Genomic DNA, 576,716 nt, shown 5'->3' with positions numbered 1-576,716 from the left:
TGGTTTAAGTATTTTCCAAAAACAACACTACAGTTGTTGGCAGTTCTATTAAACTGAGCCGCCAGAGATTCACATGATCATATTTGCTATGCATCAGTTCATTAATATGTTATTTGGAAGAGTTTCCCTTTTATATAACTCCCTATGCAACTGTATAATAACATGACATTGTGCATTGTAATTTCCCTGAGAAGACAACTCCTGCGAGATACTAGATTCCCACTGCAAAATTTGAGCAATGCATGCAAAATCTGTTTCTTCACATGTACTGAAATTTAAGCTGAACTTATGCAAGAGTTTTTTTATTACACCCTAAATAATTTTTGATATAGAAGATAACACCTCTTTTACCTGAATAAGTATATTTAAATAAAAATGGTTTCTTCTCTTTTATTAAAAAAAACAGTACATACAATACTGACACCCTTATTTATTACCCATTTACTGTATTTGTTGGAGAACTCCATAAAATAAATTCTGCCAAAAAAGAGGAAATAGGGTGGGTCAAAAAGTAATGCTTCCATTGCTCTAACTTTTATTTCTTTCACAGCTACTGGACTATGCATGATATGATAGAGGTAACCTTACTGTACTTTTTTCATGTCAGAAGCTACTTGAGAAACTGCAAGTCACTTCTGGTGTGAGAGAATTGGCCATCCGCAAGGACGTTGCCCAGGGGACGCCTGGATGTTTTTTGATGTTTTTACCATCCTTGTAGGAGGCTTCTCTCATGTTCCCGCATGGAGCTGAAGCTGATAGAGGGAGCTCACCTGTGCTCTCCCTGGGTTGGATTCAAACTGGCAACCTTCAGGGCAGCAATCCAATCTTCAAGTCATCAGTCCTGCCGGCACAAGGGTTTAACCTACTGAGCCACCGGGGGCTCCTTGCTCTACTGATACAGTATTTTCTTGTTCCAATTGACTGATTAGAACCATGAATCTGAAGATAAAAGAAAGAGTTGGTCACTGAATTTCTGGCAAAAGAAGGTTATGAATCTAAGGAAATTCATAATTGCTTGGATTTGTGCTACTTTGTAATGGACATCAGCAATGTGCGGCTTTGGGTGAAGAAGTTTGAATGTTTCAGATTCAATTACTTGTATGACATTAAAACAGCTTTAAAATAATGCATCACAAAGCAAAACCCTGATTTTTTCCAAAATGGTTTGGATGCCTGGGTTAAATGATGGCACAAATGTGTACACATTGATGGTGACTATGTTGAATGGTAGTTTTGCGTAGAGGTTAGTCCAGGCTATGATCTGTAGCAACTTCTACTGTTATATGTTCATTCATATTTTTTTATGACACAGGAGGCCAAACTTTTTTTACCCACCCACATATGTTGCCCTTCAAAAAAGAATAATGAATTGAATAGCACTCATGCATATTAATTTGTATCTACAGATGTATATTCATACAAGGTTAATATAATTTAAACAGAAATAGAATATATTTGGCCATCATGGGGAAGACTGTGAGATCTGTGTGTCTGCTCAATTTGCTGTTGTCCAGGAGTAATTATTGATGAGAAACTACCTGCCCCTTGCTAAAATCTTTTGTTATTCTTTATCTATACACCACATTTGGATTAGAGAAGCCATCAAATAATGGGTTGTCCTCTGGAGAAACAATCAAACACAGGATTACAGTCTGTAGAGGAGGACACATAGATGTCTTAATTCAAGAGCATGCACACATAACCTTCACAGACAACATGCAACCCTCCTCAGAAAATGTTTGACGTCCCCATACATTCTTATGGTGCATCACTCGTCTTGTCTGGCTGAATCTCAGTGTGCTAGCCTAACCTTCATGTAATTATTACCAAAGCTAGAACTGGTCCAGCAAGGTTATGTTTATAAACTGAATGAACAGATGGAGCAGGGATGCTAATCTTCAGTGATTTTACCTGCCATGTTAGCATTATTTGCCTTAACTTCATCAGGATATTGTTTAAAAATAATAAATATATTTTGTGTTCAGATCTGGGGTTTCTCTCTGATCCAAAAACTGCATCTCTTCTATGCCACAAATGTGTTGAACCGGACAGGTGGAATCATCAAAAGTGCTACTTTGTATCCCTTGAACTATTCAACTGATTCTTCGTTAAAAAAAATTCTTAAGGTAGAGTTAAAATCCACAAGTTAGAAAAAAACAAAAACAGGTTTCACTCCGGAATGGATAAATATCATATGCAACATTAGGTTTGGCGTAATGGCTAAGCCGCTTTATTTGCCCTATGTAGATCCAGGTCTGCTCTAAATTAAGGAATTGATTCAGCCCAGAGCTGTATTGAATTACTGAACAATTCATTACATTGTTTCTGAAAAGTAAACTTGCAATGTCTTGGATTGCTGTAATCTATGCCTACCATTTCTACTGAGTTTGGCCTTGCTTCTTAATAAATGTCTCTTAACAAACACACTTAAATGAAATCTCACTGAACTCTATGGGACTCACTGCATTTGACTGGGCTAATGTTAACAAAGTTGCTTTTTTTCAGCACTTTTTAGTGCTTATACTGCTGGATATAAGGTGATATGTGCATCTCCTTTCAATATGTTTATGCAAAGATAGATACTCAGCATACTGATGTTGTAATATTTGCTGTGGATTAAATGAAAGACATTAATAAAATAAATTTATTTTCCTGTCTTAACCATGAGCGCAGATCTTATTTTGTTGCAATAGTATTGCTTCCTAATATTTCAAATGGACAGAATTTAAATGAGACTTCATTTTAAATGTTGGTACTATTCTACTGTGACCTGAAATTCAATAGTTGAGTCTTTCTATGGCAGTAGTTCCCAAGCTTTGGGCCTCCAGGTGTTTTGGACTTCAAACCCCAGAAATCCCAGCTGTTAGGAACTGTGGGAGCCGTTGTCCAAAACACCCGGAGGCCCAAAGGTTGGGAACCACTGTTCTATGGTAACTCACCAGCTATGAGCCTACATTTCATCTTATTTTCTTGAACTCAAAATATGTCTTGTACTGGAAAGACCCCAATAATGAATGCTATAGAATACCTGGAAAAAATAATTTGAAAATTTCACTATTTGGCATTCCAAGTACTCCATTTTACTCTCCCCACACAATTAGTACTAAATGTTTCATTCTCTATAGTAGAAGTGAAGTTGATTGGTCCTAAGGGCCTTTTTTGTTATGCTTTGGAGCAATCTAGGTGTCCAACGATATCAAGGGGTGGCCCCACCTTAAGGCCACCGATTTCCTTTGTGTCAGTGGTACCAAACTTTTAGTCTTCCAGGTGTTTTGGACTTCAGCTTCCACAACTCCTGATAGATGGCCAAGCTGGCTGTGGCTTCTGGAAGTTAGAGTCTGAAAGAGGACCAACAGTTGGGAACCACTGCAAGTCTTTGTCATCCCGTCCACCCCAGGCCTCACTCAAACATAATTTCTTCATTCAGACAAAGCCATGGAATTGTATGCTTCTATTTTCATGGAACATGCCACTGAAACCTTGAATAAGAGATAATATCTTTCTTTCTCCAACATGCATCCCCAGTCAGAAAACCTAGCAGAGTTATGGTAGAATTCCACTGCTATTTTCTCCATCCTCCACTTGTGCTTCTCACTAGGGACGCATCCAGACAGCCACTTTATCGTGGAAACTTCTGCAATAAAAAGGGGGCTGTCCAGGCAAAGTCCTGGACAAACCAGAATTAATCCGCCACAAACCAGGAAAATCCTGGTTTGTGATTAATTAATTTGATAGTGGGGTTATTCCATGTCTACTTGGAAGGTGCAGATAAACCCACTACTTTCGGTGTCTGGACTGCAGTCCAGACAGTATTCCCAGAGTTTTCTGGGCTAAATTAGCCCAGAGAACTGTGGGAATACCAACTCCATCCCCCCAAAAGCCCTTTAAAACAAGAAAAATACTTACCCAGCCTCCACTGGAGAGCTACCGCAACTCTCCTGGTGCATAGAAATAATGTGCCCGGAGAAAGGGGGCTATGAAGAAAATCGCTCCTGCCCCCCTTCTCCTGGAACATCATTTCTATGTGCCAGGAGAGCTGTGGCAGCTCTCCAATGGGGGCCGGGTAAGTACTTTTCTTTTTAAAAGCGCTTTTTAAAGGGCGTTTAGGGCTACAGTTTCCCAGTGTTCTTCCAGGACTTCCCGGAAAAACATCTGGACACCCGCCCCAGAAAATGAATGCTTTCTGGGGTGTATGTAGATGGGCCCCCGGGAATATCTGTGTTTTTTTTTTAATGCGGATACTCCTGGGATAATGGCCTGTCTGGAAGCGCCCTAGCCATGTGAAAATCCCGCAGTTATCCAACCTCAGATCAGAACAATCCTTTCACCTGCAGTTTCCTTTCCGCTGTGGAAAGCAGGATGTGCTATTGAGAGACGTAGTTTTGGAGGAGTTCCTCAATCTCTTGGAGGCTGTACACTGACATAAAATCCAGTTTCAGAATGCATGTTAAGTGCATTAAATTGGATTATATGGCAGAGTAGACTCATTTAATCCTGTTCAGAGCAGTTAATCTGCATTCTTGTCACCCCAATCTCCTAAATTGTGAAGCTTCTTAGAGCCAGAAAAGTAACCAGTAGTTTTTTCCTCCCAGAAAGCAAGTTTTAGTCTGAAAAATTCAGAAGAGGTAGAAAATAATACAGAGAACTGGAGCTCCAGTGATGCCACCAAAATGGAAGAAACCCATTCCCGCAGGGCATTTGCTTTTATAGTTTCACAGTGTTGTGCCACCCTTTTGGGATGTCACTCAATCATTGTCAGGATCAATTGGTTAAAGGACAATCAGGCAATTTTACATCATGGTCCATGTCCCCACTCTGCAGCCTCCTTAGTCTTCAATTTGAACTATGACAAAAGTAATCTTTATCTGATCATCCCGTGGAATGTGTGTGTATGTTATAATCCTCTTCCACCTCATAGCTTATCCCTTGATGTTTGCAGTTAAATGAATGGACTTCTTACTCTGAAAACTACTGTATGAGTTACCATTACACAATGAACATTCTGTCTTAATGCTTAATCTGTGAGGCTCCAGCAATCCACATCCTCACTTGATACAGCAGTTAAGTGCCTGACACTAATGTGTGAAATGACCACAATAAACAAAAACTACAGTTGGCCATCCCTGCAGGTAAATAGATCGCAATCTGAAGCCATGAATTGTGTCATAAATATTAGCAAGAAGCACCCCTATTAGAACAGAACTAGCCCAAATGATTTATGTATGTGGAAGGCAGGGCTCTATCTTCTTGTCCACCGTTTCAGACAGTGCTATACCTTGATCCTGGTTTATGTGCTTCTGTGCCACCAAGTTACAGTAGTCTTGCTTATCCAACATAAATGGGTCAGCAGAATGTTGGATAAGCGAAAAGGTTGGATAATAAGGAAGGGTTAAGGAAAAGCCTATTAAACGTCAAATTATGTTATGATTTTACAAATTAAGCACCAAAACATCAGGTTTTACAACAAATTGACAGAAAAAGCAGTTCAATACATGGTAACGTTATGTAGTAATTCCTGTATTTAGGAATTTAGCACCAAAACATTGCAATGTATTGAAACCACTGTGGATCCGGGCGAAAGACAGACTACGTTGGGTAATACAGAATGTTGGATGAGTGAAGGTTGGATACATGAGACTCTACTGTATTTACGAATTCAGCACCAAAATATTGCAATGTATTGAAATAGCTGTGGATCCAAGTGGGAGACAGACTGCGTTGGATAATACAGAACGTTGGATGAGTGAAGGTTGGATAAGTGAGACTCTACTGTACTGGTTGATTCATGGCATATGGTTGTCGTGGGCAAGGTGGTTTATTTATTATTTATTAATTTACCGTATTTATATACCACCTTTCTCAGCCCTTGGACACAAGTCGATGCCCCCCAGCAACATAAAAACACTTAAAACATTAGCATATAAAATTCATATTCATATGAAGTAAATAAAACAATAAAACCATATATCCTCGGCGTCTCCTTACTGAAATCATTATTAAATCACATCGTCCAGTCGTTCCGTGGGTCTAACTCTGCCTGTTACATTGCATTTGCAAACGTTTGCTCAAAAAGCCCGGTTTAAACATTTTTTGCAAAATGTTAAGTGGGAGGGGGCTTATCTAATATCTCAGGGGAAGGGCGTTCCATAGCCGAGGGGACACCACTGAGAATGCCCAATCTCTTTTGCCTGTTCCTTCCTCTGTATGTATTCTACAGCAGTGCCTTTTCCCACAGTTGAATAAAGTCTCACATTATCTGCTTTCTCTCTGCCCCGAACTGTGGTGGAGGCTTTTAAACAGAGGCTGGATGGCCATCTGTTGGGGGTGCTTTGAATGCGATTGTCCTTCTTCTGGGCAGGGGGCTGGACTGGATAGCCCACGAGGCCTCTTCCCACTGTGTGATTCTATGTGTTGGAGCAAATTTAGGGAAGAAAATGGCTGGGGACAGTAGTATTATATCTCATCCCTGTGTGCCGTATCCCTAGTCTATACTGAGAGCTTACAAACTTTGTTACTGCTGTGCCTTCAAGTCATTGCTGATGTATTAGTGAACCTATTACGTGAAGACTAGGATGCGGAACAATGGCTTCAAACTACAAGAAAGAAGATTCCGTCTGAACATTAGGAAGAACTTCCTGACTGAGAGCTGTTCAGCAGTGGAACTCTCTGCCCCGGAGTGTGGTGAAGGCTCCTTCTTTGGAAGCTTTTAAACTTACTTACTTAAGTGATCTCTCATTGGCTGAGTAGGATAGTCTTCCAGGATCAGTGTTCTGGTGGGTCCGTAGGTGACTGTGGAGCCCTATTGTTGACCTGCACCTTCTCCCACAGTGAGGGCATTGGTTTCCAGGTGGAAGGCAATCTTGGTCGGGGTTGGCTTGACGCGCCTTCCTCGTCACATTTCTCTCTTTCACCCCTCTTCAAATTCTGCAGCACTGCTGGTCACAGCCAACCTCCAGCTGGAGCGCTCAAGGGCCAGGGCTTTCCAGTTCTCAGTGTCTATGCCACAGTTTTTAAGCCCATCCTTAAATCTCTTTTCCTGTCCACCAACACTGTGAGACTGTGAGAACCGTTCAGCAGTGGAACTCTCTGCCCTGGAGTGTGGCTCTTCAAATTCTGCGTGCTTCTTCAAATTCTGCAGCACAGCTGGTCACAGCCGACCTCCAGCTGAAGCGCTCAAGGGCCAGGGCTTCCCAGTTCTCAGGGTCTATGCCAGAGTTTTTAAGCTTGGCTTTGAGCCCATCTTTAAATCACTTTTCCTGTCCACCAACACTGTGAGACTGTGAGAGCCGTTCAGCAGTGGAACTCTCTGCCCCGGAGTGTGGTGAAGGCTCCTTCTTTGAATGCTTTTAAACAGAGGCTGGATGGCCATCTGTCGGGGGTGCTTTGAATGCAATTTCCCTGCTTCTTGGCAGAGGGTTGTACTGGATGGCCCATGAGGTCTCTCCCAACTTTAGGATTCTTAATTTCTGCCATGATATTCTGGGATATTCTGTGTGGAAGGGCCCTGAGAGTGTTTGATGCCTTCTTGTTTGGCAGAATGGGGTTGGAGTGGAAGGCTTTTGAGGGAGGAAGGAAAAGGGCAGGCCCCAACATTTCTATGTCAGGGTGAAGCTGATTCAAAACATGAGATGGTCCTCCATTTTTTGTTTTTTCCCAAAACATGACAGTCCTGTGAGGAAAGCAAGGTCGGGCGGGAAAAGGGAAGCGGAGGCCGCCTGAGGGAAAAGAGTGGGCGTCAAATGGGGCTCTGGCAAGAGAAAGGAGGCAAAGCAGGAGTGGATGGGCGGGGATTGGAGATGCTCTGAGGGGGGGAAAGGAAGGAAGGAAAGGAGGCCGGCCTAGAGAAGAAGAGGGAGGGCATTTTGTGTGTGTGTGTGGCTTTCTTTTTTCCCTCTCTCTCTCTCTCTTTAGGAAGGAGGCGGGCTGCTGGCTCTCCTCACACAGAGACACAGGAGAGAGGCCAGGCGAGGGAGGCGGCGAGGAGTTTCCAGGAAGAGAGAGAGAGAAAAAGAGAGAGAGAAGGAGGGCCCTTTCCCCTCCCTCATTCTCCTCCTCTTTCCCCCTCCTTCCTTCCTTCCTTCCCTCCCTGCATCAAGGAATGGAGAGAGAAGAAGCGCTTTGAGGGAGACAAAGAGGCGCCAAAAGCGAAGAAGGAAGGAAGAAAGGAAGGCAGAGAGAGGAAGGAGACTCTCCTTCCTTCCTGAGAGAAGAAAAAGCCTCCATTCCCCGCTTCTTTCCCCTCTGGAACAAGCCAGCCTTCGGGTTCAATCGCCATCGAGACCGCCCTCTTCCACCTTCCTTCCCTCCCTCTTCTTCCCTTCCTTTTCTGACTGAGGTAAGCCTGCAGCTGCTTCAATGCGTCCACACCCGGTGGAATTAAACCACTTCGATGCCACTTCAGCTAACCCTGGCTCAATGCTGTGGAGTTGTTCTTTCCCCCCAGCTTTTCCTGCCTTCTCTGTTCAACAAGGCTTGAGAATATGCATGGTTTCCTAAGGTCCTCCGCAAACTACAAATCCATGGCTTAATTATATGGAGTTGTAGTTTTAATAAGTCTTTTGCCTCCTCTGTCAAAGTGGGTTGGTCCTCAGAAAACTACAAATCCATGGCTTAATTTATGGAGTTGTAGTTTTCAGGTCTTTCGGATTCCCTGTCAAACAGGGTTGGTCCTCAGAAAACTACAAATCCATGGCTTAATTTATAGAGTTGTAGTTTTAACAGGTCTTTCACCTTCTCTGTCAAACAGGGTTGGTCCTCAGAAAACTAAAAATTCACAGCTTAATAATGTGGAGTTGTAGTTTTCAGGTCTTTCGGCTTCTCTGTCAAACAGGGTTGGTCCTCAGCAAACTACAAACCCATGTCTTAATTATATGGAGTTGTAGCTTTAACGGGTCTTTTGGCTTCTCTCCCAAACAGAGTTGGTCCTTAGCATGCTGCAAATCCATGGCTTAATAATATGGAGTTGTAGTTTTAACAAATCTTTCACCTTCTCTTCCAAACAGGGTTGGTACCTTAGCATACCACAGATCCACGGCTTAATTATATGGAGTTGTAGCTTTAACAGGTCTTTTGGCATCTCTGCCAAACAGGGTTGGCCCCCAGCAAACTACAAATCCATTGCTTAAATTATAGGGAGTTGTTTTATCAGGTTGTTCGCCTTCTCTGTCAAACAGGATTCGTCCTCAGCAAACTACAAATTCACAGCTTAATAATATGGAGTTGTAGTTTTCAGGTCTTTCAGCTTCTCTGTCAAACAGGGTTGGTCGTCAACAAATTACAAATTCACAGCTTAATAATATGGAGTTGTAGTTTTCAGGTCTTTCGGCTTCTCTGTCTTTTGCCTTCTCTGTCTCTGGTTGGTCCCCAGCAAACTACAAATCCATGGCTTAATTATATGGAGTTGTAGTTTTCAGGTCTTTCGGATTTCCTGCCAAACAGGATTGGTCCTCAGCAAACTGCAAATCCATGGCTTAATTATATAGCTTTAATAGGTCTTTCACCTTTTCTGTCAAACAGGGTTGGTCCTCAGCAAAATACAAATCCATGGCTTAATTATATGGAGTTGTAGCTTTAACAGGTCTTTTGGCTTCTCTCTCAAACAGGGTTGGTCCTTAGCATGCTGCAAATCCATGTCTTAATTATATGGAGTTGTACTTTTAACAAATCTTTCACCTTCTCTTCTAAATGGGGTTGGTGCCTTAGCATACTGCAGATCCACGGCTTAATTATATGGAATTGTAGTTTTAACAGGTCTTTTTTTGCCTTCTCTGTCAAACAAGGTTGGTCCTCAACAAACTACAAATCCATGACTTAATAATATTAGTTTTACCTGGTCTTTCGCCTTCTCTGTCAAATAAGGTTGGTCCTCAGCAAACTACAAATCCATGACTTAATATTAGCTTTGCCAGGTTTTTGCCTTCTCTGTCGAACCGGGTTGGTCTTCAGCAAACTACAAATCCACAGCATAATAATATTAGTTTTACTACATCTTTTGTCTTCTCTGTCAAACAGGGTTGGTCCTCAACAAACTACAAATTTATGTCTTAATTATATGGAGTTGTAGTTTTAACAGGTCTTTCAGCTTCTCTGTCAAAGAGGGCACCAGCCTACAGCAAACTACGAATCCATGGCAGTAAACGCAGGCATGGGCAAACTTTGGCCCTCCAGGTGTTTTGGACTTCCACTCCCACAATTCCTAACATGCCTGAGTTAACATGCCAAACTGCATTTACATTCATGGAGTGTGTTTCTCAATATATATATAGTGAAAAATGAGTTGTAAGGTGGCAGCACATCACTGGCAAGGCTTTAAATGTTATCTACAGTTCAGAGCTATCCAGATGCATGAAATCACTTCGGTACAGAGCTTGGGAAATTGGATTTTATAGCAAAAGGATGCATATCTTCAACACTTTTTTTCCGATTCGTGTAAAACTTCCTGAGGATAACTGGAGTTGTCTTCTCTGGAGGCTTTTAAGCAGAGGCCAAAGGCCATCTGTTGGGGGTGCTTTGATTCTGTTTACCTGCGTGGCAGAATGGGGTTGAACTGTCCTGTCCTTGGGGTCACTTTCAGGTCTAGGATGCTATGACATTGATTCAGATCAATTTGGTTCCTTTTGGAAGCAATCGCCACGTTTACATCTAAATTTGGAAAGCAGGGTATTCTTTTCAAAGCCAGCTCCATCATCTTCTTTTTCCCCTTCAAAACAAAAATTTATTAAAGCCTTTATTGTCTATCTTGGAGTCAAGTTGAAAGCTTTGAAGTGAACTTTTGCAGATGTCTCGTTTTTATAATTAAATCTATCAGGCATCTTCTTGTGCTCTTTTATCAGTGAAGCGTAATGCTGTCATCAGGTTGCATCCAGCCAACATAAAAATACAGTAGGCTCTCCGTTAACTGGAACTCTCAAGAAACTGGTAACCCTCCCAAGAAATCTTTTAAATTCACAAAGGTGTTTTTATAATACAGTAAAGCTGTGTCTGTCGTTGTTGGTCTTAAGTTGCTTTTAATTGCAGTATTTCAGTATTAATATAAGGAGCCCCCAGTGGCGCAGTGGGTTAAACCCCTGTGCCAGCAGGACTGAAGACCGACAAGTCGCAGGTTCGAATCCGGGGAGAGGCAGATGAGCTCCCTCTATCAGCTCCAGCTCCTCATGCGGGGACATGAGAGAAGCCTCCCACAAGGATGACAAAACATCAAATCATCCGGGCGCCCCCTGGGCAACATCCTTGCAGACGGCCAATTCTCTCACACCAGAAGCGACTTGCAGTTTCTCAGGTCGCTCCTGACACGACAAAAAAAAGTATTAATATCAATACAGAGTTTATGGAATAGTATAGAGATACAGCAGGAGCCTTCTGTGGCACAGTAGGTTAAAACTGCTGAGCTGCTGAAGTTGCTGACCAAAAGGTTGGCGGTTCGAATCCGGGGAGCAGGGTAAACTCCCGCTGTTAGCCCCAGCTTCTGCCAACCTAGCAGTTCGAAAACATGCAAATGTGAATAAATCAATAGGTACCGCTCTGGCAGGAAGGTAACAGCGCTCCATGTAGTCATGCTGGCCACATGACCTTGGAGGAGTTTATGGACAATGCCAACTCTTTGGCTTAGAAATGGAGATGAGCAGCAACCCCAGAGTCAGACACAAGTTTACTTAATGTCAGGGTAAAACTTTTACCTTTATCTATGTTGATACAGTATTAGTAATGCCTGTTTTAGTAGTATCTCTTGATCAACCAGAAACTACATTTATTCAGCATCTACCAATCCCCATGGGTACTTTTTTTACTGCCCACTTGCTCAAATCCATTTTGGCATGCTTGTTCCAAAATCTTCAGCTATGAAAATACTTATGTAATGTGTGTCTCTGTCATGGATAGTGAATATCCAGTTGCTTTGCTTATGCTTTTCATTTTCCATCAGAGTGCTGTGGAAACCAAATTATTTGAATGCTAAGTTTGATGTTCTTCTTAGATAAGTTCTTTGCTTGGCCGTAACTATTGGATTCATGGTCATAGTTTTTGAATAAACTTACAAGAGCATCCTTGGACACTATTTGAGGTAGTTCGCAATTTCATTCTTTCTTAGAACAATTTAGAAGTTTGACAAGGTGGATTTTGAAGAAAATATCATAACTTTATGCCTGAAACATATTCATGATTGTGATCCAAAGAGCTGCAGATGCACCCAAAATTTTGGGTGCACCCAGTAGGACTTCTGATTTCGAATACCAGATGTTCTTTCCCATATTCCATTGTCTTTCCTTTCATTATTCACATGGGATACTACTGTGAGGGGTCTCTATTTATCAAAACAAAAGGCCTAAAGACTTTTCTGGGCCAATGAACTGCTTACAGTTTTCCGGAGCTTACTCACTATGTTTTGCTTTTCGGAAGCTCAATAAAAAATCTTGGATTTTAACAGATAATGTTTAATTGCAAACTAGTAAGGTGATTTTTTTTTTGGGTGGGGGGGGGGAAGGAATGTCTGTTATATTTGTCCCAAATTAAGCTGTTTACTTCCAAGATTTATGTTTCCTGTTTTAATGAGATGACTTTAATTACCGAGTTCAGCATGCACAGGATTTTAATAACCCAGGTCTCACTTTGTTTTGAATAGAAAATGTCTTAAATTTTGAAGCAGTTTTTAAAGTGTACAACTTTATTGCAGAAGTGACTGAACCATTCTTTGTAATGTACTTTTAAGATATTTACTACGCTTAAGTGACTGAGGGGGAAAAGGAAGGGGCCTGAGGCTATTAGGAATTGTGGGAGTTGAAGTCCAAAACACCTAGAGGGCCCAAGTTTGCCCATGCCTGCACTAGAGAATAAATCCACTTAAAATCTGGTTTCTGCCTCCTGCAGAATTCTGGGGTTTGTAGTTTAGTGAGGCTGTTAAAAGCTCCCTCAACTACAAACCCCAGAATTCTGCAGGAAGCAGCAACTGGATTTAAAGTGTATTCATTCTCTAGTGTGATGAGGCCCTTAGTGATAGTTGCTTTTTCACAACTGAAAGGCAATAATGTAAAGACAATTCCTCCTAATGATGAATCCACTTTTAAGCATTATAGTAATATTATTTCTTTTCATCATCAAGTTTCTGTGCTGTTCCATTATTCCAAAAACCAAACCATCTTTGCTGACATTGGTTGATATGACAAACTTTATATTTTTGACACTTTATAACCAATAAAATGTTAAAGCAAAGAGGCCATTGCTATCTCTGCAACAATGTCAAAACTTCCCTCCTTCAGAAGTCATTTCTCTATTGAAACTGCCAGAAGTCTCAATGGAGGGTAATGAGACCTCCTTGTCACTTACCATAACCAATTTTAGCCTGTATCTTAATAGGTCAATCCCATGTAAACTACAACTTATTTCCTTTCTCAGATTGAAGAATCAATACTTTGTCACCAGCTTCATAATGATGCTCTCACATTCTGGTCACAGCAGTTATTTTGTTTCATTTGAGCTTTTCGAAAATTCTCTCCAGCCACACACATAGCCTTTCTTAATGATGTTTGAAGTTTGAAGACATAGATTACAATTGCTTCTGGCAGGTGATCTGCATCTTCTTCTCAACCTCACTTGACTAAATCCAAAGGTCCTCTTTTCTTCTTTCCATATAATAGGTCAAAGCGACTAAAACCTAAATTGTCTTGGGAGACTTCTTGATAAGTGAACATGAAGTGTTGGAGTTTTATATCCCAATCATTCCGATTCTTTCACATAAGCTTCTAGCATTTTACTCTATTAAATTTCTCAACTATCCCATTAGTTTTAGGGATAGAAAGGTATAAGGGTGAGATACCTGACACCACATACCTCCCATAGTCTCTTCATAGAGTAAGGATGTTCTGAAATCAGAAAAATCCACTAAGAAAATCCTAATCTACACAAGAGTTTCATCATAGCATCGACCACAACATCTGTTTCAAGGTTTGGTCGATCAAAGTAACAGATCATCAAAGTTAAAATAGATTTGTTCCCCATTCTAATTGCTTTAGATCTCAAACATGATATCAATTTCTATTCTTTTAAAACACTTTTAGTTATATAGGCATAGGATGCAATCCAGCTTTTGTTTTCTCCTGACCTGACCCAATATGTTGGCCAGGTATCATACATCAACACAAGTTGGTCACTAGTTGATGTATTTGCTGTTGGCTAGCAAATGTTTTGGATCAATCGTTGGGTGGTTCTTTCATTCCTAGATGACCAACAAAACGGCTTGCATGCACCATCTCAAACAATCTTTGTACTTTACAGGTAGTACCAACTGTTGATACTTTCCCCACAGCATTTTGTACTTATACTTTAGGGATTCCCTATGTAGTTCGCCTTGGACTTTCATATATCTAACTGGATTCTATATTGACAACTGTGGAGAGTTTTATTTGCTAGCTCAATCAAAAATTTCAAACTTTTATCCAGTCTCTGCTTTTTTAGGAAATCACTGGATCCCTCCCTATATGAACTAAGCTTTAAAAAGTCCCATCTTGTAAAACTTTCATCTCATTTTTTTCACATTGCCAACTGGGTTATCTGAGTCCATACTCAGATCATGTGGGAATTTTTGCCTTGATATTCTGGGATATAGGGCTATGTGGAAGGGCCCTTAGTCTGCTTCTCTGGCAGTGTATTAGCTGGATCACTGGAGACTTCTGACTCTGGCTGGATCTACACTGCCCTAAATCCCAGGTTCTGATCGCAGATTATCTTCTTATCACAAATTATCTTGCAATGTAGACTCGTATGTATAATCCAGTTCACAGCAGATAAACTGAGATCAGATCCTGGGATATAGGCCAATGTAGATCCAGCTTCCATTACAACCAGCCCAATTTTCAGATTTAAGTTCTTTCTGTCCTGTTTAACCCTCAGTATGCCTCTTTCTTATGAAATAGTCTGCCTTGGGAGCCTAGGGACAATTATATTTCATTATCTAAGGTCTGCCAAAGTCTATAACTCTTCTTTTCATAAAATATAGCCTTTGACATAGTGCCTAGAGGTTTCTTATCCATGTCTCGCTTTATAGGTGCCTGATGAGCCATGATTTCTGCAGCTTTTCCTACAATTTTTGGCTATTTATCCTGTTTTGGCTACCTACATTCATGAAGCAAAATGTTATAAAATTGCTCCATTCCCACAAAATTAAATAATCCTGTTTGTCTCTGTCTTAGTTGTGGGTTCTCCACTTTTACAGGGTACTGTGCCCCTAATCACAATAAATATGGAGGACTAACTAGATAAATTAATGGAGGATGGGGGTCATCAGTGGCTAAGGGTCAGGATACCTCTATCAGTGGTTCTCAACCTGTGGGTCCCAAGGAGTTTTGGTCTACAACCCCCAGAAATCCCAGCCAGTTTACCAACTGTTAGGATTTCTGGGAGTTGAAGGCCAAAACATCTGGAGACCCACAGGTTGAGAACCACTGCTCTATATCATCCCGGTATTAGAGGTAGTATATCCCTCTGTATATTAGTGATGACAGAGTTTGAGATGGTAAGTAAAGTTGTGTCATGCCCTCCCTGGGGGAAGGGTTGGGGTTAGATGATGATAACGAAGAAACAGACTCCCCAGTCATTTTCATAACTGCCACAGAGGCAAACCTCCAGTAACTCAAATGTTGCTTAGTAGCTACTTAGTACCATATTTGCCCATTTTTCTCTACAACAATGACAGTAAGTTACACAATAAACATAGATACTGCAAAGGAATTCTTGGGCAAATAATTTTTGTTAATGTTATTAATTTGAGAGGATTCATATGAAAAAGTCATTTTTTTACAGCTGAAACATAGTTTTTCCATTTTCTGAAATTATTAACTATTTTTTCTTTCACAAATTTTAGAGAGAAGAGTAAAAAGACATGGGTATTACATGAGTCCCTTATCTTGTTCCGAATGGATATGATTTTTGTAAAAGCTTATTCGTTGGTGAACTAGATAAAGATGGATGAATCAGCATTATTGGATCTGCTGGAATGTCCTGTCTGCTTAGAACGCCTTGATGCTTCTGCAAAAGTCTTGCCTTGTCAACATACATTTTGCAAACGATGTCTTTTGGGCATTGTGAGCTCCCGAAATGAGCTTCGCTGTCCAGAATGCAGGACGTTAGTAGACTGCAGTGTTGATGAACTTCCCAGTAATATTTTGCTGGTTCGATTGCTGGATGGCATCAAGCAAAGGCCTTGGAAACCTGGCGGTTTGGTGAGTTCCACAAATTCATTAAGGGCCCAGACTAGCACTGTTGCTAACTGCATTCCAAAAGACTTGCAAAGTTCTCAAAGTGTCCAGCAGCAGAGAGTACAAGCACGGAGTCCTCCTGTTAGGGTAAGTGTTTTTTAAGTAAATCATAAGAAGAAACAAATATCCATGTCAGAGTTAACAGCAGGTTTGTTCTGTAATTCCCAAGAAAATTAAGTTTATAATTTGATAAACTAATGAAGATTATTCAGATGGCTGAGCTAGAAAACAAAGTATATTTAACTAGGAAAAGAGAAGATTAAAGGCAGACATGATAATAATCTACAATTATTTGAAGGTCTGTCACAGGATACTGAACAGAATTGTTCCCTTTTGCTCCAAAAGTACTAGGACTAGTGGGTAGGAACCATAGGGCATTGTTGTTGTTGTGTGTCTTCAAGTTGTTCCTGACTTTACCCTAAGGTGAACCTATCACATGATTCTCTTGGCAAAATTTCTTCAGAGAGGGTTTGTCTTTGCCTTCCTCTGAGGCAGAAAATGGATTTCTCCTTGGCTAGGCAGTTATTCAAATCCTGGTTTCACAGAGCCCTAGTCCAACATTGAAACCATGACACCATGCTGGCTAATTCAGGGATATATACGGCACTGAAACATTAGGGCTACTGTTAGTGAACTTTTAGGAATTGAACTATTAGGATGTCACCCTAATGTAGGAACATATATTGCAGCAAAACATTAGGGCCATTTCCTAACAGTTCAGTTGGAACAGAATGGCTTGGGAGAAATGGGCTGTTCTTGCCTGGCGGTATTTAACACAAACCCCCATCCTCAGAATTTGTAAGGGATGTGGTAGCTTCATCTTGCTTTGAGCAGGGAGTTGAACAGTCTAACTGTCAGGATCACTTTGAATGCAATAATTGTGTGATTTATTTATGACAAATTGACTGACTGAGGAAGATTTGATCAGAAAAAGTAATAATTTTGTCACAAAAGATTTCTTTCACTGTGTCTTGTGAATGTTTTCTTGTCCTGAGTAATATATGGGTGTTCACAGATGTTATTCAGCACTTTGTCCCTCAAGAATATTTTTTCAACACCTGGCATTATCATTAAACATGAATTACTATTATTAATCCTCTTATCCATAATAGGGATCGACTAGAAGGCCTCAGGGGAAACTTTTCAGTTGTATAATTTGGGTATTAATCTATATATTGCCATTTGCCATGACAAGCAAAAAGGTGGAAAATGAGTGATGTGAAATCTACCAAAATCCTTAATAAAGGGTTTACTTACTGAATTAAGGCTGTCATTCAGATGAATAATCTACATTTTTCCATTTTGGGATGTTTTCAATTCTCTACAAAATTCAGGCTTGTTAGGATTACAGGATATTTTGCGAGGCTGCCAGGTACATAATAATGGTTTGGGGATAGAGGGAGGATATATGTTTCAACTTGAGAAATGTATATGTGGATATATACTCAGGGAAAGAATGAATTTAATTTCAGAACTGATCTTGAAATCCTCTCACACATAAACCCACTCAATATCATCATTTTGTTTAATTGGTCCCAGTCTGGGACTCAAGGCAGCATAAAAAAATACAGAATACAAGAATACAACACACCACATATAGTTTAAAACATACAAAAACAAGATTGTTACTGTATTAAATGCCAACAGAAAGAAATCCAATTACAATCTTATTTTAAACAGGTTAAAACAGTACATCACAATAAGTCATTTTTATTAAAATCAGCTTCTAAAAGCTTGCTGGAAGAGAGAGAAAAAAAAGAGGAAGTCATGCAAACTTCCCTAGAAAGGGAGTTCCAATGTATGAGAGCAGCCACAGAGATGGTCTTCTCTCTTGTTCCCACCTACTGTCCTGGTGACAGAGTAGAAAGATGTGCCTTTCCTGCATGCCTTAAGAGTTTGGACAGACACATATGGGAATAAGGTTCTTCAAATAGCCTGAGCCATAGAAGGCTGTATAGGTCAAAGCCAGCACTTTGAAACATGTCTAAAAACAGGTCAGCAGCCAGTGGGGCTGCTGGAACAACAGAGTTGTGTACTTCCTGTAACAAGCACTTGTTATTAGTTCTTCACTAAACCTTCTGCATATAAGCTGATGATTGTAGGGAAAGATAAACCACTTTTTATTACTATTGATAAGAAATAGAGAGTCAGAAATTTTGGGCACCATTTAGACATTTGCCAGTAGATCCTCATCAGTCTACCTTCCTGACTACTCTGAATTGTTCTTAGGAATCCTTTTTGTCCCTTCCTAATTTTCCTAATTTTCTTCTCGTTTCTCCTAATGGATCAAGGTAGAGAACAACAACATATCAAAATAGAACACACTCTACATTTTTACTGGCTGTCTTGTTCATACTGGTGGATGTGTTATCAGCAAACCTGGTTTTATTATTATTTTATTACAAATCTATCTAGAACTTATCATTGCAAAAACTTTTATCAGATAACTGACCTACCTTTGCTTTTGCACAGTGGCGGGTCTGATCACATTCCTTTAAAGGGGGTTGTTTCTCATTCAGTAATACTTCTAAGCACACTGCCCCTGGGTATGGTTTGAATTTGTAGCGTAGTGATTAAGTGCTTCATCAGTTCTGAAGAATGCATTGTATTTAGATGGAGTAATGGTTCAAGCAGTGTGGGGAGGAAACAGAAGCTTTAAGGCATCTAAGCATTTAGAGTTTTTTATCCATTTTGTTACTTGATTTTCTGGCAGTCAGAAAAAAATTGAGCACATTTTGTAGCTAAGTTACAGTTGATACTTGTAGTGATGCAACCAGTTGCATAGAAAAGTAGTTAACTATTCTGTGATCCAGAAATAGCAAATACCTTTTTAGATTTAAGTGTCAAATATATACAGTAATGTACTTTTAATATCGATGTATGTGTGTGCCTTCAAGTTGGCTGTTGACTTATGGACCCTATGAATTAGGCGAGCAATCATCAGAGGGCATTTTGCCAGTTCCTGTCTCTGAAATAGAGCCTATTGCACCTGGTATTTGTTGGCAGTGCTCTGAACATATGCCTAGCAAAGGCTGGTGGATATTTGCTGTTCTGCTATGTTCCATTTGGTTATCTTATGTGGTTCATTTCATTTTTAAAGAAATGTTTTTTTCTGCTTGTCTATAAAAATGTGAAATAGTACATCAGCTTCAGAAACTATAGAACTCTAAAACAAATCAAGTGTGAAGTTTTTATATGTCCTCTGTGTTTGAGTCTTTTAGATGGATGTGCCTTCACAGTTCACACAAATTTCAGACTTGTCTCCACAAGCATGAGGACTTGCATCATTTATCTTTGTGTAGATTTTTAGTTGAAAGCTGAGACTGGATTAAAAGAACCCAACAATCATGTATACATATGCTAGAAGCAAATGCAGTATATGTGATTTATTAGTAGGTAGTTTTTTCTAAAAGTTATAATTATTTTAAATATGAAAATATGAATATCAATATTCTCAGTGCAGACATTTAAAAGAAAAGAATACTATTAAGAACAAGAATCAAAATATTTGGTAATCATACCATTCAGATTTTCAATGCAACACTATTTTGCATGAAGTCTAAAACGTTTTTTCTATATGATACAAAACAGAAAATGTAACCCTATTTCATTTTATTAATTATTCTTTATGCTATAAAATTGGGACCAGTTGACTTCCCTTGTTTTTGTAAGTACCTTCAATGTGTGAAAGTAAAAATTACTCTTTACAATAAATTTGCAAGATTGGACCAGTGGTTCCAAAATTCTGCTGCTAGTGACATACAAGTTCAGATTAATGGTTGCAACAAACTTGCAAAAGTCTTCTTGCACCTATAAGGACTGACATATATTATTGCATAAGCTTTAGAGAGCCAGAATCTTCTTCCATCTGGTAACTCTAAAATACAGGCAGTTCCCAAGTTACATATGAGTTACAAATGAGTCATACTTACAAACAGGGGTGAGACAATAGGAAGTGAAAGAAATCTACCCCTCCGAAGGGAAAGTCACTCCTGAAAGATTTATCATAGAGAAAAGGTGTCTCTTCTGGAGCTTTATCACCAATCCTTGTTTCCACAACAAGCCAAAGTTTTTGAAATTCAGTTATCACAGGGACAAAAAGTGCAGTGAAATCTACTGAACAGGGGCACTGACAACAAAACAAACACCATAAGGGGATTAACTCTTCCCTATGCTATCCAAAACTATATATATATTTGGCTGGAGTGACACTTAAAATAGGTACCTGTTCCGACTTACATGGAAATTCAACTTAAGAACAAACCTACATAACCTATCCTTTTTGTAACTTGGGGACTGCCTGTACAGAATTTTGGTTTTCAGTGTATCTTTTTGTGGCTCCCTTAATTGAGATCACATAATTTCTTTGTTTTACATCTGTGACATGGTAAAGACTTTTCTTCATCCTTCATAGTGTATTTTCTTCATTTTAATTTTTTTATATTTCTGATTCTATATGAGGTTTCTATCTTTTTTCCCTAGTCATCTTTGGACAGTGTCTTTCTGGTACCCCCTTTCCACCTGACTTCCATTCTTTCAGCCTCTGTTACTTCCCACAATATGTCCTGTTCTAAGATATTGTTCCATTGTATAGTGAGTTGACTGATTTCCATCTCTAATTAGTTTAATAACTCTTAATATAATCACCTACTCTTCATAGTATTTTGCTTCCGTTTGAGCACCATATAAACAAAAACAAGAGGATTATCACTTGTTGTGCAGAGTTAGGGCTTGTCTTGAATCCCTTGAACATTCCCATCTCGTAAGACCAATGAAACAATTTTTTAAATTGGGGAAAACATTAAGGTGAGAAGGATGAGAAAAGTAGAGAACCATGGGCCACAAGAATGGAGTTGTCTGTCGTATTGTCTGTTCCTGTCTTAAAGAACTACAGATTGTGTATCCCTTAACTGAAATGCGTAGGACCAGAACTATTTTGTGTTATCAGGCATGAAAATTCCATCCTTTTCAAATCTGATCCATCAAGGTGAGAGATGGAACATATAGAAAGATAATGACTAATAGAAATATCTGTATTAAAATGGCACTAGATTTTTGAAACGATGAAAATCAGCTTCAGACCAAACTTGACAGCTACTGTTCACTGAATGAAATGAACATAGATGCGGGTTGTTGAATCATACAATCTTGTGCCTGAGGAAATATTAAATTATCACATGCCCTTTTAAAAGATGCTATGACTTCTTTTCATTATGTATTAACATTTTCTGATGGAATTGTACAATGGTTTATTGGTGGTTTTATGGTAGCTTATTAATTCTATTGTAGTGTTTCCTGCCTTTTGGAATCCATGCTGTAGGAGAACCACATAATGAAGAATACATTTGTGTTTAGAAATGAATTTCTTTTCACCATCACTGAACCTATGGATTTTGATTTGGCAGATGGTTGAAATTTTGTCAGATTTATTAAATCTTAAGGTAAATGTGTCTAGGGAGTGCAGACAAATATACTAATTTGTCATATTACACTGTTTTTCTATTTAGTTTTTTTTTCTTAAAGCTAAGTTTCAACATGAATTTGTCAAAGAGAGCAAAAAGAGATGCTATATTGTTCTATTAGTTTGAATTTTAAAATTTCTATTTGGATATTCTTTTAAATGTAACATATAAATATTTCCTGCTCTTATCTGCCCTTAATTCTGATAGCCTATATACTTTCCAACAAACTCCTGAAGTTCCCATTTCTTTCCAGGTGTTTACTATGGCATTGCACACAACATTAAACTCTGTCTGAACTAGGAGTAGAAAACTGTTAAATACCTGATATTTAAGTCTTAAAAATTTCAGTAGCCCTAGTTAGCCCCCGGTGGCACAGTGGGTTAAAGCGCTGAGCTGCTGAGCTCGTTGACCGAAAGGTCGCAGGTTCGATTCCGGGGAGCGGCGTGAGCTTCCACTGTCATCCCTAGCTTCTGCCAACCTAGCAGTTCGAAAACATGCAAATGTGAGTAGATGGGAAGGTAATGGCGCTCCGGCGGGAAGGTAATGGCGCTCCATGCAGTCATGCCGGCCATATTTGTCTATGGACAACGCCGGCTCTTCGGCATAGAAATGGAGATGAGCACCACACTCCAGAGTCAGACATGACTGGACGTAATGTCAGGGGAATACCTTTACCTTTTACCTAGTTAGCATAATCTTGTGAGGTATGTAGTGAGTGACAATTGCAGATGTTGTACCTTTAATGGCTGAGCAAAACATAAAATTTCAACAAGTGTTGCTTGCCATGCAACATGCTGAAATTCCTTCTTCTATGCAAGAGGGAATTGAAGGTACAAGAGCTTTTTCTGGTTTTCATTCTGGCAACCCTAGTGATCTTGCAATCCAAATACATCTGGGGGCTACAATAGGCCCAGCCAGGGTCTAAAGATTGAGCAGAAACTTTGTTTAAATGTGGCAGGTTCTGTACATGTCTGGAATCTTAAACAATCTGATTTGTATAAATTATTTGACCAGTTTCCCCAATGCTCACCCAAACCATTTGCATTGTTTAAATATATTGTGCTGCCATATCTTAGATTTGTTTGTGTTCTCTAACCAACACATTTTGAACAAATTGACAGTAGCAAGAAAAAAGTGTGTCCCCACTATTGCATGAAGATTCAGTACTTTTTCTATGATTAATATGTATATTTCATAAGATATTTATTTTTCTGCCTGATTATGTCCACACACACATATAGAACTGTGAAACATCATAAACAAACTATGAAACTGATTTGAGAATATTGCTAATAAGTACAGTACCCTAATATTTTGGTATGAATCTTACTGCATGCCACATAGATTATGCTTTCTGCCACAGGCCCAATTTTAAATATTATAATAAGTGAAAAATATGCTTTTCTTTTCTGTTCTATTTTCCTCGAGAGCCAGTCTTACTACTTCATCACACTAGAGAATGAATCCACTTTAAATCCAGTTTCTGCCTCCTTCAGTATTCTAGGGTTTGGAGTTTAGTGAGGTTGTTAAAGGCTCTTCCCTAAACTACAAACCCCAGAATTCTGCGGGAGGCAGCAACTGGGTTTAAAGTGGATTCATTCTCTAATGTGATGAGGTGTTATACAGGGTTAGTCAAAATGAATAGGCCAATAAGAAAATTAATTGTAGCCGAATTGGCCTATTCATTTTGACTAACCCTGTATAACATCACTGGATCTGCCTTCAAAATCAGACTTCAGAAAAAGTGTTTTGTTTTAAAGGAATTAAAATTGAAACTTTTAATTTGAAAAAAATCCTCTACCATACATTTAGACTATAACTCTAAAACCAATTTTAATTTACTAGTGTGGCAGCTTCAAAATAACATTACCTATCCCAGCTGAAGTATTGGTAAATGTTCAGAAAACATACTGGCACAGTACTCTTTAACTGGATTCAGTTAGTTTGACTAGAGATGTTATAAATTGATTAATTTGGAATAAGTTCTCATATATGATTGAGAGACTCTGGACCTCATCCTAAAATGGCATTTCCTCAGTACTATTCATCGTGAGTAACATGTTTGTCATGAAAATCTTCTATTGTGGTTTAGAGCCCCAGGGCTTTATTTGAGCTGAGGCTGGCAGAAGACCACTTCTTTTCTCTGTTTGAAAAGGCTTTTGTTTTCCTAAGCCAATGCAAAGATAGGCCAAAGCATATGTAATTGTTTGGGGAAGATTAGCTCACTCCTTAATACAATTTCGTGAAAGTTCAGACTATACAAAATACTAGGTAATGAGTAAACCTTACTGAAAATGGAATTTCTGAGTACATAGAGTAGTGCCATAAATGTATTTAGATTAAGATATATGTTTTACCTTGCTTCCTCATAAACATGTTACTTGAGATTAATCAGAGTGGAGTAAGATGTATGTGTCTCCTAGAATCAGGATATAATGTTGTTGCCTTATGCCCTAGTATTTACTAAGTATTGACTCTTTTACAAGACAGCCAAATTAAAAAAACAAACTCTTGTTTAAATTTAGTGTGATTAACAAACAAAATTGAATCAGTAAATTAGCAAAAGTATTGGCTTCTGCCTTTTTCAGTTCTTCAAAATAAAAGGTAAAAAGTCAATTAAACATTAAAATTCCATACTTTGATTTTGACGACCAAAAGAAGGCAGAAACAAAATGATTTGGCTAAATCATTTTGTTTATTAATCATATAATATAAGTCATTAAGTCTTATTTTTCTGGAATCCAGAACAAACTTATCAGAGATTATGCTTGTTTTATATCATCTGTGTGTATCGTTAAATGTTATTGTTTTTAGTAATGGCCAAACAAACGTATTTTGTTGGTTTGAGGTAGGTTGACATAGATTGTCACCTCTTTTTTGTACCTTCTGTGATTCCAAATTTGAATAGTATTACATAATCCAACTGACAATGGCAACAATGCTTTTCTGAAGCTTAATATCTTACTTATTTATAAAGCTAATAACCGCTGTTGTATTTACACATTTTCTTCTAACTCAGTTCATCCTGGTGGGAATGTATGCAAACCACTCATATCATGTTCCCAGAAAGCAATGGGGAAGAATCTGCAGTGGGAGTCAATCCCCAATGGGGAGGTCAACCCCAGTTGAGTTACCCATGGGTCATATCAAAATCTATAATTTTGAGCCCAGAATCTGCTCTCGGTTTACACATGAGCTCGACAAAGCAGTTGAGGCTCTGTTAATCCAATTCCTACCAGCTGGACATTTTCCCAGCAAACATACAAAGCACACTCAGAACTATTTGTCTTCTTAGGACTATCCCCAGTAGAGCAGCTTAATGGTATGCAAAGTGCAGCTTGATTATATGTAGGGTATTTGAAATTTAAATGTGTTTAAATACATAGTGAAAATGATTGGAGATAACAGCAGATGAGGCTACATCCACCAGTAGGATCGAGGTTCTTAACCTGTAGTATTTTTAAAACACTTTTTAAGATTGCAAGTTTTGTAAGTAATTAACTGCTTTTCTTGAAAATGCTTTCGGGAGCAGTTTTAATCAGTAATGGCAAACTGTAGTTAGCAAACTGTTAAAGAAAAGTATTCTTCGGTTTTTTAAAAAGCTGTTTGTTTATGGTGTGCAGTAAGTCACCAAACTTCTTCTTTTACTGACTCCTGAAGGAATTACTATGGAAGATTTGATACTGTGGAAGTTGAATTTGAATTCAAAATATTAGTTATTAGTCAGATTATAAATCCACTATGAACATGAATCCATTGACAGTCCTTAATATTTATTTTATACTTGTTCAATGTACTAAAAATAGTTAAATCCTTTAACTATAATCCAGATTACATCCCAACTGTATGGCACTATTCTGGGTTGGAAGAGTAGGAAATGGTCATGCGATCCAGGTTCTATTACATTTATCTGGGAATAGTGTCTCATGGTGCTTAATAAAAAATACACCAATTTAAGAATGAACAGATGAGGACAACAGGGAACAAAGAATAGATAAGGGACAACAGGGAAAATATTGGCAGTTAGACATGTGTGGTCCAGCTTGAATGAGACGTTTCTTTGCCTCTTTGGTAAGGAAATCTAGAGGGAGAGGTTTTTTCTCAAAAAGGTTGGATTTCATCCCAGTGAAAAATATTCTGATAGGGTCCGGAACCTTGAAAGACTATGACGCAAACTGCATTGTAGTGTACTTTCTATTTTGACATTGATGGATTGCTGATTCTGAGAAAGGACAGTACCATTAACATACCTTTAATTGGATATCATGATCTATAAAGATTAATGTTTAGCTAGAGACACTTGCATTGCAAACATACTGGTAGTTATGTGTCACTGAAAAAATATCTATTGAATGGTACGGAGAAATACAGATAGCACCATTACTATGTGGACTTTATATAGGCAAGAAGTAGTAGATGCCATCAGAACATTGGTAATTTTCACCATGCCATACTTGCAACAGATTCTTAGTCCTGTTGTAGAACATTATATAGGCATCACTTTGTATATTAAAAAAATGACAGCTACATACATGCAAACTTCTGGTGTTGCTGACTTGCAAGTGACCATTTTTGAACATAAGAACTTCAAAAGAAGAGTACAGCATAAACTTACGAAATTATATATTTCGAGTTCAGTTTGTTCACCTCTGAATTAATTCATGATAATTACATCGAGTCCCCGAACAAGTGCTAATTAATTTAGCTGTTCATTGGTGTTTGCAATACCATCAATTACAATTACTGTGGTTGATTACTGTTTATTTGCATAACTTAAAGGTTTATTGTTGCAATCTATGTGTTCCATATTTTATTTCCATTATCTCACTAACGCTATTGCTGTTTATTTTTTTCTTTTGTTTATATATCTCCTGTTATGCAAACCTCTGGGTTTTAGTGTAGGCAAATGAGGCTGTTACATTTGAATTAGTATATATTTTTATCTTGAATAACAATTCTAGGAGTAACTCAGTTCCGTAATATGTACAGTGATTTAGGGAATTCCAGTTCAGAAACAAATGCCCATGTTCTTTTCTGCCAAATGGGAAGCATAATTAGGATTAGCAGGATCTAGGGACATCGTAAGTGGATAGGGGAATGTGTGTCTCATTTTAATTTCATTATGTAAATCTTTGACTGAAAGAACAAAATAATTTGTATGCCAGTTAACATGGTTCTGGCATAGAGATAACAAGTAGTTCATACTTATTACTATTGTAGTTGTTTCTATATGTTGGTCAGTGATTCCAGATAGTGGTTTATATCTTTCACAGTTAACTCATATCCATAGTTTTCTCTTTAATGATTTTTAATTGTATGAAACATAGAGTTATAGTAGAATTAGGTACTTTTGGAATTGGTTTCTTCATTATTGCTCATTTGATAACAACTTCACAAATAATATACTAGTAAAGTTCACGTTCCTCCCTGTTGCAGTCATTAGCAACATGTGACATTTCACATAATTATTCTTGATTGTGTTTCCTGAAGTAGATAAAACCTATTTTTGCTTGTACAGTAATACTTCCCTTCTCTTCTCTACTAGTAGAAAAAAGTGTGTCAGGAGGGGAAAAAACCCAATAAATGAGTTGAATTGTATTTCAAAAAGGATGAATAGCATTCCAAAAAGAAACAAAGTAGGTGGTGGTGCAAAGGTCATCTCAACTCTGGACAGTAGTTGCTATTGTCTGTAGAATAGTAAAAGCCACTGAGAGAATGTAGTTTCCTGACTCTAAACAAATAGTTTTTTTTAAAAAACTATCTTATCCCTTCAAAATGGGAAAAAGTGTTCTGTCTTTCAAAGATTATAGGTTAAGAAAACTCTTCAGTGTGTAAGTCAAGCCATATCAGGTGACTGAAAAAGCAACTGTACATTTCAATTGTTGTGGAATTAAAACAGTGATTCCCAAACTTTGGTGCTCCAGAAGTTTTTGACTTCATCTTCCAGAATCTTTGACTATTGGCCAGGTTGACTGGCGTTTCTTGGAGCTGAAGTCTTAAACCCCTGAAGGATCAAAGTCTGGTAACTACTGCATTAACTCTGTTAAATTCACAGAACACTGAAATGTTAATATACAGCCATTTATCTAATATCATGAGGCCGCTTGCTTTTAGCAGCTCTGAAAATGTAATGGAGATTGGCTTACATGTGTGATAAAATAGCAATTTTACCCTATTACATTCTGAAGCATGCATTTAAATTAAAATGTGTTCTGTATAGCCCAAAAAATCATTATTTTCATCCTCTGTCTCTGTTGCTAATATGCCAGATCCCAGATTATTTTTTAAACTTGAGCTTAAGAAGAATTGTATACCACTGTATGTGAAGGAGTTTAAAATTTTGAGGGTAGGAGGAGCGGAGTGCTTAAGCTCTTGCATATGCCAGGAAGTCTTCCTTTATCTTCCAAAAGGAAGTAGAACAAGGTCTCTTGTTCTTAGGGCCAAATGAACAACAAAGGTTGAAAAATGCCATTTTTACCTCAGCAGGCATCTTCAGTGGATGACTGCTGCTGCATCCCAGGTTACCTTAAGATTCTTTCTTGAATCCATCGTTCTGTGTCCTAGTCTCTAGAGCAGCTGAATCCAAGCTTGCCCCTTCCTGAATATAGCATCCTTTAAAATATTTAAACATGGCTATCACTCTGTGTGGTTCTTTTTACCTTAAGCAAAAATCCCATCCTGCTGCAGTCAACAAAAGCACTACTGGTAGAGAAAATCCACTCTTCCCAGAGAGAGTAGGTCTGTAGAAGAATATCCTTCCAATGTTCTCTCTTGGCTAATGTAAGGCTGTGAATGAAACAGTTGATTTGCCTTGTCTCTTTGTTCTGGTCTCATGTAGGATTGTTATTTTGTTCCATTGTCAAAGATAATCCTGATTATACAACATTGAGGAGGAAAGTTGGATACAATATTTCTGGTTTATAGACTTTATAGTTCTGCTTATACTTTTGATCTAAAAGAAATTCCTTCAGTGGGGGAAATGAATTACTCCTTATTTTCATTGCTTTCCCTGTTCAGCCTTTGTCAAGTGTGCTGTATATTTCTCTGCTCTAACATGGATACTCCACAGTATTTTTCCAAATATGCACAGTAGGTTACAGAATGCTTTATATTGCTTTACAAACTACGCAAAGGGGTTTTGTAGTACCTTTGAGATTAACTGAGAAAAAGAAGTTGATAGCATAAGCTTTCATAGACTTAACTCTACTTCCTCAGGTGCATCTGAGGAAGTAGACTTAAGTCTACAAAAGCTTATGCTACCAACTTCTTTCTCTCAATCTCAAAGGTGCTACAAAATCTCTTTGCATACTTAAATTTCAGACTAATACAGTTATGTCTTTGGATTGATATACTAGGCACAGCTGCATTTCTCACCTACTGGTCTTGTCATTATCACATTCACCATTTTATTTGTCAGTTTCCCCCCTTTGTGGTTGTAGCAGTATTTCCTTTACAACGGCACTTTTACTCTGGCCACCTATATAGCAAGTGATGCAATATAAAAGAGCATTTGTGATATTTATAGTTCAAGACAATGTAATTTGCCAAATATAATTGATTTTATTAATTTAAAATTCTAAGAACAAAAAGAAAAACAAGTCTGAGGCTAAAAACCATAAAGATGTTTTCTGCCTAACTTGGATTTGTACATGTTATATTTATTTTATACCTTGCACATTTGAAATAATAAAATAAGCTTATCATGCAAATATAACTAATTGAATAAAAAGGGCAGCTATGAAGGAACTAAAGTTCTTGAATCGTAAAGATATATTATTGATTACTAAAGTTAGGATGTTCCATGCCATCATATTTCCATCTTCTATATATGATTGTGAATGCTAGACAGAGAAGAAAGCTGATAGGACAACAATAAACTCATTTGAAATGTGATACTGAAGAAGACTTATATGGATATGAACTGCTAAAAAGACAAATCAATGTATCCTACAGCAAATAAATCCTCAGCAATCCAAGGTGACTTAAATGAGATTTTGGAATGTGATGAGAAGATATGACTCACTAGAAGACTACACAGAAATACTTGGTAAAGCAGTAGATAGTAGGAAGAGACCGCATTAGGAATGCAAGATTTGAGCAGAGCTGTTGAGAATATGGTGACTTGAAGGTCTCTTATTCATAGGACCACCAGTAGTTGAGGTCAATCTGATGGTAGTTAATAACAGTTGTGAGTGGGTATAACCATTTGATTCCCTTTTGGAAAAGATTTGGAGTATTTAAGATATCAGTCGTGATGTCTGATACATCCTTTGCATTAGGATTCTGTAACACTCAGGTCCAACTAGAGGAGTTTTGCAGAGTGTTCTATATTGAAGAAGTCTGGATGGGACATGTGTAAAAATTCCCTATGTCAGGAATACTTTCACGTTGGTAGAGCAGGCTTTTGTGTATGTCACACATAGACTCTTTGGGTTGATTAGCTAAATTGCTAATATCTTGTGTGATAGTTTTACTATTTGCTGCATATGTTTATAACAAGGATAATTCTGACTATGTTCTGTATGAGGTATAAGTATTATTGCTGCTTTATTGCAAAGATTACTTACTCCTTTGTGATCCAGTCAAAGACCATATATCAGATTTGAATTTAAAATAGTTGTCATTTTCAATAAATGTTCTGACAGATTGTTTTCATAACAAATTCCATTTTTGAAGCTACTTCCTGGAAGACATAGAAGATCAAATAAAGGAAAAACTATAGTTACTGGGGCTTATTACAAGAGAAGATAAAGAAGTGGTAATTTAAATTAACATACATTCTGTAGCTTTTAGAATCAAGAATAGTTGCTATATTTGTGAGACTGGTATCCAAGGTTTTAGTTATCCACGTTCAACAAACTATTTCCCTCTAGGAATTTTCTAGGTCTCCAGCATGACTCTGTGATATTCTTGGTCTATAAGTCCTTCATTTCAATAGGGTATCCACACAAAGTCTGGAAATGCATCTCCTACAGATACAAGGATTGTATAAAATATAAGTGCTCTTTTCATTTGTCTTTCTTTCACTGAAATTGTGCAAACAAAGTGGTGTTTTGATTTCTTGTATTTAATTTTCCTGAACCTCACACTTTGTAATATTTTGAGAATTAGAGCTTTTAGCTACATTTCTTAGCATGCATTAGAAGTAAGTCCTAGTAAAACTTTGGATTACAGAATGCTTATCCTTTGAACCTTATTTTGAATAGATATAGCTGAGCTGATTTGAACTGCCATCCAGATTCTAGCTGCCTTTCTGAAGCTGATAACAAAGTATCAGGGAAGAAAGGTCTTTCATGATACAACTGAAGGCACATGATGTAGTTATCATAGTCTAGTGCTGATGTGGATTAGAGTTCACCAGTCTTGTCCCAGTACCTGATATCCAAATAGTGTTTAAGTGAACATGAAGATTTAGTTTAATTATCTTTCTGCATTTAATGATGGGAAATGTTTTCCTTTTTGATGATGTCTTAATTTATGCAGTTTTGGAAAGTGAAGGATTAGGGTTAGGTGAAGAAAAAGAATTTGAAGTATGATGCCAAACCTTGGGTGGCAGGGGTGGGGGATGGTGTGCGGGGGAGTCTATTGTGTTGGGATTCAGATTCCCCATTGTATTATATCAGTTTTAGTCTTGAACAATTGAAAATTGTATATCTAGTACGAGAAACAGTATGAGGCAACTCTAAAGAGGGTCTGTCACAGAGTTTTCTGAGACTACAGGGGTGTGACTTATCCAAGGCTACCAATGGAGTTTTATTGCCTAGTGGCAATTTGAACCCTGTTCTCCAGAGTTCTGGCTATTTTTAATGAGAGCAAGTGCATTATCACTTGAATTTATTTATACTGATCGTTATACTATAGAATCTGTTGTATTTAATGTGAATAACCATTTTAAGATTTTTGTGTATATTTTAGCTTTGATTCTATTTAACTTTGATTCTGAGTGATAAAGAATAAAAACAGTACCCACCCATTTGAATGCATTGCATGATGTATGATTCTAATAGCATTGTAGCTAAATATTGACTAGAATATTAACTAGAATTCAGTATTGTAATGCCATCACTGAAATAGGTTGTTAGCACAATAATACAATTTTAAGTTCATGTATTTATATTAATCAGATGGAGAAATACTCTTGCCAAAAGTGTTGAAATATTAATTTGGGTTGCTGTAAGTTTCCCGAGCTGTATGGCCATGTTCCAGAAGCATTCTCTCCTGGCATTTCACCCACTTTTCTGGCAGGCATCCTCAGAGGTTGAGGGGGTCTGTTGGAAACTAAGCAAGGGAGGTTTATATATCTGTGGAATGTCCAGGGTGGAAGAAAGAACTCTTGTCTGCTTGAGGCAAGTGTGAATGTTGCAAATAGGCACCTTGATTAGCGTTTAATGGCCTGGCACCTACAATGCCTGACTGGTTGCTGCCTGGGGGAATCCTTTGTTAGGAGGTGTTGGTTGGCCATGATTGATTCTTGTCTGGAATTCCCCTGCTTTTTGAGTGTTGCTCTTTGCTGTGCAGATTTTAGAGGGTTTTTTAATACTAGTAGCCAGATTTTGTTCATTTTCATGGTTTCCTCCATTCTGTGAATTAAAAGATTAATTTCTTTTCCACACATACCCCATTGTATCTAAAGAAGGCCAGCTTGCAAAGCATCTGAGGGAAGAAGTAGAAAGATCTAATTGCACATTTTCATTACAGTGGAGGATTTGCACTGTGCTTTAGAGTTGTCATGCCTTGGACTTCTCAAGTCAAGCATCAGGTTCTGTTGGGCTTCAGCTCTAAGCTTTCCCCATCATTTGCTATCCTATCCAATGCTGCTGATCAGTGGTATATTTAACATTACTTCACCTATTTCCAAAAATCATGATCAATTTTAGAGTGGAGTGTCTTAGTTGTTCCAAGCCATTTTTGGTTTAAGAAAGATCTTTTCTGAAAAAGAATGCAAACTGGAAGTCTACTACTTGTTCCATAAAGACCTCTTCCAGGTCTAAAATTGCCCTTAGGATCAGAAATGGGGCAAGATTACCCTTTTCCACTACTCATCCCATCATTTTGATGGAATTGAGGGGAGGGGTGCAGTAGTGAGGCCCTCTAAGTCTAAATCTAAATGAAGTTGTTATTTATAAGGTAGGCCTGTAACAATAGAAGGTACTAATCATAAGATCTTCAGACTGATGAATTATGGATGGCAAATATTGAATTTTATATAGTTCTACATTTAGTGATTCTAACTGTTATCTTCTTTCTGTAGGGTGTACCTCAGTTACCTTGTGCCAAAGCATTATATAACTATGAGGGGAAAGAGCCTGGAGATCTTAAATTCAGTAAAGGTGACATCATCATATTACGTCGGCAAGTTGATGAAAATTGGTATCATGGAGAAGTTAATGGTGTCCATGGATTTTTTCCTACAAATTTTGTCCAGATCATTAAACCTTTACCTCAACCTCCACCTCAGTGCAAAGCACTTTATGACTTTGAAGTTAAAGACAAGGAAGCAGACAAGGATTGCTTGCCCTTCTCAAAGGTAAAATATGAAGTTTCCTTTTATTCTATGTGTCTTAATCATAACACAAGAGCTACACAAATTGAAAGTCAGTGGTATTAACTTCATCCAGCCAACCCCATAGTTGAGCTGGAAATTGAATTTCCTCTTCCCAATTGATAACATGGTTTAGATATAAATTTCACATTGGCTCCTATGAAAATATTTCACTTCAGATTTATTGCTTTTCAGATGAAATTCTTTTGTTTCACAATGTTAGTCTATTTCCATATCAATTAGGTGCACTTTTGTAGACTTTCATATTAGATATCTAATATGCACAGAGATTTTATGTTGAGGAGCAGTTATATACTAGTTCAGTGTGAAACAGTACAGTAGGGAAACAGTGGATTAATACTTCACAGTTAAATTGAAACTTGGAGCACTCAGTATATAAAAGCCTGGCCCAATACTTATATGTCCTAGCTTTCTGTCTTTAAAAGAATGAGTTGCATTACACACCTTGGCTCTATTTTATATTATTTATAAACAGTGACAAATAGAATTCAAGTTCTCTGAGAAGAAACAGAAATATGTGGTGAATTGAGAGATAGTCTAATGGTAAGGAGGAAAGAGAGTTTATATAATTGATTGGTTGTTACTGAGTAAGCATTCAGCTTGATATATGACTAGTTTCTTGTACTCCTTTTAGGACTTAACAATAAAAGGAAAAGATAATTGAGAACGGCTTTCATCTGAGCAGCTGTATGCAGTCTTTGCAAAATTTCAGGAATAGTTTTGCATGTAACACTCCGGAAAGAGAAATTAAATAAATTGCCTAAGTAGAACTATAGTAGGAAACTTTTTTATTTTTTCCCCCTTTTTCTTTTAAATGCAGGATGATATTTTGACTGTGATTCGACGAGTAGATGAAAATTGGGCAGAAGGAATGCTGGCTGACAAAATAGGAATATTTCCTATTTCATATGTTGAGGTGAGAGAACCTTAGAAATATTTAATATACTGTATTATTTATCAAACTAGATTCTTATTTTCTTAGAAAGATCTTGGTGCGCCAGCAAATATGTGCAAAGGGGAATTGTAAAAAACCTACCGTAATTGTCTAATAAATGTTAGTCTTCATATCATTCTTTCATAGTGAGCTAAATATATATTATAGACTTATGGATGCAGTAGTATGGCACATGGCTTTGCTGATGTAATGTGTATGCTGTCATCATTCAGAACTGGTTGTGGAAATATCAAAGAAACTTGAGCAATACTAACCCCTTTAAAATATTTTTTGAGTTTGTATTCATTCCCCCATTGCTGAGGGAAATACCATTTCTTCCATATCTACTCATATAACCAATCTGTTCGACTGATAATCATGACAGGTGTTTCAAGTGTCTGTTCTGTAGTAAAGCAGAAAGATGATTTTGCTGGTGGAAGCATTGCTATCAAGTGCTCCCCCACTATGTTTAAGCTAAAGTATTTGTTTAATATGAAAGTAAGTATTTAAAGTATTTCCATACTGTACATGTTGAATGTTTTAAAAACCTTGAACATTTCTCAAAGTGTTCTCAAAGATAGAGTACTTCCCTATCTTACTGGTTTTATCAAGAAAAAGCTAAGCATTGCCACCTTTAAACAAAATAGTGGTTTTTGTTTTCACACAGATTACTATATAATTATCTCTTAATTTACTTTTAAATCAAAAACAGAAACATCACATGTTCCATAGAAACTTGTCTTCACTTGTCTTGTCAATTTATTCTTCTGAAATGTGCTATAGCAATACATTCAAAAGATTTTTAAAGTTTTTAAAGTTGTTATAATCATAGTGTGAAATTTTTATTCTGTGCTTGAATTGTAAACGCTATAATTGAAAATGCTACCCTTTCCTTCACATCATGACATTCGAACTACCCAACATCTAGGCCTGCTTTATACTAGGAAGTGAGAAAATTTAAAATTAAACATAAATATTGAATGCAAGGCATTACTGGTCTTAACTGTAACCAGATGTGCAAAGTTTCAAAGCATCAGAGTTTAACAATTTTCCTAGCTATGCTTACGGGTACAATGGATAACTGATTACTGTATCTCAGATGATAAGGTTTTTCTTTAAGTTACAGAAGGATAGATCTCACAGATAACCAACCATTAGTTTCATTAATATTCTTTGAAACAAGATAGGAATTGGCATAGAAAACAGAAAAAGGAACATTGTGAAAAATACTTTTGATGATATAGGGCTTTAGAACATAGTGATCTCAAATCTAATGCCAGAGGAAGAGAGGAAATGGGGTTGAGCGGGGAAATGTCAAATAAAGGAAATTAGTAGATGTGAGTGATGCTTAATTAAAAGTACCGTATATAACTATTTCTGAATAAACAGTCAGAAGAAATAATAAGACACAAAGGTTCAGTTTGGTGGCACTAGGGAATCCTAGTTTGGAATGTCTTAATGGTGCTGCTTGGTATCAAGAGGAGCCTACCATATATATGCATGTATATGTCTGAAACAAATCAACAAAACAATAACCCTTGGTTGACTTATATGTCAGTAAACATGGTACCTTGGTATGCCATGGTGCCACTTCTGGCCTTTTGTGATACCTACTCGAAAATATGGTGGCAGTAGCTTTTTGACATTTCTCCACTGGGACAGACGAAGCTCCTTCCCTTCTGTGCAAGGTCTAGTTGTGTGTAAGTAAGTGGAAGACACCCCCTCCTTTCCTTGATTAGCCCTGTCATTATTGGTTTTCCGATGAGATAGTCAGCATGCAGGTTAAGAAGAATTAGTTTTTATCACCTTAGCCAGATGTGCTGCATGTTCTGCAACAAATTGTGTCTTTGTAGCTCTAGGGATGTAGTAGCCACTTATGTAGGTTCCAGCTTGAAGGATTGTCTAGCCACACTGTACTTACTTTTTAAAAGATTCCTTTTCACCAGTTGTGGGGAGAGAATTCTAATCATTCTAGCTATTTGGTGTATTTGGTGATTAGTGTACGTGATGTTGTGTTATTGAGACTAGTTTGGAGCATTGTCATGCCATCACTGAGAAGAGTGGGGCTGGCCCTCCCTCTTAGGCTGGCAAGATTGATTTATAGATAACCTGCTCTGGTTGTGAAGTGCAAGAATGGAGTCAAATCTATCCTGAAGGATTCCGTCTCCACAACTCGAAAAAGGAACATTCAAGATATGTACCAATTGTTCTGTTTTCCTTTTTTCTATCTAATGCCAGAGGAAGAGATTCCATCTAGGTGATTGTTACTAGGAGCAAAGTGTAAAACATTTTTTTAGATAGAATGGCAGCTAAATGCCTGTACCTTCTCTCATCAGTGTTTTTCCAGTTCTTTTTAAATAATCTACTAGCTTGGGGACCCGGCAATGCCCAGGTTATTTAAAAAAGGCATTCTTTGTTTTTTGGTGTCAGTTTGGTAATTTGTAACACTATGTATTAGAAAGAAGTCAGTCTCTTTCTTTTGTTTTTAATGAATGCTCCCATTAGGGAATGCATAAGGATGTGGGCCAATCACCCACAGCTCCCATGCTGGTGGATCAGTCTCCCCACAACCCCCCCCCCCCCCAAGTCTATTTTGTTGTTCCTGGAGTTTCTGTGTGCCAAGAGTTCAGGATGCACTACAACTCCCACTTAGATGGGTCAGTCTCCCCACAAACCCCTCCAGAATGTTCTGTTGGTCATCATGGTACTGTATGCCAAGTTTGGTCAGGATCCCTCATTGGTGGGCTTCAGGTTGCTCTATGGGTGCAGAGTGAACAACAACTTCCACTCAGGTGGATCAGTCTCCCCACAAACCCTTTCAGTGTGTTCTGTTGGTCCTGGAGTTTCTGTGTGCCAGAAAGTTTATTTTTGATCCATCATTGGTGGGCTTCAGGATGCACTCTGGATTCAGTTTGAAGTACAAATCCCTCATCAATCACCCTCAAACCCCAGCAGTGTGAAAAGTTGGCTGTGTTGGTTCTGTGTGCTAAGTTAGTTCTAGGTCCACCATAGGTGGGGTTCAGAGTGCTCTTAGACTACAGGTGAACTATATATTCCAGTCGCTACAACTTCTATAAATCATGGTGAATTCTTCCCAAGCCTCAAGAGTCATGCAAATTCCAAACCAATGGAGAGAGAAATGAACTTTGGGATGTGGTGCTCACTATAACCTGCAATGTCCTTGGAGGGAGAACTTTTATAGCTCCTCAGCACTGTGGGTTAAAGCTGTTTATGGAGGCGGAAGCCTGTCTGTGTCAGTGGACACCTCTGCCACATACACGCATAAACACTTTCACTTTTATTATGGAGCCCCCAGTGGCGCAGTGGGTTAAACCCCTGTGCTGGCAGGACTGAAGACCGACAGGTTGCAGGTTCGAATCCGGGGAGAGGCAGATGAGTTCCATCTATCAACTCCAGCTCCTCATGCGGGGACATGAGAGAAGCCTCCCACAAGGATGATAAAGACATCAAATCATCCGGGCGTCCCCTAGGCAAACGTCCTTGCAAACGACCAATTCTCTCACACCAGAAGCGACTTGCAGTTTCTCAAGTTGCTCCTGACACGACAAAAAAACCAAAAAAAAAAACCCAATCCAATCTTTTATTATGTGTATGGATTGCAGAGATAACCCAAATAGGTTATTTTTACTTAGGAAAGCATTATTTACCTTTAAAATGTGGATGAATTCTTGTCATTTGCAGACTTAATTCATCTAACTACAATATTAAAATCTAATGGTTTTACCAGCCATCTTTTTCTTTAATCCTGTGATAGACATTTTTACAATTGCTTGACTCTCTTGCAGTTCAACACAACAGCAAAGCAGCTGATAGAGCTAGACAAGCCATCCAGTTCTACAGCAGATTGTGGAGAAGGCACATCTGGTGCATCTCACAGCAATTCCATTCAGAAGCACACGGATACAAAGAAGAACACCAAAAAGCGCCACTCCTTTACCTCCCTTACCATGTCCAACAAGGCCTCACAATCATCTCAGAATCGTCACTCCATGGAAATCAGCCCTCCTGTCCTCATCAGTTCCAGTAATCCCACTGCTGCAGCCCGCATAAGTGAACTTACAGGCCTTTCCTGCAGTGCACCTTCTCAGGTAATTGGCAAGAATCTGCAAAATAAGAAGATATCATAGCTTTATAAATGAGCAATTCAAAAGGTTGTCACAACAAATGGAAGATAATTGTGGATAATTTTGTCTGCAGTATGCACAAACACCCATTAATTTAAACATAAAGAGACATGTTCGTGTACTTTAAAGTACTATATCCTGAAGACGGCTGTGATTGCTCCTTAAATAACTGTAAACTTTATTACAGTGTTTTTAAAAATACACACAGCCAATTGTTTTTAATTTTTTGCATGAACTAAGAATACAACAGAGTGTGAAATAATGTGCTTAGAAATTTCTGATATTGAGTAAAGTAAATCGCGCACATGAGCTATATAAGGGTTATTCATCCCCTTCAAGTAGATACAAGTGAGTGTGGGAGGAATAGTGGTGATTATCAGGAGGCACAAAGACCTAGCTTAAAACATAGATGGCAGGGGTTGTGATATTTATTTTTTTAAAGAAGAGAAAGAAAAAAAATCAATGGGTTGCCATGAGTTTTCTGGGCTGTATGGCCATGTTCCAGAAGCATTCTCTCCTGATGTTTTACCCACATCTATGGCAGGCATCCTCTGAGGTTGTGAGGTATATTGAAAACTAAGCAAGGGACGTTTATATATCTATGGAATGTCCAAGATGGGAGAAAGTACTCTTGGCTGTTGGGGACAAGTGTGCATTTTGCAATTCAATTACCTTGATTAGCATTGAATGTCCCTGCAGCTTCAAGGCCTGGCTGATTCCTGCCTGGGGGAATCCTTTGTTGGGAGGTGTTAGCTGGCCCTGATTGTTTCATGTCTGGAATTCCCCTGTTTTCAGACTGTTGTTGTTTAGCATTTTTTGGATTTTCTTGCTGGGTCTGTAGATAGTTTTGTGTTTCAAGCTGGAATGTGTCCAGAGGAGAGCGACTAAAATGATAAAAGGTCTGGAGAACAAGCCCTATGAGAAGTGGCTTAAGGAGCTGGGCATGTTTAGCCTGAAGAAGAGAAGGCTGAGAGGGGATATGATAGCCATGTATAAATATGTGAGAGGAAGCCACAGGGAGGAGGGAGCACTACGGACTATTTCAGCCAGAGAAGTCAGCCATAGAAGAGCACTTGATGAACCAACCTGGACACAGCATATTATTTGAAAACACAGAAATGCTGAATCACTCTTAAGAACCACCATGTCAGACTACACAGAAAAGCCACTGAAATTCACAAGCATGTCGACAGTTTCAACAGAAAGGAGGAAACCATGAAAATGAACAAAATCTGGCTACCAGTATTAATAAATCTAAAATTAGAACAGTAAATAAAGAACAATACTCTGAAAACAGGGGAATTCCAGGCATGAAAAAAACAGGGCCAGCTAACACCCCAAAAAAAGATTCCCCCAGGCAGCAATCAGCCAGACCTTGAAGCTGCAAGGCCATTCAATGCTAAATAAGGTGATTGAATTCAACATTCACACTTGTCTCCAACAGACAAGAGTTCTTTATCCCACCCTGGAAATTCCATAGATATATAAACATCCCTTGCTTAGTTTTCAATATACCTCACAACCTCTGAGGATGTCTACCATAGATGTGGACGAAACGTCAGGAGAGAATGCTTCTGGAACATGGCTGGAAAACTCACAGCAACCCAGTGATTCCGGCCATGAAAGCCTTTTACAACACAAAAAAACAGTGCTTGTATTGGGTTGTTGTATTGCTGCAACTGTCAGCTTTCATTAGTCCAGCGCTCGTCTTTTGTAATTTAGGACAAAATGCTACATAGTAATGACACTACATCTTGCTGCAACATTGTTCCTAGGGATTTTGTTGCAGACAACTTTCTTGTACACATCAAATATGCCCAATTACAAAATCTTGGTTTTGAGATTTATTGAACTGCAAAAGTCTGTTTATTTTTCCCCTTACTTTTTTCCTTCCTCTCCCTTGGGCTTCTTTGTCTCATTCATGGCAGGGAGTTGGACTGGCTGGCCTATGTGGTCTCTTCCAACTCTTGCTCCCAGATCCAGCCATGGTTTGTGATAATCGTGATTTATTGTTATGTCCAAATTAAGCAAACCATGGTTAGCACAATCAGAGCTGGTCTACAGACAAACCCAGAGAAATTCATCTTTTGAAAGCCACTTATGCTTGATACTAGTTTACAATGTGAGGGAGGTATTTACTTTCAGATAAACATCCAGATACTGCATATGGTAAATTTCCCCCCTCCTTCCCAAAAAATAGGCAAGGGTACTCTACCCTTCTCTCTGTCTCTCCCCCCCCCCCCCGCTCTCTCTCTCTCTCTCTCTCTCTCTCACACACACACACACACAAGCATATGCAGATACATATGATACATTCTTACATTTGATATCCACATTCATTATCCTCTCTCCTTCCACATAGTCCCCCTTCCCTGGTAATGCTTTCCCTGCTATTTTTCTCTCTCTTTTAAACCCCTTAATTTGTGATAGCAGAACACAGCTCATAGTTGGTCAGTTTCGCTTTTCCCTCCTCTCCTGCCTATACCCCCATGTATGACATGTAATTTTAAAAACATTGGCATCAGTGAACAATTTTTGTAGCCTAATTGCTTCATAGAGGGAGAAACAGAAGTGGAGATTCTGCAGGCTGGATGGGAAACCCCCATGGGCTATGCCTGACCTGCAGTGTGGAAATACAAGATTAGAAAGAAAGGAGAAGTACAAACTATAAAATGTAATCATCATTGAAATTACTGTATTCGTCTATTAATTTAGAACTCAAGAAATAAACAAATCCCTGGCATTCATTGAGATTGCTTTTTGCATCCAAGCACTTTGCTCTTAATATTTATAAGAAGTTAGTTGTGTCATAAAAGATAGGAGCCTTAATAATGAACCATGTTTACTTTTAAAAGAATGCAATATTTTGTGTTCCCTCTCACACTGCAGAATTATAGCGTTTTGATGCAATTTTAACTGCTGTTGTTCCATTCTATGGAATCTTGTCATTTGTAGTTCTGCTTCATGACCTCCAGACATCACACAAATTCTGCCTGTACAGGCTCCTTCAGAAAAAGCTGAGTAGCTTTGGCAGAACTCCCTCCCTCCATCCTCTGTATTAGCTCAATCTTATGTTTTGAGGGAAACATCATTCAGAAAATTCTCTCTTGATATGTTCCTCACTGCTGAATATTTTCCCTCCATTCTTTATTTTACATAATAATAATAATAATAATAATAATAATAATAATTTTTATTGATTAGACCTTAGGCCATATTACAATACCAAACCAAACAAGGCTTGATAAGACTTGATTGCACTTTATGTAGTAAGTTAAAATAAGACACTTATAACAATATAGTAAATATTTTACTTATTTTTTTATCTCTTTCCTTTATTTCTTGTCTTATTTCTTCAGTTCTTCATCCTTTGACGAAGAAAATACTCTTCCCATGGCCTTTAGCTCACTTTTTTGGTTTTTATGGCATCTAAAGCCACCTTTAAGTTGTTTTCTTCCTGTGAATGGAAGGTCTTTTCCTCAGATGAACATTCCCTTTGTTTGTCTTGTTTAGATTTCAATTCCAGGTCTTTGTAGAACAGCCATGTGATTGCAGCCTTCCAACTTTATTTGTCACTAGTGTATATATACCCTGTTTTGCCCAGAGTTCATTGGAACCACTGCTTCCCTGCTTTCATTTCTTCTTTCTCTTTCACTCCCCTCAAACCTTTTCCCCCTTACTTTCTCCCCCCCCCCCGCCTCTTTCTTTCTCTCCTTCTGCCCTTCCTTCTCCATTCTTTTCTTTCTCTTTTTTCCTTCTTTCCTCCCTCCCTCCTTGCTTTCTTCTCCTCCCCTTTCTCCTTTCTTCAGCTCTGAAAGGGCCAGCCTTACAATATATCCATGGCAACATGGCTCTCTTTGTGGCTCTTTCCTTCCTTTGTTCCTTCCTCCCTTCTTCTCATACACATGTTGCCATTCTTTCCCAGTGACATCACAGAGGGCCATTTCACCTAACCACAGTCAATCCAGTGGTATCATGGAGAACTACTTTACCTAGCAACAGACTTTGTAGTACAAACAGACAAATATACAAACATAAATACTTTGATATGTGTGTGTGTGGATTATGATATGGAGACAAGATGCATTGTTTAGAAAGTTGGTTTCTGTTTAGATTTGGCCTTACTTGACTCTCTGCCGTTTAATTAACTGATAAATCACTCTTTTCTATGGTGCACATTGACCATGAAGAAGAATAGGCTTCTTTCAGTTATCATCAGTGCATCCACACAACCCTCCCTTCTCCCTCCATTTTCAGATCCAAGAATCTTTTCTATTAGCAGACTATGGAACTAAGGGGCGGATACCTTTGGTGGGCTGAAACATGTGTGATATGGAGGAGAGGTCAGAATTACTCAACTGTAGAATGTTTTGCATTAGTTTCTGAGGCATGAGATTAATTTATGTGAGTGTACAGATGATCACTCAAAGAACCATGATTACAGGTACCAACCTGTTATTTTGTGAGTTACTTCGAGTTCTGTGCTAGAGCTTTTCAGTGTCCCGTGAACCATGAACAACTATAAATCCTGTGTTAATATCGGTCAGTGTTCTTAGTATTTAGTCTAATGTTTAGTTTAGCATTAGTTCTTACTGTGTCAATTAAGTCAGTAGTTTATGTTTATATCTAGATGAGTAATTATAGTTTAAATGTATAGATACATGTATTGTATATATGTGTACTATTTTTTCTTATCTAAGTAGTTTTCATTAGAGTTAATTAATTTTAATGAAAGCTGGTTAGATAATAAAAATGATCTAAAATTTATATATATATAGAGAGAGAAAAAACCGCAAATCCCATGGCAGTTAAAGTTGTATCAACTTGCTATAACTTTGAAATGTGAAAATGGCACCAAAATATAATGTATTTCCAAAAGGTAAAGTGTAGTACATTAAAGCTACTCATTATGATAATTACTACATTTAATGATAGATCCATTAATTCATTTATCTTATTTTTTTAATGCTTCATTAGGTTCATATCAGTACCACGGGGCTAATTGTGACCCCACCACCCAGCAGTCCAGTAACAACAGGGCCTTCATTTACTTTTCCACCTGAAGCTACCTACCAAGCTGCTCTTGGTGTAAGTCTTATTTAACAGATATTAGAAGCCTTTATATAGCATTATGTCGGTTGGTTTTAATATAAATCCTGAAGTCATTGGGCCTGCACGTTGCTGTGAAAACGGTTAATTTTCTGTAAAATTTAATTTGTATGTACTGCATCTTTTAATACTTGGAATGTAACTATTTTGGTGCTAGGTATTCTAACAGACTCCTGTATGTTATATAGAGTATTTTGCTTCTAGAATTCACTGTGAAGTTCTAGATAGAATTACGTAAACCAAAAAGCATTTTTAATCAGATATAATTTTAGGTCATTCTTATAGAGTTTTTTTTGCGCTGAATTCAGATCTCTGTTTATTTTTTCTCTATCTTGTGTAGTTTTTGTGATGAAGCTAATAGAACAATTAATGCACTTACACACTGATGTCAATAGAATCTAATCGATATCAGTGTGTAAATGCGTTCATTATTCAGTTAGCCTAATCGCAAAACCTACAAGTGATAGGAAAAAAATAAACACAGATCTGAATTCAGCACAAAAAAACTCTATAAGAATGATCTAAAATTATATCTGATGCATTAAGTATTCAATTAGCCTCATCAAAAAAACTACGTGTGATAGAGAAAAAATAAACACAGATCTGAATTCAGCACAAAAAAAAAAAACTCTGTGGGAATGACCCAGAATTATATCTGATGAAAAATACCTATTGGCTTGTGTTACACAAATATGATGTGAAATGTGCAGACTTTACAGTAGTCCACAGTAATGTACCATTTGTCATATTTTTAAAAGTTGACGTGATGGGGGGAAAGGCATATTTAAAATCAGCATAAAAATGCTTTAAACTGTGTAGACATACTTGAGTGCATTGGGAGTTCCATGCATTCAGGAATGTATACCTATGCACATAAGTATGCAGAAGTACTTCTTTACCTTTGAGATTTTTTCTGCATCTGCATTAAACTGGTCCAGAGGCTTCTAGAGCTGAGCAATATGATGGAGCTTAGACTGTCCGGCCCTTGTGGTCTCTTCCAGTTCTGATTCTATGAGTATACAGGGTTAGTCAAAATGCATAGGCCAATAAGCCATTCAATTGAATGGCTTATTGGCCTATGCATTTTGACTAACCCTGTATTTTGGTGAGAATCCTACTCAGTGCACACATCTCAGCAAGGCTTCCACCCTTTCCCCAAGTTCCATTTCATCTGCTACAACTGCTACATACAACAGAAACATCTTGCCTTTTTAGTGTCCTCTGAGCAAAAATTTGCTTTTCATTTTATGCTGTTCTTCATTTGCAACTAGTTTTTTCCTTCAGTCTTTCATCTTCCTTATTGTTGATAAGCTAATTGTTGATTTGCATTGGAATGGATGGAATGTCAAAGGCAGAAAGGCCTGTAGATTTCTTAAAAGGAATGCTTTCTTGCATTGAAAGAAATGTATAGTGCGACTTTCTGTTGCCCTTTTGAGTATTTTCATTCTTGACTTGAAAAGCTCACTTAACTATTTGGACAAGTTCTCACATGCTCCTGTTCTTTTGAGTCAGTAACCCACCTGTACGGCACCTGTCATTAGGTTTTCCAACAGGGTAAGCACATACTTATTGTATGGCTTTTATGTCTTGTCTCTTTTTTCCATAGAGCTCAAAAGATAGTAAGACATTATTCAGTCTGGACACTGAACTCATCTATAGCTTCAATATGATTCATTTTTATGTGTCTTGCCTATTCTTGGGTAACGAATGTCATAGTATTACAATCTCTTATATTTTCATCCAGAAGGAGCCAAAATTAATTACAACCTCCACCCTTTGTCTTTTTTAGATACAGATGTACAGTATATACATTTCGAATCCTTAGGAGAAAGGGGTAAAACTTAGGCAGCTGTTCCCTAAATGATATTTTATCTGAGAAAATTTATTTGCCTTACATACAAGTACAGGCAGTCCTCAAGTTATTAACAAGATAAGTTCTGTAGGTTTGTTCTTAAATTGAATTTGTTTGTAAGCCCAAACAGGTACTTTTAAAAAGTGTAGCTCTAGACGTGTGTGTATGTGTGTTTTGAATAGCATATGGAAGGGTTAGTAACCCTGTGGTATTTGTTTTGCTGTCTGTGCCCCTGTTCAGAAGACTTCACCTCACTTTGTGTCCCTATGATCACTGGATTTTGAAACAAGGATTGGTGAGAAAGCTTCAGTGGATAGACCTTTTCCCCATGATAACTCTTTAAGGAGTGGATATCCCTTCAGAGGGGTAGATTTCTCTCACTTCCTGTCATCTCGCCCCCATTCTTGACTATGAATTGTTTGTATGTCAGATGTTTCTAATTCGGAGACTGTCTGTAGTGGAAACAGAGTATTTTGAAGTAAACACGTGTACTTACATCATCATACTGTTGTCATTAACTTCTGTAATGTGGCTTGCTTTAAAAAAGACTGATTCATTAAATGAACATTTTGGGACTATGGATGTGAAAATACAGTTTTTGTGAATATATTTTGAAATACGAAATTGAAAATGTTTTAATAATTAAATTGATAAAATAATTTTCAATGACTTTTTGAATAAAGAAAAAGCAATTTCGAACAGCTGAATGTAGGAATATTTGTGATTAAGTAAAGTACAAGAGTCTTGTCTTTTTTGTTAAATATAAATTCTTATTGCATCTCTTTGTTGTTGTTACATGCCATGAATTCAGCTTTGACTTACCATGACTCTATGAACAGGAGACCTTCAAGAGGCCTAATCTAGAGCAATATATGTTAATCCAGTCATCTACTACCCTTCATACTCCTATCAGCGATTCTCTAATGTTTATATCCCAAACCCTACATTTCAGCTTTTTGCTGTTTATCACAATAATATTTATTGTGCAACAAATAGTGTATAAAACCAAAAAGAGAAATGTGCAGTCTTGTTTAATGATACATTTCTCACCTTGATTATATATATATATTGGTTAATTTGGAAATAATAGGCAACCATACAATGGAATACTATAGTTTGTTCAAGGGACTGTGTTTGCCCAGTAGAAATTTTAATGGCCACCTCTTTCTTCTGCCCCTCTCAGCTTCCTCATTTTCCTCCTCTTCTTCTGTTTCCTAAGTCTATATCTTGCTGACCTCTATATCATGCTATAAATTGGATTTCAGATGTCCCTCCATTTAGCAAACAGTTTGCCACACAGCTTTGGGTGCGCTCTTCAAGAAAACCAGGGTGTTTGTTTATTTATTTATTTAAAACATTTATATTCCACCCTTATCACCCCAAAGGGGACTCAGGGCGGAGCACAGCATATACATGGCAAACATTCAATGCCGGGACACAAATTCACATACATAAATATTAAAAACAATTATCAAAATATTAAAATACACCATTTAAAACCGTCCTAGTCATCCTCATCAAGTCTAATTGGCCTGGTCATCTTTCCTATTGCCGCTTTATTGCCCTGTCCTGAAAGCTTGGTCCCACCGCCAAGTTTTTACCATCAAAATGTATAATGTTCCCTTATACATTTTAAGACTTAGTTTCTTGTGGGGTGAACATCATCACATCTTTACTCTTTTTCATATTTGTGGTGTTGCTTCAAATAATTTCCAACTTACAACAACCTAAAATGGGTTCTCTTGGCAAGATTTGGTGTTGTGTCTTTCCCTGATTCTTTGGATAAATGCACCCACTTGCTATACATTTCAGCTTCCTCTGTTTTGGGAGCTAAAGCATAAAAACATATTATTTCAGTCAGTATTTGTTGCAGCTCCAAGACACCCCCCAATTGCAAGCCCTGAACTAAATTTAAGTTTTAAATGGTGTTTTTTTAAAGAAGAGAAACAGAAATCTGAGGGGAAAGTAGAGCTCCATTAGAGCCTTCTCCTTAAAATAACTGACTTTCCAATGTTCATCTTGTTAAAGATTATCAGTGTTAATAAACATGGATTTCAAAGGCTAGCATTTGAAATAGACGAATTATAAAAACGAGTTGCAACAGAATAGAAACCATGTTTTGCTTTGTACTTAGGCTTTTGTAACTTATGTATCAAAGGAGATTTTGTTCTTCAGTGAATGAATAGCTTGGGTGGATTGTATTGAAATTTTCTTCTTACTGTGTTTCAGCTTTTATTTTTCAAGTGCAACCATAAATTGTAGTCAATTTAAACCAATTCAAATCCTTTGAAAACATTTTGGATGTTTGCCAAGAGTTTGCATTGAAATGGTTGCATTTCAGAGTTGAACTGTTTTAGTTTATTTGGTCCATAAAAATTTGTTTTGAGAAAAAGAAACGCTAGTATTTGTCAGCTTCTGTTGTATCAAGAAATGGCAAGATAGGTTTATTATCAAAGCTGCATCGGTTTTAGAGTGTTGGTAGGGCTATGTACCTGTTTGTGGATACAGTTTGCTGCTAATACTAGTGCCAAGATGTTAAATCTTTTAAAAAATATTATTTTATTTTTAGAATATGAATCCCCCTCTGCTTCCACCACCGCCCCCACCTCTGTTGTCTGCCACAATAATTGCCCCAGCTCCTACTGGGCTACCTTCAAGCGTGGCTCAAAAGTCTGCACCAGTGTCCACTGAGCAAATAACACATTTGAGACCACAGACAAGACCAAGTGTGTAAGTGAAATAGAAATGTATTGCTGGTTTAATTTCTAATGGTGTGGAAATCCAGAATTGTCTAAAGAAACAAGAATTGAGGAATTTAGGGAGTAGACTAAAACATGTTTGACTTACAATCTGGTTGAAAAATGCCTAGCAAGGAAAGAAAAGCAACAAAATAAGGTTTGATATCTCTCTTTCACCATATGTTAGATTTATGACAGTATGTTACAGTTTTAATGTGTAATATCTGTAGGCTGCTTCCTGTACAGATATGGAACACTAATCCTATGAACAATGAACATGTTTCTCATATTTGCAAAACACTATTTAAATTATGAAGTTGATAAGACTATAACTGCGTGTTACAAGTGATGGCAAATTTCAGAGTGAAATAAGCAAAGAAAAATTGTGGGCTAATGCCATTGATTGTTCCAGCTGCACAAGCAGTCAACTGGATTTCACCCATAGTATTTCTTAGAGATAGAAAGTGGAGGGGGCGTTTGTGTTATGTTCTGGTTTTTGGGGATTCTATGCTTAGTCAAACATGAAGAGCAAGAGCTTACTGGCATTTCTATTTTGAAACATTTAGTGGACAAATGGTGTTTAAGATGGGCCTTTAAGAAGTTAATGCAAATGACTGAAGGCAGATGAAATCACAAAAAGAATATTACAACTATTAGGATTATCATCACTCGCATTCTGGTTACTGCACATTATGGGTGCTATTCAAGAAGTATATTGATAGGTATGAAACTGAACTCCTTTGGTGGTTTTCTAACAGTCATTTAAGTAACCAAAATTATTGTGACTACATAAGGAACTTCCCACTCTGTGGTTCTATTTTGGGGCAGCAACCACCATGCAAGTGAACCTATGATTTGTACTTTTTGAGACAGTCGATAATAAGTGACTCCAAAGAGGTTTCTTACCTTCCTGTTATTTAGCCTGTAGACCTGTATGAATATTTTTCTTTTCCAGGTATATTGCTATTTATCCATATGTTCCTAGAAAAGAAGATGAACTGGAACTGAGAAAAGGCGAGATGTTTTTGGTGTTTGAACGTTGTCAGGATGGCTGGTTTAAAGGAACTTCCATGCATACAAGCAAAATTGGTGTGTTTCCTGGCAATTATGTGGCGCCAGTTACTAGGTATGCCATAGCAATTTCTTCTGAATTTTCCCCCCTGTATGATGAGAATGGTTTCTTGGGGGAGGAAAAAAGGTGGCTTGGGTTATTTAATAAGGTGTATTTATTTATTTACTATATTTATATCCTACCCTTCTCAACCCTGAAGGGACTCAGAGCAGCCTTACAATCGGCAGCGATTCGATACCGACAACAGACAATAGAAAATAGACATGTATATTAAAACAAAATTAAAAACAATAAAACATTAAACACAATTTTAAAATCACGTAATCTGAGGACATAGTCAAGGGCCATTCTGGTATTGTTGTACTTAAGTCTGCTTTACTTATTGCATATCACTATTGGCCAAAAGCTTGGTCCCACCACCATGTTTTGCTTACTTCCTGAAGGTCAGGAGGGAGTAGGCAGATCTGATTTCACTGGGGGGAGGGAGTTCCATAGCCTAGGGGTCATCACTAAGAAGGCCTGGTCCCTCATCCCCACCAGCCGCACCTGTGAAGGAGGCGGGACTGAGAGCAGGACCTCCCCAGATTATCTTAATCTCTGAGGTGGTTCATAGAGGGAGATATGTTCAGACAGATAAGCTGGGTCAGAACCGTTTAGGGCTTTATAGGCTAAAGCCAGCATTTTGAATTGTGCTCAGTAGCAGATTGGCAGCCAGTGGCGCTGGTGTAACAGGAAGGATGTCCTCTCTCTGTATGTTGCTCCGGTGAGCAACTTGGCTGCCTCCCATTGGACCACTTGAAGCTTCTGAACAGTCTTCAAAGGCAATCTCACATAGAGCATGTTGCAGTAGTCTATACGGGATGTAACATGATGTAAGGTGTAGTTCAAGGCTTGAATCCTCCTGCCACAAAAAGTGCAGTTATGTTTTATCACAGATTGTTTTCGGTTTTATTCCTAATGCAGCTAATTGTTTCACAAGGGCACATGCAGTTAAAATATATAGGATCTTGGCCTATAACTTCTCATAACGTTTTTACAGGGCAGTGACAAGTGGCTCCCAAGCAAAGGTTCCTGTATCTACTGCTGGCCAGTCAGGGCGGGTGGTGACCATGGTCAGTGCTTCCACTGCTGGAGGAACCTTGCAGAAACTTCAGGGAAATGGTGTGACAATGAATTCCAGTGCAGTACCCACTGCTGTAGTTTCTGCAGCTCATATACAAACAAGTCCACAGACCAAGGTTCTTATGCATATGACTGGCCAAATGACAGTCAACCAGGCTCGCAATGCAGTTAGAACAGGTAAAAAAACATTGCTTTTTTTCTTTGGCTTAGGTGACGATATGATCAGGATAAACATCTTCAGAATCTGCTTGTTTGTTGGTTCTCATGTCAGATCTAGAAACTGACTGAGGAGATCCAGTGTGTTGTAATATATATTGGAATCCTAGATTGGGAGGCTGCTTCACTGTCTGAATTTGGCCATCCACACTCCATGTAATAAAAATTGATTCATTATTATTATTATTATTATTATTATTATTATTAAAAATGTTAATGATAGAACAAATCCATGTAGCCGTTTACTAAACTATTCAGTTATTCATTATAAGCTTGTTGAATTAGTTCATATTTGTGTTGGGGATAAGGTAGGCTATTTCCAGATATGCTACATGTCACTTCAAAGGAAGAGTAAGGATGAGGCGAGATAATAAATGCAATCAATATAAAATTACAGAATTGCAGATGTATTGAAGTGCACATTTTATCATAATTTGATGGTGTGTGTTCTTTTTCATTCTTTTGAAATGCACTTTTTCCTCTCATTCCAGTTGCAATACACAACCAAGAAAGACCTACAGCCACCGTGACACCAATTCAGGCCCAAAATTCAGCCTGCCTTATTCCTGCTGCTGTAATTATTCCACACCATTCTGTTGTCCCTCAACAGCTGCAACCTCAGCTTTCAAATGCCGCTGCTTATATCACAGCTGTGAATATCAATCGGGCCAATGTCCCACTTGCTTGTGCAGCAGCCTCAGTAAACTCTCCTGGCACTTCTGCATCTCTGGATGGAGATACAAATGGAAGGATTGTGACAGTTCACACTGGAACTCCAGCTTCCCCTGAGAATACTTTAGCAGCTTCAGGAGTTACTGTTCTCAGTAAACCCGACAGAGATGGGAAGGTGGGCATGGGATTTGGCTTCTTAATTTTGTTGTAGATTTCCAGAAAAATTGCTTACTTTGCATTTTGGGGTCTATATATTTAACGGTACAATCAAATATAAAATAAATGTATTCCAGATGGTTGGGCAACAGGATTGAAACAGTAGTACACATTGACATCTAAAGTAAAATGGTGTGCCATACAAATTATGAAGGCGTACAAACACATTTCTGGAAAGAGGCAATACACACATTTGCCTATCAGGTCTGCTGCATAGATTGTAGCTAGATAGATCATGTTATATAAATTGGAAAAATCATTCTATGCTAATGTAGTGGCCACAACCTACTTCTGAATTAGGTTGGTTGTATGTTTTTTTAGGTTTTAAAGTATACATTGTTTTGCTTTTATTGATAGCCACTTTGGGTCTCTTTTTAAGAGACATAAAGTGGGATAGAAATAACAGCAAATATAATCAGCCATAGTTTTTTAAAATTCATAATTTGTCTAATGAGAGCAGCAGGGCCTAGTCTATTTAAAACAGAGCAATCTAGTTTATCTGGTATTTTTGTTTCAAAACAGTACTCATATTTCTTTTTCCAGAAAGAAAAAAAGGGCTTGCTGAAGTTACTTTCAGGAGCATCTACCAAGCGCAGACCTCGAGTATCTCCACCATCATCACCAACTCTGGAGGTTGAGCAGGCAGCTGCAGAGGTTGTGTTACAAGGTGCTGTAGGTCCAGAGATTTCATCAAATTCCAGTCATGGAAGAGCTGAATCCTGTCCCATGGACAACGAAGCATCAACAACAGTGCAGGAGAATAGCCATCGGAAAGGAAGTACTCTGGAGTCAAATATCCCAATAGCTCCACCCCCACGACAGCCCTGCTCTTCATTGGCTCCAGTCCTTAATGAATCTAGACCTGTGATCTGTGAGCGGTGAGTTGTTTTGTTATAACTAAAAGTGTGATGTTTTGTTTGATTATCATCTACGTATACATATTCTATTTGCACATATCTGGAAATGCTAATTTTTGAAAATGGTGTCGGAATTGTGATTTCCTTTTAGGTAGAACAAACTTTGGTGTGGATTTTTAACATATGTTTAAAGTGACATCTATCACCACTTGAGACACTGGCTATATTCCAGATGTCCATTCATTTTCTTGTCATTGAAATATAGCCTTTTCCATGCCAAAATAATTCCCATGGTTGGAGGAATAATGCAAAAGGCAGAGCCAACCAAGAATCTAAAGACAGCTTCCCACAATTACAGCTGTTGGAAATGTTTGATTTTATTATTTATTTATCAATTTCAGAATTTGTACCTTGTCTTTCAGTAACTATTTCGTGGAACAAATCACACACCTGCATGCACATGCACACAGCAACTTTTTGATATAATTGAACAGGGCTCTTTCCTATATTAAATCTTGGTATACAGCAGTGGTTCCCAACCTGTGGTCCATGGATCACCTGTGGTCCGCAAGAACTAAATGATGGTCCACGGTCTCACTGTTACTACACCACTGTAACGAGAGCGACTGGTCTCTTATAGTGAGTTTTCTCTTGGAGTACTGTTTATGTAGATTATCTTATACAGTCTGTTCTATATTTGAATGACACATACAATTTGAAATATTAATTTGCTTTTGACATATCAGTACTTAAAATATGTCAAATATGCAAGAAAATTTGGTTTGATTTGTTGGGCTCAATCCAGGTGTAGGCCCATCTGCACTGACCTCTTAGCTTGGTGTGTGATGCAATCAACCTCGTCGTGGCTAAGTGCCGCACAGGGCTGATCCGAATTAACCCAGGGGAAAACCACTTAACACAGGCTTGCCTTCCTAACTCAGTGGAATGTCTGAATTTTTATACAGGATTCAGGTCCTTCCCACAGTAAAAAGATATATTGCATCAGCATGTCAAAATATATGCAATATTTGAGGGGGACTCTTATTTTTGAAAGCTGATAATTATTAAATCTGACATTAAAGTCAAATTCTAGTCTTATTAATGAGCAAATGTCACTGAACAGTACAATCCTGTTCAAATGCACTTAAAAGTGTATCCTGCATGGCATGGCATTTCAGCTTCAGAAACACAAGAAGTGACTGCCAGTGTTGTTGGCCAGAGGGCTAGAGGCCAGACTTGCAGTTGCTGTCTGGAATCACAAAAAAGAGTATTTTAATATCAGTTGGTTCCTCATCCTTTGCTTCATCCTTTTACATGCAAAGCATGTGTTCAGTCAGTGAACTATACCTACTTTTTCTATTTATTTCTGTATCACTATAATGTATTCTAGTGATGTTTTGTTTATTGGAATTATTTCATATGAAAATGCATAAAATGTTGTTATGTTATAGATATATTATACTACTGCAAGTAACTTCTGGTGTGAGATAATCAGCCATTTACAAAGATGTTGCCCAAGCGACACCCAGATGTATTACTATTCTCCGGGGAGGCTTCTCTCACGTCTCCCATTAGCATAATGCCACGTTTGTAACTTTGTTTATGGTTTTTTATACATTATAACTGTATTCTCAATTTGCTTCTGGCAAGATAAATAAATAAATAGATATATTGTCCCACATCTTCTCTTGGGGGTGGGGGAGGTGTCCTTTGTTCAATGTTGTGAGCCAGAATTTTTGGACCCCATCTTCTACTTAACAGAATTTAAGGATATACAGTCAAATCAGATGAATTGCAAAATAATCAGGTACATCTCTCAGAGGAAACTAATTTTGGATATATGTAGTTTTTCTCATTTTTATGTATGATGCATTAAACCACTTAGGTTAAATAATGTATCATAGTGTATAGCAACACTCTATATATATTCATAATGAGAACTAATATTTTTGGAAAATATATTTATGCAGAAATGGAAGAAAGGTTAAAAGCTGTTACAGCTTTTCGGCTTCATTTTAATATGGTGTTCATGCACATTATATATACATTTCTAACTAGGCTTTAACCTAAGCAACCCGGATTCAACCCATTTTTCAGGTTAAAAAAAAACCTTATTAACCAAATCACAATGCGAAGTCTATGAGAAGCAAAAAATTAGAGTTCTTCCACACCAAATTTTGATAATTTTTTTACAATGTAATTACCTACCTTTCTGCCTATTTATATTGCAATAGCCAATATAGTGGAAATGACCAAGTTTTGATGTCATGAATGTTTAGTCAACATTTTTGATGTGAAGATGGCATAATCCACCAAAATGGACATCAGAATTAGGCTCCCCAGATTAAACTCTGTAAGAAAACTTACTGAAAGGTCCTAATCTTTTGATGCTGGGCCTGTGGGGATTGACTCCAAGGATTGGGATCCCGGGCATCAATCCCCACAGTCAAACCAGTTCTTTGGGTTCCCATCTCTCCCCACTCAAAAAAAAACTTGCCCGAAAGACCTACTAGCAAGGGTAAATGGGGAGGGGGCTTAAGAAACTTCTTCAGATTTCTGCAACAATTCCAATATCAACAGCTACAAATGAAAGGTTGTTTTCAACTCTTGCACATTTGAAAACATACATAAGAAGCACAATGGGGCAAGAAAGACTGACTGGACTTGCAGTCTTGAATGGCTACCGAAGTTTATCGATGGAGCCTGATTTCTGTCAAAGTGTATTAACACAGTTTTTAAGTGTTTCCAACATGCTTTGAGATATTCTTTTGTAACCACTAAATTACCAATTAATAATCATTTTGACTGTTGACTGACTTGTTTTTGCCTACAGCTATAATGACATCAGTGTATTTAATGTGAACATATAATAATATCTATTATGATGAATCCCCCTAGCATTCTTTAGGCATGTATGCTACTCTTGCATTTTAAATATTGAAATCTGTTGATGGATACCAAATGGTAAATGTTATTATTCTCCCATTAGACAAAATTGTAATAATGGTTTCTTACCTTTTGAAGATAGCCTTCTAATATTTAGTTATTCACTACGAGTTCTGAGATGACTTGTATGTATAGTTTTTGTTCAGAAAATATATTTATCTTCAGGCTGTAAACAGTTCAAAGCAAGCTTCCTGTGGAAGTTATCTCAAATTTTTGAAAACAATCACTAAGAGCTCGCTTAATATTCTGTACTAACTATATCTATCTGTCTTACTCTGCAGACACAGAGTTGTGGTATCCTATCCTCCTCAAAGTGAAGCTGAGCTTGAACTTAAAGAAGGAGACATTGTTTTCGTACATAAAAAGCGTGAAGATGGTTGGTTCAAAGGCACATTGCAGCGGAACGGAAAAACTGGCCTTTTCCCTGGAAGCTTTGTAGAGAGTATCTGAGAAGACTCTTTTCAGACGCTCAAATCACACAGCACTATAAAATAGCACAAATATTTTACAAGAGAGAATGCAGCCATGGAAGACTTTTAAACTGACTGTAATATAAACAAATTTATATTTATGTTTTCCAATATCCCACAGCACAATTCAGCCAGCAAAGAAAGGTGATGAAATATTTTCTGGCTGGTTTTTTATCATTTTGAATTTTTAAGTATAATGCGTGCCTTGTCATATCTGATTTGTTCTACAGAGGAATCTTTTTTTTAAATGTATAACACAAAGGAGCAATTGTTTACAAGGCTGTAATTAATTTATTCTTGGTTTTCTAAACTTGAATTCTGTTATAATAGTTAAATCTTAGTAGTTGTGATTAACAAATTATTAATTTATGAAATAAGGTAAGGAGAAGCTGGATTATCTCCTTATGCAAAGGCATAATGATTGGCACATGGCTTTCTCCCACTGTATATGACAGTGATGTGAGTTTGTTTCATAGGGTATTGTTGGTTGTTTTGATGGTGAAGTGGTGTCAAATTGAACCATGCAAAGTGAGATAAAATGGCATTGTGGGTTTGTCTTGTTTTAGATGAGAAACTCTGCCAAGAGCAAGTCTAAATATCCCAGATAAGGTAACATTTTTAAAGGCAGAATTGTAACTGTGCAACCTTAAAACCTTAATTTTAAATCTTAGCATTCTCAAAGTGAGAATGAAAAATGGAGAAGATGCCAGAGTAGGGGGGACTACTCTTCCTCTAGCTTCTGTTTGTTCAAGTGTGTTGAATATCTGTCAGGATCTAGCTTTGCAGATTTGGCTGGCACTTTGGGCACACAGCACCACAGAATATAAATGAGATTTTTTAAAAAGATGCTAGTCACAAAACACTTGCAAGAACTGAGAGAATATATTGGTGATTAGCTTATAGGATTCCAAAATTGAATTTCAACAGTTGCACTCACTGTCCAAATATGTCAAGAAACGTTTGCTTCTTTACCTTTTCAAAGAGATTTGCATGGCTGAGAGACAATTTTACGATGTTTGAGCAATAGTGGTGGTCAGTGAAACACTTGTGTTTTTAAAGTAAAGGCTGTAAGAACACTGTGAAACTTTTGCTAATTTTGTAACTATTGCTACTTTCATGTCTTAACTTCTCATTGTGTTGCATGTGTTACCAGATTCTCACAGGCATACAAAACAGTAGCCGATTTGTATATTGCACTCCAGTGTCTTCCAGGTTAACTGGAGGATAAATCAGTCATTTATCTGCTAGCACAGAACCACTGAGTCAAGACCAGTGAATGATTGGTTTCTGATTATTAGAAACATTATTCCAACTGTAGATATTTAGAAACACAAGACGTTAGAGCAATCATACCACCAAGTTAATTTCAGGCATGAAATAATGTTTTTCCAACTCAATTTTTACCCCTTGCTACCCTTGAACATGTACACTTCCTTATAAGCACACTGCCAAATCACTCCATTCTCTATCTTATGTAAGGAATTGTTTGGAGCTATTCTTCAATACAGAGAAGAGACAACATGCAGCAGTGGCAACATTCAGCATATCTTCTACTCTCTGTGTCTTAATCTTGGCCTTGGGGATGTATGAAGATAATATCAGAAAGCTATATGGGACATAAAATGGTCAGTCTCTTTCTTTTATCTCAACTAAAATATGTATGGAACATTTTTAAAATTGTCCATCTAACACAAGGCAAGATCAATAATCTGAATCTTTCACTTCCTCAGTGATCTGTTGTCATGTATAGCTTCTGTTCTTCCCCATTCTTTTTCATGCTGCTTAAAGTGGCTAGAAGAGCTAAAGAAGGGTGACATATGAATTAACTAGAAGAGAAACACCTTTTGTGATTTATACTCCCAGTAATATAGAGGCTGTAGTGAGGTGATTTGAGTTGAGAACTGACAGACCAGACTCTTGGGTGTCTGGGAACCACCAGTGACTAATAGTGAAATGAATATTGTAAAGCAAATAGCCTATATGGTCATGTATAAGTCTAGAAATTTTAGTCAAAAAAATCAACCCAAAAAAAACTGGGTTGACTTATCCGTGGGTCAATGTGAGTACTGTACTTTAACTCTTATCAAAAGAGGAACCTTCCCTTCTAAAGTAGAGTAGTGGAAGGCATCCTTCTACTCTCTCTGCCATGATGCAGTTTCTGGCCTTTCTGAATGCCTGGGTAGGGGGCCCAGATGCCTGTAACTATGAGCATCTGGGCCCCATAGATGGCACTAATGCTTTCACCACAGAAGGACCATTTTATCCATGAGTCATACCAAAATACATAATTTTATCCAAAAACCCGTCCTCAAATTACATTTGAGGTACTACTATTTCCAATAATGTTGACATTTCCCCAGAGGTTTCTTTTTTAAGGCTATGTCATTGATGACCCATAGTTTACATTCAAGGGTGCATTTACATTTTAGAATTAATGCAATTTGACAGCACTTAATTGCCATGATTCAATCCTAGGATTTGTAGCATGCTTAGGCAGCATCATGCTTTGGAAGCCAAGGACCATGTAAAACTACAACTCCTGTGATTCCATAGCATTGAGCCATGGCAGTTAAAGTGGTGTCAAACTGCATTAATTCTACAGTGTCTATTTACCACTGTGTGACTGTAGCAAGCAGTAGTAAAACTAACTTGATTTGCTCCTGTTTTATATTTAGCCAAGTGACACTACCTTTTATTTAAACATGTAACATGCAGAAATTCAGTGGGTACCTTAGCATAGTTACATGGGGGAAAGTTTAATCTGTTGCCAATTGTGCAGCTGTAGAAGGCAAAGAACTCTGTTATGAAGAAATGAGAGTGACCTTAAGCTCAGCACTTTCTTCCCTACTATCACAGTAGAAATTGCAGCATATTATGAATCGGAGAGATATGCAAAATAAAGGAGAAAAAAATATAGTAGCTGGTTGTTGTCTAATGGTTTTGTGATGTAAAACACAACATTTCTTTACTTAACCAATGGGAGGAGACAATTATTAGCTGAAGGAGTTTCTTTAAATATCAACTGATTTCACAACAGTCTTAATAGAAAATTGAAAGTGAAATCATTCCTAAGTTAAGACCCATATGAGACACTGTACAATGTTAGTTTACTTGAATGTTCATATGATAAACAAGCTGTTTGAAATAGGGAAATGCTGACCTCAGCTTTCATCAGCATAAAGTGACACGAACGTGTCAGTGTTATTTTCACATATTAGTGTTTTTATATATTAAAGACTACTACAGAGATTTTTTTCTCTTTTCCATAAGATAGAATACTTGTGTGACACAAGTCCCTCTTCATAGGGTTTTATTATGTAGAGTCTATCAAAAAATTAAATTAATACAATAGTGTTGTTAGATATAATACATTTTCTAATGACTTTTTAAAGAAGGAATCACTTTTAAGTTTTAAGAGCTTGTGACACAATGGTACAACAGAAAAAAAAGAAACGCGGTTTTCCATGCCTAGTGACATTTATAAATTTGTGCAAGTTGGATTGGGGTTTGGGGTTTTACTGCTTGTGTGTAATCCAGTGTAAGAGCAAAATAAACCCATTACATTTTGGGTATTTACTTAAAGAAATTATGTGGAAAATTTTAATGTCTATATTTGCGGTCCAGTGAATGTTATGTGTCTTTCTGTTAAATTTCCATTCCTAATAAATATTTTCTTAGCAAACTGCTTTAACTCGGTGTGTGTGGAAAATACTAATTGGGACAAATCGTCACATAATATGTATTCTCCTAATATGTATTTGTTAACTCAAAGAAATAAAGTCTTTGAGATCAATTGCATCCGAGGCAAATTGAAATGATGTGATGGATCAGCTCCTCCATTTCCATCTGATTCTAGTAATATCTCTGAGAGACAGCGCTTCTGTTGAGGCACTCATGCTTCATTAAATCACTCCAGGTCACTTGTCTGCATACCATCGTTGCTCTAGAGCCCTTAAAGTGCATTCCCTGCGCAGGAATGGCAGAAGCAGATATAGATCCTTCAGTTTAAAACAGCAGAGACATTCTGATGTACATTGTCATTCAAATTACATTAAATAAAAGGCAGATCTGTCCAGAATGTATGACAAAACCCAGTTCTGAGTGTGAAACACAGAAATGTGTCATCTGAATTATTATCTAAGACTAGAATCTTTGAAGGGGAAACAGATCTGATGCCAGAAGCAAGAAGAATTTCAGCAGAGACTATTAGAAGACCTGAGAAAGGTAAAGGTTTCCCCTTGACATTAAGTCTAGTTGTGTCCGACTCTGCGGAGTGGTGCTCATCTCCATTTGTAAGGCGAAGAGCCGAGGTTGTCCATAGAAGCCTCCAAGGTCATGTGGCTGACATGACTGCGTGGAGCGCAGTTACCTTCCCGCAGAAACTGTACCTATTGATCTACTCAGATTTGCATGTTTTGCTGTGCCATCAGAGGCTCCTAGAAGACCTGATACCAGATCAGTATTTGGAATATTTTTGAATTTGATATAATTCTGCAAGAAGCACTGGGTTCCATTATGGGGAAGCAAGAAGATACTTCCCCTTTAGTTTGAATATGCCTGGCATCATATTTAAAGAGTTCTTGCAAAATGACAGAAGTCTAGGCTGATGTCTGGCAATCTCATCTGAGAATTCAATTGTGAATATGCTTCTGATCTTTGGAGATTTGAACATGTAGCCTGAATATGGCCCCTTTCAAACAAAACTCTAAAATCTAGCATATCCACATGACAGCTGTGACAAGTCACAGTTTTCTTTGCATCGGAATTAATTAAAGGGTTGAAGGGGTTTCTCTTTTTTTCCTTCTAATTGCTGATTCTTAGAAATCCTTGTTTTCTTCACCCTTCCCGGCTTCTTTTTTTCCTTCCCCACCCCCCAAGTGCTGGACACATTGTTCTGGATCTGCATCATATTTACATAATTTGAGCATGAGCAGCATGCTATACCACATTAGTGCAAATGATGAATAAGCCAAACTAATTGGGGCATGCAGCAGACAGGCATTGAATAGGGTTCACTTGGCATGTGTGCTGTAATCAACTGCAGATTCTTAGAAAAATATATAAAGGGCATTAAAGCCATTCTTACCTTTTATCAAATGAAACATGGAATTAAGCATCTAAATTGGGGTGCAGGGCTCATTTGTATTACATTTAAAAGTAAAACAAAAAAAGTCCTCAAACCCCTGCTGTGTAATGCTTTTGGGGAGCACATCTGGTTCATTACTAAGAAATCCAAAGGCAGTTTTCTCTCCTCCATATTTTGAAAAAAGCCAGGCTGGAACAAATTTACTTCTTTTTTACATAGCACTTAGTGATATGAGAGATCATGTGAGAAAAATGCTCTGTATGTATAAAAAGAGACTTGATTTCTATTCCAAGACAATTGGGAAAATAAAGATAATGCAAGGAATTTTGGAACTAACCAGGTTTCATACAAAATTGCAGGTATTATAATCAGAATAGGCTCCCCCGCACCTTTTGACGCCCTGCTTTCTGATTTTATTTATTTATCGTGTCAGAAGTGAACCGGGGGTACAGCTGTAATGTACCGTATTTTCCGGTGTATAAGACGACGGTGTATAAGACAACCATCAACTTTTCCAGTTAAAATATAGAGTTTGGGATATATTTGCTGTATAAGACTACCCCTCTTCCAATGCACATCAAATATTTGTTTTTTAAAAAAATCAAATTTGATTTCAATATGGCAATTTTCCAATTACCGTACCTCCTTCTCTGCCTCTCAGATCTTGCACATGCACGCCTGCACTGCTTCACTGCAATTCTCAGAAATGAGATCTGAGAGGCAGAGAAGGATATACGGTAATAGGATACAAAGGTGGGCCAGACGGGTGAAAGAGGCATGTTTTTCTGGGCACAGTGCCACTCTATCTCTTTTTTCCATACCCTGGGCATCCCGGGCACCTGCAGCTTGCTCCGCCCTTCACTTACACCCTCCCGGTGAGGCGCCCCCTCAGCTCGTCATCGGGACTGCACTAAGTCTTCTACTGTACTTCTTGGATTGTCTTCTACCGTACTTCTACAGTGCCACCTTTGCTGCTTTCATAAGGTCGCTGCATAAGGCGATGATATGGCCGTGGCCATTTTTGAGCTCCCCCCACCATATGCAGTGACTGCAGATTCTCCAGTCCGGCTCAGAAGTTTCAGCACCCGGCGTATGAGATGACCCCCAACTTATGAGAAGATTTTCCTGGGTTATATGCCAGCAAATACAGTATTTAAAAACACAAAAAAAGTTTAAAGGCAAGGCAGGGCAAGGGCAAGGGCAAAAAGGCAAAGGCAAGGCAAGTTTCTCAAGTCGTTCATCACACGACACAAAAAAATTAAATAATTTTAACAGGTGGAATAACTGCTTCTCCTTTTGCCAGAGTTATAATGTGTGTGTGTGTGTGTGTGTGTTTGCAAGTCTGTATATGTGTGAGAGAGTAAAGGAGGTGCAATTGAGAGCACACACTATTTTTAAAGCCACCCTGATAATGTGATGCAAAATCCAAATAGAAACACATTGGAGATAGTTCTTTATCAAGAGTATAAATGAGTAAATAGGTAAACAAGGGCAGTTGGAACGTTTGCAGAAATTAAACATTTTTTAAATGAACGTTTTAAGGAAGGTGTAAATGGAAGAGATGGTGAGTGAGAAATGGAAAACTATGTGGAGCAGCCTATGCACCTTTGTTATATATAGTAAAATACTGAGGGTAGGAGACAGAGAGGCATTCATGTGTGAAGACTTAGTTGCTTTGTTTAATGCATTGTGAGGAGGGTGGCACATCAATTTGTCTACAACATATTACATTTTTATTTTCTCACTCCCTGCTGTGAGAGAGTTTGCTTCCCTCTTCAGCAAATGTTTGCCCTTAAGAGTATAATTTCTCCTAAGTGGCAGAGAAATAATCAGCAGGCTTTTAAGAAGAAACTGATGCTGAAACTTGCATTCTCTCAGGCTGTGTACAGTCTTCTACGCTGAAGCTATATCAGCCTCAGTTCATGGAGAAAGTGTTGTGAATGTGTATTAGATATGTGAGGCATGGAGTGTAGAGACCTATATTGTTCAAATAAAACAAAATTACATATTCTTCAGAAAATGGTGGGCATTGCCACAGCAAACGAACCAAGGTTGTTCAAAACTGCCCTTTTCTTTTTCTCTCTCACGCACCCTCTCAACCTTTTCAATAATATTTCTGTGCAACCCACCTCATCCGCAGCAAAGGAAAAACCAGCTAGAGGGAGAATAGCATTTAAGAGGCAACCTCCCACTGAGGTGTCAATTATAGGTTTCCAGGAACAGAGGCACTGCAACCTGAAGAGAAGAGATTTGTACTCCCCATAACCAAAAGATTACAGTAGTTTGCTTAGTTCTCCAAATGAGAACAGCCTGTGCTTAACACACTAAAGCAAATGGGCAGTTTTGAGAATCGGAAATAGATTGCTTTCTTCCAATTTGCCTGCGTTCAGCTCCCCCCCCCCCCCCCCACATCCCAGTGACTTGTGAAGCCTTCTTTGAACCTGTAAACTAGAGTTTCTCAACTGGGTGTCAGGACCGGGGGGGGGGGGGGTGTCGTGAGGGGGTTTCCAAGGGGTTCCGTTGGTCTTAGGAACCCCTTTAGCAGAGGAGGCTGAAGAGCTCTCCACCTATCCTTCTCTTCCTTTTTGGAAATAGATGTTGAGTCCTCCCACCAAAAGCCTTCCTCTGCTGTGATTGGCTGGCCTCTCAGCTGGCCTCTTAGCCAAGGGGAGGGCTGTTTCTGAGACTCCAAGTGGGGAGGCGAGAGCAGACATGTTCAGCGCATGACAGCGTACTCATCCCTAAATCACTGTCAATTCCTCCCAAATCCCCTCAGTATTTTCTGTTGGTCACGGGGGTTCTGTTTGGGAAGTTTGGCCCAATTCTATCATTGGTGGGGTTCAAAGAGCTCTTTGATTGTGGGTGAACTATAAATCCCAGCAACTACAACTCCCAAATGTCAAGGTCTATTTTCCCCCACACTCCACCAGTGTTCACATTTGGGCATATTGAGTATTCATGCCATGTTTGGTCCAGATCCATCATTGTTTGAGTCCACAGTGCTCTCTTTATGTAGTTGAACTACAATTCCAAAACTCAAGATTAATGCTGGATGCACAGCAACAGGTGTGGGGATTTGGGAAAGACACCATGATGTAAATGAGTTGACTGGAAAGGGATGTGTCAGCAGTTGATTGGCTGAGCATGACAGAAGCCAGGATTCTGATTGGCTATTGTCTCTGATTTGCTGCTGAGACTAACAGTTTTAACTGCTACTTTCACCTTGGACAGTGAAGAGAGCACTGACTGGAAACAGCCAGGGAGGAAATGGCTGCCAACTATCTGAAGCTCGATCATTTCTAAGGCATGAAGCATATATTAAAGACTGTTTAAAAGGTTGTTTATCCCCTCTGTTCTCTGTAAGAATTCAGAGAGACTGCTGTATATATTGTTGCTCTGTTTGACCTTTTGAAGTAAAGTTACTGTTACTTGTTACACAAATCTGAGTGACACATTATTATATTGCAGGGTATAATCTTGGTTCAGCAACTGTGGCTCAGAAAATGCAAATTTTGTTTATTCGCATTTAAAACCCCCAACAACAGACACCTTTCCCAATATTTTATTATTTATTTATTTATTTATTTATTTATTTATTTATTTGCAGTATGTATACCCCGTCCTTCTCACCCAAAAGGGGAGTTAGAGCGGCTTGCAGAACACACATATAGCAAACATTCAATGCCCATTATACAATTAACAAGGACAGACAAACACAAACAGAGGTAAAGGCAGTTTTCCCCATCTTATTTCCGGCATCTTGGAGGCTGTGCTCGACTCTGGCCATGGGAGGGAGGGTTGGTACTGTAGCTCCATCATTCATGCTGAGGAGCTTTCCTCCAATCTATATCCTTTTAAGGGAGCCTTTGCTACCTCCTCGCTAAAAGCAGTACCTATTTTATCTACTCGCATTTCTGTTTTCGACCTGCTAGGTGGACAGGTGGTCTGGAGCTAATGGTGGATGCTTACTTCACCCAAGTTTGAACTGCTGACCTTCCGATTGGCAAGATTTTCTGCAGTATGGCAGTTTAGCCTGCTGTGCTAAGTCTGGCCTCCTTTAGAGGTCATGATAGATGACATTATGGGAACCTAGCAGAATGCTTCTCTGCTGCTTCCCCACTTTCCAACATCCAGTAAATGGCCAGGAATGGGAGAACTGCCATATCTAAAAGGTGGGAGCTTGTGTTTGGTTATTTTTGGTTAATTTCTGACCCGTGAAGTGACTTATTTAGGCATAAATTGGACTTATGCCTGCATAAGACATTCACAGGCTATCAGCCATTGTTTTGTAATTGTTCTACAAATGGTTTAGAGTTTGGAATCTCAGAGCATGTGAGTCTGTGGACCTGGCAAAAGTTCCACAATACCCAAGGACAGACACCTAAAGAAAATCCTCCTCCTTCCCGTCCTCCGTGCATCTCTCACCTTCTATGGAAGTAGAAATCCAATAATAACAAATTAAATCATCATTTATTCTTGTCTCATGAATACCTACTTTTTCCGACTGGTATTTTAAAAATCACTTTAATGGTTGGAGGGTGGAAGTGAAATGGTCTGTTGAGCAGAAAAAAACAACCTTGAGGAAATGGCTTAAGCAGTTCCATGCCTAATCCTCCACTGAAATCAGCAGCAGGCTGCATGCTTCTAAATTCTGTTTGTTTCATTTGCAGAAAGAATTTCTCACCTTCGGGCCAAACCCGTCCTCTGCTGCAGTCCTTTGAGCCTTCAGTTTCTAAAGATGTTTCTTAAACATCTTGACCTCTGGGCCTTAATTTAGAACTGCTCTACTTTCTTCCCGCAGGACCATCCATTTGTTCTGCAGGTGAGTGTATGGAGATCATTGTGCATAGCTAAAGATATGCAGCCTGCTGCTGTGGGCAAGGACAACAACTCAACCACGTAGGGAAGAAATCTCTCAGAAACACAGGGGGAGCTTTTAAGAAAATCCAAGGCTCGGTTGCAAGTCTGCAGGGAGAAAAAAGCTCTGGAAGACATTCTTTTTCCCAGGAACCTGATTGTATTCCCCCCCTCACCCTACCCTACACCCCAGATTTCCTAGCAGATGTACTGCTATTCTCCTTAGGTAAGCAGTAGCTACAATGATCTGTGGCGAGAGAAACCACGTCAGTCTCATATGAATAATGGCAAATTTATCTTTTGGATTATTTACTTATTTACGGTGTCAGAAGCAAATTGAGGATGCAGTTAAAATGTATTTTAAAAACACAACCAAAGTTAAAAACTTAGCATTATATTAAATGTTTTTTTATCAGAAGCTGGCCACTTGGAGTGCCTCTGGTGTTACTGTGAGAAGGTCCTCCCTTGTGCATGTGGCAGGGTTCAGATTGCATTATAGTAGGTGGTCTGTGGTTTGCTCTCCTCCACACTTACATGTCGTGGACTCCACTTTCTTAAGGTTGGCTCTGCACCTCGTGGTGCCAGAGCGCAGTCTATTCAGCTCCTTCCAAGTTGCCCAGTTTTCTGTGTGCCCAAGGAGGAAGCCTCTCATTTGCTATCAGCCATGGATTGAGGCTCCAGTTTTTAGCCTGCCACTTTTGGACTCTCGCTTGCTGAGGTGTTCCTGCAAGTATCTCTGTAGATCTTAGGAAGTTATTTCTTGATTTAAGGCTTTGGTGTGCTGGGTAATATCTGAACAGGGGATGGGGGACATGAGAGAAGCCTCCCTGCAGGATTGTAACACATCCAGGCATCCCCTGTGCAACATCTTCGCAGAAGCAACTTGCAGCATGCAACCAAAAGAACAAATAAATGGTCCTATTCAGGACCAACCATGACAATCAACATTGAAGGCATGTCAGCTGCCAAAGAACAGCTGCTTTATGAACTGTGTTGAGATAAGAAATGTGACGTGCTGGGTTAAACAACAGAAACGACCAAAAATTCCAGGAATTATCTTTTGGATGTCAAACTCCCAGGATCCCACAACAAGGCGTGCTTTTTCTGCATCAGACTCCATTCCCTGATTTCAGAAGAAAGGGGCAGGAAGCTTAAAGTTCCCCATTCTCACATGTTGAGATGGGGGGATGTTGAATGTGTGTGTGTGTCTACATAGGCATATGTGTACACATAGCTGCTTGCACATGCATAGCTCTCAACCCAACAACCAGTACCACATGTAGGCTTTCAGATTGAAATGTTTGTCCATGACTGGCCTAATAGGAAACACAACCTGCAGGAAGTGATTTTCAAGTTTCATCTATATAAAGAAGATTGTTTCTGACTGTTTGTTACCACATCATATATAAATGGCTGTACAGATGTGTACCTGATTTGGATGGCCTGATTTAACATACAGGCTATGGGGAACACCCCAATTATTTTTCATTCACACAGAGCAGTGGGTTTGATGGCTGATCAGGAGAGGCAGGAGCATGGCTATGGGGAAAGCAAAATAAGGTCACAATCCTTCACAAGAATTCTGCCCACTCCCCCATGTAATTTCTAGGATTGCAGTAACTAAAATTTGGGAATTGCTGTCTCCCAGGATTCACTCTGGCCAGAGCTGAATAAATCGATCTTTGTTCCTGCCGTCAACTCCTGCATGTTTCATTGGACCAATAGCAAACTGTAGCACACTGGGAAAACCTGAGATTTCAGCAACAAATATAATGATTGACATTATAAATTTAAACAATAAGATAGTAAGTAAAGGTAAAAGTTTCCCTTTGACATTAAGGCTAGTCAAGTCCAATTCTGGGGAGTGATGCTCACCTCCATTTCTAAGCCGAAGAGCTGGCGTTGTCCATAGACTCCTCCTAGGTCATGTAGCCAGCATGACTGTATGAACTGCTGTTACCTGTTGATCTACTCATATTTGCATGTTTTTGAACTGCTAGGTTGGCAGAAGCTGGGTCTAACAATGTCCCACAGATTCAAACTGCTGACCTTCCGATCAGCAAGTTCTGCAACTTAACGGTTTAACCCGCTGCACAATCGCTGCCCATAAGCTAGTATTGGTAGTATAACTATATTACAAATATATATTAATTAAAAATCTTTTATAAACAGACAACACAAAAATGGAAATATTAAAGCTAGCATTGGTTGTACAATATTATTACTATATTTCCATTTTTGTGTTGTCTGTTTATAAAAGATTTTAAATTAATGTATGTATTTATTTTTAATCAAGTAGCCTCCGAAGAAGGCAAATCAGTCTATGTACAAGCTGGAACGTGTCAGGCTATTTAAAAGTCTAAAATGAGACCACATAAAAACACATGGAACCTGTTTCCTTTTTTCTGCTGTTGGATGCAGGTGGACCATGGCAGATGGGTTAATAATCTATCCCAATGGTGCAGTTAAGACTCTTTCAGAGTTGGGAACTGTTACCTTTAAAAGCTCTGGCAATTTTAGACTTTGGACTTGTATCTCCACCACATTTTATATAGTGTTTTGTTTTGTTTTTATTCACCTTAAAACTTGCCAAATTGCTTTGGGGCATGTGGGGATTATTCAACTTATTTTGTTGAGTGTAGTTTTGGACAGCAGCCCCAGACTCCTCCCCTGATGGTACCACTGATCACTACTCACTCGGGACCCTCCCGAGCCATTCTACTTCTGAAACATAGGGGATAATACAAATGAAAAGAAACATTCCTCAGTCCCCAAGAAATTAGCTTGCCCTGCTACTATGGTTCAAATATTGCTTTGGTTTCATTGGAAACATGTTGCTGCAAGATGAGGGAAATAATAAGAAAACGTTGCCTACAGCCATATTCTTAGCATAGGTTATTTTTTGTTCCCTTTATGCAGATTTAACACAACTGAACTGAGACTGTGCCGCCAAACTGTTTCACAAGCTTTTGTACACCCCATGGTACACCCCATTGAAGCTTTTGTACACCCCATGGTAAAGACATTGGACAGTGTGTTCAGACATATCTGAAAAGGTGTCTGAAGCATTTCTCTTTGCTTGGTTCTACAGATTGCTTCCTGCAGATTATAGGACTTTAAAATCAAGCTATTCCTGCCTTTCTACACTTTCTTCCTCTGATTTCTTGGGGCAGGGTGCATATTTTACTTGAGAAAGAAATCAGATCATCTCGAAAGCTTGCATAGTTTTCTTGTACCATTTTCTAACCATCTTATGGAGTATTTTGTGTTTTAATGAAGAGTAGCAAAGATTGTATTATATGATAGTCCCTTTGTAAACCACCCTGAGTCCCTTCGGGGAGATGGAGGCGGGGTATAAAAATAAAGTTATTATTATGGTTATTGTTATTATTATTGTTTTTGTTATTATTATTAGTCTAGAGCAGGTATGGGCAAATGTTGGCGCTCCAGGTGTTTTGGACTTCAACTCTCACAATTCCTAACAGCCAGTAGCTTGCTAGGAATTGTGGGAGTTGAAGTCCAAAACACCTGGAGGGTCAACATTTGCCCATGCCTGGTTCAGAGCTACCTACTCTTAACACTTAAGGATTTTATAGTAAGTTTACCTACATAAAGGAGTTGACAGATCTTAAAGCCTGGGTTCTCTTTTTCAGACTTTGGGGCAAAAAGAAGTAATCTCAGAGGGAGAACACTTCTTTGGAAATATCTATTTCTTCCTGTGCTAAGATTTCAGGTTCATCTTGTTTATTTCCCACACACTATGCATTTGTTTTTAGACATTTGAGACCCTTGCCTTTATTCTCCAGCTGATTCCTTGCTGTATTTGTCCTCTCATTGATGGATACTTGTACTACTGGTTCAATTCCTTCTGAATCATTGAAGCTTTTGTGCCCACTACTTACTGTTTATCCCCTGTAATACTGTCTCCCTTTCCCATATGAATCGGTTTAAGACCTTTCTGACATTCAACTTGGAAACCTGATTTGACCATAACCACACATCTTTATTTAGAACAGTGATTTTCAACCTGTGGGTCCCCAGGTATTTTGGCCTACAACTCCCAAAAATCCCAGCTAGTTTACCAGCTGTTATCATTTCTTGGAATTGAAGGCCAAAACATCTGGGGACCCACAGGTTAAGAACCACTGATTTAGAAGGTTAACACCCTCATTTGCCCTTCTCATAGCTACACCCTTGGTATACTTATTAAGTTCAGGCATAATGGGTTCATAAATATGCTTTTCAGAACCCACCATAAAATCTGACCCATTTGTTCAGAAGCTATCTAAAGTAGTTGTGAAATATGGTCTAAAATTAATTTAATTTAGTTATAATAGACAATAGACTAAGTTTGGTGATTCCATGATCAAGCACATAGATATGTAAAGTACCACAAACAGTCAAACAGATTGAATTATAGTATAAGGCTAGAGCACTTTAATTACATCTTGCACTTTAATACCTGCTGATACTTGAAATCTAGCGACTTGTACCAACGCTGTACCAACGCTGCTCATCCATGTCGGCTCTCATCCCTTGGTACCTGCTAACATTATTGTTGGTGGATTGGGAAGGGGATAGAGGGTGGAGTGGGTGGGTAGATCCTAGAAATAGCATAGCAGGGTCAGGAAAGGATTGGAAGGAGGTAGTATGGCACAAGGGGGAATCAATAGAGCAAATAATCTGGAAAGAATTATGGGATGAAGCTACGATTTTGAAGTCCAACATGGACGAAGAGGGGTATTCCACTAGCCGAGGGGTCCCCATAGAAACCATAACGGGGAGGGGGAGATGCGGGAAAGGGAGACCGCCAATTCGGCCTAGAAATAGTGGAAAATTAACAGCTCAAATTCGGCCTAGGGATAGAAGAAGAAATTTAAGAACTTGTAATCGGTCTCCTGACGTGGTAAGTTGGTGTACCCAGGATGGCGGTCCTTCTGCGTTGAAGATGGTGCTGCTGAACGCCAGATCTGTCAACAGCAAAACATCTTTATCCAAGACATAATTCTGGAGGAACGGGCAGATCTGGCGTGCATTACGGAGACCTGGTTGGACGAAGCTGGAGGAGTAAATTTGACCCAGCTTTGTCCACCAGGCTTCTCCGTACAGCACCAATTGAGACCTGGAGGGCGGGGAGGCGGAGTTGCGGTAGTCTATAAAAATTCAATCCCCCTGACCAGAGGCCCCATCCCGCAGTCAACTAACTTTGAATGTGTCCACCTGAGGGTGGGTGACTGGGACAGAATAGGGATTCTGTTAGTGTATCGCCCACCTCGCTGCACTACGGTCTCCCTACCTGAGCTAGCAGGGGTGGTCTCGGGCCTGGCATTGGAGTCCCAACGGCTTCTTGTGCTGGGGGACTTCAATGTACACGCCGAGACTACCTTAGTAGGAGCGGCTCAGGACTTCATGTCTTCCATGGCAACCATGGGGCTGTCCCAACGGGTATCTGGCCCCATTCACAGTGCTGCACACACATTGGACTTGGTTTTCTGCCAGGGATGGGAGCAAGGTGGCAGTGTTGAGGAGTTGTCCATCTCTCCGTTGCCATGGACCGATCACCATCTGGTCAGCTTTAGACTTACTGCACCTCCTAACCTCTGCAGAGGTGGGGGACCCATTAAGTTGGTCCGCCCCCAGGAGGCTTATGGATCCGAATGGATTCCTGATGGTTCTTGGGGATTTTCCCGCCATCTCAGTTGGTGATCCTGTTGATGCCCTGGTGTCCCTCTGGAACGGGGAGATGACCAGGGCAACAGACACGATTGCTCCGGAACGTCCCCTCTCGAGTAGCTGAGCTAAACCAGCTCCTTGGTTCAACGAGGATCTGGCAGCGATGAAGCGAAGAAAGAGGAGACTAGAGCGCGTGTGGTGTTCGGACCCGAGCGAGTTAAATCGAACACGGTTTGTTGCCCATCTAAGGGCATATGCCGTGGCAATAAAGGCAGTGAAGAAATCTTTCTTTGCGGCCAATATTACGTCCGCAAAGAACCGTCCGGCTGAGCTGTTTCGAGTTGTCAGAGGTCTATTAAATCCCACCACCCCGGATGGGAACCCTGACAACTCGGCGGCCCGCTGTGAAGCATTTGCTCGGTTCTTTGCGGACAAAGTCACTTTAATCCGTTCTGGCCTGGATACCATGTTAACGGCAGTCTCTGAGGATGTAGCTGGAGCATCTGCTTGTCCGATTTTGTTGGATTTGTTTCAATTGGTGAAACCCGAGGATGTGGACAAGATACTTGGAGGAATGAGGGCAACCACATGCATCCTAGACCTCTGCCCATCCTGGCTTCTAAAGGAGGCCAGAGGAGGATTGGCCGAGTGGGTGAAGGTGGTGGTTAATGCCTCCCTTCGGGAAGGCAAAATTCCAGCCAGCTTAAAACAAGCTGTAATAAAACCGCTGTTGAAAAAACAATCACTGGACCCCACTCAATTCGTCAACTATCGGCCTGTTTTGGGCAAAGTCCTGGAACGTGTGGTAGCCTCACAACTCCAGGTATTCTTGGTAGACACTGATTATCTGGATCCAGCACAGTCTGGCTTTAGGCTGGGACATGGTACCGAGACAGCCTTGGTCACCTTAGTGGATGATCTCCGGCGTGAGCTAGACAGGGGGAGTGTGTCCCTGTTGGTTCTGCTGGACCTCTCAGCGGCCTTCGATACCGTCGACCACGGTATCCTTCTGGGACGCCTCGCGGGAATGGGCCTTGGTGGCACTGTTCTACAGTGGCTCAGGTCCTTCCTAGAGGATCATACCCAGAAGGTGTTGCTGGGGGACAACTACTCGACCTCACAACCATTGTCTTGTGGGGTCCCGCAGGGTTCAATACTGTCCCCCATGTTGTTTAACATCTACATGAAGCCGTTCGGAGAGATCATCCGGAGTTTCGGGGTGCGGTGTTATCTGTACGCAGATGATGTCCAACTCTGTCACTCCTTTCCACCCACTACTAAGGAGGCTGTTCAGGTCCTGAACCGGTGCTTGGCCGCTGTATCGGACTGGATGAGGGCTAACAAATTGAAACTGAATCCAGACAAGACAGAGGTACTCCTGGTCAGTCAAAAGGTCGAGCAGGGTATAGGGTTACAGCCTGTGTTAGATGGGGTCACATTCCCCCTGAAGACGCAGGTTCGCAGCTTGGGTGTGACCCTGGATTCTTCGCTAAGCTTGGAACCCCAGGTCTCGGCGGTTTCCAGGGGAGCATTTGCACAATTAAAACTTGTGCGCCAGCTACGCCCGTACCTTGGGAAGTCTGACTTGGCCATGGTAGTCCACGCTCTGGTTACATCCCGCATAGATTACTGCAACGCGCTCTACGTGGGGTTGCCCTTGAAGACTGCCCGGAAGCTTCAGATGGTCCAGCGCGCGGCAGCCAGGTTGCTAACGGGAGCGGCACTCAGGGAGCACACCACTCCACTGCTGAGCCAGCTCCACTGGCTGCCAATTTGCTACTGGGCACAATTCAAGGTGCTGGCTTTAGCCTATAAAGACCTAAATGGTTCCGGCCCCACCTACCTCTCCAAACACATCTCCACCTATGAACCGACTAGGACATTAAGATCGTCCGGAGGGGCCCTGCTCTCGGTCCCGCCTGCGTCACAAGCGCGTCTGGCGGGGACGAGGGACAGGGCCTTCTCGGTGGTGGCCCCTCGGCTATGGAATGCCCTACCCGTAGACATCAGACAGGCCCCTTCATTGCTGGCGTTCAGGAAGAAGGTCAAGACGTGGCTCTATGAACAAGCATTTGGTTAAACAGTGCAACTAAACTCAGGAAGACGGTATAATCGAACATAGGAATGGTATAAGGATTTTGAGAACGGATTCTGATGTTATTGAGGCGTTGATAGGATAATTGATTGTCTGTTGTATATGATGTTTTTTAATCACTTGTTATTGTTATGATAATTTGTACGGTGTAAACCGCATTGAGTCGCTGATTTAGGCTGAAAAATGCGGTATAGAAATAAAGCAAATAATAAATAAATAAATAAATATAAGACAGTAATATATATACAAACAGCCTTGTGTGTGTGTGAGTGCCTTCAGGTAACCTTATGAATTCTTATGAGTTTTCTTAGGCAAGGAGGTGGTTTTTCTAGTTTCTTTCTCTAAAACCGTGGTTCCCAGCCTTTGGTCCTCCAGATGTTTTGGGCTTCAGCTCGCACAATCCCTAACAGCTGGTAAGTTGGGAGTTGAAGTTCAAAACACCTGGAGAATCAAAGGTTTGGAACCACTACTCATCGACCTAGTAATCTAGGCTGATCCTGCTTAGCTTCTAAGATCAGATGTGATTTGTTGTCTTAATAGTGTTTGTTGGTTTATGCAGATTTATTTGGCATCAGATTACAGTTTTACAAAAAAAGTATTTAAAAGACAACATGCTTTGGATAATTGCATTCCTATTCTAACACGAACATAAAAGGAAGTAAGGCAGAGTAGTAGTGAAACAGTATTGTGGGAAAAATGAGATACTCAACTTAGGTCTGTTATCTGCTCTAAAGAGGCTCATTTGGTTCAAAATGACTGTATTTAGCAGTGCCCAAGAGTCCATGCGAGACTCAGTCATTTTTTCAGCTAAAACCATCTATCTGCTTGGCTCCAAAGCTCAGGCTGTAATTTGGCTTTCTGAGGAAGTCCTCTTGTGGTTTGCTTCTGCCTGGTTTTTCTCACGGCCTATATGGGGCCCCCATAGGACCGGGAGATGAGTCAGCAGCAGAATCACTTTAAAGTGGTGATCGACTGTACAGCTGAAGGATGTGCCCTAGGTCAGAGTGTTTATTTCTGCTGGACGGGATTGTTGATCCAACTGAAGGACCTAAGACCAAGAAATATTGTAAAACAAACATTGGGGATGTGTGGAATTGGTTAAAAAGCAGTTTCTCTCTTGATGCTCGGCAATCTCCATTCAGTTCTTGACAGGAAATTACCGGTTGGTAGTTCACAGCCTATTTTTAAAAGTGCTGCCTTGCGAATATTGATAATTTCAATGCTTGGCAAAGTTACTTGTTTAGACTACAATAACCAGAGCTCTACATCTTGCATGGCCAATGGCATTGCTTTGATGGAAATCTTTGGGTGTTGTACGAGGGCTGAATGAAAAGTAATGCCTCCACCTTCGTTACTTGGGTTTGGATGGGAATATTTTAATAAATCAAACATAGAAATAATCCTTAGAATGTGCTCTTTAACTTGCTTTAAATTTTTCTCTCAGTGATACAATGATCATCCTTGTGAAACTTGGTGGTTGCTGTCACAGGACGTCCAACTCTTGTTTGTCACACAAGTCAGATGTTTCTACCTCAACATCTTTAAACTTACTTGCTCAACGACACACAGTACTCACATCAACACAATCACCATAAACAACTTGCATTCTCTGATGAATCTCCTTTGGGATGACACCTTCTGCTGTAAATAATTCAATGACTGCATGTTGCTTAAGTTGCATTGACCAACTGTCTGCGCAGGGTTCCATACTTCACACTTTAACAACACAACCATTCAATGCTAAGGCTTCCTGCCAAAATGGAAGTGTAGAAGAGAGTCTACTGAACAAGCCAGTACATGCCGCATAACAGTACTGCCATCTGTTGAGGAGTTACGAAGGTGGAGGCATTACTTTTCATTCAACCCTCGTAGTTTGACGATATCACATTAGCATTCTAGAGCTTTGCTATTGCTCAATTTGCTCCTGCAAAACTCTGAGAAATTCTGAGGACCCCTCTGGCTGAGAATTCCAAAGGCCCCACACAAAACTACATAGCAAAGCGGGCACCTCTCCTTTAAAATACTAATGTGATATTGTCCATATAATTTCTGATATCTAGTCTAATGCAGCTTTATTTTAATCAGTTGATTAGCACATCTGGATTAATTCTGTTGAATTATGCCAAGTCTAGTGGTTAATTTAAATCTCATTGCGGCCTCCTGCAGAATTCTGGGGTTTGTAGCTTTGTAAGGCCAGGTCCTCTTTGGCTCAGCAGTTTAAAGGCCCTTTCCTCAACTACAAACCCCAGAATTCTGCAGGAGACAGAAACCAGATAGATGCTCTAGTGCAGGGGTCCCCAAACTTTTTAAACAGAGGGCCAGGTCAAAGGCCCTCAAACTGTTGGAGGGCCGGATTATAATTTGAAAAAAACATGAATGAATTCCTATGCACACTGCACATATCTTATTTGTAGTGCAAAAACACTTAATAACAATACAATAATTAAAAATGAAGAACAATTTTAACAAATATTAATTTATTAGTATTTCAATGGGAAGTGTGGGTCTGCTTTTGGCTGATGAGACAAGATTGTTGTTGTTGTGTGCTTTCAAGTAGTTTCAGACTTAGGTTGACCCTGAGCGAGGGCCAGGTAAATGACCTTGGAGGGCTGTATCTGGCCCCCGGGCCGTAGTTTAAGGACCACTGCTATAGTGTGATGATGTAGTAAGACTTCCACAGAACTGCAAGGCCTGTTAAATCTAAAATGTATCCTAGTTTAATCTTTTTAATTAATCCCTCAGCAAACAAAAAGTAACCCCTCATTTACTCTCCTCTTCCAGGAGGTCATCACCTTCCTTATCTGGAAGTGGGAAAACTCCTTAAAATGCCTTGGAGAGTGTGGCAACCAAGGTCCTCGTCCTTCATCCTTGGCTCTTGGACCTGCTGCCTTGGGTTGTTGCTGCTGCTTGTCTGGGCACCTTTTTCTCCTTCTCCTCTCCCATCTCTCATTCAAGGAAGGGATCTCCAGCACCCCTCCTCTTTCTCCATCACATCTCTTACTCTATAGTAGGAGGAAGAGAAGGGGGGCTGGAGGTGCCTTCCTTGCATGAGAGATGGAGGAGGAGAAGGCGAGGAAGGCAACCAACTAGGTGGCAGCAGCAGCAAACATCAACCCAAGGAGGCAGCTCCAAGAGCTGAGGAGGAGGGAGGAGGAGAGGGCCTTGCTCACATTTTTTCAAGAAAAGTGTATGTGTGGCATGCAGGAGCACCCATGCCGAGCACCTCCTCTAGAGTAGAAACAGCAGGTAAAGAAGCCACCTTAAATCATGCACCAGGAAGGGGAGCCTGGGTGGGATCCCCCCCCTAATGGGCTGAAAGAAAACTGATCTTTCGTACCCAGAGAGCAAAAACAGACATCTGCCCTCCCAATTTCGGGAACTCCCTAAAAATGGATTGGGATCACCACTGAAAGCTGGGACACAAAACAGATCAGGGTTTGTGAGAGTTGATAAATGTATATAAGTAGAATAAGCAGAAGCTTTACCACAGTATTTAAACCAAGGTATATCCTGCTATATAATAAAATGTCACTCAGGCTTGTGAAACAAATAACATTATCTTTACTTTAGTTCAAACATGGTAACAATATATACATCGGTCTCTTTGAATACAAGCAGAGATCAGGGGAATAATATAGCCCATTTTAAATAGTCTTTAAAATAAGCCTCATGCCTTAAAATGATCAGTCCTTAAGATAGTTGGCAGCCAGCTATATCAAAATGAGAACAAAAGGCAGAATGACAGTTAGAACCGTTGGTGTCAGCAGGTAGCCAGAGGCAGCAGCTAATCAGAACCCTGGCCACTGGCACACTCAGCCAATTGCCTACTGACACATCTCTCTCCAGTTAACCGACCATATCATGGTATCCTTTTTCAAATCCAAACTGGGTTTATCCCGAATGCACAAGTCTATCACATATCCTGAGCTTCATAAAATCGTGTGATTGGTTCGCCTTAGGTTACCATAAGTCGGAAATGACTTGAAGGCACACAGGAAATATACAGTAGGGACATTCTGTATTCGTTTCCCTTACACCCCTTAGAATTCTGTGCAATGGAAGAGATGGAAAACTGGCAGGGCGACATGATCTGGTTTAAAGTAATAGTCACACAAAGCATGTCTAATTTAAATGGAATGCACTTTGCTGTCATGAGCCATGCCTCCCTCTTCCATCCCCATGCCATAATTAATCCATGACTCACTTAGGCAATGCCCAGAATTGTTTCCTAACAAAAGTGTATGTGTGTGTGTGTGCGTTTTCTTTCATGCAAAGCATGAAGTAAATATTGCTCAGGGCTGTTTAGAAAGCCAGCCTGTGTGGCTGCCTTTCCCTTAAAGCACACAGACATCAAATGAGTTGGAAGCTTAAATAAAGGCAGGCTCATAATGACTCCCTTGCTAAACACCTGGCACCAGAGAAAAGAGCGGAGGTGTTTGCGTCTGGGGCACTTTCCTAACAGTGGAATCCAAAAGTACAGCTCGGACTGTGGTTTTTCCCATGACTGGGAAAAGATTAAGAGGATTAAGCATAAGCTTGATGTGGTCAAGTGCCACTGAATAATAGAATAGACAGAGCGGACTATGTTTGAATGGATGACATATGAATGATACTTTAGCCAAATTATAAACCTAGATTAAGTAGTGACAATGGCACTCAATTTTTTAAAAATTAGGAACCATGCCAATCCAAAGTAGATCTGAGTCTAATCATACTTTGAAAAAGATCCCATAATGTCTCAGCCAACCATCTGGCTAGTAGACTCTGGATGTAACTTGATAAGGTGTCTAGTTCTTCATGCATTTTAAATGTGTCTGGCCAGAACCAGGGTGGCTATCAGTTGGACTAAGGCATTTAGCTGCCTGAGACAGAGCAGCAAATGGTTTCTCTGCCTCCAACTTGATGGTACATAGTTCTCAACCATACGTCAGCGTTTCTCAACCTGAGGGTTGGAACCCCTGAGTGGGTCATGAGAGGGTGTCAGAGAGGTCTCCAAAAATCATCAGAAAACACAATATTTTCTGTTGGTCATGGGGGTTCTGTGTGGAAGGTTTGGCCCAATTCTATTGTTGGTGGGATTCAGAATGCTCTGAACTACAAATCCAAAACGTAAGATCAATGCCAACCAAACCCTTCCAGTATTTTCTGTTGGTCATGGGTGTTCTGTGTGCTAAGTTTGGTTCAATTCCATCATTGGTGGAGTTCAGAATGCTCTTTGATTGTAGGTGAACTATAAATCCCAGTAACTACAACTCCCAAATGTCAAGGTCTATTTTCCCCAAACTCCACCAGTGTTCACATTTGGGCATATTAAATCTTCATGCCAAATTTGGTCCAAATCCATCATTGTTTGAGTTCACAGTGCTCTCTGGATGTAGGTGAACCACAACTCCAAAACTCAAGGTCAATGCCCACCAAACCTTTCCAGTATTTTCTGTTGGTCATGGGGGTTCTGTGTGGAAAGTTTGGCCCAATTCTATTGTTGGTAGGGTTCAGAATGCTCTTTGATTGTAGGTTAACTATAAATCTCAGCAACTACAATTCCCAAATGACAAAATCAGCTTCCCCAACCCCACCAGTATTCACATTTGGGCGTATCGGATATTTGTGCCAAATTTGCTTTAGTGAATGAAAATACATCCTGCATATCAGATATTTACACTGCATTTCATAACAATAGCAAAATTATGAAGTAGAAATGAAAATAATTTTATGGTTGGGGGATCACCACAATATAAGGAACTGATTTAAGCGGTCACAGCATTGGGAAGGTTGAGAAACACTGCCATACAAGGTTTCTCAATAATTGAAGGGGAAAAATCTCATACCCACTTTCACATAACCAACATATAGCACCCTGTAGCAAAAATACAGTAATGAGTTAATAATTGTTGACTTCTTATGTTACTTCCTAATCTGTTACCTGTAGCAACAAAGCAGCATTCCTCTCTGCTCATTTCCTTCGAGACAAGATCTGGGACCAAACACTAGATTCCCATGGCTATTAACTAGAACGGAGTTAATCAGAAACCCATTCTTAGGAAGAAAACCATCACAAAAATCTATAGGTTACTCCTGGGGTGGAGTACAGAAAAAGAACAGATAAAAGACTGTGTGACTAAATGGGCAAGAAATATAGGAAGGACAATAATGATTGATGAATGGAAATAATGTGGAACAAAAAACTAAAATATACCTACGCCTATGATGGGTGCAGTGCCTAAAGACCTTGGCCTGCACTTAAACACAATCGGCACTGTCAAAATTACCATCTGCCAGCTGCAAAAGTCCACCCTACTCAGATCTGCACACATTATTCATCAATACATTTGGGAAGGGTCTGACATGTGATCCAATAGAACAACCAGCATAATTGATAAAACAGAAAAAAAGAAACAGGGAGCGGGAGCAACATCAGTTAACCAAAAGTAGCAGCATGCCAAAGAGAAGACATTTCTAGCTGGTGAGGACAAGAAGAGCAAGCTATTGGGCTTCAAGCAAAGAGCACAAATAGAAAGATACGGGAGACGTCAGGCCTTCAAACATCTATGACACAGGTAAGCATTGGGATCCCAACAGCCCAACAACAACAAAAATGTCTTGGTGTGTTGGTTTTTAGGCTTGTTCCTGGGGTTATTTGCGGGGCTGATTCAGAAAATTGCATTGGATAGACCACATCTACTCTAGTTTCTTAGATATGGTTATCGTGATTTTATGTGGGCAACCAGATAGTGACTGTATATCAAAAACTAGAGCTGATAGGGGGAAACTGGTGCCATTTTAAGAATCAGGAGGTCAAATATACCTAGAAAAGGTAAAGGTTTCCCCTTGACATTAAGTCTAGTCGTGTCCGACTCTGGGAGGTGGTGCTTTGGCATTTCTAAGCCAAAGAGCCGGCATTGTCCGTAGACACCTCCAAGGTCATGTGGTCAGCATGACTGCATGGAGCAGAAGTGGTACCTATTGATCTACTCTTATTTGCATGTTTTTGAACTGCTAGGTTGGCAGAAGCTGGGACTAACAGCGGGAGCTCATCCCGTTCCTTGGATTTAAACCACTGACCTTTTGGTCAGCAAGTTCAGCAGCTTAGCGGTTTAACCCACTTTGCCACCATGTAAGCCCTGTTTCCTGTACCGAGAAACAGGGCTAATATTAGAAGCACCAAAATGTGTGCTGGCCAGTGTTAATGGGCAATAATAATAATAATAATAATAATAATTATTATTATTATTATTATTATCCCTACTGGGATCTGCATGCATTATTCGCCGATACATCACAGAGTCCTGGACATGGGAAGTGTCCGACGTGTGATCCAATACAACAGCCAGCAGAGTGATCGTGTTTGCTGTGGACTCATCTTGTTGTGTTTCAAATAATAATAATAATAATAATAATAATAATAATAATAATAATGATAATAATAATAATCATCATCATCATCATCATCATCTTTATTTATACCCCACCACCATCTCCTCAAAGGGGGCATGAGGCAGCTAACATGAGGCCAAGCCCAAAATTACAATACGGCAAAATAAAATACAACAAACAACCAGTGTAGATCATACAACCAGAGCATTTAAATGTTTATTTCTGAGAGTAGATTCCTAAACCAACTTTTCCCAGCTTCACACATAACATTAAAGCAATGTGCACCTGGTATTCTAAGCTAACAGCTGGGCTGCAGAATTTTCCACACGTTAAAATTACCCGGCACTTTCCCAATGGAGTCCCACACAGAGCTTGGAGAGATCATCAGATAGTCTAGAGATTATGAACATATGGATAACGGTGACCAGGTCTTCTTTTTCCAGGAAGAGAGTGCAGCTGACGTACCAGATGCAATCTCATTCCCCCCACTTTTCCCATTATAAGCAGAAAACTAAGCTGAGAGAGAGTCTTTCTTCCTTGTAAAGCAGCTGAGGGATACAAGCCAGTTACACTATGCCTAAAGTTGCTGAGCTAGTCCAGTGAGTTGAATGCTAAAAGGGACTGAATGAAATCTTGGCAGGGCTGGACAATGCATTTAATCAACTTGTGCCTGGCTGAGGTTAATGATGCATAATTCCCTGTGGTGAGGTTGGAAAGCTGTGAGAGTGAGAGTCCGGTTGGACAGGGCAGAGTCAAAACAGGAAACACCCTGTAGCAATTGCTACTGTCCCATGGAAAGAAGTGTCATCAAAAACTAGAGCTTTAAACTTTCTGACTCAGTATGCTAAATATTTCAATAAATGAAAAATCCAAAGATTTTTTAGGATGACGCCACGGAACTTAAAACTACTAACAGTGTGCCATAACTATGTAGTGTGCATCAGTCTAATACTAATCAAACATCTTTGGGTCCAACCTACCTACCTAGAAGTTCAAAAACATGCAAATGTGAGTAGATAACTAGTTACCGCTTTGGTGGGAAAGGCGGTAATCATGCCGGTCACACACCCAGGAGGTGACAACATAGACTCCTCGGCTTGGAAATGGAGAATAGCATCTCCCCCAGAGCCAGAGATGAGCACTACCTCCAAAGCCAAAAATGAAAGGAGAAGCCTCTGCCTTTATTTGTGTGTCGCATTGTATTGTAACAAGGGATTGAATGTTTGCCAGTATCTGTTTACACTGTAATCTGCTCTGAGTCCCCACGGGGAGAAGGGTGGAACATAAATAAAGTTTTGTTGTTGTTGTTGTTGTTGTTATTATTACAAATCTTACAAACTTGTTATTATTATCAAATTCCGGCCCATCCCCTGTTTGGATATCAGCCAGCATACCAATACCTTAAATCAAGAAATAGTTTTCTAAGATCTACAGAGATGCTTGCAGGAACACCTCAGCAAACGAGGGTCCAAAAGTGGCAGGCTAAAACTCGAAATCTCAAGCCATAGCTGATACCAAATGAGAGACTCCCTGTTGGGCACACAGAAGACTAGACAACTTGGAAGGTGCTGAATAGACTGCGCTCTGGCACCACGTGGTGCAGAGCCAACCTTAAGAAATGGGGTCACAAACTGGAGTTCACAACATGCGAGTGTGGAGGAGAGCAAACCACAAACCACCTACTACAATGCAACCTGAGCCCTGCTACGTGCACAACGGAGGACCTTCTTATAACAACACCATAGGCACTCCAAGTGGTCAGCTACTGGTAAAAGGACATTTGGTATAATGCAAAGTTTTTTAAACTTTGTGTTTTTTAAAAATACATTACAACTGTACCCTTGGTTCGCTTCTGATATGATAAATAAATATCAAACTTACAGGAGAGAAAAGCCACAGCAGATTAGTTTTTGCATTAGTTCTTCCATCCTTAGAATGTTGTCTCAATCAAAAACAGAAATCATTTCTTAATGGCATGCCAGATTTATTCTCTCATTGAACTTTATATGGCAACCACCTCCACACGTACAACTACTGTGGAAAATCCCAGATATCCTGAGGAGCAAAGGGCTGGAAGCAATTTATTTAGGAAATGTCCTAATGCACCCCCCCCCATCTGACTTTAAATCATGACATATGTATATATCCTATACTGAAGAGCTCAAAAATAATTTCCACTGAGTGACTGGATTATGTTAGTAACGGGCCCTTTTCATCATTCTTTTAGCACTCATGAACAGGCTGTATTAACTTGAGAGAAAGCTGTACTTGGATTAGGAATCATTACACATCCGAGTTATGGTCAATAATAATTCTGAAAGTAAACCTGCAATTAGTAGAAAAGGTAAAAGATCCATTCTGCAATTTTCATGGACAACTGACCTATGGAATCATCACATGGAGTTCTGACTTTAGCAAGTTTAAAGATCTTTGTACAATCAAACAGGGTATTGACCAACTGGTGTATTATGTGCATATGAGAAATAAAATTGTGTATCACATGTAGCAAGAGAATGGGGATTGCCTTCGGAATACTGGAGCAGAGGGACCACCTATGGATAGGGTTGTTGTAGGTATTTCGGGCTGTATGGCCATGTTCTAAGAAACATTCTCTTCTGGCGCTTAACTTGCATCTATGGCCAGGAAGCTTTGGCGTGGGCTGGTCCATGAGGTCACGAAGAGTCGGAAGCGACTGAACGAATAAACAAAACAACATGGCCAGTGATCCCAGCCATGAAAGCCTTTGACAATACACCTATGGATACTGAATGATGAGAGATTCAGGACAGTCCAAAGGAAGTTCTTTGTGCAAAGACAATACTTGGACTATGGAATTTTTTGCCATCAGACATAATGTTGGCCATCAACTGTGATGGTTTTTAAAACGGATAACACAAAAAAGCCATAGCAGGTAAGAATGTCAGAGCCTAATAGTAATGGTGACTATATGTGACCTCTAGGATTAGATTTTGTTTGTCTCAGAATGCTAGTTTCAGAAGAACATTGGGAGATGTTTATCACTCTCATTTTCTACATGAGAATTTTTCAGTAATTTTGGGTTGGCTATCAAGGGAAATATGATTCTGAGTTAGATAACTCTGTGGCCCTCTTCACTAATCTGTTCTTATAGTCTAATGTGTGGGTGTATACTTCGTGAAAAGCTAAATGTATTTTGAGCAGCTGTGGTTGTTGTTGTTTATTCGTTCAGTCGCCTCATGACCTCATGGACCAGCCCATGCCAGAGCTCCCTCTCGGCCATCACCACCACCAGCTCCTTCAGAGTCAAGCCAGTCACATCCATCCATCTTGTCCTTAGTTGGCCCCTCTTCCTTTTTCTTTCTAACTTCCCCAGCATCATTGTCTTACCATCTTCGGACCTGGGAGTCCCATCTTCTGATGGCATACCGACATATTTCTCGTTGTACTGATCCATTTAGTTTTCTTGGCAAATGTCTAAATTTTAATAAGCAAAGCCATGTATCCCTCTTCACTGGAACACCATCACATGTGTAACGTGGTAACTTGGATGTTTGGTTTTATTTGGAACACAAGTTTATCCTGTCTTCTTTGAACTATCCATATCCTTTTTAAAAATATGGCTAGAGTTCTCCCATGTTGAGCCCTAACAAGGAACTCTAGTTAGCTCAACCATGGAAAACAGTGCTTCTGCTCTTGTTCTTGCAGTCCTGGTAAAAGAGGAGAGAGATGTATCCAAAGACCTGGGTGCCAACCGGGTTTCTACTCTTAACTCTCAATTCCAGCTTAGTTCAGAATTAAATTTTTTAGCACTAGGAAGAGAGAATACTTGATAATCAGCCACATCAACTGATCAGACAAAGATCAGTGTCTCTTCTCTGTGGCAAGCTGTTTGAAAGAAAATGGCAGAGCTTGCAAACTTCTTGAACTTCCAGCTGTGCCATAATTGAAGCATTTTCAGTATGACCACTGTATCCACAGGAAATATGTTCCTAGACTTCCCGAGCCATGAGGAGAGGCAGGTAAGAAATATTATTGTTATTATTTGAAACACAACAAGATTAGTACACAGCAAACAACATCACTATGCTGGTTGTTCTATTGCATCACACGCTGGACACTTCCCAAGTGTCTAGAACTATATGCTGTATCGGTGAATAATGCATGCAAATCTGATTAGGGTGGCCTTTTGCAGATGACAGATGGTAATTTTGTCAGTGCCGATTGTGTTTAAGTGCAGGCCAAGGTCTTTAGCCACTGCACCCAGTGTGCCAATCACCACTGGGACCATCTTGACTGGCTTGTGCCAGAGTCTTTGCAGTTTGATCTTTAAATCCTCATATCATGTCAGCCTTTCCAGTTGTTTTTCTTCAATTCTGCTGTAATCTGGAATTGCAACATCGGCAATCCATACTTGGTTTTTTAACACGATAGTGAGGTCAGGAGTATTGTGCTCCAACATTCTGTCAGTCTGAATTCGGAAGTCTCAGAGTAGCTTAACGTGTTCATTTTCTGTCACTTTTTCAGGCTTGTGATCCCAAAAGTTCTTTGCGCCAGGCAGATGGTATTTGTGGCACAGGTTCCAATCTGAGCAACAGTATTATGTCTCTGCTTGTAGTCTGTCTGTGTGATCTTCTTGCAGCAGCTGAGGATGTGATCTATTGTTTCATCTGCTACCTTCCAGAGTCTAGACTTGGGATCTGTTGTCGACTTTTCAATTTTGGCTTTAATGGCATTTGTTCTAATGGCTTGTTCTTGGGCTGCCAAAATCAGAAAATGCCTAGAGCTTACCTGTCTGAACGAATCTCCTCCTTTGAACCATAGCGGAGATTAAGATTGTCTGGGGAAACCCTGCTCTCGGTCCCACCTCTGTCACAGGTGTGTCTGATGGGAACAAGAGACAGGGCCTTTTCAGTGCTGGCCCCTCAGCTGCGAAACTCCCTCCCCAGTAATATTAGAGCAGCCCCTTCCCCTCTGGCCTTCAGAAGGAAAGTGAAAATCTGGCTCTGGGGTCAAGCCTTTGGAGATTAATCTGTAGTTTAATAATAGCCTTGAAATATTTGCAATTGATCTTTGTTACGATCCTGAATTATGATTGAGGTTGGCATGATTTTAATAGTGAATGCAATGTTTTATATGTTTTAATGTGCATTTAATTTTAATTTTGAACTTAAATGTATTTGAACTGTTTGTTGTCCAAAGGCATTGAATAGTTGCCATATGTAAAGCCGCCTTGAGTCCCCTTCGGTGTAGAGAAAGGCAAGATGCAAATAAAGTAAATAAATAGATACAGATTTTGTCAGATGTAGATAAATAAAAGGGTGGATATAGAGAATGTGCAGTACGTTTGAAGTGTTGGCTCAAGGAAGACCGGGTGAAGACCCTGGAAAAGATGAAACAGCCTGGGGATATTAGAAACAAACAGAATTATAACTGGGGGGGGGGGGGGGGGGGAGTGACTGATCCGTAAACCCTACTTTCTTTTCCATGGCAGGTTCTGAATTTTTAATCAGCCTCTGCATGCAAATCACCCTCTGCATGCTTACCATGCTGCTAAAGTTAAACTAACTGCAAATTGTCTTCACTCCTCCAACTGAGGTTTTCCTGCCAGGCACAAACATGCTAAGACAGGAGGTATTTATTGGGCCCTGTAGTTGGCTTCAGGGTGGAAAGCAAAGAGGAGGAACCAAGACTTGCCCCAGACAGTCCTTGACAGCCAACCAAGATAGGCTTTACAATAAATGACTTGTTGGCTTCAGCACATATAATTATAAGGTTTGGGTTTTCTTTCTTTTTATTTTAGGAAAACACAAGTCACCTGGCTGGATTTCCCTGACATCACCTGTGGCTAGGTTTGCCTAGCTTGTAGTAGAGCCACACCTGTGGAGAGGGATCTTGTACCCTTAAAGGTGATGTAAAGTGGGGAATTTCAATACTTGTTACCGCGTTTTGTGACAAACCAGGCCCACTGAAATCCAAACCTGCACACAACCATTGGTGGAACAGGAGTTCTCTCTAGCTTTCACTCTGGCAACCCTACCAGTGACCTAAAAGTGAGGGTCAATTTCCATAAGTCTCAGAGATCAAGGAAACCATAGGTATAGCAGCCCTTGGGGGTACATACTTTAGCTTCTCTCTGCCGTTTACCTTCTTCCCTGAGCGAAAGGAATCATGCAGCTCCTTCAACTACTGTTGGACTGTGACTCCAACCAGTCCATTGTTAGGAATGCTGGGACCAGTAGTGAATCTATAAAGGGCCATATGATGCCTATGGAGTCCCCGATGGCGCAGTGGGTTAAAGCACTGAGCTGCTGAGCTTTTTGACCAAAAGATCACAGGTTCGATTCCAGGGAGCGGTGTGAGCTTCTGCTGCCAGCCCTAGCTTCTGCCAACCTAGCAGTTCGAAAACATGCATATGTGAGTAGATCATTAGGTACTGCTCCGGCGGGAAGGTAACGGCACTCCATGCATTCATGCCGGCCACATGACCTTGGAGGTATCTATGGACAAAACCGGCTCTTCGGCTTAGAAATGGAGATGAGCACCACACCCCAGAGTCAGACATGACTGGACATAATGTCAAGGGACAACCTTTACCTTTTTTATGATGTCTTTTCTACCCAATTTGTCTCTATTGGACCTTCTCCTTGGGCTTGGTGATTCCATCCCTGATCATCAGCATTGATAATTTACGTATACATCTGTTGTTTTGTTGCTTTGACATTTGCAGATTTGATTATTCAGATATTTAGGGATACCTACATATAAAAACATGGAGGCAGTGAAAGACTTTGTATTTCTAGGTGCGAAGATTACTGTAGATGCAGACTGCAGCCAGGAAATCAGAAGATGTTTACTTCTTGGGAGGAGAGCGATGACCAATCTTGATAAAATAGTGAAGAGTAGAGACATCACACTGGCAACAAAGGTCTGCATAGTTAAAGCAATGGTATTCCCCATAGTAACCTATGGATGTGAGAGCTGGACCATAAGGAAAGCTGAGCGAAGGAAGATAGACACTTTTGAACTCTGGTGTTGGAGAAAAAGTCTGAGAGTGCCTTGGACAGCAAGAAGATCAAACTAGTGTATACTCCAGGAAATAAATCCTACTGCTCGTTGGAGGGAAGGATATTAGAGACAAAGATGAAGTACTTTGGCCACATAATGAGAAGACAGGAAAGCCTGGAAAAGACAATGATGCTGGGGAAAATGGAAGGATGATATCCTTGAAGTGACTGGCTTGACCTTGATGGAGCTGGGGGTAGCCACGGCCAGCAGGGAGCTCTGGTGTGGGCTGGTCCATGAGGTCAAAAAGCATTGGAAGTGACTGAATGAAGAAAAACAATAAAGCCATCAATGTGACTCTGTGGTCCTCTGTTCATGCTGGAGAACCTAGAGTTTTCTAGAGAGAACAACTCACTAGGCATCTCCAGATCCTCCAGTGCAATTCTACAGACATATTGCAATGGAGGTCAACCACTGACTCATGTTAGAAGACCTAGAAATTCTTAGAGAGGTGTTATCCCAAGTAAAAAAAAACCCTGCAAATTATTTATTTATTTGTAGTATTTATATTCCACCCTTCTCACCTTGCAGGGGACTCGGGGCGGATTACAATACACATATACACGGCAAACATTCAGTGCCATTTAGACATACAATGTATATAGACAGACACCGAGAAAATTTAACATTCCAACTTTTTCCAGCTTCATGAAGGTATGCTTGGTTCCAGCCACAGGGGGAGCTGCTGCTTCACTGTCCACTTGTGACACCGAGTTCTTTGATGGAGTACTTCCTCATTCTTCTGCATGCTAGAAGGTTTTGTGGTGTCGTAAATTAGTTATATTAGCCTCCCCATATTAAGTGGTATCTAAATTTCCTACTTGACAGATGCAAATGTCTTTCGGGCTGCATAGGTCAACAGCAAGCTAGACTATTAATGGTCAGGAGCTTACTCTCACCCAGGCTGGTTTCAAACTCATGGCCTCTTGGTCAGTAGTGATTTAATGCAGCTGGCTACTAACTAGCTGTACCACAGTCTGGTCTTATCCGGTTTTTTCACTTTAATGGGTCCCTGTACCTTTAACCCCAGTGAATATAGAGGGCTGACTGTAAGCGTTCTCATCAGGTGAATCGACTAATGTTCTTTATAGCCATCATGGCTGAGGATGAAAATGGACTTTCATTGAACTGCACATTTTGTTTCAACATTATACAAAACACTAACATTAGATTGATGGACCTTCTATGCATGAAAAGGCAGTAAATAAGGAATTAAAATATGATGCATGGCACATTATCTTAATGCATCAGTTGAGCGGAAGTGAAATGACGGTTGACTTCATTTGTCTTTATTATCAACCATCAAGGGGTTTGTAGCTCAGATAGATTGTGGAGCGATGGCAAGATCAGAATCCCTTTCAAGAAAATTGGAGTTTTGGCAGGAGAAGCCCACGTAATATTATGGGAAATAGAATTAAAGAATTTTGATTAAAGAATGATGATGTTTTCAAATGCGATTTTTCTGTGTTAAACAGCCACAGGATCTAATTCTGTCTTGGCAGTGGGATTAAACTTGCACACTAATTTCCCCTATATAACATGTTCATAAGTGGATCTGAAATTTGTCCAAGAGGATAATGTTTTCATGAAAGGCTTTATCACATTTGAAATGTCCCCGAGGAGTGAATATTCACAGCAATAAGTAAATTAAAAATCATTCAAGCAATCATTCTAAAATGTCACTTCACATTTTTAACAACTTACTGCCTACCCTCATTATACTAGCTGATGGGATTTTTAAAAATAATAATAATTACACCTCACTACTACTTAATCACTGGTATCCTGGGACAACAATAAGCGTTTGTTGCTTTGTGTGGCATTCATAGGTGCCTGCTGGTCAGAAAAAAACCCATTTTATTCCATATCTGTTGTAAAATACAGAAAGATTTACTGGCAAGGGAGTGTTTTGGCAAGAACAACAGACTTCTAGATATCAACAGCTGCTATACGTTTCCCAAGGGTCACAGCAAGAAACTGGAAATACAATGACAAGTGATAAAACCATTGCATTGCCCATTTCTTATGGCCTCATTGCAGAGGTGGTCTGTGATGCTCTGAGAGGTTCTTTTCCTATTAACTGCTATTTCCCTCATTTTGATGTTATTTATTACAGTAATTCCTCCAGCAGTGAAACATTTCCTGAGTCATATCCCTGGGAGGCTTACTTCTGGTTAGACATGCCTGGAATTTCAACATGTGTTACACAAATAGTTGTGAATTCTTCCAGTTTTTTGTACCTATGTCACACTATTTTATCATTTATATAGCTATTTTATTACTTCATGGGACAGTACCGTTGGTTGCCTTGAGTACTTAATCTTCCATATGTGTTTCCAATTTTAGTTTATTTCTTTATTTCCAACACTTGTACCCCGCCATTTTCAACCCTCTGGTGGGGACTCAGGGCGGCTTCCAATGCCACATAATAAAATACAACCCACCAATAATTATAATAGTTAAAAACATTAAAACATGAAAACAATATACTTACAATCTACTAAGCTATTACTAGTCTGGTGGCCATTATCTAGCTGAATTCTATGATTGAGTACTCCATTTAACTTATCCATAATCCATTTCCAACCTATTATCAACACTGTCATTGTCATTTTCCGTCTAATAGTTGTTTCATAGTTGGAGTATTTAGTGTGGGTTGGGCAGGTGTTGCTGTCTTCAAAGAGTGCATCTACACAAGATATGGGCAGACTTTTAAACTTGGGGGGTGGGGCACATGACAGGCTGGAGTGGTGTGGGTGGGCCATGCAGGGAAGGAGGATGGAGGCTAGGGGGTGGTGTAGGGGGAGGACAGTTTCACACACAGCAGCTTGCTTGGTCTACAGCTGCACCCAGGAAGATGTGCTCATCAGCATCAGCCCTGTGCAGAGCCTCTTCCTGGCATGCACTCCCAAGGCTGGGAACTACCTCTGTACTTAACACATACTCCAGTCCAAGGTAATATAGCAAAGCAGTTTATTGAAGAATATATATCAAAATCAATTAGGCAAAAAGTATAAAAAAACAAAGTCCAAATATCAAGAATAATCCACAGAAATCATAGTGCAGGAGTAGCATCCAGAACCAAAAATACAAAAGCAGAATAAATCCGAAACATGAGATTCAGGAATGGTCCTCAAAAGATGGAAGCATGAGACATGAACAAAAAGAAACATTGAACATGAACCTAGAAATTCCTCGACTTGACAATAGTTCTATACTCAAACACCAACATTGCCTGGACTGACGGACCCATCTGCTGGACTAGCTAATATAGAGAGAAAATCAAGCCTTCCCCCTGGGAAATTGATAAGGACTTCTTGGCTAATAGGTGTATTGACTCTCCTGAGAAGCTCTATGTTCATGGAATGTAAATCTCATATCTAACTGCTCATTAGTCTGTTGACTTGGGCTTTCATTTTCATCCTCTGAACTCCAATCTGTTACTGACCTTGCTTCCCTAGCAAACTGCCTTTCAGGAATGTGGCCTTCAGACATAGACTGCTCATTTCCAGGACTTAAAATATCTTGCTGGCTCTCCTACTGACTTACAAACCCAGGATTCCGAGTGTCATCAGAATGACTAACAGGTCCAGAATCCCCAGAGAGATCAGGTGCAGGCACGATCAAGACTGAACTACAACAGCACCTTGGCCTCCACTGCCACAGGACTCAGGTGCTCCTTGCCAGCACACTCCCCTTCTTCTGGGCCTCTGCCCCCAGTGACAAGGAGAGCAGCTCCTTTTCCTTCTTCTCTGCCATCGCCACCTGGGCATGTGGCTGCCTAGAGCTCTCCTTCTCTTTCCTCCTGCTCCTCTTTTTTCTGAGGGGGAACTTGCCCTTGAGGAAGGTGGTGGTGGCAGAGAAGGAGGAAGAGGAGGTGGAAGAAGAACCACCCTCCTCATTGCTAGGAGTGGAGGCCTGGAAGAAGGGGAACACGCTGGCTCCACATGTGCCAGTGAGGACCAGCTAAGTCCCATGGAGGTGGAGACCAAGGTTCAGGCCAGGAAGAGGTTCTGCCTGGCACTGATGCTGCAGCCGCATGTGACATCCCAGATCTCCTCTCAGCATGTGGATGTGGGCGGGCCACCACTTTCTCATGCTTATGGGAAGGTGAAAGAGAAGAGGGCCTGAGAAAAGAGCCCAAAGGGCTGCACCTGGCCCCCGGGCCTGGGTTTTCCCATATCTAAGCTAAACTGTAGAATTAATGTCCTTTGTCTTTCCAATGGAATGATTTCAGCAAAAGGAAAGATCAATCATGCCAAGTTTGGGAATGTCTTTGAAGAAAAAATTAAAATAGTGGGCACTAGGAGAAGTAAAGCAAGTGAGTGAGGGGAAGAACCAGCTAGTGCTACTGCTGCACATTGTTGCAATAGCTTGCATGGCATTGAAGCTATACATGTGTAGCCAGTCGAAATCAGACAGAAAATGTGACTAAAACATGGCTAAGAAAACGAGAGCAGGCTAGACTTTGCTGATGAGTCCAAAATATTATCGTGGGAGAGGATCAAAAATTTGGGCTTGTAATACGGTGAGACACACGCCTCTTCAAAAGCAACTGAGATCAGAACAAATTTAAATTACCACCTTTTTTAGCACCAAGGATAAACTGCTGCTGACAGCACAAATTCTTGGGAATGGTTATTTGTTGCTTTGGATGTGTGCGTGTGTGTCCTGTGAATAGTTACTGCATGTTTTCAGGCACAGTTAGGTCTACACTTACCCAATTTGAGTTCACAGCTCTGTTTAGAGTAAATTCTCAAAGATCTAGTACCAAACACAATGATTTATGGTTTGGGCCAAATGTTCTTTACACTTGGTATCTGTAGGTCTTTGTTTCAGGCCCTGTGAACTTCAATATCTAACTTGCTCATGCAGCCTCATTGCTACCAATGGTGTGAGCCAGACAGATTCTTACATTTGCCATCATAAGTAAGGTTGTGCACAGAACCGTTTTCCTTCATTTCACCTGTTTTTTCATTTCTTCCGGAGCACGTAGCGGGAATGCCCCTCCCAGTACAAAAATCAGCTTGACATGAAAGCAAGCGGGAACCAATCTAACATGATTTCCCACTTAAATGTATTTCTCCCGCTAAAAGATGGTGTTTGTGGAAGTTCATATAGTGATTTGATTTTGAAGTTACTTATCATTCATTGCACAATGGACAGTACTACAGCTTTTTTGAGGACTCTTGTGGCAGATGAGGCTTTCATGGGGGATACAGGCAACACCACAATTACTTCAGCCTTCTTCCTTACCACAGAAAAGCAGTAAAGGACAGGATAGGTGCGCGGTACTTTTTAATTGTGGCCAGCCCTTTGTCTGGAAACATTTCCAGAGTCGAATGGCAGAGGACTTCACATATCTGGTGTTTAAAACTTTAAAAGCAGGCAAGGAAGAAGAAAATTAGATGGTGGCACTAGAAGACAGAGGGAAGGTTAACCACTTCCTCCCATATTCTTCCTTCCTTCACAAAACACGATTGCAATCACAAATGCCTGCACCCCCAAAACTACTAGTTCTACTACTGAAAAAGACTGAATATTGTATTTTTCTGAATAACAAGTCCAATCTTGCTATTAGGTCGTGTGGTTGCCTCAGGCTGCAGATCTTCAGTATTATGAAAGGATAGAATAATAATAATAATAATAATAATAATAATATCACACAGTCCAAAACTCTTGGGAAGTGTTCGACTTGTGATTTTGTGATACGAAATCCAGCATATATCTCTCATTTGCTGTGACATACTGTGCTTTTGTGTCAGTAAAATAATAATAATAATAATAATAATAATAATAATAATAATAATGCGGTTTTCTGGCATTGTATAGTTCTGCTGCTTCTGTGACTGTTCATTTGTATTTTGATTCTGTAGCCCACTTGTCGATGGATGTCCAGAATCAGCAGCATCCACCATAGACCTTTTTATCCTGGGTGACGACCAAGCCAGTATAGACTTTGTTTTTGTTTGTTTCTCTAAAGTGCTAATGGGTTAGCTGCTCTTAGTTGCACTCCTCATTGATAAAATCATTATCTGTCAACTGCAAAAGGCCAGCTTACTTGGATCTGTGCACATCATTTGAAAATACATCACACAGTCCTAGACGCTTGGGAAGTGTTTGACTTGTGATTTTGTGATACAAAATCCAGCATATATATCTCATTTGATGTGACATACTCTGTTTTTGTGTCAACAACAACAACAACAACAAGATCTTCATTTGTATCCTGCTTTTCTCCTTAAATGGAACCCAAAGCAGTTCACAACATTTTAAAAACAATAGAAGGCTACCATACATATAACATAAGCATAAGGCAGCAAAATGTTGTGGACCAGCTTATTGTGATTTCAATATTTTATGACACTGCCTTAGAGAAAATGGATTGTTTACATGGTAGGTTTGTGAGTGGATATAGAGAAAAAGGAACCCTCTGTGATGCAATGGGTTAAACTCTTGTGCTGACAGGACTGATGACCGACTGGTGACCGACAGGTCAGAGGTTCGAATCCGGGGAGCGCACAGATGAGCACCCTCTATCAGCTCCAGCTCCCCATGTGGGGACATGAGGGAAGCTTCTCACAAGGATGGTAGAACATAAAAAAACATTTAAAAAAACCATCAAAACATCAAAAAAACCATCAAAAAACATCCCTGAGCAACATTCTCGCAGACGGCCTATTCTCTCACACCAGAAGCTACTTGCAGTTTCAAAGTCGCTCCTGAGATGGAAAAAAAAACAGAAAAAGAAAACTGAGTGGGCGGCATGAAAGATGGAAGGGTGTGGAACTGCCGTATTTGTGAGCTGTGGCACTGTCAACTTGAATAATTGTGGGGAGAAAAAGTAGGAGTTATATATTCTTACTTGCTTAAATCTCTCATTTCCTGGGTTTTATTAGGAATTATTTAAGTAGCAGTCTTAAATGCTTCTCAGCCTTTCTGGATTTTTACCAAATTACCATCCAGATGAATTTGATAAAAGAGAGCACCTTTTTTCGCTTTGAGGGCTGTAACCCCATACAAACTTGCTTAAGAGAAATCTATTCATCTCAGTTGGGTTTTAACTTCAACTAAGCACACATAAGATTGTGCTGTTAGTACTAACCTTTCCAGTAATCTTTAGTGAGGCAAAATGTACTGTACAATTAACTGAACTATGCAGCTCAGTAGCCAGGAGAGAGGTTAAATCGTGCCAATTCTGATTTCAGTAATCAGCTTTGCTAGTAGATTTAAGGATATGCTTCTGCATTAGAAGGTGTAAATCTCCTCTAACCCGGGACACTGGGTACATAAAAAACACAGCTTTATTAGCTTTACAGCATATGTGAAGACCTGGTGTCTTAAGGCTGAGATTAACGACACAATAAGACGGGGGGCAGGAGATGCGTCTGACGGAACTCAATTTAGATCCATAAGGAAGGAGATGGATGATATTGTTGAGATTTACATTTCTTATGACTGCAAAAGCAACTGCATATCTTGAACTACAACTCATTCTGACTCGTAACCAAAGCAACAACAGATTAGTGTAACGTCCTCCATATAAAAATATTATTTTATCTTTCAAAAACCGTCTTTGGGACATAATGAACGTAAGAAACACAACAGTCACATCAGTCCTATAACGTATGTAGATTTTAAGTATCTATTGCTGCGTGAGTAATATCATGACTTAATGATTTATGCTGCTCCAGAGATGGCAAGAGATATAAATAAGAGACAAGACACAGAGAAGCAATTTGTTTTATTAATACTGAACAAAAAGTTATAAATAATGGAAGAGAGCCTCCCTGAATTGGATGCTGTCCAAATGCATTGACTACAGTTTCCACAATCTCTATTCAGCCTTACACATAACCATTCTGACTGAGGTTTTGAGGGACAGTAGTCCAAATGCATCTGGACCGCACCAAGATTTTCCAAATCTGTTCAGACCAATAACAACAGAATAAAGGCAGTGTCAATATTCAAAGCATCTCATGATAACTAAACAAACCAGTGAAATGTGTTTTATAACTAGTGTGGAAAAATGAGACAAACTCTAAAGGTAAAGGCTTCCCTTGACATGAAGTCTAGTTGTGTCTGACTCTGGGGGTTGGTGCTCATCTCCATATCTAAGTTGAAAAGCCAGCATTGTCCATAGACGGCTCTAAGGTCATGTGGCCAGCATGACTGCATGGAGCACCATTACCTTTCCGCAGAAGACCTATTGATCTACTCACATTTGCATGGTTTCAAACTGCTGGGTTGGCAGAAGCTGGGGCTAACAGCTGGATTCAGGCCGCCAACCTTTCGGTCAGCAAGTTCAGCAGCTCAGCATTTTAAAGCCACATTCATGCCTCTCACAATAAAGGCAAAGGATGATAATAATAATTGGACAGAAATCCTAAAATATATGACAGCCGCAATACACATCACAATAGCCCGAGGATGGAGAGATGATACAAAATGGGATTTAGAATATATAATTAATGATTTCATCAATCAAAGGAAAAACAAGTATATAAATAGTCAAAAAGAACAAGACTGGCTAAGGAAATGGTCTATGCTAATTGACAAAATAGACGGAGATGACAGATATAGCATTTTGAACCAGGCTTTCCACATGGTTAAACTGATGCAATGACATCATTTAGAATGGGTGATACATAATTAAGGAATGTATGTCATTTAAAAAATATTTACTTATGGAATAATGTATACTGAAATAAGTCCTGTATGGCAAAAGTTTGTTAACTATTGGGATGTATCAAATAAAATTTATAATTATTATTTTTTAAAGTTCAGCAGCTCAGTGGTTTAACCCACTGCACTGCCAGAAGCTCAACTGAGGAGACAAACTACGATCCTGCATATGGCCTGTTTAATTTAAATAGTGTTTTATATGTAGAATTTTCTTTTAAAATTATAACTTTTTGTGACTTTATTCATACTTGTTTTAATGTTTTAATTTTTTGTGATTAAAGAATATTGTATATCTGATTTTCTTTTTAAAAATGGGATATAAATCAAACAGATAGATACCTCTTTACTAATCAATTCTGGAAAAAGAGGGGAAGCAATTGGGAAACTATTTTCATAAGCCAAATCACTAGGATGAAGTATTTTTCCAAGTTGCAGCCTTGTTTGAAAGAAAGACCTTCAATCACATCGATATACTGATGTTTTAGGACTAAACTTCCAGGAATCTTCGCAGGTGCTGTATTTGTTGTTGTTCATTTGTTCAGTCGTCTCCGACTCCTCGTGACCTCATGGACCAGCCCACGCCAGAGCTCCCTGTCGGTCGTTACCACCCCCAGCTCCCCCAGCTGTGTTTGAGATTGCTCTAATAATGGTACCTAGTTCAGACCCCAAACTTCAGCTGGGGGTAACCTTAGCCTTGTGGTATAATGAAAATCATCTGTAGTTCACGTTTTATCAGTCCACACACTCTCTTGCCAGAGAAAGAAAATATGCCATACAGATGATCAGCAAAAGAACAAGTGTTTTACCTGTTGCAATGCAGAGCAACATATACAGTATCATGTGAACAGCTGCATTGACTCACACAATGTCCTTTTAAGAGAGATTCAAAATGGTATTTCAGTGTCCATGTGGAAAACCTCCTTAGCAGCTCATGAAGCAAGAACTGTCTCTCTGCAAGCACCTGCACAGCTCAAGCCTAAAAACGTAACTGTAGCCAAAACTCCCAGGCTCAGCTAGCTTCTGGGCATGGCCCGACCAATCAACTTCGTGCTTTGCATTTTACAGTTAACATACACACCAACTGATTTCTTACATGCCCTAACTAGCCTTATATACTTTAAGAAGTGGGTCTAAAGATCCTGGTTGGCCATGATTTGTTAATTTAAGCAGTAGATTTGCACATACTTGTGCTCTTGCTGAGCTCCTTTAATGGTGTGGGAGCCAGAAACAGGTCTAAAATTGTATTGTCGAAGGCTTTCATGGCTGGAATCACTAGGTTCTTGTGGGTTTTTTCGGGCTATAGAGCCATGTTCTAGAGGCATTTCTCCTGACGTTTCGCCTGCATCTATGGCAAGCATCCTCAGAGGTAGAGGTCTCTCAGAGGTAGAGGTAGACCTCTACCTCTGAGGATGCTTGCCATAGATGCAGGCGAAACGTCAGGAGAAATGCCTCTAGAACATGGCTCTATAGCCCGAAAAAACCCACAAGAACCTAGGTCTAAAATTATCTCCTAGGGGCTTAAAAGTGCATGGGAAAAGGATGATGGCAAGATTGTAGATAAGTAAACTGCTGAGTTCTGGTGATGTATGTGGGCCCTGGTATCTGCTCAAGGATGCTGGTATTGGGACTGTTCATTGCTCTTCAGACTTTCAGACTTGAACAAGAAAAAATAACATAGGAAACACATGTTGCACGCCCAGCCTAGTTACACCAAGTCCAGAACTCAGCAGTCTTCCACTTTTTCTTATACCCAGCATGACATACACAAAAGGTCACGTTTTGCATGTTTCTCTTTATTCTTGGGTGGTTGGATAAAAACACTTAAATGCTTTCATAGAGCATGAAAAAGATCTGTATAGGGAGCCGAGTGAATAAATAGCAGTTGGGAGTCTCAAACCTTGTATAGTACATCTAAGGCGCCACATGCATTGTCACGCAGCAAGCAAAGAGGCTACCCATGGCTCCCTCTGCTGTTCATAAACACCATTCTCGCCTGTTGCATCAATACCTCCTTCGACAACAGCACAAGGCATTTTGTTCTCATGGGCTGCCTGATGGAGCTGCCTCCTTGATGTCCCCAATCTCAGCTGGATCAAGAAGGAAAGCAGAAAGTGACTGCTGATACACTTGCAATGGCAGCAGCGTTAAGACCGAAAGCGATCTTGTTCAATCACTGGAAGTACAAAGAGCCCAGGTGACGGCTGAAACCGTAGCTGTAATTTCCTTCTCCTAGTATTTCAACATAGTGGGACAAAATGAGATGTGATTACTGCTTTTGTTCCACTGTAATAACAGCTAAGGGGACTGTACTATTTCACGATTGCCGAGTACAAAATATAAGGGGATGGAATTCTACATGCGCCAGCTTCCATACTGGGCCCTATTCAGATTTTTTGCATTATGTGAAACTAGGCTCACAATCTGGTTTCCTTTTTATTGTGCCTAAATTGCACAGCAGAGTAAGAAATTTACATTTATGTTCACCTAAAGATAAAAAACCATCAATAAACACATCAAACATAAAAACAAGGCTACAGTAGATCCACAAAATGTCTGGCATTACAACTTCAAATAACAATTGTTGATAAAAAGGAACCTTATTTGTACATTTTCAGTTAATTTTATGTAATCACCTCAGCAAGTTCCCAAACATTCAGGAAAAGACGATGCCATATGATGACAGCATTGACTGGCTAACATTTCCAAGCTGCAGAGTTGATTGTTGTACACAAATTAAAACATCATAAATTAAAAGGTTTATGATTTGACAATAGAGAGCTTGTAGATGGTGTGGTGTAATGAAAATAACATGTAGTTCACATTTTATCAGTCTACACACTGTCTTGCTAGAGAAAGAATATATGCCATGCAGATGATCAGTAAATAACAATATTCTTTGTAATACAGAATAACATATATACAATCATGTGAACATTTACTCACACAATGTCCTTTGAGAGAGATTTAACTGATCTTTCGGTATCCATTTGGAAGATCGCTTTTCAGCAGCTCATGAAGCAAGAACTCTTTCTCTCTCTCTGAGCTTCTGCACAACACAAGACTAAATATATAACTGTTGCCAAAACTCCTAGGCTCAGCTAGCTTCCTGGGCGTGGCCCAACCAATCAGCTTCAAGCCTTGCATTTTACAGTTAACACACTCACTAACTGATTTCTCACATGCTCCAACAGATTTGGCAGCACAACTTTGGGCCCATTTACACATGTCAACTAATGTAGGCCTGGTGGGAGGATGGAATCCTGACTGTCCAGGTTGGCTGAAGTCTTATCTCTGTCAATTTTTGTCTCCATAGCAGTGGCCACAGGTGTCTGGAGAGCTCTTTGCCATTGCTTAGGCCAATGATGGGCAACCTTTTGAGTTTGGTGTGTCAATACTCGCCAAAAACCGAGCATAACTTGAGTGGGGTGTCACTTCGAGAAAAAACCCCATAATTTCATGATATTTATAGTTTAATAACAAAAATATATTATTGTAATATATAACTGTATTTAATAAACCAAAAACTAATTATTTAAGTTACCTGCTTTTTCTATAATGCCATATATCTTGGCATTATAGAAAAATGCTGGTGTAGAAGCCGAGGATGAAATGTCTTTCTTGGGATGCGACCCCATCTTCTCTTTATGCGACCGCATGTGGCTGTGTGTCATCGAAAATGGCTACGCGTATCAGTGCTGACACACGTGTCATAGGTTCATCATCATGGGCTTAGGCCTTTGTGTGGCTTGGAGAGGGGAGGGTAACATCTCTGGATCTCAGTGGGCATCGCTGCAGTGACAAACAATGAGAGAGTAAGTGCCATCCCATTTGTCTAGGACTATGTGATGTGTCGGCGAATAATGCATGCAAATCCCAGTAGATTGGCCTTTTGCAGCTGACAGATGGTAATTTTGTCAGTGCTGATTGTGTTTAAGTGTAGGCCGAGGTCTTTAGGCACTGCATCCAATGTGCTGATCACTACTGGGACCACCTTGACTGGTTTGTGCTAGTCTTTGTAGTTCGATCTTTAAATCCTCGTATCATGTCATTATTATTATTATTATTATTATTATTATTATTATTATAGAACTCTTAAGCCGAGAATTCTAATTTATTTGTATTGGTTCTATTCTATGGAATGTGGAATGTGAAAGGGCCCCTGGTGAGCCTGCTTGCATTTTCCTCTTGTCTGGAGAGCTACACTTCTCCACCTCTCCTGTAAATGATGCCATTCCTACTATAAACAGATTCACACTTGGAGAATGAGTTTACAATGAACATAGATCGAGTACACCTTATCTGAACTTGGGATCAGAATGCTTGGATTTTGGAATACATATATTTCCATATAGAAACATAACAAGGCAGCTTGGATATCTGACCCAAATATAAATAATGAAACACATTTAGGATTCATACACAACTTATACACTTAGCCTGAAGGTGATTGCATATTTTCAATTATTTTTTGTGTGAAACTAAGTTTGTGTACATAGAATGATCAGACAACAAAGGCAGCACTATCTCAGCTAAGGTAAAGGTAAAAGTTTGCCCTTGACATTAAGTCTAGTCATGTCCGACTCTTGGGGGTGATGCTCATCTCCATTCTAACCTGAAGAGCCGGCATTGTCCATAGACACCTCCAAGGTCATGTGGCCGACATGACTGCATGGGGAGCCGTTACCTCCCCACTGAAGCGGTACTCACACTTGCATGTTTTCGAACTACTAGGTTGACAGAAGTTGGGGCTAACAGCTGGAGCTCTCCCTGCTTCCCCAGATTCGAACCACTGACCTTTAGGTCAGCAAGTTCAGTATCTCAGCGTTTTAACCCACTGCGCCACCACATCTCAGCTACTCATGGGAATATTTTCAGATTTTGGAGTATTTCAGAATTCCAGTTAAAGGATGGCCAGCCATTATATAGAATTTTTGAGTTAATTGAGATATGGCATAGTATAGTAGTTTGAATGGTGGACAATGAGTTTGGGGACCAGAGCCTAAATCCCTACCTGACAATGGAAACATACTGGATGACACTGGGCAAGTAAAACACTCAAAGCTTCAGAAAGAGGCAAAAAGCAAATCTTTTTGAGCAGATCTTGGCAAGAAAACCCCATGATAAGTTTTTGTTACCATTCCTGTAAATCAAAACAACTTTAAAGCATACAGCACAATTTCCACAAGACAACAACAGTAGCTTTTAAATACTTGTTCTCCTTGAAAATGATACATGGCAATATAGCAAGTTTCTTATACAGATTTGATTTTGTTTCAGATATAAATAAAATCTAAATTTAGTTTATAGTAATATATAGTATATTGAGGTTGCAGTGGTGCAGTGGGTTAAACCACTGAGTTGAAGAACTTGCTGACCAGAAGGTCAGTGGTTTGAATCTGCAGGAATTCCTGTTGTTAGACCCAGCTTTTGTCAACTTAGCAGTTCAAAAACATGCAAAGATAAGTAGATCAATAAGTACCGCTTCGGTGGGAAGGTTATGGAGCTCCGTGCAGTCATGCCGGCCACATGACCTTGCAGGGTTTAAGGACAACGCTGGCTCTTCAGCTTAGAAATGGAGATGAGCACCACCCCACAATCAAACTCGACTAGACTTAATGTCAAGGGGAAACCTTTACCTTTTAATAGTATATCCAGGGGACTTGTTATTATTTTGATATAATCTTAGCATGCAACAACTTGCATTTTCATTAGCTGTCAATGATTTCAAGGCCAACACTGTTAGTATACTTGTCTGGAATATCAAAAAATGAAGATGCTATCTTTTTAACAGGTAATAAAACATGCTTGATAGAGTAGATCAGGAATGAACAAAGTGGAGCCTGTAAGTGGTATGTTTCTTCTCAAACCTCTTCAAACCTTCGTTCCCTCCATTAAAAAGAAGTCAGGCAATATTGTTGTAACTGCCACAAAAACACAGCAATATGCCACAGTCAGTTAAGCTTTATTCACTCCATTGCCCTGGAAAATGGAAAGAGAAAAAAATAGCTAAAGACCGAACAGCCAAAAATAAAGCTAAAGGAAAAACAGACATGGCCTATAGGTTTGTTCTAGTTTTATTTTTGGCATCAGACCAACCTAGTCTAACCCATGTGCCACCCTTGAATTAATGATGTGGCTATATTTTTAAATACATTTTCATCACTTGGGAGCTTGCTTAATGCTTATCGTTGTGCCTTTAAGCTTTTTCTCACTTAGGGCGAACCAAAGTCAAACCTGTCACGAAACTTCCTGAGAATGAGAGAAAGTGACTTACCAGTAGGTTTCCAAGTCCAAGCAGGGATTCAAATCTGGTCACCAGAGTCCGGTCCTGAAACCACTACACTACTCTGGTTCAATTGATGTATACACTGAAGCAGAGTTTCTCAACCTGGGGGTTGCAAGGGGGTGTCAAAGGGATCGCCAAATACCATCAGAAAATACAGTATGTATAAGTATGTGAAAGGAAGACACAGGGAGGGTGGAGCAAGCTTGTTTTCTGCTGCCCTGGAGATTAGGATGCAGAACAATGTCTTCAAACTACAAGAAAGGAGTTTCCACCTGAACATTAGGAAGAACTTCATGACTGTGAGAGCTGGTCAGCAGTGGAACTCTCTGCCCCGGAGTGTGGAGGAGGCGCCTTCTTTGGAAGCTTTTAAACAGAGGCTGGTTGGCCATCTGTCGGGGGTGCTCTGAATGCAAGTCTCCTGCTTCTTGGTAGGGGGCTGGACTGGATGGCCCATGGGGTCTCTTCCAACTCTACGATTCTATGATTCTATGATTCTGTTGGTCATGATTGCAGGTGAACTATAAATCACCAGCAACTACAACTTTCAAATGTCAAGGTCTATTTTCCCCAAACTCCACCAGTGTTCACATTTGGGCATATTGAATATTCGTGCCAAGTTTGGTTCAGATCCATCATTGTTTGAGTCCACAGTGCTCTCTGGATGTAGGTGAACTACAACTTCAAAACTCAAGGTCAATGCCCACCAAACCCTTCCAGTATTTTCAGTTGGTCATGGCAGTTCTGTGTGCCAAGTTGGCCCAATTCCATAGTTGGTGGAGTTCAGAATGCTCTTTGATTTTAGGTGAACTATAAATCCCAGCAACTACAACTCCCAAATGACAAAATCAATCCCACTAGTATTCCAATTTGGGTGTTATTGGGAATTTGTGCCAAATTTGGTCCAGTGAATGAAAATACATCCTGCATATCAGATAGTTACATTACGATTCATAACAGTAGCAAAATTACAGTTATGAAGTCGCAACAAAAATAATTATATGTTTGGATGTCACCACAACATGAGGAACTGTATTAAGGGATCATGGCATTAGGAAGGTTGAGAACCACTGCACTAAAGGAAAGGACATTATCATATAAGGTTTTTTTTTTATTCCACATCTTTGCAGCCAAAATATCTCACAGCAGCTTACAGATTCCAGTGGAACAATCCTGCCTCGTGGCTGGTTCTGAAAATATTTGGAACATTTTGTAAAAGGGATGAAGATGAAAAGGAGAAACAGAAAACTTAGGCATTAGATCTCAAAAGCTGAAATGGAAAGTGTTTAAGTAACCTGATGGAATGTATTTGGGCTATAGGAAACCATCATCAGAACAGAGAGCAATAACTAGCCTCGTACTTGGATTTCCCGCTGCTCCATTCACATAACACAATTATATAGTGCTATTATTTCACTTCAACAGACAGGATTCTATCCTATGGAACATGGGATATTTAGTATGGTCTTTGGTGAGTTCTGGTACTGGGGCACTTTGGCTTAGAATTCTCTTTCATTGAGTCATAGGGCCCTTCCAGACAGCCCTATATCCCAGAATATCAAGGCAGAAAATCCCACATTATCTGAGTGTAGACTCAGATAACCCAGTTCAAATCAGATATTGTGGGATTTTCTGCCTTGATATTCTGGGATATAGGGCTGTGTGGAAGGGCCCATAGAATCCCAAATGGAAGAGACTGTATGGGCCATCTAGTCCAACCCGCTGCCATGCAGAAAACGCACAAAATACTGCCAACAGATGCTGTATGTGAAACTGCAAATCCTAAGAGTCCATCGAATGGAACCATGACAAAATGGAATAATAGTGCTATAAGTCTTTAAGTTTGAATGGGATCCAGGAAAGAGTATACAGAAGCATACACATAAAGCAATCATAACTTATAGTGGATTAGATGTATTCAGGGAGGATAGTAAACCTTCAGTTATATAGAACCTTTTCCAGGAAGACAGCATTGCTATGATTACCAACAGTTCTGAAAACATTAGAAGACACATTTTTAGCATACTATCCATGGCAGGCATCCTCAGAGGTTGGTTGTGAGGTCTGTTGGGAACTAGACAAGTAAGGTTTATATATCTGGAATGACCAGGGTGGGAGGAAGAACTCTTGTCTACTTGAGGGAAGTATGACTGTTGCAATTGGCCACCTTGATGATCATTGAATAGCTTTAAAGTCTGACTGCTTCCTGCCTGGCGGAATCCTTTGTTGGGAGGTGTTAGCTGGCCCTGATTGATTAGAGTGATTAGAGTCTAGTATAATTCTTACACAACTGAATGATTTCTTACCAAGCACAGAAGGCATAGTCTGGGTTGCTGTGAGTTTTCTGGGCTGTATGGCCATGTTCCAGAAGCATTCTCTTTTGATACTTCGACCACATCTATGGCAGGCATCCTCAAAAGTTGTGAGGTCTATATATCTGTGGAATGTCCAGGGTGGGAGAAAGAACTCTTGTGTGTTTGAGGCAAGTGTGACTGTTGCAATTGGCTACCTTGATTAGAATGTAATGGCCTTGCAGCTTCAAAGCCTGGCTGCTTCCTGCCTGTAGTGTTTATTAGGAAAAATATAACAACGTAAAACTAAAGTGGGACAAATCCAATTTAAAAAATGAGACCTATTTTTTACCATACAGTGGAGATCGTGTTTCTGTGTCTTCTACTTTCTTGAAAGTCCATTAAACCAAAGTTTTCCTTACCTTTACGCAAGCAAGGCAAAAATCAATACAAACCCTCTTGAGATTCTCTCCAGGTGTTTGTAGACATTGGTAAAAGAAATGTTATAGTTGGTGCGCTCCTGTCAGGCTTTTAAATCAATGAATTGCTATGAATGAAAGTGGATTTAGAATGACGATCCAGCTTTCCTGAGTTTGTGTGTCACCAGAAACCGATGAATTCCCACTGAAGCCCAGCATGAAGTTTCCGTCTGAAGCTCGCCACCCATTGCTTTTTCAATAGAATTGCACATAACAAGGGGATAGTTTTTCCTCTCTTTCAGTTTTTAAACTTTACTCTTGTTTACTGAAGAATCCCTTTGCCGTGTATTAATAAGATTAGTGCAGCGCCCTTGATTCCTCATCTTTTTCCAGGAGAGTAAACATATAAAGTGAGAAACTGTGAAATCAATAAGGCATTTCTGAGAACTGTATAATAGACTAAAGAAAAGGCTTGTTAAAACTCTTCAGACACGCACCCGTCTTCAATTTTATCTGAGACTATAGAATAGACACACATAGCAAAGGAAAGGGCTAGCTGAAATAGTTCATAGACCTGACTGCTGTATGGACTAGTTACCATCCTAAGGAGGCAAGTTGGCAAAATATTCCTTCTGGTGGTGGATATGATGACTGTTGGGCAGTGAATCTGCCCTGCATTTTAATTTAAACTTTAAGGGACGTATTCAAGGACCTGAACCATATCTCCAAAATCAGTGCATTGGATCAGGTTTCTTCACATTCTGGTTGAAATCTGGAATAAATGAATCTCCTGACTAACTTTCAAGATGCAATGAAATTTAAATTGAGATCTGCATGGAATCATAGAATCATAGAGTTGGAAGAAACCTCATGGGCCATCCAGTCCAACCCCCTGCCAAGAAGCGGGAAATTGCATTCAAAGCACCCTCGACAGATGGCCATCCAGCCTATGCTTATAATTCATGCATGGATATAACATATTTTAACTCAGGTAAAGCAACATTGCAGAATCGTCATTAAAATAGTTGGTAAAGCATAAACGGTTCAGGCCCAGCCTACCTGTCCAAATGTATTGCCCCCTATGAACTATCACAGAGATTAAGATCTGTGCTCTTGGTCCCACCTTCTTCACAAGTGCGATTGGTGAGGACGAGAGACAGGGCCTTCTCAGTGGTGGTCCCTCGGTTGTGGAACTCCCTCCCTAGCAATATCAGGACAGCTCCCTCCCTCTTAGTGTTTAGAAAGAGAGTCAAAATCTGGCTCTGAAAGCAGGCGTTCAAAAAATAGAGCGGTGCAGGAATGTTAGTATGGAATATGTGCAATTTGACTATGGATTGACCTTTAAACTATGACTCCGGATGACGTGATTCATTGAAATGTATTTTTATTATACTTATGTTTTAATTTTTAACTTATGTTTTAACTAATGTGGTATGTTTTAAGACATCATGGAGGTGTGATTGTATGCAGCCTTGAGTTCCCCTCAGGGTAGAGAAAGGCGGGATATAAATAAGATAAATAAATAAATAAATAAATTCAGTCAAATCAAGGGAAAGGCTTCTTTCCTGCATGGAAGTAATACCATAACTGGACGTATAGGGCACATATTCATTTGGGAAAATTATTTATTTATTTAATTAATTTATATCTCACCTTTCTTCTTGCATAGGATCCAAGGTGACTGGTAAAAACTTGCACCTCATTTTGAGGACCCAATAATTTCTGCTCTATCATTTTTGGTGAGTATACCTATTAGTGTTATGCACATGTAGTATCATGCAATGACATTACCTTTCCATTAAGAAGTCTTGCCTCATCCTCTTTGGCCAAAGTGTAGACTTTAGGACATATAACCAAAAGTTAATGCTTTAGATATAGAGGGTAATGTTTAAAAACTTAGGCCCTGCAGGAGATGCTTATATGCTTCCTTAAACAGAAAGTATAAGCAGACAATGGAATCCAGATAAGGATAGATGACTTGTCTCATTACAAGTGAATGATTAAAATCACTTAGCTGCAATGAGATTCCATAAAATGATCGGAACTAAGCAATTAAAAACAAATTATGAATTAACTTGGAAATTCCCAAAGGAAAAAAAATGTTATTTTATTTTTTAAGTGCATTATGTGAAATATATTCCATTTAGGATGAAATTTTGGAATGAATTTAAATTAATAATAATACACTTCATTTAAATTTCGCCCTTCTCCCCTAGGAGACTCAGAGTGGATTACCGTATTTACATACATAGGCAAACATTCAATGCCTTTGCAATCATATACAATGCGACACAGAAGGAGAAACAAAGGCAGGGGCTTCTCCTTTGTTTTCCGACTTCTGCAGGCGATGCTCATTTCTGGCTCTGGAGAGGTACTTTCTCCATTTACGAGCTGAGGAGCCAGCATTGTCACCTCCTGGTTGTGTGGCTGGCAAGATTGCTTGGAATGTCTCTTTGCCTTTTTCCATCGAAGCGGTACCTATTTATCTACTCACATTTGCATGTTTTTGAACTGCCAGGTTGGCAGGAGCTGGAGCTGACACCCCATCTCACCGGTTTGAACTGCCAACCTTCAGGTCAGCTGTTCAGTGAACCTTCAGGTCAGCAGTTGAGCAGCACAGGGGTTTAACCCACTGCACCACCGTGACTCCATAAATAATTATGTTATTGACAAGAGTGAGGATAGCAGGACAACAATAGATGAAAGTTTTCACCTTTCCCCCCCCCCCCCCTAAGGCTTTAATGTTGATATTTAATGTAAATATCAATTTCAAATAATCTTAATTGTTTAAAGCACCCCCTTTTCAACATAAATGCAATTTAATTCATATCTCTACTTCATTAATGATTAATGTAATGAACTATCATACTAACCTTTTGATTTGTAGTCCTACTGAGTTTAATGGAGATTTCTCCTAAAGAAAGCACATGTAATAGAATACTACAAATCAACTTCATAACTGTTTTTTTGGACTGCACTCTAAAATCCATATCTGGAAGATGCAAATGTAAAATGATAGCATGGAGTATTTGTGGTGTAATGTAAAATAAACACATGTAGCTCATGTTTGATCAACCCACATACTGCCTTGCCAGAGAAAGAAAATATACCACGCAGGTGAGCAGTAAAGAACAAGTAGTTTACCCTTCGTAGTTCAGAACAACATACAGTGTGATCAGTTGCATCAACTCACATAATGTCCTTTTATGAGAGTTTTAAAATGGTATTTCTTTGTCCATGTGGATAAACTCCTTCAGCAGCTCATAAAGCAAGAGTACACTCCAAACTCTCTCTCTGCTTCTCTCTTCTGCACTTGCATAGCTCAAGCCTGAACAAAAGTGTAACAGTATCCAAAAGTCCCAGGCTCAGCCTGCCCCTCGGGAATTGCCCAATCAATCAGCTTCATGCATCTTATTTTACAGTTGACACACACACATACGGATTCCTTGCGTGCTCCAATAGTATTTTATCTGAGTAACTTCTAATGCTCAATTCAGCTCTGAATTGAGCAAAATACTATCTGCTGTATTGTAAAAGGACTTGAAATGCCCTTTTTATTGTGTAATGGTTGCCTTTGTGCAGGGAACACGTTTATTTTACCATTATTTGAAAGGTTTCTTCATTTTTTTGCGCAGTTCCCAACAAAGGTGACAGAAGATAATTAAACTATAATTAAGTCATTTTTGCTTAAGGATTTATGCCTGCTAGCTAGCAAATGTCCTGGGGTCTATTATTACTACCCACAAGCATTGGCAAATTAGCCATATCCCTTCCCAGCAGGGACTGAGTCTGTTTCTCAAAATCATCATGCGTCTGTCGCTTTCGCTTGAGTGAAGGTTCCTTCATAGAGCCAAATTGTTTAAGTAATGGCATAAAGCCACACCAAATTTGGCAGAACTACTAGTAGTGTGCTTATCAGATCACACAGTACCGTACATCATTTAACAAAAGCACATTTTTCTCATGTTATTCTGACCGACAGTGTGCTTTTAGTACTTGCTGTCGTGCCTGCATATGTATTACTCCAATCATTCTCAAATTTATAACATAGCAAATATTTAGTTTGAATGGTCGACTCTGTGGATAAGTTAGAGTGGATCATCCCAGAATATGTAGATAGCGTGCATAGATGTGTCCTCGAGTTACCTGTCAATTTATGGTGACCTCATACATTTCTTAATTTTTTTTTCCAGCAAGGAACATTCAGAGGTGGTTCTGCTACTTCCTTCCTTTGAAAAAAGGTTGTCCACCACATTTGCATGTCTTGCTTTTGCACATTTGATTGATTACTCACAAGTTTGATTAAAATATTATCTCTAGGAATCTCTAGATCCTTTAATGTTACTTTATGTTCAATGTCTGCCTGAATTTTGAGGACTTAGAGCAGAGCTTTCCAAACTGTGTGTCGCAGCACATTAGTGTGTTGGTATATATATATATATATAGAGAGAGAGAGAGAGAGAGAGAGAGAGATATTTTCATGAGATATGCTGTGTCCCCATACATTTTGTTATTACAATTTCTGTTCTGATATGTATCTGTACCTCTTATAAAGAATTAGCTGTCCCCTGCCACGCGTTGCTGTGGCCCAGTCTGTTGATCTGGAAAATAAAGTAATGAGAAAGTGTTGGTTTCTAATTTATGTAATTTCTTTATGCTTGTGGGTAAACAATATTTCTTGCTGTTTCTTTGTTAGTGTTGATGTGGAGAGTGTCTGGTTTGCCCACGCTGGAACATGCAACATATCGTTGTCCTTCTTTAAGGCGCCCTTTCAAATCTATGATACTATATCTCTCTCTGTGTGTGTCATATCATATATCATATCATATCTATCTATCTGGATGGCTCTTTGTCAGGATGACTTTGATTATGTTTTCTTGCCCTGATGATGGGAGTTGGATTGGATGGCCTTAAGTATTTTCTGTTGGTCATGGGGGTTCCATGTGGAAGTTTACCCTAATTCTGTCGTTCGTGAGGTTCAGAATGCTCTTTGATTGTATGTGAACTTTGAATCCCAGTGACTACAACTCCCAAATGCCAAGGTCTATTTCCCCCAAAGTCCATCTGTGTTTATATTTGGGCGTATTGGGTGCTTGTGCCAAGTTTGGTCCAAATCCATCATTGTTTGAGTCCACAGTGCTCTCTGGATGTAGGTGAACTACAACTCCAAAACCCAAGGCCAATACCCACCAAACCCTTCCAATATTTGCTGTTGATCATGGGAGTTCTGTGTGCCATGTTTGGTTCAATTCCATAGTTGATGGAGTTCAGAATGCTCTTTGATTTTATGTGAACTGTAAATCCCAGCAACTACAACTCCCAAATGACAAAATTATAATTTTTGAGTGATGGTCACTCCTTGGATTGTGAGACATTTTGTTGGTGTGATTTCCTTCATTGGTTCTTTTGTTTTTAAGGTACTCATTATGCACAGAGCATTTTTATATATATTGGTTTAACCCCTGGTTTGCTAGTAAAACTGAATTCCTGTGTTGCAAAACTATGCATGTCTAAAAAATGTTTCACCAACATGAAATGATTGGAAAGCTCTGATCTTAGAGAGGGTTTGTAATTTGTGGGTTTTTTTTTACTTTCATGGAGTTCCTGCGCCCCTAATCTCAGCGAATATGGAGGGCTGACTTTATAGTCTACCACACTTAGTATTTGTTGTGAGCCACATTTTGATGTACCCATAAAATAATGCAAGAGCCCTGGAAACTCTAAAGCAGGGGTCCACAAACTTTTAAAGCTGAGGGCCAGCTCACAGTCCCTCAAACTGTTGGAGGGCCGGATTATAATTTGAAAAATAAAACATGAATTCCTGTGCACACTGCACATATCTTATTTGTAGTGTAAAAAACACTTAAAAACAATACAATAATTAAAATGAGGAACAATGTTAACAAATATAAACTTATTAGTATTTCAATGGGAAATGTGGGTCTGCTTTTGGCTGATGAGATAGGATTGTTGTTGTTGTTATGTACTTTCAAGTCGTTTCAGACTTAGGTTGACCCTGAGCAAGGGCTGGATAAATGACCTTGGAGGGCCGCATCCGGCCCCTGGGCCTTAGTTTGAAGACCCCTGCTCTAAAGCTTTCTAAGGACATATGTGTCTGGAAAATGGCAGATTGGCCGGCTGACAGTTAACAACAGCTGACTTGTTTTCTGAGGTATACTATTGAATAATTTAAGCATGTTAGCAGCCATCTATGTAGCTGAGGTACAATATACATTTTGGAATTTAATTATTTAATTAGCTGAAACCATGGGGAAATTGTCTACAGTGGAATGCAGTGGCTGCATTTTGCCCAGTAATAAGCAAAATGCAACCCTCCAGATACTGTTGGAAACAGCAACCTTCTCAAGCCTCCACTAGTTGTTATGTATAATTCAGATCGCTTACTGTATTGTATGTCTGGTTTCCAATTTTACCTATTCTCTTTGTTGGGGAAGAGGCTGCAGACCATGTGATCAGTGTGAGGGTTGGTAAATCTGAAGGAGCAGAATAAGTAGAAGCTTTGCCACAGTATTTAACCAAGGTATATCCTGCAATATAATAAAATGTCATTCAGGCTTGGAAAACAAGTAACAGTACTTTAGTTCTAAGGTTCAAATATGGTAACAATATAGACACATTAGTATCTTTGAATTCAGGCAGGGAACAGAGAAATAAAATAGCCCTTTAAAATAGTCTTTACAATAAGCATCATGCCTTAAAATGACCAGTCCTTAACATAGTTGGCAGCCAGCAATTTCTCTTCACTGTCCAAAGTGAGAACCAATGACAGAATGACAGTTAGAACTGTTGGTCTCAGCAACTAGCCAGAGGCAGCAACCAATCAGAACTCCGGCTCCTGACACACTCAGCCAATTGGCTGCTGACACATCTCTCTCCAGTTAACCCACCAAATCATGGAGTTCTTTTTCAAATCCTAACAATCAGAACTGGGCATGTTCAAAACTCAGGAGTCCATTTTAGTTTGTAGAAGCCATTAGACTCTTAGAGCAGTGGTTCTCAACCTGAGGGTCCCCAGATATTTTGACCTTCAACTCCCAGAAGTCCTAACAGCTGGTAAACTGGCTGGGATTTCTGGGAGTTGCAGGCCAAAACACCTGGGGACCCACGGTTTGAGAATCACTGAGTTAACTCGGTTTGCAATAATACAAGTAAGCTGAAATAAAGGGTGGCAGATAAACAGCAATCTTAAGCATTCAAAAAAAGTAGGATGAAATTGGGACCTTTCCTGCCAAATCAGGATACTTGGATGTGGTACTCACCTGTTTGGAAGGCCAGAGGGGTTTTCCATTACTTACAACCTGAAGAAGCAGTTTCATCCAGGACAGATCACTCCAGTTCATAATTCTGCTCAATTTATTATAGGGGCATAAGATGGCATATGCTTTTAGTACAATAGGCGTTTGGTTAACTGGAACCTAGACAACTGAGAAAATACATCAAAGAAATAATATTGCATTCACAAAGCTATTTTTATAATACAATAAAACTATATTACATTAAATTTATCTTTATTTGTCTTAATTTGCTTTTAAGTACTGTATTTCAATATCAACATCAAGTCAATCCAGAGTTTATAGTATGGTATAGTATGGGGTATAGTATTAGTTCAGCCTATTTTTAAGCAACCAGAAATTACATTTATCTGGCATCGACCAATCCCTGTGGGAAGAATCTACTGGATTTGTACAAAAGGATGAAGCCAAGACGCTAGTTTATGCCACTGGCAAAGCAGAGAGAGTTGTGTTTGTCTGGACCAGCAACACAATTTAGAAGTGAAACTGTGGCATGAGAAAGACTAGTGAATCCTTGGTGTCAAATAAAAGAAGTGTCTATACCTATTAAGAACCTTTCCTTCTCAACAGTTGGTTAGCTTAAAAATAAGAAAGCCAGAACAGAAAGCAGTGAGGCAGCTGCTTCATTTTCTCACTGCCTTTGCTGGTATTTGATTGAATAAGCTCCTACAGAGAGAGTATTCTCTGAGCTTCAGTTACCTTTCAGAACACAGCTTCTTATCTCTCTGCCTTGCATTCCACAGAACTCCATGGCACAATTCCCAGACTTAGACAATAGAGGATTCATGGCTAAAGCATGGCTTCCAGTGATGCAACGTCCATCAGGCTGGAACTAAATCATAGCTTCAAGGATTATAAAACCCATTAAGCTGAATCAGCAAACTATAAGGCATAGCAGGCTAAGATTTCCCATCTCAACAGTTGTCTCTGCCAACATATTGGAGGCATGATGAAAAGGCAGCAAACTGGAAGTTATTTAATTATTTTTCATTTTTTCCCTAGGGTAGATGAGGAAAAATGATTGGGAAATTTCCATCTTCCTGTTCTCAAGCACCACAGTGTTTTGGGTCGGTTCTGTGTTTCATTTCCCTCTACACATTAAGGACTAGGCTTATGCACGGATTCAGAGTCATCGATTCCTTTTGGCCAATTTGGCTTGTTCAGTTTGGCTGGATGGCCGTACCAGTAAGGGTGAGGATGAGCTCGCAGGCCTCTGCCTTCAAGCTGATCTGACCGCAAAGCAGGGAGCTCTGCAGTTCCTGGGAAAAATTCCTTTGGGTGCTTGCTGTCTCGCCAGAGTTTCAGATCCTCTTTTTTGGGTCTGGCTGGTCTCTGCTCTGCCAGGGCCTCCCAAATTTGTGCTCAACATCAAGGGCTCAGCTGTCACATATTTTTTTCAGTTACGGGACCACGTGGCAACTGATCATGGCTCTTTCTCCCCCCGTGATGCTTAGAGGCTGTTGTGTGCTGCTCAAATGAGGTTTCCCTGTGAGCCCTGCCAATCAGAATAGAAGAACGCCATGACAAGTCTTAGGCAAGCTGTGTCTAAGGAAAGGGTCCCAGGAAGGATGCTTCCTTAACCTAGTTCTTCAAACCCAGACTTCTTGAAAGGAAGAAAGGAAAGGAACCCAGAAATGGAAAGGGGGACCTCGTAAGTTTTTCATTCCTGCCAATGGGCCAGATCTTCCCAGATGTTTTGGCTGCGGACCGGAAACAGCCATTTTGACAACCCACCCATTTTTGGGAGCCACTTGGAAACAGATCCGTGGCTCTCCCGGAATTCAGCCAGGAAATACAGATTGAGATTCAGCCAAAATGTACAAGCCTATTAAAGACAAGAAACTGAAGTCTGATAGATCAAATCCAGTCTACAAGCACTCTTGTGATATCAGAGGATATCCTAGCATAGCTCCTAAATCTGGATCTACAGTACATGTACCTCAGCCATCTTCTTCCATGAGAAAAGAGGAAGAAACCACACGGAGAAGGAGTCTCTGCTTCACCCCTACATTGAGAATAATAAGAGCACCTTTAGAACAATCACCTTGGTGTGCACCTATGGTTTGATGCCACTTTAACTGTCATGGCTCAATACTATGGAATCATGAGAGTTGTGGTTTGGCAAGGTCTTTAGTTCCCTCTGCCAAAGAGTGCTGGGGGTCTAATTTCAACCCCCAGAGTTTGGCACTACCTACATCTGCCCCACAAAATAAAAACTGGACGTGCCAGAAACGTTGGCTCCTGTTTTGCAAAATCCCTTTGGAATAAGTTGTAGGAAGGTCCTGCATCTTGTTTTTAAGGAGACTCATTTGTGATTTCTAGGAGCAATAATTCTCACTTCGAAGTTTTTTTCCCCCTCTGGGGACTTTGGAGGACAAATACATCCTGCAGTACAAAGGATTCCTAGCCTTAGCCAAAGGGAAGCTCTCTGTCAAGGCCTCTGTTGTTTTATCTGTTGCTTCTCACATTACTTTTGGCTCAAGTGGCAATAAATCAATAGGTAAAGTTGAACCTATTCAAGTTCCAGCCTTGCAGCCAGATACCTTGAAAGAAGCCCTTTGTAACTGAGATTGCTGCAGAGGTCATGGCAGACTAAACCGGGAACATTCCTTAAATATAAGGAGTCCGTATCAATGGGAAAAACTCCTGTTACATATCTCTATTTTTATCTAAACCATGCGAGACATTCTGTAATTTTAAAGAGAGAACTGGCAAGCTTTAAAGAGTGACAGGCCCAGAAATAAATTCTTCAAAATGAGAGCAGTCTTTCGAGTAAACAAATTAGACGTCAGGTTTGATCCAAGTTGATGGTGCAACTGTCTAGTATTAGATACTTGGGCATGATCGTATCTAACAATTAAGAACGAGGAATTTCAATCCTTTAGGTCAGGCAGCCGACAAATTAGCTTTCTTCCTGGAAACAATTAAACGCGCCCAGATTTGGCTAAGCGGCTGCCATTAAAATTATGTCTATCCTAACGTTTTCTTTGCTTTGCTCCAGTTCTTATTCTGCCAGCTCTGTCTGAAAAATGGCAGGACATGCCTGAGTTGTGCCAAATAGCCTGCTGGCAGAAGCGCTTTAAACAGACATTCAAAAGAGGAGGAGGTTTGGCTTTCTGCACTTCAAAATATATTAAGATTAATTTCAAATGAAGGATTTGACAATGATGAAGCAGTGCTATCTTGATGGAGTAACTGCAGTGCAATGAACTCCTGCCTTCCTTCAGGGCTGAGGCTCTTTACTTTCTGTTGGTAAGGACTTCGGGGCTGGCGGAGACTTCAAACTCATCTTCAGAGGTCAGAATAAAACTGGAGTGCTTGGCTAAAGAAGAAAAAGACATGGCAGTTTTCCTGCTTGCTATCCTTCATGTGATGGAGTAGGGAAAGAAACCATTGGGAAGGAAACCATGTCTTCTTTCCATTAACCACAGGCCAGATTTGTGTGCTCCTCTACATATTGACAGATTGCAACTCCCAGCAAATGTTGAGAAATGTTGTACGTTCCAGTTCAACATCCATATGGTGCCCACACTGATCTAGGTGCAACTGTTACACAACTATTATAAAATAGACCCATTGAATCAAGGAGAACTTGGCCAAGCCAAGCCAGTGTGGTGCAGTAGTTTGAGCAATGAACCATGACTCTGGATTTCGTAGAATCGTAAAAAAAAAATATCCATAAGGGCCATCCAGTATCAACCTCATTCTGCCATGCAGGGAAACACAATCAAAGCCCTCCTAACAGATAGCCACCCAACCTCGGCTTAAAAGCCTCCAGAAAAAAAGTCTCAGAGGCAGCATATTCCACTGTCAAACTTTTGGAAAATGGCACATTCATAACCATTTGGGAAAACCAGGAATCTCCACAGGCTTTTGGAAGTGTGATCCTTTTAGATTAATTGGCATTCATGATTATGGAATAAACATAACCCTTGGAAAGGCATGATCTTGTTAGAGATCCAAACCTTTGGGAAAGTATGATCTTTCTGAGAAGAGTTAAAAACTTGCTTGAGTCAACTTCCACCTTAGCAGTAAATATCCACTAGTATTCATGCAAGGCCATTAGGTTTCTCGGCTGTTAGACTGATATACCTGGATATTTCTTTGAACTGTTAGGAACAAAGATATGACAATACACAAAAAACATATAGCAGAGTTTCAGAAGCGCTACTTCAGTTGCCCCTCAAAAATTCGACTCTCCCATAAAATATATGTGCTTTTAAATCATGCTCCCAAGAGACAAAAAAAGGTAGTCTTCGTTAAAAGTGACATAGCTGGTTTACTCACAGACTTCATGTATTCAACGTACAGGTACATTGCTTATCAATTCAGTTACAAATGGATTTGAAGTAATTTTCTGTGTAGACAACACAGGATATATTTCTTATAATCAACAGTCCAAAGTCTAAAGCATCTCTCTGGTCTGAGGGTCTAACAGAGACTGTAAAGCAGGGGTCCTCAAACTAAGGCCCATGGGCCAGATACGGCCCTCCAAGGTCATTTACCCGGCCCACCCCCAGGGTCAGCCAAAGTCTGAAACGACTTGAAAGCACACAACAACAACAGCAACAACAGCAACAACAACAACAATCCTATCTCATCAGCCAAAAGCACGCTCACACTTCCCAATGAAATACTATTAAGTTTCTATTTGCTAAAATTGTTCTTCACTTTAATTATTGTATTGCTATAAACAGCCTTCGAAGACTGTTCGGAAACTTCAACTCGTCCAACGGGCGGCAGCCAGAGTACCTACCGGAGCGTCATACAGGGAGCACACCACCCCTTTGTTACGTCAGCTCCACTGGCTGCCGATCCAGTTCCGAGCACAATTCAAAGTGCTGGTTTTGACCTTTAAAACCCTATACGGCACCGGCCCAGTGTACCTGTCCGAACGTATCTCCTTCTATGTCCCACCACGGAGTTGAAGATCTTCTGGGGAGGCCCTGCTCTCGTCCCCACCTTTATCACAAGTGAGGCTGGTGGGGACGAGGGACAGGGCCTTCTCAATAGTGGCCCCTTGCCTGTGGAATTCACTCCCCGGGAAATCAGGTCGTCAACATCCCTCCTCTCCTTCAGAAGAAAGCTGAAGACATGGATATGGGGCCAGGCATTCGGGTAATCTGGTAGATTAATAAGGTAATGATGACTAGAGTTGGAAAGGACTATGACAATGCTAAATGGATTGGCGGATTTTAGAACTCAATGAACGCGGGCTATAGAGCGGTTTTTAGTTGATTGTATTGTATTGTATTGTATTGTATTGCACTGTATTAATTGTTTGTTTTACCTATTGTGTTATTCTTATTGCATTTTATTGTAAGTGTTGGCATCGAATTGTGCCGAATTGTAAGTCGCCCTGACTCCCCCCTAGGGGGTGAGAAGGGCGAGGTAGAAATGACCGAAATAAATAATAATAAATAAATAAAGTGTTTTTTTGCACTACAAATAAGATATGTGCAGTGTGCATAGGAATTCATTCATGCTTTTTCCAAATTATAATCCGGCCCTCCAACAATTTGAGGGACTGTGGCCTGGCCCTCGGTTTAAAACCTTTGAGGACCCCTGCTGTAAAGTATTCTGTTTCTATTGACTTCTGTAAAGCATACTGTTTCTAAAACTGAGTCAGAGTCCTGAATATTCCCAGATCTGGTCACATGGTCTGCAGCCCCTCCCACAACATAGAATTAAGGAAAACTGCATACCTGTACACACACATATACAATACAGTAAGCAATCTGAATTAGATACATAACAAATAACTAGTGGAGGTTGCTATTTCCAAAAAAAAGCCCTGATCATCACTTCTTGTTGTTCATTCATTCAGTCGTCTCCGACTCTTTGTGACCTCATGGACCAGTCCACGCCAGAGCTCCCTGTCAGCCGTCACCAACCCCAGCTCCTTCAAGGTCAGTCCAGTCACTTCAAGGATGCCATCCATCCATCTTGTCCTTGGTCGGCCCCTCTTCCTATTACCTTCCACTTTCCCCAGCATCATTGTCTTCTCTAGGCTTTGCTGTCTCCTCATGATGTGGCCAAAGTACTTCAACTTTGTCTCTGGTATGCTTCCCTCCAATGAGCAGTTGGGCTTTATTTCCTGGAGGATGGACTGGTTGGATCTTCTCGCAGTCCAAGGCACTCTCAGCACTTTCCTCCAGCACCACAGTTCGAAAGCATCTATCTTCCTTCGCTCAGCCTTCCCTAAGGTCCAGTTCTCACATCCGTAGGTTACTACAGGGAATACCATGGCTTTGACTATGCGGATCTTTGTTGCCAGTGTGATCACTACTTCTTCCTAATGTTTAGGTGGAATCTCTTTTACTGCATTTTGGACCCATTGCTCCATGTTCAAGTCTCTAGAGCAGCAGAAAATAAGCTTCCTCCCTTCACAATATGTTATCCATTCAAATATTTAAATATATCACTTCTTAAGCTTCTCTTCTCCGAGGTAAACATACCCAACTCCCTAAGCTTGGCTTCCAGGCCTTTTGCCATTCCGACCACCCTTCTCTAGATGAATTACAGCTTGTCCATAAGGTAAAGGCTTTCCCCTGACATTAAGTCTAGTTGTGTCCAACTCTGGTGCTTGGTGCTCATCTCCATTTCTAAGCGGAAGAGCCGGCGTTGTCCGTAGACACCTACAAGGTCATGTGGCCAGCATGATTGCATGGAGCGTCGTTACCTTCCCGCTGGAGCGGTATCTATTGATTTACTCACATTTGCATGCTTTTGAACTGCTAGGTTGGCAGAAGCTGGGGCTAACAGTGGGAGCTCACCCCGCTCTCCGAATTTGAACCAGTGACATTTTGGTTGAATTTGTTAATGTATAATGTTTTATGGTTTTAATTGAATTTTTTATTGTATATGTTGATAGCATCACTGATGCTTATGTGAGGCCGCCCTGAGTCCCCTTTGTGGGGAGAAGGGTGGGATACAAATGAAATAAATAAATAAATATTGGTCAACAAGTTCAGCAGTTTAGCCCACTGTGCCACCAGGGGCTCCACAGATTGTCCATATCCTTCCTAAATTGTGGTTTGGATCTTGCTTATCCACAAACCCACCCTCGTGGCCTCACACTCTCAGCCTCAGCTGCAAAGGCAAACCTCCCAAAGTATTTGAAGGCACACAAAAACAGCAACATGGAAACCCCATGGATTGCAAAGGATCTAATCAAGTTGGGACTAAAAATGGGTTTAATTGAGCACACCTAAATATTGTTCTCAAAAGTCGAGCCAGAAATATTTTTGTGATTGGTTGTCACTTATTCAGTGTTTCCTAGGGACTAGAGAGAAAATGTATTATATATATTAAATATATTTAATCCTGTACCCATTACTCTGGCCCGGCCCAGTTTTATTGTGTCTTTGTGTGTTGTTTATTGCTCGTTTAATTTTGTTTTAACTGTTTTAATTTTTTAATTGCGTTAGGTTGTGTATTGTTATGTTGTGTTTGAGGCCTTGGCCTTTGTAAGCCACATCAAGTCCTTTGGGAGATGCTAGCGGGGTACAAATAAAGTTAATAATAATAATAATAATAATCATCATCATCATCATCATCATCATCATAGAATTGCTGTTTTGTGTGTGTGTTGGTGTCAGGAGTGACTTGAGAAACTGCAAGTTGCTTCTGGTGTGAGATAATTGGCCATCTGCAAGGACGTTGTTCAGGGGATGCCCGGATGTTTTGATGTTTTACCATTCTTGTGGGAGGGTTCTCTCATGTCCCTACATGGGAAGCTGGAGCTGACAGAGGGAGCTCATCCACTCTCTCCCCAGATTAGAACCTCCGACCTGTCAGTCTTCAGTCCTGCCGGTACAAGGGTTTAACCCATTGTGCCACTGGGGACATGGTGTCACTGGTGTGGCTTCATGATTCAGGCCCCTTCATTGACACTGAATAAATATAACTAAGATTCAGCTTTAATTGCTATGATAGCAATCTATAGAATTCTGGGATTTGCAGTATTTCTGTATGCTAAACAATGCACAAGCAATGCCATTTGGAAGAGATATTGTGGCATGACAAAGACAGACTAGTGAATCCTTGGGCAAAGCTTATATATACCTTCTCTGTCTCAACAAACTACAAATCCCAGCACGACAAGGGATGCTGTTGTGGCAATTGAGGTAGAGCCATTCGTGCTATAACTGCAGTGTTAAGGTCTCTATTAGAAATGTGGAATCTCCTTCTTTTGAGGCTTTTAAACAGACAAGGAGGTTTTCAATGCTTCCCGCTGCTTTTAAGGGGGCGGGGTTATGTCGGAGGGGGCGTGGCTATGTCGAAGAGGGCGGGGATATGTTGGAGGGGGCGGGACTTGCCGTGCGAGTCTCCTATTGGGCCGAGCCCTTCTGGCCCCGCCCCTTTCCCCCACCGCTTTCGCTCTCTGCGTCTCCGGAGGTAAGTAGAATACACTCGGGCCCAAAATGGCCGCGGCGGGGCTTTGCCCTTCGCACGGCTCTCAGGGCTCGTTCTGCGCATGCGCAAAGCCATAACTGGACGCCATTGCTCACTTGAGCGTCTAGTTCTGACCTCGTAGCCTCGCCACTGGCTGTTTCCTGTTTTCTCCACCCACATTGAGAAAGGAAGGGAATGCTATTGCTGTCTTCTGGATGTATTCTCTCACAAGACAAACATTCTGTCGATTGGTAATTTGCTGTTTAAGGGAGACCTCAGAAAAGCAAGGAATGTGCCAGCCATGTCTGAGAGAAATAGGTCATATTGTATAGGCAGAACCATTGATTACTCTCAAGAGTTGCACTTTCAAGGCCTCTCGTGTCGGTTGTGACCTGTTTGCATTGAGGGAGACTGTCAATGCAATAACTCCAGCCTATCTGTCTGTCTGTCTGTCTGTCTGTCTCTATCTATCTATCTATCTATCTTTGCTGTGGTTAGTATAAGAAAGAGTTAACATCCCTGTGGTGTTTGTTTTGCTGTCTGCCTCTGTTCAGGAGATTTCCCCACATTTTCAATCCTTGTCATAATTGGATTCTGCAAAATGTGCCTTGTGGAAACAAGGATTGGTGCTAAAGCTTCACTGGAGATGCCTTTTCCACATGATCCTTTAGGAAAAGTTTAAAAACTTGGCTTTTCCAGTGTGCTTTTTGAAGAATGAATAACTAGTTGCCATGTCTACGAACCCATGCGATCTCTTCAGAGAGGCCCTTCTCTCGCTCCCGCCCTCTTCGCAGGTGCGATTGGTGGGGACAAGGGAGAGGGCCTTTTCTGTGGTGGCCCCTCAACTTTGGAACTCACTCCCCAAGGATATTAGGCAAGCCCCCACATTGGCAGTCTTTAGGAGGAGCTTGAAAACATGGTTGTTCCAATGTGCCTTCCCTGAATAAAAGAACAACAATTTCCTGTCTTGGCCAGTTCTCTGCAAAATATCCTCTGAAGCACTTTATTCTACTTGTTGGGGGAATCAACCCTACCTCATCCTCTAAAAAACCCTGTTTAGATTCATTTTACTGCTGTTCACACCCAGTTTTTAAATTTTTAATCTATTAGATTTGGCCCTGCTCACAGTGTTGGATCCCCGGTGATGAAGTGGGTTAAAGCACTGAGCTGCTGAGCTTGTTGACTGAAAGGTCGCAGGTTCGATTCTGGGGAGCGGCGTGAGCTTCCGCTGTCAGCCCTAGCTTCTGCCAACGTAGCAGTTCGAAAACATGCAAATGTGAGTAGATGAATAGGTACCGCTCCGGCAGGAAGGTAATGGCGCTCCAAAGGCGCTCCATGCCAGCCACATGACTTTGGAGGTGTCTATGGACAACGCCGGCTCTTTGACTTAGAAATGGAGATGAGCACCACACCCCAGAATCAGACATGACTGGACTTAATGTCAGGGGACTACTTTTACCTTTTTTATTGTGTTTTATTTTTTCTTTTATTGCTGTGTTGATTTACTGATCTACTGTATTGTCGGGCTTGGCCTCATGTGAGCCACCCCGAGTCTCCTTAGGGAGATGGTGACGGGGTATAAATAAAGTTTTATTATTATATTATTACTAGCTTGGGGACCCGGCGCTGCCCGGGTTATTTGAGAAAGGAATTGTGTATCAAGGTTGGTCTTTATCAGTTATGTATATGGCTCGCAGTGGTCTCAGGAAGTTAGTGAAGGTACTTCGAATCCAATCATCTGTGGTCCATCCTCCTCCAAATTGCACCAGAATGGAGAGTGGATCATGGGGGCTCTGTGCACCAAGTTTTCTTCTTGATCATTCATTGGATGAGGGTCACAGTGGTCTCAGAAAGTGAGTTTAGGTACTGCAAGTCCCATCATCCATAGTCTGTTCTCCCCCAAACCTCACCAGAATGTTGAGTTAGCCAAGGGGGCTCTCTGTGCCAAGTTTGGTCTTTCTTGGTATTTGGATAAGTGTCGCTGTGGTTTCAGGAAGTGAGTGAAGGTACTGGAAGTCCCATCATCCATCGTCCATCCTCCTCCAAACAACATCGGGATGTAGAGTGGGTTATGGGGGCTCTGTGTGCCAAGTTTGGTCTTGATCGGACATTAGATGAGGGTTGCAGCATTCTTGGGAAGGCAGTAGAGGTACTTGAAGTCCCATCATCCATGGTCTGTCCTCCTCGAAAGTGCACCAGGATGTAGAGTGGGTCATGGGGACTCTGTGTGCCAAGTTTGGTCTTGATCAGTCATTGGCGAGGGTCTCAGTGGTCTCAGGAAGTGAGTGAAGTGACTGCAAGTCTCATCATCCATTGTCAAATTCTTCCAAACCGCACCAGGATGTAGAGTGGGTCATGCGGGCTCTCTGTGTAAATTGTGGTCCTGATTCATCATTGTTGGCAGTTGTAATGGTCTTAGGAAGGGAGTGCAGTTATTGCAAGTCCCATCGTCCATGGTGCATTCTCCCCCAAACTGCCCCAGGATGTAGAGTGCGCCATGGAGACTCAGTGTGCCAAGTTTGATCTTTATCAGTAATTGGATGAGGGTTGCAGCGGTCTCAAGAACTGAGCAAAGGTACTGCAAGTCCCATAATCCATGGTCCGTCCCCTGCCAAACCACACCAGGACATAAAGTGGGTCATGAGAGGTCTATGTGCCAAGTTTGGTCCTGATCAGTCATTGGATGAGATTAACAGCGGTCTCAGAATGTGAGTGATGGTACTGCAAGTCCCATCATCCATGGTTCATCCTCCTCCAAACTGCAGTAGGATGTCGAGTGGGTCATGGGGACTCTGTGTGCCAAGAGTGGTCTGTATTGGTAATGTTCTGACTCAGCCCCCTCTGGCCTTTTCCTTTCCTCTCTTTGTCATCTCGGAATCTTGGAATTGAGGCTGGCCAATCAGAGACCATATGCAAATTTCTTTCTCATGTCCCCGTTTCTGCCATGAACTCTTTTCTCCACCAGGGGCTCCTATTGAAGCTGGCCAATCAGAGACCATATGCAAATAGCACCACTGCAGTAGCCAATCAAAACGCTGGCACATACTCCTCCCGCCACACTTTTGTCCTCCGCATACAAGTTTTGACTTTTATTATATACATAGATAGATTGGATGATGGTTGCAGTGGTCTCAGGAATTGATCGAAGGTACTGCAAGTCCCATAATCCATGCTCGATCCACAGCCAAACCACACCAGGCTGTAAAGTGGGTCATGAGAGGTCTATGTGCCAAGTTTGGTGTTATTCAGTCATTGTTGAGGGTCGCAGCAGTCTTGGAAAGCGAGTAGAGGTACTTCAAGTCCCATCATCCATGGTCTGCCCTACTCCAAACCGCAGTAGGATGTAGAGTGCGTCATGAGGGCTCTGTGTGCCGAGTTTGGTCTTTATCGGTGTTTGTTGGGGGCCACAGTGATGCGTGGAACCAAACTGTTTGAAAGTACTACAAATCCCATAATCCGTGGCCCACCTCCCCCAATCCTCACCAGGACGTAAAGGGGGTCATGGGGGTTATGTGTGCCAAATTTGGTGCAGATGCGTCACCCGTGTTGGTCACAGTGGCCTGTGAAATTGGCAGCCAAACTTGGCACACATGTTTTGATGTTTTACCATTCTTGTGGGAGGCTTCTCTTATGTCCCCGCTTCTTTCATTAACCTTCTTCACCACCAGGGGTCCTATTGAGGCTGGCCAATCAGAGACCATATGCAAATTTCCTTTCCACTCTCAGCCACTTGAGGACGTTGGAGTTTTCAGGATGGCCAATCAGAGACCATATGCAAATAGCACCACAGTGGCAGCCAATCAGAAAGCTGCCACAAACTCCTACCTACGTCCTCCTTCCTCTGTCCTCCCTCGCACACAAACATTGACTTTTATTATATATATAGATATAGATATAGATGTCAGGCCCGGTCTCAGTGTCAATTGTCTTTCTGATGCACTTTATCTCATCCCTCAATTGAGAATAACCTCATTGTTTATTCCACCCTAGTCTCTCACTAAATTCAACTCTTTATCTAACTACCTTGCCCACAGGTTTTACAATTTTCACTCCTTGCACTTGGCCCATTAAGACTTCGTTTAATTCTTGTATTGTTTTTATACTGTTTTATTATGTTGTTGTTACTATTTTATTGACTCATTATGATATTGTATAAGCATTTTTACTTGATGTTGTCGTGTGTCTTGTATGTATTTTATTTTGCTTTATTGTAATTGCTTGGGCTAGGCCCCATGTTAGCCACTTTGAGTCCGGGAAGATGGAGGCAGGGAATAAATAAAGTTATTATTATTATCACTCTTTCAGGACTGAATTACCCTTCTGAGTGGTCAATTTCTCTCACTTCCTGTTGTCTCACCCCAGTTCTTAACTAGGAATTGGATGTTTGGGACTGCTTGTGGTCCTCTTTAATGGGTGGCTTGTTGCTTTAATCTTCAAGAGGTGAAATAAGAGGGATTTAGGCAGTGTCGGCCCTTTTGCAATTGTTGGCTGGTCACTATCGGAAACCATAGTGTTTTGAATAGACTGGAATGCTGGGTTGCTGTGATTTTTCCGGGCTGTATAGTCATGTTTCAGAAGCATTCTCTCTTGACATTTCACCCACATCTATGGCAGGCATCCTCAGAGGTTGTGGGGCAAATTACATTTATATATCTGTGGAATGTCCAGGGTGGGAGAAAGAACTCTTGTCTGCTCGAGGCAAGTGTGAATATTGCAATTGGCCAGCTTGATTAGCATCGAATAGCTTTGCAGCTTCAGAGCCTGGCTGGTTGCTGCCTGGGGGAATCCTTTGTTGGGAGGTGTTCGCTGGCCCTGATTGTTTCCTGTGTGGAATTTGCCTGTTTTTTGATTGTTGCTCTTTATTTACTGTCTTGATTTTAAGTTTTAAAATACTTTTAAAGAGTTTTTAGAAAACGTTATTGGAGTTTTAGAAGGTCTTTAGCTTTTTCTGGATAATGGAGGAAGGCAGGGAGTTTCAGCCAAAAAAAATCTATTTCTGTTTTATTGACTATTCTAAAGCCTTTGACTGTGTGGTCATAATAATTTGTGGCAAATTCTTGGTGGTGTGGAGATACCAAGTCGCCTTGTCTGTCTTCTGAGGAATTTGTAACGGCCAAGTCGAAAAGACAACGGAACAACAGCTTGGTTCAAGATTGGAAAAGGAGTACGGAAGGGCTGTTTATTCTCACTCTCCCTATTCAACTTGTATACATCATGCGATTGGAATAAGACAGAGCTTCCATATATTACGCAATATGGTATCTGATATATTCTGGTTAAGAGATTGAGTGGTAAATCAGAAATCACTTACTGATATTTGAATCTCACCTTCGCCAGGAATATTCTGGACTGGATCTATACTGTTCTATATACCAGGATCTGATCCCAGATTGTCTTCTTATCCCAGATTATCTGGCAGTGTAGACTCATATAATCCAGGGCCCTTCTACACTACCATATAACCCAGAATATCAAGGCAGAAAATTCCACAATATCTGCTTTGAACCGTATCTGAGTCCATACTGCCATATATTCCATTCACAGATAATGTGGGATTTTATTCAGCTGTGTGGAAGGGCCCCCAGTTCAAACCAGATAATCGGATCAGATCCTGGGATATAAGGCAGTGTAGATCCAGCTTCAGCCTACCTGTTCTCTTGCAGCCTCAGGCCCTTATTAGCAAAACAAAACTATGCAGCATACCAGTCTTTCAGGATCGCAATAAGACAAAATACATAGAGTCAATGACTGCTGCATAAATATCAATTAATATGTAAACTTGCCAAATAGATCTATACTTGTGTTTGTGCATCTCTATGTGGTCCTGTAGAAATATACTCGTATTACATCAGAGAGTTACTGGAGAGAATCTCTACAAATTCTTGAGTCCAGTGTAGATGCATAATGTTTTAGATTGTATTCATGAAGGGAGACCATTGTAATTCAGTTCATCTGTTTGAGCAGAGTATTTTCTTTCCAATAACTTGTTATAATTTAAACTGTAACTTGTAATAATTTTGTACTTCTCCCTCTTCTCAGATCAATACCAAAAAACACATCTGTACGAAATGAATATGTATCTTGCCCATGAGCACTAGCAATTAATGGTTGGTAACACTTTGGAGATGTCAAAAGTTTGTGTCATTTTTGGAGGCTCTCGCGGTATCGGTCAGGCTGTTGCCCAGCTGCTGGCACAGAAAGGATATCGCCTGGCTCTTGCTGCAAGAAATTTGGAATTGGCTCAGTCTACTGCAAATAGTCTGGGAGGTATGTATGCCTTGGTCTTTGTTTTTCACATTAACTTAAATTTTAAACGCATGTAGAAGTATTGTTGGCCCCCTTCACATTTGGGAGTTTGACTTTTGCAAATGATTATTCACATATTTGATTAGAATGCTCTCTCTAAGAGTCTTCCAGTACTAGGCTATGATTAACTTCTGGCAAAAGTTAATCTGGGAGTTGTGTTGGAGGACCAAGACCCCATCTACACTCCATGTAATACAGTTACGTCTACGTTGAACATATAATGCCTTTTCAAACTGCATTATATAGCAATGTAAATGGGGCCTAGAGAATTTTAGAGAGGTGTTTTCACTGGTTAAAAAAACTAGTTTATGAGTTTGACTTTTGTGGATTTGATTCACAGAATTTGATTAAAATGTTTTCTCTGGAAATCTTTAGTTCCTCCAGTACGACTCTGTGCTCAAATTGTGCCAAAAGCTGACTGTAGAATTGTGCTGGAAAATCTAACGATTACTTAGCTCCATGTGTGCTGCTATATAATATAGGTTAAAGCTGCATTATATGGTTAGTGTGTACTCATATTTAACCGCATTGAACTGCATTATATGAGTCTACAACACGTATGGGTAAACCCTTCCACCTTTCCTTCCTTCCTTCTCTTTTTCCTTCCTCCTGAGGGATGGTTAGCTGGGAAAAGAGGAGATAGAGAGGGAACATGAGAACCATGTTTCAGATTTAAAAGGGTGGAAGGAGGAAAACTGACTTTCTGCTTCTCTAGAAACCAGAGCACAAGGGAGCAATGGCTTCAAATGGCAGGGAAAGAGATTCAACTGTAAAGATTAGGAAGAACTTCCTGGGGAGTGGCATGGACTGCTCGTATTGTGATGAAGTCTCCTTCTCTGGAGACTTTTCCGCAGAGGCTATTGGGAGTACTTTGATTATGCTTTCCTGCAAGGCAGTGGGTTGGACTGGATGCCCTTGGAGGTCTCTTCCAGCTCTAGGATTCTAGGATTATATATCAGGAGTAGGCAATATGGATATGCTTTTTCTCTCCTGTCCACCATCTCATCCTGACCAAGGCCAATCCTTTTGGAATACAAACGTTTCCCATCTTTCTTTCATTTTCTGCCTCCAAAAGAGAAGAGGAAGGGGAGGAAAGGGAGATCTCTTTTCTTCAGCTGCCTCTCAGCTTTCTCCCTGCCCCCATCTCAAATGGACCCCCTTCCTTCCCACACACCCCTTTATGTGTAAAGGCTGAGACTCCAAGGGGAGAGGTGTGTGCGTATGGGTGTGTTGCCAAAGAGAGTGAAAGTGAGAGGTGGGCATGACAGAAGGAAAAAGCTCTCTTCCTCTCTGTGTAGCGAGTCCTGCTGGAAGGGAAGGATCTTGGGGAGAACCCCCTCCCTCCCAGCTCCCCCACTCCACTCAGACCTGCCATGCAGCCCCTAAGTGAGAAAGTTCGCCCATGCCTAGTCAACAGTGACCATATAATGCAGTTTCAAACTAAGTGTATAATGCAGTGTGGATGGGGTCCTAGAAAGATGTTATCTTAGGTAAAAAACAAAACGACAACTTTTCAAAAAATGCAGCCTCTTCACTTTCATTCTGTATTCCTAAACCCAGTGAATGTAGATAATTGACTGTATTTTTTTGTGTCAGCAGCGACTTGAGAAACTGCAATTCGCTTCTGGTGTGACAGAATTGGCTGTCTGCAAGGATGTTGCCCAGGGGACGCCCGGATGTTTTTGATGTTTTACCATCCTTGTGGGAGGCTTCTCTCATGTCCCCGCATGGGGAGCTGGAGCTGACAGAGGGAGCCCATCTGTGCTCTCCCCGGATTTGAACCTGCGACCTGTTGGTCTTCAGTCCTGCTGGCACAAGTGTTTAACCCACTTAAACCCTTGTGGGCTCAATTGACTATATTGATTTGTGTTGAAATATGTTTCTATTGCAAAAAGGAACAAAATCACTTGAATCATGCTCCAAACCAGCTGGTTCAATTTAGGATTGGTTAGGGCTCTGTAAGTTTCAACTGGAATTAATGGTTTCACTTTTTCTGACAAAGATTTCTATCTAGCTAATAGCAGAAGTTGTTCCAGTAAATGTAGGAATATCATCTATTTTGTTTATTATGCTTTAAATCTCCATGCTTACAGCTCTCTTTATTGAAAGTTGGTCTTTGAATGTCTTGAAAGGGCATCTGTCTCATTGTGAACTTTATTCCAACACAGCAGGTCATTTAGCATTTAGCTGTGATGTTTCCAAAGAAGAAAACATCCAAAACACATTTAAAGAAACGGAGAAGAGCTTAGGACACATAAGCTATCTGGTTAACGCTGCAGGTATTAACAGGTCAGTTTATATCAATAGTCCATGTTTTTGAAAACATCTAACATGAATAAATATACAAAGTAAAGCAGAAACTTGTACTGTCTATTTGCTTTAGTAGGTCTATAAAATCTGAGGCCTTAAAAAGACCTAAAATTGAAATATCTGTAAATGAGTTGGATCCTTCTTTGGCTTAAGCCACTTGGCTTGGCCTTGCTGTGCCCTGAGAGAATCCTATAATTTGTTTCAGTTTGTCTTAGCTGATCTGAGACTTGAACTGAGTTTTTGGAAGGTCTTTATCTGCCTCTGTTACAAACGATGTGTTAAACAATAGCAAAATCAGTATTGTGTAAGCCTCAAGAGTCTTAAATTTTACTGCATTGACAGTATGCTTATAGTGAGTGAGGCAACCGTGTTTGTCTATGCTTGCATATATAGCTTCGAAATGAAATTATTATGATTTACACAAAATTGATTTTCTAGGCTTAATCGTTAGCCAATTATAATAAATTGTTAATAATCTAATTGCCTTTGATATTTTTCAGTGTATGGCTAGCAACTTTGATTTAGCATAGTATCCAGTGTGTTTCTTAAGTCTAATGAAAACTATATCTCCATAACTTGGCATTCACCTCTCTCTTCCATCCTTCCTGCCATCCTTTTAAAATTAGGGATGGCTTGTTGTTACGAACCAAAGCTGAAGATATGGTGTCCCAACTTCATACCAATCTTTTGGGAACAATGCTGACATGCAAAGCTGCCGTGAAGAATATGATTCAACAGGAGGGAGGTGCTATTGTTAACGTAGGTATGTTTGCCTTTGTTATATTTTGCTAATTCTTCCTAGGAGCAATGTACATTGCATTGAAATTCTCTTGTATAAATGTGAATGGTGAAAAATTATCAAGATGAAGTCCAGTGTCATTTTTGTATACACAGGGTTGAATTAAAGGTGGCCTTTTGGTTCTGCAAGGTTCATAGCACTGAGCCTTTATTTCATAGCACTGAACAAAGAAATCCTGACATGAAAATGCTTGAGGGAAAGATGAAAAATTCAACTAGAAACTACTTATTACCTCCTTGGATTTTTTTTGAAAGTGCCAGCAGGAAGCACTTGAAAAACAATTGCTGCTTGTACCCACAGTTTGTTGGATCCAAAGGAGTATATCAGGTAGATTTATTTGGAGTTACTTAAATATCATCTAGACAAATAAGGAAATTGTCTATAAATGGAACAAATCAGTTGAGTTTCTTTTTTAGATCTGAAATCATTTCCTCAATCATTTTGTCAACAATGATGCTCTTTCTCTAGAATTAATGACATCGACTGAGAGCGTTTATCACAATAGCTGGGTAATAGATCATAGGAAAGCCACTCAGCACCGAAAATGCTTCTTATTTGTAATCTCTTAAAGCAAAATATGTTTTCAGTGAAACTTGCTAAAAAAATATGCAGGAAGGCAAATTAAAGATAAGTAACATTTTACATGATTACTGCCCTGTTTGAAAAAAAGGATAGACTGTATTTAAGGACTGCTTAAACTTTTTAATATACAGGAGATGGGCAAGTATATAATTTAGGAAGAAAATGGAAAATAGTAGACACCTATGGGGATTGAGAAATGCTGGATAAATGGAGTTGCTTGAAAGTTACTATTAGAAATAGGCCTAATCAATACAATGCCAATACTATAAACTCTGTATTGACATGATATTAATATTGAAATACAGTAATCAAAAGCAAGATTAAAAAATAAAGACAAACTTAACATAGCACTGTTTTACTGTTTTTCTGTATTGTAAAAACAACTCTTTTATTTAGGGTGTTATTTCTACATTTTGTGCTTGTTGCTTGATAGTTCAGGGTGATTGGGTTCTGGTTGACTGATAATCTACTGCAGTATACTTCTTTTAACTACTTTGTTGTTTGGGTCTGTACGGACACTGACTTCAAAACTTGACACATTGTTTATAAAGTTTGTGCATAGATTAAAACCTTTGTCCATATAATTACTTTGGTGCTGTAAATACTTTTTTTTATTCCAATGCAAGTGACTATTTACTTGCATTATTTGGTGTTTTCTGAATTAAAACCATGCGGGTATTCATGATTATATGCTATCCACTTACATTTACTCAAAAGTGCATGACTGTAACCTATAATCCATTTTGCAAAATTTAGACTTCCTTCATGCACATTAGTCATATATTTTATGTCCTTGAATTTAAGATGCACGTTTTCCCCCATATAAACATCTCTGAAAATGGGATGAATCTTAGACTCACCAATGCTTTTTTACATATACTGGTATATATACCCAGTGTTCCCCAGGTGTTAGAGGAGGGGCCATTGCCTACCTGCTTTCATTCCTCCTTTCTCTTTCCTTTCTCATACCTTTTCTCGTTTCCTTTCCTCCCCTCCTTCCTTTATTTTTCTTTCTTCTTCTCCCTCCCTCCCTTCCTCTTTTCTTTATTTTTCTTTTCCCCTTTATTTATTTATTTTCTTTCTCCCTCCCGTTTCTCCCTCCCTCTGCTTTCTCCCTTTTCCAGTTCTGTTAGGGCCTTCTTCACAATTTCTCCATGGCAACAGGGCTCTCTTTGTTGCCCTTCCCTCCCTCTCAAACATGTGATCTTTCTCTCCCATTAACATCACAGAGGGACACTTCGCCTAGCAACTGTCAATCCTTCACTTAGAAATAGCCCATTCGGTGACATCACAGAGGGCCACTTAACTTAGCAACACCCTTTATGGTACAAATAGACAAACATACATATATGCTATGACTTTTATTATATGTATACAGAGATAAATAAAGCTTTTTCTGTACTGAAATTAGTGTGCATCTTACAATTGATGGCATTTTAGAATCGAAGGCATATGGTATATGCTATTTTAACATCTTTTGGTTAAAAACATCAGCATTTAAAAAGTAAATACAGTTATCTGAGTAAATTTTCTGTAATTTGATTTGGCTTCTCTTCTCTTTGCTTTTTTTTAAAGGAAGCATTGTTGGGCTGAAGGGCAACTCAGGTCAGAGTGTATATAGTGCCAGCAAAGCGGGATTAGTTGGATTTTCACGCTCTCTTGCCAAAGAAGTAGCAAGAAAGAACATTCGAGTTAACATGGTTGCCCCAGGTTAGTTTTTAGTTAGTACTTATTCCACAGAATGTCACTGGGGAGTTAATGCATTAATAATATTGTAATGACAAAATGTGTGTACTCCCAGCTTTTATATACTGAATGTATGACAATATGGGGATTTCTTCATGCTCTCAGATCTTAGTCGTTGTCCTGTAATTGTTTCAGTTCCTTCATGTACAAAGAGAAAAGCTCTATTTTTTTTACAGTTATAAAGAAAACACACTCTCAAGTTTCCCCAGTAACAATTCACCTAGATGTTGAAGTCTCCCTTCATTTTGATGACAAAAATTATAACATCTTTCTGCTGTTCCTCCACCATCTAGTCTTGAACAGTCTATGACTATTGATTGGATTTTTGTTCTCTTTCTCCTCCTTGCATTTTCAGTATGTCTGCTCTCATTTGCTAGGCCTGTTGAGGCTAGATAGATAAGCAAGATGAAATGTTTTAGGTAAAAGAAAAGTGGAGTTCTTCCACCTACTGACTTCCATGATCAGTTTCATTCTTCATCGTAGTCCTTAAAGTGCCTGTGGCGACAGCACTGTCAAACAAAAATGGAAAAAAAATTGAAAGCCAACTTCAAAATGGTCATACAATTTCTGATAGAGTGGACTTGTTTAATTAATGGGATTTTATGTGATTCAGTCTACTCAGATTGGGATTAATTTATAAAGTTTTGGACTCTTTCAACTGTAGCTCCAAGAAGAGCCAAGTGGTGATGTTATAATCTTACCGATGTAGGGGACATTTGTAGTATCCAGATGGTTTAACTATTTTTTAAAATGAAAACCATAGCAATGAGAATCATTATTCTTTTTCTGGTGTTCACTGTTTAATTGATATTTTAAAACACTGAACCAAAGAATAAGAGAAATCCTAACCGACCCAACATCTGATATCCCAAATATATTTTTCCTTAAAAGTAACAGTAGAATTCAACAACTGGTTTGAGCTCCTTTTAGAATTAATATATACACTGTATACCTTGTAATACATAATTTTGGCAATATAGTTTCCCTGAAATCATTCTGTTGCAGATCAGTGATGTTTTCAGAATGATGAAGTAACTGAAGAAGACAGGCTTGGGAACCTGTAGTAAAGATATCCACCTGTGGCTCTTACTGCATGGCTGTCGGGCGTGGCCCCTATGGCGATGGGGGCGCTGGTTTCAGTTGTATCTTATTATCATTATGTTAGGTTTCTGGATGTGAGGCATTAAATTTTGCAATAATAATGTTGTAAACTGCTTTGAGTCCCCCGCTGGGAGAGAAAAGCGGTATACAAGTGAAGCAAGTAAATGTATTATATTTTGTGTGCATGACATAATTGTGTTGGTCCATGATGGCTGAACCATTATGGTTCAGCCATATTGGTTCAGCCATCATGGACCAACACAATTATGTCATGCACACAAAATATAATACATTGTGCATCCCCATCTGACTACCCTTCAGATAAGGGGGTCTAGATCAGCAATTATTGCAGTTAGGGACCTCTAATTTTGAGAAACTTAGTTTAACACCTGGCTTGCGCTACAGCTGAAATTTGAACAACATTGGAGACATGATGGTGGGAAGGTTTAGACCACTTGGCATGGAATGACCCAATGTTATTTTGGTAATATGTGCCTAGTTTTTCCTAAATGAACAAGATTCTGTAGATACTGTGTGAATGGGCTCCTTTGAGGGACATAGACATATTATCTATGAGGAGAATGTACATAAAATAGTGATCTATTTTATAATTGTTATGTATGCATTCTGCTTTTATGGATAAAACCCGTCCAGAAGGAATAGGCTCCAAGCAGCTTGCTTTGGCAAGCGTTGTACTTCATGTTTTTCTAAAGCAGAAATGTGTAATCATTTCATGACTGAACTGATGAAATAATAGTGGCTTATCAAAAAACAAACAACTATAATCATTTTATGTATATACAGGTCACACAGAGAGTAATGCGAGTTCTTGGATAAACTCTGCTGTTTATTTTGAAATATTGAATTGTAACTTTTTTCCAACTAGCTACTCCAGGATTTTTTTGTTTGAGCATTAATACTTTTTGACATCTCATCAGGCCTCTAGCAGCATAGAGAATGGCACTAACAAAAAATCCTGGATATGAGAATTTAGCCTCAGCCTCCTTACCCAAGGCATAAATGCATTAGTCATGTAGTGTCTCTGTTCCTTTTTTCAGTTTACATGTCTCTTGTTTTTACTGTGGTAAACCCTCAATCCTGTAATGGACTTACTTCTTAGCAGGCATGGGAAAAGTTGTGCAGAAAGGCTATAATTGTAGGAGATATTTTCTACTTAATTTTGTAGTCCAGGTCTCTTTTTGTGAAAAAAATGCTTCAGTTAATGGATATGGATAAATTAACATTCTTAATGACAAAACAAACAAGGATACCTATTAACCCAGTGGACTGGCAGCTATTTAAAGACTATATGAATACAGAGTCAAATAAGAGAATTAATAAAACCTAACACGAGACAGTAGGAAAAAAACCTGATTGTGATCGAGAACAAAGAAAAGGGGAAATGCAGTGCAACAAAGAGACTAAAGAAGACGATTGGAATACAAGATACTCCCCCCTCCCTATTTTTACATATTTTTTATCATTTTATTTCTTTCCCTTGTCCTCCCCCCCCCCCTTTTACCTGCCCCATCCTTCTGTATCCAGATCCTGGTTTACCCCAATACTACTGTCTTCCCCCATTATATTTCCTATCTTTTATTTAAATATTTTAACCTTTTTCCCACTAAAAAAACCTTTAATAAATATTATTTTTTTTAAAAAATTACTTTGAAGTGACCACAGCTGAAAGTTAAGACATAGGTGGTCTCCATTTATATCAGAATTTAACTGGTCTATGATTCATAAACCTCTCTTCACTCTTTTAGGCTTTATTCATACAGATATGACGGCACATTTAAAAGAAGAAGAACTGAAGAAAGCTATTCCTCTCGGGAGATTTGGGGAGCCCCATGAAGTTGCCAAAGCAGTTGTATTTCTTCTGGAGTCTCCATATGTAACAGGTCATGTTCTTGTTGTAGACGGAGGTTTGCAACTTTTGATTTAAAAGCCATTATAACCATAATCTTGAATTACGGAGGGGAAAGCAATTGAAAGTAAACTGGGATGATACCTCTTTTGCCTTGATCTCAAATCAAACTGCAGTTTATGGATACATTTGTAGACAACTTTAAAATTATGTGCTTACATTACAGTGTGGATTTTGCTAAATTGATTCTGATATAACAGCTAATAAAAATGCAAGTTCAGGGTTCCATTTATGTTCTGAGTTATGTTTAAATGTTCTAGAGAATTAATACAAACAATATCTAACATTAAAATTGGTGGAGGTTGCCACAAATTGGAAATGGCTTGAGGGCATATAGCAACTGTGTGATTCCTGTGGGGTTGATAAGTAGCTTTTGGGTATTATGGACCTTCCTTTCTATTTTCACTGAGGAAGATCCATATCAATGTCTCTTTGACAGCCATGGAACTTTTGTCAAGGTAATTTAGGGTAGTAACTGGAGTAGCCAAGGACTGTAGAATATTTTCCCACCTCAATAACCCATAACTGCAAACAGACCTGGTGTTGTCACAGGTGTTGTCCCCTTCAGTTTGAGACAATGGAGGATGTGGTAGAAGGGAAAATTGCTTCACTTTCAGATCTAACTTAGAAAGTCTTCATAGCCTTGTTGCAGCACAGCTAGGGGTGTTATGTCTATTTTTTTAAAAAACAATGACTGGAATTCAGTACAGTATTTGTAACTTAAGAATTATGGATCCGTAAATGATTTGTGTTCATGAAGGCTGTGTACAGTTGGCCCTTGACATTTGTGAGTGTAACTTTTGCAGCTTTTATTCACCAATTGAATTAATATGTTTTCTCTAGGGATCTCTAGGTATTTCAGTGTGACTTAATGATCAACCTTTACCAAAAGTTGATCATAGTGTTGTACTGGAGAACCTAGAGATTCCTAGAGAGAACATACTTCCAGGCTTTGATAGATCCTGCGGTGCAATTCTATAGTTAAAAGTTGACTATAGAATCATTCTGGAAGATCTAGAGATTCATAGAGAGGAGTTCTGTCAGGTTAAAAAAAGTTTTTAGAATTTATGATTTTTCCGTTTTCATGGGGATCCTGAACCTATAACTGGTGCAGAAGTGGATGGCGTATCGTGTTGATGATTGCGGCACTCTTGCTATGATCATAAAAACCCCTCCAATACTACCTTAATGGCCATCAGCTGCTGCAAGTAATGGTGCAGCACACTGCCATCTCCATACTGCTACTGCCAGCAATCCTGGGGAGAGAAAAAATTGTAACAGAGTTTCTGCTTCTGATCATTGCACAGGAAATAACTGACAGAAGAGGGATGGAAATGGCAGTCCGCCATTCTTCTGTCCAGGTCGACAGAAGAACAGACCTCCATCACATGCAGTGACTTATGGCTAGGAATAGGGTTGTGGTGGTGATGGTGGTGGGGTTGGGCCAGGAGATGCTATTTAGGTAGCAAAACTAGCATCTCAGGCAGTGTCTTGTGTCATCTTACAAACAAATGATTGTGACATTAGCTTTCACGAAGAAGATCTTTGTTCACCAAGTGTGATGCAATAAATCTGTCAATTTTAAAGTGCTTCAAGACTCTTTTTTATCCTTGCTGAAAAGACTAACATGACTACCCCTTGGAAAGATTGTTTATTTATAGTTCACTCTGTGAGTAAACTGTGACCTTTTTCATTGTTTGTGTGGTGGGTGTTCCATGCAGAGAGGCAAAGTAAAGTGATGATAAAGTGCTTAGGAATCTTGACAAGTCAATAACCCACTATGGAGGAGTTGAGCACATGGCGTGAGTATTTATTTTGGTTCTCCTGTTAAGTGGTTTCTAACAAAAGATAGACTGAACCTCATAATTTTGAGTTTCTTCAATCAACATATATTTCTGATAGGTTTTTTTCATTTCAGGTTCTCAGAAGAATGATAAATTGTTATTTCTGAGTGACATTTCCTTATTTTCTCTAATTGTAGTAGAAATAGCCCTTTTTGCAAACACTTTGGAATGGCATCTCAATATGACTTCTGTAATAGATAGAGTGTTCGTGCTGTTGCAAAACATCGGACCTCTGGAGATTATTTTATATATATATAAATACAATTGTAACAGTGTGCAAAAACCTTTTGTTAGAATTAAGCATTTTTTGCTGAAAGACAAGTACCACTTCTCTGAAATGAAAAAGAAAAATAGGTTGTATCCAGATTTATGTGTAAGTGGGCTGGCAAAAGCAAATGTATGCACTCAGTTCCCTCTCTGGCTGCCCCTCATGAACCTTCCCCCAAGCCCTTACTATGGAATGGAGTAGACTGTGGGTTTCGAAGAAATGAAAATTTGTGATGATGGAACAGAAGCTTTTGTTAGCAAAGCCCTTCTGTACATGGAAGGCAGGTGCTAGATCCCACCTAATATCTATCTAATCCTAGATGTCTTGTGTCCCCTATTGTAGGCAGTGCCTTATTGGCACCACCTCGCCAAGAACACTATTTAATAGTGTGATAGTCACCATAATATGGAAATATCTTAAAGGCACAGAACAACATGATCACTCTTTTTATTGCAAGTAAAGGCTAGCCTTTTATGTTAGCGGTTGAATATTTCTTTGGCATTGTGTATGGTAGAGATGGCATGGGCAGGAGGACATCGGTCCCAAGCTCCCTGTCCCAAGCTCCCTGGCCCTCAAATGCCTGGCTTTCAAGGAAAGGTGTATGTGGGATGGTGGTGGCAGATTGGATAATTGCCTGTGCCATGGGGCAAGTGATTGTCCAAGCCACCCCTCACATACTGCCTGAACTCTTGAACCTTTAAGAAGTTAGACATACAACTTACAGGTGGAGTGGATCTAGCAGGGTCTGCCTCCCATTGCATTGCAGCCATCATTTTCTTCTTGCTATTTTGTTCGTGTTATTGCTGCTGCTTTTGCTTCCAGCGTTAACATAGCTGCTGGCCAAATACGTCAGGTCCAATACAGCATCTGAGAGCAGTCATTCATCATTTCACAATAGCAACGTAAATGTACATGAAGGTGAAACCTATTTTTGTTTGCAAGATGAGGAATCCTATTAGGTTTAGTGGTGGAAAATGATTGGTCTCAAAATTTAAGCCTGCAATTGACAAAAATAATTATAGAGGGACAAAAATGCAAATTGTAGTCAGAATACTTGCAAAGCTAGTTTTAATATATAATAGGTGGTAACGGCCGTATCCAGAAAAAAATTTCGGGAGGGGTTGAAAGTTTCGCGGGGGGGGGGTGGTGGTTGTAAATTTCGCGGGGGGTGTGTGTGCTGGGTTGAAAGCTGCCTCCTAGCTCACGCTGAAGAAAAGAGCACAGCAGGGGGCAGAGCAGCTTTCAGTAGCCTGCAGCTCCACCCGTCAACCACCTCCACCAAGTCTGGCCTCCTTAATGAGAGTATTCACCCCTCCCCAACTTGGTTGCTTCACTACATCGGCTATTGCTGCAAGTAATGACAGTGTGAATAAATTGTCAATATTTGCTTGAGATAGTGCTTGCAGTTCTGGAGGGACTCTTAATTTTTTGCATCTCATAGACTTAGCATGGGGATTTGGTTAACCAGTTAAAATTCATGAGTAAACCAGGTTTTTTTAAAAATCTGAAACATTTCGGGGGGGGGGGGAGGTTGAACCCCTAAAACCACCCCCTCGCTACAGGCCTGGGTGGTAACAAATGTAACAAGTGCAACTGTTTCTTATGTGCACATATATCTCTTTTTGTATGGAGCATAACAGACAATTAATGCCATGCTGAAGTTCTCCCATGGGCCAGTGTTAAACCTATAGAGAGGCCATAGCTGCTTCAGCTTATGGTAGAGAGTAGATGGTTGGGAAAGGCAATACAAATGATGGAGATGAGACTGCTCACGGCTCTGAATAGAAAGAAAAGGAGAGTGCACTTCATCTGTGAGCACACTCTCATGTCTTCTTTCCCTCTATGTTCAGAGCATCCTCAAATTTGTCTCTTTGTCCCCTTTCCATGCCAAACGGAATCCCTTTCAGGGGCTTGGCAACTCTTGTAGTGAAAGGAGGACATGGAATGCATAGGTGGAGTGTGATGCAAGTTCTCAGCTCCACAAAGTTAAAGGGACTTCTCTAAGGCCACAAAGGGGTTGTGAAATGGCAGGAATGGGCCTCAAAGGGCAAGAGAGCTCTCAATTCTATTAATAATTGAGTGGAGAATTGTCAAAAAAGTTCTATGAGCGCAAAAATATTTTCCAGTTTTCACATTTTTGCAAACATAGGTTAATATCCTGAAGTGTTAACTATTATGATGGAGCTCCATTGTCATATTTACTTATGGTTATTTTATCTCTAAAAATGTACCTTAAGCCCTGACAGCACGTTGACTGAAGTGTTTCTGTAGGTTGGAGTGAATGCAGAGTTTCCCAGAAATAGGGCACATTGAGACAAGGCAGCTGGAGAAACCCCTCAGCATCTGCCACAATTGCTTGTTTCAAGGGACTCTGCTACCAGAAGAGTTCTGTAGACCCAGTGTCCAGCTATCCAGTGCCTCAGAAGCACCTCAGTTGGATTTCTGGCATGTGTCAGTAGTAAATTTTGGGGAACTTACTTCTTGCCTACGCAATAAGTGAGGATTAGTTATTAAACCAAATTATAAATGTGAGGTTTTGTGTTGCTTCCAAATTTTGTGCTATTTGCTTTCAATTAAATGTGATTAGAATTTTCAAAGCCAATTAATGCTCTTATTAGCAGTTTGGTCAGAACTGGCACAAGTAGTGAGAAGCAATTTTATGTTGTAAAATTCTATGTTTTGCAGAATCCATATACAGCCTTTTATGTGTTTAATTGTCAAACAAACTAATGACTTGCAAATATTTTTCTTTTCTTTGTACATGGACTAGTTTTTATGAAATTTTCATGATTGCACTGGAATTAGTAGGTTTAAATTAATTTTAATATCATGTTGCCTTATGGGCAGGGATACAGAGCTTATGGGAAGGTTCCAATCCAAGTCAGGCAAATCAACTCATTACTTTCAGTGCAAGAGATTCAAGTATGAAATCACCCCGTCCTAAATGTTTAGCTATAAGTAAACATGCCCCTTAGAGATCCAATATAATTACATTTAAAGGAATTAAAGAGTTGTGGCACATTGAAGAGAAGACCTACGTTTTATTTGACATAAAGTTTTGTGAACTCCAGCCCACTTTATCAAATGCAGGACTCCACAAGAGCCTATGCCACATAAAACATTATGGGCTGGAATTTTATATCAGCTATTTAATTACATCTGCATAATGATATCATGTTTCTTGTCCCTCTAGCCCACCTGAAGAGCTAGAAACTGGTTTGAGAAAGGAGGTCAGTCCAGTTTTTAACTAGGGTGCAAGAAGGATAAAATTCTCCTCTTCTGTCCCACCCAATAAGTGAGGATGAGTGATGAGTTCTGTTTCTGTTTCTCATAGGCTTCGTGTCTGACAGAGTGAGAGAGAGGGTGGAAACATCCTTGCAGTCATGTTACCTTCTTGTATTGCTCAGTGACTGACTCTTAAGATAGACAGGGTGGCATGTACACAGTGTCCTTATTGAATACAGAATGGCTATGGTTCTATAACTTCAATACTGAATACCGGTTTGAGGCTAGAAATCAGGGTCAGATGTGTAACAATATTCATGATGGTTGCTGTGGTGGATTTCTATATTTGTGGAATGTCCAGGGTGGGAGAAAGACCTCCCAAGAAGAATGTCCAAGGTGGGAGAGTTCTTTCTCAGATATAGAAACCTTGCTTGCCTGGTTTCCAGCAGACCTCACAACCTCTGAGGATGCCTGCCATAGATGTGGGTGAAATGTCAAGAGAGAATACTTCTAGAACATGATCATGAAGCCTGGAAAACCCAGTGATTCCGGCCTTTATTTGTGTGTGTCAGGATTGACTTGAGAAACTGCCATGAAAGCCTTCGAAAACATATTCATGATCTTTACTTGGTTGCCATGATTGTAAATACTTCCCCCCTCCACCCCAATTTCTTACCTTAGCTGGAAACTTGTGTTCAGTTTTGGAACCCAAATCCAAAAAAAGATGGTGACACAACAATAAACAGAATATTCTGGCATAAATAAGCAGTTTCAAATGTAGTTGGACATGTTTGCTGGAATTTTGTTATCGCAAGTGAATGTAATATTTCTTAAATCACGTAGGGTTTCTGTTAACAAACTTTAAGAGTATTTGGGTTTTGTTGAGTTTAGAAATCAGCTTTCCCACACTGAGTTTTACATTTCACATGTTATTCAGCTATGCCAAACTGGCTCGTCCCTTGATTTTTTGACAGCTGAAAATAAATGTCTGAATGATTTTGTAAGTGTTTGTTTAGCTTCCACAAGAAATGTGTTTCCAGGAAAATGAGGTGGTTATTTATTGAAGCTACATTTTGCAAGCTAGAAGTGTTTTAGTACCCATAAATGTCTCCTACACCTTGTGCTGATTGCAGAACCTTGGTAGCAATTAAATTCAATTTACAAGGGAATCTTGGAACTTTCTTTAGTGCTAGGTTAGTGCTATATAGCAAAGTTATGAATTTAAAAATACAGGCAACTTCTCAATTTCAATACCCCACCCTCTTAACTCCAGAAAATTCCCCCGTCCTTCTAGTCCGAACCGGTTTGTGTTATCAGGCTCCCTCCTGCTCAGGGCCTCCTGATGTTTCAATTTCTTGACCTTGGCTATGGGACTCATGCCATGGAGATGTTCTGATGTCTTGAACACCCAAGATACGGATCCTCAACGCATCCTTTGGACATTTACTAGATTGTCACTATCAGATAAATTTATGGAATTCAACAAACATTTTAAAGATTGTTTACAATAAGTTAAGAGAGTTATAGCTGTGGGAGACTTTCCTTGTTGGCAGAGATTGCTTTGAAAAGTAATTATAGTTTCTGATTTATTTTTCGTATTTTCTACTACTTTGACATCCCACATTTTCCTCTGTTCTTACCACACTGTTTTTTCAGCATTTGTTAAACCATTGTGTTTTTGTTTTTAAAGTTGTTTTTAAACAACCTATAAAACAACCAAGCATGGGTGTTGTTTTATATTTGAGGCTTGAGTCACCTCTACCATGATCACTGATGTATTGAGTGAAATCCGAATAGCTATTTAACACGTGACAAGCAAACCATTTTCATAAATTGCTGGTTAGTTCTTATGATGAGGCATTTACTAAACTAACCACAAGGACAAATCATTTCAAGAGGCAAACATTTAATTGCTTCTGAAGTTACTTTGTTGTAAACAGGCATCATAAATGTATTTATGAGTGGGTGGCCAAGATCTGAAGGAAGCACATATGACAGTCGAAATTTATGCACTTCACCTATATAGACCAAGTGGGATGAAAATCATTTTTTTTGCAGGTATGAATCAGTGTATCAATGATCAGATGCTAGTTTTTAACTTCAGCATTGTTATTTCCAAAAGAGCTTGTTGTACTGTACATAGAAGTGCAGAATAAATGTGGAAACATTAGATATTCTGAATGTAAGAGCCATTCAGTGTGCCAGGGCTGGAATCCTTTATAGTAATAATAATAATAATGGGGAGTCGGGGCGGCTTACACAATACAATAAATGAAGTCAAAAACACAAACAATAGCATGATAAATTACATAAAACATAAAATACAGCAAACAATATAAAATTAAAATAAAATAATTCATAACACAGTCACAGTGAGCAGGCCACATGTACAGAATAAAATACTAAAGCTAAGAACATGGGGTGAGATAGGGATGGAGCAGATTATTTGTGAGGGAGAAACTCTTCAGGAGTGGGGTTGAGAAGAGTCTTCATACAGAGAGGAAGAGGTGTACCTTAAGGACGAATGTTATGGGGTAGCAACAATATAAAATTGTATGGTTAATCACCAAAAGTGCAACGGAAGAGCAAGGTTTTGAGATTCTTCTTAAAACTTTCTAAAGTGGGCCTAATCTCACAGGGCAATGTATTCCAAAGTCGGGGGGGGGGGGGGGGCACTGAGGAGAAAGCTCTCTCCCTTGTTCCCACAAGGCAGGCCTGAGATAATGGCAGGGGCAAAAGGAGAATCTCCCCATAAGATTGGAGGAATTGGGCAGGTTCATGGACGGAGATACAGTCATGAAGGTAGGTGGGTCCCAAACCATTTAGGGCTTTGTAGGTGATGACTTGCACCTTGAATTGGGACCGGATGATGAACAGCAGTCAATGGAGTTCCTTAAACAGAGGGGTTGACCGCTCCCTGTAATTCGCTCCAGTTACTAATCTGGTTGTCGCACGTTGGACCAATTGGAGTTTCTGGGCTGTCTTCAAGGGAGGCCCCATGTAGAGCACATTGAAGTAGTCCAATATAGAGGTAACTAAGGCATGGACCACTGTGGTCAAGTCCAACTTCATGAGGTGTGGTCGCAGTTAGTGCACAAGTTTTAACTGTGCGAAGGCCTTCCCGCCCACGCCAACACTTGCGCATCAAGCGTCAGCGCTGAGTCCAGGAGGACCCCCAAACTGCGAACCTGTGACTGTGTACAACACCATCCAGCACAGGTTGTCACCCAATACCCCGGTCATGCGAGCAACTGACCTGGAGGACCACTGTCTTCAGCTTGTTTGTCCTCATCCAGATCGTCACAGCAGCTAGACACTAGTCCAGTATCTGAGGGGCTCCCTTGGATTCAGGTGGAAAAGAGTAGTGGAGTTGAGTGTCCTCTGCGTAGAGGTGGCACCATAGTCCAAAACTCTGGATGACCTCTCCCAGCAGTTTCAAGTAGATATTGAATAGAATGGGGGACAAAATAGATCCTTGCGAGACCCCACAGGTCAACGGCCAGGGGTCCGAATAGGTGTCCCCCAACTTCACTGACTGGGAATGACCCTCCAGGAAGGACCAGAGCCACAGTAAAACCGTGCCCCCAAGTCCCATCCCAGTGAGTCTCCCCAGAAGGATACCATGATCGATGGTATCGAAAGCTGCTGAGATGTCCAAGAGAACCAGTGGGGTCACACTCCCCCTGTCCAGTTCCCTGTGGAGGTCATCCACAAGGCGACCAAAGCTGTTTCGGTACTGTGTCCAGGCCTGAAGCCAGACTGTGAATGATCCAGAAAATCGGTGTCATCGAGGAATCCCTAGAGCTGCAAGGCGACCACCCGCTCCAGAACCTTGCTCAGAAAGGGAAGGTTGGAAATTGTCTGTAGTTACATACGGTTGGGTCAAGGGATGTCTTTTTTAATAACTGTTTTACCACCGCCTGCTTTAGGCAAAACTGGAATTTCTCCTGGCTCAAAGAAGCGTTTATTATGGCAACAAACCAGTCCAACAACCCCTCTCTGGCCAGTTTAGCCAGGAAGGGCAAGGATCCAGAGCACAAGAGGTCACTTTCACAGATCCAAGGACCCCCTCGATGTCATCTGGCCTCAGTTACCTCCTCTGGCACTGCATTCAAACTGGAGTCCAGCTCAAGATGTATCTTAGCAACTTTGCCTGTAAAATAGTGCACGAAATCACTATACTGAGTTGCCGAGTCATCAGGAAGCCCCCCAACCTCAGGAGGCCGGAGGAGCTCCCCAACAACCCGGAACAACTCCAATGGTCTAATTGTTGCAGATGCTATGCAGGCAGTCGAGAATACTTTTTTTGGCTGCTCGCAAAGCCGCATAATAAACCTTAAAAGCGGCTTTAGCCCGTGCTTGGTCAGATATGTCGCGAGACTTCCTCCAGATGCACTCCAGACCCCTCCTCCAGCGCTTCATCACAGCCAACTCCTCATTGAACCGAGTCGGAGTGACTCTGCACAACGGGAGGGGACGTTCGGGAGCGATCATGTCAATCACCCTGGCCATCTCGCTATTATCAAGGGGGACTCCAGCTCCTTACTCTAATCAACAGTTGTGTGTTATTATTACATATAATCAGCATGACCCATCATTGCAATTTTCAGTAAATTGTATACATGGCTAGGCTGCCTCATGCAGTAGAATCTAATCCTGCAGATCAGAAGTAAATCCCATCAAGTTCCACAAAATCTCTAGTAGGTTTAACTAAGAGTGCAGTTTTATTAAAGCTTTGCTAGATATTTATCCAGACAAAACACTTAATTATTGACTTGTGTAATATTTATTGATGTTAAACCCACATGATACTAGCACAACAATCCAAAGTAGTATGATAGTACATGTTTTATAAATACAAATAAAAAGAAGCAAAATGCTACTAGTGAAGCTAAACAAATAGTAGATTAGCAAATCACATTTGAAAAGATTATTATGTGGATGATTTCAACGTACTGAGTTAGAAGATGACAGTAGGACATTTTAATATGACAGATTGTGTATGACAGTAAAATATGTAAGAAATTCCTGTAACTGAGACTGTTACCATCTGCAGAGTTTATATAGAAGGGTTACTATCTGTGGCAAAAGTTTATTAGCTACTAAAAACCTGGTTTGTGTACTTAACAATGAGGTGCAAAGCAATACATGAATAGCGGTAATGCAAAATATATGGTGTGGTACATAATACAAAACTGTCTTTTTTTAAAAAAAAAAAGTACTGCATTTGAATAATTGGATTGAGATAAAAGATTCAACATTTTATTATAAATAAAGTACTATCAATGTGCTTCATATAAGGAATACAGTGATTTCCTTTTGTAGCAAAGTACTCTTGTACCATCACAACTGCATTTTTTTCCTGCCAGACCCAAAGTGGTTTACAACTCTCTCCTGATTAAAATGAATTAATTTTGAATCCAAATTGCTTAGTATAATCTACAAAAATTCTAATTTCGACAGAGAGCTAGTCTACCTTCTGGAACATCAACCATTTTAAACTTTTTCACAAGGTCCCAGTCATAGGCAGGTTCTTGTTCATGCTGCAGCAGGCAAGAACACATAAATGTAACTTCTAGTATGCATGCATACAGTGTTTAAAATGAAACACCATTTCCTTATCATTCTGCATTCTCCCATATCTACTGATCTATTATAGTATGTGTTTATTATTTAAATCTTATTACAGACTCAGTCCTTCCCCCACTTACTTACTCTAACTCCTAAATATCCATTCTTTTGTCATATAGGTTCTGGTTGAGCCCCTGCCTAGTGTTTCACAAGAAACATTTAGGTAACCCTGGTGTTTCCGAGAGAGAGACTGCAATGTTTTCACCTGTAGCAGTTTTGTCCTCTGAAAAAGACTTGACCTTTTGCCTCATTCCATCCCACTGTTACAAATCCAACACTAAAACAATCCCATCCTACTGTCTCCATTCTAAATTATGTTATGATTGATTTAGCTTGGCAGCATATTTATAGATTTGCGACTCCTCAGTTGGCAAAAATCAAAGGAAGGTTTCACGTGTGAAGCTCCCTCATACAAAGCAATGTAAGGCAAGTAGCTCCCTTCTCTTTGGAGAACAGAAAGCAATGTACATTTTGTTTAGCTCTTTCTTTCTCAGGCTTGTTTTATTCCTTCACTATTGCACATTTTCACTGTCAACACCAGAATGTATTGCTGATATGCTTGCAGTTGTGTTGTGGCCCAATAAAATGGCTAGCATTAGTAACAGCACCTACAACTTGCAAAGGCACTTAAGTGATATGTTCTGCAGTGTGTTTGCTTTTGAAAAATCGCATCCACATCCGCATTTGTGAATAGGATTGTTCAAAAATACTACACCCCATAAACTAGCAAGAAACTGTTTATTGTGAAGGTAGTGTGTATGTGTGCAGATTTTACATTTCTGAATATTCATTACCTACTCTAATTTGTTACACTGAGCAAGAAATATATGAGTACGGTATTCCTTATTTTTGCACACAAAAGTGTCTGCCTTTCACATAAAGTGGCATAAATTATCATTGGTCAAGACAATGGCTTTCAGTGTTTTCACTTTGAAAGAAAATGATAAATCTGATAGCTAAAATTTACAGATCATCACTTTCTACCAATCCAGATTGCAGTGTCAGATGTCCTGGATTTGCCTCTGGCTGAAATGCAGCTTTGATGTCTAGTCCTTGGTCAGAAAGTGCTGCGTAGCGGCTGGCTGAGGGACGCACCTTCTTTGGCTTGGTGGTCTGGGGCTGTTGTTGCCACTGAGCTGAAAAGAGAGAAAGAGGGAGCACTTGATTGATGGGAACCAAAATAATACAGCATCTCTGCAGATACAGAGAAGCTTATGCGTGTAGCCCTGAGTCCTTTATATATACACACATACATATTGATTATTAATATTAATATTTACATCATTTATATACTGCTTTTCTCACTCCAGGGGGGGGACTCAAAGTGGTTTCCAACATACTCGTGGTAAAATTCAATTCCTAACATGCATCCAAAAAAGCTAACATGAAACAACAGTAACATATGACCAGCATGGAACGGCTTAGATGATGCTACTGGAAAATGAGATTAGCAGGAAGATGTTGGTTATTATATGTTTTAATAGTTTTTGTATGGATTTTATAATGTTTTAAATGACTTAATTGTATATTGTGGATTGTTATGGCATTGAATTGCTGCCAACTTTTAAGCCACCTTAAGTCGCCTTCGGACTGAAAAAGGTGGGATAGAAATATCGTAAATAAATAAATAATAAATAAATTCTAGGACACAGCTTTAGGTTCACCCCAGTTCCCCAAATAACAGAAGTAACCTCCCAAAGGTTATCTTACTATAGACATCCAGCCTTGCTGTGCAGGACACAATTCCAGCCTCATTCTTTGCCGACACAGTGTACCAACCAGCATCTTCTTTTGTAGCTCCCTGAACAAGTAGGCAGATGTAGCCATGGTTATCCTGGTGCATGCTGTAAGACAACGTAAAAGACAATGAGGTGCCCTCTAATACACATAATTTTCAATTTCCAATTTAGGTTACTATCCAATAAAGTTACATCTGGATTTATAATTTTTTTACTTAACATAATATTTTTTGAAAAGCAAACAGATGGTTATTCAAAAAACAGTAACTAGCATATCACAGTATTCATAAAAGAATCCCAAAAATTAATAAAGAGTAAACAAGACTAACCTCAATCTGTCAGTATTATAGGTGAGTGACTCATTTTCTTTCTTCCAGAAGATCTGAGGGTATGGCACTCCGGAAACCCGGCACTCCAGTCGCACAGGATACCCCTCAGCAACTCCGGTGTTTTGTAGTTTGTCTAAAAATACAGGGGGCTTGTGTGCTTCCTTGGCTGTGTAAAGGGGGAAAAAGCATTACATTCCTTGGTATAATTGAAAGCTCCCATATTAGTTTACACTGCATTACCTGGAGAACTCTTGACTCTGGAAAAGGGAACTTCCTAGTCCAGAAAGTGACCCAAGGCAGGATCTAGCTCAAGGATGGACAACTTCACAGGATCTGGCAGCTAATTTTCTGCTCCCTGAGATCCACCCTAACCCCACAAATGTGAAAAACCAGCAATTGCCAGTTTCAGAATTCTACCTTTCATTTTTTTAGGGACTGGCCCCTTCTATGTTCATTTTATATGAAAAGCAAAACTACTACTTGTGAAGGATTTACAGAACAGAAAATAACATTCTTTTCATTCACAAACAACATTCAGGTGTCTCCACAAGGCCTCAAAATAGTCTTGGGAAATATCTGCTGCCTGCAGGCCACATTTTTCTCCACGCGTCCTAATCGAAGTCACAATGGCCATAGTCAGATATGACAATAAGTCGGGACTAATGAGAATTCTTGACTCAATATTCACTGAAGCATGGCCCTCTGTGCACTCAATATTAACCAGTGGGCTTCTTTGGCTAGCTGGCTAAATTAACCAGTGGGTTGTTGTGTATTTTCTGGGTTGTATGGTCATATTCCAGAAGCACTTGGCCACCTTGAAAACTCTAAAATCATAACAATAAATAAAGAACAACACTCAAAAACAGAGGAATTCAAGACAAGAAACAATCAAGGTCAGCTAATCACCCCCCAACAAAGGATTCCTCCAGGCAGTAACAAGCTACCCCTTGAAAACTGCTAGGCCATTAAATGCTAATTCACTCCTACCTCCAACAGACAAGCGTTCTTTCTCCCACCGTGGACAGTTGACAGATATATAAATCCAATTTTCCTAGTTTGCAACATACCTCACAACCTCTGAGGATGTCTACCATAGATGCAGGTGAAACATCAGGAGAGAATGCTTCTGGAACATGGCCATACAGCCCGGAAAACACACAACAGCCCAGTGATTCCTGACATGAAAGCCTTCGACAATACATTAAATTAACTAGAAACTAACATGGAAACAAAAGCTTCCTGTTGTGCAAGAACTCATGTCTTCCCCCGCTAATGAGATAAGGAATGGGAAAAGAACTTTCCTGAACTCACAATTCTGGTTTGTTGAGAGTGACGGATCTGGAGTCCTGGTCTGCATGCCCATGTCCTAGACTCCAGATCATCCATTAAGTGCCACCATCTCTCAAAGCCACACTTCCATTTAACCAGTATCCTTCATAATACAGATTTAGCCATACCCAGTTAATAATTCCAAGATATCAGGAGACTGGATGTGATGTGCATTGAGCAATTAGAAAAATGCTGTATAATTCCCAGGCAAGAGATTATGAGATAGATAGATTCATTCCTGAAAACTATCTGTTAAGGATTCATTGCCTGGTGTTTCTAACAACCAAACAGTGTAATGGGCACAATACTCTGAAAACACCATAGGGGGATAAGGTGAATGGCCAAAGATGCATCTAAAACAACGCTAAAGAAAGGAACCCATGTGATCATAACTTCCAAGGAGATTGAAAACAACCTCAACAGAATAAATGTCTCTTTCTTGTGTGGTCATGGACTATGCACTTCAAACTTACCTGCAACAATCAGTTCCAAGCTGAATGTGTTCTGACCAGCTCGATTAGTAGCCACACATGTATAAATGCCCGCATCCCTTGCTGTGACTGGCTCTATTATCAGGGAGTGTACACCATTTTCACGCACAAGCATTTTGTGGGAGGAATCGGAACGTATTACTCTTCCATTGAGTTGCCAGCTGATATCTGGGGTTGGCAAGCCACTGACCTTAAAAAAACAACAGTAAAGAGTCCAGTGAGTCAGAGAGATTGCAGAAAAGATACCGGCATTTGTGTTGAGTTTTCATTATCTCAAAAGATCATAAAGACATCCAAGTCTGTCATTGTTTTCTTTCATATACTTCTGAGAGAACAGCAGAGTTTGGAAAGTTAATTTTTTGGAATGATATCTCCTAGAATGTTGGCTGTAGCATTCTAAGAGTAGCAGTCCAAAAATGTGTAGATTCTCATGCTTTGGATCAAAATGGTGAGGCAAGTTCTATTTCGGTTTCCACCATAATAGTAATTGTCACAACACATAATTTTTTATCCCATGTCAGGAGCGACTTGAGAAATTGCAAGTCACTTCTGGTGTGAGAGAATTGGCCGTCTGCAAGGACGTTGCCCAAGGGACATCCAAATGTTTTTTTTATGCTTTAATATCCTTGTGGGAGGCTTCTCTCATGTCCCTGCATGGGGAGCTGGAGCTGACAGAGGGAGCTCATTCACGCTTTCTCTGGATTTGAACCTCTGACCTGTTGGTCTTCAGTCCTGCCGGCACAAGGGTTTAACCCAATGTGCCACCAGGGGCTCCTAACACATACAATGAGAATATTTCACATGCTTTCTGTCATCTCCTTACAGTTTTGTATTTGATTACTACCTTTCACTAGTCTTTTCTCCTTAGCAACGACATGAAGCCTAACGTGATAAAAGAATTCTTCCTATTAAAGGAGGGTTGAATTGAAAATCATTCGGTAAAGTTCAAATTCCATTCTAGCAATATACCATTCATTACTTGTTAAATTACTTATTAAGAATGTTTGAATCAACCTCATCTTGCTGAAAGATTTGCATCATTATTAGTAAGAGTTGCCACTTGGGGCAGTGGGTGGGGAGATTTTTTGCCAACGCTAAAAAACCGCTCAGAAAAGTTGCAGACGCCTGAACCCTCTTTGACTGATACCCTTTTAGCTAATTGTGATAGCATACACTGGAGTTTCATGATTACAACTAACTTTTATAGTTGCGGCAAAAGTTAGAATTCTGTTCTGACCATGCAACAACCAAAATTCCTCCCAAATATACCTTTCAACTCCGAACAGGGTCATTTCCATGCAAGAAAAATAGGGAAATTTGTATCCAGTGGCTTTCCTGTAGCTGGACATGAAGCCAGGATATCATCAGCAAAAACATTCAAGGATGCCTGGGGATCTCTGCAGATGCCTGTCGCGGTATGTCCAGTTACAGGAAAACTGGATGCATCCCTGCTCATTCCTCTACTGCCTGAAAACATGGGAATGGCAATGGTGACAAGGGAAATGTTGCTTATAATGTTAATGTTTTGCACTGGCATCGAGAAATGTAGCAACATGATGCATATAGATCTTCTGATCCAGGACTTCACCGGTCAAATTTCATTATTTTCAGTTTAGACCTTTGGAAGGCTAAAGATGCTAAGATGAGTAAAAAACCCCTGGGTTCAAATGAGCAGGACAGACATTTGCACTAATTTGGCCACCCAGTTGGACTTTTGCTTCTTTGACAAGACTTTCTGTCATTGAAACAATGGGAAGGAATTTATTCCAAGGCTGAGACCAATTGTCAATGAGCATTTCCAGGAATCTAGAGAGATGTAGACCTTCCGCACCTATAGTGTCTTACAGGCCACCCGAAAGACCTCCCCTGAATGCCTTCCATCCACAATGTTGGAGTCTAGATACTGAGGAAGTGGTAAACACCTATATTATATGTTTCCCCAGTGGCCTGAGAAGGAGCATCTGATCTTGGCTTTCTTCTTCCAACGCTGGACTTCTTTCTCTTTGCATAGAGGTACAGATTTAACATAGGTTTTTCAGGCTATACGGCCATGTTCTAGAAGCATTCTTTCCTGACGTTTCACCTGCATCTATGACAGGCATCCTCAGAGGTTGTGAGGTCTGTTGGAAACTAGGAAAATTGGGTTTATATATCTGTGGAAGGTCCAGGGTGGGAGAAAGAACTCTTGTCTGTTGGAGGCAGGTGTGAATGTTTCAATTGGCGACCTTGATTAGCATTTGATGGCCCCACAGTTTTTAAGGGTGGCTTATTAGTGCCTAGCTACCAATATTAAAAACTCTAAAATTATAACAATAAAACAACACTCAAACACCGGGGAACTCCAAACAAGAAACAATCAGGGATAGCTAATCACCTCTCAACAAAGGATTCCCCCAGGCACTAACAAGCCACCGATAAAAACTGTCAGGCCATCGAATGCTAATCAAGGTGGCCAATTGAAACATTCACACCTAGCTCCAACAGACAAGATTGACAACAGAATTTCTTTCCTTTCAAATATATCCCATCAAAGAGCTACTTTCTATATCAGTTTGGCATTCTCCACCTATACATATGGCTCAAGTGGGGTGATCTAATACTTTTGTTAAAACATAATGTCAACAAACATGGGATTAAGCCAGCTTTTCAAGGGGATGACTTGTGCATTTCACAAGGGGGCATCAGAAGAAGCTGCCGAGCCATTTATTTATGTTAGGTTTTGAGTTTGTCTATCCTGATGACATTGTAAAATAGTCTAAATGTATGGGCATAAAATGACCATGTTTTATTTGATATGTCAAGTAATATAAAGGGTGACATCAACCATTTAATGACAATACTCTCTTTAGTCAAATGTAGTAGAGCAGGACAAAATTATTTTGAATCACACTGAACGAGAGATGTCATATGATAAATGTACTGTGTTTGCAAATACTGTGCACTTATAATGAAAGGAAGACAAACAGAATATATTTGCCTAAGAACCTACAGATCTGGTTTCACACATAACACGAAATCATAATTTTGTATTACATATGCAAACTTTTATGAGATTGAGTAAGATCTCAAACTCAAGTGTTCACTTCTCTTTTATGGAGCCTGAAGGAAGAATAAATCATAGAATCATAGAGTTGGAAGAGGCCTAATGGGCCACCCAGTCCAACCCCCTGCCAAGAAGCAGGAAAATTGCATTCAAAGCACCCCCAACAGATGGCCATCCAACCTCTGCTTAAAAGCCTCCAAAGAAGGAGTTTCCACCATACTCTGGGGCACAGAGTTCCACTGCTGGACAGCTTTCACGATTAGGAATTTCTTCCTAATGTTCAGGTGGAATCCCCTTTCCTGTAGTCTGAAGCCATTGTTCTGTGTCCTAGTCTCCAGGGCAGCAGAAAACAAGCTTGCACCCTCCTATGATTTCCCCATACATATTTATGCATGGGCATCACGTCTCCTCTCAGCCTTCTCTTCTGCAGGCTAAACATGACCAGTTCTTCAAGCCACTCCTCATAGGGCTTGTTCTCCAGACCCTTGATCATTTTAGTTGCCCTCCTCTGGACACATTCCAGCTTGTCAACATCTCCCTTCAATTGTGGTGCGCAGAATTGGACACAGTATTCTAGGTTTGTTCTGACCAAGGCAGAATAGAGGGGTGGCATGACTTCCCTGGATTGAGACACTATATTCCTAATTATGCAGGACAAAATCCCATTGGCTTTTTTAGCCAATTCAGTCTCACTATCCTTTGTACCGACCATGTTTGAATCAGGAATCATGGATCTGCATCCAGTGTTATACCAGTGGAGCTAAGCTCTGCTGTGCTCTCCATTACACAAATAATATTACAACACAACCAGTTACTCAATAAACGGTTTCTATAAATGCAAATCTTCCTTTATCAATACAATCACACTATGGAGTATAGGTTCAAAACAAATTATAGGTAAAAGATTTCCCTTGACATTAAGTCCAGTCCTGTCCGACTCTGGGGATTGGTGCTCATCTCCATTTCTAAGCCGAAGAGTCAGTGTTGTCCATAGACACCTCCAAGGTCATGTGGCCGGCATGACTGTATGGAGCACGGTTACCTTCCCACCGGAGCAGTACCTATTGATCTACTCACATTTGCATGTTTTCGAACTGCTAGGTTGGCAGAAGCTGGGGCTGACAGCGGAAGCTCACCCTGCTCCCCAGATTTGAACCTGTGACCTTTCAGTCAACAAGCTCAGCAGTTCAGCGGTTTAATCCACTGTAACACCGGAGGCTCCTAATTCTAATTCTAGTCAACTGCCAAACAGCTCCCTGTCTGGTTTGTTTCATGTTTTATTCCTTTCCAGACTTCGTTGAAATAGCAGAGAAGGAGGGAAAAGCCCTCTATTCATTTGTTGAAACTTTTCTCTATGCAATTCTCCTAGGCATGTGGAGTCTCCTCAGTTTTTTCTACTTGTGCACTCTGCGGGTATTTTTGTATATCCAGTTCCACTCTTTGAATGAAATACAGTCTGAGGCACTGTTTCCAGAAATCCATGATTGGAAAACCACTAGAGGGAGCTTGTGTTTTGTGAATGAACTTTGTTTCCAGAACTTCACTTAATAGCTAACTTTTAAAAAGTGTTGTTGAAGGCTTTCATGGCTGAAATCATTGGGTAGAAATCATTGGGTGAGTTTTCCGAGCTGTATGGCCATGTTGCAGAAGCATTCTCTCCTGATGTTTCACCTACATCTATGGCAGGCATCTTCAGAGTTTGAGGGGTTTGTTGGAAACTAGGCAAGTGAGGTTTACATATCTGTGGAATGTCTAGCGTGAGAAAGAACTCTTGTCTGCTTGAGGCAAGTATGAACATTGCAAATGGCCATTTTGATTAGCATTTAATGGCCTTGCAGTTTCAAAGCATGGCTGGTTGCTGCCTGGGGGGAATCCTTTGTTGGGAGGTGTTAGCTGGCTCTGATTGAATTTTGTCTGGAATTTCCCCTGGTTTTTTTTAGTGTTGCTCTTCATTTCTTTTAGAGTTTTTTTTTTTAAATACTGGTAGCCAGATTGTTTTCATTGTCATGGTTTCCTCCTTTGTGATGAAATTGTCCACATACAAAGTTATTTTTCCATGAAATAACATACCATGCATCTCTAGTTCAGTAATGGTTCAGTGTTTGGCTTCAAAATGCTACAAACTGAAACTCAACCTGTACATGAGCCAACCAGCAATTAATTCAATAGTCAATTTGCAACCCAAGAATTCTTGAATACGATGGATTTAAAATAAAATAAAATAAAATACATAAGTTTGTTATTAGGCCCATCCTCTACCTTCCAAAACTCTCCTCATATAATTAACAATAAACAAAGAATACCACGATTATACCATCTGTTTGAATATCACCTACACTGAAAAGTTGAATTAATAATTCTGAAAGGTAAAATTTATACCTTGCAGTCCATTCTACAAAGTTTTCCTTCTTGAACTATCAGGTCTCCAGGGGCCTGCAGGAAATGAGGTCGGAAGAAGCGTTCCTGGATTGGTTCATTTTCATCTCCACTATCCCTTGATCGAGAACGAGGCCTGTTGAAAACATATCAAGTAAACAAACCCTGTTTAGATGCAAGATAGGATATTTATACGATGGCTCAGAAAGTAACATTAAGCTTTTGCCATGCCCCAGCTCTATATAAAATTACCAGGCAGTATATAATAAAAATTGACATACGGTTCCCAATTTAGTTGTGCACAAGTATCGTGGTAGATTGGGATTTTTTTTCCCCATGTCAGGAGCGACTTGAGAAACTGCAGGTCACTTCTGGTGTGAGAGAATTGGCTGTCTGTGATGTTGCCCAGGAGACACTAGATGTTTTACCATCCTGTGGGATGCTTCTCCATGTCCCTGCATGGGAAGCTGGAGCTGACAGATGGGAGCTCACCCCACTCTCTGGATTTGAACTGCCGACCTTTTGGTCAGCAGTCCTGTTGTCACAAAGGGTTTAATCCATTGCACCAGCGGGGGCACAGGGTTTTCTTGCTAAAATTTGTTCAGAAGGGGTTTTCCCTTGCTTTCATCTAACACAAAGAGAGTATGAACCTCAGGTTTCAGCGGTGACCAGGGGAGCATTTGCACAGTTAAAACTTGTGCGCCAGCTGCGCCTGTACCTTGGGAAGTCTGACTTGGCCACGGTAGTCCACGCTCTGGTTACATCCCGCTTAGACTACTGCAACGCTCTCTACGTGGGGTTGCCTTTGAAGACTGCTCGGAAGCTTCAACTAGTCCAACGCTCAGAAGCCATGATACTAACAGGAGCGGCACTCAGGGAGCACACAAGTCCTCTGTTGCGCCAGCTCCACTGGCTGCCAATTTGCTACCAGGCACAATTCAAAGTGCTGGCGTTGGCCTATAAAGCCTTAAATGGTTCTGGCCCAAGGTACCTATCCGAACGCATCTCCGCCTATGAACCCACGAGGGCTTTAAGATCTTCTGGGGAGGCCCTGCTCTCGATCCCGCCTGCAACTCAGGCACGGTTGGCGGGGATGAGGGACAGGGCCTTCTCGGTAATGGCCCCTTGGCTGTGGAACGCCCTACCCACAGACATCAGATTAGCTCCCTCATTAATGGCATTTCGGAAGAAAGTAAAAACCTGGTTATTCGAACAGGGGTTTGAATAGGCAGTGCAATGAATTACAATGAATTATAGGAAATCGGTACAATGGATGATTTTAGTTATGAGACGGCAATGAGTTGTTTATGGATGTTTACTGATGGTTATTGATGTTAATTGCTTATTGTATTATTGTGTTAATTGTCTTTTAAAATGGCTGTACGATGTTTGTATTGAATTTTTTGCCGCTACTTGTTGTTAACCGCTCTGAGTTGCCTAATTGGCTGAGAAGAGCGGTATACAAATAAAGTAAATAAAATAAATAAATAAATAAATAAATATGAGTTGCCAAGGTCACCCGGTGGTTTTCCATAGCTGAGCAGAGATTCAAACTCTGTTCACCAGAGTCCTAGTTCAATGCCCAAACCACTACTTCATGGTGATTCCTAAGGATTCACATACATAAATTACGTCAATAGAATCCATTACTTCAAGACATCCTAAGGCCACACCCTTATTGCTAAGTCACAAAAACCCTATTTCGTGATCCCCCAATGAACCTGGACCCCACTCCATTTTTGAAAGTCAATATCCTCAGCTGAAAAATATCCACATACCACCACTACCCATGCACATGGAATGGCTTAAAATAACCCAGCGACTACAATTCCCTGAACCCTCTCTTGTGGTTTGTCTTATTTTTAAAAAATGTTGTAGTTAAAACTTAAAATAATTATAAAAAATCAATAGACGGGTGAATTGTTTTGAAACTTGGCAGGCCTGCAGTTGTAAATGGGGTCTAAAACCGAGCTAGGTTTCATGCAGATAGGCCTTAAAATGATTGGGAACTGAGCCTTTAAATTTTCCAATGGACCAAATATTTGCTGAATGAAAACGGCAACACCCCACCCATTTGAGTAACTTTCTAGTAAACAGAATGAGGGGTCAGCCAACAATGGTCCCTGAAACGGCATGCCTTTTGGCCAAATTGCATACCTCTAATTGACATAATACCCAAAGTTTCCATTCTAAACTAGAATCCCAAGGTGTATAAGAAGCATGCATAAGCAGTGGTATATAACCAAAGATCATTCTGCAGAAGAACAGATTTTGTACAACATTCCTCTCCTTCACCTCCTAGTACCTATTTTTCCTGAATTTCAAAGTAGATTTTAAATTGGCCTAAAATGAGCAGGATTTATTTCTATACCCTAAGCAAATTCTTGGCTTTTAAGAGAACATGGCTGGGGGGCGATATGGGAGAGAAGAGCTCAATTACAATACCACTGTATAAAACAAGTAAGATGTGAGGAAGCATAAGGCAATTTCTACATGGCTAGAAGAACATAAATTTAAATTGAAGCTCCCTGTTTATGAGCCACATAAGGTTTGCTCTATTATACACACATTCAAAACTGAGTGCTGACAGAAACTTGAAAATATATGAAGTGCCAGATGTTAGCAACGCCATCATGTTCCAATTAATTTCGGATATGTTTCACACATGCACACACACTCATGTGCCCTGCAAGAAAACCAGAAAAGCAGTGGAACGATCTAGCTAAATGAATATTTCTCTAGGCCAAAAATGTGTCACATAGTTGTAACCCCACCACCGCCCGTCCACATAATACATTGGGCACCATCCTGCCAAATTTATTGACTCCATTTGGTTTCAGTGGGAAAGATTTAAGCATATGCTGATTGTTTTTATCAAAAATGGATGGAACTCAAAAATGCTTTGCTCACGTTGGATCATGCTCAGGTCATCCGTCTCCGTTTTTCCACTTTTCCTTTCTTTATCACAACCACTTCCATTTTTCATTTTTGTGATGTTTGAAAACAAGTCAGCCTGAACTCATATGCTTTCATGTTATTTTTATGTTCTTACATTCACTTCTTTTACGTTCTTTACTTTCTACAGCAGAGACAGCACTACGGAAAAACTTTTAATTGAAACCATACCCAATGTTTATGGCAAATTCACAGAACATAGATTCAGACTGTGCAATAAGAATGGCGGAAGCAGACTTTCCTGTCCTACCTTCACTATGCTAAAACACTCTGCTGAAAATGCTATAGAGTGGATTAAGAATATCAATAAATGGAGTGAACTCTGGTGCAGAAAGAGATATACATTCTGTGAAAATAACTTTTCTGTCCATAAAAGGTGGACCTGAAATCAATTCCATTGGTTCCCAGCCCCATCTAGGCCTGAACATGCTTTAATTTGATGACACTGCATGAACACCAAGCACAAAGTAGCTGCATGCAATAACATCCTGCGGAAACTTACTGGCAGCGCATGGGGAGCAGACCCAAAATTAGTAAGAACATCAGCCCTGGCCTTGTCTTATGCAACTGCTGAGTATGCTTGTCCTGTTTGGCATAAGTCTGCCTACGTGAAGCAGGTGAACATAGTACTGAACAAAACATGCAGAATAATCACAGGATGTCTCAAACCTCATCTGTTAATAGACTCTACAACAGTGATTCTCAACCTGGGGTCCCCACATGTTTTTGGCCTACAACTCCCAGAAATCTCAGCCAGTTTACCAGCTGTAAGAGTTTCTGGGAGTTGAAGGCCAAAAACATCTGGGGACCCCAGGTTGAGAACCACTGCTCTACAAGCTAACTAGCATTGCCCCCCTCTCCCCCCAAAAATGTGTGACAGGAAATTGCTGCTAACTGTGAGAGAAATAAGGTTGGGCACTGTGAAAGCCATCCACTGCATGGCTATCAGCCTCCTCCCAGTAGACTCAAATCAAGGAAAAGCTTCATGAGAACCATCACTCCTAATGTTCCCCCAGCAACAGCAAGAGCATCCCTCTGGGCAGCTAAACCGGGAAATCCTAATTGGATGGTCCCCCACGAGGGACTGCTTCCAGGGGCAAAACAAGAATGGGCAACTTGGAAGTCCCTGAACAGACTCAGAAGTGGAGTGGGCAGATCGAAAGATTACTTGGCCAAATTGAACTACTTAAAACAATCCCCCACCTTGTGCAACTGTGGAGCAAAGCAAACAACTCCACACCTGTATGCTTGTCCACAATGCCCTGCTTCATACACAGAGGAAGAATTGTTTAAAGCTACAGACAATGCTGCCACTGTTGCCTGGTTTTGTTTTATTTTATCTATTTTATCAGTTTTATACTTATTTATGCAATGCGTCTGACATGAAATAATAACAACAACAACAGTAGCAGCAATAACCTGCAAAGAGTACCCAGCATCAGAAGGGTAACAATAGCTTGATTATTGATAGAATGTTGTCAACCTGGAGGATCCCTGAACAAACTCTGAAGTGGAGTGGGCAGATCAAAATACTACCTGGCAAAATGGAATTACTTAGAAGAATCCTCCACGTTGTGTGACTGTGGAACAGAACAAACAACTCTACGGGTGTATGTTTGTCCACAATGCCCTGCCTCATGCACAGAGGAAGATTTGTTTAAAGTTATAGACAATGCGGTTGCTGTTGCCTGGTTTTGGTCAAAAATTATTTAGTCACTTGTGCTCCTTCTATTTTTATCCATTTTATACTTATGCATGCAATGCTTTTGACACGAAATAAATAAATTGACCACATGTAGGTGGAAAGACAGACAGTATCAGAATGCCTCCTCTAATTAACTCCTGGACAAGATTGCTTAAGGGTATTTCTACTTTATGCAGCAACTGAATTCTATTAATATGTGCTATATTCGTTTAACCATGTAAAATGTCTAGGGACTATACTTCTTATTTTATATTTTCTATATTTAGCACATGAGCATAAGTAAAACACAGCTGTTGCAGAGAGCCTGGATATATTCTTTGGAGAAATGACAGCCAACGGAATATCCCAACCAGCATGGCAGTGATCTGCTGGCTAGGGTTTCTGAGAGTTGTATTTCTAAAAGTAAATCTATTTGGGACTTTTACTTGGTTCCTCCCATATCTTAAATCGTTTGTAATAACATTAGATATATATTTAATTGTATTTTGTATTAGTCTTCAATTTGTATTTTTAAAAGGCTATTAACTTGTCATTTTGTCTGTTACTTTTATGTTCTCCAAAACAAACAAACAAACAAACAAACCCAACCCTCCGTTATTCTAGTTTTATGCTTTTACTCTTGTTATTGTAAGTTATCTGAAGGGTCATAAATATAAACATACAGGCAGGCAGACCATAAATATTGTAAAAACTTTAAAAGTATCCTTATTTTCAAAAGCAAATAGATAATCTGTTTCAACAAGACTTTTTATGCAATATTCTTTGATTCCGAACAATCAACAAAAGAAACATTTAGGCCCTACCTAAATATACAAGATGAAACAACCAAAACACAAATCTTACTATTAAGAACTGCTCACTGGGTTAATAATTGTGGCAATCCATAATAATAACAATAACTTTAGCTTTGTATCCTGCCACCATCACCCTGAAGGGACTCAGGGCGGCTTACATGGGGACTAGTCAGGTCAAACATAGATTAAAATAGAGTTTCTCAACCTGGGGGTTGGGACCCCTGGAAGGGGGTCACGAGGGGGGTTCCAAAGGGGTTGCCAAAAACCAGAAAACACAGTATTTTCTGTTGGTCATGGGGGTTCTGTGTGGGAAGTTTGGCCCAATTCTGCCATTGGTGGGGGTCTTTGATTGTAGGTGAACTATAAATCCCAGCAACTACAACTCCCAAATGTCAAGGTCTATTTGCCCCAAACTCCACCAGTGCTGACATTTGGGCACAAGTATTTGTGTCAAGTTTGATCCAGATCCATCATTGTTTGAGTCCACAGGGCTCTCAGAATGTAGGTGAACTACAACTCCAAAACTCAAGGTCAATGCCCACCAAACCCTTCCAGTATTTTCTGTTGGTCATGGAACTTCTGTGTGCCAAGCGAGGTGCATTTCCATTGTTGGAGGAGTTCTGATTGTAGGTGAACTATAAATCCCAGCAACTACAACTCCCAAATGACAAAATCAATCCCCCCATCCCACCAGTATTAAATTTGGGCGTATTGGGAATTTGTGCCAAATTTGGTCCAGTGAATGAAAATACATCCTGCTTATCAGATATTTACATTACAATTCATAACAGTAGCAAAATTACAGTTATGAAGTAGCAATGAAAATAATGTTATAGATGGGGGTTACCACAACATGAGGAACTGTAATAAGGGGTCACAGCATTAGGAAGGTTGAGAAACACTGGATTAAAACATAAAAACGTAACAAAAGTAAAATGTATAAAAGCAGTATCATAAACAACATAAAATAATACCAACAACAGCCAATAGCCTGAGAGAATAATCGAATCAAAGCAAGAATTATGATAAATGAAGTGGAAAGGTTTTTTTCTGCTAGTAGTGGAGTCACAAACATATCTCAACATCTTGAGTAACATTCATTGATGACAGTGGTACCTTCTGGTGTGAGGCTGGTTAGGTGGTGTTCGGGGGCTGCGTCCTCTCTGGTTGACAGCCTGGACCATTAGTCTTCCTGTACAGCTTACTCGGCCCTATGGATCATGGGGGAGGGGGAGAGAAATTACACATTTAAAAAAATATCACCCAGAAGTGACTCTCAACACTTAATGCATATTTTAAGAAACGGAATATACACTAACCAGTTTTCATTGCATTTACATCTATATTCATGACATCATCATTATTCTTATTATTTATTTATACCCTGTCTTTTCTCTCCACAAAAGAGACTCAAAGCGGTTACACTTTCTATAAAGTTTCACAGGTTGTTTTTTTTGGGGGGGAGGGGGGGAGAGGCCATCAACAGAGATCTCAAATAACTCAGAGACTCAATGTAAAGTTAGTAAGCTGCCTACTTAATGAGTATTCTCTGCCTCAGAGTGTGGTGGAAGCACCTTCCTTGGAGGCTTTTAAACAGGCTGGATGGCTATCTGTCAGGGGTACTTTGTGCTTTTTCTGCATGGCAGGGGGTTGGACTGGATGGCCCATGTGATCTCTTCTAATTCTATGATTCTATTCAAACACAGCATAAGAAAGGTAATGAGGATGCAGAGCAGTGGTAGCATTGGGTGTCAATTTTCCACCCTGGAACTCTCCAGAGATTTCACAAGTGGCCCAAAACTGGAAGGAGTAACAGAACGAGAGGTTTGCAATATGCCTACAGGCACTAGTGACCTTTCCCAACTTAGGCAATGCCTAGGCAAGACAGTCAAAATGGCACCTCTCTTTCACACACTCCTGAACCTAATCTGCATCACCCACAGGGAGAAGACAAGCTGTCTAGCAGCTGATGCTCCTTTTCCTGCTTGTTGACATTGAGGACAGGTAAGTAGACACCACTAGCATGGAAGGGACCACTAGCAGTCTGGATAATACTGCTTGGACATGGACCTAGCAAGTGCCCTAACACTAGACTTGTGCATTTGGGCCGGAGGTTTAGCACAGCTGGCAAATCATCAGCAATTATAAGATCCATCAACCAAAAAGTTGCAAGTTCGAAGTCCCGGGTTGGCGTGAGCTGCCAACTGTCAGCCTAGCTCATTGTTTACCTAAGCAATTTGAAAACAGCTTTAGCTGTGATTAGAGAAATTAGATACCGCTAAAAGTGGGGGAGGTGTTTTACGACACCATAAACAAAAAATATCAGAAAATGCTGGGTGACCAAAAGGAAGGAGGAAGTCCTGACGGCTCTTTCTCATAGAGTATAGAGCAATAGCACCACCTGGACTCAAGGCCAACCTTCCATGGCACCTCCTGTTCTGTACTGTCTGTCTGTGTGTTGTCTATACAAAGCAGCATTGAATGTTTGCTGTGTATGTGTACTGTGATCCGCCCTGAGTCTCCTTTGGGGTGAAAAGGGTGGTGCCAAGCATGGGATGATAGAACTGCAATTAACATTGTGTAAAACATTAACTGAAACACAGCCTCACATACTCTTTTTTGGATGTTGTCTGCACCCAGTTCTGGCTTCTCTCTCATTTTGGTGGAACTTCATTGCACATGACCTGGAACGTGAAGGCATATCCTGCTCTCTGGTTTAAATTCAGAATAATGAAAATCTGAATATAGACCAGATGGTTGCAGATGGCCATATATGAAGCTGCAACAAAGATCAACCCAAACATATGAAGCATACCTACTCAGGAGGCAATCCTGTTGAGTTTTGTGGTATTCACATCTGGTATGTCTGTGTAGGATTGCAGAGTTTAGAGCAGGACTGCACAACCCATGGCTCTCTAGCTGTTTTGGACTTTCAGAATTCCTGACCATTGGAGAAGCTGGCTGGGGGCTTATGGGAGTTGGAGTCCCAGTCACCTGGAGGGCCACAGGTTGTGCAGGCCTGATTTAGTGCATAGGATGCATCTTTATACAGAACCAGATCATTACACCATCTAGTCCACATTTTGGTCTTTCAGCATGCTTTTTTCCAGCCTTATCTGGAGATATCAGGGATTGAAGATGGGACCTTTTGCACGCACTGCATGCACTCTATGAACCTTCATCACCAGTTATTCCTTTAAGCAACAACCTAAAGCGATGCTCTTTTAAAATTAAAATCACTCTGCTTTAATTTCTCTCTGGCTATGGGTCAAATAATATATGATTTATGTATTTCCTTTGGAAAACAACCAAAGATCTCTGGATGTGAATCTGGAAGTTTATTTTATGCAACAAAGAAGAGTATTTACTTGGTTCAACTGTCATTCATATTCTCTATCATTGTATCATTTCCAAATAAACATAATTATGTCTCCTGGCATTAACGTTGTTCCACTGTGCTTTTAACAGTATATTAGATACTAAGGGCACCGGTGGATTAATGCAAAGGTTTTCACATCAGAATATGTAGATTCCAACTGTGTTACATCACTATCAAATGAAAATAAGCATGCACTGTAATCCTAAACACTAAAGGAAGTATGATGATAGCCCTCAGAGTTAATACAGATGTGTGATCTAGGAATACAAGAAAGTGTTACAATGAAGGTGGAAGTAAACTGATATGTTGACTAACACAGCCTTTTAGAAACAATTCATAAAAGGACACATTTAAAAGTATATATATCTTTTAAAACTTTGCTAATTGTGGAACCTCAAAAGCAAGACAAAAATATTCAAAGTTTTGGCCCAAAAAGCCCATCCTTGAGTTACAAGAGTTGGGCTTACACAACTTCAACTTAGTCATGACTTTATAAGGCATTCACTTTTTTCTTTATGAAAGTAGAATAATTTTAGCAGTTTTCTTCCTGTTGCAATTCACTCTGTGAGACTTACTTTGAGGAAGATTTGACCGTGTTTAAATTTATGTCTAAAATGGCTGAAAACGCTATAATGTGATTTTGTGCAAAGTAAGTCTCAAACTGTGAAGATTCCCATCAGTTTAGGGTTCTTCTCCTCAAATTGACATTCATTTTTAAAATATTTTTCAGCCCCTCCCCTGCTCAAATATTAATTCCATCCCTTACACCAAATATAATTGGTGTCTCTAGTTAATGTGTTGTCTTGTCCCCTACTCTTCCTCTTACAAGATTCTTCTTCACTTCTGTGTTTAACCAACTCAAGGATGGTTAAACTTTAAGCCAAGGATTGAGAACCTCAAGCCTATTTAAATCTTACTTCCTATCCCTACAAGATTACTATTTGATGGTATCTCAACTTTTGTACAAAATTTGTCTTGCATTCTAAAGGGTTGAAATGCCCTTTATTCTAAGGTTTAGTTTCCAGAAAACCTTTTTTGTGTGTCAGGAGCAACTTGAGAAACTGCAACTTGTTACCGGTGTGAGAGAATTGAGTACCTGCAAGGACATTACCCAGGGAACGCCTGGATTTTTGATGACCTGTGGGATGCTTCTGTCATGTCCCAGAAGCTCACCCCGCTCCTCGGATTCGAACCGTCAACCTGTCAGTCAGCAGTCCTGCCAACACAAGTGTTTAACCTATTGCGCCACCAGGGGCTCCTTCCAGAAAACTAAGACTTAAGCTAAACTATGTTAGTATTTTTGGCCAACCTACGTTCGGCAATAAGCCAGTATCACAAACCATGATTTGATCTGACTTTTAACTCATCATATGTAAAACATGGCTTAATATCCTGGCTGGTTCACAAATCATAATTTAAATTAACCAGCATTTTTCATTTTTAAACTAACCAGAGGTACTCTGATTAGTTTAAAAGAACAAACAAAAGCTTCTGATACCATGTTTGTGATGAGAGCAGAACAGAAGGAGCTTGAAAGTCTGCTTATAAAATGGAAAAACACTGAATGAAAACTGACACCATTTCTTGCAGAAAAAGAGTATTCCTGCATGGGGTGCTGGAGCTGACAAAGGAAGCTCATTCATGCTCTCTCTGGATTCGAACCTCCAACCTTCAGTCCTGCCGGCACAAGGGTTTAACCCATTGCGCCATCGGGGGTCCTTTGTTTATAAAGTACTACTGTGAGATTTATATAGGTAATGTGTCCATGTTATCAATTGTATGTAGGAACAACATTTATATCTCATCATTTTGTGGTTTTTTCTGATACCAAGACAGGCTCTCTGCATTTTTTGCGTCTTGCAATAAAAGGCATTGAGAGCTCTGGAGTCTTGGAGAAATGGAACCATTATGGTTGAGTAGCCTAGCAACATTCATAACAGACCACAACACTCTTAGGGAGGATAAGCTGTGCCTTAGCAATAGAGCTCATTATTTCTAAACATAACCCTATTTGCAATTTTGGGTCTGGCAAGATTTTAGGTGGTACACACCACAGTCTTTCATTCATCAGATTATTGTGTGTGTGAGTGTATTTGTCTAAGGCTGCAGAGAAGGATGAGTGAAAAGTGAGGTGTCAACGGGTATACTTGGGCTGCAGTCCTTTAGTCTTTTACAGCAGAGGAATTTGTTATACTTCCTTCCAGATAAGCACAAATAAGGCTAGGTTACTCTTGCTTTAGTTGCAATAAATCTTGGCTTGTTTCCAGTCCAGGGTTGGAACAATGTTTTGAAAATGTATTGTCAAATCACTGGGTTGCTGTAGGTTTTTTGGGCTGTATGGCCATGTTCTAGAAGTGTTCTCTCCTGACATTTCGCCTGCATCTGTGGCAAGCATCCTCAGGGGTTGTGAGGTTTGTTGGAAACTAGGAAAATTGGGTTTATATATCTGTGGAAGGTCCAGGGTGGGAGAAAGAACAGTGGGTGCAATGGGTTAAATCTCTGAGCTGCTTAACTTGCTGACTGAAAGGTCGCAGGTTCAAATCTGTGGAGCGGCGTAAGCTTCTGCTGGCAGCCCCAGCATCTGCCAACCTAGCAGTTCGGAAACATGCAAATGTGAGTAGGTCAATAGGTTTCGCTTCGGCAGGAAGGTAATGGTGCTCCATACAATCATGCCGGCCACATGACCTTGGAGCTGTCTATGGACAACACCAGCTCTTTGGCTTAGAAATGGAGATGAGCACCAACCCCCAGAGTCAGACACAATGTCAGGGGGAATTTTTTTGCATAAATCTAATTGATTAAGTGGCTCTCCTCTTGTCAGGACTAAAATAGAATAAAGGTCAATCTGTGACAAAACAAAATTGCTTCTTCTGTTGCCTTCTACTGAAGTCTTCCTCTGCACTTCACATCAAGTAGTAAAATATGCCTTATTTCCTATGACTACCACACTTTGTGTGAATGCTCCCCACCCACAAAGAAGTGGAAACTTCTTTGAGTGGCTTATAACAGATAGGAAGTTCGACGTTGTGGAAGCTGCAAAATCAACAGTGTTCTATCAATTATTGTGGAACTCCATATAAAAACGCTGCTCAAAGACATTCAAGAGGAAAGTTTGTATAAGGAAGCAGTGCTCACTCAAGTTAGTACACACTCTGCTAACCTTTTAAATATTCACGTACTCTGATGAAGAAAATTTGGAAAAATTGAGAGTTTGCATACTTTGTAGCATTTGTTTGGTCTTAGTATGGCTTTGTACAATGATATATTCTGTTTTTCTCTTGAACCAACATGAGTATTTTTCTGTTTATGAACTTTGTTTTTTTTCTATCAAGTATTAACCTAAGGCCAATATAACGGCAGTTGCTCAAAAACAGATCACAGTGAAAAGTATTTTGAAAATTGTTCACCAGCGGCAATTTGTTCTCAATTTGGCAGCATGCAGTGGTCCCACCCAACTGGTGTGAAACCAAATAATGCCTTAAGCATTATTTGCTCCAAAATGACATCACACACTCATTAAGTTGCCCCAGAGTAAGACTATGAGTCTTTACAAAGACCTGTGCCCAAGAGCTTGTTTATTCTGGAGCCAAGACTTGGTGTACCTGTGGGTTGGCAGCCATGATGGTATAATTCCCATCATCATCCAGGGTGGAGGCTGTAGTGTGGAGAGAGCAGGTCCCATCAGGTTCTCTTTGCATCCTGTAGTGTTCACTCCTTTTAGAGATTTGCTTCCCATCTTTGAACCAATAAATCTGTATCCAAAAACAAATTACAAGGAATAAAGAAGTGAATAGGGTAATCATTGCATAAATTAACAGGTCTCCGTTACCCATAACTGAACAAGTTTCAGTTAAGGATATCAATGCTAGGCACCAAAAGCACACTACAAAGTATCTAATATACCCACTCTAGCAGCCTTTAGGAAAAGCCTAAAAACCTGGCTGTTCTGGTGTGTTTTTGAGGAATGAACAACAAATCCCTGTACCATGACTGTCTCAGTACAAAATGTCCTTTAATGCACTTTATCTCATCCCTTAGTGAAATTAAACTTTTTTATTATTTTATCTCATATCCTGTGCTTACCCTATTGTATTATTTTGTTATTGTTTGTATTTTATTTGATGTTATTATCTGCTGTATGTATTTCATTTTGTTTTATTGTAATTTTTGGGTTTGGCCTCATGTTAGCTGCCCCAAGTTCCCTTGGAGAGATGGTGGTGGGCTATACATAAAGATGATGATGATGATGATGATGATGATGATTTGAAACACAACAAGATGACTCCACAGCAGGCAAGATCACTCTGCTGGCTGTTGTATTGGATCACACATTGGACACTTCCCAAGTGTCTAGGACTGTGTGATGTATTGGTGAATAATGCGTGCAGATCCCAGTGTGGCCTTTTGCAGCTGGCAGATGGTAATTTTGTCAGTGCCAATTGTGTTTAAGTGCAGGCCAAGGTCTTTAGGCACTGCCCCCAGTGTGCCGATCACCACTGGGACCACCTTGACTGGCTTGTGCCAGAGTTGCAGTTTGATCTTTAAATCCTCATATCGTTTCAGCTTTTCCAGTTGGTTCCCTTCAATCCTGCTGTTGCCTGGGATTGCAACATCAATGATCCATACTTTGTTTTTTAACATGATCGTGAGGTCAGGAGTATTGTACTACTACTACTACTACTACTACTACTACTACTACTACTATTGATATAAATAAAAATGTAATGTTCGTTTGTGGGATTAACATAACTCAAAAACCACTGGATGAATTGACAACATATTTGGACACAATACGCCTACCAGGCCAACGAGTGACCATCACTCATAAAACACTGAAAAACACAGCAGAAGAGACTTTAAAAGCCAAAAAATAAAAAATACATTACAACACATGCACAAAACTACACAGATATATGCAAACATACATATATACACATATGCCAAAATATATATACACACAAAACACATATACACAGACTGGGCCACAGCAACACGTGGCAGGGGACAGCTAGTTATAAATAAAGAGATATGAATAATGGCTTTAATTCTCTGACTTTTAGATGAAAAAATCTAGTACAACTTCCTCTTCCTTCTTGCACCAAACAGTTAAAACATCTGCAGCTATTGTTCTTCATCCGCTATTGTTTTTCATTTGCTTTCCAATTACTGGCTGCAGTCATTCATTTGTAACATACTAGGGGTCTGAATAGAGAGAAACCCTGTTGGAAAGAGGCCCTCTCTTTTACTACAAGGAAATGAATGACAATGTTGTTCCATTGTATGACAGTATCCAAAGAACTGTGAATGGAAGGAGCATAGTTGTTCCTGCTGCTATGCAAACACTTGCAGAATGCCAAGAAAGAGGCTGCATGTGTCGCATAGCAGCTCTCATACATCTGTTTGCACTAGTGGAAGAACTTAATTGGAATATGAGCCATTCTCACATTGGATTCCAGGAATGAAACATCTTTCCTGTAACAGACTATGTTGATACCGTAGGCCATCTTTACTGAATATATTAGCTTGCTTTGCTGCGTCTTTTCCAGCAACATGTAGTGAATTTCTGGATTTACTTTTAAGTAAAGAGACAACATCAGTAAAATATATGTTGATGCATACATAGCGAAAACTGAAAGCCAACACCTATCACTTATCTACGTTTTATAGCAATGTTGCTTGAAGTATGAAAACAGCACTTCTCAAAATGTGGTCTCAAGAGGACATTTTACATCATAAAGGAAGACTCTGAGTAGCCACAGCAACTCTTTATGTTTACAGCACATGAAAACCATTACTAAAAATTGGCATGGAGTTGCATGTGGCAAGATCTGCTTCTCCGTTTTCATTACATTTCTCTTGCTCTTAAAGAACATGGGAAAAGTTAGGTCTTACAAGTGAAAACAACTATCCTCTCTGTCTGGTTTTGGCAATGTACTTGGAATAGTAGAAGAGGAGAAATAGACAGCAGAACTTGGAAAAAATATATTTTAAAGTGAACACACTTGTGTTTATGTTGTTTTGACAACATGTATAACCCATGAGTAATTTCTCATGTATAACTAATGAATAACTATAATGTCCTGTGCAGATCATATGCAATTGCCACTTCTAAAATGACTGAGGTCTTTATGGCTTAGCTCAATGGTTCTTAACCTGTGGGTCCCCAGGTGTTTTGGCCTACAACTCCCAAAAATCCTAGCCAGTTCACCAGCTGTTACGATTTCTGGGAGCTGAAGGCCAAAACATCACGGGTCGATAACCATTGGCTTAGTCTTTATCTCAGATATCAGAACATGTTACAGATTTTTTGGGTTCTACCCATAGCATGGGCAGCTGAACTCTTCTACTTAAATAAATAAAACAAAATAAAAAAACTTTTAATAATAATACTATAGTAAAGCTTTCTTTATGTTCCGCCCCTCTCCCCAAAGGAACTTGGGGCGGCTTACAACACGAAAAAACAATCCTTTCGATCACATTTACAATTAGATTATTAAATCAAACAAACAGATCAAAGACAAATCACAATAAATAAAAATAAAATCCAATAAACATAATTACTTACAACTTATAGACTTTTCATACAACTAATGGTGTATCTTGAAAAGTGTGTGTATGAGGTATCAAGGGGGTAAGTTGTTTACATTCTCAATATACAAATATTTAATATCCACTGGAACCAAACATACCAATATATATGCTTCTCAGTGTAATCAGAGGTCACCATTTCTACAAACTACTTATACAACAGAGTGGAGAATGTGTAGCTATCCAGAGGTTAAAGAACTGCATCTCATTGCTATCCAGCATCATCTGGAAAGCTACATGTTCTCCATCCTCCCTTTGAATATCTGTAAAGATGGTTTTGGACACAGCATGTTATCATGACCTTACTCCTCCCACATCAATGTTGAGCAAATACACCGAACACAAACAGGGTTCATATAGAAGCCTACAGTAGAATTACTGAATATTTTTGCCACTCTGAAGACTCTGCTGCTGCTCGTGCCAAGCTACTGTCCAGTTGGGCTAAACTAGGAAGATCTGTATAAAATGGATGATGTATATTCCTACTTGAATCACTAGTGAATATTTCATACTTATATCCTCTGTCATAGCTTTCTCACTAGATGTTGCCACCCAAGGTTTGTTTGAGATGAGATTACCATCTGCTTACAAGTACTTTGAAATGTTATCAGCAACAAAGAAATGAAGAAAGGAACACTGCTTTAATTTACAAAGAACTGCGCAGGCCTTGAAAACAATGTTTCTCCTATACATTTATACAAAAACTACATTCGCTTGATTTCTAGACCAATCTTTTAATACTTGTCCAGTACAGATACTTAGAGAGAGATGTTAATTGATCTTGCACAACAGTGTGGGGGATGCACAAGTAAAATTGGAGCTGTAAATAAGTATGTTATGACTGTTGTTATGACAGGAAAAGAGATTTAAAGATGGGCTCAAAGCCAACCTTAAAAACTGTGGCATAGACAAAGAGAATTGGGAAGCCCTGGCCCTTGTATGCTCTAGCTGGAGGTCAGTTGTGACCAGCAGTGCTGTAGAATTTGAAGAGGCACGAATGAAGGGTAAAAGAAAGAAATGTGCCAAGAGGAAGGCGCATCAAGCCAACCCTGACCGGGACCGCCTTCCACCTGGAACCCGATGCCCTCACTGCAGGAGAACATGCAGGTCAAGAACAGGGCTCCACAGTCACCCATGTACCCACTGCCAGGACACTGAACTTGGAGGAGAATTTTACTCGGACAACGAGGGATCGCCTAAGAAAAGTAAGTATGACTGTGTTTGTTTTTATTTTATTCATTGATTTTAATGGTGTTTCTGTTCTTAATTTGTAATTTTTTTGGTCTTGCCCCTTGTAAGCCGCCCCGAGTCCGATTGGAGAGATGGTTGGTGGGGTATAAAAATAAAGTTATTATTATTATATTATTAAGGTAGTGTCAGACATGTGGGCTCAGCTGTCCAAACTAATGTGATATAACAAACAATCCCTAAGAACAATGATGAACATGCCAAACGGTCACGAATGAAAAGATTATGCCACCAAATGACTTAGGAAGATCTTTTATTTGGGTGAGAAACTGGGACATCACGAATAAGTAAGAGAGCTTACCTATTTCTCCAGGCCCTCAATCGAATAGCACTTAAGATAACACTGTCCAACACACATTCTGGTACCTCAAATGTTATACCTGTTTCTGTGTATTTTTGACCTGTTGATTCCAAAAATGGCACTAGTTTCCCCCCATCATTCCATTTTTTGAGCTACAGAACATATGCCATATACTAGTCTTTAAATGCTCGGCCATCAAAAATCATGAAAATTATATCTAAGGAACTAGAAATGATGCAGTCTATCCAATGCACGTCTCTGAATCAGTAGCACAAATAAGCCCAGGAACAGACCTAAAAACTAAGACACATTTTTGTTGGATTTTGTAATTCATTACGTTCATCATTACTGTGTTCTGGCACCACGAGATGCAGAGCCAACCTCAAGAAATGGGGCTACAAAGTGGAATCCACAACATGCGAGTGTGGAGAAGAGCAAACCACAGACCACCTACTGCAATGCACCCTGAGCACAATGGAGGACCTTCTTGCAGCAACACCAGAGGCACTCCAAGTGGCCAGCTACTGGTCAAAGGACATTTAATCAACTACCAAGCTTGCAAACTCTGTTTTGTCTGTTTGTTAAAAATTGGTTTGAAATGTAATATAATTGTCTGGTTGCTACTGACACGATAAATAAATAAATCATTACTTTTCCAAGGAAAGCATAAAATTGTAGGGATGATCCAAAGCTATTACAGATTGCAACAATGAATTTTCCCCACTTCTTTATATTTCATGGAGTTTGGCCACCCCTTAGTTCTTGGCCTTGATACACCAAATAAGGGTATGCCCTTAAATCCTGATCATGACCATTCAATTAGGAATGTTTCATATCTTGGAAAAGTGGTTTTTATGGATAGCAACTTGCAAGAATCTCCAGCTGGAATACCCAGATATTATATTGGTTCAAAGATTCTGGGAGTTATAGTCTTAATAGCTGGAATCTTATAACAGCTACTTTGTTAAATACAATTAACCAACAAAAGTGTCACAATCTGGATTAAGCAATAATTGTGAATGCAAAACAATTGTGACACTATTGCCACAATTACAACACATACACAAACCTAATTTACTGGACATCAGCTACATGGGGAGATCCATCCCATTCCAGCAGTGATTGAAGTATGGGTGAATGTTTTCATCAGGTTAAGGGGAATTGGACCAGGAGAAGTTACTTTAGTTAACTAAATATATTAAATATAGGTGGCTGATATCGGATTCCAGCCATTTCCAAAATCTGAAATATTTATTTGGGGTTGACATATCTAAGTATGCTGACAAGGACTGCATGTCAGTGCGGAAAATCATTCAACTTTGCCCAGTAGTATTAAATCTCTTCCTGCATGTATGTACAGGATTACAAAATGCCTGTGTTGCCAACAAAAGGCTTGTTAAAGTGCTCACATATGCTGACACAACTTTAATGTTTCAAATAAAAGTTACATTATCATTTATAAACCTCTAGTCGGAGCAACAGAATGGTTGCAAAAATGAGTTCGAACCTGCACATTTCACAGATTTCGTAACTTTTACCTGACAGATGTTGGTCTTGTAAAAGCTAGTAATTATTTTATGACACATTTCTTTCATTACAGAAGCAGAGGACTTGCCAGGAATTAAGCAAGCAGCAGATGCATTAAACTGAATGTGCTTGATATTCTAGATTAACACAACTATAAAGTAAAAAACTGCCTCCAAACATGGATTTCTGTTATAGATATTGTTGTGAAATAACTAATGCTTAATATCCATTCTTTTTGTCCTGTCATAAGCTCCCAAATCTGTGTATTGTGGATTATTTTTCCTTGCAGGAAGTTACCATTATTGTCTCACTGCTGCATGATGCCATTGCCTACTTTAAATACTGTTTAAAAAATCAGAAACTTTTATTAATTAACTATATACAGCTTCACTTGTTTAATCTGAAATTTGGAGGAAAAACAAGTTTCCCAACTAAAATGCAGAAAACTAAATTTCAAAACCTCAAATACAAAGTCTGAAACTCAGAACTGTATAGGCACATGAATTAGGTGACTGGGGGCACTTCCAGACATGCCCATAATCCCAGGATCTGCTCCCAGGGTTTTTTTTGTTTATCCCAGATTATCTGGCAGTGTGGACTCATATAATCCAGTTTAGAGCAGAAAACCTGGGATCAGATCCTGGGATATAGGGCCTGTCTGGAAGGGTTCTGACTTGCAAATCTGTATGAGAAATTCAGTATAAAACATTTATTTCTCCTGTTCCTCACTCCCTAAAAGCAAGACACTGAAACGAGATCTCAGATTCATATCTTTCAATGGCTGGGATTCCATGTTTGCTTCAGCTGGCAGGAATATCAGCCAAGAGGAGCTCTTACCAGTGGGAAAGATGAGGCAATTTTTTCCTTATACTCTTTTGCCCTAATAGTCTCATGTAGTTCAATATCCAAAACACTCAATAAAGGATAGGGCACAATCTAGTATAGAGTGTCTTTTTGTGTGTGTTTATGGAATGGGAAGGGGATCAAGAAAAACTGAACCCACCAGAAGATCATCTGCTAGATTTTGATCCTGTCCTTGAATGGAAAAGCTCCTTTGGTTCACAAATGCCGACTCCGAGTCAGGATCCAAGCTAATATGTACACAATTACATCTCATTCTTCTAATCAGAAACTTGATATAATTATAAGCATTCCTTTTAGTAATTCTTATTTAACCAAATGACGCCCAAAAAGTGTTTCCTTCATGTGCTGAACATTTTAGTATAATTCACTTGTTTTATGCCAAATGGATCTTGTAGAACAGTTATTTATGATAGTATTAAAGGAGAAGGACAAACATTATCACATTTAGGAAAGGTTATTTTTACTCTTTTTCAGAAGTTGTAATAGATACTCTTTTTGGACTGCAGTTTCTAGTGGTCATGCTGGCTGGGGAATTTCAGAACTTTTCTAAGCTCTGGCTACATGACATTTACACACATATATTCATTTACTGAAATCACTTCAGTCAAATATGGAAAATATTGCACCAGAAGTGGTTATTCACATCTTATCCACAGCTTAATCTCTGAGCAAGATTGGACAAGAACCAGGGATGTTCTTCATTGATCCCTTGGGAGGGACCTTGTGCCAAAACATTATGTTGCCCTTCCCCTCAGGCTAAAGGTAAACCAAGTGATTACAAGAGAACAAGGAAGTTAACATAAATGTGGTGATGTCATTTTCTCAGGATTTAAATGAAACTCCGATGACATTAATCTTTAATTATACATCCTGATGTCTATTTTACATTAAGGCAGGATGGGCCTCCCAGCTATTGTTGGATTTCTATTTCCACAAGCCCCACACAGCATGAGCAATGGCCTGGAGAGACAATCCTTTTAGATAAGCCACCTCCCCTTTTATAACACACAACTCTTTTCTGGAAGTGTTCTCAAAACAGGACCAGTGCACCAGATATCCAGAATTCCTCTGCTATATAAAACCTTGGTTCTAATAGTTAGGGCAGCTTGGGGAGAATATTTAACCAAGTACTAGCAATCGAGATGCACTTTGGAAAAAAGAACTGTAGTACAGCTGAAAGTGTCTTGTACTTCTAACTATAACAATGGTTCCCAACCTGTGGTCCATAGACCACCAGTAGGTCACAAGAACTAAAATATGGTTCGTGGCCTCACAGTTACTACAACGTTGCAACGAGAGTGACTGGTCTCGCAAAATCCTCTTACAGTGCCAAGGCTTATTAAATATGGTTTTCTGTGGGTGAGCAGATGGCAACTACTGAATGGCATATGTTCTGTACCAGAAACTAGAGCTGAGGTGGTAATCCAATGCAATTTTCTGAATCAGCACCCAAAATAACCAAACCAAATCTAAAGTTGACCAAAAACTGATCCGTAACCCTTTTGGTACTAATGTTGGAGAGTGGTCCCTGTTAAAATGGTCCCTGGTCAAAAAAAAAAAAAAAGGTTTGGGAACCACTGAGATATAGTAAGTTGAAGCAAAGCCAATATAGGTCTAGAGGCTAGAAGATAGAAAATACAAAACTGATATGTGGGTGCTTTGAATGCCATTTTCCTGCTTCTTGGAAGGGGGTTGGACTGGATGTCCCATGAGGTCTCTTCCAACTCTATGATTCTATTATTCCAATACTCATCTTAGAACTTCTCATCACAAGGATGTTCATTTTGAGAAAGCAGATAGACCATTATGCCAACTGGACATTGACTAATAAGGGTTACAGAAAATCTGCTGGTTTTGTATTGTTGGAAGAGGAGGAAGAACAAGACCGTGCAAAGTAGTCCTAACTATCTCCATTATAACAGGAATCTAAGAACTGGTTGGGGTTTATGAGTCTGAGGCATGTAGATAAATGTACTGTTACTTCATTTCCTTTGGCTGGGTCCACATGAAGTGTGGTAAAATGAATTAACCACATGCCGAGTGTGTTTTATGAGATTAGAACAAGAGTGTTTTATTACATTACATCTAGTATGTCTGAGTTTCCACACAGTTCATAAAAGATTCCTTGGTGGTCAGGTCTAGCAGGCAGAACTGACTGCTACCTGTTGAGAGTGTGTGAAAGGAAATGGGAACAGCTTAAATGCCTTATTCAGCAGAATACCACATATCTCAAATTCACTGAATTCTGAAGGACACCTTAAATAGTCCAGGTCTTCAATTGGCAAGTGTTCATCTCCAGATGTTTTGGATTCCCAACAGCCCTAGTCAGCATAACTAATGGCGAAGTACCAGATGTATTATGGCCCCAAATTAGCTGGAAGGCCACAACTGGACTTTGTTCAAAGTTGCCCATTCCTCATCATCAGACTCCTCTATAGGAGATCTTTCCAGCTGAAATTCAATCTGAAAGCCTGCATCTACTAAAAGGAATTATCTTTTCTCACCTTTGGATTTGGATTCCCAGACACTATGCATGTAAAGGTGACTGGCATTCCCTCGAATATTTTGTAATGTTTCAGCTTCATCTCAAAGTAAGGAGCCACACCATTATCAGGGGCATCTTCTCCATGCTCCACCTCATCATCAGACTCCTCGACAGGAGATCTTTCCAGCCGAAATTCAATCTCACTGATCAACCTCTGTTCGAAGCTGGAGACTTTGTATTCCTGTCAAACAAACAAAACTCAAGTTAGAAATGGGATTATAATTAACTCAATTTCCCAACTTTGTGATTATTACTTTGTAAAAAAAAGCATAATATGTTACAGATGTACATATAATGCAGGACTTTCCACTATACAAAACAAAGTGCTAGAATCCCTGTCCTAAATGAGTTCCTTAGAAAAATAATGAGCAAAGATTATAAACTAAGAATGTATTATAAAAAATTGCAAACACACTAACAATTAATCCACTCTTTCCCCATATTCTGGGGGGAGTAAATGGGTGAGGAAAATAATAACTAATGTCTTGTGCCATTATTTTCTACCGTGTAGAGCAGTGGTTCCCAACCTTTTTTTTTTTACCTGGGACCACTTTGACCAGTGACTACTTCATCAGGGACCACTTTGACCAGGGATCACTCTCTAACATTAGTATCAAAAGAGTTATGATCCATTTTTGGTCAAATTTAGATTCAATTTGCTTTTTTGGGGGTGCTGATTCAGAGCATTGCATTGGATAGACCACATCAGCTCCAGTTTCTGGTACAGAGCATATGCCATCCTGTAGTCGCCATCTGCTCTTCCACAGAAAACCATATTGAATAATCTAGGGCTATGGACCTTATTTTAGGTCTCGTGGGCTGTGGTCCACAGGTTGGGAACCACTGAAAGAGTTGCATGCAAACTCCAGCCCTAAACCATAAAATGGCATCCTATTCCATCTTGTTCAAGTGGGAAAGAACAAAAATGGAAACAATAGAAATTTTGTGCTATTACAGCAATAGATAGTTTCTTCAATAAAGAAGTGAGAGCATTTCTTTGGTTTATGATCACCTAAGAATTTTATATATTACTTAATGCAGGCATCATGTTTGCATCTGAATATGGAATCTATATAATAAAATATATTTGACCCAACCTCAATAGCTCCCTGCCAGCTGAAACCAAAATAAACATTTCTTTATAAATGGGATATAAAGACATTGGTATTTAAAAAATCTATTGGGGAAAATTGATAGATTTATCCATTCTTATTCTTCAGACAGAGAGCTCTTATGTGGTTAACTTTCTAAGCAAAAACTACATTTGCCATTAGTGACAGAAGAAATCCACCAAGAGTTTTGGTAAACACCATGGTTTTCCTTCAACAAACTTCCCCTATGAAAGAAACTGAGCACCTCTTTAGCCAGAAGGAATTGCATGAACCACACAACAAAGATTTAAAAAGTTACAAATATTAAAGGTTATAGACAGCAAACAAAGGTGTCAAGGTTGGATGCTTGGAAACATCTTTGTAAAACCAGAAAAGGAAGGAATAAACAAAGGGGTCAGCAGACAGAAAATCAAGAAAGAAGAAAAGTGCAACCTTTTGAACAGCCTCAGGAGTCACTACAGAAGCATCAAGAGAGCCAGTTCCCTGTAAAGGCAGAAAATGAGATGGGACACTGGAAGTAAGATTTATGAGAGCCTCTACTACAGCCTCAGAGAACTCTTGCATTAGAATTCACTATATATGCACGTCCCTGGCCAGAATACCCATCCCAATAAACAACATAAATGGCTTCCTTGGCTTTTTTCAGAAATCTTCTTCATGTTTCACTTTTGGATTTGGGCTGCTTCCAAAAGTGAAAATCACCTTCAGGAAAAAACAAGAAACCCTTTCAAGTTGGAGAGACAGTGCTTTATCTTGACATCGTGAAGGATCAGAGAGACAGAATGAGCTAGAGCAGGAACAGATGTTAAGATGGTTCTCCCTTTTATTCCCTGGGGAAGAAAGCACTACATTTTTCATTGGAATTGCTCCTAAAACAGCACATGTGACTTTGGCTATATCACCTTTAATTTACAGGTCTCTGTTCTCTTGTCCAAATTCAGATACCCATGCTTCGCAAAGATAAGGGTAGTTGCACATCTGTATATAAATGTAAACACAATTGCACCAACCCAGACAATCCCCCCCAACAACAGAAACAGTCCAGCACCACACAACAACTAAGTTTAAGATAACTTAAACTGAGGAATCAAACATGTTTCCTTTGCTAATGAATTTTACTTCATATATGTTTAAAAGGGGCAGAAAAATTCATCTATCTATCTATCTATCTATCTATCTATCTATCTATGAATTTGCTGACCAAAAATTATATTTCAGTTTTGATATGGTTTTACATCTTGCTTCATAATTCTTTACTTATGTATGAATTGGCTGGAGGTTTAATCCAAATTACATATATTAAGAATGGTATCACCAAGAATAAACTGTACAAGTCACAGTGATAGAAGTATACTATGTCTTGAATCCTATGGGTTAGTCCTAACCAAAGTGCACCCACTGAACCAATTGTTAATGTGTAGGTAAATGTGTAGGGAGCCCATGGTGGCGCAGTGGGTTGAACCTCTAAGCTGCTGAACTTGCTGACCGAAAGGTTGGTGGTTCAAATTTGAGGAGTGGGGTGAGCTCCCACTGTTAGCCCCAGCTTCTGCCCACCTAGCAGTTCGAAAACATGCAAAATGTGAGTAGATCAATAGGTACCACTTTGGCAGGAAGGTAATGACGCTCCATGCAGTCATGCTGGACAATGACATTGGAGGTGTCTACTGACAACACTGGCTCTTTGGCTTAGAAATGGAGATAGGCACTACCATCCTGAATCGGATACGACTAGACTTAATGTCAGGGGAAACCTTTACCTTTATATATATATATTGGATTAGAGTTCCCATAGCCCACTACCACAGAGTGCAATGGCTAGTGATTATGGATGCTGATATAGCGGTGGTTGACTATTTTTAGCTGTCTCTCAGGTAGCAAAATGTCTTAGCTCAGCCCAGAAGAAAGGGAGGAGTGACAACAAAACAACTCCATATCTAATCAATTAGGCATGGCTAATACAGGTGAAACAAACATTAACTGTTATTCTGGAAACATATTCAGGGTCATCTCTGTTGGCCATGCAACAAAATACAACCAAATTTCAAATCTATGTTTATTGGGGTCAACTGAACTGCACAAAATACATCATGCAAGACTTTAAGTTTACTTTCAAGAGGGGAAGATGTTAACAATTATATAAGAGAAGAAAAAATGCCAATGTTAAGAGTAACAGTCTTTCATTTTGTCTAAGATGTTGCTTTTATTGTCGGTTAAGATGGTCCGGAGCAGTGGTTCTCAACCTGTGGGTCCCAACCTGTGGGCCCCCAGAAATCCCAGCCAGTTTACCAGCTGTTAGGATTCTTTGAGTTGAAGGCCACAACATCCGGGATTGAGAACCACTGGTCTGGAAGGATATCAATGCAGGCAGCGGCCACTTGCTTCTTGGTCATGTGGAGTCCACACATGTAGGACTGTGACTTCAACACCATAACTTTTTTATCCTCTATTGTATGCATCTCCTCTGCTTTTAAATACTTCTAAAGCAGATATGTTTATTATTTACTCTACCAGCCATAGTTTTGGGTAGAACATAAAGCATCTCCCTACAGCCTCACTTCACCCTACAAGTCGGAGATCTAATTAGACACGACTCCCTTTTTAAAAAATGCAGTGTCTTTTTAACATCTCGAAAGGAAATAAATTAAAAACAATGAAATAAAATGATTATTTTTACGGTATAACTAGAAAGCCACAAATAAGTACCTGTCCGGCCAGCTCTTCTTCTGGCTCTTGAATATTGAAGACAGTTGCAGCACTGTCAGCACCTAGCAGTCGGCGAGCCATCTTCTCCTCATATGTTAATTTCTAAACAAAATGGGAGAAGAAAAAATATATGAGTTAACAAGAAAAGCCTAGACCCAGTGTATCTGCACGAGATGTTGATCATAGAAAAGCATAAAATGTTATTTCCAAAAGTGACCCATGAGGTGTTATTATCTGTTAGTAACAACTTTAAGAATAATGAATTACTAACACATTTACTGCTGTTACTGCTGCTATATCACCATCACCGAAAACAGAAAAAGGTGGATAAAGGCTCCACAGTACCACGAAATGCCTCCCAAAGGATTGTCTTAGGACCCTTCCACACAGCTGAATAAAATCACACATTTTCTGCTTTGAACTGGAATATATGGCAGTGTGAACTCAGACAACCTAGTTCAAAGCAGATATTGTGGGATTTTTTGCCTTGATCTTCTGGATTACACAGCTGTGTGGAAGGGCCCTTAGCAGTAAAAACAAAATGTCACTTATTACATGAAAAAGATAATGTTATTATTGGTTATGAAGTTATTTCTCAAAAGGAGCATCATGAGTTGAGATAGAAATAGTTTGATTCACTTTAGTGGACAGGAAGCATGTCCCTTTTGTATCTGCTGGACCTACTCAGCAACCTTTGATACCATCATTCATTGTATCCTTCTTATCCACTTTCCTGGGATGGGACTTGGAAGCAATGTTTATATGGGCTCCCATCTGGTTAAGCTGTGGGACTCCTGTTTGACTCTTTGCCATTTGCCTGTGAAGTCCCAAGGATTCTGTTTGGTCTTCAATTGTCCCCAAGAGATACATGAAAGAAATTTGGGGGCTCTGTGCCATCAGTATGTGCTGATGGCACCCAATCATATATTGGTTTTCCACCTCAATCCACACAAGGTATTTCAGTTTTAAACAGTAATTGACTGTTAAGCAAACTGAAGCTTAATCTAGAACAGTGGTTCTCAACCTGTGGGTCCCCAGATGTTTTGGCCTTCAACTCCCAGAAATCCAAACACCTGGTGAACTGTCAGGGATTTTTGGGAGTTGTAGGGGACCCACAGGTTGAGAACCACTGATCTAGAAGTAGAAAATCAGTAGCAAGATAGATCAACAGTGATCTTGTGCTGGACAGGGCTATACTCCCTCTGAAAACAAAGCTCTCATTTTGAGTCTACTCCTAGATGCTCATGTTCTGGTGGTGGGTAAGACTGCAGTCCCACAATTAAAATTAATGCACCAACTGCGCCTGTTTCTAGTGACCCCCAACTTGGTCACAGTGATTTGATGCATTAACTATAGAGCTGCCTTTGAGAGTTTGTACATTTTGACTGGTCCAAAGACAGGGAGCGCAATCTCCTGTGTTACTAAAGGTCTACTGGTTGTGACTCTTGTTTCTGGGCATGATTCAAAGTGATAGTTATGACCCATATAGGTTTGGGTCTAGCTAGTCTGAATTTTTCCTTGTGAGGTTGCTCAAGTGAAGGTATTCAGGAGAGTTACATCTTTTAACCTTACTACTTTAAATGTTTTTGGTGGGGGAGCAAAAGGGAGCCTTTTCTGTGGTTGCTTGGGATCTCACTTCCATAGGAGATAAAGGATGGCTCCCTTCTTGCTGTTTTTTTTTTTTTGTTGGCAGAAGAAGGAATTTGTAACAGTTGGATTTACATGTAAAAGAACTGGCTTATGCAGAAGACTCCAAGGAACAAAACCTGTATGTGGCAGGGTTCTTTCTAAACCTATAAAGATTAAGGAAACAGTTCAGAGCAGTGCCTAATGAGTTCCTTCAATCTTGTAATTGCGTACCGGCTGGCCATTGTTCAACAGGTCCTCCTTGAAGCGAAGCTTTCTTTCGAGGTCCTGGATAACGGCATCTTTTGTGCCCTGAATTTCTTCATCAGATGCAATCCTGGCAGTTCGGCCTGTTTTCTTTGGAAACCCCCTGCAAGGAAAAAAGCAGATAGTTTATAGACATTGTGGGCATGATTTTGAGATACAAAAGTTAGTGAGGAAAGTCGACAGTGTTAATGTCCAATAGTATGTCAATTTATTCATAATCATTATATACTGCTCCTACACAATAAAAATCTATGTAAGACATTACCACATAACACAATAAAAACCAAACAGATTATATATAAGTATGCATATAGCTCCTGTTCAAACTGTTTCATTTCACAGGTCAACTGGCTGATAAGAAGCAAGGTTTCCAACAAATTCTTGCACTGTGGACTGTATTTTTGGCTTCCGGCCATTCCCTTCCCCTTTGGGCTGTTTTTGGTGTTCAATCCCTCTCATGCAAATACTTTATCTTTCATGTTGTTTACACTGCTATTTGGGGTTTCCCCAAGTTTCCTAGTCTCTTTCCTCTTGGGTGTGGATATTACAAATCCATCACACAAGCTACAAGGTTTAAAGCTTGAGAATACTGAAACAAAAAGAAAAATATAGGAGGAAATACTTTTAAAAATATCATGAATACATGTAGTGTTATTAATGAGAAAGTTGTTTAGGTGGTTCCTGGTTTACAGAAGGACTTCAAATTGAATAGAAATTTATATTTTATGTTAGAGTCCATAGAGATTTTAGTATATCAATATATTTTTGAATGTACCTAAACAATATATAGAAGCTCATTTGCAGAATTACAATTAATTATACATAGAACAAGTAAGGTGTTCTACACTTGATGTACGGCATATCAATGTGATCCTGATCTAAATTGAGCTTTACACAGAATTTAGAAGTTATTTTTGTTCTAAAAGATGTCTAGAATTCTCCAGCCAGCATGACCACTTACAAATTATAGTAATCCCCAGGAAATGCTTTCAGAATACAGTTCAAGTTTTTCTTATGTTCTTTGTATCTACTAAACGTGTGCATTTGGGGTAAACCTTGCCCCATTTTGTGTCCCGGTTTTCAATGGGGGCCTCAATCTGTTTTTGTAAGCCTCCCAAAATTGGGAGGGTTGTTTTCAGTTCTTTCATTTTGGGCCCCGAAAATCAGACCATTATTGGGGGGGGGGGCTTTCCTGTTGAACAGATTTTCATGTGGGGAGGGGCCTCCCATTTCATACTTCCAAAGAAATAGAAGACACAAAAGAAACAGTAGAAATGGTGGGAACGAATGTTGTGCACATGTCTAGCAAACTTTAGAAATTACAATTTTTGCTCTCTTGCTAGATATGTATATATTCTAATAGGAAAACTAAGAAAACCAGATATCAGCCTTTGATGCAACCCACCAAGAACTGCTATTATTCAGTTTTAGCTTCTCTCTATGAGAATCATATGACAGAAGAGGGGGGGAGTGGAGGTTGCAAAGCTTTGTGGTGCCTGGTGGATGTAATTCAAGACTTATCAAAACTAATAAATACAGCCATTAAAAAGTAAACTTGCATTAACTTCAATCAGCCATTAGTCTCTCTTTGAAGACAGCATGAGGAGATTCTACATGATAGCCTGCAGAGACTATGTGTGCAGGCCTTTAGCCAGGTTAGGAAGCCAAAAGAAGCAAAAAACTCTGGCTCGTGCCCTATTGAGGGACGCTGAGTAAATAAACTAGTGTGCCCTTCCTCCTCTCTAGCACAGCACAACATATGCACTGTAGCTTTGTTTAGTTGAGATTGACAGTAAGCCACTTGTCACATGAATTTTTTTATGCAGCTGCAGGAATCACTAAGAAATAGAAGTAGATAAAAAGCATATGGGAAAATAAACCCTTCCAGATGCAACCATTTGTTAAGACAAAATGGGTCAATATTTTTGGCTACTACACCAGGCCTGGGAGAGCCTCTGTTCCCTATGGTCAAAGCTTCTTCAGTAGTAGCCCACAACACATCTGGATTGTAAATGAGACTAGGGGCATCTGAACAAAGATGTGCTTCTGTCTTCCCTAGTTTCTGGGTGAAATGAGTTAAACATGGGCGCAAATGTCAGAAAATATGCAAAATTTGGGAAGGTTACAAAGAAGATCCCATGAAAGTATGAAGCTATATTATATACTTTCAGAGTACTGAATGTAATTTTGGTTAACTATGTTATGGACCTCTATGCCATATATCTATAAAATATAGGAGGCCCCAGTGATGCAATGGGTTAAACCCTTGTGCAGCAGGACTGCTGACCGAATGGTCGGCGGTTCAAATCCGGGGAGCAGGGATTAGCTCCCATGTGTCAACTCCAGCTATTCATGTAGGGACATGAAAGAAGCCTCTCACAGGATGGTAAAACTTCTGGGCATCCTCTGGGCAACGTCCTTGCAGACGGCCAATTTTCTCACACCAGAAGCGTGAAAAAAATCTATAAAATGTCAGGAAAAATGGCATTACTGTGTTCCTTGGTGATACTTGATAAAACACGGGACTACTGAATGTGATGGGGGAATGAACTGCCACACAAATAGTTTTTCCAAGGTCAACTCTAAAGTGATGACTTCAGAGAAGTCTGAGCAGACCTTGTCTTCAGATAAGCTTTTTAGCTCTCCTTAGGAATTTACTTAAAGAATTGAACTTACTCATCTACTTTATGCTGTGGGACAGGATATAGAGGGATGGAAAATAATCCTATTTGGAGTTGGGGTTTTTCAGTGGCTGCACCACAAGGACTGGATGTCCCTTATGTTCTCCTCCAATTCAGTGATTCTATGATTCTAATGTTGCATCTCCTCCATTGTGGATTTTTTTAAATTTTAAAAGCTAATAATACATACAATTGAAAAACTTCACACAATCAAAAATGGTCAGTGAACATCGGATTTGAAAAAAAATGTGATCAAATGAAGGCAGTTTTTTTTTCTTATTCTGAGCTGAAAAGTCTTGCTTTGATTTGTAAAAGTTTTGATGACTTTGGATGCTCAAATACTTATTCCACAAATCAAGCATTTGAAGTTCCTGAAATGAATCTGGAAAAATATTTTCTTATTGAAGAATTACCATGACAAAAAACCCCAAAGCTAGACAAAGTAAGAGGAGTGTTTCATCATTTACTTTTGTGTTTTCCAGCAGATAAGGTACATAAGGAAAACATATTTCAGAACCACACAAGCTGACATTATAGGAGGCAGGATGTTCTGTGCCAATTCTAAGATGCAAAAGAGAAGAGATCAAGGCTAGTTCATAACAAATTTTGCAATGTCTATGTCTGCCACTATACATGATGGAAGGCTGGCTTTTGTTTTCAGTGGATTCTTTCTGCTTTAGCTTGGAAAGCTATCAAAGCCTGCATTTTGAAGCTGAGGCCATTGTTTGTAGCAGTGTGTGGGTATGCACATTTATAAAACTTCAACAGTAGACCACATTGAATCTCTTGAATCTCTTGTCTATGACATGCTGCTTCATCAGATGGGCTGTTTGCTGTGCGTTGCTTCACCTCCCTTCACACAAGGTAAAAGGACTTCCTGCTGGGCTCCATGGCAAAAAGGGAGGTGAAGCAGCATCCAGGCTCAGGTGTCAGTGGTGGCCGGGAGGGCCTTTGCACAACTCAGACTTGTGCGCCAGCTGTGGCCACAACTTGTAAAGTCTGACTTGGCCAGGGTGGTCCATGCACTCTACATGGGGCTGCCCTTGAAAATGGCCCAGAAGTTTCAATTGGTTCAATGTCACAGCCAGGCTCCTTACTGGAGCAAACTATAGGGAGCATACAGCGCCCCTATTGAAACAGCTTCATTGGCTTTCAATAAGTTGCCGAGCCAAATTCAAAGTGCAGGTAATGACCTCTAAAGCCCTAAACAGTTTGGGTCCCACCTATCTTTGCAACTGCATCTCCTTCCATGGATCGGTGTGAACTTTATCATCTTCCGGGGAGGCCCTCCTTTCGCTCCCACCACTGTCACAAATATGGTTGGTGGGGACAAGAGAGAGGACCTTCTCGGAGGTGGCCCCCACCTCTGGAATGCCCTTCCTAGGTAAATAAGACAGGTCCCATCCCCCCTTCCTTTTGTAAGAGCTTGAAGACCTGGTGGTTTCAACAAGCCTTTGAGAATGACTAGTTCTAGCTCAGCTCCAGACATTGTTGAATATGGCCTTATTCTTCCTACCAATTACCCAGGTCACTCCCTCTAATAGACCCCAGATATGAACAGCCATAGATCGTACCTGTTATTGTTGGTGCCTACTATAACACTGTACTTAATTTCCTGGGCCCCCTGGAAATTTTGAGCTTACACTAGCCTTGGCCCTGTCTTTTAAATTGCCTTGAATAGGCAGGATTACTTTTAAGATATATGTGTTACTGTGACAATTTTATACTTATATTGTTTTGTTAATTTTATCTTTATGTTGTTTGCTCTGTAAGTATTGGTGATGTTACTTGGAAACTGCTCTGAGTCCCCTTGGGGAGATAGAGAAGTATATAAATAAAGTTTTGTTGTTGTTGTGACAACATGGGAGCCTTCCCATGTTGCCCTCCCTTCATTGGGGAAGGAGAAAGGTAAGATGGGCAATGCGGGGTGTGGAGCAACGGCTTCTCCACACCTCCCACCAGGAGCCCATGGATTGACCCCAATGTGGGGCAAATCTATAGGCCTTTCATACACACACACACACTAACAACTACAGTGTAAATAAAACACAAAACATAAAACAACAAACGCTTTATAAATATAACCCTACCACCAAGGCCTGAACAAGTATCATTTCATTTGCCTTAAATTTATGAGTCAACCAGTTAACAAATGTCAAAATTCCTGACCAACAAGGTTGTATTGTTTTCCCTTATCACTGTCTAAAATATATTTAATGAAAACCAACCAATATGAATCAAATTCTGATCTTTTAATTCTCCCCGAACACTCTCATTTCCCTTGCTAAGGCTACTTTAAAGCTACTTTCCACACCTCCCCATATCATGCTTCCAGAGTAAAATTGATAACTATTTTCCAATTCCTTGCAATTATGAGTCTCGCCACTGTGAGTAAAACAATCACCAGTTCTTTCTTTTCCCTTTCTAAGCTCAACTTTGTAGCATCCATTAGCAATGCTAACCTATCATCCGGGGTGATGTTTAATCCTATAATGTTCCCAATTTTTTCTCTATGTGCCTTTCTGATAAGGTCCATCATCTTTATAAGATGGACAGAGCAGCAGTGGCATGACAATATGTAACTTTCCTTTGATGCCATTCACAAGCATCCTAGATCAATTAAAATAAACAAGACAACAAGAGAATTTGGTGGATCATTAGTTACTGAAGCAAAATCAAATTCTACTCAGCTGCCACTCAGATAAAGGCAAAAAGGAACATAAATAAATCCCCTGCCATACTGCTTTCCTTGTCAAGTCGCTTAATCCTATACTGTCCTATAAATCTTTCAGATTTTATTGATGGCTTTGAAGAACATGTAAACAACAACTAAATGTAGTATCAGCAATAAAGGGAGAAAAGTAATGTTGGAATGTGTAAACAATGTTCATTCCAAAATAAAGTTTTCTAGCTCGGTTTCAAAGACTTCTATCAAAATATAGTGTCTGTTAGTCTAATTCAAGGCCATTTCATACACAGCCATTCCATACACAGTGGAATTCTCTGCAAGTATCCAAAGCGAATTGCTCCCAAAAATGTCTGCAAGCAATCCTGGGTAAATCCTCCTTAAGACTCTTGCTTTCAAGCTGATATACCCATAAACTAGAAATGCATCCCCACCCCTCCTGACTTTAAAAGGAATTTAGTCTAGTCTTGGAGATATGACTAATTCTACACCCACTTTCTAGTGGTTTTTCACTGTATATTTGGAGTCTCTTCCTGGGAGCCAGCTACACTCCCAGGCAATTCTGTGAAATGTAAATAAAATGACAATTTGGTTTTCCCATGGAGCAAAGAGAAAGCTTTTTTTGAAAAGAAAGGAATAATTAAGAATCAACTTCGGGTTATTTTATTCAGTTTTTGACTGTGTTGCAAATAATTTTAGGATCGACTAGTGATTTACATAAGATTGAAAAGGACACAGTCAAATTAAAAAAGAGAAATAAGCCATAATAATCTAACATCTGAGTAAATAATAGCTTGGGTATACCCATATCTACTTGAGACCAATGAAGCATCAAATCTAATATGCACCTCAATTTTCAAAACCTTGAAACCACAAAGAAGTATTTGCTCCCAAATGTAATGCGCAGAGGCAAGAAGGACACTTTTTATAATTTGGCCAAAAAGGTGTGCATGACTGTTTCTGCTTGCTCAGATTTCTTTCATTATAAACAATTGTGTTAGAACACCAAAGATTCCAGCAATGGAAAAGAAAACCTTGTGATGCATCTATGCTGTCGAATGAATCCACTTTAATTGCCTTTGCTCAATGGTATGGAATCCTTGGGGCTGTATTTTCACAATGTCCTGAGCCTTCTCTGCCAAAGAATGCTGACAGCTCACCAAACTACAAATTCTAGTACTGCATAGAATTGAGCCCTGGCCATTTAATTAGAGATGACAACCCTTAAAGAGAAGCTCCAGATGCAGCTCCTGAAGCAGCTTCCCCTTTTGTTTTGGGTCAGCACTAAGATTACTGTGTGATGCGAATCTAATGCGCACCCCCATTGTCGCAAGGTCATTTAGCCAAAAAAGTGAGCATTATATTCAAGCAAATATGGTAAATTGCACTTTACTTCGTATCTTCTAATCCAGATCCACATCAGAGGGAACTAGAAGCAACAGGAAGTCTAATTAAATTCAGTGAGACTACTCAGTACATATTTATAGAATTGGGTGCTTCTAATGCAGAATGTATACATTCCTTGCTAATGTGAAAATTCTGGAAATGGGAGCTTACAAATATAACTTTTCCAAGCTCAGTGTTAATGGGAACACAATGTTTTCATTCTATTGTTCTAGAAAGTATTTAATGCATGCACATACATATGCATGGCATAACTGAAATATAACGATGGCAATCCTGCAACACAAATACAAATCTGTGGGACCAGTATCCATCGTTTCATTTATCCACATCAGACAAAATTTCCTCTCTAGGCAAAATATGTTGTCTCTAGGTGGATCCTCCAGCATGACTCAGTGGTACTCTTGGGTCAGAAGATCTTCATTTTAATAGAATTCACTATTTACTCTTTTGTTTACTCATGCACATTCTGGGAACATATTCCAGATACAAGAAAAGTTACAATTCTAATAATATGTGTACACAAGCAGTGGGTTTTACCAAGACATTGCCAGTGGGGTGAAGTGACCAATCCACATGCACTATTGTAAGTCTGGAAGATCATATGGCACCTCGATATAATTGCCATTGTCATTGTTGCTGCATGCCTTCAAGTTGTTTCCAACTTATGCAACTCTAAAACAGCCCTGTAATGGGTTTTCCTGGTAAAATTTATTCAAGAGAGATTTTCCCTTGCCAAAAGTGTATTATTCTTAAGAGGCTGGGTGCGTGTGACCTGCCGAATGCCACCCAGTGGTTTTCTGGTTCTCAGAAGGGCTTGAACCCTGGTCTAGTCCAACATCCAAAGAACTCCACACTGCCTAGGGCTTGTGAAAGTTGAATATCTTGGGAACCAAGGTTGGGAATCACTGTTCAAACATATTCTGTATTTTGTATGTTTCAACTAAATGTTCAACGCTGATTTTGTGTGTGTGTCTGTGCTTCACTCAAATGCTTAAGGCTGACCTTATTATGTAACCAAGCTGCTATTTCTAAACATTATATGCAGTAAACATACTTGGGAGACAGGTTGGTTGTTTCTTTTTTTTTTTTTAAGCAAGAATCTGGAATGGCTAAACCTATATGCTGGCAAACTCACACCTTAAATCTAGCCAACTGGAAAATGTTCACTTGAACAATTATGGTTTGCACAATGAAGCCAAATCCACAGCCTACCGAGGCCTCTAATTCACAAAGATTGATCTTCTTTGAATTGAAATGTCTATGTGATATTTATTGCTCATGTTCCCATGCCACATGTTTGGGAACAAATGTTATTGAGCCTTGATTGAGAGCTCTATAAAACTGTAATTTCATGGGAAATCAAGATGTCTTCTTTGGCTTCAACTGAGCAAGAATTCCATTCTTCTGCTCGTATGTAGGAGGTTTTCATCCATTATTTCCTTAACTTTCAGCAAAATTATGAAGGACATGTTTGCTGTCAGTTCCCCAGACTTTGTGCCTGTTGAATGCAATGTTCAAACTGGAAAGGACTGTGAGACTTGCAGAGAACTATTTACAAGCAAGAGTGCATAGGAAGATTCGACACTGGCCAAAAGAAAATGTGGCATGAATGAAAGTTCACAAGGACCATTTGTCTTTGTTAAGCATAAAATATAATCAACACAATGTGTTGTTGAAGGCTTTCATGGCCGGAATCACTGGGTTGCTGTGAGTTTTCCAGGCTATATGGCCATGTTCCAGCCCAGAAAATTCACAGTAACCCAATCAACACAATTCTTCTTTGAAGTGTCTCCTATAGTTCCTAAGAAGCACCAGTACCTACCAGTATTAAACAAAGAAAACTGAGACCTGGAGACAAAATTTAATTCTTAAACCCAACTAGGTTAGACCCAACTCAACAACGATTAAATGGTCAGCCAACATTGATGTAATTCCCATTCTTTCTGTAACATAAATTCAATTGCTAGCTCCAATTATAATAGAATTAATGAATTAATGGGACTTACATGTGGGTTTGTTTTCTATTGAGCAACTGAATCAGTGGTTCTACTATAAGTTAAGAACCATGTAGCTCTCCAAATTTAGTTGGGTTCCACTTCCTAGCCAACAGAGAAAATGGTGAAAAACGTTGGAAGCTGCAGTCCAGTTACACCTAGAAGGCTGAATGATCCGGACTCCACTCTAATTTACTCCAATTGGACTAGCAGATGGATTTAGGCTATACTGTATAGTAGTCTCTTTCGCTTATCCACAGCTAAGTTTTCATAACTTCAGTTGCCCACAGTCAACTGTACTCCAGAATATAACTGTCCAATAAGATATTCCAGCAGAGAGAGAGCACATTCGCGTAACTTTTATTACAGTATATTGTTATAATTATGATTGTTACTCACTTACGGTGCCCAGTTTAGAAATTAAACTTTTATCATAGATATGTATATGTATTTGAAAAAACATGGTATAGATGAGGTTCAGTGCTATCCATGGTTTCAAGGATCCACTGAATGTCTTGCAGGGTATCTTCTGTAGATAAAGAGGAACTACCTTAGTTGACAAGCTGGAATGTGTCCAGAGGAGGGCGACTAAAATGATCAAGGGTCTGGAGAACAAGCCCTATGAGGAGCGGCTTAGGAAAAAGGGAAAAAGGATGATCCTGCGAACTATCGACCAATCAGCCTCCTTAACACTATCAGCAAGCTATATGCTAGACATCTACAATGGAAACTCCAAGATTGGTTGGAACAAGAAAGCATATTAGCTGAGGAGCAAGCTGGATTCAGGGAAGGTCGATCCACCATAGATCAGTGCCTAGTGCTGCAACACCTTGTGGAAAAATATTCCTCCCAAAACATAACCTCACTATATGCTGCTTTTATTGACTTTAAAGCAGCATTTGATTCCATCTCACGAGTTAAACTTTGGGAAAAACTGGAGAGTTCTACAATAGATCGCCGTCTATTATATCTAATACGCCAACTTCACGAAAAGACCACACTCAAAGTAAGATGCAACCCACAGGGCCACCTCACTGAGGCTGTTGAAACATGCAAGGGTGTCAAGCAAGGCTGCATTCTGGCCCCCTTGCTGTTCAATTTCTATATAAACTCCATAGTGGACCAGCTTCAAAACATGGACTTCCACCCCCCAAAGCTGGCGGGAAGACACATCTCCATCCTGCTTTATGCAGATGATGCTGCTGTACTCTCTAGAACACCCATTGGGCTCAAAAGAGCTCTGAGAGCATTAATACAACATTGCAACACAGAGCAGCTCCAACTCAATTACAATAAAACCAAAATCATGGCTTTCGCTAATAGGCCCAGGACTTACCCTTGGAGCATAGATGGACATAAAATTGAACAAGTTACATCCTTCAAATATCTAGGTGTAGTTTTCCAATCTAATGGTAGCAGAAGAGCTCATGGGGATCAAGTATCCAACACCGCGCAGGGGAGCTCAATTGCCATTCTTAAATATCTCAGGACAAGAGGGGGCCACTTCACACCGGCAGCGCTCAAGCTGTTCGAAGCCAAGTCATTAGCCCAACTCTTGTATGGTGCTCAGTTGGGCCCCTTCCCCAGTTTTGCCCCATTAGAGGTGGTTCAGTCCAAGTTTCTGAGATCGGCCTTGCAGGTACCTAAATGCGTTTCTAATGCCACCCTGCGACTAGAGACGGGTTTTATGAGAGTGGAGGCCAGGGTGTGGGTGGCCATACTTAACCTCTGGCTCAGACTGTCCCGTGTACCCCTTGGCCTTGCCCCACTAACCATGGAGGATGACTTCCAATCCACATGGAAGCAGGCGGTAGCATCCAAAATCTCCTCATTGGGATTTTCTCCAGATCTACTATTAGCTATGGATTACAATCAAGCCAAAGCACTTATTAAACAACGTATCACAGACACAGAGCGCCAACTAGATCTGGCCTCGGCTCCAAGCTTCCTTATCAGTGAAGACAGCAGATACCTTGCCGCCCCTATGGCATATTTAACATACCTAGAGGTTCCTATTCATCGAAGGGCTTTCACCCTGGCCCGATGCCATGCTCTCCCATCAGCTGTACTTGAAGGCCGCTACCGGAAGATCCCTTTCCCAGAGAGGCTCTGCCCCTGTGACTCAGGTCACGTAGAAACAATAGAACATGTGCTCCTCCAGTGCCCGTTCTACAGGGATATCCGTGCCAGGCTTATCTTACCTCTCATAGACAAGCACCCAGGCCATTCGGGACAATTTTATACCTCCCTGCTACTTGCAGATGCTAATTCAGCTACAACCTACAGTGTTGCGAGGTTCTGTGCAGCAGCATGCAGAGTCCGCCAGGGAATGACTAGTTCCAAAAGTCAACTGTGTGTCCGGTGATCTTCTTCCCTGAATCTGCAATTTGGTGATGGATCTGGGCATTGTATGTTTTTACCCTGCTTCCCCTTCCCTTCTGCTCCCTCACCCATATTGTGTTTTTAGTAGTTATATTTATATTTTTAATGTACCAAGCATGCCAGGTTTGTCTGGAAATGTGACACTATTTCCTGTGCTGGTCAATGACCGAAATAAATATTTTGATTTGATTTGAAGCTGGAATGTGTCCAGAGGAGGGCGACTAAAATGATCAAGGGTCTGGAGAACAAGCCCTATGAGGAGCGGCTTAGGGAACTGGGCATGTTTAGCCTGAAGAAGAGAAGGCTGAGAGGAGATATGATAGCCATGTATAAATATGTGAGAGGAAGCCACAGGGAGGAGGGAGCAAGCTTGTTTTCTGCTTCCTTGGAGACTAGGACGCGGAACAATGGCTTCAAACTACAAGAGAGGAGATTCCATCTGAATATTAGGAAGAACTTCCTGAGTGTGAGAGCCGTTCAGCAGTGGAACTCTCTGCCCCGGAGTGTGGTGGAGGCTCCTTCTTTGGAAGCTTTTAAGCAGAGGCTGGATGGCCATCTGTCAGGGGTGATTTGAATGCAATATTCCTGCTTCTTGGCAGGGGGTTGGACTGGATGGCCCATGAGGTCTCTTCCAACTCTTTGATGCTATGATTCTATGATTCTACTCCAGTATAACACAGTTAAATTGACATAATTTTTAGTAATCATGTTCCATACAGTATATGGGTTCATTAATGTGAATGCAACAGTGTGTGTGTTTTCAGTGGAGAAGAACTTTTCCATACTGTTCAATGGTTCCAGTATATGTAACCTCCGCCCCACCTCACCCTCAGTTGTTTACACACCCATATCCAGTTATACTCTAAATACACTGAGGCGTGGCACTGCTTTGTTGCTGGCTGCAGTGGAGTTCAGAACTATCCCAAATTTACATGTTTTTGTCAACCAGTCTTTCATCCCACTTTAGATGTGGTTAAGCTTGATGTGGTTTCCCTCCAGTTTCCTGTCATCTCCTCCATGCTTCTCCAAATTCCCTTTTTTGTGAATTTTCGAAAAAGATGTGACATAGAGTATTAAAATGCTATACCACTTGAGCACAAAAATGGCACAAAAAGGGACAGTGGAGGAACAAATGTCGAAGGCCAACAGAAAACCTCTGTAGCAAAGGTTCCAGACATCAATGGGACAACCAGAAATGCATCCAAAGAAACTAAGAAACATTTACCTCACCCCATGTCAGAAACATGCACAACAGGATGAAAGCCACACCCTACAGTTGATTGTAAAAGTTCCAGCTCATATCAGGAATTTGAAAGAGAAGTACCAAGACAGCAAGAACTTTGTATAGGTAATCAGATTCCAACACACCCTTGCTGTAGTTATAACTGTTTCTTATTCTAAAGGAACACAAAATACTTGACAGATGAGATGTTTCTCCTTAGCCTTATTCCTCCAGATCGGCCATGCTGGCTGGAGAATTCTGGGAATTTTTTCATATTCTGATCATGTCAATAGAACTGGCACAGACATGGTAGACATCAGTAATCCTTGACATGGAAAATGTGTCAAGGGTTACTGTGAGTTGAAGACGTTTTCCTTCTTATGTCCCTGTATTTAATGGTAGTCATTTCCAGGGTTTCCCAAAAACATCAGTCAATAGCTGTTTGAAATGAAGTGGCCTTGTAGAGGCAGCAGCGAGGTGAAACTACAAGTTATGAACTAAAACCTGAGTTGTTGAATGTATTTGTCTGATAAAGCAGAACTGGGGAGGGAGGTGAAGGACAGTCATAGTCAAAGGCTGGAAAGAACCAGCAGGCACGAAATAAGAAGTGAGAAAACTGACTAGAGAGGAAAACAGTAAAATGGAAGAGAATGGTCTTGGTGTAGCAACCCAGATGCTGTTGGATGGCATGTCTCATCCACCAGAGCAATTATGTCAAATGGCGTGGAATGCTGGAAGTTTCATTTTCCGGAAGGCCACACCATTCCCACTCCCGGGGTAAAGCTTATCATCTTCCTGCCATAACATGAACTGAATGACTAAATAAGGGACTTTCCAGACAGTCCTGCAGTAAACAGGAAATAATGGCAAGAGCAGAAGCACCATGGAAGTTTATAATTGAAGCCATAGGGGACTTTTGCAGAAAGGGATTAACTCATGACCTATGACAGTTGTTCTCAACCTGTGTTTTGACCTACAACTCCCAGAAATCCTAACAGCTAGTAAACTGCCTGGGATTTCTAGGAGTTGTAGGCCAAAACACCTGGAGATCCACAGGTTGAGAACCACTGGTCATGGGATAGGCACTATTGGATTGATGTAGAATTAACGTGGTTGTGCAGTGCAGTGCTTAATACTGTACTAGATTAAGTGCTACATGGAGCAGTTCTTTAAATACTCTAACCATTAAAGCATGGAAATGCATGGAGGATCTTTATGGGAGCCAGATACAGAGGAGGAGAAGGTTGCTGTACCTTTAATAACAGAGGAGAAGGGGGGATTCCTTAGAATCATGGAATTGGAAGAGTCCAAGCAGGAAAATTGAATTCAAAGCACCCCTGACAGTTGGCCATCCAGCCTCTGTTTAAAAGCTTCCAAAGAAGGAGGCTCCACCACACTCTGGGACAGAGAGTTCCACTGCTGAACAGCTCATAGTCAGGAAGTTAACAGCTCTCACAGTCAGGAAATAGCTAGCAACACAAGCTACACCAGCAATCCTACCTATTGTGGTAATAGCCAATAAAGTAGAGCTGGGCAACTGAGGCAGGTCTAGGGGCTGCTTTTCAGCTACTGGAACTCTCAGGGGGACACAAGCTGCCAAATAGCAGAAGTAACCAGAAGTTCACTTCATGTTTGGAAAAAAAGGTATTTTGATGTTAAATGGTGTATGTATGTATGTATGTATGTATGTATATTGGGTCACACATTACACCCCTGAAGGATGCACAGCTCAGTTTTGGCAGCATTGGACTAAGAACCCACTGAATGATCCATGGTGAGTCCCACCCTTTCCATTCTAGAAAACTCTGTGATAGGTGATACGTTGAAATGACTTTAAATCACAAGATATTGCCTGCTGCTTCTATCTGCTTTTAGCCATTTTAGGTTTGACACAGAGCATGAGTTTGACATTTGGCATAAAGCATTTTTGGATACATGCCTATGCAGAGGACTACTTAAAAGGAAATTGGTTAGGATTTAGAAAAAAGTTTTTTTCAAATCTAAAACTCCTCAAATTCTTCAGGCAGTCCAAGAAAGGAAGTTTTTCAAGTTCTGAGTGAATTCCAAATTCATTGCCATACTGCTGGCATCCTCGAACTGCAGCCCTCCAGCTGTTTGGGCCTCCAACTCTCAGAAGCTTTAGCCGGTTTGTTCAATGACCAGGAATTCTGGGAGATGGAGGGACACAGTTTGACGATGCCTGCCAAAAAGCTACAGCAGGAAGAAGGACCAAATGGGCAGGATGGGTCTAAGTTCCCCCCGCAAAAAATAAAATAAAAATGGTATAGTAGGCCAGTGGCCACAAAGACACATGGTGGATCAATTGTGACTCAGTCTGAAATGTCAGGCTGTTATTATTAGCCTTTAAAATATAAGTGTGCTTCACCCTCTGCCCAAAAGTAGGGAACTGGTCAGACAAAGCAAACTAAGGACAGAATACAGCAACCATATGAATAAAAGAAAAGAAAAGTACAACCATTAGATATACTCTATTAGTAACATTAAAAAATCACAAGTACAGTTCTAAAGGCAAAGTAAAGATTGGAGTGCAATTTTTTGAAAAGACATCAACTGTTTCTACTTACGGAGGTGTGACACCCTTTGGAAGTCCTAGTGCATTTACAGAGACTGGAGACGGCTGGGATGGTAGCATGGAGCTGAGGAAAGCTGCTGGTGACTGGGTAGAATTGGAAAACCTAGATGTTGGAGAAAGACTGCGGGATGGAGAAGGGACAGAGGTTGGGAGAGGAGGAGGAGGAGGTGGCGGCAGTGGAAAGGAATCAGCCACCGAAAAAGTGGAGGTTGGACTAAAAACAGGGGGAGGAGGTGGAGGTGGAGAAGGAGACCACGGGTATTCCCCTTCAGGTGAAAACGGCTGAGAGAAAGAGAGAGCAGATGTTCTGCCGAATTGTTTCTGCGAAGCAGTGGGAGACATGGGGGATGGGAGGCTCGATGTGGATGATCCGGATGAAGGAGTCACGTAGCTTGAAGCAGGACTGATATTCTGTGCAGCAATGAACTGTTTGGGGCGAGTGTAGTTGAAGGAGCTGGACGACTGCATGGTGGGAGCAGAATGAGAGTTGAGAACACTCATTTGCACAGGGGTGCAAACTATGGAGTGGCTGGACTCAAGTTCTTGGAATGAAGGTGGAGGTGGAAAAGTTGGAGACAAAGGCAGATTTTGGTGGAAACCAGCTGGTGGCTGCTGATACCAGTGGGAAGCTTCTTTTTCCAGTCGGATTTGGTTCTGCAACTGCTGGATTCTTAAGGGGTCCCTGGAATTTAAACAATAGAAAAGAAAAATAATTAGAAGAAAATTCATTTCGGTTTCAAATAGAGAGGAGCAGATAAATATCATCTTGATTCAGCGCAAACAACTTTTAGCAACTAGAAAGGAAATCTCTTGACTCCCAGAATCCTAGAGCCATATGTGCTTAATGCAACTGCAATTCCCAAAGGTAACTTTCCCCAAACTTAGCACTGATCTACAACCCTAGATCAACAGAACAAAAGTGGAAGTTGATTTGGCTGGCTGTCCTACAACTTTATCACATCTCATGTATAAATTAGCACCACTTTCTCCCCTATGGCATCAACCATATTAAAGGATTGCATGTCATCTTTGGGCTTCCATTGTCACCAGGAATTCAAGCTGTTCCATAAATGATTACTGGAAACCATAGTTGATGTAAGCACAATTATAAACTTTGAACATGATTAAGGTTTTGGTTGGAGATCAGGAGAAGAAGAAATTGTAAATGAGAATGAATGAAGTAGATGAAAGGAGTTCATACTTTTACATTTCTTCCTCAAACTATTAAGGGTTGGTATTGGTGACGCTTAGTAATGTTATATTTGTACCATTACCTATTATATTTGTACCATTACCTATTATAAACAAGGTATGTTAGATAGACACAGAACCAAAGCCTAAAGTAGAACAAATATTGGTAATGTTTAGGAGCATTACATTTGTATCATACTATTACCTATTATGAACAAGGTATGTTAGATACATGAAGAACCAAAGCCTGAAGTATAACAAATATCAGGAAACATTTAAATATTGAGTATACGAACAATAACGAAACAGTGAATTGCAGGAGACTTGCAGTACTATATCGGGGGGACTCACCCTCTCTTTCAAAATCCCAACTTTCTAGGAAATCTTACTCATGATGGAAAAGTTACTTCATCAGTGAGAAGAAGTCTCACATTGGCAAATTATTTCCAACTGATGGAAATCCTAAGGCCATAACCCTATCATGGGATTTTTTTGGGAGGGAGTTGAAAGTGTGTGACTCAGCCAAGATCACCCAGTGGATTTCCATGGCTGAGCAGGGAATCAAACTTCGATCTCCAGAGTCATAATCCAATACTCAAACCATTTGACCATGTCGGCTCCCATTAATTATTTGTTGGCTACATTATTAGCTACAATATTTGAGAATAGTTACTATTGCTAAATGACCTCATCATACTAGAGAATGAATCCACTTAAAATCCGGTTTCTGCCTCCTGCAGAATTCTGGGGTTTGTAGTTTAGTGAAGCTGTTAAAGGCTCCTCCCTAAACTACAAACCCCAGAACTCTGCAGGAGGCAGCAACTGGATTTAAAGTGGATTTATGCTCTAGTGTGGTGAAGTAGCTACTCTCATTTTCACTAAAAACAGCTAACAGCAGCTAAGAAATATAAACAAAGATTAATTTTAAAACAAACAAAACAACAAATCCATTGTAATAAAATGATTGAAATCACCAAAATAATCAACTTGACATACTAACTTCAAAGACAGCTAGCAGATATATCATTTTTTTTCTTTTTAATCCAAAAATAGGTGTTAGGGGACTTGTTTTGAATCAAGACTCTACTATAGGAAAGTGCTTTAACTCTTTCTTTCTGGTGTGGTCTTGTTCTGAATACTCTGCATGTACTAGCAAGTTATACTGCCAAAAAGTGATTCATTCATAAGGAATTGCTTGCTACATCTTGAAAGAAATGTGTAGCTGGATCCACATTGCTCCACAGAAGATGTAATACACTGCTAGTTTGTACTTCCAGTTAAAATGAAAATGATGCACTTCAGGTTCACAACCAATATGGACACACTGCTCGGACCTTTGACTGACTCCTTCAAATCTCTTTTCTTTTTGAATTTGACAGCTTCCATTGAAGAAATTAGAAGCTGCTGGACAGTGAGGAAGAATCAGAAAATGAATAGGGTTTTTTTAAAAAAAGAAAAACCTAAGAAATGTGAACTGCTTATGCCAATCCCATTTATTGATAACAATGGTTCCCAACTTTTTTTTAGCCATGGACCACTCTCCAACATTAGTACCAAAAGTGTTATAAATCCATTTTGATCAAATTTAGATTCAAAAGGAGTCCCTGGTGGCGCAGTGGGTTAAACCACTCAGCTGATGAACTTGCTGACTGAAAGGTTGCAGGTTCGAGTCTGGGGAGTGGTGTGAGCTCCGAGCTTCTGCCAACCTAGCAGTTCGAAAACGTGCAAATGTGAGTAGTTTACTAGGTACTGTTCCAGCTGGAAGGTAACGGCGCTCCATGCAATCATGCCGACCACACGACTTTGGAGGTGTCTACGGACAACGCCTGCTCTTTGGCTTAGAAATGGAGATGAGCACCAACCCCCAGAGTTAGACACGACTGGACTTAATGTCAGGGGAAAACCTTTACCTTAGATTCGGTTTGGTTATTTGGGATGCTGATTTAGAAAATTGCATTGGATAAACCACATCAGCTCTATTTTCTGATAGAGAACATATGCTATATAGTAGTCACCATCTGCTCACCCATAGAAAACTATATTTAACAAGCTTCAGCACTATAAGAGGGTTTGACTAGACCACTTTCTCTCATTGCAATTGTGTAGTGATGGTGAGGCTGTGGACCATACTTTACTTCTTGCGGACTACTGGTGGTCCATGGACCACAGGTTGGGAACTACTGATTTATAATGTGTATGGGGGATGGGGAACTTGTGAGTCCCTAAATGTTGTTAGACATTAACATTGACTAATGTAGCTATCTAGCAACAACAGCAAAACTGAGATATTATAGGTGTTTTTAACAACATTTTGAGAGTCATAGCATTTCCCACTGCTGGTATAAACTGTACTACAGTATTCACCATAAATGATAGTATAGTATTTGCCAGGTTTAGAGAATTGTTCTAATAAATAATAATATAGAAAAGCAGAAGTAAGAAACAACAAGTATATTAAGAATGTACACACATCAATTAAAGGAGAAATCACCCAACTTTAAAGGTTTATTTAATGAAGGTAGCCTTCATGAGTACTATTTACAGTGATGTTTTTAAATAAATAGGAGACCCAATGGCACAGTGGGTTAAAGTGCTGAGCTGCTAAACTTGTTGACCAAAAGGTCACAGGTTGGGAGCGGTGTGAGCTTCTTCTGTCAGCCCCAGCTTCTGCCAACCTAGCAGTTTGAAAACATGCAAATGTGAGTAGATCAATAAGTACTGCTCCAGCGGGAAGGTAACAGCACCCCATGCAGTCATGCTGGCTACATGACCTTGGAGATCTCTACAGACAACACCAGCTCTTTGGCTTAGAAATGGAGATGAGCACCAACCCCCAGGGTTGGATACGACTGGACTTAATGTCAGGGGAAAACCTTTACCTTTACCTTTTAAAGAAATATTTTTGAAACTTTTCTTCCAATCTTTTTGAGTGACTTGACTATAATTTATTGAAGGATCAATCACCAGTTCCACCAAGGAATAAAGTAAGTTCCCTCTTGTACCTCTAAGATACAGTACTTGCACATCAAAGGGTACATTGGTACCTATAAAACAGGATTTTAACCTTAATCCTCTTTAATCCTCAAAAATGGAAGCAGAAGTTTCCAGTCTCCTCCTCATGGTCATCATGCCCAAATACAATCAATGCCACACCAATCAAAGTGAAATATTCATTGGAAATGTCTTAGAGTTCAGTTCCAGGTAGTGCATATAAGCTTGCTCAAAATACATTTCCCAAATGCTGCTGTTTTGGCTTCTAAAGAATGGTATCCCTTCAAACTACTTAGTTAACCGCACAGATGACAATAGACATTAATACCTTTAAGTATAATATGCATCTGTACACGCACACACCACTCTATCATGGCAATGCTACATCCTCACTAAAATAAGCAAAGTTCAGTTGTATCTTGACATGGGATGTATTGAAGGATTCATCATTCTTGTTTACATACATTCTATCACAGCTGGAAAATTGTCTGAGCGTTCCAGATGCTGTTGAGATTTTTGAAACGAGCTGTGATTACATATACATACCAATCAAACCTAGCTTACATATAAATATTTATAATAGTATGTATATGTAATTATCACACATTGTATCTGACAGCTATAAAATCTTGGCTTAGATGTTGACTAGTCTCTTAGGTGGTCTCGGCGCATTGAAATGATATTTTCTATTAACAGAGAGATTTGGGTATTACAAAATAACCTCTTAAAATACTATGATTTTTCTTTCTTCACAAGATAACTGTTAAAAAGTTTAAAAATGCTTCAACTGCTCAAAGTGGGATGGGGAAGCTGTAGCCCAGCCAGTTGTGTTGAACTACAACTCCCAAGTTCCTTGCCAGTGATTATTCTTGTTGGTTGAGGTTTTCAACAGTGAAGCCTAAAAGCTATGAAACTGAAAGGTTCCACAACATGGATCAAAAACGTTTAGGTCAAGCCATATTAGGTCTGACACTTAACCTATGAGCACCATCTCCTCTTGTGATAAGAAAGCTTCTAGAGAAAGGGTTTGTAGAGAAATTAAAGCAATTTAGAATTCACCAAAATGGCACAATTCATTGAAGTCTCAAACAAAATGATAACCATATCCAAGTTTCCATTCTTTTTACCGGGTATTTGTGGATAGTGTCCAAAGTAATAATTTCATCAGACGTATCTGGCTGGCTACAATTATACTGAAAATATGTAGAAACACACAGAAAAGATACAGAAATGTTTTAATGTAAGGGATTTGTAAGGCCTTTACCTTCTTCTAAGGGAATGTGGATTACAAGAATTCCAGGGAGGTGATTTGTGTGACTAGCTGTGCAAGAGCTGAAGTTAATATTGCCGATGTGGGAATTCCCTCCCTCTTTGCATATGGAAATTTCTATTTTAAAAAGAAATACTGAGTATCCATAAATATCTCAGGAAAACTTCATGTGTGAAAGGGAACAGTTAACACTCTTAATTCTAGGCAAAGCATATGTACTTTTGAGAGAATGTCAGATTTGCTTATATGTGCTGATAAGCTTGCAGTGCTTTTGTATTACAGAAGTTGTACGAGAGTTAGGAAGACCTTGGAAGATCCCAAGGGCACAGCAGGATAAACTGCTAAGCTGCAGAAAATCCTGCCAATCGAAAGGTTGGCAGCTCAAACCTGGATCAGGGTGAGCACTCAACCGTCAGCCCTAGTTTCTGCTCACCTAGCAGATCGAAAACAGAAATGCAAGTAGATAAATAGGTATAGCTTTAAGTGGGGGAGGTAATAAAGGCACCCATAAGGACATCAGGAAGACATCTATGGACAACAAAAGCTCCTCGGCATGGAAGATGGAGCGACAGCACACACACCGCCCTCCCATGGCTGCAGTTGAGCACAGCCTTCAGATGCCGGAAATGGAAAAAGATGGGGAAAGCCTTTGTCTCTGTTTATGTACTGTCTGTCCTATTAATTGTATAACAGCATTGAATGTTTGCAGTATATCTGTTCTGTAATCTGCTCTGAGTCCCCTAGGAGAGATAGAGCAGAATATAAACTATTATTATTATTATTATTATTATTATTATTATTATTATTACTACACATGATCTTGCAGTCCTCCTGGGTTGCGATTTTACCTTGGCCTCATGAGTGATAAGCAGCACAAGACAAATTGAGGTGTCATAGGACTTTTCATGTTGGCATGGTCTCTCATTTGATGTCTTGGGCACATACTATAATGTTAGTTATGTACAAACAGAGTTTGCAAACCAGAAGCCTCTTGAGCATATATTCCCTTTTGCCTCCACTAATCCACTATATGCAACAAACCCAATAAGGGTTTAGTTTTACATCTGAACCAGCAGTAATCATGGTTACTAATAACTTGCTTAGACCATGAATTCCAAGTCAAGTTTAAGGTAGGAACCCAGTTGATTAACCATAGCTTTAATCTGGACATCATATAAAAACATAGATTTTGCTACCTGTTGTTAGGAATCCAAAGTAGGGTGTGAGCTTCTTAGTGTATGGTTTAGACCTAATTTTATGTTTTCATTCTATATACTCTTTCTCTCTCTGCTTTGTACTTTATCCTTTGTGTTTGCGACCCAACAACTTCTTGTGATGAACCAATACTCCTATTTGTTGTTTATTAGTGATTTGTGAGTACAGTGGGCCCTTCGTAACTGTTGGGATTTGGTTCCAGGATAGCAAATTCTGTGAATGCTCAAATTGCATTATATACATAAGCATAGTAAAATGGTATTCCTTATATAGATTGGAAAAATCAAGGTTTGCATTTGGGATTGAAAAATGTTTCAGGCCATGGATAGTTGAACATGAGGATACAGCATTCATAGATACTGACTGTATAGGCATAACAGCAAACCACCATGAGCACAACCTGTGGTTTGTAAACCAGTGCCCTAACCACAATTTCTGATCATGCTGTATGTGTGTTCACATAGGTACAGATCTATGAATTATTGCCTGGTTTTGCAAACAGCATCTGGCAACATCTAATTGCAGCCGCAGCTAGTGATAGTATAGATGTAATGCAAAACCACATTTAAAACAGGGAAGGGAAGAGAGTGAGATGATTTAAACCAGAGAAGGGAGGTGGGAACACATGCTTGGAGGAGTTATGCTTGCACCTGGCTTCCAAGCACTCCATTGACAAAATTTCCCACATCTGGAGCATGGGGAAGGGCCAAAAAATGGAATGCAACCAATTCCTGCCTGCACATGATGAAGACCAGTCCAGGTAAACCAATCTAACAGTCAAACAAAGGGAGTGGATAGGAAAGCAGCAGTGAAGGCAAGTTGCCATAAACAATGCACGGCAGATTATACTTCAGGGTTGTTTTATTTGAATTATCTGTTTTCACAATGTGGCTTTGGTCCATAGAATATAGCATGACTATTGCATGTAACAGTTAGAAGAAACTGGGGAGGAAGAGCCAGTGAGGAATCTCAGCTGGAGGCTTCTGTTTGGAAAAAGCAAACTGTAAGTCAAACAAGTGCAGGGAAGCTCTTTACAAAAGTCTTCTTGGACATGAAAACTGTAACCTTCACCATGACCCATAACACAATGATTCCTGTATTTACTGTAGATATTCCTTGAAACCATGGAGCATCAGTGCATTCTGTTTATTCATTCGTGCATAACAAATAGCAGCAAATTGTATACAGGGCCTGCTTTGAATATACAAACTCATTCCAGACAGGGATTTTAGCAGAGGTGGAGCTGAGTAGAACAGTTAGATGATTAATATTGTAGATAAGCGATGTTGCACATCTGGCAACTCCTGCAGGAATATGGTTTTGCTATCAGTCACCCAGAACCATGAGAGATTCAAACAACGAAAATGTGCTGAAGTTTGGAAAACTCTGTCTTTGATACCCAATATGATTTTTGTTCATCTTAATTCCAACAGAACACTGTGAACAAGTTGCATTAAGGTGTATTTTCAGTGTTGTAGAAAATTAATCTTCATGGGTCTTTTTTTCCTAAAATGTTTGAGTTCTGTGTTTCTCTGGGTGCAGTGTGACATTATTTTAATTGTGGTGGCTCAATGCTGTGTAATTATGGGAGTTGTAGATTTATAAGATCGTTAGCCTTCTCTGCCAAAGAATGCTGGTGTCTCACCAAACTATAATTCTGATGCTTCCACAGCACTGGGCCATACCATTTACATGGTGTCACACTGCATTAATTCCACAGTGCAGGTACACCCTCAGTGTGTGCTTAAATGTTTAAAAAGAATCTAGAGCTCATGAACACATCCAGAAATGAAGAGTGACCAACTGTTTGATAACTCTTGGCTAGAGCCAGCTCAAGATACTAGGTGTCCAAAATTATCTTTACAATTACAATCCTATATAGATAATTTTCAGATACCTGAATTTTCTTTCTGTGATGAAAGATACAATAATATCCTTTCCCTATTCAGAAGCCAACTGGCAATAGAATAGCACACTCCATCCAACTTGACAAAATCACTCCTGCCTTGAAATTGGTCTTAAGAGACAGGCAGATTTCAGGCCTGAGGGTCATGTTGTTTTCTACCAAAATGTTTAAGAGCAACCAAATGGACTCTGATGCAATAGACATACATTTAGAATTAAGAACGCTGAGAGGAGAGATGTATTCTGAGTATCAGAACTGTAGAAAGCTAATAGTTCTTTCCCATGGAAAAAAACCCCAAAAGAAAACAGCCTACACCCTGCCTGGTTAGGCTACCTTAAGTTTTCTTCTTTTCAACAGTATTGTCTAGGACAGTGGTTCTCATCCTGTGGGTCCCCAGGTGTTATGGCCTACAACTCCTCGAAATCCAAATCCAGTTTACCAGCTGTTAGGATTTCTTGGAGTTGAAGGCCAAAACATCTGAGGAGCCACAGGTTGAAACCTACTGGTCTAGCCCACCTACTGCAATCCACTCAAAGATCTATCCAGAATCACTATCTTCCCATTCCTGGTCATAGGTCCCAAAATAAACTATGCTGTAACAGATAATTTGTGAGGACTATTCCAACATTTCCATATCACTATCTATCAGTTTCATACAGCAATGCAAACTGCCATACAAGGGAATCACCAGCATTTCCATTCACCAGCTAAAACGAGTGATTAAATAATTCTGCCTCTTTCTCCATTCAATTCAATGAGAAAAGAGGGAAATCTAAGTTGCCTTGGTATGAACAAGCTGCATCAGGCTAGTGGCCCTAAAGAGCAATGTTCATTACACATGATCAAAATCCCAAGGATTAAAAATCACAGATGCCACAAATTCCAGGTTGCTAAATAACATTAATGAATAAAAAGGCGTATCCTTTGATTTTAAACAGAAGGCCGCTTCATTTATGTCAGCCAGATAGTAAACAGGGGCTGAACTAAATAGTATTTGGGTATATGTCACAATGACGATGTACAAGTGCTGTGGTTTTCAAATGTTGATAGAACGAATCATTCCTTAAAAGCCTATCTAGTATGTGTATGTAAACCTGACTGTGTCTTTTAGCCTTTCTGAAAATACCACCTAAGAGCATCTTTGGTTGCTTGGTGATGCTGATGCATTATGATGTCACTGCTGTCGTAGAAACCCTGTTGTCCACACAAGTGAACATCCCATTTGCCAGGAGAAGAGCATGGGAAGCTAAGAGAGGAAACAATATCTTGAGTTTGGCAGAATCAAAGCTGCTCAAATAGAACATCACCAGTCTATGGCCCTGGATACAACTCTGCCTTAATACAACCAAGATGGCTCAAGAAATTGACTGGTTACGTAGTCAGGCAGGAGTATGTAAAGTAAACCATTACAACCCCGATGGACAGAAAGAGCAAGACCGTAAAATGATTTGCTTTGTCGATGTCTCCAGCTTGAATATGAAAGACAAAGATCAAAGAGGATACAACCAACTTGATCTGGGGAGTCTGGAGGAGAAAGAAGTTATTGTCATAAAAGACAATGAACGGAACAATGCCCACAATACTGAAGGTGCAGTCTGCCTCTTCAAGCAAGGCTCCAGTGAAGAGCTCAATGTTGTGAGTTGGCTAAGTAATGACCTTCAGAAATATGCAATTGGATTTCAGCATGCACTGGCACCTGCTAGTGGGGGTCGCAAACAACCATATACTATATCATCTGACAAATTGGTCACAGCCTCTAGTGGTCCAAGAAGAGGTCCGGATGACTCTAGTTATGTCAACAAACTATGCGCCTTGGTTGTACAAAAGGCACGCCAGGAAATCAAAGATAAACTGGAATCTTCCTCGAGCAGTTTACGCCAATCCCTTCATGAAAGCAAAGTTCCAACCTCGAGTTCTCAAGACACTGAAAAGCCCTGGTCAATGGATCTGCATGCAAAGGACATTTTTGGAATGGCCTTAAAGTTGATACAGCAACATATTATGGACAAAACCAGGGAAGCATCTCGTGAGATACGTGCTGCTTCACCCAACTATTCACAAAGTTATGACCGAGCTGGAGGAAGCCAACAAGGTCGCAGGTCCCCTCCAGGGACAGGTGGATTACAAGAACCTCCTCACCATGAATCACAGAAGACAACTATATCTGGTATCCTTCTGTCAATGGTTCAGAAAGTCTTGCGTGAAGCTGCTTCAAGTCTGGAAGAAGGCTGCAATGAGGCACAACGCCCATTCAAGCAGGCCCCCACATCATAAATCGGACTCAGGAGGGAAAATGCCTTATAAAAAACAAACTAATGGAACACGGGATATGAATGGCAATATGGATCAGATAAGCAAGCAATTTATTTACCAGTTGGTGTGATCTGTGATGATGTTGAGTCAGTTCATGGCTAGGGCAACCAACAGCTAGCTCCCCTTTAGCCAAGGATATGCAGCTGTTACAATTGTTCATCACTGAACTTGGAAGCACAAAAATCTCTCCATTACATTCTAGAAGTAATGGTTAAATAACCAGAAAGTCAGCAATATAAAGAAGAAAGGAGTCAAGACTGTTTTCCTACAATGCCTACAATTTAATGGCAGCTTCCTAATTTACTTTCTAACTTAATTTTCACTAACAAGAGTGATGAGGAATTGCCTTGAAAGAACTACAACAAGTGTGTTATGCTTCAGGAGTTAATGAGACATTCTGGAAAACAGCAGATGGGTGCCACTCTGGGAAAGGTGCTTTGGTGCGGGCAGCTTAATTGGCTCCTTACTACGTGCAAAGAGCCAACTCTTCCCTCTCTAATTGCTTCAACCTAACCTGGGCATCTGACCCACTCTTCCGTGGTGCAACAACTACAGACACTTGTCATCACTGCAAACAATAAAACCACATCACACCGTGAATTCAACTGGTAGATAAAATTGTAACTGGACAAGATCATCAATTAAAAACATTGTAAAAATTGTGAGAAAGAGAGAGACTGTTTTATTAATAATGTCAAATGAACATGACAAAATTAACCAGTCACCACTTAGCTGCCACACTAGAGATAAATAATAAGTTTAGAATGCCATATCAGAAAACCTACTCTTCAATTGGAAGGGTACTATAAAATTCAGGCCAAACCAGCCTGCTCATAGTTAACTTCCTATTGATGGATACACAATGATTGTTTTGCAGAATCTGGATAATATGCAAGGGATGACAGGGCACTGAAGTAGAAATGGGGCTTGTAGGGAGAGGCAGAGTAGAGTGGAAGTATGGAAGGTTTCCCCTGTTGTCTATCTCAGAAATATTCTGGAACTCTACAAAAAACCCTTCTCCAACCAAAAATGCCCTCCAGATGAGCAATAATATAACTGCTATCATCTCCAGCTACAATGGTCACTACATCTGGAGGGCATGAGGTGGCGGAAGGATAATTTATTTTTGTATTTTCAAAAATAGCCTTCAAGCTAAAACTCTCAAGATGTTGAGAGAACACAACCATGCAGTTATAGCATGGAAGATTTCCAGGCTAAATTTCCCAAGTTAACTGGATAGCTAGCAAAACTCAGGGCAAATTTACTTCCTCAAACCAATGCCACTAATGAGCAAAGAAACATGTCTTAGCTGAATGTCTCTTAGATCACTTTCCATTTTGCGATGTTTATCAGAGGTAACAAGACAACCACATTCTATGGTATGTTTAGATGTTACAACAAGCCAAGATTCTTTAGGTAAAGGTTGGTGTTCATCTCAATTTCTAAGCTGAAGAGCCGGCCTTGTCCATAGACATCTCCAAGGTCATGTGGCCGGCATGACTGCATGGAGTGCCGTTACCTTCCTGTCGGAGCAGTACCTATTTGATCTACTCACATTTGCATGTTTTCAAACTGCTAGGTTGGCAGAAACGGGGGCTGACAGCAGGAGCTCACACTGCTCCATGGAAACTTGTGACCTTTCAGTCAACAAGTTCAGCAGCTCAGTGGTTTAACCCACTGCGCGACCGAGGGCTTTAGCCTTCTGTTTTTTTTTTCTAGGATGGCAGTGCTCAAAAACCATAGATCCTCTACCTTTGGTTGGTTTCTTGGGCTGTCTGAATGCAGTAAACTGCCTTGTCTTTTCACTCAAGGATCAGAGAATGACTTTTTGATTTATTATTTTTACTTGCTGGAAAAAATACAAATCAGAGTGCCATACTGAAATGTCATGGTAAAGCATGGATGGGGAAGTCTGAAGTTGACCAGTTATTTGTAGCATTGGAAGCATTTCCAACAACTAAAATCCATATGCATAACAAACTCCTTGTAAGCCAAGTTTGTCAGATATGCAAAGTGGGTCTACGCGCCATGTTGTACATTCTTGAGATCACATAAGATTAACATATGGTTTCTTCTCAAAATACAACATGACTGAAATGAGCAAAGACTGTCAGACAGTTAAAGGAAACAGATTCACTATGGTATAATTAATCTCACCAGTGTTGCTTAGAAAGATGGTGTTATACATCTCCTATGATCACCCTATGCTAGAAGCAGCATCAAGAACATCACTAGAAGCAGAGAGTGATATAATCACACATATGACTATTTCAGGCTCCATATAATTACACCACAAGAGAAGCCACATCTCCAACTGAGCGTATATAATGTTCCAGTTAGGACATTGCACTAAACCACAGCTTAGCATGTAGCCCAAACTCAAGATAACTGTGGTTAATATTATCTTTGAGTTAGAGCAACCTCAATGGGACTTATTCTTTTCAAGCCAAACTCTAGTTTTGTGTGATTTCCATAAAAGGGAAGGGAACAAATTTCTGCTGAAACAACCCAGTTTTATCAAGATGATGTAGGAAGATTAGAGACAATTTTTGAACGAAATGAATCAAACAGAGTTTTGATGTAAATAGAGTTAAACTTGAAATATAGTAATTTAATAATAAATAAGTAATTTTCTGCGCATTACTAAAATAATAGTTTATTATCCAGTCTATACATCCTACTCTCTTAATTTTGAGGACCATAAGGGTGCTATGAAAAAGGGAAGGGTAAGGCTCACCGAAGAGGATGTAGTCTCAAAACTGTGGTTTTCAACCTTCCTAATGGCGTGACCCCTTAATACAGTTCCTCATGTTGTGGTGACCCCCAACCATAAAGTCTTTTTTGTTGCTACTTCATAACTGTAATTTTGCTAATATTATGTATCACAATGTAAATATCTGATATGCAGGATGTATTTCTATTCACTGGACCAAATTTGGCACAAATACCTGAGATGCCCAAATTTGAATACTGGTGGGGTTGGCAGGGGACTGATTTTGTCATTTGAGAGTTGTAGTTGCTGGGATTTATAGTTAATCTTCAATCAAAGAGCATTCTGAACTTCACCAATGATGGAAATGTACCTTGCTTGGCACAAAGAAGTTCCATGACCAACAGAAAATACTGGAAAAGTTTGGTGGGTACTGACCTTGAGTTTTGGAGGTGTAGTTCACCAACATCCAGAGAGCACTGTGGACTCAAACATTGATGGATCTGGACTAAACTTGGCATGGATACTCAATATGCCCAAATGTGAACACTGGTGGATTTTGGGGGAAATAGACCTTGGCATTTGGGAGTTGTACTTGCTAGGATTTATAGTTCACCTACAATCAAAGAGCATTCTGAACCCCACAAACGATAGAATTGGGCCAAACTTCCCACACAGAACCCCTATGACCAACAGAAAATACTATGTTTTCTGATGGTCTTTGGAGACCCCTCTGACACCCTCTCGCAACCCCTCCCCCGGGGTCTTGACCCTCAAGTTGAGAAACACTGTCTTAAAACATGAACTCATTCTTGTTCTCTAGAACTGTCATTATGGGCTATATCGTTCAGAAAAATTAATGGGATAACTAATTGTTAATCTTTAAGATGCCCCAGAACTCTTAGTTCTTTAAGAAGTGGTTACTCCCTGTTTAGACTTCCTCCCTTCTAGTGCTCTTCTCTGCATGTTTAGTTCAGCACTCGAGTTTTTCTGACAATGTGAGAAACAAACAGGAAAAAACAAACAAGTAATTTGTTTCCAATAATTTTCCTGTAAGGAGCCCCCGGTGGCGCAGTGGGTTAAAGCACTGAGCTGCTGAGCTTGTTGATCGAAAGGTCGCAGGTTCGATTCCGGGGAGCGGCGTGAGCTTCCGCTGTCAGCCCTAGCTTCTGCCAACCTAGCAGTTCGAAAACATGCAAATGTGAGTAGATCAATAGGTACTGCTCCGGCGGGAAGGTAACGGCGCTCCATGCAGTCATGCTGGCCACATGACCTTGGAGGTGTCTACGGACAATGCTGGCTCTTCGGCTTAGAAATGGAGATGAGCACCACACCCCAGAGTCAGACATGACTGGACTTAATGTCAGGGGCTACCTTTACCTTTACCTAATTTTCCTGTTTGTTAAGCCAATCCACATTTACTATTCAGATCACATCTACCTAAACATTATAAAACAAGTAAGCAGAAGGACAGAGCATGTTATAAACTACTAGCTGTTCCTAATTAATTCTTGTCCCCCAGTAAAAAAATGAAATAACCTAAAATTACAATTGCAACTTAAATAGGGGATAATTTAATCTCTGTAATTGTTATAGTTGTAGATATGACCTCATTAAATGGCATAGGAGGAATATTACCAGGTTCAAGTAATGGCTTTTGCTACTCTCTTGCAATTGGATACCAAGGAAACAACAATGTATTTAGGAGAGAAGTATCTTCATGTGCCGAGCCAATGGGGTTTAATGATTTGAGAATTGGGCTATATCTCTAGAGACCAGGACTGAATTTCAGTCTCAGAGGAAGGCAAAGGCAAATCTCTTCTGAACAAATCTTGCCAAGAAAACCCAAAGATAAGTTTGTCTTGGGGTTGCAATAAGTTGGTAATTACTTGAAGGCATACCAGAACAACAACAAACCTTTATGTACTATAAGCCAAGAGCTTGTAGCATTCTGATGTTTATAGGGAAATTAAAACAGTAATGACTTTTGTTGCTATTGAGAAACAAGAAAGATAAATATTTTAAAAGTTTGTTATAATGATACTGCTGTTGTTATGTGCCTTCAAGTTGTTTCCAACTTATGGTGACACTAAGGTGAACCTAACATAGGGTTTCTTGGCAAGATTTATTCAGAAAGGGATTGAATCACCTTCCTCTGATACTGAGAGAATGTGACTTGCTGAAGGTCATCCAGCGAGTTCCTAGAGTCAAACAGGCCTTTGAACCCTGGCTTCCAGAATTACAGTCCAAAACACAAGCTACCAAACAACTGGCTCTTTCCAAGATGCCACCTGATTTTCTTTTATTATTTTTAGTATTTTTCAAGTTCAGAGCAAGTAAGGAAAATAATATGGCCACCAGCAAAAATTGTGGTCACCAGGCTCAGATTTGGTCCTTTGGGCTTGAAGTCTTCAGATGTTTCAAGCTTTAGCATGCCACACTATCCTGTAAAAAGGAGTCGGGGGATTTTCTGTTTGACCATTTTGTCTATCTCAGATCTGAAGCAATAATTAATATCCATTATTTCTTCCAAGTCTTGAGCTGTGAGAGAGATGAGCTCAATCGTCACTCCTGCAGATCCTAAGCTGGGAAGCAGGTTAGTCAGTTGTGTCTTCCTTTCCAGAAAGTATCAGCAGACTTACCACAATAAACAACAAATATGAAACCCTATCTGCTCCAATGACAAATTATGAGGAGAAAATAGTGGCTCCCTGGAATTTTTCATAAAGCAGTTTTGCCTTTTAAAAGGTTTCTTTGCAACCACCATGTACAGAAAGTGAACACTTTGTGGCCAACTTGTACTAGAAAAATTGCCAGTAACAGATATGAGGACAAAGAAAGATCCATGCAATTCTGGAAAAAAGAAGCTGTGCAGGCCCAGTGTTGGGTCTCATAGGGCTGGAAGCAAGCATGAGGGCCATCTAGTCCATCCCTTGAATGAAGGAATACATAACTAAAGCATATCTGAATAATACCCATCCATAAAGACCTCTGAAGTTGAAGAGCTCACCATCCTCCATGGTGAGTGTGAGTGAACTTGATCAGTGTTGACCATAGAGAAGTGGTTCTCAACCTGTGGGTCCCTAGGTGTTTTGGCCTTCATCTCCCAGAAATCCCAGTCAGTTTACCAGCTGCTAGGATTTCTGGGAGTTTAAGGCCAAAATATCTGGGTACCAACAGGTTGAGAATTACTGCCGTTGCAAAATCCCTCAAAAACAAAATCCAAAATATACAAAAGACATCATGCAAGCTTTCAATAGTTCGTAAGGCAAAAAATGTTAAAGAACCATATGGGAGAAAGAAAAAAGTGATAGTGTTAGAATCACAGCTACAATAAAAAAATCTGTAATAGAGAATAAATGACACACTTTAGCTAGGGATCCCAGTGAATCTCCTATGTTTTACTGTCCTGCAGAAAATTGGGGGGACTTCACAACTACAGCAATTACAATGCCTTCGTCTTTTGAAAATTATTTAAAAAAAAAAAGGTCAGTAAAACACTGCCAAAACTTTTAGGTTTTTTTTAAAAAAAATAGTTCAAAATAGGCCTTTTTTAGTTGAACATGAAGCAATTGTACATCATCTGTATTTGTATGCAATCCAGGCAATACTTCATACATTAGCTATGTCTCCTGTTATTATTTAATTTGGAACCTGGTACCAGAATTATGAAGACAATATTTTATAATCTACTCTTTAGGTTGCAATTTTATTTGGGGCTTGAAATTAGTATAAACTTGATCAGAAGTAAAATTGCATTTGATTAGCGTGTTTTGTAATTAAAGAGAAGAAAATTGTGAATGTTGACTCTTGGCTGACCTATAGTCTCACTGTGAGTACATAGCAGCATAATATACCTCCTGCTTGAGTTGTTTCAAATGAATGAATGGAAAAAGATTGAGTATACATTTTGACATTGCTGCTGCATATCGCTACCGGCTGGAATTTTCTCCTAATTCTGCTTTGCTCTCAAGATATGAAAAGAAGCCTAGAATGATTCTGATGGGCCACTTGTCAAATGGAAAAAGTATCTAGAAAGGTGGTCACGCAGAGTCATCTTATCCAGATTTCCCAATGAAACATGCCATATATAATCCCTCTTTTTGTGAGGTGCTCACTAATAAATGTTTCACAATAAGAGACACGTATTTTCTCTAGATCACAGCTCCTTAAAATGATTTATTTCAACTGCATTCCCTCTTGCATGGACCTCAACATAAAGTCCCTCTAAAGCAGTGTTTCTCAATCTGGGGGTCAGGACCCCTGGGGAGATCACGAGGGGGTATCAGAGGGGTCACCAAAGATCATCAAAAAACACGGTATTTTCTGTTGGTCATGGGGGTTCTCTATGAGAAGTTTGGCCCAATTCTGTCATTGGTGGAATTCAGAATGCCCTTTGATTGTAGGTGAACTATAAATCCCAGCAACTGCATCTCCCAAATGCCAAGGTCTATTTTCCCCAAACTCCACCACTGCTCACATTTGGGCATATTAAGTATTCGTGTCAAGTTTGGTCCAGATCTCTCATTGTTTGAGTCCATGGTGCTCTCTGGATGTAGGTGAATTACAACTCCAAAACCCTCCCATATTTTCTGTTGGTCACAGGAGTTCTGTATGCCAAGTTTGGTTCAATACCATTGTTGGTGGAGTTCAGAATGCTCTTTGATTTTAGTTTAATTATGAATGTCATCAACAACAACTCCCAAATTACAAAATCAATCCCCCCAGCCCCACCAGTATTCAAATTTTGGCGTATTTGGGTATTTCTGCCAAATTTGGTCCAGTGAATGAAAATGCATCCTGCGTATCAGATATTTACATTACGATTCTTAACTGGCAAAATAACAGCTATGAGGTAGCAACAAAAATAATTTTATGGTTGGGGGTCACCACAACATGAGGAACTGTGTTCAGGGGTCATGGCATTAGGAAGGTTGAGAACCACTGCTCTAAAGAAAAAGTGTGAAACTATTTACTCTCAGTGTAAAATATTTTAGAAATAGCAAGTAGGGTTTTGAAAACCAGACTGTGAAAAAAGCTGACAGCAAGAAAATCAGCTCATTTGAAATGTGGTACTGGAGAAGAATTCTATGGACACCATGACTGCTAAAGACAAATATATGAGTCTGAGAGCTGAACTCACACTGGAAGCCAAAATTATACATCTATGAGATAAGGTTATCCCCTGGAAAAGATGGTAATGCTGGACAAAGTGTACACATTTTTAAAAACTTAATGAAATGCTTCTTCCAAGAGTATCAACATTCCTATAGCGTTCTAGGGATTGCGTACAACTGCAGAACTGGAATCTGTGAGATCTTCACATCAGATAGAAATCCGGTCTAGACATAAAGTTGAACCATGGTTTAAGTTTATAGGGATGACTCTACATGAACTTCTGGTTTGAGAACGTTTCGTTCTCTTCCCCCACAAATGAGAAAAAATTGTAAAACTTCCTGTGATATCCTTACTTGATACACTTGGGTTTGTTCTAGCTATGATTTGTTAACAAAACAGTTGCATCATCGATTCATAACGCTGGTCTGAAGCTGATTTATTTTAATTAACAAAATACATTGAAATTTGGCTGACGCTAGTATCTCTATTTGTATCTGCATCTGTATAGTGCACTCATCACACTATAGCTTGAAGAGTAGGTAAAGAGTATGAATCCCATTTGAAATCCTATGACCGCATCCTGCATAATTCTGGGGCTTGTAGTTTAGGGGAGGTGTTGGAAATTACTCTTCAATCCCCCTTTAGTGATTTGTTTTTGTAATCCTGTTGCTTGCTTACTGTATGCATGTTCTGATATGTGGCTTTCTTTCCCTGTTCTATGTTTTCCCTGAGAAGTTGTGGGAGGGGCTGCAGATCATGTGATTCGCTCTGAGACAAGCGCAGACTTCTTTAGACTTTGGGACTGCTCAGATTGCAGACTTGCAAACACTTGCCTGCTGTAGATCTTCTGACTGGATGGCACAGAAACTATCTCAAACATATCTGTAACTGAGTGATAAATTGTGTACCTGTGTATGCTGAACACATGAAGGTTGTGAGTAAACCAAATATGTTATCTTTACCAAAGTCTACTTTATTTTGTCCATTGAGTGCATAATATAAAACAAGTTGTTTTATGGGAGAATAGATAATACATATACTCAAGTATAAGCCTAGTTTTTCAGCTCTTTTTTAGGCTGAAAAAGCCCCCCTTGACTTATACTCGGGTGAGGGTCCTGGTGGGAAGGCGTGGGCATGAAAGAAGGTCTTCTTTCATGCCTTCCTGACAGGACTCTCACCTCTCCACACAGCAACCCAGCTCTCCTTCCGCTCCTGCTCTCTTGTGCAGTGCACGCCTCCCTCTCTTCTCTTGGCACAGTGCGCGCCTTCCTCTCCTCCTCTCGGTGCAGCTCATGCCTTCCTCTCCTTCTCTCTTGGTGTAAGTCTTTCCCACTTTTCCTTATTCATATACACACAGCATTTCTCCCAAAATGTATAGTTAAAATAAACTATGGTGATTATTGAAAAGATATATAATAAGCACATTTACACTGAAGAAGGTTAGAATAATAATTTAGTCAGAGTTGGACAGTTGTATCTTAAATTACAGATTTATGTAAATATTCAAAAACGTTTCATCTACTGATGCCTCAATTAATGTAATTTTATTGGTATCTACTTTTATTTTGAAATTTACCAGTAACTGCTGCATTTCCCACCATCAGCTTATTTTCAAATCAATATGTTTTCCCAGTTTTTTGTGGCAAAATTAGATGCCTCGGTTTATATTTGGGTCGGCTTATATTCAAGTATATACGGTATATTTTGGGGCACTGAAAAACACTTCTGAAAAACTGCTATTTTTATGTGAGGGAGGTTTAAAAAATTCAGCCAGAGAGTTCCTGGGTCTCAGTAAACTACAAGCCCCAGAATACTGCAGGAGACGGTGATGCACACATTTTACCTACTCTTAAAACTCTAGTGTGATGAAAAGTGACAGCAAAGGATTTGAATATCACTTTTCTAGGCAGAAATGAAAAGGAGACAAGGAGTGTATATTAGCAAAACATCGTAAACTAGTGCAAGCTTATTGCACTCTTGTTAAATTACTGAGCCAAATAAAGTGAGATTGAAATCTACATTTCTGTATACGAACCCACACAATCTCTTCGATCATCTGGAGAGGCCCTGCTCACATTCCCGCCTCTTTCACAGGCACGATTGGTGGGGACGAGGGAGAGGGCCTTCTCGGTGGTGGCCCCCCGACTCTGGAACTCACTTCCCAGGGACATCAGACATGCCCCAACTCTGGCAGTCTTTAGGAGGAGTTTGAAAACGTGGTTGTTCCAGTGTGCCTTCCCAGAATAAGGAAAATTCTCAGCATTATGTCCTCAAAATGCACTTTACTACTGCTTTAGGATTGACTGCATTCCCTCATTCTCTCTAAAAATCCTATCCCAATTATATCCTACCTGGTTCACATTAGCACTATTTTTTAATTTAATCTATCACATTTGGCTCGGTCTTTGGTTTTAAATGTTTATATGTCACTGTTGATTGTTTATTGTCTATTTTGTTTATGTGATTATGATTTATATTGCATTGATTGTTTATTGATGTTTTATTTTATTGATGTTCTGTTTATTGATGTATTGTGGGCTTGGCCTCATGTAAGCTGCACCAAGTTCCTTGGGGAGATGGTAGCAGGGTACAAATAAAGTGTTGTTGTTGTTGTTGTTATTATTATTATTATTATTATTATTATTACAGTGAAAATGGTTTTGGTAAAGGACATGCCATGCAAATGGTTCAAGCTTAGTTGCATGGGTCTCTTCTATAGCTAAGACTTATTTTAGTCAACAAATGTAAATGTGGCTGGGAAGCTGTGTAAGATACTTATGGGACCTTTAGCTGAGCGGATTACTTTCTTTTACAAAGAATTCATCACCAAATGCTATCCCAGCATTCTGATAGTTTAGAAAACATTTTTTTGAAGTCCACTTGATCGAACCAAAATGCCCCAAATGCCCTTTTATCATAATTTTTATTGCATATAAACATAACCTTCTGGAATTACTAAACTAGCCCAACTAAATATAGTGAGCAGTACTCATGTTGTTGGGGTATCTTGCTTTGGTATGCAGCTAATATAAATAAAATGAGTGGAGCGAATCTGGCAATGTGCCACTGGCATTACATCACTCTTCCTTAATAGGAAGCCTCTCTCGAACTTTGCAATTTGCTGCAGTGTGTCCATTTAAGTTCTTAAGAGAGGATCATCTCATCAGGCTGAGGTCTTAATCAGAAACAGAAGTTTCAAAAACAACAAGACATTTTGCCTGCAATTAGAACTTTCCAAATTATTACAGCTCTCGCTGTAACCAGACCTTGAGAAAGTTACTTTTTTAGATTACAGTTCCAAGAATCCAGTAGCCATGCTGGCCAGTGAGTACTAGGAGTTGTAAATTTTTTAAAAATTATGTTCTAAGTTCTGGATGAAACATCACAAATACTGAAAAGTAGCTTACGTGATGCTTACTTATGAGTAACATGCTTATACTTATATGGATGAACAGTAATCATGGAAGCAACTGATATGCCATAAGACTAAAGAACATGGAATTCCAAACTACTACACATTCCAAACTGTAAAATAAGTATATAACTGTCAACTGACAGAAAACACTTGGGCAGCAGGGATAAGTTTTTCATTTTAGAAGTACACTCATCCCATTTATTTATTTATTTGTGTCAGGAGGGGCTTGAGAAACTGCAAGTCACTTCTGGTATGAGAGAACTGGCCATCTGCAAGGATTTTGCCCAGGGGATGCCCAGATTTTTTTTGATGTTTTACCATTCTTGTGGGAGGCTTCTGTCATGTCCCCGCATGGAAAGCTGGAGCTGACAGAGGGAGCTCAACCCACTCTCCCTGGATTCGAACCTCTGACCTGTTGGTCTTCAATCCTGCCAATACAAGGGTTTAACCCATTGCACCATCCCATTTATCAAACACCTCTTATGGTAATATTTATAAGGCTGCTAACCTGAGTTATAGCAAAAGAAGACAGAAATAGGACTAAGCTAGCAAATGGAGCTGAAAAATGCGGTATAGAAATAAAGCAAATAAATAAATAAATAAATAAATAAATCTTTGGCCTAGGCTGTCATTAGGTTTGCCAATTCGAAACTGTTTTTGTTAGAAACAAGGAAGACTTAAGGCCACCCAAAAGCAATAATAATAATAATAATTATTATTATTATTATTATTATTATATTCTGCCTTATGTCCCCAAAGGGACTCAAGGCAGATTCCAAATATAAAAGGCAAACATTCAGAACCCGAACACAACAACAATGCATCCATAGTAACAAAATTTGGCAATCCAACATATAAAAACGAAATATGACTTAACAACTAAAATTAAATAAAAAACAGAACCTGTTATATCAGACATAAGACAAAACATCAAACATCCAACAGAAATTATTCATGTTATACAACCAATCTAGTTGTCTCCATATATAAAATTTCCAGTATTGTTGCAAAGTGTGATGAAAGAAACTAGGGGCATTGGACCGAATCATGGAATCATAGAATCACAGAGCTAGAAGAAACAACAAGAGCCATTCAGTCCAATCCCCTGCCATGAAGATATTTAAATGTCCTTACTCAGGAAAGGACTTTATAAATAGAATCACAGAGTTGGAAGAGACTTTGTGGGCCATCCAGTCCAACCCCCACCAAGAAGCAGGAAAACCACATTCAAATCACCCCAACAGATGGCCATCCAACCTTTGTTTAAAAGCCTCCAAAGAAGAAGCCTCCACCACATCTGGTGCAGGTAGGAAGTTCTTCCTAATGTTCTGGTGGAATCTCCTTTCCTGTAGTTTGAAGCCATTGTTCTGCGTCCTAGTCTCCAGGGCAGCAGAGAATAAACTTGCTCCCTCCTCCCTATGACTTCCCCTCACATATTTATACATGGCCCTCATCATGTCTCCTCTCAACCGTCTCTTCTTCAGGCTAAATACATGCCCAGTTCTTCTGAAGTTACGCAGGTCAACCCCAAAATCTCATTCAGTTTAATCTTAGAGACCCAATCAGCTCTTTGAATGCATTGACCAAGACATTGACATCTCTGGCCCATCCTCTGTATCAGTCAACAAGCCAACACCTTACATCAAGAAATGACTTCTTAACATCTACAGAGATACTCACAGGAGCACCTCATCATGTATTTTATTTTATTTTGATGTACTGTAATTCTGGGCTTGGCCTCATGTTAGCTGCCCCGAGTCCCCTCCGGGGAGATGGTGGCGGGGTATAAATAAAGATGATGATAATTATTATTATTATTATTAGGGATCACAATTTGACTGTAACATTCAGGCATACTGGCAAACAATTGACTGCCTCTCCTCGCACACAGAAAAGGATAAGGAAGCACAGAAGCCGTATGTATTATTACTGTTCACTCACATACTTACACTGACTTGAGTTTTCCAATAAATATTAATGAGCTCGGCTGAGTATATGGGAGAAGTGATTCATATTACACCACTTTTAATTCCAGTATTATCCACTGAGAGATCTCATCCTTCTATTACTATTTAGTTTTGAAAGGTTTTGTTTCCAGAGCGCACTAAGGTCTACTTTCCAGGGAATGGTCAAGAAAATGAAAACCAATGTGTTGCTATTCTCAAAACATTTGAACAGATAACAGTAGAAGAATACATCAATCAAGTTTTAAGTTGCAAACTTGGATCAAAATAGTGATGAGTGATAGATGATGCAACTATTGTTCTGTGTAATGTTGTGCTACTTCCCTGCTGAGGCCGACCCACTGTCCCTTGGTATTTTATTGTGGGATTGGGAAAAGACGAGAAAACATCTGCTACAATGAAGTGTAATGGAAAAAATGTAACTGGCTTGTCCCTTCTTTTCTATTTTAACATGTATTACACAAGCTTACTTTCTATATATAGCAGCCAGAAAGAAAAGTTCTCATTGGAACTTCACCTTTCGTGGACATTGTTAGATCATTTCACAGCTACACTGCATAGACATCTTAATTTTGCATGTATCATTTCCTCCTATAGCCGTCCCATGGAGTTCATCTCAAACATCACTGTCAACATATTTTCTTTTCTTAATTAGAAACAGATCCATTTTAATAGTAATTCCTGCAACTCAATCAACCAATACTACAAATTATAAAAATTATAATAGTACCTATGCTTGAACAGTACCAGAACTCCATGTCTGTAGTGTTAAATCTCTCTGGAGGGTTATTAAACAGAGGGGTAGTTTGACTGTGTGTTCCTGCCTCTCTGAAGGGGGCTGGATTATATGCCCTTTGGGAGTCTCTTCCAACTCTAGTAGACTCCAGTGGAGTTGTCTTCTCTTGAGGTTTTTGAACTGAAGCCGGATGATTATCTGTTGGGAGGGCTTTGATTGTGTCTTCCTACTTGGCTGAAGGGGGTTGGACTGACTAGATGCCCTCTGGGGTATCTTCCAGTGGAATCTCCTTCTCTTGAAGTTTTTGAACTTAGGTTGAACAGCTATCTATTAAGAGGGCTTTCACCTTGTCTTCCTGCCTGGCTAAAAGGCATTAAACTGGATGCCCTTTGAGGGTTTGTGAAAGGGAGGAACATTTTTCATGTGACACTCCTGTGGACTACAGGTGACACACTAGTGTGTCCCAACACAGAGTTTGGAAAGTTATGTATTAGACTCTGAACCACTTTTGATACTGTTTGCAGATTGTCCCTACCTGTTTGGACACTGCTGTCTTAAACCTTTGACTGTGCCAGCTTGAACTTTTCCAGGCCCCTGTCCTCCTTAATGCTGGAAGATAACAGTGGAATACATTTTACCACTACCAGTTTTGAACAGGTTTCAACTGGTAGGACTCAACCATGTCTGGAATGGTGTGTGTGCATGAGCATGGCGTCTTGTCCTTTTCTGACAAAGCAAAATGTCTTGGGCCAACCTTAGTGACTGCTCTGATTATGCTTAGACAGTTAGCATCGGTTGGAGTTCACATTCTATTGATTCCTCATTCTTATGTACCTGAAGTAGTATCAAAATCTAAGGTGCTCTAGGATATGTTCGTTTTGAGAGAATATTAGTATATCACATATTATGGTACTTTTTAAAAGCAGAAATGAACTCTGTGGTTTTAGTTTCACATAGCAAAGTAATATTTTATCTGAAGTTAGGCAAGTCAGCTCTAGTTAGTACTTTGAGTGGAGTTGCCCGTGAATGCCAGGTACTGTAAGCAATACTTCAAAGTAAAGAACTGACAAAAATGATTTCTGAGTATTCCTTGCCTAAAAAAAACCCCCTATGAATCTCATGGGTTCATCAATAGTCAATAGGCAATTAAAAGGCATATCATGGCAATTGTCTCCATCAATATCCAGAGAAACAGATTTAACTTTGCTGCTTGGAAGATTTCCCCCCCCTAAAAACAGATTTTCCAAGCTGGGCTTGAAAATGTTTCAAAATTAACTTGGAAATGTGATGCGAATTGAGTAATACAGGGAACTGCGTTACATTGAGTCAAACCATTGGCCTATTTAGCTCAGTACTGACCACTGACTATATCAGAAACTCTGCAAAGTTTTAAACATGTATTTTGTTTTGTTTTTAGCCCTTCTTGGAGATCCTAGTTGTGACCTTTCTTCCAAGTATTTACACGGCTCAACATTTCTTAGATAGTCAAGTGGCATAGTAATACTTCAAAAGAATGCAGAGAAAATTCAGATACATCCAAACCATTAATGAAATAAAAATTAATAAATACCAGTAAATAAAATAACAAAAAGCTGCTTTAAGTCTCTTTTGGGAAAGATAAAAAAGGTAAAAGTTTTACCTTGACATTAAGTCTAGTTGTATCTGACTTTGGGGATTGGTGCCCATCTCCATTTCTAAGCCAAAGAGCCGATATTGTCTGTAGAGGACCTCCAAGGTCATGTGGCCAGTATGACTGCATGTAGCACCGTTACCTTCCCACCGGAGCAGTACCTATTGATCTACTCACATTTGCATGTTTTTGAACTGCTAGGTTGGCAGAAGCTAGGGCTAATAGCGGGAGTTCACCCCATTCCCTGGATTCAAACTGCCGACCTTTCGATCAGCAAGTTCAGCAGCTCATCTATTTAACTGCTGTGCCCCCGGGAGAAAGAAAGTGGGGTATAAATAAATATAATCATATTTTTTCTAACAAAAAGATCTCACACTCTGTCACCCAGCTGTTTTTCAGATCCCAAACTCTTCAACCGGTTAAAGAAAAATTTAGGATTTATCCAGGGACACCTTTTAAGCAGGGCTTGGGGGAAAAAGATATTTTTCGGCTGTAACTCCCAGAACTCCATAGTCTGCAAGTAAGTTTTCCAACCTCTGTTTATAATAGGGGGACTGGGTTATTATAGGTTTTTTTGGCTGTATGGCAATGTTCTAGAAGCATTTTCTCCTGACATTTTGCCTGCATCTATGGTAGGCATCCTCAGAAGTTGTGAAGAACTTTCAAAATGTGGGGACAAACTGATTACATACACACCCAACCATCTTGTTAACAGCTGTAAATAATATTTCCTATGGTGTACTTACATAACATTTGTTTACACGGGTCTATTTTGTCAACTTCAATCAACTGCTGTCAAGCCAATGAGAGTCAGCTTCCTCACTCAAATATCCCTTTTTGTCACCTTCTGCTCAAATGGGAGTCTACATTTTTTCACTTTCTAACAAGAGTGATTCAACACAGCAGGCAAGCCCTACATTAAAATGCCATCAATTAAACTTATTTCCAAGAAAAGGCACTGAAGATTGAGATGCCAGTAATCAAAACAATACTCTTAACAGCTTGCAAAGTTGGTGCGACTTCCCGGAACATAAAGCTTCTGACATACTTTAGAAAAGAAAGGAAAGTTCTTCCACTGCAGCCACTTCCTATCATTAATTAGTTTCCTCAATAAATGGGCTTTCTTTTCCTATTTAGGACCCATGTCAGACTCATTCTCTGATCAGGTATTTCCTTAATAGCTTGACAGACAGCACAGTTTTCAACACAGACACAAGAAAAGGCCAAGGAGCTACTGAATGTTAATCCAAATACAAAAGAAAAACACATGGGAGATGCCATCTAAAGCCACACACAGATCACATTCTGGCGTTTTGGCATAGAAGGCTCAAGTAGAGCTTCCTCTTTCAGAAAAAATAATGCCTGTGTTTCTTTACAATGTGTCCAGTCTTAAAGCATATGTTTAACAAATTTAATATATTTAACTCTATTCAAAATAATTCTCTGACCAAGTGCACAATGAAGCCACAAATAAGGAAGAGTATTCAGTATTGGTTTAGGCGAAGGGTTATAATATATTTTTGAGATTTATTTATTCAGAGTAACTATATATCACACTTAAGAACTGTATAGGTTATTCAAGGGTATTTATACACAGGTAAAGGTAAAGGTTTCCCCTGATATTAAGTCCAGTCGTGTCCAACTCTGGGGGTTGGTGCTCATTTCAATTTCTAAGCTGATGTTGTTCATAAACACCTCCAAAGTCGTGTGGCCAGCATGACTGAATGGAGCGCTATTACCTTCCCGCCAGAGAGGTACCTATGGATCTACTCACATTTGCACATTTTGGAACTGCTAGGTTGGCAGAAGCTGGGGCTAACAGCAGGAGCTCACTTTGCTCCCCAGATTCGAACTGGCAACCTTTTGGTCAGCAAGTTCAACAGCTCAGAGATTTAACCCATAAAATAGCAGAACAACACTACAATACTTTCTGAATCTTAACAATTAAACACGGTCACACAAAGATTATTTTACAGGCATAAGTCATCACTGTCATCATTGAATGCATTTAAGCAGGAACATGGAGCATGTATATATGCTTATTTTGTTACATTGGCATATGATAGTGGCAATTCCAATCCTGTTGAAATATTTTAGGGGTGATGTATTACTTCTGCATACACGAATCTTGAAGATTGTGAGGCATCTACATGTGAGTTTATGATTGTTTAGGACATGCAATGTAAATTTAGGTCACACAACTGATATCCTATAGAGAAATGTTGCCTGCAACTATGCAGTTCAGAATTACATGTGAAAAGATGCTTCATTTATTGAATTGATATAAATTATATCCACTGTCACCATCAGACCCAACCAGCATCTGCTCCTCATTCACACAAAGAAATAGCTTAATTGGAACTAGCTCATGGCTGCAGTATAATGAACACAGAGCAATACAAGTGCACTATATTTCTATATTTTCCCCATATGATACAATTTCTTATAACAGTGCTTCTCAACCTGTGGATCCCCAGATGTTTTGGCCTACAACTCCCAGAAATTCCACCCAGTTTACCAGCTGTTAAGATTTCTGGGAGTTGAAGGCCAAAACATCTGGGGACCCATAGGTTGAGAACCACTGTCATATAGGAAACCATCTTGTGTTGTTTTCAAACTTAGAAAAACACATATGGCATCATACATGACAGTGTACATTATTTTTCTTGCTGTTTGAAGTAACTTTTGAAATTTGTTCTTTTGTGTTGATAGTGCCATTTAGAAGATCCCACACATAGCACCACAGGATAAGCAAGGGAAGTGGGGATGGGAGAAGGTCAGAAACATAAGAGTCCTTTTGTATTGCATCCAAGGCCTATGTACATTGCTCAGGACCATATCTTCCCATAATGGTCATCTAGATGCTTTTGGAAAGTTCATAAACTGGGCACAAGGACAACACTTTTATGTGCTGCTCTTCCTCAGTGAGCATTCACTGACTGACAGTGTATCCACATTACACAGTCATAGCAACTTGATACTAATTTAACTGCCATCACTCTATCCTACAAAATCTCAAGCTTTGCAGTTTGATTTGGTGCAGTACTTAGAATGCTCTGCTAGACAGCTCTAGTATTGTTGTTCAGACAATGCTAGGTACCTTCACCCCAGAATTTTGTAGGATAGAGTCATGGCAATCAATTTGGTATGCAACCACTTATGTCATGGATATGCTCTCATATTTAGAATCACGTTGCTCTGATTCTGCATGTAGAAGGTCATTGTCATGACTAATAAACATTTATAGCCTTTTCCTCCATGGACCAATCTAAATCATAGGTGAGAATTGTTCAGTAGGCTTGGATGATTAAAAAAATGGCTCAAAACTCGTTTTGGATGTAGGGGGCACTGGTGGTTCGATTCGGAATTGAATTCCAAATTTTTCCGAAAAAAATTCAGAACTTTCCGAAATTTCCAAATCACTTCGTTAATGGCGGATGCGATTGCGCAATATGCAAAAAACAGCCCTGCCCATTTTGCCTTGGAAGCTGATTTCACTGCTTTAGGAAGGAGAGTTTGAGTTCAAAGAGTGGCTTGAATTGATGGGAGATCTAGTTCCTTTGAGGCAATGTGCAACACAAACTAAAAAAACACTGTGGCCAGAGAGACCAGCTACAACGTTGGCTTTTACAAATGTTGGAGTGAGTGCTTTGGTTCCTCCATGTTGCTCCTTTCACCCACACCACTCACCCACACACTACCTTCAAGGTGCCCCCCACCCGTCGCAAACCCCAACAGCAACAACACACAAGCGGCAAGGTAGGCTGCCCAGGCAGGCAGCCAGGCAACAGCCCTTCTCCCAGCCCTTCTCTGCTTGCTTGCTTGCCCGCCGTCCTCTTCTTCCAACCTCCTTTCAACACAACCTCCCTTCAACAAAACCTCCCTTCTCTTTGTCTTTCTCTTCCCCTTCTTCTTTGTCCCTTCCTGCCTCCGAATGAGCCTCTGAGCCATGTGCTCGCCTTTATATACAGCAATGGCTGCCAGTGTTGAAACCCCTCCCCTCCTCTGATTGGCTGGGAGGCAAGGATCCTCCCAACCTCCCAGCAGCCTAGAGGGCTGAAAATACACTGAATAATTTCCGACTAGGAGCCCCTGGTGGCGCAGTGGGTTAAACCCTTATGATGGCAGGACTGAAGACCGACAGGTCGCAGGTTCGAATCCGGGGAGAGTGCAGATGAGCTCCCTCTGTCAGCTCCAGCTCTCCATGTGGGGACCTGAGAGAAGCCTCCCACAAGGATGGTAAAAAACATCAAAAAAACATCCGGGCATCCCCTGGGCAACATCCTTGCAGATGGCCAATTCTCTCACACCAGAAGTGACTTGCGGTTTCTCAAGTCACTCCTGACACACATACAAAAAAATTCCGACTCACTTTCTGAGTCGTAACAGAAATGATGTGAAAAGCTTTGGAAGGGCAAAGAGACTTCTGGTTTTTAAAAATGCTTCGAAATCGCTTCAAAAAAGTAATTTTAACAAAATTATAACAAGGAATGTGTTATCCGACGATGCTCTAGCCATGCCTATTGTTCAGCCCTCCAGTTTTGAACCAGTATTCATCATCACTTGCTATGATGATTAGGGCTTCTAGGAGCTACAGTCGGCAAACATCCAAACAATGTCCATCCCTGGCCTAAACTCCTTTTAAAAGCATCTAAGTTGAAAGGGGTGAGGATGAAGAGAGGTAAAGATATATTTGATGTTAAAGTTTGAGGCAGTAATAGAATACTATAATGTCCTAACCATATTGCATTGAGGAAAGCAACTCCCATTACTCCTTTCACTATTGGCAATGCTTGCTGGAGCTGGTAGAAAGTACAGTCCAAAAAACCCAAAAGAAAACAAAATACAGATAGGCTGTAAACTGCCCACCTCATTTTGGGCTTTCTGTAATCAATTAGATTAAAGTTAGTCATGGATAATTTAAGTATCATTGAGTTCAATGAGTCTGCAGTTTTTGTCTCACAAACCAATTCAAAGCCAACCTGGAAAAGAAGTCTGTGTTATCAAAAACTTGGACTTGTATGTCTCATTTTCTCATGTGGTTATCAAACTGAGATGACTTTTTGAAGGCCACTCTCTCTGCTGCTCAGCACTAGAAACAATTCCCAATGACTCACAAAATATCCTCCAGCGCTCAAAGGATTAGTCAAGTTTCTTGAAATCAACAGATTGGCCAAAACAAAAACATTTCCCTCCTGCAATAATAACCCATTACAGACAGTTATCACTTACTCATCCTAGGATTTGCATAGTTTGTATTTGTCCAGTTAAATCCCAGCCGCCTTTCGTCTTTCTAAAGGCCACAACGACTAAACAGAAGACCAATAACAGAGCCCTCTCCTTCATAAAACACAGCAGAGATGCATAGATAAATGTGCGTTTACACACACTTTTTAGGTGATTGTGTGACAATCACTCCTGTGAATGGACCAAAACCAACATTAATTCTCCACAGAGCAGACCAGGGAAATCAAGGGACTTAAGAAAGATGAGACTAACAAATCTCTGTCGTTTCAAATTGTCTTCTGTAAGTAGGCACAACAAGATATTTAGCCCTAGCTCCCATAGAAGCAACTATGACAACAATGTTATAGGATTTCATTTTGTTCTCTAAATCACACACTGGGGTTTAGCACAAAATCCCAAATATTCAGGGGAGTGTTTTCTTTGTCCATACACCTTCTAAAATACAAAACACACCCATTCCTGTTTGTCGAAGGCTTTCATGGCTGGAATCACTGGGTTGCTGTGAGTTTTCCGGCTGTATGGTCATGTTCCAGAAGCATTCTCTCCTGATGTTTCACCTGCATTGCTGGCAGGCATCCTCAAAGGTTGTAAAGTCTGTTGGAAACTAGGAAAATGGGGTTTATATATATGTGGAATGTCCAGGGTGGAGAAAGAACTCTTGTCTGTTTGGGGTAGGTGTCAATGTTTCAATAAGCCACCTTGATTAGCATTTAATGGCCTAGTAGTTTCAAGGTCTGGCTTCTCACTGTCTGGGGGAATTCTTTGTTTGGAGGTCATTACCAGGCCCTGATTGTTTCTTGTCTGGAATTCCCCCATTTTTGAGTGTTGTTCTTTATTTACTGTTATGATTTTAGAGTTATTTTCATGGTTTCTCTTTTTCTATTGAAATTGTCCAAAATCTGGCTTTGTTGACTAAAATCATAGCAGAAAATAAAGAACAACACTAAAAAAAATCCAGGAGAATTCCAGACAGAGAATAATCAGGACCAGCTAATCACCTCCCAACAAATGATTCCCCAGGCAGTAAGAAGCCAGACCTTGAAACTGCTATTAACTGCCATTAAATGCTAATCAAGGTGGTCTATTGAAACATTGGCACCTACCCCAAACAGACAGAGTTCTTTCTCCCACCCTGGACATTCCGCAGATATATAAACCCCACTTTCCTAGTTTCCAACAGACCTCACAACCTCTGAGGATGCCTGCCATACATGTAGGTGAAACATCAGGAGAGAATGCTTCTAGAACAAGGCATACAGCCCGGAAAACTCACAACACCTTTTCCTGTTTTTAGACTGGAGTTCTTCATATACCTTCATCTAATGCCGATCTAAATGTTCCAAAAGCAGACGCTGGTTTCTCCTTGAAAGCTAATGCATCTCTTCGCTGTCCAAGTTTCTGTAAACACATCATTACAAAAAGAAAGAAAGAAAGGGGGTGGGGGTGGGAAGCTCGAGGAGAAATGCTTCACTTTCTCCATCACTTTTCTAATTAGGTTCTTGGTGCCAGGAAACTTTTGACCATTTTAAACATTTAAATCAATGTTTTGTGTGATAAGAGAAATTGGCACCCAAATGGAGGGGAGTCATTTTGGGGTAAAACTGGTCTGCAATTCAGAGTTATTAGGAGGTATGCCATCAACAAAAGATTCCCTCAACACCAAGTTTGACAATATAGAATATAGAATTAAAAAAAATTGAGCAGTTAGTGTTTCTCAACCTGGGGGTCGGGACCCCGGCGGGGGGTTGCGAGGGGGGTGTCAGAGGGGTCGCCAAGGACCATCAAAAAACACAGTATTTTCTGTTGGTCATGGGGGTTCTGTGTGGGAAGTTTGGTCCAATTCGATCGTTGGTGGGGTTCAGAATGCTCTTTGATTGTAGGCAAACTATAAATCCCAGCAACTTCAACTCCCAAATGTCGTGATCTATTTTCTACAAACTCCACCAGTGTTCACATTTGGGCATATTGCGTATTCGTGCCAAGTTTGGTCCAGTGATAGCATTGTTTGAGTTTACAGTGTTCTCTGGTTGTAGGTGAACTATAGCTCCAAAACTCAAAGTCCATGCCCACCAACCCTTCCAGTATTTTCTGTTGGTCATGAGAGTTCTGTGTGCCAAGTCTGGTTTAATTCCATTGTTGGTGGAGTTCAGAATGATCTTTGATTGTAGGTGAACTAAAAATCCCAGCAACTACAACTCCCAAATGATATCACCACCATCCCCCACCAACTCCACAAGTATTCAAATTTAGGCATATTGAGTATTTGTGCCAAATTTTGTCCAGTGAATGAAAATACATCCTGCATATCAGATATTTACATTACAATTCATAACAGTAGCAAAATTACAGTTGTGATGTAGCAACAAAAATAATTTTATGGTTGGGGGTCTCCACAACATGTCACTTCTAGTAGAGAGAATTGGCTGTCTGCAAGGACGTTGCCTAGGGGACACCCAGATGTTTTGATGTTTCCCCATCCTTGTGGGAGGCTTCTCTCATGTCCCCACATGGGGAGCTGGAGCTGACAGCGGGAGCTCATCTGTGCTCTCCCCGGATTCAAACCGCTGACCTGTTGGTCTTCAGTCTTGCAGGCACAAGGGGGCTTCAGTCCATTGCACCACTGGGGGCTCCACGGGGGGGGGGAAGAGGGCTCTCAGACCAGAAGTGACTCTCACTTCTGACATAAGAGAAAAAGAAACCCCATAAAATGAGGAAATGTATTAAGGGGTTGCGGCATTAGGAAGTTAACGGGAGCACAAAAACAATCATTCCTTACAATGCATATAGCTCGCTGAACCATCCAAATCCTATATAACATGAGAGCTTGTCAGTGACCCATAGCAACTCAGTAAAACACAACTCCTTGAAGTTATGAACTATTTGCTTGGCTAAATATTATCCAAGCCATACCATAGTTTTCAAGATCTGTTCCTACCCAGAACCATGTCTTATTGTTTCTCCTCTTTTCTTCCTTTCTCCTCTTCCCCTAACATGTACACTTACCCTGACCTTTTCTGTTTCTCCCTGTGGTATTTCTGTTTCGAAATGGGGGGTGAACGGGGAGGAAACCTCCAGCCTTCCTTAAAAGTGCAGTAAGAGCAACGATTTTGAAAAAGAAACCCAGAATTCCAGCCAACGTGTGAGAAATCACACATCCACGCAGACTATAACAGCTGCTGCCACACTGGCATGCCAGGCAGACTTGAAAAAACCAAAGTGATGCCAATGACTGCAAAATAGATGTGAAGTTGCCAACGCATGGCTCCAGTTACAGAAAGATTAACTAATACAGTAAGATACACAGAAAGGAAAGGCATAAGAGTCTTGCTAGCTACATAGCAGATCACATTTCTGCAAGGGGTAACTGCTTTCATCTGCCTGCCTACTCCATCCCTGCTGTTTAGCATATTTACCTATATCTGCCATACAAACGGCACCCAGAGAAGTAGCATGCACAGCCTTACCTTTTCCTCTGTCTAGCTCAAACCACTGGGTAGCTTTTCCACATGGAGAAAGAAGCAAAGCAGCTCCAGTCTGAACGCTTTTGCAACTGAAGCAGAGTTGAGCAGGTACTCAATAATATATACAGATTAGTCAGAGGAGAGAACACCAACTTCATGACTCAGTGGTTCTCTGCTCAAACTTTCCCTCTATTTCACAATAAGAGTCCCTCAAGTTCCCGAGAACGCAAACAGTCAGTTGCTTAAAAAGCAAGGTCTGAAGAGTGCATGCAAGAGGGAGATACCGTTGTGCTCTTTCCGTTCTTTTGGTCTTTTCTGCACTAGACTGAGCAACCCCAAGTTTTCGTAGCTTCTCCTTATATCACGCAAGATGTGTGTTTCTTTTTGCGTCCATGAGACAACTCCTAGCTACAAGCAAGCGAAGCAACTTTAGCCACAGCCTCTTTTCCATAGCGCCTTTGCATCTGTTTCCATTACAAATTGCAAAGTAATCTCTAATAAACTGAGCAAAAGAAAGGCACTGCCTGGGTTCTCTGGAGTTTTGAAGTTTTGGGTTCTACCAATAGAAGTCTGGGTCTCCCCTTAGAAGAGCTGGATCTCCCCTTATATGACATTTATGGTGGCATACGTTCACAGCATTACTTTCTTCAAGGGATCAGTGCATCAGATGGGAAATGAAAAGCATGAATTTCATGAAAAAAATAGAAATCGTGCTTCATTATACACTGCATTATACACTGAAGTCCTATGCATATTTATTCAGCAGCAAGGCCAAGTTGGTTCTTTGGGACCTATATCCACAGATGTATGCTGAAGACTCCAAGTTTATCTTTTGAACATTTTTACAAATGTCCATAGAGAAGGTATGGGCAAACTAGTCTACCAAATAGGTATGGGTAAACCCAGGCTCAGGGGGCAGATGGGTCCCCTTGGGCTCTTTCCTCAGGCCCTCCTCTCACCATCCTGTCCTTCCTTCCTTCTCTCTTTTTTCCTTCCTCCTGCCCTCCCTCTCTTATCTCCCTCTTTCTCCCTCCCTCCTTTCTTCCTTTTCGCCCTTTCCTCCTTCCTCCCCTTTCCTCCCTCCTTTCCTCTCTCCCTCTTTCTCCTCCCATCCTCTTCTACCCTTTCGTCCTCCCTTCCTTCTCTCTTCCCTTCCTCCTTCCCTTCCTTCCCTTCTTTCCCTTCCACCTTTTCACCCTTCCTTCCCTCTTTCCTCCTTCCTTCAATCACTCCCTCTTTCTCCTTCCTTCCTTTTTGCCTTTCCTTCCTTCTCTCTTTCCTCCCTCCCTCTATTCCCTTCCTCCCTTCCATACTTCTCTTCTTCCCTCCCTTCCTTCTCTTTTTCCTTCCTCCTTTTCTCCTTGCGGGATGTTTAACTGTGATAAGAGATGGTAGAGAAGATGAGAAATATGTTTCAAGATTTCAGAGGGTGTCCCATTGAGGAGGAGGAGGAGGAGGAGGAGGGGGGGGGAGGAGGAGGAGGAGGAGGGGAAAAACTGATTTTCTCCTGCTCTAGAGACCAGGACACAAGGAGGAATGGGTTCAAATGGCGGGGAAAGAGATTCAACTAAAAATAATAGGAAGAACTTCCTGGAGAGTGGCATAGGCTGCCTGCGAGTGTGGTGGAGTCTCCTTCTCAGGAGGTTTTTTCGCAGAGGCTATTGGGAGTGCTTTCCTACATGGCAGGGGGTTGTACTGGATGGCCCTTGGGGAGACTCTTCCAGGTCAAGGATTCTAGGATTCTATATCAAGGTAGGCAATAAGGGGTCTAATGGATACACTTTTTCTCTCCTGTCCACCATCTCTTCCTGACCAACTCCAACCTTTCTGGGATCCAAACATTTCCCGTCTTTCCTTCACTTTCTGCCTCTGAAAGAGAAGGAGAAGGGGAGGAAAGGGCAGGGAGGGAGCTTGGGGAGAACCCCCTCCCTCCCAGCCTGCTCATCCCTCTTCGGTCCAAATTCAAGAGTTTGCTCATGCCTGGTGTAGACTATTAACAAGTCTATTTCAGAACAAAACTTAATCATTGCCCTATAACAAACATAGGCAAACTTCAGCCCTTCTGGTGTTTTGGACTTCAACTCCCACAATTCCTAACAGTGGCTCTTAGGAATTGTGGAAGTTGAAGTCCAAAACACCGGAAGGGCTGAAGTTTGCCTATGCCCGTCATAGAGCAATTATTAAGTTTTGTTCTGAAATAGCCTACACTAACACAAATCTCAAGGACTAGAGACTAAACACATTTTTTAACGTTAACATTGTGCTTCTTCTACCCCGTTGTACAATGGACTCACTATTGCTCATCTGTCAAAAATAGTATCAACCCACATATTGGTTTCTTATCAAGGATGCAGACATTGCCTCAGCCCATAATACTGTTCCGCTGTGTGCTTGTCAATACACCAACGTGCACATACTTTTTTAGATGAATTGTTCAAGTGAAAATAATATGAAGATGTTAATTTTAGCATCCATTTTCCTAGAAACATATAGATAGAAATAAACAAGGGGGGAATTATTGTGGATAGGACTTGGAACTGGAATACACAGGTTCAAATCTTTGTTATTTAAAGGAAATACACTCCATAAAGATGGTTTGAGCCATGTTTGTGAAGTCTCTGAATACTGTACAAGTAGAGATTATCTAAACTTCATATCCTTCACTGGGAAGACAATGGGTTCCAAAATATAACTCTCCAACCCTCACAAACCTGTGTATCCAAATTCAGTCCCCACACATTACCTTAGCTATATACAATGGCTGGATCCATACTGCCCTATATCCCAAGATCTGATTCCAGATTATCTTCATATCCCAGATTATATAGCATTGGAGACTCATATAATTGGTTCAAAGCAGATAACTTGGGATTTTTTTTTCTGTGTCAGGAGCGACTTGAGAAACTGAAAGTTGCTCCTGGTGTGAGAGAATTGGCCATCAGCAAGGATGTTGCCCAGGGAATGTCCGGATGATGTTTTACCATCCTGTGGGAGGCTTTTCTCAAGTCCCCACATAAGAAGCTGGAGCTGACAGACAGGAGCTCACCCCACTCCCCGGATTTGAACAGTTGACCTTTTGGTCAGCAGTCCTGTCATGACTGTGGGTTCCTGGGATGAGATCCTGGGATATAGGGCAGTGTAGATCCAACCTAAATCCATAGTCTGCAAAACACCCATAGGGAACATTCCAATGACACAGGGATGAGCAATACTTCTTCATCACCTTTTGAGACCTTTCTCAGCAAATGAAATAGCTGCAGACTGACATTTCCCCTTCCATCACTGTCCAGACTCCATAAGTGTATCATAAATGTGTCATACACAACAACAACCACCACCACCTCTTCTCTGGAACAGAGTTGAGAAATATCAGATTTTTAAAAAGCCTACTCTTTTGAATAAAATAGCAGCTCAATATAACAAAAAGTGAAGATATTTACAATATACTGAGAAATATTATCATTTGAACATTAAGTGGCTGTTAATGACACAGTTACAAAGACTTGTAGCCTGAGCAACCTTGTCTGTTTCTACCTTTTTTTCATTGCTACACTTACAGCTCTGGGTCAATGTGATGAGGTTCTCAATGTTGTTATTTACTTGAGGTTCCCAAACACTGCTAGGAAATTTATTTATTATTTTCGGTCCTTTTACCCCACCCTTCTCAACCCCCGAGGGGGGACTCAGGGCGGCTTACACAACAAGGCACCGTTTGATGCCTATACAGTTACAGTTACACATAATAGACAGTCATAGTTAAACAATTAAAACAATTATCACAATTAAAACAAATGAAATAATCAATAAACACATCCTATAGAAACTATTCGCGTGCTCAGCATTCGTATTTCCGGGTTCCAGATTCCATTCCATTAGACATTTCCTAAACGATATCAAGTCCTTTCTTTACCTGCCCGAATGACCAAACGCTTGGTCCCACATCCATGTTTTCAGTTTTTTCCTGAAAGAGATGAGTGAGGTCGCTGTTCTGATTTCCCCGGGGAGTGAGTTCCACAGGCAGGGGGCTGCCACCAATAAGGCCCTGCTCCTCGTCCCTGCCAGGCTCGCTTGTGATACTGGCGGGGTCGAGAGCAGGTCCCCCCCAGCCGATCTTAAACTCCGGGGTGGGGCATAGAGGGAGAAAAGAAATGAAAAAAGTCTCCTCAGCCACAGGCTTCCAATGTAAATAGACAGGACATTCAAATCACCCCAAACAGAGGCTGGATGACCATCTGTCAGGGGTGATTTGAATGCAATATTCCTGCTTCTTGGCAGAGGGTTGCACCGGATGGCCCATGAGGTCTCATCCAACTCTTTGATTCTATGATTCTATGACACATGAGGTATCATGAATGGAGAGAGAAGAAGGAAATATGCAAACTTACTTACCAACAAATGCCATTTAAACTCTATCCAAGTAGGTAACTCTACCCTAGTGTTTAAGTATGAAGAAGTTTCTTTTGCTTTTTTTAAAAAATGGCATTTTTATGGGGTGAGAAATCTCTGATTCTGGAAACAGAGTGCTTTTGTGTGTGCAAAATGTATTTTTTTATGAAAAACTCATATTTTATATGTACCAAAAAAGATCTACATGTATTTTTGGGTACATTTACTTACTGAAACATTTTAGCATATACAAATATTTGGTGTAAATGGCAAAAGTCTTACTTATATGTCATTCTTATGCTATATTATGTTTTATGTTAACTTATTTTTCTTGACTAGGTTTCCTGAGTGTTGGGAATACAATTTTTCACGTGGGAAATAAAAAATGACACTTTCCATTCCCTAGTCCTATTAATAATAGCTGAAGGGGACAGATTATGATAGCTCTAGGCAAGCAACATCGGAAAGCTCCAGATTTCACCATCTCTACAGCAGTATTATGGGGCTGCGGTGACACAGAAGGTAAAACAGCTGAGCTGTGGAAATTGCTGACCAAAAAGGTTGGCAGTTTGTATCCACGGAGTGGGGTGAGTTCCCATTGTTAACTCAGCTTCTGCCAACCTAGCAGTTCGAAAATATGCAAATGTGAGTAGACCAATAGGTACCGCTTCTGCGGGAAGGTAATGGTGCTCCATGCAGTCATGCTGGCTAAATGACTTTGTAGGTGTCTATGGACAATGCCGGCTCTTCAGATTAGAAATGGAGATGAGCACCACTCCTCAGAGTCGAACTAGACTTAATGTTAAGGGGAAACCTTTTCCTTTAGAGCAGTATTCTCTTTTCAAACCAACAGTTCAAGATGTAGCTGCATATATCTCTCACTCTGTCACTGACATTTCCAACTTTAGAACAAGCCAGAATACTGAATGAACTTTAAACTAGGGCGTTATATTCTAGTCCCTTCCAAAGTTGGTCATGCTTCAGTATTTTAGAAATATTAACTCTTCTAGATTGTTAGAGTTTATGGGTGAAGGGTTGTAAAGCTATTTTAGAAATTGTTCAGAATCAAGAATCTTTAACAATCTATTTCAAAACATAAAATGACAGATGTTCCAACTAAAAATAATGATTCCCTTTACTCTCAGCGTTATTCATAATTGTTAAAATAGCTGTGTGACTATCCTTCAAGCACTTCCCTGACACTAAATCAAGAAACTATTAATAGCAAAGTAACTATGCTCCAAGCAATGGAGGAGCCCTGTGAAGCTTTAAAAGTGTCACTCAAATTTTGTCATTCGCATAACTTTTTTGCTGAAATCAGAATGTGAAGGTGATGTTTTTGGACTGCATCTTCCAGACGTTCCCGGTCAGATAACAACAGCAATGTTAGTTGTGGGTTTCTGGGATTTGTACTTCCAAAATATCATTTTTCAAAGCTGTGGACTAAAGTGAAAAATATTAGGCTCCCTTCTTTCATTAAGCTATGATGATGAAAATGATAACATTCCCTGTATCAGTGGTTCCCAACCTTTTTTTGACCAGGGACCATTTTGACCAGGGAACACTTTCCAACATTAGTACCAAAAGAGTTACAAATCAGTTTTTGGTCAACTTTAGATTTGATTTGGTTATTTGGGGTGCTGATTCAAAAACTGCATTGGATAGACCACATCAGCTCTAGTTTCTGATACAGAATGTATGCCATCCAGTAGTCGCCATCTACTTACCCACAAAACCCACCCATATTTAATAATCTAGAACTGATGTGGTCTATCCAATGCAATGTTCTGAATCAGCACCCCAAATAACCCCAGGAACAAGTCTAAAAACAAAGACATCATAGCGCCTCAATTTCCAGGCACCACATGTAACAGCTCTGCTCAGGAAGAGGGAGGAGGAGAAGCAGGAGGCTTGTCACATCTTTCGTGGGTAGCCAGCTCTTCCCTCTCAACATCCTCATTGCCTTGGCACCATAAGAGGGTTTCGCAAGATCAGTCACTCTCGTAGTAACAGTAAGGCCACGGACCATATTTTAGGTTTTGAGGACCACTGGTGGTCCATGGACCACAGATTGTGAACCACTGCCCAGTACAAACACAGGCACTTTTCTGCTTCTGTACTACACTAAAGTGATTGTACATTTTAAAGTACATTGTTAACATGCCTGACATAACTTGGGTTTATCTATTACAAGAAATGCTGGGATTCACACATGAAGTGTGCAGAGATTCATGCTACACCTCATTCATGAAGCATACACTCTATTTTGAAGATACCACAAGATTATTACTTCAACACAGTTATTCATTCAATGGTTTTGTTCCCACAACAACATCTTCACAACACAGGAATTTCTCAGCGCATGTGTGAAATGTACCTATTGTTATGTGCCTTCAAGTAATATCCAACATATGGTGCACCCAAGACAAATAAATTATGAGATTTTCTTGGCAAGAGTCTTCCAGAAGGAGTTTGCTTTTGTCTTCCTCTGAGGCTGAGAGTGTGTGAACTTGCTCAAAGTTTCCATGGCTGAATGGAATTTGAACCCTGGTGTTCAGAGTTGTAGCCCAATGCTCAAACCATTATTTCCATATTGCCTCTCAAACTTTAGCTACTTGTTCATAATGTTAGAAGAAAGGGTTCACCCCTTGGGTTTGATACAAGCTGTGCTATACATGGCTGATGTAAATTGATTTTGATGACTTCTGGATGATCATCTTTTGTTAGGCTGATTGCCTGCTAAACAAATCAAAACTAAGATAACAGTTTCTTTTCCCAGGGCAGGATGATTGCTACAATGATTGTGTTATTTATCTCCAAAGTTCCTGCTGTTACAAATGGTCTCTTTGCTTATCTTCAGCTTTGGAATCGCCACAGCCTGATTCTCCCCCCCCCCCCCCCCATTTTATATATCATTGCAATTTAGGCTTTTTTGGGGGAGGGGGACTGGGTGGGGGGAAGCTGTGGACAGTTGAATACAGTCAAAGGGCTGACTGCATATGTGCACACACCATTGCTGCTCCCAGTTCCTATGCTTAAATTTCACTGGAAATTATGAGAAAGAGAAGTGAGTATTTTGAGCTGGAGGTAACACCAAGGCCCTTTCTACACTGCCATATAATATCCAGAATATCTGCTTTGAACTGGATTACATGGCAGTGGAGATTCATGTAATCCAGTTCAAAGTAGATAATGTGGATGATCTCTTTTGATAATTTGGATTATGTGGCAGTGTTGAATGGGCCTGAGTTGTATTGCTTGCAGATTAAAGATACTGCCCTCCTGGAACATAAAGCAAGATAGTCTGTATTCTGATCCAAAAACCTGGAATGCTATATTAGTTTGAGTGTTAAGACTTTAAAAACTTTTCCTTAAGGACCTCCAAAGCATTTTTTAAATTGTCACAATGCACTACCAGAGGATAAGAACAACTTTTCACAGTAAAACAAATGGGGCCATGAGATCTGTAGATGGTCCCTTGAGGGCTACGTGTTGTTCTAATAAGCGAGTAGTGTTGATAAGCAAGTTGTGTCTCGTTTATCCAATCTTTGCTCATCCAACATTCTGTATTATCCAACGCAGTCTGTCTCCCGCCCAGATCCAGAGCTGTTTCAATACATTGCGCTGTTTTGGTGCTAAATTTGTAAATACAGTAATTACTACATAATATTACCATGTATCAAACTGCTTTTTCTATTGATTTGTTGTAAAACATGATGTTTTGGTGCTTAATTTGTAAAATCATAACGTAAGTTGATGTTTAATAGGCTTTTCCTTAATCCCTCCTTATTATCCAACATTTTCGCTTATCCAACATTCTGCCGGCCTGATATTTTTGGATAAGCGAGACTCTATTGTACTTGTAAACTAAGAGCTACTACAAAGACAACAAAAGTCTCAATTGCCATCTGAACCCAAAAGGAAACTAGATGTCATAGTTCTAACACCCCGGATTTCACTTGTTGTTTGGAAGGATATTGCATCAATATATAGACGAAAAGGCCATGGTGGCACAGCAGGTTAAACAGTTCGAATCCACTGATGGAGTGAGCTCCTGTTGTTAGCCTCAGCTTCTGCTAGCCTAGCAGTTCGAAAACATGCAAATGTGAGTAGATCACATTTGACGGGAAGATAACGGCACTCCATGCAGTCATACTGGCCACATGACCTTGGAGGTGTCTATGGAAAACGTCAGCTCTTCAGCTTAGAAATGGAGATGAGTACCATCCCCCAGAGTCGGACATGACTAGACTTAATGTCAAAGGGAAATCTTTACCTTTTATATAGGTGAATTCTGTAACTAACATTATTTTCAACCTTGCAATGTGATCAAGATGGGAGCAAGGGACTGGCTCCAAAGCATAAACCTTACCAAGATTAAGAGCAAAAGTGAATGTCAGTTGGGCCAGTTTATGTTGTTCCTATTTCTGTTGTACTAGTCCACCTTCTTGCCTTGTCTCACAGCTCTAGTTCTGTACCAAAGCCAAAATGGAGGCCATAACAATACGACAATGAATATTCCTTAAAGCAGTTCAGTGCAGGACTTATACTCACCTTTGACTCTGACTCTGAGAAGAATGCAAGATTTTTTTCTCACTGCATATTCTCAATACAGCCTCAGAGACAAAGCCAGAAAAGTTCATGAAATCTCTGATCCTGAAGAATGTTGAAAGAACTCCTGGATTTCATGGCCATAAGATAATGACCACTGAGTTCATGGTAGGGCCATAAGCATATGGGAGTACACAGTTTGTTGACATGGGAACCAGTTTCACAATACAGGGGTTTTTTAAAAGGAAGGATTACAGAGAAGTATGAGAAGTGGCCTTATACAAGTGCTGAATGCTCGTAACATTTCTCTGAATACTCTAATTTTCCAAAATGAAACAAAATAAAATGCTACCTTTTAGGACAAAGTAGCCCGATGATAATCCACGCAGGGAAATCTTTAAGAATATCATTCAATTTAAAAGGAAGGGAAAGGGGGAAAATTAAGGACATTATGGCAAACAAAATTATATAAAACCAATTAATTTTCTAGCATCTCTTGGTTGGAACAGATAAGGTTCATGTCTGAAAATGCTGGAGAACTGCTTCCAAGCCCCATTTACACTGCCAGTGTAGACTCATATAATCCAGTTCTAAACAGGTATTTGCTTCAATAATCTGAATTATCTGGCAGTGTAGATTCAGCCCTAGCCGTGACCAAAAATACCAAGTTATACAGATCAAGAGTATGAACATTGGGCTGTTATGTGACGCTCCGATTTGAAACTACAAAAGGAAACAAATATTTGCAAATAACATACTGGACAAAGAAAACTGAAGTGTCCAGTTAGATACAACCATTATGCACAAAGGAAAGTAAACAATCAATGAGGAATTTCAATGGGAAAGGTTGGAGAAAGGACACCCACTGGAACTTGAGCATCAATGAATGTTAACATCAGGGATCCTAGAGTCAAACCCCAGTGGATACAAAGGACATATATCCTTCATATCCACTTCGTATCATATATCTATGTGACAATATATCCCTTTTACCAATGTAATCAACACTATCATTGCTGCCCAAGTAATTAGAAGAGGTTGGTCAGGGAATGTATTTCTTAATATATATGTAATGGATGCTGAAACTGGAAAGATTACTAACTGGGGCCAATTATAGGGAGCATATTATGGCCTTACTAAAACAGCTCCACTGGCTGCTGACAAGTTTCCAGACTCAATTCAAACCTATAAAGCCCTTATGCATTTCAGGTCTAGCCTACCTTTGAGACCGCATCTCCTTCTATGAACCGACATGGGCTTTGAGATCTGCCAGGGAGGCCCTTCTCTTGGTCCCACCTCTGTCTCAAGCGTGGTTGGTGGGGATGAGAGAGAGGGCCTTCTCGGTGGTGGTCCCCTAGCTTTGGAATGCCCTCCACAGAGAGATTAGATTAGCTTCCACTTGTCAAGAGTTTCGAACCAATTTGAAGACTTGGCTCTTCAAACAGGCCTTTGTTTAGGAATCCTTACTGATTAAACTTGAGCACTAGTGATTATTTCACCTCACACTTTATGGACTGATACTGATTGCAATTTGTTTATATCTGCAACTACTGTTGCTTTTTATTGATTTTTTTTAACTTGTGGGATTTTAGGATTTTATGTGGTTTGTTATTGTTATTGTGATATTGGTCATGCACTTATTGTATTTTATATGTTTGCACCTTGAGTGCTTTTGTGAGCCGCCCTGAGTCCCCCTGGAAAGACTGTGGCAGGGCATAAATAAAGTTTTATGATTATGATTATTATGATTATGATTATTATAAAGAAAAGCCTACCAGAACCCCCAGTGGCACAGTGAGTTAAACCGCTGAGATGCTGAACTTACTGACTGAAAGATGGTGGTTTGAATCTGGGGAGCGGGGTAAGCTCTTGCTGTTAGCCCAACCTTCTGCCAACCTAGCAGTTTGAAAACCTTTAAATGTGAGTAGATCAATAGGTACCACTCTAGTGGGTAGGTAACAGTGCTCCATGCAGTCATGCTGGCCACATGACCTAGGAGGCGTCTACGGACAACGCTGGCTCTTCAGCTTAGAAATGGAGACAAGCACCACTCCCCAGAGTCAGACACAACTAAATGTCAAGGAGAAGCATTTACCTTTAAAGATAAATCCAGTATTTCTCGATCCAAATTTAAACCATGCAGGGCCAATCATGCCATGAGCCTTGAGGAGGCAGCTGCCTCAAGTAGTAAAGTGCAGGAAGCAGCAGATTTACTGCTCCTGAATTATGGCTTTGGAGAACTGTGGGTGCGGAGTACCAATCTCTCAGGATAGCTGTATCCTCAGAAGAAGCCTCAGAGCCAGGCCTCTAAAAATGATATGCACAGCAAACATACATGCATACACACACAAGCACACTTCTCTAAACTACATTCCTTGGAAACCTGTTTTCCTCTCTCTTGCCTCTTTCCTCTCTACTTTCTAGCATACTCTTCTATCAACAACTTTAGATATCTAACAAAGAAAAAGAAACAAAGAGAGGTCCAAGCTTTGGCACTATCCTCAAAATTCTCCTCTAAATATGTGAGGATCAGTGTTTCAATATGAAAAACAAACGTGAAATATAATACAGCAAATTTTTCCTCTGGTTCAATTAAACATTTTCAGTCTCACTGTGACATTTCTTATATTTTTTGGGCTGGAGCATTCCCCATCTGTATCTCCCACTTAGTAGACAGTTTAGGATTTCTTTTTCTGAAAATGAAAAAAAAAAAACAATTTCAAATAGGTTCACCAAGTAGTGATAAAAAGGTGGCATCCCTCTTGAGTTTGTCAGAGTTGCTGACAGTGGATTAACTGTAAGGAAGATGGATAGATTCCCTGCTCTTTCTCTGTGCTTTGTGACACAAGTACTGATTTGCTCCTCCAGCTTTCCCCAAATCCTTAACATGCTTGTACTGTGAAATACCAGCGCTCCAACTTCCTTATTTGGTTGCTGGAGCTGTTCTTTGTCTTGTTCAAACATTCGGGTGAAGCTGCACGCCTCCTGCCATCCCTTCCCCCCACTTTTCATGCACACAGTCTGGCTTCAAGCAGGTCAGTCTGACTCAGCCTCCTTTGTAGCTCGCAAACCAATCACGCAGCCGTTATGCCCATTTAAGGAGTACCTTTCCTTTTGGAAAACCAACAGGGCAACAGAGAGTTTTCAACTGTTTGGAAAGTTTTGCTCTGTTGCATATTCTGAAGGGAGCAGCGCAAAGTTATGGGTTTTCATTTCACACCATCTTGCTACTTCACCCAGACACCAGAGCAAAAAAATAAAAAATGCAGCTGTGCATATCTCTGGGAATAGGGAGGATTGCAGCCTAAATACATCTCTAATGTAGATCGCTTTTGGAATTTTTTTCTCTGCTGTTAACAGAGCAATCTCAAGCATGTTTATCTCCTAAAAAGAACACCACTAAGTTTAGAGGACCTTCCTCTCCAACTAGTTAATTTAAGGCTTCAGCTGTAATCTTTAAGATGACAGATGCACAGATCTTTGGTGCTTTTCAAATCGGTTTTCTCCTTGTATGGCTCAATGTGCTGCAAAACCAGTGTTCAGAGTGGAAATTAAGGAAAGAGGAAGGGGAGAAATCTTTAGAGCTTGGAACTTGCAAAGGAGGAGAATCAGTGACTTTCCAGATGTTACTGGATTCTGCCTCCTTTCAGTCTCAGCCAGTATGTCCAATGGTCATTATTGAAGTTGTAGTTCAACAACATCTGGAAGGACATAGGCTTTCTGCCCCAGCTATGAACTCTCCTCGACTGTAACTGAAATAAAGACGACATCTGAAAGTGTAGGTATTTTTACAGACTGACCTACGTGCCTGGGCAAAATGTAAGCCTTCCTAATAGAGCTACATATTTCTTGGGAAAATGTCCTGGTATAGAACAATGGCTTAAGTCTAATAATTTAAGACTAGACAATCATTAGACAAATATTTCCTAAGATATGCACACTTGGCACCCTGCTTTGGATTACCAAAGAAAGCAAAAACGGTTCTTTGTTTCTGCACCTTAACACTAACAGTTATTGAGCCCTTGAGTCTTCCAAGAGCAAAGCCATGATTTAGCAAAGTTTTTTTTTTCTAGGGGGGTGGGGGCATTGTTGTTCAGGGGAAAGGATGATATATAATTTGATTCTGGCTCTCATTCTTACTGAGCAACAACTTTCAAACTTTCAAGAAACTTCTGTGGAGGAATCTCTGAATGCTTGTAATGTAACCTTCACATAGGTTAAAGAGGATTCTTTGCAGGGGTTTTCTGCCTGTATTTCTGTACAATTCTGTAATCTATGGGTTATTTGCAATATTGTGTTCAGAGCCCAGAAAGTTACTTTTTGTTGGAAACAGGAACCTTCTTCAAGCTTCCACTATTTGTTATATATATAATTTAGATTGCTTGCTGTATTTGTGTGTATTAATATGTAGTTTTCCTTAACTCTATGTTGTAGGAGAGGCTACAGACCATGTGATCAGTTCTGGGACTGTTCAGACTCAGACTCTATTTTAGAAGTCAGTAGAAACAGAATGCTTGAGAAAGACAGAGACTCTGTTAGACTCTCAGAACAGAGATTTGCTTTAGGCTATGGACTACTGATTATAAGAATGATGCCCTGTGTTATCTCCACAGAGAAACTTCTTCATATCTGTAACTAAATAGATATGCCATGTACCTGAATGCTGAATACATGAATAACTATGTTATTTTAACAAAGACTACTTTATTTTTGGTCTCTTGAGAGAGCATGATTTAAACCAAGATGTTTTAAGGGAAAGTAGATTTGGCGGGGGGGGGGGGCACTGATACAAACATTTCTGGAACTCTGCTTTTTTGAGCATTGGCATATCTTCAAGTTAGCACCAAGTTTTTATCTGTGCTGAAAGGGGATGTGGGGCAAAGATTTAGTTTCAACTCTAGAAACTGTGACACTCCTCTCCTCTCCACCATAACATCAACACTGGTACAGAAGTGTGACTCTTCCTGTACGGATGGGAGTTCCCCTGCCATTAAAATCTTGCATAATCAGTGTTTTAGATTGTACAGAAATCCTCCATAAATTATTTTGGACATGAAAAGAGTAAGGGCAGAAAGAGTGGTGCCCTTCCATTGTACTGTTTATTATGAGTAACACATGAAGAGGGCTTTTGCACTGGTGAGGTCTACAGCATATCTTTTCATAAGGTCATAGAGTGATATTCTCTATTGTTAAGAGTTAGGAAAAGTGACTTTTGGGTGATAACAACTGCCAGAACCTGGAAATTGCAATCCAAAATAACTTCTTACACAATTAAAGTAAAGGTTCAAGACCTTACTCTCTTTGCACAATTCTGCCACAACATGGCTTGCCAACCTTCTGAAGCCAATGTATTAGTGAAGCTGACCATATGACTTCACTTAAACAAACCCCCAAGAATGAAATTACTTGTACCTTTTATAAAATATCTGCTATTAATTCCAGCAATTATTGCCTACATTAGGTGTGTGCATATGTCAAAGGAGTGTGTATGCACTGTAGCATTTAAGCATATCAAAATACATTTCAAGAAGAAATCTGCAGGTCACTTCAAGGGAACAACAGCTGTAAACATTTATATCTGGGACAGATATTATAAATAAAGGCAGCACTGGAACACATCTGCTTACAAAATGTCCCAGCATGGTATATTAAAGCAGAGCTTCCTAAACTCCACTAGGGTTCTGTTTTGGCACGAGAAATTTTACATGCCTTGGATTTTCGTTTTTATGAAATATAGATAAAGCATCTTCTACAGCAGTGGTTCCCAACCTTTTTTTGACCAAGGACCATTTTGACCAGGGACCACTCTCCAACATTAGTACCAAAATGGTTATGAATTAGTTTCTGGTCAACTTTAGATTGGTTATTTGGGGTGCTGATTCAGAAAATTGCATTGGATAGACCACATCAGCTCTAGTTTCTGATACGAAATATATGCCATCCAGTAGTCGCCATCTGCTTGCTCACAAAAAACCCAATATTTAATAACCTAGAGCTGATGTTGTCTTTCCAATGCATTTTTCTGAATCAGCACCCCAAATAACCCCAGGAACAAGCCTAAAAATTAAGAAAATGGAACCCACAGTTTAAGAAACAGTGTATTTTAAAAACATGCATCCATAACTGAGTGAGGAATCCAATGATAATTTCAACTGGGAACAAGCTCCAATGGAACCTTTCTCAAAACACATATGTACAGGATTGTAGTGTCCATTTCAATATAATACAGAGTTCAGCATGCTCACATTTATTTATTTCAAAGCTTAAAACAACCATATTTAGCCAAATGGCTTCTACCTATGTTGGACTACAATATTAGCTAAGTGGATTATGAGAAATATAGTCTGACACATGTATTGTACAATGGGTTAGGGAAAGGTGGCTTCATGTACTCTGGTGACCACTCTACCGATATATCGGCTTCCTTATTAAATCCTGTATATTTATAGATGTCTGCTGTCAATATGCAGAAATGTGGTTAATGACCAAAAAAGAGGAACGTAATAACCACACCACAAAATGAAAGTATTTCAAACTAGGAGAAAGTAGTAAAATATTGTTATCAGTTGTGGGAAAATGGGCTCTTAAAACAGCCAGTGCATGCTATCTTATTATGTATTGTTTGCTAAACCTATTCAATGGTATGTCAACATGGTGAAGTGTTACTAAAATATTAGGTAAGAAACAAAAGGAAGGCAATCATCCTAATCACTGTAACTTTCTCGAAGGAGGAAGAAGTCAGTTAGTGTGTTATCTGGTAAAGTTGCTTTGTGTTGCCACTGAAATAAATTTTGCTGGCCTACTTGCAGTAATTTCAGAGATTGCTAAACTCTAAAATAAAATCTTGAAATCTAAGTTTTCTAGGCATCTCCTAACATGTCTGAGTAAAGGTTAATATTTAAGGCAGGAATTAGAGTAGATTAGGTCAAAATACTAGTGGGTAGAAACCAGAAATAATTGTGCCTGATTTTTAAAATCATTTTTGAAACTGTAGCACATTGCATTCTTAAGTGGACAAGAATGAAAATTGCTATCGTGATTTATACTATGGAATACTACCATGTACAATCATTGTCAGTTGTCACTGAACCCACATCTAGAACACACAACATAGGGAGTCCTACCCTGACTTCAATGTTTTAGGCATGGACCCCAGAGAAAGGGAAATTTACAATTTTATGAGTTACCGAAGAAGGGAAAAAACAGTTTCCCAAAGGTCTACAACAGTGGTTCTCAACCTATGGGCCCCCAGGTGTTTTGGCCTACAACTCCCAGAAATCCCAGTCAATTTACCAGCTGTTAGGATTTCTGGGAGTTGAAGGCCAAAACATCTGGGGACCCATAAGGTTGAGAAACACTGGTCTTAAGGCAACATTTGCAGCTCAGTGACCTCCAGCTGTGTAGGCCTACAACTTCCCTATGAAAAAGGGCTACAATGGGTTTGCTAAGTTCAGACCAGTGTTCTCAACCTGTGGGTCTCCAGGTGTTTTGGCCTACAACTCCCAGAAATCCCAGTCAATTTACCAGCTGAACAGACTGCACTCTGGCACCACGAGATGCAGAGTCAATCTTAAGAAATGGGGTTACAAAGTGGAATCCACGACATGCGAATGTGGAGAAGAGCAAACTACAGACCACCTACTGCAATGCAACCTGAGCCCTGCTACATGCACAATCTCCTTGCAGCAACACCAGAGGCAGTCCAAGTGGCCAGATACTGGTCAAAGGACATTTAATCAATTACCAAGCTTGCAAACTTTGTGTTTTGTCTGTCTGTCTGTCTGTTTGCTTTGTTAAAATGTAACACAAATGTCTGGTTGCTCCTGACATGATAAATAAATATACCAGCTGTTAGGATTTCTGGGAGTTGAAGGCCAATACATCTGGGGACCCACAGATGGAGAACCACTGCTCTACAATGTGCAACCACATATAGGGGTTACACATATAAAGGAAAAGACACATAGGGATCTCCTGCAATGCATGTACACTGGATGTGGGAGTGGAGCCTCAACTTCCCTTTAAATGCTTTTCTCAAGGAGAAGACATCAACCTTATATGTATGGAATTCCTGTGCTTCCCTCCCCGAAGAGAACTTTTTAAAAGGTCTTCGTCATCCCACTCTTTTCTGCAGGGTTTTTCTCTCTCTCCTCCTTCTGAAAAAACCAAGACAAATTATCTAGCATAGCATTGATTAACCTTCTTTAGGTGGTCAGTTAGTCAAGTGTTGTTTTTGCTTCTCTCCATTTGCTGACCTCAACCCTGTTGTGTTCAGCCACTGTTGTTATTATCACCTCCTCCACTGAGAAAACAAAGCACTCCAGCTCACATGGATTAGATTTGACACAGTCTCCCATCATCTTGGACACCTCCATGTGAAATGTTGTGTTTTGCAGGTGGAGGAGGTGGACGAATCAAAAGGAATAAGACTGTCACTTTTGATTTGCAAGTGTACAAGAGAAACACATTTAAGAGAAAGAGAGAATTGTCAACTGTGAACCTCTGCATGAATATTGCATTAATTTTCAACCTTTCTATATATCACATAGGCATGAAGCATTTTTGGAAATGCAATGCTACCTGATCCAAATTTCTTTTGCAGAGAAAACTAACAGTGAGCTATTGATTCCTTCCCTTTTTCTTAAAACTTTTCATTGAGAATAAAGCAGCTTTTGCCCCTTTCCTTGTTCACCTATGCCTATAAAGTAACAGTAAATGGGCATCTTTTAGAGATTTTGGAGTTCAACTCCCACTATCTTTAACTTCTGGCTAATGAACACTATAGTCCTCTGGGTGGCAATAGGTCAACCATCCCTATTATTGAGTCAATCCCAGAAGTCAATAATAGCATAAAGTCAACATACTGCAGGAGCCGGATGCAATTTGTGATGTCAAATGGGGATGACTGAAAGCAGGAGCAGTCTACCCTGAATTCCAGGCATTCCTCTTGAGGGGTTGCATTTTGCCCAGGAGCACAACTGTTCCAGGGAAGAAGATTAGGTGGTTGGGAGAAAAAGCCATGTTGAACATTATCTCCTTGGGATGGAAACCCCTCACTTGAGCAACTACATGATTGATAACAATCTTGGTAAACAACAGGCATCAGTAAATACCAAGTACCTAGAAGTGGCTACATAACCTCGACTAATTGATGTCACTGTTAGCTGGCTAAATGTTTATATGTAGCTCAGTCTGGTAACAGAATATACTCTTCTATTGTTACAATAGCTATGAAGAATAAACTGTATTTTTCCAATAAATTGGAAAAAATTCAGTTGGGTCCAGTGGCATCAGTAGTGTTGTTGTCACCCAGTGCTGTAACTCAGGGTGTCATGCCCATGGACCTCCTTCCATATTAGATCATACAACAATATTGTAAATATCAGAACATTTGACAAAATTGTTGACTATAAAAAAAAACAAACCCAGCAGTAACATAGCATATACTTCTAGTTCATGTAGACCAGTGGTTCCCAACCTTTGGTCCTCTGGGTGTTTTGGACTTCTGCTTCCACAATTCCTAACAGCTTGTAAGGATTTCTGGGAGCTGAAGTATAAACACATGGAGGACAAAAGATTAGGAACCACTGATGTAGACAAAACAATGCAATTCAAAGTGTCATTGTAGTTGGGGATTAATGACAGCTCTCATGAGAGTGCATGCGCATTAGAAGGTTCAAAAAGTAAATCAATCGTGTGGATAAATTGATGCCGTACATGTACGCTGGGCTTATAAAAATATGTTTTGTGGTTATATGTAACTACACATTTTTAAAATAAAAAAAACACTAAATTTCTTGTGAATCCACCCCAACTGGTTAAGTTTAAAGCTTTTAACAATATACTAGTTTTAGAAGTTTCAAAAAAAGTTTTAATTATATTCCTAGCTGAATCACATCTAGTTTACAATGCGTACATTTAGAACCAAGAACAAAATGCCATTTCTTTTTTTTTAAAGTAAGAACTTTATAAAAACACTCTTAGCATAGTTTTCAAGTGTCACCATTAACTTGCTACTTGAAAAGCGCACTTCCTTAGGGAAGTGTCAGTGCTGCAAAACTTTACTTTGGAGTATTCTTTCCACAACCCCCAACCCAGCATGTGATTCACTTGGGCTTAAATCACATTTCCTTCAAGCTATGAATGAACCAGGTCTTCTTTTGAAGATAAAAGTCATTATTCATACACATCTCAACTCAAATGAGGGGCAGTTTGCACGCTAACAAAAAAACAACAGCAATTGAATCTGTGTACTGCTGACATTGTGTGAGTCACTCTGTGATTAAAGGCAAAGAGGGTGCAGGAAATATGATTCTCTCTAGGTTTGAGGAGGTTGAAGCAAATTTCCTGAGATTTAAGAAGTCACCTTCTGTATGGGGCACCTGATAGGATATAATCCCATACTTTCTGCCTGTTTCCCAACAGCCTGCAGGGTTTCACAACCATAGGGACATAATGATAGCATGAATATTCTAAAAGGTGAACGCTTGGTAAAAGTTGTCTAAGTAAATTGTGTTGTTGTTGTGACATCAGTAGCATTGCTGTCACTGTGGTTGAGGATTCACTGGGTAAATATTTGACTCTTTGCCTGCTTCTTTTTGCTTATTCTTGTTTTCTTTGTTATTGCATGGGATGTTCTGGCTTGACCTCACATATAATCAAGTCACAAACTGCTATCAAAAGAAGGAGCCAGCGATATTTGCCCCATCTGTTTCCAAAATCACTATAAAACTCTACTAGATTAAATATACCAACCAAACTTTGTGGAAGGAACATTTAGTTTGAGAGTTTAAGAGTAACTGCATTGCTGAATCTACATAGGTTTTGCTCGGATCCATGTGCGTGTCGAAGAGCACCTGGGAAATCAATGTGTTGTTGAAGGCTTTCATGGCCAGGATCACGGGGTTGCTGTGAGTTTTCTGGGCTGTAATGCCATGTTCCAGAAGCATTCTCTGTTGATGTTTTGCCCACATCTATGGCAGGCATCCTCAGGTTTGTTGGAAACTAGGCAAGTCTGTTTTATATATCTGTGAAATGTCCAGGGTAGGAAAAAGAACTTTCATGTGCTTGACGTAAGTGTGAATGTTGCAAATGGCCACCTGGGAAATCCATGGGAAGAAGGCAAGATATAGCTATAGTAATTACTCTCTTTCACATATATCCTTCAGTGAATGCTGGCTTCATGGTCACAACGCAATAGGTTATCTTCCAGCCCATAAATAACTTGCATATTCCTGTCCCCAACCTGATAGTAAAGGGGAATTATAAAGTGTGTTGAAGCTATTTGTTCTCAGAATCATGTTTATCCAAGTTAAATGATAGATGCACAAACCACAGAGACAACCCCTGCTACTTAACATGGACAATCCATGGTCCTAAATGGTTCTAAAGCACTTACAAAACTAGGGGGTGTTGGTGCTTTGCTTCTACAGTTCTGGTGGTGAAAATTTCAGAACTCTAACAAAACCTTCAAAATTTTGTTATAAATAGCCGTTCCTAATTGGTTCTGTCAGAAAAATCACCAATAATGAAATAATAATGAAAATTTGAAAGTTTTGTTAGAGTTCTGAAATTTTCACCACGAGAACTTTACCAACACTGTAGAAGCAAAGCACCAGCAGCTGCTAGTTTTGTAAGACTTTAGAACCATTTAGAACCATGGATTGCCCATGCCTACCAGCCACCCTCTTATCTATATTGTTCTACAGGAGCCCAACACTATGTCATGCCCCTACCCCAGCAGGATTTAGATATTGCAACAGTGAGTTTTCTACAGCCTACAATGTCCTTCTACAGAAGATGCTCACACACTTGGAGTCCACCTAACAGCTTCTTTCAAGGAATTCTCACATAGGTGGCTGAAGTTAAGGGTCAAAGAGTTCTGTATTCCTTCAGAACAAGTGAGAGAGTCATTCCTTGAGTCACTTCCCTCTTTTGCCCTCAATGTTCCCACTGATCTTTTCACTCCCAGTTATTTTCTGAAAGAGAAACTCAACATTAGAACTATTCTGATAGAGTGGTAGAGTCCCATAAGCAAAATGTAATTTTTTACATAGAAGTTCTATGAATATTTATGTAAGATATTTTCAATACCAAAACATACTTTTGCAACATTTGGAGACTTTTTCAATTCCAATATAAAATTTGGCAACATTTAAAGATCAGAGCACATTGCTTAACTGTTTTTACAAACCCTCCCCATTCTTTCAGAGGAACAAAACTATTGATTATGGTTTTAGTATTTCATGATGAAATCAGAATCTGATCTAAAGCGTATTGTAAGCAATAGTCCCAGATACTGTGCCTTAAGGCACTTCCAAAGTACTGGTTATCACTGCTGAAGGCCAGAATAACTGGATATCTGATTCAGGATATCTGAAGAAGAATCTTTTTACATGTCTGCCAGATTGTCAGGATCCAATAGAGAGTTTTTTTTGTCACATTCCATAAGAAGATGAGATGGGACTGGTAGGAACACAAGTGAAAACTTGCTCTCTGCCCACCCTAATGTTATAGATGTTCCCATTCACGGAGGCTCATTTTGCTCCCTCTCTGAAGGTTTTCTCCCACCTCATGAAGCTTTCTTTTTTTGGTTAGTTTTTTCTTGCTAAATCTAGTATATTTGTAAAATACACCAATGAAAAATATAAATATTTTATAACAGATTTATGAATAAAAAGAAAAAATCAATGGGCAAATCCTAGAAGAATTTTTCTGGTCATACTATGAAATGTCACCTGTGATTTGCAGCCTGCTGAGATCTCTGACAGTGAATTAAAATTATTTCAGGAGTCTTAAGATACACTTCTATACTTAGAATCATAGAATCAAAGAGTTGGAAGAGACCTCATGGGCCATCCAGTCCAACCCCCTGCCAAGAAGCAGGAATATTGCATTCAAATCACCCCTGACAGATGGCCATCCAGCCTCTGTTTGTTGGCTCCTAGGTAAGTGTATCCAGTACTGTATATGATTAGAACCTACACTTGATATCCCAAGCTAGCTCTTAGACTGAAGCACCATTTTTGAGATGAAAGGGAGAGTACAAACATGTAATATGGCTTCTATAGATATATCATAATCCAATACCATATATACAATGTCACACATTATGAAATAACAACATGGATCATTTTGGTGATTTTCCATCAAACCTTCCTCCAGTTTTTGATTTTTTCCCCTTGAAAATAAACATTTAGCCTGAAAAATAACAAAGTTAACAATCTTGTATTTTGATTTTTAAAATTCTAATATAGGTCAATGACTAAAAAGTATCAATTTACTTTAACTACACTACTACTACATATTATTTCTATTCTGCTTTATCTCCCCAGAGGGACTCAAAAGTGGATTGCAGTTTTACATATACAGTTTTACATATATAAGGCAAACTTTCAATGTCTTTTTATACAGTAAAATGTAAAGGCAGAGGTAAAGGCCTTCCTCTTTCCATCTCTGGCGTCTGGAGGCAATGCTCAACTTTGGCCATGGGGAGGTGCTTTTGTTCCATTTTTCCATGCTGAGGAACCTGTTGTCTATAGACTTCTCTGATCGTTGCTGGTATGTCTGCATAGGGTGCCCGTTTACCTCTCCACCGTGGCAGTACATATTGATCTACTCACATTATATGCTTTCAAACTGCTAGTTAGGCAGAAGCTAGAGCTGATAGCTGGGAGCTCACCCTGACTTGCAGCTTCAAACTGCTAACCCTCTGATCAGCAGATTTGCTGCAGTTAGCAGTTTAACCTGCTGTGCTACTACAGCTCCAGTATGCCTTAAAACACCCCTTTCATGATAATTTTATTACCAAACACTGGATGACTCCCGCTGTTAGCCCCAACTTCTGTCAACTTCGCAGTTTGAAAACATGCAAAAGTGAGTACATCAATGGAGGAAGTTTCGGATCTGTTGATCTGCAACTAGCCTTCTCATTGGTTGGAAACCATTCATGGCCATTACCTTCCCCCTCCGTGCAATCAGACCGGCTACAAGACCTTGGAGGTGTCTATGGACAATGCTGGCTCTTTGGCTTAGAAATGGAGATGAGCACCAGCCTCCAGAGTCAGACACAACTGGACTTAATGTCAGAGGAAAACCTTTACCTAATCTACTAGATGACTTACCCAAAGTCAGTACACCTTGCAAGTTTACATCCATTAGTCAAAACAACCAACTATTCTTGGTTTGTAGTAAAAGGCCTTAAGTTTTTGAAGCATGATGGATTGTAGAAATGACTTCAAGTTTGTAACACAATTTCCAATAATGTTAAATACATACCTTCAAGTCACCTGTCAATTTATGGCAATTGCATCAATTTCACCATGTTTTCTTAGGCAAGGAACTACACAGAAGTAGTTTCTCATTGGTTTCCTCTAGCCCACAGTATACGGATGCTGCGATTCCAAGTACTTAACTGGTCTGACCCCACTTAACTTCCAAAATTAGAGCAGATCTAGTTCTTTCTGAATATTTAAGTGGATATAGACACCATTAGTCTTTAAAAAAGTCCTTAACAACAACACCCTTGAGGCTATGCAGACTTAACTGAAAATGAGATGCAGTGTTTTTCTTTTTTGGAAAATATCATTTAGTGGGAGTAGGTCACATTCACTACTAAATGCAGCCATGGAAATAAGGTATATGCATTTGAGAGATCAAGAATGTGAACACAAATGAGTGTGTCTATACATGTGCACAACAGAAAATGTAGTAGAAATATATAGAGCAATCCTATGCATGAAAACTCGGTAAGCCCTTAAATTCAATGTAACTCACTTCCAGGGAAGTGTGCACAGAACTGCAACATTATCCCAGGGCTGTAAATCTGACCAATATGTCCCATTGTCCCTGGATCAATGCATCTTATTATGATGTTCGCTCTTCCTTTCTGCAACTTTGTATCACATAGGCTAATTCACATAGGGAATCACAAATCTATGCTTCTAAAACTAAAGGTCCTAGTTAACCATTTCATCTCCTTTCGCAATGCTCAAAATCATTGCCTGACACAATTTCCTTAATGTGTCTATTGATGGAGTGGACCCTATGGAAAAAATGGATCGAACACTTCAAAAGAAGCAAATGTGATGTGAATTAGTGTACTTTCAGGAAAGCAGATTCATAAGATAATCAAAAGGAACAGTTTGCTATGACAAAAACATAATGAGGAATCATACACTGCAACTGGCATTTTAGTGAACTGAAATTGAACCCACATAGTGATGTCCCACATTGCACAAAGAACGGGGCCAGGCATTTATGCTTCTCAGTATTACAGGCGTTATGACTCAGCAACACACGCACAATGAAAATCACATGATTTTCATTGTTGCAAGATACCATCACCCACTGATAACAGCTAGACATGAGTCAACTAGTTCTATTCACATTTATTCCAGTAGTTCATGTTGTTGTGTGCCTTCAAGTTGTTTCCGACCTATGGCGACCCTAAGGTGGCCTTATCAAGGGGTTTTCTGGACAAGATTTGCTCATATGAGGTTGGCCAATGATTTCCTCTGTGTATGACTTGGCAAAGGTCACCCAGTAGGTTTCATGACTGAGTGAGGATTTGAACCCTGGTCTCCAGATTTTTAGTCTAATTCTCAAAACTCCTATTTCAGCAGTATTCAAACAGATTTTGGAAACAATAAATGAATAACTAAACTTCATTTGGAAACTTAGAAAGTAGGGGTAAAGACCATGCAGCTTCCCACAGGTTCTAAAACTTCCACTACTAAACTCCATTGGACATGCTACCTTGGGCTGCTTGGCCTTGTAGTCCAACCTTTAGGTAAAGATCTTCTGAGGAGGTCCTGATCTCAGTCCCACTTGAGGTGCAGTTGGTGGGGACGAGAAACAGGGCCTTTTCAGTGGTGGCCCCTCAGCTATGGAACACCATCCCTAATGAAATTAGAACAGCCCCCTCCAATCTGAACTTAAGGAAAATGCTAAATACGTGGATGTGTGATCAAGTGTTTAGTTAGTAACCCACAAGAATAATAGAACAGTGCAATGACATTTTGGAATTGCCTGGACTTTTGGACAACGTGATTTTAATAAGTGTTTTTAAGGTTTGGTATGTTTTTAATGATTATTTTAATACTTTTGTTTAATTTTTTATGAATGTATGTTAGCATGGGATTGAATTGTTGCCTATGTATGTAAGCCAATAAATCTCATCTGGAGGACTGAATGATTTTTACCATTACTTTAAAGGTGAAATATGCTTATTAAATCTACACTTACACACACAGAAATATACATGTTGTCTTGTAGTTGGCCTGAATAATCTTTCAGGATCTATGTATGTAATATATATTTGAAACACTGGACTAAAAATTCTATTTCACCTTTGTCTTGGTTTCCTGACCAAGGACATGAGGCCATGTAAAACAAAACAAAAGCTGACATAGACACATGCATACTATCCTTTATAAACTTTAATGCCGTCTGTCTTTTTTTAAAGTTGCAAAATCACCCATCCTCTCACATACATATTTCATACCAATTACCAAGTCAAAAAAAATGCTGGTGTTAAATAATTACCACTAACCACAAATGCTGGATGGTGTCTGGAGCTTTTCATTAAAGGATGTTCTGCAAATAAAATATCTCTTTACAGAAGCTATGATAGAACCTACAGAGATTATTCCATGGCTGGTCAAAGCAACCAACAGAAACTACAGACTACATGCAATATTTCTCCAAGTCTTGTGTTCTATCTCATGTGGTGGAAGATATTTGGGAAGAACAATGTACTACACAATCTATATTATACATTTGTCTCTGAAGTCCCAAAATGTGGATTCCATTAGACACAATATGTTATGGTCTATGGTCCTTGAGATGATTTTTTTTTTGTATCAGGAGTTGAGAAACTGCAAGTTGCTTCTGATGTGAGAGAATTGGCTGTCTGCAAGGATGTTGCCCAGGGATGCTCGGATGTTTTGATGTTTTACCATCCTTGTGGGAGGCTTCTCTCATGTCCCCGCATGGGGAGCTGGAGCTGACAGAGGGAGCTCAACCCAATGATCTCAACTTGAGATGATGGCTCATATTCAAGGTGGCATGCAGACTACTGTAAAGTATGCAAAGCATGCTTGTAGCCTATCTTATGACAAATTACAAATCAGGTCCATAGTAAGATCTGAATCCTTTTGGTAGTCCCACCTAGAGACCTTCCACACAGCCCAATATCCCAGAATATCAAGGCAGAAAATTCCACATTATCTGAGTGTGAACTCATATAACCCAGTACAAAGCGGATACTGTGGGATTTTCTGCTTTGATATTTTGGGATATAGGGCTTTGTGGAAGGGGCCCCTAGATTCATGGGATCTGTGTGATTCACATCTTATGTAAATTGATTCAGTAAATCTACTCCTGTTGGAATTGATCATAGGAATCAAGCCTAAGGCTGAAATCCTGTAAATACTTCTCTGGGAATAAATCCCACTGAGGTCAGTTATGTTTGAGTAGAGATGTAAAGGCTACAATGTAAATCAAGACTATCTTGTTTAAACTTACTTAAATGGGGCCTACGTGTAACCCACTTATTCAAAACCCAGTTCTTTGCATTTTACAATGTAGCGGCCACATAGGAAACCCAAAGGGGAAAAGATATTTTTAAAAATGTCTCTTCTGCTTGTTTCAAAATAACCCAAAATGTCAACGATTTATTCTCAATTTTGGTGAGGGAAGACTGAAAATTACATATTTACGTTTAGGTTTTGCTGCACTGGCCACACAAAACAGAATACATCAGACTCAATGATTTTGCCATAACATATGTTTCGGATTTGGAGACAAGCTATACTTCTTGTTAAAATACAGTCATGCAGACTTTCACATTAATTCTTGGGTCTTCGTAATTGCACAGTACATCAACAAAGGTATCCTTTAAAAATAGAAAGAATATGGCAAAAGGAATATTTTTAAACAAAAAAAAAACCTGTAATGATCCTTCACATTATAAAAATCTAATTTACATCTCTGCCAAACCTAAAGCTTCATCCTGGCCTCAGAAGAAAAAGTGGGGGTGGGGGGGGGGGGGGAGATACCACACATACAAGCACCCCAGGAACAGGCTTTATAATGCACCATTGTTTACAGCTCTGCAGGGCCCGTTCTGGCTGGGAAAATCTGTTCTCAAAGACTACTGTGTTCATTTTACAACCTTCACACTATGTCATACCATAAAATCATGCTGTTATGAGTTTGAGGTAGAAGGCTCCCTTAGTTCCCTCACTTGGCAAGGACTGAAAAGACATTTTCATATATCGAAACTCAGGCAGTGAGATTCTGGAGTTAGCCATCAAGACAACTGAAGAGATGACATGATCAAAGTTGTGGAAAGTTATAAGCAATGTAGAGAACTTGAACAGAGGTATTATTCTTTCTCATGAGACTAGATCGGTCAGTAAAATGGCTTGGCAGGAGTAGCTTCAGAATAAACAATTGGTGGTAGAGCTTCATACCAACCTGGTGGCTCAGAGTACTGTGGTGGCAAATTCTGAACTCCAGGCCTTTCTCATGATAATCATCAACGCTGCAGCTCTAAGCAATGTCCAAATGGGCAAATGGATTGATCCATATCAATAAACCAGTTCTACTTATTATCACCTACACTATGACCAAGTCTTTTGTTAAGGCAACAGATTTGAATTGTCTATTCAAGATCAACCAAACCCTAAATAGTTTGCATCACCACAGGAGTCATTCAAAATAACATAACTTGTTTGGAAAAATAAGCACCTCTACCTCCTTGCCCAGAATTGTGGAGAAACTCAGAGGAGAGAGGAAAGCCAAAGGAGAAGGAGTGGCAAATGATGTTGGTCTCCCTGCTGAAAATAATAATAAAATGTCCCTACCCTGTGTGCTTCCTGGCTTCAATACACATCATCAACTGAGAATGGCAGAAAGTTATTTTTGCTGTTGCCTTTTCCCCCAAACAAGTTGCTCTCAACAAAACAAAATTGGAAACATACTTTTTGTGTGTTTCAGCTAATTTCCTGGATCTACAACAACAATTAGGGTCCCTCTCACAAACACGCAGCTATCTGGCTGGGCTCTATTGTCAGAAATGGGTTCTATTTTGACTCCACCATCATTAACAGGGTATTTTATTTAAATTTCAGCTGCATATTATTTGTGCATTTAAACTCTTCATTAGCTGCTCTTTGGTCAAAGTAGGAGGGCCTCCTTTCAAAACAGAATGATAAATTGTAAGCTACGAAGCTATAAACAAATAATCAGAGAATGGAATATAAAATCTGTGCGCACCCATGAAGTGGGGAAGAAATCACAGGGTTCTATCAAAATCAAAAGTTTCCCACTATGCAGCTTACAGAAAGTAATGATGTTGTTATCTGGGGAGGAGATTCTAGAAAATGGGTAGTTGTGTGCTTTCAAGTCATTTCTGACCTATAATGATCCTATGATTTGTTCAAAAGAGGTTTACCATTCCCTTCCTCTGAGACCAAGACGGTGTGGCATGCCCAAGGTCATCAGTGGGTTTCATGGCTCGGCAAGGATTGGAACCTTGGTCTCCAGAATCATAGTCTAAAAGCCATTTGAAAAGAAATGGTTCCAGTTTCAATCTCAAACATCTCTAGGAAGAGACAAGAAGAGTCTCCCCATCTTGAAATATCGGAAATTAATATCTGCCAGTCAGTACAAGCAAAACTGGGTGAGAGGAATGGGCCAATGGTCTCACTTGTATAGGGCAGTTTCCTAAGCAATTCCATCTCTGATTTCCACCTGCCTTTCTTTGGAAGATGACACAACATGATGTAGAATTGGCAAGACCACTGTAACAATCTACAGGAGCTACTTTAACTTGCTTTAACAGCAGAAAGGGAATTACAGTCAATCCATCACATTCATTTGAGTTAGGGGTGAAAGATCCCCTGAAAGTGAAAACCACCAATAAAAATTGTTGGTTTTTTTGGACATGGGAGGACACCTCTTTAGGAATCTCTAGGACTTCTGACATTACTTGGTGGTCATCTTCCAGCACAAACTGAGCACACAGTTGCATTGGAGGACCTAGAGATTCCTAAAGGGAATGTTTTAAACAAACCTGTAAATAATGAAATCCACAAAAGTCAAACCCAAAAATGTGGATGCCCAACTACAGACAAATGATAGAGGGTAAATTCTTCAAAAGGTATTACTCATAGAAATATATATTTGGAACTTATTTTGAAGACTGAAAAAATGGATAGGAGCCTTAGGTTTGGGAGGTGAAGAATCTAATGTTCAGGTAGAATCTCCTTTCCTGTAGTTTGAAGCCATTGATCTGCGTCCAAGGCAGCATAAAATAAGCTTACTCCTTCCTATAACTTCCCCTCACATATTTATACATGACCATCATATCTCCTCTCAGTCTTCTCTTCTTCTGGCTAAACATTCCCAGCTCTTTAAGCCGCTCCTCATAGGGCTTGTTCTCCAGACCCTTGATCATTTTAGTCATCCTCCTCTGGAAACATTCTAGCTTGTCAACATCTCCCTTCAATCGTGGTGCTCAGAATTGGACACAGTATTCCAGGTGTGATCTAACCAAGGCAGAATAGAGGGGTAGCATGACTTCCCTGGATCTAAACACTATACTCCTATTTATGCAGGCCAAAATCCCATTGGCTTACTTAGCTGCTGCATGACATTGTTGACTCATGTTTAACTTGTTGTCCATGAGGACTCCAATATCTTTTTTTCACACGTACTGCTGTTGAGCCAGGTGTTCCCTAATCTGTATCTTTGCATTTCATTTTTTCTGCCTAAATGGAGTATCTTGCATTTGTCCCTGTTGAATTTCATTTTGTTAGTTTTGGCCCATCTCTCTAATCTGTTCAGATTGTTTTGAATTCTGCTCCTGTCTTCAAAGTATTAGCTATCCTCCCAATTTGGTGTCATCTACAAACTTGATGATCATTCCTTCTAACCCTTCATATACATCATTAATAAAAATGTTGAGCAACTGTTGAATGGCTGGCTGAAGGTAGCTGCTCATGCCAGAAATGTAGACACTGGATACTGAACTCAGAAATAACATGGTTAAAATGAAGTGATGCTGTGAAACAAACAGTTGACATATCTTAGAATAATTTCCTAATCTAGTTTGGATAATCTTAGTGTTATCCAATGCTGGATAGAGTTGACTGAGGGGGTCACAGTCAGAAAAGAAATGTGGGCACACTTTACATGGGAAAGTAATACAAACTAAATAGGAAATTAAATGGATAAGGGTGATGGATTTTCCCAGATGTTAAAAACCTTGGAAAGCAGTTCATAAAGCAAAATAGTTGATGATGTTAATAAAGCAAAGCAAAAATAGCCTTAAAACAACAAGCTGACACATCATTTCCAAACATTGCATGTTAAAGTGATAATCAGAAAAAAGAGTAATGACTTCTCTTACAAGACACATGTCCCTAACATCTATAAGAATTACTAGGTAATGACTGCCAGCAATCTTCAGAAATTCTTAATGCATTCTAGTATATTCCTGAAAAGTTACACCCATCAAGATAATGACTCCAAGAAAAAAGAGCGTTATGAATAATACTAAAAGGATTAAACTACTCACATATTTTTTTCTGAAACCAAATACTGTTTTCCCAGACACATCACATGGAGAGATTTTAAAATAACATACCCATACACAACATAAACAGACTAACTCTATTTAATCAAAATTAAGTAAGCAATTAGTTGGATCCAGGCAACAACTTTCTATTCATTACACACTGTGTATGATCTGCATATCATACTTGTTCTACCATCACTTATCACTTACACCTATATTTTTAAAGAGTGCATATTCACAAATTTCCTCAGAATGCATTGCTATGTTTGTGACCTGATTTGTTTAAAAGAGCAACCGATGGATTGCACTTTGCACCAAAGAATAATGAACCAAAACATGGCATCTTTCCAGTCTAAAGCATAATGGTAAACTTTCTTAGGCTGCATTTCTTTCTGCTAATGCAAAATGTTTCTCTTTTCTTCTAAAATGGGAATGCTGAGATTTTTGTTCTGTTTCTAAGCCAACACATAAACAAACACAAACAGACATGCTCTTGGAATAAAAGTTTACTTTGCAATGATCTGTACCATTCAGAACAAAACTAACACCCCCTTTCCAGATATTACAAGTGAACAGTGGTGTCCAGACCAATGGTGCCAGGCATTTGGGGAGAATTGGGATTTCTAAATGCATTTCGAGAGACCTAGTCTGTAACTATTGTTGTTGTCGTTGTTGTTGTTGTCATCATCATCATTATTATTATTATTATTATTATTATTATTATTATTATTATTTGAAACACAACAAGATGAGTCCACAGCAAACAAGATCACTCTGCTGGCTGTTGTATTGGATCACACGTTGGACACTTCCCAAGTGTCTAGGACTGTGTAATGTATCGGCGAATAATGTGTGCAGATCCCAGTAAGGTAGCCTTCTGCAGCTGGCAGATGGTAATTTTGTCAGCGCCGATTGTGTTTAAGTGCAGGCCAAGGTCTTTAGGCACTGCACCCAGTGTGCCGATCACCACTGGGACCACCTTTACTGGCTTGTGCCAGAGTCTTCGCAGTTTGATCTTTAAATCCTCATATCGTGTCAGCTTTTCCAGTTGTTTCTTTTCAATCCTGCTGTCGCCTGGGATCGCAACACTGATGATCCATACTTTGTTTTTTTTTAACACGATCGTAAGATCAGGAGTACTGTGTTCCAAAACTCTGTAAGTCTGGTTGTTGTTGTTGTTGTTGTTGTTGTTGTTGTTGTTATATTTTATCCCACTTTTCTTCCACAGATGGGGCTGTAAAGAGTGTGAGTGAGTAAAAGCAATGGGTCTGAGAGAGCACAGGCCAATTTTTCTATCACAGTTTCATTGACTTGAGCCCAGGATAGGAGTCCTAAACTGAAGGCATCTGGAATGCATCTTTAGCAGAAAAAAGTACCCATCATGACATAATCTTGAATGGAGCCGTTCAAGAGGACAGTCATAACACTGGAGGTTCAGACAGAAGGGCAAAATCTCTGGCCCAGAAGAAATATTTTGGCTCATGGAATATTGTTTACTATTCTGGGCACCACAATTGAAGAGAGATCGACAAGCTGGAATGTGTCCAGAGGAGAGTGACTAAAATGATCAAGGGTCTGGAGAACAAGCCCTATGAGGAGCAGCTTAAAGAGCTGGGGAATGTTTAGCCTGAAGAAGAGAAGGCTGAGAGGAGACATGATAGCCATGTATAAATATGTGAGAGGAAGTCATAGGGAGGAGGGAGCAAGCTTGTTTTCTGCTGCCCTGGAGACTAGGACGCGGAACAATGGCTTCAAACTACAAGAAAGAGGATTCCACCTGAACCTTAGGAAGAACTTCTTGACTGTGAGAGCTGTTCAGCAGTGGAATTCTTTGCCCCAGAGTGTGGTGGAGGCTTCTTCTTTGGAGGTTTTTACACAGAGGCTGAATGGCCATCTGTCAGGGGTGATTTGAATGCAATTTTCCTGCTTCTTGGCAGGGGATTGGACTGGATGGCCCATGAGGTCTCTTCCAACTCTATGATTCTATGTTTCTATGGTGGTTAGAAGTGGATTTCCATCTATTGGTGGATCTCTGTTTTTGCAGCCAAGTAGCAAGACTCTCCACACTCCAGCAACATAACCCCACCCACCCTCAATCTCCAATTTAAAATGCTTTCCATAACCAAGAGTCGATCTTTGAATAGAAGGCCTGAGAGCTCTGTGCACTTCTGGTACTCACAATGAATTCCTGGATTCACAATGTCTAAGAATAATGTTTTCTGCACTAGTCTGTTATCAGAAGGTCTTGGGATTCTAATAAAAACCAAAGGCATTTTCCTACCCCAGATTTAATGGATGTCAGCTCCCGGCCAAGAATTAAACTGATGGCCAAGCTTAAAGGCTCAATATGAATGCCCCTGCTAGTACTTTACTATGTAAAGGAGGAAATGTATGATTTCCATTTGATCCATAATCTGACAGGGGGAGGAAGGAAGCCCAAGAGATCCTTCTCCCCTCTTCCCCCTTCAGTCGTGGGAGGAAGAATTAAGGTGAATGTCCTTTTTGAAGTTTTTTCCTCTGCCTTTTCTCATGTACATCTGAAATTCCTTCCACAAGTTACCATTCAAAACTCTCTTCATTCTCAGTTATGTATTTAGACCAAGGAAGCACTGCTTCACTCGCTCCCTGTTGAGGCAATCACTTCACAAGTGAAGGGAAGGCTCCTCTTCTCTTCCCTTTGCTCCCAGGGTGATCATCACTACAAGAATTTGTGAAGGACTGGTTCTATTTGAAATATCAAACAGTATCAGGCATGCTACAAACAAAAGGGCCAATCAAATAAGTTTGGTTCGGAAGGAAGGGATCCCTCAATCACTTTTAGTGATTGCCAAATCTACCCGTGACTTCTGCTTAATGGTGCAGTAACTCCTTGAGTTGATTCAAAAAATCAAGCTGTCTTTGTTCTCTTTTCCCATTAGCACAATTAAATGCTCTTCCTCTCAGCTTAAGTTCCCCTTTAGAGGCAAATACACATACACTACTTAGAATCATAGAATCATAGAGTTGGAAGAGACCTCATGGGCCATCCAATCTAACCCCCTGCCAAGAAGCAGGAAAATTGCATTCAAAGCACCCCCGACAGATCCAGCCTCTGTTTAAAATCTTCTAAAGAAGGAACCTCCACCACACTCTGAGGCAGAGAGTTCCACTGATGAGCAGCTTTCACAGGAAGTTCTCATGTTCAGACAGAATCTCCTTTCCTATAGTTTGAAGTCATTGTTCCATGTCCTAGTCTCCAGGGCACCAGAAAACAGGCTTGCTCCCTTCTCCCTATGACTTCCTCTCACATATTTATACATGGCTTTCATGTCTACTCTCAGCCTTCTTTTCTTCAGGCTAAAACATGCCCAGCTTTTTAAGCCGCTCCTCATAGGGCTTGTTCTCCAGACCCTTGATCACTTTAGTCATCTTTCTCTGGACACATTCCAGCTTATCAACATCTCCCTTCAATTGTGGTACGCAGAATTGTAAACAGTATTCCAAATGTGGTCTGACCAAGGCAGACTAGAGGGGTAGCATGACTTCCCTGGATCTAGACACTAGACTCCTATTTATGCAGACCAAAATCCTCTTGGCTTTTTTGCTGTGGCATCACATTGTTGGCTCATGTTTAACTTGTTGTGCACAAGGACTCCAAGATCTTTTTCACACGCACTGCTCTTGAGCCATTACTGCCAGTCATAAATGACAATACTGGAGTAGATGGATCAATGTTTTGAGTAAGATATGGTTGCTTCCCAGGATAGCCATAGAAGACAATTTGGGTAAATTATTGCAGTTGGGGAAAAGGGGCTAAGTCTACCACACAAGCCATGCACCCGCGGGGTAATGAATGAGGTGCCAAAGATAGAATGAATTGAGCAATGGAACCAGCAATGTATCTGGAAGTCTGAAACTGGTATTTGTTGGTTGTCAAGCTATTTAGAAACAGATGATGTAGATATACGCAAGTCTTAAATCCTCACAGAACTCTCCTAAAAAGCCTGAGTCCTTCTAGTTTGTGGGGGGTTACGGTTGGCTTAATAGGGTATCACGGATCACCATGAAACTAACATGACTTCTAAAAAAACCCACACAAAAGAATACCTAAATATTATTCTAAACATTCTTTACAGTTCAAGGAATGTTAAACGGTATATTTATCATCTAGAATGGTATATTTTATAACCCCTAAAGTCAATTTAGATTCTTCTCCTTAAATTGCATCACAGCATGAATATAATTCAACTATCCATTTTTCAGTGCAGAAAAATTCCCACACAAGCATAAACGTCCCCAACAAGGGAGCCAACAAAAACAACTAACAGACCTCCAGTAGACAGCAATATGCAAAGAATCCATAGTCTTTCATAGTTATCTCCACAAGTCTGTAACAATACAATCATACAAATATTTGCTCCCAAGTCAGGTTATTTGGTGTAAATGAGACTCCCAAGTATGACAACATACAGGTAAACAAACATAGTGATAGAGAACTACAGTATTTGCTAAAAGCCATATAGGATATTTATAAAGTGAAGTGCACACAAGTAGATTTAAAAATTACATACTTTAGTATAAGCGGACCCGAATATAAGCCGAGGCACCAATTTTACCATAAAAACTGGGAAAATCAATTGACTTGAGTATAAACCAAGGGTGGGAAATGCAGCAGTTACTGGTAGATTTACCAAAATTTACATTAATTGAGGCACCAGTATGTTAAATGTTTTTGAATATTTACATAAAAAAGTGTTTTTAAAGGTAAGTCTGTCCAACTTAAATCATTATTCTAACCTTCTTCAATGTACATGTGCTTATGTATCCTTCCAATAATCACCATAGTTTATTTTAACTACAGTATACATTTTGGGGGAAATGCAGTGTATATGAATAAGGAAACGTGGGAAAGACTGGCTTGGGAAGGGGGTGGGAAAGAAGGACTGGAAACAGGAAAAGATTGGAATGGGAAGGGGTGGTTGAAAAAGTGGGAAAAAGCTGGAAATGACCCCATCAAGGATACAATAGTTAGATAAAATAATGGGAATAAAGATATGGATAAGTTGACATTTTTACTAAAACAGAGTAATGGATATGGAATCAAAATGACGGACTGGGCGGTCCTTGAGGACTATATGAAAAAGGACATTAAATAAGATCGATGACAAATGGAGTACAAAATGGAGGAAAAACTGTTTTATAATATCAATGGTTAAAGGGCAAAAAGGAGGAAGAATGGAAGTCCAATTTCTTTTTTCTTTGTTTCTTTCTGTTTCTTTTTATTACAACTTTGTTTACTCTTGGTATTTTTGTATTTTTATATACTGTGTATTTTATGTGATTCTATGTAACTTACCAATAACAATTATTCTTACAAAGAAAAAAAGGGGGGGGGGGAATGAGGGGGGGGGGGAATGAGGAGGGAAAGGGGTAGCTGGAAAAGTAGGCCAGATTGGGGTGGGAAGGGGGCAAATGGGGAAGGGGAATGACTGAGGTGTGAAAGGAAGGCTGGAAACTGGGAAAGCCTGTGATGGAAAGGGGGGGGGGGCTGGAAAAGTGGAAAAGACCCCTGTCTAGAGTGTGAAGCGGGGAATTGGGAAAAGCTGGTGAAACTGGGGTGGGAAAGAGGGGTAGCGGGAAAAGATTGGGATGGGGAAAGGAAGATTGCAAAATGATCAAGACTGGGATGCAAAAGGGGGGATGGAAAGGTGGAAAGATTGGAGTGGGAAGAGGGTAAGTGGAGAAGTGGGAAAGATTGAGGTGGGAAAGGGGGCTGAGAAAGTGGGAAACTGTGATGGGAAAGGGGGCAAGACTAAAATGGGAAAGAGAAGCTAGAACCTGGGAAAGGATGAGATGGAAAGGTAGCTGGAAAAGTGGGAGAGAGGAACTGGGATGAGTAAAGACTGGGGTAGAAAGGGGGGAAACTAGAGAAAGAGAAGACTGGGATGAGAAAGGAGTTCTAGAAAAGGGGGATAAAACTGAAGTGGGAAGGGAGGAAGTGGGAAGGACTGAGGAGAGGAAGGTGTGTGGCCTCTCCTCTTTTCTTGGCACAGCGACCCTGCTGGGTTGCTGTGCAGAGAGATGAAGGCCATGGTGGGAACTACTGCTTCCAGAATGCCTTAGTGAGCACATCAAAGGCACGCCGCTGCCCAGGGCTGCTGGGAGTCGTCCAGAGGCGCTTCCTTGCAACTCCAGATGACGACTTCCAAGCAGCCTTGGATGGTGGCGTGCCTTGGATGTGCTCGCTGAGACATTCTGGGAGCAGTAGGAGTCAGGGAACTATGGCTCCTAGAATGCCTCAGCGAATATATCCAATGCACGCCGCTGCCCAGGGCTGCTGGAAGTCATTGTCCGGAGGTACTTTCTTGGGCCTAGGCAGTACCCAGTGGCCTTTGGAGGAGGTGAGTGGTGAGGGTGGAGGAGATCCTTGGAAGGAGAGCGAGGAGAGCAGTGGGGGCTGCAGGGAAAGCCAAGCGGGTCATCACTCCCAGTTGGACTCTGTGGCAATGCAGCCTGCCACTCCTCCTCCTCATGCCCTCCCTCCCTCGACCCTCCTTCTCCTCCCTCCCTCCTCAGGGCCGCACCAGTAAGGGATATTTTATTCTTTTCTTTTAATTATTATTATTTTAATTTACACCCGGCGTACTAGACGACCCCCGACTTTTCATACGATTTTCCACGCTTAAAAAGTCGTCTAGCACGCCAGAAAATACAGTATATGGATTTCGAACAACCGTGGCATCTTCATAATTACTTATGATGTATTTGATAATTCTCAACAAAGTTTCTGCTATTTTTCATGTACTCAATTATTCACTAGCTAACAAGGATGGTGGGTAGGGGTTGAGTGTACAAACATACAGCCTGTCAGAGAAGCAGGGTATTTTTTTTACCAACCTATTTAAAATTGAAATATCTAGCAACAGATTGAAAGCAACAGGCATGCAGTTACTTCAAGGCTGCACTTAAATCCATGCCCCAATTTTTGAACTGTTTCCATATGAAAGTAATGGCTGTGGAATCACTATTAAGAAGCCCCATGTGGAAACTTAACATCAGCAGAATTTGGTTCCATCTGGAAAATCAGAGTGTGGTCTTCAAGTCTTGAGCTTCTTGCAGCATTATAAAAACAACATTCACAAGCAGTTCATAAAGACCTATTTCTTTGAACTGTAAGGTCTTGTGCCACACATGACTATTATTTTTTGTACAATTTAAAATATTTTATGATGCCTTTTAAGACAAAACCTCTTTAAACCAGTTTACAAGTTAAGATGTTAGAACAACAACATATAAATGTGATTGATTTATTAATTAATTAGCTTTTCTGTCGCTATGCCATAAAACAGTTGTGAACCAATCCAAATGTAGATTAAATAAAAACTGAGAAGGCACAATATATTCATGGGCTTCAGAATAATCTTGAGGTCCTGTATTGCGCTCAACTCTAACCTAACCTTATGTTCAAATCTAGATAAGAGAAATGATCAAAGCTGTTCTCCTTTTAACACCAACTCTGTCACATTAACTGTTTTGTGTCATAATGCCAAAGGTTCTAAAAAGGAACAACTACCTGGTTTTTATTTCTCCTAATCTGCTAAATGTATACTTTCTCAATATTAGCTTCTACAGTAATCGAATGTGTCAAGTTCAAGACCGATGGAGCGATTTTCCTGTTGATGCTGGATCTTTCATATATTTTCCAAAAGCACTTCTAAAATATCCCTTGTTCTTGCTGGTGAATCAAAGCATTTAAAAATAATAATAACCTAGCATGATTTATTCCACACACAGCAGCATAATTCTTTATTTTATTGGATGATCACAGCATGTGATTTTTTTTATTGGACGATCACAACATATAGGAAGAAGAAAAAATGTGGGACAAGGTCCTGCTCTCTAAAAATAAATTAATTTACAAAACACTCCTAACCTGGTTGACGGAGAAAGAACAAATAAAAGAGTGTATGGTGAGGTGGGCACAAAACATCAGCCATAATATTCAATTAACAGATTGGGAGAAGATATGGAACACTAAAATAAAGTACACAGACTCCCAGGATCTACGTGAAAACTGATACAAGATGATGTACCGTTGGTACATAATTCCAAGCATATTAGCAAAATGCTGTAAGAATCAATCAGACAAATGCTGGAAATGTCACTCACATGTGGCATCCTTCTTCCACCATTGGTGGACATGCAAAAAGGCATCTAAATTTTGGAAGATGATCCTCACAGCTGCTAGTTTTCCATTGACCATATTTCAATGTAAGATGTTAGATAACAGAACAATCCTGATTTCATTGTGGTAATGAATTCAAAGGAGGGGGGTTGTACTTTCTTTCCCAACAGTCTCAGTGAACTTAAATAATTATTTAGCATTTTTAAGATGCTACATGAAAACCTACTGGGTAATCCTAGGCAAGTCACTCTCTCTGCTCCAGAAAACCCTGTGATTTAGGTGCCTTCAGGTCGCTATAAATTTGAATTGAGCTGAAAGCACACAACAGCAGCAGTAACAATATTAAACTATTTCTATAACATTTCTGCAGCCCAACAATATTAAAAGGGGGTTAATTTTGGCTTCCCCTAGCCAGACTAGATTGTCTAGCAGGAATCAATAAAGCTTGTTTGGAAAAGGATTTGACATGCATACATTCTCCTGCGGAGAGCTGGCAAAGGAAGCTTAATATGAAAAAGGTTCCTGTCACATCAAAGGCTGCAAGGCTGCATCCCTTCACTGCTTTCCATACTTCCCTTCATGAACTCCCTCTCCTTTCACTGCGGTTGATGAAGTCACGCCATTCACAATTGAACTCCAACTTTAAACAAAGTAAAAGAACAAAACCTCTGTCACATTGACAGGTCCCTATAGTTTGACCAGATTGGATTTGCGCAACGTTATGCAGGCAACCTGAGGTGAGGGGTAAGACGTCAACAGGCCCCTCTTCATTCCCGTTCACACATTATGAGTTAATTTACCATACATGATCTGAGCATGAAAATGCGGTTTATTGAAGATCCAAACAGCCCTTGCATTTAATCCCTTAAGTTGTGTTCGGGTGATGAATCTTCTAGACAGGAGGGATGGGGAAACCATTCTTATCCTTAAAGTGCCCAAGAGATAAAGACCATGACTTTAAAGCTTATTCGGTTTGCAGAAGACTAAAAGAGTACTTGGCCACCTGCCAACCCAGGTCTTCTGTTTGTCATCAAGCAAGAACCCACATGGCAATGCGTCTTGAGCCTTAGCGTGACGGAAAAACATAATGGGCACAATACTGGAGGCGTTTTGGCTTCTAAACAAATGCTATGCATTAAGAGCCTGAACAAAGTATGTTTCTTGTGGAAAGCACTCTTTGCATGTAATTGAATTAAATGTAGTGGTTTCTTTTTGAAATTCTGAGCCTGGTGAGACTTGCGACAAGGAGATTGCTTCATTTTGGGTTAGACATCTGTGCATTTATCTTCATATTGCAAACTCAAAAGTGCTACTCCTCCAGAACCGATATTGTCTTGTATTTTTTAGAAAGCAGTTTCAGGACAGCTAAAATAAATGACTCATGAGCATGCCAAAAATGGATCTAATAAATAACACAATATTTATACCAAGCATGGGCAAACTGAGGCCAGGGGCCAGATGCGGCCCTCTAGGCACTTACCTCAGGGCCTTCTCATTTTCCCTGTCCTCTCAACATAAGGACACAGTGGCCTGCTACATCCTTATGCAGAAAGGATGGGGGAAGAAGGCATGCAGCAGCTGAGCCCTCGGGGGCACTGTATGTCTTGCCCTCCTCCCGGCATAAGGACAGTGTGAGCAGCCCTGTCCTTATGCTGAGAGGATGGCCCGAGGAAGGCATGCAGTGGCAGAGAGACCTCTGGAGTGCTCTCAGTTGTCATCTGTCTCATTCTCCTCCAGGCATAATGCTGAGAAGACAGCCCAAAGATTGAGGGAAGAAGATTGGGGCAGTTGCCGCATGTTTCGTTTTCATCCCAGCATATGGAGGGACGAGTAGCCCCATCCTTTTGCCAGGGGGATAACCTGGACCCCGCCCTGCCCCTTTCCAGCCCCACCCTCTCATACACCCTGTCCCTCCTGTGCCTGTCCCACCCAGTGTGTGCCTGGCCACCCTCCCTCCTAGCTTGGTCCTCTTGGTTAGGACAACAATGTGGCCCCACAGCAAAAAAGTTTGCCCATGCCTGATCAATATGTTGGTTATGCTATTGTTTAAACTGCATCAGTGGGTGCCATGGGGGAAAGCCAGATAATCAATTACTATTGGTGTATAACCCTTCCATTAAGCATGCACCATCTACAATACTTGAAGCAGGAAATGTCTGCCCCATGATCTTGGCCCATTTCAAACAAGTATATGGGTGCTGTCACCATTGCAATGCAGCTTTTGATCAGACTGAATGAGCCAAAGATCAACAATTTTTTTTGTCAAACTTTAATAAATTGCCATGTAAACACATTTTCTTTTATGTTGAATTTATTATGCAACTACTGATAAGGCAGAAAAGGAACAAGCTGTTCCAGACACAGGAATCTACACCTCTCTGTAAATCTTAGTCAGCAATATCAAGATCTCTTGAGGTATTATTGTCCACAGACTTTGAAGTCTAGTTCTCCCAATGACTTGAAACTAGCTTTAAAAAGAGATAGGGAAAGAGAGGGATTGTTTTAAATGCTGAAGAATAAATTCAGTGATCAAGACAGGTGCCAAAGTCAATTTAAAGTGTGCAAGACCTTTCATTCTGAGTAGTATCCAGGTCTTGTATTTGCTCTCCTCAAGCTTGCACGTGTTTTGAAACAAGTAGTTAAGGTTCTCAGCCAGTACTTGCTACATTCCTTTCTAATCTTCAGAGGGCGATTCTGCTAAGTGTCATTCAGACAAGGATTTATTCATTTTTACAAGGTCTAAAAGCAATCAGAGGAACCAGTGGTCCTGTGCGATAGGCACACACAACCAGAAAGAGAAGTTAAAACAAACAGCAACAACTCAGGCTTGCATCTATGATTTCATGTGTGTGTAAAAACCTACAGCGCTGCTTGGATTACAGAAGAGAAGCTGGAAGGCCATGCAAGTCCTGGACCACAGTCGCTCCAATTTTTGTCAACAAAATTCCTGGTGGTCTTCTGAGAACAATAGCCAATCTGGCCAGACCAAAGTGTGTGGTTGCCAGTCCTTCTGGCCTTCTGCAAATTAAAATCTATTTTACAAAATATTCTCAGAAATAAATTGAAACATTATGTTTCATGTGACTTCATTGTTCTTAAAAGGCAGGCTCCACTAAAACAAATATGCTGGAATAATTGCCAGGAATGTGTAAGGGAGGAACGTTAATTATTTCTCTTATTGCATGCTTCTTTAACAATAAAATGTGGCACTTGAAATAAAGAAGGCACACATTTATTTTACTAGGTCTATGAAAACATCCAGAAATTGTCATAAAACTGTTTGCCATTCATTTCTGTCACGTATATCACACTGTGGGGCAATTGTCATATTTTTTCTCCCGCTCTTGACTCATCTATGTTGTTGGTGTTTATTTGTTCAGTTGCTTCCAACTCTTCGTTACCTCATGGACCAGTCCACGCCAGAACTCCCTGTCGGCCTTCACCACCCCCAGCTCCTTCAGAGTCAAGCCATTCACTTCAAGGATAACATTCATCCATCTTGTCCTTGGTCGGCCCCTCTTCCTTTTTCCTTCCATTTTACCCAGCATCATTATCTTCTCCAAGTTTTCTCGCCTTCTCATTATGTGGCTAAAGGACTTCATCTCTGCCTCAAATACCCTTCCCTTCAGTTATCAACCAGGCATTATTTCTTGGAGTATGTACTGGTTTGATCTTCTTGCACTCCAAGGCACTCAGAATTTTCCTCTGACACCACAGTTCTCATCTATAGCTTGGTTTAAATCTGCACTCAGAGTCGCCTCACATTCAGCTCTCAATCTATTCTCCTGGACATCCCTTGTGCCTCTGATATAATGGCACACCTGTGTGACCAGAAAGAGAAGCAATTTCGATCTCTTCTTTTTCTTGCTGATCACATGGGTGGCTCATTGTGACATCAGCAGAGGTGCCCACAATGGCAAGGACTCTAATGGAGCTCCATGACCAGCTAAGAACAGTGACAACATGGAGCTAATCCACCTCTTTTCCCTGAACTGGTAAGAGTCCAGTCTAGGTGATCAGTTGAACTGGACCCGATTTCACTGTCCAGACTGCCCCAAGGCCCTGGGATACTCCAGAACTTCCAGCCAACTCACCGACTTTGCCAAAAGCGGAACAAAGTCCATTTACTCACCAGAGGTCACTGTTTGATGTGGAGAGTTTTGAGCTCATGTAGACATACTACCTCATTAGACGAAGTGATTTTAGCATCCTAGGATGCTTTCACCCCATCTGGGGGATGGAGACTGATGCTGGATATAACACAAATTGTGTGACATCTGCTAGATGCTTCCACCCATATTGTGCTGGGGCCTCCCTGCAATGGCAACACTTTCCCCATGTGATGGGGGAAAGCGTTGTGGAGAGGGAGCTGTGCATGGGACAACAGATTTGCCCTGTTGCTTCCTCTTTCCTCGTGGAAGCCTGGTGAAGCAGGACATTTCCCCAGGGCTTTTTGATGAAATCCTTAGCCCTCTGCCAGTGTCAGGCAGAAATAATACACATGAACAGGGGCAACTGACTGTATATGCCAACACCACTGCTTTGGATTGCAGAAAACATGGATATTACAATAAAAAGTCATGTTGCACAGTGGTTTGGGCCAGTTTACTAATTTTGATGCAGAAATGCTTCTAAGTCCCTTTTACTTATTCTAGTGTAAAAATGCTGTCCTAAAAGTAAAGGTTTGCCCTTGACATTAAGTCTAGTCATGTCTAATTCTGGGGGGTGGTGTTCATCTCCACTTGTAAGCCTAAGAGCCTGCGTTGTCCTTAGAAGCCTCCAAGACCATGTGGCCGGCATGAATGCATGGAGCGCCATTACTTTCCCTCTGAAGCGGTATATATTAATCTACTCAAATTTGCATGTTTTCGAGCTGCTAGGTTGGCAGAAGCTGAGGATAACAGTGGGAGCTCACCTCACTCCTCGGATCCGAACCATCAACCTTTCAGTCAGCAGGTTTAGCAGCTCAGTGGTTTAACTCGCTGCACCACTGGGGGCAGTCCTAACAAACCATTATTTATTCAACCATTCTTAGGAATTGTTCATTCTTTAAACTTCCTTGCCTTCCAAGACATTCAAAATCTGCTTCCCGAGGCAGCTGCTTCACTCAATCTGATTGCAGAATTGGCCCCGACTTTCCTTCTTCTTCAGTAATCTTTCTTTAGCTATGGGAATTCGTGTATTTTTTTAAAAGAAAGACATTTCTTAAAGAGTAGAGAAGCAGTCTCATTCTCTAATTATTTTAAGCATTTTGCAAAGTTAGACCGTAAGATAGTTATCACTGAACTGTAGTTTTTCAAAAGAGCAAAACTGAAACAGAGTGCTTTGCAGGAGCTTTCATTTCTCCAGAAGCCAAAAGATAAACAAGAGGGCATTTCTTCTGAGATTGCTACAACTTCTGCAGTTAATTTTTCTTCCATTTTCGGTATTAAAGAAACAACAACCACTACATGCACAGGACAAAATGCCATCTGGAGTTTGATCCAGCTTTGCTCAAATAAATCACCATGGGAGTGAGGCAATAAAAAAGATGCAAAAATCAAACAGGGAGAGATAAATGTAATCAGTCTAGAGGACCTTTTTCTTTTCTTTTCTTTACATTTTTAAAGAGTGGTCATTTCCTTCAAGATGCTATTTTCAGCAAACTGCACTGTAACGTTTAGTAGAACTGATGCTAATTAAGCAACACCACAAGATGGAAAACAGATGCCACTGAAAACTCTGAATAGCTCTTAATGGCATTTAGCCTGCATGATCGACTCATTTTCAGAACAGTGCTGCCATTTGTCTGCTGTGCCTAACATTTTTGAGTTGTTAAAACAGTCCTAGTTATTTTGGTTGTCCCTAAACAGCACAGCAGAAACTAAAAAACCTTAGCCGCTCCGAACAATTGGATAACCCAATGGCCTTTAACAGATTTTCTATAAATATATGAATGTAACATAATGCCAAAAAAGGGAAACACTAAAGAATGCTCAAACTTTCATACAGTGGCACTTATTTCAAATGCCAGTAATGCTCAAGATCCTGCAAAGTAGACTCCAGCAATACATGGAGCGAAAGTTGCCAGCTGTACAAGTTGGGTTTAGAAAAGGAAGAGGAATGAGAGACCAAATTGTCAATATCCGCTGGATAATGGAGAAAGGCAGGGAGTTTAAGAAAGACATCTATTTCTGTTTTATTGACTATTCTAAAGCCCATGACTGTGTGTATCATAATAAACTGTGGCAAGTTCTTGGTGGTATGGGGATACTAAGTCACCTTGTCTGTCTCCTGAGGAATCTGTATAACGACCTATTAGCAACAGTAAGAATTGACCATGGAACAACAGACTGGTTCAAGATTGGGAAGGTGTATGGCAGGGCTATATACTCTCACCCGTCCTATTAAACTTGTATGCAGAACACATCATGCAATGTTCAGGGCTTGATGAATCCAAGGCTGGAGTTAAAATTGCTGGAAGAAACATTAACAACCTTAGACATGCAGATGATACCACTTTGATGGCTGAAAGGGAGGAGAAGCTGAGGAGCCTTATAATCAAGGTGAAATAAGAAAGTGCACAAGCTGGGCTGCAGTTAAACATAAAAAAACCCCAAGATTATGGCAACCATGCTGATTGATAACTGGCAAATAGAGGGAGAAAATGTGAAGGAAGTGACAGACTTTGTATTTCTAGAAGTGAAGATGACTGCAGACTGCTGCCAGAAAATAAAAAAAACATTTATTTCTTGGGAGGAGAGCAATTACCAAACTTGATAAAATAGAGAAGAGTAGAGACATCACACTGGCAATGAAGATCTGCATAGTTAAAGCAGTAACCTACGGATGTAAGGAAGGAAAGAAGGTTGAGCAAAGGAAGATAGACGCTTTTGAACTGTGGTGTTGGAGGAAAATTCCTAGAGTGCCTTGGGCCGCAAGAAGATACAACCAGTCCATACTTCAGGAAATAAAGCCCGCCTGCTCACTGGAGGGAAGGTTATTAGAGGCAAAGATGAAGTACTTTGGCTGCATCATGAGAAGACAGGAAAGCTTGAAGAAGATAATGGTGCTGGGGAAAATGGAAGGAAAAACGAAGAGGGGTTGACTAAGGGCAAGATGGATGGATGTGATCCTTGAAGTGACTGGCTTGACCTTGAAGGAGCTGGGGGTGGTGACAGCCAACAGGGAGCTCTGGCCTGGGCTGGTCCATGAGGTCATGAAGAGTCAGAAACAACTGAATGAATAAACAACAAAAATTGTAATGTTAATGTGATCTTTGACTTCTGGAGACCATAAGGCGATCCTATCATGGGTTTTTCTGGGGTGTGTGATTTATCAAGGTGATCCACTAGGTTTCAATGGCTGCATTGGGGAATTGAACCCTGATCTCCAAAGTCAAGGAGACTTTGCTTCTGCTTGTATTAAATAAATAAACCACAGAGATTATTCTGTAGTTTGACTAGCATGTTCAAACCCATCTTCTTTGGCTTTCTTCTATCCCAGCAGGCTAGAAAGGGCAACCTGGATTTGCTATGGCTTTCTGTATTTACTTGAACCATGGAATATTGTCCTAACAGTCCAAACACATTCCCTGCTTTCTTCAGTAAGATTCTTTATGAAACAGCCTATTACTATGTCACACCCCTGTTCCAATATAGTTTATTCTGACGGCTAGCTCCTGGCTGAGGATAGTGGGACTTCCAGTGGGATTTGGGGAATGCTCTTCTAATATTTCTCTCACTGAAATTCACCAGAAATTCTTCACAATATCACTTCCTTCTCCCTTTAAGAAAGTGCAACACCAAGACAATAGGGAATAAAGAAAACATTGTAAGATAGACTTTTCAGAGTGAGGTAAGTGTGCTGTATGATCTCATTTTTCAGAGGGTGTGTTTCCACATGGAAACTAAGACGGTTTCAAATATATTATAGAAAAGGCTGTTCACTCTCAAGTGACAGAACTTGTGACTTTTTGGAGTAATGTATTTTTAAAAGGAGAAATCGTATAATATTCTTAAATATTCAACATTAAAATCTCTTGCTAAAAAAGGTTCTGAGTATGTTTCTACTTTACATCTTTCCATGCCAATTAGAGCATTTATCCCAGTGGTTCATGTCCATTAGGGAAGCTACTTTTATCTGGGAAGAGAGGGAGAAGGAAAAGAAGCAGCAGAATGACAGTTGTGTTTTTCATGCTTGCTTTGCTCTACTGCCCTGTTGAATGTTTTGCAAAAACAGTCTTCTAAAAATGTTGCTTCTTGGCAAAACTCTATAGTGAGTACATATTACCTAAAAGGCTAATATAAACAAGACACACACTGTTGCATCTGGTATATAAACTCTTGACTTATATAGGACTTAGAACCATAGAATTGGAAGAGACATACTACTTCATCACACTAGAGAATGAATCCACTTAAAATCCGGTTTCTGCCTCCTGCAGAATTCTGGGGTTTAGAGTTGAGTGAGGTTGTTAAAGGCTCCTCCCTAAACTACAAACCCCAGAATTCTGCAGGAGACAGAAACCAGATTTAAAGGAGATTCATTCTCTAGTGTGATGAGGTCCCTCGAGGGTTCTCCAGTCCAACTCCTTTTACACAGAAATACACAATGAGAGCACTTCCAACAGATGGTCATCCACCCTCTGTTTAAAAGCCTTCATTTTGTTAGTTTTGGCTCATCTCTCTAATCTAATCTGTTTTGAATTCTGTCCCTGTTTTCTGAGGTATTAGCTATCCCTCCAAATTTGGTGTCATCTGAAAACTTGATGATCATGCCTTCTTACCCTTCATCTAAGTTATTAATAAAGACTTCCTGTGGTGCTTCCCATTTAATCTGTGATGCAGTGTACTTTGCCAATATGGGTTTTTTGGCCACTGTGGACTCGAACCAGCTTGGAGCTGAATTATATGGTCTGGGTAGATTGGCCCCAAGTCTCCTGAGCAGCAAAAAACAAGCAGAATTTTTCAAAAAGCACAACTAAGAATACTATGTTGTCAATCCAGGTGACAACATATTAGAACAAAATTTCCGTAGCTATTTTTGTTCTTCTGTGTGGCCTCTCTCGCTTCCCAAAACAAATAAAAAAGACAGGAACGGTCTCCTTTTAAAAGCAAATAAGGTTTACAGCTGGTTTTGAAAAACATTTTTTAAATGTTAAGGATCATAAAGGAGGGAGGCCACTGCAACCTATTTAAGAAGTGAATGGTGTCTGCCGGAGACTTCCAGAAGAAGTAATTCAGCCTTCTTTTTGTCTTAGTTAAACTGGAAATAGGATAATATGGAAGAACTAAAGGACAACAAAACAATCTTGGGGACCCACATGTAGTTTCAGGACCACCCTTTGCCCGCTCCTAATTTATTGAACTTGCAATCCAACATTTTCAAACTATTCTGTGACCCAGGCTGTTTATTCTTACATAGTGAGTTTTGTAAGATAGGTATATAATTAAATGTCATGGAATTTCAGTTTGGAAGAATCTGGATGCGTTCCATCTTTGCTATTTTAAATCATTATTGCTCTCTTTCAAACCATTTCCCCCAACATGATTGCAAGCATAATCTGCATATGCACCTCTTAGTATTAGAAATACATCAAAACTATCGTATACACTTCAGAGCTTGGAAAGGTTAACTTTTTGGACAACTGCTTCTACTGGCTGTAGTAGATTTTGGCATCCCAAAAAAGAAATGTTCCCAAACTTTACTCATGCTATTAGGCACCTCTTCAAAATGTACATGCCTTCCGTCTATCCTGAATTTTATTTATCTACTTGCACACCTTGGTATGTTGTTGTTGTTCATTCGTTCAGTCGTCTCCGACTCTTCGTGACCTCATGGACCAGCCCACGCCAGAGCTCCCTGTCGGCCGTTACCACCCCCAGCTCCCTCAAGGTCAGTCCAGTCACTTCAAGGATGCCATCCATCCATCTTGTCCTTGGTCGGCCCCTCTTCCTTTTGCCTTCCACTTTCCCCAGCATAATTGTCTTCTCTAGGCTTTCCTGTCTCCTCGTGATGTGACCAAAGTACTTCAACTTTGTCTCTAGTATCTTTCCCTCCAGTGAGCAGTCGGGCTTTATTTCCTGGAGGATGGACTGGTTGGATCTTCTCGCAGTCCAAGGCACTCTCAGAACTTTCCTCCAACACCACAGCTCAAAAGCATCTATCTTCCTTCGCTCAGCCTTCCCTAAGGTCCAGCTCTCACATCCGTAGGTGACTACAGGGAATACCATGGCTTTGACTAGGCGGATCTTTGTTGCCAATCTGATGTCTCTACTCTTTACTATTTTATCGAGATTGGACATTGCTCTCCTCCCAAGAAGTAAGCGTCTTCTGATTTCCTGGCCACAGTCTGCATCTGCAGTAATCTTTGCGCCTAGAAATACAAAGTCTGTCACGGCCTCCACGGTTTCTCCCTCTATTTTCCAGTTGTCAATCATTCTTGTTGCCATAATCTTGGTTTTTTTGACATTTAGCTGCAACCCGGCTTTTGCGCTTTCTTCTTTCACCTTGATTAGAAGGCTCCTCAGCTCCTCCTCGCTTTCGGCCATCAGAGTGGTGTCATCTGCATATCTGAGGTTGTTAATGTTTCTTCCAGCAATTTTCACCCCAGCTTTGCATTCATCCAGCCCCGCACATCGCATGATGTGTTCTGCATACAAGTTAAAAAGGTTGGGTGAGAGGATGCAGCCTTGCCGTACGCCTTTCCCAATCTTGAACCAGTCTGTTGTTCCGTGGTCAGTTCTTACTGTTGCTACTTGGTCCTTGTACAGATTCCTCAGGAGAGAGACAAGGTGACTTGGTATGCCCATCCCACTAAGAACTTGCCACAATTTATTATGATCCACACAGTCAAAGGCTTTAGAATAGTCAATGAAGCAGAAGTAGATGTTTTTCTGAAACTCCCTGCCTTTCTCCATTATCCAGCGGATATTGGCAATTTGGTCTCTCGTTCCTCTACCTTTTCTAAACCCAGCTTGAACATCTGGCAACTCTCGCTCCATGTATTGCTGGAGTCTTCCTTGCAGGATCTTGAGCATTACCTTACTGGCATGAGAAATAAGGGCCACTGTACGGAAGTTTGAGCAGTCTTTCGCATTTCCCTTTTTTGGTATGGGGATATAAGTTGATTTTTTCCAGTCTGATGGCCATTCTTGTGTTTTCCATATTTGCTGGCAAATGGCATGCATCACCTTGACAGCATCATCTTTTAAGATTTTAAACAGTTCAGCTGGGATCCCGTCGTCTCCTGCTGCCTTGTTGTTAGCAATGCTTCTTAAGGCCCATTCAACCTCACTCCTCAGGATGTCTGGTTCTAACTCATTCACCACACCGTCAAAACTATCCTCAATATTATTATCCTTCCTATACAGATCTTCTGTATAGTCTCGCCACCTTCTCTTGATCTCTTCAGCTTCTGTTAGGTCCCTGCCATCTTTGTTTCTTATCATACCAATTTTTGCCTGAAATTTACCTCCAATGTTTCTAATTTTCTGGAAGAGGTCTCTTGTCCTTCCTATTCTGTTGTCTTCTTCCACTTCCATGCATTGCTTATTTAAAAATAGTTCCTTATCTCTTCTGGCTAACCTCTGGAATTGCGCATTTAACTGGGCATATCTCCCCTTATCCCTGTTTCCTTTTGCTTTCCTCCTTTCTTGGGCTACTTCCAGTGTCTCAGCAGACAACCATTTTGCCTTCTTGGTTTTCTTTTTCTTTGGGACGTACTTTGTTGCCGCCTCCTGAACAATGTCTCGGACTTCTGTCCATAATTCTTCTGGGACTCTGTTTACTAAATCTAGTCCTTCAAATCTGTTCTTCACTTCCACTGTATATTCGCTAGGAATGTTAGTGAGATCATATCTAACTGGTCTGTGTATTTTCCCTGATCTCTTTAGTTTTATTCTAAATTGAGCAATAAGAAGTTCGTGATCTGAGCTACAGTCAGCCCCAGGTCTTGTTTTCACCGACTGGATGGATGTCCGCCACCTTTGGCTGCAAAGGATGTAGTCAATCTGATTTCGGTGTTGACCGTCTGGAGAGGTCCATGTGTAAAGCCGTCTTTTAGGTTGTTGGAAGAGAGTATTCATTATACACAACGAGTTTTCCTGGCAAAATTCTATCAGCCTGCGTCCCGCTTCATTTTGTTCTCCCAGACCATGCTTGCCTGTGATCCCTGTTGTCATTTGACTTCCCACCTTGGCATTCCAGTCTCCTGTAATGAAAATAATGTCTCTTTTTGGTGTATTATCCAGTAGTTCCTGCAGATCCTCATAGAACTGATCTACTTCTGCTTCTTCAGCAGCTGTGGTTGGGGCATATATTTGGATCACTGTAATGTTGAAAGGCTTTCCTTGCACTCGAATTGAGATCATTCTGTCATTTTTTGGGTTGTATCCAAGCACCGCTTTAGCGAATTTCTTATTAATTATGAAGGCTACTCCATTTCTTCGATGTTCCTCTTGTCCGCAGTAGTAGATCTGGTGGTCATCTGATGTGAAGTGGCCCATTCCAGTCCATTTCAGTTCGCTGACCCCCAGAATGTCTATCTTTAGTCTTGACATCTCACCAATAACAACATCCAATTTGCCCTGGCTCATAGATCTTACATTCCAGGTTCCTATGGTGTGTTGATCTTTAGAGCATCGGATTCGTCGTTCACCTCCAGTACCGTCGGCCGCTAGCCTTCCTTTCGGCTTTGAGCTAGCTGCGTCATCACATCTGGGGCTAGTTGAACTTATCCTCTGCTCCTCCCCAGTAGCATTTTGGCCATCTTCCGACCTGGGAGTCCCATCTTCCAATGGCATACCGACATATCTCTGGTTGTACTGATCCATTTAGTTTTCTTGGCAAGGATACTGGAGTGGTTTGCCATTGCCTTCCCCAGGGATCACGCTTGGTCTGACCTCTCTGCCACAACCGTCCCGTCTTGGGTGTCCCTTCACGGTTTCGCTCATGACATCATTGAGGTGCTCAAGCTCCAGCGCCCCGACAAGGCGGTGATCCTTTGCTGGAGACACCTTGGTATAGTTGTATATAATTGGTATAGTAATAAAATAACTTGGAAACAATAGAAAAAAAACCAGAAAAAAACATTAAGTTAGAGAATTGTAGTGATATAAACTAGTGAAGGATTTAACTGCATAGGAACATCTTAGAGAAGGAGGAAGGAATCTCAAGGTCAAAGAGACACTTTGTTTACAAGCTCCCTTTTCACTCAACTATTTTTAGTATGGAAAAAACCCACAAATTGTATTGAGAGAAATAATAGCATTGAAGAGGCCCTTGTGTGGGAAACTTAGGTGTATCTCCCAATAATATGAGCAACTACTGAACTAAACACTTGGTTGTCTGTTCAAATGGCAATTATTTTGCTTTGCTTAGATTTTCTGTGGACTATACTATTTGTCACTGACAAAGACTACTTTCTATGGGATTTGTCTAAAAATAATTAGGTTGGCCAATTTTTCATTCTTGATTTGCAATACAGCAATTTTCACACTGCTGACAGATTTCCAAGAAAAGTAGAAAGATACTTGGAAATCAATTGACAGGGGTGCAAATTATGTGTCCCTTTATGTAATGTTGGACTGCAACTCTAGTAAGCAGAGTCATTGGTAAAAAATGCTGGTTTTTGAAGTTCAGCGATATCTGGAGAACGGCATGATATCCAGTCTGATTCAGATCAGCAGACAGGCAACAAAAGGCAGCCAAGTCTTCAAACCAGTTACAGCTGTCAGTAAAGAGATGGAAACAAGTTATAATAAAGAGATTACAAAACTATTGCTGGGCTTTCAAGGAAGCACAAGTCCCTCTGAATCCTCATACATACTGGACCTAAATGGTCAATATGAACTTTGCTGCTGCCATTGAACTGGATAATACAACAATGAACAACAAAGAAGAACTAGTTGAGCAAGTTTGACAATGAATACAGAACTTTGAAAGTAAAAGAGAGGGAGCTGTACGAAAAAGGAGTGGTGGTGGTGGTGGTGGTGGTGGGGGGGGGGGGGAATCAAAGGAACTTGTTTGGCATTAGTATCTTTTGTGAGTTTATTAAGCAAAGGAACAGAAAATGCGTAAATAGGCAGCAGACAGACAGAGACTAGAATAAGAACAACAGTGGCCAGTACAAAACAAAAAAGAGAAAAAATGGTATCAGCCAAAAATGAGCTATCAAAGGGAATGAAAGGTTGAATAGCAAAATGCAAAATTGTCCTTTGAAACAGTCTAAATGCTACCCTACAGGAAGGAAGACCTGATATAAAAGACTTTACGGAATATTTATTTGGCATTTTACAGGTCACAAACTGCTTGACAATCCTGAACTTGTTAATCCTCTGTCACATGTTGTGATTCTTGTGTGAGTATTTGTCCTACTTAGGCGCTCCATGGCAATTTGAGCCTGAATCTCTTGAGGATCAGAGCCATCAATTCATTGCTCTCACTGTGTGACACCAATACCAAGAATCAGCAAAAATACTGAGGGGTTATACAAATGCAGGAAAAATATTAAAACAATTACTAGATGGAAGCAATAATTTAGGAAACTAACCAGAATTTGGAAGAAAGCTTTAAGCATTAAATTAATGCACAACAACTACCGTATTTTCCAGCGTATAAGACAACTGGGCGTATAAGACAACCCCCAACTTTTTCCAGTTAAAATATAGAGTTTGACTACCCCTCTTCCAACGCACACCAAATATTTTTTTTAAATCAGATTTTATTTCAATATGGTAATTTTCCTATTACCATACCTCTTTCATTGCCTCTCAGATCTCACACATGCGTACCTGTGCCGCTTCACTGCAATCCTCAGGAGTGAGATCTGAGCGGCAAAGAAGGAGGTACAGTAATAGAATACAAGGGCGGGCCAGACAGGTAAAAGAGGTGTGTTTTTCTGGGCACAGCGCCGCTCTATCTCTTTTTTCCATACCCCAGGCGTCCCGGACGCCTGCAGCTTGCTCTGCCCTTCACTTACACCTTCCCTGTGAGGCATCCTCTCACCTCATCACCAAGACTGCATTAAGTCACTTCTTTCCACAAATCCTGGTGAGTGGATTTTCTTCTACCGTACTTGTACAGCACTGCCCTTTCTGCTTTCATACAGCTGCCACATATGGCAGGCATGTGGCCGCAGCCGTTTTTGAGCTCCTCCACTATATGCAGCAACCACAGATTCTCCAGTCCAACTCAGAAATTTTAGCACCCGCTCTATAAGATGTCACCCAACGTATAAGATGACCCCCGACTTTTGAGAAGATTTTCCTGAGTTAAAGTCGATGGTGGCCCCTCGACTTTGGAACTCCCTGCCATTAGAGATCAGAACTGCCCCCTCCCTCATGACGTTCAGGAAGCTAACAAAGACCTGGTTGTGGAACGGGGCATTTGACAACTGATTTAATTCTTTGCCCACATGAAAGGAGGATGATGAATGGGATTGTGATGGTGTCGGACGATTTGGCTCTTTTAACTGTGATGATAATGTTTTAATGTGTATGGTACTGATATTTTAATCGTGTAATGAAGTGGCATTGTGTTGTTATTGTATATTCCTTGTATGTTAACACATGTTGTGAACCGGTCTGAATCCCTCTGAGAGGGTCGGTATATAAAACCGCGAAATAAATAAATAAATAAATAGTCTTATATGCCAGAAAATACAGTAGTTTACTTACTCATGTTTCTGCAACTGCACTTGAGACTGATTAGTATTAAAATAATGAAAATGCAATATAAAAATGAGGGGATAACACAGGTGAGAAGAAGACAATAAGCATGTTTAGATAACTTTGTTTATAACACTGCACAAGTATTACAATGCAGAGGTAAGCTAATTGAGGTCTCCAGACCATTTTTGCTGATATTAACCTGATGGTTAGTATAGAAATCATACCAAATAATTGGAAGCAGATACAGAGAACATCCATTCTCTTTGGAAAAACAATACCAGGAGCAGATTGTTGTACAAACCATGAACTCCTAATATAAAAACTTAGAAGAAACCAAATAAATCAATATGACAATATACAACCTGAAAAATATTTCTTTATAATTTAACAATAAGGTAAAAAATAGCTTTTAAACCTAATTGGGCCAGAAAAAAATGAATTCAATCCAAGGACACTGTGAAGGAAGAATGCAAAAAGATAAAATCTTTTCTGAGAAAGAAAGAGAACCCTCAATGGATCATAAATGAAACTCTCCAAGCAGTTAAGGGTAGAGAAAAAGCAAAAGTAAACGATGGGAGGAAGCATGAATGTAACTCTTCAATTAATTGTGTACATGGACAAAGAGAACTACTCTAATAACCAATGGAGAGAAATGGACCACAACAAAAAAGGTAAAACAAGATCTGAGAATTCAAAGGAAACTTGACATTAAGAGCGGGGCCTGCTTTAGGGCCAGCCTGGGAACACACTGCACTGATTAAAAAGAAATTAAAAGAAATGAAAACACTGATTAATTATATAAAAGAGATAAAATGATGGCAGATTTCTTCAAGGAAAAAACAGATGAAGATGAACTCACAACTTTAGAAAATGAAAACAAAGACATTCTAAGCACTTGGAATTAATACATCACCAGGAGCAGATGGCATACCAATGTAGTTGTTTCAAGCAACAGAGACAGAATTCATTTCAATTTTAACTAAAATCTGTCAACAAATATGAAAAACAAAACAAACATGGAAAACAAAACAAATTGGAAACACTCAATATACATTCCAATCTCCAAGAAAGGGTACATCAGGGATTGCAGTTACCACAGTAAATCAATCTCCCTGGCAAGCACAGACTTTTACCATATATATCAAGGAAGGAATGCCAGCTGTCAAAACTAGGTTCAGAAGAGGGATCATATTGGAAGCATACATTGAATAATTGAAACACACCAAAGCTTTTTAGGGAAAAAAATTGACCTCCACTTTGTAGATTATAGCAACTTATTTGTTATTTGTTATAGTCTATAAAGCAAAGAAAGGAGAGAAAACTGGAGGAGGGTAGATCAATAATTTAAGGTACACTGTGCCCACTGTATCTGTGGTCTGAGGATATGTAGGTTCAACCAACTGTGGATTTGAAATAAAAGTGGTGACAAGCCCTGGTTACCAGTCAGACATTCTTCAGAAGAGGAAGATCCCATTACAGAAGGATATTTTCAATAAAGAAAGCCAAGTTCCAGGCTTACAGCACATGATGGGACCTGTTAATGTCCGGATGACTTTGAAGACTTTCATTGAGTCATCATATATCAACGGTTACTCAGTATTGTTGAATTCAAATGTGATATCCCTTATTTTTAAAATTAAATTGCTTTCTTCTTCATAGCAGGAATTAGCTAATGTTCCTTAATTTCCTATTTGAGTAATTATTTCCTTTGTAATATTACATTTAAAAATTCATTTCCTGCCTAAGAATTGGCACATTTAATATCAAGATAACCGTTGGCAATACCAAAAAGTACAGCTTTGCCTTTTGGCTTTTTGAATAGTGTTATACACTTCCTTTAAATGTACAAAAATTGCTCGGCAATTTTTGATACTTCACAAAATTGCTACCTATAGTGTGCGCCCTCCAACATTTTCCCCTGTGGCATCCAGATGACACTACAGGGCAAAGCGAATGCTTTCGGCACAAAGCAGGAAATCCTTGCTTTCCAGCAATTTGTCTGCTGGAAAGACGTGGGTCTTTCAGAAGACCCGTGTCTTTCCAGGTGCAAGGGTTGTGTAGATGGGACCAGGGACTGTGCCGCGTGCCTTCCTGTGCCCATCTACACATCCTGAAGTCCAAGAAAACCAAGACAGCATCCACCCCCTCCCAAAATCCCTTAAAAAGCCTTTTAAAAAGGAAAATAACTCACTCAGCAGCCATTTTCCCTTCTCCAGAGATCTCCAATGATGATCCAAGAAAAGGGGGAGGGAGGAGAAAAATCACTCCTGCCCCCCTTCTTTTGGCGCGCCATTGGTACGACCCAGAAGATCTCTGGAAAAGGGGAAATGGTGGCTGGTTGAGTTATTTTCTTTTTTTTCAAGGCTTTTTAAAGGGGTTTTCTTTTGTGTCCTGGTGCCCTGCTAGAAAGCCCGGCAGTGCATCTGGACACCCTCCTCCCCCAGAAAAGCATGCACATTCTGGGGTGTGTGCGTGTGTGTGGACTAGAACCCAGGAACAATCTCATTTTTAAACATGATTGTTCCCGGGTTAAAGTGCTGCCTGGAACAGCCCTAAGTAACAAACACGACTTCCACCAAGGTGGGATAATGATTCTATGATAGGAATGGGAAATCTATGGCCATTCACATTGTGCTAAATTGCAACTCCGACCATCCCTGATTACTGACTAGGCTGACGGACACTGATCAGAACTGGAATTCAACATCATTTAGAAAGTTGCACACAAGGGGAAAAGACAACAGCTGCCTCCAGCAGAATATGCTACATTGCAGTGGACATTGATTCTGTGAAATGTTATGCCATCACTCTTTTGGCTTTTACTTACTAACAAATAATCAATACAGATTCAGAAAATGCAAATTTATGTATTTATCGAATTTTTTCTACTTCTACTAGATAACTGGTGGATCTTTTGGACACAAATTTGGAAGTAAATGACACTGGAATACGAGGGATTTAACCGTGGCACAGTGGGTTAAAGCGCTGAGCTGCTGAACTTGCTGACTGAAAGGTTGCAGGTTCGAATCTGGGGAATGGTGTGACTCCTGCTGTTAGCTTCAGCTTCTGCCAACTGAGCAGTTCAAAAAGATGCAAATATGAGTAGATCAATTGGTACTGCTCCGGTGGGAAGGTAACGGCGCTCCATGTAGTCATTCTGGCCACATGACCTTGGAGATGTCTATAGACAACACTGGTTCTTCACCTTAGAAATGGAGATGAGCACCAACCCCCAGAGTCAGACATGACTGGACTTAATGTCAAGGGAAAAAAACCTTTATCTTTACCTAATCTCCTTTCAAAAGGAGGTCATACGGGGCTGTTCTGAAGATTAAATAAATGGTGAAACTTATAAATTTTCTCATATATTTCTCATTTTGCATTGGTTATGTATGAATTAGAGAACTTTGTAACTATATATTTTCTATTATGAAGTTGATAAAAGCTCTGGAATGAACATATTATTTTAGATTAGAGAAATGGTAGAGGAAAGAGTTACGAATTGCTTCTCGAAGCACTACTACTATTAGTTTCCCTATCCCACTGCCAAACATGTTGATCATGGATCTTCTTAGTCAGTTTGGCTATGAGAATGCCACAATAGTATGAATTTGCTAGTGTTTAAACATGCCATTGCTCTTAAGTAATCATGAATGATTTTGTGTGTGTGTCAGGAGCGACTTGAGAAACTGCAAGTTGCTTCTGGTGTGAGAGAGTGATCATAATGAACAGAAACTAATAAATGGTCTTTAAGACATTCAAGATATATCAGGGACTACAATACACACACACAAATATGCACACTCCATATTAAATTAAAATGCACTTCCCAAAAGATGGGAGAATTCCTGTGCATTTAGCCAGTGTCTCAAAAATACTGTTTTAGCTTAGTTGCCACAATAATAATAACTACCTCTTTGCTTTGGAGTATTCCAACAGGCATGGAAGGCTTTGAAAGAGGCATTTTTCTCTCATTGATGTAGTGTACATACAAGCTAAGAAACAGCCAAGGTCTCTTGGGTGCAGTTTAGAAGAGATTCCTGCTATTTTCATACTTGCCATGAAAACAAGACCTCCAAGGTAGGAATCTGTGTGCCTTGCTCACCAGAAACCTGGCCCCTGGCATGCAGGTTTGTGGATGTCTGCAGCAGCCATATAGATTAATTAATTGTATCATGACTGGATCCAATATAATGTCAACAAATATTTTATAGTATTCCCTAGCTAAACCAGACCAGCCAGGAAACAGAATGTTTTTCAATTTCACAACTGCTTTTTAAACTTAATCTTTCATAATTTGAGTTTTTTTGTTATCAGACCAAGTATCAGGTAATGGAAGCAACGATAATTTTGAACAATTACAATATTCTTATCAGGGGAAACAGTTTTCTACTTTGAACTATGTCTGAATTCAGACTTATCTTCTCTTCTGCAACACTGGATCACTATAAAATCATATATTGAACATATCATACCATGGAAATGCAACTTTTATGGACAAGGTATGAGAATATTTTATTTCTCCTGTCAGATCAGAGATTAGCTTTTCTGTAAGCAGGAAAGTCTGTTAGTTCTCTCCAACTCTTTAAAAGGTCAGGAGAAAGGCAGCATTTATTGCTGAATATTAATAGACAGCTATGCAGCACTAGTATATTTCACTCCATTTTTCTCTTTTATGTCCAACACAAACTCATGTAAAACATTTTAATAAATTGGGCCATGGAGACTACAAAGGGTATTCTCAGTAGTGCTCCTTGGACCAACCGCATCTTCTTGTCTTGACTTTGGATCATGGTAGCTAAACACTAATTATATTGTGCCTCTATACTTGATTTGCACAATTTTTCCTTACTTCCTGGCATGTTATACCAGATACCACACCAATGCAAAATGAGAAATATATGCTCTGGGAAATCAAGCCAGTTGTATGGATTCCTTTAGTCATATATAAATACTTATTAAAAGAAAAAAATTAAATCCACTTACGTTTCACTTTCAGTAGTATTTCAATAAGGATATTTAAATCTTTATTATGCTGAAAGCATATGGCAGTAATTCAGAGTTTTGGAATAATACTTTTAGTGTTAGGAACACTCTAAAAATGACCTTTTGGGTTGTTGTAGATTTTTCGGATGCTTGCCACAGATGCAGGCGAAACGTCAGGAGATAATGCTTCTAGAACATGGCCATATAGCCCAAAAAACCAACAACAACCCAGTGATTCCAGCCATGAAGCCTTCGACAATACAATGACCTTTTGGCTGGTGAATATCTATCAAGTACTCTCCTTGCTCAACAAAATCATCCAGTACAGATTATATCTGCTCTAACACCCAAAAATAGTGTTGACAGATGCCTATTATTATAAAGGATATCCCTTCATAAGGAACCTTGGGCTCCTGGCTGTAAATGAGAGGACTAACTCAACAATGTAGGAAGTCAGTGTCAGCCAAAGCTTGCTCTCGTTCTGTGATATTTATATTTGCCATTGCTTTATATTGCTACTAATTTTAGTGGTTTCGTTGTATTATGGCAAATATTTTAGATATTGTTAATTTGTGATTTTACTGTTTCTAATGTACACTGGTTGTGTGGAAGGGAGTTGTAGATAATAATGGCTTTGTTAATGCATTTTAAATTGTTTTATATTTGTTAAAGATTGCACTCCATCTAAAGTACTTGTGTTATTACACAGTTTTGACAAGTGCATCAAATCAATTACTCAGTCAAATAATTAGTAATCTAATATTGAGCTAATGGTAATTTACTATCTAATGCCAAACAATGCTCTAGCCTACCCAGAGTGCAGTTCTCAAAAATCTGTTGCAATCTAATACAAATGATCAGACAACATGATACTTTCAAAGAAAATGAGAAATGGAGTTAAGAATACTTTGTGCAAAAAAGAGCTCTCCTCCTTATCATTAAGTTTGAAACTTGCAAGATAAGAATGTTGCAAGATAAGACTTGGGATCTTGGTGTCCAGCTATGACCTAATCTTTATCCAGATTAATAATGTATAAAGACATAACCACATCACAGATGAATTTGAGACAAATGTAAACATTTGAAGACAGGGAACAGACGAAATATTATAAAGAGATTAAGTGATTCTAGCTTTGTTAATTTCAGATCAACGTACTCCGGCTTTTTGATCTGGTCCTCAACCACCTTGCTTGACAGTTTGTTCCTTGCAGGCAGAAAGGTGGCTTTGAAACCAACGAAACAAATGTTTTGCACAGTGTTCATGATTAATTGAAATAGCAATCCGACATAAATAGGATAAAGAGGGAGTTACATTTTTTGAAAAGAGAGCTGTCAGCTCTTCTACAGGAAGCCTAGGCTATTCACAAGGGTGTCAACGTGTCAAATGTGCACACCTTGAGCTGAAAGATTTGCTGTACTGGAGCCAACTGACATTACAAAATCCCATCACAGATAATTAGCATTCTTATACATGTCTCTTCCTTCTCAGCAATTCCTAAAGAATAAAAGGAGATTGTAAAAAGCTTATGGTAAGATAATGAGGCTTTATTTATCAACTGTACTCATACACCCTTAGAACTACATCCAGACTTTTTCCTTGAGAAAAAGTCTGGATGGAGTGTGAGAGAGAAAGGTCAGCTTGTGTTGCATTAACATCCCATTATTCTATGCTCCCTAAGTTTTTTGATCTGGTGCTTTGTTTTCATTTACACAAAATTAAGAAGTACAGAAACTAAGAGATAGGGATACAAAAAAAGATCCATGTTGCAGAACTGTTAAACACTCTCTTAGGTAGAGATTGTGAAAAGTACCTTAATCAGATGCTACTTGATTTATACTGACATGATATATCACATGAAGTCTTGAGCTCCCCCCCCCCCCCCAAATACCGATATGGGCATCCTTCAAATACATATATTGAATTATTAGGTAAAGGTAAAGGTTTTCTCCTGACATTAAGTCCAGTCGTGTCCGACTCTGGTGCTCATCTCCATTTCTAAGCTGAAGAGCCGGCATTGTCTATCGAAACCTCCAAGGTCATGTGGCCGGCATGACTGCATGGAGTGCTGTCATTTTTACCCTCCCGCCTATGTGGTACCTATTGATCTACTCATATTTGCATGTTTTTGAACTGCAAGGTTGGCAGAAGCTGGGGCTAACAGCGGGAGCTCACACCACTCCATGGATTCAAACCTGCAATCCTTCAATCAGCAAGTTCAGCAGCTCAGCGAGTTAACCCACTGCGCCACTGGGGACTCCATTGCATTATTACAAACATTCACATATCACCTAGCAGGCAGGTGGATTTATGGAAGAAATCATCCACTGAGAAGCTGTTATTCAAGTAAACTGTCCAGGTGAACTAAGGACTCATTTGCAATGACCATATAAAGCATGCTGACAAAGAACATTGCAGCATAGGTTAAGTGAAGTGGGGGGAGAGTCTGAAATAAGTATCTCAAATCTCTGCAATGCAGGTGCAATGTAAATTTCATTGCACAGTGCAATCATCTCCACAGAATGTAAAGAGCACTGTAGACACCCATCACGTTGAAGCGCTCTGTAAAATCTGGAACAAAGGGGCTACACCTTTCAGCAACCCCAAGGGCACTGCTGGGCAGCAGGGGGCCAACTGACCTTCTGGGACAGTTAATTAATTAGCTTCACTCATAAGGACCATTTGTTTCCACCTCTGGAGCGCTGGTTCGCATCTTTCCCAGAAATGTAAAAAAAACCACCCTTCTGCATTATCTAGTGCTTGTCAAGCTGTAGTTGCTGCAGATTCTGGAACAGGATTAAAGTCACCCTCCTTAGTTATGTAATCACCTTCCTGGCCCCGTACCTGTTGCAGAAATTTATTTATTTACTTTATTAATACCCCACCTTTCTCTACTCCAAGGGGGACTCAAGGCGGTTTGCATATGGTAATTATTCAGTGCCTTAAACACACACAACATTAAGTTTAAAAACAATTGAATTAAAATTAATATAAATTTAAAAAAATAAAATTACATTCAATATTAAAATCATGCCATCCAAAAATTGTAGTCAAAGGCCGTTCCGTAGTCATTGCACATATTCCAATTATATTATTATATTTCAATTATATTCCAATTATGTCACTGCTTCTCCAAAAGCCTGATCCCAAAGGCCTGATCTTCTGAAGGCTAGGGGGATGGGGTTGATCTAATGTCACTAGGGAGGAAGTTCCACAGTTGAGGGGCCACCACTGGGAAGGTCCTGTCTCTCGTCCCCACCAATAGCGCTCGCAAAGAAAGTGGGACCAAGAGCAGGGCAGGGCCTCCCCAAAAGATCTTAATCTCCAAAGTGTTTCATAGGGGGAGATACGTTTGGAAAGGGCTTCATAGGCTAAAGCCACCACTTTGAATTGTGCTCAGCAGCAGGCAGCCAGTGGAGCTGATGTAACAGGGGAGTTGTATGCTTCCTGTACGCCGCTCCAGTAAGCAACCTGGCTACTGCCTGTTGGACCAACTGGAGCTTTCAAATAGTCCTCAAAGGCAAGCCCACATAAAGTATGAATCAATATGGGATGTAACCAGAGCATGGACCACTGTGGCCAAGTCTGACTTTCCAAGGTACCGGCGCAACTGGCACACAAGTTTTAGTTGTGCAAAAGAATGGCAATCTAATACGTACAGTAAACCCGGTTTCTGCAAAACTTGTTCTGAACTGACCTAAGTTGTCAATGTAAATGAGCCCCTAGTACTACACATTAGAGGCGGGCAAAGTCCTGCCCACAGGCTGCATACAGCCCCTAAGGCTAAATTGTGGCCCCCATTGGGCCCTCCAAAATGCATGCTAGCATTTCAACCATAAAATCCAGGAGGTCAAAAACAACCATTTCATTTTTCAAACAGTTTTCCTCCTAGGAAGGTGTGGGGCACACTTGCACAATGTTAAAGAATAAATCAAGCCTCAATATTTAAAGAATAATGAAATGACCGTTTCAGTTATTGTTGGGACTGAACCAAAGCACAAACAAATATTTCTTTTAAAATGTATCATATGTGTTATATCTATGCAGTATGCGCACTGTGATGAAATAAGCCAGCTTCAGTTCCATAACTTACTTGGTCCTCACATATTTAAATGATAACTCCAGGACCAATGCACACACACAAGGTAAAATAACTTTAAATTTTAAAAATGATAATGTGCTTGACTGTTCTTTTAATGTTATATTTGTGAAGTCAAGAAGAGATTAAAAGGTGCCAGCTGAGTAACCAACAAAGGAAGTACAGAAAGTTCAAGGAATGTAAGAACTATTTTATCTAATGGTTTGAGTGATGCACATATTTTAGGAGCCAGTCTCTTATAAAGTCATTCTTAGTTCAAGGCATGTATTTGGTGTATGAAAGTTTCACATAAAGCACTGTCAAAAATTAATCACTTGAGGGAAAACTTGGATTTTAAAAAGAGAGATACAGAACACTTGTGGATACAGAACAGTGCTAAAGTTTAGTTTACTTTATGAGTAGTGGATGGGAAGCGTTAGAGCCATAGACTCCCACTCCCTTTCCGTCATCATTCATGACAAGGGAAAGGATTAAACCAATATTTAGGTTCACGTTAGCAGATTTTTGGTTTGTAAATAGGATTTGTTGCTAACGGAAACCCTAGTTAGTTGATAAATACATGGAGTGGTTTGCCTTTTTTTTAAGTTATTTTAAACAATAGTTCCTGGTTTGCATGTAAAATCAGAAACCTTATAAAGCAAAATTGAATTTTCGTTGATTCTTCTTTCTGGCCACAAATGATGAGAATTGGGGTTTTTTTTAGTGCAAACATTCACTGATTTTGTTCTGAAACATCCTTGACATTAGTAATAGGGATGTGAAATTTTGATTATCTCTTATATTTTGGAGTTTTTGAATAAAAATCTTATTTGTGAGGAAAACGCTGTTTTGAACAAAAATGGTGTTGAAAATAATGTTCTCTGTGAAAAATCCTGGGTTTTCTTTGGAGGAAAAAACCAATGTTTTTGCATAATTTTCTTCTCTAATCTCATTGCCATTTGGCCATTTTTTTCAATGGAATGTTTTAATGTCTTCAACCAATTCTTATCATGGATAAGAATATTTGTGAGCATTCTTCTACATTTTTACAAAACGTGTATGACTTCCTTTGCTCATATATATATATATAATGATAAATTATGGTTTAGCATTTAAATGAAAACACTGTAAAAGTGTTGTCATTTAGCTCTCTATGATATGATATGTTATGCAGGTAAAGGCAAAGTTAAAGCTTTCCCCTGACATTAAGTCTAGTTGTGTTCGACTTTGGGTGGTGGTGCTCATCTATTTCTAAGCTGAAGAGACAGCGTTGTCTGCAGACACCTAAAAGGTCATGTGGCCAGCATGACTGCATGGAGCACCGTTACCTTCCCACAGAAGCGGCATCTATTGATCTACTCACATTTGCATGTCTTTTAACTGCTAGGTTGGCAGAAGCTGGGCCTAACAGTGGGAGCTCATCTCACTCCCCAAATTCAAACCACCGACCCTTCGGTCAGCAAGTTCAGCAGCTCAGTGGCTGAATGTGCTGTGCCATCAGGGGGGCTATGTTATGCAGTGAACCCCTTTTAAGCTGTATTTTTCAATTTTAATCAAATTCTTTAACTGCATAGTTTAGAACACAACATAATTTTAAATTCTTCAAACAACTTTGTCCAACAGTAAGTATTCATTCACATCCTATCTCTCTCATATTGCTGACCAAAAGGTGACCTATAGGTTGAAAAGCACCATGAGAAATACAGTTATCCACATTAAAACAAGAGGCAACACATACTTGAGTCACATTGAGAATAAAAGAAGTACCATGAGGCCAATGTCTTGTGTCTAAAATGCATTCACTTGAAAAAATGCTTCAAAATGTCTCATGTTTCAAGTCTCGAGACAAATTCAGATGACTCAAGAATTTGTCTACAATGAAACCTGGCATGTTTCAAATGAATTATAGTGTCAGTTCAAATTATACATTAATCAATCAATCTGGATTGAGTCCCAGAAAAGTGAACCTTCCAATTCTTGGGTCTATAACTACATTTATCAAGTTTCTTTCCTTGCCACCTTCTAATATTAATAACTTGTTTGTATTGTTGAAGGCTTTCACAGCCGGAATCGCTGGGGTGCTGTATGGTTTTCAGGCTGTATGACTGTGTTCTAGCAGCATTTTCTCCTGACTTTTAGCCTGCATCTGTGGCTGGCAATTTCAGAACCTCTGAAGATGCCAGCCACAGATACAGGCGAAACGTCAGGAGAAAATGCTGCTAGAACATGATCATACAGCCCGGAAACCACACAACACCCCAGTAATTTGGTTCCTTATTGTTTCTTCCCAACTTTCCTTTACATAGTACCTTAAGACAAAATTCCAGAAAATATCAACTTATTATTCGCAAGTATGTTCACATTGCCAACTGCTCCACAACTGACCAGGAAGAAAAAGCTTAGTGGTACATCCAAATGTGGTCCTTATCTTGTTGCTATCAAGCAAGTCTGGAATGATAAAGCCAATGCTAAACCTTGACTTAACGGGGGAGCAACAAATTTAAATTTAGATATATTTATAAAACTTTCTTTTAATTCTTGGTGAATTTCTGTTAACTGAAGTTTACTGGGACGAGAGAAGGAGCAACTGGTTTGTTTGTTTGCAAACAGTAAAATAGAGCACTTTTCAGAATTCTGGTGCATTTCTATGTGTGAACATAGCATTTAATTTCACCCTATCCATCCCTCTGCATTGAGTTGATAGCAGGCCCTGTTCATGTCATCAATTTCTCTCTAAATTTTCTCAGATTCCTGTTAGCAATCCTATTACTTGCGTATTCATTCAGCAGATTTGGACTACAACATGTCCTCTCTTGAACCTCAGTACAAGACAAGAAACCCAGAATAATTTGTATCTCAGTCTGAAATACAGCAAGGTTTCCCAGCATCTACCTAAGTCAAAATGCAGCTCACAATGAGATGATGATATCATTCCACAAGAACTATGTTTAAGCCTCACAAGTAGCCACAAGTATTACGGTGTCTGACTTTCAGTCATAAAGGAAAAAATGTGATTTTTCTTTAAAAAGTGCATATGAAGAACAATTGTGACTCAGAAGACCAAGGTTAAGTTGTTGGCAAGGCCACTGTTTATGTCTATCCAGTTTCTGTTGAACTAAATATTCATATAATCCTTCTCACTCTCAAACACACACACATAATTAACCAATATTTAACAGTGTGTGTGTATAGAGAGCTATATAGAGAGAGGTTAAGAGGGGTTTAAAGTAATGCTAGGATCCCTGTGGTCCTCTAGCTAATGATGAATGCCTAATGCCATCATTCTTCACTACTGGCCAAGCTATGGAGGGTTGGTTGGAAAGGAGGAAAAGTGGTCCAACACTTTAAAGTAGCGTTTCTCAACCTGGTGGTCAGGACCTCTGAGGGGGTTGTGAGGGGGTGTCAGAGGGGTCACCAAAGGCCATCAGAAGACACAGTATTTTTTGTTGGTCATAGGGATTTTGTGTGGGAAGTTTGGCTCAATTCTATCGTTGGTGGGGGTTCAAGGGGCTCTTTGATTGAATGTGAACTATAAATCTCAGAAACTACAACTCCCAAAGGTCAAGGTCTATTTTCCCTAAACTCCACCAGTGGACATATTTGGGTATATTGAGTATTTGTGCCAGGTTTGGTCCAGATCCATAATTGTTTGAGTCCACAGTGCTCTCTGGATGTAGGTGAACTCAAAAACTCAAGGTCAATGCCTACCAGACCCTCCAGGTATTTTCTGTTGGTCATGGGAGTTCCGTGTTTCAAGTTTGGTTGAATTCCATTGTTGGTGAATTTCAGAATGCCTTTTGATTGTAGGTAAACTATAAATCCCAGGAATTACAACTCCCAAATGACAAAATCAACCCTCCAACCCCACCAATATTCAAATTTGGGCATATCAGGTATTTGTACCAAATTTAGTCCAGTGGATGAAAATACACATTGCATATCAAATATTTACATTGCGATTCATAACAGTAGCAAAATTGCAGTTCTGAAGTAGCAACAAAAATAATTTTGTGGTTGGGGGCTCACCACAACATGAGGAACTGTCTTAAGGGGTCGCAGTATTAGGAAAGTTGATAACCATTGTTTTAAAGAGAGATGGGGTTTTTACTACCCCTGTTTTAAACATCAGGAATGCTTATACCACATAAGAAATTACTGCTAAACAAAAAACAAAGCAGGAACACAACTACTGGATCCCTTTTTACTGCAAAACGGAAACATTATACAGGTTGTTATCTCTGGCATTTGTGTTAGAATTTCTCAGAACTCATCCATGTACTAATAATTAACCAAACTAATAAAAACCTATTAGGATAAAAGAGCACACAGACGCATAACCAAAGCTTTTAAAGTGAAACCGTGTTCATTTCCTACATAAGGAAAATAACAAGCAGAGAATTAAATTAATGAGAACTTAGTTTTACTTAGTACATGAAATCTGCCCAGATATATTTAGGTATAAAAAAAAACTTGGCCATATCATTTGGATTCCAATATAAATATGTTTTTAGAGACACATTACAGCTATTTTTTTCTTCCCAGAAGCTTCAAATGATGATGGCCTTCCCACTGCCACAACCTATTCACAAACCTCTCATAAAAGGTTACTGCTTGAAAGCCACCAATATCAGTTTCATGGCTAAGTACGAATTTAGACTTTGTTTTCCCTAGTTTTAGTCAATCATGTTCTTAGTTGTAATATCACACTGGCATATATGGGGTTGTTTTTGTATTTATGTCCACCCTTGTAGATATTATGTGCAAAGAAACCCTCAGAGATATCCATGTTTTGTCAATTATCCAGAAGTTCTAACATTTCCTATGTACTTTAAATCAGCCAGAAATTCATTATGAGTATAAGCAGCAACAAAAGAACTACTCACAGCTTTGGTTTGGCAAGCACAGGTGGCGGCGTTTTTGTGGGTGAAAGCAAGTTGCCAGGATGAGGGAGAGATCTGTCGGTGTTGATGTTGCCATTCATCACCCCATTTACTCCATGGCTGGGATGAACACCATTCGTTTTCTTCTCTACAGAGTTGAGCTGTAATTGAAGAGCTGCTACATTTGATCGAGTATTATTCATCTCATGGTTCTCAGAGTGCTTTGGAGGAAGCTCAACAGAACTAATCTCAAGAGGTGGAGGTGGAGGTGGGAGGTGGTGGAAGTCATCATCATTCTGCTCTTGCATCAACAAGTCTTGGCTGTGGCTTTCAGAGTTGGCTGAAATAGTGAGGAAACCAGGGGAGAGATAACGTAATATTAGAAGGAGACTGGAGACTATAAAAGATATTCTAGCTATAATAGATAGTCTGATTTATCTTCACAAATGTAGTATTCGTTCATTGATGGTGAGGTCACCATTTTTACTTCTTCTGCATAACAGCCATGCCAAAAGGATTGCCTTTGTCAAGTTTTTACAGATATCTGAGCAGATGCAACCATCTCTGTGAATATTTATACTGTCTTATTGACCACAATGTAGATTAAGCTACCTGTCAATTAAAAAGAGTAACCAAATTAAGAATAGAGAAGTATTGGCTGAACGAGTGAACCGCATGCATGAGAGTATTGTTAGCACTCATCATAGATATTTAACATCACTATGCGTGAGAACCACCAAATTATTCCAAGGCTTGTCTATTCATTTCTGGTTTACATTTCACATTGACAAGGAGGGTTTCATTTTTGCTTTTGAGTGTAACTCACTTTTTTTCCATTTTGCCTCTGCTGCCACCTAGCCTTAGAATCCTGATGTTAAAAGCTGTCCAGTTTAGACACACCAAAAATGCAGGAAAGGGGAACACATTCATGAAATTGAAATGCATTTAAATTAAATGTATGTGCTAAGATGCCAAGTGTTAACAATACACACTTTCAATGGGCAATTGGTAGATTTAATCATCTAGTAGATAGATTTATTGGTTAGTTATCATCACCAAATATGTACTTTTAAAGCTAAAATGTACTGGGTGCAGTATATCATTGGAAATAAATATATTTGACCAGAACCCTTACTGTAGGCTTAATGATTTAATACAGTAGTTCCCAACCTTTGTTTTGACCAGGGACCACTTGACCAGGGACCACTCTCCAACATTAGTACCAAAAGGGTTGCGAATTGGTGTTTGGTCAACTTTAGATTTGGTTTGGTTATTTAGGGTATCGATTCAGAAAATTGCATTGGATAGACCACATCATCTCTAGTTTCTGATACAGAACACATGCCATCCAGCAGTCACCATACGGAAAACCATATTTAATAAGCCTTGGCACTATAAGGGGGTGTTGCAAGACCAGTCGTTCTTGTTGCAATGATGAGTAGCAGCAAGGCCGTGGACCATATTTTAATATTTGTGGATGACTGGTGGTCCACGAACCACAGTGTGGGAACCACTGATTTAACACAATGTGAGATGAGACAGCTTTGAAGGCAGATTCAGAGCTAGACTGAGAGCCCATTCTTAGTTACTAAGTTTTTTCTCCCCTGCATCTTGCAAGTGTTCAATATCAGGAGTCTGTCACCCAAAACTTGATTTATTTATAGGTTCTAACAATGTCAAGATTTCCTAAGTCAGCATTTTCTCATTCAATTTCATTTTCATAGTTCATCTGACTAAAACTGAGATCAATCTGAAGCCACAATTTCCCAGGAAGGTAACACTCTTGGCTGCAGATGCTTGCAAATCCTTGACTTTCACAAATCGCAGCTGCACTTCAGAAGGTTTAGAGATTGACATAGCTTTGAGGATTATGTAGCAGCCTCTTTGCCCTGTCAACATTTGACATTCTTCCTACAACAGATGCAGAATAATCAAAGGATGTGGGAAAGACTGTCAGAGACTAAACAGGAGATGCACCCAGAAGGGGAGACAACCTGTCCCACTCTACTGCTGCAGCTGCAGCGGCAAAGAATGGCCAGAAAAGATCAACAAGTTCAACAAATGCAATAAACACCAAATCAGCACCATTCAATACCTGACAGCACAGTCAGTTTTGCACTGCTTGAGACCGATCCATAATCATTTCTTGCTGTGCATGTGAAGATTCCTGCATCTTCAGGGAAGGTCTCTGCTATCACCAGTGTACATATCTCTTCTATAAAAAAAAGAATGGAATATATGTATGGAAAACATAACACTTTGCTTCAGATTCACAGAAACAAATGTGGAATTAGTTTAGCTGGAATGCTCTTTAGCTGTAGCTTCCTGTTTCCAGGCAAGAAGAACAATAACAGAGAAGCACAATAGTCAGAAACAGTGCCAGAGAGTGGACCAGGTGGATAGTAGCTCTTCCAACTTGTGCTCATGAGCCCATCCTCTAAAAAGCTTTGTGTCTCCAGAGAGGCACACCTAGGCAGATACAGTTGGACCTCCATATTCATGGATACTATATCGACAGACTGAACCATCCAGACTGAACCATCCAAAATATCCCCAGCCCCCAAAAGATAAAGCTTTATTTTGCTATTTTACATAAGAGACACCATTTTACTATGCCACTGTATATAACTGGACTTGAGCATCCACAGATATTGTATCCAATAGGGTCCTGGAAGCAAACCCTAATGGATACCAAGGGCTCACTGTCGTTTTAAATTCAGGTGCAATAGACACTCAGTTGGCTATTTTCATTACCGGGCACAACAATTAAAATGGAAGACACAGGATGCTGGCTTTGCATATACAATCTGTTTCTTCACACAAGGCAAACTGTTGCAATGTTGTGTCAGGAGTACAATACGGTTCATGTGTAATCTATGACTTTGATCTGAACCTTAAGCATTAGAAAAGGATCTGTATAGAATTATATCTAGAGGGCAGACATATATGTGTACTAAACACATTCTCTTCCCCTCCTCCCCCAGCTCTGCTTTTATTACAGTGTACTAATATTTTCTGGCCACCATTTGCCATTTTCATATTCTGCTCAGTGGACATAGATTTCAAACAGTTTTCAGTTGAAGACTTTTGAATCTGTTTGATGACCCATAATTACAGCCTGCCAGAAGTTGCTGCCCTCTACTTCTTCATGCCACCTCCACCAGCAAGCATGGTGGCCACCCTAATGAAGATGTTGAGAGTATCCACATAAACATGAGTTGATGGGGGTCATACTTTTGCAATCTTACACCATACATTGGTGGAGTTTATGCACGTTACACAACTTTCTGAGTATCGTAGAGCAGGAACAAACGAAAAAGAATCAATCCACCATAAACATACACCAAATAAAGGCCCGCACCAACAGCAGATGTCAGGGGAACGAACATGGATCTGACAGATTATGCATGCATGAAGCCAAAGCCAACCCCCAAAGTTTCTCCCATGTTCAGAAACTTCTCACATGCTGAACACATGGCCACAGTAGACAGGCTATCTATGATTTCTGCTATATACCAAGCAACTCGGATGAGCAGGGGACCCTCCATAAGAGTCATGGGAGCTGCCACAGTACCCATAACACCTGCATGCAGCATCCAAGCCAGATGTTTAGGGACAGGGTTTTGCTCATTATCTATTGATCTAACCAACATCCCAGCTCCAATCATTGCTGCAAAGGTTGCACCTATAGCCAACTAGGAACCTCATCACTGAACTCATGAGAGCAGGAGATCTACTGACTAGTACAGCAGAAATGGCCGTCAAGCCAATGCTTCCTGCAAAATTCATGTAGGTGGAGCGGATTCTGTCCTTCACATACTGTGCTCAAATAATGGCTTTTTTAAAGGCTCCAACCTCATCGGACACCCCTAATCTATAGTAGCAGAGGGCTCCAAGACCATCAGCAGTACTTCCAGCAACAATTAATCTTCCCATTCGATCAACTTTAAGTGCTGTCTCCATTCGAAGCAGCTTCTTTAATTTCTTGTCCAGTATTTCCCCAATGTATTCCCATCCTAGCACTGGAGGCATATCCCTGATAAGGCTGCAGGAGTCACTGCTTGGTCTTGTGAGTGGAAAAGCCAGAGTCTGAGTGATGGCAGGGCTGAGGCACACCAACCTCGCTGCCAGCATGACTGCAGCAGTCAGGCCAAAGGCAAGTCCTTCCTCTTTGGCATCAGTTGCGTAGTCCCCTTGAATACTTCTGAGAGGATGAATAGCAAACCTTCTCGGAAGAAATCTTGCCAAGAAAATCCTCCGATGCGGTCATCCTAGGATCACCATATACTCGGACATAACTAAAACATATGCAGCAGCAACAACAACAAAATATTTCTGAGAAAATATGGGAGGGGCTTTTAGCACATCTGGTAAACCATCAGCAATGATAAACTATATCAACTGAAAGGTTGCCAGTTAGAGACCCCGGGTCGGTGTGAGCACCTGACTGTCAGCCCATCTTACTGCTTACATAAGCAGTTCTAAAACAGCTTGAGCTGTAAGCAGAGAAATCAGTTACCGCTAAAATAAGCAAGGGAGGTATTTTACGACACCATAAAGAAAAAGATCCGAAAATGCCAAGCGACCAAAAGGAAGGAGGAAGTCCTGATGGCTCTTCGACATAGAGGATGGAGCGACAGCACTCCCCTGTGGCTCGACTCAAGTACAACCTCCAAGGCACCAAAAACCTGGACGTCGACACAGCATACCTCCTTTCTGTTCTGTCTTCTGTCTCTGCTTGTCTATCCAAGAAATGGCACTGAATGTTTGCCATGTATGTGTACAGTGATCTGCCCTCAGTTCCCTTGGGGAGATTGGGTGGAATATAAATAAAGTGTTATTGTTGTTGTTGTTGCTATATGTAGGGCAGTATATTTTAACAGATTTATATTTGTCTCATATTAAAAGCAAAGATTCTTGTATAAGTTTGAACATTTCTAACCTCATTGAGTCAATATAGAAGCAACCAGACAAAATTAACTATAATTGTTCTCCACTTCAAGTTAACCTATCTATCTATCTATCTATCTATCTATCTGCCTATTTAGGAACGAATTCTTCATGCTGCTCTGAGTGACAGCTGATTGGTGTCTCAATTAAGTTAAATATGTTTTTCCTTTCAGGAATTATTATGTATATATCCAAATGCTTCCTGTGCTGGAGACAGTCTGAAAATGAAGGACCAATTAAGAAGGTACAGTATAGGATTCCCCTCTCTCACCGCCAGACAGTAGAACAACTTCTGCTGGCAGCACAGAGTAATCTCCAGAATAAAACAAAATTTTTGTGGTTTTGTGGCTATACTTACTATAACACATCCATTTTAATCTGATCTACATCATGACTAATGAAAGATCACACCAGACTATTAATAGGCAAGGTGGGATTTCTTTCCTACCCAGACACATATTTTACAATGTTAGCAGTTTTGAGACAATAGACTCTTTTTATGCAATTTCATTTGGGAGCATTAACACCACAGATTTGTTTTATAGAGAAGCCAGATTGTACACCTTCTTAAAAGAATACTAAAAAAAGAAAAAGAACAATTCAGCACTATTTTTTCAAAACTGACAAAAGTAACAAGGTCTCCAAGGACAACTGGATGTGCATGGTTCTAGTAGAATCACCATCTTTGTTCAACAGAAATCAGCTTAATCAATGTTGTCCAATTAAACAACTGATTTTAGAGTCCTTCTATTTACCACTACTAAAGGAGCGTAGCTACTAGGCAGAAGCCCTTTTCACTGATGGCATGTGGTTTGAGAGTGTCATTCTCAGAGAAACACATGCTACCTATTTTATTGCGGTATTTTTCACACTAGCTAAAGGCCTTTTAAAAAGTTCTCCAAGGCACTTTTAGGGACTTTTTCCATTGCTTCAGATTGGCGCAATGGGTTAAACCCTTGTGCTAGTAGGACTGAAGACCGACAGGTTGGAGGTTCGAATCCAGGGAGAGCATGGATGAGCTCCCTCTCTCAGCTCCAGCTCCCCATGTGGGGACATGAGCGAAGCCTCCCTCAAGGATAGTAAAACATCAAAAATATCCAGACGTCCCCTGGGCAATGTCCTTGCAGACGGCCAATTCTCTCACACCAGAAGTGACTTGCAGTTTTTCAAGTCACTCCTGACATGAAAAAAAAAGAATATTACAAACTTTTATATTTTGCTGCTCCTCTTTCATCCCTTTTCTAATTATCCAGTTTGATCCTGCATTGTCCCTCATTATCATTTTACAGTTTGTATTGTATATTTTAATGCACTGGTTAGGGTTAAGCTACACTGTTGAATAAATCACACATTCAATGCAGCTTCCACTTCACTTATAACATGATGAGTACATCTTCAAATGGCACTTCCTTGAATGAACATGACGCCCTTTTATCTTTGATGCAGTTCTTCAGTTTATTGTTTCCATCATATACTTCAGTTGCAATTGGTCATAGGACATCCCCATTCTTGGTTTACATTTCCTTTGTCTTCTTCTAATCTTGGGAAGAAATCTCTTCTTCTTCCTTTTCTGTTGCCAACTTCTCGTTCACTTCATTGATTGTTATAGTTCTCCTTGTCCCTGTGTACAAGCTGCTGAACAGTTGCATTCAGGGTCCTGTCTCGATTTCTATCACATTTTACATTTACTAATATCTCCCAACAATTTGAAGAGATGTGTCACCCTATGGGGCTTCTCTTTCCTTCTGGGTAGTAAAAACTGTGTTTTTGCATTCTTCCCTGGCAATGTTCTGGCTGCAGTTCAGCATTTTTCTGACTCCCAGTCTAGTAGGCTTAATATGGTTGTCTTAATAGTATCAACACATTAATGGAATATGAGGCATTGATGATTCTCACGTCCAGAGTCCCTAAAGAATCGTACTTCAAAATACACTGGGCCAGTAAAAATCACTTATGATGACCCCTCATAATTTCACTTTTCCTGCTGTGTTCTGGATGAATGGAAGTTTGGAAACAACAGTGAAAGGCAACTCAAGATTCCTACAAATCCCAATTTAAACATTTCTAACAGGAAAGAAGCCATGCAAGACCTTGCAGTAAATGTCCCAAGAAGGTGATGACAAGCATCTTCCCAAAAAGAATAAGTAACACCATTTGAAATGCTTGCTTACTTTTTGAGAGCCAAAACGTTCTATACAATTTGGCCCTCTGTATCCACAGATTCTCTATCCATAGATTCAACTATCAACAGTTTGAAAATAGTAAAAACAAAATTTCCAAGAAGCAGAACTTGATTTTGTCATTTTAACACAAAGGACACCATTTTATTCCACCACTGTCTACTTGAGCATGGATTTTGATATCCATGTGGAGTCCTGGAACTAACCACAATTGATACCAAGGTGCTACTGTCTATATGTTTGTTTGTGGGAAATGTATGCAAAAACAACCTTACGAGTGGGTTGCTGTGAGTTTTCCAGGCTATATGGCCATGTTCCAGAAGCATTCTCTCCTGGTGTTTCATCTACATCTATGGCAGGCATCCTCAGAGACTGTAAGGTTTGTGGGAAACTAGGCAATTGTGGTTTTTATATCTGTGGAATGTCCAGGATGGGAGAAAGAACTCTTGTCTGCTTGAGGCATATGTGAATGTTGCAACTGGTCACCTTGATTAGAATTTAATAGCCCCGTAGCTTCAAAGCCGCATTGGTTGCTGACTGGGCTGATCCTTTGTTGTGAGGTATTAGCCGACCCTGACTGATTCTTGTAAGGAATTCCCGTTTTTGAGTGTTGCTCTTTATTTACTGTCAATATTTTTATTATTTCATATATAGTTAATATTTAATTAATTGGTTAAATTAATATTTAATTTAATTAATATTATTTACATATTAAATATTATTTAAATATTAAGTAATATTATTCAGTAAATAAATAAAATAAACAATATTATTTAATATTATATTATATTATTTAATATAATATAAATTAATATTTAATTTAATTCATATTATTTACTGTCTTTATTTACCGTAAGAGTTCTATGAGCCAAACACCTTTGGGCTTGGAACTGAATGAGTTTCTTATATTCATTCTCTCTTTTTTTTCTTAGAGGAAAAATATATTTTCAGTTATTGCCAGGGTAAACACAAGACTATGTTTTAAATGATGTCTCTTTTATTTTCATAACTTATTGCTTGACAAACAGTTTCATCATAGAAGTGCATTCCAAAACAACCGATCTTGAGCCCTGAGTTTATTTAATACTTGACTAAATGAACACAGCATCATTCAGTCCGCTGAAACAAAGTTGCTGAGACAAGCAGACCCCCCTCCCTACTCTCTTTTTAAAAAACAGAACAGTGTTTTAGAGGTTGGTCTTTAACAATGAGAGATTTAAAGCCAAAACTGCAGAGCAAGAGCACCAAATATAGTCAGCAAAACGCTATGTACTGCTATTCCTATAAACACACTAGAGTTGAATCCTGATTAAGCTAGTCACATTTTAAAATAAAATCTTAAGTCATTACTAACTTAAGCCCAACTAACTGCAATGAGGCTAAAGTGTAATTTTCTCCAGTTCTCATAACCAACTAGGATTACTGACTTTTAGGATTTGTATTAGAGTACTGGTTTCAAAAGCTGCAATTTTGTTCATTTTTAAATGAACGCACCTAAGGATAGGTTGCACATATATTATCCTAAAAATATGACACAATAACGTTGTTGTTCAATACCATCTGCTTGCTGTGGTTTTTAACTTTGATTATGTTTTAATGTTTTTTTAATTTGGAATTTTAAATATATTTAATCCTGTTTCAATGTTTGAATACTGGTATATTTTAAACTGTATGCTAATGCTTTTATGTTAAGCCACTCTGAGTCTCCTTTGGGAGACATAAAGTGAGGTTTAAATAAATATAAATATAATAATAATAGACCTTGGCTTAAAGACCTTAGTCTGCACTTAAACATGTGTCCAATGTATGATTGAATACAAAAGCTAGCAAAGCAATCTTGTTTGCTGTGTACTAATCTTTTTGTATTATTATTATTATTATTAATAATAATAATAATTACACAATCCTAGACACTTGGGAAGTGTTCAACGTGTGATCCAATACAACAGCCAGCAGCGTTATTTTGTTTGCTGTGGACTCATCTTGTTGTGTTTCTAATAATAATAATGACGATGATGATGTTTTGTCTTTCATTCGAGGATGCAAATAGCTTCCTTACATCATTTTGATATAATGAAGGTGCTTCCAGAGGATCTACGGATGTAAATTTATCCTACAGTATTGGGAAAGTGGCTTATACTTGGCCATTTATATGCAATGAATTAGCTACAGTGAAATTTTAATAGCAACATATTCAATAGATTGGAAGTGCATTCAATACATTGGAAATATAGGGGAAATGTTTGAATCTTACAGAAGATCCAACTACAACAACAGAAGGTATCAGATGATTTATGTTAAGGTCCCCTCCCCCCCCCCCCCAATTGATTTAAGCAGAAGTTCCCAAGGAATTCAAGGAAGCTTTAAATTTTACTTGGAACACCCATATCATTGCCTGATGAAATATATGACACAATGACACAAGTTAAACACTACATATATAGTGTGTTCAGGAAGAACATGATCGTCCAGTGATGCAGGTAACTTGCTTCTGCATTAAGCATTATCCAGGAACAGTGACAGCAGATTTACTCCTGGTATTTTTGTATCTAGCCACAACTACATAGACACTACTTATCCAAGATGCTATCTGGAATGGCTGTCTAATGGGAACAATAGAATCATATAAGCATGGAAAACTAAATGTACATTTCCTGACAGAGTGCTGACTGCTAGAAAAGAAGATACACAACACACACACACAAGGTCAATTTAAGACCCCCCATTATAACTCTTGTTTTATCACTTGAGAAGAGGCAATCATTCTTCCACTAGGAGAAATCACAATTTTTCTAGGTTGAAGTTTTACCAGTTGCTGCCAACTCCAACTTCTTGTGTTGCTGTTGGATGGTAAAATATAGGCATTCATTCTTTCATTTGGATAAGAAAGTCTTCTTAGAGGATCTTGAGCAGGGACTGGTTGGAGTTGGGTAACTCCCTGAGGACATTCCCAATTAACCTAAAGCTCCTTTCAGTATCTGTGTCTGTACAGTGCAACCCCTGAATCTGCAAGACTGGTATCCTGAGATTTATTTATCCACATCAGATAATATTTTGTTTTCTCTGTGAATACTCTCTAGTATTCTTAGGCCAGAAGTCCTTCATTTTAACATAATCCACTATTATCCACAGGTTTGCATATCTATGAAATATTTGGGAACATGTCCCTTGCAGATATTGGGATTGTACTCTGATGCCTTTTGGTTCCAAGAGGCATCAGAGTATGATTCCACTGTCATTTTGAATATGCAGTTTTTGTAGTTATTTTGCAGGATTACCTGGAGGCTCCAGCAGAACAAGCTTGGTTGAACATTTGCAATAAGATTGGGGTCGGTCACCTGATGCCTTTTAGATGTTTTGGCTATTGGTTGCACTGCCTGAACTTCACTAATCAAACCAAATTAGTTTGTTTTGTTCTCTTCAGCCTTTGGTTAAAGAGAAGACTTAGAATCATAGAGTTGAAAGAGACCATATGGGCCACCCAGTCTAACCCTCTGCCATGCAGGAAAAGTACAATCAAAGCACCCCCAACAAATGGCCATCCAACCTCTGTTTAAAATCTCCAAAGAAGGAGCTTCCACCACACTCCAAGGCAGTGAATTTCAGGAAGAACATCCTGATTTTCTGGTCAGGAAGTTCTTCCTAGCATTTAGGTGGGATCTTCTTTCCTGTAGGTTCTTGTGGGTTTTTTCGGGCTATAGAGCCATGTTCTAGAGGCATTTCTCCTGACGTTTCGCCTGCATCTATGGCAAGCATCCTCAGAGGTAGTGAGGTCTGTTGGAATTAGGACAAAGGGTTTATATATCTGTGGAATGGCTGGGGTGGGGCAAGGAGCTCTTCCCTGCTGCAGTTAGGTGTGAATGTTTCAGCTGATCACCTTCATTAGCATTTGAAGGCTTGCCTGAGCCTGGGAAAATCTCTTGCTGGGAGGTGTTAATCTGTACCTGGTTGTTTCCTCTCCGTTGTTTGGCTGTTGTAATTTTAGAGTTTTTTTTAATACTGGTAGCCAGATTTTGTTCATTTTCATGGTCTCTTCCTTTCTGTTGAAATTGTCCACATGCTTGTGGATTTCAATGGCTTCTCTGTGTAGTCTGACATGCTGGTTGTTGGTGTGGTCCAGCATTTCTGTGTTCTCAAATAATATGTCCAGGCTGGTTCATCAGGTGCTCTGCTATGGCTGACTTCTCTGGTTGAAGTAGTCTGCAGTGCCTTTCATGTTCCTTGATGTGTGTCTGGGCGCTGCGTTTGGTGGTCCCTATGTAGACTTGTCCACAGCTGCATGGTACACGGTAGACTCCTGCAGAGGTGAGAGGATCCCTCTTGTCCTTTGCTGAACGTAGCATTTGTTGGATTTTCTTGGTGGGATTGTAGATTTGTTTGTATGTTGTGTTTCCTCATCAGCTTCCCTATGCGGTCAGTGGTTCCCTTGATGTATGGCAGGAACACTTTTCCTCTGGGTGGATCTTCATCTTTACTCTCGTGGCTTGTTCTTGGTCTTGCAGCTCTTCTGATGTCTGAGGTGGAGTATCCATTGGCCTGGAGAGCCCAGTTGAGGTGGTTCAGTTCATCTTGGAGGAGGTGGGGTTTGCAGATTCTTTTTGCACGGTCTGCCAAGGCTTTAATGGTGCTTCTTTTTTGACTGGGTGATGGTTGGAGTTTTTATGTAGATATCTCTGTGTGTGGGTTTTCTGTAAACGGTGTGACCCAATTGTTGATCTGGTTTGCGGATGACTAGGACATCTAGAAAAGGCAGTCTTCCTTCATTTTCTTTTTCCATGGTGAACTGGATGTTTGGGTGGATGCTGTTAAGATGGTCCAGGAACCTGTTCTTTCCTGTAGTTTGAACCCACTGCTTTGAGCCCTAGTCTTCAGAGCAGTAGAAAACAAGTCTGCTCCCTCTTCCTCATGCCATCCTTTCAACTATTTAAACATGACGATCATGTGTCTGCTCAAACTTCTCTTCTGCAGGCTAAACATCCCCAGCTATTTAAGCCTTTCCTCAAAGAGCATGGTTTCCAGACTTAAGCAGTTACATTTATTTGGTTAGCTGGCTGTCAGTTTTGGATTGCGCGTACATATGGAGATAGAACTATATTTCTTGTATTTCATGAAATTATGGTTTTTCATCATTTACGGAATTATGAAATTCATCATTTCTGTAGGAGCTAAGTAAGCAACTGTAGACATACTGACTACTCCTGCTGACAAAAAAAAAAAAAGAACACAAGGGAATATAAAATCATTTCTTTAAAAAAATCAGGAAAGGAAAGGTTGGCTATTCCAAGGATTTATCTATAGAAATGTCCAGCTTTGTTCTTTAGCCTCCTGCTTCCTACTACTCTTCCCTTCTCTGATTAACTTAAAAATGCTGGATTAGCTCTCCACGCTATTTTGTGCAACCCAGTTTCTTTATCAGGCAACAACCTTTCTCTTCAGCCTCACCCATCTAATGAACTGTTCCACTTCCTAGAGGGAAAGCTGGCACCATTTTCTCCTGTGCAACTAGGGGTGGGACAGTGGGGTCATTTGGAGACTGAGTAGATAACTAGGCAATGGAAAAGAAAAAGACAGGAAGACATAGCGTACTGCTGAATCCAACTTTCTGCAGGTACAGCAATGCAGAAAATAAGAGAAAGCACTTTATTTTTCTTTTATTTATCATGTCAGAAGTGAATTGAGGATACAGTTGTAATGTATTTAAAAATACAAATTTAAAAACTTGGCATTGTACTATCATTTGACCAGAAGCTGGCCACTTGGAGTGCCTCTGGTGCTGCTATAAGAAGGTCCTCCATTGTGCATGTGACAGAGCTCAGGTTGCATTGCAGCAGATGGTCTGTAGTTTGCTCTTCTCCACACTCGCATGTCGTGGACTCCACTTTGTAGCTCTGCATCTCATGGTGCCAGAGTGCAATCTGTTCAGCACCTTCCAAGTTGCCCAGTCTTCTGTGTGCCCGGGAGGGAGTCTCTCATTTGGTATCAGCCATTGGGCAGGTATCAGCCATTGGGCAGGCTAAAACCCAGTGGTTCTGGGTTTTAGCCTGCCACTTTTGGACTCTCGCTTGCTGAGGTGTTCCTGCAAGTATCTCTGTAGATTTTAGAAAACTATTTCTTTTAGAAAGCTATATCAGCTTGCTGGCTGATATCCAAACAGAGAATGGCCTGGAGATATCACTGCCTTGGTCCTTTCATTATTGGCGGCTACTTCCCAATGGCTGTCACATGGTGCAATACCAGTTAAGCAGTAGATTTTCTCCAGTGGTGCAGGGTGTAGACATCCTGTGATAGTGAGGCATGTCTTATTAAGAGCAACATCCACTGTTTTAACATGGTGAGATGTGTTCCACACTGGACATGTGTATTCAGCAGCAGAGTAGCAAAGCACACAGGCAGATGACTTCACTGTATCTGGTTGTGATCCCTAGGTTGTGCCAGTCAGGTTTTGCATTTTATTTCTAGCACCCACTTTTTGCTTGATAGTCAAGCAGTGCTTCTTGTAAGTCAGAGCACGGACCAGGGTAACTCCCAGGTATTTTGGTATGCTGCAGTGCTCAAGCAGGATTCCTTCCCAGGTAATCCTCAGAGTTCAAGATGCTTGTCTGTTCTTAAGGTAAAAAGCATATGTCTGTGTTTTAGATGGATTAGGAAAGTACTGAAAGTACCAGAGAAAATCAGCGTGAAATGTAAGGGAAGACTCACATAAGAACTCATCTAACAAAATTAGTTTTGCTTTCTTCAACCATGGGTTAAAGAGAAAACTTAAGTTTGATTTATTTGCTGTTGGCTGTAACTTTTGGATTACATATGGAGATGGAATATATCCAACCCAGGAGTCCTGTGATATGGGTTCCATGTTATTACATTTTGTCTGTACTGTTCCGTAATGAGATCCCTTTCTTACACTCTCTTTCCTATGCAGCCATTACATTTCACATCTGTGGTTTCCTTCTCATGTTACCTATGCAACATGGGAATTAATCAGGCAAGGTTCTTTTTAGCATAAGTTCTGGGCCATATTCGAAAAAGTTCTGGATAGAAACTGGGGCTGAATTGACATAGGGAGGGGCTACTGCATGGCTCTTCTTCACATTATCTTTGTGATCAGAGCCATTGTTAGGCCTTTCCTTGAAACAGTAAACAATTGCTGAACCTAAAACGTACATCAAAAAACACCCCAAAACCTGAAAGATCTTTTGCACATTCTGTGTATGGATCTTGGTTTGCTTAGAACTGTGTTTCTGAACCAGGGGGTCAGAACCCCTGGGGAGCTCATGAAGAGGTTTCAAAGGGGTCACCAAAGAACATCAGAAAACATATATTTCTGATGGTCTTAGGAACCCCTTTGTCAGAGAAACAGACAGCGAATCCTCCCTCTAAAAGCCCTCCTCTGCTGTGATTGGCCAGCCTCTCAGCCATGGGGAGGGCTGTTTCTGAGACTCCAAGTGGGGAGGGGAGAGCAGGCATGCTCGGCGCATGTGCGGGTGAGGGAGAGCATGTGAGGTTGGAGGGAGGGAGGCTCGCGCCATTGAGTCCCTTCAAGGCATGGGGGTTCTGTGTGCCAAGTTTGGTTCAATTCCATCATTGGTGGAGTTCAGAATGCTCTTTGATTTTAGGTTAACTACAAATCCCAGCAACTACAACTCCCAAAAGTCAAGGTCTATTTCCCCCAAATTCCAGCAGTGTTCACATGTGGAAATATTAGGTATTAGTGCCAAGTTTGGCCCAGATCCATCATTGTTTGGGTCCACAGTGCTCTCTGGATGGGGGGTGAACTACAAATTCAAAACTCAAGGTCAAAGCCCACCAAATCCTTTCACTATTTTCTGTTGGTCATGGGAGTTCTGTGTGCCAAGTTTGGTTCAATTCCATCATTGGTGGAGTTCATAATGCTCTTTTATTGTAGGTGAACTACAACTCCAAAATGACTAAATCAATCCCCAACCCAACTCTAGCAGTATTCAAATTTGGGCGTTTTGGGTATTTGTGCCAAATTTGGTCCAGTGAATGAAAATACATCCTGCATATCGGATATTGACATTACAATTCATAACCTTAGCAAAAGTACAGTTATGAAGTAGCAGCAAAAATAAATTTATGGTTGAGGGGAGGTCACCATGACATGAGGAACTGTATTAATGGGTCGCAACATTAGGAAGGTTGAGAAACACTGGCTTAGAACTAAGCGCACAGCTTGAAGAAGAGTAACAAAGAAGATGAAGCAACATGACGCCTGAACTGAACAATATATTTTAAAAGAAAGCTTGGTTTTTTAAAAAAATGGGCTTCCTTTGGATCTGTACATCCAAAGAATTCATCTTCCCCCGTCCCCAAATGTTTTTATGGTTAGCAATTCCCTAATCAGACACACACCAAGACACACACAAAGAAGAGGAAAAAGATCTTGAGTATTATATTTTTACATACCAAGAGACAATTGTTTTAAGGAAATTTAATATGCTTTGTGGCTGCCTCCAGACAGCTGAGTAATGGCCAAAGCATCAACAGCTGGCAAATGATTCTGCAGGTCTCCCCCTTCTTAAAAAAACAGACTGCTCTTTGAAGGAGTCAATCAGCATAAAGTCAAAATGTCACAATAACGTAGGACTGAGCAGGTAATTTGACAAACTGTGATGTTGGCCTTAAGTAATCTGACTGGCTATCAATTCTCAAAACAGTCTGAAGAGATTTGTGATGCAGGCTGGTTTCCGTCTAGACAGGGAAAGGAGTGTAAAACACATTAGGTAGATACAGCTTAGCAATGACAAGAAAAACCTGTTTCATAATCACTTGGCTGCACGAATCTACAAAGCAGTTTTCTCTCTCCTCTTGACCCCGGAGTGACTGACCTGGTAGATGCAACAATGGCCCATCCAGGGGTTAGTGTGTGGGGCAGCCCTTGGGGACTAATAGATGCACAGATGAAAGCTGTCTCTTTGCTTTCCCTTCAGCTTGTCACACCAGTATATTTTAAAATCTAGCCAATGAACAAAACACTTTAGGAATAGAGGCAGAAAATTCCAGAGCTTGATAACGCTACTCTTTCCCTCTTTGATAGTGACAGGTGAGGGATTTTGGAAGTTGTCATTCAAAGTTGTCAGCTTAATTGTAACATCACTGTAAGCGTTGTATTTTAGACATGTCTGCACTTCTTTGGAAGTCCTTATGTGGAGGGTGAGCCTGGGAGCTGAGCCAGGTTTCCCTCATCCAGCCGGTCTCTCCACCTTCACTTCCACATAATGGCAGCAAGCATTATAATGGCTATTTATTTATCGTGTCAGAAGCAAATTGAGGGTACAGTTGTAATGTATTTAAAGAAACAAAAAAGTTTTAAAACTTTGCATTATACTAAACGTCCTTTGACTAGTAGTTAGCCACTTGGAGTGCCTCTGGTGTTGTTATAAGAAGGTCCTCCACTGTGCATGTGGCATGGCTCAGACTTTATTTTATTTATTTATTGTGTCAGGAGCAAACCAAACAGTTGTACTGTATTTAATTTAAAAATTAAATACAGTACAGTAAAAATAAAAAACACACAAAGTTTGCAAACTTGGCAGTCTATTAGATGTCCTTTGACCAGTAACTGGCCACTTGGAGTGACTCTGGTGCTGCTATAAGAAGGTACTCCATTGTGCATGTGGCTGGGCTCAGACTGTATTGTAATATGTAGTTTGTGGTTTGCTTTTCTCCACACTCACATGTTGTGGACTCCACTTTGTAGCCCCATTTCATAATGTTGGCTCTGCTTCTCATGGTGCCAGAGCGCAGTCTGTTCAGCACTTTCCAAGTCACCCAGTCTTCTGTGTGCCCAAGAGGGAGCCTCTCATTTGGTATTAGCCATGGATTGATGTTCTGGGTTTTAGCCTGCCACTTTTGGACTCTTGCCTGCTGATGTATTCCTGCAAGTATCTCTGTAGATACTAGAAAGCTATTTTTTTTTTTTTTGCTATCTGCTTCTCTGACCCTGGAACTCAACTTATAATGGCTGAAGTATCTGCTACGAGTTGCTATTATCATGTCATATGTTCCTGCCAAATCTCTTTCAACATTTGCTCCTCCAAACCATATATGGGCTCTTTTGAATATGGATTTCCTTCTGCTGAGTATCTCTGATGTAAAACACAGTTATAATATCAAAGTATGATTGAATTGAAAGCTATACAAAAGTACATCTATTTTAAAAAAGGACAACCCACCAATTAAAGGGTCATTTCAGACAATTCTGATTTTTGCTAGTCAATAAATGGAAAACTGAGTCAGGGGCCCTAGCCTCTTTTTAAAGGAGTACGAAGAAGGCATTTTCATGCTAATGTAAATAAAGCCAAAGTGATAATGGAATACACTCTGAGCAAGGAGAAGAGAAAGTGGTGTTTTAGGAAGAAGTAATGGCGCAGCAGGTTAAAACGCTGAACTTGCTGACCAAAAGGTTGGCAGTTTGAATCTGGGGAGCGGGATGAGCTTCCACTGTTAGCCCCAGCTTCTGCCAACCTAGCAGTTCGAAACCATGCAAATGTGAGTAGATCAATAGGTACCACCTTGGAGGGAAGGTAACAGCGTTCCATGCAGCCATGCTGGCCACATGATCTTGGAGGTGTCTACAGACAACGCCAGCTCTTCGGCTCAGAAATGGAGATGAACACCACCCCCCAGAGTCAGACACAACTTAACTTAATGTCAAGGGAAAACTTTTACCTTTGCCATACCATCTCACTGCTTTAATATGGAAGCAACTGTTTCCTATGTATACCTCTAATGTTCCCTTGTATTATATCGAGTTGCAATTGGGACAATAAGCATTATTGTCCTATATTTTAGATGAAAGAATGAAGGCTACCCAAAAACAAGCTCCAAACTAGGAACTTCTTGATTCCTAGCCCCTATCATGCTTGCAAATGGTATTAAATGTTATGAATGAATAAATATGTGGACATTTCTGTGTAATGCCAACCTCTATGGGTGCATGTATATTCTCATAGCCTGCCAATTTATGGCAACCATATGAATATCATCGGGCAGTGGTTCTCAACTCCCAAAAATCCCAGCCAGTTTACCAGCTATTAGGATTTCTGGGAGTTGAAGGCCAAAACATCTAGGGAACCACAGGTTGAGAACCACTATAATGTTTTCTTAGGCAAGGAATACTCAGATGCGACTTTGCCAATTACTTCCTCTGAAGTATAGCCTACAGCATCTGGTATTTGTTAGCAGATTCTCATCCAAGTACCAACCGGGTCTGACTCTGCTTAGTTTCCAAGATCAGACAGGATCTGGTGCTTTCAGGGTATTTAGGCTGCGCCTGCCAACATATAGTGTTCTTTTGAAAAAGTTACTTTTTACTATAGTCTCCAATGACAAAGTTCTGAACACCTAGCCATGCTATCTGGGAAAGTATGAGAGCTGTAATCCAAAACGTAACTTTTCTGATATCATTGTTCTTTTATTGCTGAGCTGCTACCAGCCAAGGAGAAGGTTTTTACTAGCTGGTGCTGATGCAGCAGCAACCACATTAACAGGACCAAAGAGTCTGTTTGCCCAATGAATGGGAAGCATTTATATATATAAAAAATCCTGGGTAAACAGGAAGGATCCCTATGACACATCCAGGAGCTTCAGTCACACACCGTAACTGCAGAAATATTACAAACCAAACACATGCACAGAAGTTCTGTCTCCCCTTTTATTTCAGAGCTGGCAAATTCTATATGTTTCATACTACTATATATACTAAACTAGGAATTTTTGGTTATTTCTTTTCCCCAAGATAGCTCTACTTTAGACAAAAACGTTCAGAATCTGAAGACAACATTGTCAGTTTTCATGTTAGTTTGGGATTGTGGAATTTGGAATCTAAAAATAATATTTCCCAGGCTCTTCATTTAACTCAGGGGCCAATCCAGAAAGTAAAATATAGTTTTGCACAATCTGGTTTCATAATTTGATTTAACAGAAGGTAATATTTAGTTATCATCAATCACAATGGAAGCTATAGTCAAATCAGAAGCTGTTGCATGTACTATGAACAATAAAAAGACAATAGTTGGAGAACAACTTAAGCATAAACTTTATCTAAAATTATTAAAGTGAGGTACTGTAGTTTGGATATTTCATGAGACAAGAGACCCATCTGAAAAGATCATGAAGCTTGGCAAAGATGAAGGCAGTAGGAAAAGAAGAAGCCTTTTTGTGTGTGTAAGGAGTGACTTGAGAAACTGCAAATCACTTCTGGTATGAGAGAATTGGGTATCTGCAAGGACGTTACCCAGGGGACACCCAGGTGTTTTGATGTTTTATCATCCTTGTGAGAGGCTTCTCTCATGTCCCCACATGAGGAGATGGAGCAGACAGAGGGAGCTCATCTGCGCTCTCTCCGGATTTGAACCTCTGCTCTGTCGGTCTTCAGTCCTGCTGCCACAAGGGTTTAACCCATTGCACCACCGGGGGCTCCACAGAAAAAGACTATATTACTGTAAATGGATTGATTCAATCCAAAAGCTCTTGGAGGTTATTTTGATTCACTCATTCACAGAGGCACAATTGTGCTGGCTGAACTGCTGACCTGACGGTTGGCAGTTCTAATCTGTGAGATAGGTGAGCTCCCATGTGTCAGCTCCAGTTTCCCATGCTGGGACATGAGAGAAGCCTCCCACAGCATGGTAACACATGCAGGCATCCCCTGGGCAATGTCCTTGTAGATGGTCAGTTCTCTCACATCAGAAGCGACTTGCAGTATATTCTCAGGTCGTTTCTGACACAATAAAAAACAAACAAACAAACAAACAAACAGAGGCACAATAAACTGAAGCTGACTTGATGGCAAATAACAATAAATTTCATGGTCTAACCAAAAGCAAAGCTATGGATGTGGAAAACCAAAACATTATTTGAGAATGAAAAGGGATGAGCCACTGGGGTTTCCCACTTTAGTTATGGAAATATTTGCTGTTTCACTAATAAAGGAACTGATGTAAACCACAGGGTAGCATGACCTGAAATCTGTGACAGGAGAATAGACTGCCTTGAAAGGGGTTTCATGTTACCACTCCCTTGCAGAAACATTATGCTATTTAGCTTCAGTGCAAACACAAAAAGCAAGGGAACAAAAGGAATGTTCTTTCACATGATGCTTACCAGGTTCAGCTGCAGACCGGGGCTCTGCTTATCCCATCATCCGAATGGAGAACAGGGAATAGAAGGGAAAAGAACAAGATACATTAGAAAGCATATAAAAAGCTGAAAAGTTCCATGGAGAAGTAATATTAGACAACTAAAATAGCTTGATAATTGGACAGTATGACAAAGGCAGTTAAAATTACACTCAAAAGAAACATTTCCTGAACATGAATCCGATGATGACACAAAAGAAAACAAGACTGAAGTGCGTATTCCTACTGGTGTCTTTATATAGCAGGCGGATATTTCAATAAAAAAGAAGCCTAGCACTTACTTTTTTGAAGGATTCGGAAATCTGGCGAATCTTGAATTTCTGTCCCTTGCCGAAACCACATGACATGCAAGGGAGGTGCTCCCCTCACTCTGCACTCAAGAACAACCACTTGTCCTTCGCTTGCTGTTGAATTTTGCAGCTCCTGAAAGTTCAGAGATTATTTTAACAAAATTGACACACACCCCTTTATGATTTCCAATCTCGGCATTAACAATGTACTCCAAATAGTAATGTGCACCATGTAATAATGGTGTAATAACTAATTCTGCAAATCAGAATTGTATCAATATGACCTACCAGCAAAAAATCTACAGGACAGACATCACCCTATTTCAAATGGAGTAGCTTTTAATAGGATAATAATAACAATAATAACAATTTAGTTATACCCCACCACCATCTCCCCAAAGGGACTCAGAGTGTCTCATAAAAGGACTCAATAGTGCAAGCACACTAAATACAAGTACATAAACAATGCTACAACGGCAATAACAAATGGCATATTACCATAAAAACCCCACTAGTTAAAAATTCAATAAAATGCAACAATAGCTGCAAATATAAAACAACTGCAATCAATATCAGTACCATAAAGTGCAAAGTGAAATAATCACCAAGTCCTTGAGTATAATCATTAAGGATTCCTAAACAAGGTCAGAGGCCTGTTTGAAGAGCCATGTTTTCAAATTTGTTTGGAAATCTTGGAAAGTGGGGGGCTAATCTAATCTCTCTAGGGAGGGCATTCCTAAGCCAGGGGGGCACCACCGAGAAGACCCTCTCTCTTGTCCCCACCAGTTGCATTTGAGATGGAGGTGGGACCGAGAGGAGGGCCTACCCAGAGCCCACGCTGGTTCATAGAAGGAGATGCAGTCTCAAATATAAGTTGGACCTGAACTGTATAGGGATTAAGTCATCCTTTTGTTGATACCTTATTGTGCAATGCAAACTATTATGAAAGTATGACTTTATCCACTTAGAAGTCAGTGGTAGCGTCACCACATCAACACTCCTTTCAGAAGGACTTTCACAACACAATCACCAGGTTGTTTGTGACATAGGCTTCTTTGTCACACTGGAAGCACAGGTTTTGTCATCTATTTGATGGTTCAGTGAAATTGTAACAATGATGATTCAGATCAATTAAAATAAACAAGTACATATTTCTTCTATATGTAATGTAGACAAACAGCAGCAGAGGTTCAAACTTTACTGGTGTTTATGTGTTTTTAAATCCTTTCAATAATTTGAAAATTTTAATGTGGTTTAATATTGCTTTTTGATTAATAATGTTAGTTCAGATAATTCAACCAAGCTCTATTTTTGATGCTCTCCATAGAAATTTATTTCACAAGGATCTCTTTGGTGTTTGCAAGCACAGGAGAAGCTGCCAGGCAGGAAAGTGAGAGGCATCAAAAGAAGCAGGAGTTATACAAGAGTTGGAGAGCTTTTCAAAGGATGAATAACAACACTTGGATAAAAGGTCAAGCCAAAGCAGAGGAATGATGGGGCAAGGTTGCAGACATGGACACACTCTTGCATCATACATTAACTGAGAATCGTGGCAATAAATCATTCTTTTTCTGATGGGATGCTTGCAGTTGAAAGATGGGGTTTTCCATAAAAAGATATCTGGCTTCCAAAAAGCTATCTGATCTTGCAGAAACATTTTTTTGATACAAAACTGCTAGATAACTGATGGTCATTGTCACTACTTTATCTCTTAAAGATATGCATAAATGGCAATTTGAAAATAATGATTTTAACATATGTATATACATTATGAAATCTGAAGGAAAAGAAATGAGCAACATGTTCTTATGTAGTTACAGGACACACTTATCTGAAGATCTGATATCTATCTGTACAACTAACAAAATCCTGTCAAGTTAGGAGTGTTAATATGAGAAAGCCAGCATGGTGTAATGGTTTGTGTGTTGAATTACAATTGTGGAAACCAGCATTTGATTCCCTGCCCAGCTATGGAAATCTAATGTTTGTTTTTTTTCATGTCAGGAATGACTTGAGAAACTCCAAGTCACTTCTGGTATGAGAGAATTGGCCATCTGCAAGGACATTGCCCAGGGGATGCCCAGATGATTTACCATCCTGTGGGAGGCTTCTCTCAGGTCCCTGCATGGGGAGCTGGAGCTGACAGATGGGAGCTCACCCACTCCCTGGATTCAAACTGCTGACCTTTTGGTCATCAGTCCTGCCGGCACTGGGGTTTAACCATTGTGCCACCGGGGGCTCCTCTAATGGGTGACCTTGAGTGAATCATACACTCTCAGTCCTAAAAAAAACCCCATGATATGTTTGCCTTAGGGGAGAAACGTCTTGAAGGTACACAGCAAGAAAGTGTTAATGCAGTTTAAACTATCAATGTATTTTTAAAAAATTCTTGGGGTGAAACAAGTGATGTATTGAAATTCCAGTGGAGAAATCAGACCTTTGTAAAAATAGGTCCAGCATGACCAGGTTTTGATCCATCTAATCTGCAGAAGTATGAAGTAGGACTTTGGACCTGAAAAAAGAGTTAAGAGACAGACATTTGCAAAACCATTAGTAATATAGAGTTTCTATAACAATACTCGAAACCTCAGTTATACATTTCACCCAATGCAGCAAATACTGTGAATGTGCACCTGCTCCATGTCTTGCCAAACAAAACCTACTGACATCACTGGTAAGAATTACAGCCAAACACTATCTGGAAGTCAGGTCACACACATTCCACCACTTTGTCTGGTATATGATGGACAAAAATTGTTTCCAGTTTATTTCCCTATTTTTTAAAATCATGTAAGAAGCGAATTGAGAATATACTGCAAGTCGCTTCTGATGTGAAAGAATCGGCTGTCTACTGAGACGTTGCCCAGGGGACACCCGGATGTGTTACCATCCTGTGAGAGGCATGAGAAGCTGGGGCCGAGAGGCAGGAGCTCATCACGTCTTGCGATTCGAACCACCGAACTGCAGGCCTTCAGGTCAGCAGTTCAGCCGGCACAAGGGTTTAACCCATTGTGCCACTGCGGCTCCCAATGCTGACAACTTATAATGCCCAACATTCTTGTAAGTGTACCAGGAAAAGAGCTTTGTGATGAAAACATTAGTGACTCTGAATTTTGAATATCAATGTGAAGAAATGCAAAGATTAAAATTTAATATTTTAATGTAAAGTTTGCATTTAATATTTTAATACAAATGGCAGAGAAACAAATAAAAAACAAATAGTTGTGAGAAGTTTTGATGATCCATAGTACTTAATGCCATTAGGACAAGGGTGAGCAAAGGCATTTTTGACACCTCGTCTTGAGGGTTAAAAGAAATTTTAACTAACACTGGGGACATTCAATGATAGACATTTATGTGAATCGAATAGGTCCTGGAAGGTTTGCACCAGAAAACTCATAACTTGAAATTCCTTCAGGAGTCTCTGGGAATACATTAGCCATTAGCTTCCTTCTTTACTTGGAAATAAGTCTCATTGAGCATAGTGGTCCATATCAACAAATATACACCTGAGCACATAAAAGACTGTGCTATAGCTTTAGTGCAAATGGCTCATCTTCTTGTCAAGTTGCAATCAACAACATAAGGCAAAGCCCACAGTACAGGGCACCAAGCCCCTAGTCCTCCCCCTTCCCCCAAATTGTGATCAATGACACTTCATTAAGTGATTCTATAAATGGAAGTTGAAAGAGTAAAGATCATTTTGTCGGCACATTGTTTGAGTTGAGACTCTGAGGACATGAGTAAACTTGTGTGCCTAAAGCATGCTTACCTGCTGACGAGGCACTGCAATAGGTTGGATTACGGCTGTAGTGATTCCAGCCTTCGGAGCAGAAGGTCCTATCGTTAAAGAAACAGAAGTGCTTTTCTTTTGAGCCCTGGATAAAACAATTGATTAAAAAGACAAAAAAGAGGAAAATTAGCCAAGGCAACAATGCAGTGGCAGACACTGTAATCCAGCACATCCGGAGAGCACCACGTCGGAGAACCCTGGTCTGTTTTCACAATCAATTCAATCAGTCTTTGCCACAGAAATCACAATTCCCATAGTCAAGGTCACAAATTATTGAAATTTCCTATGTCCTGATATAACCAGACAGCAGAGGAAATGGAACTCCTGCAGTCAACATGTGCAATACAGCATAATTATACAATAAATAGTTAACCTTAACATTCCTTGGCAAAATGACAAGTGTTTTATTTGGGCAATTCTATTGGACGGGATACAATTTGCTAGTTATGCTTGGAAGAAACCCCATTAACAATTCCATGGAGAGGATTTTCCTTTGTCTGCAACACTTGCAATAAGATATTATCTTTCTCTCCACACCGTCCATCTTTTTGCACTCTTTAAAACTTTGCCCTGGAGAATTTCCCTAATTTTGAGAGCAAATATTGGAAGTGCCATGTATGTGTGTGTGAACATGTTTATGGAGAGAGTCAGCTCTTCTAGAAATGCCTTCCCAATTGGATCCTGAACTTTGTTTCTATGACACAGGCAAATTGCAAATATTATTCATCTACAGATAATACTCATAATTCATCACAAAGGTTGGATATAATACTTTGACATACACATTTTATCACACAAGATAAACAAAATGAGCGTCTTTCCCCCATTTTCATAAGAAGCTTTTAAATCTTTAGTTACCCCAGGGCCATGGTGGTGCAACGGCTTAAACCACTGAACTGTTGAATGTGCTGACCTAAAGGTTGGCAGTTCGAAGCTGTGGGTCGGGGTGAGCTCCACTGTTAACCCTAGCTCCTGCCAACCTAGCAGTTCAAAAACATGCAAATGTGAGTAGATCAATAGATACCACTTTGGTAATAAAGGCACCTAAGCAGCCATGGAGGTTTCTGTGGACAATAGGCTCCTCAGCTTGGAAATGGAACAAGAGCACCTCTTTATGCCCAGAGTTGAGCACCACCTCCAGAAAGCCAGAGGTGAAAGGGGAAGCCTTTACCTTTGTTCTGTGTATTTGTATGTCATTGTTATTCCACTGTATTAAGGCACTGAATGTTTGCCTATCTGTGTATGTTGTAATCTGCTCTGAGTCCCCTCGGGGAGATAGAGCGGAATACAAATAAAGGGTATTATTATATTATTACTATTACTATTACTATTACTATTATTATTACACAGCTTCAGGTACAGATGGGTGACAGGTTTAATGACAAACTGATAATTATTTCTTTCCACAAAAACATAAAGGTAAAAAACAAAATTACAAAAGCCTGCTTGACTATTTCTTCCAAACTGACTTTGAAGGTCCAGCATAGGTGTTCTCTAAATGGACACTCTGAACCAGATTTTGTACCTGTGTCATCCTATATTTAAATATCAGTACAACATTCCAACACAGACGGATTGTGAATTAACAATGGTTAAACTCTCCCTCCCCCAAAAGTCGCCGAAGAAGAAATAGGTGAAGCTGAACAGCTTTATCATTATCACTGTAGAGAGACCTTCCATATAAACGTACTGTGGCATGGCTCCAGATTTTGATCTGAAAATTTCACTGTCAGAATCTGAAGAGCTGGCACCTGGATAGGGTAGAAAATAGCAGATTTAGGGGTGAAACAAGCTGTTATGAAACTTAAAACTCTCAACTTCCTACGTTTACAGAGTCACAATTCATATTTATGGCTTATTTTATAACATATTTTCAACATTTAATATTTCTTGAGAAATATTGGTAACCATAGCTATTCCTGTTGTACCCTGTTACAGGAAATAGGAACTAGGTTTTTCTATTTTAAAAATAATTAAAAAGTTCCTACCACCCCAAAGACCTTGAACTGCTGCTTGTGGCCTATGGGCTACCCTTTTGTCACTCCTGTTGTAGATGCTTACAAAATATAAATGTGCCCTTTTATAAAAAATAATAATAATTGTATATAAAACACAATGAGAATATTAGGTCTAGATCAGTGTGAAACTGGTGGGCCACAGATGAGTGCTAAGCTCCAAGCTATTACTTGCTAGTCCTCATTAAATTTCTAGGAAAACAAGAAACAGCTGTAATGAACAGCTGTACTCAACACACATATACAGATCCCTGGGACACTGGGAAAAATACTGTTTCAGATCACTTGGGATCCACTGGTTTAGAATAGTGCTTAAACTTTTCTCATTCACAACCTTTTTCCACCTGAGAAATTTGTTTGCAACCCCAGGTAAACAGGTATATAAAATAGGTATAAAAATCAAACAGTTACAGATAATAAATTATTTATTTATTTATTTATTTATTTATTATTTGCACTTGTTAACCGCCACTCTCAAGCCCGAAGGCGATTAGGATTTGCAAGGCTTCCTAAACATGCTGATTTTCCTTTTTATGAAGCGCAGCTAGGTCTACTGCAAACACTACACATAGTTGCTAACAGATTTGAATAAATGTCTTGATGGTATTCAGAAACCTTTTACTGTTGCCATTTCTTTGTGACCCAATATTGAGCTACGAGGACCCCATTTGAGGTTGGGACCCACAGTTTAAAAAACAGTGCTTTAGAAGACCTATGAAGACAGAAAGGAATGGTACAAATACAAACATGTTATTGCAGTTGTTTATCAATGTATCGTTGAAGGCTTTCATGGTCAAAATCACTGGGTTTGTTGTAGGTTTTTCGGGCTGTATGGCCATGTTCTAGAAGCATTCTCTCCTGAGGTTTTGCCTGCATCTGTGGCAAGCATCCTCAGACAATGTGAGGTTTTGAGGATGCTTGCCCTTTTATAAAAAATAAGGCAAAACATCAGGAGAGAACATGGCCACACAGCCAAAAAACAACAACCCAGTTGTTTATCAGTTGCACAGGTTTGCCCTTTCCTATAAATCTCTTAGAACAGTGGTTCTCAACCTCTGGCTCCCCAGGTGTTTTGGCCTACAACTCCCAGAAATCCCAGCCAGTTTACCAGCTGTTAGGGTTCCTGGGAGTTGAAGGTCAAAACATCTGGGGATGCACAGGTTGAGAACTACAGTCTTAGAACCAAGACACGTGATACATGGTATATAAAGAGTGCAGCCATGCTTTCTTACCTTCAACAAATAGTTCTGCGGATGTAGAATCAGAGCCAACAGAATTTGAGGCCAGGCAGCAGTAGCGACCTGTATCGTCCTCAAAGGCTTCTGTTATAACTAGCGTATGAAGTCCTCCACTTTCACAACAGATCTGTATATCAGGGGAATTGTGTAGTTGTTTTCCTTCACAGAACCACCTGTGATGAATGAAAATTTAAAAAAAATTAGAGCCAGATTAAGATAGAAGTAAGTCACACAAGTAGAATACATTATAAGAAGAATGACTTCTGGTCGCCAAATTACTCAAGAGCTTCAGAAACATTTTCTTTCAGACTCCACTGTAAAGAGGTATTGCTTTCAATCTAGTAAGTACTTGACTAGTTAATGAGCATACACGTTACAAGAACTCTACATTTTTTTGGTCAGGTCTGGACTGAACAGTTGGCAAAGATTACCAAACAAGGTAATGTATAAAAGATGCTATAAAGTTTCATGGAGCAAGAGGATTTGGGGAATTTCATTCCCTAGTCCTGCCTTCTGGAACAGGCCAGAATTGGGAAAGAGTTAATGAACGATGTTTTTCCACAACCCCACCAAAGATATGTTCTCTTTCTTTGACTTGTTGTTTTTGTTTGTTTGTTTTGTTTTAATATAACAAGATCTTCTTGGGGAGTTATGCCACAGGAACCTGAACTTCCAGCGTGTTTCACATACCAAGTCCGTACAGTGAGATAATCAAAGCATGTTATTTAGGGCACATATGCTTTCTCTCTTTTGGCTTTCACATATTGCTGTGTTTTCTGTATCATTCATGTGCTGCATATTTATGAGATGCAGATTTGTGTACCTGTAACAACGTGTAGATCATTTTGTATTTACACAGGCCTTCATGCTTAGTCTGGGAAGCTGGTGTGCACATACCAATGCTCAGTGGTAGGACTTATATATGTAAACATGCACATATGCAGTTCAATCCTATGAAGGTTGAGAACCACTGGTCTAAATGAATCCCATTTTGAGCATTTCATGAATCCAAATGACATGTCTCCAAAGACTGTTTCCTTTCTCCATGCTGACTTATCTTCAATCTTACTATGTCTGGATTCTAAAGTACTCCTGGGCCAGTCAGGAAAATAAAGAAAACAGACAGTAGGCAGTGGTGGAACCTGAGAAGAGCTTGTGTTTACTCAGTTATTTATTAATATTAATACCTAAGTTGAGGGAGGGAAAAAGAATCGTAGTCCTCCAAATGTTGATCATATATAACTTACAAGGTATACATTGTCTTATATTAATGCATATGTTTAAAAAAGCACTATGTGAAGGTTTAGGAACTTAAATAGAAATTAATGTCTGGATATTCTGTTTTAAACTTTACATCCTTCCAGTTTAGAAAGACTAGTCAGTAACAATATGCATCCATGTTGAAAATTAACAGTTTCTTAAGCTTCAGCGGAGAGTGTTAATCCATAATTTGCTTTAAACAGTAACTTGAAGGAAATTGCAAAGAGGTTACAAAGTCCTGAAACATGTTGCAAGAGATGTTTGTTTCTAGTCTACATTACAGATACCCAATGGATGCAGTCATATTACTGTATATATTATATGCTCCAAGCCTTTGAAGGTGTATAATTTAGAGGTTAAATCCAACAAGCAGGATCATATCACAGAGTAGATACTTTTTGTCATAGAAGGCCTAGAATTCATTTTTAGTAGTCGTGCCCTTCCTTTTCCAAATAGGGCTTGCAGACTAAATTTCAGTCAAAGCATCGACACATGAAATTGTAGAGTCTGTTTTCCATTTAAAAAACAAAATGAGAATTTGCTTCCTCACTCCAAGATAAACTTATAGCAACCCCTTCCCATGTTCTTTGTTACTATTTCACATGACTGCAAGAAACAGGGCCAAATTTGAAATGGATAACTATTAAATGTCAGGTTGGCTATTGACTTCCAAAAATGTTTCCTTGACGTGTCTGACAACTCTTCCCAAGTTTTGCATTAAGTCTGTGGAATAAGAGAATTCACCTCACATTAGTCAAACAACCAGTTAATTGAGTTCAATATTGTCTGCACCAGAGACAGCTGTCCTTATGCTCTCCAGGTGTTGTTGGAGTACAACTCCCATAATCCTTGATCATTGGTCATGTTGATAGAAACTGTAACCCAAAAGAACACCAAGTGGCCTACAGTGAGAAGCACTGCATCTTCTGATTTCAACCAGGTATCTCTCTCCAACCTCCTCAGATGTGCCAAAGACTGAATTTCTGCATTCAAGTGATGTGTTCCACCACCAAGGCACAGTATTCCTCTATAGTGTTTTTATACAACATCCCTTTAGTATTCTCATAATCATTTCCTTCCAAGTTAGTCACCAAGATGTTTTAGTTTGATGCTGACCATTTCACTTCCAACCGCTCTTAAGGAACATCCATCTATAAAGCACTTGTACCTTAGATTACTATCAAATTAACTAGTTTAGTTACCTATTATAATTTCATATGGATGCAACTCACAAACCTGAAGAGTACAGCTCCTGTTAATTTGTCCAGAATATTAACATGGACAAAAAAATCTAGGATCATCAACCAAGCATCAAAAATTTACAAAATATCAGTTGAATGCTGTGCTAAAACTATCAGATAGCAGTCTTCTGCTTGGATCTAGGAAAACAGACTTCATTGCAAGTCTTTCTTAAGGTGGAATAATAAATATTTGGTTGATGGAACTCATGCATAACTTAAAATGTTTTGACACATGCTAGGGACCCCAGAATGACTCTGATTTTAACAGGCATGTTTAATCAATTGTTTAATTACTGTTTTTAACATTTTTAATGTATAGTCGACTGTTTTTATGATGTCTGGATGGTGCTTTTGTGAGGCTGCCCTGAGTCTACCTTCGGGGATGAGAAGGGTGGGGTTAAAAATATAGGCAATAAATAAATAAATGATGAATCTGTATTTGTTCCATTTCCTTTAAGATAAGGATATTTCCAAGGGCAAGATGGATTGATGGTATCCTTGATGTGACTGGCTTGACTCTGAACATAATAATAATAATAATAATAATAATAATAATAATAATAATAACTTTATTTATATACCGCTCCATCTCCCGGAGGGGACTCAGAGCGGTTCCCAGGTAATATCACAAAACATACAAAGTAAAAAACAAACATAACCATAAAATTAACAAAACAAAATATAAGCATAAAAATTGTCACCATAACACACATATTGAATCCTGCCTGTTCAAGGCAATTAAAAAAATTAAAAAGGAGCTGAGGTGGTGACGGCCGACAGGGAGCTGTGGCATGGGCTGGTCCAGGACGTCACAAAGAGTTGGAAGCAACTGAACAAAAAAAAAAAAAAAGGATATTTCACCAGTTGCTTTGTTTACAAGTAAGCATGTAGCTTGAGGCAAGAGTTTGCATGTAGCTGCAGAACTTGTGGACAATTCATAACTTGAATTGCATACTTGAATCAATTATTGGATTTTTCCACTATGGGTTGGGAATTGTGGTTAAATAGTTAATAAGGCTGATGCAGAAAACATGTGAACATGCACTTTAAAAAAGGAAAGAAGAATTTGAAGTGATCACATGGTGGCTCCATTTCTCAGACCAACTCTGAGAAGATGGATTTTCTCCAAGATATGTAACACTTTTGGACTTTTCATCATTGCTACTGCAATTGTGAAAGCCATTTTTTTTTTGCTTTCATTGTCCTACCTCATACAACAAACATCAATAGAAGAGCTATCTATGAGAATGCAATTGTATCCTCCCCCCTTATTTACACACATATATGTGTACTGGAAAGTGTTGGATAATGAAAGAGATGCATGTGGGTTGAGGAAAGGGAGAGACTACTGACTAGCCATTAGTTTTATTTGCTTAATCAACATGATAACAATGATGGAAAAGAACTGATGATTTATGGTTTTATCCAAAGTTGCTAGTTCTGCTAGTTGAGTCAATGTTAACTATAACTATTGAACAGTTTCTGATTAGTTACATATTATATGTCACTTTGGCCAAATTCTATTGTTTTTTCTCATATGACAACTTTGTCTTTAGTTTATCTTCTCATAAACATCAAAGAAAATTGTCTACCCACCCATTTTTAAATGCTTTAGCAAATACACATGGCATGAAATCATCCCACTATCAGACCACCTTAGGCAATGTGGACTACATGCAAGTACCCAAATCAGGAACCTCCACAAAGAGAATGCAACATGACAAGACCACTTTTCTTTGTATATGGTTAGTAAACTAGTAATATGAGCCTTGGCAAAAAGAATACACAGGGGACATAATGTTTATTTTTTGTTTAAGTTGGTCTCCACAATAGAGCATCATAGCCTCTAATCAATGTACAATAGGCTCATGCATGCAGAGTGACTCCCATTCAAACGAATGAAAAAGTATGTATACAGTTCCTCCCATGCAGAAGAAAGAATAAACCCTACATCCCTCAAGGCTAGGAAACCATGATGGATTGAAGCAAAACATTATACCATTCCTTTCTTGTAATTAAAGCCCAACCATCTCCCATTGTGTCCCATTGTGCCCAGAGAGAACATATCACTTCTGCATGAAACTAATAAACTTCCTTTGTTTACTCAGTAGCCTCATTTGGCCTAGTTTTACAAACAGAGACTGGAAACAAATGTATCCTGTGAAGTATGCTGCCAGTCTTTTTGTACTTTCCATGCTTTTCTCTTTGCTGTAGTAGCTACTCACACTGCAGTTTCTAAGCTTGGATTTTACAAGACCTTCTCTGCTGAGCTTTATTTTGATTACATGGAGGATGGCGAGGATCAACAATGTTTTATTGTATCCAAGATCCTTTCGTTTCAAATAAATATAGCATGAATGGGCTGTGGATCAGACCACTCACTATGTTTAAGAAGGGAACAATGGTGGGAATTTAAGCAAATAGCTCTCTTCTGGGCACCACTTGCTCAGGACGAGCAAAGACAAAAGCAAAACTTATTAGACTTCTGCTAATCACTTGCAGTGACGCAGCCTCCGAGGGCTGCTCTGCCATATTTCAGCAGCTAAGCAAATCAACATGATTATTTTAATGCAAAACCTTAACCCAGTCTTCTTCAGCTTAATCTTGATCACATGGGAAATGGCAGCCTATCTAGTGCCAGTTTCATACTGTATTGAGAAAGATGGGTCGAGGTTGGAAGGGGACCACTGAGAAATCAGACTATACAGAGCTTTATCAAGCAAAGAGGGATTAGAGAAATGCCTTGATGGATTAGAACCATGAGGTTAAAAATCCAGACATTTTATAGTAAATGATCTTTCGGTTCTGTAAGACCACCATACATAGACTGTAACATTACAGTGTACACAGAGCAAGTAATAGTAAGGACTTTTGTGATGACTTTATTTATTCAACATCCTGTCACTTGCTTTTTCACAATATAAATTCTGCTTTCCCCATTTCCTTCCTACAATTTGTTCAGTCGTAACCTCATGGACTAGACCACACTCGATCACCCTTCCTACAATAATTCCCATCATATTTACTACTTCTGATTGCACACTATTTATTGTAAGATGACAAAAACAATCAATAATTATTAGTGTCAAAAGATAATTGTTCTGTTGTTTGCTGCTGAGTCGGCTTTTCAAGATGATGAATGAATTGGAGAGGTTCACGCCCTTCCATTCCATTTCTTTCTCTTTGAAGGATGTTGGCAGCTATCCAGTCCCATACTTACATGCACTTATGTACTATTAACATGCATACAAAACTATAGCATGGGACAGAACCCATCACTTATGAAATCATAATCCTCTCTTCATAAGCATAAAGACTTTTACAATAGCTGTTTTTCTGCATGTGAAAACATACAACTCATGCCAGTGCTAGAATATATCTTACCAAGACTAATATAGCATCACAGCAAACTGTATACGGTGTTCCCTTGCTACTTCGTGGTTCATTTTTAGCAGACTCGCTGTTTCACGGATTTTTGAAAATATTAATAAAATATAAAATATTTATGTCCAGAGGAGGCCAGGGACCCCGGAAGCAGGCCCGTAGCCAGGATTTTGTTTCGGGGGGGGGGGGGGGGGGGGCTGAGTTTGTTTCGGGGGGGGGCTGAGTTTGAGTGAAAGAGGGTCTGCCCTAGCAAACCTTTTGTATTGTTACCCCAATACCCCCATGCATATGGGATATATTGAGCATGGTGATCAGATCATGATATGAATAAACATAGCAGTTTAAATAATGTACCAGTAAGGCTGACCACCATGAGAATTGGGGGGGGGGGGGGTTTAAGCCCCCTGAGCCCCCCCCCCCCCCGGCTACATGCCTGCCCGGAAGTATGGTGACCTAAGGTGTGGCGGGGAAGGCCTGCCTCCCTGGCCTCCTGCTGCCTGTGTGACTCCAAAGGCTCTGCCGGGGTCTGCAGAGGCCAGGGAGCAGGCAGGCACCCTTGCAATGGACTGAGGTATGATCAGAGAACAATTTCATTTTGAGTAAGTCACTTAACTGAGTGACTTATAACATGTTTCTAATCAGAGAATATATATAGTCTTTGCAAGGCTTGCACCATGTTCATTTCTTATATCACATTGGGAATTCTCAAAGCAAATGTCTTCTTCACGTTTTCCAAGGGTGAGATTATAATGATCAAGACTACAACAAAATTTCAGAAAGAGGACGTACTTCCTGTTGTACAGATATGTTAGGAACCTATGAGATATAATTCAGTTACTTCCCATCCTCCAGACAGCAAAGAACTAATCCTTTTTACCCTTTTTGTGTGAGATACTAGTTTGATAATTATAATGTTCCTGCATCACCATACTTCATTCATACATGATTTTTTATTACAAAACAACACTGAAGTCATATAATCCTCTTTCTTTACATATTACAGCTTTAACAAGGTCTTACAATTTCAGAGCTGCAACACCCAAGAGAGTGTTTGTAGACTCAAGTCTTTATCTGATGCATGACATTCCCCATGATGCCACATATTATGACCCTGCATGCTGTCAGGAGAATGTCCCCATTACATTTTGTTCTTGGTAGAAATGTCTAAGGCCAGAACATTTGTCACTGCCAAGTTAGTTAACCGTACATTCCAACAATGATTTACCATTAAATACCCAAAAAAATCATCCTGTCTGTTTTTCCCCTAGTCCTAGGAGTCCATAAGTACAATGCAATCCTGTCTTAGTAAATCAGTTTATTGAAGGACACACAACTTTTGCTCAAGTGTGACAACCTGCAGAAGACAGTAGATAGTAGAATGAAAGCACTTCTATTATTGACACCCCCACCCCAAAAAGGAATCTCCCCTAACATACAACATAGGTGAAACAGCCTTTTCTTGACATCTCTACAGGCCAAGGAGGATTCTGGCATGGAAATACAGTTAAACAAGTAGTCTTCTGTGTTTATTCTGAGATGGCATGATATCATCAGAACTAATATGAACTGGTTCTTCCAAGTAACATGACAACATCTCCCTGCTGGAGTATTTCCTATGAAATCATATGCCAAAAAAACAGCCTGCTTCCTGTACAATGTATGATTAAAGTAATGCTAAAGTATGTAATTTAAAAAGACAAATAATAATCCAGAAATTAAATCAGATTTTAATTTGAATATATTGGAAAGTTTACTTGGACTTAGTGCTTTGACATCCTTTATTCTCCATTCCAACATGTGACATTTTTTCTTGCATTGATAGTTTATAAAAGACATTTAAAAATATACCATTCCAATGCTTCCAGAACTGTGCACATACCCATGTATAATATGACCTCATGTACAAATCAGGGGCAAATTTTGGAGCCAAAATTACAGATTTTGATATGGCCTGTGGATAGTGTTACTCTGCAGGGAAGGGGAAATGCCAGTGCCATCTTTAGCAGGGCAGCCATGCTGGCTGCTATTTTCCCATCTCGACATCCAAAAACATCTCTTGCCACTCTACTCATAGAAGGGAATCATTCTTTTTTTATATAGGAATGAAGGAATGGTTTAACTCTCATATAAAACCCATCCCCTTCTTAGAAGAGCAAGAGGTGGGAAATTAGTCAATTCTGGGAGAATTTAAAAGAAGCACTGGATCCTTCTATTCTATCCACTGCATGATCACTTCTGACCTTTTTAAATGCTTGGGAATGAAAATGGCAATGGTGGTTCTTTGGCCCCTTCTACACTGCCATATAATTCAGATTATCAAAGCAAATTATCTGAATTATATGCGTCTACACTGCCATATAATACAATTCAAAGCAGATAATGTGAATTTTATATGGCAGCGTAGAAGGGGCCTTTGTTGATTCCACTCAAAGGCGCTCTGGGAGAGCAGACAGAAGGGGTTAGAGTTTTGTTTGTTTTTTTCCTCCTGGGATGAAGTACTCTCTTTTTTCTTTCAAGATTTTATTTATAAATTTGTCCAACAAAATGTATAAGCATACATTCTTCTCTCTTAGACAAAAGAGTATGCCATATTATATACAAGCTAACAGTAAACATCAAAAACATCTTTAATCATATTTCTTATCATTATTTTTAAATTTCCATTACAACTTATGCTACATATAACTCTATCACACACCTTTTATCTACTTATACACATTGTATTTCTTTATAATTATTATTATACCCTTTTCCCCTTCTTCCCCTTCCCCTTAGTTTGTGCCCCCTCTCTTGCTTTTCAGCCCTCTCTTAAGAAAAGGCTGGGGTGCCTTTTTTAAAGAGTTACATTGCCCCATTGCTATAGAGACTCAAGGGGAATTTTTTTTTGGGGGGGGGTCAATTTTTTAAAATAAGATTTCTATTTATACATATATACTATTAAAGATAAAACCATTTTCTACCATCATAAATACCAAATTAAAAAAAATGGTGTCAGGGGTGACTTGAGAAACTGCAAGTCACTTCTGGTGTTAGATAACTGTCCATCTGCAAGGACGCCCATATGTTTTGATGTTTTACCATCCTTGTGGAAGGTTTCTCTTATGTCCCTGCATGGGGAACTGGAGCTGATAAAGGGAGCTCAACCCGCTCTCCCTGGATTCAAACTGCTGACCTATCGGTCAGCAATCCTGCCAGCACAAGAGTTTAACCCATTGCGCCACCTGGGGCTCCACTGAAACAACTGAAAGCATTGAAAAAAATAACAAGAAAGAAGAAAAAGTATGGCAACCACCATTTAAGTTATCTTTCCAAAACAACAAGTTAATAAACAAAAAAGACTGTCCATTTTCTAAAAATATTATCTGCTAGTGAAAGAAAAGCAGAGAAAACACCAGTTGAGAAAATATACTCTGAGAATGGCTACCAAGAAGGCTCTCTCTTGTGCCCTTAAACATATTCCACGGTCTGGTTTTTCTAAACTCAAAACCATTTCTCAGTTGGATTTATACTGATACTTGTGTTGCAAAGTTCAAATTGATTTATATATTATTTTTAGTAATGAGACATGTATGTGTGTGTATTTAAAGGACAGATCATGCAACACAGCCCACATTTTTTTCAGAATAACTCTGTGAAATTTAAGACTTGTACCCAAGCCAGTAGCAGAAGCTCCAATAAAAAACATCCCTTGCTTAGTTGCTGCCTCTATTAAAAAAATAATGACAAATACATTCACTTGGCAGCTACATTTGACCTATATCAAGGTTTACAAGCAAAGCAGAGATTGGAAAATATACTTTTTGGACTATAGTGTCCAAAATAGGTAAGCTGGCAGGAGAACTCTGAGAACTGTAACCCAAACAGTAAATTTTCTATGCCCGGAAATATGTGGATAGATATCCTCTTCCACTAAACACTGGGATAAAAGTTATTTTTCTGACCTGTGCTTAGTTGAAGGGCAATCCTTGTAGGTGTAGCATAGTTAAAGGCATGGGTGGGCTTTCAAAGTGTTCCTTTGCTCCGGGATATGGCACATACTATCGAGTTTCTGGGCTTTCTATTTGTTATTAGATTTCTAGCTGAAATAGTACAACTCTATTCTGATTTGGTTACACCTCACTGAAATACAATGTTCAGTTCCGGGCACCACTATTCAAGATGGATATGGACAAGCTGTAACATGTCCAGAGAAGGGGAACCAAAATGGTCAAAGAGTTGGAATCCAAGCTCTACAAGGTAAAGCAGCTGGATATCTTTAACTTGGAGAAAAGGCTAAGAGGAAACATGATAGCAAGTGTATTTAAAAGGATGTTGCATTGAGGAGGGGGGAAATCTTGTTTTGTGCTCCTCTGGAGACTAGCTACTTGATCACATTCATTAAATACTACTAAGTCACCCACTTAAGAAATGGCAACCTACTACTGTGTTCATCAAAAAAACTTTGGCTTCAAGTGTAGGGTAGAGCTATCTTGGCATTTAAAGGGGGTCACAAAGGGTTGTCTTTTCAGATGTTTTCTAAGCTGGCTGGCAAGTGACTTTTTTTTTGCAAATTATCTGGATAGAGATTGGCAAAATGGCCAATTCTGTCATGTGATGGTATTCATTGTACTTGGCTTTAAAATGATAAATTATGCAATTTGTGGGTGGAATCAAAATGCCCTTTTGAGAAAGAGCTCCACCACTACCTTTTGCTCACGGAGGAGGAAATATCAGTAGTATGTTGTATTCCTTTCTGTCTCATGCACTTTCTGGGGGCCTTCCTTCTTTCTCTGTGTTGTATGTGCCATGTGTTACCGCCTCCTCCTTTCCTTCTAGCCCTCCTTCCTTCCTTCTTCCAACATGGGGAAGGGGAAGGAGAGAGAGAGGAGGATCGATGGAATAGCAGCAAAGGGAGAGCCCCCAGAGGCCTCTTTCACTCCTCCTCCTACTTCAGTTAACCCCAAGGGCCATCTAGTCCGACCCCCTTCTTTCTGCCATGTAGCAAAGGCACAATCAAAGCACCCCTGCAGATGATCATCCTGTCCTTGAATAATAATAATAATAATAATAATAATAATAATATGATCCTTGTTCGCAAGTGTTGTTTCCTGTTTAATCATGTAGCAGTTGTTGAAAGCAATTGTTGTGCTCCAGAAACTTTGTTTTTGTGCCTACAAACTATGATAATTGGTGGAGACACTACAAGATATTCAGTCATTGAGAAACTAGAGCAAAATGTGCTATAGCAGGATGTTCCTCCTGCAAAGACAAAGTTTTTGCAGTTCAATAAACTTTTCCCATGTGTTTATGATAGAACCAATTAGGAAATGACATTTATAACCCAGGAACAAAATTCATAGTCCAGGAGAGGAGGTGTTTCTTTCTAGAAAGAAAACAGGGGATAGACAGTGGGCAGGAACAACTCTCTACAATGTGATGACAAATCAATGGAGAACTGAATAAAATGGATAGTTTGCTATTGTGTGATGGAGGTAGGCAAGTCATCCATTTAATTTCAAAACAGAATATTCCTGAGCTGTATGGCAAACCAACTCTTCCAAACACTTGACATGTTCAGTGGGATGAAGTTATAGGACATGGAGCAATGGCTTCAAATTTCAGGAAAAGAAATTCCACCTAAACATTAGGAAGAACTTCCTGATGGAAAGAGCTGTTTGGCAGTGGAATACTCTGCCTTTGAGGGTGGTGGAGTCTCCTTCTCTGGAGGTTTTTAAGCAAAGAGGATGGATGGCTATCTGTAGGGCATTATTTTATTGTGTGTTCCTATGCGCCAGGGATTTAGACTGGATGGCCCTTGTGGTCTCTTCCAACTCAATGATTCTATGCTAATGATGAATATTGAGACAATATGTCAGATTATATTTTAGTTAACACAGCTTATTTGCCTATAAATTGTACCCTTTGTCCTATTTCTGGGTAGTTTGGCATGTCTCATGTATTGAAAAAGTAGTAGAAGGCCATGCTATTTCATTCAATTTGAAAGAAAATAACCAAGATTATATGAATTAACCTACTGGCTACATCTCCCAATGAAATCAATAGACCAATGGACACAGAGGGGGAAATGAGCTGATTTCTGAACAGGCAAGAAAGAGAATGTAATCAATGAAAAGTTAAACAAATGATTTTTGAACATTTATGGAGAACCATGTCCCTTCTAGACAACCTTTCAATACAGTTGGAGGAAAAGACATGGCAACCTCTTCCTCCTCCGATATTGATGAGTTTTCTGCTGCACAGCATTACATACACATAAAATGTTAAGTGAAAGTTGATCACTTCCAAAAGGTTTAGATAACATGTTCTAAATAATGCAGGTTTGAATCTGCATATTGAACAGGAGGCAGCTGTACACTTGGTGCTCATTTGGTAAGAACAGGAAACTCTTGCACAGAGTTGGAGAAAAAAAAATCCTACAAGAGATTCTTTCTACTAGCATAGAATTTGAATTGCATAGACCAACAAGAACAAAACAACTTTCAGTCAAACTTCTGAAAAACAACAAAATTTGAACGAATATTAGAAAATCCATACAAGTACATACTTTGAAACTTTCCCACAATTGAATTAGTTCATATATTAATTGCAGATTAGGATTCTCACTTACATGCTTCTGTATGATGACCATATTTACTACTATAGAGAGGATAATCCTTACTGATTTAGAAAGGAAGTTCTATGGACTGAATGGGGCCAATCTAATTGGGTCTAGCAATTAAATTTTGTCCAAGAATGGATAGCATCCATGACAAGGCATGCAGGTCATGGATGTCCCTTGGTCCCTTCGGGGAGAGAAGCCGGTCTGGAAATAAATAAATAAATAAATAATCCCTATGTAAATATTAGTGGTTGTTTCTGTATTTACATCTCTCTGTGTATGTCTCCAAGTTGCCTGATCACTTACTGCAACCCCATGAATTTCGGTTTTCTTAGGCAAGTAGTTCTTAGAGGTGGTTTTGCCAGTTCCTTCGTCAGAAATATAGCCTATAGCACTTGGTACTTGGGAAGCATCCCAACCAAATACTGACTAGGGCTGGTCCCATTTAGCTTCCAAGATCAGAGGATCTAGTGCCTTTAGGATATCTAGCCAGACACATTTGCATCTTTGCTGAATAAAATTAACATCTGGAAAATTTATGTAAATATGTACCTCATTCTGATTTCTCCCCATGTTAGTTACACTGGATGCATTAGTATATGATGAGGACAATATGTTTATGAACTGCAAAAAAGAAAATTGCAATTCTGTAGGTTTCAATTAGTATTTACAATTCTTTGTATGTTACTTCAAAAAGAACTATAATGGATTATTAGACACATACGGCTTTGTGGCTAGTGAACACATACTCATTTGATCATTACCATAATTCTTTCCATGTGTCTAAGTCTCACTTCATTAAGCTTTATTTGTCTGTGGACATGTGCTGAAGGCTAAGCAGATATGGATCCCATCCGGACAGGAGCCTGACTGATGGTAATCACGTGTACACCTCCAAACGTTCCATGATGGAAGAGGGGCAGGAGGAAGGTATGCTAAATTAAACAAAGTAATACAATCGAATTCATCTTTAATATGGGTTAAAGTCTTTTTAGAAACACAAAGTATGCAAGGAACTGCCTAACTAAACAAAATGCTATAGGTTAAATATGCAAGGCATTTACATTATCTCTTTGGAAATGTGTTTAAAAACAACATGCCATGTTAGCTCCAAATCTTTTAAATAAACAGTATTGTTGACCTCACTGTTGATAAGTAAATATAAGCAAACATTGAACCATCAAGACTCCACTTTGCTCCTAAATCCTAATAGATATTATCGGCATATCTGAGCTGAACATTAGTCCATCCAGTCTATTACTGAGCTCAAGCATTAAATGAAGGAAGTCAATAGACCACCTGATGGAGAAGGACACGTGAACTAAAAAGCCAGGTATTAGTATTAGCATTAGGCTGTCTCATATAAATACTGGAGTAGCTCAGTATAACGGAAAAGTTAATTATAGTGGAGTTTTATTGTCTGTGTTTAGTAGTGTTGATAGTAGGTGCCCCAGTGGCGCAGTGGGTTAAAGCCCTGTGCTGGCAGGACTGAAGACCGACAGGTTGCAGGTTCGAATTCGGGGAGAGGCGGATGAGCTCCCTCTATCAGCTCCAGCTCCTCATGCGGGACATGAGAGAAGCCTCCCACAAGGATGATAAAAACATTAAAAGAAATCATCCGGGCGTCCCCTGGGCAACATCCTTGCAGACGGCCAATTCTCTCACAACAGGATGCTCTCTGACACGACAAAAAAAAAAAGTGTTGATAGTATGACAAGAGCAGTCAGGAGTTGGTTACATCTGATTGGTTGTTGGGTTACCATGAATACATAGCCTTTGAAGTAGAAATGTATCCATTTGAGAGTAGCTAGCAAGAAAAGGGGCAGAGCTAGATAAAAATAGAAGGGAATATTTTAAAAAGTAGGGAGTCTCTAGCCAGGAGCTAGAGGGAAGAGGATCGGTATTTAAGTTTGTAGCTTCCATTGCTGTACTAAAGTAAAGGCAAAGTTAATATAAGTCTAAATTATTAGTTAAGTAATACTGAGACAGAGATTCCTTTGAGAATAAGTTTTTAGTCAAAATATTGACGGAAGAGAGTGACTAAAAGTCTTAAGTTAGCCAGCCAGGATGCTGAGCAGTAATATATTTTGAAGGACAATAAGGTGGACTAACAGAGAGAAACAAGTTAACTGTTTGAAAGTTATATAATAACAATTTTACATATTTAAAGGAGTGAAAGACAGTTGCAATAATATCCAAGTAGAACTGAAGTAAATTACTTCGTAACAGATAAGCTTATGTGCCAAAGAATTCATGAATAAACATTTCTTTGTTTCAACATATATACTGAAGTCCCATGTCAAGTTACAGGACTAAAGTTATACTGCTGGAAGACAGTCTGTGATTACATTAAGGTAACCTGTGAGGAGAATTTGAACCTACATATGGACTACAGATTTGGATTATACATAGAAGAAATACACACAGACATATCAAGATTGTACCCTGTAACAAACACATATTAATAAAAGTGCCACATAGATGGAAAAAGTGTTTTCAAAGCATGAACTACAGGTATTGCCTCACGTGTACATATGTTCTATGTAGACAGGGGTGGGATATCTAGGGTAGTAGTATAGTACCCGCCCTGTCTGATCTTCAATTTTGCATCATCATTATAATAATAATAATTAGTAGTGGCGTTATACACAGCAACCCTCACAAGACAGAGCTTTGCATGCCACTACCCCCACTGCCAGTGCTAATGTGAAACTTTGTTGTGATTCTTACTTGCTTCTGTACATGGGAGGAATGTGTGCATTCAGGAAGCAAAAGATCATGAATTAGCTGCCATACCACTGATAGCATTCCCTAAATAGCAAGGTGACCGTATTTAGTTGTTCCAAGAGGATCTTTAAAAGTACGACGAATATTAGCTTATCAAATGGAGGCAGGCCTAAGGGACCTCAAATACCTTTAATACTAACAAGGAGAATATATATATATATATTCTCCTTTCACTTTCACAAAGGTAAAAATCACTTTCACAAAGGTAAGGTGAAATATGTGAGGAGGAACTAAGAAGGAGAATATATATATAATATATCCTCCATTACCTCTGGGTTCCAGTACACACTGGTGCTCCAAAGAGTATCATGGGCAAGGACACTGATAAACACCAAGAGGCCATATATCCATAAAAAACAATAGAGTAGGCATTTGTTCTGATAATACTATGTAAGAACTGAGAAATATTTCCCATAAACCAGTATGTTTTTATTGCAGACAAGTAAGAAGAAATATATTATAACTTTATCTGTATGATCTCCAGACATTTCGCTCCCTTTGACAGGTAATTAAGTTGAATGTTTTTGTACAACTTCCTCTTTGTTGATGGAATGTCTTATCCTGAAGAGAAAGTGTGGTAGGCTTATCTACATTTTCAAGTACTTTCATTAATTCATTTGTTGAGATGTCAGGCGCCTCCCTCCTATCTGCTTCTGTTGTCTTGCTAAAGGGGGAGGGTGATTTATTTGGTGTTTGGTTATAGAAAAGAAAAATGAGAGAGAGAAAGAGAGAGACTGTAGTATAAGAATTACAAACTGTAGCTGATTCTTAATTTTCCCATCTTCTCTTTACCCCTTTGAATAATACATATAGTTTTCTAACTTTGCAGTGCCTTAACTGTATTTTTGAAGGGTTAGGGGTTACATAGCCGGAATCACTGGAGTGTTGTGTAGTTTCCAGGCTGACTTGCCATGCTCTAGCAGCATTTCCTCCTGAAGTTTTGCTTGCATCTGTGGCTGGCATCTTCAAAGGATCCTCTGAAGAAGCCAGCCACAGATGTAGAAAAAACATCAGGAGAAAAGGTTTCCCCTTGACATTAAGTCTAGTCGAGTCCAACTCGGGGGTGGTGCTCATCTACATTTCTAAGCCGACGAGCTAGAATTGTCCACAGACACCTTCAAGGTCATGTGGCCAGCATGACTGCCTGGAGTGCCGTTAAATTAATAGGCCCGAGTGGTACCTATTAATCTACTCACATTTGCATGTTTTCGAACTACTAGGTTGGCAGAAGCTGGGGATAACAATGGGAACTCACCCTGCTCCCCAGATGCAAACTGTTGCAATCCAGAGCAGGGAACGAGGCCCTAAGATAACTATCCACCACACTTGGCTGTGAAAAACAATCCTTTTTTATTGAAGAAAAATGGTTACAAAATAAAGGAAAAATGCAAGTCAAAAGCCACAGCAAAATCAGCAAACATGAATTTAAATGGACAAAGCAAAACCAAAAGCCTCACTGGGAAATACTGGAATCTGTTAGCAATCCACTAACCATACTTGATATCCTAGAAATCTTCCCAAACTATGGCCAGGGAACCGGGAGAACTGCCAAGGTCTTCATCAATTCTAAAACGATGCCTGAACTGAGACAATCAGTTCGGCGTATTGCAATTAAAACTCAAGAATTGGTTCCGTGAACCGCCCTTCTGTTTTGAAGCCAATGTTTTTAATTCTTGAATTCGGGAGGATCGACGCAAACTGAGTGATTTACTTCTGTCTTCCCAAATTTGGCCCCTTCTGTTGTCATTACAGTTAACAGGTGCAGAAGGGAGGGAAAGTTCAAGGTCTCCCTCTGAAACATTCTCATGAACACTGGTACTTTCATTTTCCAAATCTACAGAAGTTCCTTCCTCACTAATTTCAGGAACATTGGCATTTTCCAAACCTACAGCAGTTTCTTCCTCACTAATTTCAGGAGCATTGGCATCAAAAGGTACATTTCCACTAGCATCAGTAAATATACTTTCATTAGCATCAGGAGGAACAAACAGAGAATCAGGTTCAAGTTCAAACTCAGGCTGAACCCCATCACAAACTACCGACCATTCTGTCAGCAAGTTCAGCAGCTCGGTGGTTTATTTCATACTAAATAGCGGTAAAATCGAGCATGGATTTTCCTCATGTTGAACTGGGTCATGTTTGGGATGTTGCTACTAATGTTATATGCCATCAAATCAGCTTCAACACTGCAACCATATGAATAAGAATCTTCTAATAGATCCTGTTATTAATACCCTAGCTATTGCAAACTCAGGGCTATAAGCTCCCTTGTCTGCAATGAGGTCTTCATCTTTTCCTGTTGCCTTCAGCATTACCAAGCATTATAATCTCTTCCAATGAGCTATGTCATCTCACAATTTTCTTAAAGATTTAAATCCTACTTTAGTCCTGACTCGCCCATTGAATCCATGGGATTTAAGTATGTGTTGACTCACCAAGCAATGATTGATTGAGTCTTTTCTAGTTGGGGTTAACAAAGAGGATGCCAGCCGGAATATGATAACCTTAGTTTAGCAATTTTGTCTTCTAATGAGTGGTCGCACATGAAATGAATTTAGTTAGCAATACTGAATTCAGTTAGCAATACTGAATTAACCTTACAGAAAATGTTTATAAAGCAGAGAAAACTAGACATGTTAAAAGTTCAGGAAGCTGTCATTTTCTTCATTGTAAATAAAGGTTGAGACCACAGATGAGTAGGCCAATGTAGTATAATGGTTTAAGCACTGGACTAGTAGTCTAGATACCATGGTTTGAATTCCCACTTGGTGATGGAAACCCACCGGGTGACCGTGGGCATGTCAGATTCTTAGCCTCAGAGAAAGGCAAAGGTAACCCACTCTGAACAAATCTTGCCAACAAAGCCCCATGATTGGTTCGCTTAATGGAAGTGAATGCAGGCAACAATAAGAAAAACCTATTGCCAGCAGCAAGTATCCATCCAGTTTGTGAGCATCTCTGTTCCTCTTACTTAAGCACAGCCCCACAGAGAGCACATCACAGTAGTCTAACTAGATCGCCCTCATCAAAATCTTGTACTGTTTTTTATACTTTGTTTTATTATGTTATTGTTACTATCTTATTGTTTTATTATGTTTTTGTATAAGCATTTTTACTTGATGTTGTTGTGTGTTTTCTGTGTATTTTATTTTGCTTTATTGTAATCGTTTGAGCTTGGCCCCATGTTAGCCATCCCAAGTCCCCTCAGGGAGATGGATGTGGGGTACAAATAAAGTTATTATTACTATTATTATTAATTAACTAGGTCACACTAAAAAAAAGGCTGTGGCAATGGAATCTAGGCAAAGGCACTCCTGTCAACAACAGCTACGTTTTTGAAACCATCAACCTTAAGCAGTGGTTCCAAACCAGGGACCACTTTGACCAGGGACCAAAGGGGTTACGAATCAGTTTTTGGTCAATTTTAGATTTGGTTTGGGGAGCTGATTCAGTAAATAGAATTGGATAGACCACATCAGCTCAAGTTTCTGAAACAGAACATATGCCATGATCAGCGACAGGGAAGGAGTGGCAGGCAGCCCAAAAGGATAATAAATAAATAAATAAATAGGAAGGAGACTCATGGACCAGATTTTTGTCCCATGGTCCACAGGTTAAGAACCACTGCCCTAAAGGAACTGGAGCCATTATAATACAGTTCCTTCAAAACCCACAACAACCAAGTGGTCTGGAAGAATGCAATGATTACTGTTGGCACTGTAAGGTCCAAGAGCGAAGAACTCCCCCATCCAATACCCAACACAAATAATTCACCAAGGTGACCAAGATTTCCCATAATCAATCCTGAACACACACATGAATGGATTAATTTGTTTCAGGTAAGAAAGCCTGGAATTGTGCTGCCACCACTCACTCTTAAGACCTTCCTTTAAATAGAGATTAGAAAGTGATCACTATATGCAGTAGGGTGGTCCAGTGAAAGTCTCTTCAACAAAGGTCCCACAGTTGGTTCTTCCAAGGAGAGCTGGAAGCATTTATAAGCTCTACAACCTAACTGGCCAACCTTCCTCTGTTAGTTCTGATCAGCCAAAAAGACAAAGATCTAACAGCCAAGTGGATGTCCTCATTTCTCCAAGGAACTTGACAGCACATCATGGAGAACAGTGGTTCTCAACCTGTGGGTCCCCAGGTGTTTTGGCATACAAGTCCAAGAAATACCGGAAAGTTTACCAGCTGTTAGGATTTCTTGGAGTTGAAGGCCAAAACATCTGGGGACCCACAGGTTGAGAACCACTGATGTAGAACAAACTGAAACTCTGGGTTGCTGTAAGTTTTTCAGGCTATATGGTCATGTTCCAAAAGCATTTTCTCTTGACATTTTGCCTGCATCTATGGCAGGAATCCTCAGAGGTTGTTACGTCTCATATAGCCCAAAAACCTTACAGCAACCCAGTGATTCTGGCCACTAAAGCCTTCGACAATAAATTCAAATTTGATCAAACCCAGACAGGCCTAAACCTCAATTATTTCCCAAAACTCAATATGAAGTCTAAGTTAGAATGAATCCAGGCAATTTCCCCACACAAAATATTTGACAAATTAATCACAACATATTTCAGGGTACTTCCTCTGCACAGTGTGAGGTCTACAATGCAGCCCTTTTACTACATGGAAGTATTGTGCTGGACAAACTTGTCTCAGTGTAAAAAGAGGTAGCATCATTTCCTTGCTGCCCACACTGCTACAGGGAAATGGCGTTTACCTTATGCTCAACTGAATTTGTCCAAAGTCTTCCACATCCCTGCTTTAGTCAACTTGATAATCATAACAGGCCACCATCCCAGTAAAGGAATGACCACATCCACTGGCATGCACCTCCCAAAAATATATATCAAAAGATTGCCCTCTTCTTGTTTAGATTCTAGAAATGTGACAACTTCATAGGCTCCACATTTTGGTTCATAATATTTATCATGTACTTACCTTACTTGCATGATCATGTCTCAGAAATATTTAGTCCATCTCACCATGTGAGTGATCACTGACGCAATCTGACTTTTTAAAAAACTTGGTTTCCATTACAACACACTAGTAAATCTAATAATAAAGAAGAAGCTTCCAAAAGGGGATTACTAGATCTTGGCATATCCCATGGTACATCAGGCACAGTCAAATATCTTCAACATGAGCTAGAAAGGCTGAAAGACACATGTGGATACTAGCCAAGGTTGCCAAGTCTCAGAGAATTGACCAAAGTTATGCTTTCTTGGATCTTCCAGGCAAGGATACACTCTCAGGGCAAGTGGCTCTGGAGACAGAAAGTTATTTTCATGTGTGGAGTGAATTTAAAGCCTGGACATCCACCTCTACCAGTTACAGATGGTGCCATGACTCATTGGTTAAGCATGAAGCTTTTTGTATGTGTTGTGACCCTGCATGCACACATACACTAGTGGATCTCTTGCAGAGGGGAGGAAGGGAACTGAGGACAGAGTGGGTGCATGTGTTTGGATCCACTGTGCCATCTGGAGTGAGGGGACAGACATATTGACTTGCAAAGCTTCATTTGTTTCACTTCTGTAACATCATAAAAACCCACCCTGTAATACAACCAGGTCATCATATAGTCTCATGTTTTGGCTGCAAATTCCAGGAATATACCTAGCAGCACCAAATGTTTGTTGAAACACCCATCAAAGGCAGGAAATGAACAGCATGGAAATGTACGTGTCCTTCTTGGGAGGACAAGGGGGGAGGAAAACTATAACTTGTTGAGATATTTAGACAAGATCCACAAGTTAACTAAAAGTAAATGATGCAGAAGGAGAAAGTCATTGGGTGCAAACATGATTTAATGTCAAACTGGTTTGCAGCATGTTTCAAAGATAAACTTTTCCTTCTCAGGGTAAATTGTGCAACAGTCAATCAGATGGGAAAGCAGCCATCTCTTCACAAAGCAGAAAGCTAAGAAGATGTCAGACATCAACTGAGCGTTAAAAGATTCTTGGAGGTTGGATCTATCTAGGGCAGTCTTTCTTGCATGTCAGGGCAACAGAACCACTGATTATGAGAATTTACCAATCATGTTGGTGTACATGAGCCCAACATTTAGTTCACCTGAAGCTAATAAAACTACTATAGACACTACTCTCTGGTGTCTCCTGTATTGGTAGAATGATTAATCTGTTCCATTTTTAGTAGGCTCTTTAAGGGAACTATCCAAAGCATATTGCCCTATCCCCCAAATAGGTTTAGCATCTTAGATAGCTATTTATTTATTTATCGTATCAGGAGCGAATCCATGTATTTGAGAAAACATGAAGTTTAAAACTTGGCATTCTAGATTGCATAGGAACTACTAGGATAAGATCCAGGACTGTGGTAGCTGCTGCACAACTCTGAACAGTTGTAGAAGGAATTGCTATTAAACTAAGGACTTCATCGCATCAAGCTGCTATTCCACTACAGTTGCATTATTGACAATGGATATGTAACAGGTTTGAGCACCTTTTCATACTGCACCTTTCTTCAATAGAGCAACTGTGTCAATTCACCATTCCATGCTCCTCCAATCCTATTTCCATGGACCCTTCTAACTCTACATTATTGCAATTCCTTAATTTTGTTATTATTGCTTTTAGCAGAGATTCGGCATTTTTAAAAAAGGAAATGTATGTATACAGTGAAACAGCCAGCTTGGGAATAAAGAGGGTGAATAGGGAAAGAAGTAGAGTCCTGCTCCCTGACGTCAGTTAAGTTAGAGGGATCATCACCAAAGGTGAAGGTTCAGGTGCAATGCCAAGTTGTCTGCCTCGTGTTATAAAGTTCTAGATGTGGATTCACAGCACCAATGGGGGGAAATTCATTGGCTGCTACTACTAGGATCCTGTCAGCTGCTGATACTTTTGACATTGAAGCCCACACTGCTTAACCCAAGAAAGGCTGTTCTAATATTTACAAGAAGTGTGATTGGAAATACTCTCTGATCCTTGTAGAGACCACCATATTTCTCTGCTGAGTAAAGCAACATAGATTTCATTATGGTAAGTAGCAGCAGACAATGTCCTATATTGCTTTGAATGCTTATTTGTCCAAATGTATCTCCCTATATGTCCCACCTTGTAGTTTAAAATCATTGGGAGAAGCCCTGCTCTTGATCCCACCATCCTCGCAAGCACAGCTGGTGGGGACGAGAGACAGGGCCTTTTTGGTGGTGCCCCCTGCTGTGGAACGTCCTTCCTAATGAAATCAGATTTGCCCCCTCCCTCCTATCCTTTAGGAAAAAAACTTAAAACTTGGTTGTGAGACCAAGCATTCGAGCAGCATATACAGAGCTAATAATTGGACTGACCTGGACTATGACTTGAACTTGCGTAATTTTAATTGTATGTTTTATATGTGATATTTTAACAATTGTTTAAAATGTAAAGTGCTTTTATAATTGTCTTGTTTGGGCATCTAGTATTTGCTGATTGTGAAGCCACCCTGACACCTCCTCCCCCCCCCCCCCGGGGGGGTGAGAAGGATAGGATACAAATGCATGTAAATAAATAAATAGCACAAGGCAATTTTTGTTGACTAGTTAAAAGCAAAAAATACAGAAATTCCAGCATCTATTGAAACCTCTACACCAGATTGGGACCCGGGGGGGGGGGGGGGGGGGTGCAAGGGGTGTCAGAGGGATTGCCAAAGATCATCAGAAAACACAATATTTTCTATTTGTCATGGGGGTTCTGTGTGGAATGTTTGGCCCAATTCTATTGTTGTTGAAGCTCAGAATGCTCTTTGTTTGTAGGTGAACTATAAATCCCAGCAACTACAATTCCCAAATGTCAAGCTCTATTTTTCCTAAACTCCACCAATATACACATTTGGACATATTGAATATTCGTGCCAAGTTTGGTCCAGATCCATCATTGTTTGAGTCCACAGTGCTCTCTGGATGTAGGTGAACGACAACTTCAAAACTCAAGGTCAATGCTCACCAAATCCTTTCAGTATTTTCTGTTGGTCATGGGAAGTCTGTGTGCCAAGTTTGTTTCGATTCCATTGTTGGTGGAGTTCAGAATGCTCTTTGCTTGTACGTCAATTATAAATCCCAACAACTACAACTCCAAAGTGACAAAATCAATCCCCCCAACCCCACCAGTATTCAAATTTGGGCGTATAGGGTATTTGTGCCAAATTTGATCCAGTGAAATGAAAATACATCCTGCATATCAGATATTTACATTATGATTCATAACAGTAGCAAATTTATAGTTATGATGTAGCAACTAAAATAATGTTATGGTTGAGGGTCACCACAACATGAGGAACTGTATTAAAGGGTCACGGTATTAGGAAGGTTGAGAACCACTGCTCTACACCAAGACAGGCACAAATGCCAATGTGACAGCATTACATGTAACTACTTTTAAAGCAACCGTAGCATAAACATTGCCCTTAAGTTGCAAAGGTAACAAGTAACCAAATAGCTACTTTTTAAATAAAAGTTAATATTCTAATATCTGCCCAGGATCATGGGAGAATTACCAACTGGAAGCTGGGGGATGATGGAGGAGAACAGGTCAGGAACATTTTCAGCCACCTCCTTTTAACTTTCTGCTCCAACAGATGTAACCCTGTCGGCCTGCTGGTGCCAATTAGACTCGAGGAAACACTGACGTTATGTATCACCTTCCTTTTCTGGGTATCTTGTTGCCCTGTGCAAAGTAGGGCTTGCGAGGCAAGTTTTCCTTTTATATTTCTCTCTTGAGAAAGTAAGCGTAAGCAGTTTGTTTCCATCTTGACAGTTTGGAGATCTTAAACAGAGCCCTAAAGTTTGCCTCAGAGGTCTGTATTTTAACTGCAAGACCACCTTCCCTTCCATTTGCTCTGCAGAATTAGATTTGATCCTAAATGTATAGAATTACTAATATTATTAGCCACAAAGTTATTCCGCTCAATTCCTCCGCACCCCACCCTGCAGCATGGTGAAATGAATAAAGATTTGCCTACATAGCATGCAAGTTCTCATGTTGCTTGATGGGGCAATAAATTACAGCCAGTTATACGTATATATGTGGTGGGAGGTTGCCTATTAGTGTATTACTGTACAGGCTACCCTGTTAATGTTGAAAGGAAATCACACATAAATCTCCTATACATATTTGGGGGAAGAGAAAGGCACCATGGAATCTGCATGCCCTCCCACCAGAACATGCAGAAAGAAATCTGGTTAGTAAGAGGTACAAGCAGAAGTTACTGACAAATGTATATGTGTTTATTTTAGTGAATGTATCCCAAGAAGGAGTACTAGAAACTGGAATTCATCCTATAAGAGAAGATGGGAAGAAGGACAAAATAGGAACAGTATGTTTCAACTATATTTGTTAAACTACACAATAGCCTGCATAAAAAACATTCCAGTTTGAAATGTCACTTCAAGGGAATCTTGGCTCTTAAATAGCTCTAAAAAGCCTACATCATGCAATCCCATATGCATTTGTTCATTACCTCTAATTTATATTTATATTTTTTAGCCATTTGAATGATTAGGAAAAAATAAATAACAGAACTGGACGGCAACCAATTGTAGCCCTTCTGGTGCTATTCTATGGTACGTTTCCACGGGAAGTTAAAGACAGAATCACTCTATTAGGTGTTATCTCCAGGCATCTTCTGGATTCTCCAGTGTGATTTTTGGTATTCTACCATTTGTTTCAATATGGTTCATTATTATCTGCAGTTTTATATGTTCACTAGCTATACCCCCCCCCCCCTCCACACACACACACATTGCAGTGGCCAACCTTCCCTCCCTCTTTCTCTTCTTCATTTCTCTCCGTCCGTCCGTCCGTCCTTCCTTCCTTCCTTCCTTCCTTCCTTCCTTCCTTCCTTCCATCCTTCCTTCTTTCCTCCCTCCCTCCCTCCCTCCCTCCCTTTTCTTTCTCTCCTTCCTTCTCTTTTTTCCTTCCTTCTCCCACCTTTTCTTTCCCTTCCTCTTTCTCCCTTTTCTTCCTTTCCTTGTGCCGGCAGGATTGAAGACCAACAAGATGCAGGCTCAATTCTCAGATGGCCAATTCTCTCACACCAGAAGCAACTTACAGTTTCTCAAGTCGTTCCTGACACGAAAAAAAGTCATTGCCAATATTCAACATGGATTTATCAAAAACAAGTCATGAAAGGCTAATCCAAACTCTTTTTTCGATAGAGTTACAAGCTGGGTACATGCGGAGAACACTGTGGTTGTAGCATATCTAGGTTTCAGTAAGGCCTTCGACAAGGTCCCCCGTGATCTTCTGGCAAACAAACTAGTCAAATGTGGGCAAAACTACGGTTAGGTGGATCTGTAATTGGTTAAGCAAACAAACCCAGAGGTTGCTCACCAATACTTCCTCTTCATCCTGGAAAGAAGTGATGAGTGGAGTGCTATAGGGTTCCGTCCTGGGCCTGGTCATGTTCAACATTTTTATGAATCACTTAGATGAGAAGGGTTTGAAAGCATGATCATCAAGTTTGCAGATGACACCAAGTTGGAAGGGATAGCCAATAATCCAGAAGACAGGAGCAGAATTCAAAACTATCTTAACATATTTGAGAGATGGGCCAAAACTAACAAAATGAAGTTCAACAGGGACAAATGCAAGATACTCCACTTAGGCAGAAAAAATGAAATGCAAAGATACAGAATGGGGGACAATGCCTGACTCAACAGCAGTACACATGAAAAAGATCTTGGGAGTCCTCGTGAACAAAAAGTTCAACGTGAGCCAACAATGTCATGCAGCAGTTAAAAAAGCCAATGGGATTTTGGCCTGCATAAACAGAAGCATAATGTTTAGATCCAGGGAAGTCATGCTCCCCTTGGTCAGACCACACCTGGAATACTTTGTCCAATTCTGGGCACCAAAGTTTAAGGGAGATGTTGACAAGATGAAATGTGTCCAGAGCAGAGTGACTAAAATGATCAAGGGTCTGGAGAACAAGCCCTATGAGGAGAGGCTTAAAGAGCTGGATGTTTAACCTGTAGAAAAGAAGACTGAGAGGAGACATGATAGCCATGTACAAATATGTGAGGGGAAGTCATAGGGAGGAGGGAGCATGTTTGTTTTCTGTTGTCTAGAAACACGGAAGTCTAGGAAACGGAACAATGGTTTAAGCAGAGACTGGATGGCTATCTGTCAGAAGTGCTTTGATGCAATTTTTCTGCTTCTTGGCAGGGCATTGGACTGGATGGTGCACAAGGTCTCTTCCAACTCTATGATTCTATGAGGGTTTACATTTGAGTAGAGACAACGGGATTGCATTGAAAAAGGACTGACTTTGATTGATTTGAACCTTTTAGCATCTAAAAGAGCACAGCTCTTGGAGAAGTTCACAGACTTTTCCAGAGACTTTCCTGTGGATCACATGCACAATGAGACCATCTTGATATTGGCACTAACATCCAAAATATTAGAGGTATAAACATGCTAACATTGTCCGATGTATGAAACATAAATGTGAAGATTTATATTTCTCTTTGTTTTCGACGCTTGGTGTAATTTGCATTTTTGTGCCTCAGGGAAAATAACTAAACAATGTAAAGGAGACCTCCAGTCTGCTCACATATATCACAAAAATGTTTGTCTTCCCCAAAGACAATTTAATATGATTCCTGCTTATAGCAGGTTCCTTAAAGCATACTTATTTAAGAAATACCATGCAACAGAACACACATACAAATATGTACTTAGCATTTAAATTCGCTCTAATAAACAGTGATATTTTAGTGCCTAAGATGTTTTAAATTTACATTGTCCCCTTTAGTACCCTGGAAGAAATAAAATTCTCTCATAACAACTTATTTCCTCCCCATCTCTTTGTTTTCAGTATGTAATATGGTTATTTTGGGCACGCTCCAGAACTGTTAAAATCAATGAGAGTTTTGCCATAGACTCCAGCGGGAGGTAGATCACCCTCACTATTTGTTAACGCAAAGCATATTTCAAAGTCAGAAAGGCTTGAGGCATTACTTTATTTTTGCAGAATGACAAAGTAGTGTCTACAGAGGGAATATGTAAGGAAAGACTAGGCAAATAAATTATTAAAGCCAATTGTGATATCATTTTTCTAGAAGCCAATGCTGTGTTATTTCATGCTTATTCTCTTACCTAATTCATTCGTCCCTATTTTGTTAGTTTTTTAAATCTTAGAAATCATAAAAACCTCCTTATGCATCCCCAAACCTTTTTCTAACATGTCCTAAGTTAAAGACAAACAACCAAAAAGTGCAGAAATTAGTCAGAACTAAACATTACTACCCACTTATCCCAAGCAACCAAATGGTTCAACAAACATATTACCATCATTTCAAAAAGATGGAAAATAGTCAATGACTTTTTCCAGACAGAGATAGACAATACAAGGTGGGTGGGCCAAATGTGGAGCTTGAACTTATTTTCACCCATCCAACCACATACCCCATATACCCTGTTGTATCCATTAACCATGGAAATCGCTGCCAAGATCAGGCTAAGAAGTGCCATTTTCTCCTACTTTTTCTCTTCCTATTTTCTTTAGTGATAAATTCCTGAAACTCAAGAGACATTATATTAAAAAAAAATTGTGTCAGAAGTTTATTCACACTCTCGTGTCAGGAGCTACTTGAGAAACTGCAAGTCGCTTCTGGTGTGAAAGGACTGGCCATCTGCAAGGACGTTACCCAGGGGACACCTGGATGTTTTACTATCCTTGTGGGAGGCTTCTCTCACATCCCCGCATGGGGAGCTGGAGCTGACAGAGGGAGCTCATCCATGCTCTCCCCGGATTCGAACCTGCAACCTGTTGGTCTTTAGTCCTGCCGGCACAAGGCTTTAACCCACTGCGCCACTGGGGGCTCCTCATTATATTCAATAATCTCAAATGACTCTATAGTACAAAAGAACAACCTCACACTCTCTTACACCAGAAGTGTAGATACTAGTGGTTAAAGAGTGAATTTGGAATGTGGCTGCTCCATAAATATGTCACCCTCAACAACCTTAGACTGGCCTCACACAAGCTTCATATTTATAACTATTTTATTCAGACACACTTTACACAATGGTATCCCATTGGGAAATCTCTTCATTGTTAGGAGCTTTTCAAATTCAGCATTTCTGTATTGTTTTCGAAAAGGCATGTTAATAAGCCAGATGTGAACATCATCTTACATGCTCCGCTTTCTAGCACATGCACATTTCAGTTGTCATTTTTTTTAATCAGTTTCCAGTTACATCCAAACTAGGAATGGTGCTTTACTTAGCCAGGGCAAAATCTAGATTAGCTTCTCCAGCATTAACATAAGAATTCATTTTAAATGCAATCTGAGATTATGGTTTAAAGCAGTGGTTCCCAACTTTTTTTGACCAGGGACCATTTTGATTTTTTTGTTGTTAGCAGGGATCACAAGGTTCAAGAATAATAAACTGTGCAATCTAAAAATAGACTTTAATGAAAACTTTTAACATATTTGTTAAACTTAATAGTAACATGATTTAAGAGTACTGTTAAAATATAAAAAAGAATATTTTTAATAGAAAACTAAATTTGGTTTGCATAAATGTGATTTTTGATCTTGGATCTATTTTAAAAGTTGGGTAATCCTGGGGCTAATATTGTTGCTCAAAGCTACACACATATCATCATTTACTTTCAATCGATTCCTATCTGTGTTTTTAATTATCAGCAAACATAAAACCCTTGTTCACATAAATAGGTTGTGGAGAAGAGTATAAGATAGCACAAGGCGATTCTTTGAATTTTAGTATAAAATTCAATTAACATTAACATTAAATAAGCCAAAATTAATATGAATATTGAGGATTCACGGTCAGAAAAACTACTGGAGCTATCGAATCACTAAACAGCAAAATAGAATCACTGACACAGCCGAGCAAGACAAAAATGTGTGTGACTGACAGATGCTGGGTGGCATGAGTACGTGACACGTGACATCAATCACTTGCCCTTCCCTCAGCCTCCCACGTTGAATCAATGTCCTCACTGGTGCTACCCACATAGCAACAATTCATTAAAATGAATAAAGTTTTAAAAATTTAAATGTTTCACGGACCATAAATTTAGTGCTTGCAGATCACTGGTGGTCAGCAGACCACTGGTTTAAATGCCCATAAATCCTGTACTGCAAGAGTTTGCCTTCCCTTATTCTTCTAATATTTGATAGCTTTAGTATATTCAGAAACTGAAGTTTTGTTTCCTTTGTAGTAAGTCTATACGCAACATGTGTGGAGCTCAAAGGCTCAATGCTGCTTCCCAATTTAACTAGGGATTATTAAGCCAGTAATGTTATGCCTGGATGACGAACCCATGGTTACAGAGGACCAGGCCATTTTTTTTAACCTTGTGGTTGGTGCTCTTTATTTTTTTTAACCAAATTTGGATCCCCAAATGTTATTGAATGACAGTACCCATCCATTTTGATTATCTGCCATCTGCACTTGTAGCTCTGAGGTTAGGGAAAGGTTAAAGGACATGTTAACATCAGATCATATCCACAAGCTGTGTATCTAAATTCAAACCTCCCTATCTTGACTAAACAGAACAAACTGCAGCCTTCCAGATGATACTGTATCACAACTCCCATGAGGTCTAATGGTGAGAAATATACACATTGGAGTCCAGCACCTGGAGGGTCACATAAAATGACATAGCAGGCCAGATTTGGCCCATGTGCTGTAAACATATGGTTATAATAATAATCCCAAACTTTTAGAATGGGATGGTTCTTTGTCCTGTTTTGCTAAAGCACATTTTTAAAAAATCCTAAACAGTTTTGGTTGCAAAGATTCTGGATAAGGGATGTTCAGTTTGTAATGCTATGCTGGAAGGCAGGGGAGAGAAACTTTACATACATGGCTACAGAATTCATTAGGATTTTAAAATAGAATGTTTCACAGAACATCTATATTAGTGGTAACTAATACATGATATAGGGGCCTCACGTAGCCCATTAAGTTCTCACTTTTGGACTGCTACCTCCTGGCCAGGCTCATTAGTTACGACCCGTATGTGCTCAAAATTGCCACAGCAGCTCTTTTGGCAAATGGCCATGTTTCCCAACTTGCCCCAAAGGAGCTGATGTTATGTTTCGAGACTGATCTGTGGCTTCCAAGGTAGCTATTTCTAGGGGCCCCCCAAACTATGCTTGGTCAAATGGTGTTCTTATCATATGAATCTGAACATTTAAATAAGAATCTTATCTATTATTAGTGGCCACTGCTGGGTAGATCTCATACAAAAACACACACAAAAGATACTCATCCTCGTGTGTTAGAAAAAAGAAAGGAACGCATTAGTCAAACTTGGGGCAAAGGTATAATTAAACCATGATTCATACACACTTTTAAAACATCATATGGTTCATAAAGAAGGATAATGCAATGCAATCCAATCTCCTGTGAGCTTAAACAATTTCCATCTGGACATTCAAAGGCATTTTACAAGTAACAATGATTCCAGCAGCTTTGTGGTAACCACTGTAATTGGCAGGCTAGAACTGTGCATTACTAATGGTTACCGTCTACTAGGAAGATAAGATGGATGCCTTCCATACTCTAATATTGTAATCAGCATATTATATTCAAACAAGTAATATGTGGAGACAGGATAATAATGACCCTGCCAACTTTAATTCTGTTTTGACTGGATAATTGTTCACTCCTGCAGGACAACGAAAAATGCTGGCAATCTGAACATCAAGTCAGTTGAGATGTAGTTTAGAAAAAGGGGGACTGGGGAAGGGGCTCTAGTTTCCAGAACTCTCCAGATATCTTAGTCAGTCACCGTGTTGGGGGATTCTGTGAGCTATAGTCTAAAACCAAGAATGGGCAACTTGGAGTGGGCAGACCAAAAGACAATCTGGCAAAATGGCACTGCCTAAAAGAATCCTCCATCTTGTGTGACTGTGAAGCAGAACAGACAACTCCACATCTGTATGCTTGTCCGCAATGTCCTGCTTCATGTACAGAGGAAGAATTGTTTGAGGCTACAGACAATGCGATTGCTGTTGCCTGTTTTTGGTCAAAAGATATTTAGCCATTTGTGCTCCTACTATTTTTATCAGTTTTAAACTAATTTATGCAATGCTTTTGATATGAAATAAGTAAGTCTGAAAAAGTAACTTTTCCAATTTCAGGTTAGACTGCTGAAGGTTGCCTACTTTCCCTTAAGAGTATGAGAATTGAAAAGGTTTTCTCCTATACGTAATCACAGATATTGTTCACCAATATGCTATTAACAAAGGGATTGCAAGTTCATTCTCACAGGAACAAACCGAATCATTAGCTCTTTACTTGTTTGTCTTGCATCACACTTCTTCCTGCTCATTTCTGTTTCTTCCTTCTCTACTTAGACTGAGGGCACATCTACACTATATAATTAACACCTACTTAAACTACTTTGGCTCAATGCTATGAATTGTAATTTGGCAAAGCATCAGCACTTTTTGGCTAAAGATCTTGTGAAACTACAGCTCCTATGACTCCATAGCATTGAGCCATGACAGTGAAGCTGCTTTCATTTTACAGTGTGGATATACTCTGAATTCCCTCCTACAAAATACCAGGGTTGCTCCCTTCTTGTTACCCTTCTATCACCACAGGACCACTTTTCTAATCCAAGAGAATTTTAGGAACTGATTTCCAGGTCTCTCATACAGTTGATAAGCTTTCTTACATCTTTTTAATAGATTTAATTCTATAGATCCTTTAGGTGCATTTTAATCATAACTTTAATAATGTATATGTATAAGCATTTGTTGGAAACCATCTTAGATTTTAATGCCTTTTAGTTTAACTTTTAAGAGTTTATCATGTTGTAAATGTGTGGAATGTGCTAGGTCATGTCTATTTATGTTTAATTTTTTATTATTTTTGGTCGTTTGTAATGTTATATTAAGATTGTTTATCCACTGTTTTGTTTTGTTTTTTCTTTGTTTTCGGCACTGAATGTTTGATGATTTGTTACTTTTGTTGGAAACCGCCCCGAGTCCCCCTCAGGGAGACAGGACAGGTTATAAATAAAGTGTTATTATTGTGTATATTCTAGCTGCATTTGTTTTAATTTGTGTAATCTGTCTTGAGGCCCAATTTGTGATAAAGGTGGGAACTGATAAACAATGAACGAGCAACAGCTGTTGCAGGTGAAGATGATGATGGCCAAGGACAAACACTTCTTCAGGTTTGGTCAACACCAATGCTATGAGAACATTATGTTTAAGTCATGGGCGAGCAAACTTTGAGATTTCAACCTTTCACACACCCACACCCTCCCAACTACAATTCTCCAAGAGTTTCACCGGCCCCTCCAAACAAAGCAATTGCAGAGATGCTCCTTTTTATTTTAAAATGCTACTCTGGGAACAAGAGAATGGCTTGGGACTCTCCTTGACTTATTATCAACTTTCTTTCTCTGTCTTCTCTAGCCCTCTTTGCTCCCTGAAAATTTGTTCTGGAAGGCTTCTGAGACCCATGAAGCAGATTTTGATGACACCTAGGAAGGAGTTGCAAAGAGGAAAGAATATGAATCACCTACTTTCTGGTTCCAATGATAAAGTAATCCCATCCATGAAATACTTCTGCTTGATTCTAACTTATCCACTACAAAAGCAAAAGCCCATTCTTCAAATTAGCCAAAAGTGTTCCCCTATCAGCCAATTCCAAATAGAACCTGCAAAGACAAAATCTTTGTCTGTATTCACCTTCTGAACAACACGTATACATTATATGGCTTTTCCAGATGATAAAACACAGGTTTCCTCCTTGGCACCATTTTCCTGGGAGCCTTGATCCAAAATCAGTAATCACCATGTAATGGAAGGGCTTGCTTCAGGGATAATAACTGCACTTATGTTTCTGCTTATATATAACAAATAACATAAAGGAGTCCAGGAAAAGATATACTCCAGTAGCAATAAAGGGTAATATTTCGGGTTTGAAGAAACTTGGTTTTCAAAAGCAATCAAGTCATTAAAAGTTTCTGCAAGGAGGAGCTAGTTAGGTTACTCCTTTTCTTTTTAGATTACACAAACCATTCTGTCCCTAAGTGGCATATTAAGGCATTGTTCAATGTTTAGAAACAACAAATTCAGTGCCCAAGAATTTGTTTTGACTATCAAAACGGAATGAAGGTCATTGGACTGCCACACGAAACCACACACCTCGTCATTCCAATTTATCTTCATTTCAGTGATATGGTATAATGTCAGACATTATACTGGTGTTGTTGTGTAACTGGGTAATTTTAAAAGATCTCTTCTATTAAATCATTTGGAGACCTGAAAGTAGCTTTTAGATAATTTCTGTCCTAGACCCTTACTGCTCATGATATTGCAGTAACATTAAAGTTTGACATCACATGCAACAGCCCACTCATATGACTATTTCCCACAACAGTGTTCTTCCAGGTCCTGGGAAGGACAGTATGACTTATTGGAGTTAGCCATTAATGCTTCAACAGACATTGGAGAATTATTTTTAAACATTTCTTATAGTGTTAGGAGCCCCCGGTGGTGCAGTGGGTTAAACCATTGAGCTGCTGAACTTGCTAACCAAAAGGTTGCAGGTTCGAATCCGGGGAGCGGCATGAGCTCCTGCAGTTAGCCCCAGGTTCTGCCAACCTAGCAGTTCAAAAACATGCAAATATGAGTAGATCAAAAGGTACTGCTCTGGCGGGAAGGTAATGGTGCTCCATGCAGTCATGCTGGCCACATGACCTTGGAGGTGTCTATGGACAATGCTGGCTCTTTGGCTTAGACAACCTCCAGAGTCGAACACAACTGGACTTAATGTCAGGAGGAAACCTTTACCTATAATGTTACAATTAGACCGCTAGGAAATGAGAGAAATCTGGGGAAGTACCACTTATACAATGACTCTACTTTCAGGGCCCTATATCCCAGAATATCAAGGCAAAAAATCCCACAATATCTGCTTTGAACTGGGTTATCTGAGTCCACACCGACATATATTCCAGTTCAAAGCAGATAATGTGGGATTTTCTGCCTTGATATTCTGGGATATAGGGCTGTATGGAAGGGCCCTCAGAGAGGATTTTACAGGGCAGCATTCCAAAATAACACATTCTTACAGTTTGAAGTCAAAGGTGCAAACTATACAACAGAAATGTGTCTGACACCGCTGCAAGAAATGATTTCATTTAAGTAAAAAGTATTCTTGAGACAGGATAAGACAGACACTTTTCATTTTAGAAGCAGTCCACTCTTCTAACACCATTTCATGCCCTGCTGTTTCCCTCTTCGTAAGAGGCCCCAAATATCAATTTGGAGTCTTATGTGGGAGACACCTCTACAGGGAGTAATTGGGATGAAAACTGCAAGAACCTCTTTGTCAACATGGATGTATAATAATGCTTCCATTTTTGGACTCCCCTTTTCAGGGTGAGTCCAAACTTTCATGATCATGCCTGCAGGTCAGAGTTTGTTCCCATACAAAGGATTTCAAGTAGATGTTGGGCACATGCCTTTCGTGTTCTCTGCACCCACAAGGAGTTCGGAAAAGTCCAATTTTAATTTATCACAACTTGTTGCATCATTCAAATGAACGTAGTTTGTCTTATAAAACATAGTTACGGTTAAATATATCTTGGCATGCTATCTGAACCCTAATCCATCTAAAACACAGATGTGTGTTTTTCACCTTAAGAACAGACAAGCATCTCGAGCCCTGAGGATTACCTGGGAAGGAATCCCCCTGGAGCATTGGAGACACACAAATACCTGGGAGTTACTCTGGACTGTGCTCTGACTTATAAGAAGGCACTTATAAGAAGCACTACTTGAATATCAAGCAAAAAGTGGGTGCTAAAAATAACATCATACGAAAGCAGACTGGCACAACCTGGGGATCACAACCAGATACAGTGAAGACATCTTCCCTTGTGCTATGTTACTCTACTGCTGAGTTTGCATGCCCAGTGTAGAACACATCTCTCCATGCTAAAACAGTGGATGTGGCTCTTAATGAGACATGCTGCATTATCACGGGGTGTCTGCGCCCTACACCAGTGGAGAAATTACACTGTTTAGCCAGTATTGCACCTCTTGACATCCATTGGGAAGCAGCAGCCTGTAATGAAAGGACCAAGGCATTGATATCTTCGGCCCATCCTCTGTTTGGATATCAGCCAGGAAACCAATGCCTTAGATCAAGAAAGAGCATCCTAAGATCTACAGAGATACTTGCAGGAACAACTCAGCAAGCAAGAGTCCAAAAGTGGCAGGCTAAAACCCAGAACTCAATCAGTGGCTGATACTAGATGAGATCCCCTCCTGGGCACACAGAAGACTGGGTGACCTGGAAGGCACTGCACAGGCTGCATTCTGGCACCACCAGATGCAGAGCTAACCTTAAGAAATGGGGCTACAAAGTGGAGTCCATGACCTGTGAGTGCAGAGAAGAGCAAACCACAGACCACCTACTACAATGAAGTCTGAGCCCTGCCACATGCACAATACAGTGACACCAGAGACATTCCAAATGGCCAGCTTCTGGTCAAAGGCTTTTAACATAATGCTCAGTGTTTTAACTTTGTTCGTGTTTTCAAAGAAATTATAACTGTACCCTCAATTCACTTCTGACACGATAAATAAATCTGAACCCTAAACTGTGGTTAGTCTAAAGTAGAAGCTTCTCATCTCCTTGCTACTACTAGACTGAGAGGGAGAAAGGATAGGAAATAAAGAGCCCAAGGCTTTCTTCCACCTGTGCCTGTAACGATAAAACAATGGTTTAGCATTACAGGCAAACTGTTCCAACTTATAAACACTTCCAGAGATTCATTTCATGTATTGCATTTAATATGTATTTTGGGCCGTGGTCTCTTTCATGACATGGAGAGTCTAAAATTAATTTTGCTGTACGTACAGATACAACATGGTCCAAGTTGCATAGTGTTTTGTGCAATGAGATCTGGACTCAGCCGCATATACCTCAGGATACTGTTAGACTTCACTTATGCATCACATGCTCATCCACTACAATGAATCAGAAGTGCCTGAAATACAAGGTCCTCTGTCTGGCAGCATCCTGAAAAGACATATAACTTAACCCAAGCCTTCTAACATTAAACATCCTCTCTGTCTCTTTCTCCAAGCAATTAAAAAGAAAAATACATTTCAAGCAGCCTAGCCAAAGATGTCTGCTTTTAAAAAAGATGTCAAATTGGAGACATGTGGTCTCAATAAAGCATAAAATTAACACACAAAAACAATATTCTGTTAAAATGTACGCTGCATACTCTTTCCTATATATATATATATATATGTGTGTGTGTGTGTGTGTGTGTGTGTGTGTGTGTAAGTAACCAGCTCTGACCACAAAAGTCATTTGATGGCAGAATCTTTTAAGCACTGGAATGTGCTTGAGTCAACAGATCTGCACCAGAATAGACTTTTGGGGCAGCTTCCACTTCCCAAGGGTTAAGAGTCATGTCCAGAGCAGAATCCCACAAAGGTTAAAGCTTTAAAGGTAGAAAGTGACATCATGGCTCAGTCAGCCGGAGCGGAAAGAATCTGGTGTTGTAAAGTCACCACAAGGTACTACAAACCACAGCTGCTAGAGAATGATCAGGCAGACCAGTTGTTCTCGGGTTTGTTTTTCTTACTTTAACACAATGATACCACAAGAAGTTGGCAGATGCACTCAGGGATGCAACTGACCAAGGAAGGTTTTCAAATCTTAAACAGGCAATTAGGACTCTGATCTACCCACATTTAGCTTTTCCCCTAAGTGGTTCTTCTCCACAAATTTACGCCGTAAAAATACTGTGGGCTTCCATTATAATGGGTTACAGATGTAATAGAGCTTTGAAATGCACTCTTTTGGATTTAACCATGCTGTGTAGGGGATTCTGGGGGCTCTTCTGTACTGCCATATAAGATCCAGATTATCTGCTTTAACCTGGATTATATGGCAGTATAAGGTAAAGGTAAAAGTTTCCCATGACATTAAATCCAGTCATGTCAAACTCTGGGGTGGTGGTGCTCCTCTCCTTTTCTAAGCCAGGGAGTCGGCGTTGTCCATAGACACCTCCAAGGTCATGTGGCCAGCACGATTGAATTGAGCACTGTTTCTTTCCTGCAGAAGCGGTGCCTATCGATCTCACATTTGCATGTTTTTGAACAACTAGGTTGGCAGAAGCTGGGCCTAGCACAGGGAGCTCACCCTGCTCCCCAGATTTGAACCACCAACCTTTCCATCAGTAAGTTCATCAGCTCAGTGGTTTACTCCGCTGTGCCACCAGTGGGCAGTGTAGACTCATATAATCCAGTTCAAATCATATAATGTGGATTATCTACTTTGATAATCTGGGTTATATGGCAGTGTAGAATGGGGCCTGGGAGTGGCAGTTTAAAAAGCAACTCTAATATGTAAAGAGAGGTTCATATACTTTCAGGCAAATTGCCTCGAGAGCCAGTGGACTGAATACTGGCCCAGGCTCTGGTCCACCTGAGTTGAAATCCCCATTCAGTCCTTGAATCCCACTGGCCCAAGGTAACTCTTTCTCAGCCTTTGAGGAAGGCAACAGCAAACCTCCCCTGAATAAACCTTTGCCAAGAAAACTCTAAATTAGGCAGAGTAGATTTGATGGCATACAACAAACCTTGACATAATTTTGACCTAAGGATGGTATTGAGGTAGTCCACATTTTCTTGTAAACAATGAAACTCTTCCTTCCCATTAACAAATTGATTTATGGATAGTATATACAGTTCCTGCCAGGCACTCCTCATTGTAGCCCAAGCTAGAACATTTCAAAATTCAACTGGGTACAAATCACATATTTCTGTAACAATCCCTTCCTTATTCTGCAGTCTGTTTTCACTTCTGACAGCTAACATTGCATTGTCACATCATTCCCAAGAAGACCAGGCTGCCTGAATATGTCAACACACGTATCACTTTGCCTGTGAATTTCTAGGACAAAGAAAAGTGAAAACTTACAAACAAATTGCTGACACATGCATTACATGCTTGGGACTACCATCCATCCTCCATATTTGCTGGTGATAGGGGCAGAGGATCCCTATAAAAGTGAAAAACCACAAATAAAGAATGGTGCTCCATGCAGTCATGCCAGCCACATGGCCTAGGGGGTGTTTTCGGCTTAGAAATGGAAGTGAGTACGGACACAACTAGACTTAATGTTGAAGGGAAACCTTTATCTTTAACACCTCTTTTGGAGTTTTTAAGTCTTCCAGCACTACTCTATTGTCATCTTCTCCTGGAAGCTGTACATCGAATCACATTGGAGAACCTAAAGCAGTGGTTCTCAACCTGTGGGTTGCCAGATGTTTTGGCCTTCAACTCCAAGAAAGCTGAACAGTTGGTAAACTGGCTGGGATTTCTGGGAGTTGTAGGCAAAAACACCTCGGGACCCACATGTTAAGAACCACTGACCTAAAGATTCCTAGAGAGATAGTCTGTCTAGAAATCTCTAGAAGCTCCAACATGAATGGAAAAAGTTGACCATAGTGTCACAGTGGTGGACCTAGAGATCTCTAGGGAGAACATTTTAAATCAAATTGTGAATGATAAAATCACAGAAGTCAAAACCACAAATGTGGAGGGGTGACTGTATATGGACACTTGTCATTTAGCTATTACAAGAGCCAGCATTTCCAAAGCATAGTTTCACTATGCCAAACCATTTGATATAAGAGTGTTAATTATTTACAAGCAAAGCACTCAGATAATAATTAAGCACTGCAACTGATGCATAGCATCTGCTTCCAGAGCTGTAGCACTCCATTTGAAATAGTAATGCCAATGTGATAAATGACCTTTGGCATTAAACACCATGTTTAAAATACCTTACCATGTGAGTAAACAAACAGCAACCGGGGTGGTGTGTTCTAGTGATGAGATTATGGCTAAGGAAAAATAGCTTCATGTCATTTCGTGGCCACGAAGCTCAGTGGGCCAGTTAGTACAGTCACTATCTCTCAGCCTAACTTATCTCCTTGGGTTGTTGTGAGGATAGCAAATAGTAAGGCAAACTATATTCACCACTTTGGGATCCTTGAAGGAAAGACAGAACAAAATGAATAATAAATATTCTAATGTTTTTTTATTAATGTGTGTGTGTTTCAAAACTCAGGGAACAAAAAGGTTGTTTACAATTCAAATATTTAGATGCATTTGATTTTGTGTAAATTTATCTTTATGTAATAATAATAATAACAACAACAACAACAACACTTTATTTGTAGACTGCCCTATCTCCCCGAAGGGACCCAGGGCGGTTTCCAACATATATGGCAAACATTCAATGCCAAAATATATATTCCTACCACAATATTGTACTGCAATCACAAGACTGTATGTGCAATGGGATGGCATTTGCCCATCGAGACTCTATAAATCAGGCATGGGCAAACTTTCTAATCTGGGGGCCTCATGGTGGGCCCAAGTGGAGTGGGTGGGCGGGGAGGGTTTTTTCCCCAAGTCCCTTCCCTGTCAGAAGGACTGGCTACACAGAGAGGAAGAGAGTTTTTCCCTCCTGTCACACCCACCTCTCACTTTCACTCTTTCTTTCTCTTTGGCAACACACCAATACGCACACACCTCTCCCCTTGGAGTCTCAACCTTTACACAAAAAGGGGTTTATGGGAAGGGAAGGGGGTCCATTTGAGATGGGAGGTGGGGAGAAAGCTGAGAGGCACCTGAAGAAAAAAGAGATATCTCTTTTCTCCCCTTCCTCTTCTCTTTTGGAGGCAGAAAATGAAGGAAAGATGGGAAATGTTGGTCAGGATGAGATGGTGGACAGGAGAGAAAAGTGTATCCATTAGATCCCATATTGCCTACTCCTGATATAAAATTCTAGAATCCTAGAGCAGAAAGAGACCTCCAAGGGCCATCCGGTCCAACTTGCTACCATGTAGGAAAGCACAATCAATGCACTCACAATAAACACTCCTACAGAAAAGGAGACTCCACCACACTCTGAGGCTGCCTGTGTCACTCTCCAGGAAATTCTTCCTAATCTTTTCAGTCTCTTTCCCTGCCATTTGAACCCATTGCTCCCTTGTGCCCTGGTCTCTAGAGCAGCTGAAGTTTTTCCCCTCATCCTCCTCTTCCTTTTCCTTCTCCTCCACAATGGGACAACCTTTTAAATCTTGAAACATGGTTCTCATGTTCACTCTTTAACTTCTCCTCTCCCAGCTAAACATCCCCCAGGAGGAAAGGAGGAAGGAAAAGGAGAAGGAAGGAAGGGTGGAAGAGAATGGAGGGAGGGGAGGAAAGGAGAGAAGGAAGGAAAGACAAAGGGGAAGGATGGATGGATGGATGGATGGAAGGAAGGAAGGAAGGAAGGAAGGAAGGAAGGAAGGAAGAGGGAGGGAAAGAAGGAAGGAAGGAAGGAAGGACAGAAGGAAGGAAGGAAGGAAGGAAGGAAGGAAGGAAGGAAGGAAGGAAGGAAGGAAAAAGGGTGAAAGGGAAGGATGGAAGGAAGAAAGAAAGAAAGAAAGAAGGAAAGATAGGGTGGTGAGAGAGAGGAGGGCCTGAGAAACAAGCCCAAGGGGCATTTCTGGTTCCCGGGCCTGGGTTTGCCCATACCTGCATTTGTACTTCATTTCCAGGATAAATAACTTGTGAATGCATGTGCTTTTAAGTAGCCTCTTGATTTATGGTGCCATCGTGGATTTCATAGGGTTTTCTCAGGCAAGGAACACTCTGAGGTGGTTTTGTCAATTTCTTGCCCTGCTTCTTGGCCTTTTGGCTAAGATCAAGTGTAATTCCTTCCTCTGAAACACAGACTACATTGTCTGGCATTTGTTGTTAATCTTCCATCCAAGTACTAACTAGGGTTGACCCTGCTTAGCTTCCCAGATTTAGACCCCATTTGTCATGTGATGGGAGAGAAGTCAGACATTGACTTTCCTCCTTCCATTATTCAAAATTGAAGAGTGCTACTCGGAGGAATGTGCTTCTATGTTTTGACCTTGTGACATTTTGCTAATTCATGTCTTACATTTGTAATGTTTATTTTACTATAGCTCCCAGACTTCCTTAGACGGTATGAACACTGTGACAGTAAAAAAAAGAAAAGAATGTTTTTCCAAACTATCTTAGGCTTTGTGGTCTTGTCAAGCTCAAATGCAAAGCAACACCTGAAATTTAAAACTCCTTTACAACAGAAAACAATGTTTTCTTATTCTGAAATAAATCCTGCTATGTTTAACAGTTTAATCCCTAGGAAGCATATTTTGCATTGCTGTCTTAACAGAACTGCAACAACAACAACTGAGTCCGGAAGGGGAGCAGTAGTAATGCAGCACCTCTGGACCTGGAGTAATTTAAAACACTGCTGGAGCTAATGCTATCAGAGGAGGAATACAATTCCAAAAAGGATCATTCCAATTTTAGCTCTGAACAGGAATCTTGGGTAGTTCTAGTCTCCAGTTCCAACTGAGCAAATTCTCTTTTATAAATAGACCAAATAACAGCATGGTAGAGGAGATACTTGCTTGTTTTTTTAATCACCATCACAGTGGAATTATAGAATGAGACTTTAACCTCCATGCACATTCAATGGGAACTCAAAATCCCTATTAGTAAACCAATGATTTGATTAAGAGAACACTTGCTCATTATGAGCCGCTACAGCACACAAAAGATGCTGGAATTCTTATTCAGGCTCAGCCAGTACAGCCTTGGGTTACACTTTTGCCAAGGGAGCACCAGGATCAGGTAGCATTACGATTGTAGTTAACATCAATATTTTTCAGACATTTGAGAATCTCTTAAGGGGAGATTCCTAGCTCAGTTATCAAAATGGTGCTGCCTAAATGGTCTAGTGAAATATCCTAAAGGAATTTCTCCATGTTCATATAAAATCCTCTACTGACTCTTCAACGTTTCTCTCTTCAGCAAAAAGAAAAGTAATGACATTTGGCTTCATCTCATAGAAATCAATAGGACTTCAAAGTATTCCAGTATGGTTTGACTGATAACCGTCATTTCTATGTGCCGGGAGAGCCAGGTGAGGGTTGTAATGGAGGCTGAGTAAGTTTTTATTTCTTTTTTAAGAGGGAGGGGGTGGGTATTCCCACAGTTTACTGGACTTATTTAGCTCGGTAAACTGTGGGGATACTGCAGTATTCTGCATCCAGAACCGGAAATAGTGGCTTTATGCTGCGCCTTCCAAGGTGTGGAATAAACCCACTATCTAATTAATTCACTACAAACGAGGGTTTTCCTGGTTTGTGGTGAATTAATTTGGGACTGTCCAGAATGTTGTGTGGACAGCCTCTCCTAGACAGGCCCATTACCTGAATAAAATTCAGGTAATGTGGGATTTTCTGCCTTGATATTCTGGGATATAGGGCTGTGTGGAAGAGCCCCTAGTGAGTTTCCATGGCTAATCATAGAATCCCAGAGTTAGAAAACCATAAGCCCCTTCTATGCAGGAAAGCACAATCAAAGCATGCCCAGCAGATGCCCATATAGCTCCTGTTAAAGAAAGAAATCCCACCACACTTTGAGGCCTCCTTCCATACAGCTGAAAAAAAATCCCACATTTTCTGCTTTGAACTGGAATATATGGCAGTGTGGACTCAGGACTCTTCAGCACAGCCCTATATCCCAGAATAGACAGAAAATCCTACAATATCTGCTTTGAACTGGGTTATCTGAGTTCACACTCAGATTTTCTGCCTTGGTATTCTGGGATATAGGGATGTGTGGAAGGGCCACCAGTTCAAACAGATAGTGGAATTTTCTGCCTTGATAGTCAGGGTTATATGGCTGCCTGGATGGACTGTAAGGCCCTTTCTACACTGTCCTTATATACCAGGCTATCTGCCTGGAACTGGATTATATGGGTCTCCACTGCTATATAATCTGGGATAGCAGAAAATTTAGGATCAGATCCTGGGATAGAAGGACAGTGTAGAAGGGGCCTGAGGCCCCTTCCACACAACTGAATAAAATCCCACAATGTCTGCTTTGAACTGGAATATATGGCAGTGTGGCCTTCGATAACCCAGTTCGAAGCAGATATTGTAAGATTTTCTGTCTTGATATTCTGGGTTATATAGCTGTGTAGAAGGGCCTTGAGGCAGCACAATCCACTGCCAAACAGCTCTTTCTTGTCAGGAAGTTCTTTCTAATACCATTATGGCTGCACCATTTTGATAACGGAGCTAGGAATCTCCCTTAAGAGATTCTCAAATGCCTGAAAACTATTGATGTTTACCAAAATTGTAATGCTACCTGATCCTGGTGCTCCCTTGGCAAAACTGCGACCCAAAGCAGCACTGGATGAGCCTGAATAAGAATTCCAGCATCTTTTGTGGAATCTCTTTTCCTGCAATTTGAATCCATTGTTTCATGTTTTGGTCTCTGGAACAGCACGAAACAAACCCTCTCTCTCCTTAATGTAACATCTTTCAAACATTTCAACATCACATCCTCTCACAGAGCCCTTCCACACAGCCATATAACCCAGAATACCAAGGCAGAATAATCTACAATATCTGCTTTAAAATAGGTTATCTGAGGGGCCTTCCACACAGCCATATAACCTATAATATCAAGACAGATAATCCACAGTATCTGCTTTGAACTGGGTTATTTGAGTCCACACTGCCCTTAACCCAGTTCAAAGTGGATAGCGTGTGGCAGGGCCATAGCCAGAAAAAAAATTGGGGAAGGGGAGTTGAAATTTTGAGGGGGGGGGGGGTTTGAAAATTTCAGGGGGGGGGGTTGAAATTTGCCTCCTAGCTCACGCTGAAGCAAAGAGCACAGCAGGGGGCAGAGCAGCCTTCAATAGCCTGCAGCTCCGCCTCTGTCAACCACCTCCACCAAATCTGGCCTCCTTAATGAGAGCATTCAACACCCCCCCCCCAACTTGGTTGCTTTGCTACATTGGCTATTGCTGAAAGTAATGACAGTGTGAATAAAGTCTCATAGACTCAGCATGGGGATTTGGTTAACCAGTTAAAATTCATGAGTAAACCAGTTTTTTAACCTGAAAAATTTGGGGGGGGGGAGGTTTGAACCCCAAACCCCTACCCCCCCCCCGGCTACAGGTCTGGTGTGGGGTTTTATTCAACTGTGTGGAAGGGGACTCCAAACACTGCACCACGCTGGCTTTCAGAAAAATTGCATCTGAGTGGGTTGCTGTGAGTTTCCCAGGCCGTATGGCCATGTTCCAGAAGCTTCGCCCACATCCATGGAAGGCACCCTCGGAGGTTGTGAGGTCTGTTGGAAACTAGGCAAGTCGGGTTTATATATCTATGGAATGCCCAAGGTGGGAGAAAGAACTGTCTGCCTGAGGCAGGGGTGAATGTTGCAAATGACCAGCTTGATTATTTATTTATTATATTTATATGCTGCCCTTCTCATCCCGAAGGGGACTCAGAGTGGCTTACAAGTAATACGTAAATACAACACATTATATTATTACCATAGCACAATATTAGTATTAGCACTGAATTGCCTTGCAGCTTCAAAGCCTGGCTGCTTCCTGCCCAGGGGAATCCTTTGTTGGGAGGTGTAATCAGGACAGTAAATAAAAGACAGGAGAATTCCACACAAGAAACAATCAAGGCCAGTTATCACCTCCCAACAAAGGATTCCCCCATTCAGGAAGCAGTAAGGCTTTGAAGCTGCAAGGAACCAAGGAACATGAAAAGCACTAAAAGACTAAATCAACCAGAGAAGTCAGCCATAGCAGGACATTTGATGAACCAAACTGGACACATCATATTATCTGAGAACAGAGAAATGCTGGACCACGCTAACAACCACCATGACAGACTACACAGAGAAGCCACTGAAATCCACAAGCATGTGGACAATTTCAACAAAAAAGAGGAAACCATGAAAATGAACAAATTCAGGCTACCAGTATTAAAAAAAAAACCTCTAGAATTGAGCCAGCAAATAAAGAACAACACTCAGAAAACAGGGGAATTCCAGACATGCATAAATCAGGGCTGGCTAACACCTCCCAACAAAGGATTCCCCCAGGCAGGAAGCAGGCAGGCTTTGAAACTGTAATGGTATTGAATGCTAAACAAGCTGGTCAACTGCAACATTCACACTTCCTTCCAACAGACAAGAATTCTTTCTCCCACCCTGGACATCCCACAGATATATACATCCAATTTTCCCAGCTTACAATATGCCTCACAACCTCTGAAGATGCCTGCCATAGATGTGGGCAAACGTCAGGAGAGAATGCTTCAGGAACATAACCACAGAGCAGGCATGGGCAAACTTCGGCCCTCCAGGTATTTTGGACTTCAATTCCCACAATTCCTAACAGCCGGTAGGCTGTTAGGAATTGTGGGAGTTGAAGTCCAAAACACCTCGAGGGCCGAAGTTTGCCCATGCCTGCCATAGAGCATGGAAAACTCAGCAACACAATGATTCTGGCCATGAAAGCCTTTGACAACACATTGCTTCTCAACAGCTTCCATCAAACAGAAGGTGGAGGAGCAGAAGACCCTACATATAGGAACGTTTCAGCTGGGCATAAGAAGTCATTTTCCCTCATCACATTAGGGGGGGGGGGGGAATCCACTTAAAATCCGGTTTCTGCCTCTTGCAGAATTATGGAGTTTGTAGTTTAGGGAGGGGCCTTTAACAGTCTAAAGTTAACAGTCTACAAACCTCAGAATTCTGCAGGAGGCAGAAACTGGATTTAAAGTGGATTCACTCTCTAGTGTGATGATGAGGTTTGAGCTTGCTTTAGTGCAGTGTTTCTCAACCTTCTGAATGCCATGACCCCTTAACACAGTTCCTCATGGTGTGGTGACCCCCAACCATAAAGTTATTTCCATTCCTACTTCATAACTGCAATTTTGCTACTGTTATGAATCGTAATGTAAATATCTGATATGCAGGATGTATTTTCATTCACTGGACCAAATGTGGCACAAATATCCAATACACCTAAATTTTAATACTGGTGGGGTTGGGGAGGGAGGGGGAGGAATTGATTGTCTCATTTGGGAGTTGTAGTTGCTGGGATTTATAGTTCACGTACAATCAAAGAGCATTCTGAACTCCACCAATGATGGAATTGAACTAAACGTGGTGCACAGAACTCCCAGGACCAAAAGAAAATACAAGAAGGGTTTGGTGGGCATTGACCTTGAGTTTTGGAGTTGTAGTTCACCTATATCCGGAGAGCACTGTGGACTCAAACAATGATGGATCTGGACCAAACTTGGCACGGATACTCAATATGCCCAAATATAAACACAGATGGAGTTTGGAGGAAATAGATCTTGACATTTGGGAGTTGTAGTTCCTGGGATTTATAGTTCACCTACAACCAGAGAGCATTCTGAAGCCCACCAACAACAGAATTGGACCAAACTTCCCACACAGAACCCCCATGACCAACAGAAAATACTGTTTTCTGATGGTCTTTGGCGACCCCTCTGACACCCCCTCGCGACCCCCAGGTTGAGAAACACTGCTTTAGTGGATTTTTTCTCAAGTGTGATGCAGTAGAAAGTGAAGCGAAAGGCTTTCTGATGCTTCCTGGGACAACTTTCGAGCTGTGCGTAAAAGTTGTGCCACTTGTGGCTGGCTGAACTCTGGAGGCGCAGCAACCGCACTGAGACCACCAACAAGACTGCTTTTCTAAGCACCAAACCTTCCTCTCCTTCCTTTCTCCGGGCTTCTCAAGGGAGAAGGGGGAAACCATGACCGTTCAGCGGAGTATCCTTCGTGCTTTGGAGAAGCCAAGCCTCCTCCTCCTCCTCACCTGAAATCCATCCCTCCGCTCCTTCCCGCACAGGCGAGGCGAAACTTACCATTGTGATTGAGTGAGAAGCAAAAAAAGGGGAGCCCTCCCTTGTAAGCCCCTTTCCCTTTAGGAAGTCACTTACGCTCTTGCAGCCACGCGAAGGGAGCCGGGCGAGGAGTTGGGACGGCGTTTCCCAAGGCAGAACAAAGGCTGCTTGGCAGGGAAGCGGGACGAGGACGGCGCGCTCTGCGCTCCTCTGGCCGGCGGCCAATGGCTTGCGCCGGTTCTTAGGGCTCGACGGGAGGAGCGAGGCTCAAGGCGCGCGGGCACGCTCCTCTCGCCGGGAGCGCGCATGCATACACACACACACACCCCTCCTCCGCGGGAGCAACGTCCCGAAATAACACGACGCCACTCGCTTTCTCCCCTTGTTACCTTGCCCTTTCCTTCATGGGGTGGCCTCCCTTGGAAGCAGCACTCCAAAGCCACTCTGCTGAAGATGTTGCCAGTTCCCCTTTCACTTTGGTCCAGAGACCTCCTCGCCTTGGATGAAAGGGAGTGTGCAGAACCCATTCACTTCACAAGGTGGCTTTTATCCTCCTCTCCTTTCCTTTCTCGCCCCTCCTCCGCTGCAAAAAGTGTCATTGAGGGTTTCTTTTCTCATCTAACTGCAATTTATTTATTTATTTATCACTAGCCGTCCCCTGCCACGCATTGCTGTGGCCCACATGGGGGTTCTGCAGGGGCGGCTCAACCCATTACGCAAAGTAAGCATTTGCAGTATAGTTGATTTTGCCCAGGGGCGCTCTTGAGGCGCTCTTGGGGGGGAAATAGACCTTGACATATGCGAGCTGTAGTTACTGGGATGTATAGTTCACCTATAATCAAAGAGCATTCTGAACTCCACCAATGATGGAATTGAACCAAATATGGCACACAGAACTCCCACGACGAACAGAAAATATATATCAGTCATTGGTTGGGGGTCGGGGTGGGGGCAAAATACTGTTTGCTTACCATTAAAAATTACCTAGGGCCGCCTCTGGGGTTCTGTGTGGGAGGTTTGGCCCAATTCTATAATTGGTGGGGTTCAGAATGTTCTGTGATTGTAGGTGAACTATAAATCCCAGCAACTACAACTCCCAAACGTCAAGATTCTATTTTCCGCAAACTCCAGCAGTGTTCACATTTGGGCATATTGAATATTCATGTAGAGTTTGGTCCAGGTCCATCATTGTTTGAGTCCACAGTGATCTCTGGATGTAGGTGAACTACAACTCCAAAACCAAAGAACAGTGCCCACCAAACCCTTCCAGTATTTTTTGTTTGTCATGGGAATTCTGTGTGCCAAGTTTAGTTCAATTCCATCGCTGGTGGAGCTCAGAATGCTCTTTGATTGTAGGTGAACTATAAATCCCAGTAACTACAACTCCCAAATGACAAAATCATTTTTTTTTTTGCGTGAAGGACATTCATTGGGTTGTTAGGTGTCTTGTGTCCAAATTTGGTGTCAATACGTCCAGTTTTTGAGTTCTGTTAATCCCACAAACAAACATTACATTTTTATTTATATAGATGTCAGGAGCGAACCAAAGCAGTCGTATTGCACTAAAAACAAACAAACAAACAAACAAGTCTTGTTTGCAGACTTGGTATTCTATTAAATGTCCTTTGACCAGTATCTGGCCACTTGGAGTGCCTCTGGTGTTGCTGCAAGGAGGTCCTCCATTGTGCATGTGGCAGGGCTCAGGTTGAATTGCAGTAGGTGGTCTGTGGTTTGCTCTTCTCCACACTCGCATGTCGTGGACTCCACTTTGTAGCCCATTTCTTAAGGTTGTCTCTGCATCTCTTGGTGCCAGAGTGCAATCTGTTCAGCACCTTCCAAGTCGCCCAGTTTTCTGTATTCCCAGGAGGGAGTCTCTCATTTGGTATCAGCCATTGATTGAAGTTCTGGGTTTGAGCCTGCCACTTTTGGACTCTCGCTTGCTGAGATGTTCCAGCGAGTGTCTCTGTAGATCTTAGAAAACAATTTCTTGATTTAAGTTGATGGTGTGCTGGCTGATACACAGACAGGGGATGGGCCGGAGATGTCACTGCCTTGGTCCTTTCACTATTGATTGCTACTTCCCGGTGGATGTCAGGTGGTGCAATACTGGCTAAATAGTGTAATTTCTCCAGTGGTGTAGGGCACAGACACCCTATGATAATGCGGCATGACTCATTAAGAGCCACATCCACTGTTTTAGCATGGGGAGATGTGTTCCACACTGGGCATGCAAACTCAGCAGCAGAGTAGCATAGCACAAGGGAAGATGTCTTCACTGTATCTGGTTGTGATCCCCAGGTTGTGCCAGTCAGCTTTCGTATGATATTGTTTCTAGTATTGTTTCTACTATGCATCAACTGATTGTACTATACATCTTCTGCAAACAAACTCATATATTACCCTGCTAGCCCAGTTAACATCTGCATATTTCACCACTGATTTAAAGAGATAATAATATTGCAGAAACTCTCATGGACTAACTGAACTAGTCTTCCCCTTGCAGCAGCAAGATTCCCCTTGGAAAGCTCATCCGGAATTGTAGTGAGTAACCAACTGATAGCCCTTCAGATGTCCTGGTAATACAAGCCTCACTGTTCTTTAGCCATGATGCCGGAAATGCCAGCATCCTTTGTGCCACTGGCAGTTCGGCAACATCTAGAGGGCCACATTCCCTGTTGCCTTAGTTGCACTTCATTGTGTTCTGCTTGATTGTGGGTTCAATATCCAGTTATTTCAATTGGTTTAACTTTCTCAGGGTTCCAAAATTGTGTCTAGATTGCCCTATCAATCACTGAAAAAGTATTATGACATGTACTGGAATTTTGCTTCGTGCAGAATTTGTCTTTGGAATGATCAGGGATCTCCCAGCTTGTGCAGTCATGTTGACCCTACAGATTTTCAAGAAGTGTGAGATGCTTATCAATTTTTCACTCTACAGCAGTGGTTCCCAACCCCCCCTTTTTATTACCTAGAACCACTTTGATCAGGAACCACTTTGACCAGGGACCACTTTGATCAGGGACTACTTTTACCAGGAACCAGTTTGACCAGGACCACTTTGATCACAAGCCACTTTGACCAGGGACCACTTTGGTCAGGGACCACTTTGGTCAGGGACCACTCTCCAACGTTAGTACCAAAAGGGTTATGAATTAGTTTCTGGTCAAATTAAGATTGGTTATTTGGGATGCTGATTCTGAAAATTGCATTGGATAGACCATATCAGCTCTAGTTTCTGATACAGAACATATACCATCCAGTAGTTGCCATCTGCTCACCCACAGAAAACCATATTTAATAATCTAGAGGTGATGTGGTCTATCCAACAGGGTGGGGCTGGTCAGTGACGGGGAATGAGTAGCATGCCATGAAAAAGGAGTGAAAATAAAATAAAGAGGAAGGAAGCTCATGGACCAGATTTTCGTCCTCACGGCCCACTGGTGGTCCGCATCCCACAGGTTAAGAACCACTGCTCTACATCAATTACAACTGGAGTCCTGCCACATCTGGAGATCTATAGGTCCACTCGGTCTGGTGATCTCCAAATGTTTTGGACCACTCTAAACCACAGGCCATTATGAATGAGTATGATAGGAACTGTGCTCCAGAATAATTTGGGGGGTGGCAAGTTGAGGATGGGGAACATTGCTGTTTGGAGTTGTTTGATCTCCAGCGTTTCCACCGCCTCAGATTCCTACCAATTTGTGTGGTGTGAGTTTAGTAGCTTTTGGGAGGACTGGAAAAGCTTATGTCCCAGCTAGAGCGGATCTAACAAATGAAGTCTGAATTCCTCAAGATTTTAAAAATATTAAAAACAGCAGGTAATTTTATAACCTTCTGTTGTACCCAGTACCCTATGGCAATGTCTTATAAGAAAATTCTTTTAGGCATAGCTAAACCGGGAACAGATATATCTGCTTGGCAGCACTATGGAAAATGTCAGAAACAATTTTGAGAAGAATGGATGTTAATATCATATGAAATTATGTGAATGGAACTATTTGCCATTGCTTTAGCATATAGACTGCCCTGTGTTACAAAGAAAACATAAAGTTCTGAACTTATGCCTAGCTTTCTCTCAGAAGATCCTCAGGGTGGTTATAGCAAATTCTAACTGAAGGTAATAAATGGAAAGAATGACCAATATTTTTAATTGCTTGTATTAATGCAGACAGAATGAAAGAGATACAATAAAAACCTTACGGAAAGATTTTTTAATATATCCTTTCAAATTAGAAACTTAAGCCCTCATCATAAGGAACACTTTGTTGTTTATTATTTGTTACCGCTATATTTCAGAGGAAGGAACTGGAAAAACCAGTTCTGAATATTCCTTGCCTAAGAAAACCCTGTGAAATTCACATTTCAACAGGCAACTTGAAGGAACACACACACAGAGACACATGTATTTTAGAGGAGACAGAGATACAACCCATATTGCCTTCAAATGGTATATACCTGCATTGGTCAACGGAGGTAGGGAGTTGGGCCTCTTCACATTGCTAAACTTCCCTTTGTCTGGCCCTCCTGCTGAAATATCCATCCATCAGATATATTTAGAAACGGGTTAGGTAGGACTTTGTGCTGATCTAAGATGACTTGTGCATAACTGAGAAAGGAGGAGGACAGCCATCATAAATGCAACCACTGCAATTAAAAACCCATTATTTTTGCCTGAGTCTTCTCATGCCGCCCTTAACAGAGTTTCTGAGTATTGATATAATGAAGGTGTTGGCTCAATATATGTATATCTCTTCATTATTCTGACTTGGTCTCCTTGAAGGCCATAGAGCCAGAGAACAACTAAAATAATTTGTTGGTTTTTATGTTAGCTAGCTGTTCCATCTGCAGTAATCTTTGCACCTAGAAATACAAAGTCTGTCACGGCCTCCACGGTTTCTCCCTCTATTTTCCAGTTGTCAATCATTCTTGTTGCCATAATCTTGGTTTTTTTGACGTTTAGCTGCAACCCGGCTTTTGCGCTTTCTTCTTTCACCTTGATTAGAAGGCTCCTCAGCTCCTCCTCGCTTTCGGCCATCAGAGTGGTGTCATCTGCATATCTGAGGTTGTTAATGTTTCTTCCAGCAATTTTCACCCCAGCTTTGCATTCCTCAAGCCCCGCACATCCTCGCATGATGTGTTCTGCATACAAGTTAAAAAGGTTGGGTGAGAGGATGCAGCCTTGCCGTACGCCTTTCCCAATCTTGAACCAGTCTGTTGTTCCGTGGTCAGTTCTGACTGTTGCTACTTGGTCCTTGTACAGATTCCTCAGGAGAGAGACAAGGTGGCTTGGTATGCCCATCCCACTAAGAACTTGCCACAATTTATTATGATCCACACAGTCAAAGGCTTTAGAATAGTCAATGAAGCAGAAGTAGATGTTTTTCTGAAACTCCCTGCCTTTCTCCATTATCCAGCGGATATTGGCAATCTGGTCTCTCGTTCCTCTGCCTTTTCTAAACCCAGCTTGAACATCTGGCAACTCTCGCTCCATGTATTGCTGAAGTCTTCCTTGCAGGATCTTGAGCATTACCTTACTGGCATGAGAAATAAGGGCCACTGTACGGAAGTTTGAGCAGTCTTTCGCATTTCCCTTTTTTGGTATGGGGATATAAGTTGATTTTTTCCAGTCTGATGGCCATTCTTGTGTTTTCCATATTTGCTGGCAAATGGCATGCATCACCTTGACAGCATCATCTTTTAAGATTTTAAACAGTTCAGCTGGGATCCCATCATCTCCTGCTGCCTTGTTGTTAGCAATGCTTCTTAAGGCCCATTCAACCTCACTCCTCAGGATGTCTGGTTCTAATTCATTCACCACACCGTCAAAGCTATCCTCGATATTGTTATCCTTCCTATACAGATCTTCTGTATAGTCTCGCCACCTTCTCTTGATCTCTTCAGCTTCTGTTAGGTCCCTGCCATCTTTGTTTCTTATCATACCAATTTTTGCCTGAAATTTACCTCCAATGTTTCTAATTTTCTGGAAGAGGTCTCTTGTCCTTCCTATTCTGTTGTCTTCTTCCACTTCCATGCATTGCTTATTTAAAAATAGTTCCTTATCTCTTCTGGCTAACCTCTGGAATTGCGCATTTAACTGGGCATATCTCCCCTTTTCACTGTTTCCTTTTGCTTTCCTCCTTTCTTGGGCTACTTCCAGTGTCTCAGCAGACAGCCATTTTGCCTTCTTGGTTTTCTTTTTCTTTGGAACGTACTTTGTTGCCGCCTCCTGAACAATGTCGCGGACTTCTGTCCATAGTTCTTCTGGGACTCTGTTTACTAAATCTAGTCCTTCAAATCTGTTCTTCACTTCCACTGTATATTCGCTAGGAATGTTAGTGAGATCATATCTAACTGGTCTGTGTATTTTCCCTGATCTCTTTAGTTTTATTCTAAATTGGGCAATAAGAAGTTCGTGATCTGAGCTACAGTCAGCCCCAGGTCTTGTTTTCACCGACTGGATGGATGTCCGCCACCTCTGGCTGCAAAGGATGTAGTCAATCTGATTTCGGTGCTGACCGTCTGGTGAGGTCCATGTATAAAGCCGTCTTTTAGGTTGTTGGAAGAGAGTATTCGTTATACACAGCGAGTTTTCCTGGCAGAATTCTATCAACCTGCGTCCCGCTTCATTTTGTTCTCCCAGACCATGCTTGCCTGTGATCCCAGTTGTCACTTGACTTCCCACCTTGGCATTCCAGTCTCCTGTAATGAAAATAATGTCTCTTTTTGGTGTATTATCCAGTAGGTCCTGCAGATCCTCATAGAACTGATCTACTTCTGCTTCTTCAGCAGCTGTGGTTGGGGCGTATATTTGGATCACTGTGATGTTGAAAGGCTTTCCTTGCACTCGAATTGAGATCATTCTGTCATTTTTTGGGTTGTATCCAAGCACCGCTTTAGCGAATTTCTTATTAATTATGAAGGCTACTCCATTTCTTCGATGTTCCTCTTGTCCGCAGTAGTAGATCTGGTGGTCATCTGATGTGAAGTGGCCCATTCCAGTCCATTTCAGTTCGCTGACCCCCAGAATGTCTATCTTTAGTCTTGACATCTCACCAATAACGACATCCAATTTGCCCTGGCTCATAGATCTTACATTCCAGGTTCCTATGGTGTGTTGATCTTTAGAGCATCGGATTCGTCGTTCGCCTCCAGTACCGTCGGCCGCTAGCCTTCCTTTCGGCTTTGAGCTAGCTGCGTCATCACATCTGGGGCTAGTTGAACTTATCCTCTGCTCCTCCCCAGTAGCATTTTGGCCATCTTCCGACCTGGGAGTCCCATCTTCCAATGGCATACCGACATATCTCTGGTTGTACTGGTCCATTTAGTTTTCTTGGCAAGGATACTGGAGTGGTTTGCCATTGCCTTCCCCAGGGATCACGCTTGGTCTGACCTCTCTGCCACAACCGTCCCGTCTTGGGTGTCCCTTCACGGTTTCGCTCATGACATCATTGAGGTGCTCAAGCTCCAGCGCCCCGACAAGGCGGCGATCCTTTGCTGGAGACTGTGGCCAGGAAATCAGAAGACGCTTACTTCTTGGGAGGAGAGCAATGTCCAGTCTCGATAAAATAGTGAAGAGTAGAGACATCAGACTGGCAACAAAGATCCGCCTAGTCAAAGCCATGGTATTCCCTGTAGTCACCTACGGATGTGAGAGCTGGACCTTAGGGAAGGCTGAGCGAAGGAAGATCGATGCTTTTGAGCTGTGGTGTTGGAGGAAAGTGCTGAGAGTGCCTTGGACTGCGAGAAGATCCAACCAGTCCATCCTCCAGGAAATAAAGCCCGACTGCTCACTGGAGGGAAAGATACTAGAGACAAAGTTGAAGTACTTTGGCCACATCATGAGGAGACAGGAAAGCCTAGAGAAGACAATCATGCTGGGGAAAGTGGAAGGCAAAAGGAAGAGGGGCCGACCAAGGGCAAGATGGATGGATGGCATCCTTGAAGTGACTGGACTGACCTTGAAGGAGCTGGGGGTGGTAACGGCCGACAGGGAGCTCTGGCGTAGGCTGGTCCATGAGGTCACGAAGAGTCGGAGACGACTAAACGAATGAACAACAACAGCTGTTCCATATGTTTTCAATGAAAAGTGCTTTCTTTCTTTCTTTCTTCTTGTGTATCTCTCTTTCTCTTGTTCACTTGGCTCATACATAGACCCAAGAGTGCCCATATATGTCAAGCAAACAAAATGTGTATTGATGGAGCTGCAGAACTTCACAGCTTTGCCTGTGAAAGTTTGCACGATTACACAATATATTTATGGTATGATTTTGGTCTTGCTGCAACATTTACAACTGTGAAAATTTGGAAGCAAATAAAGTGAAAATGGATTTATTTTCTGTTGTTGCTCATTCTTGGATAAGACTATTCATGGGGTGTTGGTGGTTTAGCATACCATAAAGACCTGAAATCCTATGGGGTAAGGTATGCAAATATTCATGATATCAACTCTCCTTTAACTTTTGATTCTAGCTATCTTAAATTGGAAAATTATCTAACATTCCTCCATAAAAATGGAAATCTACCTCTCCTTTGTACGATTATCCCAAATTAAAGAGGGAGGAGATGTTTTGTTTTATCTCTCTTGCTGAATAATAACAAGAAGCTTATCAAGCAAAGTGCTAATAATTATCATCAAATTCCCTCCTGTTTACTCAGTGGAAAGTGAGTTTAAATGTAATCAATCTCTTCTATGATATCATTTTTTAAAGAAAAATTAAATATTCTCTTCCAAGACCCACCTATATTTTTTACAGGTTGAGTATTCCTTATCTGAAATGTTTAGAACCTGAAGTGTTTTGGGTCCCCCCCCCCCACCTGTTTTTAGGATACCTTGATTTGCTTATATGTCCATCATATAATATATTGGAGATAGGATCCAAGTCTAAACATATAATTCATTTATGTTTCATATACACATTATACAAAAAAGCAAAGCTGTCACTATCTCAGCTACTTATATGGACATTTTTGGATTTTGGGTATTTTGTATTTCAGAATTTCAGATAAGGGATATTCAGCCTCTAATGGGATATGAAAAGTAGTGGGTTTAGAATTAATTCAGCACCTATCTCAGTGAGCTGCTGTCCAGTTTATTTCATGAATTCAAGACATGTAACACAATGAAGACATTTGTATCACATCACGGATAGCATTAGGACCATCTCAGTTTACTACTTTATTCCATAATGTATTTGTTTCTTGTTTAAGCATGATCTTGTTTAGTAGGCTTATGCAATCCAGGTAAACTTTCATGTTTTGGTGTCCCGGCTTTCAGTGGGCCCCTCAATCCGTTTTTTGGGAACCTCTCAAATCTGGGAGGGCAGATATCTGTTTTTGCTCTGGGTGCTGAAAGATCTGTTTTCTATTGACCCATTATGGGGGAGGGGGCTCCCCTGGCTCCCCTTCCCACCATTTTAGGAAATGACACTGTGAGTCCTCTTTTGGGTGAGAAGGATGGGGCATAAATATAGTAAATAAATAAACAAATAAAATGGTTTCTACTCCAGAGGAGTGGTGTTGCAGTCAGGTGCGCACATTTTCTCTTCTAGGCCTGTGTGCCACGCACACTGTTTCCAAGGCATTTAAAGGAGGTAAGTTCTTAACTCTAGAGGAGAGGTGCTCCACTGCAGGCAGGTGTGTGCTTTAAAGAGCTTCTTACCTGTTTCTACTCTAGAGGAGAGGCTCTTGGTTGCAGGCAGGCATGTGTGCTTTAAGAAGGCTTCTTGTTCTTAAAGCTGTCTACTCTAGAGGAGAGGTGCTGCAGGCAGGCACATGTGTGCTTTCTCTCCTGGGCCTGCAATATACCAGCAGCCACACACTCTTACAAGGCATTTTAAGGAGGCTTCCCACTTCCAGGTAAGGAAGAGTGATGACCTCCTGGAAGAGGAGAGGTAACTGGTAGTAGTTTTCACGGAATGAGGGTTTTCTTTTTGTTTGCTGGGGAATAAAAAAAAAATTGAACTCGATGTCAGAAAGCAGAGAAGGAGCCAAGATCAGCTCCTGCTTGCTTTTGTTGCAGGCAGTATTGTACTGGGAGGGCCCTCACCATGATGGTCTCCTGAAATACTGAAGATACTGAAGGAAACGGAATAGACGAAATCTGCATACAAGTCTATTGTTTAGGGATGATATGCACAAAAACTGTATGGGCACCTTGAATCATTTAGACAGTTCCTCCAGTTACATACCCCTGGACAGCGAATAAGTTTTTACCATGTTAATAATAAGGGTTTAGCAGTGTGAGAATCTAAGTTTACAAGTGTATGGTGGAGATGAGATATCAATGATCACATTGTAACACTAATAAAATTAGAAGGAAATAGGAAAGATACGTTTATATGAGAGTTTATATGAGGCTTGGGATCTTGTTATTTTGAACTAAAATTCATGTCTATGCATGCCTACAGTGATCCATGTTTGAGAAAGCTGTTTTGAACACATGCAATGTCTGCAAGAATTATTTCCAGATAAGATGTTTTTGGCAGAGATCCCACACTCTAGGTCAGCCAGGGGGAAATCTTCCCTATAGATCACCCAGTAGAGACTGCTTGACTGTACCACAGAGGTCTCCGTTCATGCTTCAACTACAAAGGGCCTCCTGCATTCATGAATCAACTTTTATATTGAACAAGTTCATGTTGGGTGTTTGTATAGCTGTGAAGTGAAGGAAGAGTTTCACCAGGCTGCTTAGTTCATCCACTTCTGGGTTAATACACCTTTCATCATTAGTAACAGCAGAACAACAAACATCTTTTTAAATGACATTCAAGAGGATTACCTTTGAAACAGTAACTCTTCAAAAGCACTTCGAACAAACAATTTTTCTGATAGTTTGGAAACATTGTTTCCAAAGAGTAAACTGATTTCCTAGGGATGTGAACTAAACTTGTTTTCTGTAACCAATTTGCCGTGTATCATTAAATAAATGGACTACTGCAATGAAAAATGTATAGTAATCTAGAGATACAGCTAGGCTTCACAACAATATTTTAAACTTTTTTAAGTACAACTCATTGCATAAATTGGAAGCCTATAGCCTAGTGGCTCCCATCCTGTGGTCCATGAATCACCAATGGTCCCCAAGAACTAAAACATGGTCAGCAGCCTCACTGTTACTACTGTTACTCTTACGAAACCCTCTTATAGTGCCAAGGCAATGGGGATATTGGGAGGGGAGAGGCTGACTACCCATGAAAGGTACGATATCAAGCCTTCTGACAGCTCCTCCTCCTCCTCCCTCCCCCTGAGGCCTGTTCCTGGAGTTATTTGGGGTATGGATTCAGAAAATTGAATAGACCACATGAGCTCTAGATGATTTTCTGTGAGTGAGCAGATGGCGACTACTGGATGGCATATGTTCTATATCTGAAACTAGAGCTGATGTGGTCTTTCCAATGCAATTTTCTGAATCAGCACGCCAAATAACCAAACCAATCTAAAGTCAACCAAAACCTGATCCATAACCCTTGGAGAGTGGGCCCTGGGTCAAAGTGTGCCCTGGTAAAAAAAAAAAAGGTTGGGAACTACTGTCCTAACCACGATAGTGGAGAGTTTACTGTAAAACATATACTTGTGCATTTTATTTGGGAATATCCCATAGCTACAACTACAAAAAGTAGAATTAAGGACAGTCTTAATTACCTTATAATACTTAATTCAGGGACAAATGGAATGTTACACAACAGATGTTTGCTTCCCAATATTTTTTAAAATGGGAAACAGATTTGCATGGCTGGGGAGGGGGAGACTACTTAACCCATTTCCTCTCTGGCTAGATTTGCAATCAAAATTACTGTTAAAGCCACTTTCCTACTTATTACAAAGAAATATATTTCTTTTTTTCATGGGTAGGTAGCATTAGAGCAAAACAGTCAGAACAGAAAGAGTTTCGCAGCCCTTTTCTGTGTTCTTGTGCTTGTAATTGAGTCTTCTCCCTGCTTTCTCTAAAAATAAACAGGCCTTGCACATACTATATATGTTCTAATTGGTACCTTAAAGAATAGTTCTTTTAAAAGGAAATCATATCCATCTTATGTTGTAATCTGAAACACACTTACTGGAAAGTTCCACTGAACAGAAAGGGAGTTTCTTCTGAGTAAAAGTGGATATGCTTGCATTTGTATACCATGTTCAAAATGCTTATTGTTCACTTAACAACCATTCATGACAAAGCATGTTTATCAGGCTTAATTTGAACCAGGAATTACAGGTGAATGAATAGGATTAGATACATTTGTCAGTTTTAAACATAACCAAATCAGTAAACTGCATTTCAAGTATGTTTGAAAGGATTTATTTTGTTTTTGCACAAAACTCTTTCACCTGGTAGATAATCCTAGAACAACTACATTAACACAAGTAACCAATATGTGAAAATGTATACTGTATACCGTAATATGTTTACCATTGAGATTCTCAAGTTTGGGTTAGAGCCTCTTGTCTATTCCTCCAGAGCTAAGATTTAACTCCAAAGGGCACCAGATTACCAACAAATACCAGGTGTTGTAGGAGATAACCAGAGGAAGGAACTGGCAGAACCTACTCTGAGTATTTCTTGCCTAAGAAAACTCTATGAAATGCAGGTGATTTGAATGCGCATGCACACACACACAAGTTGAATTCTGCAACAAAACTGCATATAGGATATATAGCAAGCAATAATTAATCACACAGACAGCTGCATATCGTGATGTTAAAGTAGGACTCTATCAGGGTTCAACTTTCTACTCAGCTATGGACATTCTTTGGCAAGATACATTTCCTCAAACTAAGGCCCCATCTACACTACAATATACAGTAGAGTCTCGCTTATCTGACATGCCCCCTTTTCCTCCAGCATTTCTCCTTCAATTAAAGAAATGCTCCCCAACTCTCTCTCCATTCCCAATAAGTGAAAAAGGCAAGACAAGGAGGAGGAGGAGGGAAGCGGAAGCATCCTCCCTCCTTCCCTTTTGTGATTTCCATGCTCCTGTTCTGCATCCGGGCACTTCCTGCTGGGCTGCTCTAGTCTAGAGGCGTTGCCTTGCCTTAACCCTTTGAGTCCTTGTGGTTAGTATTCTAGGTATCTAGCACCGTGTCGGACAGTAGGAGACTCCATATTATCCAACATTTTCATGTTTCCGACATTCTGCCATCCTGTTTATGTCGGATAAGCGAGACTCTCCTGTAATGCAGTTTGAAACCGCATTACATGGTCAGTGTAGACTCATATAATGCAGTTAAACTGATTATATGAGTCTACAGTGACTATACAATGCAGTCCAAACTGCATGATATAACAGTGTAAATGGGTCATAAGAGATAGACAATGGCAGATATCCTGTGAATAAATGTTGTCAAGAAAACAATATGATAAGACTTCCATAAGTTAGAATCAACCTAAAGTCATACAACAACACAAAATTAAGTTAAGCTTGCAATGGGTCTGGATGCCACAGAGTGAACATCTGTTTGAAGTGTGTGGTTTCTGGGCTGTAGGGCCTGTTCTAGCAGCATTTTATCCTGAAGATGCCAGCCACAGATGCAGGCGTAATGTCAGGAGAAAACACGGCCATATAGCCACACAACACCCCAGCGATTCCTGCCATGAAAGCTTTCAACAATACATTAAACAGCTGTTTCTTTATAATACTGAGTTCCTTTCATCAATATGTTGCTGTGTGACACATAGATGAAGAAATCCACTGATCAATGCATAAACAAATGTAGTGGCCTGTTTCCTGGCCTTTTGTGAAGTCTCCTTGCCATCCTAACATTTAGAGAAGTGATGGAGTTGTCTAATTTATTTGAAGACACTTCTTTTTTCACCATATAAATACTTTTAACCAGGAAATTGTGTGAGTAATCATACATAAACAAAATTGCTATCTCAGGATTGACTCAATCAGTAAGCAAGATAGTTAAGAACAGGATTCTTTAATGGGTTTTCAGATTTTCAAAATTGGTTCTGGCATTCTCCTTTAATATACGTATGAATGGGTCAATGCTGCGGTAATTTAAATTAAATCACTTTAGGGCCACTAACATAATACAGAGCCCCCCCCCCCGATGGTGCAGCGGGTTAGACCACTGTGCTGCTGAACTTGCTGACTGAAAGGCTGGCGGTTCGAATCTGGGGAGTGAAGTGAGCATCTGCTATTAGGCTCAGCTTCTGCCAACCTAGCAGTTCAAAAACATTCAAATGTGAGTAGATTCATAGGTACCGCTTCTGTGGGAAGATAATGCCGCTTCATGCAGTCATGCTGGTCACATGACCTTCAAGGCATCTATGGACAATGCCAGCTCTTTGCCTTAGACATGTAGATGAGCACCACCCCCCAGAGTCGGGCACAACTAGACTTAATGTCAGGGGAAACCTTTACCTTTATATAATATGGAATCTACATTTTATGTTTTAAATCCCAAACTTCTTTGGATATACTTTTAAGAAGACCAAAATAAGCTATGAATGAGATGGTCATCAATACAATTGAAACAATTCCTCAAAAAACTTCTTTTAGCTAGTGCAAACATGAATATTACTACCATGCATTTTCCTGATGGCTAATCCAATGCTATTAATTTGCCCGTCTCCAGCCTCATCCATATATATGATAGTATTCTTGATAAAAGACTTTCGAGGAGGATCTAAAGCTTTGCATTTATTAGAGCTTTGCATTCTTTTTGGGAGGCAGCAGATTATGCATGTTGATCTTTCTACATCAACATACATTTTCTTCATGCTTGAAATGTTGCCAGACACTTTTCATTTTGAAGAACACATTTTATTTTCAATAACAAAGATGTAAGACTAAAAATCCTAAAGTTATCATAACAATCACTATGTTTATATTACAGCCAAATATACACTAATCCCTTGTTTTGCTATAATCATATGCCAGGAATAATTAGCTCTAGCTGTAACTACATTATTCCATTCTACATAAGGTACTTATCAATTCCCATGCAGTTTTTCTTACCATCAGCAATGAACAAAATCCAAGAAATCTCTCTCACCACCCCATTCTGTTCTAAAACTGGTCATTGTTGGGTTGCAGTGAGTTTTCTGGGGTGTATGGCCATGGCCAAGAAGCATTCTCTCCTGACGTTTCACCCACATCTATGGCAGGTATCCTCAGAGGTTGAGAGATCTGTTGGAAACTAGGCAAGTGAGGATTTATATATCTGTGGAATGTCCAGGGTGGCAGAAAGAACTGGAGATTGATTCCATAGATCAGTGGTTCTCAACCTGGGGTCCCCAGATGTTTTTGGCCTTCAACTCCCAGAAATCCTAACAGCTGGTAAACTGGCTGGGATTTCTGGGAGTTGTAGGCCAAAAACATCTGGGGACCCCAGGTTGAGAACTACTGCCATAGATATATAAACCTCACTTGCTTCATTTTCAACAGACCGCTCAACCTCTGAGGATGCCTGCCATAGATGTGGGTGAAATGTCAGGAGATAATGCTTCTGGAACATGGCCATACAGTCTGCAAAACTCATAGCAACCCAGTGATTCTGGATATGAAAGCCTTCAACAACTCCACTACTAGTTGTTTGCCCTTAACTCAAGTCTGAGTTCTAACTAAAGGTTCTTATAGCATGGTAGCATACACATACAGTGCTGTGTACTAAACATAAGTCTCATTCCTATGATGGAGTATTTCTCTCCAATAGAATGTTGGAAAGCGTGTAAAGTATGTAGAAGCAATGCTACATTTGTTATGCTTCCTCATTACTCCTTCTATACTCTTTCCAAACATTCTGCAGTCCTTCCGCTGAGGCTGTGCGAGAAAGACTTGCACCCAGTAGATTTCCATGTCTTAATCATAGAATAAATCTCTAGAGTCATAGTCCAATGCTCAATCCATGATACATTCTGGTTTTCATAAGCCATCTTGAATCCTAGATGTGGAACAAAAACAGGTATGCTGTATAATGTATGTGTATATATGTAGGAGCCCTCAGTGATGCAGTGGGGTAAACCACTGAGCTGCTAAAAATGCTGACCAAAAGGACGGCAGTTCTAGTCCGGGGAGCGGGGTGAGCTCCCACTATTAGCCCCAGCTTCTATCAACCTAGAAGTTTGAAAACATTCAAATGTAAGTAGATCAATAGGTAGCGCCCCAACAGGAAGATAACATTGCTCCATGCAGTCATGCTGGCCACATGACATTGGAGGTGGCAATGGACAATGCTGGCTCTTTGGCTTAGAAATTGAGACAAGCACCAACCCCCAAAGTCGGACTCGACTAGACTTAATGTCAGGGGAAAACCTTTACCTTTACTTAAGTTTGTATGGATTAAATATATATCTGGCAAACTAATTAATTAATTGATCAATCAATCAATCAATGAATTGATTAATTAATCTACATGTGGTTGCCTTTGAAGACTGTTCAGGAGCACCAAGTAGTCCAAAGAGCGGCAGCGATGTACAGGGAGCATACAACCTTCCTGTTGCTTCGGCTCCACTGGCTGTCAGTCTGCTACCAAGCACAATTCAAAGCACTGGCTTTAGCCTATAAAGCCCTAAATGGCTCCAGCTCATCTTACATATCCGAATGTATCTTTCCCTATGAACCTGCTAAAGCAGTAAGATCTTCTGGGGAGGCCCTGCTCTCGATCCCACCCCCACTGCAGGTGTGATTGGTGGGGAGAAGAGACATGGCCTTCACAGTGGTGGCCCCTCAGCTATGGAACTCACTCCCCAGTGATACCAGACTGGTTCCATCCCTCCTGGTCTTGAAGGATGAAAACTTGGTTATGCAATCAGGCATTTGGGTCGTACAATATGGATCCTGCATAATATAGCAACATAAAGGTTGACGGCAGGACTAGGTAAAATTTTATGGTATTGATATGATTTATTTGTTTTATTGTTTATATATTGGCTTGTTTGTATATTGTTGAATTGTGGCATCAAATTGTGTCCAATTATATAAGCCACACTGAGTTCCCTTGGGGGTGAGAAGCACGGGATATGTTTAAGTTTCTTATGTAGAGATAATTTTTTGTTAGATTATGCTTGATTTAATATGTAATTATTATGTTATAACTTGTTTTTTTTTTAAGTGGGATTATTTTGGTTTATTATGTTTCTATCTGGTACTGTACTGAGGCATTGAATGTTTGCCTTTGTATTTTCTTGGAATCTGCTCTGAGTCCCCTGGGGGAGATAGGGCAGAATATAAATAAAGTTATTATTATTATTATTAGTAGTAGTAGTAGTAAAGGTAAAGGTAAAAGTTTCCCCCTGACATTAAGTCCAGTCGTGTCTGACACTGGGGGTTGGTGCTCATCTTCATTTCTTAGCCGAAGAGCCAGCGTTGTCCGTAGACACCTCCAAGGTCATGTGACCAGCATGACTGCATGGAGTACTGTTACCTTCCTGCTGGAGCAGTACCTGTTGATCTACTCACATTTGCATGTTTTTGAATTGCTAGGCCAGCAGAAGCTGGGGCTAAACAGTGTAAGCTCACGCCACTCCCCGGATTTGAACCTGCAACCTTCTGGTTAGCAAGTTCAGCAATTCAGCAGTTTAGCCCACTGCGCCACCGGGGGCTCTCTATTAATATTATATAAATATAGTAATTAAAATATATTATACTTATTAATGAAGCACTTTCAAACAAAAGACAGCATGTTAGTGGTTTGAGTGTTTGACTACAACTCTGGAGATCAAGGTTTGATTCCTTGTTCAGCTATAGAAATCCACTGAGTTACCTTGGACGAGCAACACACTCTTAGCTCCAAAAAAACCTCTGTGATAATGTCACCTGAGGGTCATCATAAGTTGGGAAATGACTCGAAGGCACACAACAGCAGCAACTTGCAAACTAAAATAACAAGACTAAATTCTTGGTTTAATATAAATAGCAGTCTGGGGTATATGTTTACATTACATTAATAACATTTTACTTTGGATTTTTTTGCCCCAAAGGCATTTGGGCACAAAAATGTATACTAATATATGTTATTACATATAATACTCTGATCTAATAAATATTCCAGATCGGCTTCTTTTATGCAATGAAAATGTCCCAGGGAAAAGAGTTGCAAAGCCCTTGAACTTTTTATAGTTAATGATGTGCCCCTGCCGAAATTTCTGGACCCCTGGGTCAGCTTGCAGACTTCACCCCATCTGTGTGCTATATATTACTGGCTACCCCTATAAATAAACCTACTTTCAAAGGCAATTTTTAGTTTGTTTTTCACATCCTTCAAACTCAAGTGGAAAGGGGCAAGAACAAATAGATGTTTGTGTGTGTGTGTGTATGAGAGAGACAGAGGGAGATCTTTGGCGTACTCCTGTGTATCAAGTGACTAATCGGTGGTAGGTAAAAGATTTAAGTATGCTCGTAAAACTGATGTCATGGAAACATGATTTATTAGGAATGCCCCAGCAGGACCTCCACCTAAAAGTTATATTCAACTACACTCGGGCACAGAGTTCTGCTTTTGTAAGAAAGCAGTGTGAAATTTCACATGAGACAGTTTCCTGTCCATCAGAATTCCCACTTAATGTTTGTTCTATTTCCAGTTTTGTTTCATGCAAGCCTATCTGACGGCTGAGTTTTCTTGTCAGGTGCTACTCCCCTGTTAATAAAGAAAACAAGCCATTGAGATGATGCTAATGAACAGCTGCAGTGTTTATCCTCACTGTATTTCCCTGTAAATCACAATTATCCTTATATCATAAAAATAAATATTGATACAATCAATAGCCTGGTCCTCAGATCAAGATATGCTGCTTTGAGTCTCTTTTTAGGAGAGGAAAGTGTGATGGTAATAATAATAAGTCAAGAACCAACATTGAGGGAAGTCAATAGTAGTAAACAGTTTAAAGTACAAATGACAAAGAGGGAATACCGTAAAAACACAATGCAGAACAGAAGAGAAAACTGGCGAAAGAAGGCTCTCCATGGACAGTTCCTGGGAAAAATTGAGAGCCAAATTGAGAAAGAAAAAACATGGCTGTGGCTCACAAATGGAACTTTGAAAAGGAGACAGAGGGCCTGATTCTGGCAGCCCAAGAACAAGCCATTAGAACCAATGCCATCAAAGCCAGAATTGAAAAATCAACAACAGATCTCAAGTGTGGACTCTACAAGGAAGCAGATGAAACAATCAATACAGTATCACTCCCTTATCCACAAACTTGTTATCAATAGTTTCATATACTCATGTTTCAATACTGTGGAAAGTCTGTGTGACTCTCTAGGTCCTCCAGTGTTAATGTATGATATGCTTCAGGTGCATGAAAATATAGAGTTCATTATTATCCACAGTTTTAGGTATTCATGGGAGATCTTGGAACATATCATGTGTGGAAACTTCACACTTTCCTCAAACAGACAAGCAATCTTTCTCCCATCCTGGACATTCCACAGATATATAAACCCCACTTGCCTAGTTTTCAGTAGACCTCACAACCTCTGAGGATGCCTGTCATAGATGTGGGTAAAACATCAGGAGGGAATGCTTCTGGAACATGGCCTTACAGCCTAGAAAACTCACAGCAACCCAACACTCTATTATCTTTATTCACACAGATCACACAGATCTATTATCTTTATTCACACAACTCACAGCAACCCAGCACTCTATTATCTTTATTCACCACTTTCCTTCATCAGCTATTTATAAGGGGCAATCAGATTTCAGGTGAGAGACTGTGCTTTGTAGTACAAGATATTGGACTAGGATTGAAAAGCATAGCCATGTTGGCAAAATATAAAAAAGTCAATGCCCTGCATGATTATTTTGTGCCTTTTTGGCTGACCCATCGAAGGTATCACTGTTTTTTTTTTGGGGGGGGGGGTTGGATTTTGGATATTATTGTATTTTGCTCTATGATCAACCTCTGGATATGTATTCTGGAATTGGAAGATATCACATTTTAGCTGCAACGAGGGAATCCCAAAGAGGAGGAAATGAAGGAAACGGGACTAAGCTCTTTGAAGTTTCTACCTCCAACAAAGGTAAAACTGTTTTTATTGGAACTGCGCTTGGCAGGTTTTACCTATACGGTACCTGAAGGTTTTTCCAGATACAACAGCACAAAGGCTTTTTGAGAAATTCAATGTTCTCTGCCTAAGAAAAGGATGGGTAACCTCATCCAGGGCAGAAGCAGCCTGGATCTCAAGGGAAGTTACATTTTCTACTGCTAAAGGAGTTTAAATTTTATTGCTTGGATTTTATGACTTGTTTCCCAGAGTGCACAAAGAGAGGAATGGCTTCTGCCTACTTGGTTATCCCTCCAGACTATCTTAACTGACAATAACAAAATCAACATCTCCAGTTGAATTTTTAACAACTCTATCTGATGAAGAAACCATTTGTGCTTTGAAAGCTTGCATGCTGATTCTGTGCATTTTTATATTTGTCCCAGTAAAGGTATAACTGTTTATGGATTAGGACTGGAAGACCTAAGCATCTTTCAAACTATAAAATTATAGCAGGATCTTGTAGTTTCCTGAGGTATTTAGAATTTTCTACAGAAAGCTTGAGTGCCTCATCAAACTACAAATCTCGTGATTCTGTAGGATGTATCCATTGGAATAAAAGTGGTGTCACAGCACTGCATTATGTAAATTATATATTATGAAGCTCCCTGGTGGTGCAGCAGGTTAAACCGCTGACCTAGCAGTACAAGAACATGTAAATATGAATAGATCAATAGGTACCATCTCAGCTGGAAGGTAACGGTGCTCCATGCAGTCATGCTGGCCACATGGCCTTGGAGGCATCTACAGACCCTTTAGTTTAGAAATTGAGATTGGAGCATGTAAAAATCAGTTGGTGAGTGTGTTACCTGAAAAATGCAAAGCATGAAACCGATTGGTTGGACCATGCCTGAGAAGCTAGCTGAGGCTGGGAGTTTTTTCAACAGTTACATGTGCAGGAGCTTGCTAAGAAAAGTTAGTATTTTTTTTGCTTCTAAGCTGCTGGAAGAAGATCCTTCACATGGATACCCAAGGAACATTTGAATCTCTCTCAAAGGACATTGTGTGAGTCAATGCAACTGTTCACATGACTGTCTATATGTTGCTCTGCATAACAAAGAGTAAACACCTTATTTGTTTCTGATCATTCACGTGACATATTTTTTATCTAGCAAGGCAGTGTGTGGATTGGTAAAGACATGACCTACGTGTGATTTTCATTCCACCACAAAGATGAGCACCACCCCCCAGGCATGACCAGGCTTAATGTCAGGGGAAACCTATGCATTTGAAGCCTAGTTTCATATCCTATCTTAGCTATGAAGCTCACTCAAACTAGAATTTGTTAGTTCATAAGATTGCAGGGTATTACAGAAATGGGGAGGAAGACCATTGCTTTTTTGGAAGTCAACAAATAAATGCAATAAATAAATAAATACTATTACTAATAATAATACATTTTAATTCAGTGCTATAGTAAATCCTTTTCTTTAGCTTACACTTCACATTAGTCATAATGCTTTTTTGGAGGTTTAGGATAAGAGTTCCTCAACTCCCTTGAAACCCATCTGGGGACTAGAAAATTAAGGACTTGCCCCTAGAAAGGAAACAAAGCAGGCTTAGTATTGTCAGAGTTTAAAGGAATTTTTAAAAAGATGATAACATAGAGAATTCTTCAGCCATTGTTTTTGTTGTTGTTATTTTTTATTCCACATTTCTCTCAGTAATGGGATTGAAAACAGCTAGCAACATATTCAAAACAATAAAAATCGGAATATTAGATTAAATTTTCCCTTACTTTCTACAAATATTGTGCTATTAGACTTTTATTAGAATTCTGTATTATTTTAGTTTACCTTTTCCTCTCTTAACTAATGCACAAAGACAGTACAGTATGCTGTTGCAGCAATGCTATACTTGCATTATTGAGTCTGACAAGCTGCTATTTGACATGTGTGTAAGCAGCTTTGTTCACAACTGTGCAACCAGTTTATCAGGTATTCAGATTTTCCACACTGGCAACAGGAAAAAGAAATAACAATAGTTGCATTGAATTCCATTGAAGCTGTTCAAATTACAATCCTATTCACCCACACTCAATGTACGTTATACCTGTGGCTAAAATATTCTTGGATGCTACATTATCATACCTGGGGCTGTCCATGGAAGCTGGTGAGGTCAGTCTGTGTTGGGTTTTAGTATGAACTTTGCAGGAGCTTACACCTTATGACCATAGCCTGAATATAACTTTATACAATATTCAATATTTTAAATAACTTTGTGCATTAAACAAAGTCTGTGTACATTGAAAGCAAAGGTCTCAATCACCCCTGTGGACAATTTCATATTTTGCAGTACCAGGATTTTGGGATTATGGATAAGGGATAATCAAACTGTATACCTAAAAATGACAAATGGCACCATTAAAATAGAACTAATTAGAATAGACTGTCCCAGAGGCTTATGGATCCAGATGGATTCCCAAAAGCACTTTGAATGTGATTTTCCTGCTTCTTGGCAGGGGGTTGGGCTGGATGGCCCATGAGGTCACTTCTAACACTATGATTCCTGCCACTTTGGTAGGTGATCCTGTCGATGCTCTGGTCGCTCTCTGGAATAAGGAGATGATTAGGGCAATAGATACAATTGCTCCGGAGCATCCCCTCACATATAGAAGAGCTAAATCAGCTCCTTGGTTTAACAAGGAGATGACAGTGATGAAGCATATGAGGCGGAGTCTAGAGCATGTGTGGCACTGAACTTACCGCAAGTCAGACCGAGCATGGGTATGTGTCTACATAAGGACTTACGCCACAGCAGTGTAGGCTGCAAGGAAATCTCTAATTGCGGCTAATATTGTTTCCATAAGGAACCGTCCAGCTGAGCTGTTTTGAATGGTCAGAGGTATGGTCAGCTCCCCCCCCCCCCCTGAAATTCTCATGGTGGTCTGCGAAAAGGCCTTACTGGTGCATTATTTAAACTGTTATGTTTATTCATATCATGACCTGATCACCATACTCAATATATCTCATATGCATGAGGGTATTGGGGTAATGATACAAAAGGTTTGCTAGGGTAGACCCTCTTTCACTCAGACTCAGCCCCCCCGAAACTCAGCCCCCCGAAATCCCCCCTGAAAAAAACTCAGCCCCCCCCCCCGAAATGAAATCCTGGCTACGGGCCTGGTCAGAGGGTTGTTAAATCCCATCCCACAAGATGGGATCCCTGACCATTTGGTAGCTTTCAATGCAGCATTTGCTCGGTTCTTTGTGGATAAAGTTGCTCTGATGCATTCCCACCTGGAAACATTAATGGCAGTCTCTGAAGATATAGTGTGAATATCTGCTTGTCCTGTTTTAATGGATTCATTTCAATTGGTGCAGCCTGAGGACATAGACAAGATCCTTGGAGAGGCAAGGGCGACCACATGCATCCTGGACCCCTACCCATCCTGGATGATAAAGGAGGCCAGAGGAGTTTGGCAGAGTTGGTGAAGGTGGTGGTTAATGCCTCCTTACAAGAAGGCAAAATTCCAGTGGGCCTAAAAGAGGTTATCATAAAACCGCTGTTGAAAAAACCATCACTGGACCCCACTCAAGTGAACAACTATCGGCCAGTTTCCAATCTTCCCTTTTTGGGCACAGTCTTGGAACGGGTGAGAGAGAGTGAGATATAAATATAGTAAATAAATAAATAAATAAATACTATAAATTGGCCCTTAACAGTAATCTGTGTGCTACTACTCAAAAATAAGCCGAATGCTCAAACAACCCTGCTGGCTGTTTTGAACCTAAGTTAAAATTTTCCTTTGAATTTATTACAGAGTTAATTCAGCCTGGAGATAATTATAGATGCTGGCATCTCCAAACATTATGAAGTCTTTACTTTATTCCAATGATTCTAATCTAGCTGAAAACAAACACAGCTAAGATTTTCTCCCAAGTCAGTAATAAGAAAGCACCAGTTGCTGTGATGAATTCCAGAATATGTATAATTGGAGGCTGGAAAGGTCACACTGGCTGGGAAATTCTGGGAGCTGTTGTCCAAAATGATTTTTTTCTGAGCTTTTGAAAGCAAATTACTAATACTGAAAACCCATATACATAAATAAATTTACTTTATTGTTATTTATTCTTTAATTTACAAGCACCTTCTTTGTATATCCCATTGATTAAAATAGGACCAAAGCCCAATTTTAATGAACAATGAGCACTGGGGCCCAGATTTAATGAATATTTGTCATTTTTGTGGTGAATGTTACTTGTTGTGGTGGTTTGTTGGAGATCTGTGCCATAAATTATTAGAGCGTTTCCAGACAGAGGGCTTCTCATGCTAGCAATTAGAAGGCACAATGCAGCCATTCCAGCTTTCTCTCCTTAACAGAGTTTTGTGGTTAGGAAGAAAGAAGAGAAGGACTAGCAGAAAAACAAGAGAGAATGTCCTGTGAAGCCCCTGTAAAATTTAGTGAATGAAGCATGGCAATGTCAGGATAAAAACCTTATATGAACCCATCTTATAGTTTGTAATTTATTCCATATTGGAATACCATGCAAAATAAGAGGAAAACCTCATAAAATGAAGGATGCAGAGGTGTACTAGCTTTCTCCTATTAAAATTATTTACATCTTTAGAAAAGATCAATTAATGATCATGTTCCGATTAGTAGAACACTATTCACTAGACCATCCTTACTCTGTTATTTTCTCAGATCTCTTTAATTAAGTTTTTTGAAACCAAGCCAGACATTGAAGTGGTAAGAATATACAGAAAAATAATGATGAAAACTTAACCAGAAGCAAAGGAAGTCCTGCAGCATAGGTGTGGCATTACCACATCCTAGCTAAATTCCAGCTTTGGTATTTATATGGTACTTTTTAAGTAAGAATCTTCCTCCTGTTATTTTTTAATCATTTGCTTACATACGTGTTTCTATAGCATTACAGCTGCCATAGTAATAAAACAAAACAAATGGTATCACAATCTGCATTCATGATTTAAAATGAGATAAAACTAAGTGTCCTTTACCCAAAATAATTAGAATAAGATTTTTTTTTCAGAATTGGTTTTTTTTTAAATTTTGGAATACCTGTATTTGCAAATACGTAGTGAATGATAGATGGGGAAGGGGATTAGTCACATAGTGAGCACTGAAACCCAGAGAAGATTTATTGCCCATTGATATGGAGGCCACAAGTCACCACTGCAGATATTTAACTTATATGTATGATCACAGCGCCTGCAGAATAATCACAGGATTGCTCAAACCTACACCTGTTCATAGACTCTATAAGCTAGCTGGCATTACCTCTCCTGATGTGCGACAGGAAGTTTTTGCTAGCTGTGAGAGAAATAAGGTTGAACACTGTGAAAGCCATCCACTGCATGCTTATCAGCCTCTTCTCAGTAGACTTAAATCAAGGAAATGCTTCATAAGAACTACCACTCCACTTAATGTTCCCCCAGCAACAGCAAGAGTATCTCTCTGGGAAGCTAAACCAGGAAATCCCAAATGGATGCCCCTCCCCCCAAGACTCTGCCTCAAAAAGGCAAACCAAAAATGGGAAACTTGGAAGTCCCTGAACAGACTCAGAAGTGGGCAGATCATAAGACAACCTGGCAAAATGGCACTACCTAGAAAAATTCCCTACCTTGCATGACTGTGGAGCAGAACAAACCACTCAGCATCTGTATGTTTGTCCACAACGCCCTGCCTCATGCACAGAGGAAGAATTGTTTAAAGCTATAGACAAAAATGGTCGCTGTTGCCCGTTTTTGGTCTAAAATTATTTAGCCACCTGTGCTCCCTCTATTTTATCAGTTTTATACATATTTATGAAATGCTTTCCACACAAAATAAATAAAGTAAAAGATAAAGGTTTCCCCTGGCACTAAGACTAGTCATGTCTGACTCTGGAGGTTGGTGCTCATCTCTGTTTCTAAGCCAAAGAACTGGCATTGTCCACAGACACCTCCAAGGTCATGTGGCCAACATGACTGCATATTTATTGATCTATTCACACTAGCACGCTTTCAAACTTCTAGGTTGGCAGAAGATGAAATAAATAACGCCCAACAAAAACACTCTCCCCCCCCCCCCCCCCCCCCTTGGTGTCTTGGTTTTAGACCTGTTATTGGGGGCATTGAACCAGAAAATTGCATTGGATAGACCATATCTGGTCTAGTTTCTTAGATAAGGTATTCTTAGAAGAATAGAGATTGGTATATGGAATATGTTCTTTATCCCAAAAATTAGTGCTGATGGAGAAAAATGATGCTCTTTTTAGAATCAGCAGGTCAAATATACCCAGAAACAGGTCTAACATTTGAGGCACCAAAATGTCTGTTGGCCAATGTTATATAACTAGTATTTTGAGACCACCTGCATTCATCACTATTAGGCATCAAGGTCATGTATCCTCTACAAAATTGCTTATGGCAAATCAATAACTGAATCATTGTGTCATTTGGTATTTTTGTTACCTCACAAGAGGCTCAAAGGAAATATCTACCCAACTGAATGCAATTCAAGTGTCATTGTTTATGGTAAGGGATAAAATACAGAACAAAACCATAATTTTTTAGGAAGCACGGATAACAGCTGCTTCTCAATTTGACCTCAGGAGTTCGGATCTTTTAGAATATTTCCGCAATATGGTTATAAAAATGTGTCCCACAAGTCCTATTTGCTATCTTAATGGATAGTGCTTCTGGCTTGGATCTTTCTGTGGAAAAAAGGAACGATTTGTCTCATAAAAAAAGCTAAAATGTTACAGACTCTACTGTGCTGAAGCACTTCATTTTATGCCTCTCTCACATGAAGCCAGTTGAGGGCAGAGGAGAGGAAGTCAATTTTAGTCTAATGCTTAGCATCTGTTAGACTCAATCTAGAACATCCCCTTTTCCTAAATATTAGACTGTCTTCCTCCTCTCCACCGTTCAACTATTGGACACTTGCCGAATGTAAGGATTTAAAAAACTATCTGAAACTGAATCAATTACACAGAGTTTTAACAGTCCCCTTGGAAAATGTATAATACATGTTTTTACATGCTAGTTGACCTTGCTACCAATATGTATGTGTATCCTTTTATTTAAAGTTCCTTCCTACCTTAACTGAAAAGTTCAGGAATTACCAACAGTATAATCTGATATTTATTTATTTTATTAATTATTTTATTTACTCTATTTGTATCCCAACTTTTTTCTGCCCCAAAGGGGACTCAAGGTGGCTTTACATATGGCAACTATTCAATGCCTTTGAACAACAAACAATTACAATACATTAAGTTAAAGATTTAAAATTAAAATTAAATGCACATTAAAAACATAAAACATTACAATCACTACTAAAAATCACACCATCCACAATCATAATCTGAGGTCGTTCCAAAAGTCACTGCATATAATTCTGTAGCTATTATTGCATTGTAGTTAATTTCCAAAGGTTTGACCCCAGAGCCAGGTTTTCACTTTCCTTCTGAAGTCCAGAAGGGAGGGAGCTGCTCCAATATCATTGGGGAGGGAGTTCCACAGTTGAGGGGCCACCACTGAGAAGGCCCTGTCTTTTGTTCCCGCGTGACGCACCTGCGAGGGAGGAGGGACCAAGAGCAGGGCCTGATACATGTCTATTGGACAGCAAATGGCTAGAGTCACAACGAAACCACTTTTATTGTTCTAGTACAGGTGGTTAAGTTGTGAAATACAGAAGCAAGTATACATTTGAAAATCATGTAAAGCCACTAATAGCACAAGCCTGCCCAGCCATGATTACTCAGAAATAAATCTCACTAGTTGAATTTAGTCTGATTCACTTTAAATGCAATAGAATCACATCATGCACTTAACTGTGAATCATGAAAAATCAACAATCTTACATAATAGCATGGTAGCAAATCCTATTGCTATAATACAGTAGCTTTTGGAAATATATTGTAAACCGTTTATGGAAAGACAAAGCATGCCTCTACATCAGAGGTTTTCAAACACTTCATGTTGGTGACTCACTTTTTAGAGATGCATATTTCACAACACAGTAATTCAGTTTTTCTATGAACCCAGAGGTTAAACCAGCTCCTTATAAGACACTTGGACAGATACATAAATTATAATAACAACATGTATGGGAATACAACATATCTCATGAAAACCTTTCCTTTATATTTTTAAAAATGTATGATTTATAAGGTAATAACATGCATTCCAAGATTTTTGTCATTTCTTGTTACATTCATGTGACACACCTATAGCCTACATTTTCATGCAATGCAGAAATGGGATGATTTTGAAAGACTGCATTCCTTGACAAAGAAAACTATACTTGCGTGTAAAACTGTTCTTTACAAATAGTCTGCTAGAGCGGTAATACAGGAATAGCCATGTTAGCCATGCTGAAAAATAAAATAATAAGTATAACCCCTGTATGCACAGGATTCATACCCATGGTTTTACCTATCTATATGAGTCAAAATATGTCATCTGTAATTTTTCAGATCCTTTAGGACAACTTTATAACTTCTGGTGGAAGTCATTCATTTTTCTATTATCCATGGTTTCCTGTTTCCAGTGTAAGTTCAGAAACATATTTTTCCATGGGTTATAAGGGCCTCACTGTATCCAAAATCCATAAAACAGAAGTATGTGCACAAATTACATCATGAAAGCTTGCATTATGTAATTTGTGCATTTTACTTGGTCCAATAAAATTATCACTATTCTCTGGATTTTGGATTTGGCATGGTATGTCAGACTGTTATTTGTCAAATACTAGATTTTTGCCATCTCTGCAAACAAACCATGTTTTTTTTTTACCTAGACACAAACTGTAATCAGAAAACATGGTTTGGTGTTGGTTTATGAACTGTGGTTTGCATAAACATTGTTTATTGCTTTGTCTAAATCCAGAATTATGTCGTACACTTGCCTTGGATCACAGTGGCACAGTGGGTTAAATCGTTGAACTGTTGAATCTACTGACCTAAAGGTTGGCAGTTCAAAGCCACAGGTTGAGGTGAGTTCCCGCTGCTAGCCCTAGCTCCTGCCTACCTAGCAGTTCAAAAACATGCAAACGTGAGTAGATCAATAGGCACCACTTTGTCGGGAAGTAATAAAGGCACCCATGCAGCCATGCTGGCAACACAACCAGGAAGTGTCTACAGACAACAGGCTCCTTGGCTTGGAAATAGAACAAGAACACCTCCCCATGGCCAGAGTTGAGCATTGCCTCCAGAAAGCTGGAGATGAAAGGGGAAGCCTTTTCCTTTGTCCTGTCTATTTGTATGTCATTGTTATTCCTCTGTATTTTGCCTGTCTGTGTATGCTTTAATCTGCTCTGAGATAGAGCGGAATATAAATAAAGTGTTGTTGTTGTTATTCCCCAAATGGTCATATTAGAAGAGGAGCTAACAAAAGGAGTGGTAGAAAAAGAGACCAATGGTGGTTTGTGTGGTCACATATGGGACAATTCATAGATAAAAGAATGCATAGATAAAACATGTACTTAACATGGAATGTAAATGTAGAAAATGTGTGAGAAGATGAAATCAATCAGAAATTATTAAATTACCATGCAGAGTTTTCTAAAACAGTAATTCTTTCCATATTGAACCTGAAGTAAGTCTCTGTATTTTGAGTGGACTACTTGCCAGTTCGTGTACATAAGATTACCAAGCAAATATGGTGATCTATGAAACTATAACCACCAGTGAAGAGCTTGAGCTAAAGTAGATATATTCACGGAGGAAGTAATCTAGATAATATTTTAATCAATTGAGTGTCATAAAACTATTGGCCAGTTTCACGATCCTTTCTGACTGTGAGAAAATGTGGTGACTTAATCTCAGTTTTATTCTTCAATGAATAACAGCCAATATTATCATAGCTTAGAAAGCCAACAAAAAGAGAGTGAGTAACTGTAAAAGTTTTGACTATTAGTTGAGGTAGTAAAATTGCAGATAACAATAATAAGAATAGAAAAAAGAACAATGAAACTTTCAGTGGCATAAACATTAAATGCAATTAAATAGATGAACAGGGGAAATTACGATTTGTGCATCTCCTTTAATGCACATCAAGGGCAGATTGCTTGTTTGCTTTATGCATGTATGTACATGCAGCATTGAATTGTTGCCTTTGTAAGACCGCCTTGAGTCTCCCTTGAGGTTGAAAAAGGTGGGATACAAGTATGGTAAATAAATAATAAATAAATGTATTTGCTTACCTTTTAGTCCCATTCTTTCTTGAAAGAGTTTATGTGAAAGGAGATGGGTTTCATACTTTTAAAACTCATAGCAGTCATCAGTGATAGAGATTGAAATAACAAAGCAGAGGAAGACTTTTAAACCCTTTTCCAACGGATTACTTCCTCACTGAAAATCCTCCACCTCCTCCCCTGAAATCTCCTACTTGTCACTAAAACTATGACATGCATGTGTTTCCCATTCACCACATCACATTTGCTTCTATTAGATCAAATCATTACAGCAGGAAACAGATTACCTTAAGTCATGTTTTGATAGACAACCAAGAATAATTAGAATTGTGGCTCATATCTGCATTCTTCATAAATTCTGTACTTTGTAACATTTTCCTTCCATAAAAGCTCAAGCATTTACAATCTGTAGATGAGCTCATACTCCAGCAATAGTCAAGACAGAGAAAGGCAAAGGCCAATGGGGTGGGAGGTGGAGAGGGAGGTTGTTCACACTAAGGTTGCATGTATTGAAAATGTCCTGACCTGAAGTCTTGCTGGCGCTTCCACAGGATAGAATAATATTTGCCCAGTTGCTATGTAGACAGAGGTGGCTGCCAATCCAGCCCATTCATAAAACTGAACCTGCTTCTTGTTGATAAGAACTAATTGTTTTACTAAAATGAGCTGATAAGACTCTCTCTGATGCAGGTAAAGGAGATTTCCCTTCTTTCCTTGTATGTGCACATATTCTGGAAAGACCAGAAATAATGCTGTGTAATAAATCAGCTTTCATGAGGAGCAATGTAATCTGTCTGTATTTGGACATAATTCCTCTTCCAGCATATTTTAAAATATGAAATATCACATTTTATTTAGCATACATGCGTTTTTTAAAATTCATAATTGAACTAATAACACGTTTGAGGCAACATATTTTCAGAGTACATTATAAAGCCTGACACAATAGCCTGACAAACTAGTGTTTTTTAAATTAAAAAAGCAATTAAGATGTGAAGGGAAAGCCCAAAACAATGAAACACCATGGATTAACCCCTAGCTGATCTTCTTCATTAGATGTGACTACCACAAGTTGACATGGGGTTACAGAGATATGCAAAATTATTGGTTTCTTCAGGCCCAAGACTAGACCAGCTAGCTCAGCGTTTCTCAACCTGGGGCTAGGGAACCCTGGGGGAGGGGGGCATGAGGGAGTGTCAGAGGATTCACCAAAGACCACCAGAAAACACAGTATTTTCTGTTGGTCATGAGGGTTCTGTGTGGGAAGCTTGGCCCAATTCTATCGTTGGTGGGGTTCAAGAGGCTCTTTGATTGTAGGTGAACTATAAATCTCAGCAACTACAACTCCCAAATGTAAAGGACTATTTTCCCCAAACTCCCTCAGTGTTCACATTTGGGCATATTCATGCCAAGTTTGGTCCAGATCCACCATTGTTTGAGTCCATAGTGCTCACTGGATGTAGATAAACTGGAACTCCAAAGCTCAAGGTCAATGTCCACTAAACCCTTCCAGTATTTTCTGTTGGTTATGGGAGATTTGTGTGCCAAGTTTGTTTCAATTCCATCATTGGTGGAGTTCAGAATGCTCTTTGATTGTAGATTTACTATAAATGATAGCAACTACAACTCCCAAGTGACAAAATCAAGTGTGCCCCCCCCCAACCCCACCAGTAGTCAAGTGTGGGCATATTGTGTATTTGTGCCAAATTTTGTACAGTGAATGAAAATATATCCTGCATATCAGATATTCACATTATGATTCATAACAGTAGAAAAATTACAGTTATGAACAAAAATAATTTTATGATTGGGGGTCACCACCAAATGCTGAACTGTACTAAGGGGTTGTGGCATTACAAAGATTGAGAACCACTGAGCTAGCTAGACAACTGCTGTTCCACCTCCCTACCCCTAGCTTTACCTGCCACTTCACGGAGAACCAAAAGAGATTAACCTACTACCCTTATCCAACTAGGTTTCTGTATTATAGGAAAAGTGGGCACATCTATCCAGGATTAAGTCCTGAAAGGTACTTATTTTATATTCACTAATCTGACATTCATGACAAACATTTTCAGGCTAGGAGATTCAGTAAGAGTCCTGTTGAATCTTCTAGATTACCAATATTGAAATCTAGCCCATGACTCCTTACACCTCAAGAGATCTTTTTGTAAAGTCTCACAAAATTCTTTGTTATTGCAAGGTGCCAACACCGTACTATTTGCACTGACATAATGTTGTCCCCATACACTCAGCATAACTCTAAATGAATATTGATAGCCAGTTTATTCAGTACCATCAAAATGTGAATAACACTTCACACTCACAGTTGAAGTGAGCTCCATATTAACAGGCTGGAAGCTTGCAAACAACTAAACCACAAGTAACCAGCCTGTATTGAGTAAGATTCAGGGCAACCACTACATATGTGAGAAAGTTCCCCCAAAGCAGGGTTGTCTCCACTCAGAGGGAAAAAATACGGAAACTTACTTTTTGGACGTCCCTTGTATATAAAATTGTATTTCTTGGTCAGACCTAGAGTTGACAGGTAAGGTTTAATTCTGGCAAAGGGAGCTGTATGATGAGTCAAATGTACCAGAGCCAGAGATTTTTCAGAACGATAGGCCAGAAATCGGGGTTAAAACAACTTTTTATGTGCTCCTGCTCCTTTTAATGAGTCATGTTGAAGAACTTGGAGCAAACATTGCACAGAACCAGCCAAGAGGTTTCTATTGGTCCTTCCAGAGACTGAAAAGCCAGGGTTCCAGCTCTGGCTGCTACATAGACAACTCTGACTCATAGCACAAATTGGACCAAGAGAAGTCCTGCAGTTAAAGAAAGTAAAGTGCCTCAACTATGCACCTAAGCTATGCCTCATCAGATAAAATCTCTGCCCTGTGATTTTCCATGCTGAGAATTTAGTATTATTATTTTTCTTTTTCTTTTTAACAAACAGAATAGCATTTTAAAGAATTATTCTTAAGGTGGCAAAATGATTCCATTTTGCCACCATAGCAGTCTAACAGCTTGCTCTTCATTCCACTGTTTGTAGATCTAGCCTCTTATTCTGGAGCCAACCAGATAATAAACAGATGCATGCAGTTTAAGAGGCTGGGCCATCCTGATAGGTCAGCTGTGCTTGTATGTGTTCTAAGCCACGACAACTAAATGTCAATGAAATAATAAGATAAGATAGTGATAAGGTAAGGCATTGGCATGCAAAAGGCAATACATTACATCTCCCTTTCCAAGTTTCCAGAGCAGCACAGAACAGCAAATTCAGCCTAAGATTTGCTTCCTTGTAATATCCATGCTAGGTACTACAGATATTATCAAGGTTACAATGAGGAACACAAAGGTCTCCTTACACAGTTATTATGGCATCTTTTTTCATGGTTCCATCTAATTTATCAGGTGCATGAAACCATATCCTCAGTGTTGAATTCTGGAGCAGACCTGGGATGGGTTTGACCTTCAGATTCCCAGCCACTGTGGAGGTGAGATGGAGTTCTACCACCTCCCTCCCATTCTTGTCATAACTCTGGCCAGTGAGCATAAAATGACCAGTGTCCATTTCTGATTATCTAAAGTATCATTGGCTGGGGTGCCAAAGTGATGGCATGGGGGGCGGGGAGAGGATGAATCACTCCATCTTTCCCCCTCCCTTCTCTGATCACCCTGGAACCTTGGCTGACATCACTCCAGGTAACAAGCAAGATATGTTAAGTATATTGTACCTGATGGCTGCTGCAACACTGGGAACAGGATTAGTTTCCATGATGGAACAGGCCATGTAAACAGTTGCAGCACAGTCCATCTTGGAACTAGCCTAACTACTTATAAGGGCCCAAAGTCATGATTTGCTCTGGGTATCCGGGGGGGCGGTGGGGGGAATTAGGAGCAACATATGAACTTACGTTAATATGTGTAGCCATCACAAAGCTGATTCTCCTCTCCCCTTGGAGGCAGGCATGTAGCCGGGGGGGGGGGGGGGGGAGGGCTTGAGGGGCTTCAGCTCCCCCCCCCCGAAATTCTCATGGTGGTTCGCGAAAAGGCCTTACTGGTGCATTATTTAAACTGTTATGTTTATTCATATCATGATCTGATCACCATACTCAATATATCCCATATGCATGGGGGTATTGGGGTAACGATACAAAAGGATTGCTAGGGTAGACCCTCTTTCACTCAGACTCAGCCCCCCCGAAACTCAGCACCCCCAACTCCCCCTGAAAAAAATTCACCCCCCCCCCCAAATGAAATCCTGGCTACAGGCCTGCTTGGAGGTAAAGGGTCAGTATAGATGTGCCCTAAAACCTAAACCACTATGGTCAGATCTGCCTTCCTCATGAAAGGGCACAGCAGGCAACCCAAAGCTGGGCAAAGCCTCTCCTGGCTTTCCATGAACAGAGCTGAGTCAAAGAGTACCCACAATCTATGAACCTGAACTTTCAGAGGGAAAGCAATCCCACGCAGAACAGGCTGTGATCCCAATCCTAGGTTGGTAAAAGTCTGAACAGCAGTCCTCTCAACACCACCTCTGGGAATGTTTAGCCTAGAAAAAACTGGAACTACAATCCTCATGGCATTGTCGTTCCATATCAGCCACAGTTGACCTAGAAGAATGCCATGATTGATGGTATCAAATGCTGCTGTAAAATTTATGAGGATCAACAGGAACTCACTTCCCCTGCCTAACTCCCAGAGTAAAGAATCCTCCAAAATGACCAATACTAAGCTTATCTTAGTTCCATGTAATCTATTTCATCCAAGAAACCTGGGGTTGTGTTGCCATCACTTGCTCTAAGACATTGGCTAGGAAAAGGACACTTTGGATCAGAGCACCTAAAAATCTCCCAGCCAACAGGCTTCATGGTTACATTGCAGACAGGATTCTGAGAACTGTAATTCAAGTTCTGCTCTCAATTTATAAAGTGAAAGATGAAGATGGAAACAAGAGGTGCAGATGACATCATTATTTATGGATTAGAATATATCTTAAATGTAAATATATGTCAGGGTGTGCCTATTGCATTGGGTAATTTCTGATGTTTTTTTCTCCTTGGAGGAAAATACAAGAACAAAAGAAGAGACACCAGTGGAGACATGGGTAGGTCTCTCTCTTTTGTCAGCATTGTTCACAAAGCTTTCACAAAAATGTGCCAGCTTATGTTAATAGCATACTGGAACTTCTTACTTACAGAAATGATAAAAGCAGTTATGCTGTGTCAGGTTTAAACCATTTGGAAATTTAAATACTTGGCTGCTTTTTTGTTTTTAGGGGATTAAAATATATATCCACAAAAAATTAAAGGGTTGTTTATATCCTCACATAATTCTTTGTGCTCAAGAAAAATGCTTTAACAAAAGTTTTTAGAAACCAAAGAGAAATAGAATAAGTGGTTAGTCTGAGATTCCCAATCCTTAGAGTAAAGATTATGGCACTTTCTGACATGGTGAACTGAGTGTTTTTCCACCCAATGTGTCAAGGACTGGCACTGCATTTGATCCCACTGAGCATAACTCTTTCCTTCTTTACTGGAAACTCTCAGAGGATGTGAAACTAATAATAACAAACCAGTACCAGTCCATAGTCGATCACTTCGAGTACCTTGTGTAGAATATCTTGATTTTAAGGAAGTGTGTTCTAGGCCCCCAGATTATTTGGCAGAGGAGATTCATATAATCCAATTTAAACCAGATAATCAGGGATCAGATCCTGGGATATAGAAGGAACCCTAGTTTCAGGAAAATAATTTCCCAAATATTCATCTCCTCTGAAAAAAGAAAACGATGCAAGCATATTATCCAAGTTCAGGGTAACTTGTCCATATTCCACTAAGGACTTTTGACCTCATCAGAAAGTCCAGGCAAAGTTTTTCGCTTGGCTGGGCTTCCACAAGGAAAGGGGAAGCAGTGGGGCAAATTTGTTGCCCTGCGTGCAGCTCCATCTCTGCAATGCTTTCCCCTTCACGTGGAGAAAGCGCTGCCCTTGCAGGGAGTACCTGTGCTGGCCTCATTGGAGCTAGCACAACATGGGAAGTCATCTGTGTTGGGATGAAAGCATCCAGCAACACTTTCAACCCGGTTGGGGACAGGGCCTAGCCGGAAGTCACACAACATCACGTGATGTCCGACATGGGCCTTCATCTTCCATATGGGGTGAAAGCATTCTAGGATGCTGATTTCACCCTGTCTGATGACGTTGTATATCACATGAAGGTGGCAAACCGGCACTGAAGAAGGACAATCTCCTTTTGTGATAGTTTCTATTGCACAATGCTGTTCACATTCTTTTGCCAGTCTGCCACCTTCCCATGATAAAACCATCCTCTACTATTGATGGCAGACCCAGTCAATATCCCCGAATCAATGCCTGGTGCAATGAGCCTTTTCCTCTTCTATGATATCAAGGGGCAGGATTCTCTCCCCACCCCCTCCCCCCTCCCTGTTTGCTATTCCTGAGGCAGCAATTCATTGATTTGAAGTTTGATTTTTATATTATTTTTACTAACCTTTGCTGTAATTGCATAATTTAATTTAACAAAATATATTAAAAATTGTGGAGCAGTCAAAATACAGGAGAATAGAGTTATGAGGCTAAGCTATGTGACAGTCACAGAATCATGGATGGATAAATTGGCACAGTTGTGTGAATCCTGAGAGTTGTTATAGCAAGTTGTGTGAATGCTGAGAGATTGCTCCTAACTGTGATTATGTGACTGCTGTGAGATACTGGATTTCTGCAATAAAGTTAAACTATAATTAAATGAAATTTGGGAAATAACTAATGATTTTGTATTTAGGTAAAACCATAATACTCTCACCCTGCAAGAAAAATACTGAAGCATAGGGGCATAGTTTAACATCTAGCAGTCCAGAAGAAAGATATACAAATGTTCTCTTCCATGGAACTGCTGCCATCTTGTATTTCAGGGTTGGGAACAGGCAGGACGAGCAATTGCAAAGGTCTTCAGAACTAAAGATAATGCCCTTAACCATGGTAGCTATAATAGAAGCTTTAAGAGCTAAGCAGATGTTGAAAAGGACATAAGGGATTCCCTGCTAATATCATAAGAATTGATTATGTCAAAGGAGACATATGTTGCTTCCTCCCTATTCCCCTCTGCTTAATCCCCAAAGGCAATTTAAAATTCATCTTAGAAGAGAAACAGCTACATCGTTTTGTCTGTAGTTTAGTTCCATAAAGGAGGCATTGTGATAGGTATGGTTTAGGAATGGGATATTTGGGGAATGGGGAACTGGCAAGTACCATATGGAATAAGGATGATTCTTCGCTCAATTTAATTATCAGAACTGAGCTTAATGTTATGTTATCTCACACAGCACAGATATAAGAATAAATGATCAAAAACATCAGCTGGGATTCATGACAGCAGTAATGAATGTGTTACCTAGAATTATATTTGAATGGACCTGTAATCAATGTTGTAGGGAATATATTTGACTTGAAAATCTCCCCAAATCCTGATTTACTGGGTATCAGCCACTGCAAATAATATGGGCCTAATCTCTCATTGATCAGGATATGGAGGAGTGACATTTCCACCAACCACTCATGAGCAATCTCAGATGTGTCAGTAGAAGCAGGATCCTTGTCAAAATTGCTCTTTACATTGGAAATTGCTCACAGAAGAGGTTCATTTGTAAGTTGGATGTGTTGGGAGACACTACTTAACTATGTAACTACAACCACTAAGTAGAGTGTGTAGAATTATTTCAGTAATTTTCTTGATTTATACCAAAGAATGTTTACAGTATAGGACTAAGAATCTTAGGAATTTTAGGTTTAATTAAAAACACTAAACCATTAATCTTTGTAGGCCAGAAAATGCAAGTATAATTTTATGGGGAATGCCAGCAATTGAGATAATATCCAGAAACCACATGTGGATATGGTTTAACAAGTTTCCTACGGTGCATCCACACAGGGTGGTAAATGCGTGCCCTCCTGCGATTTTACCTGGGCCACACAAACCTGATTGGGCACACATTAAAGTCTTATCTTGTCTGGAACCACCCCTAATGCCCTCTTGAGTTGCTCCATAAATTTTCAGATTTCAACTGCCTCATCTTGTTTGCATAGTAATGCAAATGCTTTAGCTGTTTTTGATGTTTATTCTTTGTTCAAATTATTCAACAGGCAATTAACTACCATTTCTGTTCACTCTTCCTTTTTACAGGTTACTGATTCATATTAAGAATTATTTTTTTCCTCTCTGATTTAATCATTGTATATACATACAGTCTCTGAGTTAAAAACATTCATCTTACAAATGACTCAGGGGTGAGCGAAATCTCCTCCTAGGAAGGAAAATTCACTCCTGAAAAAAGTTATCATGGGGAAAAGGTGTTTCAGCTGAAACTTACTCACCAATCCTTGTTTCCACAACAAGCCAAATTTGGAAAAATCCAATTCTCACAGGGATAGAAAATGAGAATTAATCTTACTGAATAGGCAAAACAAACACCACAAGGGTGTTCACCCTTCCCTATACTATCCAAAGTGAATGACTGGAGTTACATTTCAAAAATGTACCTGCAAATTCAACTTAAGAACAAACCTCTAATATGTAATTCCAAAATGATTTTTAGACATATTCTAAGTCACAGGAAATGACAGAAAGAGAAGACTGCAAAGTAAATTCAGCCTACATAATAATAACAAATTGGAACAGAAGACAGATACTCACCTGTATTTATAACATTTGGATGCAATTACTTTTATCTTTGACATTAGCGTGGGAGAAGCAGCAAAAAGAATATATCCCTCAGGTTGCCCCCAAGACACAGCTGAATGAAGATTTGCTTAAAGCCAATTGAAGCTTAAAGCAAATTTTCCTGTAATGGTCCTCACCTGGAGAACTTCTATAAATGTTTCTGCATTCTTACTGCTCTACATGGAGGGCATAATGTTTTAAAGCCACTTCCTATACTTCTTGCTCCAATTTTTCATTACTGGCAGCTGCTATCATGAATTTTCTAGACAATCTGGGATATCCATAGGCCGAATAGTTTTCGTCTGTGAAAATTCACTATCACCTCTAAACATTTCCAATAGGTTCCCATTTGGGAACTATTATATCAGAATCAGTCAATATATCAATTATGGAAGTGTTTTGCGTGCCTATAGACGTTTTTGCAGAGTAATATGTGCAGTATTCTTGTAAACATGTTTACTTAGAAGAAAGCCCAAGTAAGATGAATAAGATTCCCCCCTGAGAGGTATGTTTAGGATTACTGCCTAAACCTGCAGCTCTGAGCATAATTACTGAGATATACATTCCAGTGACAATAATTGCACTGAGAGAATTTCATTGACCTAATTTCTGTAACATATATAGAACGTGGTGACTTGAACAAAAGTCTAATCTCACTTTCTGATTTGTGTAAGAAACCTTTTTGACATGACACGTATAGTGTTAGAATCTGTGAATGTTCCCTTTGAAACTATATTGTCTGGGCATTAGCTTCCCTTCAAAATTGCATACTCCATTCAGTCTATAGAAAAATATTTGCTAAATTTTGGTGCACATTTTATTTGGGACAGACTTGGAGAAGAAATTCATAAAACCATTAAATCTGGTCAAGTGCTCACATAACACTTTCACACTTGTACTCAAAAACATCTGTTGCCCATTTGATATTATTGTTTTACAGTTTATATGTTTTTTGATGCATGATACTTGTTTGTGATGAAAGAAGTCCTGATATTTATCTTAAACTCATCTGTCTCTGCCTTAAAAATTGTACATCATAACAAAATTAATACAGTACAATTATCGATAAAAGGTAAAGTTTTCCCCTCCATGAAGTCTAGTCGTACAAGACTCTGGGGGATGGTGCTCATCTCCATTTTTAAGCTGAAGAGTTGGTGTTGTCCATAGACACTTCCAAGGTCATGTGGCCAGCATGACTTCATGGAGCACTGTTACCTTCCCACAGAACCTTCCCGCTAGGTTGGCAGAAGCTGGGCCTAACACCCTGCTCCCCAGATTCAAACTGACCATTTATAGTTTATAATAAACTGGGGTGTTTTTGGTTAAGTACTGCCAAGCAAACAATGGCGTATCTCCTTTATCTTTGATTGCTTTACAATTAGTTTCTGTTTTTCCAATTTTGGACAGTTCCTGTTTCAAGTTGGGCCATGAAGAAATATGTCAGATACAAGTAATATTTGCAGGTTTTGATATCTCAATAAGTTGTGATTTAAACAAGATGTAGGCCCCATCTTCACTGCCATATAATGCAGTTTCAAACTGTATTACATGGCAGTATAGATGGGGCCGGAGTTTGTATACAGAGAAGATATTACAGATTCAGGTTGAAGACTATCACACATCTCTGGTATATTATTATTACAGCAAGGTAGTAGCAGGTTTCTATGGTACTTATCATGTCTCTCCTATTGCTGGTTCATATCTCAATAGTTGGTGGAGCAAATCCCATCAATGGCTTTCAATATCATTGCTTTTCCACCTCTGTCATTTGTATAATAGGTCCCTTCTGCTCTAAGTTCTGTTTCTGACAGTCACATGGAGTAAATGGACACGACTCTCCTTCTCTCCTCTCCTCTTCCCTTCTCTATCTTTCTCTCACTGGCTGTTCCCAAACAGGCTGCAGTTGTTTTACTTCATTTTCCTATACGATTACACTCATTATTTAAAATAGCATAAATTTATGCTCCAAAATGCTCAAAAATTAGCTCTAGGAGTCCAGAGTGAGTATTTTCACATGAACACTCCAGGGGTCACATTGACATTATTATTATTATTATTATTATTATTATTATTATTATTGTGCCTTAAAATGTTATAAAATGCTCTCTAGAGCAGGGGTCCTCAAACTAGGGCCCAGGAGCAGGATACAGCCCTCCAAGGTCATTTACCCGGCCCTCGCTCAGCGTCAACCTAAGTCTGAAACAACTTGAAAGCACACAACAACAACAATCCTATCTCATCAGCCAAAAGCAGGCCTACACTTCCCATTGAAATACTAATAAGTTTAAATTTGTTTAAATTGTTCTCCATCTTAATAACTGTATTGTTTTTAAGTGTGTGTGTGTTTTTCTTTGCACTACAAATAAGATATGTGCAGTGTGCATAGGAATTCATTCATGTTTTTTTTCAAATTATAACCCGGCCCTCCAACAGTTTGAGGGACTGTAACCTGGCCCTCTGGTTCAAAAGTTTGAGGACTCCTGCTCTAGAGGCTCAAAAATGCTTTTATTGTTATTGTGGGAGAGCTAGTGTAACTCCCGCATGTTCTACAGCTGCCCATCTCTGCTGCAGATTCTATAATCTGGAAAGTAAATACATTTTACATATAGATAACATAAAAGCAAAGTAAGCAAGAGCAAGCTGCCTGGTATTGTCATCTTCTTTCTGTTAAAGCTAGTGCAACAGTATATTCAAGAGTAATACAACTTAAAAGGAAAAAGAAAGGAAATGTTGCTTAGCTTCTGTTTTGACAGTCTTTGTTCATGATATATATTTTTGAAAGCTATTTTTGATTTTGGGAAATAAAAAATAGTAAGTCATGTAAACCATTACTCTTGGCTTTGGTTCTAGCTAGCAGAGGAAGGGGAAACATATGTGCAAATGCTGAATATACCATAAAATTTGGTTAATGTTTCCGCGTATTTGTCTTTAGATCTGCATTAGTAGAAATTTAACTGTGCTCCTTTCAGTAACAGAACAAGCCAAAATTGCCACCACCTCCTCCATCTCCTTCTCCTCCTCATGTTTATTATAATATTTATTTCAGTAAGAAATATAATAAGTTCTACAAAAATTGCTACTTTTGGGAATTATGTCCACACCTGAAGCTATAGAGACAAAGTTCAGGAGAGAAGATATACAATTTTGGCATGACATGATCCTGCCTTTTACTGTTCTTAAGGTGAGGAGACAGGATAGTAAGAGACACAATACACTTCTTTGACCAATACATAGTATTAACACAATGTGCGTCCTGTCTTATGGGTGGAAACAAAAGGGAAATGATAAGAGTATAGGAGTGTCTAGTTCCAGGGAAGTCATGCTTCCCCACTATTCTGCCTTGGCCAGACCACACCTGGAATATTGTGTCCAATTCTGGGCACCACCATAGAAAGGAGATGTTGACAAGCTGGAATGTGTCCAGAGGAGGGTGACTAAAATGATCAAAGGTCTGGAGAACAAGCCATACGAGCAGTGGCTTAAATTTAAATAGCTTAAATTTCTGGGCATGTTTAGCCTGAAGAAGAGAAGGCTGAGAGGAGACATGATGGCCATGTATAAATATGTAAAGGGAAGTCATAGGGAGGAGGCAGCAAGCTTGTTTTCTGTTGCCCTGAAGACCAGGACACAGAACAATGGCTTCAAACTACAGGAAAGGAGATTCCACCTGAACATGAGGAAAAACTTCCTGACTGTGAGAGCTGTTCGGCAGTGGAACTCTCTGCCCCGGAGTGTGGGGGAGGCTTCTTCTTTGGAGGCTTTTAAGCAAAGGCTGGATGACCATCTGTTAGAGGTGCTTCGAATGCGATTTTTCTGCTTCTTGGCAGTGGTTGGACTGGGTGGATCATGAGGACTCTTCCAACTCTATGATTCTATGGTTCTATGATAGTGCTGTCTTTCTGCCAGAAATCCAGTATAATTTATATGATGTTGAAATATACTTGTGTATAAGTCAACCTCATGCATTAAGCCAAGGGCAGGATTTGAGGCCAAAACTGTGGGTTTTGATATGACCCATGGATATGCCAAGGGTCATTCTGTGGAGAAGAGAAAGAAATAATGCCACCTGAGGCAACTAGTCACTCCTAGAGGTGGCCACCATTTCCCTTCCCAGACTTTCAAAAAGGCCATGGCAGATGGAATAGAGGATGTTGATGCTTCTGTTAGGTTCTCCCAGGATAGACTGAGCTCTTGCCTTTTCCACTCTACTCTGAGAAGAGGATGGATCTTTTTAAAATAAGAGTTGGGGTACAGTACTCACATTGACCCATAGATAATTTAACCCAGTTTTTTTTGGGGGGGGGGGGGGGGATTTTTGACTAAAATTTCTAGATTCATACATGGGCATATTGGGCAAGTGTGCTATAATCCAGATTGTTACTAAGAAAAGAAATAAAATAGAGAAGTTGTGGTCCCCAGACATAAACAAATAGGAAAGCATTTTCTATTTGGAGAGGTGGCCTGTTTCTCTGAAGGGGTGGAAGAGTCTATGCATCAATTTTTACAGAATATCAGGTAGGGGGAAAAATCAAGTAGCCAAATCTCTAGAATTTATACACAATATTTTCATCAAAAATTCTGCTGTAAATTCTTCTATTGCAAAAAGAAAATAATGAATTCTGCAATCTCTTTTCACAATTGCTTCCATAATATTCAGAGTCCCAGTTAAGAGACAAAGAAATCATCCCTGTCTGCCCAACTGTGAAAAATATCAGACTTAGCAACTTAACATGTATAACTTTGTAACCAAGATCAGTAGCTACCTTGAATAACTAAAGAAGTATACATGGTAACTGAACACTCAGGAGTCAATGGGAATTTCAGCAAAAATACATTTTTGTAATCACCCTGTGGAGCCCAATTTCCTTATTATTGGATATGCTTTGACAATATGAACCTACATTAAACCCCAGACTAATTATTTTTGCAGGTATTTGCCAGTGAATTCTTCTTTACGACACTTCTTTCCTTTGGGATCTAACAATGTTTCTAAATACACTCTGCACTGTTTTCTCTTCTTTAGAAATCTGGCTAGAATGCAGTTTATTATTCTAAAGGGAGAAATGTATTTTGACTCCAACCATATTTTCCTCAAGAGACTGCACTGTAGAGTGTAACATATAGTCACTTTTCACTGAAGAGGCCCAGCTTTCTTTAGTTCTAGCTTCTATTAATTGTGAGGAATATTTATAACAACCAACTAGCAGCAGTAAGAACAGACCATGGAACAACAGACTGGAACAAGATTGGGAAAGGTGTACGGCAGGGCTGTATACTCTCACCCAACCTATTTGACGTGTATGCAGAACACATCATGAGATGTACGAGGCTTGACGAATCCAAGGCTGGAGTTAAAATTGCTGGACAAAACATTAATAACCTTTGATATGCAGATGATACTACTTTGATGGCTGAAAGTGAGGAGGAGCTGAGGAGCCTTCTAACCAAGGTGAAAGAAGAAAGTGCAAAAGCTGGGTTGCAGTTAAGCATAAAAAAACTTTTTAACTTTAAAAGATTATGACAATCAGACTGATAACTGGCAAATAGAAGGAGAAAACGTGAAGTCAGTGACAGACTTTGTATTTCTAGGCATGGAGATTACTACAGATACATACTGCAGCCAGGAAATCAGAAGACGCTTATTTCTTGGGAGGAGAGCAATGACCAATCTTGATAAAATAGTGAAGAGTAGAGACAACACACCGGCAACAAAGATCCGCATAGTTAAAGCAATGGTATTCCCTGTGGTAACCTATGGATGTGAGATCTGGACCATAAGGAAGGCTGAGCGAAGGAAGATAGACACTTTTGAACTGTGGTGCTGGAGGAAAATTCTGAGAGTGCCTTGGACAGCAAGAAGATCAAACTAGTGTATACTCCAGGAAATAAATCCTACTGCTCGTTGGAGGGAAGGATATTAGAGACAAAGATCAAGTACTTTGGCAACATAATGAGAAAAGAAGAAAGCTTGTAGGAGATAATGATACTGGGGGAAAAGAAAGAAAAGAAGAAGAGGGGCCAACCAAGGACAAGATGGATGGATGGTATCCTTGAAGTGACTGGCTTGACTTTGAAGGAGCTGGGGGTGGTGACAGCCAACAGGGAGCTCTGGCCTGGGCTGGTCCATGAAATTAGGAAGAGTCAGAAGCGACCGAACAAATAAACAATTAATTGAGCATTGACTTGTTCTATTTGTGATCCATCGGTCCAAAGGCAGTCAAGCCACTATGTATCAGCTTTCTATGTTTTAGATATCAGAGTATAAAAAACAACGTATAAAAAGTATTGCATTCCTGTTGTTTTTACTATTTTAAAAGTTCATTGTCATTACTTAACGTGATATTTTAAAAATAACTTGCTGCATTCATTTTTCATTAATTTACAATACTTATTTGGAGGGAGGAATTAAATTTTAGAATTGATTATAGAATGGATTCAAATGTGAAAAAAATAATGTTGAAAGTTTCTAAAAAGCTTTTCAAAGTAATGAGAAAACATTATATTTTACAACTACTCATTGTATTACTTTTGAAATGTACCTATATTGTACCCTTGTTGCCTATATAGTGATTCTTTCCAAGCTCTTTTTGATTCCATAAGTTGAAGCCATTTTTGAAATGCAGGAAAGCAGCCAGGGGAAAAAAGATTTCTGGAGCCTGTATTGATTTAACTACATAGCTGATAGTCTTCTTTGCCTTGATGGGTCTGTGGTCATACAGACTGTTTGATATCTTTAACAGCTATGCACACTCCTTTCTCTTTATAGTCCACCTTATCTTCATATTCTCCATGGTCAAAGAATGCTATTTTAGTCATCTTGAATGCAAAGCAAAAGCTGCCAAATTATGACAGAAATTGTTAAACATGCAGATCCTTTGATATAAAAGTACTGTAAAGACAAGTAATAATCATTTTTATTACATGCATGCTTAACAAGATGGAACGTTGAGTTCTCTTTGCTTTGAAGTTGTTGCAGAGGATAAGAGGAAGATACCTCAATAGCAAAAAAAAAAAAAAAGGCATGCAGAAGATCTTAAAAGACACATACATGCTTTTACTTGTAGTTCTCTTCAGAACAACTTTTATAGGCAATCCTCTTTGCATATGATAAGACACCAGAATGCTCTTAAGACACTTTACTTTCAGTCCTATATAGGTGCAATATTTTATGGAGCTTTTCATAAGGCAGACAATAGCACTTAGTACAGTTGGTATGAGGGCCTATGGCCTGTTAGAATAGCTGAATTGCGTTGGAAATTGTAAATGTAAAATAAAAGCTTTACCACAGTGTCTGAATCAAAATATACCCTGCAGTATAATAATGTGTCACTTAGATTTGTGTAATGAGTAACAGTAACTTTCAGTTCAAAAGATCAAACAGAGCAACAATACATACAGCAGTCTCTGAATTCTTAGAGAGAATAGAGGGAATAAACAGTTCTTTTGCACAGTCTGTAAAATATGCTTCATGACTTAGAAATGATCAGGCTTCAGAGAGTTGGCAGCCATTTCCTTCAGGCTGTTTACAGTCAGTGCTCTCTTTTCACTCTCCGAGGTGAAAGTGGCAGTTAAAACCGTTTGTCTCAGCAGCAAGCCAGAGACAGTAGCCAGTCATAATTCTGGCTCCAGGCATGCTGAGCCAATCATCTGCCAACACACACTCTTCCAGTCAACCCATTACATCATGGTGCCTTTTTACAAATCCCCACAAACTGCAGTCCCACCAGGGCTGAAACAGGATGGGAACAGTAGTCCATTAACTTTTGGTGGCTTCCCTGGTTCAATATTGAAGTAATGTCAAAGCCAATTGCACAGATGATGAGCTCCAAAATGTGCAGTAACATATAACCCCGCTATCACAGGGACCAGTATCTGGAATTTCACACACCAGTATCCAAAAATATACTCTCTCTAGGCATGTTTTAGGTCCTACAGATGATTCTAGGACATGCTGTAGAACCTTCCATCAGAAGTTGACTGTAGATATGCTGGAGAGGTGTTCATTTAGGTACTTTCTGAGTCCTCCAGTGCAATGCTATGGTATGCTTCTGAAAGAAGTCCTTCATTTCATCTCCAGTTTCACATTTCCACAGTAAGTCTAGGAATGTATCCACCACAAATATGATGTTATATTGTACTACCGTGTTATATACCATGTGTTTTATGACATTTCTTATGCATGTTCCCCTCCCCTAATTAAACTATGATTTGTTGTGTGTCTTACCTTCCTTAGGAATTGCCTTCACTGAGCTGGGATTCCAAGTAATGCCCAGCGCAGTGTTAGATAGTCGCTATCATAATATGCCATGGGTGTGTCTCCAGATGGTCCTGACTTGCAATGACCCAAAGGAGAATCTACCACAGGGTTTTCTTGTCTAGATTAATTCAGAGGAAGTTTTCCATGGTCTCTCTCAGAGGTATGATTTGCTCAAGTTCACCTAAGGTTTCTCTTGATTCAAACCCTGGTCTTTAGAGTCACAGTCCAATCTTAAAATGCAAAAACTACTACTCTACACTGGCTCTGAAACCATTAAAACATAATCATTAAATTATGTTTTAATGAGTGTAAATTATACATTCCCGTTATGTGTTTGTAACATCTGAAATAATTATATCCCTTCTTGAAGCTGTGCATAGCACAAATCAGATAAAATGTAATATCCTGTCAATTTTGAATTTTAAGCATTTGATGTTTATATGTTTTACTTTTGTTCCATGTATTTTAATATGTTTACTGTACAGAAATAAGTTTGAATATGTGCTTTTAATCCAATGTCCTAGACGCTTGGGAAGTGTTTGAGTTGTGATTTTTTAAAATATGAAATCCAGGATACAGATCTCGTTTGCTGTGACATACTGTGCTTTTGTGTCAGTAAAATAATAATAATAATAATAATAATAATAATAATAATGGTGATTCTTTCAAGGCTACTTTGAATGTTTCTGTTTTAGCAACTGTTTGATGCTATCTTTTAACTCTTATGTGCTACATGTATCGTATGTAAAGTGACTAAAGGCTGCATTTACCATGAACCCCTTCTTGATTTTGCCATGGACAATTTTAAGATGATATTAATCACTTCCTCAATATTAATGACAGATGACTAAATGACAAACTCAAGAGAGTATTGAGGCAAATGCAGCCTTTCACCCCAGTTCACTATACAGCAGCCATATGTGTAAAACAATGTGGCTATCCCCATATTTTGACACAGACCATATACATGTTATTGGGCTGAACACAGCGGTTATTTTAAAATTGCCTTAGAAACCACAGGCATTAAAGGAGCTCCGAACCACAATATGATATACTTAATCAAAGCCTGTTATCAATTTTTATATCCCTTTCATACATATGTACACACAAACACCAGCAGGCCCAAACACAAAAAAAGTCCAGACATCATGTGGTTGAGGTCCTTTAAAACATTCTTTGCTAACTCTGTCATGGTCTAAAGTGATAATTTAAATTTACCACATTAATATTTATGAAGTAATGTACTGCATCCCACAAAAATGTGCCATCTAAATTTGGTTACACAATTATAGTATTTGCCTCCAAGAATTTTAAACAGTCCAAGATGCAGTCTTGCCAGAAAGCAAGCATGGATGCATGTCAAAAAACCCAGTAAGTATAATAATTTAGAATGACTTGGAATAGCACAGGAATTGCTGAGATGTGAACATTGATAAGCAATTATTGTAGTTTAACCACTAAGATTGATTTCAAGTGTTATTCCCTGCCCCCAGTAACTGTTCATTCCCATATTCATAGTGCTTGCAGAACCCTACAATTTTAAGAACAAGTCTGCTTTTTGCACGATGCTCAATTTAGTATAACATTTTAAATTGGAAGAACTACTCTGCATATATTTCAAAATAACCCTCTGAATATCACATTACAACACTAAACATATCTTATCCTCCAAAATTTCATGGATAATAACTGGCACATGTGGTCAGGCAACATCAGTGCAGTGAAGATTAATTTGTTGATTAATTTTGATTAATTTATTCAATATTAAACCTGTATGTTCTAATTTTATGTTATTTAGTGTTTTTACTGGTTTTGGTTAATTTTGCTGTATATTTTTTGCATTTTTTTCATTGTGTTGCCTTGTAAGCTATTTATTTATTTATTTATTTCAAAGTTTTCTATACCGACCTTCTCACCTCATTGAGGGACTCAGCCCGGTTTCCAACCATAAAAACACATACAATCAGTAAAATATCATAGTTCACAATTACAGTAACACATTTAAAATAACAATATATTTAAAACTATGGTGGTCAGTCGTCATATTAAAATCAAATATACATCGTCTTCCATCCAAAATCCTAGGGTGGTGTCTCATTCATCGAAAGCCTGTCTCCACAACCACGTCTTCACCCATTTCCTAAATGTCAGGATAGACGGGGCGGTTCTGACCTCCGGTGGGAGAGAGTTCCAGAGTCGCGGGGCCACCACCGAGAAGGCCCTGTCCCTCATCCCCACCAGGCGCACCTGTGCGGCCGGTGGGACCAAGAGCAGGGCCTCTCCGGATGATCTTAATAATCTTGATGGTTCATAAGCTACCCTGAGTCCTCTTGTGGAGATGGAGTGAGATACAAATAAAGTTGTTGTTTTTTGTTATCATTATCATCATCATCATAATTTGAAACACAGCAAGGTTAGTACACAGCAAACAAGATCACTCTGCTGGCTGTTGTATTGGATCACATGTCAGACACTTCCCAAGTGTCTAGGACTGTGTGATGTATTGGCAAATAATGCAAGCAGATCCTAGTAGGGTGATCTTTTGCAGCTGATAGATGATAATTTGGTCAGCCCTGGTTGTGTTTAAGTGCGGGCCAAAGTCTTTAGGCACTATACCCAGTGTGCTGATCACCACTAGGACCACCTTTACTGACTTGTGCCAGTCTTTGCAGTTCAATCTTTAAATCCTCACATCGTGTCAGCTTTTCCAGTTGTTTCTCTTCAATCCTGCTGTTGCCTGGGATTGCAACATTGACGATCCACACTTTGCTTTTCAACACAATTGTGAGGTCAGGAGTATTGTCCTCCAAAACTATGTCAGTTTGAGTTCAGAAGTCCCAGACTAATTTGACGTGTTCATTTTCTTTAACTTTTTCAGGCTTGTGATCCCACCAGTTCTTTGTTACAGGCAGATGGTATTTGTAGCACAAGTTCTAATGAATCATCTGAGCAATGATGTTATGCATGTGTTTGTAGTTTGTCTTCACAATCTTCTTGTAGCAGCTGAGGATGTGATCTATTGTTTTGTCTGCTTGCTTGCAGAGTCTATATTTGGGAGCTGTCATTGATTTTTCAACTCTGTCTTTGATGGCATTGGTTCTAATGGCTTGTTCTTGGGCTGCAAGGATCAAGTCCTCGGTCTCCTTTTTCAAAGTTCCATTTGTGAGCCACATCCATGTTTTTTTTTCTAATTCTTATTATTATTATTAGATGACAAAAATTACTAATAAAGGAGAACCACAAATTAGAAGAGGCTGCAACCGTTTGCTTTTACACGAGACTTCTTCGAAGGCACCATTTTGCTTCCCTTTCCTCTGCTCTATGCAAAATTATTTGAGTGCAAAGTAATTTTGCACTTTTTGAACTCAAGCTTGCAGCAATTGAAATAATTTGAGTGCAAAGGAGGAAAATGGAAGGAGGAGAGAGAAATTGAGATATTTTCCCTTCATTGACTCCACATACAATTTCCTCCTTAAGAGACAACAAGATCTAAAAATGTCGGAGAAAAGTTGATAGCTTATTAATAACAAGCACTATTATTAGATCCAGTAATCTACAGTGATTTCATTTTCTTATAAGGTTTTATGACAGTGCATCTATCAAGCTTACACAAACTGATTGGGTGAATATTGATCCTTGAGTCTATCTTAAAAAATGTAGCGCAAACTCTATGCTATACACATTCTAATACATTCTTACTAGGGCTAGGCAGATCTCTGAGGAGGAATGCTATGCATAAGCGTGTTCTCACAAATTTGGGGAATGGATTTCTGATGTTTGGAATGTCCAGGCATACCCAAGGAACAATGACCCTTATGTTCCTAAACATTTAAACTATCTGGCCCAGCATTGGAATTCCATGTCTTAACATAATCTGAGATAAAATGCATTCTAAAAAAAAGGTGGCCTAATTATAACTAGTCAGAAGGCAAAGGAAGAACATCTTCAGCTGTGCTGCCCACAGCATTTTCTTATCCTGATTTGGTAGATTCCATGAAGTTGCTCCATATTACAAGGGCAGCTTCTTGGTCAGTACAGTAGAGACAGGTGTCAGTAGGAACATATTTCTGAGCATCATGACACAACAAGCTCTGACATTTTTGCTGCCTGCTTATTCCATGTGTAGAAGTTGTTCAACTTAGATCAAAACTGGTAATGGGAAAATGGTATAGAACACCAACTTTCTATATAACCATGCTCACAAAATCCAGCAGTTTCAGAAGATTAGATGTGAGTGATGAAACAAGGCAGAAAAATCCACAGAGTCCACTGATTTCTCAGTACCCACTTCAGACACAGCACCCATATTTTGGAAACTGCATTAAAAGTTTAAGTTTTGGAAACTTGAAATTTTTAATGAGAGATATGTCTAATATAATATTTCTATAGCTACTATCAGTGCTAGGTGTGAGTCTTGGCTAAAAGCAGAGGCTTGGGTTGTTGTAGGTTTTTCGGGCTATATGGCCATGTTCTAGAAGCATTCTTTCCTGACATTTCACCTGCATCTATGGCAAGCATCTTCAGAGGCTGTGTGGTGATCTCACAACCTCTGAGGAGTCTTGCCATAGATGCAGGTGAAATGTCAGGAGAGAATGCTTCTAGAACATGGCCATATAGCCCGAAAAACCTACAACATTTTTTTCTTGAAAAATTATTGGACTGCACATTTTGGCTCAAATCTCTGCCTTTACATGGACTAGAGGATTAAAAAATAAAATAAAATGTTGGAATCATAACTAGACAATGGTCCAAACTGGCATCAGAGGAATGTCTTGAAACCAGATGAAACAAGACTGAGCAGGTGAAATGCCACCCTATCCCTAATATGATAATGGCATCAGTGATCCACATCAACACAGAAGTTGAGTTCAGTGCTGAAGTAGCAGCAGAGTTGGCCCTACAATGAGCCAGAGTGAGGGAGTAATTTTAGGTAGAATATTTTATGTGTTCTCAAAAGGGCATAAAATGATAATTTGATTGTGTTCTTCTTTTGTATTTTTATTACAAGCCAAACGGAAAGCTGATTATGGGATGTTCTATATTATGTAGATTTTGTGGTGGTGGGGTGCTCTATTTCTGGCTGTAATATGACTTCACATGAGCAGTTGTTTTCATGAAATGTCCTGTAGGGAGTGTTTGGGTCTCTTTTCAATGCAATATTGGTTATTTGTGATAGCAGACAGCTCTTCGCCTGCTGCTGCATTCTACTTTGATAACTGAATGACCTTGCACCAATAAATATGTATGCACAATTGCACCATCTTAAGTATTTTCCAGGTTCCGTGGAGGAAAACAATTGAGATGCCAGTCAGAAACAGTGCAATCCAGTGCAATGCTGCATACTATTGATTTTTGAGACTTTGTTGTTTTGTGCCTTCAAATGATTCTAAGGTGACCTTTAACCCATGGGGTCTTCTGGGCTGACAATGTGTGACCCACCCAAGGTTACCCAATGAGTTACTATGCTAGGGAATTGAACACATCAAATCACAACATTACTTTGGATTGCTCTGGACTGTATTTATTTAAATTTTATTTATTTAAAACTTTAATATCCTGATTTTCTTTACTTCCGTAGAGGGACTCAGACCAGCTGTATCATGGGGAAGCTTTAGGAAAAGTATATCTTCAGTTCTACAACACTCCAAATGTTGCTGTATTACAATGGATCTTGATGAAAAGAGAAATTGCCACCAAGCTTGTTTTTATAAAATTTTATAGCAGCCCTGGGATGCCAACATTGCGGAACACAGAGAAACAATTATAGAGGCATATTTTTCATCCCACACATAGCCTTTGGGGAAAATCAGCCCAGGTTATAAAGTATGGAATAATATTTTTCTTTGAATATTCTAAAACACTAAACTAGCTCACTCTTGAATCTAGCTTTGGGTAAATCTAAAATATGGAGCAGTTTTATTGTCAGTAAAAGGTGCTGTTGTTTTTGGAAGCTGAACAGGCTATCCTGACATTTATAATGGAACTATCATGCAAAAATACATTGTATAATATTAGAAGGAAAATATTTTAAGCTTGATGATGACCTTCCTATTTCCTTAGAAGAGTAAGGGAGAGGAATGTTGAAGGTGTGCTAAATACAGCAGAGACATTCTATTGCTTGATGCATTTATGTTGGTTTACCACATGTAGTGGTAATGAACATACCATTTTAAAAGTTAATTTGAGTACATTTAAAACAAGAAATGCAAATATCCATTATTTGTTAGTTCCATTTACAGGCTGATTTCCTTCCATTAAACCAGTGGTTCTCAACCTGTGGGTCTCCAGGTATTTTGGCCTACAACTCCCCAAAACCCCAGCCAGTTTACCAGCGGTTAGGATTTCTGGGAGTTAAATGCCAAAACATCTGGGGACCCACAGGTTGAGAACCACTACATTAAACCAATGGTTTTTCATATTGATTTTAACTCCCTTGTGGTCTGTATTTAGTTCAATTAGTTTCAGTCTTGTAGTACTATCGTTTTGATCTACTGCATAACATCATAATTATTTATAGCCACAATTAGCAGCAACTGTAAATTCACTAGTTTGGTGTGCGTGTGCACGTGTGTGTAGGTTTCTTAACTGAAATATAGACTAAATGAAAGTTGTAGTTGCTATGTGCTTTCAAGTTAACTCTGGCTTATGATGAGCTTTTCAGAGGGTATTTTGTTTTGCAAGATTTAGGACTTTATTGCATGGTGCAGATAAAACAGCATGAATGGTTTATCTTTTTCCAATGATTAACCAGCCCCTCGCTATTGATGGCAAATTCATCAATAGCTGCAGATCCTGCAATATTTCCCATCACTTACCTTGTCCGATTTATGCATTCAATTTCTGTGCTGACATACCATCTGGGAAATTACATCAGAGGCTGGAAGTCTCTGACTCTCCCCTTCATCTCTTTTGTTCACTATTCCTGAGCTGTATATTTCATATTTTATGGTAATATTTTCCTTTGAAAAATGGCATTTCTGGAATTGCAAAATTAGGGTGTTTTTTTTAAAAAAACTACAGAACATTAGAAGGACAGGAAGATGGAGTTGCAAGGGTATCTGGATGTCCTTCTTGTTTAAGGAGCTCCATTGGCTGCCGTTCATTTTCTGGTCCCAATTCAAAGTGCAGGTGCTCACCTACAAAGTCCTAAACGGTTTGGGACCCACCTACCTGCGTGACCGCATCTCTGTATATGAACTCACACGATCCCTCCGTTCATCTGGAGAGGCCCTGCTCACGATCCCACCTGCGTCGGAAGCACGTTTGGTGGGGACGAGGGACAGGGCCTTCTCTGTGGTAGCCCCCCAATCTGGAACTCTTTCCCCAAGGACATCAGAGAAGCCCCAACGTTGGCAGTCTTTAGGAAGAGCTTAAAGACCTGGCTGTTCCAGTGTGCCTTTCCAGAATAGGAAACTCCCAGCATCATGTCCCAAACGCACTTTATTAGAGATTTAAGATTGCCTGCACATCGCACCTACCCTAAAATCCTTACATTTCACCTGTCATGTCCAGCACTTTTAATTTTATTCATTACATTTGGCCCGGCCCTTAGTTTTAAATGTTTCATAATGTTATTGTTTTAATGTTTTATTGTTATTGCTTTAATGTTTATTGGTTTGCTTTATGAGTTTTATTGTTGTATTTGTTATGCTCTTGTTTTATTGAGGGCCTTGGCCTTTGTAAGCCGCACCGAGTCCTTCGGGAGATGTTAGCGGGGTACAAATAAATTTAATAATAATAATAATTATTATTATAATTATTATTATTGTGGGACCAAGGATTGGTGAATCAATGCAATTGCACAGGTGAAGAGATGTGTAGTAATGAGGGTGCTCATGCTGGTATGTATCCGGTATCGGTGATATTGGAGTTGCGGATTCATGCGATAAAGTCCTTATTCAAGAGATCTTTGAAATTGCCTTCCTCTTAAGCTGAAAGAATATGAATTGTCTAAATTCATTCAGTGGGTTTCCCTGGCTGAGCAGAATTTTGAACTCTTGCTTAAATCGTACATCACATTGGCACTTATACTGGAATATTTGCATTAAAAATGATTGTAATGAAATTTTCATGCTTTAATATGGTGAAAACTTTGAAAACAAATGCTTAACAGATAACCAAGTTCTACATGCTGCATTAAGAAAAAGGGGGGGGGGGGAAGCAAACCACTCTTCTATTATAAATTCAAGCAGAACCAAACAATGGAACCTATACTCAAAAGTTCACACAATCTGCAAAACTTTAAATAATTAATGTGTAGTTGCTAATTGCTACAGACTTCTTGATCATGACAACATAAAGTTCAGGACTGCATAAAGCATATGTGCTAGTAACTGATCTTATATGTAAAAACCGAAACATTCTGCCCTCTGGTGTTACTTACTAAAATGAGCAGTTAAAAGGTTTCTCCTTCTGACTGACTTGAGAAAACAGTGACATCTTCAGTTGAAGGAATGAGACTACAGTGTCACTATAAGTAATTGTGCTGCTATTGAATATATTCTAATTGTTTCTCCACTTAGCAATACAATGTATAGTGAAACTTATAGAGCTCCTGGAGAGGAAATAAAAATGAAAGTAATCTACAGTTATTTAGCAGCTTTTTTTAACTCCGCAGAATTCTTCCATTCCAAAGTATGGTACATGTTTGCTCAAAGAAGAAGGAACTGCAAAACCAATCTATTCCTTGCCTAGAAAGCCACATTAAATTCATGGTGTCACCATAAGTTAAAAGGTGACTTGAAAGCGCATGCATATACGTATATGGGCTCCTGTCATGTCCTAAACCTGTTTTTGGAGATCAACCAGGATTTCTCTCTTCTCAATCAGTCAAAGCCATCTTGATTATAGTTATCAATTGACCAGTACAAGACTTGGTTAACCCCCATAACTCAACAGAAATAACGGCTTGTGATCCAACATGAGAGCTATATTTACTGACATGATCTGGCATGCAAGGTGTTTATGATGTTTGCAGTATATCTACATAGAAAAGTCACACATCCTCATTAAGCCCATCTTGCTTATTCATCATGACCATCAGTTATGCTCTGTAAAGCCCAGCTAAAGATACAGGCACAGCTGGTACTTCCATCAATCCTTCCAGTGAGAGGAAAACACCTAGATGTACTCTGGAAGGATGGCTGTGCAGGAGGTATAAATAGATTTTGGCTTTCCAAAGTACATGGTGGAGTTCTGAGAATATAGACCACGGGGGAAACACATCCAGTTAAAACTAGGAAACACATATCTTTAGAAATTGGTTTGTTAAGCCAAAGGGCATGAGACGGAACAGGTGCATGACTGAAACTGGACTCAAAGCCTTCTGTCCTTGAGCACCCGGATGCAAATTAAACCTGTGTGCATTGACAGCAAAGATCTGAAAGCAATTACAAAGTTCCTGTGAGTGGGAACCCTAGGCCATGCTGGCTGAGGAACTGTGGGAGTATAGTCCAGGAAAGTAGTTTTTCCAAGCCCTGATTCCAACACAGTGTTCCCTTGCTACTTCAGGGTTCGCTTTTTGTGAACACGCTGTTTCGCGGGTTTTTTGCCTCCTGGCAACAATGAAGTGCAGAAGGGGGTTTCACCCCCCCCCCCTTAGGAGAGAGGCAGCCAATCATAAAGAGAGAGAGAGAGAGAGAGGAGATACAAAACAGTATGCAAATCATGGCCTTATAGCCTCTTCCTTATAGCTAGCAAAAAAATTGTGCGGTGCCTTTAAATCTCTCCTCACTTCTGTCTCACCCTCGGAATGTGACATACTTCATGGATTTTCACTTTTCGTGGGTGGTCCTGGAACATAATACCCTCGATAAGTGAGGGAACAATTTACTTTGACAGACTGTATTGATTCATTCTTTCCCCAATGAGTTACACAAGCAAAATGGGTTTTACCTGACCTTTTTTTTATTTTTTTATTTATATACCGCTTTTCTCAGCCCTCAGGCAACTCAAAGCGGTGAACAACATTGATACAAAACATCACGAGACAAGTATAGGGCAATTAAAAACAATTGTAACATAAATCATTAAACATCAGAATAGCAATAATTAGCGCCTTAACAGTAAAATCAGAATCCAGTCTCATCATCCATTATTCCATTCCTATGTTCAATTACACTGTTTAATCAAATGCTTGTTCGAACAGCCAGGTCTTCACTTTCCTCCGAAACACCAGCTAATGGGCTAATAATACATTCCTGGACCAGATAGTGAGGGTATGCTTTTGATGGCCTCCATGGTTAGAGACCAGAAGGCTTTTTGCATGGTGCAGGGGCGTCACAATGCAGCAGATGGTAGGGCGGGGTGGTAGATGATTGAACACCTGGTTATGTCCTTCATGTGCATCTTTGGATTGTCACAACATGGTCTTCCTTCTTACCCTCAGTACAGTATGAATTTACTGGTCACTTCAAGGTCGGGTAGGAATTTTCTCACCTTTATCTGGGAATCTTTGCCTATCCCATACTTATCCAAGGAATCTTGATATCTGGTTCAAGGTGGCGTATTTAAAAAGATTGTCATTTGCTAGGTGGAAGGGAAGAATTTAAGACTTTGATGTACACATTTACAACTTTTGGTGAAGAACTTATGGCCCAGCAGTGGAGAAGGAGTCTATCTTTGAGGCTGGGCCTGGGATTTTTCATGTACCTATATGGTTCTTTGAATTGTGTGGAGTATCCTGCCTTTATCCTGTAGTAAGTGGCCAGCTAGGGCGCAAGCTGAGGAGGTAGTCTAGCATAGACCAGTGGTCTCAGTTGGACCCATATCAGATTGCTCTCTCTACTTGCTCTTTACAAGTCAAATTAACTTAAATAGGCTACAGATCAAATAAAGTTGTCAGTGTTTTGTGTCTGATCTCTTTATTCCATGGTTGGTCATAAAAGATATTTTCATTTTGACAAGTACAATGTATATGCAGATAGGGCCTGTGTGTGCCATGTTAAGTGAACAAGAATGGGCAGTCCCTCCTGCTGTTCCACTAAATATATGATATGGACCAAATTCAATTTAACTATTAGTAATGTATGCAATGCCCCCTAGTCATACTAAGCTGGGTTCATATGACTTAATGTGACAGAATCTAGGGAGGGAGTTATTTAATGTTTGGAAATGGCTTACATATCATACTCTCACACACATATATTTTGAGTTTAATATAATAGGATTGCTTGAGAAGGAGAATGGAAAAGCACAGACTGCATGTGAAAGCAATTATCATAACTGTATGAATATAAGCCTACCCAAATGTGAGTGAATGACAACTCTATTGACCTCACACTCTTTTAAGGAACATTTGATATGAAAATGAAACTGATCTCTCAAGGTTCAGAAGGCATTCCCTACATACTTTTAAGGTCACACACACTGTACTTGTGTTTATACGTTGGAAGCCATAAAGTAGAATCCATCTTATTGAATCCGTTTTAGAATTTCCCGTGAGATTGTTTTTACTTTTTATATGCTGAAATATCAATGTGCAATTAGATGCATCATGTCCCATATTTTTATTCCAGGGAATGCCATACATCTTGAAAGGCAGCCCATATTCTTTGCCTCTCTATGGCAAAATTAGAAATCTGTGATCAGTAGTGTATGCTCTTCTTTCTTGATTTATTTCCAGAAATGGAATTAAAGTATGGCTAACAGATGATTTGATATTGATACATTGTAATGGTGATATTTTCAATTATTAATGGCCCATGTTGCATTAACTGTATAGTATGTTTTAAAATCAGAAACAGAGAGCATTAGTACATTCCATATCAATTAGACCAGCAAATTGCAACTCCGGCAACCATCCAATAAAACTACAAATACTTCAGGAATAATATTTCTGAGGCCCCTTGCACACAGCTGAATAAAATCCCACAGTTTCTGCTTTGAACTGGAATATGTGGCAGTGTGGACTTACTGCCATATATTCAAAGTAGATATTGTGGGTTATAAGGCTATGTGGAAGAGCCCTTAATTGGATGGATGGGTGGCAAAGCAGCAACGAGATTTACTGTAAACAGAAGTGATATACACAGAGACACAAATTAAATAAAAAACTGATTCAGAAGTATTCTGAAGATGTAAGATACTGATTAACCAGGAGAAAGGATCCCAAAGCTTTGATTCATGAAATTATTAATTATATGTTTGTTGGATGTGAATATAACCAGTCTTAGGGTAATGGTTATTAGGAAAGTGACTGAATATAACCTGTCTGGTATTGTAGTGCATTTTAATAAATCTGTGGTATGGTCAGATTTGGATAGTTTAGTTTACCAGAATATATTTGTCAGAAGAGATATCGTACAACTGAAAAAAGATATAAAAATTGACAAATCAAAATGATTTACTATAAAGAAAATTTACAATTTTCAAATATTCCTTGAATTAGAAAAATGATGACTTGAATAGGGTGGAGAGACGTGAAAGCAACGTTCAGTATGATCCATAGCATGGACGAACTGGAGAGAAACAATGTATTTTCTCTGTAAATCTTTAAAAGGGATGCAGGAATAAGGTGATTAAAATTGTTTTGTGACAGATTCAGTATAAATAAGAGAGAGATAGAGAGATATATATGGCTTTATAATGGCATAAAATCAAATATAAGCAATTAATGGAATTTACATGAATTGTTAATGGCTTTCACAGCTGGAATCACTGGTTTGTTGTGAGTTTTCCAGGCTGAATGTTTCAGAAGCATTCTCTCCTGACATTTTGCCTGCATCTATGGGTTTGCCTGCATCTTTGCCTGCATCTATGAGGCATCCTCAGAGGTTGTGAGGTCTGTTGGAAACTAGGCAAATTGGGTTTTATATCTGTGGAATATCCAGGGTGGGAAAAAGAACACTTGTCTGTTTGAGGTAATGGAAACAGAGTCAAAACAATGAAAACATATGATGAATAGATATGTTGATGTCATTTGGTATTCTTTACACTTCTACATGCCCTCTGAGTTCAGTGGCATTCTTCACAGTAGCTGTGGTGTAGGGGTTGATTTGCATTCAATAATGTATTGTTAAGAGCTATTGTCATACAATGTTTGAATGTAGGTGACTTGCTATCTCATCAGATGGGGTGATTTTAGTGTACTAGGATGCTTTCACCACATCTGGGGAATGGAGACCGATCTCACACAACACGTGATATTGTGTGACATTCAGCTGAGGCCCTGCCCCCAACTGGGGTAAAAACATCGCCGGACACTTCCACCTCAACACTTCCTGCGTTGTGCTGGCTCCAGCACAGGGCCTCCCCTGCAAGGGCAACACTTTCCCCATCACATACGGAAAGTGTTGCAGAGAGAGAGAGCTGCACATGGGACAACAGATTTGTCCCGCTGCTCCCACTTTCTTTGTGGCAGCTCAGCAAAGTGGGATGCTTTACCTGGGCTTTCTGATGCAGTCATTAGTCTTGAATAGAAAATTAAAACTCATTTTTAAAAAGACCCATTTATGGTGGACATAATGTTTAGAACAAACATGATATGGATCAACACAGTTGTCTACATTTTTTAACCATTTCTGGAGGTGTGATAGTGAGGCTTAACATGCTTTTCGTTATAATACTTCACAATATACTACTGTACCAATACATTGATCCTCAGTGTGGGAAAGAGCCTGACACATGCAGAAGGAGCGATTTAACTCACATACATATGGCTTTGGAGATAATGCAAGGCTGACCCTGCTGTGGTGTCCCGAGTCGTCTTCACAAATCATAGAAGACAGAGGAGGATCTGAAATTGCTCAAGATATGGTCTGGCTATTACAACAAGCTAAAATGTGTGAATTGTTCTTCACAGCCTATATTTTATTCAGTCACAGAGTCAACTTAAATTAATATCCATATTGCTGTACAGTAATTCTTTCTTATTAAGACGTAACAGCCACTGGTTACATTGGATGAGCAGAATGTCAGTCTTACCTTACTTCTGGTGTTGGGTTTCCAGCAACTCTGCACTCAAGCACCACCCTGCTTCCTTCCGCAACTTCTTGACTCTTGAGTTTCTGAGTAAATCGAGGTGGTGATGACTGATGGTGACTTTCTTTTGTGACATGATTCATGGCAACACTCTCATTACCTCGAGAGTCTTCCTTGCTTTCCAGCAAAGATTCTCCAGCATCAATGACTTCAGATACCTCATTTTCTGCTGTGACCTCCATGCATGTTTTCTCAGGAGATGGGTTCCTTAAAGAATTGGGTATGGTTGATTGTTTGTTTTTAGGGGAAAGGTATCCACTGTCTGGAGAAGAAGAATTTCCATCTGGACTTCTAACTCTTGTCTTGGCTGCTTCTCGAAAGATGGAAGAGAGCTCCTCAATCAAAGTAGCTGCTTTGTCACATAGTTTGTTTTTGAAAGGAACATCATCTGCTGATGCTGGTTTGCATTTTGAGCTCATCTTCTGCACACTTGGATCACATCTTTCAGCATTTTTTAGACTGCGAATAAAGCTGGGTCTTGCAAGTAGTAGGGGTGATATATTAGATTGTTTCTGAGTTACATTTAAGAAATTGTTTGCATCTGGAGGATATGCATTCTGTTTTTTCTGCTCTGGTTGTGCTGAAGTCACCAATGGATTTGGGATGGGCGCCTGAGTTCTCTTGGAGGTGTCTTGTTCTTTGGTCTTCCTGGAAGAGTCATCCTCTGGTGAGTTTCGATAAGTGTTGAAGTTATGCGTGAACTCCTGTGTTGCCTTTTTCTCTTCCTGTGCTGAATTTGTAATAGATTTATGAGCAAGTTCAAGGCTTTTGCTTATTTCCTCTTCATTCAGAAAGGCAGAGAGATCATTTGAGAAATCACCATCAGGTATGTCTGACAGGGAATCATAAAATAATTCATAAGATGAGGAATCCTCAGACATGTTTTCATGGCTTCCCGCAGAACTGCTTTTCTCTGAATGGGAAGCCTCTCTCATAATGCAAGATAGGGGTGCAGCTTGAAGCTCACAACTTCTGTCCTGCATACTGGAACATAGCAAAACCAGTTTCAGTAAGGATTGTGAACTTAATGTCTCCTAATGGCTGATCTTTCATAAATATATTATAACTTACAAAAATGTAGAAAAATATTATAGGTAAAAGTATAATTTACTTGTTTATAATAAGTTTGACTATTGCAACATCACAGTATTTGTACTTTTGTATATACAGTCAGTCTTGCATATTTGCTGTGGGGCAGAACTAGTGTGATAGTGAAAAATCTTGAATTTTAAAAAATGCTATTTTTATTGTGTTTCCTTGTCTGTTGCCATTAGTTTAATCTCTCCTTCTCTCTCTCTCTCTCTGCATGTATATATTTGCTATTTTTTTTTTACCTGAGAAAACACATCTCTTGGAATGTCTAAGTTCTCCAGTATAGCTCTATGGTCACCTTTTGTTGGAAGATGAGCACAGAATCACACTGGAAGATCTAGAGATTACTAGAGATAACATTTTAATCAAATCCATAAATAATCCAATCTCAAAGTTGAAACTATAAATGCAGAGTGATGATTATAATTGAAACTATGTTAGAGTTAATGCTTTTTTGCATGCCTATCTTTGCTAACTGTTAGTTTGCATGTTACTTTGTGATCTAGGCATAAGATATAATTTTGGTGGATTCCTGTTTGGTTTGGTTTGGTTTACCATTCTCATACTTCAAGCACCAGTAAAACTATTTTATTTTTCCCTTTCTGTCCTCCATTAGGCCCTGTATTTGATTATAGCAAAGTATTGTGAGTAAAATTATGTTTGTGTTATGTAGAAGACAGGTACTGCATGTAAACTTATTTCGATATATTTTACAGAGAAGACTGATTACTTCATCACACTAGAGAATGAATCCACTTTAAATCCAGTTGCTGCCACCCACAGAATTCTGGAGTTTGTAGTTTAGGGAGGGGCCTTTAACAGCCTCACTAAACTACAAACCCCAGAATTCTGCAGGATGCAGAAACCGGATTTAAAGTGGATTCATTCTCTAGTGTGATGTTGAGGTCTGAGCTTGCTTTATTTTCTTTGCTAAACCCTGAATGGTTATGTGTGGGACTGCTTGCAGTTCAGTTATTTTCTGTTTAGTTGGCTTATTATCCTTAACAGATCCACTATTTTCTCTCACATTTCCCAACACAGACTCGCTGACCAAAATCAACAATTTCAGACAAGCAAAGATAGTGATATACTATTTGCATGGAAAAGCAAAGTCAACTCTGTCTTGTGCTCAGTCATAAATCAAAATGGAGATTGTAGTCTAGAAATTATAAGAAGACTAGGACTTGGAAGGACAGTTAGGAAAGAATTAGACAAGATCCACAAGTGCAAAGGTAATATAATCAAATACCAAGATCAGGATTGTCTACGCCATAGTATATCTGATCTCTATATATGGTTGTGAAAGCTAGACAGTGAAGAAAGTGAAGAAAATAAATTCATTTGAAATGTGTGCTGGAGTATAGTCCTCTGGAAACTAAGGAAGGGCAAAAAGACAAATCCATAGATTGTAGAGCAGATCAAGCCAGAACTCTCCCTAGAAACCAAAATGACTAAACTGGAATTGTCATGCTTTGGATATATCATGAGAAGACATGACCTGTTAGAAAAAAAATAATGCTTAGTAAGATAGAAAGCAGAAGGGAAATAGGAAGACCCCATATAGGTGGATAGACTCTGTCAAAGAAGCCACAGCTCTGTTTGCAAAACCTGAGCAAGGCTATTGAAAACAAGAAGTCTTTTTAGAAGTCTCTCATTCATGGGAATAACATAGAGTCAAAGTTGACTTGGTGGCAATAAACAACAAGAAAGCCATGATATAATTTTCAAGACATGTTAGTGTCTTACTGCATAAAAAGGAGGAAGAATAATGCTTAGTAAGCCATCTGAACATGATATGTTCAGTACAAGCAACTAGGGATAGCCAATGGCTTCATGTACTGCATGACTTGGAATTTCTTTTTAATACCAGCAATTTCAGTAAACACACCCACCCCATCAACTCATTAAATAGCAACTTTATCAGTACTGGTTGCTCAACTTAATTCTGGAGTTACCAGGGATGTTGGTTGGTTCCATGTCAAGGGCGAGATGTGAGATGAAGCCACTCTGAATTTAAGTTAAAACTTTAAAAGATCTGAGTCGCCCTCGGGCTGAGAAAGGCAGTATATAAATATGGTTAATAAATAAATAATAAATAAATATTGAAGGTGCTTGGATCTTATTCCCAAAATAACTTCATCACCATGGATAGTTTCTTTCAGGTTCAAACTAATGCCCAGAGCAGAATCACCACCTAAGGACATTGGAGTCACAGGTGTTAACTTGAAGTTGCCTTTCGCCATGTGCTATATTACTTTTCTTCTGTGATTGATGCATGGCCTGACAGTCATGAGATGCAATCGGATGTATTTTACATTGACTTGTCCAAGCTCTAGTTACATTTACCTACTCCTTTGGGAGCTTATCTTGCATGAACCTTTTAACTGACTGGTAAAGTGCTTGAGCCCTTGGACTGGCATAGCCATCTTATTTTCTCTTCTCTTTTTCGGAAGAGATAGGGCTGTTAATTGAGTATCACAAAGAGCCAATTAGAAAACTGAATTAAGAAATTGAACACTTTGCCTCCCATTTTTCTTAGAATTAGATTTTTTTTTAAAAAAAATTACATCACCTTCTATTCTTCCTTATTAATCAGTTTGCATGAAAAAACGACAATATCAAGTTACCATTACATGCTAGGAACTTAACGGGAGCACCCTTTGCATTACACATTTATTGTACTTTGATACCCCCGGTGGCGCAGTGGGTTAAAGCGCTGAGCTGCTGAGCTTGTTGATCAAAAGGTCACAGGTTCGAATTTGGGGAGCAGCGTGAGCTTCCGCTGTCAGCCCCAGCTTCTGCCAGCCTAGCAGTTTGAAAACATGCAAATGTGAGTAAATCAATAGATACCGCTCCGGCAGGAAGGTAACGGCACTCCATGCAGTCATGCCGGCCACATGACCGTGGAGGTGTCTACGGACAACACCGGCTGTTCGGCGTAGAAATGGAGATGAGCACCACACCCCAGAGTCGGATACGACTGGACATAATGTCAGGGGAAAACCTTTATCTTTACCTTTACTACCACTCTAACCACCATGGCAACATCCAGTGGAATAATGCGAATTTTCGTTTAGGGAGGGTATTTAGAACTCTCACCCAGAGAGTCATAGTGGCTATTCAGACTAAAAATCCCCAAGACACTATAGGATATAGTTATTTATTCATTTTAGTTATTTGGGGCATTTCTATACCACCTTTCTCGGAAGACACAAGGCAGTTTACAGCAGCAATTACACACAAATATAAAAATAACCATCAAATAAACCCCCCACTATCCGAATGGACATAACACTATCATTAAATAAAACCTGTAAAATTTCCAAGGAACTAAAATGATAAAAACAGTTAAAATGATTAAAATGCAGCTCCAGGCTCCTGTCAACATTAATTAAAAGCTGTTTCACACAGGAAGGTTTTGAGGTTATTCTGAAAAGACAGAAGGGTGGGGGCTGCCCTGATTGATACTGGCAAAGCATTGCAGAGTTTAAGCGCAACACCCATAAAGGGCCTCCCCATCCCTCTGATCTGCCTGGTGCTGGATGGTGTAACCTGGAGGACAAAGGTGAGTAAGATTAACCCCCACCCCATCCTCATTCAACCAGGTCTCCATTATGCATACCAGGTCTGCCTGTTCATCCAGAATTAAGTTATAGATTGTTGTTGTTTCCCCATTGACAGACCTGGCGTTCAACAGCAGCACCCTTAATCTAGAGGGACCACCATCCAGGGTACACAGTTTAACTATGTCACGAGTTCATTTTGGAATTTTTAGTGTTTTCTCCTGAATTGTTGGTCGAATTAGTTGTTTAGGTCTCCTTTTTCTGTATCTCTCTCTCCCCATCATTACTTCTATGGTGGCACCTCGACTGCCGGAACTCCCCCCAACTCCTTCCCAGCCCTCTTCCCCCACCCTCGTCTCGTGGCTCTGATATTAAAGATTGATATAATAGATTAATATCAATAGTTGATAACATTTCTCTACCTCTAATTCCCACAACCTCATTTACACTTCTCCCTTCCAGCCTCCCACCGCCCCCTTGATAATAACAAAGTGCAAGATGTAAATAAAGTGCAAATTGCAGGTCTAAAGTGCCAAGGGTTCAATATATGTATAAGTGCTAGAGGATAAAGTGTTTGTTGGTCTAATAAATGAGGTAGTATAGAATCTTAAACTATCTTTATAACTATCTTTATATAGCACTAAATGAAATATGTAGAATAATCATAGGATGCCTTAAACCTACACCTGCTGATAGACTCTATAAGCTAGCTGGCATAGCCCCCCTGATGTGCTATGGGAAGTTCCTGCCAGTTGCAAGAGAAATAAGGCTGAACTCTGTGAAAGCCACCCACTGTATGGCCATCAGCCTCCTCCCAGTAGGGAGGGAAAAGGAAAAGTTTCATGAGAACCACCACATCTCTAAATGTTCCTCCAGCAACAACAGCAAGAATATCCATGTGGTCAGCAAAATCAGGCAATTCCAACTGAATGGTCCCCAATGAGTTGGTCTTCCTCTAGGGGCAAACCAAGAATGGGCAACTTGGAAGTCCCTGAACAGACTCAGAAGCAGAGTGGGCAGATCAAAAGACAACCTGGCCAAATGGCACTACTAAAAAGAATCCTCCACCTTGTGTGATTGTGGCACAGAATGAACAACTGGCAAAGGGTACCGACCAGAACAGAAGAGAAGAAAATATAAATCAGTAAAAGAAGAGATTTATGAACCTTCAGCCACATTAAAACTGGGTTGCAATCACTGTGCACTGCTCATGTAAAACATAGCAGCTCAATTATATCTTTGTTGCAAATTAAAGGAAGAATACGTCTTCATGCAGATCTAGAAATCAGCTAATCTAATTGCAGGAGCCTAAAAATACGCATAATATTTTGGCCTCTGGCAGCATAGCTAGATTACTCAAAGCAAGGTGCAACATTTCTTTAGGTAAAGGTAAAGGTTTTCCCCTGACATTAAGTCCAGTCTCCTCCGACTCTGGGGTGTGGTGCTCATTTCAATTTCTAAGCCGAACAACCGGCATTGTCCAGAGACACCTCCAAGGTCATGTGGCCAGCATGACTGCATGGAGCGCCGTTACCTTCCTGCTGGAGCGGTACCTATTGATCTACTCACATTTGCATGTTTTCAAACTGCAAGGTCAGCAGAAGCTGGGGCTAGCAGGAGGAGCTCCCCCTCGCTCCCCAGATTCGAGCCTGCCTGCGAACTTTCGGTCAACAAGCTCAGCAGTTCAGAGGTTTAACCCACTACGCCACTGGGGGCTCGAGAAACTAAACATTTCTTTAGTTAAGAAAAAAAGGGCAAGTTTATATTTTGATAACAGTAGTTTGTTTCATCAGCTATTTTTATGCTTGGAAGTTTAATCACATTTTCAGCGGAATTAACTTCAAACCATGAAGTCATAAAGGTGGTATCTGAGCACACTCAGTTTATTTCAGTGGGGTTTCAGTACAATTTTGGATCAGGGTCAGCATGCGTAATGTACAATGTCATCCAGGAAATCCAGTTTTCCTTTGCCAGGACTCTGCCTCTTTTAACCATTGCTAATCTAGTTAACATAACACTTGAACCCTATCAAATAGCCTACAGGATCATAATTAGAACTAGCCCTTGAGCTATTCCTAGGCTCTTCTGATTAGTCAGTGGTATATTTATAAATGCTTTTCTCATCTCCCCAACAACTTTAATAGTGATAGCAAAACAATGTATTATAGAGTTTAAAAAAATAAATACAGCTGATTTATTGCATGCTCTTTTTTGCTTCTTTGCAAGTTTCTTAGATTTGAATGCAGTATTTTACAAAAAGAAATCAACATGTAATGCAGAAACTTTAGACAATACACTGAGATATAGTCTGATATATATATATGTGCAATATATATATGCAATTTTTAAGCAATAGTCAGTCAAATGTAGTTGCAAAATAAAAAAACAAATACAGTGCTGAGCTCCGTTAAAGTACTACTGTAGTTCTGGGTTTCTTGGTGCAGTTAAAAACACATATACAATGAATTAAAATACATCATATTCATTATGATGATGTAAGCTTTAAAAAAATAAAACATACTGCATGGATATGCTTTTAAAATAAATTACAGTATTAAATAAATACATCTAAATGTGAATCAAAATATAAAATAATATTTATCAATGGGAATAGTATTAGCTACGCCAAATAGAAAAATTAAGAATCTGAAAGACGTTACAAACCTTTCAATTCTTAAGCCAGTGTGAAGAATTGAATCTAGAATATATTTCAGGCATGGAAACTCTTCCTCCTTTTGTCAAAGAAAGCTGGAAGCTGCGATTCATTCACTATTGCTTGGTCCACAGCATGCACTGAGGCAAATGTGGCCTCTGAGTTACATCTGTCTCTCTGTCTATGTAATTCCTACCCTTCCCATCTATATTTGGAAACTGAACTCATGTTTCAGCGGACTGCCACTATCTGGGATTCCAGCAGAATAGGACACATTGGCTCTAGATCAGTGTTTCTCAACCTTCCTAATACTGCGACCCCTTAATACAGTTGCTCATGTTGTGGTGACTCTCAACCATAAAATTATTTTATTTGCTACTTCATAACTGTAGTTTTGCTATTTTTATGAATCATTATATAAATATGCAGGATGTATTTTCATTCACTGGACCAAATTTGGTACAAATACCTGATACACCAAAATTTGAATACTGGTGGGGTTGAGCGGGGGGGGGGGGGGGGTTAATTTTGTCATTTGCGAGTTGTAGTTGCTGGGATTTATAGTTCACCTACAATCAAAGAGCATACTGAACTCAGCCAATGATGGAACTGAACCAAACTTGCCACACAGAACTCCCATGACCAACAGAAAATACTGGAAGAGTTTGATGAGCATTGACCTTGAGTTTTGGTGTTGTAGTTCACCTACATCCAGAGAGCACTGTGGACTCAAACAATGATTGATCTGGACCAAATTTGGCACGGATACTCAATATGCCCAAATGTGAACACTGGTGGAGTTTGGTGAAAATAGACCTAGACATTTAGGAATTGTTGTTGTTGGGATTCATAGTTCACCTACATTCAAAGAGTTTTCTGAACCCCACCAATGATAGAATTGGTCCAAACTTCCAACACAGAATCCCCATGACCAATAGAAAATATTGTGTTTCCTGATGGGTCTTTGGCGACCCCTTTGATACCCCCTCATGACCCCTATCCCCAGGGGTTCCGACCCCCAGGTTGAGAAACGCTGCTCTAGATGAACAAGCAACTTCACATTTATTCAAGAAACCTTGTTGAGGTCTATGCCAAGTAATCCAGTACATTCTTCTTTCTTTCTTTTTTTTTATAATTCAGTATCAGATGTGACAATACCAAATGACAACTGGTGCATCTATAATGTAGAATTAATGCAAAGTCTTTTGCCTTCTCTGCCAAAGAGTGCTGGTGACTCAATAAACTGCCAATCTCATGATCCTATAGCACTGAGCCATGATCATTAAAGTGGTGTCAAACTACAACAATTCAACAGTATAGAACCAGCCCTAGTCTGAAAGAGTATTTTTTGTGGCATGGTTATTGAAAAATAAACTTCCTTAAAATACATTTCAACTTAAAAGTCTATTTCTGAATCAATTTAGTTGTGAATTAGTCACATCTCTTTTTCTCACTCTTTCTTTTTTGCTATCAAATTGCTTTCTCACAAACCAAATATCGTCCATTTTCAGATTGACAAATTTGTATTTACCCTCAAATTGCCTTCAAGTTGCCTATTGAATTATAGCAACCCCATGAATTTCATTATGTTTAACCTACCATATTTGAGCCTGGCATTATGGAGACACAATTCCACTTAAAAAAAACCCTTGAATTTCTGTAAAATCTGAAGTTATATTTATGATTGTATAGAGTACATAGAGCACCAACACATCAGAGGAACAGTGTCAGAAATCTTGTCTGAAAGCGCATCTCTAACCCTGATAGATAACTAGGATTCACTTCTATTTCTTAGGCTTCAATCCAATACTCTTTTTTGGGGAATAAATTACACTGAATTCATTGCCAGTTACTATTGAGCACATGTGTGGATTTGTGCTGTTAATTTATTGATCTTCTCTTTCTTTCTCAGGTATATATCTACTTCACACATTGTGGTTTAAACATCATTCCTTCTCCACAGGGAACTTGGGGAAAGTACCAGAGCTCAGTGGTAGATTGCACACTTTGCTTGTGGAGGTTTCCAGGTTATATATCCTTGGCACCTTCAGTCTTCAGGATCAGGTAGCTGATGATGGGGAAGACCTCCTGCCTGAGACCTAAAGAAATCTCGCCAGATGGAAATGAGAAGACTGATATGAGGTCACTCTCAATGCAGCTATGAGAAGTGCACTCTGCATATGCATGTCTGGGTTACACATCTCTAACACAGATGCTTAGAAGTATGTGAGAAGAGAGAGATGACATTTCTTGCTAGCTATTTCTTGGAATAGCTTTTAAAACTTCTATAATATTTGATGTTCCCTCAGAAAGTAAATCCAGCATGATCTTCTCTTTCTTTTCTTATTACAGCTTGGTTAAAGGAAAAAATATTAGAATAAAGCTCAGAATTGATCCAGCAACTGAATCAGTGTTTTTTTGTTTTTTTTTTCAAATTTTGATGAAAGTTATGGATTCCCTCCCCTAAAAATTCTAACATACCATGTTCAGAGAAACAATTAGGAAACAAAAGGATTTTGTACCCATCCACTTTTTTGCTACCACTGATGCTTATCCATAGGTGCTTTAAGGCAAAGTCTGTCTTCCACTCACGACCCCTGTTCTCTTGAGAACTTTTTTATGTGATCCTGGGTATATATATCTATATAAATAAAAATATAATGTTCATTTATGGGATTAACATATCTCAAAAACCACTGGACGAATTGACACAAAATCTGGACACTACACCCTATCGGACCAACTAGTGGCCATCACTCATAACCCCCCCCCCCCAAAAAAAAACAGTGGAAAGGACTTAACCCCCCCCCCCTCCCAAAACTAAATGACGATACAGGAAAAAAAGGCAAGGAAGTGGGAGGAAAGGAAGGGAGGAAAGAAAGTAAGAAGGAAGGAAGGAAGGAAGGAAGGAAGGAAGGAAGGAAAGAGAAAGAGGGAAGGAGGGAAAGGAGAGAAAGAGGGGAAGAAGCATTGAAGCAAAGAGGAAGAAAGGAAGGAAGGAAGGAAAGAAGGAAGGAAGGAGGAAAAGAAAAAGGGGGAGGGAAGGAAAGAGGTAGAGAAGGAAGGAAGGAAGGAAGGAAGGAAGGAAGGAAGGAAGGAAGGAAGGAAGGAAGGAGAGAAAGAGAGAGGGAAGGTTGGCCACAGCAATGCTTGGCGGTACAGCTAGTCTATATAATAAAAATGAAAATATGTATCTGTCTGTCTGTCTGTCTACTATCTATTTTTGTATGTTATTTGCCAAGATGACTCCCTCATCCAGAGAGCACTGTATTGAAACAGTTTTTTCATTGATCACACAGGCTAGCAGGTATATAAAATAGGTATACAAATCAAACATGTATTGGTAACAAATCAGGCCTCCTAAACAGGATGATTTTCCTTTTTTATGAAGTACAGCTGAAGGATCTTCTGCTGAACCCACTGTAAATATAAAAAACAGGGTAAATGTGATCTCCAAACATACATATAGCAATAGTTCAGAAGCATTCACAGGTCTCTTGTCTCCCCTTGAGTCAGGTTACTTAAATAATGTTTCCCAATCCCCAGATCTGTGACAAACAAGTGTAAGTTTCAAAGATAAACATACCCTTATTCTCTCCCTATTTCTCCCTGTTATCTTTGTATTGCAGTTTTCCCCTCACCCATTAAAACAAATGTCATGGAGCCATTTGTTCAATTCATCTTAGGTCAGTGTGGAATTTTTCAGATTGCTCAACGTTGGGCGAGAGCACATGCTGCTAATCAATCAATTTTCCAATGAGATTTCAGTAATTAAACCTGTGTCTCCAGAATTAATAATTCTCTTATCTAAGTCCAAGTATAACACATAAGAGAAGGACTTTATATTCAAAAATCTTGTATTCTGAAATACAAGAGGTTTTATAATTCACCAATTTCTGTGTCTGTTTCCTAAGAAACCTGGTGAAAGATATTGTCTTCAAAACTACATATTTGACTTAAAGTGGTTCCTGGTCAATAAAATGTTGGAAACCACTGATTTAGAGTTTAGGAGCCCTCAGTGGTGCAATGGGTTAAACCCTTGTGCTGGCAGGACTGCTGACCAAAAGGTCAGCGGTTTGAATCCAGGGAGTGGGGTGAGCTCCCATCTGTCAACTCCAGCTTCCCATGCGGGGACATGAGAGAAGCCTCCCACAGGATAATAAAACACTCAGGTGTCCCCTGAGAAATGTCTTTGCAGACGGCCAAATTCTCTCACACCAGAAGTGACTTGCAGTTTCTCAAGTCACTCCTGACATGAAAAAAACCACCCAAAAAACTTGAAAAAAATAAGAGGACTACAGTATAGCTTTGCCAAACTTGCACTTCCTTATCATATTGGTGTATTTAATGCAGCATCATTTATTTGAATACATCTCATATAAGGCCACATCAGGAAATGGTTGGGCAAAATCATTTTATGGACTTGGGGCTGAGTTGCTGGGGAATGGCTTTGCCATTAGTGGGGTTTCCATGAGCACACAAATGAGTCATGTATGGGATCAGAATTTATTTCTTTAATGATTTAATGTCCTTTGACAGTTAAAAAGCAAAGCAAAGCTTGCAGGATTTAGATATTATGTGAAGAAGCACGAACTACAGCTGAGCTATAAAGTTCTTTGCCAGTGAAATCCAAGGAACTTCCTGGACAGGGAGGTGAAAATGATACCACGGAAAGCTGTGCAAAAGACCGTCATAGCAACATAGTGTTAAGATCAGAGGGTGACTCTTCTGGATTTCCCATCAATCACAGCTTTGTGTAAATAAATGAAATACATTCTAGAGTTTCAGTGAGTTTTCCTTTAAATAGGTTTAAAACAACATATCCAGATCAGTGGCATAGCCAGAAAATCTTGACTTTCAGCTTATGTCTGTTGAAATATAAACTCCCTTGTGATTCCCACATATGTTCATTTACAGTACACTGGATCCGAACACTACATGTATTGGATTTCACGGTAAAAGGAGAAGTGCAGGGCAAATCTAACCCAAAGATGCACTGGCTGTAGTGTTTAGGATTAGGCACATTTTTTTCTGTTGGATAAAATGCCAGCTGATCTCAAAGATCTGTTAACAGAGCAATTTGCTGAGGGCAGCAGAAAACCAGAAGGGAGAGAGAGGATCCTAGCTATTTCAAATTCAATTCTTCTTCAAGCCAGGCACACAGCCACAATGCTGACAAAATGAAGGGCCAGAGTAGAAGGGTCCCTAAATAATTCCAGACATTCCTAAAAAAGAATTTTAAAAGGTTAGCATATGTTAAATATTTTATCAGTTTAAAAACTTGTTTGATTGCATTGCTGCAAGTCACTTCTGGTCGCTTCTGGAGTGAGAGATTCATCCGTCTACGAAGACATTGCCCAGGGGAGGCCTGGATGTCTTGCAATCCTGCAGGGAGGCTTCTCTCAGGTCCCCTGACTGGCACAACCTGGGGATCATAACCAGATACAGTGAAGACATCTGCCCTTGCGCTTTGCTACTCTGCTGCTGAGTATGCATGCCCAGTGAGGAACATATCTCACCATGCTAAAACAGTGGATGTGGCTTGTAATGAGACATGCTGCTTTATCATGGGGTGTCTGCGCCCTACAACACTGGAGAAATTACACTGTTTAGCTGGTATTGCACCACCTGACATAGTGAAAGGACCAACCAAGGCACTGACATCTCCGGCCCATCCCGTTTGGCTATCAGCCAGCACGCCAATGACTTAAATCAAGAAATAGTTTTCTAAGATCTACAGAGGCACTCGTTGGAACACCCCAGCAAGCGAGAGTCCAAAAGTTGCAGGCCAAAACCCCGAACCTCAATCAATGGCTGATACCAAATGAGAGATTCCCTCCTGGGCACACAGAAGACTGGGTAACTTGGAAGGCACTGAACAGACTGTGCTCTGGCACCATTGGATGCAGAGCCAACCTTAAGAAATGAGGCTACAAAGTGGAATCCATGACATGCGAGTGTGGAGAAGAGCAAACCACAGACCACCTACTACAATGCAACCTGGACCCTGCTACATACACGATGGAGGACCTTATGATAGCAACATCAGAGGTCTCCAAGTGCCAGCTATTGGTCAAATGACATTTTATTTATTTATTTATTTATTTATTTACTGTAACTATTTATATACTGCCTTTCTCACCCCTGGGCATGGGGTAGGGGAGTCAATGCAGTTTACAACATGCTAATGGTAAAATTCAATGCCAACATACATGTAAAAAATCATAATAACTAAATAGTAGCATATAACTATGAATTGAAATCATTAAAACCATCAAACATAAGACATAAACATCATTTAAACATTAAGACAAAGCATTAAAACATCCTAGTATAAATATTAAAATGATATTTTAAATAATAAAATAAAATATAATTCAAAGTTTGCAAACTTTGTGTTTTTTAAAAAAAATACAATACAACTGTTTGGTTTTCTCCTGACACGATAAATAAATAAGTTTTAAAACTGACAATTTATTTATTTATTTCCAGTATTTCTACCCCATCCTTCTCAACCCCGGAAGGGGGACTCAGGACGGCTTACACTCAACAACAATTCGATGCCATACATACAAGCAAATAATAATATAACAACAGTTTAAAACAATAAATTGTTAAGTTAAAAGCAGTTAAAAGCATCTTGTTAAAGCTGTAATGCCATTCCAATTCAATTCCACATCTAAAAGTTGGTTAAAACAATCTTGAATAACATAATCATAAAATATGTGCAGCCAAGCACTGATCAGTTAGATTAAGTGTGACTTGGTGCACCCCATGTCAGTGGGGCTTTCAATCTGCTCTAGGTTCTAGTCTGAACTTTAAAGGGACAATCCAAAGTGTTTTTTAATTGTGTCAGAAGCAGTTTGGGAATACACTGCAAGTTGGTTCTGGAGTGAGTGAACTGACCATCTGCAAGGACATTGCCCAGGGGATGGCTAGATGTGTTACCATCCTATGGGAGGCTTTTCTCATGTCCCTGCATGGGAAGCTGGTGCTGACAGACAGGAGCTCACCCCATCTCATGGATTTGAGCCAGCGACCTTTAGGTCTTCAGATCAGAAGGATTTAACCCACTGTGCTACCGTGGCTCCCTGGATTCAAAATGATGAACCAATGTCTGTTCTCTGCGGGCTGTTCCATACAGGAATTTCAACTGACTTAAGAAGTGAATTAAAGTGAACCTGTTCTATTGTAGACCTCATACACAATTGCCCCTTGAATTTGTTCATGGCCACAAATATCTACTGACTATGGATTGATCAGAACCCAGGGATGTTTTCCCCTTTACCTAGTATATTCATTATTTGTGTATTTTTCATACTCTTCATAAAAACACAAGAGTGGTTCATAAACAGAAGTAAAAAAGAAAGTGCATACATTAAAAACTATGCTTACATGTTAAAGGTTAGAAGTAAAATACTACATACCACAGTATGCAGAAAAAGCCTTCCCAAATTCTTTAGTCAACATCAAAAGCCTCCAAAGTCTGAATGAAGAGGTGTGCATAAGTCAAGCACCTGACATGCCTCTCAAGGCAACAAAAGCCAAAACAAGGATGTGTTCTCATAGATTGGCCCCATTACTCAGGCTGAGGAGTTCTGCCACTCTCCCTTGTCCTTACCTTTTGCAACCTATTTTCAAGAACTTGCCCTATTGTGTGCCACCATTGGATGCTTAGAAGAAAAGCATGGTGTGGATTGGCTGGGTAGCAACATTCCCTTAGCCTATGGCAGCATCTAATGTTTCCCTTCCCTAACATCTGTTTTTTTTTAAGAGCTTTGTGAAAGTCAAGCCAGAAGCCCCATTTCCCTATCAAATTTCTGATGGTAGTAGAGCTAGACCTCTGGATGCCCCCCTTCTGCAATGGCAGAAGTGACTGTGACAAGAGGTTTTGAAGTCTTTCAGATTTCCAGAAAAGGAAGACATAACCTGTATATGGAAACATTCTAAACTATGCTATCAGAGGATTGCATATTTCATTATGCTTGCTTGAATTAACCTGCAAATGCATTCCTTGAGGTAGCATTTAGTCAAAACAATTGTAGAGTTTTTGTCTTGCCAGTTGGTATTAGATGGCATATTGGATGCATTCAATATGGCTGTAAATATGCCCGAGTATTTCTATTTCAGGTTCAAAACTGGGAAATGGGGTGAGCTCCCACTGTTAGCTTCAGCTTCTGCCAACCTAGCAGTTTGAAAACATGCAAATGTGAGTAGATAAATAGGTACCGCTCCTGTGGGAAGTAACGGTGCTCTGTGCAGTCATGCCGGCCACATGACCTTGGAGGTGTCTATGGACAATGCTGGCTCTTTGGCTTAGATATGGAGATGAGCACCAACCCTCAGAGTTGGATACGACTGGACTTAATGTCAGGGGAAAACCTTTACCTTTACTATTTCTGTTGTCAGCGTTCTCTGGATAACAAACTTTTACATCCGAAAAACTAATCTGGAGCTTTTGTGGATTAAAGGATGATGCTTAAATGCTTTAAATAAATAAATAAATAAATATTGATTTGAATTGGACCAGATGAGGGAGGGCACCTCTGATATTTTAATATTATATTAGCTCTTATACGTGCACCCAATATGCACAGCAAGAATGCTATATTGAAACTCTTGGTTGGAAAAGAGACTTACTCTCAGTGAAGTTTATTGCGCCATGTCATTGTTTCTTAAAATAAACTTCTGTGAATTTACTGTTATGTAAAAGAGTGGATTATGCATGATCTCATCTTTCCTACCAACCTCTTGAAGCCATTGTTAATTCTGACATTATGGGAAAGGCTGGGATTTCCACCTTGCAAATTGGAAGAAGCCGTTGGCCTCAGACAAGCACAGACAGCTGTAGAGTGATGACAGAAGCTGTACGCTAAACAAAGACAGAAATGTGGAGGGATGGGGGTTGCACTCCATGGGAAGCAAATTCTGCTGTGAGAATACCCATAAATATGTGATATTAAACAGGCCATTGAATAAACAAGATTCAGTAGATAAAAGAGAACAAACAAAAAGGGGAAACTGGCATTAGGCAGGGAAGGGAGGAAGAGAATGTGTGAAAACAGAGGGAAATGTTTGCAAGGCATCTCACACAGGACTATTTTTGGACAAGAATGTCCATTGCGTTGGAGAGTCTTCGAGCTTTCCCCCCCATGAGTTGAGTGCCTAATAGACAGGTGCTCTAGAAGGTGTTGGCAGAAACATCCCAGGCCATCTCCTATGTCATTCCAGTTATGGTGGTAATGATTGATTTTATCACATCAAAGGCAGCTTATTTATATTTGTGCCTTAGGGGAAGAAAGATGACGACTAACATGGGCAGAGAGTACAATTTTATTACATCTGCATGAAACTTTTCAACAAGATGAAAATCAAATGTAATATGGTTTATTGTATCCATATTAAGTGGATACAACACAATAAAAAGTCTATTCTGGGGGAGGGGGGTCAGTCTATAGATAGCCTACAAAATAGCATGTCTAGTTGAAGCTGTATTCAAGTCCAGTCAGAGTTAAATATTGAGACCATCTTAGAGACAACTGAACACCATACATGAAAGAGACAATAAGAAGAAATAAAAATTCAGGAGCCTCAGTTCAGCCAGAACTGTGCCTATCTCTCAAAGACTTTACTTCTCCTCATAAAGACTTAATAGTGAGACTCAGGGTCTTTCCACACAGCCCTATATCCTAAAATATCAAGGCAGAAAATCCCACATTATCTGAGTGTGGACTCAGATAACCCAGTTGAAAGCAGATATTGTGGGATTTTCTGCCTTGATATTCTGGGATATAGGGTTATGTGGAAGGGCCCTCAGGAGGAGAGAAAGTCTAAAAAAATTGTCAGTTAATACATTTGATTCAACTATATAATCTCTGATCTGTTCCCTGCACACCCAGTTCACCCTCCAAGTAGTTAAGGTAATGTGGGTGCAGTACAGAAACAGTGCATTATGATGAAATATATCTTCCTACTCCTCGGTGGCTATATTTTGGAGTCAGCTTAGATATTTTGGGATTTGATGTTCTTATCGAATAGTATCAAACCATCAAGAAGAATGATGATTATTATGTATGATCTTTTCCACAAGTCATAACAAATGGGAAATAAATCATGATTTATTTGCTTTTTAGTTGCTTTTATTATACAACTGCATTGTCTCTATCATGGAGTTTTATGGCGAGTTGGTGGGAAACTGCCAATCTATGAACCCTGGGACTTTTGGTAAGGCATCAGAACTCTAGCAAAGAAGGCTAAAGACTTTGTAAAACTACAATTCCCAGGATTCCATAGCATTGAGCCATCACAGCCAAACTACATTCATTCAACACTGATGCACCCTCTCTTTCCTTGATGGGCTCTTTGTTGCCAGAAAAAGATGACAGGAAAATTCAGGTTATTTGTAAAGGTGGTATTATCTCAACTGTGAACTTCTATGAGAAGGATACAGCAAGGCAAAGCAATTCACAGACTTGCAATACTGAGAATCAGAAAAACTTTTTTTAAAAAAACATATATACCATTTTTATAAGAATCTGCCATTTTAAATCCCAAACTAACCACCACACACAGATTTTTACACAACTTGCTTTGACATTTCTATGGGTACATATATACTACAGAATTAACAAGGTTAGACACTATCTTAACAACCATGGCTTAATACTATTGAATCCTGGGAGTTGTCGTTTTACAAGGACCCGGTGGAAGAACAGATGAATGGCCTCTGTCTGTCTGTCTTGTATGTCTGTCTGTCTTGTCAAAAATGGCATTGAATGTTTGCCATGTATATGTGCATTGTGATCCGCCATGAGTCCCCTTCGGGGTGAGAAGGGCGGAATATAAATACTGTAAATAAATAAAATAAATTTCCTTCCAAAGAGTGCTGGTGCCTTACCAAACTACAACTCCTGGGATTCCATAGTATTCAGCTATGGCAGTTCAAGCGGAGTCAAACTGCATTCATTCTGGAAGGTAGTTGCACCAAAGATGCCTCTTGACTGGTAAAAGCAAGCTGTGTAAAAAGAAGTGCTCTTCATTTTATGTTATTTTATTTACTTTATTTTTACCTCAATTTTTTCCTAATATAGGGACTCAAGGCAGCTAATAAGAAATGTGACTATATATTTGATTTCTATCTAGACTGACTCCCTCTCGTGACTTTGCAAATGGCCCTTTCTATATTAGTAAAAAGACTGGGAGGCTACCACATCCTTGGCATCTCCAATCCATTAGTGCAGTACTCTTCTATTTGAATTGAAATTTGAGTAGATGTCATTTAACAAAAGCCCAAAATATACCCAGAGAATATAATTTTGGCTTCTTCTCTCAGCTCACTTGATGCCGTCATTACTCTGACATATTTGGATGGTGCCAGCTTCTTATTACGACTGTGATCAATATATGGTGCACATTCAGGGGGATGTGTGGTGAATCTTTATTTAATTCACAAGCAATTTTGTCCACAAACATGCTCTTTAAAGAATTGATCTAATCTACACCTTAGAATGAATGCAGTTTGACACCACTATAACTGTCATAGCTCAATGCTTTGTAATCTTGGCAACTGTAGGGTTTTTTTTAGGCATCAGCACTCTTTGGCAGAGATAGCTAAAGACCTTGTAACACTACAAGTCCCTCTATTTCCCTTTTGGCTGTGAGAGGAGTCCTGCTATCCTTTGAAAGGCCACTTCTTCATTTCAGTATTATTTATGGCCAAGAACTCCATCATTGCAATTTGAACAAGAATAAAGGAGATTTTGGAATGACATCTTTAAAAAAATAATCTTTATTAGGGGGGCTTGTGAAGGGGGTATACATTATTTGTGAGGGTAATATTTTCTTATCATAAAATCAAATGTGGCACAAAATAAAAGCATTGAAAACGAAGGAAAAAGAAACAGAAGGGGAGAAAAAAGGAAAAAAAACAAGAGAGAGTGCATAGAGATACAGATTGGATATTGTGTGAGCTTCTGGTTACCCCTAGTATTTACGCCTCCTCCTCCTCCTTCTGCAATAAGTCTTCCTTTTCATAGCTTTGTGGTTGAAAAGTGTCTAGGAAACTTCTGATTAAGGTCCAATCAATCCTTGCCCTCTCCTGAGTTCTTAGATATTGTGTTAAAGTGTCCATATTTATGATATCCAGTATTTTAAGTGTAAATTCCTCAATTGTTGGGGAATCTTTAGATTTTCATTTCTTCGCGTAGACTATTCTCACCACGGTAGCCATATGAAAGAAAGGTATGTCCTTATTTTTTTCAATTTCGGAGTCTAGTATCCCTAAAAGATAGAACTCTGGTTTTAGTTCCAGTTTTACATCTAGTATTTACTGGATTGTGATGTGTATCTTCTTCCAAAATTTTCTGGCTTTCACTCAAGTCCACCATAGGTGGAAGAATGTTCCTGTACATGTTTGGCACTTCCAATATTTGTTGGACAGATGTTTATTTTTTAAAAAAGATCTGGAACACCAAATCAAAATGGGTAAATTCTTTGATTTACGTGAAAACTGGATAAAGTTGATGTACCACTGGTGAACTTCCGCTGTCAGCCCTAGCTTTTGCCAACCTAGCAGTTCGAAAACATGCAAATGTTTTCCCACTCTGGCGGGAAGGTAATGGCGCTCCATGCAATCATGCTGGCCACATTACCTTGGAGGTGTCTACGGACAACGCCGGCTCTTTGGCTTAGAATGGAGATGAGCACCACACCCCAGAGTCAGACATGACTGGACTTAATGTCAGGGGACAACCTTTACCTTACCATTTACCACTGGTACATCACCCCAAGCAAACTGGCGAAATGTTATAAATGCTATAAATATCAGAATGACATTTGTTATTATGTAGTAGACATAAATATCCTGATTTTGGAAGCTTAGCAGGACTGGCCCTGGTTAGTACTTAAGTGGAAGACTGCCAAGAAATGCTAGGTTTTGCAAACTACACTTGAGAGGAAGGAGCTAATGTAAGCTTTGGTTTCTACTGTAATTCTGCATAGTTCCCCTGGTGCTAAATTTGTGTCCATTGGCTGGCAATATCTCCCGAGTTCTGCTTGCAGTCTCACCACGCCTATCACATGTTTATCAAGAATCGAAACTTAGCTGCAATTTCACCAACTCACTGGAAAACGAATCTGTGGCCAACGGTATTTGAATGAAACTTTGAACTTTGATTAAGTAATTATCTAATTCTTCAGTATAAATTAATTTATTTACCTTCAAAAAAAATCACCATCGCTGCTATTATCTTTTAAAGGCTGTATACAGTTGAACCCCTCCCCACAATTTGCAGACTCTGAACCCTCCAAAGATGTATAGTTCATCAACAGTCTTTAAGCAAATGATGTAACTTTTTTCTTTTTTTATTAAAACAGTTTCTACAGACCTGGAGTTGTGAAATGCTGAAGCACTCGAGCAGTGGTTCTCAACCTGTGTGTCCCCATGTGTTTTGGCCTTCAACTCCCAGAAATCCCAGCCAGTTTACCAGCTGTTAGGATTTCTGGGAGCTGAAGGCCAAAACATCTGGGGACCCATAGGTTGAGAACCACTGCACTACAGGGTCTGGAACAAACCTAGCAGCAGCTGTACCCTAAAAACTATCATATCTAACCCTTCAATAAAATGTATCAATTTAATGATTTCTGTATAAATTGTAGCTTGTATATAGCGTGTCCTTAAAAGTATAAATTGTATAAATTGTATCATATGCATGTATCAAAATATTTTTTAAAGGCAGCCACCTCTCTGTGTCTCCAGTTTACACAATCCCTTGGGAAAGGAGGCGATGGCTAGGATCCTTCCAGTTATTCCCCAAGCCAGATAATTATACACACACACACACATATACCACAAGGATAGCTCAATTGTTCATATTATATAACTAACACTACTTTTACTACACCATTGTATTCAATGAGGCTTGAGCACTTGCTGATTTTGATATGCATGGGGCTCCTTGAACTCTAGTAGCCACAAAAAGATTCACTGTGTCAATTTGGGTGGGGGGAGAGAGATCATCTATTTCCTGAATTTTTGGGGGTGCAGCTACACTGTAGAATTAATGCAGCTTGACACCACTTTAACTGCTATGGTTCAATGCTATGGAATCCTGGGAGTTATAGTTTGGTGAGGCACCAGCACTCATAGGCAGAGAAGGCTAAAGATCTTTTCAAACTGCAACTTCCAGCTATGGCAGTTCAAGTGGTGTCAAACTGTACTAATTCTAGAGTTTCTGGCCTTCTGTCAGAAAGTGCAGGTGCCTCACCAAACTGCACCCTCACAATTTGAAAGGAATGAAGATGCATCTAGACCAGACATGGGCAAACTTTAGTCCTTCAGGTGTTTTGGACTTCCAACATCCATAAATCCCAACAGTGTTTAACCTGGGTTGTTGTAGGTTTTTCCGGGCTATATGGCCATGTTCTGGAGGCAATTTTTCTCCTGACGTTTTGCCTGCATCTATGGCAAGCATCCTCAGAGGTAGTGAGGTCTGAGGATGCTTGCCATAGATGCAGGCGAAACATCAGGAGAAAAATTGCCTCAAGAACATGGCCATATAGCCCGGAAAAACCTACAACAACCCAGTGATTCCGGCCATGAAAGCCTTCGACAATACAGTGTTCAACCTGTCTGGGATTTCTTGGAGTTGAAGCCCAAAACACCCGGAGGGCTGAAGTTTGCCCATGTCTGGCCTAGACTGTATAATGGATGCAGTTTGACACTACTTGGGAGTTATTGTTTCACAACATCTTTCTATCTTAAATGGCTATCAAGAATTTTTAGGATACAAATTATACTGGTGATGTATTGTCGAAGGCTTTCATGGCTGGAATCACTAGGTTCTTGTGGGTTTTTTCCTGCCATACATCAAGGGAACCACTGACCGCATAGGGAAGCTGATGAGGAAACACAACATACAAACAATCTACAAACCCACCAAAAAATCCAACAAATGCTATGTTCAGCAAAGGACAAGAGGGATCCTCTCACCTCTGCAGGAGTCTACCGTATACCATGCAGCTGTGGACAAGTCTACATAGGGACCACCAAACGCAAAGCCCTAACACGCATCAAGGAACATGAAAGGCACTGCAGACTACTTCAACCAGAGAAGTCAGCCATAGCAGAGCACCTGATGAACCAGCCTGGACACAGCATATTATTTGAGAACACAGAAATGCTGGACCACACCAACAACCACCATGTCAGACTACACAGAGAAGCCATTGAAATCCACAAGCATGTGGACAATTTCAACAGAAACTATAAATCCCAGTAACTACAAGTCCCAAATGTAAAAGTCTATTTTCCTCAAACTCCATCTGTGTTCATATTTGGGTATATGGAATATTCGTGTCAAGTTTGGTCCAGATCCATCATTGTTTGAGTCCACAGTGGTCTTATTTATTATTATTTACTTTATTTATATATCACTTTTCTCAGCCCTCAGGCGACTCAAAGCGGTGAACAACATCAATACAAAACATCACGAGACAAGTATAGGGCAATTAAAAACAATTGTAACATAAATAATTAAACATCCTTATAACAATCATTAGCGCCTCAGTCAGAATCCAGTCTCATCATCCATTATTCTGTATTCCTATGTTCAATTACACTGTTTAATCAAATGGTCACTCGAATAGCCAGGTCTTCACTTTCCTCTGAAATGCCAGCAGGGAGGGGGCCAATCTGATATCTGCAGGCAGGGCATTCCACAGCCGAGGGGCCACCACTGGGAAGGCCCTGTCTCTCGTCCCCACCAAGCGCACCTGTGATGCAGGCAGGACAGAGAGCAGGGCCTTCCCAGATGATCTTACTGTCCTAGTCGGTTCATAGGAGGAAATGCGTTCGGAGAGGTAAGTAGGGCCAGAACCATTTAGGGCTTTATAGGCTAACGCCAGCACTTTGAATTGTACCCGGTAGCAAACTGGCAGCCAGTGGAGCTGGTGCAACAGAGGAGTAGTATGCTCCCTGAGTGCCCCTCCTGTTAGCAACCTGGCTGCCAAATGCTGGACCATTTGAAGCTTCCCAGCAGTCTTCAAAGGCAACCCCACGTAGAGGGCATTGCAGTAGTCTATACGGGATGTAACCAGAGCGTGGACTACCGTGGCCAAGTCAGACTTCCCAAGGTACGGGTACAGCTGGCGCACAATTTTTAACTGTGCGAATGTTCCCCTGGTCACCGCTGAAACCTGGGGTTCCAGGCTCAGTGACGAGTCCAAGATCACACCCAAGCTGCGAACCTGTGTCTTCAGGGGGTGTGTGGCCCCGTCCAACACAGGCTGTAACCCTATGTCCCGTCTCTTGATGTAGGTGAACTACAACTCCTAAACTCAAGGTCAATGCCCCCCAAACCCTTCTAGTGTTTTCTGTTGGGTCATGGGAGTCCTGTGTGCCACGTTTGGTTCAATTCCATCGTTGGTGGGGTTCAGAATGCTCTTTTATTGTAGATGAACTATAAATCCCAGCAACTACAACTCCCAAATGACAAAATCAATTTTTTTGGAGAGATAATCACTCCTTGGGTTGTTAGGTGTATGCTGTCCAAATTTGGTGTCAATTTGTCCAGTGGTTTTTGAGTTCTGTCAATCCCACAAATGAACATATATAGATATAGATATACAGAGAGAGAGAGAGAGAGAGAGAGAGAGGGAGGGAGGGAGGGAGGGAGGGAGGGAGGGAGGGGGTGTATATGGAATTTGCACTTTGGTGAAGGAGAGAAGTTGAAAGTCCTTATCCAAGCATAACTCCTATCATAGCATTGAGTCATGGCAAGTAAATAGGATTCAAGACAGAATCACCCTTGCTGATGCAATGAGGGCGCAATGGGTTTGATGGTTCTTACAGATCGCCATCAGAGAAACGAAACTTAGGCTTGACTCCTGGAAACGAAAGTTAAACATCAGGAACAGCTGGCTGCCCCTGCTTTGCTGAAAGCCAGTGCTGGCGTTGCCTCTTCTGCTGGGCACATCACGCTTCCCGGCTGGAGAGAAGAAGCGGTGCGTGGCCGGTGATCCTCCGTGGAAAGTAATGTTGCTGATGCGGTCGGGACGGGCCAGAGGCTTGGCTCAGCGATGGGGGAGTGACAGAGCTGAGAGCCCTTGCTTTGCCTTGCCTGTTGTTTTTGTTGTTTCTGTTCTTTCCAGCCTCTAATGATCCATCTGTGGAGACTGGCCATTGATTGCAAGATATGTCTCTTCTTCAGGCGCAGCAGTCTTTTCAGATCTCCTTTGACTCCCTTTGAACTGCCTGGGTGATGTAGTTTGGTGAGGCAGCAGCACTCTTGGGACCTTGTAAAACTACAACTCTCAGGATCCCATCGTCTTGAACCCTGGCAGTTCAAGTGGAGGCAAAAGGCATTCATTTTACAGTGTAGATGCACCCCCTGATCCAGATCATTTGCTATATAAACTTGCACAAAATTCAATTTCTGTTGTGCGGGTGATAAATGATAGGTATGGTTAGAGGTGCATCTACATTCTAGAATTAGCTAGTCATGGGTTGGATCCACATTGCTAAATTATATGGTCTAAACCAGCGTTTCTCAACCTGGGATACAGGATCTCTGGGGGGTTGTGACGGGGTGTCAAAGGAAGAAAACACAATATTTTCTGTGGGTCATGAGGGTTCTGTGTGGGAAGTTTGGCCCAATTCTGTCACTGATGGGGTTCAGAATGCTCTTAGATTGTAGGTGAATGACAACTCCAAAACACAAGGTTAATGGGTTGTTATAGGTTTTTTCGGCTATATGGCCATGTTCTAGAAGCATTCTCTCCTGAAGTTTCACCTGCATCTATGGCAAGCATCCTCAAAGGTAGTGAGGTGATGAGGTTAATGCTCACCAAGCCCTTCCAGTATTTTCTGTTGGTTGTGGGAGTTCTGTGTGCCAAGTTTGGTTCAATTCCATTGTTGGTGGAGTTCAGAATGCTGTTTGATTGTACGCGAACTATAAATCCCAGAAACTACAACTTCCAGATGACAAAATTAAATCCCCCCAACCCCACCAGTATTAAAATTTGGCCAAATTGGGTATTTGTGCCAAATTTGATCCAGATCTATCATTGTTTGAGTCCACAGTGCTCTCTAGGTGAACTACAAAACTCAAGGTCAATGCCCACCAAACCCTTCCCGTATTTTCAGTTGGTCATGAGAGTTCTGTGTGCCAAGTTTGGTTATATTCCATTGTTGGTGGAGTTCAGAATGCTCTTTGATTGTAGGTGAACTATAAATCCCATCAACTTATTTTTTACTTTTTTTACTGTTGCTGTAGTTTATGTGATTGCAATGTTTTTATATTGTATTGTGATACTATGTATATTGTTTTGTTGGAAACCACCTTGAGTCACCGATAGGCTGAGAAAGGCAGTATACAAATACAGTAAATAAATAAATAAATAAACTACAACTACCAAATGACAAAATCAACAGCCCCCCCCCCCCCCACTCCACCAGTATTCCAATTTGGGTGTATTGAATATTTTTGCCAATTTTGGTCCAGTGAATAAAAATACATCCTGCATCCTGTAAATATCAGATATTTACATTACAATTCATAATAGTAGCAAAATTACAGTTTTGAAGTAGCAAAGAAAATAACTTATGGATGGGAGTCACCACAATATGAGGAACTGTGTGAAGGGGTCGCAGCATTGAAAAGGTTGAGAACCACTGGTCTAAACTATCTTCTGTCAAGGGCTGGGTCAACACTGCATTTGAACTGCATTATATAGTCAGGGTGTCTTTTGTTTTAAAGGGAGAAAAGCAGTATATAAATGTAGTAAATAAATAAATAAATAGTAGTAGTTTGTTAAACGCTTAGACCATAGATCTTTCACATATAGGTCAAACAAATAGATACATAAAAACCAGATTATAAAATAGAACATGAAATACTCTATTTACTTGCTGGTAGATAAAGGTTTATTATTTCATTGTTTCATTTCCTCCATCTTCTTTAGATTCATGATGTGTGAAAGACCAGGTAGGATTCTGGCCACTGCCAATATCATCAAGCTATGTTTTTGGATTTCAAACTGAAAGGATTTTCATGCGATTCATAATCAGATTTCTTACAATTTATTTATTTATTTAAGATACTGCTATCCCACCTTTTCTGCAATGCGGAGCCAAGGCGGCTTACAAACAGAATACAAACATTAAAATTCTTCAATCAAGAGATCATAATAGATAAAAGCATGATAAAACAACAATAAATTAAATTTCAGTTAAAATCATAACCTCCCCTATGTATCCCTCCTCCATCCCAATCATAAAATCCCCGAGTCCTTGTTAAATAGGAAAGTCTCAACCCCTTTCCTAAAGCTGAACAAAGACGGAGCTGCCCTTAGTTCTTCAGGGAGGGAGCTCCAGAGGGCAATGGCTGCACCATAGAAGGAGCCTTCTCTAGTTATGCGTACATGCATATTCAGGGGCGGCTCAACCCATTACACAAAGTAAGCATTTGCAGTATAGTTGATTTTGCCCAGGGGAAAATAGACCTTGACACATGCGAGTTGTAGTTACTGGGATGTATAGTTCACCTACAATCAAAGAGCATTCTGAACTCCACCAATGATGGAATTGAACCAAATATGGCACACAGAACTCCCACGGTGAACAGAAAATATATATCAGTGATTGGTTTGGGGGGGGGGGGGGCGCCAAAATACTGTTTGCTTACCATTGAAAATTACCTAGGGCCACCTCTGCGCATATTGGTGGGGGCTCGCAAAGTGGCAGGGGTTTGCAACGTGGCAGGGACTGCTGACGAATGAAACTGGAGCAAAGTCCATTGGGAGGGAGACATTTCTTCTGATGGGACAGCCTTCCTCCTCATGCTAAAGTACACATCCGTAAATTTTAAATTGGTGTCAATTTTTCCATGCTTTGTTCGAGCGGAGAGATTTTTGCAAACATGGTGACACTATGTACAGTTATTTGTAAAAGTGTCTCCGCTCCAGTAAAGCAAGAAAAAAATTGCCCACTGGATAACCTTAGATGAGCCGTACACTCTCTGCCACAGAAAATCCTGTGATAAGTTCATTTGAGTTGCCTTAAATGAGAAACTACTTCAAAGTACACAAGAACAATAAATGTGTAATTGCGGCATGATCCCCTGAACCACAAGTCTGATATATTTGGTTTTTGATATATATAGTTTATCCACACTCTCGTGTCAGGAGCGTCCTGAGAAACTGCAAGTCGCTTCTGGTGTAAGAAAATTGGCCATCTGCAAGGATGTTCCTCAGGGGACGCCCGGATGTTTTGATGTTTTATCATCCTTGTGGGAGGCTTCTCTCATGTCCCTGGAAGGGGAGCTGGAGTTGGTAGAGGGAGCTCATCCGCACTCTCTCCAGATTCGAACCTGCGACCTGCAAGCCTTCAGTCCTGCCGGCACAAGGGTTTAACCCTTTGCGCCACTGGTTTATCTACACTCTTGGAGCCCCTGGTGACGCAATGGGTTAAACCCTTGTGCCGGTAGGACTGTAGACCGACAGGTCGGAGATTCGAATCCGGGGAGAGCACAGATGAACTCCCTCTGTCAGCTCCAGCTCCCCATGCAGGGACATGAGAGAAGCCTTCCATAAAGATGGTAAAACATCAACACATCTGGGCGTCCTCTGGGCAATATCCTTGCAGATGGCCAATTTTCTCACACCAGAAGTGACTTGCAGTTTCTCAAGTTGCTCCTGACACGAAAAAAAAAAAAAACACCACACTCTCAAAATATCATCCTTGGTAATGTTTGTGGAACTCTCTAATCCTCTAGTGTTATTCTTTAGTATACTTCCAACCCAAGTATAGTCAAAATATATGTTTTGTTATTATCCACAGTTTCAGGGATTCTGAAGGGAGGTCCTGGAATGTATTCCTCACAGAGTTGAACTGTAATTCTTGTTTAGAGGAAATAGACATTCAACTTGCTTGTTTGGTGTTATTGCCTTAAATAGCATGTAAAGTTCAATATACTTCTCATCTATATAAATAAAAATGTAATGTTCATTTGTGGGATTAACATAATTCAAAAACCACTGGATGGATTGACACCAAATGTGGACACAATACACCTATTAGGCCAACAAGTGACCATCACTCATAAAACATTGAAAACATCAGAAGAGACTTTAAAAGCCAACCCCCTCCCCCCCAAATACATTACAATACACACGTAAAACCACATATACACATATACACAAATATACACACATATATATACACATATACACAAATATATACACACACATATATGCATATATATACACACAAAACACCTATACACAAACTGGACCACAGCAACGCGTGGCTGGGGACGGCTAGTACTTTATATAACTATTACTAGCGCAGTACCAAGTTATTTGGGAGATCAAAATCTTCTCTATAGACCAGTCCAGTCACTGTGCAGTATGCTGGTGTGTGTGTGTGGAGGACTGTGTACTCTACCATGGTCTTGTGAAGTTTCCTTAGTTTACATGTAGAGGAGAGCTTTCAACATTGCGTTGGAATAATTATGCCCAACTGTCTATCCATTTGAATATCCACTAAGATCTGGCATACTGCAAACACATGGTGATCCCACCATTGTTAGAGGGCTGGTATCTCCTGGAAATTTTCTGCATCATCAAGTTGTATAATTATTTGATTGAAATGAGTTTTAAATTGCCGTTCTGCTACTCCCAAAGAGACAGAAGGCATTGATCTGGGAAGATAGACACCAATTTGAGGATTTAGACTTTCCCTCCCAATTTGAGGAGACAGGAGGCATTGATCTCCCAATCACACAAGCTAGTGGTAGCGTGATTTCAAAAGGCAAAATTGAAGTAGAAATGACTTCAAAAACTGTGGTAATATTTTTGAAATGTTGACATTTCTAGTGATTAAATTTATTTAAAAAATTACCACTCTAGGCTTGTGAAGCAGGATTTTGGGAGAGAAATGTCAGTTTGACAGATCCCATCCCACATGTTTTTCACTGTTTCTCCAATTGTATAGCGTTTTCTGAGCTCAGAAGATGTTCTCTGTCCATCTTCTTCCCCCCGTTTCCAGACACTTCGGAAACAATTTATTAACAAGTGTTTAGAAATGGGGTGCATGCTCTCTGGGATAACATCTTTTAGAGACATAATGTAGGATAGAAATAATACTAATAGATTCATTTGGTTGATAAAATTGGTAATATCCACATGATTTTAGTGTGTCTGGGGACCATCTACAGAATTTGAGGGGAAAAAAGCTTTTCTATTCTACCATGAGGCTGAGTAATAATAATAATAATAATAATAATAATAATAATAATAATAATTACAGAAAAGGAACACATCAAATAATGAACATATCTAATAATAATAATAATAATAAAGAAAAAATATGGAAGTGGCTCACAATTGATTTGCTTGTTTCCTTAAAGTAAGACTCATTAAGAAACAAACCTCTGGACATATTATGTGTTTCTGTATTTTTTCAGTGCAGTGTCTATTTAACAACTATTATATATGTAAAAGTCCATTAAAATAATCTAATGATACCTATGTGTTTCAAGGTGTATGGAATGATCCAGACTTAAATGAGCACAATATAAAAGAGCTGCACGAATAGTCATGGCTTCTGCACCAAGCCCAAAACAAGGAGAAGCCTCTTCAGAACCCAGGATGCTAAAAAAGAAGACAAAGGAAATGCAAGTACTTGCAGAAAAGGATAGAAATGAACCATGCTCACCTGATTTTAAAACAAGAGGTAGATAACCTGCTTGATCTATATTGTGATACAGATAATATCTATGGATGTATTTTCTTCCTCTGTTTAGGTGCTTTCTATACCATAGAATGAATGCAGTTTGACATTTTAAGTGGCATGGCTCAGTGCTGTGGAATCCTGGGGTTTGTCGGGCACTAGCATTCTTTTGCTGGGAAGGCTAAATCTCTCCTCCCATGATTCCATAGCACTGAACCATGGCAATTAAAGTAGTGTAAAAGGTATTCATTCTATACTGCCCTGGAGTCTCATTGTGGACCCAGCCAGGAGGGCTGAGCTAAAAGGGAGAGCCAGGTTGGGAGGGAGGATGGGGTGGGCCCAGGAGGAAGCGAGGCTGGGGATAGAGTAGGCCATAGAGGAGGCAGGGCTGAGGTGGACCTGGGCTGGGGTGAACCAATGAGGGGCGGGGCACAGGGTGGGACCAGGGGCAGATCACCCTCATGCTTTCCTCTCAGCATAAGGATGGGGCTGCTCACTCCATCCTTATGCTGGGGGGAAGGTGAGGCTGGAGGTCCCTCAGTCCCCAACTGCCTCTCCCTTTTGCCTGCATCAGGATGGGGCCTCGCCTCATCCTGATACCGGAAGAAGGGAGAGGCAGATGGTAGGCGAGGTGGCTTTGGAGCCACTTCATCTACTGCTTGCCTCTTTGCCTGGGCCAGGATTCTCCCGGCATCAGGATCGGGTCTCACCTTGTCCTGTCACTGGGAGAAGAAAGGGTCAGGTGGTGAGTGAGGCAGCTTTGGAGTCGCTTTGCCTGCTGGCTTCTCCTGGCATCGGGACAAGGCTGCTTGTCCTGTCCTTAAGCCAGAGAAGGGCCCGAGGAAGGCATGCAGTGACTGAGAGCACTCTAGAGGGCTCCCAGATGCCACATGCCTTTCTCCCTCATCCTTTCAGCATAAGGATGCAGCAGGCCACAGCATCAGTATGCCCAGAGAACGGGGGAAATTTTGAGGCTGAACATAAGAGCCCAGAGGCCTTAGTTTGACCATGCCTGGTGTAGATGCCCCTTTTGTTACTTGACATACCTTCATTTCATTCCTAGCTTGTTGTTTCCCTTGACCTGGGTGGGCTTATACCATCTGTTTCAAGACATAGAAAAAGACATAGAAAATATCCACACTAGTATGGGAACTTTCAGCATCCACTCCCCCACTTACAGGAGGTCTTGATGATGATGATGATGATGATGATGATGATGTGGTATTGATGATGAAATGCAGATCATGTGAAAAAAGGCATGCCTCTATATTCTTTTTCAGATCTACATAGATGCATAGAAGAAATTACTGATTTTCTTTATAATTATGAAATACCAAAAGCTGAGTAAGTATGTCAGGCTTGCAGCCTATTATTACTTTCATTTTTTCACTGCTTGCACTCTTACAGCTTCCTATTGGTCTACTTAAGTTTTTTGAAGACACTGATTGATCCCCTGCAATTTTGTAGTAGAGATATCATTGTCTCACTAGGGACCTAATCACATTGATGAAGTCCCCCGTGGTGATTCACAAGCCTTTGTGGCAAATCAGGGGGACAGCGGGGGAATTGCGGCACCCGGTGCCCTGCACCCTGCCCGCCTGGCAGTGGATGCTTCCCCATCACGTGTGGGGAAGTGTCACTGCATGGCCTATCTCCTCTGTAGCCCTGTTGTTCCAAATGGAAGATGGAGAAGCTAACCATGCTGGTGGCGCAGTGTTGTATGATGGACAGCATGGGGCTTCATTGCTCAACTGGGGTGGCAGCATCGTATGATACTGATTTTTCCATACATTATGAGGTCCTAAAAATCACTGAATTAGCAGCTTTGTTGTCAAGCTGGGTAGCTTTATGTCAAGGGTTAGGGTTAGGGATAGAAATCTAGGGAAAGAGTAATCAATTATCTTAAGAACCAAATATTTAGAAAACAGCCATGTAGCTTGTTGGAGCTCCCAGTGGTGCAATGGGTTAGAGTGCTGAGATGCTGAACTTGCAGACTGAAAGGTTGCAGGTTTGAATTTGAGGGGTGACATGAGCTCTCACTGTTAGCCCCAGCTTCTGCCAACCTAGCAGTTCGAAAACATGCAAATGTAAGTAGATCAATAGGCAGGAAGGTAATGGTGCTCCATGCAGTCATGTCAGCCACATGACCTTGGAGGTGTCTACGGTCAATGCCAACTCTTTGGCTTAGAAATGGAGATGAACACCAACAGCCAGAGTCGGACAAGACTGGACTAAATGTCAGTGTAAAAACCTTTACCTTTACCTATGTAGCTTGTTAAGCATTTCTTTTTTTTAGTCATTCAGCTGGTTTACACTCGTTGGCCAAAAACAGTTGTAAAAATTCTTGTAAACAGTTGTTCAAATTATTGAGGCCACAGAGCCAGCAGTAGTGAAGGGGAGAAAGAGTTAGGGTTCATCTATAGAATTAATACAATTTGACACCACTTTGCTGTGGAACCATAAGAGTCATAGTTTTAGAATAACTGAACCCTTCTCTGCCAAAGACTGTTGGTGCGTTACCAAACAACAACTCTATGATTCCACATCATTGAGCCATGACAATTAAAGTGATGTCAAACTGCATTAAATCTACAGCATGGATGCACCCTTAGAGACTAAAATGGATGAGGAAGTCAGAGATGTGAGAGGGTCAGAGAGAAAGCTGCCAAGGACAGGATCCATTTTCTAATTAGTTTGAATGTTTCCACGGCGTATTTTGCTATTATCAATTAATTATTTCTGCTAAATGTCATTGTCAACATTCAATGTTTTTGTCCAGATATGTCAGCTTGCTGAATGATTATGTTGAGTCAGAGTTTTTTCTGATTGATGGTGATTCCTTGTTCTTCACTTGTGCAACTGACACAACATTACAACCAGGACAAAACTTACACTTCTTTTACTTAGTCGAACGCTTTCTCCAGGATTTAACGAGCAAAGGGGCAAAATTTATCATTGTTTTCTTTAAGGTAAGAAGTAGATGATTATTTACTGTCTTCATTTTTTTGTCCTTCAATATGGAACTAAATTAATTGTCCTTTAACCTTAAACAAAATCATACATATAAATACTAGTACTAGTCAGGGGTGCTGTGAATAGATTTTAAATCAGTTTTAAGGGCTTTAACAGTTTATTTTTTTAATACTATTAATATTTAATTCTGCTTTAATGTTCATATGTTTTAGGTTTTAAATTGTATTGCACTGGTTTTACTGTAAGCCACTTTGAATCTCTTTTTTAGAGAGAGGAAGCAGGGTACTACTACTACTACTAATAATAATAATAATTCAGAACTGATGTTTGTCAGTATAGATTTGAGATCTTTAAACCACTTTGAGGTTCATCAAAAATGCATGTAAAAATATCTGTCAATGTTGTAATATGCTGTATATACCTACATTGTTATCCTGCCTTATAAGCCTAAAGAGATTTGGAAGAGAGTTTCTTTCTCAAAGAGGACAATAAGTGTAGGATTTTCCCTTGTCTGTTGAATGGGAATGTTTCAGCTTTACCTTGAAAACACTGACAGTTTCATTCCTTTGCTGTGTTATGCTTAATTATTCTTTCCATCATGTTCTGAGTCTTATAGTTGGTAGTGCATCTCTAGGCATAGCCTTATTTCCTTCTTTATACGTAGGTGCTAGTTGCTGCTTAAGGTTGACATAAAGATGTAATGGAATGCAAGAAGCTGTCTTATAGTGCCAGGTCATTAGTTCTTCTGACTCACGTTTACCAACACTGACTAGAATGGCTCTCTGGTATTTTCTGGTGGTCTCCTATCCAGTTATTTTCAGGCATGACCTTTACTAGCTACCAGGCCTGTAGCCAGGATTTCATTTCGGGGGGGCTGAATTTTTTTCAGGGGGGGTTCGGGGGGGAGCTGAGTTTCAGGGGGGGGGGCTGAGTCTGAGTGAAAGAGGGTTTGCCTAGCAAACCTTTTGTATCATTACCCCAATACCCTCATGCATATGGGATATATTGAGTATGGTTATCAGATCATGATATGAATAAACATAACAGTTTAAATAATGCAGCAGTAAGGCCTTTTCGCGAACCACCATGAGAATTTCGGGGGGGGGGGGGGCTGAAGCCCCCTGAGCCCCCCCCCCCGGCTACATGCCTGCTAGCTGCTGAATCAGATGAGGTCCTGTATGTTCATTTTACACATTTATTTATGCAATATAATTATAATTTGCCTTAGGGAGTCCATCATGCAGATAGCCTCACAGGGAATCAGGATTCATGTAACTCTAAAAAAAAAAAAAAAAAGAACATCATGCTTTGAATTTACAGCAAACGTTTTTTTTAACCCACTTAAGAAATCATAAATATGATTTTTTTCCAGGATGCAGAATATCTATATTTCCAAAATCCTGCTCTTATTTCTCTGCGTAAAGCATTGATCATGCATCTAAAGAACAACACTGAAATTGTCGTGCTTACTTCAGGTCAAGAATCGGATGTTATCAGAGTGTATGGATACCACATCCACAGTGCATACCGGCACCAGATATTTTTCCAGAAGGTGAGTACTGGCTTAGAAAAAAGTGCTAAATTAAAGAAAGAAGTTAATCTTGAAAAAGGCTTAAAAACAATCATGAAATGTGTGGTTACCAACTATTGATTTTTTTTTTTGGTTGGAGAAATCAAATAATACTTAGCACATTTTCTCTAGCCGTGGTTTCTGTTGACTTTTTAAAAAAGAACTATAGGAAAAGTAACGAGGGAAGTGCTCGCCAAAATCACTAATATGAATGTATTTTAGTGGTATTTTGCAAAAAGTTTTGATCTCCTTTTACTCCTAAGTGCTGAGTAATACTTATTACTAGTGAGTAGAGCTGCAAATTGTACTAACACTCAATCTACCCTGCTATATAATGCAGTTTCAACTGCCTACACTGACCATATAATGCACTTTCAGGCTGCATTATATAGCAGGGTAGATGGAGTATTGGTAACATTGGCAGCTAATACAATGTATTACTCAGGGCCCTTCTACAAAGGCTCTAAAGCTCTAAATGATGCCTCACGTAAAACTGGATTAATATGGAGAAAACTGGGATTTCCCAGTTTACTCCGCATTAATTTGACACCTGCAAAGATCCGGACCTTACCTTACCTTAAAGTTTGGACCTTTGCAGGTGAGAGCTCTGTAGGGATTGACTTAGCCAACAGGCCCCATTTTTATGCGATGGGGGGCGGGGGGAATGAGAAGGCTGGAAGGGGTCTGGATGCCATCCCGGGTCAACCATCTAGCCATCCCCGAGGGAAAGCCTGGGGTTGTGGGAAGGTGTGGGGACAAAATCTCGGGAGGCACCAGTACTTCTCGACATTTTTACCAGTATAGACAAGCCTTCCGCACTTTAGAGGAAAGGGCGATCAAAACATTTTTGCAAAATACCACTAAAATTCATTCGTATTTGTGAACGACAGTATAGATCAGTGGTTCTCAACCTGTGGATACCCAGATGTTTTGGTCTTCAGTTCCCAGAAATCCTAACACAGTGGTTCTCAACCTTTCTAATGCTGCGACCCCTTAATACAGTTCCTCATGCTGTGGTGACCCCTCCAACCATAGTATTATTTTTGTTGCCACTTCACAACTACAATTTTGCTACTGTTATTAATCATAAAATAAATATCTGATATGCAGGATGTATTTTCATTCACTGGACCTAATTTGGCACAAATACGTGATATGCCCCAATTTGAATACTGGTGGGGTTGGCAGGGGATTGATGTTGTCATTTGGGAGTTGTAGTTGCTGGGGTTTATAGTTTACCTACAATCAAAGAGAATTATGAACACCAACAATGGAATTGAACCAATCTTGCCACACAGAACTCCCATGACCAACAGAAAATACTGGAAGGGTTTGGTGGGCATTGACCTTGAGTTTTTGAGTTGTAGTTCACCTAGATTCAGAGAGCACTTAGGGAAGTATTCGTGATTATTAACTATCATAGACACATCCCAGTGGTTAATGTTCTTCCTTGCTTCTGTGTGGAATATTGCCAAAAGACTGGATTATCTGATTTGATAATTTGGATTATATGGCAGTGTAGAAGGGGGCCTTCAGCTCTAGCTATACCAGTGGTTCTCAACCTGTGCATCACCAGGTGTTTTGGCCTACAAATCCCAGAAATCCCTGCGAGTTCACTAGCTGTTAGGACAGTGGTTCTCAACCTGGGGGTCGGGACCCCTGGGGGGGTCACGAGGGGGTTTCAGAGGGGTCGCCAAAGACCATCCAAAAACCTATTTTCTGTTGGTCATAGAGGTTCCATGTGGGAAGTTTGGCCCAGTTCTATCATTGGTTGGGATCAGAATGATCTTTTATTGTAGGTGAACTATAAATCCCAGCAACTAAAAGTCTCAAATGCCAAGGTCTATTTTACCCAAACTCCATCAGTATCCATTCACATTGGGCATGTTGAGTATTCATGGCAAGTTTGGTCTCCCTGATACAAACCTATATTTTGTTTATTTTTGTACATTTTTATCTCAAACTTTCATTGACCATGGAGTTCAAGGTGAATTATGTAGCATTGCTTCAGGCAGTGTTTCTTTTAAGCAGACTTCCATTGATAACAAGACCCAGACTGGTTTAGCTATAGAAAAGTGTCTGAATCATATATACTCAAGAGGGATCTGTGAAGTCCAATTCTTTTTTGTTACTATCTTCAGATTACCTTATTTATTTATTTACAGCTTTTATATTCCGCCCTTCTCACCCTGCAGGGGACTCAGGGCGTATTATAGTGTACACATATATGGCAAACATTCAATGCCAATTTTGACATACAACAATGCCTATATCATCACTTGAGAGGCCCCTCCCGCTTCTGGCACCAACGGCTGCTCTGGCCAGAGGGAAGACAGAAGGGAGCAGAAGACACTGCCATCTTGTCTTTACTAATAATATAATATAGTATATTGTATATACATATAATATTTATAATATTATAATGTAATACAATATAATACTAGTAATAATAATTCAATATTATAATTATAATTATATACTTAATTACATGTAATATTACTAATAATATTACAATATAATGGTTTGGTGTAATATAGTAATATATACTGATATTGTACTATGCTAATAATATAATATATTGTATGAAAATATATATTGTAAGCCGCTCTGAGTCCCCTTCGGGGTGAGAAGGGCGGCATATAAATGCTGTAAATAAATAAATAAATAAATAAATAAATAAACATATACAGACAGAGACAGATGCTATTTAACTTTTTCTGGCCGCCAGGGGAGCTGTTGCTTTCATCGTCCATCTGCGACACTGATGAAGTACTTCCGCATTCCCCGCATGCTTTTTGCTGGAGATGCCCTGTGGTTTAGAATGCTGCTTGTTTTGAGACTCATGTTTGGTCATTAATGACCATAAACATTAATTCTCTAAAGTTGTGAGTCTAGTGTATGATCTCATAAGTATTGAGCAATATGCCAGCCAGTGTAGTATTTTTTTTAAAGTCTGCTGGCTAATTAATTTCAAGGAGTCCTTTTAGCCACTCAAAATTCTAAAAAAGTTCAAGATGGTTGTATAGGTTCTTTCATACAGTAGGAGAATTGTGGAATTGGGATTCCTGGTCCTGCAGAATACAGGAGGAAGATTTCAGTACTTGCTTTGACATGTAAAATTCAAGAGAAGAAGTTGAACAGCCAGGCAAAGTAATTGATCATTTTGCCTGTTCTCCATTTGGGAATAGGGCTCAGGTTAAAAACTGTATTAGTGGGGGAAAGCTAGATAATGTATAGAAATGCTAGCTTCACTAGAATCAGGAAGCATGATTTGATCATTATTTTTCTCCTCTTTTTTTTAGCAAAAAGCGGCAGTAAAGCATTACTATAAAACACTGATTGAGAACTTGAAAGAATGTAGTGCAAAAATATGCCTTTCTCTTGGTGGTTGTTCAAATCTGTCTGTTTTGACAGCAAAGGTAAAGGTCCATTTTGTGCATTTCTGTTTACATAAACAGGAAATGACCTCAAATGAACAGTAGGAAATGGTGCAGATGCCGATGTTTATCTGTAAGGTTTTCAGTTCCAGAGGGGCATCTATAACAAGCCAAATATCTTAAAAATTCAGTAAAGTAAAGGTAAAGTCTAGTCATGTGCAACTCTGGGAGGTGGAGGTGCGGGTGCTCATCTTAATTTCTAAGCCAAAGAGCCAGCGTTGTCTGTAGACACCTCTAGGGTCATGTGGAAAGTATGACTGTTTCCTTCCCGCAGAAACTGTACCTATTGATCTACTCACATCTGCATGTTTTCAAACTGTTAGGTTGGCAGGAGCTGGGCTGACAGCGGGAGCTCATCCCGCTCCCTGAATTTGAACTGCCAACTTTTTGGTCAGCAAGTTCAGCAGCTCAGTGGTTTAATCTGCTGCACCACCGGGGGACCTATGAAAATGTACCCATGTCTTATTTTTGGCCAAAAATGAAGGAATCCGTGTTAAACAACTCTCTCTCTCTCTCTCTCTCTCTCTCTCTCTCTCTCTCTCTCTGTGTGTGTTTGTGAGGGGGGGGGGGTACTTTCCAGGGTAAGAGAACTTATTTTGGGAAAGAGCCAGAATGTTGTATTGATTTGAATGTTGAAGTCTGACTCTGGAGACCTGGGTTCAATTCCCTAATTGACCATTGAAACTCGCTTGGTAATCTTGAGCAAGTCACACACTCTTAGCCTCAGAAAATCACATAATAGGTTTATTAGGTCTGACCATAACTCATAAGATGGAAGTGCACACAACAACAGCTCACAGCAAAAACAAACACAATTGTCCTGGAACATTTCTTTAATTCAGGTATACAGTATTCTGACTATCAAAAAAGCATAAGCAATGGTAATGTCAGAAAAAAATTACTTTTGACCATGACTTAATCTATATGTTTCTTTAAATACAGGGTTAGTCAAAATGCATAGGCCAAACATACATACAATTGTATGTATGTTTGGCCTATGCATTTTGACTAACCCTGTACATAGATAATGCCATAAGAATAACATAGTGCTAGTTCCTTCACATATACACTACAATCCATATAGGTTTTAAGTGTAATTCAAACAATAAGTCTGACCTTTTAGAATCTACTTCTCCATTATGTTACTAGAAAAATATCTAATCTCTCTGTATTTCAAATGTCAGGTTCATGAAAAATTCAGCCAATTCAAGAAAGATATGGAAGATCTTCGATACATCATCTGCATTATCACTTGCTCACTGGTCCTGGAAATACACACTCAGGTACTAGCAAGTAAAGTTGCAAAGTAGACAGGTATTTGTTAATTACGAAAATAAATAACAATTCAGTCTTATGTCAGGTATAGATTATTCTACAGTAAGTGTTAGGACTTTTTAGGGTGCATGCCTACTGCAAAATTAATGCAGTTTGATACCACTTTAACTGTCATGGGTCGGTGTGATGGAATCCTTGTATGATGAGATGCTAGCATTATTTGGAATGAAAAGCTAAAGCTAAACTTATTTCAACATTGTCACTCCCAGATGGGACAGAGCTCCATGTGAGCTCCTGGCTATCCCAGGCATCCCATGCGGTCAACAGAGGAGTCTGCATCACCAGGAAGAATAAGGGGGGCAATTTTCTGTTAGTGACAATAACAGTGACATGGCAGATAACCCCCTTTTTCCTGTACTGATGCGCTCATAGAAAAAGGTAAGGACAGTGGTTGCCCTGTGTGGACAGAGAGGACTGGTCTGAATTGAATCTGATGCAGATATCCATACTGCCCCTGGAGTATCTCCTAATTTTTCCTGAAGTGAGGAAAAGCTGGATTAGCTTAGAAAAGACACACAAAGCTGAACAGCCCAGAAAACATGCAACTACCCAAAGCTGGATTAATCTACTTTAACTCATGATACTCATCCAAGGTGGAGGAATGATATGAATACAACCAGGCACGAACTCAGGGGGAGCTCAGATTTCAGTGCATGTTGAGGAGTCCTGAAACTTAGACTGGATCCACACTGCCCTATATCCCAGGATCTGATCCCAGACTACTTTCTTATCCCAGATTATCTGGCAGTGAGGACTCATATAATCTAATTCAAAACAGATAATCTGGGGTCAATGCTGGGATATTGGGCAATGTACATCCAGCCTTAGTGTGCATCTATACCAGGCACGGGCAAACTTTGGCTCTCCAGGTGTTTTGGACTTCAACTTCCACAATTCCCAACAACCTTAGGAATTGTGGAGGTTGAAGTCCAAAATATCTGGAGGGCCAAAGTTTTCCTGTGCCTGATCTACACTGACATATAATGCAGTGTAGAGTTGTATTTCCCTGCGCACATTGTATGGCTAATGCAATTTAATCTGAGCTACAATGCTTAATTAGGCTGCACCCTAGGTTATGAAAACACAGAGGAAGATCCAAATTCTGCTCCAGGATTCAGATATTCCCCTGTGTTGAGACAGTGGAATTAGCCATCCTGTGGAAACCCAGGAAGGTGGGATGGCAGTGTTTTCCTGCCTTCTGCACCCCAATTTTCCCCACAGAGAAGATAAAATTCTCGCATGGCAGCAGCCTCTTTTTCATAGTTCTGACCTATGTGACTGGCAAAGGAACATGGGAAGAGTGGTCAGCATAGATGGGGCTTAAGTGGTGGCACAAAAAAGATTTGTGCAGTTGAATTGGTTCATATCTTACTGTGATTCTGTGCTGCACTTTAGAGAAATGGCTATGGTATTTGACTTGTCTATGAATGAGTGAACACTCCACAGTTTCAAGTGCATTTCCAAAGCTTTTGGAACTTTCAGTCTTCTTAAGCTTGTTATCTCGCTTAATTACTTAGACATAGGGTATTGTATAAGTTAAGAAGCTTCAAAATTTGACAACCTGTACATAGGAAGACCTCCCTTGAGAAACTCAAACCTGAGGATATTTTGGAAGAGCTGCGAGCCTTCCTGTTATGAGTGTCTGTTGGTAGATTGGCAGGAAGTGAATATTCATTTTGATTTTGACTGATTTTTAAAAATACAGTTTACAAAATGTAATCTATATAAATAAAAATATAAATAAAAAATGTAATGTTCGTTTGTGATACCATCAGAACTCAAAACCACTGGAGGAATGGACACTAGACACTATCTCAAGCAAGCTATGTTCTCCACTCACAAAAAACACTTTCCCTCCTTCCCCCCTCCCCCCCTCAGAAAGACGTCCAACTTAAGCCTCAGGGAGGGAGGGGGGAGGGAAGGAGTGCATGTGCATGGCCAGCAAGCTCCCACAGAGGCTCTCTGTTCAGGAGCTGGAGGAAAAGCCCTCATCCCCGCAGGCCTGTCTTAAAATATCTCTCCAGACCCGACCAATCTACCGTCGATGGGATGGATTCGGGAGAAAGGAAACTGCGGAAGCAAAAGCAATCAAGCTCAGAGCAGATCCATTGATAACCCAGGCTCAGAATACAGAACCCCCTATTCATGTCAGGCAGGAAGACCCCATTCAAGCCCTCCCAACAGATGGCCATCCAATTCCAACCCCATTCTGCCAGGCAGGAAGACACCATTCATTCTACAAATATAGCATCCCAAGCATATAGGATTAAATAGCATAACAATAATAATAATCCAAAATAATAAATATATCAACTCTAATAGGCTTTAAGTCAATGATTTGACACATAAAAATCTATCTCAAAGAACTACAAAAAATTGAACTGGCCCAACGATTCGTACAGCTATGTAATAATTGGCAATATATATCTATAAATTTATATAACCCTTTCAAAATATTTTTGATAACATGTTAATTATAAAATACTTATTTAATTTTAAAATATTTAATTATTTTCATTTAAAATATTTAACTTTTGAATACTTCATTTAGATATTTTAAGTTTAAAATATTTTTAATTTAAACATATTTTAATATTTTCATTATAAAATATTTAATTCTTTAGTTCTAAAATATTTCAGTTACATATTTTGATTTTAAAAATTATTATTTACATTACATTGTTTTATTTTAATATTTCAAATTTAAAATATTAAATTGTTTAAATTTAATATTATTCCTTTAATTTTAATATTATAATGTATACATATTTAATATTTACATTTCATAATACTTTATTTTAATGTATTTTATTTGGTTTAATTATTAAATATTTAATTACTTAATAATTTGTTTTTAAAATAATAATTTAATTTAAAATTATTTAACTTTAATGTTTTAATTTTAAAATATTAAATTGTTTACTTTTACAAAATTAAAATCTAAAAATACTTAATTAACTTTAAAATACTTTACTGTTAGTATTTTAATTTAAAAAGTATTTAGTTGTTTACTTTTCAAATATTTTCCATATCACCAAGCTAGGCCACAGCAATGAGTGGCTAGGAGGGAGACCAGGGAGGGAGGGAGGGGGATCGCCGGGGAAGGGGCCCTTTGATGCCACGCATGGAAGGACGGGCGTGGGAAACGCTTTGAGGTATAGGAAGGGGCCCCAAAGGCCATCCAGTCCCACCTCATTTTACAGTAAAGGAAGACACCATCAAAGCCCTCCCGACAGATACTCAACCAGTTGGAAGGGAGTCCCAGAGGCCATCCAGTCTAACACCCTTTGTCTATCTGTATGTCCATCCATCCTTCAATCCATCAATCACTCCATCTACATATCTATCTACCTACTACCTACCAACCTATCTATGTTCTATCCATCTACCATCTGTTCCATCTATCAATGTCCCTTCCATCTGTCCCTTCTGTCTATTGCTTCAACTGGAATTCCTCTCTTATCTGAGGGCCACAGCAACGCGTGGCAGGGTACAGCTAGTAGTTGAAATAAAAATGACTAATGATGAAGTCTTCAGGTTTTAAGGTTGTTTATTCTTATCCATGTGGCTTGATTCCTAAATACATGCATCTCAAAGTGAAGCATAAATAAATAAAAATACAGGGGTTGTTCTTGAAGGTCCTGGGCTGTACAGAAGAGACCAGGGACCTTTTAGCTCTCCAAGAGTAGTTCTATTGTACCTTCCTAGCTGGTAGAGAGAAATAACGGGAGTTGTAGTCTAAGGGCGCTTCCAGACAGTGCCAAAATATGTGTTTTAAATCTGGGGGGAAAGTCCTGGGACCTGATAGCAGATCCACATCCTGGTACTGATCTCAGTCAGTACCAGGAAATGGTCCCCCACCATTCTCACATCTTCCTTTGAAGTGGATGAAAATGAAGGGAATCTGGCAGAAGTTTTTTGTTTGTTTTTAAAAAATTCATTTGATTATGTGTGCCTGTGTGAATACTTCATATGTGCCTGTGTGAATATTTCAATGTAACCACATACAGATTTCTTCTCACTCTCTACACCCAATTGTTAATTCAAACTTTGTTTAATATTATAAAAGTTAAAAGAAAGAGTTTCAGAGAGTTCTAACTGCTTTCCACTTGTGCTTCCCTTGAGCCACCTGCATGTCTGTGGCTTCATGTTTTGACAGCCCAGTCAGCTGATCACCTGTTTCAGGCATTTAAAAAGCACACATGCACAGGAGCAGTCCACACAGGGGGAAGGGAAGGACATCTTATGCATGACTGCAGGAATATGCAGTCATTCAAAGGTGCACATTTTTTGAGTGGAATTGGGTTGTAAGAGCACCTTTTTACAGCTTTTCAGCTGTAACCTGATTCTACCAACACTTTGATTATATGTCGTTTAGCCACCCCCTTTTTAACCCTCTTCTAGGTTTTTTTGCCATGTGTAGAAGGGTCCAAAAGTATTGGGGGTGGGGCAGGGGTACACATTCTATATGTTTCACATGTCTGTACTTGCTAATTGAAAAATGAAAATTGGAAAATCAAGTGAAGTCTGCTATAAGAATGTAACATGTTCTTTATTTTTTTTGTTTAAACAAAGAAATATATGAACACAACATTAACACTGCAAGAAACTGAAGATCTAATGAGGATGTATTGCCTCAGTGTGGTTTTTCTACATCATCTGCCCCTTGAGCAGCGAGCTCGAATTAGATACATTGATGTCTGCTGGAAGAAGGAAGCTTTAAGATTTATACAGCAGGTAGCTGTTGCAACAAATGCTTGTAATATGTAATTATACTGCTGGGTTCCTTTTCAAGTGCCGGTTGTGTGACCATCTTTGTGCACCTAGTGTACTCTTCTTCTGGTAATTCCTCAGGGTATATATTGAATTTGGCGAGGAAACATTCTCAAAGTGAAAAGGTAACTGCCTGATGGATTACTGGAGATGGGGGAAGGGTGCGGCAAATCTTTCTGGCCGTGCCGAATCTCAGCTCTAGCAGTAGCAAGTCTCCAGGTCTCACAATGCTTGTTCAAGATTCCTTAAGTTTAATCTTAAGTTACGCTTGAATTTAATTAACCATTTGCTCAGCCATGGAAGCTAAATGGGAGACCTTGGACAAGTTGGACTGTATCTGCCCCAGAAGATGGCAATGATAAGCCTCCTCTGAACAAATCTTGCCAAGAAAACCCTAAGATAGGTTTGCTTTAGTGTCATCATGAGCCAGAGACAACTTGAAAGCATATAAAAAGATGATGGTGGTCTAGTGGTTTAAAAGTGAGCTCTCTTTGCATAATTCTTTTATGTTGCTGTGAAGGGCTTCAGGAACACAGTACACTTTTCCAGTTGGTCAAAGTAGAACTGCTAATAAGTCCTAGAACTTGAAAAAATACTCAATTCTCCAGCTTGGCTGCTAGCTATGCTGGCTGAGGGATTCTGAAAATTGTAGCCTGACAACTATTGTTCCTGTTCTCTTGTTTTTACTCTATCACCAAAACAGATATCATGAGAAAGAGAAGAAATCTTGACCCACCACTTAAATTGGACAGTTGTCCAATTGGACAGTTGTCTAATTTTAGGCTTTTTAGAAAAAAAAGAAAAGAAAACTCACTGGGTAAACTCATCCTAGCTCTTTAACTAATGCCATGAAATTGAATAAATATTTTTTTTTCTATTTTTGTGTTAGTATATTTCACTATATGAATGAATGAATGAGAGGATTCCTGCATTGGATATTATACTGATTTTTTCCCCACTCTTCTTCCTTTAGCATAAACTCTGTGAATTTCTCGTTCTGGGACATCTTACCACTCAGTCTTCATGGGAAATGGATTTTTCTACATTGCCTGATTTAAGTGATACCCTTTTATGGAAGAATATTGTATTTTATTATGAAGTAGAAAATGGTGCAGGTGCATTATTTATGTTAAACCATTTAATTACAATTTAGAGCCAATGTTTTCATGATGTAAATTATGTTTTTCATGGATTATGGATAAAAGAAGAAAAAATGTAATAATTAGATCATAATTATATGAGTTTCTTCCTTGAACTAGGAGGATGTAATAAACATTTTTATGTATCTTAATAAGCCCATTATCAGTGCAGATTTTTTTTTAAAAAAACAGTCTTCTGAAGGGTTCCATCACCAAAAAAGTTTGGAACCTTTGAAGTAAAGCAACGCTGAAGGAAAATGTACTTGCATCCAGGGGAAATGTTGGAAAATGCAGATTGTGCGTTGAATATCAAACTGTGGAAAAGGCAGGATATAAATAAATGTCATCACCACCACCACCATGATAATCTAGTATATTTATTTGATTTGCAATATATTACCATATACTGTTTTGGGTAGATTTTCCAAAACTGTTATAAATGGTAAGATGTATGTTGGCTTTGGCACCAGTTTGCTAAGTTTGAATATGGGACATCTACATAACCGTGGTGGCGCAGCGGATTAAGCTGCAGAACTTGCTGACCAGAAGGTTGGTGGTTTGAATTTGTGGGACAGGATGAGCTCACATTGTTAGCCCCAGCTTCTGTCCACCTACCAGTTAGAAAACATGCAAATGTGAGTAATCAATAGGTACCACTTGGTGGGAAGGTAATGGCGCTCCATGCAATCATGCCAGCCACATGACCTAGGAGGCATCAATGGACAATGCCAGCTCTTCATCTTAGAAATTGAGATGAGCACCACTTCCCAGAGTCAGACTCAACTAGATTTAATGTCAAAGGGCAATCTTTACCTTTACATAACCATGCTGGTAAATAAACTGCAGTCTTTAGTTCAGTAATACCTTCATTCTTGAAGCTATATGGAAAAGGGGAACATTTCCCCTGCACCTCTGTAACAATTCTTACATATTTAACAGGGCCCTAAATTTCCAGAGCAGAATCTTCACTGAATGTCTGGATTTATATTTTTCTTGTATGTTTTAAGCCTCATAGATTATTTGGCATTATTTCTTAAATCTTAAAAGATGATGATGCTGCTGCTGATGATGATAACAACTTTATTTTATATCCTACCTCCATCTCCCCAGATTTAAAATATAATTTAAAATATGAAAGAAAAGAATAAAACAACAACATTATAACAGAATATAAGAGCAACCATCAAGCCAACAACCAATGAACCTGCAATAATAAGCAATTTCTGGGCACGGGTGGGCAGACTGGTGCAATTCAATTGTAAGGATAGGACTGATGGATAAAGTACGTAAGTCAAATGGCAACATTAGGGATAGAGGGCAATGTAAGATGGAGCATTATAACTTTGGATACAGAAGAGTAATAAAGCGCAAGGACAAGATTTTGGGTCCTAGTTGGGGCCAAGATCTGGGGGATTGTCCAATCAATGGCATATTGGAACATCCATATTTTTAGATCTTTGCAGAAGATAGACAGGGTGGGTGCTAGTTTAATCTCCCTGGGGAGGGAGTTCCAGAGCCGGGGGACCACAGCTGAGAAGACCCCCTCTCTCGTCCCCACCAACCATGCTTGTGACGGGGGTGGGAGTGAGAGAAGAGCCTCCCCAGAAAATGTTAGTGATTGTGCAGGTTCATATGGGAAGATGCAGTCAATTCAACATTTCTATGTAATGTTAATATTTATAATCATATTTTTTTTCATAGGATTTGATTTTGATTTAGGAACAATACTTAGTAAAGACTATGAACTTCTGTGGAGACATATTACAGCATTATCTAAATCACATAATATTGGATCATCATTTCCATTGAAGATAGGCTCGTGCTGTTTTCTTGAAAAGAAATCTTCACCTAGCCAAAAAGGTAGCAATTTCTAGACATTATTTTGCATTATTTTATATGTAACATTTTCACTGATAATAATTATATACTTATAATCAAGAGTTCTTTTCTGGTAACAAACATTATGTATATTTGAACGTGTCATGAGAAACTATTCACTATGTCAAAATAAGATGTACCAAAACAACTATTTCATAGTTTTGTTTTGTTTTTGTTTTGTCTTTTTGTACAGGTATTGCATCCAAGATGGCAGTTCTCAAACCAGGACTTATACCAATGGAAAATTCGATAGTGAATGAATTTGCTAAGGATATTTTAACTGATTTGTCATTTTTGAAAAGGTATGCAGGTTTTTTTTTATTTTCTTAGACTTTTGAGTCTGCAGAAAGGCTCAGGTCAGGCATGTAGCCAGGGGGGAGCTTGGGGGGCTTCAGCACCCCCCCCCCTGAAATTCTCATGGTGGTCTGCGAGAAGGCCTTACTGGTATATTACTTAAACTGTTCTGTTTATTCATATCATGATCTAATTACCATGCTCAATATATCCCATATGCATGGGGGTATTGGGGTAACAATACAAAAGGTTTGCTAGGGTAGACCCTCTTTCGCCCAGACTGAGCCCCCCCCCCCCGAATCAAACTCAGCTCCCCCCAAAACAAAATCCTGGCTACGGGCTTGGCTCAGGTTAATGTTTAAGGCAGCAAGTTCCTCAGCTATTCCCAGCATAGCCCTACATAAGCAGAGAGCAAGAAAACCCAAGAAAATCTAACAGAGGAAAAATTCCCTTGTCTTCCTGGAAGAACATTCAGCTACAAATCTCCCCGCGCCCAATAGAACAGGAGGTCCATAGTACCCAGTAGCTGCTCCTTGGTCTAGTATGTAGGAGACTTCTCTTTAGGAGTGTTTATGTCCTTCTCATTCTACTTTGATTCTGTCATCTTTTCTTTGGGGTCAAATGTTTGTTAGGGAACTATCCTACTAAGATGCTGCAGTCACATGTAATTTTGTAGGTAAATAATGAAAAGATGTTGCAAATGGTTTCTGTATTATTTCTTTAAGTGGGAAGTTATTTCTGTATGTATCTCTGATGCTTAAAGTGATTTTTTTTGGGTGAATCCTATACAAACTCGAGGCTCACACTAAATTATTAAATAAATGAGAGTCTGAATTTATACTAATATTCTGACAATTTCTGCATTTCACACCGAATCAGTGGTCACTAATCTATTGACTCTTCAAAATTCTCTCTCCAAAAATATAATGTGTCAAGCTTTTAAACATTAGAATATACATACATTCCTTTTATTTTTAGTGATGATCCTGTGGTTACCGCACTTATAAAACAGAAAGATTTTGATGAAATTCATCACTGGCATTCAGAAAAACTCCTTAGTGATGATTATGACAGAACACGTGCAGGTAAAAGAATAAAATAATATATCATTCTTAATGGAGGGCCTTATGAGCATCAGTAATCATACAGAATTCATCCATCTATGGGTTGGTATTAAATAATAAATATGCCATGACTAAATTAAATAATAAATATGCCATGACTAAAAGAAGATCTGTTTGAGGGAAGCTTAACTTTGCTTCAAGTAATCTGCAAATCTGGGAAGGGTAATTATCACTGGTTAGTGAATCACACTGGTCATTGGGGGATTTGGAGGACCATGTGAAGATCCCTTACCTTGCCAGCCGGGGTGGCAGGGCCTAGGAGAGGCAGGCTAGCTAGTTTCAGCTTAGAAGGCCTGGCAGAGAGCAGCAGAAGCCATCTTAGTTTAGGGAAAGACTCCAGTTCAGAGAGGGGGAGTGGCCTAGGCCTAAGCCAGCCTTAGAGTAGCTAGGATTGGTTAGTTAAAGGGGGGCGGAATTAGACTGTTGGAGGGAAAGAAAGAAGCTGTTTTAGTGAGACAGTCTGCTGATGTTAGAGTTAGAGCAAGGTTACAGAAGCTGTTTAGGAGTTCGTGATGAGAATAGGCAGTTTGCCTGAAGTTGGCCAGCCAAGTGAGCTGTGGCAACCTAGTTACAGCTATTTAGGGAAGAAATAGCTGGGTTTTAGATTTGTAACTAAGAAAGAACCATTCTCTTGCAACCACTACGCTTTTAAGAAACAACACATTTTATCTGTAACAGCCAAGCCTCTTCAACTGCATTCAAGTCATTCTGTATTATAGTAAATAAACTTTCCTTGTTATTTTTGAAACTTAAAAGCCTGAGTCAAGTCTGCATTTGTGAATTTAGTCCTTTTCCTTTTTAAATCAACCTCATCTGTTCTCCTTCAAAGAAGCCTTTTAAAAGACACAATATTTGGTGGTCTAAGAAGCATTTTTAACATTTTAACCAGCTAGAGGGTTTCTGTTCATTTAGTATATGGTGGCAGCGAAAGTTTAAATAGAGAGACATCTCTTCATGAGTTCTATGGTTACCAGTGAAGTCTTTATTTAATAAAGGAAGGACAGTTGGTGGGATTTGTTTGACCACCCTGCCTCGATAAGCCTCTAATGCCTTTATAGACCACACCTCTTTGCAAAGCTCAATTTTTCCCTTTTTTACACCTTTCCCCATGCCACCTTTACATTTGCCAAATGCTGAAACTGGATAGGCCTTTATCCTCAACATGAAAAATGAACCAGGAGTCAACTTCCTCGTAATTTCCTGCTTTTGGAGTATATGGAGTTAAATGTTTCCCAAATGAGCCTGGGACTGCAATTTCCCCATCATAAATGGGGAAATCACCAGCATAGCTTTTCCTTTGTGCATGGGAATGAACTATAGACACATCCCTGCTATATCTGAAGCAAGAGACAATACAGTGCCTTCTGATTCCAGCTAAGTTTCAACTGTAGAAGTTGAATAAAGTGGCAGTGGAATCTTGTGTCATCATTCACAATGAAAAGATATGCAGCTTTGTGTTTGAGATATAAAAATAGGTGGTGTAGGTTGTCCTTCAAGATGAGGGAATGACTAGTGGGCACATAAGCTATAAGGTTACCACTGCTGCCTTCTTGCAACTGCTGCCTGGCTACACTCTTTGTAATAAAGATTTTTGTAGTTGTTGAAGGTAATCTGCACAGCTCCTAGCTCATTGCTGACTGGAAACAAGTGTGTGTTAAAAGAAAGATTTCTGGGAATGAAAGGGGAAACCATCAGTGTCTCTAGCCTAGGCTTGGGCAAACTTTGGCCCTCCAGGTATTTTGGACTTCAGCTCCCACAATTGAAGTCCAAAATGCATGGAGGGCCGAAGTTTGCCCATGCCTGCTATAACCTGTATGACTCGATCTTATCATTGTATCAGGAATTGTACCAGCAGACTAATAGTCAGGCCTCAAGCAGGTGATGATGACTTGAAATTACAGAGATGAGTACTTCATGAAGTCTAGGTCCTATTGTCATGACTGGACTTCATACCTTTTAATTTGTGTAGATGAAGCATCCAAAGATTTATGGGCCTTACGACGTAAACAACAACGACAAAATTTTATGCAATTTTATGGGCAATCCCTAGAAGGTAACCTGTCAAAAACAATTGTTGCTCAAGTGGATTTTCCAAAAAAGGCTTCTGCTGATCCCAAGAAAAGCAAGACATTCCAAGTAAGAGCCACAAGTGGCTGTTCATAACTGTTTAATATTTAATATTGATGTAACTATGATGTCTTTTATTTTCAATTAGGCAGTTCAGAAGTCCTCACAACCCTTTTAATTTCTTACTTCTCTACTGTTCACAAAAGAACATCTTAATTTTGATATTTCTCTTATTACACTGTTCCTTTCTAACCGTAAACCATTCAAACACATTGCACCATACCATAATCTGAATGGGAATTCGAAATAAGTTATTGTGGGTTTGTTGTTTTTTTAAATACTTCTAAGTCCTGTTCTGAATCATTTTGTAATCCACTGTCTGAGAAAAAATTTAGTTCTTTCCTCTTATAATGATATTCATGATGTTCTGAAGCTGTATTGTGCTCCTTCGGAGTAGACTTGAAAACCCACAGTCTGTTCGTAAATATGTTTATTTGGGAGACAAGTAGGAAATTAAAATGAACTCAAGCCATTTACTAAAAATACTGTACACAAAACAAGTGCTGAGTTGTGCTCCCCCATTTTTTAAAATTACTCCTGGGTGCTGGAAGGATGTGGAGGGAATTCTTCCGATGTATTTGGGCTTTCTAACACACAATGAAGAAGGCATGACACACCTCACTGCAGCTGGCTGAAGGATCTTTGGGAGGATGGAGGAAGCAGGGAACATCCAGTGACCAAGAACATGCAAGTTATTCATTTGGATAAGGAGCCACATTGGGTTTCCTACTCCGAGGTGGATCAAAACTCCACTCCATGGTTCAATGGAGATGTATAAGAAAGGGTTGCTGGAGGATAACCTCTGAACTTGTCTTAGAGTATCTCCTTAGTCTCCATTACTGGTTTCATTTACTTTGTTGTGCTATAGCCTCATTTTCACAGCAGAGGTAAGAAACCTTACATAGGCTGGAAAATTTTGGGTGTGCAATGCTCCCCTCCCCACTTTTCAATATGAAATTGAACAAATATGAAAATAGCTTATTTTCATGGGTCTTCCCATTTTTCTTTATTTTCTGGGTCTTCCCATTTTTGGTTCATATACTATGAAGATGTATATTCTGGCAGATTTTAACCCATGCTGAGGCCTAAGTATCCTAAAGGGATATCCCATTTGATCATAGAAGCTACAAAGAGTCATAACAGAGAGCAATCAACCCTCCTGTTTAAGGACTTCCACTGGCTGCCGTTCATTTTCCGGTCCCCAATTCAAGGTGCAGGTTCTTACCTACAAAGCCCTGAACGGTTTGGGACCCGCCTACCTGCGTGACCACATTTCTGTGTACGAACCCACACAATCTCTTCGATCATCTGGAAAGGCCCTGCTCATGCTCCCACCTCCTTCGTAGGCGCGATTGGTGGGGATGAGGAAGAGGGCCTTCTCGGTGGTGGCCCCCCGACTCTAATGCTCCCAGGGACATTAGACATGCCCCAACGCTGGCAGTTTTTAGGAGGAGCCTGAAAACGTGGTTGTTCCATTGTGCCTTCCCAGAATAAGGAGAACTCTCAGCAATATGCCTCACAATGCATTTTAATACTGACTTAGGATGGACTGTGTTCCCTCATTTCTCTCTGAAAAATCCTATCTCGGTTATATTTTACCTTGATCTCATCAGCATATTTTCAATTTTAATCTATTACATTTGGCCCGGCCATTTTCAAAATTGTTTACATGTCACTATTGATTGTTTTTTGTTTATGTGATTTATATGATTTGTATTTTATTGACTGTTTTATTGATGTTGTGTTTATTGGTGTTTTGTTTGATGTACTTTGGGCTTGGCCTCATGTAAGCCGCACCGAGTCCCTTGGGGAGATGGTAGCGGGGTACAAATAAAGTTTATTGTATTATTATTATTATAACTGGTAAGCTGACAGGAGACTTGAAGGCACAATACTCACACACATTGCTGTCTTCAGCAGGAAAGAGTTTCGCTTCTCCTGTCTTCTTTTTCCATAGGCACAATGACCTCCTCTGCCTTATGAACATTACCTGTACTATCTTTGTTTTGGTTGCTCTTGAACTTTGGTCCTTCAGATGCTTTTGTCTTCAATTACAAAATAAACACCAGCCACTACTGATCAGGAATTCTGGAAGTTGAAATCTAAAACATATCATAGCTTGAAGTCTACTAGTCTGTCTCTTAAGATAAAATAGAACAATTAGAACGATCCACATAGTACGCAAACCTGAGTGGACTATCAGCTTATGTGATGCCAATATTTCCATGCGCTCTTTCATCTTCCATCACTGCTAATTAACAGAACTACTGTGCAGTCTGTTCTTTCCACTCTCCATGAGTTGTGACTTCAAATACTACAGTTTTGGAGATGAGAGTATAGGTCCTCATATTTTCCCTGACTGAGATTATTTTAAAGCAGGAGTGGTTACCTATGGAAAGATAGTAGGGCATAGTAGCACCCCAGGACAGCCACACATCCCGTACTGCATTCCCCAGCTAAATATATTTTCTTGTAGCCAAATGTTCTCACACATTTTCTATGGGACATTTTAACCTGGCCTCATCATTTTTGCCCTGGGAGCACACTTTTAGACTTCTTATTCACCCCTTGCTTTAAAAATAGTGCCCTCTATACCTCAGATGTTACAGGAAACAAAAAAACTTGGCAAAATACAGTAGGTGGCAATTTATTAACTTGGTACTATAAAATTGGTCCTTGAGGCCACTTGAAAACATCAGCTGTATTCTCATAATGTCTTGTCCACATATTCAATTTCAGTCTGCAATTCTCTCCTGTTGATCTGGGTACCAATATTGCTGTGTTACCAAAGCTAGATTCTTTCAATTGGATTTTCTGCCTTTTCTAAATAATTTAATATAAAACTTAAACATTATATGAAACGGGTCTTTTCAACCTTAACTTTACAGAATTGATATAAGATAAGAGCCATGACTTGAAATTCTGTTATTCATATTCATAGAAGACAAAAGCAGAAATTATTATTGAGGAAAACAAAAAAAGAAGGAAAAGCAAAGAAGAGAAAAAAGAGGAACATCAATGGGCTACTCTTTCAGTGTCAATCCAAACAAAAATAAAAGAGAATATGATGTCTGGAATAAAGTATCTAGAAGATTTTCTGCAAAAATGTCAGAGTGCATCTGTGAAATGTAGTGCTGAATTGGCTGCAATGAATGTTTGCTTCAGTATATGGACAGAAAACTGCAGGACTGAAGGTATGGAATACATGATTCTATTGTTCTATTGTTACATACAGATATTGTTACAGAAATGTCTTCCTAGAGCAAAGCTTTCCAAACTTTTCATGTTGGAGCTTTTTTGATTGTAGTAGTTTCTGCTTGTTCTTTGATCACCAGCATTACCTCCCCGCTTTAAGCAGTGCCTAATTTCTCTACTCATAGTTTAGCTGTTTGAAAACTGCTTAGATAAGCTAGTAAGCTAGGCCTAACAGTTGGGTGCTCAATCCGACTCGGGCTTTGAACTTGCAACCTTCTGGTCAGCAGTGATCTATTGCTGCTGGTGAGTAACCAGCTGTACTACAGCCCAGCCCTTCTGCCTAACTTCCTCATCTGCCTAGGTTTTACTGATGATCCTTTTCAAGAAGAGTTGCTTTAGAACATCATGGTAAGCTTCATTGATTCCATGCTCTTTCAGAATTATTTCTTCTGAGAAATCATTGAATAATGTACAACTTAATTTTTTATTTGCCTGTTTCTTACATCTATATCCTGACTTTCATCAGGGTGGCATACTTAGCAAGATTAATGCTGAGGAAGAATTTTGAATATATTTGTCTTAGTCCAACACTTAATTTAACTTGGATCTGTAAGAGCGACCACATGTGCTCTAGACACGTGCCCTTCCTGGCTTATCAACCTTGCCAGTGGGGGATTAGCCGAGTGGCTCATGAGGATTACAAATGCCTTGTTGGAACAGGGACAGTTACCAACAAGCCTAAAAAAAGGCAACAATATGACCAATCCTGAAGAAGTTATCCCTAGATTCTTCAGCCCTAAATAGCTACCAGTCCATTTCCAATCTCCCTTTCTTGAGCAAGGTTCTAGGGTGAGTGATGGCTTATCAACTCCGGGGATTCTTGGATGAAACCAATTATCTTGATCTGTCACAGTCTGGTTTTAGGACTGGACCAGTGTCTGGTAGCTGTGATGGACTGGATAACAGCTAATAAGCTGAAGCTAAATCCAGACAAAACAGGTATTCCTGGTCACTTGTGAGGCCAATCAGGGTATAGGGTGGCAACCTGTGCTTGATAGAGTTACACTCCCTCTGAGAACACAGGTCCACAGTTTGGGGGTCCTCCTGGACTCAGCACTGACCCTGGAGACCCAGGTGTTGATGGTGGCTTGGAGGGCTTTAGCACAGTTAAAGCTTGTGTGCCACCTGTGTCCATTCCTCTAAAAGCTAGATTTGGCCATAGTGGTCCATTCCTTAGTTACATCTCAAATAGATTACTGTACTGCACTCTATGTGGGATTGCCTTTGAAAACCTGGAAATTACAACTAGTACAAAGATTGGCAGCTAGGTTACGGATTGGGGCTAGCTATAGGGAGCACACTGCGCCCCTACTAAAGCAGTTCCACTGGCTGCCCGTAAGTTTCCGGTCCCAATTCAAAGTGCAGGTTATTACCGGCCTATGACCTCCTATGAACCTGTACGGGTCTTAAGATCTGCCAAGGAGGCCCTCCTCTCGGTCCTGCCCCTGTCTCAAATGCAGCTGGTGGGGCCGAGGGAGAAGGCCTATTGGCTGTGGACCCTGGCTTTGGAATGCTCTCCCCAGGGAAATCAGGCAGGCTCCTACAATTCAGTCTTTCCAGAGAGAGTTGAAGACATGGCTATTTAAGCAAGCCTTTGAAAATGGTTAAGGTACCACCTATAATGGATGACCTAAATGACATTTAACCGGGCATTTTAATACTGATATTTATAATCTGTCTTGTGGCCTGGATTGTAAGCTTGGTTTGTATAGTTGCTTTAGCTACAATTTATTACTGTGTTTTATTGTTAAATTATGGTAGTGCTTTATGTTAACACCTGTTGTTGCAAATGTTTTGTAAATTTTGTCACTTAATGTATTGTTTTTGGTTAAATTCTGTGCATATGTATGTATTTCATTTGAATTGTGTTGCCATGTAAGCCGTCCCCAGTCCCTCTGGGGAGATGGGGCGGGATATGAATAAAGATAATAATAATAATAATAATAATAATAATAATTGCTAAACAATATCAGATGTCACCTTTATGAGCTGAATGAGAAGTTATAAATTTTGAATAGTTTTGAGTACCATTTTGGGAATATTTTTATGTATCTCTTTCCACATGCAAAACTAAGGACTTAAATATTGCAGTTGAATTGATGAGAAGGATCCATTCATTGATTGTAAATTATGACCATCTCAATTTATTGAAAGAGATTGAATTCCAACAGATTGGTCAATGTCTCTTTAGCCTTGGATTTGACAACTTGGCAACATCTTTAAAATATATCAAGGTAACTGTGTCATTATGCAACATTGGAAAATGTACCTCAGATGTTTCCAAGTTAATTAACATTTCCTGTATATTGCATCATGGAGTAACAAATGCCTGTTCCATTGCTAATTTGTTACGAGTAACAAATGCCTGTTTCATCGTTAATTCTAAGCAACCATCTTACGAGTAAGAAAGCTCTGTCTCTTTTGATTATATACTGTAAAGTATTAAATCAGATATCTTATTATTTGCGTGATAGAAAAAAGTGTCAAATAATGGTTTAAAACAATGCAGTGCTAGTTTCTCCTGTTCATTGGGCAATGAAGAATATGTGTCTGAAACTTCTAAATTCCTGCAGGTTTCAGAAGATCAAAAAAGAGAACTTAAAAGGAAGTCTTCAAAGTGTGCTGTTGGCATAGGATCTTCTCGGTTTCAGCTGCAGTGGATGAGCCATTTTCTTATACGGGACGAAAGAAAAGACCCTGATCCTAGAGTGCAACATTTTATTCCTGATACATGGCAGGTATGAACAATGCAATCCTCTATTATTGCTACATTTTTCTGAAGATATGTGAGGAAACCTTTCACCTTCTTTATCAGCTTCCCACTACTCCTGACATGAAAAAATATAGAAGCTAAGAAAGAAGACAGAATGGGGATTCCTAAAGCATCTACAGCAACAGCAGATAATATATATTAGGATTATTTATTTGCACTTGAGAAAGAAGAAATAATTATAGCCCCTGTGGCCCACTTGAGTCTGCAGGGCATGCATGTTTTCCCATACCTGGAAAATATATTTCTGAAATCCCATTCAATTTTAGAAGCTCAGTAGGTCCTAAACAAATCCCATCTGTTCTGTGTTCTCCAGAACTGTAACTTCATGTTCAACAAACAGAAAAGTCACCTTCTTCCAACTCTGATACTACTGGATTTCACCACATAATAGTCGCCATCATGCAATACTTGCACACACACCCTTTTGGCACCCAAAATGGTATTTTGAAGGCTTGTAGCTCCAAAGGGGCAGACATGTGGCTAAGTGAACTTTCAGTCATCCGTGCATGTGCTCCCTTTCCAGCTACAGGGATTTACTCAGCTGTGTATCTCCAATGAGCCAAGTGCACAGGCAAGTGACGCTTACTCACACTGAATGAAGCACCATAACTCCAATGGGGCAGGCGCACACATGTGTAGCTTCACTTGCTTGTGTGGGCACTCCCTTTCCTTTCCTTTCCTTTCCTTTCCTTTCCTTTCCTTTCCTTTCCTTTCCTTTCCTTTCCTTTCCTTTCCTTTCCTTTCCTTCCCTTCCCTTCCCTTCCCTTCCCTTCCCTTCCCTTCCCTTCCCTTCCCTTCCTTTCTCTTCCTATAGCTGGAATTGTTTTCACTGCATAATAGTCATATACCACCACCCTTTTCAGCCAGAAAAAGGGATTAAGCCGGGGTGGGGTTGTGATGTTTATGTTGGTTGTTATTGCTTTTGTGTTATTGTCTTTTCACTTTCTGTATTTTGTGCATTTGCACCTTTGAGTGCTTTTTGAGCCGCTCTGAGTCCCTCTGGGAGATGGTGGCAGGGTATAAATAAAGTTTTTTTTATTATTTATATTATAAAAAGTGTGATTATTGTGTGGTGAAATATAGTAGTTCACCTGAGTGCCCTAACAGACAAGAAAAAGTCACATTGCCCCCTTTCAGACACTCATAGCCAAATGCCAACACACAAAGATTCATGCAACCCAATAAGTCAATTTTCTCTCATGTGGAAGATAAACACATACAATCGTTTTCTAAAGAATTACAAGACCCTTCATAAATAGTTCTTACCACAGTTGCTTACCTCCTTTGGTGGAATTATGGATTTGAATAGAAGCTTACAATATCAATTGGTTAGAACTTTGTATCACTAGGGCAGCACTTATTCAGTTCCAAAAATATATCAGAGGAAAACATGTTCTAGTCCACAGGATAGTTTGTGGTGGTAACATCTGGTCATTCATGATTGTAATTGTCAGTACTCTGTAGTTGTAACATCCTAAATGCAGCTAATAATATCATAACTGCTGAACAGGATGCTAGCCTATATTTTGTGCAACACAGTGCTGGTGGCAAAAAGGTGCTGTTCTTTATGTATTCACATGACAGCAAAACATTCCATGGCAGTTGACTGGCTTTTATGATAAAAATGAAAATCCTTTCCCTTTTCAAGGATGTGGGTACAGTACTTGTGAATATTATTTGTATATGCTCTTGATATGCATTTATGTCCCTGTTTATCTCTAGAGGGAACTTCTTGACATTGTGGATAATAATGAATCTGCAGTAATTGTTGCTCCTACATCATCAGGCAAAACATATGCTTCTTACTATTGTATGGAGAAAATCTTAAGAGATGGTAGTGAAGGCGTGGTTGTATATGTTGCACCCACAAAGGTCAGAAACAAGTTTTTAATTTGTAAAATATGAATAGTCCTTAAAATAATTGCGTGTCATATTCCATGTCTGTGGCAAAATAATCATTTTGCTCTATTTTTTTACATAATAAGAACTAAGGGAAATCCTAATTAAGATTTCAAAATATATCTGATTCCAATGTTAATTTGTTTCATTTTTTAAATAATTAGTAGAATATATACTTGAAATTTTATGTTATTGCTCATAAGAGATGTAAAGATATTAGACAATATTTTTAAAAGACTAAATTGTTTCTTGTATTTTTGGAAAGCTTGAAAAAGGGAGTCATTGACTAGTAAGGATCTTTATAGTTCAGACGTATTCTGAGCAAAATACACATAATTTGGGGGCAAGAAACGGCATTTTCCTTTCAACACAAAATTTAGAAAAGTACAGTGTATTTTGGAAAAAATGCTGTTTTATGCAAGATTATCATGTGCACATTCTGTACAAAGTAAGTCTCAAACAGCTTTACAATTTTCAAAGTTTTTTTGGGGAGTTTGTGAAAAATTCCTAAAATTACCCATTGCTTTTTTCAAGAAAATAAAAATTAGATCTCAAGTGCTTGGGTGTTATTTACAGCTTCTACAGCTAACACTATCTGCATCACACCAACCATTAATTATTTAAAGATATAGGTGTAACTCTTCTCTTTTTCTCATACAGTGCATGTTGTGTTATGTTTGTTATTTTTTTTACATTTTGTCTGATAAAACTGTATTTTAAGTTTATGTTGCTAATATGCTATTTGTCCTGAATGCGTAGGCTCTTGTAAATCAAGTGTGTGCGACTATTTACAATCGATTTAATAAAGTACTGCCGGATGGTCTTGCAATATGTGGCATTTTTACACGAGATTATCGTTATGATGCTTTGCATTCTCAGGTAAGATGTAAATTATGTTTGTTGAATTTGTTGTTTCATTGGTTTTTTTCAACCATGGATGATTCTACATGGACATTTTATCTATTTTATGACGGTTTTTACAACCAGTCCCCAATTTCTTGTGGAGGCCAGGGTGCCAAAGTGATTTGAGAAGAGGAAGGGGAGAGGAGGGGAGAAGGGAAAGAGGAGAAATATTCTCCTTTCATCCGCCTTTCCTTTCTCTGGTTGCCCTTGCCTTTCCCTCAGGCAACATCTCTCTGGATGATGAGTGATGAACACCAGCCATGTTGCTCTCAGAGGCTGTCACCATGATGGGGACAGAAGGAGGACAGTAAGGACAGGAGCGAGACTGTTCCCGTCATAGTAGTGGCACTGAGTGTCAAAATCTAGAGGATTGTTGCTTATACAGCTTAGTCAAGACCTAGTTCTATTTTCATGGGTCATTTCCTGACTTTTATTAGTAGTATGTATTTTATATATTAACCAATGTTTTGTTTCAGATACTGGTAACAGTGCCTCAGTGTTTAGAAATCTTATTGCTCTCACCTCGTCGCCAAGAGTGGACCAAAAAAATAAGATATGTTATATTTGATGAGGTATATTTTTGTTATATATAATTTAATTAATGAAATGTTAATTGCTACATGCTGTATCTTTGGATTTCAAAGCCTGTGTTTCAAACCTTGGCATGACTCAGAAAAAAATGGAACTATGTACATCTTCAGATGAAGAAACGTATCTCTTTCAATGGGACCATGGCTAAATTAGATTGGACATATTTGAGAAGGACCAGCTTGACATTGAGGGGAAGAGATGGCTTGGTCTCTACTGTAGTACTTTTGGATAATGGCATTCACAACCATTTGGAGGTCATAACATTTTTGAAAAGTTTGATCTTTCAGAGAAGAACCAAAAACCCATTTGAGTAGAATCTTCTCAAGTGGTATACAATCAGATGTAAGGATGCAAGGCAATTTGGCTTCAGTTGTTAGACTGAATAACTTGTCTCTGATCTGTTAGGAATAGAGAATATGCCAGTGCATAAAATAGCAGTGTTCAGAAGTGTTTGTTCGGTGCCCAAAAATATATCTACTCTCCCATAAAACAACTAGTTTTATAACATGCACCCAGGAGACGAAAATGAAGTTGACTTTGGTAAAATAACATATTTGGTTTATTAGCAACTTTCATGTGTTCAGCATAACATGGGTTTATAGCTTATCAGTCCAGTTTCAGATATGTTTGAGATAATCTCTGTCCCATCTGGTTAGGAACATCTCTCTTACAAACATCAAGCGAGTGTTTGCTCTTAGCAGTCCAAAGTCTAAGAAGAAAAAAACTAAAATGGAGTCTAAGGTCTGAGCAGTCTCAGATCGAGTCATGTGGTCTGCAGCCCTTCCCACAACCTCTTAGGAAACATAGAGCAAAAGAAGCTGCATATCAGAACATATATACAAAACAGCAAACAAACAGAATAATATATTAATAAATTACTAGAGGAGACTTGAAGAAGGTTGTAATTTCCAACAGTACTATTTCTAAAGGTCATGTATTTTGAGTTACCATGTACAGCCTTTAGATTTCTGTATCAACTGGAAATACAAATATGGAAAAAGCAAAATGAGATATGAGGTGATACCAGTCTGACAATAAGCCCAGAAACAGAGATTTATGAGGAGAATGCCCTCTGTGTGAAATTGGGGAATTTGCTATGGAAAAATATTTGGGAGTGTGATGTGCTAAAGAAGGAAAAATGTACATGTATCCAAATCATATTACATTCAGCCTATTCCCCACCCTGCACCCCCATCCTCCTACACAGGTACATTGTCTTGGAGGTGAAATTGGAGCAGAAGTTTGGGAGCATCTTCTGGTTATGATTCGATGCCCATTTTTAGCGCTCTCTGCAACTATCAGCAACCCCAAGCATCTTGAAGAGTAAGATGTGTGCAGACTCTGAATGATATGATTTCATTTCCTAAACATAACTGCTGAGTCAGGTTTAATGTTGTGAAACTGAGCTGTTGGAAGTGAGGCTGGAGTTTCATTTGTGAAAATAACATTTATTGATTCATTATTTGGAGGAATGCAGTGAACGGAATGGTTAAAGAGGAGGCCTTTCATCATTCGTGTACCTTGATTGGGTCCATGCCCCCAAAGGTACACGAACAGAAGTGAACTGAACTGCTTGGCTCATATATTGTCACAAAATATTTAAACTTAAAATGGTACATAGCATCAAGCAGGTGGTGCAATGCTTTCCTTGGGTGCTCTCTGTGGCTGTTTGCGCTCTGCCCTCCACCCAGCTCAATATTTCAGAGCCTGTGCTTCATGATCTAGCTTCTGTTTAGAGCAGGCCTAACAACATGTGACCCAGGGGGCAGATACAGCTTTCACAATTTGGTGTGGCCCGCAGATGCTCCGAGTCAAGCTTTAGAAAGGGAGGTCACACACAGCACTACAGCCGAGTTTCAATTGGAACCCGTCATTTCCTCCCTCAAAGCGTTTTGCCTCTACTTATTTCTTTTCCATATGCACAAAAGTTACCAAACTAACCTGTGGCAAAGGCAGTGTCACCAACAGATTTGTTCAGAATGCTGGAAGTACTGATCTCAGTAGGAAACATGAATTGTAGAGGTTGTTAGATTCAGGATGAATTAGAGGGGAGTAGTTATGAAATGTGAAGGGATATCAGACTTTTTTTGTGGGGGTGGAATCCTGGGCTTCAGGTTGTGTTAAAATTGAACATTAGATAAAATTTTAGGGAGGTGGTAAAAAATAAGTGCCTTAGTTCTTGCCTCTGCCATTCTTTCTCTTTGTCTCTGCTGTTTCTATCTAATCAGGTGGCAAAACTGACAACTCCATACCATTAATTTCCCTGACTGGTAAGGGAAAAACCAGACTATACCACTCTTCCTTTTTCTTTGCCTCTCAGTTGCCTTTGTCATCAACTCTTCCTCCTCCATTGGGAAAAACCACCAACTGCGTGCTGTTCATTTTCCTCATTTATGAGGAATAAACTTACATTCAAATCATGAATGAGGTGCTAAATGCCTATCTTTGGCCCAAAGAGGTTTAGCTTATTTTAATTTTGGCCCCTTGTTACTGCCAAGTTGTGCAAACCTGGTTGAGAGCTTCAAGATCACAACTCACTATCCTAGCCATTATATTATGGTCATTATAGTCAATCAATTGCCATAAACTACTTATGAATCTGAATGGGTAAGAAACAAAGCAAAGTATGCATGTTGAAATCACCTCTATGACCTTATCACCCTAGAAAATGAATTCACTTTAAATCCGGTTGCTGCCTCCTGCAGAATTCTGGGGTTTGTAGTTTAGGGAGGGGCCTTTAACAGCCTCACTAAACTACAAACCCCAGAATTCTGCAGGAGGCAGAAACTGGATTTAAAGTAGATTCAGTCTCTATTCAACTTACAGTGACCTCTGAATTCCATAGGGTTTTTCTTAGGCAAGGAATACCCGGAGATGGTTTGCCTTTACCATCTCATTTTAAAAGTTGATGAGATTGAGATAATTTTGTTTTGAAGTACAGTGGCATCTTTTTTGTTTTTTTAAAGGTGGCTGCAGTCAGTAAAAAATTACTGGAAAAATACTGAAATTGTACTAGCAAAACATTCTTGTTCTTCTACACCTGTTACAAAAGGAGCCAAAGAAAAGAAAAGTATCAGAGTACAAAAGATCTCATACAAGGTTAAATTAGGTATGTATGTAAAATCAAATGATTTCTAATAGCAGATTTGTGTTTATGTTTGTCATCTAATGCCTTGAGTAAATTCATTTTTCTTCTGAATACAGTAGGCTCATGTATTAGAAGGGTTTTTGTTGCACTGCTTCATGTATACACAGAGATCTCTTTGTCGTCATCATGCTAGCTCATGCTCTACGTACTAGCTAGCCTGTGTCTTCACTCTGTTCATACTCACTCACTCTCCTTGCATTAGCACATGGTCCTTGCATATTTTGCACTAGTTCATGCACCTTGTGTTAGCTCATGGATAAATTAAATCCAAAAATGGTCACTGCCTGTTGGAAAAATGTATGGAGTGATGTGGAAGATTTGCACCCAAACAATGGAGTGATTAGGAGAATTATTGATGCAGAAAGACAGCTTGGTGGAGAAGAATTTGCCAAAATGCTAGATGAGAGACTGGAGAAACATACCGACAACCATGCAGAAGTGTTAACTAATACTGAATTGGAGGAAAATGTTAGGAATTCTTTGGAAGAATAAACAGAAACGGGAACCAACCATTTAAATATAGAAGTTTACCAAAGTGTTTGAAATTCCACAACATGAAAGGGAAATATGATTCTTGGATATAATTGGACACTGAAGTCAACTGTAGGATTACAACCTCTGCTGCTTCACTTTGATGAGTTAAAAAGAAAGAGATAATCACTTTTCATTATGATGTATTTTTAAAAAAATACCACTGACGATTCCAACAATCAACTTTGTTTGACCCTGATACTGACATTTTATGATCAATAATGTCTGCTTTTGTCATTGGCATAGTATTACAATCCAGGACCAAATTCTGATGACCTCCTCTTAACAATATTGTTACATCAGAAGATCAATATTGATGGTTTTCAGTGACCACGATGGCTTCATTGTTCATTATAGATAAGATGAGCAGGGTTCCACATTATATGTTAAAATTGTATTATCCAAAGGGTCCAGGAACAGATCTCTTGTGTAATAGGTGGGCCTGTTGTAGGTTATGACATAGAGAATATTTATGAATAGGACAGCATTCCAGTTTCAAAGCTTGTCTTTATAATCCTAACATTTCTAAATCACTTATTTTAGATTATTCTCTTTTCAGTGGTGTATGGAGAACGATACAATGACTTAGAAAAATATGTTTGCTCTTTCAATCATGGTGACTTTACAATCCATCACTATCATCCCTGTGCTGCACTGACTGTGGATCATGTAAGTTTAACATCATATTAGACAAGCATAAAAAAGTAACTCTAAAGAATGTTGAAAAATGCAATTTGTGAAAAATTACTGTCTTAAATGTGTTGTCGAAGGCTTTCATTGCCACTGGGTTGTTGTGCGTTTTCTGGGCTGTATAGCCATGTTCCAAAAGCCTTCTCTCTTAATATTGTCTTAAATGTTTTAAATTGTTTTAATGTATTTTATAATTCTATTTAAATGTTTATTTTAATTGTACTTTGTTTTATGGCATCAAATAGTTGCCTGTGTCCCCTCCGGGGTGGAGAAAGATGGGGTAGAAATGTCGTAAATAAATAAATAAATGCAGAAATGGTTTTAACGGTATTGATCTCTCTGCCTCCCTTCCCCCCGCCACAGTGCAAATTTAACGTATCTATCATAATTCCAAATAATAGATATTCTTTATTTGGCATTACAGCTTGAGAGATATGGTTTTCCACTGGATCTTTCTTTATCTCCTCGGGAAACTGTGATATTGTATGATACTATGGTAAAAGCTAGGAGAGGCTGGCCAAAAGCAAACGTAAGTACATATGGTTCCCATAGAGCAGTACATTTTCAGAGCAATTATTTTCAAAAAATAGTATGTGAGGATATTTAAGATACACATTTCATTTTCTTCTGATTTTTAATACTAAGGAACTGGATCCTGAGGTTTTTTTTAAGGATCAAATTGTAATCACCAAAACTGATGCAAGACATTATGAAACAAAAGTGAAAGAAGAATTGAAAATGTGGATTGAAGATGGCAATAAAAATGAGGTATTTCTTATTTTTCACTTATGAAGATCCTTTTATTTCATTTGGCATTTAGAAGTAGTTGAGTTATTCACTTGTTTTGGCATTCTATGTGCTGCTGTTACATAATTGGGTGTCATTTTAAAGTCACGGTCATTTTTTTTTCAGTTGTGATGTGGGATATATGTTATTATGGAGGGACTTTTTGGAAAAAAAGCAGCTAATATTTTAAATAATTTTAAAAATAAAAGATAAATTATCTAGAGAAACTTTCAGGAAAGTCCGGATGTAATTTTACCTGAAGAAATGTTTCTACAACCTTTGAGAATGTTTCATTATCATCTTTCCAGAAATTAATGTCTTCTACTATACACGTCTTCAACTCCATGGAACCTTTCTCTAGAAATTCTCTCTCTATGTAAAACTGCATCATGACTCTTTAGGGAAAATTGTATATAGACAAAAAATATGTGGTGTGTCTTGCTTCCTAAATGTGCTAGTGCTGGGATGTGTTTGGGAATGTCAACTGGTAATCTAGTCCTTCTAGTTCTGCAGTCCTTCTTTGGCTGTGACTGCATATTTTTACTTGAAATTCCATCATTTGATTCCTGTTCACCTAACTATGAGAAGTGGGATTTTCATGGAAACTGACATGGATAGGGGAAATGGCCTAAATCTAATTGCTAGTTCCATCATTGGATTAATTGTAGATTCATAACACAACACTTGTATAAATACTAGGCATGTACAATCTATAAAAATGGTTTTAAAGTACTTACAAAACTAGGGGGCACTGGCACTTCATTTCTAAAGTGTTTCTAAAAATTTTGTGGTGAACATTTTGGAACTCTAACAATTTTTTTAATATTTCATAAATGACCACTGTGCATGCACATTAGGGAAAACATCACTATCCATGGGGAAACTTCAGAGGCTTCTCCCTCCCTCATTTTTGAGCTATTATGATGAATCTTGCTACAGTGGTAGAACACATTTTTCAGAAAGATTCACACATCTATGGCTTTTTGGGAATTTTTAAAAGTTTAGACAAAAACAATTTATCCCCCCAAAAGTGACAACAGCAATCCCTTTGAATATCCATCTGTCTATATGACACACAACCACATAACTTCAACTTAGCACAGATGTATTTGCTCCTATCTCCCTCATTTTTAAAGCTATTAAGGTGAAACTTGCTACAAAAGTAGAACACATTTAACACTGGTAGCCCATGAAATTTCAGAATGTTTCACTTATCCACAGGTTTTTAGGGAATTTTCAGTTTTTATAAACAACATTAAAAAAACTACAAGAGCTAGCTCCTTGAAATTTCTATACAATGACACAAGATAATAAGGGATCACTCCCCCAACTTTCAGAAATACCGTAAAAACCGGACTACAAGACGACTTTTCAAACCTTGAAAACCCTTTGAAAAGTTGGGGGTCGTCTTGTCTTCCGGATATCAGAGGACGATGATGTATGATAGCGGCAGCGGAGTCTGCAGGCGAGCCTTGACTTCATCTTCAGGTGAAGTGGCTTGCCAGCGCACCCGTTGCCGCTTCTGGCGAGACCACCTAGGCCCTCCATTTCCAGCCTTCAGCCATGTGAAGTGGCTGGCGAGTGCTCCTGCTGCCACTTCCAGTTGCCTCTGGCGAGCAGACGATGCAGCTGAGGCAGCGGAGGAGAATCTCCTCTCGCAGCAGCCTGCTTGCCTGACTTTCAGGGCTGCGCAGACCAGCGCTGGCTGCCGAGGCCTGCTCTGACCTCCGCAGCGGAGTGAGCATGCTCGCCCCTGCTGCTCCCGGTGAGGCTTCGAGTGAGATTGACTCTGGCCTCCAGGAGCAGTGCGGCAAGAGGCCAGACGGTCCGTTGGGCCCCAGTTGGGCCCAGTGAGGAAAGAGGCAGCGTGAGGAAGGACTTCCAGGCCCAGGAGGTACCATACTTTCATACTTTGTGCTTTTGTTGCATGAAGACAGAAGGGGGGGGGGGTTTGAGCTAGATGGCCTTTAAAGCCCCTTCCACTTCTATTGTTGTTGTTATTATTATTATTATTAGTAGTAGTAATAGTAGTAGTAATAGTATTAAGTCTGGATGGCCATCTGTCAGGGGTGCTTTGGTTGTGCTTTCCCTACATAAAGGCAGAATGAAGGGGTTTGACTAGATGACCTTTAGAGCCCCCTTCCAACTCTATTATTATTATTATTATTATTATTATTATTATTATTATTATTAAGTCTGGATGGCCATCTGTCAGAGGTGCTTTGGTTGTGCTTTCCCTGAAAGAAGGCAGAATCAAGGGGGTTGGACCAAATGGCCTTTAGAGGTCCCTCCCAACTTTAGGATTCTATGAAAGGAATCTTTGTCAACCACGAGCCAATAGTGTGATGCTGCAGCTGAAAAGGCCAATGCCACGGCTGGTTTTTTAATTGTTGTAAATGATAATTTAATGCAACTGTTTATTTTAACTGATTGCCAGCATGATGTAAAGGACCCAGAGTGTAAATGAAATTCAAGGGAGGAGGGGCAACTATAATGTACAATATAAGGTACAATGTCCCTCTCATAGGAACCTGCATGTCATAAGCATTTGAATTAAAATTACCATATTGAATTCAAATCTGATTTTTTTAAAATGTTATTTGGTGTGCATTGGAAGAGGGGTGGTCTTATACAGTAAGTATATCCCAAACTCTATATTTTAACTGGAAATGCTGGGGGGTCGTCTTATACGCTCAGTCATCTTATAAGCCGGAATATACGGTACTCATGCATCTACTGATTTTAGAGATTTTTTTTTAAGTTTTTTTTTAAAAAAAACTGTTTAGGGAGAAACAAGCTGCTCTTTCCTCTCCTGATTCATCCTTTCTCATTCTGATGCATACTGAGAAATGTAGTTTTGGCAAGAGCTTTTTAAATTCTTTGGCATGGGCCCTTCCCCTTCACAAATTTAAAGGCAACATTGTGATCGCTGTGCCTTCACCTCCCTCTCCCTACTCCATCAGTCCTGCTTGTCTGAGAGGCATGCCAACAGGTTTAGCTTTGCCTCTCAGCAGGGCTTGAGTGCTCTGTGAATTTTAACTGCATCACAGGCACTTCCGAAGAAATTGAAACTTAAGAATAGAATCCATGAAAAGATTCAATTTCTTAATGTTTTTCGCACACAGCACAGCAGCATCGAAATACGTGTCATAAGTATGAAACTTACAAAATAGATCCTAGTTATGACAAGATCCGATTTATTTGCACACCTCTAATAAATATCATCTTGGGGGAGGCACTTGGATTTAGGTCTATAAAATAGTATTGATTCGTTACTGCTTATTCTTAAGTGTCTATCTGAAATGGTTGTGCAAATCCTTCACTCCTAAACCATTACTATTTTGTCTAGGCAAAAGCAGTGCTCGCACTCCTCAAGCCTCAGATTGCCTCTTCTCCTGAAACAGAGATGAGAACATGCTTTCCGCATTTTGTTGAAAAGCTCAATCAGATGAATAAATTACCTGCATTGTTTTTCTTGTAAGTAAGGCAAACAAACTATTGACATCAAGTGCTATTGGTAACAGTCAGGAAGAACTTCCTGACTGTGAGAGCCATTCGACAGTGGAACTCTCTGCCCCGGAGTGTGGTGGAGGCTCCTTCTTTGGAGGCTTTTAAGCAGAGGCTGGATGGCCATCTGTCAGGGGTGCTTTGAATGCAATATTCCTGCTTCTTGTCAGGGGGTTGGACTGGATGGCCCATAAGGTCTCTTCCAACTCTATGATTATATGATTCTATGAGTATTACTTGGGCATTTGCAAGTCTGATATCCTAAATTTGAATATGTAGGTGAAGCAACCTGATTTAAAACAAGGTAAGAGGCACAGGTAAAGGGGATGGATAGGACATCCCTTGGAATTCAAAATGTTCCCTTTCATGTTAGCCAGCATTTGAGAACTGACATTGCTAGTAGGGCAGCAAATGTCTATTGATAAGTTCTCTTAAAATTAACCCATTAAAATTACATTAAAAAATTGACGAAAGAAATTGTCTTGATAAATGTTTTGTTTCTGCAACACTCCAGTGCTAGTATGGATGAAACCAATCTAGATGTACTGAAAGTCTCATGTTACCCCTTTAGGATTTTTCCCTAGGCTTGCTCCCAGAAACTTCTGCCCTTACCCGGCTCCCTTTCTGTTAGAAAATGTTTTTAGCGTTCATTGGCTGAAAAAGTGAGAATTTCTTTTTTACATTACACAGTTGTAGTTCTACTGTTGCACTTTAACTGTCAGGGCAACAACTTATGGGATCCATAGTCTATGGAGAAGTTTTCACATTTTCATACCATGAAAACAACAAACCCTGGGATTTTGCAAAATGCAACCATATCTGTTGAAATCAAATTCATAGTTTTATAAATGAATAGTATGAAAGGGCTCTTGGTTCCTGCAAATGAAAGTAATTACAGAGTGACTTATTTGCAATGTATTACTTCCCAGCTCTGAACTGATACTTAGAGGAACAGATACTATAAGGAATATAAGTAACTAACAGTGTTTACATCCCCTCCCCTTTTTAGATTTGACACTAAAGGAGTGGAAAATTTGGCTGACGAAGTCTGCACTTTCTTAGAGAATAAGCAAAGGTAAATTCATGTTTCTTAAAAGAACAATAAAGAAAAATGTAAAATGATAGAAGCATCTGTGACAAAACAAACAGAGTAGGCATTTATTTTTATAATTTATTTTTTCTATTTAAAATTATATTGCGGTAGGTGTTTTGAGTCAATTACAATGAATCTAAATCGGCAAGAATCCTACTTCTATCACACTATGGTGGAAAGGCAGTTAACCATGTATACTCACTTATATAAAACAAAAAGGACACATATTTTTGATTAGTTTGGTATGTTTGACCGGATTCTCAATGTTAATCTAAATAGTATCAACCTACTGTTACATGAGAACTTGTGATTTTCAATATACCTTCTGGTTTTCATGTCTTCTCAGTTCCCAGCCTCCCTTTAAAAGATAAACAGGGTAAGCAAAAGAAAGGAATGATGAATCCACTGAATACAACTGACAGAGTTTGCAGTTGTATTAAGTGAATTCACTCCTCTGAAATATCAGAACACATTGGAGGAGCAATCTTTGCTATAAACTATACAGATTCTTCATATGGAAAAGCAGGAAAACTAGTAATTTTGTATGCAATCCATTTTGACAAGAATCCTACTTCTATCACACTATGGTGGAAAGGCAGTTAACCATGTTTTCCTTTGCTGCCTTTCCACCATGGTTTCTGAGGTTCTCCAGAACAAAGCAAATATTTTCTTTTCAGGGAGAGAGGGTGAAAAAGAATGAACAACTGTTCCTCCATTTTCACAGTTTTCATATGTGGTTTGCTTATTCGTATGTTTGAAATGCTGCCCCAACTCCTGAAGTTGGGATTGGTATTTGAACATTCACACAATGGCCCTAATCTTTAAGATGTGGGTCAGGGGGCTGTTTGGGCAGCAGATGTGCTGCTTGGCTGTTTTGCCCCGTATTGGTCTTCTTTGGCCATGGCAAAATGGACACTCATGGTATTTAGGAAGAGGAGGAGTCAGCTCTGTGCACCATTTCACTTACATGTGAATCCAGTCCATCTTTCTGTGTTTAATGAATGTCTGTTTATTATGGCAAAGGAGGGGAAGTACTGGAGGTACAGGGACACATGACACACAGGAAGAGGGGGGCAAATCCTCTACTGTTAGGCAAGTGATGCTCTAAATGTCTGTGGGAGCCAGTTCCCTCTCTTTTCCTGTTTGCCATGTGTTTCTGTTCTATCTGGTACCTTTGTTTTCACAATGGAGTCATATTTCACTAACTGACAATTTTACATTTAGCCTTAAGAGAAGTGGACAACACACAGAAGGACAATGTAATTCCAAAAAGGGCAGTCGTGTAGATGAGCAGAGCTCACGTTCAGCGAATATAAAAAGGGTGGAAAAAAAAGCAAAAAAGATTGAAAAAGCTATACAGAGATTGCCACCTGGGTAAGTGTCTAAAATAATTATTATATACCATTCAGATTGATTTATGTTGCCATGTACTAATCTATGTAGAAATAAACCTCGTCAATATCAGTTTCATACAGGATATATATCATAAAGTAAATATTAATTTCCTTTCTCTTTTCTATGTGATTGCTTCCCTCATTTTTCGGTTAGGATAGTATACTAAGTTTACTATCTTCTTTCTTGGTAGAATTCCTAAGATAAACATTCTTTTTTTTTAGGTAAATGCTATTTATTTATTTCTTATTTTAAGCTCTGGCTTCTATATATAGTGCAATGTTCTCCTTTCACTGGGTTGTTGTAGGTTTTTCGGGCTATATTGCCATGTTCTAGAAACATTCTCTCCTGACATTTCACCTGCATCTGTGGCAAGCATCCTCAGAGGTTGGGAGGTTTGTTGGAAACTGGAAATTGGGTTTATATATCTGTGGAAGGTTCAGGGTGGGAGAAAGAATTCTTGTCTGTTGGAAATAGATGTGAATGTTGCAATTGGCTAATCAAAGTGGTGAACTGAAACATTTACACCTAGCTCCAACAGACGAGACTTCTTTCTTCCATCCTGAACCTTCCACAGATATATAAAACCAATTTTCCAGTTTCCAACAAACCTCACAACCTCCGAGGATGCTTGCCACAGATAAAGGCAAAATGTCAGGAGAGACATTTAGCCTATTTGGCCATGTAGCCTGAAAAACCTACAACAACCCAGTGGTTCTGGCAATGAAAACCTTCGACAATACATTCTCCTTTAAAATTCTAATACACCTTTATTTAAATGCTGATTATACCTGAAAATATATCATATGTAATTAAAATGCAAGATAGATCATCTCAAAATAATATTGTATTAAAAATGACTTTTGGGCTTGGAAATGGCTCTCCAATCTTTTAAATAAGACATGCATATATGAACAGTTGAGATCTTTGACTCTTTCACACTACACAGTTCTAGCATAATGATGATGGATTATGGAATATTTTATTTTAGAATCCTTTTTTAAAGACAAGGGAGCATGAATTCATCATCTCAGTTATGCGTGTGTAGATGTTATAACTGATTCATATTCATGTACCTGACATATTCAATAGTATAACGAACATGTAGGGATTGTAAAAGTCTCCCAGTCCTGATTTGCTGCAAGTGACAAGGTCTCTTGTTGTTCAGGGCACAGCAGACTGATGTTTCCATCCTTTCCCATGAGTTATCTTTGGTGTGAGGAGCAATTGCATCAGGGATCCTCCTTACACTCTAAAAACTGATGGTAAGAGAGGATGGAAATACCAGACTGCAGTGCCTCAAATTACAGAACAGGCTACTGTAATTTTGAGAACATACTCTTGTTGATCAGAGTAAAACAGGGGAGAGGTTGAGCCTGGAAATCCTACTTACAATAATCTCAAATCTTGTCTGTTGTTTTTATATTTATGAGGGATATCCGGAAAGTAAGGCTACAAGATTTTTTTTAAAAAAATACAAAGAATGAATATATTTCAATAAAACTTACATGGATTATACCATAGATATTACATTATTTTTCCACATAATCACCATTCAGTTCAATACATTTTGTAATATGTGCAATGAGTATTTTGATGCCTGTTTCATAGAAGTCTCCCTCAGCCTTTTTCAGCCAATTTGTCATTTTGATGATGACCTCTTTGTTGTTGGAAAAGTGTTTTCCACCAAGGTGTTCCTTCAATTTAGTGAACAGATGGTAGTCACTGGGTGCGAGATCGGGGCTGTGAGAGGGGTGGCTTAAAACATCCCAACCAAATGATGTCAACAATACTTGTGTTGCATGAGCAGTGTGCATATGCGCATTGTCATGAAGGAGATAAACTCCCACCATCAGCATCCCACGACGTTTCTTTTGGATGGCTCTGCAAAGTTTCTTCATAGCCTCACAATATCTTACAGCATTTGTTGTTCCACCTCTTTCCAAAAATTCAATGAACATATGGCCATATAGCCTGAAAAGCCTACAACAACCCAGTGATTCCAGCCATGAAAGCCTTCAACAATGGAACGAGGATGCTCATCTCTAACCTTTACCACAACGCCAGCCAATGAGCTACTGATGACTATTATGGCAGTAATACCAACTTCCCTCGCAAAAATTTCCTGTGAGAGCTATGTGCCTTGTAACCTTACTTTCCAGATAATCCTTGTATTTTCTGCAAATTCTTGTATCATGTGGTAGAAAAGTGTTTGAAAGTTTGGAAGTTATAAAAATCTGTTATCCTTTAAAATATGTTTTGAATTGTTACAACCACATGTTTGTTTAATTGATTTTTAAAAACTTTTTAAAGACAAAAATAAATTGAATTTTGTTTTAAATTAGCCTAAGACTTTTTGATTCCTGTATTGGAACAAAGATAAGTTACAAGTTGAATACAGAATGAAGTAAAAAGTGATGTGTTGGGAAAACGTGAAATAGAAACCAAAAAGACAGATTTTGAAAAGATTAGGTAATCACTCAATCCTTCTTGCAGCAATCCTAAATTTACTGATAAAGATGATAAAGATGAGAAACGTTCTGTTTTGGAAGCTGAGTTTGATGATATAACGAAGCACCTGGAGAAACATTATGAAATCCCTCCTGATTGCACATATGCAAATTGGCAAACTATTGATAATAAGGTGAGCTCAAACTCTTTCCAGCAAATGACCAGGATGCAAGTTTTACTATGATCCTGGAATGTTTTAAAGTTTGTGTGTGGGGAATCCATCTGAAGTTTCTGATTGCCAAGCATGTAAGTAATTAATGCTCACATTTTAAAAAAAACTTTAAAGCCCTTTTCCATGTATGTAGTAAATACAGAAATAGTGAGCCAATCTGAAAATTGTACAAGAGGAAACACTGTTTTATTGACTACAACCATGCCCCTCATTCTTCAAGTCACATTGGCACTGGGAATAAGTTCAAAAAAGTAATTTGTCCAAGCTCTGATAGAACCTTGATATTTCATTCATTTAGTATGTTTATGTTGCAGTAGTCACCAAAAAATGGCCCCATCCTGCGTAATTGAGAAGCAGTGCTGAATGGCAGAAGAAATTAGCATTCGAAGGGCTGAAGCACCATCTCCTGGCCATATTTAAGGGTTTCTTACATTGTCTGGTAACATGAGAAAAAGAGCTGCAGGAGTTTCTCAGCCACCAACATAATGGCAGGGCGTAATCTTACATGGTTTCCCCAGTTCTTTTCATTATATACTCCATAATCTACCAGAAACCATAGGACAGTGGTTCTCAACCTGTGGGTCCCCAGATGTTTTGGCCTCCAACTCCCAGAAATCCTAACAGCTGGTAAACTGGCTGGGATTTCTGGGAGTTGTAGGTCAAAACACCTGGGGACTCACAGAATGAGAACCACTGCCATAGGGTTTATGTGTGGAGATCTTCAGTAGGAATTAATGCCTAATATTTAGTTCCAAATCTGTGATACAGTGTTGTTTAACCTTTTCTTTGAGTCAGGAGTGACTTGAAAAACTGCATGTCGCTTCTGGTGTGAGAGAGTTGGCCATCTGCAAGGATGTTGTTCAGGGGACATCCGGATGTTTTACAATCCTGTGGGAGGCTTCTCTCATGTCCATGCATGAGAAGCTGGAGCTCACCCCCCTCCCTGAATTCAAACCGCTGATCTTTGGTCAGCAGACCCATTGCGCCACCGGGGGCTCCTTGTTTGACCTTCTATGGGGTATAGCCATCAAGACTCAAAAATAGAGGCTACTCACACATTAATGCAGATATGGAGGAAATAGGCATGATGAACTGGCATGCTCAAGTTCAGTGGTTCCCAAACTTTGGGCTCCTCCAGGTATTTTTGGACTTCAGCTCCCATAGTTCCTAACAGCTGGTAAGCTGGCTGGGGCTTCTGTGAGTTGAAGTCCAAAACACCTGGAGGCCCAAAGGTTGGGAACAACTGCCCAAAATCCTAGTAATGTAGGTTTTGAGGTGAGAGGTCTTTAAAAGGTGCTTGCAAATTTTGTTTCATTATATTTTGTTCTGATACTGGATAAAATAATTTGTTCTCTGAGGGCCATGGAGCAGTTTAAATTTGAAGAAGGATCTTCTTCTGGAAACCAGGCAAGGTCACTGGTAAGGGAAAGAGCATCACTGAGGCAATATTTCATTTTCAATTCTGGACCAGCCCTCTGAGGCCCCTTCCACACAGCTGTATGAAATCCACATTAAACTAGATTATATGACAGTGTGGACTCCGATAATCAAGTTCAAAGCAGATATTGTGGATTATCTGCCTTGATCTTCTGTGTTATATGGCTTCTAATCAGGGTTTTCAATAACAGACATTTTGTAGTGAGTTGAAATCTGAACATACTGTGACATTTATTTTTTCCTGCAGTTTTTGGAAAAAGTCTTTCATCGGGCAAGATTCCTGAGAAAGAAGCAACTACTGGAAAAACTAGCACTAAGGGGCATAGGTTATCACCATGCTTCTGTGGAAAGGAAAGGAAGGCAGGCGGTGGAGATGCTTTTCCGAAAAGGATTTATCCAGGTATACTAATTTTATCAATTCTTTTTGCCCAAATAAACCTATTAGTTTTACAAATCCCACTTTTCTCTGTGTTAATTCCAGTTATGTTTTCTTTTAACCATTTCTTTTAACAATTGATAGGATTGGGATTTTTGTGGTGGTGGTGATAACCAACCCCATCTGTTTTCAAATTAGATGCTATGGCTACATATTTGAACAGTTTTTTCTCAGCCGGCATTCAATGAAATACTAGACTTCTATGAGAGGTCATTATGGATTCTGTTAGAGGTTGTGATTGGAAAAATTAAGCATTTTTTGAACTGTAGATTTTGTGCAGGGGTCTCCTGAAACCTGAAAATTATTTCAAAGGTTCCTCCAGAAGAAAAAGGTTGAGAAAGGCTGTATTAGACAAGCAAAAGTTTGGAATATAGCATAGAAACAGTGAGTAGTAAGTGAATGGGATTCAGAGAGAAGGGGGAGAAACTGATTTACTCCATCTTACTGTTCAGGTCACATTTAAAGGTTTTTTTTTAAAAAAAATATCCATGTAGGCTTTCATGCAATGTCAGTCAAATTTAAATTGGGTCATTGATACTACAATAGTGATACTGTGTGGAACTTGATGTTGGAATGGGATTTTTTCTCTCCTTATGTAGTCAGTGTTATACAGTATTTGAATTTGGAGTCAGTAACATTTCTGGACAAGTATGCTTCCTTCCTTGAAACAAAATAAATAACAAATCCCAAACCTTTAGATATTGCCAATAATTTCAAAACTTCCTTTATTATTGTCCTCACTTCAAACTTTTCTCCTGTCTGAGTAGCTCATATTTGTAATCCATAAAAAGATTACTGTTCTTATCAACTAATATATTGTGAAGAATTGGTTTTCATCTTTTAGGTGGTAACAGCCACGGGAACCTTGGCCTTGGGAATCAACATGCCATGCAAATCTGTTGTTTTTGTACAAAATTCTGTCTATTTGGATGCTTTGAACTACAGGCAGGTAATGAGATTCACAGACTTTAAAAAATCACTACTAAGAGCTTTATACATATTTATACACAAGTGCTACAGACATTAATTTAAAAACTGAGTACAATATGACTCTCATATAGCCTAGTCAGGCTATCATGTGAATATTACAGTCATTCTATAAAGAAGGAGAATGGTTCTTGTGAATAACTTCTCAGAAACATTTAAATAGATATACAGTTTTTGATTCCAAATTATTCTTGATCACTTTTTTTTTTAATTTTCATTTCTTCTCCAGATGTCTGGACGGGCTGGGCGATGTGGCCAAGATTTGTTGGGAAATGTCTATTTTTTCGACATTCCTTTGCCCAAAATACAGAAACTCATAAAATCAAATGTTCCTGAACTCCGAGGACAGTTTCCTTTGAGCATTTCTCTAATATTGAGACTCATGCTTTTGGCTTCAAAAGCAGATGACAAGAAGGATGCAGAAGCAAAGGTTATCTTAAAACAGAACAATATCACATTAATGTTCTAAACTGGGAACTCTTGCTTTACTATCATGCTGCTGTCTCCTGGAGAATTCTAAAATATGTAGTTTAGAGAAGCTGATGACCTCTCTAGCTGAGAATTCCCAAGGCCCTGCACTTCAGTTTTCATGGTGGGAACAAATCTATTTTTTCTAGGGCAAATGTAACATTCACTAGCTATTGTAGTATTTTGAGGTCTTCTGCATCATTTTCTTAATGACTGGAAGATTCCAAAATGAACAATATGTGACATGGAAAGTAAACTATTGCGCAGTATTTGTTTCATTTGTTTCATTTGGAAGGTGCAAAACAAAAGACCAATTTTTGGATGAAACAAAAGGCGAAACAAAAGAGTTGCATGGTTTCCATTCCTTTGTTTGGTTTTCAGGCCACATGGCTTTCCTCACATGGCCCAGGGAGTTCTTCTGAATGTGTCAAAGGAAGAGGAGGTTTTTTTTTTTTTTTTTTTGCCAATTAGAGCCCAAGAAAACAGTGACATCACCAGTTGTGCTCGAGAACCTAAAGATTCCTAGAGGGGTGTTCTATTTAGGAATTCTACATGAGCTCCTTAGCTGTGTTTGTTCAGCTGAGTAACATCTCCTGGCACAACCATACAGTAGATGGTCCCTGCCAGCAAAACACAGGGAAAACCCTTCAGTTTTTAGGCAGGGGAGGTACAGGCTCAAATGTCAGAATTTCCACATGTTCTCTGAACTTTTTATTAGATAAGATGATATTATGTTAATACCATTTTTCTCCTTTGACAGGTTTTATCAATATTGAAGCATTCACTTTTATCCTTCAAGCAACCCAGGGTTCTGAAAATGCTGAAGCTCTATTTCTTGTTTTCCTTACAATTTCTTGTGAAAGAGGTAAACGTACTAACTTCTTAAGCAATGTTGGTTGTCCTTTTGCACAGTCCTGCCTGACATGGGACAAAAACTCGCATTTGCCAGTCTATATAGATCAGAGGTTCTCAAACCTTTTAAACAGAGAGCCAGGTCACAGTCCCTCAAACTGTTGGAAGGCTGGATTATAATTTGAAAAAAAAAAACCTGAATGAATTTTCTATGGACACTGAATATATCTTATTTGTAGTGCACAAAAAAACCTTTAAAACAACACAATAATTAAAATTAAGAACAATTTTAGCAAATATAAACTTATTAGTATTTCAATGGGAAGTGTGGGCCTGCTTTTGGCTGATGAGATAGGATTGTTGTTGTTGTTGTTGTTGTGTGCTTTCAAGTCATTTTAGACTTAGGTTGACCCTGAGTAAGGGCCGGGTAAATGACCTTGGAGGGCCGTGTCTGGCCCCCAGGCCTTAGTTTGAGGACTCCTGATATAGATGGTGAATTTTGGGTGAGAAATAATTGTATTATGAAGGTGTGTCTATATTGATTGGATTGTGCACTTTCATTAGGAGCATAGCTACCATGGACAGATCAAATTCTGGAGCAGATATAATAGCCTAAAGAGAGATAAAAATGGAAGCTCGCATTTGAGTAATTTTGATTGGAGATGCAAATCTTTCCTTATTTTGTTCCCACACAAGTGTATGTAAAATTCAATCAGTTTCACCATGCTGGTGAGATTTGTGCAATATTTCATCGTTTTCTTTATTGCATTTGTGAACCTTTTTGTGAAAAATTCACAGTTTTTTGGTAGAGGCCAACAAAAATGTAGGTGAATAAGTGGAGGGTGTATGTGCATGAAAGAACTGGTCTTTTATCTCTTTCATAGCACTGACATTTTTCAGAGCAGTTGATATTTTTAATATTCTTTACATTCTTTGTGTATTATTGAGAAATATATCTGATGCCATCTGGGATGTCAACACCTTTTATTATATTTTATCTGTTTGTTGTATGTTTTACTTTAAAATGTTTATATATGTCTTTTTATTGTGTAAGCCAATGCTGTAAACCAGGGTTCCTCAAACTTTTTAAACAGAGGGCCCTCTCAAACTGTTGGAGGGCCGGATTATAATTTGAAAAAAACATGAATGAATTCCTATGCACACTGCACATATCTTTTCTGTAGTGCAAAAGAAATCCCCTTAAAAACAATACAATAATTAAAATGAAGAACAATTTCAACAAATATAAAATTATTAGTATTTCAATGGGAAGTGTGGGCCTGCTTTTTGGCTGATGAGATAAGATTATTGTTATTGTTGTGTGCTTTCAAGTTGTTTCAGACTTAAGTTGACCCTAAGCAAGGGCCGGGTAAATGACCTTGGAGGGCCGCATCCGGCCCCCGGGCCTTAGTTTGAGGACCCCTGCTGTAAACTATATTCAGCTCCAATATGATCTTAAGCCATCTTCTTGTAGAATATCTTCTATTCAGTAACATGACACAAGTCTTTAATGTAGTAATAGAACAAGGAAATGTTTATTTATGGATTCTCAGGCACATAAAGCTTATTGGTTACACAGTATTTTTCTTCACAGTATTTCTTGGATATTGTTACATACGGCTTTAACTATTATGAATGAGTAGAACTGTTATTATATAACATTCAGAATTGCTTATCTTATGCCATCTTGGTTTGGTAACCCTTCTTCACTTTTAAAATGTAATTCTTTTCCAGTCTCCTGACTGGGCAACCTATATCTTATAATTCTTTCTTTTTCCTCAATAGTTTAACTGTAAACTTGTTCTCAAATAACACTGACTGATGACTTATATTCAGATTATCCTTTTATTACTTCAGTTTTGCCACAGTAGGCACAATACTGCACTGAGATTTTCTTTCCCCTTGCTCACAGGCTAGATCACAATTCAAAAATGGTTCATTTAACACTTTAAATATCAAGGTCCAAGACTTAAACTTAGAATAGGAGCCTACTCACTTCCAGCACTCATAACCAGAGACATATTCCCTTTAACTCACCCGGCTAAAGACTGCCTCATATTTTAAAATCTCCCCTCTTCTCCTTTCAGTTAGCTCTGCCCCTTTTTCCTCCTAGCCTAGCTAAACTGATATGGATACATTTCTACTTGCAGGGGCTATGTTTCTATGGCAGCACATCAACCAATCAGCTGTAGCCAACTCCTGCCTGCACCCGACATATATCAACAGTACAAAACACAGTTAAAACTTTTATTAAATTGGTTATTTTGTTACACCATCACAAGCAGTAAAATGAGTTTTTGTTATTGTCTGTGGTGGTTGCAGGGATTATAATGGAACTCTTCTCATATCCCACCTACTCGTAGCACCCATTTTCTCTCTCCCAGAAAATATCATTTCACATGTATTCTGGACATATTCTTATAGTGAACAATGGGCAAGAATTTCATGGTAGCATTATCCCCTATTACAGTGGTTCTTAACCTGTGGGTCCCCAGGTGTTTTGTCCTACAACTCCCAGAAATCCCAACCAGTTTACCAACTGTTAGGATTTCTGGGAGTTGATGCCCAAAACATCTGGAGACCCACAGGTTGAGAACCACTGCCCTATTAGATACAGATTCTTCCAGAAAAGGAACGTACCATTGCCAAACTCATTTATTCTTCCATCTAAACCCATATCCCTCTTTTTGTGGTGGGTGGGGGTTTGATTTTCTACAAATGTTGACAACTTTCATTATACTTCTAATGCACACCTAGTAATAACCAGAACTTGGCGCTTTGGTTTTTATACCATCTTCTATGATAATAATTATTTTTATGAGATTTATTTTATTTTTGTAGAACATTCATATACTTTACAGATGTCTTACACAATCATGAGATTGCTTTATTTGCCAACACTCCCCAGCTTACAGGTTTACTGACACAAATGGAGAATGGGAGTTTTACAGCTTGCTTCCTGAGCTCTGGAGCAAGTAAAGTCATCTGAATACATAACAGCATTTTCATATTTTAGGGATATGTGGATCGTGAAGGTAATACAACTGGATTTTCTGGACTTGCAACTCATCTGCATTACCATGAACCTTCCAATATTGTTCTAGCTGAATTTATCATGAAAGGCCTGTTCCACAAATTGTGTGAACCCAGTATTATAGATGGTAAGTATAGAAGGGTATGCTTCTAAACTGTTTTCCTTCCTGTCTTGTTTTGAGAAGAATGAGAGGTGAATGATTTATCAACCCATAATCCTGTGGTGGAAGCCATGACCACTCAAGAAAAGAGTGAATGAGGAACCTTGTACTTTTTCAGTGTGTATATCTGTTTAGAATGGATTTGAGAGTGGGATGAACAAAGACTAATTTCCTGACACAGTCTATATATTATAACACTTCTTAACACCTCAGCCTTGTGGGGATTCCCTTGGCCAGTTTATAATATCTCCTTTCTGATTCTTAGTCAGCATCACACTATATTCTTATATCTCTTTCCACAGTAGCTTTAGGCAACACCTCTCTCCCCCCCCCCCCCACCCAATGATTGTACTTAAAACTGAACTCACCATAGTCACAATTTTTTTAAAAAATCTATTGCTATTTACATATGCCACCTGCTCATTCATACTTATAAAGGTCTGTTCCCAGGAACTTCACTCCACACATCAGAGGAAGTGGATTCGTATTTCTAAAAACATATACTACCAACTTCTGCCTCTCAGTTAGTCTCAAAGGTGCTATAAATCATGGGTAGGAATCACACAACTTTCCATATGTTGTTGGATTGCAAGCTTCACCAGTCCTAATCAATGCAGCTAGAGATGAGGAATGGATGTTATGGTCCAACAACATCTGGAATGCTACATAACTCCACCTCAATAATATAGAATGACTGTTAAAGTCAAAGCTTATATTTCATGTTTGTTTGTTTTTTACAATTGCTTAGACAAATATTTGTTTAGGTTTGACATTTGAATATCATCCACTTGCTTTGTACTGGCCAATATCCTATGCCAGAGTTGTATATTGTATCTGGACATGAATTTACATATTGAGATTAGAATTTTGTAAAGGACTTCTTTATATGCAGGTTTTCTTACACATCAGATGTCCTTTTGAGGACACTTTTAGGGCTGGTATTTTCTTCCTTTTTGGCATCCAAAATATCCATTCATCCCCTCTGATTTACTGAAAAGCCCTTGAAGCTTTTCTACTAGGGCTGGGTAACCACGGAAAAATTTGTTTCTAAACTCAATTCGTTTTTAGGGGGTTTTTGCGTTTCGTTTTTTAAAGGAATTCTGAATTTTTTCTTTAAAAAAGTTCGAAATATACGAAATTTTGTAAATTACGAAACAATTACGAATCGATTCGTTAATGGCGGATGCGATTGCGCAATATGCAAAAAAAAAAAAAACACCCTCCAAATGGGACAGGGGGAACTTCTGAAGCTTCCCTCTCCCTCTGTTGTTGACTGTTGGTGTGATAATTTATTTTTTATCACTGATAAAACAAACAACAACCCTAAAACTTGCACCAGACATACGGAAACAATTACGAAACAATTTCGAAACGATTTCGAAATAAATTGAAAAATTTGTTTCGATTTTTAATTGCTCCTGCATGGCTCAATATCGGATCGTAAGCTAATTTAAATACGAATTAATAACGAATTATGAAATTAACGAACGAAACCGCCCAGCCCTATTTTCCACACGACCATTCTGTGTTTTGTAGCAAGCTGGCAGGCACAAAGAAATATCTGGATACATCTCCATAGCCAGATGTAAAATGAGACGTTTCTTCCAAGGGCCTCAGCACTACTCAGACCTGCTCAGGAAATTTCATGTCTGGCTACGATAATGGAGTCGGATGCTTTTCCAATCCTGGCAAATCACTGTGAAGCATGGAATTGCCATGTCTCAGAGTTTCAGGGGATTATCAGTAAATCACCAGGATTGTATATTATATGGCTCTCCATGCAGATATTTATGCTGAGGGCTAGTATGCATATTCAAAGGAGATGTTGGATTGAGGTTGGAGTGCCCTATGCAACCTTGTGGAATGACAGCATTACATAATAGAATAGACCTGCATGTGTATTTGTATATATAATGACATTACTTGTGCAACTCTACCTTTCCAATCTTGAATTGAATGTGAATAATCCACATATGATGCAATGTCAACAAGGGCCAATATAACCCATGAACTGCACTTTGTCCAATCTTGACTTAGAATTTAAGAGGGAGACTTTGGGACACAAAAACTTGTTAACATGTTGATTTTAGTATTCACCAAAGTCTGTATATGCTCATTAAGGTAATAATTTGATACATGGTGGATTTCTTAACCAAAACAGGATCAAAGGTTTTCTCTATTGATGTGATGGAAACAATGGTGCTAGTATTGGCACATCTTTTTGGAAGAAGATTTCTTCCTGCTGTTTATTCTGGAAATAAGTTTTACCAGTCAAAGGTAAGTTCTACATCTTGTTCTTTTTTACTGAAAAACTGGGGAACAACATTAACCGCTAACATTACATATTTCTCATCTGCAGTCTACTTTAGCGAGTTATGTAAGTTCTAGTAAGCTAATATTTTATTTCATGTAATTTTGAAACAATTGTTTGTCTTTTCTGTTTGAATAATGTCATGAGAAAATGCACTCAGTTGAAATCTGGAGTTGGCTTGAGTTCATTTCCTTAGTCTGTTTGGTAAAATGCAGATTTGGATATTTTTTTTAAAAGAAAAAACTGAAAAAAAGTTTATTTCCCCCCACATGTCAAGGCTATATAAGTTTGGATTTTCTTCTGCTGTCGTTCTGACTTCTCAAATAAGAGATACTTGCATTAATGTGTGGATGTGGCAGCCTACTTCTATGTGATTGAAATAAAAGGTTTGGTGCAGTCTGTCCAATCTCAGAGCTGGAGATACACACTTTTTACTCAGTTCTTTGTGCATTGTCTTCCTTTGTTCTCCTTGCTTTGATCTTGTTTCTCCTGGAAATACTGAAGTAGTTGAGGTAATTATTCTCTGAAGTTACAAAATCACAATACATTATATGGAAAGAATTGTGACAATATATCTTAAAACAATAAAAAGTACAGGGCATAGGTCAACTGTCATATTTTATTGTCTTTTAGGAAAAATCTAAATTTACTGAGTATAATGGTTCAAATTTCCATATTCATTTCAATCTCTTCTAAGAAAATAATTTTGCTTTTAGGTATTTCTTAAAGATCTCCCAGAAGATTTTACCGAGGCTTTGCATGAATACAATTGCAAAATTGAAGAGAATTTTAGACATTTTCTGCAGATAGCGTCCTCTTTGGCTGATATGGAACAAGAATACAAACTGCCACTTTCAAAATTTGGTAAGAAGGCATTTTGTGTATTTTGTTGCAATAAAACATGAAAGCTTGGAGCTATGGGTTTTGTGCAATATTTCTGTTTAGGCATTCAGATTGAAGCCTAAACAGAAATACTAGTTATGATATCACACTAATCATTGTGACAGAGTGAAAATCACGTGTAGTTCATATCTTTACCAATCCACACACTGACTTGCCAGAGAAAAGATATGCCACACAGATGATCAGTAAAGAATGTGTTTATTCTTTGTTATACAAAGTGATACACACACACACACAGTCATGAGAACAGTTGCATTGACTCACACAATGTCCTTTGAGAGAGATTCAAATGGTCCTTAGGTATCCATGTGAGAGATCTTTCAGCAGCCAAGAAGCAAAAATACAATACTGTCTTGGCAAGCTCCTGCACAGAAAACTTAAACATGTAACTGTTGCCAAAACTCCCAGGCTCAGTTAGCTTCTGGGCATAGCCCAACCAATCAACTTTGTGCTTTGCATTTTTCAGTTAACACATTAACAAATTGATTTTACATGCTCCAACAATTATGATGATACCAGTCAATTATAATGATCTATCTGCTTGAACAGTATTGTTATAGCTGTAGCTCCATCCACTTTTGAATGTGGGCATGGTCAGGTTGGAAACTGGACAGAAATAGATTTGGATTAAGACTTTAAAAAGGCTCACCTGGTTCTGTATTAGATTGTCTTTGGTCTATTCCTTTAACTAAAGGTATGAAAGAAAGGAAGGAAAGAACAGAAGCAGACATATCAGGGGATACTAGAAAACATAAAAGAATGTCTGTATAAAAGAAAATATGTATCTGTTACATAATTATTGTAAATGTAAATATTCATATCTAAATCATTTAATACATAAAAAGGAAGTATCACATCTCTATTATCAAATTACAGTAGGGTTGTGTGCCCACTGATTAATCCACATTATCAATGTGTTTTATCAGATTTTTCAGGTAAGAAGCAACCTGACTCTCCGCTTGCATCTCACTTAATGAGTTGTGATGAGGGAAGGACAGCAGTTTCACCATTTGTGTGCCTTTCAGGAAATACAGAAATTGATTTGTTCCATGCAGAGACTGTCAACAGTGTAAGTGAGAACAATTAATGGATTATTACTAAAGTTTTAATGTGTAAAAGTATTCTGAAAAAATGTGAAAAAACACATAATAGTAGATGATAGTGTTAGGTAAAAGGAAGAGGGGCTGACCAAGGGCAAGATGGATGGATGGCATCCTTGAAGTGACTGGACTGACCTTGAAGGAGCTGGGGGTGGTGACGGCCGACAGGGAGCTCTGGCGTGGGCTGGTCCATGAGGTCACGAAGAGTCGGAGATGACTGAACGAATGAACAGCAACAACAACAAGTGTTAGGTAAAGTAATCTTATATACACTTATATATTTACTTATATAAAGTAAATATATATACACACACATACCAAATTGTCCAAAGTATAATTATATCCACTTGATACTGGTAAAATTCTAAACCAAGGATGGGTAATTCTACCAAGTATCAGATTTTCATGGATGTTGGCAGGTATAAGTAAATTAATGTGTTGTATAAAATTTAAGTATGCCTTGCCCTTCAAGAAGAGTGTTATCAAGAGTGGCCTTATGTTTTAAAAATATTGGTATATTTCAAAATTGGGAAAAGTTTGAACTATGAATAAAGACCATGCACTTAAAACCAACAGAATAGATTTCTTTTTATTCAGAAGCATGTGAAAGGAGTTACCCTTTTCTTCTGTGCTCATTATTATACGTATTAAAACATTAGCAATAAAATAGTTATCAAAGAGCAGATGTCATAGTTTTAAAGTTGGCCTAGGTGTCTGTGAGTTGTGGTTAGGTCTTTTCTTTGCAATATTTCTTCTGAGGTGGTTTTGAGGCTGAAAAAGTGTAATACGTTTAAGATCATCTAGTAAGCTGGGATTCGAAACATAGTCTTCTGGGACTTTTTTACATTGCACCTTTATAGAGCTATGATTCCAAATTAACACCCACATTACATTTCGTGGAATCCTGGAGTTTGTAGTTTGGTGAGACTCTAGAGCTCTCTGGCTGAGAATCCTAAATCCGTAAACTTCAAATCCCATGTTTGTAAGGCATTAACTTATGGCAGTTAGAGTGAAACCATCATGTTATAATTGTGTAATGTGAAAATGCTCCCAAAATTCTAGTCCATCACTCAAGTCATGAGATCATGCTGGTTTTTATTATTCAAACCTCCACTCTGCTATAGAAATCCATCCTGTGACCCCAAATTTACCCTTGATTTATAGAATCATGGAGTCATAGAGTTGGAAGAAACCTTGTGGGCCATCCAGTCCAAACCCCTGCCAAGCAGGAAAATCGTATTCAAAGCACCCCTATACATGGGATTGACTTCTATATGAGTGTGTAATAAAACAGACAGATAAAAAACTAAAACTAATACATGAATGATAGGATTTATAACTGATTTGTAAAGGAAAATGTATTGAAATGTATGAACATATTTCCTTGGAAAAAGAAGTAATGTAACATACCACTATTTTCAAGGCATTATAAAGTTTTTACAATGACATAGTTTGAGAAATGTATGTTTACTTCTCCCTTCCTTCAAACACGTGGACCTTTTGGTTCTCATCTCATGAATGTGCATTCATTCAAGACAATTTTGTTATAATGTGACAAAGGGATCAGCATAGCAACTAAACAGTTTGAACATGGAAACCTCTTGTATTGTTTCTACAGGTCATTTTGCACACAATCGGCATTAAAGTTGCCAACATTCCTGTCTTTTGTTCAAAGAAATATGATAGGCGGGGAAGAATTATGCCACTGAATGCCTATGTTCTTGATTTCTACAAACATGGATCTTTGGTAGCAATGGAACAGGACAATGGGTACGTATGATATAATTTATTTCCTTGTCAATATAAATATAAATAATTAGGACCCCCTTCCCCGGAATGAACACTAATAATTGATTCAGATTCAGGTATAAACATGTGCAACAGGGGATACAGAAGCAGAATTTCCTACCCCTCTTCCTTACATCCGCTGCTTTAACTCCTGGGGATGTTAAATACAGCAATGCTTCTTAAAAACCTTCCACTTGAGACCTCTTTTTATCCGAGAAATTTTATGCAACCCCTGATATATAAAATAGAAGACAGAGGAGAGATTGGGCTGCAGGCTGAGAAAGGGAAAACATGGTTTGTTTGGGTAAAGATGGAGGAGGAATTGGGTCACAGGTTGAGAAAGGGAAAGAGTGGTGTGTCTGAGAGAGGATGCAGGAGAGACTAGGTTATAGGGTCTTTTCCAAAACACATGTTTGTTTTTGCTTTTCCTCAACCTGCAACCTAACCACTTCTCCAATGTTACCCAAACTACTTTTTTGTTTTCCCCAACTTCCTCCCTTAATCCCTCCTCTGTCTTCGACCCCTATCCTGCATAGCAGATGGTTTTGGGATGGGGGTGGCATTCATGGGTGGGCAGTTAGTTTCTTCATCCAAAGGCAGGACTGCCGTGCAGGTTGTATGAAGTTGCAGTTGTTGCTGTGACTCCTTCAGTCTTGTGGTCAAATTTTTCATGACTCCAACCATTCACTTATACAGCCCTATTTGAGATCATGACCCTAAGTTTAAAAAGCTTTGATATAGATAGTTCTGGATCAGATGGGGCTCTGTTGCATCTTCAAAAATTGGGCATGGGTAGTTTTTTTGAATGGAGCTCTTCTCAGGGAATGCATTTTGGCTTCAGTTTGTAGAATGCTTTCTTTCCTCAAACTAACACCCACACTTTTCAAGAGCTTTCACTCAAACCTGTAGAAACATAGGTGGTTAAGTTCCTTTACTTGCTTGTGCATGGATCTAAGCCACAATCTTCTTGTATGTTTAATAATAGCTAGATTTACTGGATTTTGCCATTCCATCAGTACTGTCTATGGCTGGCTGACTGGCTGGCTGAATGAAACATTTGAATACATTATCTACCATGATTTCCTGTGCCTTCATTTTTTTTGAAAAAAAACTTATGCATTCCCACCTGAATAAGAGATTTGGTTCTTCGGTCTACAGTGTCTTGCTAGATTGACAATACAAAGTATATAACTTTGTAAACTTGTTTTTCCTTTAGTATGCATGAAGGAGACGCTTATTATTTGCTGAAGGACTTTTCCCTTGCTCTTAAAGCAATCAGGTATGCAAAACATATATAATTGTTTTGGATTTATCATGATTCTTGTAGATTTATAATGCGTCTTGCTTACTGGGAAATGCCAATGGTTCAGTTCCTCCAGTGATCTTGAGATGTCTTTATGCTAATTGTTTCAAGGTATGATGTATGGTCAATGAGATGTCACAGTAGCGATCACCTCCAGTAGCTGTCAATACATTCTCCATTTTATTTTCCCCAGGGATGGAGAGCTTTTCATTCACTGGGTATTATTGGATTGCATCACCCATAGTCAATGCCTGAGAGATGATGGAAGCTGCAATTCATCATTTCAAGGGCCATCAAACCTCTAGCTTTACATCTGTGGATATTTTCTAATGCCATTGTGTTAAGAGTGTGGCTTCCATAGCTAGTTCACATGGCTTTCCAAATACCTCTTTTTTCTGTATTAATTGCCATTATGTGACTAATCAAGGATTTATAGTTCAGATGCTGGAACCAAATGTAATGCAACTATTTCTTCTAGAGTCCTAATCCAACACTCAAATCATTGCACTACGTTAGTTCTGTAGTGTAACTGTAATTGACTATGAAAAAGAAATATTTCAAGACAGAACTTTTGAGAGAGCACTGCCTTAACCATGTAAGTGCAAGCTATGTTTCTATCAATGCAGTTAGTGACAGGAACTATTATAGAGCACTCTTCATTTTAAGCAGTGTTTTTATTCATCTAAAAGAAGCAAAGTTGACAACAGTGACTTTCCCAAATTTCAATGGAGATTTAATTAAAAACGAGGAACCCTCATACGTGCAAAGAAAATGACCCTAAAGGGTTCTTAGGCTATGGTTAGCTGGCTGCTACTGCTGGCTGTCTGGCTGTGACTATTAGACAGGTGTCTGTATACAAAAACATTAGAGAACGGGCCTCGATCAATATCCCTATCAGAAGGCTGCTGGCCGGCTACTGATGTGAGGGAGAAACACCTGCAGCCAGGGCTCTGATAGACTGAGGAGAGCATGTGAATGATCATATTTCATTGTGACTCCCAGGAGAGTTTGCTTGTTCTCAAAAGCAAGATGACTCATGGAGACATACACAAACAAACAAACAAACAAACAAACGTCTTCCAATTTTTTTGGAGATGGGAGTTTTGATTTGTCTGTGTTTTGGGAGGGGGTGGCTCTGGGTTCATAAGTTGCATTGTAAGTACAAATTTTCTGAAATATGTACTTATCTGAATTTTTACACAGCTCTAGTCTCAACCTTAGCTGGCTAAATGCTTCTTGGGCCTGATATGAATAATAGACCACCGCATCAGAAAGTTATGCTTAACAACAATTTCATTTCTTATCCACCTCTCCTTGTGGCTCCAAACAGGCCACAACATTGCTAAAAACACATAATCACCATAAACATTACACAAAATAAACATATTACAATGTATTTCTACAAATTACATATATTAAAATACACGGAATAAAGATTAAAATATAGTGAACATAAGATGTGAGTTTGAAATTCATGATTAAAACTAAAACTGACTGGGTAGATCTCACTAAAGGAATACCCCTGGTTAGCTCTTGGAATAAGAGAGTCCTATTCTGATCTTCCTAGTCATCCTTGAGGAGTAGTAAAGCTCTATCTTTTGCATTTTAATCTGACATGACAAAAAGAATTCAGAATGTTTTCCTTGTTTGAGACTACAGGAGATCATTTCTGGGCATTGTCTTTTCCATGTAGCAAAATATCTTTGATTCCTGGAATGCCTGGATTCAATTTCTTCTATAGAGGTATTTAATTGCCGCTTTCCCCCCTCCTTTTTTCCACCCTTAGTGTTTCTTTGCGTGAACTTTGTGACAATGAAGATGATAATGTTGTTCTGGCATTTGAGCAATTAAGCGAGGAGTACTGGAGTAAACTGGAAATGGTATAAGGACACATAAAGAAATGACCCAAAAGTGGAAGAACGAAGAAATAAAGGAGACTTATAATCAACAAAACAGAATAAAGAGGATTGGAAGTCAACACAACTTTTTTCTTTTTCCTTATTAATCCTTCCCTTTCCATTTTCCCCATTTCCCAAACTCCTTCAGTGCCCAAACCTTGTCCATCGCCCTATCTGCCTTTTATTATTTTTACTTTTACTTTTATTTTTCATATATGCTTCTGAAAAACATTTAATTTTTTTTAAAAAAATGATCATTAAAGGGAAAAACTGTATCCTTTAATTTCATCTACTTTTGAGAACCTTAGGCAGACTTACGTGTAAGATTAACAAGACTTTTAGTTACATTCAATTTAAACTAAAAAAAAAAGCTGGAGAATTCAGGGGGAAATGATTACTTGCTTGATCATATTGAGGTATAAATATTCAATAGTTTTCCTGTACTTTTGTATTTTCCAAAGTGAGCAATAATAAAATGTGGAATTTTTTAAAAAAAGAAACAACAAATTTTAGACCTGTGAAGACACTTGTCATAGGAAATATTGTTTTGTCAAATGCTTCATTTTGAATTGAACTGCAATCAAAGTCAGCTGCACAAAATGTTAATTTTTGACTGAGTAGAAAAAAAAATTAAATAAATCTTTGCTTCCTAAGAAAATGCTGGTCTCCATTTTTGGCATGTTTCTCCCCACAGACCCGAGAGACATTTAAAGCACATTATCCCTAAAACACATTTATTCAGCCTTATTGAATAAGGTATTGCAAATTGGTAACTAAAATGAAAAATGCCCTTCCAATCAAGGGGGTTTCATTTGCAAGAGAGAAAGAATTATTTGCTTTTCAAATCAAAAGGGATCCTAAAGGGCTCCTAAGCTGTGGCTAGCTGACTGGCTGTGATTGCTAGTAATGCAAAGTAAAAAGCAGTGAAATATGTATTTTGCTGATGGTAGCACCTACTCTGGGGTTTTCAAACAGAGGGTAAATCACAGCAGTTGCCCTTCCTCCTCTAAAGGGAGGAAAAATGTAGTCCTCGGCCTCCTTTTTACACCCTCTGAATTCCACTTCTGTTATGTCTTCACAAATAACATTTGATTTCCTCTTGTTGCAGCATGGGACTCTTCTCTAGGAAGGAGTACCTGGAAACCACCTTGCATCTTCAGAATGTGCAGAATATTTTTGAGAATGTAACAACCATTTTATTCTATGCAGCTCAACATAAAACATCTACATACTCAGAAAGGGCAAACGGCAAGCAGGCCTCAGGAATTTCCTTGCAGTCCTACCCCGTTACCAAACTTCTCTGTTTCAATTCTTCATGTCACACAACTCCTTCCCAGATGTTCTCAGTGTCTTCCTTTATGGAGAGTTCTTCTCCACCCTTTCCAAGTTTCCCAGTTGTTCTCCATCAAACCTTCCTGTCCTTTTGTGTTCTTCTACACAGCTCTCCTTTACTCCAGTTTCTTCTTGGGTGGTTCCGCACAAAATGCAAGCCTGTTACACTTCTCTTCCAAAAACAACTTCATCCTCCAGGTTTACCCTAAAAATCCAGGCCAAAATCAGCTGTTGTGGTATATATTTCGTGTCTCTTTTTGTACGTGCCCTCAAGTCTCCTATTGACTTATGACAACTTCAAGAATATCATTGGGGAGTTTGGGGGAGTGAGGGATACTCGGAGGTGATTTTGAAATATAGCCTACAGCATTTGCTATTTGTGGGTACACTTCCATTCAAATGCTAACCGGGTTGATCCTCTTTAAGGGTGAAAAGGCTTCTCATCCTTGATTTATAGGGGAGATAGTTTGTCACTGGATCAACTTCAGCCTCAATTTAATAGTATCTCAGGGTAGCATAAAAATCCACAGGTGGATCTTACACTAGTCCTAAACTTACTTTGAAGCTCCAAAGCCCCACTGCAAGCACCTTGTAAACCATTCTGCTGGACACAGATGGCCTTGATAAGCCAGAGGCTTGCTGGACCCTCCCCTGCCTTCATTTGCATCAGCACCAACTTTTTACAAGGTGGGCTGGGATGAAATGTTCTTGCTGATAAGAGCCAGACAAAGTGAGGATACAGAGTATGTGACATAGACTGTGATGAGAATTCACCTGTTTGTCTTTTAACCAATTAATGATTGAGTGACACCCCCAAAGGGTGTCAAACAAATGTAGCAACATCACTCAGGGTTTCTCCATTTTGGGGGTGCCACTGGAGCTCCAGCACTCTGTACCTTTTTTCTACCTCTTTTTACCCTTGAAAAATAAAACTTTCTTTCTGAGAGCAAGAAATAGCTGCTCACTTTTCTGGCTGTGTCTCTAAAGCTGCACCTTTTAAGAGATTGGGGGTAACAGCTTTACACAAGGATTCTATGCTTTAATGTGAGTAGTATGGATTGGAGGTCTAGCTTGCACTCATAAGCAGACACACAGTGACACCAATGCTGAGAACTTTTGGGGCCCTCCGGAGGTCTGTGCACTTCTGTAATTATGTGAATCCAGCTTAGTCAGTTGGGGAAATGTCAGATGCTTTGCTGAACCTGCTGGCTCACTTCTAGGCACAAAATATCTGTACATCCTGCTTTGGGGCTTTGAAGTAGGCAAGGAGAGGGCACAAAGGACAATACCAATCTCCCTAGTGCCCTCCAAGACATCTACATGCGTAAAGGACACATAGTTGTACCCTGCTGAATTCCAACCTTTTTCTGGAATTTCAAAATCATTGCTTATCAGCTCCAGGTGATTTTACTTTTGCTGAACACAACCGGAGGGCCTTATTGTATGGGGTTGTCTTGGGGCCCTTCCACACTGTCCTTTATCCCAGGATCTGATCCCAGATTATCTGCTTTAAACTGGAATATATGAATCCCCACTGCCAGATAACCTGGGATAAACAGGTAATCTGGGATCAGATCCTGGGATAAAGGGGCATCGTGGAAAGGCCCACATTTTTATTAATCTTAAGGTACTTTAGAAGTTCTCTCAGCAAACAGAGGGACATAAAATGCTTCAAATGAGCAACTTAACAGACAAATGCATAGCTGCCAATCGAATAGCACATGGACTGTTTAAGAGCTGGCTCAGGATAAGGAGGAGAAAGGCAGAGAACTGTTTTCCAGGAAAGCATCTATTATCACTGGAGACAAGCTGTCAGAATATGGAGGCAGATGAATATTTAAAATACAACTAGAATTTCAAAATTCTATCCAGAATAGCAATGGTACACATCACTTGTTACACATTTCTGAACAGAAATTAGAACTCTAGTAATATAATCCTCTTCCTGGAAGAGATGAACGTGCAATCAATTAGGATACAAATATAGACAAAGAATTTGGAAAAATAATGGGGAAGAGAGAAATAAACATTGAAGTGGAACAGCCAACATTTTGAAATATGTTATTAATAACCTTTTTATGACTGGACTGTAAGGGTTCAGAAGACCATCCAGTCGAACATATTTATTTGCAACTGGCTCAAAAGAGTAATACTGTGTGTCTGCTTATCTGTCCCAAAAAACTATTTATCTACCATTATGATACTGGCAGCAGCACAGCATAAGGTCAGGACAGAACTGAAGTAAGCTGACATTGATCCAATGCAAGGGAGAAAAAACACTCCAATCCCAGCTAGGAAATTCCTAGTCTATATTCTGGAATCCTTATTGAGCTGAAAACACAGAGGAAATGACTCACAATCTGTGTGACAGAAAGAGAAGATTGCTATTATAAAAATGGCGGAAATGTGGTCTAACCTGGAAACACATCACCAAAAAGAAAGTGAAGAAATGTTTTTCTCCTCCCTGCGAAAGCAAAACACCGAGAAAAGACCACCCTTATATAAACCTCTTGATACAACTGTTCCTGAAAGATAACATTTATTTTCCTCAAGCTTGCAAGGACAACAACAGTTTTTTTATTTCAAAATTTATTGTGCAAAATTAAGTTAGTATTAATTACATATGTTGCTTGGAGCTACAAAAGAAGCCCATAGTGTAATGCTCTGTGCAAAGCAGCTTATTTGTGCCACATCTTCAAGCTTTATTAACCTTCTTTCATAACTTGCGGACTAGATCCAACCTCTTTCACTGAATAAGACAGGCGTAGTTATTCAGATTCAACAGATCTGAATTCCACAATGTGTATACTCACAGGAATTAAGAAATTTGGCAGGCTGAGTGTAACTAAAATATAAATACATAGAAGAAAATATTTAAGAGATTTCAAAGGGAAGTGTATAAACACTCAAAGGCATAGTATTATGCTGTATATTTGTTAAAAACAACAATCTACACTACTTTAAGGAGCACTGCCTGTTGACATTCATGAAGGTAAGAATTAGCCAATTTTCCACACCTTTTCTAGGCTAGTCCTGTCTCCTACTTGACCATCAACTTAAACCCTTTAAGGCCAATGCAGATTGCTTTATCAGAAACAGAAAATATCTGCTTAAGGTTTCGTTACTAAGACTTATAACCAATTATGCCAGATATTGTTTAGTATATCAATATTCAAGGTAGTACTCTTTATTTTGGTTGTTAATTGGAAGCTACCTAGTGCATGAAGAAATGAGAAAAGGGGTAGAAGGAATAGCAGGCAGTGATTTTTTCATGGCTTCACAAAACATGGCTCCAAAGGATACTGAATGAATCGACCTATACTTAGTTATGAAAAACATGTTTAGTGTATTGGAGCCAGTAATGTAAAAAAATTATGCCCATGTTCCCATTCATTATAAAACAGCTGTTATATAGTCACAATTTCATTAATGTAAATGATATTCACGCTTAATTATTTGAGATCAAACTCGGAAAATCTCATGAGTCATAAATGCATCAGAATACAGTATTAGATTCTATAAATAGAGTTGAGACCAGTATTAAATTTGATCACACTGCTACCTTGAAGTACAAATAATGCAAGGTTAATAGTCCTCAATAAAATCTGTTTACTTTTATTGGATACTGCAGCTCTCAAATGGAGAATGTGTTATCTTCAGCCAGAGAAAAATATTCAGAAACGGTGCTAGATTTACTAGCATTAGATACTTGGCTTACATCTTCCCCATCAGAATCTGAATTTACTATGCAACTTGGTCCATTGGATACTGAGAAAGACTTCTGATCTTCCACAACCAGTACATGGTTTCCTAATGTATTTGTTGTTTCAGTAAGTTTAGTTGAAGTTAAAGTACTATTTGCAGAATCACAGACATTTTTCTGAGGAACAAGCTTATCAGCAGTTTCTGGTTTTGAACCATTGGCAATGGAGGAAGAGCAGGCCACCTGATTTTCAGGTCCTTGAGTGGGCACAGGGCTTGTTGCAGCTGAGTATTTTTCATTTGACTTCATTTTTGATTTAACATTTACGTATTTAATTCTGCTGAAAGGTTGCGTGGCTAGAATGTCACAATGATTGTCCATGGTTCCTTTGAAAGAAAACAGACATGCCTCTTCGCTAGTCCAAAAACAAGTAGAAGACAGCTTAGTAGGAACAGCCTGCTTTTTGGAAGCACCTCTCTGATCCAAAGCTGAACCAGATATCAAGTTAGACGTGAAGCTAGAGGTACAAACCAAGTCCTTAGAAGATACTGCAGATGAGGCAACAAGACAATTGTGCCCCTTATTGGTCTCCATACTGAAACAAGCTGCTTTGTTCTCTTGCTGTATATTCTCAAAAGGAAGAGTAAAGGAAGTTTGACCTGAACTGCTTAGTTTAGTTTTCTGAAAACAATCACTTTTGGAACTAGTAGAAAAAGCTGAGAAGGAAGCATTCTCACTAACTGACGTGACTGGCTTAGAACCTGTGACGGTAGTAGTGGTAGTAGCTACAGAATCTGAGGAGTTATACCCATTTATATTACCAGTGTCACAATCTTGGCTTACAGATTTTCCAAGGAAAAGCGTGGGGAATACTTCCATTTTTTTCCCGAAGAAGAAGCCTGACCCTTTAGGTGTTGTGAAGGTGCCAATTGAATTGGAATCTAGAGGTGCAGTTGGCTGTTCTGCAGCACCACCTAAAGGACACTGGCTTAAAGTAGGTGCAGATGTTGCTGCTGTCACGGGCACTTTTGAAAACAAAGTTGAGGGGACATGCGTTTCTGAAGGAACTGTTACTGCAGGAAGCACGGGATTTGTTACTGCATTCATACAGTTCTTGCTATTTTTTGACAGTGAGCTCTCATTGCTATTATTCTGAGGTTCTTTCACATTGAACTGAGGCAAATTATTGTTGGAGCCAGAGAAATTCAAGTTCACAGCTTGTGTCTCGAATGTAAAACCAACTGGATCAGACCAACCAGTTCCCTTGTTACTTTGTCTTTCCAACGCTTGCATCCTCTGTTTCTTTTGATGTTCTGCTTCGGCAGGAAGGCAAATAGGAGCAAATGAAGTGCTTTCGGAAAACAGAAACTTTGGCAATGCATGGTTTTCATTTACAGGAGTGGCCTGTGTCTGCAAGGTACTTGGATGTATTTGACGTCTCCTGTAATAGTTATAGCGCATTTCCTGAAATTAAAGAGGATACCAAATTTAGTCTAATAGTTTCCCCAACCACAAACTGATTCTGAAATAAACGTCTTCAGTGAATATGTTCAGATTTATCAAAACTGTGGTCCATCCTTGTACACAATGGTAATGTGTATTCAGTAAGGTGCAGGTTGAGGATATGGAGTATTTTACAGACTTCCCCTAAAATTATCTACCATATATACTCATATATTAAAAAAGGAGCCTCTGGTAGTGCAGCGGGTTAAACCACTGAGCTGCTGAATTTGCTGACCGAAAGGTCAGTGGTTCGAATCTGGGGAGCGGGGTGAGCTCCTGCTGTTAGCCCCAGATTCTGCCAACATAGCAGTTTGAAAACATGCAAATGTAAGTAGATCAATAGGTACCATTTCAGTGGGAAGGTAATAGCATTCCATGCGGTCATTCCGGCCACATGACCTTGGGGGGATCTATAGACAACGTCGCCCCTTCAGCTTAGAAACTGAGATGAGCATCATCCCCCCAGAGTAGGACATGACTAGACTTAATGTCATGGGAAAAGTTTTACCTTATAATCCAACCTCAAGTATAAACTGAGGACAGGTCTGGGGGCTAAAATTATAAATTCTGATATGACCTGTCAATGGGTAGAGGATAATTCAGAGGTTCTCCTGGGATGGATTAAGCTCTTACACTTTTCACCATTCGACTCAGAGCAGAGGATTTTTTTTTGTAAGAGTTAAAGTACAGTAATTATAATGAACTGTGCATAAGACTCACCTAAAGTTTTTAAATTGATTTTTTTTTACTAACACTCCTAGACTTATAAATGATAGAATCATAGAGTTGGAAGAGACCTCGTGGACCATCCAGTCCAACCCCCTGCCAAGAAGGAAAACTGCATTCAAATCACCCCTCACAGATGGTCATCCAGCCTCTAATTAAAAGCCTCCAAAGAAGGAGCCTCCACCGCACTTCAGGGCAGAGAGTTCCACTGCTGAACAGCTCTCATAGTTAGAAAGTTCTTCCTAATGTTCAGATGGAATCTCCTTTCCTGTAGTTTGAAACCACTGTTCTGCATCCTAGTCTCCAGGGCAGCAGAAAACAAGCTTGCTCTCTCCTCCCTATGATTTTCCCTCACATATTTATACATGGCCATCATGTCTCCTCTCAGCCTTCTCTTCTTCAGGGTAAATATGCCCAGCTCTTTAAGCAGCTCCTCATAGAGCTTGTTCTCTAGACCCTTGATCATTTTAGTCACCCTCCTCTGGACACATTCCAGCTTTTCAACCTCTCCCTTCAATTGCGGTGCCCTGAACTGGACACAGTATTCCAGGTGTGGTCAGACCAAGGCATAATAGATCATGCACAGTCAAAGGATGTGGTGATACTCGACTGGGTCTCAGCCCTATCTCTTCATGTCTTGGTACTATATCTATACTAGGATGGGCAAGTGTTCTTAAAATATAAAAAGATTCTCATCTGGGTAGGTTTAGCATGTAGCAGAGGGGGTTAAGAGGAGACATGATTGTCATGTTTAAACATTTGAAAAGATATCACAGGGAAGAGGGAGCAGACTTGTTTTCTGTTGCTCTGGCGACTAGGACTCAGAACAATGGGTTCAAATAACAGGGAAGGAGATTCCACCTAAGCATTAGGAAGAACTTCCTGACCGTTGCACTGTTCAGCGGTGGAACTCTCAGCCTCAGAGTGTGGTGGGAGATCCTTCTTTGGAGGCTTTTAAATAGAGGCTTTATGGCCTTTGGGGGGGGGGGGTGTGTGTGTGCTTTAATTGTCCTTTTTCTACATGGCAGAAATACTAGATGGCCCATGTGGTCTCTTTCATGACTCTACTATTCATAGCCCATAAGAACACTCAAGCCATACAGCTGACATGTAATGTTTTCCACACTGTAGAGGTAGATATGAAAATGAATATAATTATGCATAAAGGGACACTGAAAGGTTTTCACCACAAACATTTCTGAACATTACTCTATAGAAATATTAAATAAGTAGCCTACCTCATGACTCATGTCTCCAAATTCAATTCCTGCAGATATTGACATATACCGAGTAGGAATTCGGATACCAAACAAATCAGTGTCTTCTCCTGCCACTGGCTAGAAAAATATTGAAATGAAACACCATATTGATGAATTGATCTATAAATTATATTCCATTTATATTAATTACACATGGAAACTTACGCAGAAGGCATCCTTTCTGTTTTTCTTATCTTCCCACTTAATTCCATAGTTTGCAGATGTGGGACATACACTAACACTGAGAGGAATATCTGCTTTTCAAGAGACAGCAAAACCAATGTTATGAAACACACCATGGAAAGCACTTTACTTATTTTTATGCAAACATTCATTTTCTGAAAATATCAAAATTAAGTAATTACAGCTATATTTGTATACTAATCAACTTACGGGACATTTGTTTATTTTAAGAATTTAATGCTGCAGGAAGAAAAGTTTTTAAAAGTTGAAAAATACAGAATCTCAGAAGTAAGGATTTTGTATTATAGAGAGACTACATCATATTTGAGCAATAGTGACAGCATCCTACCTGTGTCAGTATCCAAATTAACTGCAGTGAGATTTAGGGCTAAGATATCATTAATTACAGATGTGGTATCCATTTGCCTTTCTCTGTGTTCTGACTGATTTTCATGTTTGGATGCCATTTGCATTAAGTCCAGCTGAGTTTCCATTCTGTATTGAAATTAGAAGATTCTGTAACTTTTCTATAACTGCTGCTGAAGAATCAATAACATCAAGAATTTCTAAATTGCTCAACAAACATGAGAACATACAACACTCTGTAATTACAACATTCACAAAATCTGTGACAAAATATATAAATCACATAGATTAGCCACTGCTTCAGCTCCAACTGTATTTCTCTAGTAGCATAGGAAATTCCTATTTATGTGTACCATATATACTCGAGTATAAGTCAACCTGAATATAAGCCGGGACACTTAATTTTATCACAAAAACTGGGAAAACGTATTGACTCAAGTATAAGCCAAGGGTGGGAAATGCAGCAGTTAATGGTAAATTTCACAATAAAAATAGAAACTAATAAATGATATTAATTGAGGCATTAATTAGGTGAAATGTTTTTGAATATTTACATAAAACTGTAATTTTAGGTAAGATTGTACAACTTTTATTAAACAATTATTTTAATCTTCTTCAATGTAAATGTGCTTATGTATCCTTTCAATAATAATATAGTAAAATAATGAAAATGTAATAATAGTAAAAATAGAGTAAAATAATAAATGTAATAATAGCAACGAGAGTAAATTAGTAAATGTAATCATAGAGTAAAATAATAATGTAATGATAAAAATAAATGGAGTAAAATAATAAATGTAATAAAATAATAAGAGTAAAATAATGTAAATATAATAATAGAGTAAAATAAAAATGTAATTAAAAATAACACTAACAGAGTAAAATAATAAATAACTTTGACTCAAGTATAAGCTGAGGGGGCCTTTTTCAGCCTAAAAAAGAGCTGGAAAACTCTGCTTATACTCGGGTATATACGGTACTTAAACCGGACATTGGGGAAGTGGCTTTACAGCAGTGGTCCTCAACCTGTGGGTCTCCAGATAAACTCCCAGTGATCCCAGTCAGTTTACCAGCTGTTAGGATTCCTGGGAGCTGAAGGCCAAAAAATCTGGGGACCCACAGGTTGAGAAATACTGCTTTGGAGGATGTTTTTGAAGTCCCAGGGGTCAGTGTTCCTGTTCCTAAATGCCTTCCAGGGGCTTGAGGGGCATTCTGCCCATGGTTTTACTTCTCCTGGAATAAGTATGACTCAGGTGAGGCTATTTGTTGAATCAAGAACCACAGTCAGTCCCCACGTTACAAACATGTGATTCTCAGTTACAAATGTGGGGGTGGCAGTACTTGGTGGACCTGGACATGTGTACACCAGGCAGCAGTGTACACCGGTTCTTTTGCAATGTTTGAAAATTTTGAAGCATTTATACACACAGGTAAAAATAAATATGTGAAGAAAATCACCTGTTAAGTTGTATTTTTTGCTTTTGTTAGTGTTGTGTGGGGTTAGAGCCACTGTGAGATTTTTCACTGCTGAGTGTATCATTAAATTGTCAGAAAGATTTAATTTCACTTCCTGTACCCTTTTCCATTTCATGAATAAAGAATAACATGCTCACCTTTGATTCAAGCTGCACGCAACCTGTCAATTAAACATAATAGAAAAAAAATAAAATACTTCTTTTGAAAGCCTACTACTTTATCAGAATGCATACCACAAATCAGATATTTAACCATTTATGCTAATTATTATGTCATTGCAGACAAGTCTCCTCTGGAGGTTTTTTAAGCAGAGGCTAAACAACCATCTGTTGAGAGTGCTTTGATTGTATTTTCTTACATGGCAGGGGGTTGGACAGAATGGCCCTTGTGATCTCTTCCAGCCCTGTGATTCTATGAATAAAGTAGGTTGGGAAGGAAAATTCGCTTTACTTTTTTGTGTTGTTTCAGAGTGGAAGCACTAGGATTTCTTTTGAGAACCCTTATTTTAACAGTCAGGCACCCTAGATATACTTGCAAGAGAAAATTTTACCTGCCAAAATACTAATTTCCTGCACTGAACAGAACCAAAAAGCAAAGCAGGATAACACAATATGCAGCTTTTCAAAACTGCATGTCTGAGAGTTCCTCCCAAAAAGAGGACAATGTTGTTCAGAAAATGTTGTGTTGATTATTTGAGTACTTAATTTTAGATGCTGTTTTGACTGATATGGGCCATCCTGGACATTCCATTCGTATTAGCCCTGCTTTCTGTTTTTGTTTGGAAGATGGAAATTAAGGTATATACTTAAAGATAACTGAATCAACATCTATACGGCTGTCATGTATCAGCATTTCAGCCACAATACATTATGTATATTCCATACATTCTTGCTACATTTTTTTCAACATTTGGGGGAGGGGACACCCCCAAAAAGTGTCCATACAACTTTTTTTGGGGGGGGGGGGTCCAAAAAGTTGTATGGACACAATCTTTTTCTATTGCTGCACCAGGTTTGAGAGGCTTGGTAAGTTCCCCAACTTTTAATATTCAGAAAAGACACTAAGCTATTTTCATTTTGCTCACCTTTTAGTGTAGACCTTTTTGTTTTATACCGAATTTTATACTGATTGTAATAATTAGGATCTTATGAAATGTGTAATGTGCCTTACTTTATGATTAAAAATAAACATCAGCCTTACTGCCTTCTGTGTGATTTTGCCATCGTTAAAATGAACTCAGGCCTTGGTCTTCACGGACACAAACTCCAACTGGAAGTACAGGGTGAGGCAGCATAACTTTCTTTTTTTAAATGCACACCATTCAGTCGGTTGAAGACGTAGCGGAGTGCTAGTGGTCTCATTCGAGAGGTGGGAGTATAAAGTTTTGTCCTGACACAGTTCAGTCACACAGTTCAGTCACCAGTTGGAAAAGTGAGGAGCGTGCTTTTGCCATTGAGGCCTACATTTCAAGAGGATTTGGAGTGGCCAGCCCGCTCTCCAGATTTGGCCCCTTGTGATTCTTTTCTATGGGGTTTTTTGAAATCTCGTGTTTATGTGAACCGTCCAAGGACCCTACAAGATTTGAAGACCAAGATCTGGGAAGAAATTGCCAACTTAACTCCTGCTATGCTGGCAAGAGTCATGACAAATGCCAGAAATCAGTTTACTCAGTGTATGGAGAATGGGGGACGTCACCTACCTAATTTGATCTTCAAAACTATGTAAAACAAAACTTTAGGTATGCACCTACATTATTAAAAACATTAAAAATTTCTGATTCATACAATGGATTTTATTAAGTTTTGAAAAAAGGAAGTTATGCTGCCTCACCCTGTATAAGCAAATACTACTCTTTTTAAGAATGGTGCAACACAGAATAGAAAACAGGCCTAGAATAACATATGACAAATTCATGGAGTTGTTTTTACTGATACTTTTGAATCTTTCATTTATGGTGTCAGCCCAGATAGCATGAATGTTTTTACCTCTAAGAAATGCTGGGGATTGCATTCATCTAAAATCTTCTCACAATCATTCAGAACATTTTCAATGGATTTCCGGTGAACGTCCTTCATTCGTTTCCATATCTGATACTCCTTTTCTTTCCATTTCTTACGGCTCTCAAGATCTTCAAGCATTTGTTTCATCCTTGTTTCCAAAGCATTACGGACTTTTTCAAATTCAGTTTTAATAATCTCCTCTTCATTCTGCATTTCTACCTGAAAACAGTAGTTATACATGATAAACAATAAACATAGATGCATATACTTATTGACAGCCAGCTGCTTTGCCAAGTCTTTTCAAGAATTATGGCATTAACATTTGAAGCACGTGTGTGTCTTTACAATGTTGTTAAACTGCAACTCCCATATCTCCTAGCATTAATCTCAACATTTTGAAGGCATTCACAGTTCATTTTTAAAAATAATATGCTGCTCCTTTTGAAAGAATTAGAGTGAATAAGATTGTGATATGTACAGGAGTATCCAATAGTTCAAAGCTTGCAGCATTTTCTTACGTGCCCCTGGTGTCACAATTGGTTAAACCCTTGTTCTGGCAGTACAGCTGACCGAAAGGTCAGTGGTTCAAATAAGGGGCGCAGGGTGAGCTCCTGTTTGTCAGCTCCAGCTTCTCACGTGGGGACATGAGAGAAGCCTTCCATAGGATGGTAAAACATCCGTGCATCCCCTGGGCAACATCCTTGCAAATGGCCAATTCTCTCACACCAGAACCGATTTGCAGTTTCTCAAGTCGCTCCTGATGTGGAAAAAACAACAGTGCACTTCTATTTATAGTTGTTGAGAATGCACCAGCATGAGTGCTTAGGCAGATTCCATACACTAGAGATTACTAAAAATGAATCTGCTTTAATCCTAAAGTAATTTACACATGAAAGACCGTGGCATACTGTTGCCTTTTCTTTATGGATAACAAATTCAGTCCAGTTTATGCTCTCACACTATATTTAAAATCTTTGAACACAAATGAATAGTAATAAATTAGTATTTAAAATCATGTAACCAATAATGGAATCCCATGCCTTAATGTGCACATGATTACAACCCAAGAACATATATTGATCTCAGAATTCCTCAAAGGTCTTTTGTGCAGCCATACCCTTTATTGCCCTCCTATTTCTTCTTAATACAGACCTTTACCAGGATAAAATTTGGAAGAAATGTCTTACTGTACCTAAATGAAAGTAAAGGTAATTGAAACCATCACAAAGTGTATCCTGATTTTCCAACCTAGCCTGCTCTCTTTTTCCTTGTGTTTCTGTATTCTTAACCCTGTAAGTCCCTTGGAAAAATGAATGACCGCACTTACTTTACATAGTACTATGTGCACAGACAGTTCTGAATCTATATGAATAAAATTAAATTTATCTATCTGTTATCAGATCATGTCAGACAGCTTTCTCAATGTCAACTGAATCTGATGTACAATGAGAGGAACATTTGAGTATCGTGAAAGATAAGATGCATAATTTAAAATAGCTGAAACTGAACTATGTAACAAAATTTGATTTTTTTCTGTTGCTGGTTCGAAAATGTTATTTCCTGTTTAATTGTGCAATATTGACTTTGAAAGTAGTTATGCGCCAGAAACTTTATGTTTGTTGCTACTATCAACTATGTTGAATTGTTTCAACAAACTATGAGATATTCATTGAAAAACTATAGCAAAATGTGCTGTAGGATGTCCCACAAAAACATTTTTGCAGTTTAGTAAACTTTTTCCATGTTTTTATAATAGAATAGATTAGGAAATGGCATTTATAACCCAGGAACAAAAATTGTGTTACATAGTGTCATAAATTGAAACTGAACAATGAAACTGAACAATCGTAATTTTCCTGAGCAACACTTGGCATTACAGCTAGCAAACAAATGCATGACAAACCAGGTAACAATAATGCTCTCTTTTAAACATGCACAGAATAGTTGTAGATTGAGTTTACTTGAACTAAATATTCTCTTCAGTTCTTTGTCATTGCATTAATTTCAGCTTACCTCTGCATTAGCTGATGAAGTTGTTTCCTCCAGTAGGTTTGCTTGTAACTCTCTTATTTTCTTTAGATTGCTATAGAAGGCCAGCTGTAAAAACAGATATTTATAACAATGTGTTATTCTGAAACCGACTGAACTTTATTCAACAACATATATAATTACAAATACCTTTTTTTGCTTAAGATCAGTATGATATAATCGAACTACCTAATTTTTTCTACTGTACATGACCATCACCTACATAAGCAGAACTTCAAAACTGGTACAGTACAACTCCCATATCCATGGGACTGGTACCCGCAGTTTCATTTACTTGCATCTCACAAAACATGTCATCTCTTGACACTTTTAAGGTCCTCCAGAGAAATTCGATGCAATGCTGCTGCCAGAAGTTGACCACAAAATAGTGCTGGTGGCCTTAGTGATGTCTAGAAAGCAGGTCCTCTCTAGGTATTTCTTAGATCCCACGGCACAATTCTTTCAATAGGTTTCACTGTTATCCTTGGTTTTTGTTAACTGTGTTAAGTCCAGGAAGAGACCCTTACAGATGGAGGGGTTGTACTGTATTCATATTTTGGAAGAAGTAGGAAGGAGGTTTTTCACTTTTACCCTGTCATTTGTTGAAGTATTAACTAATTTCTACAAAGACTAAGATAGGAAATTTTAATCTACGTTAATTAACCTTTAAGTTCCATTAGAGCTGGTTAGTACTATAAATACCACAGCTCCTGATTTGAAACACGGGCAGTCTCAAATTACAAATATTTGACTTACATCTGGCTTCATTGTCGAACAGGAGTGAGACAACAGGAAGTGAAAGGAAATCTAAGAATGGAAATTCACTCCTGTAGAGTTATCATGGGGAAAAGGATATCTTCTCTGAAGCCTTATCACCAATCCTTGTTTTCATGACAAGCCAACATTTTCAAAACCCAATTCTCACAAGGACAGAACATGAGGTGAAATCTTCTGAACAGGGGCACACAAAGCAAAACAAATACCACATGGGTGTTAACTTTTTCCTATGCTATCCATTTTTTTCTTATCTACATACAAATTCAACTTAAGAACAAAACTACAGAACCTATCTTGTCCAAAAGCTGGGGACTGCTTGTAAAGGTTACAGAGCAGAGCTTTCAGAACATGTGTGCCAATATGAAACAAGCAATAAATCATATATTTTTTAAAAAACTTAAATGAAAAGTGTCCATGAGATACTTGTTGCCCCATACATTCTGATATTGCAATTTAGGTATGTGTATGTCTTATAAAGTGTTGGTTTAACCTCCATTCTGTTGGTTTCATAACACACTGAAACACTGTGTTACGAAAAAAGGTGTCACCAGCATGAAATGTTTGGAAAGCTCTAGGGCAGAGGCTGAAAAATACAGACTTTGCTTTGCTTACTAGTAGTTATGGTCAGTGTAGATGGGGCCTAAAAGGGACTATGGGTTTGCAGGGGAAGAAGGAAAGAAGGAAGCATCTCCTTCCTTGTGATGCATCTACACCAGACCTGCACAATCTGTGGCTCTCAAGGAGTTTTGGACTTCAGTCCAAAGAATTCTTGACCATTGGGCAAATGGATTAGGGCTACTGGGAGGTAAGAGTCCCAAACACCTGGAGGGTCAGAGATTGTGCAAGTTTATTCTACACCTGGGGTCCCCAAACTAAGGCCCAAGGGCTGGATACGGCCTTCCAAGGCCATTTATGCAGTTTTTGCTCTAAACATTAGACTTAGGGCCATCCTAAGTCTGAAACAGAGGCACACAACAACAATCCTAATTATCTTGACTATCTAATCAGCCAAACGCAGGCCCACATTTCAAATATTGTATTGTTGAAGGCTTTCATGGCTGGAATCACTGGGTTGTTGTAGGTTTTTTTGGGCTATATGGCCATGTTCTAGAGGCATTCTCTCCTGATGTTTCGCCTGCATCTATGGCAAGCATCCTCAGAGGTCGTGAGGTCTGTTGGAACTAGGAAAAGGGGTTTATATATCTGTGGAATGACCAGGGTGGGACAAAGGACTCTTGTCTGTTGGAACTAGGTGTGAATGTTTCAACTGATCCCCTTGATTAGCATTTGATGGCCTGGCAGTGCCTGAGGCAATCTTTTGTTGACAGGTGATTAGATGTCCTTGTTTGTTTCCTCTGTTGTTTTGCTGCTGTAATCTTTGAGTTTTTTAAATACTGGTAGCCAGATTATGAAATAGATTGGCTTCTTCCCTCCTCGTTTTCAGAAAGGAAGTTAAAACCAGGCTGAGGAATCAAGTGTTTGGGGATTTACACATCCATAGTGCAATAGCAACCACGAAGTTAAGACAAACTTGGGACTATGACTGTGGGATTAGATGCTATGGTTTTAATCTGTTATTTAAATGTATTTATATGGTTTATTATAATTTAAAGTTAAATGTGTTATATATTTATTTGCTATTATGTCGCTATGTGGAATTGAATCATTGCCGAAGTGGAAACCGCTCTGAGTCCCCTTCAGGGTGAAGATAAAGCGGGGGTAAATGTGCAGTAAATAAATAATGATCTCCAAATGGTGTTTTCCAAAAGGCTATGAATTACTGCAATCCACTCTATGTGGGGCTGCCCTTGAAGACGGCCTGGAAACTGCAGTTAGTACAAAGGTCTGCAGCCAGATTGATAACAGGAGCAAATTACAGGGAGTGGTCAACCTCCATTTAAACAGCTCCGCTGGCTACCAATAAGTTTCTGGTCCAATACATGGTGCAGGTTATTACCTATAAAGCCCTAAACTGTTTGGGACCTGCTTATCTTCATGACCACATCTTCCCCTACAAACCAACACAATCTCTAAGATCACCCAGGGAGACTCTTCTCTCTCCCACCCCCATCTCAGGCACAGGTGGTGGAGATGAGACGGGGCCTTCTCAGTTGTGACCCCCAACTCGGGAACTCCCTCCCCAAGGAGATTAGTCTAGCACCCACCCTGTCCATCTTCTGCAAAGATTTAAAGACATGGTTGTCCCCAACTAGGATCCAAAATTTTGTCCATGAACTTTAGTATTTTTCGGTGCTTAAATTCATAATATTGCCCTCTATTTTCATTGTTGTCATGTGATCGATGCACTTTATTCATCAGTCCTATCATCACAATTGTTCTTGCATCAGTCCTCCCACCCGTTCCCAGAAACTGATTGTTATTATAGAGCTCATTGGTTGTTAGTTGATGTTTTGCTTTTATATTTTGTTATAATGTTGTTTCATTCTGTTTTATATTGCCATTATTTATTTATTTATTTTCTTTACTTGTATACCGCAGTTTCTCAGCCCAAAAGGCGACTCAACGCGGTTTACAACAAGGATAAGAATCAATCAACGATATACAATTTAAAACCATAAAAGCATAATATACAATATTGACACAACAATAGACAACACAATGCATCTCATAACTAGAGTCGTGATCCAATCCATCGTCCAAATTTCCATTCCCGTAATCATCACATTCATTGCACTGTTTAACCGAATGCCCGTTCAAACATCCAAGTTTTTAATCTTCTTCGGAACACCATTAGCGAGGGGGCTGATCTTACCTCCATAGGAAGGGCGTTCCACAGCCGGGGGGCCACCACAGAAAAGGCCCTGTCTCTCGTCCCCGTGCTATTTTAATGTGCTATTTTATTATGCCGTTTTGGCTTGTCCCCATGTAAATCGCCCTGAGTCCCTTTGGGGAGGTGGAGGCAGGGTATAAAAATATGATTATTATAAGAAGACACAATTTTGTAGAAAAACCCAATAATGCTTGGTTATTTACAAAGCTGCAAGGAAAAAAGATGGATCCAGCAGATGGATAGACTGTTATTGCACAACAATGGTTGTTTTCCATCCAGCTGCATAGCTTCTGGTAACTGCCAGGTTTTTGTCATTAATTGGAGCAGGGTACATGTAGCGGACAACTCCCATACTACACCAGCTCCACTGGCTGCCTGTTAGCATCCAAGCACAATTCAAAGTGCTGTTTTTAACCTATAAAGCCCTAAACAGTTCCGGCCTGGTTTACCTGTCCGAACATGTCTCCCCCTATGAATCAACAAGGACTTTGGAGGGGACAAGAGACAGGGCCTTCTCCATGGTAGCCCCTCGGCTGTGGAACTCCCTCCTTAAGGAGGTTAGATCTGCCCCCTCTCTCTTGATCTTCCGGAAGAAACTTAAATCCTGGTTATGGGAGCAAGCGTTTGCAGATTAGATTGATTTTACTGGCAATGATGAGATTTTATTGGACCGCAATTTGGATGGATTTGGATGACGTTTTAACCTGGTGAACCATTTTAATGTATTTATATATATTTTTAGGTACCTGATTGTATTTAATGATGTGTTTTATTGTTTCGGCATCAAATTGTTGCCAGTCGTCCTGAGTCCCTCCTTGGAGGTCATGAAAGGATGGGATATAAATGTTCCAAATAAACTGCCATTACGTTGACTTATGGTTGGCAAAAAAACACTACTGAGCATTTACTGCTTAAGAAATACTCAGTATTTTGGACTGATTTAAACTGAATGTTTGTAATAATTTTAATTGCTGTTTTAATTGTAACTGTGTGTTTTAATGTATTGTTTGGCATCTAATGGTTGCTTGTTGTAAGCCGTCCTGAGTCCCTCTTTGGAGGTGAGAAGGACGGGATAGAAATCTATATATATATAAAGGCTCTGTGCATAATGAACGAATCACACCAAATTTGGCAACAAAACGTCTCATAACCATCACTCAAAAAATTATGATTTTGTCATTTGGGAGTTGTAGTTGCTGGTATTTATAGCTCACCTACAATCAAAGAGCATTCTGAACTCCATCAACGATGGAATTGAACCAAACATGGCACACAGAACTCCCATGACCAACAGAAAATATTGGAAGGGTTTGGTGGGCATTGACTTTGAGAGTTGTAGTTCACCTACATCCAGAGAGCACTGTGGACTCAAACTATGATGGATCTGGACCAAAGTTGGCACAAGCACTCAATACGCCCAAATATGAACACAGATGGAGTTTGGGGGAAATAGACCTTGACATTTGGGAGTTGTAGTCAATAGGATTCACAGTTCACCTACAATCAAAGAGCATTCTGAACCCCACGAATGACAGATTTGGGGCAAACTTCGCACACAGAACCCCCATAACCAAGAGAAAATACTTAAGGCCATCCAATCCAACCCCCTTCATCAGGGCAAGAAAACGTAATCAAAGTCCTCCTGACAAAGAGCCATCCAGTCATAGAAAGATAGATAATGATTCTCTCACACACAGATATAGTATCATAGATCTGAAAGGGACCCTTAAAGAAGGACAATGATATGTTGCATGTTCAAGGTGGGCAAACCAGACACTGCAAACTACTCCAGGCACTGCAAACTACTCCAACCAGAGAAATCAGCCATAGCAGAGCACCTGATGAACCAACCTGGACACAGCATATTATTTGAGAACACAGAAGTGCTGGACCACTCTCACAACCACCATGTCAGACTACACAGAGAAGCCATTGAAATCCACAAGCATGTGGACAATTTCAACAGAAAGGAGGAAACCATGAAGATGAACAAAATCTGGCTACCAGTATTAAAAAACTCAAAAATCACAACAGCAAAACAACAGAGAGGAAACAGGCAGGCACATCAATTCACTCTCAACAAGAGATTCCCCCCAGGCGCTTCCAGACCATTGAATGGAAGGAAACTAGTCCAATGTGGGCTAGGCAAAACTACGGTGAGGTGGATCTGTAATTGGTTAAGTGGACGAACACAGAGAGTGCTCACTAATGCTTCCTCTTCATCTTGGAAAGAAGTGACAAGTGGAGTGCCGCAGGGTTCCGTCCTGGGCCCGGTCCTGTTCAACATCTTTATTAATGACTTAGATGAAGGGCTAGAAGGCATGATCATCAAGTTTGCAGATGACACCAAATTGGGAGGGATAGCCAATAGTCCAGAGGACAGGAGCAGAATTCAAAACGATCTTGACAGATTAGAGAGATGGGCCAAAACTAACAAAATGAAGTTCAACAGTGACAAATGCAAGATACTCCACTTTGGCAGAAAAAATGAAATGCAAAGATACAGAATGGGGGACGCCTGGCTCGAGAGCAGTACGTGTGAAAAAGATCTTGGAGTCCTCGTGGACAACAAGTTAAACATGAGCCAACAATGTGATGTGGCAGCAAAAAAAGCCAATGGGATTTTGGCCTGCATCAATAGGAGCATAGTGTCTAGATCTAAGGAAGTAATGCTACCCCTCTATTCTGCTTTGGTTAGACCACATCTGGAATACTGTGTCCAATTCTGGGCACCACAATTCAAGAGAGATATTGACAAGCTGGAATGTGTCCAGAGGAGGGCGACTAAAATGATCAAGGGTCTGGAGAACAAGCCCTATGAGGAGCGGCTTAGGGAACTGGGCATGTTTAGCCTGAAGAAGAGAAGGCTGAGAGGAGATATGATAGCCATGTATAAATATGTGAGAGGAAGCCACAGGGAGGAGGGAGCAAGCTTGTTTTCTGCTTCCTTGGAGAATAGGACGCGGAACAATGGCTTCAAACTACAAGAGAGGAGATTCCATCTGAACATTAGGAAGAACTTCCTGACTGTGAGAGCCGTTCAGCAGTGGAACTCTCTGCCCCGGAGTGTGGTGGAGGCTCCTTCTTTGGAAGCTTTTAAGCAGAGGCTGGATGGCCATTTGTCAGGGGTGATTTGAATGCAATATTCCTGCTTCTTGGCAGGGGGTTGGACTGGATGGCCCATGAGGTCTCTTCCAACTCTTTGATTCTATGATTCTATGAATGCAAATCAAGGTGATCAGCTAAAACATTACCCTGGTCATTCCACAGATATATAAACCAATTTTTCCTACTTCCAACAGACCTCACTACCTCTGAGGATGCTTGCCATAGATGCAGGCGAAACGTCAGGAGAAAAATTGCCTCCAGAACATGGCCATATAGCCTGGAAAAACCTACAACAACCCAGTGATCCCGGCCAATACATTAAACCAGACACTCTCCACATCAACACTGACAAAGAAACAGCAAAAAATACTGTTTACCCACAAGCATAAAGAAATTACATATACTATTAGAAACCAACACTTTCTCGTTACTTTATTTTCTAGATCAACAGACTGGGCCACAGCAACGCGTGGCAGGGGACAACTAGTAAATAAATAAAAAATAATGAATGCAATTTCCAAAAATCCTAGCAGCCGTAGTTTAGTGAAGCAGAGAAGGCCAAAGGCTTCCTTGTAAAGCCATCATTCCCAGGGCCTCATAGCTCACTTTCTCCTCCTGGTAGACGATGTCGATGAGGTTGACGGCGTGGAAGAGTCCCCGGTGCTCCTCGGAGACGCACTGCCCGCACCCGGCGCGGAGGCATATCCGGCAGAAGAGCTGCAGGGGGCGGCCCGGGTGCTTCCCGCAGGGCAGGCCCAGCGTCGCCAGCTGCGGGGCCAGCGTCGAGGAGGCCTCCGCGGGCCCCGCTTCGGCCTGGGCGCCATGGCTGGCCCGGAAGAGCTTCACCACCTCAGCCAGGGTGGTATTCACCGGCAAGGAGGCCGCCCCGCCTTCTGGAGGCAGCGGGCAGAGCTTGCGGCAGAGCGGACAGGGCACCGACAAAGTCCCGCCGCCGCCTCCTCCGCCTCCGTCGCTGGTCTGAGTGGCGCGGGTCGAGGCCCGCCCGGAGGCCGCGGGCGTCGTCTCGGCGGCGCTGAGGCACTCGGCCAGGCAGCGGCGGCAGAAGTTGTGCGAGCAGAGCGGGAGCGTGACGGGCTCCTCGAAGAGCGAGAGGCACACGGCGCAGGTCAAGCTCACCTCCATCCCCTCAGCACGGCCCCAGCCCCGAGGGCTAAGACACCCGTTGCCAAGAAACAGACTTCCTGCTTCCGCTTGTAAACAAACCACGCCCTTCCGCTCGGGATGATTCCATGGAGTAACAAAGCTTTCTTTGCCCCGCCTCTTTCTCAGCATTGGTGTATCACCCCAGAGTGGCAGCTCCCTTTACCAATAAAATACAAATTATGGATGAAAGGGTGTGGGGAATCTTTTTGCCCCGCCCTCTTCTCAGCATCGGTGGGTTGCTTCAGATTGGCAGCGTCTTTTGCCAATAAAGTGCAAGTTATGAATATAAGGGTGTGGGAAGGCTTTCTTCGCCCCGCCCCCTTCTCAGCATTGGTGGGTTGTTTCAGATTGGCAGCATCTTTTGCCAATAAAGTACAAGCTATGAAGGTAAGGGTGTGGGGAGTCTTTCTTCACCCCGCCCTCTTCTCAGCATTGGTGGGTTGTTTCAGATTGGCAGCGTCTTTTGCCAATAAAGTACAAGCTATGAATGTAAGGGTGTGGGGTGTCTTTCTTCACCCCGCCCTCTTCTCAGCATTGGTGGGTCGTTCCAGATTGACAGCGCCCTTTGCCAATAAAAATACAAATTATGGATCTTAGTGTTTGGGCACCCTTTCCTCGCCCCTCCCCTTCCCATTGGGAAAGTGACAGAGGATGCATGAACACTGCAGAATGAATGCAGTTTGACGTCGCTTTAGTTGCTATAGCTCAAAGCTATGGAATCATGGGACTTGTAATTTTACAACTTCCCCAAAATATAAATACAGTAGACTGGTTAAACTTGCTGACCGAAAGGTTGGTGGTTCAAATCCGGGGAGTTGGGTGAGTTCCCGCTGTTAGCCTCAGCTTCTGCCAGCCTAGCAGTTCAAAAACATGCAAATGTGAGTAGATCGATAGGTACTGCTTCAGTAGGAAGGTAACGGCACTCCATGTAGTCATGCTGGCCACGTGACCTTGGAGGCGTCTATGGACAACGCCGGCTCTTTGGCTTAGAAATTGAGATGAGCATCGCCTCCCCAGAGTCGGACACGATTAGACTTAATGTCAAGGGGAAACCTTTACCTTTTAATACTCCAGAGGACAGGGTCAGAATTCAAAATGACCTTAACAGATTAGAGAGCTGGGTCAAAACTATCGAAATGGATTTCAACAAGGACAAATGTAAGATCCTACACTTAGGCAGAAAAAAATGATATGTAAAGATACAGGATGGGTGACGCCTGGCTCGACAACAGTCCATGTGAAAAGGATCTTGGGAGTCTTTGTGGATGACAAGTTGAACCATGAGCCAACAATGCGATGCAGCAGCTAAAAAAACCAGTGGGATTTTGGGCTGCATCAAAAGAAGTATAGTGTCTAGATCAAGGGAAGTCATGATGGTGCCTTTGTATTCTGCTTTGGCTAGACCTCACCTGGAATACTATGTGCAATTCTGGGCACTACGGTTCAAAAGAGATATTGACAAGCTGAAAGGTGTTCAGAGGGGAGCGACTAAAATGCCCTGTGAAGAGCACTTCGAGCTGGGTATGTTTAGCCTGCAGAAGAGAAGGTTGAGGGGGCGACATAACAGCCTTGTATAAATATGCGAAAGAGTGTCATAAGGAAGAGGGAGCAGACTTGATTTCTTCTGCCCTTAAAACTAGAACTAGGAACAATGGGTTCAAATTACAGGAAAGGAGATTCCACCTGAACATCATGGAGATGAAGGGAAAAAAGCTGTTCAGCATTGGAACTCTCTGCCTTGGAGTGTGGTGGAAGCTCCTTACTTAGTACCTTTTAAACAGAAGCTGGATGGCCACCTGTCAGGGATACTTTGATTATGCCTTTCCTGCATGGCAAGGGGTTAGACTAGATGGCCCATATGGTCTCTTCCAACTCTATTATTCTAATTATCTGGCATCTACCAATCCGCATAGATGGCAGGCAACAGAGAGTACTGTATGGAATTGAATCTAGCCCGATTTTCTGACATAGGCACATTATATTTTGAACTTTTTACTTCTCTTTTCAATTAGCCACAGCTTACTGTTTTATTTATTTATTTATTTATTTGGCACATTTCTACCCCGCTCTTCTCAACCCCTGAGGGGGGACTCAGGTTTTACACATTCTGCAAATGATCTTGATTGAAAATTGTAAATCTGATATAAAAAACTCAAGTTCAGTCAAAGTCTGATGTAGTAGGTGTGTTTCAACAAACCATAGATATTGTGAACAGCATTAACTAAATGTATGGCCATCCAGAAGTTTTTTGAATTGCATCACCCAGCATTCACCATAAAGTAGTGCTGGGATTTACAGGCCCCATCTACATTGCCATATAGTGCAATTTGAATATGCATTATATGATCAGTATAGTAGACTCATACAATGGTGTTTAATTGTATTGATTTGCGTTATGTGAGTCTACTCCAGGGAGGCCCTGCTTTCTGTCCCGCTATTGTCACAGGCAGGATTGGTGGGGACAAGAGACAGGACCTTCTCAGTGATTGCTCCCCAGCTATGGAACTCCCTTCCTGGTGAGATCAGGTCGCACCCCTCCCTCCTGTCCTTTAGAAGGATGGTAAAAACTTGGCTGTGGGACCAAGCTTTCGGGACAGGGCAATAAAGCGGCAATAGGAAATATGACCAGGCCAATTAGATTTTATGCGGATGACTAGGACGGTTTTAAATGATGTATTTTAATATTTTGATAAATGTTTTTTTTTAATGTTTATGTATTGTATGTGAATTTGTGTGCATTGAATGTTTGCTGTACATATGCTGTGCTCCATCTTGAGTCCCCTTCGGGGTGAGAAGGGCAGAATATAAATGTTTTAAATAAATAAATAAATAAATTGGCCATATAATGAAGTTTCAGACTGCATATCATGGCAGAATAGATGAGGCCACAGTCGAACAAGCTCTAGTTTCCGCCCTTGCCATTAATAATTGCTTGTCGTGACATCCAAATACAGCAATTATGGGCAAAATCAAATACTATATAACGTTAAGCATGTAATCACGCTTTAATAGTACACACTGAAGTTATAAAAGAGGATGAAATTAGGTGTTGAGTATTTGTAGCTACACTTTGGAATAGAAAAACATGTTATTTTAAAATTGTGTATCAAATTATATAAACTTTTTCTAGTGGAAAGCTATTCTGTTAAACATCCATTTATGACTATACAAATGGTAGGATATCAATAAATGTGCCGTATCCCAGTTGAAAATACTTACAATTTTACTTCTGTATTTCATATCAATCGAACTGTAAAAGTTTCTACTTATTCAAATGCTGACATGCTGCAACTTGACAAATGAGTCAAATTATGTTGGAACAATATGTCAGGCTAAAAAAGATGTTGGAAATAATACAGCAAATAATATCATTCACTTGTCTTATCAATGGAGATGAAAAAAAATCCTTAATCAGAAAATGGAAAGGGTGTTTGTAAGTGCAGTGGCTTGTGAGAATCTGTGTATCTTTCTTTAAAGAAAGAAAGCAAATTTAACAAATCAGACTGATGAATTTTTTTGTCCATAGAGAAATAATTTGCACAGATTAGATTTCTATAATTAAAACGTTTCCAGACTGTAACGGCTTCTTCTAATCTCCAACACTGTCATTTTCTCTTTAATAATCTTGAACGTCACCACCGCAGATGGCAAGTAGGGCTGTCTCATAATGTCCAGAGGAAAAATGCTACAAAGTAAATAACAATGAGACATTGTAAAGACCTTGTTTTATTTCATGTAGGATTTTTCTAGGGTTGTGATGTGAGCATGCAAAGAGGACAAACTTTGCATGCATGGGTCTAGGGTGAATCTACGCGGTAAAATTAATGCAGTTCGACACCACTTTAGCTGCAATGGCTCCAATGCTGTGGAATCCTAGGGACTGTAGTTTTATAAGCCTTCTCTGCCAAAGAATGCATGTGTCTCATGAAACAAATACAACTCCCATATTCCATAGCGTCGAGCTATGCAACTAAGGTGGTGTCGAACTGCATTAATTCTACAGTGTAGATCAGGTATGGGCAAACCCAGGCCCAGGGGATGGATGTGACCTCTTGGGTTCTTTTCTCAGCCCCTCTCTCACCATCCTATCCTTCCTTCTCTCTTTCCTTCCTCCTTCTCTCTCTCCATTCCTTATCTCCCTCTTTCTCTCTCCCTTCTTCCCTTTTTCCTCCTTCCTTCCTTCCTTCCTTCCTTCCTTCCTTCCTTCCTTCCTTCCCTTTTGTCTTTCCTCCCTCTCTCCATTCCCTTCCACCCTTCCTTCCTTCTATTAATCCATCCTCCCTCCCTCCCTTCCTTCCTTTTTTTCCTTCCTCCTTTTCTCCTTGGGGATGTTTAGCTGGGAGAAGAAAAGAGAGGGGACATGAGAACCATGTTCCAATATTTTAAAGGGTGTCCCATTGAGGAGGAGGGGGAAATTGACTTTCTGCTGCTCTAGAGACAAGAGAGCAACGGTTTCACATGGCAGGGAAAGAGATTCAACTGAAAAGATTAGGAAGAACTTCCTGAGAGTTAGAACTGTTGGAGAGTGGCATAGGCTGCCTGGGAGTGTGGCGGAGTCTCCTTCTATGGAAGCTTTACTGCAGAGGCTGTCTACCAGGAGTGCTTTGGTTGTGCCTTCTTGAATGGCAAGGGGTTGGACTGGATGGCCCTTGGAGGTATCTTCCAGCTCTAGGATTCTAGGATTCTATATCAGGAGTAGGCAATACAGGGTCTAATGGTCTAACTTTTTCTCTCCCATCCACCATCTCATGCTGATGAAGGCTAACGCTTTTGGGATCTAAAAATTTCTTATGTTTCCTTACTTTCTGCCTCCAAAAGAGAAAAGTAAGGGGAGGAACAGGCAGGGGGTGGACTTGGGAAGAACCCCCTACCGGCCCACCCACCCCATTCCGGCCCGCCATGCAGCCCCCAAGTTAGAAAGTTTGCCCATGACTGGTGTAGATGCACCACATACACTGAAGTGGAAGGCATGACAGTTAAGGAAACTTATTATGAAATATTATCTACTGAATTGAAATGGTACAAGATGCAATAAAGTGTCAGGCCCTTCAACCACCAATCCTCTTTTGTTTTCCAAGAATATGAGTGCAAAACTTTTTTTTTAAAAAAAGAAGTCTCTATTCAATTTAGAATCCATTGTTGCCTGTTTTCTTGAAAGTTAAGGATATATTAAGATTAGAATAGTTGCTGTCTGTTTCTGAACGGTGAAATATACACAAATATACACAGCCGGTTATAAACTAAACATATTCTGCAAACTTACTTTGATATCATGGAACAGTGATTTTCCATATCTCTCTTTATACCGTTGTCTGATAGTCATCAGGTCAATTTCACTTCTGGCAACCAGAATCCTTATAACTGTTTTATTATGAAATCCTAAATCCTGGAAAAAGATAAAAACACTTAAACGTGGTAGATTTTTGTTGTCTCCATAGTATTTTGTCCTAAATAATAAATCAGGATGAACTGTCATGAAAATAAATGATGAGTCAAATTGCATTTTATTTTTTACTGCACAGAAATAATGTACAGTGTACATTAGAGTCCATGCTGAAGGCCCCTTCTACACTGCAATATAAAATCCAAATTATCTGTTTTGGACAGTATAATCCAGGCCCCTTCCACACATCTGAATACAATCCCACATTTTCTGCTTTGAACTGGAATATATGGCAGTGTGGGTTCAAATAACCCAGATCAAAGCAGAAATTGTGGGATTTTCATCCTTGATATTTTGGGTTGTATGGCTGTGTGGAAGGGCCCTTAGTTCAAACTGGATAATGTGGATTATTTGATTTGATAATCTGAATTATATGGCAATGTAGATGGGCCACAAACAAAAGTAATATAATTTTCTCTGTTGCATTTCTTACTTCAGAGGCAATGACTTATTCTCATTTTAGAGATTATCAATAAAACATTGGATTACGGCAGCTAGGATGAAGGGTGTAATTAAAATAAAGATTATAATTCTGCTTGCAAAAGGTTTAGTAGATACAATTTAATTAGCTACGTAATAATTTTGTATAGCTGGATATTTTGAATGGATGTCCTTTCAAGTCACTTGTGTCAATCTATGTTAACACCATGAATTTTGTGAGATTTTCTGATATTTTAGTACTAGTAATTCTAAATATAAATTTGGATTTCATTGCCTGCCTGTGGAACAATGGTGACATCTAGTGGACAGAATTTTATGAACAATATTTAATTGACAATAGTATAAAAACACTTAATAGCTCTTCTGCGTGATCTTCTAAAAATGGCAAGAATTTATCAGCTATTGCTGATGGGATTTTTCTTCAAGAAATAACAACAGGCATTAGAATTTTTCCAAATATATATTTTTACAGGAAAAATGAATAATATAGTAACTTCATACATGGTTGTATTGTAAACACTTCTGTAACTAAGGATTTTCCACTGCTTTGACTGCTGTGGCTCAATGCTAGTTTTACAAGCTTTTAATCTTTTCTACCAGAGAAACCATTTCTGTTCCTATTTCAAATTTTGCGCAGCCTGGATTCAAGGTTGGAAGCAAGTCACCTTGGGGAAAGACTCAGCGCCCAAACACGAATCAAGAAACATGAAAAGCACTGCAGACTATAGCAGAGCACCTGATGAACCAACCTGGACATAGCATATGATCTGAGAACACAGAAATGCTGGACCACTCTAACAACTACCATGCCAGACTATACACAGAAGCCATTGAAATCTTCAAGCATGTGGACAATTTCAACAGAAAAGAGGATACCATTAAAATGAACAACATCTGGCTACCAGTATTAAAAATACTCCAAAATCAGGACAGTAAATAAAGAACAACAGTCAAAAAACAGGAGAATTCCAGACAAGACCAGCTAACACCTGGTCGGGGCCAGCTAACACCTCCCAACAAAGGCACCAATCATTCAGACTTTCAAGCTACAAGGCCATTAAATGCTAATCAAGGCGGCCAATTGCAACATTCAAACTTGCCTCAAGCAGTCAATAGTTTTTCTTTCATCCTGGAGATTCCACAGATATATAAACCCCACTTGCCTAGTTTCCAACAGTCCTCTTAATATCTGAGGATGCCTGACATAGATGTGGGCAAAACATCAGGAGAGAATGCTTCTGGGACATGGCCATACAGCCCGGAAAACTCACAGCAACCAAGTGATTCCAGCCATAAAAGCCTTTGACAACACCAAAAAGTCTTGATTTGACAGACTAGAATCATGTGAGTGGGTTAACTGATAAAGTTTGAAGTCCTTCTTCTGTATGATTTTTCCCATCCTAAAGGTGTCTGATTTAGAAATGTACAGGAATAGAAGAGGCACATCTGTCTATTCGAAGAAACTTTGGTCTTAGAAACATGTTTGTGCCATCTAATTGACAAAGCTGAACTTCCTTGGTTAGTGTGTTTTAGTTGTCAAATTTTATAGAATTTTCTAAGGCAGAAGTGAATTTCTTAAGGTTTTCTTAGGCAAGGCGTGCTCACAGGTGGTTTTGGCAGTTCCTTTCCCTAAAATATAGCCTATAACACCTGGTATTTTTGGTGTCCCATCCAAATATTAACCAGGATTCACCTTGTTTAGATTCCAAGATCAGACAAAATCTCAGGTTGTTACTTAGGCTTGCTATCCTGTAAAGGTGAAATGCAATGTCTTAGACCCCTTCAAACTGCCCCTATATGCCAGGATCTGATACCAGATTATCTGCTTTAAACTGGATTATATGAGGCCCCACTGCCAGAAAACCTGGGATAAGCAGATAATTTGGGATCATATCCTGGGATATAGGGACAGTGTGGAAGAGCTCTTTCCAGAGGGGAACAGAGACTAAACTACAGTTCTGGGACCATTTAGCAAATATAGCCAGCGACCTGGCAGATGCACAACAGTCCTATTGCATATGTTGCGTTTTGGAACACGTCATACGAAGGTAACCCCAGATGCAGAACTGTAAATTTCCTGTGTTCTACCTCTTTGCAAACAATAGCATGATTGCATATCATGGAAGTAACATAGCTCCACACTGAAGACTGATGTAGGGATGAAAGGCAGTGTAGATCCAGCCTATGATGTTTTTGGATTACAGATCAATTCTATGGCATGGTAGTCTATAACTTGAATTTTCACATTTGTACACCAGAGGGCTCAATGCTCAGTGCTATGGAACTTATTTAGAACAGTTATTTTCAGTGAAATACTAAATATTTGTGTTCATGTTAGGTGTAGAGATACTCAGTGCCCTTCCAAACAGGCCCTATATCCCAGGATCTGATGCCAGGCTTTCTGCTTTAAACTGGATTATATGAATCCGCACTATCAGATAATCTGGGATAAAGAGAAAACCTGGAATCAGATCCTGGGATATAGGACCTGTCTGGAAGGGCCCTCTGTCCATGATATTATCAGTGTAGAGGACTTTATAATAGAACATCAACTATATGAAATTTGAAATATTGGATAGGAAGAATATCTAATCATTCCGTCATTTTCTCTCCCCCCCTCCTATTATAATTATAATTATAATTATTATTAACAACAACAAGAATAATATTTTTCTTACCCTATTTAACAGTCAAAAAGACTTCAATCCAAAGCAGAATTGGTAGTAAGCAAATATCTCTCTGTACATCTGGCAAACTGAGCAATTTGCAAAAAGATAGGTCGCATTGCCTTTCTCGGATCATTATATTAATTAGATTGTTTGGGATTCGTAATTGACATAATCACAATATAAATCCCTAAAGCTAGCGAGCAGCACTTTTAAAATGAGGATTATAACCCCTTTATAGAGGAGAACTGGGCCATTTAACAAACAAAAGGATAGTAAAAACGTACTTTCAGATTATGTAAATACTCACATGAATTGCAGTGTAAAGTCTATAAGCAAAATAGGCAGCTTTGTCTCTAACACACAGAACTAAAGGGAGAAATCGGATAAAGACATTACAATTTTCAAAACATTTCTGTCACAATTACAAGTATGTAATTATACTTCTTTCTAGCCTTTGCTCTAGCTGTTAGAGCATAAACAAAATACGAATAGACACCATCTACATGCCGTATAATGCAGTTAGAAATGCACTGAACTGCATTATATGGGACTCCACTGACCATACAATGTAGTTTCAGACGGGATTATATGGCAGTGTAAATAGGGCCCTAGTTGAAGAATTCTAAATTCCATTTTTTACCGTGAAAGGTAAGATGCTAGAATTTCTTCACCCCTGGTAGAATCTGCTTTGTAATGTTTTCCTTTCCAATCTAGTAATTGGGTAAAAAGCATTATTCCTTAGCTAGAACCAGAAATTCCAAAGGCTATTGATACTGCATTGGATTTTCAACCTCAGTTTCATTAACTACATTAGACATGCATGGAAGTTCTCAGAAGCATGATTTGCCTATGTTTAATGTATGTCTAACCAATATTATCTGACATAAGAAATATGATATACAGAGAATAACAGTGCATTCTCAAAATGAAGTCCCATAGCATTCAAAGGTGAGTGTGCATAGGAGTACATCTGAAAATACTTAAAACTATCTAAAGCAGGAATGGGCAAACTTTGGCCGTCCAGATGTTTTGGACTTCAGCTCCCACAATTCCTAACAGCCTTCTGGCTGTTAGGAGTTGTGATAGTTGAAGTCTAAAACATTTGGACGGCCAAAGTTTATCCATGTCTGATCTAGAGGATGGAAAACAACTAGGCATCTAAAAACATTGCCAATAGTTTCAAGGAGAGATCTAGGCTCAGATCTAAGTGGACACAGAGAATTTTAAGCAATGATAACTATAAAACAGAAGGCAGAAGAGCGAAAAACCCCATGTTATATACAACTGTAGTTCACAAAACAATTTGTAATGCTGTTTCAGAAGTACAAATAGCTTTTCTAATTAGAAAACTGTTTCTCTATTTTTTTCTATGTATGACAATGTTATATTAATAAACATGCAACAGTATAATGTATTCTAATTATGAATATTTTGTTACCTATTGCTAGCAGTAATTCCTGAAAGTATCCATCATAACATTCATTGATGGCATCTACTATGTCTTGTCCAGAGATATTCTGAAATTCCTGAAAAACTTAAGAAAACATATCTGTGGTTGATGAGCAGGCACCTTTTTGTCAATTAATTTGAACACATTGAATTAATATAAATGTTACTGTTCCAAGTATAATTTTACATTTGAGATACAGCACAATATCCACTGGCTACAAAATCCATATTGTCAAAGCATAGAATTTGGCTATCACAATTTACCAAACTAATCAAAGAATATTAATTACACCGGGTATAGGATTGTACTTATAGTATGCAACTGGATCGCAGTATTAGTTATTGTACCGGTTGTTAGCTCATGTTTCTATAAGCAATACGTAGACAACTGAGATCCAATTTGGTCAAAATGAGATCTCAATGTTAAACTAAGTTACCGTGAGCAGCCCTTGAGTTCTGGTACCATTAGCATTCACACATGTAATATTTTGTTCTTAGGCGAGCACTGTATCATCTCTTCCCATTACATGCTCATTTAGTTAAGTCTGGAATGAAGTTATGAAAATAAGTTACCCATCCACAACTGCTGGTAGCTTTTGTTGCACAAAATCATCTGCAGCATGTTTTTGTGTTCTCCAGTCTTTTGCTGGCATGCTTCCCATAAGACCTAGATCATTAGAAGGATAATGATGTGTGAGATGGTACTCCAGCAAACAAGTTTTCAAAGAGATTTTAAATTTGCTCATACCATTGCATCCTGAGCAGCCATAGCAGGATCTGCATATCCTTCTTGTCTGGTTCCCTGAAAGACGTGAATGCATATGGTGCAAAGTAAGAGTCTGTGATTATTGTCACACAAATATATCACAATGTTTGCCATGGAACCCCATCTATCTAAATTCACATCCATGGTAGCTTCTCATAGCTATTCAGCTGAATGAACAGTGCAACCCACATGAACACAGCTACTCTTTAATATTGCTAATGCCTTCTGAAGTTAGACCACAGATACTCCTGTCCTCCTATTACACATGTACTTAGGCATCATCTCACTGACCGCTTAGGTCAGTATGATGGTGGATCAGCTCACAGGTTGATTGATATACAGCACATGGAGACTTATCCAGCTTAGCCTGGGAAAATCCACTTAAATTCTAAGCTTTGCTGATTAATCACAATTCTATAGTCTCACATTCTCTGATCATATTGGAGGAGAAGTGGTGAGTATAAAGGATCAATATATCTATACTGCTAGATTGTGGTTCGGAAATATTTGGGCTTGCAATCTTCATTTTCCTCCTAAACACAAGTCCTCCATTTTTTGCTTGACTTCCTTATTCTCACCTCTCAATGATTTATCATTGAATCCTAATAATCAGACTATAGTTAGTGTCTCGCTATCAGCTCAGAATTAGAAACCAGTCTTAAGCTATGGTTTCCAATTGATGCTTGAATGGCATTGTAAGTTCAGGAGCAATATTTCCTATTCTGTCTTCCAGAATTAACGTATTAACCCTGGTCAATTTAAAGAGCCCAAAATTACAACAGAAATGTTTATATTTAAAACAAAATACCTGAGCAAGGTTCATAAGTGTATCTCTAAAATGCCCAGAGGTCTCGGAATAAATGTCTTGAAGAAGGTCATTTTGGTATTCTAGGAAAATACACAAAAGCAGTTATTAACATAATTTAATGCATCAGCTGCAACTATTGTGAAATGACTGTGTATTCTATAATATGCAGTAGAATCTTTTCTAACACAAATGAGTTATTTTTTAGGGGGAACAACATATATAATTAAGTCGTTGAAGAATGCAAGGGTGGACCTCTTGTGTCATTCCATTTGCTGATTGCCTATGTCTCTCACGAAGCTTAGAAAGAAGATTCAGTGGTCAATTTGTGTTCCATTCCACATTAGGATTTGTTTCTTACTCAGGATATTGAAAAGCCACATTTAGTGGACCCTTATTAGTACAGCGGGTTAAAACGTCAGCTACAGAAAATCTTGCTGACAAGATGGTCAGCAGTTCAAGCTGCGGGTGGGGTGAGCTCCCGCCATCAACCTTAGCTCTTCTGCTTACCTAGCAGTTCAAAAACAGAATGTAAGTCGATAAATAGACACTAGGCCTGGGCGGTTTCGTTCGTTAATTTTGTAATTCGTTAAATATTCGTTAATTTTAGCAATTACAAAACAATTACAAAACTTATTTTTAAACCCGGAAGTGTTTTTAAATATCGAAACGGCAGGCGCCAAAAATTTTTGTATTTCCGTCCATTTTGGAAATACGTAAAATGGCCGCCTGGCGATGCTTGCTGGGAGCTCTCCTCTCTCGGCGCCGGCTGAGCAAGCGAGCGAGAGGGCAAGCGAGAGGGGCGAGCGGCGAGTGAGAGGGGTGAGCGGCGAGCGAGAGGGGCGAGCGAGAGGGGCGAGCGAGAGGGGCGAGCGGCGAGCGAGAGGGCGAGCGGCGAGCGAGAGGGGCGAGCGGCGAGCGAGAGGGGCGAGCGGCGAGCGAGCGGCGAGCGAGAGGGCCCGCCAGAGTGAGTGTCTGTCTTCCCTCCTTAATAATAATTTTAATTTCTCCTCCCTATTCTACTAAATTAATAATTAAATTAAAAAATATTTAAAAAATATTGAAAAAAAAGGGCGCCATCTTTACAAAATGTTTTGTAAATATTAACGAAATTTCGTTAATACCGAACTTTTTTAAGGGAAAATTTTGTAATTATTTTAAATATCGAAACAAAAAAAACCCCCAATTACAAATCGATTTTAGAAACAAATTTTTGCGTTGTTACCCAGGCCTAATAGACACCACTTTTGCAGGGAGGTAAAAGGCGCCTCTGAAGACATGCCAGCAAGACATCCATGGACAACAGTATCCTCAGACGTGGAAAATGAAACAACAGCACCTCCCCATGGCTGAGTCGAGGCACAGCCTCCAGATGCCATAAATGAATAAAAGAGAAAAGCGTTGCCTCTGTCTAGGTACTGTTTGTCTTTGTTAATTTATATAATGACATTGAATGTTTGCCATAAATTTATTCTGTAATTTGCTCTGAGCCTCCTCGGGGAGATAGTGTGGAATATAAATAAATAAATTATTATTATTATTATTATTATTATTATTATTATTATTATTATTTACTGCCATGGTTCCATTAGTTTGCAGAGGTATTAGATGAAATAAAATCCCATTATGCATTGTGGGGTCGGGTAGCCAATACTTTTTTTTTGTTCATTTGCAGCATTTTCTTTCCCCTAAATCTACTCTGGAGCACACAGGAGAGGAAGGGGCAATCCATTCCATTGTCAATGGTTGTTTAATTGACAGACAGACATCATTGTCTTGATCATTTTTGTAGAACACACTTTCCTTAAGAAGTCTATTAGGGGTGTTACTACTCTTTGCAGCTCAAGGAATCCAATATTTTTTCCCAACCTATTCCTCTGAAATAGACCTCTAAATTCTCTCAGAGTACAGACACATTTGGGAGTGTATGCACACGATAGACTTACAGCACAATGCTTTGAATGTTTAAAAGTAAGACCAACTGTGTTCAATAGAGCATGCTCTCTGATGAGTGTATAGAGGCTTACAGCTTTAGTAATAACGACTCCTTCTCAAGTAATTATGAGCACTGTAGAGGGACTAGGTAAAAGTCCTATGCCAATATCTCATCAGGCAGTGATTTCTAGGATTCAACAGAAGCAACCCTAATAAATGATCTAAAACAAAATTTGGAGATACTCAATTTTTGGGCTGCAGTGGTTGGCAATTCTGCATGTTCTCCAAAAACGAAATTTCTGGTCTAATATACAAAACATTAAAGGTATAAATATGTTTTTACAGCCTGTTCTAGATTATAGTTGCTAATGTGTACTTTGTGGAGAAAAATAATTATAGTTACGCATGAGGTAGGCCTCTTTCATCTGGAAGATCTCTCCATTTGATCTTGAGGCTAATATGTCAATTAGGCAGTTTTCATCTGTGCCTGCTCCCTAGAGAGGAGGAGAAAAAGATTGCTGATATAGACAGTGGTTTCAAATGCAATTAATTCATATTTAGAATAAGCAGAGTAAACTAGAGCTTATAAAACCATTTCATAGCAGTAGCTTTTCAAGTTTTTTATTATTTTCTGGGAAGTAGCGATTTTATCTCTTTTGCTTTAGGACTGCATTGATCACTGCGTATCAGACTGCCTAAGCCTATGTCAGCTTATCAGCATGTTTACATTTAAGTGTACAAGTACTTCTTTTGATGAAACAAGATAGAAAATAATGCAGCCTCTTAGCTAATATTAATTGGATTTCTAGAAAGAAGTAAAATAACAACAAATCACTGTTATGTACATATGATTCAAAACTGTGCTACTATGTTCATATTGTAATCCCGTACACCTTTACTTGAGAATAAATGTTAGAAATAGCAACCTTCTCAAGCCTCCACTAGTTATTTGTAATGTATATAATTCGGATTGCTTACCGTATTGTATATCTATTGGCATGCAATTTTACCTTAACTCTTTGGTTTGGGAGGGGATGCAGACCATGTGATCAGAACTGGGATTGTTCAGGACCCAGACTACATTTCTAGAAACTGTTTGCTTTGAGTCGCCAGCAGGAACAGTATGCTTTAGACTTCAGTAGGAACAGTATGCTTAAAGACCCAATTGGACTTTCAGACTAAACAGAGACTTTGGACTTTGAATTGCTGATTTTAAGAGAAACTACTTCAAATCTATTTGTAACTGGATTAATATGCAAAGCACCTGTATGGTGAATACATGAAGTTTGTGAGTATACCAATAATGTAACTTTTAAAAAAGTCTGCGTTTTTGTCTCTTGAGAGCATGATTCAAAGGCAAATATATTTAAAGGGAGTAGATGTTTTTGGCCAACTAAAACACTTCTGAAACTCTGCTATATGTGTGTGTTTTGTGCATTGGCATATCTTTGTCCCTAACAGTTCAAAGTCATACCTAGGTATATCAGTTTAACAGCTGAGAAACCTAATTGCCTTGCATGAATGCCATTTTCCAAAAAGGTTTTGACTTTAATAGGTCATGCTTTTACTAAGAGAGTATGCCATCATTTTTCAAAAGGTTGTGTCCTCTAACAAAGTCATACCTTTCCAAAGATCATACAGTCTCCAAAAGGTTATGGAGATTTCCATTTTCCAAGATAATCTATGTCACAGAAACATGACATGTTGTGTAGTCATATGCATATTTGCTTTCTGAGCAAATATGCATATGACTACACAACATAACCTCTAAAATATTAGGCAATTTATTAATAATATAAAATTGTAGTACGTTTAGAATTAATTTCAGTATTGATGTGTGTACTAGAGATATATGCTACATGATACATGTGTCAAATCTGAGATGACACATAATGTCTACATTCACCAATTATCAGTACATTTTATGATTTACTTAATATGGATATGATTTTTTTCCAATACCATTCAAATTTCAGTAGTATAGATCTGCCCAGTATTTGGGCTGAAGCCAACACCTCAGTAAATTAATGAAAAAGGCATCATTTTTCTGTAGTTTAATAAAGACCACCAAAATAATGGCTTTAAATTTTTTCATTTAAATCCTGAAGCAAATGGAGAAAATAGGAGTGTTTATGGTGCTGCCAAAATTTTCAACTATTCTTTGACCCACAATAGCAGCACTGATGGATGGTTGTGGCAAATGGAACAATAGATGCTTCAAAATATATGACAAGTAGGACATATATTTCCTATCCCATGGTTAAAATTGCAATGCCACACTTTGATTTGATTGCGCCTGTTGCATTTTGTGTTGAAAAAAGTGCAATGCTACAGTTTAATGGCTGAACAAATACCTTCATAGCATGCCAGAGCTCATGAGCATCGTAAGTGGCAGGTGGATACATCAGACCAACCATGACTTCTTTGAAGTGATGTGAGAGACTCTCTTTCAGGTCCATAAGCAAATCCTTAGAATGAGAAAGTTAGCATTATGGCTGCAATCAACTTGTACACAGTATTGCTGACCTCTGAAGGTAAATATATTGAACACAATTCTTACAAAATGCTTGAATTCAACGCACATCATACTAATCTCTGGGGAATGTTCCCAAGAAAATATAGTCATCCTGAAGTTATCAAATGGTCTTTTCTACTACATTATCACCAAAGAGTACCGAAGTTGTCAAGCTTATGACTAGAGCAGTGGTTCTCAACCTGTGGGTCCCCAGGTGTTTTGGCTGACAACTCCCAGAAATTCCAGCCAGTTTACCAGCTGTTAAGATTTCTGGGAGCTGAAGGCCAAAACATCTGTGGACCCACAGGTTGAGAACCACTGGACTAGAGGGATTAGGCTTCAAAATCCAACTTAACTATGAAATCTTGGGTTAGCCTCTGTCTCTCTCAAATAAATTTATTATTTCGATATTAGGGTAAAAAGCATTCATTACAAGTATATCACATTGGCTTTCTTGAATAATAATAATGCAATAAATAAAAGAACAAAAGGTAGAGAATGTAAGTGTTGTACTATTACATTGAGTGAAATACTATTACATGATACTCCCAGAACTGCCAAAATGCACAGGGTGCCACCCATAGCCCCTTAAGGATACGTAACTAACATATTTACCCACATGATTCGGTATACACAGTATTAGAAAATATTGTTTTTTTTTAAAAAAAATACAAGTGATTTACCTGTAACCAATTGAATTTATCTGTATTTGACTTCTGAAGTGGAGTAAAATTCTAATTGATTTTAAGATTCTGGTGCTTAAGTGATTTGAAGCAGGTTATGGGATCACAGACTTTCTTCCCACATGCATATTGTATCTCTTCCAACCATAAATCATCATATGCTATTGTGGTTATACTAACCATGATTGCTTTTGAGCAGGTTTTGCAATCAATTTCAAATGTCTCTAGCTGATGTAAAATATTTATAATACTCTACATTTAGCAAGGAAGCATAATTAAAAATAGTATAGAGATGGACAGGGGACCACAGATAATGAGAACTGGAAGCTAAAGCATTGGCCTCTGTGACCTCTTCTTAATCATGACTGTAGCTCTAGTAATCTTGCTAATTTCAGTGATGTTGATCTCATTTGTTGTGTATGCTTGTTTAGTACATTGTCCCATACATTGCTATAGACTCAAAAGTCTTGCACAAAATTAATGCACCAAAAATAGAGCTGGAAGAAAAGGAAAAGCCAATGGAGGGGAATCAATGTGGGGACTATAAATATGAATAATACATTATGATCATGTGAAAAATCGGAGCCCCCAATGGTACAATGGGTTAAAGCCTTGTGCCAGCAGGACTGAAGACCAACAGGTCGCAGGTTCGAATCCAGGGAGAGTGCAGATGAGCTCCCTCTGTCAGCTCCATCTTGATATGCGGGGGCATGAGAGAAGCCTCCCACAAAGAAGGTAAAACATTAAAACATCCAGGTGTCCCCTAGGCAACGTCCTTGCAGACAGTGAATTCTCTCACATCAGAAGTGACTTGCAGTTTCTCAAGTCACCCCTGACATGGGAAAAATAAATGTGAAAAATACATTGTTGTTGTGTGCCTTTGTTTCCAACATGTGGTCACCCTATTGTGGGATTTTCTTGGCAAGATTTGTTCAGAGGAGGTTTTGTCTTTGTCTTCCGAAGCTGAAAATATGACTTGTCCAAGGTCCACAGTGGATTTCTATGGCTGAGCAGGGATTTGAATTCTTGTCTCCAGACTTAAGTGTTCAATCCTCAAAAAACTATACCACCCTGCCTTTATGTGAAAAAGATACATATACAGGCAGTCCCCAAGTTACGAGCAAGATAGGTTCTGTATGTTTGTCCTAAGCTGAATTTTTTTGTAAGTCGGAACATGTACATTTTTAAGGGTAACTCTAGCCACACACACACACACACACACACACATGGAGTGAGAGAGAGAGATGGATATAACTTTGTGTAGCATACCCTGTGAAGTTTGTTTTGCTTTCTGTGCTCTGTTCAGAAGAGTTAACCTTACTTTCTGTCCCTGTGATAATTGGATTTTGAAAATTGTGGCTTATTGTGGATACTAGGATTGGTGAGAAACTGCCGCTTGAGAATTCCCCCCCCCCCCCATGATAACTTTCAGGGCTGAATTTCCCTTCCTAGGGGCAGATTTCTCACACTTACTGTTGTCTTATCCCCATACTTAACTGTGAGTCATCTGTAAGTCGGATGTTTGTAACTTGAGGGCTGCCTGTATGCATATATTTTGTGTGTGCGTGTGTGCATGAGAGAAGAAGCAAAATGATCAATACATAGATAGAATTTTCAGCTCTGAGATTTTGATTTAATTTTCAAATAGTCACAATATACATCTCAAGTCTCATTATCTAGCTTTCACCATGAAAACAATGAGAATCATAAATGTTAGGTTTCATGTAACCTGTTTATGATAGAACCCAAAATATGAAAATGAGAATTTGAGGGCTTTTTTTTCTTATCTGAACTCAAATCCAGTTTTCCTCAAATCTAATTCAGAGTTTTTTTGTGGGCTTCTATGGGCATTAGGGCCTACTATACAAATAATTGTTATGGGCCCTGTATAGATCAGAGTTTGGGCGAACTTCCTATATACTTTTTGCTGCTACTAAGGTAACAATATTAATCACATATTGGAGCACAGATGGTGAACCTATCACTCTTGATGGAGAACCTATCACTCTCATCCACTCTGGACAGCCCATGTTGGTTGGGTTGATGGAGTCCAAAATTTGAAGAGCTATAGGTTCTTCATTGGTATCTTAAGGGTATGAACTGTGATGGCACACCTGAGCCTTTGGGAAAAAATATAGTGTCTGACTTTACTCAGGTGCTATCTATATAACTGCTGTTAAGACTGAGACCCTTAACACTCAGAGGCACTTTAGGCAAGGTGAAAAGATAACCAAAATGATTTTACTGAAAACAAGATGAATAAAGGATTAACTCCACCCAGGGCTATTATAAGGTAACTTAAAACAGTACATTACAAAAGTAGCCTTTGCAGGCTGCAGTCATTTCTCTGGAGTCTTCTGCCTCAGGTGCAAAGCGATGGTTTGCCAGCTGTTGCTTATAAACTGTCTCAATCTTCTTTCTTCTGAAGTTTAAGCTGGCCAAAAGCTTCTGTTGTCACTGGGACTACTGGTATAAGAATACTGCTGAATGCAGGTGCTAAGGATGCTAGTTTTTGTTATTGCTTGGGCCTAGGGTTATCAGACAATACCCAAACCACTGTTCTCTGTAGCTCTGCTGCAGAAAAAGGAGGAGTCCAGCAAAGGAACTCTATACAGGCAACCAACTGAGGCTGGCCTCTAGGGGTTTTATGCTCCATGCAAAACTAATACAAAGGAGGGTTTGTACACTATTGGGAAAACCTATAAACAGGGGAACTGACGCAGAGGAGAGGAAAAGGCAGATCTAAGACTTCACATGAACCGCTGCAATCACTGCCCTAGGTATTTTTAAAACTTTAACACCCTCCCCCCTCCCCGTTTAAATCAGAGATATGCAGTTGAAGCAAGTTCCATAATTTCCATCACTGTTTGCCTGGGATGATGGGAACTGTCAGCCAAAAAAATAAAAAAAATAAAAAACATTTGGAGAGCCACAGTTGCCAGCATTTGTATATATTGTCTCTCTCTCTCTCTCTCTCTCTCTCTTTTTTGCAAAGCTTGGAAAATCACTTTTTTGAAGCTATATATTTTCAGCCATCACTGCAGACTGTAGTACCCAAAAGTAACTTTTTTGACTGTTTCAACAAATGGTTTCTCGCTCAGAAGTCAGTTTTCAAAGATAAATATTTTTTTTTACTGGATTGGGATTTGTATTCTCCTTTTTAACTAGCATTTGTTTTGCTTTGATCATCAATTCAAGGCCTGGATTTTGATTGACTGAATCCAAACACAAGGGGATGTTTTCTCCAGTGCAACTTGAATTTAAGTGCTTCTTTGTGAATTGTGTATGATTACTTTCATTACCAAGGGATCTAGCAATAAAGAGGCAGTATAAACTATAAATGAAATATAGCACATATAATGCAAAAGCTGCTCTCAGAAGGCAAATAATTAAAGGTAACCACAAGCCTTGTGAATATAATTAACATAGCAGACAGTGCAGCAATGAGGAAAGAGACATACAAATTAAAAATGAATTTATGTTGAAAAAACAATATGTAATCTTTGCTGAATGCACATTAGATACATTTGACAGCCACCAAATCACACATGGAATAGAAATTAATCCATTAAGACATTTGCAGCTGACAGCATGCCTGTAGGAGAACTGATTAATAATAGAAATGGAGACTAATTAAAAATTACCCCTTCCAATTGAAAATAGAGTATGGAGAAGAGAAGTGAAAAAAAAAAGACAGAAGATGACTCTGAGTTGTCATTGCTAAAATTTTCTTGTGGTTTTGGTGATGAGAAATCAACATAATGAAATGTAAGAAGATAGCTTAGAGAGCTTTATCTGGATGTCTAAACCACAGGATGACCTGATGATATTTTGATTAAAATATAGGCTTCTGATTTGTTTCCCCCTCCCCATGTAATTATTTTGCAATTAGAAATTCATTCTAATGTCAGATTTATCAATTATTCCTTATGACTAGCCTTCCTTGTTTTAGAAATAGTAGTGGTAATACTGATTGGCTTTATTATTCTTTTTCAGTAATATGTGCAAATACTAGTTTGGTTTGTGCAAGTACTAGTCTTCAAAAACTGAATTGAATCAGAGGAAAAAATAAATGCAATCTTAGTGGGTTTTTTTTTGTTGTTTTGTCAGGAGTGACTTGAGAAACTGCAAGTCACTTCTGATGTGAGAGAATTGGCCGTCTGCAAGGACGTTGCCCAGGGGACACCCAGATGATTTTGATGTTTTTATCATCCTTGTGGGAGGCTTCTCTCATGTCCCCGCATGAGGAGCTGGAGCTGATAGAGGGAGCTCATCGGCCTCTCCCCGGATTCAAACCTGCGACCTTCAGTCCTGCCGGCACAGGGGTTTAACCCACTGCGCCACTGCAGTGGTATTAAAGTGGTATTTAAAGTGCAATAACAATATCACAGAGCACTTTCCCACTCGTTGTAAAAACAAGCACAATAGTAGTATTCCCTTTATCTCCTGTTGGTAGGTTTCTAATGGATATCCAGTTAGAGACTTGTGGAAAGGAGTGCTGAACTAAATAGGCATTTGGTATGGTTCAACTGTGCTGTTTCTAAGTTCCTAAGAAGGTTAGACGGAAAGCTTTGGATCACCTAAAGGACTTTTTTTAAAAAAATCTATAGTTTATGGTTCATTCAAGTTACCATGGCTCATAAAAATAAGCCTTGTAATGGATCAAAGGAAAAGATCAAAGTAAGAAGAAAATCGAGTAAGGGACTTGTCAGTTCTTAAACATGAGACTGCCTACAGGTATTCTTGAACCATTCAGAAACACGGTTATGAAATAAGTAACTGTACTTCTGAATTAAGCCAACTAGTCAAAAGACAATATTGCTGAATTCTCCAGAAGACAGTAAGATCCTGTATCAGCAGAGGATACAGGATATCTAAAACCATGGATAATAGTGAACTCTATATTTTTACTGTTCTTGGGCCAGAAGCATACCAATGGAGGGCCAAGAGATGCCTGAAAACACTTCCAGGGGAAAATGTTTTGGGGGGTCTGGGTAATTAAAAACATAGATGGTGAATCTGTGGATAAAAGGGTTAGTACGGGCAAGGGTGAAATCTTAATAACCTAGGTTGCTATGAGTTTTCTGGGCTGTATGGCTATGTTCCAGAAGCATTCTCTACTGACATTTCACCCACATCTATGGCAGGCATCCTCAGAGTTTGTGAGGTATATTGGAAACTAAGCAAAGGAGGTTTATATATCTGTGGAAGGTCCAGGGTGGGAGAAAGAACTCTTGTCTGTTTGAAGCAAGTGTGAATGTTGCCATTGGCCAGCTTGATTAGCATTGAATAACCTTGCAGCTTCAAAGCCTGCCTGGTGGAATCCTTTGTTGGGAGGTGTTAGCTGGCTCTGATTTTGTTTATTTTCATGGTTTCCTCCTTTCTGTTGAAATTGTCTACATGCTTGTGGATTTCAGTGGTTTTGTGTATAGTCTGACATGGTGGTTGTTAGAGTGGTCCAGCACTTCTATGTTCTCAAAAAAATATGCTGTGTCCAGATTGGTTCATCAGGTGCTCTGCTATGACTGACTTCTCAGGTTGAACTAGTCTGTAGTGCCTTTCATGGTCCTTGATTCGTGTTTGGGCAATGCTGCATTTGATGGTCCCTATGTAGACTTGCCCACAGCTGCATGGTATACGGTAGACTCCTGCAGAAATGAGAGGATACCTCTCGTGCTTTGCTGAATGTAACATTTGTTGGATTTGTTGGATCTGCGAACCCCACCTCCTCCAAGGTGAAGTGAACCACCTAAATAAACAGGGCTCTACAGGCCAATGGATACTCCACCTCAGACATCAAAAGAGCTGCAAGGCCAAGAACAAGCCATGAAAGTAAAGTAAAAGTGTTCTTACCATACATCAAGGGAACCACTGGCCGCATAGGGAAGCTGATGAAGAAACACAACCTACAAACCGTCTACAGACTCACTAAGAAAAACAAATGCTACTTTCAGCAAAGGACAAGAGGGCAAAACGTCAGGAGAGAATGCTTCTGGAACATGGCCATACAGCCCGGAAAACTCACAGCAACCCAGTGATTCTGACCATGAAAGCCTTCGACAACACATAATAACCTACCTTGCCATACATATTCCTGTAAGCCTCAGCAATCATGAGTCTTTGTGCATTGCAGCGCTGTGTTAGAATGTCAATCAGCACATCTTTATTGCACTCTTCAAGAGAAAGCAAAAAAAGAAAAAGAAAAAAAAGAAGGTAAGATTAGAGAGCAGTTTCTTGTTGCTGTTGTTAGAGGCACTGGTCAGTGATTGCAGTGCTTTATTTCATTTCCTGTAAGGAAAAAATAACCCATGAATGTTCCATTGGCATTTTCAAACTCTGATGGAAATTAGAGTACTTATGTGCCTTTGACATACTGCTGTGCTCTTGACAAATAGCATTATCAGATGCATTGCTGTACCTCTCAAGGGCAATGGACATGAACGCATGGAGAGAAGTGATAATGGCTTTCTCTGAACAAGCGCTAGTCGTCATGTAAAGATTTATATCGGACTCTTGTTTGTGGTGTTTACATCCTTCAAATGCTGATTAAATCTTTATTTTAATGTCACTGACCTCCATTTTTTATGCCTACTTACCATTTGACTACTGATTGAGACTGCATATACATGTGTACCAAGCCTGTGTGTAATAAATCGAAGAGGTTGCCTTTTTTAATGTGCTGTTCCCTTTGCGCTAGCTTCTCAAATAATGGTTCAGGCTTCCGCAGCCAGTGTTTTAACAAAGGCTTACAAGAGGAGATTATAATTAACTCCCAGAATTATAATTTTGTCTCTGGGAATTGTTCTGCATTTTAGGGAATTTGAGAAGGGTCTTTGGCTATTTACTGGGTTTATAACATGCTTCTCTAAAAGAAGAAGACCATTTATGTGCATTGCCTGAGAACAGTTGTCTTTCACTACTGATCTTTCATTCCAGGTATCACAGCTTGCAGTAGGGGCCCCCGGTGGCACACTGGGTTAAACCTTTGTGCCGGCAGGACTGAAGACTGACAGGATGCAGGTTCGAATCCAGCGAGAGCATGGATGAGCTTCCTCTATCAGCTCCAGCTCCACATGCGGAGACATGAGAGAAGCCTCCCACACGGATGGTAAAAACATCAAAACATCCAGGCGGGAACGTCCTTGCAGATGGCCAATTCTCTCACACCAGAAGTGCCTTGCAGTTTCTCAAGTCGCTCTTGACATGAAAAAAAAACTTGCTGTGAAACTGTATTTGTCAAGGGCCAGAAATTTTGGCTGACAGTCATAGGAAGTTAGAATGAAAGACAGCTCTCTACAAAATAAGTTTATGTAGGGACCTCATCACATTTACTTTTTTAGCATCCTAGGATACTAAAGAGACAGTCCAGTAATGGATGGGCACACTGCCAATCACACAATGTTGCTGGACTTCCTGTTGAAGCCCTGCCCGCAGCTGAAGTGGAAGCGCAATAGGACGCTTCTCTCCTAACAAGGGAAGTCTCACAATGCTTCCCCTGTATGATGGGAGAAGTAGCACCGTTCGGGAGCAGTGTGTGGGGTGAAAGAGTCACTCTGCATCCCTGCCTTTTCGGCAAGGAGGCTGGTGAAACGGTACAGGGGGGAGGGAGCCCATGTGGTTGTCAATCAAATAAAATCAACATGGAACAGGTTTTCTGAAGGTTGAAAACCAGTAATTGTAATGGTTTCTACTGAATCCTGGACATGGAGATGCAAATGCTGAGCTTCTCTTGGCTCCATTTTGCATTTCAGATTTCAACTATGAAAGGGATTCTAAAGTTTGTGGCAGCACGGTCTTTTATATAAAAATGCTGGTTGATGAAGTAATATAACAAAATTATTATAATTTCACCTTTGAAAGCTCTCATGTATAATATTCAAATTACTTCAGGGCTGGGGATATATATATATATATATATATATATATATATATATATATATATATAAACTCGAACCACAGATAAAAATATGCTATATCTTTGGAATGGCAGACCTGATATTATTTTAATATAGTTTTGGTCACTTTTGGGAAGTTTTAGCTAAATAAATAAATAAAGCACAAATTAAGGCTATTTGTTTTCTTTGAAAATAGGTGCTGAACAAAAATCATTTCTATAAAAGATCTGATTCTGTAGATCTTGGTCATGGTTACCTATTGGGCAACCTTGAGCAAGTCAGACTCCCAGAGGAAGGCAAAGCCAGTTCCACTTTGAACAATATTGCGAGAAAATCCTTTGCCTTAGGGTAAACATACTTGAAGGCATACAATAACAACGATAGCAACAATAGACATACCCATTCCTTGTAGAGCTCCTCCTAACATCTGGGCATCCATGACAGGGTCAAAACTGGGAGCTGGGAAGATTGTTCCCTGAAACTGTTGAGAGAAAGGGGCCATTGTTAGTCTTTTTCATAAGGTGGGTAAAATTTAAGAAATATATCTCTGACCACGACTTGAGCCTTACTGATCAGTCATTGCCTGCAGTGCTGCCAACCTGGAAAAAGGGGCACTCAGGGAAAGGAGAGGGTGATTTCTCCTCTTCCCTTCTCTCATTCCCTTATCACTCCATCACCTTGGTCAACGTCATTGCAGGTGACTGCCAAACAATAGGACCCATGTAGTAAGTAGAGACTGCTGTGTCTCAAGCCAGTTCCACACAGGCTTTTTACCCATGCCCAATCATACACCTCCACCCAAAACCCATACATTTTGGGGGGAAGGGGGGAACGTCTGGAGGGCACCTAGACACTAAACAAACCCCCCAGAAAAGCCCTAAAATTAAAAATTACTCACCTGGCCGCAATGAAACTGCTGTTGGAATCCTCCTGGCATGTCATTTCTACACAGCAGGAGGACTCTGACAGCAGTTTCATGGTGGCTAGGTGAGTAATTTTTGATTTTTAGGTCTTTTGCAGAGGGTTTTGGGAAGGAGTCGGTGTTGTCTTGGGTTTTCAGGGCTCTAGCAGCTCGGAAATCCTGAGGCAGCTGTGTGGATTGGGCCCCAG

General features: G+C 39.7%; 6 protein-coding genes and 2 pseudogenes across 18 annotated transcripts; 4 read left to right on the top strand and 4 right to left on the bottom strand.

Moving 5' to 3' along the window:
• The first annotated feature begins 7,825 nt into the window (after positions 1 to 7,825).
• On the top strand, positions 7,826 to 59,309 carry SH3RF1 (SH3 domain containing ring finger 1). Its single transcript, XM_060778726.2, has 12 exons — positions 7,826 to 8,335; positions 15,851 to 16,331; positions 32,958 to 33,233; positions 34,090 to 34,185; positions 38,010 to 38,312; positions 43,326 to 43,436; positions 47,879 to 48,039; positions 49,003 to 49,173; positions 50,159 to 50,418; positions 50,949 to 51,304; positions 51,889 to 52,223; positions 55,430 to 59,309. Exons 2-12 carry the CDS (start codon positions 15,951 to 15,953, stop codon positions 55,596 to 55,598), a joined length of 2,619 nt encoding a protein of 872 aa, XP_060634709.2. The 5' UTR covers positions 7,826 to 8,335; positions 15,851 to 15,950; the 3' UTR covers positions 55,599 to 59,309.
• A 61,755-nt stretch (positions 59,310 to 121,064) lies between these two features.
• Positions 121,065 to 137,489, top strand: CBR4 (carbonyl reductase 4). 4 transcript variants are annotated; one of them, XM_067468718.1, is made up of 6 exons: positions 121,071 to 121,135; positions 127,172 to 127,399; positions 129,607 to 129,727; positions 130,375 to 130,511; positions 132,705 to 132,839; positions 135,743 to 137,489. In XM_067468718.1, exons 2-6 carry the CDS (start codon positions 127,237 to 127,239, stop codon positions 135,919 to 135,921), a joined length of 735 nt encoding a protein of 244 aa, XP_067324819.1. In that variant the 5' UTR covers positions 121,071 to 121,135; positions 127,172 to 127,236; the 3' UTR covers positions 135,922 to 137,489. The 4 variants fall into 4 exon arrangements, with proteins under 4 accessions (XP_067324821.1, XP_067324819.1, XP_060634710.2 ...); XM_060778727.2 differs by lacking the exon at positions 121,071 to 121,135 and adding an exon at positions 121,156 to 121,383; XM_067468720.1 differs by lacking the exon at positions 127,172 to 127,399 and having other exon boundaries at positions 121,065 to 121,135.
• Positions 137,490 to 146,007: 8,518 nt separating this feature from the next.
• Positions 146,008 to 445,411, bottom strand: PALLD (palladin, cytoskeletal associated protein). Of its 8 annotated transcripts, XM_060778729.2 has the most exons (22): positions 445,294 to 445,411; positions 437,918 to 438,958; positions 329,827 to 330,005; positions 328,270 to 328,330; positions 326,559 to 326,664; positions 325,224 to 325,298; positions 322,778 to 322,919; positions 322,462 to 322,485; positions 304,302 to 304,421; positions 302,210 to 302,546; positions 198,750 to 199,439; positions 183,760 to 183,895; positions 181,900 to 182,001; positions 179,629 to 179,679; positions 178,044 to 178,265; positions 168,614 to 168,763; positions 162,749 to 162,843; positions 156,182 to 156,314; positions 150,742 to 150,949; positions 148,940 to 149,105; positions 148,582 to 148,715; positions 146,008 to 148,007 (listed from the first exon to the last, which is right to left on the bottom strand). In XM_060778729.2, the coding sequence occupies exons 2-22, from the start codon at positions 438,955 to 438,957 to the stop codon at positions 147,835 to 147,837; spliced, it is 4,344 nt and encodes a 1,447-aa protein (XP_060634712.2). In that variant the 5' UTR covers position 438,958; positions 445,294 to 445,411; the 3' UTR covers positions 146,008 to 147,834. The 8 variants fall into 8 exon arrangements, with proteins under 8 accessions (XP_060634712.2, XP_060634713.2, XP_060634714.2 ...); XM_060778730.2 differs by lacking the exon at positions 179,629 to 179,679 and having other exon boundaries at positions 445,294 to 445,410; XM_060778731.2 differs by lacking the exons at positions 437,918 to 438,958; positions 445,294 to 445,411 and adding an exon at positions 377,251 to 377,361.
• Positions 208,531 to 209,866, top strand: LOC137097164 (A-kinase anchor protein 4-like; annotated as a pseudogene).
• Positions 305,318 to 306,260, bottom strand: LOC132776745 (growth hormone-inducible transmembrane protein pseudogene; annotated as a pseudogene).
• Positions 445,412 to 462,071: 16,660 nt separating the features above from the next.
• DDX60 (DExD/H-box helicase 60) lies at positions 462,072 to 529,238 on the top strand. The gene is made up of 39 exons (XM_067468714.1): positions 462,072 to 462,311; positions 467,821 to 468,014; positions 469,292 to 469,355; positions 470,791 to 470,980; positions 472,357 to 472,536; positions 475,857 to 475,973; positions 477,176 to 477,274; positions 481,902 to 482,063; positions 483,073 to 483,214; positions 484,940 to 485,098; positions 485,310 to 485,418; positions 486,389 to 486,495; positions 488,504 to 488,670; positions 491,603 to 491,862; positions 493,988 to 494,150; positions 494,490 to 494,654; positions 496,412 to 496,561; positions 497,348 to 497,467; positions 497,968 to 498,063; positions 499,290 to 499,405; positions 501,049 to 501,191; positions 502,321 to 502,430; positions 502,876 to 502,980; positions 503,097 to 503,219; positions 506,587 to 506,714; positions 507,754 to 507,819; positions 509,062 to 509,211; positions 511,726 to 511,873; positions 513,597 to 513,749; positions 514,630 to 514,734; positions 515,002 to 515,202; positions 516,001 to 516,105; positions 519,109 to 519,253; positions 521,448 to 521,563; positions 522,314 to 522,461; positions 523,427 to 523,569; positions 525,219 to 525,370; positions 526,605 to 526,667; positions 528,478 to 529,238. The coding sequence occupies exons 2-39, from the start codon at positions 467,879 to 467,881 to the stop codon at positions 528,575 to 528,577; spliced, it is 5,106 nt and encodes a 1,701-aa protein (XP_067324815.1). The 5' UTR covers positions 462,072 to 462,311; positions 467,821 to 467,878; the 3' UTR covers positions 528,578 to 529,238.
• Positions 529,239 to 533,520: 4,282 nt separating this feature from the next.
• LOC132776748 (uncharacterized) lies at positions 533,521 to 551,196 on the bottom strand. Of its 3 annotated transcripts, none has more exons than XM_060778739.2 (8): positions 550,448 to 551,196; positions 543,151 to 543,234; positions 541,123 to 541,356; positions 539,275 to 539,297; positions 537,645 to 537,790; positions 537,278 to 537,369; positions 537,092 to 537,190; positions 533,521 to 535,088 (listed from the first exon to the last, which is right to left on the bottom strand). In XM_060778739.2, exons 1-8 carry the CDS (start codon positions 551,132 to 551,134, stop codon positions 533,556 to 533,558), a joined length of 2,898 nt encoding a protein of 965 aa, XP_060634722.2. In that variant the 5' UTR covers positions 551,135 to 551,196; the 3' UTR covers positions 533,521 to 533,555. The 3 variants fall into 3 exon arrangements, with proteins under 3 accessions (XP_060634722.2, XP_060634723.2, XP_067324814.1); XM_060778740.2 differs by having other exon boundaries at positions 537,278 to 537,366; positions 550,448 to 551,195; XM_067468713.1 differs by having other exon boundaries at positions 550,979 to 551,185.
• Positions 551,197 to 554,282: 3,086 nt separating this feature from the next.
• On the bottom strand, positions 554,283 to 576,082 carry ANXA10 (annexin A10). The gene is made up of 11 exons (XM_060776191.2): positions 576,006 to 576,082; positions 573,790 to 573,884; positions 566,868 to 566,981; positions 564,917 to 565,007; positions 562,582 to 562,661; positions 561,756 to 561,809; positions 561,581 to 561,674; positions 560,997 to 561,092; positions 559,866 to 559,924; positions 556,269 to 556,391; positions 554,283 to 554,690 (listed from the first exon to the last, which is right to left on the bottom strand). Exons 1-11 carry the CDS (start codon positions 576,043 to 576,045, stop codon positions 554,622 to 554,624), a joined length of 915 nt encoding a protein of 304 aa, XP_060632174.1. The 5' UTR covers positions 576,046 to 576,082; the 3' UTR covers positions 554,283 to 554,621.
• Positions 576,083 to 576,716: the final 634 nt, after the last annotated feature.

This window comes from Anolis sagrei, chromosome 5 (genome assembly GCF_037176765.1).
Source record: "Anolis sagrei isolate rAnoSag1 chromosome 5, rAnoSag1.mat, whole genome shotgun sequence".
In the NCBI taxonomy this organism is placed as follows: Eukaryota; Metazoa; Chordata; class Lepidosauria; order Squamata; family Dactyloidae; genus Anolis; species Anolis sagrei.
This window is presented reverse-complemented; position numbering and strand designations above follow the sequence as displayed.

Bases quoted from the DNA above. Each gene is read 5' to 3' on its own strand.
- PALLD (XM_060778729.2), bottom strand. From the start codon at position 438,957: ATGCAGGACAGAAGTTGTGAGCTTCAAGCTGCACCCCTATCTTGCATT. The intron at 326,665-328,269 runs GTACGTTTATAT...TGTTTTATCCAG, and splicing joins AAATCTGGAGCCATGCCACA to GGCTCAAAAGAAAAGCACTT. The intron at 322,486-322,777 runs GTAAGTGCTAGG...TGGGATAAGCAG, and splicing joins TTTCCGAATCCTTCAAAAAA to AGCCCCGGTCTGCAGCTGAA.
- SH3RF1 (XM_060778726.2), top strand. From the start codon at position 15,951: ATGGATGAATCAGCATTATTGGATCTGCTGGAATGTCCTGTCTGCTTA. The intron at 33,234-34,089 runs GTAAAATATGAA...TTTTAAATGCAG, and splicing joins ATTGCTTGCCCTTCTCAAAG to GATGATATTTTGACTGTGAT. The intron at 43,437-47,878 runs GTAAGTCTTATT...TTTTATTTTTAG, and splicing joins CCTACCAAGCTGCTCTTGGT to AATATGAATCCCCCTCTGCT.
- DDX60 (XM_067468714.1), top strand. From the start codon at position 467,879: ATGGCTTCTGCACCAAGCCCAAAACAAGGAGAAGCCTCTTCAGAACCC. The intron at 499,406-501,048 runs GTAAGATGTGTG...GTTTTTTTAAAG, and splicing joins AACCCCAAGCATCTTGAAGA to GTGGCTGCAGTCAGTAAAAA. The intron at 514,735-515,001 runs GTAATGAGATTC...TTTCTTCTCCAG, and splicing joins ATGCTTTGAACTACAGGCAG to ATGTCTGGACGGGCTGGGCG.
- ANXA10 (XM_060776191.2), bottom strand. From the start codon at position 576,045: ATGGATGCCCAGATGTTAGGAGGAGCTCTACAAGGAATGG. The intron at 566,982-573,789 runs GTAGGTTATTAT...TCTCATTCTAAG, and splicing joins ACAGGAATATGTATGGCAAG to GATTTGCTTATGGACCTGAA. The intron at 565,008-566,867 runs GTATTTGTTCAG...CCTCCTCTCTAG, and splicing joins AGCTCTGGCATGCTATGAAG to GGAGCAGGCACAGATGAAAA.
- CBR4 (XM_067468718.1), top strand. From the start codon at position 127,237: ATGGTTGGTAACACTTTGGAGATGTCAAAAGTTTGTGTCATTTTTGGA. The intron at 129,728-130,374 runs GTCAGTTTATAT...TTTTAAAATTAG, and splicing joins AACGCTGCAGGTATTAACAG to GGATGGCTTGTTGTTACGAA. The intron at 130,512-132,704 runs GTATGTTTGCCT...TTTTTTTTAAAG, and splicing joins AGGTGCTATTGTTAACGTAG to GAAGCATTGTTGGGCTGAAG.
- LOC132776748 (XM_060778739.2), bottom strand. From the start codon at position 551,134: ATGCTGAGAAAGAGGCGGGGCAAAGAAAGCTTTGTTACTCCATGGAAT. The intron at 539,298-541,122 runs GTAAAAACATTC...TTTAATTGACAG, and splicing joins ATCCCCAGCATTTCTTAGAG to GTTGCGTGCAGCTTGAATCA. The intron at 535,089-537,091 runs GTAGGCTACTTA...CTTTAATTTCAG, and splicing joins TTGGAGACATGAGTCATGAG to GAAATGCGCTATAACTATTA.